General features: G+C 40.4%; 5 protein-coding genes across 12 annotated transcripts; 4 read left to right on the forward strand and 1 right to left on the reverse strand.

Annotated features, from left to right (window-relative positions):
- Positions 1-437: 437 nt before the first annotated feature.
- On the forward strand, positions 438-164,124 carry LOC132815009 (NEDD4-like E3 ubiquitin-protein ligase WWP1). Of its 4 annotated transcripts, XM_060823632.1 has the most exons (25): positions 438-683; positions 60,558-60,598; positions 77,181-77,259; positions 88,940-89,078; positions 89,991-90,115; positions 90,830-90,967; positions 91,086-91,152; positions 101,931-102,109; positions 103,039-103,468; positions 105,668-105,763; positions 105,850-106,024; positions 106,435-106,489; positions 107,119-107,203; positions 108,450-108,578; positions 116,947-117,019; positions 117,184-117,255; positions 125,859-125,947; positions 127,860-128,019; positions 133,776-133,909; positions 143,364-143,504; positions 144,308-144,428; positions 146,189-146,293; positions 155,355-155,451; positions 157,910-157,982; positions 163,022-164,124. In XM_060823632.1, the coding sequence occupies exons 3-25, from the start codon at positions 77,202-77,204 to the stop codon at positions 163,119-163,121; spliced, it is 2,841 nt and encodes a 946-aa protein (XP_060679615.1). In that variant the 5' UTR covers positions 438-683; positions 60,558-60,598; positions 77,181-77,201; the 3' UTR covers positions 163,122-164,124. The 4 variants fall into 4 exon arrangements, with proteins under 4 accessions (XP_060679615.1, XP_060679614.1, XP_060679616.1 ...); XM_060823631.1 differs by lacking the exon at positions 60,558-60,598; XM_060823633.1 differs by lacking the exon at positions 60,558-60,598 and having other exon boundaries at positions 91,089-91,152.
- A 736-nt stretch (positions 164,125-164,860) lies between these two features.
- Positions 164,861-198,609, reverse strand: rmdn1 (regulator of microtubule dynamics 1). 2 transcript variants are annotated; one of them, XM_060823637.1, is made up of 10 exons: positions 198,476-198,609; positions 192,540-192,657; positions 180,785-180,872; positions 175,709-175,868; positions 175,544-175,633; positions 174,472-174,527; positions 173,891-173,978; positions 169,638-169,668; positions 167,867-168,000; positions 164,861-165,166 (listed from the first exon to the last, which is right to left on the reverse strand). In XM_060823637.1, exons 1-10 carry the CDS (start codon positions 198,605-198,607, stop codon positions 165,116-165,118), a joined length of 948 nt encoding a protein of 315 aa, XP_060679620.1. In that variant the 5' UTR covers positions 198,608-198,609; the 3' UTR covers positions 164,861-165,115. The 2 variants fall into 2 exon arrangements, with proteins under 2 accessions (XP_060679620.1, XP_060679618.1); XM_060823635.1 differs by having other exon boundaries at positions 198,464-198,609.
- A 10,169-nt stretch (positions 198,610-208,778) lies between these two features.
- Positions 208,779-279,942, forward strand: LOC132815011 (copine-3-like). 2 transcript variants are annotated; one of them, XM_060823639.1, is made up of 16 exons: positions 208,779-208,973; positions 225,635-225,795; positions 232,454-232,633; positions 245,459-245,533; positions 247,411-247,482; positions 248,939-249,022; positions 251,145-251,234; positions 256,029-256,124; positions 259,270-259,356; positions 263,099-263,158; positions 267,564-267,697; positions 269,640-269,694; positions 269,775-269,826; positions 273,994-274,127; positions 277,108-277,344; positions 278,648-279,942. In XM_060823639.1, exons 2-16 carry the CDS (start codon positions 225,667-225,669, stop codon positions 278,771-278,773), a joined length of 1,611 nt encoding a protein of 536 aa, XP_060679622.1. In that variant the 5' UTR covers positions 208,779-208,973; positions 225,635-225,666; the 3' UTR covers positions 278,774-279,942. The 2 variants fall into 2 exon arrangements, with proteins under 2 accessions (XP_060679622.1, XP_060679621.1); XM_060823638.1 differs by lacking the exon at positions 208,779-208,973 and adding an exon at positions 209,317-209,420.
- A 7,303-nt stretch (positions 279,943-287,245) lies between these two features.
- On the forward strand, positions 287,246-335,770 carry LOC132815012 (copine-3-like). The gene is made up of 16 exons (XM_060823640.1): positions 287,246-287,315; positions 295,816-295,952; positions 300,894-301,073; positions 303,145-303,219; positions 309,747-309,818; positions 310,105-310,188; positions 311,742-311,831; positions 313,288-313,386; positions 322,308-322,394; positions 328,375-328,434; positions 329,027-329,160; positions 329,689-329,743; positions 329,831-329,882; positions 330,471-330,604; positions 332,480-332,716; positions 335,003-335,770. Exons 1-16 carry the CDS (start codon positions 287,297-287,299, stop codon positions 335,108-335,110), a joined length of 1,623 nt encoding a protein of 540 aa, XP_060679623.1. The 5' UTR covers positions 287,246-287,296; the 3' UTR covers positions 335,111-335,770.
- Positions 335,771-353,303: 17,533 nt separating this feature from the next.
- Positions 353,304-429,779, forward strand: LOC132815013 (copine-3-like). 3 transcript variants are annotated; one of them, XM_060823641.1, is made up of 16 exons: positions 353,304-353,587; positions 383,551-383,687; positions 385,107-385,286; positions 388,583-388,657; positions 392,071-392,142; positions 392,272-392,355; positions 394,972-395,061; positions 399,505-399,603; positions 411,623-411,709; positions 413,216-413,275; positions 415,410-415,543; positions 418,107-418,161; positions 418,245-418,296; positions 419,969-420,102; positions 421,633-421,869; positions 427,695-429,779. In XM_060823641.1, the coding sequence occupies exons 2-16, from the start codon at positions 383,559-383,561 to the stop codon at positions 427,800-427,802; spliced, it is 1,596 nt and encodes a 531-aa protein (XP_060679624.1). In that variant the 5' UTR covers positions 353,304-353,587; positions 383,551-383,558; the 3' UTR covers positions 427,803-429,779. The 3 variants fall into 3 exon arrangements, with proteins under 3 accessions (XP_060679624.1, XP_060679625.1, XP_060679626.1); XM_060823642.1 differs by lacking the exon at positions 353,304-353,587 and adding an exon at positions 373,879-373,958; XM_060823643.1 differs by lacking the exons at positions 353,304-353,587; positions 383,551-383,687; positions 385,107-385,286; ... (2 more) ...; positions 392,272-392,355; positions 394,972-395,061 and adding an exon at positions 397,072-397,196.
- The last annotated feature ends 92,285 nt before the right edge of the window (positions 429,780-522,064 follow it).

The following is a 522,064-nucleotide window of genomic DNA, read 5'->3' on the forward strand; positions in this document are numbered from 1 at the left end:
GGCAAGGGACTTCCAGAAAGTCATCAGAAATCCTTTCCGGATGTCCTCAAAGACGTGAAACTTTCTCATGGTAGTCCCTTGCTTGTCGGAGAACTAAAATGCAGGCGGGAGGCATTGGAGAGAGAGCACATAAATCTCCCAACACCTAATCTGCTCGACCCTTCAGGCACAACTAGAAAAGGCACACTGGACTGGAAACGTTCACTGAGTTTCTCTCCACAGAAATGCCGGACCTGAGGCACTCTTGTGTTTTCATTTCAGAAAACCCCCGGCATTTCGCTTTTGTTTCTCGAACAGGCGATACCGCCTGAGGATGTTTGTGGGCGGGGCCTGACCACCGTTTACTCCGTGCATTTACAGAGGCGCAGTTGGGCCGGCTCCTGCAGCACGGACACGCTACTATCGCGGCTGCGGGGGGCTGCCCTCACAGTGACTGCGTGCGTCGCTGGACAACACGCGCTAGGAGCACCGCCCTCACGTGCGCGTGGCACGGACCGACGGGGCGGTGCGGGTGCGTACGCGCACTCACGAGGTGTGGGTGCCGCGCGCTCAGGCGGTGACGGTGCCGCGCCGGAGATGGGGATTGGCGAGCGGGGCTGCGCGCCGGAGCCGAGAGACGGGGAGTGAAGGGGAGTCGGAGCGGCAGGGCCAGGGCCAGGGAGGAGGAGGAGGCCTTTAAACAGGTGAGCGGCGCAGGCCCCGGGCAGCCGGGTTGCCAATGGTGACCGTTTGCCTGTGTCTGCGGTTTGGATGTTGTTCTCCTTTGGCCCACTCCTCGGTCGGTCTCGGTTCTTGCCGGAGTTGTCAGTGATGGAGATGGAGGAGGCTGCGAGCCGGGCCCTGCCTCCCCTTCTCTCAGGGCAGGCGGCGGCGACGGCGGAGGAGGAGGAGGAGGAGGAGGAGGAGGAGGAGGAGGAGGAGGAGGAGGAGGCCGAGGCCCGGACCCCTGAGCCTGAGGAGGTACCCCTGGCCAAGGCCTGGGGGCACGGCGTCTGGGGAGGGGGAGAGAGAACATGGAGCTAGCTGCTGATCCGGCTTTCCAGCCGACACACTCAATCCGGATGTGCAGAATAGATATGTTGTATTAATTTAAAACTTATTGTCAAAGGAGTGGACATTTGCAGCGTGCTATCCCTCTCCGGGACTGTTTGTTTTCTTTAAAATTGCTGATACATGGATGAGAGTTGGCCTGGGCCAGCTGGGTTTAGTATGTGTTTGGGACTCGAATGGACCCTTGTCTGGTCTCTGTCTTCGCGTCGGGAGGATGAGATGGTTTGTGGGGGTGGGTGGTGGTTGTTTATGAGAAAGGACCATTGCAATTCCAAATGCATGCTGCCCTCCTGGCAATCACAAAGTATCCCTGACCATGACGAAGCAGCAGCACGTCTTAATACTTGTACACAAGCGCTTTTGGCCAAAATCTTTCTCGGTCTTCGTGCTGTTGGGCATTACGGTCCAGGGCATCCGATGTGATCGGAGAGAGAAAACGGCGTTTGCAAGTTTTACCATTTGACGAAATGCATTTTTCTCGGGGTGTTTTTAAAATGTTTTCTGGATTCCTGTCAGCTGTAGTTGTCTCCCCGCCCGCCCCTTGCTTACAAGGTCCAAGATCCCGAGAATTCCTTGGTTCCTCTGCCTCTGCTGACAGAAGTAGAATATTGCAGCATCTTATTACTGGGCTGTTTTGGAGGCCTGGTACTATTTGCGAATGTACAGCCCGATGAGCTGTTTACCGCTTTATAATTACTGTGTATAGATGGATTTTTAAACCTCCCATATGAAAAGGAAAATTATAGCTGTCGTGGTGCACTGTCCTTGCCCAAATAACAGCTGCCACAATCCAGGAAAGCCCTGTATATCAACTGAATTTACAGATATGTACGTTTTAAAAGAAAAAAAGTGTGTTTTCTGTAAAATCAAAGAAATCATAACATCAAATTTAATCATAATTGCTACAGGAAGATGTGTGTTGAGTGCAAAGTCCCCGTTTCTGTTGTATTAAATAATGCATTAGTTTACTGTTTGGTTTGTTTATGACTTATACAAAGGTTATTGGTTGTCAGCATTCAAATTAATGTCTAAAATAGACTTTGTAGTTGAAACTGTTTCTTACATTGCAAATCTTGCATTCTGTTCATGCTAAGCATTTATGTTGAGAGCTTTTTTCAACAAAAACTTGACTTGTGTCAAGCCTGATACTTATATTTATATTGAATGCTTGATTTTCATACACAGCCTGTGAAGTTTAGTTTGCTGAGGCCACCTAGACAATTACTTTTAAGTTGCAGATGTTTGCGAAATCACCTCATCTTGATAGCTAGTCCGTTTGTACTACTGTATCGGACTGCATGAGCCCTTGGTTTGACCAGTGACAGAGTAAAGCTTTTTCAGTTACTGCACTTGGAGTTGTTGCATTTATGGGCTTGCATATTTGATTTTCCTATAAATCAGAAAAGGGTCAAAAGAAATACAAGAATACCTTTTCAAAAAAACTCTTGTGGTTTGACATCAGTTTAGCTTGATTTTTAAAGTGTCATTCAAGAAGTGGGCAGTGGATAAAGCAGGGAATTACAGGCCAGTCATTCTAACTTCAGTAGTGGGGAGAGTATTGGAAGCAGTTCTGAAGTACATCATTAATCTGCCTTTGGAGAGACAAGAATTCACCAAGAATAGTCAGTGTGGCATTGTTAAGAGGAGGTCATGTCTGTCCAATTTAATTGAATTTTTCAAAGAGGTGACTAGGTATGTAGATGAGGGCAATGCATTGGATGTGATCGATTGAAAGTAAGGCCTCATATGGGAGATTGATAGCAAAGGTTGACCGGGGAAAGCCTATGAGATCAAAGGAAATTTGGCTAATTGAATCCAGAATTGTCTGAATGATAGGGAGCAAAGGCTCATGAGTGAGAGGCGACTGGAAGCCCGTATCTATTCTGCGTACTTCAGTATTGTGGCTCTTGCTGTTTGTAGTATATATAATAATTGGTTTAGACTTGAATGTAGGAGGGTTGAGCAGCAAGTTCACAGTACAAAAATTGGTGAGGTGGTAAATTAGAGAGTTGGACAGCCTTAGATTACAGGGGATATCAATGAGCTGAACAGTGGCAAATCCAGATAAGCGTGAGGTGATGCACTTGGTCAGGGAAACCCAACAAGGGATTACGTGATGAATGGGTTGGACCCCGGAAAGTACTGAGGATCAGAGGGAGCCTGGTGTGCATCTCCACTGGTCCATTGAGGTAGCGGGACAGGTAGACAAAGTGGTTAAGAAGTATATGGATACTTGCCATTATTATTGAGACTTTTAAAATTGAGGGGCATAATCCAGGTAGACGTGAAGTTTCTTCATTTAATTAGTTGTTTATCTTTGGAATCTACTAATTCAGAGTTTTGGAGATTTGGCTGTTGAATACATTTAAGGCAAAGGTTGTTATAATTTAGGGTACTGAGGGAAACAAGAGAGATCATGTGGAAAAGTAGAGTTTTGGTGGAACAGCAGAATTTTTCTTATTCATTCATGTGATGGAGGTGTTGTTGGCTGGGCCAATATTTATTGTTCATCCCTCGTGGCCCTTGAAGGTGGTGGTGAGCTACCACCTTGTACCAATGAATAATTTGTGCTGTTGGTTGACTCAAAGTGCTGTTAGGGAGTTCCAGGATTTTGACCCAATGACACTGAAGGAACAGCAATATATTTGCAAGTCAGGACGGTAAATGGCTTGGAGGAAAAGTTGCAGGTGCTGGTATTCCCATGTATCTGTTCTCCCTGTCCTAATGGTAATGGTCATGGGTTTGGAAGGAGCTGTCTAAGGAATTTGGTGAAGTTATTAATTGCAGAACAGGTTCGAAGGATCGAATTGCCTCCTTCAGTTCCTGTTTCTTGTATCTTAGATAAAATGGGCGTATTTTGGCACCCTGACATCACACACAAATGTATGAAGGCAAGAAGGCCAGGGAAGTCTTTATTTTTACAATCGTGCTGAGGGCAGTCATATTGATTACTGAAGATGTCATTAAGGAAAAGCACAAAACTAAAAATCTGAAACAAGAATTGTTGGGTATTTATTGAAGGCAATAATACAAATGAGTACTTTGACATAAACTTATCATTTTTTGTTTAATTTTCTGACTTGAAATGTCACTTGAAATGTGCTGGAAACTTGACGATGGAGAGAGAATAGCACCTCTGAATTAACAGGAACAAAGGAAGCTTGTAAAACAAATGTCAGGGAGAGAAAGTTGGTGTTTTTTGGTGTTGTATCATGCTTCTCCTCTTGGTTGGCTGCTATGTGAGAAATTAATTTAGGTATCACCTTGTCAAAAAATGGTTCATACCATTAGGAAATCGGGGGTGGGAAAGCAATAGTTACAAAAATGGAAAACAAAATTATAGTAACACAATATGTGTTTATCTTCAACATTTTAATTTTTATAGTGTGTATCTTATGAAGAATATCTTGCACTCTATTGAGAGACTGTTTACAGTATAGAAGTTAAATTGTCATAGTCTTAGAGGACCATAAAGCTGCTCTGTTAGCAGAGAGTTGACTGGTGATAGTTTAACCTGAGGGTCACCATGCCTCTGGTGAGGTTGAGAAGGGGAAGCTTTCATGTTATCTCATCCAATACAGAAATTGAAGCTGCTCTGCATTGCAAACTAGCCATCCAGCCAACTGAGTAATCAGCACCTGGTTATATATGTGAAAACAATAGTTGAATTTTAATGTTTTCCATGCAGTGTTAATGCATCATTTTGCAGCTCTGCTGAGATGAATCCGAAAAGTGATAACACTCATTTGTGAAAGCCCAGTTGTAAAGACGTAAAAAATTGACACTAATGTGTCAAAAAAACTATTGGAAAAAGGCCTGAAATTGGATATTTGGAATTATTTTCTTTAAAGTGATTTTATTTTGTCTTCACCTTTGCAGCAGTGCAAGTCATTCTGCTATAACGAGCGCTTTGTTAATGCGAATTCACTATGACGCGATTGACGAATTGGAAACACTTTCTAAAGTACGAACCTTTTAAAACGTATTTTGGATGTGATTCCCGCCCTATTAGTTTAAATGGTACCACTATTATGCAATTTCTGTATAACATGGGGTTGCATGAGAACGGAACTACCTCTTATAGCAGAACTGACTTTGTAATCAAATTGATCAACCAGATGTTGCTTTGTGGTAGATGTTATTTATTTGGAAAAGGCATTGTAAAAGCAATTGCTATTAGATCAGCCGCACCAAGTGCCCTGCTAGCTCAACTGAATAGTGTCTATTCAAACACCAATTTATCAATTGGAAAAACACCAGCTTTTGGTGCAGAATGTTTTAGCTTATCTAAAACAGGAGCCAGGTAAATGGGCTATATTTCCTACCATAAACAAAACTTCTTTCCATCAAATATTTGCGAGAAATATTGTTTTCTTCTATGGGAAGGACCTAATGTATCAATAATTTGATATAAGCATAGATTTAAGATTTCATTTTTCACAAACCACCATGAATAACAGTTCCATGTTTTTCCAATTGGACTTGCATGTAATTTATTCAACAACAATTACTTGGTTTCTGATCTTTTGAATTGACCTTGGTAGGACAAGGGATATTATTGTTGTAAGATTAGGGTTTAAAAATTAACATTAGGAGAAAATATCCTGCAGAGGAGGGAGAATAGTAATTGGTTGTCATTTATTACCAATACCTTTTTTAAAATACTTTATTTCTTGATTTGCCCTCACTTTACTTTTGGATGGTGCTTTATCGTGATGAAATTTCTCCAAATATTTTACAAATAATTTCTGTATTCTTGTTTGGAGTAAAATGTGTGAATTTATCTTTATTCTAGTGGACCCGATGCAAGTTGTATAAATACTAATAATTCCAGAGCTTAATTACAAAAAAATCCAGATCTCAATAAGCAATTGTGTCACTACTGCTGAGCCAGGAGATCCAGGTTCAAGTCTCTCCTGCTCCAGAAGTGTGTATTAACGTCTCTGAACACGTTGCTTTAAAAAAATCTTAATTCTGGATCTTAGTGCCCTGGTGATATGGTAGTGTCCCTAACTCTGGACCCAAAGCCTGGGTTCATATCTGCTTCAGAAGTGTGTAATGACCTCTCTGGTTGATTATACTTATGAGTTAACATAAGAGGATTCAGAAAGTGAGTAGAAGAGTGAGATTAGACTGCTTGCTGCAAGGGGAAATCGAACAGGAACAAATTTGAAGGGCAGAATGGTCTGTTTCTGTATTGTAACGTTGATAACTGCCAAAAAGGTTAAAGTTATAATAATATCATTAATTCCAGATCTTCAAGGCTCTTGTAGTGCAGTAGTGATGTCCCAATCTCTAGAGCACAAAGTCTGGGTTTAAATCCCACCTGTTCCAGAAGTATGTAATAACAATTCTGAACAGCTAGATTAGAAAATATTTAATTCCAGACCTCTGGTTTCTTGTGGCGCAATGGTAGTACCTCTGCTTTTGGGCCAGAAGATCCAGTTTCAAGTTCTGCTGTCAGAGGTATGGTATCACATGTCTGTATGGGTTAATTTAAAAATCTTCCAGATCTCAAAATCTAATGCAGAATCAGTGTAGAGTTTGTACTGTCAACTGTAAACCAGTGTGTACCGGAAACTGGAACTGCTTTGGTTTGCAGTTGACAGTATAAACAGGGCATAATTGATAAAGTTAAACTTTTTTTTCAAGTGACAAATGAGATAAACAGAATTACACACTGTTCTGCATTGATTTAAGACGAAACAGATCACAAGATCCAATTTAATTCTAATCTGATGAATCATTATGTCAACATGTAAAGCCAGTTAGAAAGGCGTAGAACTGAAATTCATAGTGACTTCTCAAAAATGAAAATTTAAACCTGTTTTAATGTATAGAAAAATTGAACAGTGAAATTAATGACATTCAGTTAGGAAATCCTTGAGTTTTGATTCAGGAAAAATGGTGGCAGCTGACTTCCAAGCTACCTTTGTGTTAATCAACCTGGACAGACTGAGGTATTCTGGAGTAATAAATCTGTTTGCCACATCTCCTGCGCCTTCTTATTGCATGTCTTGAAACAAGTATTAAATCAGAACTAATACGTTAAATATCACCTCGGCTCAGTTTCTTCTCAGTGAGTTGTGACTACCTGCTTGAGGACTGAATCTAAATGGATGTTTCACTGGGGTACTGTGGGGGTATTATATTGTCAGAGAAGCCAATTTTGGCAGACTTATTCAACTCCAGTTCAAGAGCATCTTCTGTTCTTCATTGGTGTCTAACCCATGCTCATCCTGCAGCTAGTAAAAAATGAGGTCTGCAGATGTTGGAGATCACAGCTGAAAATGTGTTGCTGGTCAAAGCATAGCAGGCCAGGCAGCATCTCAGGAATAGGGAATTCGACGTTTCGAGTATAAGCCCTTCATCAGGAATGAGAGAGAGTGTAGCCAAGCAGGCTAAGATAAAAGGTAGGGAGGAGGGACTTGGGGGAGGGGCGATGGAGGTGGGATAGGTGGAAGGAGGTCAAGGTGAGGGTGATAGGCCGGAGTGGGGTGGGGGCGGAGAGGTCAGGAAGGAGATTGCAGGTTAGGAGGGCGGTGCTGAGTTGAGGGAACTGACTGAGACAAGGTGGGGGGAGGGGAAATGAGGAAACTGGAGAAATCTGAATTCATACCTTGTGGTTGGAGGGTTTCCAGGCGGAAGATGAGGTGCTTCTCCTCCAGCCGTCGTGTTGTTATGTTCTGCCGGTGGAGGAGTCCAAGGACCTGCATGTCCTCGGTGGTTACATGCTCATTCATTTGATGTTTTTTGGGGAAAAAAAACTGATTTATTTGTCTTATAATGGGTAATGCGCTTCAGAACTAATCCAGTGGTTGTGAAATATTCCATGATGTCCCAGGGCTGTGATAAAGGGATACTGATAGACTTGTTGCATAATTAAGGTCCCTGGCATTAAAGTGGCACTGCAATGAATATATGGATATCACTTTCAGCCAGAAAGCAGAGCATTGTAGATTGTTGAAATATATAGTTTGAGATTTTACAGAAGATTTGTAGCTCAGGTTGCTAGTTTGCTCGCTGAGCTAATGGGTTTGTCCTCCGATGTTTCATCACCATGCTAGGTAACACCCACAGTGAGCCTCTAGTGAAGGGTTCGTGTCTTGTCCCACTTGCTATTATTGGATCTTGGTTTGTTGTAGTGGGTGAGATCATTTCCAGTTCTGTATCTGAGAGGTTGGCAAATGGGGTCCAAATCTATATGGAGTTGTTAATGGAGTTCTGGTTTGAATGCCAGGCCTCTAGGAATTTCTGCGTGTGTATCTGTTTGGCCTATCCCAGGATGGATATATTGTCCCAGCTGAACTGGTGTCCCTCTTTAGTGTCTGTGTATAGATACCAGTGATTGTTGGACGTGTTTTTTGGTGGCTAGTTAGTGCTTTTTTTTTTGCCTAGTGGCTAGTTTCCTGCCACTTTGTCCAGTGTAATGTTTGGAACAGCATTTACCTGATAAGCGCAGTCTGCCAATTCCTGCACAACAGACCTAAACAGGAAGACAGCACGTCCAGAAACTGTAGTCAAAAACATTTCTGAAATGACCACCAGACTATTCTGGCCCCGAGGCATCATGGTAGCCCACAAACCTACTATCAACTTCATCAGTAGTTGTTTAGTTTAATGGGCCCCGTATCCACAACCAGCAGAACGAATGTGATATAGAGATTACCCTGAAAATCTGTATCAAATATTACATTGAACAAACCGGCCAGAAACAAGCCACCAGGATACATGAGGATCAGCTAGCCATCAAAAGACACGACCAACAATCACTTGTATCCATGCACACAGACGGAGAGGGACACCAATTCAAATGGATAATAATCTATCCTGGGATAGACGTACAGGAATTCCTAGAGGGCTGGCATTTAAACCAGCACTCCAATAACAACTCCATTCACCAACCTCTCAAATACAGAACTGGAAATGATACCAGCCACCAATACAAATTAAGACCCATAAATAGCAAGTGGCACAAGACATCAACGCTTCACTGGAAGCTCACTAATGATGTTACCTAGCATGGTGACGTAATGTCTGAGAACAGCCCCATCAGCTCAGCAAGCAAACTGATAACCTAAAATATAGAGTGATATCTATTAGGCTTAGTTTCGACCACTGCTCTTTTGTTATGATAATGATCAGGTATTGTGTATAATTGTATGTAGATGTATCATTTTCAAATTTAAAGTTAAATCACACAACACCTGGTTATAGTCCAATCGGTTTATTTGGAAGCACTAGCTTTTAGAGCGCTGCACAAATCCCTAAGGAGGGAGCAGCGCTCTGAAAGCTAGTGCTTCCAAATACCCCTGTTAGACTATAAGCAGGTGTTGTGTGATTTCTACCATTGTACGCCCCAGTCCAACACTGGCATCTCCAAATCATTTCAAATTTTATGATGACACAGAACATGAAGAAAACTAACTCCAGTAAAGTGGAACCTGCAAGGGTAGAGCTTAGCACACCAAAAGACAGAAAACTAGTGGTTGATTTACATAGACCTCTAAACTGTCGTGGTATGTTGGGGAAGGCCTAAACAAAAGAAGTTAGAAATGCAAACAATAAAGGTACAGCTGCAATTCTGGGCAACATTGATTATCCAAATCTATGTTAATTAAAAGAATTGAGTCAATATTGTTGAGGAATACCTGCGCTGTGTATAAGCTGGTTTCTGGATCAATATATTGGGGAGCTAATGAGACAGCAGGCCATTTGAGACGGTATTATGAAATGAGAAAGGAATAATTGGCAATGTAGTTGCTCAAGATGAGGAAGAATGATCATTAGGTTAGTATTCTTTCAGGTGCAGAGTGTTGTAGGTGCTTCTGAATCAAAATGAAACTACAGTACTATGCAGTATGAGTTGCAAAGGTAAATTGGGAAGCGCTTCTTAAATGGATGACAGTGGATAGGCAATGACTAATATTTAAGCGAGGCATGGAGGAATTACAACAATTGTTAATTCCTGACTGGTGCAAAACCAAAACTGTAGAGGTGACCTGGCCATATCTAACAATGGAAATTAGGATAGTATTATATCCAATTCAGGGTGTACAAAATGTCTAAAGAAAAAGCATCCATGAGGATTGGGAGTAGTTTAGATTTTAGCAAATGGGGGACAAAGGGATTGATTTATGTGAGGTAAAATAGGGTACAAGAAACATACAGGGATCATACAAACAGTAATTTCTTTTATAGAAATGTGAAGAGAAAAAGATAAGTGAAGGTCCCTTACAGTCAGAAACAGGGAAGTTTTACAATGGGGAAAAAGATGGCAGACTGATAGAATCAAAGCCTGTATTTTGTCTTCACAATTGAGTACACAAATAATGCCCCAAAATGGGCACTTCAGGGTGTAATGAGAGGGAGGAACTGGGAAAAAAAAATAGTAGTAGTATGGAAGTACTACTACTTCCATTGGGGAAGTTCATCATCAGTTTAATGGCTGATTAAATCCCAATTTCCAAGAATCTTGTCTCTCCTGAAAGTCCAACTAATCTACATTCATTAGCTCTCACTTATCAACTCTTCTAGTTGTGTGCTTGAAAACCTCCTGTAGCTTTGTCCAGCATAATTTCCCTTTCATAAGTCCATGATGACTCTGCGATGATACCACTGTTTTCCATGTGCTCTGCTATTAAATCTTTTAGAATGGACTCTAGCATTTTCTCCATTACCAATGTCAGGTCTATGCATTCCTGTTTCCTCTCTGCATTTTTTTAAACAATGGGGTTGCATTAGCTACCCTCCAATCTATCGGAACTGTACCAGAGACTATAGAAATCTTGAATGATGTCCAGCAATGTATCCACAGTTTCTATTGTCCCTTCCTTGTGCATTCTGAACTTTCAGAAAATTCTTGATGAAGTTCCTCATAAGAGGTTACTGTGTACTGACATAGATAGAGAACTGGTTGGTAGACAGGAAACAAAAAGAACTGGAATAAATAGGTTTTTTTTCCCAAGTGGCACACAGTGAAGAAAGCAAATGGATTGTTGGGTATTGCAGGATTAGTGCTTGGACCCCACCTATTCACTATGTATTAATGATTTAGATGAGGGAACTAAATGTCTTTAGTCTGCAGGTGATACAAAGCTGGGTGGAAGGGTAAATTGTGAGGAGGATGCAGCAAATCTTCATTGTGATTTGGGCAAGTTGATTGAGTGGGCAGATGATTTGCAGATGAAGTATAATCTGGATAAGTGTAAGATATAGCAAAAAACACAAAGCAGGTTATCTGAATGACAGTAGATTGGGAAGAGGAATAGTGCAACAAGACCTGTGTCTTTGTAAACCAGTTGCTGAAAATAAGCATTCATGGTGCAGCCGGCAGTGAAGAAAGCTAATGGTATGTTGGCCTTTATAATGAGAGGATTCAAGTATAGGATCAGGGATGTTTTGCTGCGATTGTACAGGGCCTTAATGAGACTATGTTTGAATTACTGGGTGCAGGTTCTGTATCCTTATGTGAGGAAAGATGTTCTGGCGATAGAGAGAATGCAACAAAATTTTACCAGACTGATTCTCTACATTCGGGAGACAGGACGCTTACTCGCAGAGCGCTTCAGAGAACATCTCCACGACGCACTCAACAATCAACCCCACCACCCCATGGCTGAACACTTCAACTCCCCCTCCCACTCTGCCAAGGACATGCATGTCTCCATCGCCACTCCCTTACCACCCAATGCCTGGAGGAAGAATGCTTCATCTTCTGCCTTGGGACCCTCCAACCCCATGGCATCAATGTGGATTTCACCAGTTTCCTCAGTTTCCCTATCTCCTCCCCCACCTTACTCCAGTTCCACCCTTCCAGCTCAGCACCGTCCTCATGACCTGTCCCACTTGTCAATCTTCCTTCCCATCTATCTGCTCCACCCTCCCCTCCGAACTATTACCTTTACTCCCACTTCCAACCACCTAATGCACTCTCAGCTACCTTCCCTGGCCCACTCCTCTCCCATTTATCTCTCCACCCCCAAGGCTCCCAGCCTCATTTCTGGTAAAGAGCTTTTTAAAAAAGAACATTAAAATGTTTTTTTCCTGCTCCTTGAATGGTGCCTGATGTGTTGTGCTTTTCCAGCACCACACTCTTGACTCTAATCTCCGGCATCTGCAGTGTTCATTTTCACCCGCCTCGTTCCTGAGATGACAGGACTGATTAATGAAGAGAGTTTGAATTAGTTAGGATTATATACGTTGCTGTTTGAGAAATCAGAGGAATCTGATAGCCTATACGATTCTAACTGGACAACACGAGGTAAATGCAGGAAGGATGTTCCTGATGATTAGGGAGAATCAGGGGTCACAGTCTAAGGATATGGAGTAGGCCATTTAGGATAGAGATGAGAAATTTCTTCACCTAGAGAATGGTGAGCCTGTGGAATTCTCTGCCATAGAATGAGACTGAAACATTGAATACTTTCAGGAAGGAGTTAAATATAGTTCCTAGAGTTGAAAGGCAGAAAATGTATGGAGAGAAAGCAGGAATAGTTTGCTGAGTTACATAACCATATTGAATGGTGGAGAAAGCATGAGCAGAATGACCTTTTAAGACTATACTGGGGATCATCCTAATGAACTGCCTCCAATTAAAGCTGTGCTGCAACTTCCTGCCGTTTTCTCTGTTTATGGTTTTCTCTCGCTCCTAAATTTTACGTCTCTAAAGTCATTTAAGTGATGAATAAAATAATGGCTGACTTCGTAAAGATGTAGAATGGTGAAATTGAGCAACTTGATTGGGAAAGCAATGAGGTGGTATGTATTAATTTTGAGTAATGAGAATGTAGCGAGAGAGACACCTGTAGGTTCATGTGGTGAGACAAGTTTATAAATCTGCTTTCAAAAGTGCACAAGAGGATTGTTAGCTTTCGAATTCGATGTTTATAGTTATTGATTTGGGAGTCAACAACACTTTCAAGGATACTGGTTAGATCACAGCCAATTGTCAAATTTTTGACTTTAGAAAGAAAATCAAGACCTTCGGGATTTGCTAGAATGAACCAGCGAAGAGGGATTTCAGTTATGTGCGGAGACTGGTGTAGTCTGGAATTTTCTTGCTTTTCAGCAGAAAAGGGTAAATAATGATTTAATAAAAATTACAGGCATTTATGTAGCCTCTTACATGATCACTGGAAGTGCCAACATGCTTTGCAGGCATTATTGCAGTGAAATGCCAGCCTAGATTCTTATGGTGGCATCCTGGGTCTATAATCTGCCTGTCTGCCCCATGTTTGAGTGTTATGGAGATATTCAGAATTACAGAAGGTCTTGATAAAGTAGCAAGAGAGAAAAAGAAGATGGAGTACAATGTCAGATGGATCTAGATTAAGGTTGTTGGGAAAACTACAGCAGGGTTAGACTTACTGTAATTGGGAATGCATTGTCTGCAAGGTTGGTGGAATGGGGAACCAGTCCAAGTTTTCAAGAGCTAATTGGATCTCATTAAAAAGGAGATATTTACAAGACTGGAGGAAAAGATCAGGGGATTGGTATCTCTTGCAGCATGTCGCCACCACAGACTAGATGGACAAAATTGTCTCCTAATGTGCTGCATAGTTCTGTGCAATTGAAGTTCTTATTCACATAAGAGAAAAAGTAAACATGTTTCCCTATTTAAGGTATTTCCAGATACTTTGGGCATTTATCTTAGGCTTTGAAAAAATTGAGATTTAATCCAACTTGGTTTTATGCTTGTTTTTGTCTATATTTTGAAAATTTTGGTTCTTTAAACTTGACATGAAGTCAATAAATGTAAAAAATAAATTATGAAATGCCTGTTCTTTGTGTTTGCAGTGAGTTTCAGCCTTAATCTCAACTCACTTTGTAGTTTTTCCTCAGTATATTTTTTAACCTCTTCTGTATAAACTGTATCCTTAACCATATTCGCAGCTTCATCCTTTGCTGTTTTGTGTAGTCTCTATGCTTATTGTGTTGTCTACAGACAAAGAAATCTCTGACAATTTCCATGTGTTTCTCACTACTTGCGTCCTCTGAGCCTTCCAATCACTCTGATTTCTGTATCAATTTTGTAATATTTTCTAATCGACCTGTTCAGAGATATCAATACATGTTTCTGCTGCAGGTGGGACTTGAGCTGAACCTTCCTGGCTAAGGTGCACTCAGTACAATTGTACCATGAGGCTATTTTTTAAAAAATTGGCAAGTCATTTGTAGCTGCATTTGCAATTCAGGCTCCAATTGTCAAACTTATTTCTGAGCAATTGAGATGATATTTCTGCAGTTATCCTGTCTGCTTGGGTATTGCCTAATCCCTGTCATTGTCCTTGACACCAGTGAAGTTCTTGCTCTCTTCTATCCTGCTAATTTTTCCATCCTGGTCCAGTATATGCACATTTCTTTTAGTCATTGCGCATTGCCTGATACGACTGGATGACTTCAGCATTATTGGACTTTACTAATTTCTGCTATAACTGGTAACCATTCCAGGGCACAAAGATAAATTTAACCTTGTTTATTCTATTAACAGATCTTTTATTCAATCTCTTTACCATGTTTTCGTCATCTCCATCTTCACCTTTAGCAACTGTTCAGAATTCATATACGTTTAGCAGTATCATCATGTTTATGATCTAATTTTAATGCCTCGTACTTACATAGATTAAAATAATTTAAAGGCAAAATGGCCACGGTTATCAGTTGATCACGCAGGTTAGCCAAGCTTCAAGAAACTCTTAGAATAAACAAAATCATCTGGAAGTGTTTAGAGAGATATGGGCCAAATGCTGCCATATGGGACTAGATTTATATAGGATATCTAGTTGGTCTGGATGAATTGCACTGAAAGGTTTGTTTTCATGCTATACATCTCGCTGATTCAATGTCTATCTGCGCTGAAATTAACATTTTTAAAATCAAAATACACTAAAACTATTCTACCCAGATAAGCATAAAGAAATCCCCATTTCTCACTTTATAAAGTCATACAACATGGAAACAGACCCTTCGATTGAACCAGTCCATGCCAACCATAATCCCAAACTAAACTAGTCTGACTTGCCTGCACTTGGCCTATATTCCTCCAAACATTTCTTATTTATGTACTTATCTAAATGTCTCTTCAACATTGTAACTTTACCTGCATCCACCATTTCCTCTGGATGTTCATCCACATGTGAATCACCCTCCTTGGGGAAGAAAAATGGCCCTCATGTCTCTTTTAAATCTTTCCCCTCTTCCCTTTAAAAATATGCCCCCAGTCCTGAAATTCCCCCACCTGAGGAAAAAGATATGTCATTCACTTTATCTGTACCCTGATGATTTTATAAACCTCCATAGGATCACAACTCAACCCTCTACACTCCAGTGAAAAAAGTCCAGGCCTCTCCCAATAACTCAAACCATTCATTCCTGACAACATCCTGACAAACCTCTTCTGAATTGTCTCCAGTTTAGTAGTATCCTTCCTATCCAGAATTGGACATGGTACTCCAGAAGAGGCCTTGCTAACGTCTTGTACAACCTCCACATAATGTCCCAACTCATACTCAAAGGTCTCAGCAATGAAGGCAAGTGTGCCAAATGCCTTCTTAACCACCCTATCCATATGTAATGCAAACCTCAAAGAATTATGAATCTGAACCCCTAGGTATCTCAGTTCTACAACTCTACCCAGAGTTCTTCTTTTCATTGAAAAAAATCCTGCCTCGTTTGTTTTACTAAAATGCAGCACCTCGTATTTATACAAATTAAACTCCATCTGCCACTCTTCAGCCCATTGACCTGATAGATCAAGATCTCTGTAATCTAACATATTTTCTGTTCACTATACCACCAATCTTGGGGTCATCTGCAAACTTATTAACCGTACCTTCTATATTCTCCTCTAAATCATTTATACATGGTTAGGGTGGATATTACAGGGCCCCTTGCAGAAATACTTGTATCATGAATAATTATGGATGGGGTGCCGGATGACTAGAAAGTGGCTAATGTTGTGCCTTTATTTAAGAAGGGATGCAAGGAGAAGCCTAAGAACTATAAACTTGTGAAGCTGACTTCAGTGGTGGGTAAGTTGCTAGGAATAATTCTGAAAGATAGGATTTATATGCATTTGGATAGGCAAGGAATGATCAGGGATGGTCAGCATGGCTTTGTGCGAGGGAATTTGTATGTCAGAAGCTTGATTGAGTTTTTTTTTGAGGAAGTAACTAAGAAAATTGAGGGCAGAGTATTGACTTCATTTTCTTGGACTTTACTGAAGCCTTTGACATGGTTCCACACAGAGTCATAGAAATGGACAGCACGAAAACAGATCCTTTGGTCCAACTTGACCATGCTGACCAGATATCCTAACCTAGTCTAGTCCCGTTTGCTAGCACTTGGCCAATTTCCTTCTAAACCCTTCCTATTCATGGACCCATCCAGATGCCTTTTTAAATGTAATTGTACCAGCCTCCACCACTTCCTGTGGCTGCTCATTCCACACATGCGTCACTCTGCATGAAAAAGATGCCCCTTAGGTCCCTTTTTAAAATTTTTCCTCCCTCACCCTAAACCTATGCCCTCTAGTTCTGGACTCTTTCCTCTCTTCTCCTCTCCTCCTCTCTTTTCTCCTCCCCCCCCCCCCCCCCCCCCCCCCCCCCAAATCCCAGGGGAAAAATCCTTGTCTCTTTACCCTATCCATGCCCCTCATGATTTACAAACTTCTATAAGGTCTCCCTTCGGTCTCTGCTGCTCCAGGGAAAACAGCCCCAGCCTATCGGCCTCTCCTTAAAGCTCAAACCCTCCAAACCTGGCAACATGCTTGTAAATCTTTTCTGAACCCTTTCAAGTTTCGCAACATCATTCCAATAGAGACCAGAATTGCGCACACTATTCCAAAAGTTTCCTGACCAATGTCCTGTACAGCCATAACATGACCTTTTCAACTCTTATGTTCAATGCTCTGACCAATAAAGGAAAGCATACCAAAGCCACCTTCACCATCCCATCTACCTGCGACTCTACTTTCAAGGAGTTCTGAACCTGCACTCCAAGGTCTCTGTGTTTATAAAGAAAACTGCCCAGGACCTTACCATTAAGTGTATAAGTCCTGCTCTGTTTTATCTTTGCAAAATGTAGCACCTCACATATATCTAAATTAAACTCTATCTGCCGCTCCTCAGCCTATTGGCCCATCTGATTAAGATTCCATTGTACTCCGAGGTAAATTTCTTCGCTGACCACTACACCTCCAATTTTGATGTCATCTGCAAACTTGCTAACTATACCTCCTATGTTCATTTAATAAATGACAAAGCAGTGGACCCAACACCGATCCTTATGGCACATGACTGGTCACAGGCCTCCAGTCTGGAAAGCAACTCTCCACCACCATTCTGTCTTCCACCTTCGAGCCAGGTCTGCATCCAAATGGCTAATTCTCTGTATATTCCATGAGATCTAACCTTGCTAACCAGTCTACCATGAGGAACCTTGTTGATCATGCCCACTTCTCTGGCCTCCTCCATACTCTTTGTTACTTTACAAAAATTTCAATCAAGTTCATGAGACATGATTTTCAGTGCACAAAGCCCTGTTGACTATCCCTAATCAGCCCTTGCCTTTACAAATGCATGTCAAACATGCCCCTCCGGATTCTCTCCAACAACTTGCCCACCACTGATGTCAGGCTCACCGTTCTTTAGTTCCCTGGCTTTTCCTTTCTTAAATAATGGCACCACGTTAGCCAACCTCCAGTCTTCTCGCATCTCACCTGTGACTTATTGATGATACAAATATCTCCGCAAGAGGCCCAGCAATCACTTTTCTAACTTCCCACAGAGTTCTAGGGTACACCTGATCAGGTCCTGGGGATTTATCCACTTTTATGCATCTTAAGACATCCAGCACTACTTCTTCTCTAATATGGATATTTTTCAGCAAGTCACCATGTTTCCCCACATTGTATATCTTCAAAGTCCTTCTCCACAGTAATCACTGATGCACGCTACTCTTATCTCCCCCATCTCCTGTGGTTCCACACATCGGCTATCTTGCTGATCTTTGAGGGGCTCTATTCTCTCCCTAGTTACCCTTTGTCCTTAATGTATTTATAAAATCCCTTTGGGTTCTCCTTAACCCTATTTGCCAAAGCTATCTTGTGTCCCCTTTTTGCCTTCCTGATTTCCCTCAAGTGTACTCCTACTGCCTTTCAACTCTCTTAAGGATTCACTTGATCTCTGCTGTCTATACCTGACATATGCTTCTTTCTTTTTCTTAGCAAAGACCTCAATTTGTCTCGTCATCCAGCATTCCCTTCACCTACCAGCCTTTCCTTTTACCCTCTTGAGAGCATACTGTCGCTGGACCCTCGTTATCTCATTTTTGAAGACTTCCCATTTTCTAGCTGTCCCTTTACCTGTAAACATTTGCACCCAGTCAGCTTTTGAAAGTTCTTGCCTAATGCCGTCAAAATTAGCCTTCCTCCAATTTAGAACCTTTAGATCCAGTCTATCCTCTTCCATCACTATTTTAAGACTAATCGAATTATGTTCACTGGCCCCAAAGTGCTACCCTGCTGACACCCTTAGTCACCTGCCATGTTTTATTTTCCATGAGTAGGTCAAGTTTTGCAGCTTCTTTAAATATGTACATTCACATGCTGAATCAGAAAATTTTCTTGTACACACTTAACAAATTCCTCTCCATCTAAATCCTTAACATGATGGCAGTCCCAGTCTATGTTTGGAAAGTTAAAATTCCCTACCATAACCACTCTATTGTTCTTACAGGTAACTGAGATCCTTACAAATTTGATTCCTCATTTCCCATTGAGTATTGGGTAGTTGGGAGGGGGGGGTGCTCTATAATACAATCCCAGTAAGGTGATCATCCTTTTCCTATTTCTCAGTTTTACCTTTCCCAGGATGTATTCTCAAGAATATCCTGCCCAAGTACAGCTGTAATGCTATCACTTACAAAAAACACGACTCCCCCCAACCTCCACTTTTTTATCCTTCCTATACCATTTGTATCCTGGAACATTTAAGCTGCCAGTTCAGTCCAGTCCATCCCTGAACCATATCTCTGTAATTGCTATGATATCCCAGTCGCTTTTGTTTGTTTGACTTGCTTTTTCCTCAGCTGTACCAGTCTCCGATTGATCTTTTTCCTCACTATTTCCCTGGGTTCCAACCCCCATCCCCCACAATTTGCGGTCCTCCCAAGCAGCTCTGGCAAACTCCCTGCCAGTATATTAATTCCCTCCCAATTCTGGTGTAATCTATCCTCCTTGTACAGGTCACTTTTACCCCAGAAAAGATTCTAATGATTCAAAAATGTGGACTCTTCTTCCCTGCAACAGGTCCTCAGCCACGTGTTCATCTGCTTTATCCTCCTATTCCTACCGACACTAGCTTGTAGCACCAGAAGTAATCCAGATATTACTACCCTCGAGGACCTCCTTTTTGAATTTCTGCCTAACTTTGTGTTCTTCCTTCAGTATGTCATTCTTATCCTTTCCTATCTCATTAGTTCCAATATGTACAATGACCTCTTGCTGGTCCCTCTCCCCCTTGAGAACATTCTGTGGTATCCTTGATTCTGGCACCAGGGAAGCAATGCACCATTCTGATTTATCGCTGCAGGCCGCAGAAATGTGCATCTATCTGTGCCTCTGACTAGAGAGTCCCCTATGGCAATCGATTGCTAGGAACCTGATGTACCCCTCATTACATTAGTTTCTGGTCTGTTTGTGCCATTTTTTCCTGAGAGTTCATCATTCTCTACATTTTCCAAAATAACATACATGTTTGAAATGGGGATAGCCAGAGGAGACTCCTGCGCTATCTGCCTACCCCTCCTACCTTCTCTGGAATTAACCCATCTACCTGACTGCATCTGCAACTTTTCCCCTTCCTATAACTGCCATCTATCACCCTCCTTGCCCCTTGCTCCCATAAATTCCTTATTGCCTCTAACGGACACTCCAACCGGTCCATGCAATCTGATAGGATTCACAATGAAAGATGCTTCCTGCAGACATAATTATCAGTAACATGGAAATTCTCCATAAACACTCACATCCAACAGGAAGAGCACAATCACTGTTCTAAAGGCCATCTTTGCACCTTAACAATCCACAGACCCCGAAAATAACTCCAACTTATTGATCTTAAAAAAATACTGTTCCAGGCTAACTTAATGCTTATTGCTTATATTTTTAAAAATTTAATCGAGACAGATCTCAATAAAACACATAATCAAGAAAGAACCCACTCTACTCACTATTGTAGATTTACAGCAAGGCAACACTTAAACAATGCATTTATCTGTTCTTATGCTATGAGTCTCCCATGCAGGCTCCTCCACATCAGCTGTGAATTTCACTGTTGGATAATTTTTCCTAGGTGCACTCCGATGTCCAGAAATACTTGAACTCAAACAGCAAAGTCAATAACTGCAGATTTGCTGCTGTGTCACTATAGGCTTCTTTCTCTGACCATGTGGTCGCTGCCTTTGTCTGTCTTCCTCCTTTTTAAAGTGCTGTTGTTTTAATCTTTTTTTTCTCCCGAAGTTTCAAAACAAAACATGGCAGACTAATTAGTAAAGATGGATCACATGGGATTCATAGTGGGCTTGCCAATTGGATATGAAATTGGCTTAACGACAGGAGATTGAGAGCGATGGTGGAGAGTTGTTTTTCAGACTGGACGTCTGTGACCAGTGCTGTTCCACAGGGATTAGTACTAGATCCACTTTTGTTTCTCATTTATATAAATAATTTCGATGAGAATAGAGAAAGTGTGGTTAGTAAGTTTGTGGATGATGTGAAGATTGGTGGTAGAGTGGAGAGTGAAGAAGGTTATCTAAGGAGTACAAAAAGTTCTTGATCAATTCGGTGAATGTGCTGAAGAATGGCAGATGGAGTTTAATTTGGATAAATGCAAGGTGTTGCACATTGGTAAAACAATTTAAAGGTAGGATATGCAATTAATAATAGGGCCCTGGGTAATGTTGTAAAACAGAGAGAACTAGGGGTTTAGATAAATAGTTTTTCAAGTTTGCATCACATGGCGGTCCATTTCCATGCTGTATGACTATGAGTTGGATATGGTGACCCCATTTAATATTTTAAAATTTGCTGGTGACAGAAAAATACATGGGAATACTAGTTGTGAGAAGGATGCAAGGAGACTTCAAGGGAACATTGACAGGTTAAATGAATGTGCAAGAGCATGAAAGTTGAAATATGATGTGAATAAGTGTGAAGTTATCCACTTTAATAGGAAAACTGACAGAAATAGACTATTGCTTAAATGGTGAGATGTTGGGAAGTGTTGATGTCCAAAGTTGATTTTGTTTGAGTTACTGAAAGCTAATATCTAAGTGCAGTAAGCAATTAGAAAGGCAAATAGTATGTTGGCCAATCCCTCACGGGGATTTGAATACAAATTCACAATGTCTTGTCTTGATTGTATTTAACTAGGTGAGACTATTGTGTGCAGTTTTGACCACCTTATCTAAAGAAGGATATGTTTGCCACAGAAGGGAGTACACCAGATGTTTATCCCTGGAATGTTGGATTTTCTTATGTAATTTATAAATGCGGACAGTGGTGGATCTTTGGCAATCTGTACTCTAGTGGGCTGTAGAAGCTCAGTCATTGAGCAGCTTCAAGACAGAAATTGATACCCTTTTGTGATTTGTATCCAAAAAAATGATGGAAGTTGTGGGGGAAAATGGCATTGAGATGGAAGATGTTGTATGACAGAACATGCTTGAGACCTAATTCCTAATGCTCCTAATTCCTATGTTTTTATGCTCCTAGGTTCCTATCTTTTCAAGTAGACAGAGCAGAATTAGTGGTATGTTACAAGAATCAATACTGAGGTCTCAGTTATTTACAATCTATGCTAGCTTTTTTGAAAAGACATGGAGTAATGTATTCTAGCTTGCTGTTAATACTAAGCTGCATGGGAATCTAAGCAGGGGGAGAAAAAGAGGCCGCGAAGTGATTTGGACAATGATGTTGTAACTGAATGGCCAACAAGATAGCGTATAATCGTAGAAGCCCTACAGTATAGATGCAGGCCATTAGGCCTATAGAGTTCCATAAAATAGAGAAATGAGAGTTTATTTACTTTATTAGTAAGAATAGAAACACAATAGTTTTAAAAGACATGGAAAATTGTAGCCATAAAAAATTATCCGGGGACTTAGGTTTATTCAGACAAGGAGCAAAGAACTTTAGCAGCCAAGTACAGAAAATGAATAAGCAGGTAAATAACATGTTTGCCTTTATTTCAACAGATTTGTAATAGAACAGTAAGGAATTACACAGTTGTAAAAAGCATTGACATCAGTTGGAATACTGCACGCAGTCGAGGAAGGATATACTTGCATTGGGTGTGGTACCATGAGAGATCACTAGCTTGGTTCCTTCGATGCAAGGCTAAGTAAATTGGGCCTATGCTCTGGAGTTTAGATGAATAAAGTATTTTTTATTGAAATGTGCAAGTTTCTGAAGGTGTAGACACTGAAGTTGTTTCTGCTTGCCAGTGAATCCAGAACATTCGATCATAGCATTAGCTTATGGTTTTGATTCCTTTTGACTAATGAGATATTTCTTCACTTAATGGGCTGTGATCTTTTGGATTTCTGTACTTCAAAAGGTTTTGAATGCAATCTCTATTGAAGACTAATATAGGCATTTTTATTCTTTGAATCGAAGAATGTGTGAAGTAGGTGTAAACAGCAAGTGCAAGGTGCCATATGATTTACTTTTCTTACAGTATTTCCTTATTCTTGAATGGCTTCTAAAATTTTCCTTATGGGTGTTAGGCTTAATGGCCAAAGATTTAATAACTTCTGCCTTCCTCCCTTTTTGAATAAAGGAATTACATTAGCTGTTTTCTAAACTAAAGGACCCTTCCCAGAATCTAACTGGTTTTAATTTTCCCAAAATTAATGTGTAAAGCATCTCTCTAACTGCTGCTTATAAGACTCTAGGATGAAATCCATCAGGACCAAGAGACTTTCAACTTGCTCTTCCAGCCCTTGACTCAGTACAACTTTCCTTTTCATTGTAATTTTCGAGAGTTACTCCCTCCTTTCAATTCCCGATTTTATAGTTCCATGGTGTTACTTCTATCTTCTGTAGTGAAGACTGATGCAAAATATCTGTTCAGTTCATCAAATCACTAGCATTAATCTTCCCATTACTGCTCAGCTCATTTGCTCATAATTAAGGGATGTGTATTTATTACGATATTTATGACTTCCTAAGCTGTCGTGGCCACATATATCCCTGTACTCCCAACATGCACTCTTGCATTCCCCATCGCTTTGAGTGGAGAATTGAGGAAATTCTCATGCAGTATGCAGATGGCACTACTAGAGAACGATCAAAACTTGACCTTTTGGGAAATAAGTCGGGGCAAGTGACGGAAGTGTTTGTAGGGGCGCAGTGTGGGACCAGTGACCATAATTTCATTAGTTTTAAAATGACTATGGAAAAGGATAAATCTGGTCTGCAAGTTAGAGTTCTAAATTGAGGCTAGGCTAATTTTGATGGACTTACGGAAACTTCCAAAAGTTTATTGGGGGAGGCTCTTTGCAAGCAAAGGAACATCTGGTAATTGCGAGGCTTTCAAAAGTGAGTCAGTGAGGGTTCAGGGTCAGTGTTTTCCTGTTAGAATGAAGGGTGAGGCTGGCAGGAATAGGGAGCCCTGGAAAAACTAAAGTCATTGAGGCTCTGGCCTTTTTAAAAAAAGGGAGGCAGCAAATGACACGTATAGGCATCTGGGATCAAGTAAATTCCTTTAGTTTAGAGTGTGTTGGAGTATACAGGAGAGCTGAAAGGGGACACATTGGCTGTGTATGACCCATTTCCCTTTGTAAAGTATCAGAAAGAATGAAACCATTGTCACCAGCTTCTAAGTTAGAGACTGTGTGTTTCTGACATCTTTGTCGTCTTTGAGAAAGTATGCAACAGAACAATAACAAATTCAGTAAGGGAGGTAACTAAATGTTAACGGTGGGAATTTCTGCAGGGGTTTTCTAAAGATCTACTGTGACATCGAGAGCTGGTGTAAGCTCTGTTTGCACTTTCTGGAAGTTTGCAGGTAGACAAGTGGAGATCCATTTGGAAATTCACTTCCTTATGTGGAGTAAATGAAGAAAGCAGAAATGAATGACTGTTTGTTTTTTCTTAGATAGAAACCTATTCCATCCTTCAGATGTCTCAAAACTTCTCATTTATCATATTACTTTTGCAGTGCACACCATTACAGCAAACTTTGTTTAAACTAGCAAAATTTATATGACTCAAATTGCAGTTTACTGTATTATTCTGTCCAGTTATTATAGATCTGTAATTTATTTATGTAAATGAATATACTTGTTCATTTGAATGACCGCATGAAATGTCAACAGTTGATTCAATTTTGAATCAATTTCTCGTTAAATAATGTAATCTACCGTGATGTCTGTTTCAAGTGAGAAGGCTCTGTGCCAGTCAGTTTTTTATTTAAGGCAAATTAGGCATTATTATTGTGACCTCTGCTGTAAATAAAGTAGAAATGATGTATATGTTTCTATTACTTAGTGTGTTTTTTTAACATTAATTATATGAACCTCTTGATTATCAGGAATATTTTATCAACTGGCACACTCCTGGTTCCATAAGTGTTGATTAATGAAAGGTTTGCTGTACATGGAAAATATACATACGAACATACAAATCATGAGCAGAATTAAACAATTTGGCTCCTCATGCCTGCTCCACTTTGAAAAAGGTCATGGCTTATCAATTTGTGTTCCAAGTTCCACATTCCCATCTTCTCCCGTTAGCATTGATTCCCTAACCATCTAGAGTCTGTCTTCTGCATTAAAAATGTTCAAGGACCTGACTTTCTGAGGAAGCAAGATCCAAAGCCACACTCTTGAGAGGAGAAAAAAAAGAAGAATCCCTTATTCCTCTCCTAAAAGATGACTCCTCGTTTCTCTTAGCAGCAAATTGGACACAGCGTAATGTTAAAAACACAGTTGGTAATAATATTCAACTAATATCACTGTGGTGTTGGTTAAAGGAGGAATATTGATGAGGACACCTTTAAAATGGCCTCTTTGAATAATATGGAATCTTTTTATTACCTGCTTGCAGTTTCTGGTTAATGCTCACCTTCTAACAATGGAGCATTATTTCTGCACAGTTATTACACAAACATTCAAGAATGTTGATAGAAAAGGTCAGCAAACCTGTTTGTACATTCCACCTTGTCTGTTATGTATGGCAATGTGACTTTATGAATTACAAAGGTATTCCTACACACCAGAAACTCAGTTAAGTGATTAAAATTATTTAAGATGGCAACATTAACTCAATGTATTACTGGGTGCCTAGTTTTTGTTTGATGTCATGTGCCCCAAAAAGCAACTAGTTTAGCTTTTTTCCAGGTTTACAGCAAATTGCGTGTCCCTCGAGCACAAATAATTTATTCTGAGTTTACTATTCTCTAGGAAAAGAAGATCCAACTAATTTGTACAACCTATATGACTATGACGTCCCTAATCTATCTAATTGAAGTAACTTATCAGCGTGAACATAGTCTGTTTCCTTTGGTCTTTTGTAGACATCGCTCAAATTAGCTGTACCTTCAATTATACTAAGAAAATAAGCAGTGTTTTAAGCCAGTCACACAAGCTAAATTGTTTCAAAGTGGAAATTAATATTATGGTGTTGCTCTTAAACTTTCTTTAATGCCTCTGTCACCTATCATGAGGTTTAAGGTCAGGCGTAGGATTCTACATGTGTTCTAATGTACAGAATGTGTTTAATTTCATGTTATTATTGCCTAGTTTACTTCATATCCTGTAGAATATTTTTCAGCAGTATAGGTGGAGCTTATGGTGAGGTTACAGCAATGAATGATGAGAAATAATTCTGGACGGTAATATCCTCATGGCCACTGATTTAATTAACTAATTAGCCATGAAAAATGTTGCAGTTTTATGTTGTGAACTTGCAGCTTCTAGGAATCTGATTAAAACTGTTTTTTAATTTAATGTAGGATGAGCTAGCAGAATGAGATTTTCATCGCACCTGATTGATTTTGCTCCTCTGGTCCAATGTTGAAGATGAAGGAATAGTGTACTAAATGTTGTCATTTTGATTTTGCTCTTTTTTTTTGAAAGATCATCCAGGAATTTTAATATTTCTATTATACATTGTGGTTTATTGTACATGCTGATGTTTGAATAACAGTTCTGTACAATGAGAAATTCAAACATAACCAGATCAACTCTGTTCTAATTCAGTGGTGCATCAGGTTTGAGAGGCCAAATGAATGTTTCTGCTTCTGGTTTGTATTTAACATGATACAGAAGGAAATGGTTAGGTTTACAACTGATCGGTGAAAATTTGAATTTAAGAACTGGTTATAAGATATAAAAGAGGGTGGTAGGGGAATGGAATGAGCTGCCAGAGGAAGTGGTGGAGACTGGTACAATTGCAACATTTAAGAGGCATTTGGATGAGTATATAAATAGGAAGGGTTTGGAGGGATGTGAGCCAGGTGCTGGCAGGTGGGACTAGATTGGGTCGGGATATCTGCTTGGCATCGACGGTTTAGACCAAAGGGTCTTTTTCCATGCTGTACATCTCTATGATTCTAATTGATTTGGAAATGAGTTGTTAGATGCCAGAAATAAAGCTTCTAACTAAGGCACTCAGGAATTAACAGTGCTGGAAAATTAGCATTGAGGTAGACAAGCAGGAGGCTAGAAGAACACAGCAAGCAAGGCAGCATTAGGAGGTGGAGAAGCCAATGTTTTGGATGTAATCCTTCTTTAGGGCTGGAGATGGATGTAAGAGGAGCTACAGGTAAAAGTGGTGAGGGTTTTTGGAGGGTGGTTAGGTAGGGATAGACTAACACAGGTAGTGGGTACAACCTGATTGTTTGGGAGGAATGAATCCAGTTGGGTAGTTGGAAGGAAGGGTTGACCAGAGTAGGGACGGTGGATTGGAAGGGAGGTTATGTTGAGTCCCCCAGGCTGTAGGCTGCCCAGGCGGAAAATGAGGTGTTGTTCCTCCAATTTGTGTTTTGATTCCCTGTGGAGGAGGCTCAGTGGTTAGCACTGCTGCCTCACAGCGCCTGGGACCCATGTTCAATCCCCGTCTCGAGCAACTGTCTGTGCGGAGTTTGCACATTCTCCCTCTGTCTGCGTGGGTTTCCTCCGGGTGCTCCGGTTTCCTCCAACAGTCCAAAGATGTGAATTGGTGAATTGGACATGCTAAAGTGCCCATAGTGTTAGGTGCATTAGTTAGGGTGGGTTGCTATTGTGAGGGTCAGTGTGGACTAGTTGGGTTAAAGGGCCTGTTTCCACACTGTAGGGAATCTAATCTAGTCTAAGATTATACAATACACTGTACTTTAGTGAGTTTGTAGCACTTTCAGTTTTGGAGATGAGGTTATTTTCTTCACCTATGAATCTGTCCCATGAGTGTTTTTTGTTTTACAGGTACTGTCAACAGTGGCATATGACGGATGGCAGTAAAGTTATTGTAAAGTCAGGATTATTGCCTGAGGCATGTGCAAATTGGCTTGGGGATAAGAAAATTAGGAAAGTAAACATGTAGCTAAGGGAGTGGTGTGGGAAAGAGTGGTCCCGTTTCATGGGGTATTGGCATCAGTTTTCGAACTAGGGAGATCTATACTGATGGGATGGTCTCCACCTGAACTAAACCTGAACAAGTGTTTTAGTGAAAAAGATAAATAGGTTGGTCACTAGGACTTTAAACTAGCGAGTTGGGTGGAAGGGAAAGGGAAAATGACAGGAAGTATAATGCTAAGTAAAAAGGTAAGCAACAGGTTAGTATGTATGCAGGAGGGTTTAAGTACAAGGCATACTATGAAAGAAGTAAAAATGAAGGATTGCTTGAGATATTATTAGTGATGGAAGTCATGAGAGTAAGAAAGCTAGCATAAGGGCACTTTACCTGACTGCTTGTAGCATTCGTAACAAGCTAGACGAGTTAATGGCACATATCATCGCAAATGAATATGATTTAGTAGCTATTATGGAGACATGGTTATAGGATAGACACGACTGGGAGTTAAATATCCAGGATATCAGACTATTCAGGAGAACAGACAAGAAGGTAAGGGAAGTCGTGTAGCTCTGATACTCAAGGATGACATCCAGGCAGTGCTGAGAGATGATGTGGGTTCTATGGAGAATAAGGTTGAATCCATTTGGGTGGATTTTAGAAATTTTAAGAAGAAAATATCTCTGATAGATGTAATCTATAGACCACCAAATAATAAATCACATTGGTGTGGGCAATAAACAAATAAATAACTCGTGTCTATAAAAATGGTACAGCAATTGTCATGGGGGAGGCTTTTAATCTACATGTCGATTGGTCGAACCAGATCGGTCAGGGTAGCATCGAGCAGGAGTTTGTTGAGTGTATCCGGGATAGTTTTCTTGAACAGGTATGTAATGGATCTGACGAGGGAGCAAGCTATCCTAGATCTGGTCCTGTGTAATGAGACAGGAATAATTAATGACCTCATAGTTAGGGATCCTCTTAGAAGGAACGATCACAGTATGGTTGAATTTAGAATACAGATGGAGAGTGTGAAGATAAGATCCAGTACCAGGATCTTGTGCTTAAGCAAGGGAGATTACAATAGAATGAAGGAGGATTTAGCTGAAGTAGACTGGAAACAAGGATTTTATGATGGAACAGTTGACGAGCAGTGGAGGACTTTCAAAGCAATTTTTCAAAGTGCTCAGCAAAAGTATATTCCAGTGAAAAGGAAGGACTGTTAGAAAGAGGGTAATCTTCCATCGGTATCAAAGGAAATAAATGGCTATCAAAGTGAAAGAGAAGGCATACAAAGTGGCAAAGAACAGCATGAGACAGAAGAAAGATTGGGAAAACTTTAAAGGTCAACAGAAAGCCACAAAAAGAGTGATAAAGAAAAGTAAGATAGAAGTAGAGTAAAATTAGAGCAGAATATAAAGACACAAAGCAAATGTTTCTATGAATATATAAAATGAAAAAGTGGCTAGAGTAAACATTTGCTCCTTGAGAGGATGAGAAGGGGCATTTAGTTATGGGATATGATGAAATGGCAGAGGAATTGAACAGATATTTTGTATCGATCCTCACAGTGGAGGATACTAATAACATGCCAGAAATTGTCGAAGAGATGAAGGGAACAATAAATATTATGGAAGAGTAATGTTGAGCAAGCTAATGAAACTAATGATAGAAAAATCTCCTGGCCCTGATGGACTGCATCCCAGGGTACGAAAAGCGATGGTGGGAGAAATAGCAAATGCACTGGTGGTAATTTTCCAAAATTTGCTCAACTTTGGGGCAGCCCCAGCAGATTGGGAAGCAGCAAATATGACAGCACTGTTTAAAAAGGGAAGTAGACAAAAAAATGGGGGATTCTAGACTGGTTAGCTTAACCTCTGTAGTAAGGAAGATGCTTGAGTCTATTATAAAGGAAGAAATAGCAAGGCATCTCGATAGAAATTGTCCCGTTGGGCTCATGCAGGGCAGGTCATGCAGGTCGTGGGGGGGGGGAAATGTTCCAGAAAAATATAAAATTATGAAGGGAATAGATAAGATAGAAGAGGATGTTTCCACTGGCAGGTGAAACGAGGACAAAGGGGCATAGCTTCAAGATTAGAGGGAGCAGATTTCGGACTGAATTGAGAAGAAACTTCTTCACCCAGTGGGTTGTGAATCTATGGAATTCCTTGCCCATTGAAGTAGTTGATACTACTTCAGTAAATGTTTTTAAAGCTAAGATTTTTTTGTACAGTAAAGGAATTAAGGGATACAGTGCGGGAACGGTAAGTGGAGCTGAGTCCATGAAAAAATCAGCCATGATCTTATTGAATGATGGTGCAGGCAAGAGCCTGATAGCCTACTCCTGCTCCTAGTTCTTACATTCTAAGTTATTGCTCATAGAATAAAAGGGACAGTAGCGATGTGGATACAGCATTGGCTGAGTGATAGTAGATAGTGTAATGGTCAACAGAAATTTTTCAGTCTGAGAAAAGTTTGCAATGGAGTTACCCAGGGTTCTTTTGCTTATCTCGACATATTAATAATCTAGATCATGTGGTGAAGGTGTAGCTGAAAATGTGTTGCTGGTCAAAGCACAACAGGTCAGGCAGCATCCAAGGAACAGGAAGTTCGACGTTTCGGGCCAGAGCCCTTCATCAGGAAATTCCTTCCTGATGAAGGGCTCTGGCCCAAAATGTCAAATTTCCTGTTCCTGGGATGCTGCCTGACCTGCTGTGCTTTCACCAGCAACACATTTTCAGCTCTGATCTCCAGCATCTGCAGACCTCACTTTTTACATGTGGTGAAGGTGACAGTTCCACAGTTTGCAAATGATATGAAACATAGAAACATTGTAACCTGTTCGGGTTGAGTGTAAAACTTCAGCAGGGCAGCAAGAGGTTGGTTGGGTGGGAAGTGGCAAATGAGGTTCAACATGAAAATGTGAGAAATGATGCATTTTCATCGGAAGAACATAGTTAATATTAAATGATGTTTAGGAGCAGAGGGCATTGGTCTTTATGCATTGATTTTTGAAGGTGACAGGACAAATAAATGGAGCAGCTAATGAAGCATACAGTATTTGGGTTTTATTTATAGAGTTATAGAATAAACGAACAAGAGAGTTTCTGCTGAATTCTTACAAGACACTGGAAGTGTTGGGGGAGGCAAGTTCCATTGACGCATTCAAAGGATATTAGATGTTTATTTTAATATATGTGCAAGAGTGCAGAGAATAGTTGGATAGCATGAGGCATAATACTCATTCAGCCAACCAGTGCAGGCATCATGAACTGAATGGCTGCATCTTACGTCAGCAATTCTGATTCATTTGAAGGCTATAAAGTTATACTGTATAAAGGTAAAAACAATGGTATACTGTATGGAGATAGAAACTATGAGCATTGTTCAGAGCAAATATCCTTAATTTGTTTCACTTGAGAGGGATGAAACAAATACTGCAGTTCAGTAAGGATAAAGATAGTAAGAGAGGAAACGTTTAGTTGTTTAGCATCCTTGGAAAAGAATAAGTCATGTTAAAATTAAATGGATCTTCGAAAGCAAATAAAAGCAAGAAGGAAAGAAATTGCAGCAGTCCTGACCATGTTTTTCCAATCCTCTCTTGCTCCAAGAATGGTACATATCTGCAAGAATATGTACTTAGCCCCTTACTATGCTCATACGCTCTCAATTGTGTGGCCAAATTTCCCCCAACTCCATTTACAAGTTTGCTGACTGCACCACCATTGTAAATCGGATTTCAAACAATAACAAGACAGAATGCAGAAAAAGATTTAGTGCTTAACAACACGATATAAAGACAGCAATGTCTTCGTCAACATCAACAAACTAAAGAAGGTGATCACTGACTTCAGGAAGCAAAGTGGAGGGCACTCCCCTATCTGCATCAATGGTGCTGAGGTGGAGATGGTCAAGTGTCAAGTTCTTGGGAGTGGTGATTGCCAATAATCTTTCCTGCTCCACCCATGTTGCTGCAATTGTCCAGAAACCTCATCAATAACTCTACTTCCTCAGGAGGCCAAAGAAATTTGACATGTCCTCGAAGATGTTTTTGCCAATTTTTATAGATACACCATAGAAAGTGTCCTATCTAGATGCACCACAGCATGGTATGGTAATTGCTCTTTCCAAAACTGCAAGATACTTCTGAGAGGCGCAAATACACCTCAGTCCATCATGTAAACCAGCCTTCCATCCAATGACTCCACTGCCTCAGAAAAACAACTACCATAATTAAAGACGACTCCTTCCTCGTTTAAACTCACCTTACCCTCTTCCATTGGGCGGAAGATATGAAAGTTTGAATACATGTGTGAACAGATTCAAGAATACCTTCTTCCCTGCTTTGGATGTGCTGGTGTTGGACTGGGGTGTACAAAGTTAAAAATCCCACAACATCAGGTTATAGTCCAACAGGTTTATTTGGAAGCACTAGCTTTCTGAGCACTGCTCCTTCATCAGTTGGTTGTGGACTGTAAGGTCGTATGGCACAGAATTTATAGTAAAAGTTTACAGTGTGATGCAAGTGTAATTATATATTGGAAAAGATCTGGATTGTTTAAGTCTCTCATCTTTCTTTTAGAATGGGCATGTTGGTTTTAGTTCTTTCGTATGTAAATCCCAGAACTTAAAGTTACATTCTCAACTTTAACAATAGGTGCCATGTTGGCCCAGATAATGCATTGAAGGTGTGAGGTACAATGAGGTGTAATAACAGGTTATGATGTTCAATTCATCGACTGCCAGTTTCAATATGCCACAGCAAGAAACTGTAATGACCTCCTCAGGAGACAGACACAAGCTGCAACTGACAGGATACCCTTCGTTGACCAGTACTTCCCAGGAGCTGAAAAACTACACCATGTTCTTCGCAGCCTGCAACACACCAGTGCGGATGAGCATCTTGCCAAAACCTTCCCCACACCTCCATTTCTTGCCTTTAAACAGCTACTAAACTTCAAACAGATCATTGTTCGCAGCAAACTGCCCAGCTTTCAGGGCAACACCATACAACCTTGTCACGGTAGATGCTGCAAGATGTGTCAGTGTCGCCACAGATACCACTATTACAAGTGGAGACATCTTCTACCATATAAATGGAGGTACTCATGTGACTGCCAATGTTGCTTATCCCATATGTTGCAGGAAAAGATGCCCTGAGGCATGGTACATTGGTAAGACCAAGCAGAGGCTACGGCAACAGATGAATGGACACTACACAGCAATCAACAGACAGGAGTGTTCCCTCCCAATCGGAGAATACTTCACTTCAACTGTGCGGGACATTCAACCTGGGACCTTCGTGTGATCATCCTCCAAGGCAGACTTTGGGATAGGTACACATTAGGATAGCCTCACCCGGGGCGTTGGGTTCATATTACACTGCAGGTGATAGACGTCGACTCAGATGCAGACAGATGGAACCACATACACACAGACTGACACACACGCACACAGATGGAGACACACACACACACACACACTCTCAGACACTCAAACCCACTCCCCACCGCTCACACCCACATGCATGCACAGGTTTATGGGGTAGATTTGTATCTGTAGAATTACATTTTATTTTGCTCAAAAACTGCATGAATCCATGTAAGATTCTGTAAATCTTTTTTAAAGATTAGAATCAGTCTGAACATTGGGATACAGGCCGCCTCACACAGGGCCCCTCACCTTCAGTGCATTATCTGGGCCAACATGGCACTTATTGTTAAAGTTCACTTGAGAATGTAACTTTAGAAAGTTCTGGGATTTACATATGAAAGAATTGAAACCAACATGGTCATTCTAACAGATGAGAGATATAACAAATAATACAGGTTTTTTTCAGTATATAATTTCAGTTACATCACACTTTAAACTTCTATAAATTCTGTGCCCTACAACCTTACACTCCCCAACCATCTGACGAAGGAGCAGCCCTCCGAAATCTAGTGTTTCCGCATAAACCTGTTGAACTATAACCTGGTGTTGTGATTTTTTTTTTACTTTCTTCCCTGCTGTAATCTGACCTCTCAAATGTTAATGATGATATCTCATTCTCTCTGCACCTTCTCTGTGGCTAATGCTGTATTCTGCACTCATTCTGCTGCTCTGATGCACTTTCGTATGGTATAATTTGCCTGTGTAGCATGTAAAACAACACTCTTCACTGTATCTTGGTACATGTGAGAACAATGAATTAAACAATCAAACTGGAGGTTTCACTGTTGTGAAAAACAGGAGTGAGAGAGAACCCAAGTAATTTCAGACATGTCAGCTTAGCCTCCGTTGTGGTAATTCTTGGAAAATCCTGTAACACTACTAATTGTCATTCAGAAAGGCATGCATTAATAAAGGACAATCAGTGTGGAATTATTTGAGGAATTTTGTGATTGACTAGTTTGATTGAAATTTTCAAGGTGATAGTGAAGAAGGCTATTGAAAGTTGTGAATTTGATGTAACATTTTTGTACGGATTTTGACAAGCTCTCACCTAACTGGTCAGAAAACTGACAACTTATTTTAAAAACTCCCTTGAATTCGAAGGAAAGTGGCAAGTTGGATCCAAAATGTGCTGTGTCAGGGAGTGACGAGTTAGTGTGGTTTTTTTTTTGACTGGACGACTCTGTTTTCCACATAGGACTCAGTACTGAACATTTTGCTGCTTTAAACCAATGATTTAGGCTTAAACATAGGGAGTTTGAGAAATTTACACATGACATGAAAATTGTGCGATGGCTGTTTTGAGTTGATCAGTTGGATGAAATAGTGATAAATGCATATCAGTCCAGAAAAACAAGTAATTAATCTGGGGATAGCAATCATGGTAAGTATATGCACAATAAGTAGTAGGATTTTGAGAACAGGGACACTTTGTACTCTTATTCACTCGTATCCCTGATGTTACCAGGACTGTGTTTATTATGGTCAAAGAAGCATATGCTAATTTGAAAAAATTTAGCTGGGGCCTAAGACTGAGGATAGATTGGTTAGGAAAGTAAATAGAAGAATGAGGAGGTTATGATGGCACAATGTAAGACATCAGATTCCAGATAGAGTACAATCTACAGTTCTGTTTAACACATTACGAGAACAATGCGATTGGATGAGCGAGGATTCAGAGGAGTAACTAAGATGTTGCCTGGAATGGAAAATTTTGACACAAAAAATATTGGGTAGGCTTGTTTTCTTTGCCAAGCAGGAGGCTGAGGAGGGATCTATTTTTGTGTATAAAATTACACTAGCATAGACGGAATGGAGAAGGGGACCTATTTCCATTCACCATGAGTTTAATAGCTTTGATAGGTTTAAGGTAATAGTTGAATATATCCTTTAACTGAAGGGTGGAGTCTTGGACTCACTTCCTTGCAGGATGTTTGGGAGAAATGGTCATTGCATTAAAAATAGACTTGGCTATCCACCTCAGGTGGTCTGCATTATACAATCATTGAATCCCTACTGTGTGGAAACAGACTCTTCAGCCCAACAAGTCCAGACACAGCCTCCGAAGAGTAACCCATCCAGATCCATTTCCCTACCCTATATTTACCCCTGTCAAATCACCTAACCTACACATCCCTGAGCTCTATGGGCAATTCAGCGTCATCAATTCACCACATCTCACCTAACCTCCCACACTGGATTGTGGGAGGAAACCAGAGCAAATACACACAGATGTGGGGAGAAAGCCGCCTGAGGCTGGAATTGAACCCGGAGTCCCAGCTCTATGAGGCAGCAGTGCTAACCACTGAGCCACCATGCCAGTTCAATAGCTGGACTATAATCTGGAAAATTTGAGACTGGCAAGCTCTTTTTGGCCGATGGGAACATGATGGGCTGAATGATCATATGTATCATAACTGAGATTTGTTTATTTGTTCAAGAAATTTGAAGAATTTCGCTCTGCTTGATGTGAAATTTATGCAATGAATCATTAGTAAACCAGTACTATGGATAAAAAGATATGTGAAGTAAGTAAGTGCTTTTGGGTATGATTTTTGGCGTTAATTCTAGTGTTAATTCTACAAATATATCAACACTTTCAGAAATCAGCCATATTTAGTAAATGACTTTATTTTATCATTTTACTTTCTAAAAAAGCTATTTTTGCATAACATCAGTTTTTCCATTTTACTCTAAATCTGTTATGGACGTAATGGCGAAAATATTTTAATTTAGATCTTTTTAAAAATGTTTCTTTTTTAATCTTTTCAAAATGAGTAGTGTTTTATTTAATTATAGTCTCTCCTTCTAGATACTTGCTGTGTACCATATAGTGTTCACTGTAGAATTCCATTCTTACAAAATAGATTGCGTGTTGCTTCTTGTCAAAATTCAGTTGTAAATTTTGTTGAAAATCTTCTGCAAATGAGCTTTACATTTGAAAGTTTTTGTTATCTCAGCGTGAGAGTAAGGTTTAAGTGTTGGTTTTGATAGATGTTAGGTTAACTGTGCAGTGCTCTTCCCAGCTCCATGAGGTTTGGCAACTTACCAGTCTTAACTAAGTTGCTGTTCTGTGAAAACTTTGGGAAGTGGGAGACAAAAGTATGCCATTCAGCCCGCTGAGCATAACTGAATTGTTTTTTAAAGTCGTTCATGGAATGTGGATGTTTTAGGCTAGGATAGCATTTGTTGCCCACCCCTGACCATGGAAAAGGTAATAATGAAGTGTTTCTCAAACTAATGTAGTCCTTGAAGTATAGGGATATGCCCAGTGCAGTTGGGAAGGGAGTTTGACCCAGCAATTGAAGCATAATATCATAACATTTGCACCAAGCAAATGCTAGGAAATGACCATCTCCAATGAAAGAAAATCTAACACCACTTCTTGACAAATTATAGTAATACCATTGCTGACTCACTGGCTATTGACTTTCAAAGAGTTACCTTTGAGTAGAAACTGAGCTGGACTGGCCATATAAGTACTGTGGCTTCAAGTGTAGGTAAGCAAGGAATACAGCAAGTAAGTAATCTAATCTAAAACTTATGGACTAGGCCAGACCACACAAAACAGCCTTAAGCAGGCAGCCTAGACCGTAACTTTGCAATTTGTTTTGTAAGTGTACAGTGAAAATTACTCTGAGTAAGTTAGCTAGGTTGAATACCAAGTTTTAAAACAGTCAAAAATTTATTCACACAATTACAGAATGAAACACAAAGAACAGAATGTAGAATACCCACAGAACTCGGTTTATCCAAACTAGACTTAATTGTGCTGTTCTGAAAATACACAACAGTCCCAATAAGCAAACCCTTAAACAAGAGTATAAATGAAATCGAGGCTTAGAGGTCAAAGTTAGAAGGGCAGAAGGAGAGAGAGATTAGCACCCTGTTTCCACACAGCCTCCTGCTGAATTGGCCTAACTAAAGTTCTGTATTGATTTGCAGAGCTAGAGAGCTGGCCATGCTCCCTTGACTTATACAGGTTCCTTCTAAAACATAAAAGCTTTGCCCTGAAATACCATGTGTTTACATGTAAACCAAAAGGCCTTTCGTTTCCCTCCTGTCATTCCGTTTCCCTTTCCCTGTATCAGTTGAAGCAACTGCTCAGAGACAGTTATGGCTTTACCACCTCCATCTTTATTCCAGGCCTTGGAGGGTGATCATTACAATCAGTGAGCATCAACAGTAAAGATTAAGTCATCTGGCATTATTCAGTGAATATTCTTAACCTTGTTAACTGGTTTCACATAATGAATGCTTTTGACCTGTTAACTGATTTTACATAATGAATGCTTTTTCATTTTGTTAAATGGCTTTACATAAGGAATGCTTTTTCACCTCGTCAACCCACTACCCTTGCCTCCAGCAGCTCATTGTTTACTGCAGGTTCTTAACTGATCCAAGTCATGCTGGCTGAGCCTTTGTTACACAACTCAAAACTTAACTCTTTCCCTACCTGCTCATACCTTTATACACTTTCTCATCCCAATACCCTTTTCATCTTTGTACCAATCTAGCCAATTCCAAGCCCAGACAGTTTTACGACCCCTCTGGGAAAAAAAAACAAGGACACACTATCCTTGAGGAAAGGAACAGTTCTTGAGAATAGAGGACCAGCTTTGTGACAAATTCACCTTCAGGCTCCCTAGATTCTACTCACTGTGACAAGGCAAAAGTCAGCATTATGAAGGAATTTTCTCCATTTGCTACTCCAGAATTCTTGGAGAAACTTGATGCAGAACAAAGAAGCCTGCTTGATAGGTACCACATCCACAAACAGTCACTGTCCATGCTCAGTGGCAACAATGTATATCACCTAAAAGATCCATTGCAGAAGTTCACCAAAGCTCCTTGGACATCCTTTCCCAAACATAAGAGCACTACCATTTAGGCTAAGGCATCAAGTTGATGAGAACCTACAGCTTCCCATCTTGCCACTCACCACCCTGATTTCCTGACAACTGGAAATTATATTTGCCTTGAATATCCTTAATTACTGGCCTCTACCATTTGGACTAGACGGCTTCAAAGATGTGCCAACCTCTGAGTGGTGAAATCCCTCCTTATCTCAGTCTGAGTTAGCCTGAATCTTATTCTGAAACCATGGCTCAACAATGTTAGCTAAGAGAAACATCCATCCTGCATCTACCCTATTAAACCATGGAAAAATTTTGTATTATTCCCTTTACGGTCCACTTCCCCAGTCTCTCCTTGTAGGAAAATCCTGCTATCTCAAGGATTGTGCAAGGAGCATAGATAAATGCTTGAGCTTCTCTTCTGAATTTGTGCTACCAGTATTTGAGTATTTATTGAATTCAAACACTTTGCATGCTTTTGGACCTATAACTGTATAGAACTATTTAACTATGTTAAAGGTCTCAAATAAATAGAAATTGTTGGTTATGCTTTCTCTACCAATTTCTATTAAAGCCACCAGAATTATTAATGAATGGAATCTTTTTTAATGCAGGGTATTTATTCAAAGCCTGAGGATTGCCAAACTGCACAGGTAGAAGCCAAAAATCCATTTGCTGGTCTAATCAAAGTTTCTTTTTTGGATGCAATGCAGAGATTAGGTAATTGTTCAATTGGCTTGAAATCGATTGTCGCCAGAATATTTAATAATGAACTATTGAACAATCTAAGTGAACCGACAAGAAGGTTGAAAAGTTTCTTCATTCTGATATGCAGTTCAGTGCAGTGCAACTATGTTGTAAGCCATCTCCATCAAAATACTTAATGTATAAATGTCTGTCTGCTTAGTTTAGTAGTATTGTTCTCGGTTGAGTCAGCAGCTTATGACTTAGAGATTCACTTTAGATTTGTGTGTGCAATTTTGATTGCTCATCAGTGATGCAATGAAACAGAGCTGCAGTATTTGGAGGTAGCTGCATCTACCTGCTTAAGTGAAATCTGTATGTTGATTTGTATGCAGTTGGAACACAATACAATACAGTATAAAATAGTCATTTGTTAATACGATAAAGAGTTTGCATTTCAGATCTTTAAAACTGCTATTAATATACCACTGTAAGGGATCCTGTTCTTAAGTCGGACATTTGTAAATCAAGGACTGCCTGTAATTCAGGCAAGTGACACTAGATGAAATGTTTACGCAGAAGACCGTTGGTGGCTATCTCTGGGGTAACAGTTCTGTGATCCATTGGTTTCTATCCCTGCTTTGTTATTTGTGCTGTCACTGGTAATATCTGGGGACGTGGGATCACCTTCTCCATTGACACTTAGTGACATCTGTCTTCACCTCTCCATTATATTTTTCTCTATCTCTGGGCTGTTGCACTACTAGCCTGATATTGTGTTGGATAAGCCAAAATTTCTTCCATTATGGCTTTAGGGAAACTGAAACTATGTTCTTTGGTTCCTGCCACAGATTAGTTTTTCCAACTGTTCTGTCACCTTCCCTTTCCACTATTTTAACTCTTTACGTGTGCCTTTATCATTTCTTGTGAGGATCACCCTTGTCCAGCGATTCTCATACTGCAGACTCCTGGAAGATGTGATCTACAATCCTATAAATGAACTATCTGGAACTCAGGCCATTTTTATCAGCTGCCTTTCTTCCCTTGGGGTTTATTGGGGAAAGATTCTAGGAGTTAGAAGCTTACTTTCAGAATTCAAAGGTCATTGACTTTAAGTTTACATCATACATTAGGCTTGAGTAATTTTGTCTATTTTTGGACTGATGCATTGTGGATTCAAGTACAAAAGAATGAGTTGTGAAACTCGTGGGTGCTATTGTTATATCCTATAGGTGTTCTCTATACACTTAAGCTTGGCACAGAGCTGTTCTTTAAAAGTGCTGTCTGGATTGCTTGGAAACATTTGTATTCTGAGGGAAATATAAAAGCTGGTTTGTAGTCTTGTACTATTTAGTATTAATCACCCAAGGAGTCAAACATGTCGGCATTCAAATACATATGCGCAATTATAACTTGACTAAGTATAGGCTGCAGTGAGTATGTAGCTGATCTGCATACCCATGTGAATGAGTGTGGAAATAGAAATTAAAATTCTGACTGGATTCTAGAAATATCTGCAGAGATTACAGTTGTGAAGGGATTGCTAAATTGTAATTTTACAGTTATTATATAGTTTCAATGCTTAGTCTCTTGTGTTGAAAATAAATAGTTTCTTCCCACGATATCATCACCGTCATAAGCTCCTGGAATTTTACAATTAACTATTATGACATTGCACTTGTGGAGCTGTTTGATGTATTTGGGGAAAAAGCACTTACTGAATTCTTTATTCCAGTAAGTGTGGAAATCTAAAAGGTTTTGGCAGCCTACCAGAACTTCTGTAGCTCCTTATTTTTGTAGCCATTTTCTGAATCTTAGAGTTTAAAAACAAAACTGCTGAACTTGCTTGCATTTTCTTTTTTGTTCTCGCAGCATTTCTTATAGTATCAAATCATTATGCGTTTTTGAATAGGCTTGTTAGGAGCCAGTTTTGTCTTGTTCTGTTTTCCTGTCTACTACCATGCTTTTCCCCTGACACTTTTTGTTTTGGGAAGAAAATGCTGCTTCCCCCAAATTGACAGAAGCTTTAAAGATAATCAGACAAACAATGAATATTTCAACAAAATTACTTGGCATACAGCCAGTGAAAAGTGTTAATTTATTGGCCTTGAAATCTATATCCAATACAATAAACCTAAAATCCTACTTGGTCTTGAAATCTAAATCTGAAAATGTGTTGCTGGTTAAAGCGCAGCAGGTCAGGCAGCATCCAAGGAACAGGAAATTTGACGTTTCGGGCGTAAGCCCTTCGTCAGGAATTCTGATTCCTGATGAAGGGCTTATGCCCGAAACGTCGAATTTCCTGTTACTTGGATGCTGCCTGACCTGCTGAGCTTTAACCAGCAACACATTTTCAGCTCTGATCTCCAGCATCTGCAGACCTCACTTTTTACTTGAAATCTAAATCCAATACAACAAACCTAGAATTCCACAGATTGCTCAGTTCACTTTTAAAAGTACATTATGAAGAAACTGCATATTCAGGATTCAACATTCATTCTCTCTCTCTCCAGATATTGTCAGACCTGCTGAGTATCTCTGGCACTGAGTTTTGAATGTTTTGCACTGAATCACTTTGTCTAAACATTCATAAAAAATTATATGAACGAAATGATTTTATTGAGAATATTCTATTTCATGCAGAAGAAATTGAGTTTTCCTAGTTGAACTACTTGTAGAATATCACCCTCTCTCCCTTCTTGTAGTATCCTTAGTTTCAGAAGATTGCTGATAATAGCTGTCCACGCAACTCTGCTTCTTGCCTAATTTGATGTTATGGTAGTAGCAGCAAGAACCAAGAACTGCCTCAGGTGTAGGAACTGAATTTGCATCACCTATTTATTTAACACTATACTTTCAGCAACTAAGTTAACTGGCCCCTACTATACAATACAAATTATAGAGAGTTTGGATATTTTCCCATGGTCCTGCATAAGAGAATGCGTGCAGGATAATTAAAATGAGAAAACTTATCGAACCAATTTACTGCGATCATTCAGAAAGATCTGAAATTCCTCCTCTAATATATGCTGTTAAGTTTCTTGGGTTGCTTTGCCCATTATGTCTGAAAATTGATTTTAAATTCTGCATATTTGTATAAGAAATGATTTTCTATTGTTTCCACAGTTGAATTACAGTTGGTTTGAGTCTGTGTGCAGTATTTCAAAGTACACAAATTAATTTAACATTATACTTTTCTTTTGACTATCTGGTTTATCTCTAGAACCACAAAACAAACTTTCTTAAATTTCAGATTTTGAACTAGAAGTGTCAGCCTTGTATGCCTTCCTTGAATTTCTTTTTGATTTTAGGTGACGACACTGAATAGGTGTGAAAGGTGATAGAAAACTAAGAAGAAAACACAACATCCTTTTGATTTGTTTCTGCTGTTTAAATTTAATGTCCTAATAGCTTAATTGTGTTGGACATTATGAACTTTTTTTTATTTGAGTCAAAATTTGCCACATGCAATTATTCAGAATTGCATCAGATAGCATAGACATTTTGTGAGGTAGTAGGAACCAGCTATTTCTGAACATATTCTTGAAATTGATATGATGGCTCAGTGGTTAGCACTGTTGCCCCACAGCACCAGGCTCCCAGGTTCAATTCCAGCCTCTGGTATCTGTCTGTGTGGAGTTTGCACATTCTTTTGGTGTCTGTGTGGGTTTCCTCTATTTTCCTCCCACAATCCAAAGATGTGCAGGTCAGTGTATTTGCCACGCTAAATTGCCCATAGTGTTAGGTGCATTAGTCAGAGGGAAATGGGTCTGGGTGAGTTAGTCTTCGCAGGGACGGTGTGGACTTGTTGGGCGGAAGAGCCTGTTTCCACACTGTAGGGAATCTAATAAAAATCTAATCTAGTATTAAAAAAATCAATGAAATTACTCCAACAAAAAGCTAAAGTAAGTATTTTGGATACTGAATTCCATCCAATTGAGATTAAATTGTCAGCCATGGCTTAGTTGGTAGTGCTTTTGTCGCCATGTCAGTAGGTTGTTGGTTCAGGTCCTACTCCAAAGGTGAGCAGAGAAATTGAGACTAACTGTCCAGTACAATACTGAAGGAGTACTGCGTTCTTGGCAAAGTGTCTTTCAGACGAGATGTTAAGCAAAAGTCCTATCTGCTTTCTCGGATCAAATGCCTTAATAGAAGACTAGCAGGGGGTTATTGATGGTATACTAGCCAACATTTATACTTCAATTTGCAACACAAAAACATTATCTGATCATGATCACATGCTGTTTGTGGAGCTGTTGTGTACAGCTCAGCTGCCACGCTACCTATGTTAGAGGTATGGCTATAATTCAAAAGTATTTAATTGGCTGTAAAGTGCTTTGGGACTTCAGAAGGTTGTGAAAGGTGCGTTATAAACACAGTCTTGTTTTCTGATTTACTGTTTTAGCATGTTGCTTGTGACATGATATTCTTTACTTCTATAAGTATCAACTCTGCTTGGTACCTTAAGCTTTTCCATAGTTCACATGCAGATTGTGTTTTTGGCTTCATATTGATTCAAACTATTTGTAATTTAGATGGCGTTGTCCAACCACTTGACAAAAGCAAGTTTGGGCTTTACAATATAGCTCAAGCTCGTGCAAAAAGTGTTTAAAAGCTGCTGCATAGCAGCAATTAGATCCTCATTTAATAAAGCTCTGAGGACTTGTGAAAACATTTATACACTGAGAATTCTGTTTCTTTGAATAGAGATTGATTCAGATCCCTTATTGAAGCCCATGTTGCTGAATCTGTTTTGGTCTAGTCTGGTACCATTAGCAGACCAATGTGTTGTTTAAAGAAATGCATATGTTTATTTTAAGATCAGTTGATTTTATTTTTGGTATTATTAATTGAGAGAAAAGATTGGCCATTGGAGCAGGAGGAAATTTTGATCATAAAATAGTGTCCTAAAATTGTTGAGCAATCACTTCAAGCAGCAGTATAGTGAATTGGGCCTTAGTTGAGCATCTTATTAAAAAGATGATACTTTGAACATTGCAATATTCCCTCAGTACTGCACCTGAGCTTAACATACATTAGACAATTTGTTCTTGGAGTGAACCTTGAGGTATTTAAAGCTGTTAATAAGGAGGAGGTACTGAGTAAGCTATGGGTTCTTAGAGTTCACAATGCACTTGAACTAACTGAGATACATCCAAGAATATTTAAGAAAATGAGAGTGAAGATTGCAGAGGCACTAACCATAATCTTCCTTGGACATAGACAGTTCTAAAAACCTCGTTCAAAAAAGTTGTAAGGAAAAATCCAGCAATTGCAGACCAGTCAATTTAACTTCAGTGTTGGGGTAACATCTAGAAACAAATTTATGATAGAATTAATAGCCACATATGCAAGTGTAGGTTAATTAGGGGAATAAATATGGATTTCCTAAAGGAAAATCATGTTCAAATAACTTGGAGTTATGTGAAGAGATAGAGGGGGTTGATAATAAAAAAATCTCTCAAAGTTATAGTCCAACAGGTTTGTTTGGAAGTACTAGCTTTTGGAGTGCTGCTCCTTCATCAGGAGCTAGTGGAGTAGGATCACGACAGACAGACAGAATTTATAGCACAAGATAATGTTATACAACTTACACAGGTGTGCACCATCCTCTATCCAAAATGCTCAGGACCAGCTGGTTTTTGGCATTTTGGAATTTTTTGAATTTCGGATTAAGAAAAGAGTTTAATAGTGAAATTTAAAAACAATTACTGAACAGCAGACTGGCCCTGAGACCGAATTGAGGCCTATCAATGCAGGGCCACCACTGCGCCCCTGTAGTGTGACATGAACCCCAGGTCCTGATTAAGGCTATTCTCATGGGTTCTGGCAATTGCTGGAATGAATGGACACTGCGCAATAATCACCAGACATGGGTGTTCCTCCCAGTTGGGGAACACTTCAGTAGTCAGGGCCATTCTCCCTCAATCTTCGTGTTACCATCGTGGGATATGTAACAACGCAGAATGGCAGAGCAGAGGCTGATAGCCTAGTTCGATACCCATGAGGATGGCTTCAACCAGGACCTTGGGTTCATGTCATGCTACAGGTGACCCCACGACACTATACACTCACACATATGCGCGCATATGCATACACCTTCAAGTACTCACACTCACACAGACCCCCTCTCCTACGCACACTGTCTCAAATGCAAGCACATACACCTCCTACACTCTCATGTGCACACTCTCTCACAGGCTGTTACACTTGCGCGCACACGCACGAACCCACACACTCACTCATGCGGTGTCTCCCTCACATGTATTCATACATTAGTCTATGGGATGTATTTGCATTTGCAGATCAATTCTATGTTCAAAAAGCGCACAATCTGCAGGCAGTTAATACAGCCGGAACATTTTATAAATTTCTACTTTGGAAATAGAGCCAGTCTGACTCAAGATTAGAATATAGATTCTAACGTCACACCTTTAATGCATTGTCTGAGCTGAGATGTCACCTTTTTTAATCAAACCTTAAGTTATCTTGAGAATATGATTTGAAAGTAGTTCTGGGATTTACATATTAATAAATAGAAACCTGCAACTCATCTGAAAAATGAAAGATTTAACAGCAATCTAGGTTTGTTCGATATATTGTATCAGTTGCATGACACAATGATCTTGTGCTATAAATTCTATCTGTTATGATCCTGCCCCACTAGCTATCTAATGAAGGAGCAGCTCTCCGAAAGCTATGCTTCCAAGTATACCTATTGGACTATAACCTGGTGTTGTGATTTTTAACTTTGTCCACCCCAGTCCAACACCGGCACCTCCTCATCAAGGATAATGACTTATGTGGACTTATATTTAAAAAAAAATCAATGCAGTGCTGCAAAATAGACGAGAAAAGTTCAAACTCATGGAATAAAAGGAGACAGTAACAACATGGAAGCAAAATTTGGCTGAGTGATGAGAAACAGCATAATGATCAATGGATTTTTTTTGGTGGGAGGAAGATTTTTTTGTGACATTTCTCAGGGTTTGGTATTGGGACTCTTGTTTTATATGACTTTGATTTATATTAATAATCTAGGTCTTGGAGCATAAAGTTTAGTTTCAAAGTTTGTGGCTAATACAAAGTTTGGAAGCATTATAAACAGTTTAGAACTTCAAAAGGACATAGAGAAGTTTGTAGATTGAGAGGATAGGTGGGAAATGAACTTCGGTACGGAGAAGGCTAAGTAATTTTGGTAGGATTGGCAATATAAATATGGGTACATCTCCAAAGAACAGGAACAGAGACTGGGCATTTATGTGCATTAAAAAAATTGGAAGTTGCAACGGAAGTGGAGAGCAGAGTTAGTAAAGCATACAGTATCTTAGGATTTATTAATAGTGGCATAGAGTATAAGAGCGGGTAAGTTGTGTAAGATGCTAGTAACAACCTCATCTGGAGTATTGTCTACAGTTCTCAGCACCATACTTCAGAAAGGCATTGAGGCTTTGGAGAGAGTAGAAGAGGTTTGCAAGCATGTTTTGGGGTTGAGAAGCCTTAATTGCAAAGGTAAATTGTAGAAGGTCAGACTGTTTACCTTTTGAAGAGAATGTTACATGGAGATTTTGAAGCTTTCAAAATTGAGGCGTCTTGAAGAGTGGGCACTTGTAAAAGGGTCGTGAATGGGAGAGCACAGATTTAAAAAGGTCTGCAAAAGAAATGTGATGTTGAGGTGCTGGTATTAGACTGGGGTGGACAAAGTCAGAAGTCACACAACACCAGCTGAGTTTAGCCTGGGAAGTGTTGCCCCTTTGATACCCCATTTACGTCAATTTAGTAGTCACTCGTGATCAAAATGCTTAATGCTTAGGCAGCTATTCTCACCTTTCCTCAGAATCTCAGCTCGTCTGCCTATATCTGGATCTAGACTGTAATGGAGGTTGTTTTTGGCAAGTTTGTGCAACCAACTCTATTAATTATTCTTTCCATCTTTTGAATGATTGGAGTGTGCGAGAGATTTGATTGTGTTCTGGGCAAGGCATACCTGGGCAATTTTGCATTAAATTCTACAATGTAGCCAATGTAGTGGAGCATCTGAATACAGCTTCAGCTGTACGTAGTTGCTATATTTGTTGGGCCTTTGCTGATCATTTCCTTCCAGTTGTTGAAGGTTGATATTCGGGAGGCTGTTTCTTTCTGGTAGATGCCTAATTGTCTGCTTGAATTCATGAATTGATGTGGCAGGACTTCTGAGCCATAAACTGATCATTGGTTGTGACATCACTTAGATGTGTTTACATTATGTTGCTTCTGCTGTGTAGCTTCTGCACTGCAGCTTTCTGCATTTAATTTTCAAGTACGCTTGATGCTATTCCACACATGGTGCTTTACCACACATGGTGCTTTACCTTCCTCAGTGAACTGCTCTTGTAGTCTTGTTTAATGTTGGTTGAGGAAAATGCAGTGTACCAAACCATGAATTACAGATTGTAGTGGTGGTAAATTCAGTTGCTGCTAATGTCTAATGTCTTTTGAATAGCTGCTTTTTATGCTGGAATGTTTATCGTAATTTATGAGTTCACACTGTGGAGTATGAAAAATGACATCAGCCATGATTTATGGTTTTAAACGAGGCAATATTTACATTACCAAACTCTTATGGAAATAATTAGATTTCAAATGTTATTGAGCTTTGTCCATGTGTTTGTGTTATAATTTTAAATGTTGGAAGTACAACAAACGTTGTTCTAACTGGTACTCTCAATTATCTGACAAAAGTTATATGCCTGGTATACCTGAAGTAAGTTTACTATATTATTGCAATCTCTGAATAGTCAATTGAAGGTGCAAGTGAGAAGGCACTCTGTTTTATTTAGTGATTTATGCTATCAATAAAGTATAACAGTGATGTCTACACCGCCTGCATTATGTTTCTGTTATTTAATGAGCACCTCTTGATCAAGCAGTACAGTCCTGGTCCCATAGGTTCCCAATTAACAAAAAGTTTGCTATTTAATCTTACTGTATATTATCTATTTCACACTAAGTCTAACAAAGTCATACTGTTATGGTGCTCTAGGCTAATTTTGATTCCTAACTACATGTAACTTTGCCAGTTTACCATTCTCCTCCTCAATATCTTAAGATTCTTGTAAATTTCTTTGCACAAGGACTGCTGCAGATCAAGAAGGCATCTTGCCGCCTAGCTTCTCAGACAACTTGGAATGGGCAGTAAATGCTGGCCAGCTAGTGACATCCATGTCCAATGAGTAAATTTAAAAAATGATCCTGTTGGATGGTGGATATGAAGAGGAAGGATAACTTTTGAGCTTCATTTTGTTGCAATCACAACTGATTACTGAAAGAACAGTAGTGGATTGTTACACGAGCTTCCTGTGAGCTGGACATGTAGAGATTTGTTTTGGAGGATTTAAAGAGCCAAAGACTAACAATGTTACTGGATACTTGACCTAAATTCTGGAGTCCAGAGAGAATGTTCATAGTATCCTATTGTTACAAGGGCTTCTCAAAAAGAGCAAACAAGTTTAAAGCAAAAGCACAATTTATGAATTTGTTTTATAGCTGAATCTAAGTATTCTAATTTAGAGATAGTAATGAGTTTTGAGAAGATTTGTAGCTCAGGTTGAGGTTCTGGATATAGGTTTGTGCGCTGAGCTGGAAGGTTCGTTTCCAGACGTTTTGTCATCCTACTAGGTAACATCTTCAGTGGGCCTCCAGGTGAAGCGTTGCTGATAATTCCTGTTTTCTATTTATATGTTTATATATGACATTACCAACCCAAAGAAACCTAAGCATATAAATAGAAAACCAGAATCATCAGTAGTGTTTCGCCTGGAGGCCCACTGAAGATGTTACCCAGTAGGGTGACGAAACGTCTGGAAATGAACCTTTCAGCTCAGCGAGCAAATTTAGAAATACTGTGGCAAATTTGCTATTTCTTAAAATAATTGAGAGTAACACAAATATTTTACCTTTATTGTTTAAAAAAAATTCATCTTTTTAACAAGGAATAAATATGTAAATATTTATCAGCTGCACGGATTTCAAAGAGGTCAGTTGGTTGGTCAGCTGGTTTGTGATGCAGAGTGATGCCAACAGTGCAGATTCAATTCCTGCACCAGAGGGGTCACCATTAAGGTCTTGTCTTCTCAATCATGTATCACACCTGAATCATGGTATCCCTAAAATTAAACCAATGCTAGTTGTCTCTGTCTAGGAGATGGAAGTAGAGGTCAGGAAAGAAGAGGGAGGTGACTAAGATAGACCAAGTGAACTCAAGGGCAGGATGGAAGTTTTGGGGACACCACCAACCATCCGGTGCTCCTGATGTGGTCTTCTCTATATTGGTGAGACTAAACGGTAACAAAGGGAGTGTTTCGCTAAGCATTTCAGCCAGGCCTGGAGGGACCAGCATGACAACCCCCCAGTCCATTTCAGTTCTCCTTCCCTCTTCCTCTCTGACATGTCCATCCTTGGCCCCATCCATTGCCACAGCCAATCAGATTGCAAATTAGAGGAACAACACCTTAACTTCCGCTAGGGCAGCCTACAGCCTGGAGGACTCAACATTGAGTTTTTTCCAATTTCAAATAATCTTCCCACTATCCCCCAACTCCCATTCTAGCCCTGCCTCCTCCTGACTCTTGCTTTCAGCTACCAACCAGTTCGTACCCACCATCTGTATTCACGTATCACTATCACACCATTCCACCTGTCTTCGCACCCATAAACCTTCTCCTGCTGCTTTTATCTGTAGTCTCCCCCACCCCACCTCCATTCCTGAAGAAGGATTATTCCCAAAACGTTGACTTTTCCACCTACTGATTTGCCTGACTTGCTGTGTTCTTCCAGCCTCCTGCTAGTCTACTTTGGATTCCAGCATCTGCAGTTTTGTTTTTGGCTGTACATTGCGGGAGCAGCCCTATGGTCCTCTGGGACTGAGAACTTTACTTTGGAGGCTCAGTTAGCTTTAGTTGAATGGATAGCTAGTTTGTAATGCAGAATGATACCATTAGCATAGGTTCACTTCCTGAGGTTATCATGAAGGACTCGATGTGGTGACCATCAGGTTAAACCACCTGCAGTTATCTCTCACCAATAAAGATCAGACCAACGATTTGTATCTTTACCTTTTACATAGGCCATAAATCTCCATTAAGTGTGTGAAGATTCCTTCAATGATGGTTTATCAGTCTGGATTGTTAGTTACCAATCTAATTAATAATAAATATAGTGCTACTGTTTTGGAGCCCCATGCTGTTGCCAATGTCTGTGGTACAGGAAAGTTTGAAATGCTTTGAATATAAATTCTATTATCCATTGAGGTTGGAGTTTACAAATTAAGGACTTCTTGCTTAGCCTTCGATAGAAGACAGGTCTGAAATATCTCACCTCAAAGCTTAACAGGTGTATTCGCAGAGTGTTTTGATTTCTGTACCAGTAGGGCGTGATTCTGGCTAACCTTACCTGGTAACCTCATCTAGTATTGGTGAATTTGGAAACAGCTGGTGTGACAGCATATGTGGAGAGAAAGGAAAGTTAACATTTCTGCTTTCTTTCCATGGGTAATTCATATCTGCTGAAGTTTCCCAGCAATTTCTGTTTTTGTTTCTGATTTCCAGCATTCGTAGTTTTTTTTGGTGAATCTGGATGCAGTGTCCGTGCATCTGAGCAGGACAATTTCTTTTAGTTTGTTAATGCTGCTTGCTGGCAATTGTGTTAGATTATCCGGAGAGTATGAGTGGATTTCAACAATCAAGTTCAAGTCTTGCTAGGTGGAGCTATCTACACTTGCTGTAGACAATGTATATGGCATTATATGTAGCTTTCCACGTGCATACACCATTGCATAAGAAAATCTAAGTAAATGCATCTAGAATCTACGGATTCTAAATGCCATCCTTTAGAGCTTTATGAAAGATTGGTAGTATCCCTACTTCTGAACTAGGAGGCCCGAGTTCAAGTCCCACTTGCTCCAGCGGTGCGTCATGACATCTCTGAACTGGTTAATTAGAAAATTCATCAACGTAATGAAACTAAAGTTTTGGAAGCTGTCTGTACAACTACATGAAGACTGAAATAGTCAGAGAATTTTTGCAGCTCCATGTTACTGTGAAGTGTCCTGTTCTGCAGTGCGAGGCTGGTAGTTCCAGTATCACTCCAAGAAGGTTTCTTAGAAAAATTGCATCTGACCAAATGGGCATAACAAAATGTAGATCAGTCATCAGTCTGATGACCAGGAATTTTGAAGACATACAAGAAATGATTTCAAATTGAGGTGCTTATAATGCATCAATAGAACAATGAACCACCAATGATTTCCAAATTTTACTCCAACCTTGGAGTGGATTTATTGTTTGCTGGCAAATCTTTCTTGATTGTCATTATTTACTTTTTTGTAAGGGTCACAGTTAAACAATTATGTACAATGACCACTGACTCAGTCATTTGAACTTTAAAAGAATTGGGAATACATGCTTATGTTTCAGGACTATGTGGAAAATTTATAAGATATAGAATAGTTTGGATCTTTTCTGGATTAAACCGAATTTTATTAAGAAGTGATGTTAACAGTTTTTTGCCTGCTGTTTTCAATAAAAAGAAACTTCAAAGAAAATAGAAAAATAAAGCTGTCAAAGGGATAATAAATGGGATTTATTACCTTGATTACTGGAAAATCTTGCCTAGAAATCCTTTCTGAACTTAAAATTCTGTTGGTTAGTAAAGAAGAAACCTAGAAGCTGCAAGTCTCAGTAGAAGTTCCTGAAAACCTGAGAGTTTCCAAGGAACAAGGAAACATTACTGTACAGCTCATGGTGAAACCAAACCTGGAGTTTTGTGTGCAGTTTTGGTCTCCAAACTAAGAAAGACTCGCTCCAACAGAAGAGAAGCAACAGAGACTCCCCAAACAGATTTTCTGGAGTGACAAGTTTGTATGAGGAGAGATTGGGTTGACTAGGTTTGTATTCACTAGAGTTAAAACAATGAGAGAGGACCTCATTGAAAGATATAAACTTCTAAAAGGGCTTGACAGACTGGCTGGTTGCAGGGATGCTATTTCCTTTGGTGAGGGGGTCCCGAAAAAGAGTTGTCTCATAATAGGCGGTCGGCCATTTCAAACTGTTTGTTTTAAGGGCGGTGAACTTATGGAATTCTCCATTGTCTCTACAGATGTTGACAATGTTACTAAATATATTTAAGTAAGAAATATATTTAGTTTGTAGAAATATATCTGTCAAAGGGAGAGGATAGAGAATAGGAGTATGGTGTTAAGGTAAAAGATCAGCTGTGATCATGTTAAACGATAGTGGGCTTGATGGGCTGAATGACCTACTCCTGCATTTGTTTTCTATGATACCGTCTGGGGCAACTGCCTGCTTGATTGGCACTTCCTCCACCACATGGTGTAATTCAAATATATGGTCTTGTGTTTCTTGATCCTTTTTCCACTGGAAACAGTTCCTTTGGTAGTACATTACAAATCTGAAGTCTATGATATCTAGAAGTACAAAACAAGAAAAGCAAGAGAACGTCAGAGCATTCTTTAAGTTTGCCTCCAAGTTGCTCAACATCCTGATAGGAAATATATTTCCATTCCTTCATTTGCTGAGTTAAAATTCTGGAAAGGCCTCCCTGATAACTGAGTTTACCAATTGTATGTGGACTGCAGTGGTTCAAAAGGTAGCTCGTCACCACTTTCTTGTGGGCAATTAAGGATTGGCAATCTTTACTTGCCTTGGCAAATGATCACATCTCATGAACAAATAAAACAATAAATTAGCTCTTTCAATTCCCTACAAGTGTTTTGCTCCATTTGCTTCTGAAAACCACAAGTGAATCTGTCTTTATCACCTTTCAGGCTATGCTTCCACACAAGCACTCAGTATATTTTAAAAAAATGTTATGCCTTGTGTTGCTTCACAATTTTTTTTTATCAGTTACTTTAATTTTGTGTCTGTCATGATCTCATTAAATGGTAGAATAAACTTTATGGGCTGAATGGCTTACACTTGGTTCTATACTTTATGGTCTTGTGTTTCTTGATCTTTCCACTGGAACCAGTTTCTATCTAGTCTGGAGTCCTCACGATTCTGAACGTGTTGAGTAAATCTCTGTTCAACCTCCCTTTTTTTTTCGAGCTCAGCAATCCCAGTCTGTCCACTCTAAGTACTAATATGTATTTAATAATTCTCTAAATATTGAATGATAATTACTGCTGAGTAACGACTGCCCTGAAAGTTTAGTTTAATGCTTGTAGAATGCTAAATTTCTCTAGATCATTCCATCAATTATTGTTTTTGATAATGACATTTCAATTTCTACCTTAATTACATTAATTATCTTCATGTTCCATATTGATTTAATTTTCATTAATTTTGAAACTCATGATTAAGCCTAATTTTGCCTCTTTTGCTGTCACTGAAAGTTTTCTAATGGGATTGTCTTCATAACTTGCCTCATTACCTCACTGTTGGTGGATGTCAGAAGGTAAGTTTAGATCACAGAACCTGCAGGATATTTGTGGGCAACTTTCCTTGAGGTCAGCAGTCAACACTTTAAGTCTTGTAATTCTAAAGAGAAACATCAAGGCCATGGTACGGAACAGTGATTCAGATAAAGCTAAATTAAATTGTCTCTGATTCTGACAATGTGTTTAGTAATGCAACAGGGTATTATTATGAAGGCTGCATTGGGGTAAATAGTTAAAAGAGAAGATGAAATATCTGAATGCATGAAGCACTTGCAACAAAATCACTGAAATATAATTGACCTGGTAGCTATTTCTGAGATATAATTGCAAGCTGACCAAGTTCAGGACCAATGGTCAATGGGCTGAGGAGTGGCAGTTGGAGTTTAATTTGGATAATGTGAACAAAATCAGAAGTCGCTCAACTCCAGGTTATAGTCCAACAAGTTTATTTGAGATCACCAAAAGTTTGGGGCACTGCTTCTTCGTCAGGTGGAGCAGTGTTCCAAAAGCTTGTGATTTCAAATAAACCTGTTAGACGACAACCTGGTGTCATGTGACTTCTGATTTTGTCCCTGTAGTCCAACATTGGCATCTCCACATCAAGGGTAAATGTGAGATATTGCATTTTGGTAATACAAACAAGGAGAGGAGAATTCATTGTAGGATATTCAGTAGTCATAGTTATAGAGTCAGACAGCATGGAAGCAGAAACTTCCGGTCCAGCCAGTCCATGGTGAATATTATCCAAACTAAGCTCGTCCCACCTCCCTGCTCCTGGCCTACATCCCTCCAAACCTCTTCTATTCCTATATCTATCTCACTGTCTTTCTTTTAAATGTTGTAATTGTACCCGCATCTATCAGTTCCTCTGGAAGTTCATTCCACACGTGAACCAGCCTCTGTGTAAAATATTTGCCTCTTATGTCTTTTAAATCTCTCTCCAAATATGTCCCCTAGTCTTGAAATCCACCATCCTAGGGAAAAGACAACTGCCATTAACTCTATTTCTACCTCTCATTATTTTATAAACTTCTATCGGATTACAGCTGAACCTCCTACACTCCAGTGAAAAAAAAGTCCCAGCCTTTCTTTATAACTCAAGCCTTCCATACCCAACAACATCTTGGTGAATCTCTTATGAATTCCCTCCAGCTTGACAACATCATAACTATAACTGGGCAATCAGAACTGGACTCGGTATTCCAGAAGAGACCTCACCAATGTCTTGTACAATCTCAACATGACTTTCCCACTCCTTTACTCAAAGGTCTGAACAATGAAGGGAAGTGTGCCAAATGCCTTTTTAACCACTCTGTGACAAACTTCAAAAAATTATGTACCTCCACCCCTAGGTCCCTGTGTTCTACCTCACTACCCAAGGTGAAAGTGAAGACTGCAGATGCTGGAGAGTCAGAAGTGTGACGTTGGAAAAGCACTGCAGGTCAAGCAGCATCCGAGGAGCAGCAGAGTTGATGTTTTGGGCATGAGTCCTTTGTCAGGAATGTGGAGAGGGAAGGGGAATGAGCGATAAATAGGGTGGGGCTGGGACTGGAGGGAAGGTAGCTGGGAAGGTGAGGGGTGGTAATAGTGATTGGCTGGTGGGGAGGGTGGAGTGGAAGGAAGATGGACGGGCAGGATAAACCAAGAGGTGCTAATTGGAAGGGTTGGATCTGGGATGAGGTGGGGGGAGGGGAGATTTGGAAATTGATGAAGTCAATATTGATGCCATGTGGTTGAAGAGTCCCAAGGCGGAAAATAAGACGTTCTTCCTCCAGTTGTCGAGTAACTTGGATGGCTGGTGGAAGAGGCCCAGAACTTGTATGTCTTTGCGAGATTGGGAAGGGGAGTTGAAGTGGTTGGATATAGGGTGGTGTGGTTGTTTGGTGCGTGTCCCCCTGAGATATTCCATGACATGGTCCCTGATATAGAAGAGACCACATCGAGAGCAACAGATGCAGCAAATGAGGTGGGTAGATGTGCAGGAAAATCTCTGCTAGATATTGTTATGACACAGAGGTGAACCCATTAAAAGCTCACCTCACCTCCTAATCTGTCAATGAGTAACAGGAACTCCCAAATTCCACCATTTCAAGAAAATAACATTAATTTATTTTGTAACTCAAAAAGTGAGCATTAAAATCCAACTATTCACAACTGTAAGCCTTCTTTCTCTAAACTGCTTACTATCTGCCTTCAACTCTATAAACAATATACTGTTCCAATAAGGCACTTATTAAGATTACATCAACCTAACGTCAAAACCATACAGCCAATGTTGTCTTCTGTGTCTGTCTTCTTCCGTCAGAGAATCTCTCTGGGTCATCGTCTTCCTTTTTACTGGGTGTATGTTTCACATGAAAAGGTACCTTTGAGAGTGTATCCTAAATTCTTGGAGAGCAAGGTGTTAACTTGCCATGCTTTTCTGTCTGGCAGTTGCTCTTTGACCAATTTTCAAAATGTCTGCATTTTATAGCCTCTTTCATTGTCTCATTTGGTTTGATGTTGGCAGAACAATAAATTCAAACTTGATTGGATTTTAGTATCTTGGGATGTAATTTAAACTGATTAAGCTCAAATTGCTGTCAAAACAGCAACCAAAACTCAGGTATCCATTTTACAGCCAAATGTTACATTTTTTATTTTCCAGTACATTCTCGGATTGCCATCTAGTCATTTACACAGGTACTTGTAATCTATCAGTTCAGAGCAGCATTCACTCTGACTTAAAGGTACAGTACACCCCTTCAACTTCAGAACAATATGAAAAGATCCTTTGGGGCCTTGGATAGAAGTGAGGGTGGACATGTGGGCACAGATTTACATCTCCAGCAGCAAGAGAATATGCTGGGTGGAGGGAGGTGCGCGGGGAGGGAGAGGGGTGGCGGCGGCGGGGAGGATGGATCTAATGAGGGAGTCATGAAGAGAATGGTCCCTGCAGAATGCAGATGGTGTGGAGAGGGAAATATAATTTTGGTGGGGTCTGATTGTAGGTGCGCAAACAAAGGAGGATAATGCACTGTATCAGGAGATTAGTAGGGGAAGATGAGGGCCAGGTTGGGGAGTGGGGTGAGGGGTGTTCCATCTTTGTTGCAGTTGGACGGATGTGATTCATGGGTGGAGATGCACTGGAGGGCATGGTTAATCATGTGAAGGGGTATTGTAGTCCTTGAAATAGGCGGTTATCTAGAATGTCCGGGAGTGGAATTGCTCCTCCTGGGAGCATATGAGGTGGAGGAGGAGGATTTGGGAGTAAGTGATTGCATTTTTATTTGGGGGGGGGGGGAAATGGGGGAAGCATGTAGTCAAGGTAGCTGTGGGCATCAATGGGTTTGAAATAATGACTCTGTTGAGTTGGTTGCTGGAGGAAGAGATTAAGAGGTCCAGGAAAGAGAGGGAGGTGTCAGATATGGTCGATGTGAACTTTAGGTCAGAGTGGAAGGTATTTGTGAAGTCCACGAATTGTTCAACCTCGTGGGGCCATGACTGGTGCTGATACATTAGTCAGTGTAGTGGAGGAAAAGATGGTGGATGATACCGGTGTAACTGCGGAAGATGGACACTTCCACATATTCTCTGAAGAAGCAGGCATAACTGGGGCTTACCCTTTTAGTCTGAAGTAAATGGGAGAATTCGAAGGAGAAGCTGTTGAGGTGAGAACCAGTTCCGCCAATCGAATGAGTGTGTCAGTGGAGGTGTACTGATTGGGTTGGCGGAGAGGAAGAAAAGGCTAATGGACATGTAAAGGGACTGGATGTCCACCATGAAATTGAGCCTTTGGGAGCTGAGGAAACAAACGTCATGGAGGAGGTGGAGGGCGTGGATGTTGTCTCAAACGTATGTGGGGAGTTCCTGGACCAAGGTGGACAGGACTGTCAAGATATGAGGAGATAAGTTTTGTGGGGCAGGAGAGGTGAAGGCAATAGGTCGACCAGGGCAGTCTGGTTTGTGGATTTTGGGTAAGAGAGAGACTGAGGCAATTAGGGGTTGGGTAACTGAGATAGGAGGCTGTGGATGCGAGGTCCACTGAGAAGTTGAGGCTGTGAATGGTCTGGGATATGGTGCTGGTAGGTGAGGTTGATGTCGAGGGGACGGTCTGAGGAGGTGTCCACGAGTTTGTGCCTGGCTTTGGTGATATGGAGGTTGGTGTGCCAAGCTACTACTGCCCCCCCCCCCCCCCAACCCCCCCATCCACATGTTTTAATGGTGAGGTTGGGATTGGAACAGAGGGAGTGAAGCGTTGCGCTTTGTGAGGGGGTTCCACAGAGCCCATTCCCTCCATGACGACTCTGTTAGGTCCAAGGCCACCACCAACCCACCCTTCACACATGGCACCTTCCCTTGCCACCGCAGGTAGTATAAAACCTACACCCACTCCTCCGCTCTCATCTCCATCCACAGCCCCAAAGGATCTTTTCACATCTGGCTGAGATTTTCCTGTGTATCCACACACCTCATTTACTATGTATGTTGCTGTCAAAATGATATCACCCACAACATCAAACCGAGACCCATCAATAGCAAGCAGGACAAGACAGCAATGCTTCACTGGAGGCTCATTGATGATGTTACCTAACATGATGATGAAACATCTGAGAACAAACCCAACTGCTCAGCCAGCAAACCGACAACCTAAGCTAGAAATCTTCTCCAAAATCTCAAACTATATAATCTACTGGTTTAGTCACGTCTGGAATTTGTTGCCTAGTTCAGTAGAATTGAAGAATAGCATTTTGAGAAGTATTTGTTGTGACGCAAAATGCTTTTGCTATATTCAGAAATCAGAATTTCTGATTAGCGGAGGCATCTCAGCCATTTTTGATAATTAGATACCTACAACAGTATTTGCATAGCTTTTAGTGAAGTCTTTAGTTTTTTTTTGCTTCATCTCCTTCTCAGTTCGAGACTGCGACTGAGGTCAAATTTGTATCAATGACTGGAGTGTGATAAGTTAACTGCATGACAAATTCAACAAAACCTGTCATTGATATAATGACTAATATCTCCAGACACTTCAGAGGTATAGTGAGACAAAATTGAATGTGTCCTGTGACTGTATTGTAACCCAGTGGATTTAAAAACTCTGCCATGGAAAAACCAAACTACAATTTATTTTCATGATGTAATTTCAAATGATTGATTCTAATTGCATTTTTTTTTAAGATTAGATTCCCTACAGTATGGAAACGGACCCTTCGGCCCAACCAGTCCACACTGACCCTCTGAAAAGTAACCCATCCAGACCCATTTCCCTCTGACTGATGTACCTAACACTATGGGCAATTTAACATTGCCAATTCACCTGACCTGCACATCTTTGTTCAATTTCAGTCTTGGACGATTGTCTGTCTGTGGAGATTGCACATTCTCCTAGTGTCTGCATGGGTTTCCTCCAGGTGCTCTGGTTTCCTCTCACAGTCCAAAGATTCTTTAACTTTTTTAGTTGGCTGAAATAAATCAGAACCCGAAGTAAATTTTTTTCTATTTTTGAGAGCTTTGAATTTTGAAAAATGCTGCAAAAGTGATACAATTATAAGGATAGAAGTAAAGATTTTAACGACATAGCGATTATTTCTTAAGTTCATTGATTTTCCCCAAAAGTTGTCAGTTCAAAGTTGGCTGTGAGCACAGATTGATCAATCAGGCTGCTTAAATATATAAATTTAGTTTGAGCAGTCATCTGATATTGCTTGTTGAAAATTTATACGTAAATAACTTTTATAGCAGAGAATTTTATCTAACATTCATTATAAAGTGGACCTTCTTGATTGGATATTGTAGGGATGCCTGAGTACATAAATGGATTTTGAATTATTTGATTAAATTTGATTGCCTTATTTTGATGTCGATATTGTAAATCCCCTGCTTGACTACAGTCATCTAGATCGAAGCAGAGCCTCCCCTTTCATATGCCTTTTTAACTCCTTAGATTCTGGAAAAGTCTGAGGATTAGAAAATTGCCAATGTAATGCTTTTGTTAAAAAAAAGAAGGAGATTTAAAAAAAAAAACACGTAGCTATGGGTCAGTTCGCTTATTGTCTGTTATCACAAATGTATGAAGATTGTAATGGAGCATTGAGAAATGCATATGATTAAACAGACTCAAATTGGGCAGAGGTCATACCTGACAAATTTACTAGGTTTTTTTGGGAGAGTTGACCAGCAGGATAGATAAAGGGAAATTTTCAGAAGGTATCTGATAGGGTGCCATACATTCGGCTACTTAAGATAAGAGCCCACAGTGGAGATAACATATTGGATAGATGATTGTCAACTAATAGAAGACAGAGTTGGGATAAAGAGAGCATTTTCAGGATGGCAACCTCTAAGTAGTGATATGCCACAGATCAGTGAGTCTATAATCATTTACAATATATTAATGCCTTGAATGAGAAAATAAATATGCCATGGCCACGTTTTTGGACGACACAAAAATAGTTGGAAAGGCACATGTTGAGGATGACGAAGTCTGCAGAAGAGTATTTGTAGGTTAATCGAGTGGGCAAAAACTTGGCAGATGAAATATAATGTCAGGAAATATGAGGTTATGTACGTTGGCAGGAAGAATAGAGGAGCTGACTATTATTTAAATAGAGAAAGACTGCAGAAAGCTACGTAACAGAGGCATTTGAGAGTCCTTGTAATGAATTTGAAAAAGCCAGCATCCAAATTAAATGGGCAGTAGGGAAGACAAAGGGAATATTGGCTTCTATTTGAAAGGTATTGGAGTATTAAAAGATTTTGTTAAAACTGCAGAAGGCACTAGTCAGACCACAGCTGTGAATACTTGGATCCTTATCTAAAGAAAGACATACTGACATTTGAAGTCAGCCGAGTGATCATTCTCTGCACTGATACCTGCTATGGAGTGATTTTTATGAGGGGTTGAGTAGGATGGGCCTGTAGACATTGGAATTTAGAAAACTGAGAGGTGATCTATTTATATAAATAAGATTATTAGGGGACTTGACAGGGTAGATGCGGAAAAGTTGTTTGTTCTTGAGGGCAAGTCCAGGACCACAGGACATCATCTCAGTCTAAGGGGTATACATTCAAATGAGAAGGAATTTCTTCTTTGAGAGGGTAGTAAATCTGTGGAACCAGCATTTCTTAAATACCAGTACTGCTGGTTTACTCTGCTCTGATACATATTATCTGTTTCAGCTATCCGTTTTGCCAAATTTGAGCCAGTCATTAAGAATCTCATTCTCTGGTGTTACATTCAATTCTGACACATCTCAGGGGTTTTCAGGCCCACAAGCTGTAGAGATGGGGGTGATGTGTAATGTCCAGACTCAGACTATGGGCACATGGCATCAAGGGGAATGTCAATGCATTGAATAAATCTGGAATATAAAGCTTATCCTAATAATTGCAACCATGGGAGCCATCAACCACGAGCAACAAACTCTGTCCTTGCCAGAGATCCCATAATCCATGAAACAACTTGTTTTAAAATAAAAAATCCCTGCTCTAATAATTTGACCATCATTTCTTGAAGTAATATTGCTTCAATCATTTGCAAACAACTTCTGTTTTCCAGGCTGAAACCGTTGCTGCTTCTGGGTGCAAGTATCTCCTTGGGTATGTTATCTAATTTTATTTCCAAAAAAAGTGTATTACCTTTTCAAAAAAGTTTTCCTTCTTTACTTCCACCATTATGCATGGTCTCCACCAGTTTGAAAGATAAGAAAAGTAAGCACATGAGTAAAGACATCTATAGAAATATTAGAGACTTCTTCAGCGTAGGAAAGAAGAAAGGGATAAAGTTGCAGCAACTATATATTTGGAGAGAGAAGTGGAAAATAAGAGCTTTGTAATAAAAAGGAATAATTTAGAGAACATTACAGGAATGGAGAGAATTGATTATAGAGCATTGGGTTGTAATAGCAAGTCTTTATAAGGTGGTGTTTTAAATTAACTTTAAACTAAGGCAGTATCTCATGAACTACTGAATGACAATCAGGCCAGTGTCTGCCCAGAGCTGAAAATGTGTTGCTGGTTAAAGCACAGCAAGTCAGGCAGCATCCAAGGAATAGGAAATTCAACGTTTCGGGCAAAAGCCCTTCATCAGGCTTTTGCCCGAAACGTCGAATTTCCTGTTCCTTGGATGCTGCCTGACTTGCTGTGCTTTAACCAGCAACACATTTTCAGCTCTGATCTGCAGACCTCACTTTTTACTCGAAGTGTCTGCCCAGAGCAAAGTCTATGATTTGGTTGTCATGAAGATAGAAAGAAAACTTAAAAGCCATAGAACTTCGAGTGGTTTTCGTATTTTGACGTAGGAGCATACAAGGTACAGCTTTTTGTTTTGGGTACAGACTCATAGTCTTGGTCAAACTAAAGAGGTAGACCAAAAAACAGCAGCTGTTGTGTAAAGCAAAGGAAAGCACTGTTTTTGTGTAACCACCAAGCAGAATGCCAGTGAGATTGAACCAGTGAGATTGAATTTCCTATTTGAAGAGATGTTAAAGATCAAGGAAAGTTCGTCTTTGAGAGGGGAGTGAATCTGTGGAATTCTTTATCACAAAGGGCTGTTATGTTTTGATCATTAAGTATATTCATAACTGAGACAGACTTTTCGTCAGTAAGGGAATCGAGATTCTGGGGAAAAGGCAGGAAAGTGAGATTGACAATTATCAGATCAACTATGATGTAATTGAATGACAGAGCAGACTCTGTGGACTGAATGGCTGACTTCTGCTTCATCGAAACAAATACATAACACAAATTACTGCACTAACTTGGAACCATCTGTGGAGATTGTACTCAGGAGATTGATTAAAGGGCCTATTAAAAAGTTACTGGAAGAATCACCCTGTTGTAGCCGGGGTAAGAAAATGGGGAAGGTTTCTTTTCTGTACTTTGTGAATGCATTGTCTACTAAATAATGGTTTCAGAGTTGATTTTTGTTGTTACACTCAATATCTTTAAATGTACAAGTGCAGTCTTGCTGTGCAATTCTTTTCAACAGTTGCTGGGATATTCCTATCTCTTTTTAAAAAGACATGGTGACTTTGGAGATTGTAATAGCTGTGACAAGGTATCAGCTATGACTTAATACATTATGCATTAATGGCATAATGCTTCTGTCGTTTCAACATGGCATGTCTTACTAAACACACCTTTTGACTATGAAATTAAAACTTGCATTTTTTTGAGGCTTCCATGATGTCATAAAATGCTTTGTAGCCAATTAAGTGCTTTTAATGTGCAATATGAGAAGTGGTGGCCAGTGGTGTTAATGCTGGACTATTAATCTGGGGACCTGCATTCAAATCTCAATATGGTGGACGATGGAATTTGAATTCAATGAAAATCTGGAATTAAGAGTCTAATGGTGACCATGAATGTGTTTTCAATTGTTGGAAAAAACCCATCTGGTACATAGCTTCTTCCCTGAAGAGAATCCGTCATCTTTCTTGGTTTGGTGTACATGTGACTTCAGACCCATAGCAATATAGTTGACTGTGCCCTCTGGGTAATAATGGATGAGCAATAAATGCTGGCCTAGCCGGTGATAGTGAATTTCAAAAGAAGTCTGGTTTAATATGGGAAATGCAGAAGTAATTTCCACACTGCAAACACAGGTGAGGTGCCGGAGGATTGGAGGCTTGCTCGTGTTGTCTCCCTGTACAAGAAGGGTAGTAGGGATATTGCGAGCAGTGAACCTGATGTCAGTGGTGGGAAAGTTGCTGGAGAAGGTACTGAGGGATAAAATCTTATTTATATTTAGAAAAGAATGGGATTATCAGTGATAGACAACATAGTTTTGTGCGGGGGAGATCGAGCTTTACCAACTTAAGAGTTCTTTAAGGAATTGACCAAGTTGATGGATGAAGGAAGGGCTGTAGCTGTCATAAACATGGACTTTAGTAAGGCATTTGATAAGATTCCCATGGTAAACTGATAGAGAAAGTGAAGTCACATGGTGTGCAGGGTATTTTAGCTAGGTGGATGAAGAACTGGTTGAGCAACAGGAGACAGTAGTTGAAGGGAGTTTCTTGAAGTGGAGAAAGGTGACTAGTGGTATTCCACAGGGATCAGTGCTGGGGCCACTGTTATTTGTGATACACATAAATGGCCTGGAAGAGCGCATTGTTGGTATGATCAGCAAGTTTGCAGATGACACGAAGATTGCTGGAGTAGCAGAAAGCATAGGGGACTGTCAAAGAATACAGGATGATATAGATAGACTGGGAAACAGTGGCAGATGGAGTTCAATCCAGGCAAATGTGAGGTGATGCATTTTGGGAAGTCTAATTCTAGAGCGAATTATACAGTAAACGGAAGAGCCTTGGGAAAAGTTGATGAGCAGAGCGATCTGGGATTTCAGGTTCATTGTAAAAGTTGCCGTACAAGTGGATAGAGTGGTCAAAAAGGTATATGGTATGCTTTCCTTCGGACGAGGTATTGAGTACAAGAGCTGGCATGTCATGTTAAATTTGTAGATGACGTTGGTTCGACTGCATTTTGAATATTGCGTACAGTTCTGGTCGCCACATTACCAAAAGGATGTGGACGCTTTGGAGTGGGTGCAGAAAAGGTTTACAAGGATGTTGTCTGATATGGAAGGTACTAGCTATGAAGAGAGGTTGAGTAGGTTAGGTTTGTTTACATTAGAAAAAAGGAGATTGACGGGGAACCTGATTGAGGTCTACAAAATCATGAAAGGTATAGACAGGGTAGATAGAGATGAGCTTTTTTACCAAGGTGAGGGATTCAATAATGAGAGGTCATGCTTTCAAGGTGAGAGGCGCAAAGTTTTTAAAGGGATACACGTGGCGAGTACTTTACGCGGAGGGTGGTAGGTGCCTGGAACACATTGCCAGCAGAGATGGTAGAGGCAGACACGGTAGATTCATTTAAGATGCGTTTGGACAGATGCATGAGTAGGTGGGGAGCAGTGGGATGCAGATGCTTAGGAATTGGGCAACAGGTTTGGGCCGGATCAGGATTGGAGAGCCGAAGGGCCTGTTCCTGGGCTGTAAATTTTCTTTGTTCTTTGTTACTTCGTATTGCAGGCTCCCATAAACAGAGGTTTGGTAATGCTGAGGTAATATATTATTGCAATGCTAAGTATTGACTAGGGCACTAATACTAATACTCTACTATTCTAAGTAATAGAGTCGAAGGATCTTTTCTACCTATTGGAGAGAGCAGATGGAGCTGCACTTTAACATCTCACCCGAAAGATGTGACCTCCAGCAGTACATTACTCCTTCATTCTGTGTTAGAATATCTTGATTTTTGTTTTCTCTAGAATGAAACTTCAGATTACTGAACAAAGATTTATCAAGGGATATTGGCAGGTTCCTTTACTATTCCGAACTAAGCAAGTATCAGCCTTCGTTGCCCTAAACTTTTCCAATGCTGAGTAATGCCATTTGAGCCATAAACTGCGCCAGTCACTTCCCAGAAACTAATAAGTCAAGTGATGACCAGTGTTCCTACCTCTGGTTTACCTTAATTATCTACTAGTACACAATGACACTTGGAAGCAACATTTGAAAGTTCTGTTGAGAAAATTGGCATCAGTTGATAAAGTGATAAGCTTTGCCAGAAATGAGTCTACAAAAGTATGATCTACTTTGGACATATGAGGATAAGGACAAGTGCTGTAAGGAGCTGTAAAAGCACAAGCTTTAGTGGAGTTCTCTGGCCCTAGAATGAAGGAAGATATTTGACGTTTTTGGGGTGGTTTATTTACAATTATAGGTGCTTTACTGATTGACTTTGACTTGTAGTAAATCTAAGTAATGTGGTCAGGCTAGTCCCAGGCAAGCCATTTTGATTAATGAACAAGTGTTGGCTGCCCTAATTTCATTAAATGCTTCAAGATAATAATCAATGGTAGTGACTTGGTGTTGATGTTAATATAGGATGATGAGTCAGGTATAGAGAAGCCAGTGCTATAGTTTTCCAAACACATAAATTGGCAAGAAAAAAAGATGTGCTGCAGTGGAAAAAGACCCCCTGGGATTACTACTGGCTCTTAGATATTCCTACAGGAAAACATTGGTATATACAGATCAAATTCCTTGACCTTTATTGAAAAGTTCAATAATCAATACACCGAGCTATTTCAATGGAGTTTGATATGACAGCCATTTCACTTAAAACTTGTCTCCATTGTTTTTATCTCTGTCCTCATCTTGTAATGAAATTCATTTGATTTTTTTTGTGCAAAGGTATAGGTGATATGAAGGTTTGTTTTTTGTGGACTTTCGTTTTGAAAGCTTGTGGGCGAATGGATTAATTTCATATTCTGTGGAAATGCATGGAATTTTTAAAGGCTGTGTTTTCTGACACCAGTGCACACTTGCAATATGCCACTCTAATTCACGTGTGAACATACAAATTATTTTGAGGGGTGGGGGAGGGAGATGTGGCCTTGGGAAAGGAATGATTGGGACCTAGAAAGAGGATAGGAGAAGGGCAGATTGGGATTCAGGAGAATAGAGAGGTGAGGAGGTCGGGACCTGGGGGGGAACTGGCTCCAATCTGCAGAGAACTGGGGGCTGAGCTGAGAGAAGGAACATGTCACCTCCATGGCTTCTTTCCTCTTTTGGGCATGTTTAATACCAACCTACTGCTGAGCCCATTTCAGAATCACAAACTCTTCTCTGTGCATGAGCATTACTCTACCTGCATGTGGTATCTCTCTCAAATTCTACATGATGACATTTTGTATTTGGAACTGTGCGCATGTACATTTCTAAATGAGCACACGTGCAATCACAGTTGCTGGAGTCAGCAAACACTGCTTTTCTTTTCAAAAAGTAAGGTGGATGAAAAGCCACATTGGAATTTTTCATTAAACACGATATTACTTGGAAACCTAATTAGTGAACGTGTTTGCTGATGGTCATCTGACTGGATTTTCTGGCTGTTCTGTTTGAAGAGTGTTTTGCAGGCAATTAAACGCTTTAATTTTCAGTTAGGGAATACGTTCAGAAGGACAGACTACTCTGCTAATCTCTCCTGTTTGAAGGGCAGTTGTGAATCCAGTGTGAAATCTAATTATCTAGAAGAGCAACTGGAGGACTACTAAATACAGAGGAACCTCGATTATCCGAACGAGATGGGCAGGCAGTATTTTGTTTGGATATTTGATTATTCAGATGACTGATTCAATGCCTCTGGGACTCAGTTTTCTGATGTTTCCTTTTTCATCTCTGTGCCTGCCTTGCTCCCTCTCTCTGACTCGGGGGGTTATTTCTGGGCATACACACTTGTGTGTAAGGGACCTGCAGCATTGCTGAATCCTTTCCCCACCGCTGCTTCACTTCAATGGGATTGACAGTGAACACTTGCTGCGTCTGCTCCCCGTTCAGCAGCACAGTGGGTCAATGAACTGTTCCCTGCCGTGCTTTCAATTCTCCAGGTTTTGAGCTGACGGATGGAGTGAAGCGGTCTCTCTCCCTCTCCCTCTCTCTCTCTCTCTCTCTCTCCTCTCCCCCCCCCCCCCCCCCCCCGCCGCACAGGGCAATGTTGGAGAGATTATCCTGGGTCTTTATTTGAACATTTTCAGTGCTCAGATTGTCATTCTGCCTGTCTTCGTTTGGAGAGAGAGAAGGGGAGGGAGGTCAGTCATTTGGAGACATTGCCTGGGTGCTCTTCGATGTCCAGGACTCTTCACGGCGGCATTTCAGTAAGCCAAATTCACTTTTAATCATTGTAAACAAAAGTGACTATCATCGCACCAGTGTTGGTAACACTTCTTTGACGTAATGTTTTTACGGGACCTTGAGATCATCTTTGGATAATCCGAAATTTGGGTAACTGGTATCCAGATAATCGTGGTTCCTCTGTAGTGTGTTTCGTGAGAAAACTGCCATCTAAGATACCAAAGAGAACTGCTGTATCTGTTGACCAGACTGTATCAAATTGCCAGACTGACCAGCATTATAACATTCTGTACCTTATTCTTTTGCTTCCTTCAAGAAGACTAGTAGTTATTGGCCATAAGTGATTTGTTTTCCTCAACGAATGCGTGCAGAGTGAAGTTCTTTTCATTTTAATTGGCGTGTGTGTGTTTTAGATTATTTAGACGAGAAAACATTTTTATTTTCATATTAAAAGCGATGTCAGTTAATTCATTCCTAATCTATAAGTTCTGGCTTATGATGATTCAATAATTTTGCATTTATGAAAGGCATCTGGTCGATTGATATTTTTTAATCCGAAGTCTTATCCAGTTGGCCTTATTGTGAATTGGTGACCTAATTACATTTGTGGTGTGACCAGGAGTAGTAAGTTTGAAGAAAGAGTGTACGCATCCCATCTTTGTTGTAATATTTCAGGAAGCCCAATGTTATCAATGACGGAGTTTTTAAAAAATCGTTCACGTGGTCATTGCAGGTTGAATCAGCATTTATTGTCCATTCTTAATAGTTCGTGAGAGGGTGATGGTGAGCTGCAACCCTGAACTGCAGGAGTCCTTGTGCTATAGGTAGATTCACAATGCCATTAGGGAAAGAGTTTCAGGATTTTGACCCAGCAACGCTGAAGGATTGGCAATAATTATTAGTGTGAGTGGCTTGGTGGGCGATGTTCGCAAATATCTGCTGCCCCTGTCCTCCATGGAGGTGATCATGGGTTTAGAAGGTTTTGTTTAAGGAGAGTTGGTGCATTTCTGCAATGCATCTTACAGGTGATATGTTGATTTTGGAGGGAGTGGACGTGGTGTTACTAAAGCAGGTTGCTTTGTCCTGGATGATGTCACACTTTTTGACTGTTGTTGGAGCTGAATACTTGCTCAGCACCAGTATTCCCTGGTTGAACAGTTTATCCACTTTACTAACCCCTTCCACCCCGACCTCAAATTTACCTGGACTGTCTCAGACTCCTCCCTCCCCTTCCTAGACCTCTCCATTTCTATCTTGGGCGACCGACTCAACACGGACGTTTACTATAAACAGACCGACTCCCACAGCTACCCAGGTTACACCTCCTCCCACCCTGCCCCCTGTAAAAACGCCATCCCATATTCCCAATTCCTTCGCTTCCGTCGCATCTGCTCCCTGGAGGACCAATTCTAATACCGAACAACCCAGACGGCCGCCTCCTTCAAAGACGGCAATTTCCCCTCAGACGTGGTTGACGATGCTCTCCACAGCATCTCCTCCACTTCCGCTCCTCCGCCCTTGAACCCCGCCGCTCTAATCGCAACCAGGAAAGAACCCCACTGGTCCTCACCTACCACCCCACCAACCTCCAGATACATCATATCATCCTCCATCATTTCCGCCACCTCCAAACAGACCCCACCACCAAGGATATATTTCCCTCCCCTATCAGCATTCCTGAAAGACTACTCCCTCCGCAACTCCCTCGTCAGATCCACACCTCCCACCAACCCAACCTCCACTCCCGGCACCTTCCCCTGCAACCGCAAGAAATGCAAACCTTGCGCCCACACCTCCTCCCTCACTTCTCTTCCCAAGGGATCCTTCCATATCAGTCACAAATTCACCTGCACTTCCACGCACATCATTTACTGCATCCACTGCACCAGATGTGGCCTCCTCTACGTTGGGGAGACGGGCTGCCTATTTGCGGAACGTTTCAGCGAACACCTCTGGGTCACCCACACCAACCAACCCAACCGCCCCTCGGCTGAACACTTTAACTCCCCTCCCACTCCGCCAATGACATGCAGGTCCTTGGCCTCCTCCATTGCCAGACCCTGGCCACATGATGCTTGGAGGAGGAGTGCTTCATCTTCCACCTAGGAACCCTCCAACCACAAGGGATGAATGCAGATTTCTCCAGCTTCCTTATCCCACCCCCGCCTACCACCTTATCTCAGTCCCAACTCTCGGACTCAGCACCTCTTTCTTGACCTGCAATTATCTTCCCGACCTCTTCGCCCCCACCCCTCTCCAGCCTATCACCCTCACCGTAACCTCCTTCCACCTTTCGCATTCCCAACGCCCCTCTCCTGTGTCCCTCCTCCCTACCTTTTATCTTAGCCTGCTTGGCACACCTTCCTCATTCCTGAATAAGGACTTATGCCCAAAATGTCGATTCTCCTGCTCCTTGGTTGCTGCCTGACCTGCTGTGCTTTTCCAGCAACAGATTTTTCAGCTCTATTCTCAGCCTTAGAATTAGAGGGCGTAAATTCAGAACAGAAATGCGGAGACTTTTCTTCAGCCAGAGTGGTGGGCCTATGGAATTCATTGCCGCAGAGTGCAGTGGAGGCCGGGACGCTAAATGTCTTCAAGGCAGAGATTGATAAATTCTTGATGTCACAAGGAATTATGGGCTATGGGGAGAATGCGGGTCAGTGGAGTTGAATGCCCATCAGCATTGAATGGCGGAATGGACTCGATGGGCCGAATGGCCTTGCTTCCAATCCTATGTCTTATGGTCTTATTCTCTAGCATCTGCAGTCCTCAATTTCTACCAGTATTCCCATGACTAAACACAATAGCCAGAACACCCAACTCCCCAATCGAGGCACCAGCATACAAAGACTGTAGTAAGCACAACAGTCCATATGAAGTATACCGCTATAAATAAGTGAGGTTGCTTCAACAGTCTCTTCTTTCCTGTTCGCAGTCACATGCTATTTTGACATTGTATTTGTTCATGGCTAGGCTAGCAGTTATTGCTCATTTCTAGTTGCCCTGCAGAAGGTGGCAATGAGTTGCTGCCTTAAATTGCTTCGGTCCTTGGTGGGTCAATAATTGTATATCCCAATACCTTCTTTGTTTCCTGAAACTCCAACTTTCCTGCTACTATTGTTGGTGCACCATTGCCACAGGGAATGAAATTGTTCAAGCAGAGACTAATCATGTCTTGGCACAATTAGGGCTGGGGACAGGAACCTTGTTAGCCTTGTTCATATTCCAAGAATATTTTTTAAATCCTCTAATAATTTGCAGTTACTCCTGTGGGCTACCATCATTTTAAAGTATGGCACTAGGAGAAAAATAGGTTACACACAGACAGATTTGTATGTTTGGGAATGGTTGGAGCACTTCTAAATACTCAGCAATGTATTGTATAGGTCTTGTCTTTGTTACTAACATTCTTTTCATAGCTGTTTATATGCATTCCATGGGGACGATGACTATCAGTTTCCACAGGAGCCATGGAAATACTGTGCCTGTTTTTTTATATATTCTTTTCTATATCATAGACTGAAATAAGTGGTACCTTCATCAGTGGAAACTTTGCAAAACCTTCCTCATAGAGAATACAAACACCTTTTTAATCTAGCAAATCTAAGAATGACTTAAAATATTATATCCCTTGCGATACAGTTTAGTGCATGTAACGCCAACAAATATTAGTAAATCTGCAGAGACATAGAATAGTAGAATTTCTACAATGTGGAAGCAGGCTATTTGGTCCATCAAGTACACATTGCCTCGCCAAAGAGCAGACCTCCCAGGCCCAACCTCTACCCTATCCCTGTAACCCTATATTTCCCATGGCTAATCACCACTCTGCACATCCCTGGGCACATAGGCTATTTGGAATGTCCATTTGCACCTAACCTAATATTTGGACTGTGGGAGGAAACCAGAGCACCCACAAGAAACCTATGTAGCCACAGGGAGAATGTGCCATCTCCACACACAGTCTTCCAAAGGTGGAATTGAACCTGGGTCCCTGGCACTGAGGCAGTAGTGCTAACCACTGAGAGACTTGGAAATCGATTTGGATATAAACTGGGCTGAATTATCTTGTATCAGGCACTGACTGATTTGTAAAGATGTTTGGTTACTGGGTGCAAATACCCAGTGAATGTAAAAACATGAATGTAGTTTGACTCCATGTATTAGATATATTATAAAGAAAAGTTTCAAAAATAACTTAGGTTTTATCTTTGAATACAGAATTTTTTCTTGTAAGCTGCATTGCATTAAGTTATGAGTTAATATCTGTTCTGTTAACATGGTGAGTTATGCAATATAATCTGTGGTGTATCACAATATGTGGCAATAGTTTATATTACCATGAGATAAGCTTAAATGTCTTGGAGTTCAAGACCAATGGAGCTGTGATAGCAGACTGACAGGCATTTAATCTTTCATTTGTGTGCCACATTACATGTTTAGGTGAATTCATTTTATGGATAGATACAGGAGTATACAGTAACTTCCATTTTTTAAAATTAGATCATCCTGTTTCAAATATGTAAAGAGTAGTTGACATTACATGTTATCCAGTAGTCAGATGATTTAATGCTGCCCATTTTATGATTTTAAAAAACTGTTAATCTCTGCAAAATTATAATGCAAATATTTTCTAATTATTTTATTACTTCGTGATGAACTAAATGTTGGAAGATTCAATTGAAGTATTGTTCCCTATAACCTGAAACAGCACATTATTTTGTTAAAGCTCAAATTGTAAGAGTCCCAATTTCTGAATTTCTAACTAAACTTGAAAAGGATGAGTCACCATTACCAATAACTTTGTGGAAACATGTTGATTCAGGCCCCTTTTGAATAAACCATTATTTGAAGAGGTGACAAAGTTGATTGAGGTAAGGGATGTAGATGTCATATGCATGGACTTTAGTGAGGTGTTTGATAAGGTTCCCTATGGTAGGTTGATGAAGGTGAAGTTGCATGGGGTCCAGGGTGTTCTAGCCAGTTGGATAGAGAACTGGCTGGGCAACAGGAGACCACGAGTAGTGGTCGAAAGGAGCTTCTCAAAATGGAGGCCTGTGACTAGTCGTGTCCCACAGGGATCAGTGCTGGCACCATTGTTGTTTGTGATATACATAAATGAGTTGGAGAAAGGTTTAGGTTGCCTTATTAACAAGTTTGTAGATGACACTAAGATTGCTGGAGTAGCATGTAATGAAGGGGACTGTCAGAGAATACAGTGGAATATAGCTAGACTAGAGAGTTGAACGGAGAAATGGCAGATGGAGTTCAATCCAGACAAATGCAAGGTGTTGCATTTTGGAAGATGCAATTCCAGAAGGAACTATACAGTAAGTGGAAAAGTCCTGGAGAAAATTGATGTACAGAGAAATTTGGGTGTTCAGGTCCATTGTTCCCTGAAGGTGGCAATGCAGATCAGTAGAGTGGTCAAGAGGGCATACAGCATGCTTTCCTTCATAAATATAAGAGTTGACAGGTCATTGTTACAGTTGTATAGGACTTTGGTTGAGTCGTATTTGGAATACTGTATGAAGTTCTGGTTGCCACATTACCAAAAGGATATGGATGCTTGGAGAGGGTGCAGAGGAGGTTCACCAGGATACTGCCTGGTCTGGAGCATGCTAGCTATCAGAAGAAGTTGAGTAGGTTAGGATTTTTTTCATTTACAAGGAGGAGTTGAGGGTGGACCTGATTTGAGGCCTACAAAATCATGAGAGGCATAGATAGGGTGGATAGCAAGAAACGTTTTCCCAGAGTGGGGGACTCGATTACTAGGGGTCACGAGTTCAAAGTGAGAGGGGAAAGGTTTAGGGGCGATATACATGGAAAGTGTTTTACGCAAAGGGTTGTGGGTGTCTAAAATGTGTTGCCAGCGGAGGTGGTAGGGGCAGGAACGATAGCATAATTTAAGATGCATCTAGACAGATACATGAATGGGTAGGGAGCAAAGGGATGCAGATCCTTAGAAAATAGGCGGCAGGTTGAGATAGACGATTTGGATTGGGGCAGGCTTGGAGAACCGAAGGACCTGTTCCTGTGCTATAATATTCTTTGTTCATTATGAAGCACTGAAAGAAAGAAAACATTTAATTTATATAGTGCATGTCATAGCCATACACTTTATTACCAATGAAGTACACTTGAAGTGTAGTCTTTGGTTGTAATGTAGGAAATGGACTAGGCAGTTTGCTCATAAGCGTGAGAACAATCAGACAATCTGTTTTAGCAGTGTTTGAGGGATACATTTTGATCAGGAATTGTTCTTTATTGGAACAGTGCCACAATAACTTTTAAATCCACTGTAGAGAGCAGATGAGTTTTAATTCATCATTTGAAAGAAATAACTTCTGATAATACAGCAGACCCTCAAAACTGAAGTTTTCGCACTTGAATCTCTGGAGTAGGACTTGAATCCGTCACCTTCTCTCAACAGTATTTGCAATAATTGACAAGCAGTTAGTTTGTACTTTTATTGTGTTTTCTTTATGCGAAACATATTGGGTTAAGGGAAACAGGCAGGAAAATGCAATTGAAGTGGAAATCAGATAACCCATAATATGATCAAATGGTAGAACAGGCTTTTGAGAGGCTTTATGACCAACTACTTTATCTTATGCTGCATTCAGCAAAAATGTTGGTTGTAACAAAATAACTTAACATGACCTAGGAGCTTGTTAATTCTCTTCACAATAAAACAATACCTTTTTCGGAAGGATACGGGAGTGTGAGACGTGGAGCAGAAGATGTTCACGTTTTATGAGCATTATTCGTAAAATTTTAAATTAACAATTTGTTTTTCCAAACTGCTTATCTAATTATTCATTTTCCCTGATCAATATTGATGTTTAGTCAACATAATTAGTCTAGGAATGTGAGGGCTGCAGATCAGAGTCAAAAATTGTGGCGCTGGAAAAGCACACCCAGTCAGGCAGCATCTGAGGAGCAGGAGAGTCGATGTTTCGAGCATAAGCTCTTCTTCAGCAGTGGTGGGGGGGGGGGGGGTGGGGGGGGGGCGGGGTGGGGGGAGGTGGTTGCTCAAGGAGTTTGAGAGATAAATGGGAGGGGGTTGTGGCTGGGACTAGGGGGAAGATAACTATAAATGCAAAATGTAGATGAACTTGGGGGATGATAGGGTGGAATGGATAGGTGGGATGGAAGATGGACAGATAGGACATTTCGAGGGCAGTGCTGAGTTGTAGGGTTGGATCTGGAATAAGGTGAGAGGAGGGAGATAATTAAACTGGTGAAATTGACTTTGATTCTGTGTGGTTGAAGTGTCCGAAGGCAGAAGGTGAGGTATTCTTCCTCCAGTCGTTGGGTGGCTAAGATTTGGTGGTGGAGGTGGCCTAGGACTTGCATGTCCTTGGTGGAGTTGGAGGGGGAGTTGAAATGTTTGGCCACAGGGCAGTGGGGTTGTTTGGTACACGTGTCCCGAAGGTGTTCTCTGAAACATTCTGCAGGTTGGCGTTCTGTCTCCCCAATGTAGAAGCAACCACATAGATAGCAATGGACAGCGTAGAGGTGCTGTTTGGATATGCAGCAAAATCTTTGCTGGCTGTGGAAGGATCCTTTGGGGCCTTGGATGAAGGTGAGGTGTGGGTACAGGTTTTACACCTCTTGCGGCGGCAAGGGCAGTTGTCGGGAGTGGAGTATGGGTTGTTTGGCGGGGGGTCGCATGGACCTAACCAGGGAGTTATGGAGGGAATAGCCTCTGTGGAATGCTGAAAGGGGTGAGGAGGGAAACATAGCTCTGGTGTGGGGTCTGACTGTAGGTGGCAGAAATGGAGGATGATGCATTGCATCCATGAAATTAGTGGTGTGGACGGTGAGGACCAGGGTGGTTCTATCCTCGTTTATTAATGTTGGAGGGGTGAAGTTCAAGGGTGGAGCTGCGGAAAATGGAGGAGATGCGCTGGAGGGCATTGTTGACCATGTGGGAGGGGAAATTACAGTCTTTGAAGTCGGAGGCCATCTGGGATGTTCTGGAATGGAATTGATCCTTCTGGGAACAGATGTGGCAGAGGTGGAAGAATTGGGAGTAAGGGATAATGTTTTTATAGAAGGGTGAGAAGACCTGTAGTCCAGATAGCCTTGAGAGTTGGTGGGTTTGAAGTAAATGTCCATGTTGAGTTGGAGAGATCTAGGAAGGGTGGGGGGGAGGGAAGGGAGGTGTCTGAGATGGTCCAGGTGAACTTAAGGTCAGGCTGGAATGTGTTCGTGAAGTTGATGAACTGCTCAACCACCTCGTGCAAGCTTGAGGTGGCGTCAATACAGTCATCGATGTAGCGAAGGAAAAGGTGGGAATGGTGCCGGTGAAACAGCGGAAGATGGACTGTTTCACATGCCTGACGAAGAGGCAGGCATAGCTGGGACTCATGCGGGTATCCATGACTACCCCTTTGGTCTGAAGGAAGTGGGAGGGGTCAACCGGTGCAATCGCGTTTATAATAATTTTGGGTTTTTGTGTTATCATTGGTATTATTGGGTCTATAGTGTTTTGGGGAGCTTGCTGTGTGTGCAAGTTCTTTAAAAGAAGAGAGAATCTATCCATTTCTTCTTGACATTCAATGGCTTGCTTTGGATAAATTGTCCACCAGCGGTATCGTGGAGATTGGCTTTGACCATAATTTGAACCGGATCATGCGTGTAAAAACTGTAGGTTCAAGTGTAGGTCAGAAGCTGGGGAGCCTGTAGCATATTACTCACCATCTGACTCTTCAAAGCCTGTTAAGGCACATGTTAATGTGATAGAATGCTCTCCACTTGCTTGGATTAATGTGGGTCCTACACTATTCAAGAAATTTGATACCACCTAAGACAAAACCTCTTGGCTGATTTGATAGTATACTATGGAACTAGTGAGAACTGCAGATGCTGGAGAGTCAGTGGATAAAGAGTGGAACTGGAAAAGCAAAGCAGGTAAAGCAGCATCAGAGAAGAAAGGGTGTCAATGGTTCAGGTTGGAACCTTTCATCAGGATTGGGGAGAGGAAGGGGTCTGAGAAATAAATAGAGGGAGTGAGGTGGAGCTGGGCAAAAGTGGTTGGGATGGAGATAGATGGATGCAGGTAGGAGGTTGCTGTGATTGGTCAGTGGGAATGATGGAGCAGATAGCAAAATGATAGCAAAGAAGGTGGGCAGGTAGGGTCTGGTTAAGGGGGTGGGATGGAGAGGGAGGGCCAGGCATGGAATGAGGTGGGGGGTATCGGAGAGATTTGGAAGCTGATGAATTCTATTATATTGTAGTTGCTTCACTATTGGGGTCAAAATGGTATTTGCATCACAACCTATACTTATTCAAGAACACAGCTCACCATCACCTTTATTTAGTGATTGGCAATAAATGCTTCTATTTCAGTTATGTTAAAGAACAAACTTTAAAAATGGTTGCTGCATTTCCTGAATTCAGTCAGTTATTATTATTCTTCACTGGGAATCTAACCCTATTATTCTTAAAGTCATCACAAAAGTTAAAGATTTTAACAATATCCAATTTACCTGCCTTTTAATCCCAAGTTGGCACAAAGCATGGACCAAGTTTATGTACTTAACAAGAATTGCTATGAATTACAAATAGATTGTTGCTCCAGATAAACGGTTATGAATGATCAGAGAATGAATATGAATTATACCTCTTAGATGCATCACTGCATACACATAGGTACAGACCAGAAGGAAAACCTGGCTGTTATGCGCAGAGGAAAAGACTAGGAAGGCATTTCAGTGATCCCTGACCACAGGATTTGCTGAGGTGATTCTTGTGCTGATCAGTCCCCGCTGCTTCTAGATCTTTTCTTCTGATATTTTTTATTTGTTTGTCGAAGGTACAGGATCACTGTTTCACATTTATAATAATCTTTGACTTACTGATAAAAGCTCACAACTTCTATTGACTGGAAAGGGGGAATAAACTGGTTATCTTCAGGCTTGAGGTGCTTTTTACTGTAGTGCGTAAACAGATTCTTCTCCTCAGAGGTATGATTTCTGCCAAAAGCATTCATGTTGCTAAAAAAATTTCAACCACTTGGGAGCCAATTATGTAGTTGTTGACAGACAGAAGACCTTTGTCATCAATAACTGATCACGAGTTCACAGACCAGTTGACTACTTGTTGTTAGCCAAAGCTGCATTCTTGCACATTCCTTTGCTTCAGCTCATTCTTAAACCAGGCTTTCACTACTGCTTGAACAAGCAGCTTTTTCAACAGTATTAACAATGAGTGTCTACTCGCTTTAAACATTGAATCAATCGTTCAACGATCCTTTGGACTAAAATTATAAAAGATCATAAACAGTCAAATTACAGAAAAAATTAAAAGATATGGTCTTTATGCTATGCATAAAACGTTTAAAGGACTTCATTGGCTCTGAGGTAATTTTAGTACATCTGAGATTGCAAGCTGCGCTATATAAATAAAAGTAATTTTTCACACTTACATTTTTACTACTTCAGACAATAAACTGTAACAGTGGATTTTATAGGATAATTTAGATAAGTGTGGATATTTGATCCTATATTGTTTCATTTTTGTTGTAGGCTAACATTGCAGCCTGTGACATGGCCACAGCCTGTTCAAGTAACAATCAAAATGGAAGATCACAGTTGCATGTAACTGGTATGTAGTTCTTTTAATTTCACAATATTTTTGTTTGAAGCTGCATGCTTTTTATGAAGAAATAAACCATCTCAAATTTGTTCAGAGATTGAAATCCAGAGCATATTAGATTAGATTAGATGTGATATTTAATTTCCAATCTGGCATGTTGTTCCAAAACCATTGTTCCAAATGCTCTGTATGCGAAAACGGCTAAGTAGTTGCAACTGCTTCTAAATTCTAGGAACCAGGTCAGGGAAAATAAATATTAACATGCAATATTTGACTTCCTTTCTTTTAAAGTCGAATCGCAATGCATCAGAAGTGAAGATGTCATATGTACAGTATAGTGTTGGTGAGCAGGGGTTTGGGAAACAGGATGTAATATCTGAAGAGAAGAATAAGGTGCACAAGGAATTAGGAAAGACAACTAATATTAGGTAAAGAAATATAAATTATTAGATGGAACTAAAGTAAGTGAATACACTAAATTCTATGTTTGCATGTGTGGCATGCACAGATCATGGTCAATAAGGTTGGTGAACTTCAGGCCCAAATGGCATAGAGGTGAATATGATGCCAAGCTAATATTGGAGACCTGGCTCAAAAAAAGGAAAGATTTGTATCTAAGAATATTTTTAGTTTCTAATGTGTTAACGAAAGAAAGGAGCAGGTTGGCAGAATTGATTACAGTGCTAGTAAATGAAGGTGTTCTCAGGAGGTCAAGTTCAGAGCTTATTTGATTAGTACTGTAGTGATATTGTTGCAATCTTAGGTGTATTTTATTGGCCATCCACTAGAAGAAACAAATTTGCAAGGAAGTACAGACAGCCCAAAAACTTTATGGTTGTTAAATTGGAAGATTCAAATTGTTGCAATATTTTATAAGATAGTAATGGAAAGTTTCTGAAATGTAGTTAAGGTATTTTTTCAGATTAGTGCTTATTGGCCAACTAGGAAAGAGATTGTCCAAACTGGACAAAATAATAAGACATAGGAGTGGAAGTAAGGCCATTCAGCCTGTCGAGTCCACTCTGCCATTCAATCATGGCTGATGGGCATTTCAACTCCACTTACCCACATTTTCCCCATAGCCCTTAATTCCTTGTGACATCAAGAATTTATCAATCTCTGCCTTGAAGACATTTAGCATCCTGGCCTCCACTGCACTCCGCGCAATGAATTCCACAGGCCCACCACTCTCTGGCTGAAGAAATGTCTCTGCAGTTCTGTTCTGAATTGACCCCCTCTAATTCTAAGGCTGTGTCCATGGGTCCTAGTCTCCTCGCCTAACAGAAACAATTTCCTAGCATCCACCCTTTCCGAGCCATGTATTATCTTGTAAGTTTCTATTGAATCTCCCCTTAATCTTCTAAACTCCAATGAATACAATCCCAGGATCCTCCGCCATTCCTCATATGTTAGACCTATCATTCCAGGGATCATCCGTGTGAATCTCCGCTGGACACGCTCCAGTGCCGGTATGTCCTTCCTGAGGTGTGGGGACCAAAACTGGACACAGTACTCCAAATGGGGCCTAACCAGAGCTTTATAAAGTCTCAGTAGCACAACGGTGCTTTTATATTCCAACCCTCTTGAGATAAATGACAGCATTGCATTCGCTTTCTTAATCACGGACTCACCCTGCATGTTTACCTTTAGAGAATCCTCGACTAGCACTCCCAGATTCCTTTGTACTTGGCTTTACGAATTTTCTCACCGTTTAGAAAGTAGTCCATGCTTGTATTCTTTTTGCCAAAGTGCAAGACCTCGCATTTGCTCACATTGAATTCCATCAGCCATTTCCTGGATCACTCTCCCAAACTGTCTAGATCCTTCTGCAGCCTCCCTACTTCCTCAGTGCTACCTGCCTGTCCACCTAACTTTGTATCATCGGCAAACTTCGCTAGAATGCCCCCCTCCAGATCATTAATATATAATGTGAACAGCTGCGGCCCCAATACTGAACCCTGCGGGACACCGCTTGTCACCGGCTGCCATTCTGAAAAAGAATGTTTTATCCCAACTCTCTGCCTTCTGTCAGACAGCCAATCCTCAATCCATACCAGTAGCTCACCTCGAACACCATGGGCCCTCACCTTGCTCAGCACCCTCCCATGTGGCACCTTATCAAAAGCCTTTTGGAAGTAATGAGGTGTGGTCAAGTGGCAACATTTAGGAGAACATTTGTTCATAGAATAATTATGTTTAAGTTTGTTATGGAAAAACCAACAAACACTGATTTCAAGTGACTGACAATAGAATCAAAGGGAGGCATGAAGCAATACAATTTTATGCAGTGAATCGTCCGAACTTGAGTCGCTGCCAAAAAGTATGGTAAAATAAGGCAAAATTGAAACATGCTTTTTTGGATAATTATGTGAAAATTTGCACGGGGAAAGCAACTAAGTTGCTCTTGGAGGGTCAACGCAACATGACATCTTGAACTGTTGATTCCTTTTTTTTTGTCAAAAGAGCAAGACCTCAGGTAACCTAAAGTCTCCCGCGAAGACATTTATGGTTAAGTTGGAGCCAGTTTTGCAGTTTAGGATGTTTTCTATAGTGGTACTATGGAACTGTTATGACAGTCAGATTTTGCTTTCACAGCTAGAACTTTTTGATACCTTCAATCTGGTTATCATGTGACATGGGTTGCCCTGGCATTGTAGCTCCACAGCAATAGTCTCAAATGCCTGAATAAATCAATCAACTGTACTCTGAATTTCACTTGGATCAGCTGATATGTTATCAAGTCAGCTAATTTAAAATTTATCCTTCAGTGTCACCGAGTCAAAATCTTGGAATTCCTCCCTGTCAGCATTGTGAGCATGCCTACACTGAATGGACTACAGTGGTTCAAGAAGACAACTCACTGTCACCTTAAAAGGGCAACTGACTGTGGGCAATTCCCAGCCAGCAAAGCCCACATTCCGTCAATGAATAAAAATAAGTATTAGCTGGTGCTACAGGCATAGTTCCTCTACTGCTCTTTGAAGTAGTGCTGTGGGATCCTTTGCATCATGCCAAGCAAGTGGATGGGGCCTTGATTTAATAGCTTATCCAAAATACTCCCTAGTACTATACTAGAGCAGTCTTATACTGGAAGTATTGTTGCTGCCATCAGATTTGACCAACTTTTGTTTTAAATACGCTGCTTTTGATCTTTGTCTTAATGACTTCTTCCAGAATGAAAATCACATTTTTCTACATGTCTTGTGTCATCTAAAAATATAATCAAGTGACTTATGCACAATGTGACTTTCAGAATTTCTCCTTTTTTTTATTATTGAATTAGTTTTTTTGATGTAATTAAAGTCAGGGTCTGTTGCTGAGTTATGTATTTTATTCATCTGCCTTTGGTCAGATATCCAGAGTTTGGTAGAGCACCATCAAAAAAAAACTGGAATAATCTAACTTCTGTTCTAATGATACACCTGAATTCCAGTTTAGTGACCAGTCTCTTCACAAATGTAAATTTTATACGTCCCATTTTAATTATACTAAGTTATGACCCCAAAACATATCCTGCATATCAGTTATAAATGGGCAAGGATTTTTTGATCTCATTTTGGTTTAAATAGTTCATTCCAGGCTGCATTTGAGATGATTTTGAATGTGATTTTGTGGAGAATAGGGAAGTATGGCAACCTGTTACTCTACCTATATCCCTGGTCAACCAGACATCTATTATAAACCGACTGACTCCCACAGCTACCTGGACTACACCTCCCACCCTGCCCCCTGTAAAAACGCCATCCCGTATTCCCAATTCCTTCGTCTCCGCCGCATCTGCTCCCAGGAGGACCAGTTCCAACACCGCACAGCCCAGATGGCCGCCTCCTTCAAGGACCGCAGACTCCCCCCAGACGTGATCGACGATGCCCTCCACCGCATCTCCTCCATTTCCCGCTCCTCCGCCCTTGAGCCCCGCTCCTCCAACCGCCACCAAGACAGAACCCCACTGGTTCTCACCTACCACCCCACCAACCTCCGCATACAACGTATCATCCGCCGCCATTTCCGCCACCTCCAAACGGACCCCACCACCAAGGATATATTTCCCTCCCCTCCCCTATCAGCGTTCCGCAAGGACCACTCCCTTCGTGACTCCCTCGTCAGATCCACACCCCCCACCAACCCAACCTCCACCCCCGGCACCTTCCCCTGCAACCGCAGGAAATGTAAAACTTGCGCCCACACCTCCACACTCACTTCCCTCCAAGGCCCCAAGGAATCCTTCCATATCCGCCACAAGTTCACCTGTACCTCCACACACATCATCTATTGCATCCGCTGCACCCGATGTGACCTCCTCTATATTGATGAGACAGGCTGCTTACTTGCGGAACGCTTCAGAGAACACCTCCGGGCCGCCCGGACCAACCAACCCAATCACCCTGTGGCTCAACACTTTAACTCTCCCTCCCACTCCACCGAGGACATGCAGGTCCTTGGACTCCTCCACCGGCAGAACATAACAACACGATGGCTGGAGGAGGAGCGCCTCATCTTCTGCCTGGGAACCCTCCAACCACAAGGTATGAATTCAGATTTCTCCAGTTTCCTCATTTCCCCTCCCCCCACCTTGTCTCAGTCGGTTCCCTCAACTCAGCACCGCCCTTCTAACCTGCAATCTTCTTCCTGACCTCTCCGCCCCCACCCCACTCCGGCCTATCACCCTCACCTTGACCTCCTTCCACCTATCCCACCTCCATCGCCCCTCCCCCAAGTCCCTCCTCCCTACCTTTTATCTTAGCCTGCTTGGCTACTCTCTCTCATTCCTGATGAAGGGCTTATGCTCGAAACGTCGAATTCTCTATTCCTGAGATGCTGCCTGGCCTGCTGTGCTTTGACCAGCAACACATTTGCAGGTTTAAAATGAATTACATTCAGAAAATCAGGGAGTAAGTAATAGTGTCAGTCATTCTTCTTAACTAAATCTCCTCCCAAACCAAGCCCTTGATTTTTTTTTTCATTTTAAAAGAATTTGTAACATTGCTTGGCTATCTTTCACATCAAAAATTAGGATTATTTTGCAATGTTCACACACAATAGCTTTTGTTCTCTAAATTAGTTTAAACATGATCCTGTCTAAATCTTTGGCTTATGTTGCTACAGTTAAAACTGCATGCTGTTCTGTTGACAATGAGTAGCTTTGACAAAATCTATGGAAGTAGAAACATTCCCAGAACAAGTGAATTAGACAGGTTTTTTTGCATAATTAAAAATTGTTTCTGCTTACTCTTATTAAAGAAGTGTTATTTGAGGTATGAAATCACAAAGTCTAAACAAAAAACAACATTTACAGAAGTGTGTGTGCTTTCCCTTTATTGTCAGTTTCTCCTGTTGAATGATGTTTGAAGTACAATATTGTCAATCACTTGTGGAAATCTGGTTCACATGACTGTATTTAGTGACAAAATAGTTAGGCCTCCTGTGCATTGACATTGCTCTTATAAGTGTTTAGTTATGAATGGAACTGGTTTTGAACAATGTATATTATCAACAGGAGTACAATGACAATGGGTTCACATCAATAAACTCAGTGGGCAAAATAATGTCTTTTAGCAGTCCTAAAACATGATGATAAGAGAAAGGGAATGTGCAAAGGGATATTAAATCAAAAATAGATTTTTTTGTTCATTCATGGGATGTTGGCTTCACAGGCTGGTCCAGCATTTTTACCCATCCCTCATTAACCTTGAGAAAATAGTGGTGAGCTGCTTCCTTGAAATGCTGTAGTCCATTTGTTGGAGGTATACCCACAATGGTGAGTGTGAGGAGATTCAGGACTTTGACTTAACAAGAAATGGTAATATATTTCCAAGTCAGGAAAGTGAGTGAGTTGGAGGGAAATTGCAGGTAGTGGTATTTTCATTTAATTGGTGCCCTTATCCTTTGAGATGATAGTGGTCATGGGTTTGGAAGGTTTTGTCTAAGGAACCTTGGATAATTTCTGTTATGCATCTTGTGCCACCATATATTGGTTGTGGACATAGTGAATGTGGTGTGATCAAGCAGGTAGCTTTGTCCTGGATGGTTTCAAGCTTTGTGTATTGTTGCATCTGCACTCTTCCAGCCCAGTGAGGAGTATTTCATAGCACTCCTGGCTTGTACCTAGTAGATGGTGGACAGACTCTGGGGAGTTGAGAGGTCAATTAATTGCTACATCTCTTACAGCCATATTATTGATATGGCTAGTCCTTTTCAGTTTCTGTTAATGGTCACCCTGTACTACACCCCTAGGAAGTTGATTGTCAGATATTTAGCAATGGTAAAGTTTTTGAACATCTGAGAGTGATAATTAGATTTTGTCTTGTTGGAGATTGTCATTTCCTGGCACTCTTGATGTGAATTTACTTGCCGTCAGCATTCCCTCTAATTTTCGTTCCATTTGCATGGATGTCAGAGACCTTTGCATGGCAGTGATCTCTGGAGCCAAAAATCAATGCCATGATCAGCATGACAATGGCAATCACTGCACTCAGAACCTTAGAGTGGATTTGCATCCATGTGGCTTAGAGGGAACATTGTTGGGCATTACCTGCGTCTTGCTGAATTTGCCATGAATTACTTCAGTATTTGAGGATTGTGAGTAATGCTGTACACTATGTAATCATCAGTTAATATACCCATTTTTGATCTTTCAATGGCGAGAAGTGCATTGATGAAGCAGCTGCAAATGGTTGGACCTAGGATCTGACCAGAAGGAACCCATGCAAGGATATCTTGGAACTGAGATGACTGACCTCCAACAATCAGAATCCTATTCCTTTGAGCCGGATATGATCCCAATTCATGGAGAGCTATTGAATTGGGTTTGCAAGGGTACCTTGATGTCTCTCTCAGTCAAATTCATACTTAATGTTAAAAGCAGTCACTCTCATCAACCCTTGAGTTCAGTTAGTTTGTCCATGTTTAAATCACAGTTGTAATGAGGTCAGGAGATGAGTGGCCTGGTGAAATCCAAACTGAATGTTAATGAGCAGGTTATTGCTGAACAAGTGCTGTTTGATAGCACTGTTGATGACCCCCTTTCATCACTCTACTAATGATTGAGAGTCAACTAATGGGCTGGTGATTGGCAAGGATAAATCATCCTGCATTTTTTTTGTTGGATATTATACATCTGGGCAATTTTCCACTTTATCGGATAAATGCCAGTGTTGTGGCTGTATTGGAAGAACTTAGCCAAGGCACAGCAAGTCTTGCCTGCTATTGCTGGAATGTTGTTGGGACCAATAGCCATGGCAGTATCGAGTGTTTTAATATGGAGTGAATCGAATTGGTTGAAAATGGGCATCTCAGCTGGGACTCCAGAAGAAGTGAGATTGATCATCCACTCAGCATTTCTGGCTGAAGATTCTTACAAGTGTAGTCTTTTGCACAGATATCCTGAGCTCCCCTAACATTGAGAATGGTATGTTTGTGGACACACCTCTTATGAGTTTAAATGCCTGTTATCTTTCTTGATTAGATGTGGCACGCTTGCATAGCTTAGATTTGATCACATTTGTTACAGAATCATTTAGCTCTATCCGTTACTTACTGCTTATACTGTTGAATATTCAGGTTAGTTCTGTGCTGCACCTTATTTTTAGATGTGCCTGATGCTGCTTCTGGCATGTTCTCTTGCACTTTTCATTGAACAAGGATTGATTTTGTGGCTTCATGGTTTAATAGAGTGGGGCGTGTACCAGGCCATGAGATTGCAGATTGCGTTGTGGAACAGTTTTGCTTTTGCTAATGGCTCAGTGTTTCATGTTGCCCAGTCTTGATTTGCTCAATCTGTTCACTATCTATTCCAGTTAGTAGTGTGGTGGAGCCACATAACAGAAGGGAGGGTATGCTTAATATGAAGATGTGACTTTAATTCACTATGACTGTGTTGTAGCCATTCCTATTAATACTGTTATGGACTGGTGCTTCTGCACATTCAGATTGTAACCAATGAGATCAATTATGTTTTTCCACCTGCTTCAAACCTAGTTTAGCAGTTCTGTTTTAGGACTCGACCAGCTCAATCAATAGTGATGCTGCCGAGTCACTCATTGTAACAGACATCGAAGTCCCTCACCCAGTATACGTTTTGTGCCCTTGCCATCCCCAGAGATTCCTCCTCTCAAATGGAGGAATATGAATTCATCAGCTGGGTGGTCTGGGATGGTGTTCCAATACATAGTTTCTTTGCCTTCATTTCACCTGATGCCATGAGATTTTGAGTCTGGAGTCACTTTTGGGGACTCCCAGGAGCAACTGCCTCCTGAATGTTTACCACTTATGCTGCTACCTCTGGTAGGACAGCACAGAACCTAAGATGGTGATTGTGTTGGCTGGAACATTGTTGGCTATGATTCCAAGAGTACAACTATGTTGGGCTGTTGCTTGACTTGTCTGAGGGACAGCTCTCCTATGTTAGGCACTAAATCCTAATGTTAGTTTCAGAGGATTTTGCAGTGTTAACTGGGCTAAGTTTGCCATTATTATTTCAAGTATCTTGATCCATTCCAGGTTGTCCATTCAGGTCCATGCCTTTTTAGATTTTTTAGTTTGACACAACTTAATGAATTGCTCAGACATCTAAAGAGGCAGTCAAGGGTCATCAACGCTTCTCTGGGTCTGGAGTCATATTTAGGCCAGACCAGGTAAGGATTTTAATGAAACAGATGGAGTTTTATGACAGTCAATTGTAGTGTCATGGTGATCATTAGACCTTTAATTCCAGATTTTTAAAAAATCAAATTCCACTATTTGCCATGTTGGCATTTGAACCCGGGTCCCCAGAGCATTGCTTGGACCTCTGAATTACAATGAAAGTGCCACGATGTCATAGCCTCCCTACAATAGAAAAGCAGTTGACTGTGAATGCAATTAAAGGAGAAAATAATAACAATGAATGTAGCATTTTATTTTTGATGGGAGAAGCTATGATGAGTACTTGGAGATATGTAATGAAGAGAAGTGACCAGATGAACCAGGTGGAGGCATAAAGTGAAAAGTAGGAACACCACAATCTCACACCATTATGACTTGGAACTGTATTGCTGCTCTGACGTTGTTATTGGGTTGCAATCTGGGACTCTCGTAACCTGTGGACATACCTAGGTGGCCCTCAGTACCACCTTCTTGAGGGCAAGTAAAGATGCTAACCTGATCAGAAATACTCGGATCCCATAAATGAATTTTTAAAAAACAAACTAGAGGGGAACGGAGGGCCAGCTTGTATTGGAAGGTGAAAGAGTGCCTTATTAAATAACTTAGTAGGTAACTAAAATTTATTTTCTTAAATAAATCTGCCATTTTAACTGAAACCCAAGCTTTAAGTTGAGTGTTCCAGTAGCTCAGTTGGGTATGTGTACGCATGTCACTTGCACCAAGGGAATTATCATATGAGCTTCCCTTTAGGAAATGGTAGGGAAATAGGTCTGTCAACTGTGGAGAACTTTATCCAAAAAGGTAAATGTCAAAGGAATATGCTGCAGTGATTTTTTTTCGTGGTAAATTTGTACAGATGTTATGGTCTGATTTAATTTGTTGAATTTTTTTTTATTTTAAGATCAATAGAACACCAAATGTGAAGTAGAAAAAGTACCTATCATTGCCAGGCAACTAATAATGAAATTCAGAATTATTGTGAAGAACTAAGAAGGGTCACTGGACCAGAAATGTTAATCCTGCTTTCTCTTCACATATCCTGCCAGACCTACTGAATTTCTCAAAGTATTTCTGTTTCTGTTCTTAATACAGGTGATGGGTAACATTAAATGATTTGAAAAATGGACCATTTGATTATAAAACTTTGATCCAAACTTGGGCTCTTTTCTCTAAATGGCTAATATGCTGTTCCTGATAAATTATCACGTTGTCTCCACAATATTTGCTTCTACTAATATTTTATCTTAAGCTTGTCTTAGGGTGAAATAGGACACCTAGATTGTAAACGCGCTCATTCAACAATGGACAGCTAAGGTGTGGAGTTTATGGTGGGGATCGAAACCAGTGGCTCCTCACAATCCAGAATATTCACAATAAGACCAGAAAGTAGAATGAAGAAGGTACAGTTCAAGAACTGAAAAGTAAACAAAAACATTCAATCTAATAATCACAAGGAACTGTGGATACTGGAAATCTAAAGTAGAAACAGAGTGCTGGAGAATCGCAGTAGGTCTGACAGCATTAGTAGTGATTTAAAAACAAACTCTGGTTAACTCTCTTTTCTCTTCAAGGGATGTGCCTTCTGTACTTTCCAGCATTCTGCTTTTATTTCAAAAAATCAGTCACATTAGCTTTAGCCAAATGAATAAATAATTGGAATAATCTGCCATTTCAGACAGAACCAAAAGTATTTGGTGTTCAAAACACGGTTAAAAATCACAATGTGATTTTGGACTTGTATTCTTCTTAATCTTCTTTGTGTCCTTTATGCTTACTGACTTTCCCATGTCAGGCAAGATCATCAATACTTTTATAATTCAGTGTGTTCCCAAACTTCCCCATTTTTAAGTCTTTCTGTTTTATTGTTGACCAGTTAATTGGCCTATATTTGGGTCTATTGTCAGGAAGTTGTTCTAATCTTTAGTGCCAAGCCTGACCCAATCTGTGCTCTTGTTGAGTGTCTTCTTCCATTCCCTGACATGCATCACTGTTGCTGACATCCTTTGTCCTTGCTGGCCTTTTCCCTTGCTGACTGTTTGCCGCTGACCATCCCTCTTGCTGATCCTTCCGTTGTGGATGACCTTCCCACTCACTGCTTCTCTAGCATATACAGCTTATCTCTGCAACCCTGCACCCTGAAGCTGCTTTTACTACCTCTGTCTGCTTATCTTACAAGCCCCTTGTTTGCCACAAGGCTTCAGGAGAGGAAAGTGATGGGCACAAATGCCGAGGTGCCGAGGGATATTAGGGGCACAATTGGAGGTCCAGAGGAACCTCAATTATTCAGCATTCGATTATCCAGATTTCTGATTATCCGGGCAAGATTGCAAGGTCCCGTGGCTGGGCTAAACTGTTATCCAGCATTCGGTTATCTGAACAAAATACTGCCTGCCCACGTCATTTGGATAATTGAGGCTCTTCTGTAATTGTGAGGGCTGTGAACACGTCATGAACTGAAGGGTTGAGACTAGGAGAGGCAGTAAACCAGAGGGCTAGGGAGCAGGAAAAGTGATGAATAGAAAGAGTCAGCATTTTCTTTTGTATTTTTAAACTTATTTTTAACTTTATTTCAGTAGTGATTTGCATAATTTTGATTTTAAAGTTACTTTTCAGGATTGCAGCTGTAACATCTAATCAGGGATTTTTCAATGCTTAAATAGAAGAAGGTTAAGCTTGATTATTTTGAATATTGATAAAAATGTCTATATGTTTATATTTATTGCTATTAACAGAAGTGTTAATGATTTTGAATGTCTAATATTTTAAGACTTTAATTGCGATATAAGATATTTATATGTTGGATGAAAATATTCTATATGCATAACCAAAAGCTATGCTAAAATGAAATGGAGAACTATTTTAATGACATTTAACATGAATTTTTTAATAATAGAACTTTTTTTCCATTGATCTGTATTATCAAATATTTAAATATATGATCAAATCCAAATAGAATTTGCTTGGAATAGCTTGGAATCGACTAGGGTTGTAAGAAGTTTTCATAATTGTATTTTTCTTAAATTTGTACCACAATTTTACTTAATAGTTGCTTCTGCAAAATTAAAAAGAAGAAAGAATTGGTTTGGAACTGCAATCTATGTGGAATTATCAGCAGACGGAGAACTAAAGAAATCTGCAAAGTCACATAGTTCTTCCAATCCAAAATGGGATGAGCACTTAACAATGTAAGCAAAATTATGAAATGAATAATTAATCTTCAGTGATTCAATTTATACAAATGTTCATGTAATTTCTTGAATATGTTCCTAACTAATCTCAAAATTATACCAGCTCTGTAGAACTGGGAACACAGGAACAGGCGGAAGCTATTCATTCTTTTGAGCCTGCTCCATGGCTGATGGGCAAATTCCATTTCTTTGGGTTTGTGCAAAGACAATATAGCAAAAATTTAAATCAAAAGTCCAAACATATTTTCTTTTTATGCTGGCTTTGAATTGAGGCTCTTTTTTCATGAAGCTATTTCGATATTGGCTGCATTCCAGCATTTCCACAGCTAACATTATTAGAATCATAACTTTGGCTTCTCCTGTCCTGTGCTAATCCTCAAATGTCCAACCACGGGAAAGCAGAAGTACAGGATAAAGATAGATTCAGGGAGATCCATGGTAGAATAAATGTAGGTGGCCAGTCAGTACAGTGAGTTTGATGAGCTCTCATTCTGAACTTTATGTTCTTATGCAGATTTCCTAGTTTTCAGCATGGATTTTCTTTTTGGTTTTCTGCACTGAATAGACTACCATTGAGGAGGAGAAATCTAATCTTGTGTGATAAAAGCGTATTAAACTCAGTTCACTTTCAACTCACCAGTTCATTACAAACACGAAATATTGAACTGTTCTTTTAAGTAGTCTTCTGTAGCGATCTCTTCATCATCAACATGTCATCTTAAAATATTTCCACAGAACCTGCTTCCTTTAGGTACTGCAGGCAGCTTTACTTGGTTATCATAAATGTTTAATGCAGCCATTGTGCAAACAAATGGGATTTCAGAATTATCATGAATTAAGGTATTATGAAATTAATTCTGTCTCACAAGCATGCAAGTTACAAAACCTGAACTTTTTTTCTGTTTGCAGGAATGTAACACCATACACCAAATTGGACTTTAAAATCTGGAGTCATCATACGTTAAAATCCGATGCTCTACTAGGGAAAGCCACTTTAGACATCAACCAAGCTTTGGAATCGCACAACAGAAAATGTAAGTTGTACAGTTAACTTAAGCATGCCCATTTTGATGGACCACTGAAACTCATTTACTCTGTAGGGTTTCCTACCACATCATGGATGTTGCTGGGAACAACTTATAATGTAAGCAGTCTAGCATCAGCTACTCTTGCACCTCTTGCGTCTTTTTACATTCTCCTTTATTGGCCCTTCAGTCATTGTTGTGTTTTGAGCTGCGTTGTCCCAACACACCCCCACCTCCTACTCTGGAATTTTATCTAAAATAGTTGCTTTGTAACGTCTTTTTCTTTCTATGTGAGGTTCTATAAAATCTATCTTTTAGTACACATTTTGATCATCCCTTCCTAATTTCTCCATTGTTAGCTCAACGTCCTTTTTATTCCATGATTTTCTTTAAAAGTAGTTTGGAGTTTTGAAGCTGGAACAGGCTGTTGGGGCTGAATAGTATCCTCCTCCTTTTTCATAGGTTTCTGTTATTTTATGTTAATTGAACTGTAGACAAAAGTTATTGTTGTTCATAACTTGGTTTGACATTGTTTAAATTGATTATTTCTAGCTAATGGCTGAAACTTGACATGTATATTTTGAATGAACTTTGTAACAACATAGTTTATATAACAAAAAATCAGATGTTTTATAATTCTGATTACACAGTTAAGTTACTTTTGCTGTGTGTTTAAAAACAACAAGCATTTTATTTTAAAATTCACCCTTTGATTTTGAATAGTGGAGAATGTTAAAGAAGTATTGAAGTTAACATTAGAAAACAAGAATGGGACAGTGCAAACTGGGGATTTGACTGTTTTCCTTGATGGTATGACAGTGGATCAGGAATCTGTACCCAATGGCACTGCATCAGCACCCAGTGAGTAACACACACCTAATCTGCTGACTAGTATGATAAACGTTTTGTACAGTTGCTTCAAAATAGTTTTTTAGAAATTATTAAAAGCATATCTATTTAATCAAATCCTTTTGCACAGAAGTTCAGCAGAATGGAGATGCCATCCATGTAAATGGAGATGAAACCTCCTCAAGGGCTAGAACAAGGTATGTAAAAACAAAAAAAAGCTTGAAATGTAGCTAGAAAATTCCTGACAGAGACAAGTTCTCTTTAAATGTCATTTTGGGAGTAAAATAAAACACTGCAGAAATATGTCTAGAAATCTGGAATAAGTTACGTGCTATTTAATGTAACTGAAAATAAAATAAGCAGTTAATGTTACCATGCAAATGTGCAAAATATACAATTTTTGCTGAATATTTAGCTTATTATGTCCAAATCATTGCATTCTAGTAGTATTGTCAATGAATCAATAATTCAGGGGATGAGTCTAATGCTTTGGGGGCATGGGTTCAAATCCCATTGCAACAACCAGTAATTTAAATTCAATTGATGGGATCTGGAATTGAAAGCCAGTCTCGAATGTTTACTATGAAACTACCATTGATTGTTGCAAGAATCCCATTTTATTCACTGTTGTCTTTAGGAACTTTCTTTAGAGCAGGAAATTGCCATACTTTCTAATCTGACTTCCAGATCCACAATCATGTGATTTTTAAATTCCCTCTGAAATGGTCTAGTAAACCATTTACCTCAAGGGCAATTAGAAAGAGGCAACAAATGTTGGCCTTGCCAGTGATACATCCAATTAAAGAATAAAGAAAATAAAGTAATCCGGTAAAGAACCTAATCTTCCTCAAATGTTTGTACCTATTATGTTTAAAAAATTAAGGAATGCTTTCAAAATATGGGTTGACTCCAAAAGTTTGAAACTAGAAGCAGTTTTTTAATTTTATATATTTAGTTCAGTTGTGAGCAGGTGTGTGGGTAAGAGTTTATCTAGCTATTTCATAGACAAAACTTAAGCAAGGTTGAACTCTAAATTCACAATAACAATACAGACTAAAATCAAACTAAGCTGTTGCAAAAGTTGTTTCGCAAACAGATAGACAAAATATGGTCAGTGAGCCATGTATAGAGGGAAGATGGAGCCTTCCAATATTTTTAAGACTGAGGTAGGTAGATGGTTGAGTAATAAGAGGGTGAAAGATTGAGGACAGGCGAAAATGCAAAGTAATCAGTTCAGCCATGATATTATTGAATGTCTGAGCAGGCTCAAGGGGTCAAATAGCTACTTCAGCTCCTAATTCCCCTCTTTGTCTATATGTAAATTCTTACAAGACCATAAAATAGAAGAGCTGAAAAATGTGTTGCTGGAAAAGCGCAACATCCGAAGAGCAGGAGAATCGATGTTTCAGGCATAAGTCCTTCTTCAGAAATGAGGAAGGTGTGTCAAGGAGGCTAAGATAAAAGGTAGGGAGGAGGGACTTGGGGAGGGGCATTGGGAATGCGATAGGAAGGAGGTTAAGGTGAGGGTGATGGGTGGGGGCGAGAGGTCAGGAAGAAGATTGCAGGTCAAGAAGGCGGTGCTGAGTCCGAGGGTTGGGACTAAGATAAGGCGTTGGGAGGGGAAATGAGGAAGCTGGAGAAATCTGCATTCATCCCTTGAGGTTGGAGGGTTTCTAGGCGGAAGATGAGGCACTCTTCCTCCAGGCGTCATGTGGCCATGGTCTGGCGATGGAGGAGGCCAAGGACCTGCATGTCTTTGGTGTAATGGGAGGGGGAGTTGGTGTTCAGCCACGGGGCGGTTGGGTTGATTGGTGCAGGTGTCCCAGAGGTGTTCTCTGAAACGTTCCGCAAGTAGGCGGCCTGTCTCCCCAATGTAGAGGAGGCCACATGGGGTGCAGCAGACGCAGTGAATGATGTGTGTGGAGGTGCAGGTGAATTTGTGACGGATATGGAAGGAACCCTTGGGGCCTTGGAGGGAAGTGAGGGGGGAGGTGTGGGCGCAAGTTTTGCATTTCTTGCAGTTGGCGGGGAAGGTGCTGGGAGTGGAGGTTGGGTTGGTTGGGGGTTTGGACCTGACGAGGGAGTCGTGGAGGGAATGGTCTTTCTGGAACGCTGAAAGGGGAAGGGAGGGAAATATATCCTTGGTGGTGGGGTCTGTTTGGAGGTGGCGGAAATGACGAAGGATGATACGCTGTATCTGGTGGTTGGTGGGGTGGTAGGTGAGGACCAGTGGGGTTCTTTCCTGGTGGCGATTTGAGGGGCGGGGTTCAAGGCTGGAGGAGCAGGAAGTGGAGGAGATGCTGTGGAGAGTATCGTCAACCACGTCTGTGGGGAAATTGCGGTCTTTGAAGAACGAGGCCTTCTGGGTTGTTCAGTATTGGAATTGGTCCTCTTGGGAGCAGTTGTGGCAGAAGCGAAGGAATTGGGAATATCGGATGGCGTTTTTACAGGGGGCAGGGTGGGAGGTGGTGTAATCTAGGTAGCTGTGGGTGTCGGTCGGTTTGTAGTAAATGGCCGGGTTGAGTCAGTCGCCCGAGATAGAAATGGGGAGGGAGGAGCCTGAGACAGTCCGGGTGAATTTGAGGTCGGGGTGGAAGGTGTTAGTAAAGTGGATGAACTGTTCAGCCTCCTCGTGGGAGCACGAGGTAGCGCCGATACAGTCATCGATGTAGCGGAGGAAAAGGTGGGGGGTGGTGCCCGTGTAGCTGCGGAAGATGGACTGTTCCACATATCCGGCGAAGAGGCAGGCATAGCTGGGGCCCATGCGGGTGCCCATGGCAACTCGTTTGGTTTGGAGGAAGTGGGAGGATTGGAAAGAGAAGTTGTTCAGAGTGAGGACCATTTCAGTCAGTCGAAGGAGGATGACAGTGGAAGGGTACTGGTTGGGTCGGCAGGAAAGGAAGTAGCAGAGGGCTTTGAGTCCTTCATGATGGGTGATGGATGTATATAGGGACTGGATGTCCATGGTGAAGATAAGGCGCTGGGGACCGGGGAAGCGAAAATCATGGAGGAGGTGGAGGGCGTGGGTGGTGTCCCGAACGTAGGTGGGGAGTTTTTGGACTAAGGGGGACGGGACCATGTCGAGGTATGCAGAGAGGAGTTCGGTGGGGCAGGAGCAGGCTGAGACATTGGATCGGCCGGGGCAGTCAGGTTTGTGGATTTTGGGCAGGAGGTAGAAACGGGCGGTGCTGGGTTGTGGGACTGTGGTTGGAGGCGGTGAATGGGAGACCCTCTGAGGTGAAGAGGTTATGGGTGGTCTGGGAGATGATGGTTTGGTGGTGGGAAGTGGGGTTGTGGTCAAGGGGGCAGTAGGAGGAGGTGTCCGCGTGCTGGTGTTTAGCCTCAGCAATGTAAGGATCCGTGCGCCAAACTACCACCGCGCCTCCCTTGTCTGCAGTTTTGATAGTGAGGTTGGGGTTGGAGCAGAGGTTGTGGAGGGCAACACGTTGCAAGGGTGAGAGGTTGGAGTGGGTAAGAGGGGTGGACAGGTTGAGGCAGTTAATGTCGCAGTGGCAGTTGGCTATTAAGAGATCGAGGGCGGGTAAGAGGCCAGCATGGGGTGCCCAAGTGGATGGGGTGTGTTGGAGGCGGGAGAAGGGGTCGTCAGAGGGGGGGCCTCTCTATTTCTAGCTCAGGCGACCAAATCAACACGGACATTTACTATAAACCGACCGACGCCCACAGCTACCTAGATTACACCTCCTCCCACCCTGCCCCCTGTAAAAACGCCATCCCATATTCCCAATTCCTTCGCCTCTGCCACATCTGCTTCCAGGAGGACCAATTACAATACCGAACAACCCAGATGGCCTCCTTCAAAGACCGCAATTTCCCCATCGACATGGTTAATTATGCTGTCCACCGCATCTCCACATCACCACTTCCTGCTCCTCTGCCTTTGAACCCCGCCCTTCCAATTGCCACCAGGAAAGAACCCCACTGGTCCTCACCTACCACCTTGCCAACCTCCAAATCCATCATATCATCCTTCGTCATTTCCACCATCTCCAAACAGACCCCTCACCAAGGATATATTTCCTTCCCCTCCCCTATCCGCGTTCCAGAAAGACCACTCCCTCCACGAGTCCCTCGTCAGGTCCACACCTTCCATCAACCCAACCTCCACTCCTGGCACCTTCCCCAGCAACCACAAGAAATGCAAAACTTGCGCCCTCACTTCCCTCCAAGGCCCCAAGGGATCCTTCCATATCCGTCACAAATTCACCTGCACCTCTACACACATCTTTTACTGCATCTGCTGCACCCAATGTAGCCTCCTCTACATTGGGGAGACAGGCCGCCTACTTGCGGAACGTTTCAGAGAACACCTCTGGGACACCTGCACCAACCAACCCAACTGCCTCGTGGCTGAGCACGTTAACTCCCCCCTCCCATTACACCAAGGACATGCAGGTCCTTGGTCTCCTTCATCGCCAGACAATGGCCACAAGACGCCTGGAGGAAGAGTGCCTCATCTTCCGCCTAGGAACCCTCCAACCACAAGGGATGAATGCTTTCTCCAGCTTCCTCATTTCTCTCCCCCCCCCCCCCCCCTCCCACATTATCTTAGTCCCAATCCTCGCACTCAGCACCACCTTCTTGACCTGCAATCTTCTTCCTGACCTCTCTGCCCCACCCTCTGTCCGGACTAATTACCCTCACTTTAACCTCCTTCCACCTATCGCATTCCCAACGTCCCTCCTCCCTACCTTTTATCTTAGCCTGCTTGGCACACCTACCTCATTCCTAAAGAAGGGCTTATGCCCGAAATGTCGAATCTCCTGCTCCTTGGATGCTGCCTGACCTGCTGCGCTTATCCAGCTACACATTTTTCAGTTCTGATCTCCAGCATCTGCAGTCCTCACTTTCTCCATAAGATAGAAGAGAAGAATTAGGCCATTTGGTCCATCAAGTTCTTCTGCCATTTGATCATGTCTGATATATTTCTCAACCTCATTCTCCTGCTTTTGCCAATCAAAACATTATCCATCTCTGTCTTAAATACACTCAGTGAGTTGGCCTCCGCAGCACTCTGCAGCAATGAGTTCCATAGAAATGCCTCCAAAATTTGTTCTAAAGAGCTGTCGCTTCATTCTGAGGCTGTGCCATAGTGTCCTTGTCTCTTTTACTGGTGCAGACATCATGTCCACATCCACTCTATGCAAGCCTGTCAATCAGATCACCCTTCATACTTCTAAACTCCATAGACTACAGACCCAGAGTCCTCAGCAGCTCCACATAGGATAAACCCTTCATCCCTGTGGTCGTTCCTATTGACCACATCTAATGCCTCTGTGTTTTTCCTTAGATCTGGGACCCAAAACAGCTCAATATTACAAATGTGATCTGACTACAGACTTGTGCAGCCTCAGCAGTACATCTCTGCTCTTGTATTCTAGCCTTTTTGAAATGAGTGCTCACATTACATTTTCCTTCTACAATTGCCAGTTGAACCTTAGCCTTAAGAAAATACTGAGCTAGGAATCGCAATCCCTTGTGCTTCAGATTTCCAAAGTCTTCCCCATTTAGAAAATGGTTTTTGCCATATTCTTCCTTTAAATAAAAAGTGCATAACCCCCCACTTTCCCACATTTTATTTCATCTGGCACTTTGCCCATTCTCCTTGCCTGTTTGTTTTTCTGCAGCCTTCCCACTTCAACATCACCTGCCTCTCCACTTACCTTTGTGTCATCTGCAAATTTAGCAATAATTCTTAGTTCGTTTGTCCAAATGGTGAACCAATAATGTGAAATTTGTGGTCCCAACATGGTCCCCTGTGGAACACTCTTCATCATTAACTGCCATCCTGAAAAGACCCCTTTATTTCTATTCTCTGACTGTCAATTCAAATTGCTTGCTAGGATAGAATTATATCCACTTAGACTTTTTAAAGAGTGCTTAGGACCAGTGATCATATGTTTCTCGGTACAGTGAAAACTTCTGTTTTGCGTGCAGTACAGGCACATCATACCATGCAAAATGTATAGGGTAGCAGAACAGAGCAAAGAATAAATGTTATAGCTGCAGAGAAGGTGCACAGAGAGCAAGATCAATATTAAATTTAAAATTTGAGAGGTCAATTCAAAAATCTAATAGCAACAGGGAAGAAGTTGTTCTTGAATCTATTTTTGTGTATACAAACTTTTATATCTTGTACCTGACTGAAGAGGGTGGAAAAGAGTATAACTAGGATGGGAGGGCATCTGCTACTGAATATTTTAATTTGAAAGAACCAAAATCTAATTAAGCAATAAAGATATACATCACTGTAAACAGATGTCTTGCAAAGAGGGACTCGAGAGTTAAAATGTATTGTACTTCAAAAGAATGTGATGGCAGCAATGCTTAAAACAGTGACAACAGTATAATTGTATTATAATGACCAACAGTCCATAAGACTGTAAGATATTGTAGCAGAATTGGGTCATTGAACTCGTTGAGTCAGCTCCACCATTCGATAAAATTGTCTGCTGTCTTCCTGTAACACGTAATGCCCTTACTAATCAAGAACCTATCTCTGTCTTAAATACATTCAATGATTTAGCTTCCACAACCTTTTGTTGCAATGAGTTCCGCATATTCACTACCCTCTGGCTAACAAAAATCTTCCTTCTGTGTTCAAAACACGGAGTCTATGCCCTCAAGTCCTAGTATCTCATTAGTAGAAGCATCTTGCCCACAGTCGCTCTGTGCAGACCTCTCAGTCTTCCATACGTTTCAATCAGAACTCCCCTCATCCTTCTAAACTCTTGAGTACAGATCAGGAGTCCTCAACAGATCCTCATATGACAAGACTTTCATCCTCAGACTCATTCTTGTAAACCTCCTCTGGACCATCTCCAATGCTGGCACATCCTTCCTCAGGTACAAGGCGCAAAATTGCTTTCAGTTTCAAATATGGTCTGACTAGAGCCATAGACAGCCTCAGCAGTACATTTCTGCTCTTGTATTCTCGCCCTCTTGAAATCAATGGTGGCATTGCAATTGCCTTCCTATCTGCCAACTTAAACTGCATGTTAACTTTAAGAGAATCCTGAACTAGGACTTCTAAGTCCTTTTGTGCATCTGATTTCTGAAGCCTTTCGCCATCTAGAAAATAGAGTAGCCTTCTCTTCTTCTGACCCAATATGCATGACCTCTCATCTTTCCCACATTATGTTCCATCTGCCACTACTTTGCCCACTCTCCTAGCCTATCCAAGTATTTCTGTGGCCTCCCTGCCATCTCAACACTATCTATCTCTCTACCTATGTTTGTGTCATCAGTGTTGATAACTAAATTAGAGCAAAATATGTTATTGTTTGAATGCCATACAGTTGCAATAAGCAAATTATTCTAACACTTGCCATTATTTAAGAAAGGTGGTAAGGAAAAACCAGGGAGCTATAAACTTGTGAGCCTGAAGTCAGTGTGGATAAGTTATTGGAGGGGATTCTGAGGGACAGGATTTACATTTGGAAAGACAATGACTGATTAGGGCTAGTCAGCATGGTTTTGTGCATGGGAAATTGTCTCACTGACTTAATCACTTTCTTTGAAGGCTCCATAAAAAGATTTACAAAGATGTTGCTGGGATTGGAGGATTTGAGCTATAGGGAGATGCTGAATGTGCTGAGATTTCTTTGCCTGGACCGTTGGAGGTTAAAGGGTGATGTTATAAAGGTTTATGAAATCATGAGATGCATGGGTGTGGTGAAAGTCACGGTCTTTTTCCTAGGTCAAGGGAGTCCAAAACTGGAGGGCATAGGTTTAAGGTAAGAGGGGAATGATTTAAAAGCAACCATTTCGCACAGAAGGTGATGTGTGTGCAGAATGATCTGTCAGAGTAAGTGGTGGTGGCGAGTACAATTACTACATTTAAAAGGCATCGGGATGGGTACATAAATAGGAAGGGTTTAAAGAGATATGGACCAAGTGCTGGCAAATGGAATAAACCAAAGGATCTGTTTCCATGCTGTATAACTGACTCTAATTCATGCACATACATTTTTAAAAAGTGAATGGTTAAGATTACAGATGCAATGAAGGCTTATCAAAACTGCACGAGCAATTGGAGCTTGCCACAACAAGCCACAAAAATGCACAATAGAATTAATGTTCTATTGCTATTTATGCTGTAAATCAGGAAGTAAATTTTTTACAAAGCCACACACCCAAAAGAAAAATGTTTACGTATGTAGGATCAAATAACAAACAGCACATAAGCCTGAAATAAAGCTATAACCAAAATTTGTGAGTGCATTGAGAATGGCATCAGGCAACGATCACACTTTATATTAGTTCAGCATCTTTATCATAGTAAAACATGCAAACATGATTCACAGAAGTTTTATAAACCAACATTTGACATCAAGCTCCTTGAAATATTAGAGGCACTGACCAAGTACTTAGATGAAGATGTAGGTATCAAAGTCTTAGAGGAGGCAAGAGAAGTCGAGGTTTAGGGAGGGACTTTGGAGCTAAATGCCATGAAAAATGTTCATAACTGTTTTATCTGACTAATGTTCTTCTTACTCATCTCTCATCCTTCTACGACAGTTTATATACTTTGTTTCATTCTTCATAAAATATTTGGGTTCTGTCTCTTTTGTTGATCTGTTATTCTTTAGGAGTCAGCAATCTGAAAGATACCTCTTAGGGTGTATTTCTCAGTGTTGGATGCAGGGAAAATTCCCTTGACTTCACATTGTCTTGTTTGTGCTGCTGATATTCCATCTTGTTCACATGTGTATTCTGTCTTTTGAACGATTTGCAAACTCATCCGATGCTTCCTGAGGACTTTATTCTTTCCATTTTCTCAGCAAACTTCCCTATGATAAAAATGTGAAACTGAGTTGTATCTAATATATGTTCTGATAACCTTTTTTCCCACCTTCCATCACCCTTCCTTTCCCTGCATGTATGTACTAATCCAACTCCTCTGCTATCTGCACCCAGCAAACCTTTTTTGATTTGTTTATCAGAAGTGGCAAGGGCACATTTATTGACCCAGTCCCTGATTACACTTGAGAAGGTGAATTTATTGGTCGTATAACCATTGAGAGTATTTAGCTAGGATTGTCTGGACTGAGGTTTGAACCCTTGCGCCTTCTGAATCAGAGGCAGGGATGCTAATGCTAAGCTAAAGATTCGCTCCGTATTCATGATTTTCTAAATAATAACTTGTGTAGTTCAATTTTATCAAATCCTGAAAATTTTATTAAATGAATTTGGAATTTGATATTCAGTTACTGTAAATCAGTTGGTTTTCGTTTAAGCCTTTATATAGCATAACTACTGTTTTTTGTTTTAAAAAATGTCCTCCAATATTTGTGAACAATGCTTTGCTTTGTAATATTGGTATGTAGATATGTTTGTTTCCATTTAGGAACATGGGTGCATAGAAGCTGTTCAGCCTCTTTGTCATTCTAGATCATAGCCGATCATCTACCTCAACATTTTTCTGCGCTATCCAACATCCCCTGATGTAACTAGTAACTAGAAATCCATCAATCATAGCTGATAACATAAAATTACAAAGGTGTATTGATAGCCTTGGTGAATGGGTGAAGCTGTGATAGATGAAGTGTAATGTAAGCAAGTGCGAGGCTATCCCCTTTGTACTGACAAAGGATAGATCAGTACTTTCTCAATGGAATAAAGTTAAATATAGTGGATGCCCAAGAAATTCGGGGGTTCAGGTGCACAGATGTTTAAAATTGCATGGACAACTGCAGAAATAGTCAAGAAACTTAGTGGAATACTGGCCTTTGCATCTAGAGGACTGGAGTTTAGGGATGCAGAAGTTATGCTGCAACTATACAAAACCCTGGTTAACACCATTTGGAGTACTGAGAGCAGATCTGGGCACCACACCTTAGGAAGGGCATATTGGCCTTGGAGGGAGCATGACATAGATTAACAAGAATGATACCTGGACTTCAGCAGTTCAGGAGAGATGTCAGGAGCACTTCTACACACATAGAATGATCAATGTTTGGAGCTTTGTTCCACAAATGGCAATTGATAGATCAGTTATTAGTATTAAATCTGAGGTAGATATACTTTTGTGAAGCAATGATATTGAGGAATGTGGGCCAAAGATAGGTATATGGAGTTAGGCCACAGATCAGCCATGATCTCATTAAATGGCAGAACAGGCTCAAAGAATTGAATAGCTAACTCCCGTTACCTATGTTCCTGTATGGAATGTACTCTGACTGAGTCTCCACATCCCTCTGAGGTTCAGAACTCCAAAGATATGCTATCATTTGAGTGATGGAGCTCCTTTTCATCTTAATCCATACTGGCTTGCCACTTATTCTGAAACTGCCCCTCTCTTGGTTCTAAACTCCTTTTACCATCCAGCCAAGGGAAACTTTCTTTCTACATCCACCCTGTTTAGTCCTTCCAAGGAATTTAGCGCTCATTCTTCTAAACGCCAGAGCATACTCAATCACCCCTCTTTGACCAGATGCTATGAAATAGCTAATTAGTGTAGAGAGGAACGTCAGGGTCTGATTGCTGAGCCTTACAGTCAGGGAAAGTGGCAGGACTTATCCACACTTAATTAACCTACCAAAGCCATGGTGAAATGATATGGGTTCAGAAGGAAAAAAATTGGACATAATTTCCATTGTTATCCAGTGTTGAGTCACTATGTTCAAAGTGTTCGCACTTGTAATTTGGATGAAGACCAGCCTGGACTTGACTGTAGTCACTTCCCTTGGATAGGTAGCACACATAAAAGAGCTTCACACAATGTCACCCTCAGAAAGAGGGAAAAAAAAACAGATAAACGGTTTCATGTATGAAAGATTTATGAGCGCAAGAAAAAGGAGTAGGCCAAATGGAGCCTTGAACATGAGCTGCCATTAATAAGGTCGTGGAAGATTTAACTTCATTAGGGAGGAATTGTGAACGAGTTTGAGGTATTTTCACCAGCAGTGACATTTCAGTAGCTTCTCATGTGTTAACTTGAAATTTTGTTTTCAAGATCTAACACAGAAACCTCCAACTGTGCAGATAGTCCATCAACAAGTTCTTCACGGCAGTCTGCTGCTAGTTCTCCGATTGTGAATGGAGAGAGTAATCGTTCTCCGTGTCCTTTAGCTGCCAGGCCTAAAAGTGCAACAGCGCCAAAAAGCTTCACCACTGAAGGCTCCAGCAATACTGGTAAGAGTTTGTGGGTGGTTTGATAAGAGGAACATGTATTTATGTCGTGCCTTTTACAATTTCAGGCTGTCCTATGCAATTTACAACCAATTAGGTACTTTTGAAGTCTCATTACTACTTTAAAATAGGAAGCATAGCAGCCATTTTGCATAAAACAAGATTTCACTAACAGCAATGTGATATAAAAACATATTGCTACCATGATTGAGTGTTCTGAGAATACAGTGGAGTCAGATTGTGATTCTCAGTAAAGAATTAGATAAAAATGTGAGGTGAAAACATTTGCAGACCACGGAGGAATGATCTGAGGATTCGGGCTTGGTTGATTTGCTGTTGCAGAGATCTGGCATGAGCCCAATAGGCTGGATGGCCACTTCCAGAGCTATAATTATTCTATAATTATGTTTGTTTATTCCATTTGTTGAGGGATCAGTGTCAGTAGTTGCTCAGTTTGTGACAAAAGGTAGGATATTGAAAATGGAGGATACCAGGGAGCAGTTGTAAATGGCCTAAAAATGTAAGTTTGTAAGTTGAAAATATAATGCACTTTTACCTACCTGTACCATCATCTAGAAAAATGAACAGAAAAGATGAACATTGTATTAGGAGGCCTGAAAGATAAATAACTTTTTTGATGCAAATAATGGTAAGTACAGAAATATTCAATCAAAAGTAATTTTGGGTATTATCAAAGGTAGTAGTACTCGAGTGATGCACGAAATGATTCACAGGAAGTGTGCTTAAGGTAGACATTTCCTAATGTATGAATGCTAACATTTTTAGTATTTGCAGAAGTAGCACAAACATCAGTAACTTACACCAGATTCTTAAAAGAAAATAGATGGAAGGTTCAAATTTTATACAGACATTTGTTTCACAATAGTGGATAGATAGTTATCTGATTTCTTATTTTATTTATTTTTGTCTAGTAAATGGAGAACCAGCACCAACACCAGCAGCCCCTCCAACACCTCCATTGACATCATTAACTACTTCACCAACAGTAACTGTGACTGTGACATCTAATAGTGGAGTTCTCACAGAATCTACAGAAAACTCCATCACCATGGTTTGCACTACTACTAGTACCACTACTACTGGTACAACTTCACCTTCAATGTCTGCAGCAAGTTCAGCAGAGACAACTACACCTGCTGCAGGGATTAGCACAACATCCACAACCACCACATCTAGCAGTGTAACAGCTAATGCTCCTACAGCAGCCACAACAATGGAGTCCACCACCAGAACCAATACAGAGACAGACAGTGGTAAACCTAGACATTCATCTTCAAATGCATCTGCTGGGCCTGTAAGACAGCAACCGAACAGCATTAGCACAGAGCCTTTGCCAGCTGGGTATGTACTTCATTCTGATTTTGTTTCTACTAGTAATAATCAAACATTATTGTAACATTGGAGATTGCGGGTAGTTCTTCTATAATGTGATGGTTGAGTTCTTGTAACCCCATGTTTCAAAAGAAATTGCGCTTTAGAAACAGCATTTAGTGTTGGTGATGTAATCGCATTACAGTCAACACGGTTTAAAAGCTTATGCTTTAGAAACAATGTCTCCAATTTGTTAGTCGCGTTATTGCGAATTCACTCATATGAAATGCCCGTCAGCAGGATGACCTGTACTGAGAAAAAAAACCTATCAAATATATACTGGCTGTCTTTGAATTAGTTTTATTAAACAGTAGCATGACTCACTTGATTAATTCAAACATGTCTGACTTATTAATTGCTTTTAAAATGTTTGCATCGTATTTTCCAAAATAAGCCAAGTGGAGGATGTGCAAAATTGTAAAGAAGAATCATATTCACAGAGCTGTAAATAATTTGAACTCTAAGCTCTCAGGGTGCATTATTTTCACTTAAAATATGCATATGCAATTATTTTTAATGGTGGAGATTCTCCACATTCCTTAATCAAATCTGATTCTGTAACTAATATTCATGTATCATTAGAGGGCTTTTCGTATATTTCGTATTTCGTATATTATTGGTTTGCCAACTCTCCCACTTACCATGCCTCTGTTCAGGTGGTGATTCATATGAGGGTGCGGTTTGAGTAGCATTTATTTGTTAGTCTATAGATTGTGTATTCTGCATTTGGTATCTATTTATTTCATGTAGGCCTCTCTAGATAACAAGTAAAAATAGTAACCTGACACTATCTGTCATCCTTCCTGATCTCACTTTACAGCTGAACAACCTGTGATCAGCTGTGCTGCTCATAGTGCCAGTTGATTAAATTTGGCAAGCTTAGCAAGTGTTAAGAGATTAAATCTGGCAACTTCCTGGCATGTGCTTCACTAACATCTGTGGTTGCATTTAGTTGGTGATCTTTTATATGCATATATATTGGTTAAAGAAAGCTTTTACTTGTTCCCAATTTATTTTTGATTCAGTGCTAATAATATATATTATGCAATGACTTCAGAGAGTACGAATGTTCATAATTGGCTAATCTGGATTGAAATTTCTGCTGAGTATTGTTTGTGTTTTTAAATCTAAAAAAACAAGACTTACAAGTTGGCACTTCGCTAACTCCTGCTCAGTATCCATTTTTCTCCATCTCTCCTTAATTCATCCAGGCATGTTGTATAGTTATTTTTATTTATTCATAGAATAATTATCCTTGTGAAGGTGGCTGTGAGCAGCTGCCTTGAACTGCTGCAGTCCATTTTGAGGTAGGTGCAACTGCAATTTATGGAGACATTTCCAAGATTTTGACCCAGTGACACTGAAGGAACAACTATATACTTCCATGTCAGGATGGTGAGTGGCTTGGAGAGCAACTTGCAGATAATGGTGTTCCTATGTATCTTTTTCCCTTGTCCATCTGGATGGTAGTGGCCGTGGGCGCTGTCAAATGACATTTAGTGAGTTTCTGCACTGTATCTTGTGGATGGTACATGCTGCTGCTATTGTGCACTGGTGATGGCGGGAGTAAGTGTTTGTTGATGTGGTTGAAGACTACCTAAGTATGAATTATTGTAAATTTAATTTGTACTAATATTGTTTATTGTTAAATCAAGTATGACTATTGGGAATTATGTTTTTAGAAATGTAAAGTATTGTTGCAATACTGCTGCTTTCACAACACAAAGATGGCAAGTTATCTAAACACTAAATGCATTTTATAAGTTGTTCCAACAACATTAGGGTAGCATTGTTGAAGGATGTTGTGCTTGGTTGCATGTCCTTGATCTAAATTTTATCGAGTTTTCTTTGTGAAGACTTTTCCTAAAAACAAAAGGAGGAATTAAAGCACTGTCAACTTTAGCTTTATTTGTCCCTTTAATACAAGTCAATACAGAAAAATAAGTGCACCAGAACTCAGTATGAAGAGAGAGGAGAAAATGCTATTGTATTATTTGTGACGTTTTATGTCATATAAAATATATCATCGTCTTTTGTGACTGACTTTGAAAGAGCTATTTGTTACTGTTTACTCTTTCACTGCCCTTTTAATTTCCTAATTGTATGCAGTTTGTATGTGTGCTGATTATTTGAATAAACTCTTTCCTAAATTATTTCCATTTTATGAAGATGGGAGCAGAGGAAGGATCCTCATGGGAGAACATATTATGTTGATCACAACACAAGGACTACAACATGGGAAAGACCACAGCCCTTGCCGCCAGGGTAAGACATAATAGATTGAATTAATTACATACCTGTGCTTGTAAGTGGCTTTGAGTTGTGTTTTTAAACCATGTTTTGTTTCTTAGTTGGGAAAGACGGGTGGATGATCGAGGCAGGGTGTACTATGTAGATCATAACACCAGGACAACGACATGGCAACGGCCAACAATGGAATCAGTCAGGAACTTTGAACAATGGCAATCTCAAAGGAATCAGTTACAGGGAGCTATGCAGCAATTCAACCAACGATACCTCTATTCGGTAGATGTTCCTTCACTTTGTTTCCTCCTTGAGTTTGCATAACATTGCCAACAAGACCCATTTCATTTAGATAAAATATTTGCTACTTATCATTGACATTATATGTTTTGTCTATAAAGAATAGCAATATGTTTTTAATTTAGTTAAAGCTTAAATTTACAACTTGTTTTACTCTGTGCTGCTTACTGATTAAGGCCAAATTCAGACCTCCAATCCCATGCAATGAATGCCGCTGCATAGCCAGGCGATTTATTAGCAGCATACTTGCCTGCAGTTTGAAATAGAGGTTACTTTAATGCATGTTTCCTTGGCTGAACAGGAGAAGGCTAATGATGCTGATCCTTCTTTCTACATTTTGTAATGCATACTGGTTGAAAACAAAATACTAAACTTAATATTGTTTTCAACAGGCATCAATGTTATCGGCAGAAAATGATCCTCTTGGCCCTTTACCACCTGGCTGGGGTATGTTTGTCATAATTTTTGGAAAGATTATGCTGTATTGTGTTTAAAAAAAAATGGTATTCATGAAGTAAATGCTTCAGAACACCAATCGTACCTCTATATCAGAATAGCAGTAATTTGTGTCATTTGTTGAAAAGTTACTATATGTGATATCTTCAATAATGTAAGCGAACTAGGTTTACTTTAGCATTATTTAAAAGTTCAACTTTTTAAGTAAAAAGTATTCAATTTGATTGGCATGACTAATTTGCCTCTACTCTTTTTCTCCTATTAAGTCAAATATATTTGAAACAAGTTAAGAATTTATTTTAGCAATCTGGTAAGATATAAATTGATGAACACAGCAAAATGAATGGAAACTCAAATCCTGCATTTTTAAGATTTTGTTCTGATTACAATATGATAACTTCATATGACATTCTTTCAGTTGTTACACTGGGTTAGATCGAGGAGGAGAAATGTGGAGTAACAAAATTGGTGAAAATATGCAGGTTTCCACATTGGACCTCACGAATACCAGTGCTGCTTCCCCCCCTCCCTCAACCCAAAACAAAACCAAGATTAGTCCACCTTGAGGGGAAATAGAGGAGTGAAAAATAAAAGTTGTTCTTTGTTTTTCTCTGTGACAGAAAGGAGAGTGGATGCAAATGATAGAGTTTACTTTGTGAATCATAATACAAAAACCACTCAGTGGGAGGATCCAAGGACACAGGGGTAAGTATCTTGTAAGCATACTCATAGTTAAATAAATATCTTGATAGCTTAATTCCAGCTGAAGCAATGAAAGCTCAATACATACTTGTATAATTGTTTCAACAGAAGCTTTTGAAGCATTAATTGTTTGTCGTAAAAGTCATGTGCTCTTATTTCTTTAAGATGTTATGAAAATCTTAAATAATTATGGTGACTTGTTCATTTCTAAATTAATACAGCTCAATCAATTTTTTTGTTTCCTGTATCAGATAACTAGTTGACTTATCATAGTTTTACTTCAGGAATTATTTTGAAGTTATGGATAATAAATACATTTTGTTTTGTGACTTATGCTGCTGATTCGGATTATTCAATGATAAACAATCCAAACTCAAGAAATATATAGACTCCCTTTATTATTTTCAAGAACAGCAATATTAGAGGCGATTATCAGAAGAGAATTATTTGCCTGATGATGATAAAAAAAGTAGTAGACTTAACTTTGGGAAGAAAAGTATTCTATCAACGTGACCTTGTAATGAAGGTTAACTCCCAAACAGTTGATTTGACTTTGAATGTAACATATAATCAAGAGTAGGCCACTTGGCCCTTTTTAGCCTGGTCCATCATTTAGTAAGATCGTTGCTAATCAATTGTAGTCATAATTTTCACTTTCCTGCCTGTACTTCAAAACTCTTCACTACCTTGTGTATCAAAAATGTATCTAATTCAACCTTGAAAACATGTAGAGACCCAGTATCCATTACCTTCTGGGAAAAAAAACATATCCACAGCCGCCTGAGAGAAAATAATAGTTTTTACCTTTTTCTTAAAAGGTAAACTTTTTCTTCTTACTCTCTGTCCCCTAGTTTTTGTCATCTCATATGAGGAGGCATTATTCTGGTATCCACATCATGCAGTTTCTCAGGATTTTGAACCCAAGCCAAACTTACCTTTTAATGGGGAATGACATTGGCCACTTAGCCAACCCATTCCCAGAGGTGAATTGGCTAATTAAATATTTTAGTGAGGTTGAAAGTCTCTGATTTAAACTGCTTTTGTGTCTTTAACTGTGGGAAATTTGGCATTTTAAGGGAGAAACATGGACAGTTTCAGGCAGAAGTTAGGTCCTTCTACCCTAGTCCTTAGCTTATCCTTATCAGACAATTTCCTGATTCTTGAAAAAGGGATGTAACTCTGAACCTTGTATGTTCTATGACTGTAGTTAATTTTAGTTCCCTATTTTTGAGATTCATTATTTGTGCAGTTTACAGAATGAAGATCCCCTTCCAGAAGGCTGGGAAATTAGATACACAAGGGAAGGTGTCCGTTATTTTGTTGATCACAACACTCGAACAACTACCTTTCAAGATCCTCGTACAGGCAAATCATCAGTGTAAGTCCTATTCTTGATTCAAGTTGTAGGAATTAAAAAGCTTTGTGTATTGAAATCATGCTCCAATTATATTGACATTTTTTTAAAGTTAGGGCTTTGTAATTTATATTTGAGAAATAGTTTAGATTTTTTCTTTAATTGATTTAATATTGAAACTAAGTTGTATAATTTCTTAGAAGTGTAACTTTCTTAGAATGTTGGTGAAAACTTTAAAGAACAGATTGAGAAAAGATTTTAATTCCACAGCTCTTTTTCTGCCCAGCAATTTTCTTATTTTTACCCTTTTGCACTCCACATTTTCTCTGCTCATTTCACTGAGATGTCATTGCATGGGCTTTAAACTTATGTGATGTCCCATTCAGATAGCCACTACTCTTGCTGGAAACACTCAGCAAGTCTGACAGCATCTGTGGAGAGAAGAACAGAGTTAGTGTCTCAGGTCTGTGACCTTTAGTCAGCAGACATTTAATTTTCTGAATATTAAGCTCGCAATGTTGAATTGTGTTGATTGCCACCTTGCTGTCAGACCAGTTCAGGCTGTCTAATTCAGCACCGCTTAATGAATAAGCTAGAAATGTCTTGCTGTGCATCCCTCACTAACTTGCAGTCTGAATTCATAGAGTCAGGAAGAAAGCTCTTAAACGACCATTTATTCTTGCAAAAGAAGGCTTTTTCCAAAAATGTAATGTTTTTTAAGCAGCTAGATGATTTGGACAATACTCCCTAATCTTTCTCGCATTTTGAGGTACAGGGAAAGGATGTCACTATGTATAGAGAAGTATTATGTTTACCTATATAATTTACGTAATGTACATTCTTCAGTCATCACTTGATTGAGACATTTTCATTTAGTGCTTCAAGAAGAATTATCATTTGCCATTTAATAGATTGAAGCATGTGGACTTCTCTATATCAAGTGCTTTCAAGAAAGCAGGAGAGATAAATTAAGATGTTAATTTGAAAGTAAAACTTAAATAGATACCAAAAAGGTGGGAGCCACAATATTTTGTTTTACAAAAAGCAATTTAAGTATTTTAAGAAGTTAAAAGATAGTTAAAGGGATGATAGGGCAAATTATTCAGAAAAAAAGGCAGTGAACATGACTGAATAAATATTAATGAAGAGGAAAAATTAATGTTGCAATGCAGGAGGAAGGAGTCAAAATACAGAAAAGGTAAAGATACATAGAAAACAATAAATTGAAATCACAGTCACCTAAATTGCTGAGGAAAGTTCAGCTGAAGATAAGAATATCTAACCATGTTGTTTCAATTCTCCTTAGAAATAAGAATGGAAAAGTGACGAGCATTCTAATGACAGGGCAATCGGTCTGAAGTCATTGCGGATGCAAATAATGTGCAATGTAAAGACCAAAATGGAATCTCATTTAGACAGCCATGGACTTTTCAGGAATAGCTACCAGACTAATTAAATTGACTGAGTTATTTAAAATACCAGAGAGGGTTATGAATCTAACTGGATATTCTAAAGTAAATTAATAAAGTACTTCATAACCATATGGAGGTCTACAGCACAGAAACAGGCCCTTCAGGCCACTGAGTCTGCACCAGTCAAAAGCAAACACAAAACTATTCCAGTACCATTTTCCATCACGTGGCCCCCAACTTTATATATATTGGCATTGACGTTTCACAGCTAAATACTTTTATAAATGCAGTGAGAGATTCTGCTTTTATTACAAACAGTGTGTTCCAGATTCCCACTACCCCCTTGCATCTCCTTCAAACCACTTGCTCCTTAGCTTAAACCTATGCTTTTTGGTCATTTACCTTTCCATCAAAGGGTAAATTTTGCTTCCTTTCCACCCTGTCTCACCCCCTTTCACCCCTCACAGCTTCATATATCTAATTCCTGACTATAACACCAGCCAACACAGAGTCCGTCCCCTAAATTGAAAAGACCTCAATCTCCTGTTTATTTTTTCTTTTATTTTTATTAACCAAATTACAAAACACAGTTTACAAAAAACAAAATTTACAGCTGTATACAACAGCAATTTTACAAGGGAGAGGAGCAGCAAAGTTAGGCCCCAAACCCTACCCTTCAACCAGTTTACAGGGAGATGAAGACAAGCCTCAAATCCCAGTTTTACACATAAAAGACAGTGACATTTGTACATAAAAAAACTAATCCAGTTACATAAAAGTGCATGCAATACAGACCCAGCAAGCCCGCATCCCTCCCACCTTCCGACCATTCTAATGCAGCCCGCCCCTACCCACCTTCCGGCTCTTGGTCCACCCCATGCCCCTTCCAGTTCTCGGTCCACCCTGACACACCTTTTGACCACCTCTAGGACAGCCCGCCTTGGTACCCACCCGAGGTGACAGCGGTCAGGATGGCCTACCCACCTTCCGGCTTCACTAACCACCCTCAGCACCTTTTGACCACCTCTAGGACAGCCCGCCCCGGTACCCGCCCGGCGTGACAGCACTGAGGGCGGCTACCCACCTTCTGGCTCTGGGTCTGTCCCTACATACCATTGGGCTCTCACCCACCTCGATGTGCCATCCGGCCAGTGGGCTATCCTGGCACACCTTCTGGCCACCTCTAGGACAGCCCCTCCCCTTCCCTGGGACGACAGTGTGCAGGGTAGCCCACAAGCGTTCCGGATCTCAGCCTGCCCCTACGCGCCTTCTGGCTCTTGGCTGCTCTGACACACCTTTCGCCCAGCTCTAGAACAGCCCGTCCTGATTACCCCTTCTTGGGACGACAGTGTTCAGAACGACCTACCCACCATCCAGCTCTCAGGGCAACTGCATCAGGGTAGCCTACCCACCCTCCGGCTGTCGGGACGGCCTACCAACCTTCAGATTCACAGGATGGCCTACCCACCCTCCAGCTCTCGGGGCGACAGCTTTCAGGACGACCCATGAGCCTCACAGCAAGGCCTGCCAGACCCAGTGACATGCAAGATAATGCAGGTGATAGACCCAGGAAACCCCACAATACAAGTAATTACCAAACAAACACAGTCCTTTCTGGTACATAGTCCAAATCAATATAGCCTTCAAAATATAGAATCCACTTCCAGGAAGAGTCCACTACAGTATACAATGTGCATTGTCAGAAATAGAGTCCACTCCAAACTGCAGAGTCTGTTGCTAAAAACAGAGTCCCCAACCAAGGGCAGGGTCCACTCCTGGAGGCAGCAAATGCACACCCCACAGCACACAGGTGTTCAGTCTCGATGGAGTCCTGGTCCAGCCTTGGAAAACCAGGCCCACTCACAGGAATACAGTATATAGTACAGGTGCAGTTAACTCACGGGGGTTGGTCCACTCCTGAAGGAAAGGAGTTCTCCCAAACTGCAGAATACAGCAATTGCTCACTTTTCAGCACACATACAGGTGTTCAATCTTCAGAGGCCCAGTCCCATGGCTAAGCCTCCCCACAGAACAGCCCCTCTGGTAAAATGTATGTCTTCCATAAAGGCTCAGTCCAAACACCAATAAAAAGTGAAGACACATACAAAAAGCAAAGAAAGCTGGAGTCCAAGGGCTAAGCCCTACCATAAACTTAACATTGCACTCTTTTTGAGAAAAGGACAAAGAAAATAAGAGTAACACACAGGCTGTAACCAGCCAGTGAAACAACAACCCCCTAATGAGAACTGAGTTACACCTGAAACACATTATGTGCATCAGGAGTTCAACAATCAGTCCTCACTAAAAGGAATACCAGTTAACAAACTGGCTAAATAATTCAGCTAATTCAGAAATCAGGTTTACCTCCTCCGGAAAAGAAGGGAAGCAGAAACTAACAGTAACATACTGACTGTAACACCAGCCAGCATAGAGTCAGTCAGTCTCCTAAATTGAGAAGACCTCTGAATCTCCTGTTTTTTTTTTATTTTATTAAACAAATTAGAAAACAGTTTACAAAAAACATTTACAGCTGTACAAGAGACAGCAATTTTACAAGGGAGAGGAGCAGCAAAGCTAGGCCCCAAACCCTATCATTTGACCATTTTACAGGGAGATGAGGACAACCCTCAAATCCCAGTTCCACATTTAACAAGACAGTGACCATGACATTTGTACATTAAACAATATGGTTACATACAGAAGTGCAGACAATACAGACCCAGCAAGCTCCCACCTTCCGACCACTCTAAGGCAGCCCGACCCTACCCATCTTCCGGCTCTCGATCCACCGCATGCCCCTTCCAGTTCTCGGTCCGCCCTGACACACCTTTCGACCACCTCTAGGACAGCCCACCCTGGTACCCACCCGGGGTGACAGCGGTCAGGACAGCCTACCCACCTTCCGGCTTCACTAACCACCTTCAGCACCTTTCGACCACCTCTAGGGCAGCCCGCCCCGGTACCTGCCCAGGGTGACAACGCTGAGGACAGCTACCCGCCCTCTGGCTCTTGGTCTGCCCCTAAGTACCATTGGGCTCTCACCCACCCCATTGCACCTCCGACCAGTGGGCTATCCTGGCACGCCTTTTGACCACCTCTAAGACAGCCTGTCCCTTCCCTGTAACACCAGCCAGCATAGAGTCAGTCTCCTAAATTGAGAAGACCTCTGAATCTCCTGTTTATTTTTTTTTCCCTGTTTATATTATTTTATTAAACAAATTACAAAACAGTTTACAATAAACATTTCCAGCTGTACAAGAGACAGCAATTTTACAAGGGAGAGGAGCAGTAAAGCTAGGCCCCAAACCCTATCGTTTGACCAATTTACAGGGAGATGAGGACAACCCTCAAATCCCAATTCCACATTTAACAAGACAGTGACAATGACATTTATACATTAAACAATACGGTTACATACAGAAGTATAGACAATACAGACCCAGCAAGCCCCCACCCCTCCCACCTTTTGACCACTAAGGCAGCCCGCCCCTACCCACCTTCCAGTTCTCGGTCTGCCCTCTCACGCCTTTCGACCACCTCTAGGACAGCTCACCCCGGTACCCGCCCGGGGTGACAACGCTGAGGACAGCTACCCGCCCTCTGGCTCTTGGTCTGCCCCTAAGTACCATTGGGCTCTCACCCACCCCATTGCACCTCCGACCAGTGGGCTATCCTGGCACGCCTTTCGACTACCTCTAGGACAGCCTGTCCCTTCCCTGTAACACCAGCCAGCATAGAGTCAGTTTCCTAAATTGAGAAGACCTCTGAATCTCCTGTTTATTTTTTTTTTTCTTTTTTTTTTCCCCAGCACCCATGTGTGTGTGTGTGTGTGTGTGTGTGTAGTTGTGAGACATAGTGAGAGACGCAAAGTGCACAAATCTTTATTCAATATCCACCACCAGGAAAAGTAGGAAAACACCCAAGTGGTCTGTGACAAGCAGTGCCCTTCACGTCAAAGGGCACACAGGCAATTGCCCGAGGCAGGAATTGAACTCCGGTCTTTTTCACTGTGAGGCAGCAGTGCAACCAACTATGCCACCGTGCCGCCCAATCTCCTGTTTATATCTGTCAGGCAGGGCTCCCTGATTGGTCCAGGTTAACAACCCCAATCAAGGATCTCGTAGTCGATGAGATCCACCTAGCTGTGGTTCGAAGTTCAAATCACGTTTATATCTAGTTTAACAGGAAACTATATCTGTTGGGCGGCACAGTGGTTATCACTGCTCTCTCGCAGTGTCAGAGACCCGGGTTCAATTCCCACTTCAGGCAACTGACTGACTGTGTGGAGTTTGCACGTTCTCCACATGGGTTTCCTCCGGGTACTCTGGTTTCCTCCCACAGTCCAAAAATGTGCAGGTTATGTGAGTTGGCCATGCTAAATTACCCATATTGTTAGGTGAAGTGGTAAATGTAGGGGAATAGGTTTGAATTAGGTTGCGCTTCAGCAGGTCAGTGTGGACTTGTTGGGCTGAAGGGCCTGTTTCCAAACTGTTGATAATCTCATCTTAATCTTAAATCCTGTCAACCTGCTTCACTTACTGCTCCAAGGAAAACATCTTTGTCACTTCATAATCTCAATCTCTCTTCCTAAGTAAATCTATCCAGCCCAGACAACATTCTGGTAAAACTCCTGTGCACTCCCTCCAGTGCCATCCCTCCTATAATGTGAACTCCATCTCCACACAGATAACAAAAGCACATGTTTTTAAAGGGATAGGAAGCAGATTAGTAAGTATTGAAAAATATTTTTCTGACTGGAGAGAAAAATTGCAATGTGATTTTCCAGAGGTAGTATTAAGACTTTCTTTTCTTAGTGTTTTCTGTTTAGGGTATGAGCAGTACAGTTATGAAGCTTTTAGAACCTTGAAGAGGGTTAAAAGAATGGTTACCTGGATGATATTAGGAATGAGGAAATTCACTTAGGGTGAAATTGCAAACATGTGGATTGTTCTTTTAAACGCTAAGAAGCTTAAAAGAGAACAATAGAGGTATTCAAAATTTGAAGGTTTTTGTTTTAAAAAATAAGTAGGGAAAAGTATCCTCTCTGGCAAGAGGTTGGTGGTAATTTATTAGCTTGGACAGAGGATAGGCTGACAAACAAGTAGAGCATTGGGATAAATGGATTTTCTTCTGGTTAGCAAGATGTAAGTAGAGGAGTGCCAGAGGATCAATCCTTGGATTCCAATTATTTACAGTCTATATTAATGACTAAGATCCCAGGGATAGAAGGTACTATAGCCAAATTTGCAGATGATACTAAATTAGATGGGACTGTAAGTTGCGTAAAGAAATAAATTTACAAATAGATATGGATAGATTCGGTGAATGGGCAGAAAATTTGGCAGAAGGAGTTTAACGTGGATGTGAGATTATGCTTTTTGGTCTGACGAACAGAAAGGAAACTTACTGTATAAATGGAGAGAAACTTCAGAGTGCTTTTCTACAGAGGGATTGAATATACTCCAGCATAAATCACAAAATGAATATGTAGGTGCAGCAGATAGTAAGGAAGACAAATGGAATTTTGAGGCGCATACTACTAAAGGAATAAAGTACAGAAGTTGGGAAATGTTGCTGCAATTTGAGGCATTAATGAGATCACACCTCGAGCAGTTTTGGTCTCCTTACTTGCGGAGGGATGTAATTGCATTGAAGACAGTTCAAAAGAGATTCACTAGTGATTCCATAGGTGAGGGGTTTGGTTTTGTGAAGAGAAATTGAGCGTTTTGTCCTATACACTCTCGAGTTTAGAAGAATGAGAGGAAATCTAATTGAGGTATACAAAATGTTAAAGGGGATTGACAAAATAGACGTAAAGAGGATGTTTTCTCTTAAGAGCTGTCTAGAACAACAGGTTACAGTTTTGGGATAAGATGTAGCAGACTTAAATCAGATGAGAAGTTACTTTTCTCAAAGGATTATGAATTTGTAGAATCCATTTCCACAGTGGATGGGGTGGAGCCTTAAGTGAATTTAAGGAGGAAATAGACAGATTTTCAATTAATGTGTTGAAGAGTTATGGGGAGCAAGCAGGAAAGTCTTTTGAGATGCGATCAACCGTGGTCGTATAGAATAGTGGACCAGGCTCCAAGAGCTGAAAAGCCTACAGCTTCTGGTTCTTATTTTCTAAAATTAGAGATGTCTTAGTGTGCAAGTTTATTAAGGTATGAAATGCACTACTCAAAAGAGTGGTAGAATTAAATTCTGCAGAACCTTTCAAGAACCCTGAAAAATAACTTATCTGTGCGTTTACAAGGAAAAGGTAGAATATAGAGCAAAATTGGACTGATGTAGACATGATGAGTTGATAGGCTTCTTTCTATGCTGTAAATGTTTATAATTGTGTTTTGAGGTTTTGAAAAGTGTTTTTCTCATTAATACGTTTAGTGTAATATTGGGATTTGTTTTGACACCATGTTGTTTTAGGGAAACAAAGGTCTTGTGGTATCATCGCCCAACTATTACTCCAGCAAGACTCAGGTCATTTTCTGGGGACCTAAGTTTGAATCCCACAATGGCAGATGATAAATAATGAATCCAGTAAAAATCTGGAATTAAGAGTCTAATGAAGGTCATGAAAATATAATCGATTGTTGTAAAAACCCAACTAGTTCACATGGCCTTTTGAGAAGAGAATCTGTCACCATTATCCAATTTGGCGCACACGTGATTCCAGACCTAAACAATGCGGTTGATTCTTAACTGCCTTCTGCACAATTAGGGATGGGCAATAAATGCTGCTCCAGCGTGTGAAGCCCACATCCCATGGACAACTTCTTTTTTAAATCAAGCATTGATTAGTCTAGGATGCATCAGAGTCCCTGGTGCTGTTTGCATAATAAGGTTTGTCTGTTGTTTTTGAAGGATTCATTATTCGAAATTTACACAATATTATTTAAAAGTATCTCAAAAGAATATTTGAAAATTCAATTATTATCAATTTCTGTTATTTCTAATGGATGAAATGTAATTTTCCACAGTGCAAAGGGCCCACAGATTGCATATGAGCGTAGTTTTCGGTGGAAGTTGGCACATTTCCGGTATTTATGTCAGGTAAATAATTTTCTTTTTCCACCACACTATTTTATTCTTAATCCTAAACTTTTAGACTCTATAATTACTGAGGTAGATTTTTCAGAAATTGAGTGAATGTAATTTTTTGTAATGTAATTTAAAAGTTGAGGATTCAGTTTAATGTGATTACTTTGTTCTTTCAGTCTAATGCATTACCCAGTCATGTAAAGATCACTGTATCTAGGCAGACTTTATTTGAAGACTCCTTTCAACAAGTAAGTAGCTCATCAGGTACCTGAAGTTCTAAATTAAAAACTTGAAATAAAGACTTAAGCTATCACTTTGAGCTGGAATTTCAGAGAATTTTAAAAAAATACATTTACTGTTTCTAACTATGCAACTGCATTTCACTGTATACAGATTTAGGTTTTGTGTATTCGGGGTGGGAAAATACCAGTCGTTCAGCGGATTCTCTGTTTGTGCGTTAACAATCCTGTTGCTCCACTACTGGTTAGAGACAAAAAAAACAAATAACTGACAATTCCACAGAATATCTGCTTACACAATGAGAGGATTTGCACACTTTTTATTGAGAGACGTCTCACTTATCTAAATCTAAATAGTTTAGGTAGAGAATGGAAAGTGAGTAGGCAGGCAGCACTATTGCTGCTTTTAGCTTCTCTTGTTTTTGGATCACTGTAATGCTAGAAGATTGTTCTTCTCCATCTCCTCATGTCAGTTCCCCAAGCTTCACCCAATCTGTTAGTTTATTGCCACTGCATTAGAACATTGAACATAGAAAAGTACAGCACAGAGCAGGCTCTTTGGCCCACGATGTTATGCCGAGAATTAAACCCAATGTAAAATATAGTAACTTAACCTACGCACCCCTCAACTCACTGCTATCCATATGCATGTCCAGCAGTCACTTAAATGTCCCCAGTAACTCTGCTTCCACCACCACAGCTGGCAATGCATTCCATGCATTCACAACTCTCTGCGTAAAGAACCTACCTCTGATGTCTCCTTTATACCTTCCTCCTAATATCTTCAAACTATGACTTCTCAAACCAATCAGTCTTGCATTGGGGGAAAGTCTCTGGCTGTTGACTCTATCTATTCCTCTCATTATTTTGTACACCTCTATCAGGTGTCCTCTCTTCCTCCTTCTCTCTAGAGAGAAAAGTCCGGGCTTATTCAACCTTTCTTCATAAGGCAAGCTCTCCAGTCCAGGCACCATCCTGGTAAACCTCCTTTGCACCCTCTCCAAAGCACGGAGAGGGCTATATTTCCTATTTTTCGTATAGTAGGGCGACCAGAACTGTACACAATATTCCAAGTGTGGTCTCACCAGGGACTTGTAGAGCTGCAGCAAAACCTCGCGGCTCTTAAACTCAATCCCCTGTTAATGAAAGCCAAAACATATGCTTTCTGAACAACCCTATCCACTTCGGTGGCAACTTTGAGGGATTTATGTACTTGAACACCAAGATCCCTCTGTTCCTCCACACTGCCAAGAATCCTATCTTTAATCCTACATTTTGCAAACTAGTTCGACCTTCCAAAGTGCATCACTTCGCATTTATCCAGGTTGAACTCCATCTGCCATTTCTCAGCCCAGCTCTGCATCCTGTCTATGTCGCATTGCAGTATACTATTGACAGCAGCTCAAACCTTTGTTGCAAATTTACTAACCCACCCCTCAACCTCCTCATCCAAGTCATTTATAAAATCTACAAAGAGCAGAGGCCCAAGAACAGAGCCCTGCTGGACCCCACTCAACACTGACCTCCAGGCAGAATACTTTCCATCTACAAGCACACTCTGCCTTCTGTCAGCCAGCCAAGTCTGAATCCAGATAGCCAAATCTCTCTGTATCCCATACCTCCTGACTTTATGAATGAGCCTACCATGGGAGACCTTATCAAATGCCTTGCAAGTCCATATACACTACATCTACCGCTTGACCGTCATCGACCTGTCTTAATACCTCCTCCAAGAACTCAATAAGATTTAAGAGGCAGGACCTGCCCCTCACAAAGCCATGTTGATTGCCTTTAATTACACTATGCTTTGCCAAATAGTCATAAATTCTATCCCTCAGAATTCTTTCCAAAACTTTGCTGACCACAGACGTAAGACTGACTGACTGTAATTGCCAGGGATTTCCCTATTACCCTTGAAAACAGAAACAACATTCGCCTCCTTCCAATCTTCCGGTACAACTCCTATGGAGAGTGAGGAGGCAAATATCCTCACCGGCTGCTTAGCAATCTCCTTTTCCGCTTCCCGGAGCAGCCTAAGATAAATCTGGTCTGGCCTTGGTGACTTATCAATCTTAATGTTTTTCCAAAATTTCTAGCACATCAACTTCATTAATCTTGATCTGGTCAAGACTGTATCCCAGCTCCTCAAAGTTTTCATTTACAACAAGTTCCCTTTCCTTGGTGAAAACCAAAGCAAAAAACTCATTTAGGGCTTCCCCTATCTGCTTAGACTCCATGCACAAGTTCCCTACACTTTCTCTGATCGGCCCTACTTTCTCCCTAATCGTTCTCTTGTTCCTCACGTACGAATAAAATGCCTTTGAGTTCTCCCTAATCCTCCTTGCCAAGCCTTTTTCGTGCCCCCTCCTGGCTCTCCTCAGTCCAATTCTGAGTTCCTTTCTAGCTAATCTTCTAAAGCTGTGTTTGATCCTTGCCTCCTCCACCTTGCCTAAGCTGTCGTCTTCCTTTTGACGAGAAGTTCCTCTGTTCTTGTCATCCAAGGTTCCTTAATCTTACCCCTTCTTACCTGTTTCAGAGGAACAAATTTGTGCATCACTTGCAACAACTGCTCCTTAAATAGTCTCAACATGTCTGCTGTGCCCTTTCTGTGGAACAATTGCTCCCAGTCTGTACTTCACAACTCCTGTCTGATAGCGTCATAATTTCCTTTTCCCCAATTAAATATCTTCCCTCGGTAACTGCTCCTTTCACTATCCAAGGTTGTGCTAAATGTGAAGCAGTTGTGATCACTTTCACCAAAGTTCTCTCCCATCGCGAGATCTGACACCTGTCCTGGCTCGTTGCAGAGCACCAAATCCAAAATGGCCCCTCCCCTCGCCGGTCTGTCTACATGTAGCACCACAGTATTGGATGTATTGAAATTTATGAAGGGTGGTGTGTATGTTATTTGAAATAATTCAGATTGGTATTAACAATCATATGTTGGGTGAGGCATGACACTATTGGAGAAAAGTTATTGTTATGCAGTCACTGTATACCTTCAATTTGATGATGCAAACGTGCTAAAATAATTGATTTAGATTAGATTCCCTACAGTGTGGAAACAGGCCCTTCGGCCCAACAAATCCACACCGACCCTCCGAAGAGCAACCCATCCTCCCTGACTAATGCAGGCAGTGTGTGCAAACTCCACACAGACAGTTGCCTGAGGCAGGAATTGAACCCAGGAACCTGGCACTGTGAGGTGGCAGTGCTAACCACTGAGCCTCCGTGCCACCCAGTTGATCCATGTTTGGATGGAAGTAAACTTTAATTTAATTCAAAGGTCAAATGGAATCCTCACTGAATGGCTTTTCAGTGTTAGAAAAATTCACTTAATCAATTTACATCATATCAATAAACCAGATATAACTGACTACAACCTGTTACTTCTGTCAAAGGTCACTTTTGACAGTATGCACTCTTATTTTGATATAAGGGCACTTGCATTGTGTTCAGTAATTTCATAAATGAGAGAATAGAGAACCATTGATGCAGCCAAATTGGTCTGACTGCATATCTGCATATCATATAATTGTAGCATATGGTAGTGTGTAAGCTGTAGATGTGTTAAACATACCTGTTCTGCACATTATTGGAGATTGTGATAATTCTGGCAGTTAGCATCTGCAAACTGGAATGCAAGGTCATTTTTGAGAATAGAGAAATTTTAATCTATTATAACAAAGCTAATTCTTTTCATTCTTTTTGTAGTTTGGAGAATAGATGTTGGCATGGGTAGATGGACAGTAATTCTGAACTTTTTATTCCTTTTATTTTTCTATTTTTTTCCTATGATTTTGTATTTTTCTAATTTATTCCTCAGAATCTAAATCCTAAGTACCTTGTACCTAAGATAATGCCATATCTGGGGACTTGTAAACTTCTCACTGTGCTCCATTTGAGTATATGCGACAATAAAGCTAATTCTAATTCTTAGATTATGGATAACATCAAGAACCTACACCAATGGTTTTGACTACACCATTGTTGTATAACTGGTGTTTGAATATCCTCTAAATCTGTACATAAGTAATATTTTTACACTGCACACATGTACATGTTAAATTAATTGTATAAATGGAGAATCATAGGATCCCTCTACTGCTGTGGTTGTGCTTTTGTATCATTGTAGGATTGATTACTAGAAGTTAGTCAAGGGGAAAATTTAAGAAGGTGGTGGGATTTGGAATGAGTTTTCCAGAGTATGAGCCTCTTGGTAGCCAGTGGTAAGATCATTAGTGGGAGGATGATGAGGGTTGGTGTAGGCAGAAGGACGCAGTTGGAGAAGTGCTCAAAACTTGTTGAAGGATTGTGGATCTGGAGAAAGCTGCAGAAAGAGTAAGACGTGAGGCAATGAGAGGAGTTGAACATGAATTAAAATTATGAGGTGAAAATAAGAAAATGTTCCCTTATGGCACTATCACAAGTCTTTAGAATTCCTACAGTGCGGAAGAATGCCATTTGGCTCATGAAGTCCACACCACTCCTCCAAAGAGCATCCCACCCAGATACCACCTGCTAACTCTCTCACAGCATGCGCACACACACTCTCATCAACCCCCCAACCCTTTCCCGTAGCTACACTGTGCAACACTAAAACACGGTGCACTAGTGTGAGCGGAGGCAGGCAGAAACTAATACAAATGACTTCAAGCCATGTCTGCAGCCACCAGAATCAATTTAACTGAGAATGTAGACTCTACAAGCCCAGACTTAACAAAACGTTTTTACTGATTTCACTTTTGTGATGTTGCTTTAAAAAAAATTGTGCTTTGTCTTTCAATGAGTTTATCACTTAAACTATTAATAGTCTAAGTATCTGGTGGAGCAGCATTTCCGAAAGGGAATGATTAACATAAGAACAAGAGTAGACCATTGAGCCAGCTCCAGCATTCACTGATATCATAACTGATCTGTGGTCCATTTTCCTGCCTTCGACTCCTATCCCTTCATATATTTGCTTTAAAAAGTGTCTATCTTAGATATAAAAATAGTAACTGATATAGCATCGATTACCATTTGCAAAAGAGAGTTCCAAGTAGCTAATACCCTTTGAGTAGAGGTGCTTCCTAACATCTTTCCAGAATGATTTGACTGTGCACTCCCCCTCTAGGATTTTTACATTAGGATTAATCCTCGGCACAACATTGTGGACTAAAAGGCCTGTTCTGTGCTGTACTTTGTTCTGTGTTCTAAAATTGTCTTCATGGTGGTAGAAGGCTGCTTGTGTGACTGAAGTCCAGTGTTATACCACAGGAATCTGTGCTGGGTCTCTTAATGTATGTGATATATATAAACCATATAGATGAGAAATGTGGAAGGAATGGTAAATAAGTTTGCAGATAACATGAAGATTGGCTGGGTGGTTAGTAGTCAGGAAAACTGTCTAGGGTTACAGGAGGATATGATGCACTGGGCAAATGAGTGGCACTTGGAATTTAACTGTCAAAAATGTCAGGTGGAAGAATTCATCATGTTTGGAAGAATTAACAAGAAAAGGAAGCACTCAATGAATGGAGGACACTAGGAAGCTCAGAGAAACGGATGTATCATGGTGTGCTTGTCCACAGGTTTAGATTAGATTACTTACAGTGTGGAAACAGGCCCTTCGGCCCAACAAGTCCACACCGACCCGCCGAAGCGCAACCCACCCATACCCCTACATTTACCCCTTACCTAACACTACGGGCAATTTAGCATGGCCAATTCACCTGACCCGCACATCTTTGGACTGTGGGAGGAAACCGGAGCACCCGGAGGAAACCCACGCAGACACGGGGAGAATGTGCAAACTCCACACAGTCAGTCGCCTGAGTCGGGAATTGAACCCGGGTCGCCGGGCGCTGTGAGGCAGCAGTGCTAACCACTGTGCCACCGTGCCGCCCCACGGTTCTAGAAGGCAGATTAATAGAGTAGTTGTGAAGGCATATGGGACACTGGCCTGCATCAATCATGGCATAGATTATTAGAGCAGGGAGGTTATGTTGGAGCTGTACAGGACTTTGGTTTAGCTGGAGTAATGTGTGCAGGAACATTGTACTGGAGGGTGTTCAGAGGAGATTCACCAGCAAGTTGCCTGGGATTGGGCCTTTTAGCTTTGAAGAGAGGCTTGATAAACTTGGGTTGTTTTCTTTAGAGCAAAGAAGGCTGAGGAGGGATCTGATTTGAGGTGTGTTAAGATTGTGCGGGACATTGAGAAGACAGAGGGTGGTGGTGGAGGGTTGTTTTTCAGACTGGAGGCCAGTGACCAGTGGAGTGCCACAAGAATCGGTGCTGGGTCCTCTACTTTTTGACATTTACATAAATGATTTGGATGAGAGCATAAGAGGTACAGTTGGTAGGTTTGCAGATGACACCAAAATTGGAGGTGTAGTGGACAGCGAAGAGGGAAACCTCAGATTACAACATGATCCTGACCAGATGGGCCAATGGGCTGAGAAGTGGCAGATGGAGTTTAATTCAGATAAATGCGAGGTGCTGCATTTTGAGAAAGCAAATCTTAGTAGGACTTATATACTTAATGGATGGTAAGATCCTAGGGAGTATTTCTGAACAAAGAGACCTTGGAGTGCAGGTTCATAGCTCCTTGAAAGTGGAGTCACAGGTAGATAAGATAGTGAAGAAGGCGTTTGAAATGCTTTCGTTTATTGGTCAGAGTATTGAGTACAGGTGTTGGGAGGTCATGCTGCGGCTGTACAGGACATTGGTTAGGCCACTGTTGGAATATTGCATGCAATTCTGGTCTCCTTCCTATCGGAAAGATGTTGTGAAACTTGAAAGGGTTCAGAAAAGCTTTACAAGGATGTTGCCAGGGTTGGAGGATTTGAGCTATAGGGAGAGGCTGAACAGGGTGGGGCTGTTTTCCCTGGAGCGTTGGAGGCTGAGGGGTGGTGACCTTAGAGGTTTACAAAATTATGAGGGGCATGGATAGGGTAAATAGACAAAGTCTCTTCCCTGGGTGGGGGATTCCAGAACTAGAGGGCATAGGTTTAGGGTGGGACCTAAAGGGCAACATTTTCACGCAGAGGGTGGTACGGGTATGGAATGAGCTCCCAGAGGAAGTGGTGGAGGCTGGTACAATTGCAACATTGAAGAGGCATTTGGATGGGTATATGAATAGGAAGGGTTTGGAGGGATATGGGCTGGGTGCTGGCAGGTGGAACTAGATTGGATTGGGATATCTGATCGGCATGGATGGGTTGGACCGAAGGGTCAGTTTCCATGCTGTACATCTCTATGAAAGGATGAATAAAAGGACTCTTATTTGAACAGTCAAAACCGGGGGACATAATTTTAAGGAGAATTTTCCTTTTAGACAGAGAACGTGGTGAAAATCTGGAATGCACTGCCCAGAAGGGTAGATGCGGCAGAAGCCTTACAACTTTAAAAAAATATTTGGATGTCATAACATTCAAGGCTATGGGCCAAGTGCTGGGAAGTGGGACTAGTGTAGATTCATAGTAGTTTAGTCAGTGTAAACTTGATGGGCCTTCTTTATATCGTGTGATTTAATGATTATGAAAGTTTATTTGTTTAAAGCACTGAGGATATATCTGGACCATTACGTTTTGTTAAAAAATGACCACTGAAATGATAGTGGAGATTGTATGTCTTAAGGAAAGTAAGCAGCCAAGTTAGACTGACTATGGAACTGCTTGGACAGATGGCAGGTCAGATTAATAAGTTTTGTTGTCAGGAGTTGTAGCTACTTCATATCATTTTGGAGTTCAGTTAGTATGTAGCCTGTGAAAAGACAAGATCCCCAGCTCAGCCTTTGCCACCTTTCTCTTTTGAGAATTCTGTGAGAACTGAAACAGAAGAAGAAAAACAAAAAAAAGAGTTCTCGAAGAGGCTTGTGGAAGGCTTCCTCTGAACGCAAAGATACCAGACTGAATCTGGTGCATTTATCATATTTTATCTCCAAGAGCTAACAACCATTTGGCCAAAGATATTTTTCCAAAATTACACTGTACAGAGGTAGATTCTTTTTCTTTAACTAGCATGTGTGTTGGGACACTTAGAAGGTTAAATATTTAGTTCTTATTTCAAATAGTTAATAATTTTACTTTTTTGTCAAATGTCATTTTTATGATAAATCAAGAGTTTGTTTATTAAAGAAATGTTTAATAAGATGAAAATGATGAATCTTTTCATTATAATTCTAATGTAGATGAAGTACAATGTATATCGTTGGTCATATTGGTCACTGGATAGTAAATTCACATATGTTGTGACCAATGGAGTAGTGGGATGCGAGAGAGAGAGAAAAACGATGCACTCGTCCAACTTCTGTTGAAGCACAGTTGTGATTTATCACCCTGAAAGTCCGTGCCTAGTAATCCTGTCGATTATATTAGAATTATGTGCCCCTAATGACCACCAGTGCTGACTCAAATGATTTATTAAAGTCACAAGTTATTTTTTAGCCCTGTTGGTGTACACCTGCCAAAGTTACTACTGTGGTACACTTAAATTTCTGATCCAGTATTTCAATTTCAGTAAACTTGGCCATTGTTCCTTACAACATAAAATTGCATTTTTCTATATGTTTTCACTGTTCTTGATATATGGGAAACAAAGCCTTAGTAAAAATGATTTTTTTTTCACAGATCATGGCCTTAAAACCGTATGACCTTCGAAGACGATTATATGTAATATTTAGGGGAGAGGAGGGACTGGATTACGGTGGATTGGCCAGGTAAAACTCATTTACAGTGGTTTGCAAATAAAGATCTTAATTTCAAATCACATTTGTTAAAACAAAAAACTTAGTAAGAACCTATTGTTTTTACTGTCTGTAAAAATCCTAATGTGCCTGGTTACATTTGAATTTATATTTGTAAAACTAATTCATTATTTATATGAAGACTCTTGGAGTTTAAAAATACTTGCTACATGACAAAAGACATTCAACCCACTATGCCTGTATTGATTGTTTGAAAGAGCTGTCCAATATAGTCCCAGACCTTAGCATTTTCATATCACCTCACAAATTAGCTGTTTTCAAGTGCAAATCCTTCCATGCAGTGCATTTCTGATCTTAATAACCTGTGTGATTAGAGTTTAATCTCATTTCCCTCTAGTTCCTTTGCAAATAATTATAAATTTTTGATTTCTGGCTACTGACCCACTTACTGAAGACTTATCTCTACTCGTCAATATTACCTATTGTGCACATAAGGAGAACAATTCCTGCTGCTTCAATCTCTCCACATAATTGAAGTTCCTTATCCCTAGTATCAGATGGGTAAATTTCTTATGTGCCTGTTCTAAGCTGCTGATATTGAAATATTCCAGCTGAGACCTAACCAGAGATTTGTAAAGGTTTGGCTCCTTTTTATGTATTCAATCCCCAATTTAAGAAAGTGAAGTATTGTGGCAACTGCTACGATCATGCTTTATTTTATATCGTATTTAGATTTCAAAATTGTACTTCCTAGACCCAAGCCAGGGCCATTATACAAGAAAAAGCAATGGTTTATTACTGACCCTAGAGAACTCCAATGCAAACACCTTTCTAGTCTTAAAAAAACTACCTTTTCATCACTATGCTTTGCATTCTATCTCTTAATAATGTAATTACTATGTTACTGTCGTCTCTTTAATATCATAAACTTCTTTGTTCTGGATATGTCTGGTTATGCTGTTCTTAAAATCCTTTTTATAAATCCATTGCTAAAATACCTACTGCATTGCTTTCTTCAGCATTTGTTATTTCATCAAATAACTCAGATTAATTAGATGTATTTTCCTTTAAAATATTTGTTTCATGTCCCTTATTAACCCATGTTTCTTTAAGTGAGAAACCATTTCCTTTGTGACAGTAGTTTCTAATACTTTCCTACTATTGACATTAGACTGGTCTTTGTAAACCAGGTTCATCCCTCTCCTCTGTTTTGAACAGGATGTTAATGCTTGAAATTGTCCAACTTCTTTGAGCCACTTTCATGCCCAAGGACATTTGAACAATTGTCACAGTTGAGGTATCTCCATCTCAGTTTCTCACAACAATCTAGGATGGATCCAATCTGTACATGAATTTTATGACCTACACAACTTCTGAAAGCTATAAAAATTGTCTTTTCTTTTAAATGTTGAGGTTAGTTCAAAACATTCTGAATTCGCTAAATGATTTCACAAAAAACATTTTATTTTGAGTGAATTGGATTTTGTTAAATTGCAGGTTTGGTTTCCCAAGCTTGTCTAAAGATGAAGTAGATTATTAGAAAAACAAAAAACTGCAGGTGCTTTAAATCTAAAATAAATACAAAAATTGCTGGAACTGCAATTGGATTGGTACAGGATTGGTATCCCATGTGCACAGAGAAACTAGTGAATAATTCCGTTTGAATATTTAAAGACCATTGACCTAAAATGTTAAATTTGTTACACTTTCTGCAGATACTATCAGACATGCTGAGTCTTGTCAGCATTTTCCTAAGAAGTTGTTGTTCTTGCAATTTAATAATTGTTTCATCTATTATCTTTCAAACTTGTAGAGTGGAAATTCCATTTTTGTAACGTAGAAGATATTGGAATATTGACTTTTCTTAAACTATCAAGCGATGGATGGTATATTTTAACAGCGATGTTTAATTTTCTTTGTACAGAGAATGGTTTTTTCTACTATCCCATGAGGTGTTAAATCCAATGTATTGTCTTTTTGAGTACGCTGGCAAGAGCAACTATTGTTTGCAGATAAATCCAGCATCCACGATAAATCCAGATCACCTATCATATTTTTGTTTCATTGGAAGATTTATTGCAATGGTGAGTAGATAGTTAATTAGTTAAACGTTCATGCGAGTTTGTGGATAATGAGCTTCAAATCCCTTCGAGCATTCTTGTTATGGGAATAAATCTGAAATGAGATGCTGTTTGAATACTATAATTTACATTCCAGAATTTTCTACATGCTATAGTCCATTTACTTTCACAAATTAAAATATTAGCATACTGATAGAATGTGATTGCAAAGAGTTTCTCATCTTCGATTAAATGTCTACAGAAGTTAATGAAGTGAGGTCAGAAATGTTTTTGAAAACCTAAAGGCCAGTCCCTAAGCTACAATTTTGCATGCCATCTAATACACAGTTTCAGTGATACTACCTGTGTAACAGTTTGCTTAGGAAAATCTTAACATCTCAGGAAATAGGAACAATTTTGTGGTATTTTCTCTACATTCCCAAATAGGAATGCTTGGAGATTTGGGGATTGCAAGGTTTCACCAATGCTTTAATGAGATTAGTCAATGGGAGGGGTGATGTGGAAAATAGTTCATTTAATCTATCTGTAATTTAAACTAGAATGATAATTAGATTTAAAAAGAAACTTCTTAAAAATGCTAAATTGGTGAAATGCGTAAACTACAATTTATTCTTGCTGCCTGTGTGGAAGAGGATAAAGCCAGCAGGGTGTACCATAATACTATGGGCACCCTTGAAAAGGTACGTGTTTGGAGACAGTAGATCCTGTGGTCCTAACTGGCATCTCTAAAGGTTTTGATGTATAACTCGTGGTGACCATGTTGACCATATGGGTTGGTTGTTGGGCTGAGCTCCTTCTGGAAAAGGACAGGATATGACAGATGGTTGTATTTTTAATGAGTTGTTGGCTCAAGATTTGTCTCTGCTTTGATTTCTCCCTGTTTCTGACAGTTGCTTACTTTCAAAGGAAGCCAAATCATTTTTGTTTCACTTGGTTACTCCCTAATATCACAAACCTGGGCAATCTTCTACCAGGACTTGAAGTTGGAAGCTCTTATGTAAAGCCATCAGTGTTCTTGGAAAGCTTCCTTTTGTTTATAGTAAGGGCACACCCTTGATTTGACTTTAAGAATAAGTTCACATTGCTAAGCAAAGTTCAGGCACTCTGATTATGTTACCAGTCGTACTGCATTGCAACGGTTTTCAGATGGTGTTTGGTGAAGCTTGGCATGTCAACTTGGGTGAGCACCTCAGTGTCTGGAGTTTGTTCTGCCAACTGACTTTGAGAAGTTTCCGAAAGTAAATCAACTGGAAACAATTGAGCAACTTCTCAGTATGTTGGTACACAGTCTAAGTTTTGTACGCACAGCAGATGAAGGAGGACTTTTGCTCTAAACGTTCTATTTGATAGGCAGACCGGCCTCTCTCCTTTGCTGGACTGATATTCAAAGACTACACTCGTTTTGATAATTCTTGCATGTGTTTCATCCTTAATGTAGACCACTTAAAAGAGTGTGCTGTCTTCTGCTGCGGCAATTGTGCTTGTGAATTGAAAACTGACAACTCAAAGTGAGAAAGGGCTTTCCTGGAGTAAGCTAGAATATTTCAGTTTACTTTCTGATGTTTATTAGGCAGAAGTTGTTGAACATATGTTATACTGCCTGACTGACTCTGAATCGGCACCAGTGCACAGTCATCAGCAAACAGAAAATTGCAAAGTATGTACTTTGAGACCTTGGTTTTTGCCTGGAATCATCTCATATTGAGTAACTTCTTATCTGCTGATATTTGATTATAATTCCAGGATCGGCATCAGAGAGCGGAGAGTGCTGAAGAGAGTTGGCATTAGAGCTCTGTGTATCTTCATTAGTGGTTGTGAATTGGTCAGAAGACTTCACATCATTCAGAATACCAAGTCAGCTGAATGATAGGAAACAGAAAGGATTAATGTATAATTTTCAGGCTGAAGGAAGGTTGTAGTAGTGTCCCAGAGATTGGTAGTAGGATTCTTCTTTTACTGTTGTTATATAAGTAATCTGGATCTTTAAGTATACAGGACAATTTTAAAGTTTGTGGGCAGTACAAAACATGAAGCATTGTAAATTGTGAAGAGGATACTGTGGAACTTCAAAAGGACATTGATATATTGGTAGAGAAGGGATATGATGGATGGATGAAATTCATTGCAGAGAAATGTAAAGTCACTGATTCTGATAGGAAGGACCTGGAGGGACAATATAAAATAAAGGGTATTGTTTTAAAAGATGTACAGGAACAGCGAGACCTAGGTGTATAAAGGCACAAATGATTAAAGGTGACAGGACTGGTGAAGAAAGCTGTTGTTGAAGCATACAGAATCCTTGCCTATACTAATAGGGACACAGAGTAACAATCTTTATCAGTCATTGGTTAGACATCAGCATAGTGTTGTGTACGCTTCTGAGCATCAAACTTTAGGAAGGATACGAATACATTTAAAACAGTGCAAAAGAGATTTACGAGAATGGTATCAGGGGTTAGAAATCTGTTATAATTAGAGAACTTTGGAGAGGTGCTGGGTAATCTGGACCAGTAATCCAGAGCTCCAGACTAATGTTCCAGGGACATGGTTTTGAAACTGACTATGGCAGATGATATAATTTAAATAAAATCTGGAGTTAAAAACAGTGATCTAATCATGACTATAAAAATCCATCTGGTTCATGAATAAATTTTAGGGAGGGAAATCTGCTCTCCTTACCTGGTCTGGCCTACATGTGATTGCAGACTGATAGCAATGTGGTTGACTCTCAGCTGTCCTCTGAAATGCCTCAGATGATAAGTTCAAGGACAACCAGGGATGGGCAACAAATGCTGGCCTTGCTAGTGATGTCATTATGCTTATAAGAATATGGTTAGACTGACTTCCTTAGAGAGGCGAAAGGTAGTTGAATAAAGTTCTCAAAATTGTGAGATCAGGAGACAGTAAACGCATACTGCCTGGAAATTTGGCGGAGGCACGCTCAGTTGAGGGAATGAAGAGGAAATAAGATGATTATGGTTATGGAAGAAGGCTTGTGATGCTCATTTGCAGAGCCTCTGCAGGTACAATAGGTTGAACAGTCTCCTACACTGTAATAGTTCTATGATTCTGTGAGCAGTGTTGACCTGTTGGCACTGAGGTTCATAGGCAGCTTACATTGCACTGTAAAATTGCTTCCTGCTTTTGTGATTTCCATAGGACTGAATTTCGTCTGCTGTCTGATTTACTCAAGTGTCTTTTCTCTCTTGAGCATTGGACAATCCTGGAGCTGGTCTATAATAATTATATTTGTGCACTGAGGAAAAGTTTGGAGATATGTTGATTTTCCTCCAATAGTTTCTAGATTACTTAAGATTCATTTGATGAAAAGAATTAATCTTTGCAAGACATGTTGCTAGGATGATTGAAGTGTGCTACGTTCCTGAACGCAGTGCAGTCATCTTCATTGTAGTGAAAATCCATTTTTTTTGCTATTCGCAGGAAATACTCCAATTTCTCAGATTCCTTCAGGTCTGCTTGTTGGACCCTTTTGAGACCTGGATATGCTTGACTTAGTGTAACACTCAGTTTTCCATTTACTGGAGGGACCATCTTACAAATGAAACATTAAACTGAGGTTTGCTTACTACTGGAAGAAGAATAGGGACGTTCTCCCAGTGCTGGGGTAACATTTATCCCTCACCCAACATTACTGAAATAAATTATTGTGCCATTTCACCCTTTTGCTTTGTGCAAATTGGTTGCTGTGTTTCTCTATTTAAAACAGTGACTATACTTCAAAAGGAGTTTCCTTGCTCCAAATCATTTCAGAAAATCCTGAGGTCATGAAAGGCAGTGCATTAATGCAAGGTCCTTCTTTAAAGTGATTTCCTAATGCTAATAATTGTCTTCCTTCCACCTCTCCCTAAAGTACAGTGTGAACATTGTAAAACAGGAGACCAGCAATCATGAATTCATTTGGCTTCTGTTCAGCACTGATCTCAGAGTTTATGAATTTCCACAGGAGAAAATTTAAATATGTAGTTATTTTTAAACACTGTAGCTCCATTGAGAACCTAATTGTAAAGACTATCAAGAATCTCTGAAAGTGAGGGAATCCTTTACTTAAGCACTTCTGTACGGTAACCGAATAAAAACCGAAAGTTCTGAGGAAGGGTCACTGGACCCTGAACATTAACTCTGATTTCACAGATGCTGCCAGATCTGCTGAGCTTTTCCAACAATTTGTTTTTATGTTTGTATGAAGTTGGGTTGGTTTTGCAGCAACTTTCACCAGGGCAGCATAGTTTTAGATATTGACTCTTCCATTATGTGGCAGCATTCTAAGTAAGCAAATGACTGAAGCAGTTGCTGCAGTACAAGTGATTGATCATTTTATGAAATCAACTGATATGGCTCACGAGTGTAACAGATATTAGTTTGCCTGATGGAGAAGATGGATCAAACAGTGAACAGCAGTTTGAGGGCTGATTATCTGTCAACTTCTGGCATTCAAGAGCAGAGCTCTCACTAATCTGTCATGTAAGATTGTTGAAGTTTGACCAGATTTATATAACATTTTGTATGAATAACATAGACTTTGCAGACTTTAAAATCCTGTCAGTTTCTTGCAGTTACTTGCAACAAAATACTTGCTATAATATTCTATTTTATGTTGAAGTTTATCTATTTGTGAAAATCAATCAGATTTATGTTTTTCAATGACAGTATAGGCAGGATCATTCTAGAAAAATTGTGCAACAGAGAAAGTGCAAATATTTTATTTATAAATGAAGCAAACCTCTGGACAGATTCCAGGGAGGGATATTTTAACCTATTTGTAATGCTTGCAGGAATCTAGAAGAGTTTATCAAAAGCTCGTGAATAAATGTTGTCCTTAGAAAATTGAACAAGGAAACAACAAAACTGTAATCAATATTTTTGAGGTGTAAAATATTGAACACATAGTTTGATAGTCAGTAGACCTGCAAATGGCATTATCATTTGTTAAATTTGTTCTTCTCACAGCAACCAAACTCACAGCCTGGCACACAGCAACAAGAGAAAATCAATGGCAGGAGGTGCCACTGGGAATTCTTGGGGTCAGGTTCTAGTAATCTGGGTGATGGAGATTGAACATAATAGGTTGAGTGGGACAGCTCAAACATCATCTAAGGTGGAAGAGTTGATATTGTAGAAAAATGGCACAATGATTGGGATGGGAAAGGGGAAGACTGTCATCTGCAAAGGCAAATTTGAGAAATTCCTTGACTGATCAGCTGAGACACACCTTGCACCCTTTAGCCCACAGGGCGTCATAGTTATACACTATAGATTCAGTCCCTTCTGCCCACCCCATCTGTGGAAAAAGTGGTCACTGACTCCCTTCCATTACCGGGTTTCCTGAATATGGGAACCTTGCAGAAATGAGTCTTAAATCAAGCTCTAAAATGCAGTGTTTGAGCCTGATTTAGTTTTGTTAATAAATACCCCATCCTCCAACAGTAGAATATTTAGATGTTACAAAGTCCTTTGATGTAAATGTGGTATTGGGCGGGTATGCTCTGGGCTTGGGTCAAGTTTCTCCTTTCCCTGTTATTGGAATTAATATTTAAGTTGTATACCTCTATCTGATGACTTTCTGGCACACACCATCTCAGAAGTCACATACTGAGAATCTAAATTAAAACGTTTAGTTGTTACTAACTTATCTGATTAGACTGGTGTGGTCACTTGCTGTTCTGCATTTTATTGGTTACTGTATGACATTTCATTACTTTTATCAAGCAACTCAATGTACAATTGTGTTTTTACCATAGGCTCTTTTCCATGGAAAATTTATTGACACTGGATTCTCGTTACCATTCTACAAGCGTATGCTGAACAAGAAGCTCACAATTAAGGATTTAGAATCTATTGACCCTGAATTTTACAATTCCCTTATTTGGATTAGGTATGTAGTAATAGAATACTATGTTAAATAGAATAATATTTTAATACGACCTTAATAGATAAATGTAAATCATGCACCTCTGCTGAATTTGATAAATTTGTCTTGGGTAGAATTTAGCAACTTGAAAGCGATTACTCATGGATTTTTTTAATCTTTGAATTGATCAAAGTGATAAATTAAATCTCTGGTAAAATTCAGATTCAGTGACATTCTCCAGGTTGCTGCCAGTGTCAAATTATATTACTGGTCATTGCACCATGAATCTCTCCTTTTCTATTCCTCCATTTGCAGCTAGTATCAAACCTTCTAACTATAGTTTCCTTTGGCAACAAAGAAAACTTTGGGAATTAACGGTTTGGTGGAATCATGAATGTGAATCATAAAGCCATAAAATGTAGGAGTAGAAATCGCCCATTCAGCCCGTCAAGTCTCCTCTGCCATTCAGTGAGATCATGGATGAGCTGATGATAATCAACATAAACAAATTAGCAATGCACAAATATACTCTGCCATCAGGTTAGACGCTACAACTTCTTCCTAAAATTAAGAAATGACTCTGAACAACCTACTCAATTTAAAACAAAATCAAGGCCTAGAGTTCCCAGAGGAGCAAGTGAGGTGAGGACTCTAGAGCTGGTATAACTAGAGAAAATATCATGAGAGCAGAGCAGTCTGAGACTCTGAAACTCTGAAACTGTGCAAGAGGAGAATTGCACAAGGAGTAGCTTTCTTTATTTGGCTCTTATTTTAGTACGGGGGAGGAAGCTGCTTGGTGAAAAGACCAACTTTTGGAACTTGAACAGAGTTTTGAGCTTGAGCAGCCAAACCCTTTTTGTAGTTGTGTTCTTCTGAGGTACATGGTGTACCATGACTTCACATGTAATGTAGGATACATGCTCTGATCGGTTGAGCTGACCTGCCATCCTGTAACTTTAGAAGCTATTTATTGCAATCAGAATAACAGAAGTTTATCAGTATTCAGCAATCAATTTTGTTCTCTTGTGTAGGAGGTGGACATTGGCACCAATTATGTGGAAGGTGGCACCTGTACAAAATGAATGGTTTACTCTTGAACAGGGCAGACTAAATGTCATTGCAGAAGATTTGTTAGTGCTATTGGGAGGATCTAAACTAGATTGGTCGGGAAATGAGAACATAGAAAATAGAACAGAACAACACACGATCGAGTCTTTTGACCCATGGTGATGTGCTGAACATGATGCCAAATTAAGCTAATGTCTTCTACTTGCCCTTGGTTCATATCCTTTCATTCATTGCATGGAACCTGAGGGAAATACAGAACAAGGAACTGGAAGCAGAAATTAAATGAAAATCTCTAGTTTGTCTTTTGGAGCTTTTTTAAACAACAAGTACTGCACTGAAATTTGGCTCTGTTAAAAGATGTATATGCAAATAGACATACAGTAAGTAGAATAAAGATGAGCTGAGGGCATGAATGGACATATGGAAGCATAATGTCAATGCTGTAATGGCAAGGAAGGCAGTAGCGTCCCTGGATTATAGAGTTGTCAGGCAGGAAAGAAAAGAGGCTAAAAAGAGTGATAAGTAGAGCATTTTAGATTAATGAATTCACTACAGCTGTAAGGAATGGTAACGTAAAGGTAAGGAAGGGTAAATGAAGCATCAAGTGAGGCCATATGGATTGAGCTCAGAAATAAAAAGATGGCTGCCACACTGCCAGGAGTGTACTATAGACCCTTAAATAGTGGGAAAGAGACAAACATTTGTGTAGGCAATTTTTTGGAAACCAAAACAACATGGCAATAATAGTTGGGCCTTTAACTACCCACTAATCATCTAGCATGCAAATAACATGAAAGGCATAGAGGACACACAATACTTGAAATACATGCAAGAGAGTTTTTTTAGCTAGTATACACCAAGTGTGACGAAGAAGACATAATTCCAGATTTTAAATTTAGGAAATGAAACTGGTCTGGTGGATGAAATAGCAGTGGGTGACCATTTTGGAGATAGTGATCATATTACAGTTAGAGATAGCATCGTTATGGAAAGGGCAGCAAGTACAAGTTCTAAATTGGAACGTAATGCTTTAGGAGGCTGAAAGGAGCATAGAAAGTGTAGTAAATGAAGTAAAACCAGAAATTAAGAAGCTAAAGCTGAGTGATTTGGCAGAAGTGGAGAGATTGCAACTACTTGAAAGAAAACCAGTGGCATAGCAATGGAGAGGCATTTGGAAGCCAGATTCCAGAAATATCCCCTCAAAAAAAAGGTGGGACTGCTAAATTTAGTGATCTGATCATTCTGAAGCATTTATGATAAAATAGAGCAGAAAAAAGCCCATTTCATCACAGTCTCAGAGAATGTAACATTTAAGAAACAGGAGCAGAGGAAGTACAGGAATGAAGTAAGAAAGGAAATTAGGAAAGCAAAGAGAAGTTATAAAAATTATTGGCTGGTCAAATTAAGGAAAATACAAAGATGTTTTATCAATATCTTAAGAGCAAGATGACGACTAAGGAATGGGTTATACTTGATAATTTTTAGGTTAATAAAGATGTGCCCAGGATTCTAAATAAGTAGTTTGTAACTGTCTTCATTAAAGAGAGGAATGGTGAAGACAGTTGATTTGAAGAGGACTGTGAAATTTTAAATAAAATGAACAAAGTGGGAAAAAAAAAGACTTGAATGCCCTGATCCTCATGAATGTGGATAAATCATCAGAACTGGATGAATTATATCTTAGGCTGTTAAGGAAGCTAGGAATGAAATAGCTGATGTTTTGAGGATAAAACACATAAGCAGTATTTCCACCCTTCAAGTACTATGTGTTGGAAAATCACTGCCCAGTTTAGTGATGGTGGAAACATTCAACTCCTTTTAGAGTGAACTAGAATCTGCAAGGCATCAGATCAGGTTCTTGGCAATGAGATTAGCGTATGCAGCTAATTCAGCTGGCATGCACACAATGGACTGTGGTTTTATGTTTCCTCTAGTTTGTACTGTACTAGCACAGTCTGGTGAAATCAACTGAACATGGTGAATCTCGGTCTCCCCAGTCTTTAAAACTGGTTGAGAAATTTTGGCATCCATGAAGGAAACCATGTGGCCCATTATACTTGTTCCTTCAATATTTTAACTTGTCTTGTTAACATCTGACTACATTTAGAATTTTCTGAATTCCTTTGTTTCTGCTACTTTTACTCATATCTAATTCAAAGTGTGTAATTTTTCCAAAAATGCTTTACCTAAGAAATGGTTTAATAAAAACAATTTACTCTTGCAAATTCATGCTGTTAAATTATATTGATTTTCGTTTAATTTAGAATAGTTTTCTGGGTTTGTCATGTTATGTTATTTAATTATCTTATATTGATAGAATAGTAGACAATAGACGATAGACAAAAGGTGCAGGAGAAGGCCATTCTGCCCTTTGAGCCTGCACCATCATTCAATATGATCATGGCTGATCATTCTTATTCAGTATCCTGTTCCTACCTTATCTCCATAGCGCTTGATTCCACAATCCTTGAGAACTCTATCCAACTCTTTCTTAAATGAATCCAGAGACTGCGCCTCCACTGTCCTCTAGGGCAGAGCATTCCACACAGCCACCACACTCTGGGTGAAGAAGTTTCTCCTCATCTGTCCTAAATGTCTAGCCCGTATTTTTAAGCTGTGTCCTCTGGTTCAGCACTCACCCATCAGCGGAAACATGTTTCCTGCCCCCAGAGTGTCCAATCCTTGAATAATCTTATGTCTCAATCATATCCCCTCTGTCTTCTAAACTCAAGGGTTACAAGCCCAGTCGCTCCAGTCTTTCAGTGTAAGGTAATCCCGCCATTCCAGGAATTGACCTCGTGAACCAACGCTGCACTCCTGCAATAGCCAGAATGTCTTTCCTCAAATTTGGAGACCAGAACTGCACACAGTACTCCAGGTGTGGTCTCACCAGGGCCCTGTACAGCTGAAGAAGAACCTCTTTGCTTCTATACTCAATCCCTCTTGTTATGAAGGCCAGCATGCTATTAGCCATCTTCACTGCCTGCTGTACCTGTATGCTTACCTTCATTGACTGGTGTACAAGAACACCCAGATCTCTCTGTACTGCCCCTTTACTACCTAAATGGAATCAATTTAGGTAATCTGCCTTCCTGTTCTTGCCACCAAAGTGGATAACCATACATTTATCCACATTAAACTGCATCTACCCACTCACCTAACTTGTCCAGGTCACCCTGTAATCTCCTAACATCCTTTCACCCGACCACCCAGCTTAGTATCATCAGCAAATTTGCTAATGTTATTACTAATACCATCTTCTGTATCATTAACATATATTGTAAAAAGCTGCACTCCCAGTACTGATCCCTGCGGTAACCCACTGGTCACTGCCTGCCATTCTGAAATGGAGCCGTTTATCACTACCCTTTGTTTCCTATCAGCCAACCAACTTTCAATCCAAGTTAGTACTTTGCCCCCAATACCATGCGCCCTAATTTTGCTCACTAACCTCCTATGCGGGCTTTATCAAAAACTTTCTGAAAGTCCAAGTACACTACATGTACTGGATCTCCCTCGTCCATCTTCAGAGTTACATCCTCAAAGAATTCCAGAAGATTAGTCGAACATGATTTCCCCTTCATAAATCCGTGCTGACTCTAACCTATCCTGTTACTACTATCCAGATGTGTCGTAATTTCATCCTTTATAATAGACTCCAGCATCTTTCCCACGACTGAGGTCAGACTAACTGGTCTATAATTTCCTGCTTTCTCTCTCGCTCCTTTCTTAAAAAGTGGTATGACATTAGCCACCCTCCAATCCGCAGGAACTGATCCCGAATCTATCGAACTCTGGAAAATAATCACCAACGCATCCACGATTTCTCAAGCCACCTCCTTCAGTACCCTGGGATGTAGACCATCAGGCCCCGGGGACTTATCAACCTTCAGACCTAACAGTCTCTCCAACACTAATTCCTGGCAAATATAAATTCCACTCAGTTCAGGTCCTTCAGCCACTGTTACCTCAGGGAGATTGTTTGTGTCTTCCCCAGTGAACACAGATCTGAAGTACCAATTCAATTCTTCTGCCATTTCTTTGTTCCCTGTAATATGTTCCCCTGTTTCTGTCTTCAAGGGCCCAATTTTAGTCCTAACCATTTGTTTTGCCTTTCACATACCTAAAAAAACTTTTACTATCCTCCTTTATATTATTGGCCAGTTTACCTTCATACCTCATTTTTTTTCTCTGCGTATTTCCTTCTTAGTAATCCTCTGTTGTTCTTTAAAAGCTTCCCAGTCCTCTGTTTTCCCATTTATCTTTGCTATGTTATACTCTTTCTCTTTTAACTTTATATGTTTCTTAAGCTCCCTCGTCAGCCATGGCCACCCAAGCCTCCTCCTAGGATCTATCTTCCTTTTTGGAATGAACTGATCCTGCAACTTCTGCATTATACACAGAAATATCCACCATTGCTCCTCCACTAGTCATCCCTGCTAAGGTATTGCACCATTGAACTTTGGCCAGCTCCTCCCTCATAGCTCCATAGTTCCCTTTATTCAACTGAAAAATTGTCACTTCCGATTGTACCCTCTCCCCCTCAAATTGCAGATTGAAGCTTATTTTATGGTCACTACTTCCCAATGGCTCCTTCACTTCGAGGTCCCTGACCAATTCTGGTTCGTTGCACAATACCAGATCCAGAATTGCCTTCTCCCTGGTCGGCTCCAGCACCAGCTGTTCTAAGAATCCATCTCTGAGGCATTCCACAATGTCTCTCTTGAGGTCCAATACCATTCTGATTCTCCCAGTCTATCTGCATGTTAAAATCCCCCATAACAACTGTAGTAACATCTTTGTGACAGGCCAATTTCAGCTCCTGATTTAACCTACATCCAACTTCTGGACTACTGTTTGGGGGCCTGTAGATAACTCCCAAGAGGTTCTTTTTTTCCCTTAGTATTTCTCAGCTCTATCCACACTGACTCTACATCCCCCTGATTCTAGGTCCCCCGCGCAAGGGACTGAATATCATCCCTTACCAACATGGCCATCCCACCCCCTCTGCCCGTCAGTCTGTCCTTACGATAGCACGTGTAGCCTTGAATTCATTTCCCAGACCCTGTCTACCTGAAGCCACGTCTCAGTTATCCCCATAATATCGTATCTACCAATTTCCAAAAGAACCTAAAGCTCATCCATCTTATTTCTAATGCTTTGTGCATTCATGTATAGTATTTTTAGTTTGTTACTGCCCTCACGCTTCCCGTCAACTCCTATTTCACTCAATGAGTTTTCTGCCTCATTGATACAGTTGTCTTTCTTGACTTCCCTTGTTCTAATTTTCCCTCCAATTTCCTCCTTAAACATCCAGTTTGTGCCCCCCCCCCCCACTACTTCATTTAAATGTAGCTGTGTTGCAGTAGCAAACCTGCCTGCCAGAATGCTGGTCCCTAACCAATTAAGGTGGAAACCGTCTCTCTTGTAGAATTTATGCTTACCACAAAACATACCCCAGTGATCCAAAAATTTAAATCCTTGCTTCCCCAGCCACAAGTTCAAGTCCATTATCTCCGTTTCTGGCCTCACCAGCCCGAGGTACTGGAAGCAAACCGGAGATAACCACCTTGGACATCCTGCTTTTCAGTCTCCTTCCTAGTTCTCCGAAGTCCTGCTGTAGTATGTTCCTCCTCCTCTTCCTGACATCATTTGTGCCGACATGTACCACCACCTCTGGCTCTTCACCTTTGTCCTTGAGGATTTCCTGAACTCTGTTATGTCTTTAACCCTGGCACCAAGAAGGCAACACACCATCCTTAAGTCCCGCCGCCTGCTGCCACAAAAACCTCGGTCAGTTCCTCTCACTATGGAGTCTCCTATTACCATGGCTCTGTGCAATGTCCGACTCTTCTGCTCTGTCTCCGCGCCAACTTTTGATTGACAGACCTGACCGCTTCGCGAACTGGCAGTGTCATCTGTCTCTACTGTTTCCAAAAGATTCAACTTGTTCCTGACAGGTACTTCCCCTGGTGTCTCTTGCATCTGTCTCCTCTCTGCCTTCCTCATCGTCTGCTCTCTTATGCTCTCTTCTGGTACGATTGGTGTAATAACCTCACTGAAGGTCTTGTCCAGAAAGATCTCGTTCTCTCGGATGAGCCTAAGGTCCTCGAGTTCTTTCATCAGTGCTGCAATATGCTCTGTCAGTAGCTGAACGTGCACACACTTTCCACACTTATACGAGCCAGACACACCAGAGTCGTTGACCTCCCACATCAAGCACGTAGCACACTGAACCAGCTAAGCAGTCATGTCTTCACCCTTTTCAACTGTGGCGTAATCACTTCACTCAACCTCATCAAAGACTCCTGAGCTAAAGCCTCACTCTTCAATCCACAGCAACTTCCTTGCATCCTCTCTTTGGGGCCAGTCTGTGTACTTTTAATTTAGGTTAGAGGAGGAGGAAGGGAGGAAGGCCCTACTTTGTAGGATCTGGGGTCTAGAACACACCCACTCAAATAACAATCATTTACCTTCCCGACCGGCTTTGCGCTCTGCCTTCACTTCTGCCCAGCTCCCTTCGCTCTCTGCTGCGAAAAGTACTGTCGGATTTTATGGTCTTGAAGAACCAAAGTATCCTTACATCTTTGCCTGGTGAAACAGTTATCCATTTAAGCCTATTCTCTCTCCCTCTCCCATTGTTCCCTTAAGTATTTCTATTAGATAGTTCTATGTTTTTAGGAGCTTTTATGGATTTACTTGCACCACATCAAATGAAAAAGATCAAATTATCTTCTGTATTTATAAAAAAAAAAGAGGCTTTGCAATTTGTCTGTTAGTTCCTCCTGTGATCATTTTAAATTATACTATAATCATTTCATTAACTAATAAAAATAGCTGTTCTTGATTTCAATTTATCATCAATTTTTGGATACTTCTGTGATGAAATTTCCTCTTGGCATCTTGTAGTGACATAACTTAGTTTCGTGAAGTGCATCATGATTAAGGCTCCACATCTTCAGCATTTTCTTAGTGAATCTCTTCTGCATCACATCGTCCATATGTATCTATTTAATCTGCCCATTCTTCTAAGCTGCCTGTGATTCTGAGTTTACTTTGTCTTCACTAATGACTATGACATACATTTTTATTAATGTCTACTACCTTGTCTACACTCTGATGGAGAAAAGAAATGGTCCAATTCTTCACACAAGCAGCATGAGCAGAGCGAAGCAGCTGTTTACCTGAGGTCTGAACAGTTTTTAGGTTGGGCCTAATTGGTAGTCTGCCAGTCCTATACGCATACTGATGAACAGCTTGCCATTATTGTCCTTTTGGCCTATTCTGCATGTGATTGATTTAGCTAACTGATTCGGATCATAAAAGCAGTTTCTGTATGTTTGCTTTGGTGTGAGATAAAGCAGTTTACAATGTTTGTATCACCAAATTGTCTGTCTAGAGGTTTTGAAGTGGTAAATGTATAAAAGGCATAAAAATGCAGTTTAGATCCCAGATATTGCAATAACTGGATTACACATTACTAAATGTTGATTATGGGGTCGTTTTTAAGTTAACTCACTTTTAAAATTAAGATGCTCAACTTGCACTTTTTGATCAGAGCACCTGAACCCAAGCACTTATCCATGACAGACTTGAATCCATAATACTAGAAGTTCTCAAAATCGCGCCAGAAACCTTGCTTAGAATTATTCCGTAGTCAGTAAAATTTGTTTAAAGCATTTTCTCTTGGTAAGGTTTACTTGCTGCGACAAGGAGGATTAAAATTTAAAATACCAGGTGAGAATTATGTGCTAGCTATTGCTCTGTCCATTCTCCCCTCGGAACCACATGGTCCCATATAAAACCAAGCTGACACTCCAGGACTGTAAGGCAGGAGCAGTGCACTGTTGGAGTTGCTGTCGTTTGAATGAGACATTATACCAAGGCCTGATCTGCTGTTCATGTGGATGTAAAAATTTGGTATTATTTTGAGAAAGAAGGGGAGTTATTCTTGGTATCCCAGAAAATATCTATCGCGCAATCAACATCACAAATTTAAAACTATTATCTGATTGCTACCACATTGTATCAAAAAATGAAGATTTTGAATTGGGGCATATGTTGAGCATCCTTGATTAGAAATATATGTTGTATATTCACCTTCATACTTATACAATATTTTTCCCCCTCTTCAAATTCATCGAAGCAATGTTGGGTATCTTAACTACTTAGGTTCCAAGCCTGTTGAATCACTTGTTTGGAGCCATTTGCAGCTGCTCAACAACTGAAATCCACTAACTCAATATAGATTTAAGGATTTTATCTCCAACTTCCTGATCTGTATAGTTGAGCACGTTTAGCCATTGAACTACTACAAGAAGGTCAAAAGCAGAATTATATATTATGTTTAATTTAATCATTGACATGTTTACAGTGGTTTTGCATTATGCTATTAAATCATTTCTTGCAGGGACAACAATATTGAAGAATGTGGTCTAGAAATGTATTTTGCTGTTGACATGGAAATTTTAGGAAAAGTTACCTCTCATGAACTGAAACAAGGAGGGTCAAACATCTTAGTGACAGAGGAAAATAAGGAAGAATACATTGGGTAAGCTAATTTTTTTTAAGCAAAGATATTTGTCATGACATGTTAAAAAATCTCATCTGCTCACAATTCCTTTCAATTTTCATCATCCTAAATGCCGACAACTTATTTTTACAATGGATTTACCCATATAAGCCTATACTTCCATTGACAGCATTCTTTGCAGCACTTCAGTTTAGCATCTCATGAGTGCTCCACCTCTACTACACAGAAATTCCTGTTTCCTGACCATTTTTACCTTTCTGCTTTTCCTGGTTAACCATAATATGATTGGGCCAAAATTAGGTTTTTTGCCTTGCCAGTGATACGAGAATTCCATAAATAATTCAAAAAAAGTTGCAGGAAAGTTAATTAGTTCGTGAATGTTTAGACATAAGTGTGATTTTAAAGACACAACATACACAATTATTAAATCCTAGACTTTTTCTGATTGCTAGGTTAATCAGTGATGTATTTTCTTTTTTGATTGATTGATTGAATTTACCATGTAAATCTGTGGAACAGTATTTAGTGGCACTGGGAGTAAACAAATTAAAAGTTGGATCTGACAGCGTGTCTGATTGCTTGCAGCCCCCGTCTCTCCCTTCAATTGTTTTTTTAAAACATTCTCTCACTTGTTTTTGCTGGCTGTTCTTGGTACATTTAATATCTTTAGAATTCAAATACTTATTTGATTTGGCATGTTACTGGCAAATATTTATTGTTGGTGTATACAGTAAATAGTTTCATGTTGTACAAAAGGATAACTAATTAAACAGGTAGTATTTTTGTGTAGTTACTTTAAACCATGACCTCTGCTTTTTAAGACTCATGGCAGAATGGCGATTTTCACGTGGAGTGGAAGATCAAACCAGAGCTTTTTTAGATGGCTTCAATGAGGTAGTACCTCTACAGTGGCTGCAGTACTTTGATGAAAAAGAGCTTGAGGTGAGACTGTTGCTATTAAATGTCTTCAAATAATAAAGCTCTAAGAAACAATCTAGTCTATTTCATAACTTTACTGTCATGCCTATGTGAACTGTGTTCTATTATTTTATCGCGTGTAATTCTTTGGTTTACCAGACCTGATTTTAACTTGTACTTTAATTACCATATTGAGATTTAAATATTTTAAATTGAATGCAGTTAGATTCAGAGTTCTGATTGAAGCAGTTAAGTTCTAATGTCTGTGCTGATTTGGCTGAGCTATCCAATTAATCCTATACCTCTACCTGTTTTCTATTTCACTGCATTTATTTGTGGTCTGTTTCTGCTCCTAAGACAGTTCCTAACTTGGCAAAGTTTTTTGTCACATTGCCTCTAGTTCTTTTGTCAGTCACTTTAAATCTGTGCCATCTGGTTGGTTATTGGAAACACTATCTTTGTACCATATTTTATGAAACTTTTCAGTATTTTGAACATCATAAATAAATCCTCTTTACCCGCCCCAATCTTGAGGGAATCTCAGCTTCTCCAGGCTGTTCTCATAACTGAATTCCCTAATTCCAGTACTTCAGTCTTTCCAAAAGTAAGATTCCAGAATGAACACAACAATTCAGCTGAAGCCTAACAAATGTTTTAAAAGATTTAGCAAAACCTACTAAATTATGTTTTCAGTATCTCTCTTTAAAAAATGCATAGCTTTTTTGCATAGTTCTCAATTTGTAACAGCACTTTCAAAGAACTGCATTCTTGAATCCTCTTTTATAATTGTACAATTTAGTTTATAACACTACTTCTCAATCTTACCATCAAAATAATTCTCTTCAATCTTTGTGTTGAATTTCATCCATCTTGATTCTGCCCATTTCACTAATCAATATCATCTTGTAATCTGTTACCATCATCCTAATTGTTTACCTCACTTCTTCAGTTTTGTGTCGGCTGCACATTTTGAAATTATACAGTTTACCCAATTTGTTAATAAGGAACAAAAGAGCAATTGTCTGATTGCTAAATACTCAGGAACATTACCATATACTTCTGAAGTTTGAAAAGTGTTTGGTTAATTTTTAAAGGAGTGGACAGAGTTGATATAAAACTTGTTTTCCCCTCGTTTCTGTGGTCTAGAAACAATAAACATAGTCTCAGAATAAAAGGCAAGCCATTTAAGATTAAGATGAAGAACTTTCACTCAGAGGTGGTGAATCTTTGAAATTCTGTGCTCCAAGAGCTGTGGAAGCTTAGTCAATAAGGATGTTAAAAACAAATGAATTTTCAATCATTAATGATCATTAGATGTAGTAGCAGAAGCAGGCCATTCAGCCTTTCAAGTCTGCTCCAATACACACTGAGATCATGGCTAATATGGTGATCTTAAACTCCACTTTCCTGTTTTTTTTCCCCCATTAGGAATCCCTTACTGATTAAAATTCTGGCTGTATCAACTTTGAATATATTAACTAATCAATCATCTACTCCTGCTAATATACTCCCCTGAAAATCGTGGGCTTTTTACTTAATAAATAGCCTAACATGTGGTACTTTATCAGTTGCCTTCTGGAATTCCCATGAAGAATCATCTTTCACTGATTTCTCCCTGACTATCATAGCCAATTTGCCAAAACGTTTCCAGTCTTAACTGTGCTGCTGTTTGGCTGTACTTGCAGCATGATAATGTTTAATTTGGTTTTGCATAGATTACGTGTTACTCACGATTACTTGTGCTGCATATTTGTGGAGTAAAACCTTATTGTCTATTTCTGCAGGTTATGCTTTGTGGCATGCAGGAAGTAGATCTTACTGATTGGCAGAGGAATACAGTCTACCGCCATTATACCAGAAATAGCAAACAAATCATTTGGTTCTGGCAGGTATGGATCACAGGATTATTAAAAGTAATAAACATCAATTTTGAACTAGTTAACTGCAATAATTCTAAATAAAATTAATTTTGCAGGCATTGTATATGAGGCTGGTCTGCTATATTACCTTGGTCATGGTAAAGCTCATGTATAGGTTATTTCCTATACTATAGTTGGTAGAGTTGGTATAATTTTAAGGATTATGTAAGGAGTTTTAAAAATACTGTCACACACTAACAGTGCCCCTGTTCTGACAATCTATTCATATGTACAGTGATTAGGACTATACAGTTAGGGTAAACTAGGTTGACATGCAACAATAAATATGAAAAATGTTTCATATGCAACACCATGCAGTATTTAGCTGATTCAGTCCCTGCATTTTATTGATTTGTTGATCACAACTGTAATGCCTAAGGGAAAAGATTTACTGGTGTCCCGTATTAACAAGAAAACAAATTTCCTCAAAGTTTTCTAGTTGTGTTATGAACATTTAAAGATGATATAACTGTGCAGCTTATTATATGATCAATGAGATCTTCTGCTTTTAGTGCTTCCATCTATTTGTCAACTTTCTGTGGAAACAGAGGTAATGTTTTGAGGATAGTGACCCTTCAGAACTGATACCCCCAAGAAAAAGGTGGTGTTTATGCTGATAATGGAACGTAAGGAGAAAAAGGAGTGAGTAGATAGATGGCGAAAGAGAGAGAAAAGAAGGTACGCAGACAAAGGGATTATTGATAGTAAGCCAGGAAAGTAGAGAAACTAGGTATGTAATAATATGTGCTATGAGTAGTTGAAAGTGCATTGGCTGTATTGAAAGCAACCTGTGCCATGGCAGGATCTGGAGTGTGAGGGTGGGGAATAGACATGGAAGAAGGTGTTATTGCTCTCAAATGGTTAAGCTTGATATTAAGATCTGGGGGTTCTAAGGTCCCCAGGCAGAAGACTAGGTCTTGTTCCTCCAGTTTGTGTTGAGCCTTGCTGGAGACTACTGCAGTCCTTAGATAGAAATGCTGGCATGGGAACACCTTGTGTTGAAGTTGTAGGCAACTGAAAGCTCTGAATAATTTTTATGGACAGGATATAGGTGTTCTGCAAAGTGGTTACCCAGTCTGATTTTGCACCCCCCAGTGTAAAGGAGATCAAATTATTCACAGCAAAAACAGTGGACTAGATTGAGTAAAGTGCAGGTAAATCTCTGCTTCACCTGGAAGAGGTGGTGTTAAACGGATGTGTTTCACCTTCTGTGATTGCATGGGAAGGTGGCAGGAGAGCGTTGGAGGTATTGCAAATGGAGGATGAGGGGACCATGCCATCCCAGAGGGAGCAGTCCCTGCAGGATGCTGACAGGGGAGGGGAGGGAAATGTGTGTGAGATGGTGGCTTCTCACTGGAAGAGATGGAAATGGCAGCTTATGATCCTTTGAATGTGGATGCTAGAGAAAATTGAAGAACAGGGGAACTCTTGTTGTTATAAAAGTATATAGAAGGGTTGAGAGCAGAAGTGTGGAGAATTAGTTGGACGTGGCGAAGAGCCTGTCTGCCACAGTAGTGGGGAATAATTTGTTGAGGATAAAGGTGAACGTTTCTCATGCCTGCTCCGCGGAAGGTGACATCAGAACGCTGATACCGAGATTTGTTATGATTTATCATTATTGCATATACTGAGGTACTGTGAAAAGTACTGTACCTTATCAGTGTAATAAGAGAATGCAGTATGTAGTGTTACAGCTACAGAGAAGGTGCAGAAAAAGATCCAGCTTAATGTGACGTCAGTTTAAAAAGTCTGATAAGAGGGGAAGAAACTGTTCTTGAATCTGATGTATTTTCAAACTTTTGTTCTGATGAAAGAGGGTAGAAGAGAGAACAATGGGGGTGGATGGGTCTTTGATTATGTTGGCTGAATTTGAGGCAGTGGGAAGTAAGGACTGAGTCTATGGATGGAAAACTAGTTTGCGTAATGGACTGAGCTGCGTCCACACCCCTTTAATTTCTTGCAGTCTTGTGTAGAGCAGTTGCCATTCCAACTATTGTGAACATTCCAAATTTCCTTAGAGTTCTGAGGAAGTAGAAGCATCGGTGTGCTTTCTTGACTGTGGCGTCAATATGGATGGACCAGGATAGATTGTTGGTGATACTTACTGCAAGGAACTCAAAGCTCTCTACCATCTCCATCTCAGCACCATTGATACAGACTGGGGTGTGTCCTCTACTTTGCTTTCTGAAGTTGATGACCAGCTCCTTCGTTTTGCTGACATTGAGGGAGAGATTGTTTTCACACCGTACCACTAAGCTGTCTGTCTCATTGTTGTTGAAGATCTGACTGTCTACAGTGACGTCATTAGCAAAATTGTAATTGGAGTTAGAACTGAGTTTGGCCACGCAATTGTGTGTGTGTGTGTGAGAGAGGGGAGTATAGTAAGGGGATGAGTAGGCATCCCTGTGGGACATTGATATTGAGGATAATCATGGAGGTGTTATGGAAGATAGTCATGGAAGATCTGAATTTAGTTTTAATAAACTAAGGGTCACAACTTTTTTTTAACCTTTTCATCCCTCCACACAGAGACAAGACCACATTTCCATTACATATGTCTTAGGTTTAGAAGTTTCCCCATTTTAGAAGATTCCTCATTTAGCTTGCTTCTTAACTAGCCTTCAATCCTAGTTACTTAAGAGCTATGCTTCATTCCATGCAGCAGAGAATTTCAGTAACTCGGTAATTTAACTCCCTGCCGCAGTCTTCAAAGTTCAAGCCAGACAGAGCAGATTAAATCAAATAACTAATATAATAGACCAGCAGCTGTAGAACATGATATGTTACAGAGTTATGGTACTCAACCAGAATATCATAACCAGTATTTTGCACAAGAAATAAGAGCAGGCCTTTTGGATTTTTGAATTTGCCATTTTTCTCTTTCAAATTGTTGACTTCCACCTTCTAAGACCACAAGAAACAGGAACAGGAATAGGCCATTCAGCCCCTTAAGCTTGCTTTGCCATTCAGTAGGATTGTGGCTGATCTGACATTCTGTATGTCCACTTTTTTGCTATTTCCCCATAATCCTTGATTCTCTTAGATCAAGAATTTAATTATCTCAACCTTAAAAATATGCAAGAACTCTGCCACCATAGTTCTCTGTGGATGGCAGTTTTAAAGACTCGACTCTTTCAGAAGAAATTCTTCCTCGTCTCAGTTTTAAATTGGCTCCCCTTATTCTGAGAGCAGGCTTCCTACTCCTAGACTCTCCCATATGGGGAAACATTTTCTGAGCATTTATCCTGGCAAAGCTCTTTTAAAAAAAACTGAAACATTTCAATAAGACCACCTCTTATTCTTCCAGGTTCCAATGAGTAGAGTCCATACCTGTTTAATGTTTGCTCATAAGACAATCCCTCCATACCAAGGATCATCCTGGTGAACATCCTGTGAAATGCTTCCAATTAAATGATGTCTTTTCTTAAAAAAAAATCCTTTTTCAGAACTAAGGGTCACTAGACTTGAAGTATTAACTCTGTTTTCTCTCCACAGATGCTGCTAGACCTACTGAGTTTCTCTGTTTTTGCTTCAGGAAACCTGAGCTTCTGCAGTTATTTATTTTAATATTTTCATTGATTTGCTAAACATATATCTGAATTCATTGAACAGATTTTACAAAGGTTTTACTTGAAACCAGGATGTCCTGTCTTGACTTCCTCTTTAACCCATATTTCAACCTGCTTTGTTTATTTGATGGCCTGGTTTTCAAACATCTTCAGTTTATCCATCTACCTTTTAGAGTGAGCCTGGTTCTTTTACAGATTTCATGACTGGGGGCCATTCCAGATGTACATTTCTAGTTTGCTGTAAAAAATCTTGTTGTTCTGGGTTTTCCTTCTTTTTTTGATGAAGGGTTTTTGTCCAAAACGTCGATTCTTCTGTTCCTCTGATACTGCCTGACCTTATGTGCTTTTCCAGCACCACATTCTCGACTCTAATCTGCAGTCTTCGCTATCGCCATTCCTTCTCAAGGTCTTGGTTTCCCACAGTTTAGCTCCTTGTGTTTTTTGTGAATTTAATAATGTGCCCCAAAAGTCCATTACTCTCAAAGTTTCAAAACACTAACTTATGTGGTACACTACTGACAGCTTCTGACCTGAAAACGACCACCTTTGTGTTCTGTTTCTCGGTTTTGAGGAGATCTTTAACCAATATCACAATTCATTTCCTTTTTTCTGGCATTCATACCACAGCTATTAATCAATGAGCAGGGTAAAATTAAAGTGAGAGAAAACTAATGAGAAATACAGGTGGATTGTTAGAGTTTCTACAAATATTTAAAGTAGGAAAGAATTAAGAGTGAGCATTAGCCTTCGAGAAAGTCTCACTGGGCTTTTAATAATAGAAAATAAGGAAATTGCAATATTTCCATTCAAGTCATTTGCTCCTATCTGCACTACAGGGACACAAGTAGTAGGAAATGGAAGGGGATGAGCAATTCTGGAAAATCACCAGGGAAATCATATTGAGTAAATTGTTGGAGCTGTAGATTGATAAATGTCTGGGTCCTGAAGAACTACATCCTTTAATCTCATGCATGGCAGATGCGGTATCTTGCGGATAAATGTGGGTATATCTACTTTGGTAGCAAAAATAGGCAGGCAAATTATTATCTGAATGGGATAAACTGGGAAAGGGGAAGATTCAACAAGACTGTGTGACTTTGTACACCAGTTGTTGAAAATAAATATGCAGATGTAGCAGGTAGTGAAGATGACAAATTGGATGTTGGTCTTCAAAGCAGGGATGTCTTGTTGCACAGGACATTCATAAAACCTTGAATTTTGTTTGCCATTTTGGTCTCATTATCTGAGGAAGGAGTGCAAAGATGGTTTTGCAGACCGATTCCTGGGATGGTGGGGCTGACATACAGAATCAGTTAGGGCTATATTCACTCGAGTTTCAAACAATTGCAGGAGAATCTCTCTCTTTTAAAAACTGTAAAATTCTAATGGGGTTAGATGGTAGATGCAGGAAAGTCCAGAATATGGTGAGCCTATGCAATTCTCTGCCACAGGAAACTGTTGAGGCCAAAACACTGAAGGCCTTCAAGAAATATGTAAATACGTGCTTGTGTCTAGAAAGATCAAAGGCTTTAGGAGAATGCGGGAAAAGAGTACGGAGTTGGATGACCAGCCATGATCATATTGAATGCCAGAGCAGGCTCGAAGGGCCAAATCGCCTCGTCCTGCTCATATTTTCTTTGTTTCTATGTTTTGAAAAGTTATCAAATTCTTTGGAAAATGCAACAATAGTGAAAGTTCATGGGGGGAAAAGAAGTGACAGTATGCAATTAATACAATTCTCTTTCCTAATAATTTCCTGCACCTCTTGAGATTCATACACCCAGATCCTTCTGCATTTCAGAATTGTGAAATCTTTCACCATTTTAAATACGCTTTTTTCCCCTTGCTTAAAATGAACCACTTCACATTGTTCAATAGCATTCTTTTCTGTAACATCTTTGTCCACTCACTCAAACTATCAATTTGTTTTTTCAACCCCTTGTGTCGTCCTCTTCACAACTTAATTTCTTACCTACCTTTATCAGCAAATTTGGCCACTATAACTTGTGTCGATATATCTAAATCATTTTTTTTTTGACTAGCTGAAGATCCAGCATTGATCTCACTGGCATGCCATTCATTATATCTTGCCAACCAAAAAAAAATTTACACCTATTATTTGCTTCCTGTTAGCCAGGCAATTGTCTATCCCTATAAATGTATTACCAACCTATTGAAAGCCTTCTGGGTTTTTTCAAGCTCAACTTGCCTTTCATAAATGTATGCTGTTTCTGTCTGATCCTGACTCTGCAAAAAGAGATTTGAAGTTTTAGTTACTAAATGAAAAAAACTTTTACTGAAACAATGACTAAAGCACTATTATCTAAACACTTTTATTTTCAAGGCAACTACCATTAGATTACAGAGAAGAAGATTCCCCTCTATACTTACGACACATCACCCTTCCCACATAATAGTCCCTTCAGCAAGCAGTCTACAGTTGCTCCCAGTTTCCAGTGCTTCCTCCTATCTAGTTCACCAATTACTAACTTCAAGTGATGGTCTGCTGTCACTTGCCTTAGGTTTGAGCAATTGCTTTTTTTAAAATTCACCACTATCAGTAAAGCCTGTTCCAATGATACCTCTTCCCTTAGCTATGTCAGGATGAGCCTTCCAGAATCCTCGGAAAGCTGCAGGATGCGTCTATTTGACTAGAGACTAGCTTGTTCTCATATCTATTCGTGGTGACTTGCAAAGCTGGGCTGCCTTTTCTCTCTGCTGATAATGAAGATATACTAAATGCTGTGAAATTGATTTGTAACCTTATCTCAAGCATCACTTTCTTTGCTGTTTTCCCCATAGCAGTGTGATGCATGTTTTAACTAATAGCTTTTAGCCAGATATGTAAGCTTAATGGAAAACTTTGGATTCAATTATGTGTTAGCTGTCAGACTCTCTCCTAATACTGTTTACTTCTCATATTTCTTTATTGTTGCCCTGTGAACTTCCTCTTTTCAACCTGATCAGCTTGCCTTTATTTCAACTCTTACATTTAGAAGTGCAACAGCTTTCTAGGTTTTCCAAAGAGCCTATTGTAAACCCAGACACTGCGGCGGTTGTCTTTAAGTGTAAATTTGCACCTCGTCCTCAGTAAACCAACCTAAGCCTTTCTTTGCTAACAATTGAACTGCATTATAGAAGCCTGTAAAACAGACCACATGATCCTTTATGTACCTGATCTTAAAGATTAAGTCCTAAAACATAATGGTGAGAATCTTCTGAGATTCAGAGCAATGAAATCTGGACCTAACTTGCTGTTGGGTGACTATTTTCTGCATTAGTGCCCCCATTCTTGCACCTGATCTGACTGGATTACCTGTGATGTAACTGTCCACTGCCATCCCACCACTCAACCCACCTTCTCACTCTTCCTTACTGCAGCCAGAATTAGAATTCCAACTGAAATAATGCAGACCATCCAGCAGGCAGTGGAAATACATATAACATCGATGCCAACAGGAAAACATGGGTGCTTTTAAATCTTATACATTTTTAAAACACTTTAAATTTTTTTAATGAAATTTTTAATTTGAAATAAAATTTTAAATTAAAATTTTTAAAATCTCTCGATTGTAGTGTTATTCTGGTTGGCCTGTTATGTGGTGGTACTTCAAATGCCTTTTGGCAAACCATACATTATCATAAATTTTCTTTTCTCTTTCTTTGCATAAATTTGCTTTTTGATTTTCATCCTGTCTTTCCATACCTGCTTTTTCTTATGTACATATACCTACAGAAAACTTTGGATTCAATTAAATTAACTGCCCAACTCTCCTCCTCCTGTATTTGTTTGTCCATTTTCTTTTATTACTTCCCTAACAGCTTACTCTATTCAGCCTGGTTCTCACTTGTGTTGTCAACTTGCTATGTGTCATGACCATCTCCAACAAGACAGAATCTAACCATTGCCACTTGACAATCAATGGCATTACCATCAATGAATTCCCCTGTGGGTTACTATTGATTAGAAGCTGAAGTGGACTCATCATATAAATGCTGGTACTACAACAGGAGATCGGAGGCTAGGAATTTTGGAGCAAGTAACTCGCCCACTGAAACCCCAAAGCCTGTCCACAAGTCACAAATCAGTGTGATGAAATATTCCCCAGTTACCAGGATGGTTGCAGCTCCAACAACACTCGGGAAGCTTGATACCATTTAGGACTTTGGCACAACAGCTACAAACATTCACTCCCTCCATAACCAATGCTAATTAGCAGCAGTGAGAACCACCCACAAGATGCACTGCAGAAATTCACCAAAGCTTCTTAAACAGCACCTTCCAAACCCACAACCACGACCATTTAGAAGGACAAGGCAGCTGAAATATGGGAAAAATTCCATGTGCAATTTCCCTTTTGAACCACTCACTATCCCACCTTAGAAATATCAAAATTGAAGGAACAAAATCCAGGAACTCACTCCCTACACCAAATGGAGTGTAGTGTTTAAGAAGGCAGTTCACCACCTCCTTAAGGACATCTGAGGATATGCAATAAATGGGACACTAGTTTGTGAATAAAGTGCTTTTTAAAAAAGCAGTCTGTTTCTGTTTCATCTTTATTTCCCTTTCATTATCTAGAAAGCTCTGCATTTCACCTTTTATACTTTGTGGAACTGAAAGTCTACCACATAGATAATGACCTACCATCTCCCTATTAAAAGCTACCTATTGCTTTATGACATTTTTGCATGCCAGTCTTTGATTCCGCATTACCTAAGATAGGTGTGTTCTTACATCACTGAAATTTGTTCTTTCTCAACTAATTATTTTAACTTTTACATTGCTCCTTGTGTTTTTCCAGTGAACCTAAATCTTACAATGCTGTGATCACACCTCTTAATGTCCCTCTACTGACACTTGATCCACTTAGACCCACCTCTGTCCAGAATCAGACAGAACATTGTTTCTTTCTTTCTTGGGGAGGAAGCATACAGATCTAGAAAATTCTCCTGAACTTAACTTGAAATACCTTTTCCCTCTATTATTGCTAAGATCATTCAAGTCCTGATTAAAAACTAATTTGGTGCCTCTGTAATTTTCTCCCAAATTTATTCTTCTATAGCATTTCCAAAAGTTGTTTGTTATAGAACATATCCAGTAATGGTATCTCAATTGACTTTACTAGCTCTAACCAAATGGATTATTTTCTTGAACTCTTTAGGACAAGCTCTGTCTATAGCACTGTAATTTAATCTTCAGTTTAGGTTGTTAGTGCCACAGAAACAGGACCATTTATCTCCCCACACCTGTCATGGCTTTCTACTGCAGCTCACCACCCTCCATGGTTTATTAATCACATTCATGTCTTCCCCATGCAGGTTTGCAGTTGCATTCTGCATTTTATTATGTTAACTATTCCATTATAAATATAGATTCTTTTCAATATTCTAATATCAAAGAAGAATTCAAAGTTTTGAAACATATTATCTTTCAAGTGACTTCAAGTTTTATTTTACAGTTTGTGAAAGAGATGGATAATGAGGTGCGTTTACGATTGATGCAGTTTGTCACAGGTACCTGTCGTTTACCACTTGGAGGATTTGCTGAGCTTCTGGGTAAGCATGACTGATCAGTGGAATTGTAATTTCTGAGAATGAGCTGCCATTATATTACTTCAACATCTCATTTCCAGAACTCAGAATTTGGTGTGTACTCTTAATGAGCACAATTTTATTCAAGTCAAAATAATTTAATGCAGTACTTTTTAAAACCTGCAAAGTTTTAACGAATGTCATTCTAAAACTGGAAACCATAAGAGAGATGCTTATAAGACACTTGATTCCTTCCCACACTTGCTGATGATTGAGAGTAAGCTAACTGGACAGTAGTTGGCCAGGTTTGATTTGTCCTTATCTCTTTGGAGAGGACAAGCTTGGACCACTTTCCACATTTCCAGGAAAATGATAGCTTTGTAACTGCATTGAAATAGCTTTCTTAGGGGTTAATACCGGAGCATAAATCTTCAGTGATATTGCTCGAATATTGTCAAACTCATGGCCTTTGTAGTAAAGGAGCTATGAGCAGGAGTAGGCCTTTGAGCCTACTCCACCATTCATTATGATCCTGGCTGATTCTCTCTGTGCCATGCTTCTGCTTTCTACCTATACCTCTTGATGCCTTTAAAATCGTATCTAATTCCTTCTAAATATATTCTGCAACTTGGCCTCCATAGCCCCCTCGTAGCAAATTTCACTAGTTCAGTGTCCTTCAAGTAAAGAAATGTTTCCTCATCTCAGTCCTAAATAGCCTACCCTGTATCCTGAGACTGTATCCCTTGGTTCTAGACTCCCCAACTGGTCAAAATATCCTCCCTGAATGTAGTCTGACCAGCCCTGTTAAACTTTGTACGTTTCAATCGGATTCCCTCTCATCTTTCTAAACTCAAGAGACTATAGGACCAATCAAACTAATTTTCCCTAAGAACATTTCTTCCTTATCTGATATCGGCCTAATGCAACTGCACTCCTTCTATGGTATAACTTCAATAAGACATCCCTACTTCTGAACTTAAATACTCTTGCAAGGAAGGCCAACATACCATATGTTTTTCTGATTAATTGCTGTAACTACTCTGTCTGCTTTCATTGACTAGGTGCAAGGACACACAGATCCCTTTGCACCTTCACATTTCCCAGTATATCACTGTTGAATTAATATCCTTCATTTCTGTTTTTCACACCTCAGTGTATAACTTCACATTTAACTACGTTGTCCTACGTCTGCTGTGTGACTGTCTACTCACTCTGTTTGTCTAAATCACTGTGTCCTTGCATCCTCACAACACTCAATCCCATCCAGTTTGGAGACATATTCGACATCCCAGTGTTTTGTATCTTCATCAATACAGATTCCTCATCATGATTTGCCAAATTAATATCCTTCCTCAATATTGCATTGATTTGTCCTTTACTAACAATGCTACCTCACATCTTTTTCCTTTTTGACTTTTCTTCCTACATATCCCTGAAAGCTCAGTTCCTATCCTGGTAACCATGTAGCCAATATCTCTGTAATTATAGATATCCAATGTTTTCAGTTGTTTCTTGATTCCTTGAGAATACTTATTTTTAATTTCTGTTTGTTATTTTCTCAAGTTTTGGGATACTTCCGTCATCTCTGCCTATTTAGGTTGCCTGTGTGCTAAGTTTTTAAAATGCCTTTCCTGCTCTATAACCAGCCATGAAGAGTTTGAAAGTGTACAGAGCTGACTTTTCTTCAATTTTCCTTCCCTCCAATGAATGATTCTGATATTTGGATCAAGATAAATTGCACTGTCCCTCTTTAGCTCCATTCTGGCCAATTGGGAAGACCATGATGTAGGATAAGAAAGGAGGGAAATATTGAGATTAGATAGGGTAAGCAACAGTGTAAAGTGAAGATGAAGGGGTTGGTGTAGAAAGGTGAGGAGGATCAGAACAAAATTCCTGGAAATACTCAGTAGGTCAAGCAGCATCTGTGGTGAGAATAACAAAATGAAGATTTGAGGTCAAAATCTTTCATCAATTGGGTTTGGCTAAACATCTCTGATGGAATTCCATCGACCTGAAACATTAATCATGTTTCTGACTACAAAATGCTGTCAGACCTGCTAAATATTTCCAGCATTTTCTGATTTAATAACACAAACTGGGCAGGGAAAATCAGAAATTGAACAAGGGAATCATAGGTAGACCAGTAGAGTGAATATTCAAGACTTATGACAAAGGAGTTAAATATGTAAATGTAATGCAGTTGATTCTTAATAGCCTTGTTTAGTAATTTGGAAAGCCACTCAATTGTCCCACCAGCACCTCTTCAAAAGCAACTAGGCAGGGCGAATTAATATACTTGCCAGCAACACCCACATCTTAACAATAAATAGAAGAATTGTCATTTAAAGAAACTGAACTGTTCGTCATGTTGGAAGTATTGCACTGTACTTAAAACACAATGCACTCTGAAAATACTGTTAACCTTGCATGGCAACATAGATTCTTGACAAAGCAATGACAGTTTTTTGAATATTTCAAACAGGGAGTAACGGCCCTCAAAAGTTTTGCATCGAAAAGGTTGGTAAAGAAACCTGGCTACCCAGAAGTCATACTTGGTGAGTAATGATCAGAACCTTAATACTCCGTTCTACTTATGACAGGAATATCCATGATTTTAAATGATATACTGTGTTTTGATCTCTGCATAAATGTTAAGTAATAGGCAACCCAATCCAATGAGGAAATGCTCATTATCCTGGAGTAGCTGTAATATTTTCTCAGTTTGTGTTGCAGATTGGGAGCCCAATCTATTACCATATAAACAAGGAGTAGGAGTAGGCCACTCTGTCCTTTTGAGCTTGCTCCACCACTCGATATGATTATGGCTGATCTGAGCTTGATCTCAAACACCTACATTACTGCCAACTCCCAACAATCTTTCATCCCCTTCGTAATCAAGAATGCAAGAGTTGAGAGGTTATGCTTCAGTTATACAGGGCATTGGTGAGACAGCGTTTGGAGTACTGTGTATAATACTGGTCACCAGTGTTATAAAGGGATACTAATGTATTGGAAGCCTTAATTTTTTTAAGATTTCTGCATCCACTGCCTTTTGAGGAATGGAATTGTCCCACTAGAAGAAACATCCTTTTAACATCTACCCAGACAAGTCCCCTCAGGATTTCTATGTTACTTCCGATTTTTCTAAACTCCACAGGATACAGGCCTAGTCTGTCTCGCCTTTCCTCATAAGGGAATCCACTCATTTCAGTTATTAGTCTATGCATACTTCCAATGCATTAATATTCTTCGGTAACTACAGAGACCAGAACTATAGGCAACACTCCAGATTCAGTATGTCCAATGCCTGGTATAACTGAAGTATAACCTACTCTTGCATTTAATTCTCCTTGCAACAGAAGGTAATGTTTGATTAGCTTTCCTCATTACTTTGCTGTACCTGCATAGTAATCTTTTGCAATTCATGCACCAGAACACCCAGATCTCTCAATGTCTCAGCACTGCAGCCTCTCACAATTTAGAAATTGCTTTTGAAAATTCTTTCAAAATGGACAATTTTACATGTTCTACATTCTACTGTATTTGCAAGATCTCTGCTCACAAAGAATCCCTGCAATGTGGAAGCAGACCATTCAGCCCTTCAAGTCCACACTGACCCTCCAAAATGACTTATCCAAATACTGTAATTATGCATTTCCCCATGGCTAACCCACCTCCTTACAAATCCCTGGGTACCATGGACAATTAAGCATGGCCAATCCATCTAACCTGCACATCTTTGGACTCTGGGAGGAAACCCACACAGGGGCAGTGTGTAAACTCCATACAGTCGCCTGAGGCTGGAATCAAACCCAGGTCCTTTGCACTGTAAGGCAGCAGTGCTAGCCACCGTGCCATCCATTCCTTTGTAGACTCCTTATGTCCTCTTCACAACTCATTTTGCTACATATCGTTGTCATCAGGAACCATATCTTTGATCCCTTTATCCAGCATTTGTATAAGTTGTCAAAGGGTGAGAGCCCAGCACCATCCTTATGGCACATCACTTGTGACATTCTGTCTGCACCAATATGTTGCCTCATACATTATGAGCTTTTATTTTCCATAATATCCTTTGATATGTCACTTTATCAAATGCTGTCTGGAAATCTAAAGACAGTGTACTCACTGGTTCCCCTTTATCTCCTGCACAGATTGCTTCTTCAAAGAACTTTTAATTATTTTATCCTCAATGAGGTCGTCAATGCAATACCACATTTCTATTTATTATTTTCTTCTCGCCACTGCACCAGCAACCTCACCAGCATACCAAGTTGTTGTGGTTCCTTGGTGACATCACTTGTGTAGGATCAACCAGGCAGTGACAAAAAGCTCTACATTTCCAAAATATCTATCGAATCTTCTTCAGCCTCTACAATTATAATGAATGATTTAAAATTTCTTCCAACTATATAGTAGGTAAACTGAGGTTGTTATTTACTACTTCTGAAGAAGGGTTACTGAACATGAAACATTCATTTCTCTCCACAGATGCTGCCAGACCTGCTGAGCATTTCCAGCAGTTTCTATTTTTGTGTTGATACATGCAGCATTGGAGTAAGCCATTCAGCTCCTGAAGCCCGCTCCACCATTCCGCATCATTTCCCACAATACTTCTTTATCTCTAATAGTTAAATCATTGATAGATTTATAATAATCTGTCTTGAACTTATTTACTGACTGGGCTTCCAACATCTTCTGAAGTAGAGAATTCCAAAGAGTTGCCATCCCCTGAGTAAGAAAGAAGTTCTTCCTCATGTCCTGTTCTGAGATTGTTTCCACCAGTCCTAGACTCCACAGCGAGGTGAAAAAATTTCTTTTTGTATCCACATATTCCTTTGAGAACTTTGGAATTTCTGAGATTACCCCTTATTCTTCTAAACTTCAGAGAACATAGGCCTAGTCACCTCAATCTCTCCTCATAGCAACAGATTCTTAGGAGAGTGGTTTTTACTATGATAATTGTATTCTTCCTAAGGCAAGAGACCAGAACTGCATGCGCTACTTCCCATGTGGTCTTCACTCTTTATTCAGATCCTTTTATGATAGGTGCAACAAGCAATCTGAAAGGCAAATAATATTTCAGCATTTGTGTACTAGCTTTCAATGTAATATTAATAAACTCACCTGTATGTCTTGACCTGAACACTTTCTAATCTCTCTCCATTTAAGAAACGTGCATTTCCCTTAACAAATTAGATAATGTCACTTATCTATGTATTTCATGTGCTGTGCTCTTGCTCTCACTCACTGAATCTCCTTGAGGCTTCTTTGCATTCTCCTCACAACGCAAGATTCATCTGTGTCATCTGAAATCTTGGGAATATTTAATTAGACCCAGTCCAAATCATTGATGTGGATTGTGAATAGTTAGTGCCCAACCACTAATCCTTCCGGGCCATTCCTGCTTATAGCCTGCCAGCCTGTGGGTGACCCATTTATTCCTACTGCCTGTTTTATGTTTCTTAATGAATCCTCAATCTTTGTTTGTAGATTACATCCAATCTCAGGGCTTTTGTATTGTTTACCAACTTCCTGTATGGGACTTTATCAAAAGCCTCTGAAAATCCGATGCATCACATCCATATTTGTTATCAAATCTGTTAGCATTATTATCAGGAAACATTGATAGGTCTGTCAAACATGATTTTCCATCAATTCAAGTTGACTCTATCCAATCAGGCAATTATTTTCTACAAGTCTAATATTCACATCCTTAATAGCTAAGTATTTTCACGCTTACTGTCATTAGGCTAACATTTCTGTAATTCAATTTTTCTTTCCCTCTTTTTTTGTTTTGTAAACAAGTTTCAATCTGCAGAAATAATAGAATTTTGAAATATGATCATCAATGCATCTGCTATGACTAACCATATCTTTCAACATTCTGAAGATCATTCAGGCCTGGGGATCTGTCAACTCCCGGTCTCATTAATTTCTCAGTACTATGTTTTAATGCTAATTTATTTCAGTTCCTCACTGTCACTGTATGGTTAGGTCTTCATTATTTTGGGAAAACATCTTGTACCTATCTTCACAGAAGATGATACAAAGTATTTATTCAGCCTTGTTGCTGTTTTTCTATTTTCCATAATAATAATTTATCCTGCTTCTGCCTGAAATGGAACATTTGTCTTTGCTAATCCTTTCATTTTTGCATGCTTGCAAACATTTTTAATATTTCTTGAAAGTTTAAATTCCTTATTCTATTGTCTCTATTAATTTCTTGGGTCAACATTACTGAACCTAAAATTCTCCCAAATTTCATACTTTATAAGCCACCTCCTTTGAGTTAATACTATCTTCACTTTCTCTAGTTAACTATATTCCCACACATTCTGTTGGCTAATTTTCATTTTTCTTTTCGTGATCATTCAGGCCATGAGGATCATCCACCGCTACCTACATGGTGTATTGAGATGCCTGACCATGTTTTAAGCTGACTTTCAACTACTGGCATCAAACTAGAGTCTAGAAAGTAGACTAATATTACTCACCAATCAGGTCCAATGAATCTTGTTCTTTGCAAAGTTGATATTTGCACTAGATACTCACCAACCAGTCAACTTTAAACTTGACTTTGTCACTTCTTTTTTAGAAAGTCTTTAGCAGTCTCTCATTCTGAGAAGTCCATCATGCAATTGTTCATAATTCAGCACAAAAGGAGACCATTTGGCTCATCAAATATATGCTAGTTCTTTAAACAGCAGTTCAGTTGATCAGTTTCCTGATCATTTCTCATATCACTGCAATTAGTCTTCAAATGATTTATTGTTTCCTTTTGAAGGCCAGTATTAAAACTGTACCGATCATCTGATGTTTCAAATTCTAATCATTTGTATAACTGTTTCCAACATCTAAAGGGTCAATAGACAGATGACTCAGACTAAAGGCGACGTGAGGGATATCTTGTTATACAAAAGATTAGGATTTCACATATCAGGTGGTGTACAGTTTTAATAGTGGCCTTAAAGGTCAGGCGGCATTGTGAATAGAGAAAGTGAATTAACATTTTGGGTCAATGGTCTTTCTGATAAACCACAAAGTAGCTGGATGATTATATTTATGTCAAACCAGAAAGGAATAACTTTGAAATAGTTATCTTGTCCATAGTACCAAGAGCCTAGTCACATTTGATAACACTGCTCATAGCAATCTTTAACACTTTGAAACATGAACCTTCCCATTTTGATTATTTGCTGCTTGTTGGAGGTGATATGAATGCTTGTGTGGGAGAGTATGGTGTATAGTTTGGTACTGGTGTCTCGACCTCACTGTTCTCAGAAATAGTACCACAAAGACAAACGTACCAGAGGTAAGTTTGTTTGCATTAATGTGATTTCCATTTTCCAGCTCTCTATTTGTGAACTGTTTTAGCTTACCAGGAAAGATAGTTTTCTTCAACGGATAAGTGTAAAATATAAAACAAGTTCCAAGATATACAGAATAATGCTGGGTCACCCAGTCCTGAGAGAAAGTAGTAATTCTACAGTAGATTTGCTGGTCAAACTGTGTGGTTTGACTGATATTTATTCAGAACATCCTAGAGTATTTAAATTGAGCTAAATTTATTCATTTGCATGTTGCTTTACAGCTTTAATCGCTTGGATTTACCGCCTTACAAAAGCTATGAACAGTTGAAAGAGAAACTGCTTTTTGCAATCGAAGAAACTGAAGGATTTGGGCAGGAATAGAAGCAGCACATGTTCTTGATGACATCAAGTAACTCTTTCCTGTCCAACAGTCTACAGTTGCACAGATGCCTACTTTGTATATAAGCTATTTGCCTAGAGATGTAATTCACTTCTGGAATCCTATAGAATCCAAACCTGCTTTCCTTCCTGAATCATTATGCAAATTTGTCTTGAACCATACATCATATTTTACATACCTGTGTTTTCCCTTAAAATGAGCGTTTTGGAGAAAACAGTTTAGCTGCTTTCTGAAACATGATTTTTTTTACAAAAAAACAGGAACAGCTAGAATATCAATGGCTCTAGTTTTATAGAGCTTACTTGAAATCTGGTAGGTGTGCTATTAGGCTCCCTTAGTGTAAGTTGCATCTTCCAGAAGAAAACACATGCCCTATAAATCAGTTTCCACTGATGTAACAAATCTGTCAGGGTTATTTCTCGCATGGCTTTCACAAAAGTATTTAAGGCTTATGCCAAACACTGTCAAATATCTAGAATTAATGCTGCTGGCTTGTTGAGATCATAGAATGTGTAAATGCTGACATGAGGTTTTCTTTTACTTTCTTGTGTTATTGCTTGTTTATGTATGTCTCGTGTATAGCAGACTGAAAAAAGAAAGTAAGTGTACTGGGTAGTAGCCCATAATACTAATGTAATTTTATAAACAGAAGCTAATGTGGACAATTTAAGTAATTATGCAAAATATTACCTCTGCTGCTTTTCTGTTCAGCCTTTTAGAGTTACATTTAATCAATCAGGAATAAAAAAAATCAATTAAGTTTTGCACATTGTAAGGAATGTTGTGTAATTAGTTTCCTCATTGCAATGTTATACATGCTGTGTTTTTTTAAAGGCTATTGTGTAAAATACATTCTATTCATAGGTTTGATTTTTTTCTTTCAAAATACTTTCTCATAGGCCTTCATTCTTGCTAGAAATATCATGATTTATTTTTTCTTAAATGCAGAAGTTTCAGAACATGTAATAAAATGATTTTAAAATAGTTTCACCAGTATTGAGGGCATTTACTTAATTACATGTAACAAAAATATATTTAAAAATAATTGTGAATTATATGGAACTGCAACTTCTAACACACCGTGCTTCCATGCAGTGAATGGGGAGATATGGACATTTGAAATGTAACATTTGTAATGCTTTAAATTTAAACATTGTAAATTCCATTAAAGTTTTTAATTTGTAAAAGTTTTGTAAATACTTGAGTTTGGTCAGTTTTTTCCCATTACAATTTTTAAAAATTGTTGTAAACAAAAATGATCTGTTGGTATCATGACCCAAATAAGTGGTCACTACTCTAGGAGATCAGAATTACCACTTATTTATCTTCTGTTGGGTGCTCATAATAAAATTCTCCTTTTAAACCTGACTAGTAATTACAGGTAGGAAAACTGAATAATAAAATGACAGTGATTTCTTCCTGACTTTTTCTGCGTATTTATTTTGTATTTTTTGTTCTGATAGCTGTCCTGTCAAGCTGTTATAGAAAAATAGTTACAGATCACACAATGAACTTTAAAATGATAAAATGGAAGGGACCGTTGGTGCTTCATTTTATGTGAAGTGTGTGACATGTTTTCATAAGGTTTTTTTTTTGGAAATCTGAGCATTGAAAGTGCATCTTTGCACAAGATAGTGTGATTTTCTTCTTTTGGTATGGTCAGGTTTCTAGTGGAAATGGGCCTTGTACTTTTTTTTTAAATTAAGGCAACAAGCTAGAGTTGAATAGCTTTGCAGTTTTATTTGTCTTTTTGCTTGAGTTACTAACTGCACAGGAGGAACATGACATTAACATTTTTATTTGCTTAATTCTGTGTCAGGCCTGTACAACTTCATGTAGAATTCTTCTATGATTATAAACATTAATAAAAAATCCTTTAAATTTATTAATCTGGGAAATCAATTGACTTTGTTTCATTTAATATTGAAAAATATGTTAACCGGTATTAATTAACCTGATTGTTTTGAGACAGTGCTCAATGTCGTTTGCTGATCAATTTCAGTAATTCGATAGCTTCTTTTTGAACCTAAAATGAGAAGACAACTTCAATTATCCACAACTCATCTGCCAAATGACCAAATTCAGTATTAGAACATTCAATATAAATTTGTATAGAAAGCTTACATTTAATCTTTCAGCAGAGCACACCAAGAAGAAATGACTATGAAATATGTATAACATGCAAATTAATTTGCATTCTCCTTTACAAGAAAGAGATGCACTCTGGAGAATCACCAGCTGTTTGTTTGAAAGGAGCTCAAGATTCTGTCACATTCTTCACTTTTGCTGTTATATAGGTCAGATGCAGAGTTATAAAAAGCTGCTATGGCTGGAGGCTGCACATTTTCCAGCCACAATAAAAGTCAACAGTCTTCTCAACTAAACAATTCATTGGCAACAACAGCCAGAAAGTAACTGCAATGCAAAGAAATTTAATCAAATGCTGTCAAATAACCCAAACATTTGGGAAAGCTCAAGGCAGGTAGTATTTGTGGAGTGAAATCTGATGAAAGATCAATGAGCTAGGATTTTTTTAGTTTAATAGATGAAATTTGAGGGGGCAGGGAGAACACCAAGTGTAACAAAGATTGTGTCAAAATGAGGTACAAAGAGTCACATGAAAAGACAGTTAAAGAAAACAAAGATTAATCTAGCCGAACAAAATGTGGTGAGGAGAAAAAAAAACAAGATTCAGATAGAGGTTATAATCCAAAGTTACTGAAGGCTGAGGTCAAAAAGTTGTAAAGAGCAGAGTCATGAGTATTGCTACTTCAGCCAGCATGGAGCTTCACCGTTCACCACAGGAGCAAAATAGATATTTGAAGTATGTAATGGGAAGCTACCAATAGAAAGCACTTACAGCTCAGGCTGTGTATATTTGGTCTCCCCATTGTAGAGATAACATAGAGTAGCAAATACAGCATGCTAAAGTGGAAGTGCAATTACTTTCGCTTGGTGTGTTTGTGGCCTTTGAAAAAAGATGATAGGGTAGGTAGTGCATCTCCTACATTTGCATGGACTAATGCAATAGGGAATGGGAGAGATGTTAAGGTGACTTAGTGGACTAGAACCACCAAAAGGCATATTGGGACATTCTTATGAAAGAAATGTCTTGGAAGTCATATGGCTTAAGTTACTTCCTTGGCCTTGTTTTCTGGAAATTACATGTCTAGTTTATGGTTTTTTTTCTTTGGGTATAGTTTGAAATTCAGTTGGGGTGCAGCCTGCTGAGACCGTGAGAACCTACCCAGCTGGATAGAGCATTGAAACATTAAAACTAGTGCACTCTCCAACCTTGGCAGTAATACCTGTAAACCACACTAGGTGGAAATCCTCACAAAGAAAAAGGAGACATGTCAGAGCACTGGTATGCCAAATAGGTATTGGAACTGATACAGTAGAGAAACTGGGAGAATGGAAAGGAGCAAAAGTGTAGTTGAGGTAGCTGTGTAAGTCCCTAGTATTAATAGCTTATCTTCAGAAACAAAGACTAAAAAGTCAGTGGCACAACAGGGAGGAGTGAGGGAAGGGTGCAAATTGGAAACAAAGTCAATGGAACTTTCCAGTTCATGGCAGAAGGAGGCAGCACCAATAGTCAGCAATGTACCTGAAAGGCAGGCATAACTCAGGTCCAGATGTCCACAGCAATGTTTTCTTTGTTTGCAGGACACACCGCCTCAAGGAGGGGGTTGCTGGTGACTGGGGTCTGATTAGGCCTCTGAGGAATAGAAGATCTCAGACTATTCTGATTGGGCATCCATATTGAAGAGGGCCAGCAAACAGAAACCTGTTGCAGTGATGCAGAATGTCAAGAGACAGTACAAAGGGAGGAAGGATAGGCAAAATGGGAAGAAAGAAGTGGGCCAGGAACAAATCAAAACAATGGGTCAACCAGGACAATCTTGTTTATGGATATTGGGAAGAACGTAGAAGGATGCAGTTCAGAGTTAAAGTACATTGAGATTGGAAGCATTAGAAGGAAAAGTTCCAGAAGAGATTAAGGAAAGTTTATAGGTAATATCACTGGACACTAATCCACAGGTCCAGGCTAATGCTCTGGGGAAATGGGTTCAGAGGTCGAAACATTGAAATATCATTTGCGTGATCCATTGTTTTATTACTAATGCTATTCAGTGTAAGAGTATCCTGTCCATCATAGAATTAACTGTTCGTTGAGCTAGTTATGGAGTTCACAGTCCATCAATGAATAAGCAATTGGGCTTTATGTTAGAAATGTCACAACACAATCTTAAAGTCAAAAACAAAAGCTACATAGTCAGATAAAAATGACCTTAAGATGCTAATCAGTGACAAGAAAGGCATTTTTCTCAAAGAGTTACGTTGGTGAGATTATTTGGCAAAATCTACATTGTTTGGATAAGATCTGCTACTTGAGCTTCCTGCAATTACATAAAATGGTGCATTGGGAAAGCCTGGGGCTAGACTTGATGAAATTAGATCCTTAAATCAATCACACTGTCCTGAAAGTACTGTCCTGAAAATGTCTATCTTGGCACTATTTTTCACAATTTTGCAACCTAGTACAGTCGTGATTCCAATACTTACATTATTAACATTTCTATTCTTCCAGATTTTAGAAATAATCTAGTGTTGTCCCAGCTGGAACTGCTCACTTCAGCTAGGCTGAGACTAAGCAAAATTAGTTGTATCCCATCAGTAACAACACTATTTCCAAATGAGGTTAAATTTGTATGAATGGCATTACCTGCTTGTCTTCTTCATTACGTGCTGGATAATCTCTTGCTTTGGTCAGCCATAACATAGCCAGCTTCTCGTTTTTTAAATTCATGTATGTTTTACCCATCATTAATAAGTTTTTACTGTAAAAATTTGGATCAACTGGAAAACAAAACATGCACTAAACTTAAAATTGTTACACTTTAAAGAGTGATATTTGGTTCTCTACTCATAAATCATTGTAGAAACAAACCTTATTGTCAAAATCATGAATGTTCACATTTTGGTCTCTATTCAATTAAGTTATCAATGTGGATGAGAGAGCATACATCATGGAAACATACTCTTCAGTCCAACTGGTTCATGCCAATCATGTTCCAAAACCAACAGTCCCACTTGCCTGCATTTGGCCCATATCCATCCAAACTTTCTCTATTCGTGTACTTAACCAAATATCTTTTAAATGTTTTAACTGGACCTGCATCTACCACTTCCTCATATTCCACAGTTCATCCCACACATTAACCATTCCAAAAAGGCTGCCTCTCAAGCCCTTTTTAAATTGTTCTCTTACCTTAAAAATACACATCCTAGTTTTGAATTCCTCATGCTTCAGAAAAGACCCTTGCTATCCACTTTATCTATGCCCCTCATTATTTTATAAACCTCTATAAAAGGTCACCCCTCAACCTCCTGCACTGCAGTAGAAGTCCCACCCTATCTTTACAACTTAGACCTTCCATTCCCAGCAACATCCTGGCTAATCTTTTCTGAACCCTCTCCAATTTAATAATATCCTTCCTAAAGCAGGATGACCAGAAATGCACACAGTGCTCCAGAACAGGCCTCATCAATTTCCTGTACAACCTCAACATAACACCCCAAGTCCTATCCTCAAAGATCTCCACAACAAAGGCAAGTGTGCTAAAGAGCACCCTTCCCACACATGAAACAAATTTCAAAGGATTATGTACCTGAATCCCTAGGTCTCTGTTCTATAACACAACACAGAGTCCTACCAGTAATTGCATTAGTCTTGCCCTTGTTGTTTTGCCAAACTTAAACTCCATCTGCTACTCCTCACCCCAGTGACTCAATTATAGAGTAAGTCATACAGCATTGAAATGGACCCTTTGGTCCGACCAGCCCATGCTGACCATAGACCCACTTGGCCCAAATCCCTACAAACATTTCTTATCAGTTGTACAGCACAGAAACAGACCCGTCAGTGCAACCCATCGATGATTCAGGATATCTGGTTGGCATTGATAAGTCCAACTTAAGTGTCTGTCTCCACAATGTACAGCTGACCAGGACATGTTTGGAGGGATATGGACAAAACACCAGCAAATGGGACTAGACTGCCAACCAAACATCTTGAATTAATCTAGTCCCATTTGGCCCATAATCCCTCCAAACCCTTCCTATTAATATACCAGTCTGGATGCCTTTTAAATGTTGTAATTGTATCAGCTTCCACCACTTCCTCTGGCAGCTCATTCCATACACACACCTTCCTTTGCATGAACACATTACCCTTTAGGTCCCTTTTAAATCTTTCCCCTCACCTTAAACCTATGCCATCTACCTTTGGATGCATGTGAACTTTGAAATTATGTCAATTTAAACACTATGAAAGTAATGGGTATGGTACAAGTGATATAATTTAAAGTTTAATACAACATATATAATTTAACTATACAAATGAAATGCATTTATTAATTTAATATGCAGTATTTAATAGTTCAACAGGATACAATTCTATGCAACTGGAGAAGTTAAGCTTGTTGAGTTCCTACCTTGCTCAGCCTTGTTAAAATATTGGAGTGCCTAAAACAAAAATGACTCAATTTTAGTATCTTCTACAATGTTCTTCAGACAGTAACATGTGCACCACACAAGCGCCAAGCAATAATTTCCCCTTGACGTATAATGGCAATACTATTGTTGAATCCTCCACCAACCATCAACCAGATGTTAAACTGGACTATGCTTAAAAAATACTACAAGTGTGGAGAATGTTGCAAGAAGTAAATCACCTCACAATCTCTAAATTCCCTGCACCATCAACACATCAGCAATATATTGAAAAACCTGCCTGGATGAAATATAGCTCTAAAAACACTAAGTTCAACAGATCAAAATATGCTTTTTTATTGGTACCCGATCTACCATCTTAAACATCCATTCCTTCCATTGTCAAAGCAGAGTATCAGTCTTATGCCATATAGAAAATGAACTGCAGTAACGTATTCCTTTGACAACACCTTCCAAAACTACAGTCTCTACCTGCTGGAGGACAAGGACAACAGATAATGGAATATCACCACCTGCAAGTTCCCTTGCAAACTATTCACCATCCCAACTTGAAATTATATCATGGTTCTTTCAAAGTCACTGGGTCAGAAACTTGGAACTTTCTTTGCACCACTGACAACTACACCAGATGTACCACAGAATTTCCAGAAAGCAGTTCACCACCATCATCTCATTTATGGTAGTTAGGGGTGAGCAGCAAATGTGGGCCTTTAAAATGACATCTGATTTAAAAGAATTAAGTGCAAAATATGAAATGTATTTCTAATAGAGGCATTGTAATGACAGAGACAGATTAGCATTTTTCTAGAAAGACAAAAATATTTTTAATCATCAAAGTGCCTCTCATGGCTCCATGTCATCCTAAATCATTTTGTTACCAACGAAGAACTCACAAGAAACAACAGCAGCTAATTTACACAGAGTAAGATCACACAAGTAGAACTTTAATAGTTCAGGCATTAAAACTAAGCCAGGCCATTGAAGAGAATTCCCCAAGTCATCTTCACTCAGTGAGAGACTAGTGTCAGACTGTGGCAACAGCCAGTGGACAGATCACATGGAGGCTCCCTGCGTTGGTCTGCTGCGGACAGCCTTTGGAGGCAGACTGTGATGTTTGTCTTCTTAACTTTGCTTCTTGTTTTCTCTAATCTATAGTCATAATATGTATACTAACATAATTTCTTTCTTCTTCATTTCTCTGTTCTGTAACTGAGGGTTGTACCTAGGTATCTAAGATGATGCTATAAGTAGAGACTTATAGACTTTTCATTATACTTATTTGAGTATGTGATAATAATAAAGCTAATTCAATTCAATTAAAATTACTGGCATGAGGGCTTTTACACCTACCTAAGGGTGGACAGTGCCTTTGTTTAACATATCATCCAGTGGATTATTTCCTCAGTACTTCACTAGTGGGTTGGTCTGGATTTTGGGTTCTAATCTCTGGAGTGTGTCTCACCTTCTGACTCAGAGGCAAGATTGCTACCCAACTAAGCCATCACTGACAAATGGGGAGTCACCTTAAATCCCATGCTCTGACTGGATCCAAAAAGACATGTTGATAAATTCCTTGATAGTTTCCATTCCTAATTGCAACAGAGAGCCATTTTTTAAACATAATACTGCTCATCAGATGTTAACATTATGTAGCATGTAAACACTTTGCTTCAGCACACCATTACTCCATTACTTTATCTACTATGTTGTACTGACTAATCGAATGATTGATTTATTTATTGTCATGTATACTGAAGTACAGTGAAAGCTTTGTTTACAAGCAATACGGGCAGATCATAGTAAGCAAGAATGTACAGATCAAAAAGATTTAGACAGGGGCATACAGGTTACATTGCTTATTGAGGCTAGAGAATCTATTCATCAGTCTAATAATGGTCAGAGAAAAACCTGCCCCTGAACCTGTTATTGCATGTGTTCAGGCTTCTGTATCTCTCCTGCCTGAAGGAATCCCAAGTGCATCTGTATGATGACTATTTTCCCTGTGGTTATTGTTATTCTTGTCGTGTAGCTTGTGCCCTAATTAGGGCTATGATCCAACAGAAGAAATTTAAAATGAAACTTTGGATGGGTATATGAATAGGAAGGGTTTGGAGGGATATGGGCCGGGTGCTGGCAGGTGGGACTAGATTGGGTTGGGATATCTGGTCGGCATGGACGAGTTGGACTGAAGAGTCTGTTTCCAAGCTGTTCATCTCTATAACTCGAAGTTGTTCAGATTTGATCTAATCTGATCAACTACTGATGTGATCTTACCATTTATAAATTAGTCACTGTTGCTTTGTGAATTCTTTGTTAGTTACAAAATACTTTAGGATGTCATGGAATCATGAAAGACAACTTGTCGATTAATGATTAGAATTGATTTTGTCATTCCAGAGACATGTTAAGCTGTCTCTGTCATTTTGTTGCTTACACTAAAAATGCTGAACGCATTCATTCTGCATTTCTTTTTTACAGTATTGATCATGTGGCACAATGGGCATAGACTCCCTTTAAGCCTAAGCTTTGGGTTCGAGTCCCACTCTAGGATATGAAGGCTACAGAATGTGTATTCATAACATGGCTAAACAGGTTAATTATCAACTTTTAAATCTTTCCAATCACAATGGCAGGCAGTAAGAGCAGAACAGGCTCCCATTCAGCCATGCTTGATATAGATTAGAGACCTCAAAATATAGCCTCTGGTGTCTTGTTCCTGGAGAAATCAGCCATGGAAACATAGATAAATACATGCAAGCACATGGCTGATGAAATTTAACAGAGGGAAGTGTCAAATGTTGCATTTTGGAATGGAAGGACTGAAAATATAAATTAAATAGTACCACTTCAAATGTGATGCAAGAGCAAGCAGAGTTGGGGGTGTCTGGACACAATTCTTAGAAGGTGGCAAGACATGTTGTGCAGATGATTAGAAAATGACACAATTTCTGCTGTTGTTAGTAGAGGCACGGAATATAATACCAGAGAACTTAAGTTAAAGTAAGTCTCAGTACCCTGTTGAATTTTGGGTACCACTTTGAGAAGGACACTAAGATGAGAGGGAGGTTTTACAGGAGAACAGTAGGAGCACAAGTGGACCATTTGTCATTGAATAGAATCAGGGCTGATACAATGTGGAATTTACTCCACCTTCCTCCTCCCTGTACTCTATCACCCTGGAATCCCCTGTAACTCAGCATTAATAATATTGACACTATCTCCATATCTTGCTGGGGGAGAGAATTCCAAATACTAACAACACCCTAAAAGAGAAAAGTCCCCCTTATCTCAAATAGGAGAACTCTTTTTTGGAAACTGTGCCCCAGTTCTCAAATTATCCACAATGGGAAGTATCCTCTTAGCCTCTAAGGATCTTATGTGTTTCAACAAGATCGCTACTCATGCTTCTAAAGTACAGCGAGTACAGAACCAAATATTTATTTACAAGAATGTTACCATGGATGACTGATTTTGGTTAAGTGGAGAGAGTGTGGAAGCTGGAATTGCTCTTCTTAGAGTAGGGAAAGTTCAGAGGTCATCAAAAACATGAATGTATTTGGTAGAGTAGGAAAACTGTTTCCAGTGACATAAGCACGAGTAACCAAGGGCCAGAGATTTAAGGTAATCAGCAAAAGAACCAAAGGTGAAGTGAAGAAACTTTTTAAAGAAACATTGTGAGTTGTTAGGGAAGCCATTTCACTGGTCGGTTTCAAAAGGCTAAATACTTGAAGGAAAAATTCTGTGGAACTATGGGTAAGGAACAAGCACGTGGACTCATAAACTTGCACTACCAAAGAGACAGAAACTAATAAAAATTGAAAGGACTGCAGATGCTGTAAATCAAAAACAAAAAACAGAAGTTGCTGGAAAAGCTCAGCATGTCTGGCAGCATCTGTGCAGAGAAATCGAAGTTAATATTTCAGGTCTGGTGACTCTTCCTCATAACAGAGGATCACCTGTTTATTCCCTAATATTATTTTCAGTGCATTAAATTGCTCTTAGCTGGTCACAGGATGTGGGTGTCACTTGCTCGGCCAGCATTTATTGCTCCATCCAAGTTGCCATTAAGTAGTCTGGAAACTACTTTCAACTCAATTTCTGACCCAAAAGACCCAAATGTGAAGGAAACAGAAGCTGTAATCAAAAGGCAACCATTGCAAAAGACCGTTACAAATAAATGTTTGCAATTTCAAATGAATCTGCAGAAAGTATTGAGTTATTAGCTTTATTTTACCTCTTCATAAGAGGAGCTTGGTGGTGTGGCAAAGAACATCACAGCTATTTTCTGTTGGACCCAGGGCAATTCTGCAAATGTAAAACACCTTCAGAGAAATAAATGAGAATGAATAAAACTTTCAACTACATCTTCATAATATGATACAAATGGGATTTTACACTATCTAATTGACAGGTTACAAACAATCTTCATTTTGCTGGTTGTCTAGTATAATATCAAAAGTAACAACAGTGATGTAGGATTAATCTATGCAGTTAAGTAACTGCTTCACTCCCAACACACTTTGCAGAACATTGTACTGATTACACTCAACAGCATAGTTATCCATTAGAGTTCAGCAGACTTATCTATCAACTTCTAACTAGATACGGCACTGAAGGTAACTGCAAATAAAGCAGGAGATCAAACAATTTAGTTTAGTCATATGCTCTTTAACAGTTAGTACAACAAGATGTTTAAAAGCAGCAATGTGAGATACTTGCAGTTCCAGTGATGAATGTTAATGCCTTTCACAAATTTTAAACAATGTTAGAATGAGTCTCAGTAAGTAGAGCTGCCCAACACGATAAGGTTCCTACCATAGTCCCATTAAATGAATCGATGTTGCATCTTTGGGATTAAGCTCAATAGCTTTCTGAAAGAGAAGAGAAGTTTTTCAAATAATTTTTTATCCAAGATTTTATTTCTTCCATTGATAAAAGTAAATTTCACAAAGTCGCCACAGAAGAAATTATTAAAAACTTTCTCAATTCAATCTGCTGGTTACAGAATCACAGAATTGTTTCAGCACAGAAAGAGGCCATTTGATCTTTCGTATCTGCACTAGCTCACTAAATGAACAATTTTTCTAGTGCCATTCCCCTATCTTCTCCCTATCACTGTACGTTCTTCCTTTCAGATGACAATCTAATTCCCACTTCGCCTGCTTCATATTCTACATCTGAATCTACATCCCCCTTCTAACTAATTAAGGAGACAGTAAGTTCTAATTACTGTTCACTCTCTAACCCCAAATTTACTGCCAGGGTGCAAAGTCCATGGAAGATTGACCTGCATCTATTATTCTTTAATTCAGCTCACCTACTCCCAAGTGATAAAACAACAACAGAAATTGCTGAAGAAACTCAGCAGGTCTGGCAGCATCTGTGGACAGAAAGCAGAGCTAACGTTTCAAGTCCGGTGATCCTTCTTCAGACATAAAACTTGTCCTTTCCAAACTTGTCAAGAAGTTCTTAATTACCATACATATCCCAAACCCGTTTCCCTCTTCTAGTTCTAAATACTTTGTATCTAGAAATATTGAGCTGTCAGATCTACTTCAATTGAAGTCATGTTTCTGTCAAGAATACATCATTTCCCTTCAGTTTTCTTATTCTTGTTATATATATTTACAGCCAAACAACGTAATGCAACCCACTCACATCACTCAAAGGCCCTTTCCTCCTCAGTTTTCCCCACTTTCTTTTATTCTCCTTTTTCAAACTTGTTTTTTTTAACTATTTTGACATTTCATTGCATTTATTTCTAACTCCTTCCCGAATTACCTCTAATTAGGTTTCTCAATCTTCCCTTTACCAGCAGCAGGGTGACTTTTCACAAAACGAAAATCATGAAAATAAATGTGGTAATAATGGAAGGCTTCACATTTACCTGGAAATGTTCTTTAATGACATATGCATTCGAAATTTTAGTCTTGATACCCTCGTAGTCTCCAACATCACTGATACAAATAGCATACCACTGCACAGATTAAACACAAATTAAGATCACAAACAGGTAGAAACTTTAAAAAAATCGGAAATAAATATGCATTACCTTATGAGCAGCAAAGCTCAATTCATTTTTCTCCAGCGCTTTTTCAGCAAACTCCAAAGCCTCATATGTCAGCTGTTTCTTCCTTTCCACTGAAGTGCTTTCCAGCTGTGCCAAATCTCTTGACGCACGTGCTAGGCGCCACAGTAGCTCATCATTTGTACTAGATAAAACAAGGAATTCAACTTGTCTGTTTTAAACTTCAGTTTTGCAAATGTCCTGCTTTCAATTTTTTTTTCCTTTAATTCAGGACCATATGCCAAGCGGGAAAACACAAATTTACCATTCTGAGGTTAACACTAATGTTACATCTCAATAGAGTACACAGACTTGGATTAAGTTGGCCCACAACTAAAATACATTGGATGAATGTTGAAAGACAACATAAAATAAAGGTGCAGGAGCACAGGGACCTGGGTGTATATGTGCACTGATCATTAAAGGTGGCAGGAAAGGTGGAGAACAGTTTATAAAACATTATAAAATGTTCCCGACTTTATTAATAGGGGCATATAACAGTAAGGAGATGATGTTCAAATTACTTAAGATACTTGTCAGAATTCAGCCTGATTACTAAATAGTGTGGGCCTCACATTATAAGAAAGATATGAATGCATTTGAGAGACTACAGTAGCAATTTACAAGATCAGTTCCATGAATGAGAAACTTCAGTAATGACCATAGTTTGAAGAAGCCGGAGACCGAGACCTGATAGAGGTTTATGAAATCATGAGGGGTATGGAGAGGATAAATAGACAAAGTCTTTTCTCTGGCATCGGGGAGTCCAGAACTAGAGAGCACAAGTTTAGGGTGAGAGGAGCAAGATATCAAAGGAACCTATGGGGCAACTTTTCCATGCAGAGGGCGGTGCGTGTATGGAATGAGCTGCCAGAGGAAGTGGTGGAGGCTGGTACAGTTACAGCATTTAAAAGGCACCTGGATAAGTATATGAATAGGAAGGGTTTAGAGGGACATGGGCCATGTGGGCCATATGGGCCATAATAGGACTAGATTAGATTGGGACATCTGGTCAGCGTGGATGATTTGGATTTAACGGCTTATTTCCGTGCAGTACATTTCTACGACTTTAAATTGGGGTGTTCTCCTTGGGGAAATGGCTGGATATGATTTGGTAAGATTTTCAAAACTGGACAGAGTAGATAGGGAGAAACTGTTCCCACATGGAAAAGAAAGGAAAAAGAATTTAAATGATGTACAAACAAAGCAAGAGAAAACCTTTTCACACAGTGAGTAGTTAGGGTATTGATTGTACTGCCTTAAACTAAGGCATTCAAGAGGTCATTTGATGATATTTTGGATCGAAATGGCAGGCTGTAACAGGTGAAAAGGCAGGCAATTGGCACTAAGTAATAAAATCGAATAGTCAAAATTATTTGAACATGCCTACATTTAAAGCAGCTACTGTAAAATCATCTTTATCATTCACACTAGCAAATTATTATTGTATATTGAACTGTACAATACCACATGTCTAAGACAATTAAGTCCTTCTTGGAAATGTGGTGTACATTTTAATGTTAGAAAAAAAACATGCAACTGACTTCCATTGTCTGATGCATTGCAGTAGACCTTTGAGTAAGCATTTTTAATAAAACAGCATTCACAAAGTATGTCAATTCTGATTTTTTTTACTTTTCTAAATGCAGAATAAATGTTGCATCACTTGAATAAATGACTTCTGATAATAAATGAAATTTAAAAAAAGTTGCTGGAAAATCTCAGCAGGTCTGGTAGAACTGGAGTTCTGAAGAAGGGTCACTGGAACCAAAACGTTAACTGATTTCTCTCCACAGATGCTGCCAGATGTGCTGAGCTGTGCAAGCAATTTCTGTTTTTGTTTCAGATTCCCACCATCCACAGTTCTTTTGGTTTTCTGATAATACATACATGTCATATTCAACATGCAGTAAATACCAGGATTAAGGAAATAAGCACATACAAATTTGAATAAGCAGTTTAATATAGCCAGGTCCCTTCAAGATTCTGACCACTTTTCATTTTGCTACACATGTTCTTGCAGAGACACAAATGAATCCCAACTCTTTTCTGAAAGCTTCAAGTAAATCAGCCCAAATTTTGAAATAATAACAGAAAATCTTGGAAATAGTTGGCAGTTCTGCCAGCACCTGTGATAAAATAAGTTGAATTAACTTTTCAAATTGATAACGTTTCATCAGAACTGGAAAAAGTTAAAGATGCAAGAGGTTTTAAGCAAGCAAGGCTACCAAATGTGGATGAGCATGGAAAAGGAATTAAATTTCTGTACTATTGTGGATGATTGGATGCAAGCCTAAGAGGCACAGTTAGTAAGTCTGCAGATGACACCAAAATTTGAGGTGCAGTGGACAGCGAAGAATGTTACCTCAGATTACAACAGGATCTTGACCAGATGGGCCAATGGGCCGAGAAGTGGCAGATGGAGTTTAATTCAGTTAAATGCGAGGTGCTGCATTTTAGGAAAGCAAATCTTAGCAAGACATATACACTTAATGGTAAGGTCCTGGAGAGTGTTGCTGAACAAAAAGACCTTGGAGTGCAGGTTCATAGCTCCTTGAAAGTGGAGTCACAGGTACATAGGATAGTGAAGAAGGTATTTGGTATGCTTTCGTTTATTGGTCAGAGTATTGAGTACAGGAGTTGGGAGGTCATGTTGCGACTGTACAGGACATTGGTTTGGCCATTGTTGAAATATTGTGTGCAATTCTGGTCTCCTTCCTATCGGAAAGATGTTGTGAAACTTGAAATGGTTCAAAAAAACATTTAAAAGGATGTTGTCAGGGTTGGAGGATTTGAGCTATGGGGAGAGGCTGAATAGGATGGGGCTGTTTTCCCTGCAGCGTCAGAGGCTGAGGGGTAACCGTAAAGAGGTTTACAAAATTATGAGGGACATGGATAGGATAAATAGACAAAGTCTTTTCCCTGGGGTCAGGGAGTCCAGAACTAGAGGGCATAGGTTTAGGATAAGAGGGGAAAGATATAAAAGGAACATAAGGGGCAACTTTTTCACACAGAGGGTGGTCCGTGTGTGGAATGAGCTGCCAGAGGAAGTAGTGGAGGCTGGTACAATTGCAACATTTAAAAGGCATTTGAATGGATATATGAAGAGGAAGGGTTTGGAGGGAGATGGGCCGGGTGCTGACAGGTTGGACTAGATTGGGTTGGGATATCTGGTCGGCATGGACGGGTTGGACCTAAGGGTCTGTTTCCATGCTATACATCTCTATGACTCTAAATGGCAGATATTGCAAGAAAAATAGGAATAGTAATGGAACTAGTAAAAAAAAAAATTGCAAGTATTTCAAGGAGCTGGATGTGGGAAGATAATGAATAGTTGCCAGCAGAAAGAACATATTAAAAAGCAAAAACCTGAAAAAGAAAATAAAATTATAATCTCAAATTGTAATACAGTACTTATTTGTGAATCCAAAAGTCTATAAAATACCAAGTCAACTGATAAGATGGTGTTCCTCAAGTTTACATTGAGGTTCACTGGAAGTGTAAGAGGTTGAGGTCAGAGTTGGAGTAAGATGGAGGATTAAAATTATAGGCAACTTAGAGAATTTTTTTAAATTCATTCATGGGAAGTGGGCTTTCCTGACTGGGCCACATTTACTGCCCACTGTGTTTGTACAGTGACTACAAGAGAAGAGTAGAGGCTAGGAAGTCAACAGCAAGTAAATCATCCCTAACTCCCCAAAGCCTACCCACAAGGTATAAGTCATGAATATAATGGAATACTTGTCATTTGATGAGTGCAGCTTCAACAACACGCAATAAGTTTGACACCATTCAAAACAAAGAAGCTTGACACTGTGTTGTACAGTGGCTAGTCTAGTGCAGTTACTGGTCATTGCTAAGTCCCAGGATGTTGAGCTGCCCTCTGTTTGCCTGTCCTTGAGGACAAAGTGGCCTGGCAGCAGCACTGCAAGGGGTCAGTGAGCTCCAAATTGTACTCCTGAAGTGATGAATTCCATTAAAAGTTAGTGCCACGATGATGTAGTGAGGCCTGCTAATGCAATGTCTATGGATGGAAGGTAAGTGCAACTGCTGCCCATGAAGCTTGCCCTGAGGTGCTGTGAAACGCTAGCTATGGAGCTGCCTGGTACCCGCACAGTGCTCATGTCAGGAATTGTCACCCACTAGTTTCACTCCACTACTTGGAGAAATAGAAAACTGGTTAGAAATGAGGCAAGCTTAGGTAATAATGGGGTATTAATGAGTGTAAATGGGCCTCTTGCCACTCACTACTGAGATTGTCATCTTGCCAAAAAAGCCTTGCGTGGAGAATCTACCCTTTTCTTCTCCGACATCAACAACCTCGTATTCCAATCTTGCAATATTTCCCCAAATTACCCATCTTTGCCAACACTGCTCAAGGGCTGGCAAATTTCCGATGATGAACTCTTTCTGTCCACAGATGCTATTAAACTTGCTAAATATTTCCAATATTTCACTCGCATATCTGCAGTATTTATTTTAGTTTCAATATTAATTTTATTTTGTACTTACATATGCCAAGAGTTAAGATTAAAGTGGTGCTGGAAATGCACAGCAGGTCAAGCAGCATCCGAGGAGCAGGATGCTGCCTGACCTGCTGTGCTTTTCCAGCACCATTCTAAACTTGACTCTGATCTCTAGCATTTGCAGTCCTCACCTTCACCAAATACCAAGAGTTGTCAACTCTCATGTGAAAAACATTCATCCTTCTACAATAAAGAGGTCAACAAAAATTTACCTCTTGTACTAAGCCACTGACAATAACTAACTCAAATATATGTACAACTTGGATTTAAAGTCAATGCATGTAATTAATATTGAAGTTTAATTTGAGCTGAAGATATTCACAGGTGACTAAAAAGCACCAGTAAAGCACATTTGATTTGCTTCTACTTATTAGTAAGGAATCCCTCAGCTACCATTTACTCTTTGAGGGTTCAAGATATTAATGGCATTCCATGGTTTACAAACTCAGTTCAAAGAAACATTAGACAGAGAACACCGAGTGGCAGGTAATTAACACAGCTGAATGCTTCAGGTATACGTTGGTTGATAGATTACCTGCTCTTGTGTTCAATAAGGAGGTGATAAAGTTTTTCCACTTCTCCAGTGCCATAGAGATAGTCAGCATGGTCTATAATTTCTTCCACTGGAAATCCAAAGTATAATTGATATCACACAAAACATTGTCTTCTATATGTAACAGTTAAAAATTGCAGATATTTCCAGGAGCATCATGCATTTTATCAAATCACAAGACTGTGAAACTCTTGAGTAGTAAAGCAATACTGCAGGTTATAAAATCTGTAAGCAATTTTAAGGACAAACTTGATTGAATTTTTGAGGAAGTTACCAAAAAGATTGATAATGGTAGTGCAGAAAACGTTGTTTACTTGAATGTTGAGATGTACAAATCAAGATGAGCTTGTCAATTGGACACATAATTGGCTTAAAGGTAGGAGACAGAGTGGTAGTGGAGGGTTGCTGTTCCGACTGGAGACCTGTCAGCAGCAGTGTTCCACAGGGATCGGTTCTGGGTCATCATATATTGAGCATTGTAAGTGGTTCAATACTGTAATATCTGCCCAAGAGTCACAGCACTACAAAAGATATACAGATGATTCCTCACTTTTAAAAAAAGTCAACACATAAAATATTCTTTCATCTATATAATATTGTGAAAATAAAAGGTTACATTGAACATGCTACGTTACTAATATTATTTCACCCAGTTTATTCTATCTGATTCCCTGGTTGCATCGATGTAATGCCTAATGTTACATCCATTATCACAGATACGAAAACAGCATCACATCATGAAATATTTTTCTTCAAGACAACACACTGTATGACAAGAAAGTTATACTAATCTGCTTAGTTTAAACATTAGTTTATTTAATGTGGTATCTGAAAGGTGATACACAAGCAGCACAGAGTTACAATTCATACTCCATTAACAGAAATCAAGCCCCGCTAATCCCAAAGTTCCACTAATCCCGCCTCATTCCTATCCAAGGTCCTAGTCAGACTGGCTGCACTGTTGACAATGTGCTCTTTTCTACCCTGGGGAGACTAGGCATGACTTCTTTGCAGGACAACTACATTCTGCCTGTGTAAATGATCCTGAGCTTCCAGTTGTTTGCCACTTCAACACATCACCATGTTCCTTGGCCAAGGTTACTGCCACAGCAAGACTTAAACCACTTGGGAACCCAGCTCCAGAGGTGTGTATTAATATCGTTGATCAGTTTGATTCGAAAATATCTTACAGCAGTTTTGAAGCGGCTCTTGTGCCACAGTGGTAATCTCCCTGCCTCTCAGCCAGGAGGCTCAGGATCAAGTCCCACCTGCTCCAGAGTTGTGTGATAAAATTAGAAAATTTGATTAGAAAATTAAAGTCAAAACCATAGTAGATTTGACTGCCTAAGAGACTGAAAGAAGAATTTTCTAGAACACCATTTCCCCATATTGCTCCTTCAAGTGTGTGTATGAGGAGATAACATAGCTAAGTTACAGGTAGGAAACAGAGCTACGTATCTAATCATGATGCTTCAGTAGTCCTGTGCAGGAAGCATACTCAATGAATCAAACTGAGCTAACAGCTTGCAAAAATGGACCTTAATAGTTAAAAGAGCTGTGCAGAATCTCCCAAGCTAGCTACATTAGATCTGGTTTGTCAGGGCATTGCTTAACATATTACTAACACTTGCAAACATTTTGCCTGCAGCACCCACTGTTTCTCTTTCAATCCAAAGCAAACAGCAGAAACTATTTTGTTGGTAACATACTCAAAAATAATAAGGAACCAGAAGACACAGATTTAAAGTGAATGGTAAAACAAGCAGAGAGAAGTTGAAGAGTTTTTTTAAATTATGCACCAAGTTATGTAGTACTCTGTATTTTTTCATGCTTTAAGCTGAGTTGTGTTTGCATTTGTCCTCATTAATATTCTCACTATGAGCACCATTTGTAACAAGGGGAGTAGCACTGATGCATATCATGGGAAACTGCAGATAATACAAGTTAGAGAATGTATTGGGATACACTAATAGGGTTGGATGAGCAGAGGCTTGGGTTAATGCTACAGACCAGCTATACCAAAAATATCATTCCTAAGTATTTTTATTTATTGTGTCAATCACGCCATAAGTGCTTTTAGCATCTCTCATTGTTCTATACTGAAAGGGACTCCACTGCTGTAAGCTAGAGATATCTACTTCCTCAATCGTTCTGAAGATGGACCCAATCAGTAAGTATGATCAGCTTTACATCGTTCAGTTATTGCGACTAATCTCTTGCACAAGAAAGGGCATCGAGGGATTGACAATAAATGCTGGCCAAGCCAGCACCAGTCACATCCAGAAAACACACAACTTCAACCTACAAAAATATTGCAGATACTGGAGCTCTGAAACTTAAACTGAAGGTGCTAGTGAAATTCAGGAGATTTGGCAGTATCTTTGGAGATGGAAACAAAATTAACATTTCAAGTCTAATGTTACTGATCTTTGGAAAACAGATTGGTTCATTGGGCTCTGAAGTAATTTGTGACTTGATATGTTACATTTGTTTCTTTCTCGATAGCTGCTACGATCTCCTCCACATCCTTTCTTCCCTACAGCGTCTGACTCAGCTGCTGCTTTGTTGCAAACTGACTTATCACAGTCATACAAAGACCAAAAAAAATCTAATGCAGGAAGTGAAAGGCATTTTTCAAACTAAAGCATTGCTACTTGATTTGGAACAATGATAAAAATTCCTGAATTGCTTCACAATTGAAGGATTTATGTAGCAATCCTGAACTTGAAAGATTAATAATTTCTCTTCCTTCTCCTGCTAATATGCTTGGAAAGGCAATGGATTGAACTATTATAATATTCAGATTCTCAGTATTTTTCACAGCTCTAGTGTATTCCCCATTGAGTTGACAAACTGATTTCAGTTCACATATTTCTATTTCTAACCAATAGATGGCAGTATTGCAACACAGATCAAATTGCTGTTTTTTAAAAGAAATGCAAATAGTAAATCTAAAACAGATAAAAGAACACTTGTGGCACAATGGTAGTGTCCCTATCCCTGGGCCACAAGTCTGAGTTCAAGTCTCACCTGCTCAGCAAATGCCTGTCATACTACATCCATGATTTGGAGGTGCCAGTGTTGGACTGGGGTGGACAAAGTTAAAAATCACAACATCAAGTTATAGCCCAACAGGTTTATTTGGAAGCACTAGCTTTTGGAGCGCTGCCCCTTCATCAGATGTTTCTTCATCATCCTTCATCAACCATCTGCTGAAGGAGCAGTGCTCCGAAAGCTAGTGCTTCCAAATAAACATGTTGGACTATAACCTGGTGTTGTGTGATCTTTACCATAATACGTTGCATTGGGGTGCAGGTCTCTGGCACAGAGTGTGTCCCTGTTGCACAGAAGGGAAAGGGGGTAAGGAGGACAGTGTAGTCATTGGGGATTCAATAATTAGAAGGTTTGTTGGGAACAAAAGAGACTCACTGTTGGTGTGTTGCCTCCCAGGTGCCAGAGTCTGTGATGTCTCAGATAGTATATTTAGGGTCCTGAAGGTAGAGGGTGACCAGCTCCAAGTCATGGTCCACATAGCTAGACCAATGACATAGGTAGAAAGAGGGTTAGGGATGTAAGGCAGGATTTCGGTGTGGACTTGTTGGGCCGAAGGGCCTATTTCCATACTGTAGAGTATCTAATCTTCAGGGAGCTAGGGTGGAAGCTGAGAACTAGAAGAAACAGAGTTATTATCTCTGGTTTGTTACCTGTGCCACGTGATAGTGAGGTGAGCAACAGAGAGAGGTATCAGCTAAACATGTGGCTGCAGGGATGGTGCAGGAGGAAGGGTTTCAGATATATGGATAATCGGGGCACATTCTTGGGACCTCTACAAACAGGACGGTCTTCACTTGAATCAGATGGGTACTAATATCCTGGGTGGGAAATTTGCTGGTGCTATTCGGATGGGTTTAAACTAGCTCAGCAGGGCTATGGAAATCTGAGGTGTAGTTGCAGTGCACAGGAGGATGAGAGTAGGGAGGACAGGGACAGGATTTCACGGTCACAAGAACGTGCTGGCAGAAAGCAAGCTGGTTTGAAGTCTGTCTACTTCAACGCCAGACGTATCCAAAATAAGGTAGGTGAGCTTGCAGCATGAATAGGCACCTGGGACTGCAATGTTGTGGCCATTTTGGAGACATGCTTCGAGCAGGGTGAGGAATGGATGTTGCAGGTTCCAGGGTTTAGATCTTTCATTAAGATCAGGGAAGGTGGTAAAAGAGGGGGAGGTGTGGGGGGAGGTGTGGCCTTGTTAGTCCAGGACAGTATAATGGTGGCTGAAAGAACTTTTGACGACGACTTGTCTACTGAGGCAGTGTGGGCTGAGGTTAGAAACAGGAGAGGAGAGGTCACAATGCTGGGAGTTTTTTATAGGTCTCTGCAAAGTTCCAGGGATGTGGAGGAGTGGATTGGCCAAACAATTCTGGGTTGGAGTGAAAGGTACAGGGTCATCATTATGGGGGACATTAACTTCCCCATCATTAATTGGAAATGCTATAACTCTCATACATCGGATGATTCGGTTTTTGTCCAACGTGTGCAGGAGGGTTTCCTGACACACAATGTCGAAGGGCCGACAAGAGGGGAGGCCGCATGGGATCTGGTACTTGGTAATGAACCAGGCCAGGTGCTTGATTTAGTGGTAAGTGAGCACTTTGGAGAGAGTGACCATAATTCGATTATGTTTAGTTTAGCGAAGGAAAGGGATAGGTACAGAGCAAGAGTTACAGATGGGGGAAGGACAATTATAATCCAATTAGGCAAGACTTAGGAGGCATAGAACGAGGTAGCAAAATGCAGGGGATGGGACAATAGAAATGTGGAGTTGGTTTAAGGAACAGATATTGCGTGTCCTTAGTAGGTATGTCCCTGTCAGGCAGGGAAGAAGTGATAAGGTAAGGAACCGTGGTTTACCACAGAAATTGTACGTCTTGTTAAGTGGAAGAGGGAGGCTTATGTGATATTGAGACGGAACGGTTCAGATGAGGTGATGGAGAGTTACAGATTAGCTAAGAAGGAATTAAAGAGAGTTAAGAAGATCAAGGAGAGGACATGAGCAGTCTTTAGCAGGTAGAATAAAGGAGAACCCTCAAGCTTTTATAGATATGTGAGGAGTAAAAGGATGACCAGGGTAGGAATAGGGCCTGTCAAAGACAGAAGTGGGAAGTTGTGTGTGGACCCTGTGGAGATTGAAGAGGTGCTAAACGAATATTTCTCATCAGTTTTCACTGAAGAAAGGAGACTATTGTAGAGGAGAAGACTGAGATATGAGATATAAGACTAGAAAGGATTAAGGTTAGTAAGGGGTGGTGTTATCAATTCTAGAAGCAGTAAAAGTAGACAAGTCCCCTGGGCTGGATGGGATTCTCTGGGAAGCTTGGGAGGAGATGGCAGAGCCTTTGGCCTTGATCTTTGAGTTGTCATTGCCTACAGGTTTGAGGACTGGAGGACTGCAAATGTTGTGCCCTTGTTCAAGAGGGGCAGTAGAGATGACCTAGGTAACTGTAGACCAGTGAGGCTTAGGTCTGTTGTAGGAAAAGTTTTGGAAAGGATTATAAGAGATACGATTCATAATCATCTAGCAAGCACCAATTTAATTGGAGATCGTCAGCATGATTTTGTCAAGGGCAAGTCACGTCTCATAAACCTCATTGAGTTTTTGAGAAGGTGACCCAACATGTGGATGAGGCAGTTGACAAGGTGCACATGGACTTCAGTAAAGCCTTTGATAAGGTTCCACATGATAGGCTTTTGGAAAAATTGTGAAGGTATTGAAGGTGATTTAGCTGTTTGAATAAGAAACTGGCTTTCTGTAAGAAGGCAGCGAGTGGTGGTTGATGGAAAATATTCAGCCTGGAGTCCGGTTAATATTGGTGTGCCACAAGGATCTGTTTTGGGACCACTGTTGTTTGCTATTTTTATAAATGACTTAGACACAGGCATATGTGGATGGGTTAGTAAGTTTGCAGATGACACTAAAATCAGTGGAGTAGTGGACAATGTGGAAGATTGTTGCAGGTTGGAGGGGAACTTGGATAAACTGCAGAATTGGGCTGAAAGATGGCAAATGGAGCTCAATGCAGATAAATGTGAGGTGATTCACTTTGGGAAGAAAAACAGGAAGGCAGAATACTGGGTGAATGGAAAGATTCTGAATGTGCAGAGGGATCTTGGGAGTCCATGTACATAGATCCTGAAAGTTGCTACCCAGGTTGATACTGCTGTTAAGAAGGCACACGGTGTGTTAGGTTTTACTGGTAGAGGGATTGAGTTCCAGAGCCGTGATGTCATGCTGCAACTGTACAAGACGCTAGCGCAGCTGCACTTGGAATATTATGTACAGTTCTGCTCACACCATTTCAGGAAGGATGTGGAAGCATTGAAAAAGCTGCAGAGGAGATGTACCAGGATGTTGCCTGGTCTGAAGTGTAGATCTTATGAGGAAAGGCTGAGGGACTTGGGCTGTTCTCATTGGAGAGAGGAAGGCTAAGAGGGGAATTAATAGAGACAAACAAGGTGATCAGATAGAGTGGACAGTGAGAGTCTTTTTCCTAGGATGATGACATTGGCTTGTATGAGGGGGCATAGCTGCTATTTGAGGGGTGATAGATTTAAGACAGATGTCAGAGGCAGACCTTTACTCAGAGAGTGATAAGGGCGTGGGATGCCCTGCCTGCCAATGTAGTTAACTCAGTTTCATTAGGGGCATTTAAACAGTCCTTGGATAAGCATATGGATGATGATGATGATGGGATAGTATAGGGGGATGGGCTTAGATTAGTTCACCGGTTGGTGCAACATTGAGGGCCGAAGGGCTGTTGTGTGCTGTTTTGTTCTATGTATGTAATACACCCAAACAAGTTGATAAAAAATATTTTAAAGTATCAGGTCCTTCAAGGCCATCCTATCGTCATGTTGCATGTTATATGGCTGTGACCCCAGTCACATTTTCCCTGACCCCCTCCCCCCACTTCACGTCCAAAACAGCCACCCACTCCCAACAGCACCGCACCAATTTCTTGGGAGAGACAAAATAAAAGAAATCCAATGACTAATCTAGGAAAAAAAGGACACATTTCTTGCCAATCTTTAAAGCAAGAAAACAAATTTTGTGGCACTACAATGACTGCGAGTTACCTTCCTCGTGTGCCAACCCATTTTCTAGAAATTAGGTTGACTACTCTCAAGAACTTAAGCAGCTCTATGCTAATCGAATGCAGCAAATTCAAACTCACTGCACAAGCCTGCAACACATTCCATAGAACGATGACTCCCTGTGAAATAAATAATCTCCTCACAAATAATCCAATTCTATACCTAAATCATTCACACTCATGTCCTCTGCTGCTTGTTAACCTATCTAACTCAGAGAGTCTATCCACACAAGGCCAATACATTATTTCTATTGAAATGTAAAATCACTGTCAAATCTCATTGTCGTTGTTAAAGTCTAAGTTCTCTAAGATATAAACAATAAAGACTTTAACATAAGGATAACTGAATGAGTAGCCATTCGACACAATTCAACTTCAGTGATTAAAGACCCAAAAACAAATAAGATCTTGAGGTAACTATGTAAGTGCAAGGCTATTCTTGCTTCTTCTATACTGAGTGATATCAATCTCCCTTCCCCCAATAGAATATAATTGTTGCTGTAAAGATTCCAAAGTTTTTAGTGAATGTGCCCAGAGATTAGTCTTTGAGTGAAGAAGAACTTCCTGTTATCAGTTCTAAAAATAAATTAAAATGGTCCACCACAGATCCTGAATGACAATTTATTTAGAAGTACTATGTTTGTCCTTTAATTCATTTACGTCATCCCTAAATTTAAATACATGGAGTGGAAACATGGTTGAGACTCTCAAACATCAGTCTCCAAAATGAAAATAAATTGTACAAATTCCAATTGTTTATTAGCAGTATTAATATCCAGTAAGTTGTAGATGGAGCACAGTTTACAGAAGAGCTCACTGCAACCAATATATTTTAGATCAAAGTTTATTTATTTAGTTAACAGAGTTTAAATAGCAATACTTATATTGCCACCACAAATGTAGGGAGCATCCATGAAGTCATGGTCCCTTTGACATCACCATTGGGAGGCCTTGTGTAATGGCTTCATATATCAAATATATCTCATGAAACAGCCATACACTCATGAAATAACTAGAAAACCAAACATGCAATGGAGCACTCAGAAAGAGCCCACAGTCTCTGAGCCATATGGCAAGTCAGGTGGGTCAGCCTGGAGTCAGCTGCGAGTGTCTGGGATGGGCTTAGCCTGTAGGATGGCCAAAGCCAAGGTGGTTGGCAAGCAGGATGACAGGCAACAGAGGTGGGGACAGGCAACATGATGAGAATGGATAGTGTGTGGCCAGTGATGGATAGAGCAGCCAATGGGATGGCTGACAACAAACAGGGATGGCCAGTGATGAGGAGGCTGCCAGCGAAGTATGAATGGACAGGAGGATAGTGGATACAAGGGTCCAGCCACCAATGATGGGCACGGACAGAGTAGCAACTGGTGAGAAGTGGGTAGGCAGCAGGTCTGAGAGTGTGAAGCAGCAACAAGAAATATACATTGTTTCAGATTCTAGTGCATAATAGTGTTGTCAACACAAACTTCCTGTTCAAGTGCGGAGGCAGGAGATAAAGTGGGTAAACAATATTAGCTACATAGAGATTGTATTGTTTAAACTGAAGTCTTTTAAAAACTGCAGCAAGCAACTGCCTATTCACCATCAAAAAGCACAAATTAGGAGTGTGATGGATAGTGCAACTGCAACAGCTGTGTCAAGAAACCTTCAGGATGACTGGCTTACTGGCACCCAGTCCACCACCTTAACATTCACCAAGTCCACCACCATGTTCTGTGTTCTCCTCTAAGCCATACTCCATCCTGGCTACATCACTGATCCTTCCAGCAGTCGCTGGATTAAAATCCTGAAATTCCCTTCTTAACTGCACACAGGGTGCTATTACCCTCCATGAACTGGTGCAGAAGGCATCTCGCCATCTTTCAAGACCAGTTAGGGATGGGCAATAAGGGGATGGGTAACAAATGTTGATCCAGAAATGAAGCCCACATTTTATAATAGAATATTAAAAAACACAACACTCCAAAATCTCTATGTTCCAAAGATTTCAGCCCCATGGGCATTCTAGATTTTAATCACTCCATCATTGCTGAGCTTGCGTTCAGCTCTCCAAACCCTAAACCTGAAATTCACTCCTAAAAACCTTTCACTTTCTAACTCTTATAGGATGTTCCTTATTGCCTCCATCTTTGACCAAGCTGTTGGTCAGGCCTAATCCTCCTGTGAAGCATCTTGGAGCATCCTATTGTATCATGTACCTTCATAAATACAAATTACTATTATGTAATAAGAACTGTGAATCGTTCCAACTGATTTCTGAAAACGTAATGGTGTCAGCCACAATTATCAAACTAATTCAAACTAAGTTTCTAAAAGTCGTATTCTTGCCTCACTTTGCAAGTGTGTTGAAACTAAATTAAAAATGGAGCACTCGGTCTTCTGTCAATGATTATGTTAATTTTCAATAATGCAGTTGTGCTCAACTTTCTTTGTTGGTCAATAAAGTTAAGAAGCTTTAGAGAATACCTTGAGTAGAGCACAAGTAGAGGAAGGACTTAGTGCTCTGTAATCAGGAAAGCTACAATTCAATCTTCTAGCAACACTCAACACAAACTGGAGGATTACCACTTCATCTTCCACCTTGGCGCCTTACAGACCTTAAGACTCAATTTGAGTTTAACAACTTCAAAACAATGAACACCTCCCTCCATGGTCTTAACACAATAGAATAACCCTAGACCCCGTTGTGTATGAGTTGTTTCCAGTATAACTAACCCATTTTCAGATATTCACACATCCCATTCGCACCTATTCAGCATTTAGTTCTTCTCCAGCTTACTATCTTTTGACTGTTTCCCCTTTTCACTCTCTTTCTGGGCACTCTCTCCATCTACTTATCTCACTCATTCTCGACAACCCCAAGCCCACACGTCAGCAGCATAAATACCACCAGTTGTGATAAAGGATCACTGGACTTGAAACAGTAGCTCTGTTTTTGTCTCCACAAATACTGTCATGCCTGCTGAGTTTCTCCAGCACTTTCTGTTTTTGCTCAGATCTCTATACTGGAACACACACTTCAGGGGAGGTGCCCAAAAATGGATGCTACCAAATTTCTAGACCATAATTTTGAATACGCCGGGCATGGAGAAGGATCAATCTTTTATTTTGGCGAGATCAAGATTCTTATGACATTAAGACATTTAGACCTCATTTAGCAAGATGGGCCTTATGCAAGAAATTATAAAATGTTCAGCATTTATTTAGTTCAAGTATTAGTTCAAATGTTCAATTAGACCATTCAGCCCATTGAGTCTGCTCCACCATTCAATCATGGCTGATATGTTTCTCAACCCCATTCTCCTGCTTTCTCCCCATAACTCTTGATCCCCTTACTCACCAATAACTTATCTATCTCTGTCTTAAATAAACTCACTAACTTAACATTCACAGCCTTCTGTGGCAATGAGTTCCACAGATTAATCACCCTCTGGCTGAAGAGATTCCTCTTCATCTCAATTCCAAAGGATCATTCCTTCACTGTGAGTCTGTGCCCTCAGGTTCTAGTCTCTCCTATTAGTGGAACCACCTCATCCAGTCCACTCTATCCAGGTCTCTCAGTTTTATGTAAATTTCAATCAGACCCCGCCCCCCCATCTTTCTGAACTCCATTAAGTACTGACCCAGAGTCTTCAATTGCTCCTCATATAGTAAGTCCTTCAAGTCCAGCATCACTCTTGTAAACCTGTTCTGTATCCTCTCTCATGCCAACACATCCTTCCTTAGATACAGGGCACAAAACTGCTCATATTCCAAATGCAGTCTGTTCAATCTTATGCAGCCTCAGCAGTTCATCTCTGCTCTTGTATTCTAGCCATCTTGAAATGAATGCTAACATTGCATTTACCTTCCTAGACTCCAACTGAAACTGTATGTTAACCTTAAGAGAATCCTGAACTAAGATTCCTTAGTCCCTTTGAGTTTCAGTTTTCCGAATCCTTTTCCCAATTAGAAAATAGTCTGCACCTCTATTCTTTGTATCAAAGTGCATAACTTCACATTTTGCCATATTATATTCAATCTGTCACTTCTTTACCCACTCTTCTCGCCTATCCAAGTCCTTCTACAGCCTCCCCCTTGCTCAACACTACCTGTCCCTTCACTTATCTTTGTATTATCTGCAAACTGAGCAACAATGCTCTCAGTTCCTTCGTCCAGATTATCAATATATAATGAATAGTCAGGGTGCCAACACTGACTCTTGTGGACCTCTACTAGTCATGAGCTGCCATCCTGAAAAATACACCTTTATTCCCACTCTCTGCTTTCTGTCAGTCAGTTGATCCTCTATCCATCCTAGTACCCTGCCTCTAACATCATGTGCTCTTATTTAGCAGCCTTCTGTGCAAGACCTTGTCAAAGGCCTTCTGGAAATCTAAATAGATTATGTCCACCGGCTCTCCTTTGTCTAACTTGCTTGTTGTCTCCTCAAAGAATTCTAACCGATTTGACAGGAAGACAATTCTGACTATCAGAGGAGAAAATAAATAACCAGCATCATTGCTAGCCTGATTTTCTCATGTAAAAATGCGCAGTTACTTCACAGAGAAAATCATACTGCAAATCTCCAATTCTAAGTTTACCTTTTTCATCAGCATGAACTATGAGAAATCCTGGAATGTTTCTGCAAACGTCGTAACCCAGAAAGGTCATTAATGACAAAGTTAGTCCTCTTCCTAAATTTTTACCACCTCCCAAAACCTAGACATGGAAAATAAGTGTTATGGTTAAACACAATTATATTCCAAAGTCATAATAAACAGTAAATAGAATATCATTTTAAAATTGAAGTTAATTTGAACATTTGGTCAAGAGAACTTGCTGCTTATCCTTTGCTGACACATGGTTATATTAGTTGGCTATTTTATGCTTCAAATAAACACCACAAAAGGAACAGAGATAATTCTACCTCTTGGAGAAAATACATAATATTTCCAAACAAGGGCAGAATGTATGCAATTAATGGTGGGGCCCTGGGTAATGTTGTAAAACAGAGATATAGGGGTTCTGGTTTATAATTCTTTAATTACATCACATATAGATAGGGTGGTTAAGAAGGCATTTAGCACACTTGCCTTCATTGCTCATCCCTTGGAGTATAGGAGTTGGGATGTCATGTTGAGGTTGTACAGGAGGCCTTTTCTGGAGTACTGTGTGCAGTTCCGTTCATCCTGTTACAGGAAGGGTTTTATTAAACGGGGGTCAGAAGATTTATCAGGATGTTGCTGGAAAAGAAGGCTGGGACTTTTGTCACTGGAGAATAGGAGGTTGAGAGGTGACCTTACTGAGATTTATAAAATCATGAGGGGCAAAGATAAGGTGAATGACGCCCAAGGGTGGGGCGTTCAAAACTATGGTGGGCATATTTTTCAGGTGAGAGGAAAAAGATTTCAAAAGGATATGAGGGGCAATGTTTTTATACAGAGAGTGATTCATGTGTAGAATGAACCGCCAGGGAAAGTGGTGAATGCAGGTACAGTTACAATGTTTAAAAGATCTTCAAATAAGTTCACGAATAGGAAAGGTTTGGAGGAACATGGGCCAAGTGCAGACAGGTGGGACAAGTTTAGTCTGGAATATGATCAGCATGGATTAGTTGGACTGAAGGGTCTGTTTCCATGCTTCGTGACTCTATGACTCATAATGCAAAGGATTTAAAAAACTAATGTGTCAACCATTGCAACAGCAAACTCAACAACCCAGAACAGCTGCTTATAGTAAGAACTAAATTGTTTTGGCAGTCCACTGATTATAAACAGTAATTTACATGGGACTTCCTTCTCCTCCCTGAAAGTTTGTTTCATCTACACTGGGAACCCGGTCCTGAACACATTTTTTTCTAATTACAATAGATAATAAACCATAAAGTCAGAAAAAAACAGCCATAAATCAAGGGATAGTAAACTGAATTCAAAATCAATGATTTCTCAAGATGTATCCGTTTTTGCAGAATTACTTATTGCACCTTAAACATTATCAACAGGTAAAAAATCTGTATCCTTAATATCTGTATCCTTATGGTAATGCCAAACCGATTTATTTCCATCATCAAAGCTCAACTGTTTAATCTTCTGTCTTGCTCCTAATCTCCTTAAATCTCCTTTCCAAAATTAACTAGCCAACAGCCATATTTCAGCTGAAAATGTGTTGCTGGAAAAGCGCAGCAGGTAAGGCAGCATCCAAGGAACAGGAGATTCAACGTTTCGGGCATAAGTCCTTCTTCAGGAATGAGGAAAATGTGTCCAGCAGGTTAAGATAAAAGGTAGGGAGGAGGGACTTGGGGGAGGGGCGATGGAGATGCGATAGGTGGAAGGAGGTCAAGGTGGGGGTGATAGGCCGGAGTGGGGTGGGGGCGGAGAGGTCAGGAAGAAGATTGCAGGTTAGGAGGGCGGTGCTGAGTTCGAGGGATTTGACTGAGACAATGTGGGGGGAGGGGAAATGAGGAAACTGGAGAAATCTGAGTTCATCCCTTGTGGTTGGAGGGTTCCGAGGCAGAGGATGAAGCGCTCTTCCTCCAACCGTCGTGTTATTATGGTCTGGCGATGGAGGAGTTCAAGGACCTGCATGTCCTTGGTGGAGTGGGAGGGGGAGTTGAAGTGTTGAGCCACAGGGTGGTTGGGTTGGTTGGTCTGGGTGTCCCAGAGGTGTTCTCTGAAACATTCCGCAAGTAGGCGGCCTGTCTCCCCAGTATAGAGGAGGCCACATCGGGTGCAGCGGATGCAATAGATGATGTGTGTGGAGATGCAGGTGAATTTGTGGCGGATATGGAAGGATCCCTTGGGGCCTTGGAGAGAAGTAAGGGAGGATGTGTGGGCGCAAGTTTTGCATTTCTTGCGGTTGCAGGGGAAGGTTGGGTTGGTGGGGGGTGTGGACCTGACGAGGGAGTCACGGAGGGAGTGGTCTTTTCGGAACGCTGACAGGGGAGGGGAGGGAAATATATCCCTGGTGGTGGGGTCCGTTTGGAGGTGGCGGAGATGACGGCGGATGATACGCTGTATATGGAGGTTGGTGGGGTGGTAGGTGAGAACCAGTGGGGTTCTGTCCTGGTGGCGGTTGGAGGAGCGGGGCTCAAGGGCAGAGGAGCGGGAAGTGGAGAAGATGCGGTGGAGGGCATCGTTGATCACGTCTGGGGGGAAACTGCGGTCCTTGAAGAAGGAGGCCATCTGGGCTGTACGGTATTGGAACTGGTCCTCCTGGGAGCAGATGCGGTAGAGACGAAGGAATTGGGAATATGGGATGGCATTTTTACAGAGGACAGGGTGGGAGGAGGTGTAGTCCAGGTAGCTGTGGGAGTCAGTCGGTTTATAGTAAATGTCCGTGTTGATTCAGTGGCCCGAGATAGAAATGGAAAGGTCTAGGAAGGGGAGGGAGGAGTCTGAGACGGTCCAGGTGAATTTGAGGTCTGGGTGGAAGGTGTTGGTAAAGTGGATGAACTGTTCAACCTCCTCGTGGGAGCACGAGGCAGCGCAGATACAGTCATCAATGTAGCGGAGGAAAAGGTGGGGGGTGGTGCCAGTGTAGTTGCGGAAGATGGACTGTTCCACATATCCTACGAAGAGGCAGGCATAGCTGGGGCCCATGGCAACTCCTTTGGTTTGGAGGAAGTGGGAGGATAGGAAAGAGAAGTTGTTCAGGGTGAGGACCAGTTCAGTCAGTCAAAGGAGGGTGTCAGTGGAGGGAGTAACTACAACAGCCATATTTCCCAATATCATCCATGTTATCTTTCGTGAAGTTTTTTGATGCATGCTATATTAGAAGACACTGCAAAATGCGACTTCTTTGTCTTAGTGAAAATTTCCAAATTATATTGGGATTTCAGGACACTGACCGTAAGACATAAGAGCAGAATTAGGCCATTTGGATCATCCAGTCTGCTCTACCATTCGATCATGGCTGATGCTTTTCAACACCATACTCCTGGCTTCTCCCTGTAATCCTCGATCCCCTTACCAAGCAAGTACCTATCTATCCCTGTCTCAAACATACTAAATAAACTTAGGGGTGGCACGGTGGCTCAGTGGTTAGCACTGCTGCCTCACAGCACCAGGTCCCAGGTTCGATTCCAGCCTCGAGTGACTGTCTGTGTGGAGTTTGCACATTCTCCCAGTGTCTGCAAGGGTTTCCTCCCACAATCCAAAGATGTGCAGGCCAGGTGAATTGGCCATGCTAAATTGCCCATAGTATTAGGTGCATTAGTCAGAGGGAAATGGGTCTGGGTAAGTTACTCTTCAGAGGGTCAGTGTGGACTTGTTGGGCCGAAAGGCCTGTATCCACGATGTAGGGAATCTAATCAACTCTTAATGACTTGTCCTCCACAGACCTTCTGTGGTAAGGAGTTCCACAGATTCACCACTCTTGTCGAAGAAATTCGTCCTCCTCTCGGTTCCAAAGGATCATACTTCCACTTTGAGGCTGTGCCTTCAAGCCAGAGTCTCTTTCACTAATGGAAATATCTTCACCACCTTCACTCTATACAGGCCTCTCAGTATTCTGTAAGTTTCAAGCAAATCTCCCCCCATCATTTTAAACTTCATTTAGTACAAACACAGACCTCAACTGCCCCTCATAAGACAAGCCCTTCATCATTCTTATAAATCTCCTCTGGACTGCCTCCAAGACCAGCACAACCTTCCTTATACTAGTCCAAAACTGCTCACATTATTCCAAATGCAGTCTGACTGGAGCCTTGTACAGCCTCAGCAGTACATCTCTGAACATGTATTCTAGCCATCTTGAAATAAATGCTAATTTTGCATTTGCCTTCCTAACTGCCAACTGAACCTGCATGGTAACCTAACGAGAATCTTGAACTAGAAGTCGTAGGTCCCTCTGTTCTTCAGATTTCCATAGCCTTTCTCCTGCAGAGTATTTATCAAAGGCCTTCTGGAAATCCAAATAGATACACCCCCAGGCTCTGCTTTGCCTAACTTGCTTCTTATCTCCTCAAAGAATTGTAACAATTTGTCAGGAATGACTTCCCTTGACAAAGTTGTGTTGACCCAGCCTTATTTTACCATGCATTTCCAAGTACTCCACAATCTCCATCCTTAATATTTGACTCTAAAATCTTACCGATGACCAAGATCAGATTAACTGGCCTATGGTTTCCTGTCTTCTGCTTCCCTCCCTTCTTAAATAGGGGTGTTACATTAACCATTTTTCAGAGCTCTGGGAGCCTGCCTGATTCCTGAAAGTTCACCACCCTGAAGGACCTTGAACAGCATTGATGTACAGAGGGATTCAGTCCATAGCTCCCTGAAAGTGGCCATGCAAGTAGATAGGGTGGTAAAGAAGGCATGCTCGCCTTTCTTGGTCTGGGAACTGAGTACAAGAGTCAGGGTGTCATGTTGCAGCTTTATAAAACTTTGCTTCAGCCACACTTAAGAGTATTGCATTCAATTCTGGTCACCACATTACAGGAAGGATGTGGAGACTTTGGCGAGTGTGCAGAAGAGGTTACTAGGATGCTGCCTGGATTAGATGGCATAAATTATAGGGAGAGGCTTGAAAAACTTGGGCTGTTTTCTCTGGAGCAGTGGAGATTGAGGGGAGACTATAAGATTTGAGAAGCATAGATAGGCTTGATGGTCAGAAACTTTTCCCAGATTTGAAATGTCTAAAAATGGGGGGCATGCATTTAAGGTGAGAGGGGAAAGTTCAAAGGAGGTGTGAGGGGCAACTTTGTTTTACAGAGTGGTAAGAGTATGGAACTCACTACCAGGGGTGGTAATGAAGGCAGATAAGGGTCTTTTAGAATAGCACATGAGTATGCAAGGAATGGAGGTATATGGACCAAGGGCAGGCAGAAGGGATTAGGTTTAATTTGGTGTCATGTTCACACAACATTGTGGGCCAAAGGGCCCATTCCATTGCTGTACAGTTCTATGTTTATTCAATGCATCTATAATCTCTTCAGCTAACTCCTTCCAAACTGTGGGATGTAGTCCACCTGATCAGGGTTATTTATCCATCTTCAGACCTTTCATCTGCTCCAATACCTTTCCCTTACTGATGGCTTCTAAACTCACCTCTGCCCCCTGAATTTCTGGTATTCTGCTTTGATGTCCAAAACATGCACATTCTTACAGATACCTTTCATTCACAGAACATTTAAATATGGAAACATGCAAACGTGGGCCTACAGGGCAGGAATCCAATTGGTAAGATGCAAGACAAGAATCTGGGGGCAGGAGCCCCAGTGACAACATGCAATAAGAACTCTGATGAAATGGAGGTTTAAAATGAGAATTGGAATGAGACCGGAACATATCTGGGGTTGCAACACAACTGTTGAGGTGTTTGCCAGGATTGAAGATTAAATTTGGGAGCTGCAATGTGATGCTGATCAGGACTGGGGGCTCAGGGTAGCAATGGGAGACCAGATGAACCGATATGCGCATGCGCGGTCACCGCCACTTGTCCAACTTCCATTGGGACAGGAGACGGTTGTAGCCACGATCTGAGCCCGGTCATAACACATCCGCCGGCCGGAAGCCCCGCCACCCACCTGCGCTCTCACCCCGGGCCTAGAAATGTACGACCGCACTCGGCAGCACCCGCTGCGCCCGGTCACAGTGGCTTTCAACAGGAACCGAAAAAGTCCGGTGCCTCCAACAACCGCCATTCTCCCCTCGGCCGGGCCGCTCCGCATCGCCCCCCTGTGACCAGCAGGGGCGCTGGCATAAGGAGTTCGGCTGCTCCCTAGTGGCCAGACCCTGTAATAACACCCACTTCTGGTTTCGTGCAGGATCGCAATGACAGCACTCAATTCTGATTCAGTACAGGATGAGATTGAGAGGACAGAGTCCTAATTTAATCCAGGATCGTACTGAGAGCAGTCAATTCGAATTTGCACCAGGATCACCTTGACAACACAGAGTCCTGATTTAATACAGAGTCATATTAAAAATACAGAATCCTGATTTAATTCTGGAAGACACTGATCTCTCCAGTCTTGATTTAATCTGGGGGGAATCGCACTGCGAGCATCCAATCCTGATTTAATCCTGGTCAGATTGAGAGTACAGAGCCATGATTTCATCCAGGATCAGGCTATGAGCACCCAGTCCCGATTTAATATAGGAGCAGACTGAGAGTACCCAGAAACAAAAACAGAACTTTCTGGAGAAACTCTGCAGTTCTGACAACACCTGTGGAGAGAAACTGGAGTTCAACTTGGGATCAATGTCCCTTCTTCAGATGATGGTAGCTCGAAAAAGGTGGTGTATACACTGATGGGGCTATAGGAGGGAACGGAGTGCACGGGTCCCAAGTTCAAGTGCCATCTGCATCTCAGGAGTTTAATAACATGTCTGAACAGATTGATTAGAAAAATATCTGCACGGCTGACTCAAATGACCCACAGGCAGCCACGGCAGACTGCCAGAATTTCCAGTCACCCAGGAAACGTTCATAAACACACAGTTCAGAGTATAACATCATAAGGCCATAAGACATAGGAGCAGAAATTAGACCATTCAGCCCATTGAGTCTGCTCCACCATTCAATCATGGCTGATACATTTCTCAACTGAAAATGTGTTGCTGGTTAAAGCACAGCAGGTCAGGCAGCATCCAAGGAATAGGAAATTCGACGTTTCAGGCATAAGCCCTTCATCAGGAATGAGGAGAGTGTGCCAAGCAGGCTAAGATAAAAGGTAGGGAGGAGGGACTTGGGGGAGGGGCGATGGAGATGTGATAGGTGGAAGGAGGTCAAGGTGAGGGTGATAGGCCGGAGTGGGGTGGGGCGGAGAGGTCAGGAAGAAGATTGCAGGTTAGGAAGGCGGTGCTGAGTTGAGGGAACCGACTGAGACAAGGTGGGGGGAGGGGAAATGAGGAAACTGGAGAAATCTGAGTTCATTCCTTGTGGTTGGAGGGTTCCCAGGCGGAAGATGAGGCGCTCCTCCTCCAGCCGTCGTGTTGTTATGTTCTGCCGGTGGAGGAGTCCAAGGACCTGCATGTCCTCGGTGGAGTGGGAGGGAGAGTTAAAGTGTTGAGCCACGGGGTGGTTGGGTTGGTTGGTCCGGGCGTCCCTGAGGTGTTCTCTGAAGCGTTCTGCAAGTAAGCGGCCCGTCTCCCCAATGTAGAGGAGGCCACATCGGGTGCAGCAGATGCAATAGATGATGTGTGTGGAGGTATAGGTGAACTTGTGGCGGATATGGAAGGATCCCTTGGGGCCTTGGAGGGAAGTGAGGGAGGAGGTGTGGGCGCAAGTTTTACATTTCCTGCGGTTGCAGGGGAAGGTGCCGGGAGTGGAGGTTGGGTTGGTGGGGGGTGTGGACCTGACGAGGGAGTCACGAAGGGAGTGGTCTTTGCGGAACTCTGATAGGGGAGGGGAGGGAAATATATCCCTGGCGGTGGGGTCCGTTTGGAGGTGGCGGAAATGACGGCGGATGATACATTGTATACGGAGGTTGGTGGGGTGGTAGGTGAGAACCAGTGGGGTTCTGTCTTGGTGGCGGTTGGAGGAGCGGGGCTCAAGGGCGGAGGAGCGGGAAGTGGAGGAGATGCGGTGGAGGGCATCGTCGATCACGTCTGGGGGGAATCTGCGGTCCTTGAAGAAGGAGGCCATCTGGGCTGTGCGGTGTTGGAACTGGTCCTCCTGGGAGCAGATGCGGCGGAGACGAAGGAATTGGGAATATGGGATGGAGTTTTTACAGGGGGCAGGGTGGGAGGAGGTGTAGTCCAGGTAGCTGTGGGAGTCAGTCGGTTTATAGTAGATGTCTGTGTTGAGTCGGTCGCCCGAGATAGAAATGGAAAGGTCGAGGAAGGGGAGGGAGGAGTCTGAGACTGTCCAGGTGAATTTGAGGTCGGGATGGAAGGTGTTAGTAAAGTTGATGAACTGTTCAACCTCCTCGTGGGAGCACGAGGCAGCGCCGATACAGTCATCGATGTAGCGGAGGAAAAGGTGGGGGGTGGTGCCAGTGTAGTTGCGGAAGATGGACTGTTCCACATATCCTACGAAGAGACAGGCATAGCTGGGGCCCATGCGGGTGCCCATGGCAACTCCTTTAGTTTGGAGGAAGTGGGAGGATTGAAAAGAGAAGTTATTCAGGGTGAGGACCAGTTCAGTCAGTCGAAGGAGGGTGTCAGTGGAAGGGTACTGGTTGGTGCGGCGGGAAAGGAAGAAGCGGAGGGCTTTGAGTCCTTCGTGATGGGGGATGGAGGTGTACAGGGACTGGATGTCCATCGTGAAAATAAGGCGTTGGGGACCGGGGAAGCGAAAATCCTGGAGGAGGTGGAGGGCGTGGGTGGTGTACCGAACGTAGGTGGGGAGTTCTTGAACTAAAGGGGACAGAACTGTGTCGAGGTATGCGGAGATGAGTTCGGTGGGGCAGGAGCAGGCTGAGACAATGGGTCGGCCGGGGCAGTCAGGTTTGTGGATTTTGGGCAGGAGGTAGAAACAGGAGGTGCGGGGTTGTGGGACTATGAGGTTGGAGGCGGTGGATGGGAGATCCCCTGAGGTGATGAGGTTATGGATGGTCTGGGAGATGATGGTTTGGTGGTGGGAGGTGGGGTCGTGGTCAAGGGGGCGATAAGAGGAGGCATCCGTGAGCTGGTGTTTGGTCTGAGGCAGTCCAGGTGAATTTGAGGTCGGGATGGAAGGTGTTAATAAAGTTGATGAATCTGAGACAGTCCAACTCAACACAGACTCCTCCCTCCCCTTCCTAGACCTTTCCATTTCTATCTCAGGCGACCGACTCAACACAGACTCCTCCCTCCCCTTCCTAGACCTTTCCATTTCTATCTCGGGCGACCGACTCAACACAGACATCTACTATAAACCGACTGACTCCCACAGCTACTTGGACTACACCTCCTCCCACCCTGCCCCCTGTAAAAACTCCATCCCATATTCCCAATTCCTTCGTCTCCGCCGCATCTGCTCCCAGGAGGACCAGTTCCAACACCGCACAGCCCAGATGGCCTCCTTCTTCAAGGACCGCAGATTCCCCCCAGACTTGATCGACGATGCCCTCCACCGCATCTCCTCCACTTCCCGCTCCTCCGCCCTTGAGCCCCGCTCCTCCAAACGCCACCAAGATAGAACCCCACTGGTTCTCACCTACCACCCCACATACTCCATATACAACGTATCATCCGCCGTCATTTCCGCCACCTCCAAACGGACCCCACCACCAGGGATATATTTCCCTCCCCTCCCCTATCAGCATTCCGCAAAGACCACTCCCTTCGTGACTCCCTCGTCAGGCCTACGCCCCCCACCAACCCAACCTCCACTCCCGGCACCTTCCCCTGCAACCACAGGAAATGTAAAACTTGCACCCACACCTCCTCCCTCACTTCCCTTCAAGGCCCCAAGGGATCCTTCCATATCCGCCACAAGTTCACCTGTACCTCCACACACATCATCTATTGCATCCGCTGCACCCGATATGGCCTCCTCTATATTGGGGAGACGGGCCGCTTACTTGCAGAATGCTTCAGAGAACACCTCAGGGACGCCCGGACCAACCAACCCAACCACCCCGTGGCTCAACACTTTAACTCTCCCTCCCACTCCACCGAGGACATGCAGGTCCTTGGACTCCTCCACCGGCAGAACATAACAACATGACGGCTGGAGGAGGAGCGCCTCATCTTCCGCCTGGGAACCCTCCAACCACAAGGAATGAACTCAGATTTCTCCAGTTTCCTCATTTCCCCTCCCCCTACCTTGTCTCAGTCGGTTCCCTCAACTCAGCACCGCCTTCCTAACCTGCAATCTTCTTCCTGACCTCTCCGCCCCACCCCACTCCGGCCTATCACCCTCACCTTGACCTCCTTCCACCTATCACATCTCCATCGCCCCTCCCCCAAGTCCCTCCTCCCTACCTTTTATCTTAGCCTGCTTGGCACACTCTCCTCATTCCTGATGAAGGGCTTATGCCTGAAACGTCGAATTTCCTGTTCCTTGGATGCTGCCTGACCTGCTGTGCTTTAACCAGCAACACATTTTCAGCTGTGATCTCCAGCATCTGCAGACCTCATTTTTTACCTGATACGTTTCTCATACCCATTCTCCCACTTTCTTCCTGTAACCCTTGATCCACTTGACAATTAAGACCTATCTATCTCTGTCTTAAATATACTCAATGACCTGGCCTTCACAGCCTCCTGTGGGAGTAAATTCCGTAGATTCACCACTCTCTGGCAAAAGCAGACATATAGTGGACAGCAAAGAAGGTTACCTCAGAGTACAATGGGATCTTGATCAGATGGGCCAATTGACTGAGGAGTGGCAGATGGAGTTTAATTTAAATAAATGCGAGGTGCTGCATTTTGGAAAAGCAAATCTTTGCAGGACTTATACACTCAATGGTAAGGTTCTGGGGAGTGTTGGTGAACAAAGAGACCTTGGAGTGCAGGATCATAGTTCCTTGAAAGTAGAGTCATAGATAGATAAGATAATGAAGAAGGCATTTTGGTATAGAGCCACAGAGTTATAGAGATGCACAGCACAGAAACAGACCCTTCGGTCCAACACATCCATGCTGATCAGATATCCCAACTTAATCTAATTCCACTTGCCAGCATTCGGCCCATATCCCTCCAAATCCTCCACCACTTCCTCTGGCAGCTCATTCCGTACATGCACCATCCTCTGTGAGAAAAGGTTGCCCCTTAGGTCTCTTGTATATCTTTTCCCTCTCACCCTAAACCTATGCCATCTAGTTCTGGACTCCCCAAACGCAGGGAAAATACTTTGTCTATTTATCCTATCCATGCCCCTCGTGATTTTATAAACCTCTATACGGTCACCCCTCAGCCTCTGATGGTCCAGTGAAAACAGCCACTCCTATTCAGCCTCTCCCTACAGTTCAAATCCTCCAACCCTGGCAATATTCTTGTAAATCTTTTCTGAACACTTTCAAGTTTCACAACATCCTTCCTTTATTGGTCAGATTATTGAGTATAGGAGTTATGAGGTAATTTTGATGCTGTACAGGATGTTGGTTAGGCCACTTTCGGAATATTGCATGCAATTCTGCTCTCCTTCCTATCGGAAGGGGAGTGGGGGTGGGGGAGGAGGGTGGAGCAGATAAATGGGAAAGGTGATGAACAGATCAGAAGGGCGGTGCCTAGTTGGAAGCATGGAACTGAGTTAATGTGGGGTGAGAGGAAATGAGGACACTGTTGAAATCCACATTGATCATGTGTGGTTGCAGAGTCCCAAGATGGAATACGTGGCATTCTTCCTCCAAGCATCAGGTAGTAAGAGTTTGGTGATGCAGGAGGCCCAGGATCTGCATGTCCTTGATGGAGTGGGAGGGGGAGTTGAAGTGTTCAGCCATGTGGTGGTGGGGTTGGTGGGTGCATGTGTCCCACAGATGTTCTCTGAAACTATCTGCAAGTAGGCGTCCTGAATCCCCAATGTAGAGGAGACCATATCGGGTGCAACGGATACAGTAGATAACATTGGTGGAGGTACAGATAAATTTCTGTCACATCTGGAAGGATCCTTTGGGGCCTTGGACAGAGGTGAGGGGAGTCGTGTGGGCGCAGGTTTTGCACTTCCTGCGGTGGCAGGGGAAGGTGCCAGGAGTGGGGTGTGGGCTGGTGGGGGGTGTGGACCTGATGAAGGAGTCACAAAAGGAATTGTCTCTCCGGAATGCTGATAGGGGTGGGAAGGAAAATATATCTCTGGTGGTGGGGTCCATTTGTGGATGGCAGAGTGGCAGAAGATGATGCTATGTATGTGGAAATTGGTGGGGTGGAAGGTGAGGACAAGCGGGTTTCTGTCCTTGTTGCATTGGGAGGGGTAGGGTTCAAGGGCAGAGGTGTGGGAAGTGGAGGAGATGCCCTAGAGGGCATCGTTGACCACATGGGAGGGGAAATTGCGATCTTGGAAAAAGAAGGCCATCTCGGATCTTCTAAGGTGGAATTGGTCATCCTAGGAACAGATGCAATGGAGACGGAAGAATTAGGAATGAGGGATGGCAGAGGTAGGGTGGGATGATGTGTTGTCTAGGTCGCTGTGGGGGCCTCATTCCTGATGAAGGGCTTATGTCTGAAACGTTGATTCTTCTGCTCCTCAGATGCTGCCTGACCTGTGCTTTTCCAGCACCGCACCCTCACCTCTGATCTTCAACATTTGCAGTCCTCACCTTCTACCTATTTTATCATATATTTCCAAGTAGTCAGCAATCTCATCCTTCACAACGGACCCCAAAATTTAATCACCTTCAGGTCATTCATTTTTTCTAGTACCTTCTCCTTGGTGATAGCCACCATACTCAGCTCTGCCCCCTTATTCTCTTGAATTTTTGGAATATTATTTATGTCTTCCACTATGAAGACTGACACAAAGTAATTAATCAGTTCCTCAACCATTTCCTTATTCCCTTCAACTATTTCACCAGTGTCATTTTCCAGCAGTCCAATGTCCACTTTTGCCTCTCATTTGCCCTTTATATATCTAAAGAAACTCTTACATTCTTCCTTTATATCACTGGCTAGCTTACCTTCATATTTAATCTTCTCCCTCCTTATTTCTTTTTTTGTTGCCCTCTGTTGGTCTTTGTAAGCTTCCCAATCCTTTGGTTTCCCACCACCTTCGCCACATTGTATGCTTTCTCTTTTGCTTCTATGCTATCCCTGACTTCCCTAGTCATCCTCCCTGCACTATGCTTCTTTTCCCTCAGGATGAATCTCTGTTGTGTCTCCTGAATTGCTCCCAGAAACTCCTGCCCTTGCTGTTCTACTGTCTTTCCTACTAGGCTCTTCTCCCAGTCAATTCTGTCCAATTCCTCCCTCATGCCTCTATAGTAGCCTTTATTTAGCTATAATGCCGTTACCATTCTATCTTCTCCATCTCAAATTTCAGAGTAAATTCAATCATATTATGATCACTGCCTCCTAAGGGTTCCTTCACCCTAAGCTTCCTTATCAATCTGCCTCATTGTACAAAACTAAAGCCAGTGTTAACTGTTTCCTAGTGGGCTCCAGCAGAAGCTGTTCTAAAAGGCCACCTTATAGACATTTCACAAATACCTTTCCTTGCAATCCACTACCAGCCTGATTTTCCCAGTCCACCAGCATACTGAAATGCTCACAATCATTGTAAGTTCACCTTTCTTACACACCTTCTCTATCTCCTGATGTATCTTGTACCCCAGCTCTTTACTACTATTTGGAGGCCTGTACCTAACTCCAACTATGGTATGTCAGTCAGACAATATGTTAATCTGAAAGTACTCAGTTCCCTTAGTGCTGAAATCACACTCAAGATACTTGGGAATGGAAAAGAGCACTCAGTGGTAACTGACTCTGCCAAAAGTCACCCTTGATTGATTAAATATTATTCAATGCCAACTCACTTAGGCTTTCAGAGTACTTAGGGCAGATTTCCATAATCCACAGACAGCATGATGGCATTGTGATTAGCCAGGTTATCACATAACTTTCAACTTTTCAACTAGAAGAAGGCACAGGTCCAAAGAGAGAGGGGGAAAGTTTAGGGGAGAAGTGCAGGGAAAATCTTTCAAAGGGTGGTGGGTCCCTGGAACACACTGCCAGTGGAAGTAGTGGAAGCAAACATGTTAGTAATATTTCAGGCTTATCTTGATGGATACATGAACAGCAGGCAAACAGAGAGATAGAAACTGTGCATGGGCAATATGTAGCAGGTCTAAATAAAGATTAGAGTTGGTGCAGGCTTGGTGGGCTGAAGGGCCTATTCTTGCATTGTACTTATTGTACAACCACAGGATATTCATTAATTAAGTTCATAGTGTGACTCTTTTATTTTCCACACTTCTGATGGTCATTATACTTGTACCCAATGTTAACAAAATCACTGCCGCTGATAATGCCTTCAAAGTTATTCTTCTTATAAGTAAAGGCCAGTAGCTATCACTGAAGACATTGATGAGCAGTAGCCCCATATCCCTTCTTCCTAATGGATAAAAATAATTGGAATTCGCACAAATCACAGCAAAGTTGTACATCACCAGTTGGCTGGGTGGCTGGTTTGGAAGGCAGAGTGATGCCAACTCTGGTTTAATTCTGAAATCCCTGTGCTGTAGCTTCCTACAGTCATTCTCCATTTAAATAATATTCAGCTCCTCCATTCTTCCTGCCAAAGTGCACAATATTTTATCTGTCAAGATTCGTTCACTCATTTAAACTATTTATATCAGTCTTCATACTCTTCATGTTATCCTTACTACTTGCCTTCACATTTATTTTTGTATCTTTTACAAATTTGGCTATAATATATCCACTTTCCTCATCCAAGGTTTTAATATATATTCTAAATAACTGTGGCCCCAGGACTGATCCTGTCGCATTCCACTAATTACAGTTTGCAATTCTGAAAATAGTCTCAATATCCAGGCTCCCTATCTTCCATTTATAAGCCAATCCTTTATCTATTCTAATATACTATTTTGAACAGCATACTCTTATCTCATGAAGTGGCCTAACATGTACAATCCTATACCATGTTGATCATAAAAGGTCAATACAGAGAAGACACTTTATCTGATCACCAGTGTTTAAAGAAGGGACTTGGCGGAAGTAGAAGAGAAACTCAGTGGGACCATTGTGTACCATCTGCAAAATGCACTGAGGAAAAATAAACCAAGACTCTTTAGACAGCACTTTCCAAACCCACATCATTACCATTCGGAAGGAAGGTACATGGGAACACCAGCCCCTGCTTGTTCCCTTCCAAGCCACTTGCACCAACTGGACTGGAGCAGTTTAAAAAGAAGTTTACCACCATCTTCTCAAGAGAAGCTAGGAATGGGTAATAAATGTGGGCCCAGCCAGGGATGCACACATTTCACAAATGAATAAATTAATAAAAGATGAAATAGATCACTTTGGTCTTGAAACAAAATACTTCCCAGAAAGACAGTTATAAAGCTATGCAAGATAATTAATGAAAGAGTAAACCTAGAACAATACTTACAATGAAGTGTATAGGCCAATTGTCAATTTATACTAGTTTATGTTTTTTAAAAAGCTCATGATTTTATTATACTAATTATCTTGCATTTTATGGTGTCTAGTGGTTTCTTGTGTCAAAGAGGCAATTAACAAAATTACTTAGTTTCATAAAAGTTTTAGTTTGTGTGCTTTTGTCTTCTATGAGTTGTGCTTCTTGGAAAAAGGCCCATTTGTTCAAATTTTTTTGTTGATGGCACTGGGCCAGTGTCCACTCAGTTCGTTAAGCAGAGGTGTACCAAATACCCAGCAATAGCAATGGTATAATTACTATTGGGTTTATATTGCCAAATTAATTGCACTTTATGGTTAAGGTTAACATAAAACACAAATCACTATAGAACTATATGCATTTTCACAAAAAAAAGCATGTCCAATGCAAACTTACATTGAATCATCACCATGTCAAATGACATAAATTGTACTGAATTGGGAAAAGTTTACATTTTGCTTTGATTCTGGTAGATTACAGATTGCAAGATATTTGCAAATATACTTTTACACTGTACCTATCCAATTTTGGACTGTATTATCAACCATTTTTTGGCAGAAGGCTTAGGTCAGGAAGATTTGGACACTAAATATAAGCAAGGTTTGAGCAGTCTTTGAGGATGTCTGGAAAGTCCGAACCTCCAGGTTACAGTCCAACAGTTTAATCTGGAACCACTAGCTGTAGGAGCGCTGCTCCTTCATCAGGTGGTTCTCAAGGAGCAGCACTCTGAAAGCTAGTGCTTCCAAATAACCCTGTTGGGAATATAACTCGGTGTTGTGGGATTTTTAACTTTGTCCACCCCAGTCCAACACCGACACCTCTGAATCATAACCGAACTGAATGTGTGAACTCTGCAAACTACGTTCTCGGAGGGGTGGGGTCAATTGTATCAGACGTTCTCATGTCCCGGCGTAAACTCATTTCTATATCAGAGGTATCTGTCAGGGTGTATACCCGTCTAAAAATGAACACAGCGCCATGTTTAAATATCCTATCCACTAGTTAATGTCATCCTTCGAAATCAACGCCGCCTCTTGAGTTGGACAGTTTTTTTTTGTCACACACCAGTTGAGGTAAGTTTCAATTATATCAGATAATTGTTGGTTTTGGTCAAAAAATTATGTTGGGAAGAGTCAGTCCTGGGGTAGACACCGCCCCGAAGGTGTCCGGAGGGAGGAATAGAAATAAACTTCTGCATAATTAACCTGAAATGTCAGTAGTTTTGAGCTTTTTTTATTAAAATTGAATGACACTTTTCGTAAATGAGTCTTGTTCTGGGTGAGATGACCATCTGATCCATAAATGTGAGGGCCGTGATTATAGTGGCTCCCTCTTGGATTCGTACATTTTTCTCTTCCTCTCCTTCTATCTCCGTGTGTGTGTGTGTGTGTGTGCAGAGGGAAGGGAGGTGGCTCCGCGCTGCTAACTCCAGCCACAGGAAGTACAGCACTGGGTGAAGCGGTAGTGACAGCAGTCCAGATCATTTGCAATCCTGTTCAGACTTTAAAACTGTCACCCGAGTAAGTGCAAATTCCTCTTGCCTTAGTTCGGGAAATGAGACTTTAACGCTGTTGCTTATTTCATGGTTTGTAAAGAATTCGCATTATCTTGCTGAAAGCAGCGAGCGTCCTGACCCTTGTAGTGCTCGGGGTGGAGTTAATGTCGAAATACGGTCAGAAATCCACTGCTTTACGGGGGGAAAAAGCGTAAGATTTTCATCGATTTCACATTTAGTGACATTATTTAACGGTTAAGGTTGTATTTTAAACAAAAAAATTATAGTGAGAAATGGCCATTGCGTCAGTAGTAAACAATTGAGCCGTGGCTCAGCAAACTGCGGGACTGTTGTTGGAGGCTGGGCGTTATTTAATAATGTTGTGAAGCTACAGGAGAATTTTAACATTAGCTTCTTTTCAAGAATACTGAGGTGTTGTACAAACACACATTGGTTGCTGAGCAAATTGAGAGTTGCTGTTAACTTCTGTGTATAGTGGCGCATGTATTCCCTCTGTTTTTGGATCAGAAAGCAAGCACATTTTAAGTCCAGCAGCTCATTTGCATCGACGAACCATGCTGGGATGCTTGAATTAGCAAATTTTTTTTTCTTTCATTCATTCTCGGATGTGGAGGTAACTAACAAGCTCCTCCCCCATTGCCAAGTGACAGTGGTGGGGCGTCTGCTGGGAGCACTGAAATTTCATGGAATTCACGCCCAAACACAATTTGCAACAGTTTCTGCGAATCGCAGCAATACAAGGACTGAACACTTACTTTGAAATAGTGGTTATGTGGACTTTGTTCTGTGTTTATATCGGAAACGTTTGAGTGTCTCTATAGCAGCTGGAGAAAGTTCAGTCCTGATCATGACTAGGTGTTGAGTTTCTCATTCAGAGGGGTTTATTGGTAGCATATTCAGCATTTGGAATTAATATCTATATATCTGCTACTCGGGGAAATATATTTCATGGTTCCTGCAAGTTTGCAAGTGATTAGTTTTATGTGAAGGGTAATGCTGCACACTCAGTACGTGTCCTGACAGTAGCACTGACCAACCCATTCCCCCCAATGCTTTCCAATTCCCACATTTTTTAAACATTTACTAAGTTTATACCTTTCTCCTATCTCCCCTCGTACCCCTCCTGAGCTCACCTTGTCCAGGTTCTCTTAATCCTATTCCCATTGAAATGCTAATCATTCAGTCACGCCCTTCCAATTTCCCTTTAAACGTCTCTCTCTGCAGGTGTTGACTTGTTGTCCTTTTAAGTCTGCTGGCCTCACTGAAAGGCTTTTGCCTGAAATGTCGATTTTGCTGCTCATTGGATGCTGCCTGAATTGCTGTGCTCTTCCAGCACCACTAATCCAGAATCTGGTTTCCAGCATCTGCAGTCATTGTTTCTACCTGGCCTCACCTTCTGCTTCTCTTGATCTCCAAGGTCCAAGAATGTGTTCTCTTTCTCCTGAACTCGTTCCCCTTTTTCCAGGAACGGTTTATGCCAACATGATAAATGGCAGCCTGTGTGGTGGTAACAAAGCTGCATTCCCCTCTTCTCCTCCAACACCTGTCCACTGTTATCCAGCAGGGCCATACTGCTCTCACTTTGTGATGTCTATGTAACTATAATGTGACAAATGCTCATAATAATATATTATCATTTGGGAACTATGATTCTAAAGTGGATGAAAGAATAAATATAGGCTTTCAGTTCGATAAAGGTCAGAAAATCATTTTGCAGCATGAGTTTTTAAAAAAAGGTATCAGGAAAGAATATGGTTTTAGGTGAATGGACAGCTAGTCACCTAGGGCGATGAGTGCTAGGGTATTTGCTGACTTGGGTTTACTGCCCAGAGAGAGGAAATTAAAAAAAGGCCCAGAAGTGGGATAATTCAGACAGAAGAGGGAACTGGCATTAGCAGTCCAGCTAATTGGGTCTGATGGGAAATGTCCTGATCTGTTTGGATGGAAGCCAAAAACAGAAGGCTGTGGAGATTGGACAGGATGACTTCCTGCAAAGCTGTTGCCAACATGAGATTAAGGAACTCCTGTTTAGCAGTAAGTGAGCTGAGTCAGCTTTTTTTTTAATTATCTCAGAGCAAGATTGTTAACTGAAGTGGCATCAACTGAATGTAGAGATTTGATGAAAAGAAACTGATTACAGCTGTGAGCTGAGCAATGCCCTCTTGGCATGGAGACAGGATTAACCCTTACTGAGGGTTATGTCTGTAAGGTTGTTGAATAGTTAGAGTTGAATCTTATCTTGATGTATTTTTAATTTAAAATGGTCCTTGTATTGTGTAATATTGTTCATTTTTACTCTTTTTCAAAAATGTTTAACAAAATAATGTAAATGTACATTGACAGACTCTTATTCAGTGACTGACCTCCACAATGATTCAAAAAAAGTCAACGTTGTGACAAAAACTGAAATTACTAGAAAGGTTCACAGGTCTGGCAGCATCTGAGAAATCAGAGTTAACGTTTCTGGTTCAATCACCCTTCCTCAGACTATGATTTCCAGCATCTGCAGTTCTTCAGGTAAAACTTGTGGTCATTAAGCAAGGTCTCCTCCTCGGATTGACTTGTCTCATGATATCAGCTGGATTCAAAGCAGCAGTAGCCAGTGAATTTCTTTGCAGAATTGTTACACAGAGAAAGGCCATTTGGCCCACTGTCCTATTACCTTGTCCCAATCTCCTGCCTTTTTCCCATATCCACGAACACTATTTCTATCTAAAGAACCATCCAATGCACTCTTGAATACTTCAATTTAACTTGCCTCTGCACGATTCCAGGCAGTGGAATATTAACTAGTTATATAGCCAGAAACAGAATCTTCAGCCCAACTGGTCCATATTGACTAGGTTTCATAAACTGTATGAATTAGTCCTATTTGCAGGCATTTGGCCCATATCCCTCAACCGTTCCTATCCATGTACTGTCCAAATGTCTTTTAAATGTTGTAATTGTACTTCTTCTGGTAACAGCTTCCATAAACCCATCACCTTCTGTGTGGAAAGGTTGTCCCTCAGATCCTTTTTAAATCTTTCCCCATGACCTTAAACTTATGCCTTCTAGTTTTGGACTCCCCTGCCCTGGGGAAAAGACCTTTAGCTATTCATGTTATCTATGGCTCTTATGATTTTTATAAACATTTATATGATCACCTCTCAGCCTCCTAGCCTCCCAGCCTCTCATTATAACGCAACCCTCCAGTGTTGGTGACATCCCAGTAAAACCTTTTTGCAGCCTTTCTAGTTTAATAATGTCCTTCCTGTAGTAGACCAACTAGAATTGCACTCAGTACTCCAAATGTGGTCTTACCAATGTCCTGTACAGCCATAACATAACTTCCCAACTCCTGCACTCAATGCTCTGATTGATGAAGGCAAGTGTGCTAAACAGCTTCTCCACCACCCTGTCTACCTGCATTGTCACTTTCAATGATTTTTGTATTTGCACACCTAGTTGTCGGACAGATAGGGCCTTGAGGAATGGTCTATCATTAACTGTCTAAGTCCTGCCCTGTGTTTATCTTACTAAAATGCCAACACCTCACATTTATCTAAATTAAACTCCATCTGCCATTCCTTGGTCCACTGGTCCACACGATCAAGATGCTATCGTACTCTTAGATAATCTCCTCCTACCACCTACTTTGATGTCATCTGCAAACTTACTAACCACGTCTCCGATGTTCTCATCCAAATCATTTACGTAAATAAAGCACATCCCTGGTCACAGACCTCCAGTTTAAACAGCAATCCTCAATCCTCTATCTCCTACTGTCAAGCTCACTAATTAGTCCACCATATGAACCTTTTTGAAAGTCTTGCTAAAGTCTATGTAGACAATGTCTACTGCTTTATCTTCATCTATCTTCTTGGTCATCTCTTAGAAAATTTCAATCAAGTTTGCGCGTGGGAAATAGTATCTCTCAAAGTTATGCTAACTATCCCTAATCTAAATGCACATAGATACTGTCTCTCAATCCCTTCAACAACTTGGCCACCATTGATATCAGGCTCACTGTTCTGTAGCTCCCTGGCTTTTCCTTGCAGACTTTCTTAAATATTGGCATCACATTAGTTACCCGTCAATCTTCCGGCACCACACCCATGGCTATTGATGGTACAAATATCACTGCTCGGGGCCTCACAATGTCTTCCCTAGTTTCCCACAAAGTCCTGGGATACACTTGATGCTGTCCCAAGGATTTATCTACTTCATGTATTTTAAGACCTTCAGCACACCCTCTTCTGCAATGTGATCTTTTTTCAAGACATACCTATTTATGTCCCCAAGTTCCCTAGCTTCCATATCTATCTTCACAGTAAATACTGCTATGAAATACTCATTTTAGGATCTCCCTCTTCTCCTGTGGTTCCACACACGGATAGTCTTGTTGATCTTCAAGGGGCCTATTTTCTCCATAGTTATTCTTTTTGCCCTTAATATATTTGTAGAATCTGTTTGGATTCTCCTTAATTTTAGCTGCCAAATTTAACTCATGCCTCCTTTTTGTCTTCTGATTTTCCTCTTATGTATACTCCTACACCACCTCTATTCCTCAAGAGATTCACTTAATCCTAGCTGTCTGTATCCAACATGGCTTCCTTTTACTTGACCAGAGCGTCAGTATTTTCTCTAGTCATCCAGTGTTACCTACTCTGGCCAACCTTGCCCTTCCCACCAACAGGAACATGCTGTCCCTGAACTCTTGTTATCTTGCTTTTGAAAGCCTCCCTCATGCCAGATATCTCTTTTTATTGTTTACATCATCCCCCAAACAACTTTTGAAAGTTCCTGTCCAAGACCATCAAAATTGACATGCCCAATTTAAACTTTAACTTTTGGACCAGGTCTATCCTTTCTATTGCTATTTTAAAACTAATAGAATTGTGGTCACTGATCTCAAAGTGCTCCCCCACTGAGTGCTCAGTCATTGCTTTGTCTTATTTCCCAAAAGGTCGTCAGGTTTTGCCCCTTGTTTCATAGACAAGCAGGAGGCTGGAAGAGTACAGCAAGCCAGGCAGCATCAGGAGGTGGAGAAGTCAACGCTTTGGCTGTAACCCTCCTGAAGAAGAAATGCGTGTCTATGCCTTTGAAAAAGGGTACCAGCTCTTCAAGTCCCCTAGCAGTCTATTCCGATGTACTGATACAAAGTGGCTGCTTTTTTATATACAAAAGTTTACAAAACATTGCATGTTCTTAATTAGACAGATAACCGTGAAATTCAATAAATCGTAAGGAAGAAAAGTTAATTGACAGGTCTGCGTACGCTTGACTAATCACTCCTACAGGCCCTAAGCCATTCATCAGGTGGGAAAAACATAACCAGTTGAGTTAGGCGCCTGCTAGCGAGATAAACTCCTATCATAAGAGGTACCAGCCTGAGTTAATTGAAGAGTTCATAAAGCAACCTTGCACAGCTCACATGTCAGATACAATTGTTTTACAAAATGGCTTCTTAGCAAGGAGGGTAAACTTTTGACCGTATATCAGCTTCCTGAAATATTGTGCCAGAATCTCTTCAATGTTAGGCTTAGAATAATTTCTAAGCTAGGAGCAGTCTCCTGATTTTTAAGCACTGAATCACTCTATACCTGAGGCTGAGATGTTACCATAAGATTGCATTTAAACTGATTCATTAGTCTTCGAATTAAACATGCTTTCTTTTCACTTTTGTGATTCAAATTCAAATAAGACATAAGATCTGATTACTTAAAATTGACAGTGAGGCAGTCTGTAAGATCTGCCAAGTAGTCTGCAAGAACAGCAAGTAAGTTAATGCTACATCAGTATTACCTTTTTACAGAATTTGTATTTAATAACCAGTAATGGCTACTCAATATCATTATAAAATCTCAAAATGGAATTAAATTAAGTCCATAGCAGGTAAGCGCTAAGAGTTAATTTTCTACTGGCTTCAGCCTCAGCACTAAAATGCTCTTGCACTCTCTCGCGCAAGTCAGGGTCTTGTAACAGCAAAGATGTTTTTCTCTGTGTCTGCCCCGTTTGCAGGGGGTAATAAGAATCCATTATAATTGACAGCATCAATTACAAGGCTTTTGATAGTACCGAGTTTTGTTTCAGGGTCAGAATCAAACACTGTCATTAATTTCACAAGGGAAGAGCCATGAATGTTGTTATTTGGCTTCCTGTTCGCACAGATTCACCGATGCTAAGGCAAATGTTCTTAATTGCCTTAGAGCACCATGTTATCACTTGGTGAACACAGATGTCCCTATCTTCTGCATTCCTTGAGTTCCCCCCCCCCCCACTTTTTCTGAGCCTTCCTGCCTATCTATTTTGTAGTGTGCAGCAAATATGTAATATAATTCAGCATTACATGTTACTCTAAATGTCCATTGCTCTCGATGTGCTATTTTCTACGTTGGGGAGACAGGATGCCAACTTGCGGCACACTTCAAAGAACTTCTCTGGGAAACACGCACTAAACAACTCCACTGCTCTGTGGCCAAACTCTTCAATTCCCCCTCCACTCTACCTCAGCTGCCTCCACCGCCAAATTCTAGCCACCCGCCACCTGGAGGAAGAACACCTCATCTTCCACCTTGGGACCCTCCAACTCCACAAGATCAATGTTGATTTCACCAGTTTCCTCATCTCTTCCCCCTACCTTATCCTAGATCCAAGTCTCCAACTTGGCACCGCCCTCCCTGTCCATCTTCCTTCCCACCTATCCGCTCCACCCTCTGCTCTGTCGTATCATCATCACCATCTACCTATCGCATTCCTAGCTACTTTCCCTGCCCCGCCCCATCCCTTCCCATCCCTATCCCATTCCATTTATCTGTCAGATCCCTTGTCCCCGCCCCCCAAACCCCCATTCCTGATAAAGAGCTCATGCTGAAAACATCCACTCTCCTGCTCCTCGGATGCTGCCTGACCAGCTCCGCTGCTCCTTGGATGCTGCCTGAACTGCTGTGCTCTTCCGGCACCACTAATCCAGCTGTGCTTTTCCATCACCACACGTTTTGACTCTGATCTCTAGCATCTGCAGTCCTCACTTTTTCCCACACATTCACCTGCTGTATTGTCCAATTCCTAATCTCACTAGCATGTGGTAGCTGAAGTAATACAGAGGTGATTAACTTGAAATGCTGCTTTTTAACCTTCTGCCTATCTCCTCAAATTAACTCTGCAGGCCCTCATCCTTTTTTTCTATCTATGTCATTGGCACCAATGTGTACAATGACCTTCAGCTGCTCACACTCCCCTTTTTGAGAATTTGCTTGAACTGTCCTGGGATATCCTTGACCTAGCACCAAGGAGGAGAAACACCATCCTCACTTGCAGCTGCAGAAATGCCTGTCAATGCCTCTGACAAGAGAGTGACCTTATCCACATATCTACTCTATGAACATTTTTCTCATATCACCCCAGCAGAACAACAAACAAGAACATATTTTGGGATGTCTTCAAAGCATGCCATATGCTCAACTCATTAGAGTTCCAGATTTCTAATGGCTAAAATGAAGCTTTATTTAGGATGGCACTAAACAAAGAGAGAATGTTTGGAAGGCAAATCTTTAGGTGTTGAAGAGAGTGCACAAGACTCCAAGCATCTGTCTGTCTGACCCTCCAAACAACACCTGGTCTGTAAATGGCAGAGTCTGGAGAATATGCATTGGACTTGCAGCCATTTCAGAACCCAATGAATTGATTGGAGGCAAGCGATCATCAACTACATCCTCTGGACAAAGCTGTGCTGACCCAATCCTATTTTACAATGGAGTTCCAATCCTCTATAATCTCACCCTTCATAATGGACTCCAAAATCTTAGTAATGACCAAGGACAGGCTAACCAGACTATAGTTTCATGTATTCTTCCTTCCTCCATTCTTAAACAAGAGTGCTACATTAGCCATTTTCCAGACCTGAGACCCTCCCTGACTCCGGCGATTTTCTGATAGATCACCGCCAATGCCTCTACAATCTCAACTATCTCCTTCAGCGCTCTGGGACCTGTTGTCCATCTGGTCCGTGGGCTTTATCCACCTTCCGATCTTTCAGTTTCCCCAGCACCTTCTCCTTTAGTGATGACTGCTACCCTCACTTCTGCCCAGACACACTCTTGAAGTTCTGATATGTGCTGGTGTTTTTCACAGTGAAAACCTATTCAGTTCCTCTGCCATTTCTTTGTTCCCTATTAATACTACTTCAGCCTTATTTTCCAGTGGTCCAATGTCTACTCCTGCCTCTCTCTTGCCATTTACCTATCTAAAATACTCTCTTTATATTACGAGCTACCATACTCTAATATTTCAACACCCCCTCTTTCCTCCCCCCCCCCCCCCCCCCCCCAACTGTCCCTTGCTGCTTTTTAAAGGGCTTCTCAATCCTGCTGCTTCCCCTAAACCTTCACCATGTTGTACGCTTTTGCTTTAATGCTGTCTCAGACTTCCCTTTTCAACCATGGTTGTCTCACCTTTCCTGTAATAGGTTTCTTCTTTCTTGGCTGAATTTCTGCTGTGCATCCTGAATTTATCGCCAGAAACTCCTGCCTTTGCTGCTTCATCAGCTGCCCTTCCAATCAACGATAGCCAGTTCCTGTCATGTCTTTGTAGTTATCTTTACTCCACTGTAATACTGTTATATCTGATTCAACCTTCTTCCCCTCAAACTACAGGGTGAATTCTATCATATTATGATCACTGCTTCCTAGGAGTTCCTCACCTTAAGCTCCCTAATCAAACCTGCCTCATTAAACATCACTAAATCCAGAATTGCCTGTTCCCTAGTGGGGTGTATCGCAAACAGCTTCAAAAATCCATCTTGTAGAAATCTCACAAATTCCTTTTGTTGAAATCCACTACCAGACTGATTTTCCCAGTCCACCTGCATATTGAAATTCCCCAAGGTTATTGTAATCGTGCCTTTCTTAATGCCTTTTCTATATCCTGGTTTACTTTCTTCCCCATATCCTGACTACTGCTACTGAATGTTTACTGATGGGAGGACCCAACTCCCTTTTTTGCCTTTGGCACTTTATATCATTGAACATGCCATTTTGTGGTAAGCAAGGAATAGCTGTATACAAAAATCAATTCCTCTATATTGATGGTCTAAAGTGTAGCAATCCCCTGACTTGAAGCTTTTTAGCCAGAATGTGTGAAGAAGGGTTTCTTAGATTCATAACTGTAGTAAAAAGTGATATGTGGTCTGCATTTGTGTCAGTTAAATCTCCAGTCATTACAGTGTTAGAGGATTTTTGACAACTTTATATACCCATCCTCCCATGAGCACAATTACACATGCAATGCAATGTCTGAGGGATACCCACACCAACCAACCCAACAGCCCTGTGGCTGAACACTTTAACTCCCCCCTCCAACTCTACCAATGACATGCAAGTCCTTGGCCACCTCCATCGCCAGACCATAGCAACACGACGCCTGGAGGAAGAGCACCTCATCATCCGCCTAAGAACCCTCCAACCACAAGGGATGAATGCAGATTTCTCCAGCTTCCCCATTTCCCCCCCACCCAACCTTATATCAGTCCCAACCCTCGGACCCAGCACTGCCTTCTTGACCTGCAATCTTTTCTTCCCGATCTCTCCGCCCCCACCCCCTCTCCAGCCTATCACCCTCACCTTAACCCCCTGCCACCTATTGCATTCCCAATGCCCCTCCCCCAAGTCCCTCCTCCCTACTTTTTATCTTAGCCTGCTTGGCACACCTTCCTCATTCCCGAAGAAGGGCTTATGCCCGAAACGTTGATTCTCCTGCCCCTTGGATGCTGCCTGACCTGCTGCGATTTTCCAGCAACACATTTTTCAGCTATTGTCTGAGGATCTGGAACATTTTTCAGTGTAGGACTCTGTTACAAATTAAGGAAAATAAGATTAATGCTCAATATAACCTCCTGTATGTAACAAGATATTGATTCTGTCAGCAGCCAGCTAAGCAGGATGCAGATACAATTGACAGAAAATGATTACGCTTTTGTTGGCACTCTTTATCTGCTGATGCAATGGCATTTAATGAAACTACAATCGATTGCATGCATTCTGTAACTTTAAAAAAATTTCGAATGCAATCACATTTTAAACTGTGATGTTTGTATGTAACTCCAGACTCAATGACCAAATCAGTTACCATTTCTATAGTTTCTATACCAATATCTGCTGCAAAGGGTTTTGCGACTCTTGTCTGAAACCACCCACCAAAATTTGGAAGTTATATGGCGTTAGAGTAATCAGATTTGCAAATAAAGCTATATTTATAAATAATTATCTGTTTAGAATCTTGAGGTAGACTTATTTTAGTCATAGCACATTGTATTGTGCAAACTACTGGCAAAATATCATTACCCTATTCTGTCTCACATCAAGTTGTGGATAGTAAACAATGGATGTTGTATAAATTCATTCATTGTTTTAATATTCCTGGCATTACTGACAGCATTTTCTCTTGGGATATGACCAGGCTGCATCCCTTTGTCTGAAAAGGGGTTGAGTGAAGTAGACTTGATGCTCTAAAAGCAGAGAGCATGAAGAGTCAACATTGAAATATATGTACAATACTGCTGTCGGAAACATAAAAGTATATTTCACAGCGGCGAGAAAACAGGCAGCTTGTCTCGACCTGATTAACAAGATAGTAGTCTTATGTTGTCAAAATATGAATTATACAGGGTTAAGTAAACAGTGTGTACTTAGTGTGCCGTCTCATGTTAGTGTGCCATAATTACGTTTCACCTAACTTCAAAAATAATTTGGTTTCTTTCACCCAGTTATTTTTATTTGTCCTTGCATACTGTCAACTTATGTTCAGGTTGTTCTTATCAAATCATTGAGGGTTTTCTTAATTCCAAATCTGTGCTCATCATTTCCAAATTTTGTGTTTGAACCTATTCAGTTGTGTTTCCACACCTGAAATAGACCCTGTAGGACATTGTTGTCGTCGTCGTCGTCGTCGTCGTCTGCTGTAGCCCTATATACTTAAGATCTCTGTATTCTTTTAATTATGCCTTCTTTTTGTATCCTTCAGTTCCTTTGCCATGTATTTGGCAGCAAAGCATTAGTTCTGCAAAATGTGTAATTCCTTCCTTAATATTCTTTGCGTCTGTCTGTCATTCCGTCCCAGTGTTTGGGCATCCCTGACTTTCTCTGTTATCAAGTTTTTGATTATCGGTTCTTTTATAACCTTTTGTAGCTCAGTGTTGCAATTTATCTGATAACACACTTATGAAGTATATTGAAATGTTTTAAAACATTTAAACAGACTACAACCACAATGCAAGTTACCTTTTCAGAGAACCTGCCCTCTGCCTGTGTTGTTTCAAAATTCCTTCACAGGATGTGGGTGTCACTGGCAAGGCCAGCATTTGTTACCTGTCCCTAGTTGACCCAGAGAATGTGATGGTGATTTGCCGCCTTAAACCACTGCATTTCACTTGCTGTAGGTCTACCCACGATGCCCTTAGGGTACTTTGACTCAACACCAGCGATGTATTTCCAAGTCAGGATGGTGTGTGGCTTGGAGGGGAACTTGCAGGTGGTGGTGTTCCTGTCTTATCTGCTGCCCTGTCCTTTTGAGATAGCAATGGCCATGGATTTGAAAGATGCTGTTTGGAAAGAGTTTTGGTGAATTTCTGCAGTACACACTGTTGCTGCTGAGTGTTGATGGTAGAAGGAGTGAATGTGTTTTTGTCCTGGGTAGTATCTCATTTCTTTGAACTGCACTCATCCAGACAACTGGGAAGTATTTCATCACAATTGTGACTTCTTTGTTTCTTGTAGATGGCGGATAGGCTTTGGGGAGTCAGGAGGTGAGTTACTTGCTGCAAGATTCCTAGCTTCCAATCATCTGCTCTTGTAATCTGGTTCATGGTTAAAGCCCAGTGTGTGAAGTCAGGGTTTCAGCAATGGTGTGCCCTTGAATGTCAAGGAGCCATGGCTAGCTTCTCTCTTGTTGGAGATGATCATGTTTTCTAGCTATAAGTAAGAAACATGAACAATTTAGAGGCTGTAGTTACATTTTGTGTTTTATTTTGCTTGATACCTTCCACTGTGCAAACTCTGAAACTTCATAGTCTGTTGGCACACCAAAATTAAACCTTGATCTTTCTTGGATATAAATTCAGATTATTGGAATTCTGATTTGCGTTTAGATGTGTATTGAGCATAGTCTTAATTTCCAGAAGTAAAAGATGATGATACTTGTACAACACCTATTTAATCTCTTATTATTTGTATTTGGCCTATCCCTTCATATTGTTTTGTGATCAGGAGCTGGAAAGTTGTGGGAAAACTTGAATCAGTGAGGAAAATATGGCAAGAATGGAAACAGAGATTCCAACCAATCACAAGATAATTATTTTCAACTCAAGGTTTTAATGATGAAATGAGAATTTCACTGATGATTGATGAGAGGCCTGTTTGCATGCATTAACATCACATTATCACCTATGCACTGGAGAGAATCTAGATATCAGCAATTACTGTCGCATGAAAATCTGAGTGGGCAAATGGGAGCTGCAACTGTCTGGCACTCTTCACTGGGTATTCACCTTGGTCAACATTTCTCAACACATCAGGGCACAATCCATGGGCAGCAACTGCCTGCATCCTCCGTCCATAGAGAGGTTGGCATTGGCAATCCTTGGGACTCACTTTTGAGCCCAGTTCATCACTTCAATACTGCACGTTGGAGCTCACAGAATTCTCACTGCAGTAGTGCTGCCAGGACACTGCTGTGAACTACCTTTTGTAATTGAGACTATAAGACGTAGGAGCAGAAATTAGACCATTCAACGCATCGAGTCTCCTCCACCATTCAATCGTGGTTGATCCATTTCTCAACCTTTTTTTTTCTTCCCTTAAGCCTTGATCCCCTTGACAATCAAGAACATATCTATCTTCATCTTATGTATACTCCATGACCTGCCTCCATGGCCTTCCATGGCAATTTAATTCTATAGATTCACTACTCTCTGAGGGGTTTCTCCTTATCTCTGTTCTTAAAGGTCTTCCTTTTATTTGAAGGCTGTGCCCTCTGGACCTAGTTTCTTCTACAATGGAAACATCTTCCCAACATTTGCTCTGTCCAGGCCATTCAATCTTCTGTAAGTTTCAATTAAATCCCCCCTCATCCTTCTAAACTCCACTGAATATAGACCAAGAGTCCTCAAACATTCCTCATGTCAAACTGTTCATTCCTGGAACCATTCTCGTGACCCTCCTTTGAATATGCTCCAGGGCCAGTACATCCTTCCTGAGATATTGGGCCCAAAACTGCACACGGTACTCCCAAATGTGACCTGACCAGAGCCTTATTGAGCCTCAGAAGTACATCCCTGCTTTTATATTCATGCCCTGTCAAAATAAATGCCATCATTGCATTTGCCTTATTTACCGCTAATGGAGTCAGGTGTTACTAGGGGACATAGCTTTAAATTAAGGGGTGGTAGGTATAGGACAGATGTTAGGGGTAGATTCTTCACACAGCGGGTTGTGAGTTCATGGAATGCCCTGCCCGTATCAGTGGTGAACTCTCCTTCTTTATGGTCATTTAAGCGGGCATTGGATAGGCATTTGGAAGTTATTGGGCTAGTATAGGTTAGGTAGGATTCGGTCGGCGCAACATCGAGGGCCGAAGGGCCTGTACTGCGCTGTATCCTTCTATGTTCTATGTTCTATGTTCTAACTGTTGACTCAACCTACAAACTTATGTTGAGAGAATCCTGAACTAGACCTCCCAAGTCTCTGCACTTCAGACTTCTGGATTTTATCCCCATTTAGAAAATAGTCCATGGCTTTATTCTTCCTACCAAGGTGCATGACCTCACACTTTTGCATATTGTACTCCATCTGCCATTTCTTTGCCCACTCTCCTAACCTGTCCAAATCCTTCTGCAGCCTCCCCACCTCCTCAGTGTTACCTGTCCCTCTACGTATCTTTGAATCATCTGCAAATGTAGTCAGAATGCCCTCCTCCTTCATCTAGATCATTAATGCATAAAGTGAAATGTTGTGGTCCAAATACTGAGCCTTGCGGAATACCACTTTGTCACCAGCTGCCATCCTGAGAAAAAACCTATTTGTCCTCTCTGCTTTCTGCCAGACAGCACAGCTTCTATCCATGCTAGCACCTTGTCTGTAACACCATGGACCCTCATCTTACTCAGTGGCCTTCTTGAAGTTCAGGTAAATAACATCCATTGGTTCTCTTTTGTCTAATTTGCTTGTTACTTCATCAAAGAATTCTAGCAGATTTGTCAAACATGACCCTCCCCTTGGTGAAACTAGGCTGACTCTGCCCTGTTTTACCATACGCTTCCAAGTATTGAGAATTCTCGTCCTTCACAATGGATTCCAGGATCTTGCCCACAACCGAGGTTAGGCTAATTGGTCTGAAATTTTTCCTCTTCTGCCTTACACCCCTTTTAAACAGGGGTGTTGTGTTAGTAATTTTCTGGTCCTCTGGGACCCTCCCTGATTCTAGTGATTACCAAAATATTGCCACCAATGCCTTCACTATCTCTTCAGCTATCTCCTTTAGAACTCTGGGATGTAGTCCATCTGGTCCAGGTGATTTATCCACCTTCAGGCCATTCATTTTTTTTTTCTAGCACCTTCTCCTTGGTGATGGCTACTATACTTAGCTCTGCACTCTCAATCTTGAATTTTTAGATATTACTTGTGTCTTCTGCCACAAAGACTGATGTAAAATAATTATGCAGTTCCTCAGCCATATCTTTGTTCCCCACTACTATCCCTCCTGCATCATTTTTCAGTGGCCCATTGTCCACTTTTGCCTCTCTTTTGTCCTTTATGTATCTCAAGAAACTCTTAGTCTTCCTTCATATAACTGGCTAGCCAATATTATCTTCACATTTAATTTTCTTCCTCCTTATTTTTCTTTTGCCCTCTATCGGTGTTTATAAGCTTCCCAATCCTCCGGTTTCCCGCTATCTTTTGCTTTTATGCTATCCCTGACTTTCCTAGTCAGACATGGTTCCCTCATCCTCCTTGTACCATGCTTCTTTTTCCTCAGGATGAATCTCTGCTGTGTCTCCTGAATTACTCCCAGAAAATCCTGCCATTACTGTCCCACTGTCTTACCTGCTAGGCCCCTCTCCCAGTCAGTTCTGCCCAACTCCTTCCTCATGCCTCTACAGTTGCTTTAATTCTGCTGTAATACCATTACCTCTGATTCTATCTTCTCTCTCAAATTGCTATTTAGATTTGATCAGGTTATGATCACTGTTTCTAAGAGTTCCTTCACCTTAAGCTCCTACAGTCTTCAAACTGGTTTAGTGTTTGTGTGCCATGCATTCGGCAATAACACTCTCTCTGATATATAACTAAATTTATGGCCTTACATAGATTTTCTAAAAGACCACAAAGATATAAGGATGGTGATGCTTTTAGTTTGGTCTGTCCCAATCAGTAGATAATGATTTAATATTTGCCTACCCTTTTAGCACTTGACTAGAATTCCCAGTACTTAAACTAAGGGGGACAGTTTATATTTTATGGATGCCTGGAATTGTAGTGTGACATCTAATACGTATTTAAGAAAGTAACATGGTTAGATTGCAACAACAGTTTGATTTCATATTGGTGTATTGGCCAAGAGAGCCAAATGGATAACTTTTCTCATTCAACATTTGTTGCAATTTAAAATTAAATTGAACTACAGTTTTTTTTTCAGTGGCTTATTTTAATGAATAAAATCATTACTTATCTTAAACATGTATTAAAAATCATTAGAATTTTGCTTTAAACTTTTTAATTTCTCTTATTTTTCCTATCTACCAGAATTATTTTGTTGACTGCTAAACTATACATTAAGAGCTTTGGCTTATCTTAAATAATGGATGTTACAGTATCAGTATGCCTTGCCTTCATGTTGTACCTAATTAAATACAAGCTCTGTAAGTAATGCTTAGCTGTGTGTTGAATTACACATCATGCTATTCTGTAGCACAAGAGAGATGCACCAAAGGCCAATACATAGACTTGTAGAATTACAGCTTATTCCTAATTCATACAAGTGGATGGCTGAGTGATCAGAAAGGTGTCAAGTGAAGGCTAAATGACTCTTACACATGTATAAAATTGGGAGCAGTTGAGAAGCTTGCATTCCCATCTTGGTAATATGTGAAATGGTTAGGGAACTGTTAAAGCAAATAGTGTTTTGCATAAATATTTAATTCTTGCTTTAAAAGTTGACAATTTGCTCAATTTAATTGATCTACAGATATTCTCATCAGCATTTTTGCAAGTTTACAAATGGCACAGTGTGTGACTAAAGTGGAGTTGAGTATCTCCTGCGAGAATCTGTTAGATAAAGATGTTGGTTCCAAGTCTGATCCATTGTGTGTGTTATTCGTAAGTACTGGCGAGAATCAGTGGGCTGAGGTAAGCATATTTCCTCAATGTATTTTTCTTCAAGCTTGTCATGAAAGCATTTATTTTCACTAGTAATCTAGTTCAAGATATTGTAATCTAATTTCATCAACACTGTTAGCTTCTGGATTTTGTTGTCATCTTTTTCAAAATCATTTTCCATTTTCTGCATCTGTATATGGGAAGGTTTTTGATGTTTGCCTTTTATTGTAAATGGAAGTAATGATGAGAATTATTGCTATGTACACTGTTTCCATTGACTCTCAAAAGTGCTGAAGCAAGTTTGTCCAAAAGGAATGATGGTCTTTTAACATTGTTCTTCATCTCTTTCTTCTCCTGGTTCCGTTTCTTGTCATAGTCACCTCAAACTGTTGATTCCCAATTGTAGAAACTTACAGCATGGATAGAGGCCGTAAGGTCTCTCTTGCCTGTGTTACCCTCCTGAAATGTTAAAGTCCCTCTGAGGGAACTGTAAATTAAGCTGTAAATTTGCTAACCTCCTCCATATTAAGACTTTTTTAACCAACAAAGTTTAACTTTTTGTAACTTCAACATGGATTAAATATAAATGATAATTCAAATAAAAAGATAAATAATACTTGGAATAGTCAATACAAAAAAGATACATCTAAGATGTGCATAAATGCATTATTCTCTATGCATGTAGCACTATACTACATGCTGTTCTTTACTCCTATAGAGTAGGTCAGGAATCCAATCTAACATAAGCTTTTATTGGAATACTTGTCACCAACAAACCCTTTTTTTTGTCACCTTCTCAGGTCACAAACAGCCTAATTGCATAGCTTTCTAGAGTTCCTTTGTAATTGGGAGAAAGTAAGGATTGCAGATGCCGGAGATTAGTCAAAATGTGTGGTGCTAGAAAAGAACAGCCAGTAGGCAGCATCTGAGGAGCAGGAGAGTCGATGTTTCGAGCATAAGCTCTTCATCAGGAGCTGGAGCTTAGGCTGTGCTTTCCCTAACACCACGCTTTTTGACAATTGAATATAAAGGAATCAAGTGAATGTACCTAGTTCATGATCACATCCTCTGATGCATACTGAGCTCTTTTTGGACACAGCTATTTACATGGCCTTTTTTTTAAAGAAAATTTCAGGTTCCTTTAGATTGCTTGTAATTTCCTTTTTGAGTTCTATTTTACTTGCTGCTGAACAGAAAACAGCATATAGACAGCTTTGCTATTTCGCCTCACAAATTCTGCGTGTTCCATTCTGTCTTTGCTTTTTGTGTATGTACCTGTTATCTGATCATCTTGTAATTTTAGTCGTCATTTGTCTTGCAATTCTCTTTGCCTTTGCAAGCTACTTTATTTGCTAACTTCCTTCTTGTTGATATTGCTTCCAGCAAATTCACATCCTCAGGACCAGCATTTAATAGCCAAGAAAATTACAATTGACTCCTTTAAAACAACTGAAAACTCCATTCCTTTTACACCTTCTCATAGAAACAATTAGATTCCACGGGCAATTTAGGTAAATTCCAAATATTCCTTAGTTTTTTTTCCTTTTTGGATCAGAACAGTTGTGCTGAAATTCACATTCCTCTCTTTTGCCTGTGAACTATCAAATCCCTTGCCCTTGAATGCTTTTCTAAACTGTCCTTCCTTAAAAAGTATTTTAAGGAGTTACTTTCCAACACCTTTTTTGCTGGAACATTTCTGGTCTTGACAGTTCTGAATAAGCACCATTTAAATCTCCCTTTTGAGATCTCTGTAATTTGAGTTTTGAATTTGAGAGCTCTAATTTTTGACCCACTCATCAGAGGTAGCCTTTTTTAATATCAAAATTTCTCATCTTAAGAACCTCATCAGTCACCTCTTAATTTGCCTTGATACATTAATTTTTGCAGCTAAAGTACCTTGTAACCAGGAATATCCTGACAAATGCCCTTTGAACCCTTTTATCATATTTTTACATCTTCTCTGAAGTGCAGTGCCCAGAAATGTTTACAGCTGAGGTCATACTTGTGATCCATAAAGTTCTAGATGACGTCTGTACTTTTGTTTCCTATTTTCACCTTAAGAGTGCTAAGTAATCCAATTTTTAAAAAATTTAAATCCCCTGGTCAATTTGCCCTGCATCTGTAAGGATTTGTGTATATAATTGGAAGGGGTCTGTATACATGAACTTTTCAAAATTATTAAGAGACACATGCTTGGTGATTGTTTAAAACTTTTGCTGTCCTTTATCTTGCCACTGCAGCTGTTTTGTAAGTCTAAAACATCAATGTTATTAGTGCACTTAAAATTTGGATGGGAACAAGGCATCAGAACCAAGTTGGATCATGTTCTCACATTGCATTTCAGGGAGTTATTGGTTGGAGTTTACAGCCAGGTCTTTCAATTATTTTTGACCTTCAAGGGAAGAATGGATATGTTTTGAAAAGTAGTGTCCAAGCATAGAATGACAATGTCCAATGCTTCTTTTTAAATGCTTTAAACTGAGCTACAGTCAAGACTGGCTTGCCTTCAATTAACATGTTGTTGAGCTCCTTGAGGACCTTGTTAACAGGTCATGAAATGCAAGAATGCAATAATCAATTGCCAAACTGAAGCAGTCTGGTGATCACTAATGCATAGCTCTCAGGTTCAGACAAAAGTTAGTTTTATTTATGCTGAAGGATCTTGTGACAGATCAAAAGGATTGTCTTTCCTTTGTACTTTGTCTATTTTTGTGTGTTGAGGTTGCTGATATTCTGATGTACTGCTTCCTCTCCACTAAGGCAGCAGCAAGCACCATCATATCAGCTGTCTGTTTTTTCTCTTATACTCTGAAGGCAGCTCCTGGCTCCAGGTAATGCTTGGTGGTGCTAATTGTGCATCAAGCTCCTAGGATCAAAGAGTTCCTACAGTGCAGGTAGATGTCCTTTTGGCCCATCAAATCTACACTGACCCTCTGAAGGGTATCCCACCCTATCCCCATAATTGCCCACTTACCTTGTCTAGTCCACCTAGCCAGCGCATCCCTGGACGCTATGGGCCAATTTAGCATGACCAGTACACCTAACTTGTACATCTTTGGACCGAGTGTGGAAAAACCTGCACTCAGTTGAAACCAATGCAGATGCGGGGAGAACGTGGCCCAATCAAGTCATTTGTGTGTACAGATCCTATCACATGAATATTTTGCGAGCAGGACCTGAAAGGCACATAGGATGTCAGGGGTCAGAAACAGGCCAGTTATCATGACTAGATCATGCAAATGTTTTGCTTTAGTTCATTTTAGTAAATGCAAAAACAAATTGTTGTCAGGCTTCTGTGGAGCAGATACATTTTATATGGACAAGATTAAATTGAATCTCATCAATGGATCTCTGCAAAGAACTGAATCTATAGGAAATCAAGTTGTTGACCTAATGTTCTTCAGTTATCTTTCTATTTTAATACTTTGGATAATTCAGTTCTGTTTGGCTTGTCAGAGCCAGTCTTGGCAAGAAGGGCAAATGTGCATATTATAGCTGGTGTCTTGAGATATTCCTTTGACTAACCTTAATGGCCCCTCTTCTCTAATTACACCTTTTTGTGGGTAGATGTCTGGTTTTGCTTTATAATGCTCCTGTAAAGAGCCTTGGGCATTTTATGAAAAAGATGCTTTACAGATACAATTTGTTGCAATTTTAAGAGGATCTGCTGATAGAGTTAAACCTTTTTAAAACCTTGTTTTTACACTCTAAATTCGATTCATATTGAAGTCTGGATGTCGAGACTTGCTGAGTGGTTTTGATTCTTTTAATGGCAGCCAGAAACCTAGTCCGCTTCAACTACTGTAAGTACATGCTTAAATTTCAAAAGCCATGATGACATGTAGAAATCTCTTTCATGGAGTAAGTGATTTGGACCTTGAATATGCTTTTTGTATGTGCTGGAGGCAGATTCAATTGAGGAATTAATGAGCGAAATACATTGTTACCCGAAGGAAAGTGCAGACCTACAGGGAGAAGGCAGTGAGTGGCTATAGGGTCCTTCCAAGTATGGACAAATGTGGTTGAATGGCCTTCTATACTGCCACCAGACCAGTTTTCTATGATTTCAGAGTTTTGAACTTAGGTAGGTAAGGTGCGATTTAAAGTATTGTGATTCAAGAGGCACAGATATTTCTGAGGATTATGGGGCCAGTGGCGATTTAGAGTTGTGGAAAAGGAAAGCTCTCAAAGGATTTGAAGAAGAGAGAATTTTAAGAATTCTATGTACCTCAACAACAACTATATGTGATGGGGTTATAGGATTTAGAATAAGTTAAGGACAGTTTGATTGATTGACTTCTATAGAGAGTAAAAGGTAAGAGAGCAGCAAGAAATGCATTGAAATAAGTTTAAAAATCACACAACACCAGGTTATAATCCAACGGGTTTAATTGGAAGCACACTAGCTTTTGGAATGACGCTCCTTCATCAGGTGGTTGTGGAGGACACCATTGTAAGGTACAGAATTTATAGCAAAAATTTACAGTATGATGTAACTGAAATTATTCAATTGAAACTGAAAATACCTTGATTGTCTGTTGAGTCTTTCATCTGTTTGAATACCATGATAGTTTCACTTCTTTCATGTGTAAATCACACAAACTTAAAAGTTGCATTCTCAGGTTAGCTGTAACAATTGGTGTTAGCTAGACAATATGTTGAAGGTGTTAACCCCCTGTGTTCTGTCTTTGCCATGATGTTTAGATTGATTCGATGAGAGATACATTAGTGTTTAATGATTTATATGGTTTAAGAATTTAATTTCTAAAAGATTAATGGAAAGAATCGGCATTTGAGAGTCTAAACAAATGTGAAGAAATTGCAGTTCGTAGGATAGCCCATAGTTATGTGAAAAGGTCAGAGTTGTAATTGGGAAAACACTGAGCAGTGGATTGATCCTTTTGAGTCGTGGTGGTGAGTCAATGACTATGGAAATCATTATAAGGGGTTGAAAATATTCACATAGAGTGCTTTCAAATTTTTCTTCAATGAGTACACAATGGAAGGTCTTTGAAGTATTGAAAAACTGTTTTCAATTCTTGGGACATCCCAGCTGTGACGCATTACTGAGAGGATAGATTTTAGTGGACGTGCCCTTTTGTATTAAGGTTATCCATCTGTTTTCTCACCAGAAGAAGCATGTTAATTAAATGTCTGAAGCAGGGAAGAAAAAGTTTTAAAGTTTTGAGCATGGAAGCAGTTGAGGCTAGTAGCAAAGGCTGTTATCTGATTCTGGAGTAAGTGAGCCAGGAAGTATTGAGGAGGGTCTCCTAGCCAACTGTTAGTAGACCGATGTAAAAAATCTTACACCTTGGACAATAGAACACTGAGGTAAATTCAAAGTGAATTCCTAAGAGCTAGAGCACATCTTTTGCCTGTAAGAGAAGTGAAGAAACTCAAGGCGACATGGTAGCTCAATGGTTAGCACTGTTGTCTCTCCGCGCCAGGGACCCGGGTTTGATTCCAACTTCAGGCAACTATGTGTGGAGTTTGCACGTTCTCCCTGTGTCTGCATGGGTTTTAAAGGGTAAAAAATGAGGTCTGAGATGCTGGAGATCACAGTTGAAAATGTGTTGCTGGTTAAAGCACAGCAGGTCAGGCAGCATCCAAGGATTCTCTGGGTGCTCTGGTTTCCTCCCACAATGCAAAGATGTGCAGGTCAAGTGAATTGGCCATGCTAAATTGCCCATTGTGTTCGGTGCATTAGTCAACGGTAAACATAGGCGAATGGGTCTGGGTGGCTTACTCTTCGGAGAGCCGGTATGGACTTGATGAGCCAAAGAGCCTATTTCCATACTGTAGGGGATCTAATCTAATTTGATTTAGTTGATAGGATTTGTTGTCACGTGTACCTAAGTACAGTGAAAAACTTTGTGCACAGTACAGGCAGATCATAGTAAGCAAGGACATACAGATCGTAGGGTGAAGAAAAAACTTGAACAGAGTAGGGCATACAGGTTACACTACACAGGACGTATGTGAGGCAAAATCGACATTATTTGACATTAGAAAGTCCATTCATCGGTCATCCTACCTGAGCGCACTCTGGTAGAATTCAAAACTGAATGGGATGTTATCTGTTGAGAATTTTGGATTTGAAGAATAAGAGAAAGGTGATCTCGGTGACAAACAGGTCAAACATTGTAACCCTTAACCATGGATTGAGAAGGAAATAAGAGAAATGATCATGAAGGAGGGTGAATTAGACAATTTTGTGTGGCAAGAGACTTAGAGAGGAAAATATTTATTGCACTGATGAAGCAAGAAGAAATAATATTAAATATAAAATTTGGAAGTTTTAAAATTTTCAAATGCATCCCCCCACCTCCCATATTAGAATGAGACTTGATTGTTTAAAATATTCCCTTTCCAGACCAGGATGATGGATTGACACTCCCTTAGCAATTTTTAATACTGTTCTGTGGCAAATGGGTGCATGATCTGCATCAATTAACAGGATTTAAAGATTCATAACTAAGTTTTTAACCCTGAACTAGGATTCTGACATATGCATTAACAATAGTATACATCATGAAAACCAATTTTTCCAGTGAGGTGTGGCCTATTTGCCTTAGCAACCCTGTTGTTAATTACTTTATATAATTTGCAACTATCTCGTATCTGCGTATATTTGTTTTATTGTTTTTGATTTAATTTTGTTTGTTAACGTGAAATTATTATTTTACAGATTGATCGGACAGAGAGAGTTAAAAACTGCCTTGCCCCAAAATTCTCAAAAAGATTCCTGGTGGATTACTATTTTGAGCAGGTTCAGAAATTGAAGTTTGGAATTTATGATATTGACAACAAAACAATTGACTTGAAGGATGATGACTTCCTGGGACATTTTGAATGCACCCTGGGACAGGTGAATAAAATGTTTTTGTTGCAGTTACTTTTTTCTCAAATACTTTGGGAATTTCATTAGTCTGGGTCATTCAGTGATTAGAAATTGTTGATTATTCACAAATTTTGTTTTCAAAGTAAATTCTCAATTTACCTTTTGATGTAACCAGACGTTTACCCATTTTTGCCCTAAGTTAAACAAATATGAATAAAATTAAAATGCAGCATTGACTGAACATCATTTACCTATTTACATGCCAAAACCCAAGAAAGAAATGATCACATACCATGTGATAACTTTCCTAACTCTGCACATACAAGGGCCAATTATTGAAGTAATGGTTACAACTCTATGATAACTTATTTCATGCCTTATTGAGCATGTGGTATATATAATATATATTCAATATTATTATCAGGCTTTTTAATTGTACTAAGCATAATGTAATTTAGGATTCTAGTTGAATTACACAGTCATTGTTCAACTGGGCTGTGATGAACTGTACCTCTCAAGACTAGTTATCCAAAATCTATTGTTGCACAAACTGTTCGTAATTTGGCCACTTATTAAGAAATCTCACAATCAAATACTGAAACAATTCTTTAAACTTTTATTACAAACAGCAACAAAAATAAGATCCTTCAAGTAACATGTTAAGCCTCACAACTCAACTTGGCTATTGCCCAGTTTACTAGCTATGATTTCAAGCAGCAGCGCCTGTTTCTGGATGTCCAAGGTTCAATTGGCATGCTTGTTGTTGTTAAGTTCTGCTACCAAAGAATCCTGAAGTTGAAGTCTTTTCGGATTTTCTGTCTAGAGAATTTTCTGTTGTGACATTGCAGATGAATCAACTTAAAGAATCATCAGTAATGTTGATTGTGCTTCTGGGGTCATCAAGTCTGTAGCTTGTGTTTTTTTTAATTTCACCTAATTTTTCTAATTCATCTGTTCAGAGATGTTACACACTTACGGAGCATGTGGGACTTGAACTTAGGCCTCCTGGCCCAGAGCAGGGACATTACCTTTGCACAACAATTTCCCTGTTTCTTGCTGCATTCGGTATTAACTGTCTTTTTTCTCTCCCATGAAATAGATTATTTATGTTGCTTCAACTCTTTTTTTTTTTCCCAGTGATGGTTAGTTAGCATGTTGCTTTTAATTCACTTGTGATAGTTGCTCTTTGTTCCTTTCTTCTCAGGAAATGGTTTATTCCAGAAAGAGTTATTGCTGATTTTTTTTATTCCCTGAACAGTCAAAGTTTTGAAGTTTACAGTGTCATAGGTCTATATCCTACCATGACAGCTGGAGAAATGTAAATTCAAGTTGTAATTAAAAGTGTAGAAGTGAAATCTATTCTCAATAATAGAAGCAGAAGTAGGCATTCACCCTTTGAACCTGCTCCTTCAATATAATCATTGCTGATGATCCCAAATCCTGTTCTTGCTTTCTCTCTTTACCCTCTATACCCAATCTATATGCATATTAAGCTGATCCACAATTACAGCTTTACCTTTATTACTTGCATTTCTGTTTTCTTGTTTAATATCTTCCCAACATTACTGCTGAAGTTTAAGGGTCTATGTACGACTTCCATATTATTTTTTGCCCCTTTGTGTTTCTATACCCTACTTACTATGGGATTCTACTTCACCTGAGCTAATATCCTTCCTCACTATTACACTGAAGACTTCTTTAATGCGATCCCACCACCTTTTCCTTTTCGTCTGTCCTTTCTTATAAACTCAAAACCCTGGATTTTCAGTTTCTATCCCTGGTTACTCAGCAGCCACAACTCTATAATCCCAAACCATATCATACCTGCTTATATCTATTTGCGCAACTATAGTTATTTCTCCATACATGCAGGGGTTCTGTTCTTGAGAACCCCTGTGCATAAAGAAATTTGTGACTGTAGAGCTGGTTAACAAAGTTTAAAAATAATGCTTATACGAGTTTTGCTTGCACTATTATTGAATTTTGTTTAATACTTTTTGGTGCAGATAGGTGAATTCACAGATCATGATCTTGCAGATTTAGTGCTAATGCTCCAACATATTTAAGTCACAAGACCTTAAAACTTATCGTCTTAACATTTTGAGTCCTATTCGCATAAATTTTGCGCTGTGACCCTGTTTGGTCCTTGCTCTTAAATTCTCTGCCTATCTCTTCTCTGATTTTTCTCTTGTCTTTTGATTTTCTCCCTTGTTTCCATTACTTCTGCCTCCCTGTACAGGATCCCATCTCCCTGCCATTTTAGTTGAAGACATCCCAACCTCCCGACTGCACTCGCAAATATTTCTTCAGGATATCTGTTGTGGTCCTAACCAGGTGCATGCAACCTGTCCAGCTTGCACTAGTCAAGCAGCCATCATCAATCATTGTCCAACCTCCTTTTTTTCACTCATGCCCTTTTTAGGGAAGTAAATCTGTCAAATTTGCCCAGTCTGGATTGTGTGAGACTCTAGATCACAGCAATGTGGTTGTGATCGGAATGCTCACATGACGTCTAAAATGATGTACCAAGCCACTCTGTTTTTGTATTTACGGATCAGCAACAAATTTTAACCTTACCAGTGATTATACATGCACACCACATACGTGCGCGCGCACTCACTCACTCACTCATAGAGATGTAATGTATGCATCACCCTCTGTGTGAAAAAGTTGCCCCTTAGGTCCCTTTTTAAATCTTTCCCATCTCAAGAAAGAGAAAAAAAAACCTCTGGATCTATGTTTCTGATTGGGTAATATGTCACTGTATTCAGTCAATGAACTAGGCCTCATATTCACCCAACTGTTTTGCTGTCTGTACAATCCTTTGCGAACTGATTTGGGTGAGTTGCTGTTTTAATCTGAGTTTTGATACTTTTCTATCTTGAAAGCAACTTGACTCTCTGGCAGTGTCAAAAAAGTATTTGATCTCTTTTTAAGATTAGACTACTTGCTTTGTATTTTCAATCATCTAGATCATAAAACTTTAATATATCTGCTGTGACATAGTTCAAAGCTGATTTGGTTTAAAGCCAAGAATGCTTTTCAATCCATGTCAGATTCTATTCTTAGTAATTCTCAATTATTTTGAAATTTAAATGTATGAAAATAAATATTAAATTGCTTTCTTTGCTATTTTATTTCAAATCTACCTGTTTTTTCAATATTTGTTTGTTAAAATATAAGTTTTATTTTTATTAGAATCCCAGATTTAAACTAAAATATTAACAACCCAAGGAATTCACAATTAATTGTCCTGAAATTGAACTGTGTATCTTAGGTACAGAAATGTAGAAAAATACAACTTAGAGGAAGGCAATTGAGCTTGTCTTGTCCATGCTGGCCAAACAACTATCCAAGTATCCAGTCATCTGAATACTGTACTTGATGAAGTTTTCTATCTTGAGCACCATTTTGGGTTGTGAGTTCTGGATGTGGGTGGAAGTATTTCTCCTTTTAACTGTTCTAATTACCCTGGTTATTGACCTCCCCACTATAGGAAATAGGTGCTTCCGAATCACCGTATCCAGGGCTCTGAATTTATACATCACCACCATCACCTCATCTTACCACAGCCTGTTCTGTTACAAAGAAAATAACCAGAGCCTATTCAATCATTCCTCTGCTAAAACTTTATTTAAGATACATCTTCAAATCTCTTCTGTGCCGTCTGTCTAGTGTGGTCATGTCCCTGCTATATTGTAGTGATCAGTACTCCAGCTGATACAGTTCTAGTAGGATCTCCCTGCTTTTGTATTCCCCATTATGGCTAATAAAGAATAATAATGGGTTACAACCCACTTGGCAAGTTGTAATGAGATTTGAATTCCACGATTCCTGAGGTTGTCAAAAAAGTTAAAAGACCTGATCCAAAGTATTCAAAATTCTCCATGAGTTAGACTCATGATAATAAAAAAAAGCCTGGCTTAGGTTTCTGTATGTAACATGAGCTGCGATTTATCAGTTCTAATCAAACATTCAAAACAAAATATGCAAGGTGCTGCATTTTTGAAAAGGAAAATCAGGGCAAGACTTGTGCACTTAATAGGGGAGTATGGCTGAACAGAGAGACCTTGGTGTGCAGGTTCATAGTTCTTTGAAAATGGAGTCGCAAGTAGAAGGTGGCATTTGGTATGCTTTCCTTTATAGGACAGAGCACTGAGCATTGGAGTTAGGAGGTCATGTTGCGGTTGTCCAGGACATTGGTTAGGCCACTTTTGGATTATTGCGTGCAATTCTGGTCTCCTTCCTATTGGAAGGATGTTGTGAAACTTGAAAGGGTTCAGAAAGGATTTACAAGGGTGTTGCCAGGGTTTGAGGATTTAAGCTATAGAGAGCGCTGAATTGGCTGGGGTTGTTTTCCTTGGAGCATCGGAAGCTGAAGGGTGACCTAACAGAGGTTTATAAAATCATGAAGGACATAGATAGGATAAATAGACAGTCTTTTCACTGGAATAGGGGAGTCCAGAACTAGGGGAAAGATTTAAAAGGGACCTAACGGGTAACTTTTTCATGCAGAGGGTGGTGCGCGTATGGTATTAGCTGCCAGAAGAAGTGATAGAGGCTGGTACCATTGCAACATTGCAAGGCATCTGGATGGGTATATAAATAGGAAGGGTTTGGAGGGATATGGGCCAGGTGCTGGCAAATTGGACTAGATTATTTTAGGATATCTGGTCGGCATGGACGAGTTGGACCGAAGGGTCTGTTTCCTTGCTGATGACTCTGAAAATATGAATTATCAACATAGAAGTCTGCAAGCTGAAGCTCTATTCCTTTCCTAAACCCCCAGCAAAGTCATACCTGGCGTAAAGGTCAGTTATATAGTTATTAAAGGTCAGTTGACTCAGCTCCAGGCTCGCTCAGCAGGAATTTCTCAGCAAAATGTCCCAGGCCCAGACAATCTCAGGTCATAGCAATGTCCTTCCCTCCATCATAAAGTTGAAGTGTGGGTGTGCAATTATCAGCAAACAAGGTTCAGCACCATTCCTGAAGCCGTCCAGTATCCAACAATAGCAAGACCTGCAAAATATCCAAATATAAGCTGACAATTGGCAAGTAACATTTGTGCCACATCAGTGCTAGGCAATGGCCATCTTCAACAAAATAAAATGACATTCTTTTGTTACCATCACTGAATCCCCACTAACAACTTTCTTGGGGTTACCATTAATCAGAAACTGAACTGGACTAGCCATATAAGTACAGTGGCTACAAGAGCAGGTCCCTTCTGAATATCCTGCAATTTATTATATATGTTTTATTGACTTGTGTGTCCCCTTTGACTACGTTCCTTCACATTTCTCCACTTTGAATTCCATTTGCGACATTACTGCCTTACAGTAAAAGGTTGCAGAACTGTCTCGCATTAGAGGTTACAGATCTATTTTCTTCTGTAAAACTTTAAGGCAGAACCAGTTTTTCATAGAATGAAATAAATTTTAGTTCTTTTACTTTTTTTCTGAGTAATAATAATTTCTCTTCATAACAATCTGCTCTTTGAGAGATGGTAAGTTTAAAATTAAGTGCTTGCCCACTCTCGGGGTGGACAGGGTGTTTTCCTTGTGTTGGGAGAGTCCAGAATAGAGGGCAGAGGTTTTGGGTGAAAGGGAAAAGATTTTAAAGGCGTCTAAGGGGCAGTTTTCCCCGCAGAGGATAGTGTGTGTATGGAATGAGCTGCCAAAGGAAGTGATGAAGCAATTTACAATTACAACATTTAAAAGGCATCTGGATGGGTATGCGAGTAGGAAGGATTTCGAGGGACATGGGCCAATTGCTGGCAAGTGGGAATAGATTAAGTTAGGATATTTGGTTGGCATGGGCCAGTTGGACCAAAGAGTGTTTCTGTACTGTACATCTGAGCATTCATTCCTGATGAAGGGCTTTTGCTTGAAACATCAATTTTCCTGCTCCTCAGATGCTGCCTGACCTGCTGTGCTTTTCCAGCACCACTCTAATCTCTGAGCCAATGTTTATCCCGCTGAAGATTCTATGTGGAGTTTACACATTCTCCTCCTGTCCGCATGGGTTTCTACCAGGTGCCCTAGTTTCCTCCCGCAGTCCAAAACTGTATCAATTAGGTGGATTGGCCATACTCTCAATAAATAAAGCAACTAAAATTTACTTCATTCTTTGCAAAACTGGTTCTGCCTTAAAATTTTACTGAAGATGATTGATCTGTAACCTCTAATGTTAGACAGTTATATAACCTTTCATTTTAAGGCAATAATGTTACAAATGAAATTCAGATTGGAGAAATAGAAATGTATTTGAGCAGGATAAATAGAGCAAACATACAGTTAAGGCTGGAATTATGCCCAGATTGTGAGGGAGCGGTGCTAACTAATTCAGGGTTCAGGTCTTAAAATCCATTTGATCCAGTGAGTCTAATGGCATTAGCACCATTAGCTTCCGTAGTAACTTTTCTCTTGTGATCATTGTATTACTTCCTAATCCCATCTTTTGCCTCTTGCAGATTTGTATCTTTGGAATGCTACTAGTGTCATCTACCTTGAAACTAATGCAATGTATTTATTCAGTTGCACACCCACTTCCTGGTTCTGCATTTCTTTTCCCCCCAGCTTCCTTTTTCAAGGGCCTATGTTCACTTTGGCCTCTCTCTTTTACCTTGTCTATTTAAAGTAGATGTTACTTTGCATTTGGATGCTATTTACTAGTTTAACTACAAGTATACATTCTCCTGTTTTAAATTGGATATTGTTTATTTGTTTTCAAAACTTTGCTGTTCCCTTGGCTTACAATGGGGTAAAGATTAATGGTATGATTTTTAAAAAATCTTTCAATTTGTTATTATCTTCAACTTCCTTCATGTACCGTGGTTTGTTTATCCCCTTCCTAAAATCCTCCTTCCTAATTGGAATATATCGTTGAGTTATTACTACTTTTTAAAAAATGTCCCCCATTGTCCATCAATTGTCTTTACTGCCAAACTCCTTTTTCCTGTCTTTAAATAAATGATTTGGCCCTTACAATGAATTGTTTTCATCCTTGAGCATCAAATGAGAAACAGACTTATGTTTAGATGATGTTTTAGGTGGAGAATCAAATGGTTTTACATTGGAGTTAAAGTAGTCAGTAAGAAGGGTGCTTTTAAAGATCAGATTTGGATGAAGAAATTCAGGATCTGGATGGTACCCAAACCGCACTTTCCCACCCCCAACCCCAACCCCCAGCCACTGTAATCCTTTTTTTCCCTCTACCACAGTTAGGTTTTGTGTGGGTTGTGGAAAGATGCAGAAATGACTGTGTCACTGCACTTAATAACTGCCATTAAGTGACTGCTTAAAGACCGTTTAAGAGCCTCATTTGCCATCCCTTTTTTTTAAACTCAGTTGTAGGAGGCCTTGCTGGCAATAGTAGTGTTCCTATCTCTGAGCCAGGAGGCCCATGGTTAAGTCACACCTGCACCAAAGGTGTGTAATAACATCTCTGAACAGGTTGACTTGAAAATATCTGCAATACCTCAAACCCATTTGCAGCTGGGCATGTTGCCATGCAATATGTGCAGCAGCTACCTCTGTGCCTTTCTTAAGTCCTCCATTGGGGTTGAGGAGGAGTTTGCTTTGATCAAAGGTGATCAGCGTCTTATTGAGAGAAACAACATTTGATGGGGGAGGGGATCAGGGTGAAGTGGGGAGCGTGGCAGAGGCCTGGCCCTGTCCTGTCTTTGCTGCTGGGTCTCGTGCCCTTCTCCCTATAACACCGCCTCCCGTTTTCCCCCCCCCAACCCCACTTCCCACTTCCCATTCCTGTAAAACCTCTCCTTTCATGAGTTACCTTTTGGCCTGGTCTCTACAGTCCTGTGACTGTGAATCCTTCTCTCTCCTCTGTCATAGCTGATCATGAGAGGTTGGTAGTTCTCAGTGTGAGAGATTTCTTCCCCCTGCCATATTCAATTGGCAGGGCTGCTGGCCTCACCATTGTCTGATTGGCCTGTGGGCCTCCCCTAAGGGAGGCAGTGGAGATTTCTCATGGGTTCTCTATCTGGCTGGTGAGACACCATCACCTCCTGAAGCAGACTCTGCTCAAACACTCTAGGTCTTTCATCAGGCTGTGGCGCACCCTTGAACATGCCTTTTAGGAAATCAGACACATAACTATTTGGTTTTGCATCTGTTAAGCACAAGAATTTATTCTTCTTCAGATTTTAACATTTTAATCACTGCATTTTTTTTATTGCGGCTGATTTTCGATTAAGGGGTATAATGTCTACAGTACAAAGCATCTTTAAAAGGCAAATGATCTGATTCATATTGGGCCTTAAAGGGATGACCTTGTCATTTTTATGTCTGTGTAAAAGAGTTTAGCTTGTGGAATTGAAGAATCTCCTGAATGTTCCACAGTCCGACTTGCTTTTCATTCTCCTTACTCTTCTTCACTCACTTGGTGGTGATCTACTTAAACTGTACTCGAGCTATCTTTTCTTTCGAAGGCAGTTCTTTGTTCAGTGACAGTTATGCCTTCCCATCTTTTGATTCAAATTTACATTGGTGATTATGTCACAATTTTCTCTGGTAAACAGTACCTTCATTTGGACTTTGTATTAAGGGATGTCAAACAGAATTGAAAGGATGGACCGATATAAAAATACTGTTTGTTGTTCTTTCACTGGTGAGGCCAATGTGCATTACCCACCCTTAATTGCCCTTGAACTCAGCTTGTTTGGACATTTCAGAAGGCAGTTACATCGCGATCACAAGTAGGCCAGACCAGGTAAAGATGGCGGATGTATAAAGGAATAGTCATTAGTGAACCAGATGGCTTGTTAACAACAATTGATGACAATTTCATGGACACCATTACTTGGACTGGCTTTCAATTCCAGATTTTGTCAATTGACAGTTCTTTTTAAAAAAAAAACCAGCAGGATACTGGTAATGGTGAAAGAAACATGAAAATCTTCAACGTAGCTGTGGCAGTCAGGAAACTCCAGTTGATGATTGAGTCAAACAGACATGAATTTGTCACTGCAATGACAGATATTGCCAAAGACCTCCAAGAGGAAGCAAGCCCTTGAGAAAAGATCAACTCACGCCAGCAGGAAAAGAGTTTCATTTTTTGGTACAAGTGGCAGGCTTTGCCTTTCCAGAATCCATTTGTTCTGCCAAACTTCTGAGTTGGGGGGAAAGGAACGTGAAAGCGTCAGGAAGTATGGAGTTAAATGGAAAGATAAGCAACAGGATAGCATATGTGCAGGTGGATTTAAACTCGAGACAGACTGGGAATGCAGCAAAAAGGAAGGATAACTTAGGACATTTTATGACTTCCTATATCTCTAATGATAAGAAAGTTAGCATTAAGGCACTTTACCTGAATGCCCGTAGCATTCGTAACAAAGGAGATGAACTAATGGCACAGATCATCGTGAATGATTATGATGTGGTAGGCATCACAGAGACGTGGTTACGGGGGGGTCAGGACTGGCAGTTAAACATCCAAGGATTTTCAACTTATCAAAAAGACAGGGAGGTGGACAGAGGGGGTGGGGTTGCCTTGTTAGTTAAGAACAAAATTAAATCTATGGCACTGAATGACATAGCGTCGGATGATGTGGAGTCTGTGTGGGAGGAATTGAAGAACCACAGGCAAAAAAACCATAATGGGAGTTATGTACATACCTCCTAACAACAGTGGTCAGGACCAGGAACGCAACATGTACCGGGAAATAGAGAAGGCTTGTCAGAAAGGCAAGGTCACAGTGATCATGGGAGACTTCAATATGCAGGTGGACTGGGTAAATAATGTTGTCAGTGGATCTAAAGAAAGGGAATTCATGGAATGCTTACAGGATGGCTTTTTGGAACAGCTTGTCATGGAGCCCACAAGGGAGCAGGCTATTCTGGACCTCGTGCTATGTAATGAACCAGAATTTATAAAAGATCTTAAAGTAAGGGAACACTTAGGAAGCAGCGATCATAATATGGTAGAGTTCAGTCTGCAGTTTGAAAGAGAGAAGGCAAAATCGGATGTAATGGTGTTACAGTGAAATAAAGGTAATTATGAGGGCATGAGAGAGGAACTGACGAAAATAGACTGGAAGCAGAGCCTAGCGGGGAAGACAGAGCAAAAATGGCAGGAGTTTGTGAGTACAATTGAGGACACTGTACAAAGGTTCATCCCCAAGAAAAGAAAGATTATCCAGGGAGGGATTAGACAGCCATGGCTGACAAAGTAAGTCCGGAAATGTATTAAAGAAAAAGAAAGATCCTATAAAGTGGCCAAGAGCAGTGGGAAATCGGAAGATTGGGAAGACTACAAAAACAAACAGAGGATAAAAGAGAAATAAGGAAGGAGAGGATCAAATACGAAGGTAGGCTAGCCAGTAATATTAGAAGTGATAGTAAAAGTTTCTTTCAATACATAAGAAACAAACGACAGGCAAAAGTAGACATTGGACCACTTCAAACTGATGCTGGAAGCCTAGTGATGGGAGATAAGGAAATAGCTGGAGAACTTAACAAGTACTTTGCGTCAGTCTTCTCAGTGGAAGACATGAGTAATATCTTAACAATTAAAGGGAGTCAGGGGGCTGAGTTGAGTATGGTTGCCATTACAAAAGAGAAAGTGCTAGAAAAGCTAAAAGGTCTTAAAACTGATAAATCTCCTGGCCCCAATGGGATACATCCTAGAGTTCTGAGAGAGGTGGCTGAGGAAATAGCGGAGGCATTGGTTGAGATCTTTCAAGAGTCACTGGAGTCAGGGAAAGTCCCGGATGATTGGAAGATCGCTGTTGTAACCCCCTTGTTCAAGAAAGGATCAAGACAAAATATGGAAAATTATAGGCCAATTAGCCTAACCTCGGTTGGTAAAATTCTAGAATCTATCATTAAGGATGAGGTTTCTAAATTCTTGGAAGAGCAGAGTCTGATCAGAACAAGTCAACATGGATTTAGTAAGGGGAGGTCGTGCCTGACAAACCTGTTTGGAATTCTTTGAAGAGGTGACAAGTAGGTTAGACCAGGGAAACCCAGTGGATGTGGTCTATTTAGACTTCCAAAAAGCCTTTGATAAGGTGCCACACGGGAGGCTGCTGAGCAAGGTGAGGGCCCATGGTGTTCGAGGTGAGCTACTGATATGGATTGAGGATTGGCTGTCTGACAGAAGGCAGAGAGTTGGGATAAAAGGTTCTTTTTCGGAATGGCAGCCGGTGACCAGCGGTGTCCCGCAGGGTTCGGTGTTGGGGCCGCAGCTGTTCACATCATATATTAATGATCTGGATGAAGGGACTTGGGGTGTTCTAGTGATGATACGAAATTAGGTGGACAGGCAGGTAGTACTGAGGAAGTGGGGAGGCTGCAGAAGGATCTAGACAGTTTGGGAGAGTGGTCCAGGAAATGGCTGATGGAATTCAATGTGAGCAAATGCGAGGTCTTGCACTTTGGCAAAAAGAATACAAGCATGGACTACTTTCTAAACAGTGATAAAATTCGTAAAGCCAAAGTACAAAGGGATCTGGGAATGCTAGTCGAGGATTCTCTAAAGGTAAACATGCAGGTTGAGTTCGTGATTAAGAAAGCGAATGCAATGTTGTCATTTATCTCGAGGGTTGGAATATAAAAGCACCGTTGTGCTATTGAGACTTTATAAAGCTCTGGTTAGGCCCCATTTGGAGTACTGTGTCCAGTTTTGGTCCCCACACCTCAGGAAGGACATACTAACTCTGGAGCGTGTCCAGCGGAGATTCTCACAGATGATCCCTGGAATGGTAGGTCTAACATATGAGGAATGGCTGAGGATCCTGGGATTGTATTCATTGGCGTTTAGAAGATTAAGGGGAGATCTAATAGAATCTTACAAGATAATACATGGCTTGGAAAGAGTGGACGCTAGGAAATTGTTTCCATTAGGCAAGGAGACTAGGACCCGTGGACACAGCCTTAGAATTAGAAGGGGTCAATTCAGAACAGAAATGCGGAGACATTTCTTCAGCCAGAGTGGTGGGCCTGTGGAATTCATTGCCGCAGAGTGCAGTGGAGGCCGGGACGCTGTCTTCAAGGCAGAGATTGATAAATTCTTGATGTCGCAAGGAATTGAGGGCTACGGGGAGAATGCGGGTAAGTGGAGTTGAAATGCCCATCAGCCATGATTGAATAGTAAAGTGGACTCGATGGGCCGAATGGCCTTACTTCCACTCCTATGTCTTATGGTCTTATAAAACAAATGCATCGGATGATCCCAACTGACCTCTTGAGCTCTGACACTATATCCTGATCCTATTTTGCAGATGGCCGGATGCAAACAGTCTGTGAAATTATAGCAATTGACTGAAGCTTTGGGCTGCTGTGCTTACCGAGTATGTCAGACTTCTTGACAGTAGACAGGCAGGAAGCTAGAAGAACACAACAATCATAGAGACACAAACCGCAGATGTGGGTGCAGAAGTCAACGGGTCGGGTGTAACTTCTTCACCTCCTGATGCTGCCTGGCTTGTTATCTTCTTCCAGCTTCTGGCCTGTCTATTTCAGATTCCAGCATCTGCAGTTTGTTTGGCTCTAGACTTCTTGGCAGAACAGTATTGAAGGATTTTGTGCAAGAACAATTCTTCACGTCTTGTCTGACTCAACATTTTTATATGGCCCCTTCCTACAGAGAATGTTTTGATCTTTCCTGGTGGCCTGATCAGTCTGTATTGTGGTAAGGAAATAATGTTGTGAACTGATCTGGAGTGTGCTGGTGCATTTTGCTGCCTGTCTTTTCTTTGCCGTCATAGTGGTAGCTAGTTTCATTTCATTTAATATGTTTAGTTACTATTGTGAAATCTTCCTTCGTAAACTATTATTCCAAGTGCAATCTTAGCTTGTCACAATTCTGATAATGGTTCAATTGTTTTGACAGATTGTCTCGAGTAAGAAACTGATGAGACCGCTAATGCTGAAAACTGGCAAGCTTGCAGGCAAAGGAGTAATCTCGGTAAAGATCGAATCTGGTTTAGATGTTCTGTATGCTCCACATGAGATGGATATTAATGTTTAAGTTATATAAAAGTGTTGTGGTAGTGTTTCAAGCAATTTTTAATTATGTAATTGTTTGAATGTTTTAGAAATATTTTTAGTCGCTCAACCAATGTTTCAGGAAGCTGCATTTGTTGAAAATGTACTTGAAAATCGATGAGTTTACAAGCACAAATCTCTTTGCAATTCACTCTAAGGAAAAAAAAACCACTATTGTTCATCTGTTGGAGTGTACTTTAGTGTACTCTTGAAACTGAGAATCTTAGTCAAATGTAACCCACCGGAGTCATTTTTAATTCCAACAATGTTACAACATAAAGTTTTAAAGTTCTCTTGCCAAAGGCAGGTCCTTACTGATAGTTCTGTGCTTTTCATGCTAGTGAATGGTGGTGAAGCAAGCTGCAAGTCTTCTTAAGCTACAGTGGGGATTGAACCCCATGCTGTTGTCGGTAATGTGATCCACACATACGTCAAGGCAATTAAACCAACTGGTCCCAGGAATTAAAAGCTTAACATATGAGGAACATTTGAGGACTCTGGGTCCACACTCAATAGAGTTTAGAAGGACGAAATATACAGAATACTGAATGGCCTGGACAGAGTAGATGTTCCCATTGGTAGGAGAGTCGAGGACCTGAGGGTACAACCTTCGCGTAAAGAGAAGACCTTTTTAGAATGGAGATAATAAGAAACTTCTTCAGCCAGAGAGTAGTGAATCTATGGAATTCATTTCCACAGAAGGCTGTGGAGGCCAGGTCATTGAGTATATTTAAGACAGAGATAGATTCTTGAGTATCAAGGGTTACAGGGAGGAAGCAAGAAAATGGATTTTAGAAACTCATCAATCATTGAATGGCGGAGCAGACTCGATGAATGTCTTATGGTCTAACTAGGATTGTCTCAACATCTCCCAGCATGTTTGAAGATAGGAGTTGGGAAGTCATGTTGTGGCTGTACAGAATATTGGTTAGGCCATATTTGGAATATTGTGTGAAATTCTGGTCTCCCTCCTATTGAAAGGATGTTGTGAAACTTGAGGGTTCAGAAAAGATTTACAAGGATGTTGTCAGGGTTGGAGGATTTGAGCTACTGGGAGAGGCTGACTAGGCTGGGGCTGTTTTCCTTTTAGCGTTGGAGGCTGAGGGGTGACCTTATAGAGGTTTATAAAATCATGAGGGGCATGGATAGGGTAAATAGACAAGGATGGGGGGAGTCGAGAACTAGAGGGCATAGGTTTAGGGTGAAAGAGAGAAAAGTTTAAAAGGGACTGAAGGGGCAACCTTTTCAAACAGAGGGTGGTGCGTGTATGGAATGCCAGAAGAAGTGGCGTAGGCTGGTACAATTACAACATTTTAAAAGGCATCTGGATGGGTATATGAATAGAAAGGATTTAGAGGGATATAAGCCAACTACTGGCAAATGGGACTACATTAAGTGAGGATATCTGGTCGGCATGGACAAGTTGGACTGAAGGGTCTGTTTCTGTGCTGTCTATCTCTGATTATGACTTTATATGGTGCCAGGAATTGAATTTGTCCACCTACTGCAGGTCATAAGTCAAATTCCACTACTGTTATAACTTTGAAGATTAGTGGCCTGGAATGTTTGTTTAAACTTTTTAAAAATCTACATTAATAGCAAGTATTATAATAATAATATGTATTAAATTAAATCAGGCTGCTCAAACATTTTTCATATAATCCTGTGAGATAGAAATATTGAAGTTAGATTCATTATGATGTTTGAATGATTTCTACTTTTATCAAGTTTCCAAAACGAGCAGGCCATGGAAGTAAATTATCCAATCATGAACTTTATGTAATTCTTGGCTCTTAGATTTTTGCAGAAGAAGTAAAAGACAACAGAATGGTTAACCTTCAAATTCAAGCACGGAATCTGGATAATAAGGTAGTCCTTTGTTTTTCCAAAAATTCCAAATTAAAAAATAAACAAATTCCTGTATTGCGCCACTGCCTTGGGATTTATTGACCATCTCTGTGCCCTGAGACCATATGCATGTAGATCATATAAACTATATGGAGTTTGCACGTTCTCCCCGTGTCTGCGTGGGTTTCCTCCGGGTGCTCCGGTTTCCTCCCACAGTCACAAAGATGTGCGGGTCAGGTGAATTGGCCAAGCTAAATTGCCCGTAGTGTTAGGTAAGGGGTAAACGTAGGGGTATGGGTGGGTTGCGCTTCGGCGGGTCGGTGTGGACTTGTTGGGCCGAAGGGCCTGTTTCCACACTAAGTCTAATCTAAGTCTAACTGAGCACTATAGCTACAGAGGAGTTTCTGGAATATGTTTAGAGGTTGTTTTCTAGAGAAAAAAATGTTGAGGACCCAACGAGATGATGATAAATTGTTTTAGATCAAGTATTACCTAATAAAAAAGGGCTAATTAACAATTTTGTCGTGAAAGAACCTTGAGGAATGACTGACATCAATATCATCAAACTTTGCATTATGTTCAAAAGTGAATTAGTTCAATTTGAAGCAAGCGTGTTAAGTTTGAATCACAAAGGGAAACCATCTGCCCATCGTGCCTCCACCAACTCAGTAAAATTTGCATTGTTCCTGCATGCCAATTACCAGCTTTCCCCAATACCATTGCATTTTATTTTTATTCAAAAGTCATCTAATACCCAATTGAAAGTGCCTCCCCAATACTTCTAGGTAGTACCTTCCATACACTAACTATTAGGAATGAGGGAAATGATGAAGGCAAAAAGCACGAATTGGCTGCAGTGGATTGGGACAATATATTAAGATGTAAGACTGGAGTCATCCAGTTTGCGTAAGGTGACCGGAGGTGTTGGATGTTTAAACACAAGGTTAAACTTTGGTTTGATGGAGTCCAAACATATATTTTTTTTTCCAGTCAATTTTATTCCAACTCTCATACCTCACTGTTTTCACCCAATTACTTTTAGATAACAATAACCATTATCTGTTCCCTAGTTTGATTTGGGCTCAGGCATTTCTGCCAGACCCTACTAAACACTATCACTTCTTCCTTCAAGAACACAACTGAGATTTTTTAAAAATATCCCGACAGCTCCAGAACACACTCTCTGGTACCAGCTCCTAAATTCCAGATATCAAAATAAAGGAATTTAAATTTTTAAACTGTTAAGATTTGAATTTCTGTTCTTTTTTAAGATATGGGTTACCAATCTAGGAACATCTAGATATTTTATTGATATCCCATTTGCTATTATTTTGCAGCTCAACATTTTGGAGCACTGTGTTATATTGTGTTTCACTGTGTTATATCAATAATTAATAATGTTGGTGTTCTACAATTTATTATTTCTGTTGAAACAATAATTATTTCACTATTTGTAACTCTTCATGATGCTGGTCAGGATCTGTTTGGCAAATCTGATCCTTATTTGGAGTTACACAAACAGACTGAGGATGGGAAGTGGCAAATAGCACACAGAACAGAGGTAAGATACCTGTCCTAAGGGAGAACTGCCAGCAATTTGCTTTCATCAAATATTAACAATCTCAAAGCTGGTTCCTTTTTTCTAAAAACTGTTCGTTTTCTCACGGATACTGTGTCCTTGACTTTTTTCAGAAGGGTCGTAAATGGGCCGGGCTCTGATTAGACTAGTTGGATAGAGAGATGAAAAGGATTTTGAGGCCTTTTGTTCATATGTAAACAGATGAGACTTTAGGCCAAAGTGGTCATGTTTTAGAAGTGACCTGTATAATAGAAGGGGAGTGGTCAGCTCTCTAGCTGAGCAGTTCAGGTCCAGAACTAGTTGGGAGCTCAGTAGTGAGCTGTGAGAAAACAGGGTTCACTCTCTCTCCTTCTGCCTTATAACTTGAACCTGTAAGCATCTGTTCCATTGGTTTCTAAGAGGGTTTGCTTATTAGAACTGTGGTGTATATTCAGAACAGCATAATTAAGTTTAATATGGATAGACTGAGTTCTGTAGGGATTCTTTATTCTGTGCTTTGTTTCATTATTTAATTCTGTGAATAAATTTGACTGTTTTAAAACCTAGTATTCAATCTTGCTAACTTAATCCAGGTAATTTTCACTGTACACTTACTGAAACAAATTGTAAAGTTATGGTCTGGGTGGTCTGCTCAAGAATGTTTTGAGTGATCTGGCCTAGTCCATAACAACACCCTGATCTTTTTACTTAAATCTTTCCTTTGTAAGATTTCTAATAGCTTATTTGGTATTTTCAAATATAGTGGTGTTTTTAATATTTGTTATTGATCAAAATTTCAGGACGGGTGGGGAAGGTCAAAGCTAGAGGACATTTAGTTTAAGGTGAGAGGGGAAGCTTTTAAAAAGACCCTGAGGGGTAACTTCCTCATGCAGAGGATAGTGTGTGTATGCAATGATCTGCCAGAGGACATAGGGGAGGTGGGTATAACTACAATATTTTAAAGGCATCTGGATGGCTATATGAATAGAAAGGGTTTAGAGGGATATAGGCCAAATGCTGGCGCATGGGACTAGGTCAGTTTGGGATGTCTGATCGGCGTGGATGAGTTAGACTAAAGAGTGTGTTTCTGTGCTGTATGACTAAGTACACAGGATTCTGGTCTTTATAATTAGTGTACAAAAAAAGAAATTATGATGAAACACCGGTCAGTCTCGACTGGAGTATTGTGTCCAGTTCTTAACATTTGCATTTTAGTGAATGAAGGGGTTGAAGAAAGTAATTTGAAGGTCTGCAAGGATAGTTGCAGGAATGTCCGAGACAGTTCAACTACATGGAGAGATTGGAGAAACTGGAATTTTTCTTGTTAGAAAAGACTTGATAATGGGTTCAATGCCTTGAGGTGTCCAGAAGAGATATAGTCTTATTGGTAGAAGGGTCAGAAAACAGAAGATATCAATTTAAGGAGATTGGTAAAAGAACCAGAGGTGCTATTTTTTTGTGCACCAAGGGGTTACAATCCAGAATGTACTGTCTGAGAGTGTGGTGAAAGCAGATTCAATTGTGGTATTTGAAAGAGAATTGGATAAAGTAATTGAAGTGAGAGGTTGGAAGGGCTACAAGGAAGAGGCAGGTAAGTGGGACAAACGTGAATAGTTCTTATAAAGAGCCAGCATAGACATGACCTATACTCTCACCCTTATAGACTTGCCCTCCCTCTGTCAAAATACCTTTGGAAATTTTAAAGCTCAGAATACAGAACAGTGTCATAAAAAAGGGGGACATGGCTAAACATCCCCGACAATAAACTGTAATGTAAAACTCCAGGAACAGGCATACTTCAACTTTCTCATGATGCCTGGTTTTTAAAGCTTTATTTCTCACATGTTGGAAAATAAAAAGAAAATAACTCCCTCCCATTATTAGCATTATACTGTATCCCTAAGGGAAGAGGATAGAGCTAAGTGATAATTCTTTGTATTGAAAGAAACCTGCAAATACTTGCTGTTCCAGCATGTATAAAATTGAAATAGATAGAGGATTAATTATAATCTCAAACTCCTATTGGGAAGAAGAAATTATTAGAATAGGTCATATATAGAATCATTGGAGAAAAAGTATGCTTTTAATTTTGTTCTTTCAGTTTCTTCTCTCTCTCTCTTTTCAGGTAATTAAGAACAACTTAAATCCCAGTTGGAAAGCATTCAAAGTCTCTTTGCATTCTCTCTGTGGTGGTGACTTACAGAAGCCAGTCAAGGTATTCACTGTTGCTTTAAAAAAATTGTACTTCACATGTTCAAAAGATCAGTTTTCACTAATTTAGCAAATATTCTCCCATCTTCTAAAGTTTACTAACCTGATTGTTTAGTTACAGAGCAGGTTTTTATTGCTTTCAGCTTGACAAGAAATTTGATCTTTGAGGGACTGGCATCTGTTTCTCTTGCTAACAATTGTTAATGTTTAAATGTGTGCAAGTAATTCTGGGCATAACGTTTCCCCTTGTGAATAAAGTTTGTGATTACACTGTTCTATAAATATGTGGGTGGGACATTTGTTTATATTGAAAATAGAGTTTTTAAAGAAAGTTAGTAGTTTTACATACGTGAAAATACTGACCTTATTCTGCAATGCTTAACTATAATTGACAATTGGGCCAGATTTTGCTGGAGAAAAGAAATGGAGGTTTGAATGACACATGCTGGAAATACGCTATTAGCCAGAAACTCAGAATTAAGAAGTGATACCCTGCTGAATTGCGAATTCCCACAAATTATAGGTCAATAAACAGTCAACCATTTCCTTTGCAAAACAGCATCTCACATCAAACTGGCCACTAATTTCATGAAGTTGCTATGTTTGCTCATTCACCACTCATTAAACTTGCCAAAGAGGTTTAAGATGAATAATTAACAGTTTAAATAATATGGTATTTGGAATTTTATTGTTACTTTATTACCTTCAATTCTCTCCTAATCCAGCCTTCTTTCTATGTCTTTGGTCTGCTTAATTTGACATTCTAATCATCCAGTCTAGCTCCCACTCTTTTTTATCTTGCCTGTGTTTACTCTTCCATATGTAAATTTCAATAAGTATAAGATTTCTGTGAGTTTGAGTTTATCCCAGTGTAACAGACCATGTGGTGAATAAAATTAAAAACAAATGCGCATTGTGAAGAGCACTGCCAAAATGAGGCCACTTGTTTTTATATTTTAGCTTAACCCTGCACTAGTTCATTTTGTGGTTGTGAATTATGCATCAGTATGCCAGGCAATCTTTTTGAAAACATGTTGCAATACATTTAGTTGTCATTTCCTTTCATTTGCTTACTTTCAAGTTACAGGCCATATACTTCATGATGATGGGATTTTAAAGTGGTATTTTAGTAGGGCGACATTGTTGAAGGTTGTTTCTAATAGGAGATTGAAATGTTCATGATCAAAACTTTTTTTAAAGGTTTTGGTGAACTGATACCATCAATTTTCAAGTATAAAATCAATTCAAATTAATTAAAAAAAAGTTACTATGACACTGCTGTAAATAAAAGTAAAATTGGAAAGACCCTCTGCAAAAGAAACCATTTGTTTTAAGTGTCATGTAAAATAATATGCAGCTTTTATTGTCTGCAATTGCTTTTATTCCTTTGCAATATATATTGCAATTAAATTATTTTCAATGTGGCAGTTCTGTTTTATAAAGATCACCTCCCTTTCCCCTGAGAATTCTTCATGGAAAAGTTTAAAATAACTGTCCAAAATATATGAAATTGGAAGATTTCCTTTTCTATTAATGTATGATTTTTATGGTGCAGATGGAGACTGTTCAGCCCATTTGAGTCTCTGGTGACTCTCCTCTGAACAATCCAGTCAGTCCCACTGTACCCCACAAACTCTGGAGTCATATGTGTTAAGTTCCTTCAGTTTGCTTTTGAAATTATTGTCCTTTTTGTCGAGGAAGTTAAATAGTCTCGACTCAGCTATTAGCAAGAGCAACCAAAAAGTTTTATTATTTTTTTAACCTCTGCATTGCAGAGGGACCACATGCACTTGGCAAAAAAATGCCTTGTGCAAGGGCTTGAGCATAATTCAGATATTCGTCTTATACTGTTTCTTATCACACTCTCAAGGACAAAGACTGTGAAGATTTGAGTTGTTATTCTTTTCATTCCCTTGTTGTGGACATACTGTTCTTATATTTTTCTCGTTGAATGTTTATAAAGTTCTGCAGGGACAAGCTGTCCCTCAACTGCAGACGTCGGCAAAGTTGCAAAGTGTCAAAGTTTTAAATTTAGTAAAGCATAGTCTTTCAGATTTCAGAGTAAATGTTAATTTTGTTAATTTTCCATCACACTTTCTAGTTTCACCTCCCCTGTAGGGCAGGGGATTCCAGGTCCTTACTGCTTATTGCATGAATATTTCCTCCTCGCATTCTATATGCATCTCCTGCTCAAAATCTTAAAATCCATGTTCCCCTAGTCCTTGTCCTGTCAGTTAATGGAAATAATATTTCTTGTCTACCTCTAACTAAACCTGCAAATTCTGTACAATTTTATTGATTCTTTACTCCAAGAGGAAATCTCCAACTTTTCCAAACAAACTGTGTAACTCAAAATCCCCATCCTGGTCTGTTATGATTCCAGCTGATGGTACAACTGGACAAGTTGGATCTCAAAAATCTGGGTTAATTGATCATAATTTTGTGTTCTTCTTTAGTTGTCATGGTGGTTAGTCACCAAAACATGATCACATGGAGGCTGCATAGTTTCTTTACTAACAGAACACGAATTCCTTAGACAAAGATTTTTTAAAAAGTAAACCAAGCTTTCTACTATTAGAAAAGAGTTCTGAAAATCCTCCAAAACACAATTTTTCAACCTACTCCCCAACATCACTACTTTTTTACAGTGATTTCAAATCCAGAGATATTACACCAATACCATCTTATCCGATTCTCCCCAGTTTATTTCTTGTGAACCGTGAAATCTTGCATGAATACTCTCAAAACTGATACCTTAGACTTTCTAAGTTTCTAATTGCTAACAGATTTCTAACAAAACACTCTTGATCTGAAAGTTGTAGAAACTAAGCTTTTCTACTGTGGTAATGTATTCCCTTAACCACTTTCCTTTTTTTTTAAAAAAAAAGCCATGTTCCACAAGAGAAACTTCTGCCTCCAGTCAGGATCTTCCAAACTGCCTAAAAACCCTGTCTCTGGGTTTTCTAATTCAGACATTTAAACCTTAACTTATTTTCAACTTAGAGTAATTATTGGCCTTTTATTGTTTACTGTATTTGCCTTAAACCACCATGATTCACACAGTTGTCCACTGAGTTCACAATGCATTGCTCAGTGCCACGTATTGGTTTAGGTCACTGTTCTGAACGTTTCTGGAAGGTTTTTAAAATATATATCCTTCACAAAAGTAACCAACACACACACATACCACTTATGTCAAATCCAAACTCTGACAATGGTATATACATATGTATAATGAATCATGCACATTTTATCACAGCTGGCAGAACTGGATACAGTATTTCAATTGTGGCCTAATTAGAACTTTTCTGACTTCAATTTTATTCCTACAAAGAACTTGTATTTATAAAAGATCCTGTGCTTTCTGGATTACTCTTTCAATGTGTCCTTGCATTGATCTTTGCAACTGAATGGTCACCCCTGGTATCTCTCTGTTCCTGCACGTTCTCTGCCATTCTGTATTTACTACTTCTGATCACTTCTGCCAAAATATGTTGCCTGTTATTGTGCTGTTCTCCTTCTGATATTCCATTGGCTTATCTATGTCATTTTCTGTCGCATTCACCATTTGTCACTCCAACATTTGATATCAGCAAATTTTGAAATTCTGTTCTGTATTTCTCAAATCCAAATTATTTATCTGTAATATAAGATAATTGTCCAGCATTGTCTTTTGGGAAGAACCAAATTTACCCTTCAGTCTGAAAACTAATTACTTCCCCCAACTGTTTATTTTCTGTCTAAGCCTTTTTTTATTAGTCCACTGGCCTAAGGATTTTTCTGTTCTGTGAAATCCGGACTTTGGAATGCCTTGTCAACTACTTTCTTAAAATCCATATATACAACATCCACCACATTTACGTCATTCACTTTCTCGATTAATTCATCAAAAATTCAATTAGTCAAATACAGTCTGCTTTTTATAAATCTGTACTGGTTCTCCTTAATCAACGGGCACTGGAGTTCATTTTCCTCCTGATTATTGTTTCTAAAATCTATCTAATATTTGATGGTAAGCCAACTAATCTGTTGTTGTTACATCCTTTATTGATTAAGGGTGGCATCTTTGCCACTGTCATTCCCCTGGATTGAAAGATTATAGCAAGCCCTTCCAATTTCTCCACTTTCATTTCCTTCATCAACTTTGATGCAAGACATTCAGAACAGATGACACATCTACACAAACTAATTGCGTTCCTTTCCAGGACCATCTCTCTTATTGAAATTAGTCATCCAAAACAAACATTTAAGTTTATATCATTTTTTAAACTTCATTGATAATCTAAAGCTTTTTATGATGTGATGATCACTCTTAAAATCTATTACCCATAGTTAAAACACTTGGCTTACTTTATTCTGCAGATTCAGATCCAGCAATGAATATACTTTTACAAGCACTATGTGATAGTTACATATTTGGAGATGAATTATAGTGCCGTTCTTAAGCTGTCCGAACAAATGAAATGGCATCATAGTTTAGAGGATATTGTTATTGATTTTTGCAAAACATCTAGAAAACAGAAGTGACTCAAGTTTTTCAGAGACTGTCGTTTGTTATTCAGTCACATAAATTGTAATTGTTGTGTTACATTTATTTATGACAAATGCATTCATTTCCAGTGCTGTCTGTAGCTTCCTTTAATGGAATGCAGAGTTATGTGGCTTTCAGTTTTAAGCCACACCTCATTGACATTTTACAAAAAGATGTTGCCATTTCCTCAGGGTTGGAATGGGGGAAGGAATATGTACTTATCGCTTTGATTTGTCAGCTAACAAACCTCTCAACTTCCTTTATCAGGTGGAATGCTATGACTATGACAATGATGGATCACATGATCTAATAGGCATCTTTGAGACCAATGTTGCCAAACTTCAAGAAGCGTCACAGAACGGAGTAAGATTATCTATTGAATTTAGTTTCACTTGCTCTCTGGTCAATCAAGATGTGTATAATGCAGAAGTCTAGAGTTTTTATGTGTAGCTTACCATTTATATTTGGCTATTTGTTTCTTCGGGGACAAGGGTATGATGTATCTAGCATTCCTCAGCTGGTACCACTATCCATGCGTGCCCTTTTTTGCAATTTTACAATGTCTCAGGATGACCTGCCCTCTCTCTGCACAACTACTAACATGTAAAGGTGAATTTGAATCCGGCTGTTTGGAGGAATGCAGGGGTGTGAGGATGACAGGACTGGAGTCATTTGGCGGGTCACTGTATTTCAGTCTTTGGCCAGTATTAATTGCCCTTGAAGGTGGTGATGAGCTATCTACTTGATCTGCTGCAGTTCATGTATTGACTGAGCACCGCCAATGCTGTTCGGGAAAGAGTTCTGATGATGGAATGTAGTTGCCTCCCTCGGAAACCCTGTTTCCTTAGCAGGAGCTCTCTCCATGGATGCTCCTTCTCCAGCCCCTCCCTCAAGCACTAAGTGACCCTCTTCCCACATCCCACCCACAGGACTCCTGTGCACCCCTACCATGAGAATCCCAAACTTATCTTGCCCTGGACTCTGGTACTTAGCATCTGGCAGATGCCTGTAGTCTTTGTTAAAAGTTCCTAAGGCTGCCTCAATTACAGGAATGCCAATCAGTCAGATTGGCCAGCAACCCATTGAGCCAGAATATCCTCTGGGGTGAGGGCACAAGTTCATCTCCAGCCATTTGACACTCTTGATGCTGTCATAATCAGTGCATTCATTTTGCACAAACTTGCCCTGCTGCCCAAAAACACTAGGTCTCTAAAACTTTAACAAGGAAAGTTGGTGAAACCTCCTCTTGCACATTTGGAAGAGTTGAACTTCTACCTTGGCAGTTGTGATACATTTTGGTGAGATTGTATCAATATTTTTGTGGTCCTGTCCAGAGGTGCTATTGTCCATATATAGTGCAATCTCAAGGAATTAAGGGCTACAGGGAGAATGTGGGTAAATGGAGTTGAAATGCCCATCAGCCATGATTGAATGGTGGAATGGACTCGATGGGCTGAATGGCCTTACTTCCACTCCTATGTCTTAATAGCATCGAATGTTCTTTGCTTTATTTGCACATTCTGTGAGCACTGGATGTGTTTTCACAGGTAACTTACTGAATGGGGGCAAGCCTTTTGCTGCTAGAGCAGAATAGAGCGGAACAAAAACAGGAATTGCTGGAAAAGCTCAACAAGTCTGGCACCACCTGTGGAGATAAATCAGAATGAATGTTTCAGGCCCAGCGACCCTTCTTCAGAACTGATGATAGCTAGAAAAGAATCTGATTTTATGTAGAAGATAGAGTAGGGGGAGGGATAAGGAGTCAATGATACATGAAGATTGAGCCAAAAGTGAAAGAAAACAGTTGGACAGATAAGGGAGTGGATAACAATCCGCCTAGGAAAATGAATAGCTGCTAATGGGGATAATGGATAGCAGACCATATGATAATGAGGCCTGATGTGTGGGGATTGGACACGGGAGAAGGTGCTTTAAGCCCTAAATTTGTTGAACTCTATATTGAGTCCAGAGGCCTTAAAATTCCCAAGCGCAAAATGAGGTGCTCTTCTTCCAGCTTGTGCTGAGCTTTGCTGGAACACTGCATCAAGTCTCAGACAGATATTGGCCAGGAAACATGGTGGCATGTTGAAGTAGCCGGCAATGGGAAGCTCGGGCACATTTACAGACAAAACATAGGTGTTCTGAGATGTTATGCTTCATTTTCCCCAATGTGAAGGAGATCACATTGTGCACAGTGAATATAGTAGACTAGGCTGAGTGAAGTGCATGTGAAGCAGGTTTGTTGGGCTCTTGGATACTAAGGAGAGTGGAAGTAAATGGGCAAGTGTTACATCTTCACTTGCAGGAGAGGTGCCATGGGGGGTGATGTTGGGAGTGAAGGAGGGTCCTTGTGAAAGGCTGACAGGAGAGGGGAGGGAAATATGTCTGGTGGTGGCATCCTATTGGAAGGGGTAGAAATAGCAGCTACAGGTTCTCTGGATATGGATGCTGGTGGGATGGTAGATGAGGACAAGGGGAACCTTATTGCTGTTGTAGGAGGGAAGACCGAGAGTGAGGGCTGAAGTGCAGGCGATTGATCAGAACTGGCTGAAGGTTCGGATCAACTAAGTTGCTGGGGAATCCCCAGTGGAAGAAGGTAGACATTTTGGCAGCTCCCTTGTCAAAGTTGGCATAATCAGAATAGATATGACAGAGGTGGAGAAACTGTGAGAATGGAATAGTTTTTATCGGAAGTAACGTGAGGATGTATAGTCCAGGAGTTGGTTAGTTTGTAGTGGATATGGGTGGCCAACCCATGCCCAGAAATGGAAACACATATATCAAGGAAGGGAAGTCAGAGATGGACCAGATGCAGGTGAAAGCAGGGTGGAAATTAGAAGTGAAATTGATTAAACCTTTCAAGTTCAGAACAAGAAAGGGAAGGAGCACTGATGATATCATCAATACACTGGCGAAAGAGTTGTGTATGGAATAAGGAATGTTCCGCCTGCCATAAGAAGCAGACACAACTCGGGCCCGTGCAGGTACCCAAATAGAGAATGGAGTGGTCTCTGTTAGGACAGATGAGTAATTTTTGCACTCTGGAGCCCAAAGCTAACCACCTAACATTAAGAGATTGTTTTATAAATTGTCTTCAGAAGGTCATTTCTGGCCCTGCTAATAAAGCCGGAGTGATCCTGTCCTGCTGCTTATTAACTAATTTTGTAAAGGGACTTTTCAAAGGTCACTCACTCTCCTTGTTATATATTCAAGTGCCATATAGCAGTGGGACTAAAGCCAGTATAAATTGTGTGCAGCTCACCTGATGCTGGATTTACATGCTTTCTTGAGCATAAAAAGGGAGTCATTGCGAATCAATTTTTACCCCAGAGTCCGTTTAGTAGCCAATAATGTTAAATTATATTTTTAAATAATAAACATTGTGTATTTTAACATCGAAAAGAAATATTTATCTGTTTTGCTCAGCTATTGGGTTCAGTGGTGTAATTACACTAATAACATTCTGAGATATTGTACTCCGATTCTGATATTGATGCTTCCTTCACAGACCGAGTTTGAATGTATTAATCCAAAGAAAAAGCAGAAAAAAAAGAGCTACAAAAATTCAGGGACTGTGCTTGTTCAAACATGTCAGGTGTGTTCTGTTAGATTTCTCTCTTTTTTTGTGAAGTGTTTGTTTTGAAATTAAGCATAATATCATGGGAATATATCCTTTGCGTGATGTTGCGATCATAGATTAGTTTTGTTACAAAGACAGAAACTGGTGGGTGTATAACTAACTCCTCTCTTGTCCAGTGTTTAAAGATGCGATGAATTTGCATTTATGCCCGGTTTTTCATGTTTTTGACAAAGTTATGAAGTCTCAAAGTAAACAAAGAACTGCACAGCTTCATATAGAACTGATGCAGTCAATTTGTGTATAGCAAGGTCACACAGTGAATTGAATAATCTCTTTTTATGCTTAGACTTGGGGTCAGTGTTCAGTGTGACCCAAGTTTATTTTTTTAAAAATTGCATTCTCCTAGAAAGTGAATCTAAAATTAGACTATCTCACTTTGAAAACAGCACTTCAGGAAATGTCACCCTCATTCAATAGTGCTGTAAAATGTCAGTGTAGCTCATACCCTTGAGGCTATAGTGGGACTGAAACTCTCAAATTTATCGCAAATTAATTTCATAGCAGTGATAAAATCTCAAACAAGAAGTCCTCTGTTTTACCCAGTGTGTCCTGAGTTGGTCACCATGGCCTGGGTGACCTACACTAAAGGGCACTGGACATGTCTTAAATAAAAGACTGCATTTAACTTGGGATATCAAAGGTAAAATTATCCAGAATCTTATAGCAACCACTACCTCTGTAGCCCTAAGCAGTGCAGCAGCTTCAGATTCAGGAAAGGAAAATGAAAGAACACTGAGATTGTCAAAACTGTTATCAGAATTTTAGAATCTGCCAGTGAATTCCAATTTCTAATGCCTAAAATAACTTTTTAGATTTTAAAAAAAAGCTTCATTCGTATTTTACAGTAGCCGCCTCATCTTTTGGCAGAAGCATTAAAAATACAATTTGCACTTGAAGACCCTATTGATTTTACTCCACGTATGCATCTGTTAAAGTTGTTGTTTGAGTGCATTTAGCTGGAAGGGAAAAGTGGTGAAAGGAATGAAAGTATTTCATACTAATATTTTTTCAATTTTCACATGCTCAAGCAATAGAATTCTGAAGTTTATAAGTGATTGTCTTGTGTACTGCTGATGTTTGGTAAGGGTATACATATATCTGAGCCAGATTGCAAAAAATAACATTTAGTATGAATAAGTCAGGGTTGTCAAAAGTCTTTCACCTTGCACTTATCAGGACGATGATACAAGAAACCAATGTAGGAAAAATGAAGACTTAATTTAAACTACCTGAAGAGGGTGCTGATCGATTGGGCCATATCGGTTGGCATGGATATGAAGCAGGAACAGTTAACTATCCATCTTCTTTCTCAGCCTGGGCAGGTTGATTGTAATTGGTCAGAACGTTGATATGGAGATTTCAGCAGACATTAGCAGTCTCTATGATCCCCTTTGCAATGATAAAGCTGCAGTGTATGTAAAACAGAATTCCATGCATGAATATGCAAATGCATCACATTGCAATCCAGGCTCGTAATCTTAAATTGTTTTCTAGCACATTTGTTAGAAAATCTGCATCAGTTAGTTAAGGGTCCAGCAGCAGAATCACATCTCATGTTGGACATGATGTTCTGAGGCTTGCAAACACAAGTTGTTTGAACTTGATTGGCTGCTACTCCGAACGGTTAATTGGATGTGTTGTTTGTATACTCTTCTGAATATTGCAGCTTTTTCATTAGGAATCAAGTTATGTAGACTGCCAGTCTCTGCTGACAGATCAGAACAACAATTGATAATTAACTGTTCTCTGTGTCAATGTTGGCCCAACGAATCTGTATCCTTTTGTCATTCTATGTAAATTGATGTTCCTTTCCCAAGTCCGGTTTCTTGCAACCTTAGTTCTGATGAGTGCAAGATGAAAAGCTTCGACTTTGTCCCTACTTCTTTGCAATGTTTAATTTCTGCACTACCATGCAATTATTTAACATTTAAGACAGCATGAGAACTCTGTAGTCTGGCAAAGGGCGATGAAAGTTTGTCATGTCAGGGACATATTCAAAAGGTAGAAGCACATGGTGTTAAATGAATGAAGGCAACTTGGGTATAAAATTAGCTGGGGACAGTAAGTAGATGTTTATCTCTCTGGAACAAGGAATTTATTTGAGGTTGATTCTCAAAACCACTTCCTTTTTTAGCTTCAACTTGAGTAAAGAGAGTACAAATTTTAAATTGGCAGACGAAACATTTTTGACAATGTAGTAAATAGAGAGTAGGATAGTAGCAGGCTCAAGGATATAAATTCATCAACTGGCAGATACATGGCACATAACATTTCCTAATGTTCCATGCTTTGTGGGCAGTCAGGGTTTTCTTTTAAATGCATGGTACCTTGATTTTGTTCTGTGTGTGGGCTACGTATGTGGAGTTTTTAAACAATATGCAGCATCTATGTGTATACCATTCAAAGTACATGCTAGTCGGCTAATTCACTGTCCTCCACACCCCCTAATGGCCATCAAATTTCAGTCAGCGTAGGGGAATCCAATCACAGAAGAATCATCCCGTGCATAGAATGGGCATGCATCCTGAAAAGATGCTCTACCAGTCATGAGTTCATTTGCTCTCATGTTTGCTGCGCTTGTTGTTCATTAAAATTTTAGATTCTACTTTAGATTTCAAAAGAATGAACAGAGAGCGATTGATTGCTTCACATGAAAGTTAATCAGTATTTGGAATGAAACGCATGAAAGGGTGATTGGAGCAGGAATAGGCCATTTAGCCCTTTGAGCCTAGTCCAATCATTATGATCATGGCTGTTCGTCAAAACAAAAGTATATTCCTCTTTGTCCCCCAGATATGCTTCAGTCCCTTTAGCCCCCTGTGCTATATCCAACTGCATGAAATTGTACAGTATTTTGGCCTCAACTGATTTCTGTGGTGAGGAATTCATCACTTACTGATTGAAGAAATTTCTCCTCCTCTCAGTCCTAAACGGTTTACGCTTTATCCTCAGAATGTGTCCCCCTTCTGAACTCCCCTGCTATTGGAACATCCTTCTTGAGTCCACTCTGTAGTGTAGTCCTGTTAGAATTTTATAGGTTTCTATGAAATCTCCTCTGATTCTACTGCAAAGACGCCTATTCTACACCCATTGCCACTTCTTTATTTGAAGGAATTGTTTTCAAATTAAGCAATTAAATTACACATTGAATGCTTCTCTAAGTTTAATAAGCAGGGAGATTCATTAAAGCAAGCTGAAAGTGAGGCTATCTATAGTGTCTCATCATTGCACTATGGAGGGTTGAATAACTCGAACCCTGGAGCAGGGAAAGAGAAATTGGAAAATTTAGAGTTGGGGGTAACAATGGTCATAGAGGCAGGAAAAGAGAATATGGTGATAGTGAGAAAATAGATTTGATTAGGACTAAAGAGATCAAGAATTGCAAAGGAGGTAGGAAGAGGATCTCTTGAGTGACATATATTTCTTCCAACTCCATCCCAAAGTACAGCCTTTGGTGCCATCTGTACCATTTCCACATCATCCACAACTTTTCCTGAAAGGGAAAGAGAAGGGACAGGCATAGGATGATGGTTAGAGAAATAAAAACATCAAGCTAGGTAAGCAATTGACTGTATTTTCTGAATTACCGTATACATCATGTTGAGATTATTAAATTGCAATTAATTTGTAAAATAAATGTTAAATAAAATTACATACTTTGCAATACAATTAATCCAATTAAATATTCAATCACCAGATTGTGAAAGAATACTCTTTCTTGGACTATATTATGGGTGGCTGCCAGATGAACTTCACTGTAAGTAAATTTTTATTTTCAATGAGTAATATATCAGTGGGACTAGAAGTTAGTTTTGGTAATGAATTGTCATGTTGGGCAAGTATGTGACACTTGTACTTTTTTGCTTTAACAAAATTGTTTTTTATTTCAATGTTCAGAAATGCGGGAAAAAAAAATCAGGCAGTGTCTATGGAGAGATGGAGACAGGCTTTAAGTTTCAGGCCTGATTTACCTTTGTCAGAAATATGTACATTGAGTTTTTAAACTATATTTTTCTCTCTAAATATCAACTGGATATTTAATGTCATCACTTAGATAATTTGAAATTGTTGGATAATATGCATCTGTCATGATCTCAGTCAACTAATTAATCATTGATCTCTGCATTAGTTGTGAATTCAATCAGCGCAAGAATATGTTTTCAAATGAAAAGGGAAGCCTGTGGAAACACTCAGCAGGCCAGGCAGAATCTTTGGAAAGAGAAAGAGTTAAATGATTTGATTTTAACTCCACAATGTGCTGTAAGCAGAGTGATGAGAGTGTGTGGGGAACCAGGGTAGTAAGACTTTTTATTTTAACCTGGCTATTGCATGAGCATATTATTTCTGGGTTTCTTGGCTAATTAACCTAAATGAGGAAAAGTGTCAACCTGCATGTGGTGAATTTAACTCCAGTATTGTTATGACACGAAGACAGAGCCAAATAAAATCAGTGCCCCATTCCTATATTCACATCACAGTAAAATTTAAAACATTTAATGTCCCTCAAAATTCACCCCAGCAGTACCTAGTAAAATATTTTGAGGGATCAGTATCAGACTTTGAATAATCAATATCAGCAAGTTTTATAGGTTAAACGAAGCAATTAACAACGTATTAATAATACAGTAGCTTTAGCAAGGAGAAATTTAAACAAAGTGGTCTAATTAATGCCTGTGATTTAAACCTAATCTTTTTTGATTGTGTATCTCCTGACAGAACAGATAACTTAAGGGACAAATCAAAGAAAGAGAAATGACATATTCGCTTATATAGTCTCCACAATCCATAAAATCATAGGCACATGGGATTATATTTTCCTTTGGTTTCTGAAGATACCGATCAATGCAAGCAGCTTCCTGCAGGCTCCAAAGAATATTCAATTTATACTTATAACTGAGTTTAATTCTCAAAACCTTCCATATGTTAATAATGGGAGGATAACCAGGGAGCAATCAGTCCTCCATTCTGTAGCTTTGGCAGCCCCAGTCATTCTGACAAAAAACATAATCCAAAACCAGTACAAACTTTGGTTTCTTGGTTTTTCTTTCAACATTCTCTTGGCATCAAGCACCAGTTGAGAATGCTGTTAATGTGGAAAGGTCTGCCATTTGTTTGAGTATAATGCCTCTCCATATCTATAGAGTACTTTGAGCAAGAATCAGATCTGCAATTAACTTCCAGGCCTGACTTCATAAACCTATATCAATTTTTTTTTTAAGAAATGAGCTGCTGCTCTCAGCTCATAGATCATCTTCAACTGTCAGCTCCCAGTTCACTGCTCCAAACAAAAAAAATTAAGATAATGAAGATCTCCAATAGTATTAAACAATTATTTTGCAGTTGAGGGAACGACAGAATGAAGTCCAGATGTGCTATGGCTGGTCCTTGTTTTAGCAATGGGAGAGAATGGAGAAGGGAAGAATTCCCTTTTCGGATCTTGTCAAATGCATGATATGATGGAGTTTAAGCTAGCAATGATTATCATTAGTGTATTGACTGCATCAGGTTCACTACCTAGTAATCCTTGTTTTACTTTAGTTCATTCATGGGATGTGGGTGTCACCAGCATTTATCACTAGTTCTCCTTGAGAAGGTGGTGTGAACTGCCTTCTTAAACTGATGCATCCATTTGTCGTAAATATCCCCACAATACTGCTAGGCAGGGATTTCCAGGATTTTGACCCAGCAATATATTACCAAGGGTAGATGGTGAGTTGCTTGGGTGGAACATGCTTGGTGGTGGTGATCTTGTATATCAGCTGGTCTTGTTCTTCTAGAAGAAGTGGAAGTGGTCATTGGTTTGGAAGGAACCTTGGTAAATATAGATGGTACACCTTGCTGCTTCTGAGCTTCGGTAGTGGGTAGGCTGAATGGCACCACAGCGAAAAACAATCAACTGATCTTCTTCTTTGTTCTGGATAATATTGACATTTTTGAGTGTTTCTGCTGCTGCTACAATAATCCAAGCAAGTGAGGAGTGTTCCACCACACTTTTGGCTGGTGTCTTTTAGAGGTAGGATGGCTTTGCGAAGAAAGGAAGTGAGTGACTTGCTCCAAGTTTTCTAATCCCTGACCTGCTCTTGTAGCATCTATACTTATATAGTTAGTCCAGTTAAGTTTCTGGTCAATAATAACTTCTCAGATATAGATATTGGAATACATGGTGGTGATAACATCATTTGAATACTCCAGTATCTGACGACTTGTGAATGATGCTGAACTTTGGCAATCATCAGTGAATATCCCAACTTCTGATCCTGTGATGGAGGAAGGTCACTGATAAATCTAAGATGTTTGGGCATAGGCCATTGCTGTCTGAAGGCCTGAACCTTTTTGTTGTACGGGCTTGTGCAGATTCTAGCACAGTGACACCATTCTCAGGAATCTGATTGGATGGAGGGTACCTCCCAGCTCTGTCCACGCTCTGGTATGTCTTCAGGTTGATGGCTTTCTCATTGGCACTTTCTCAAGGTTTACATTGGATTGCTTCACAACCTCATTGTTTGGATTACTTGTGGGTGCCATCTACAACACTTTAAGTAGATGTCCGTTGCCTCTTAGCAGCCAGTCATTGTGTGTTTTTTGGTAACTATCCAAGAGTGTGGAATATGATTAGAGCAAAGTATTTTTAGCAGCTGTTCAGGAATCTTGAACTGACCAGTGTAAACATTTGGTTTGGTTGAGTACCAGTGCTCATTTGAAGTGCAAGTCCTTGTGGTTGACCAAAACTCTGGGTGATCTTGTGCTGTTTTGATTGCCACATATGAAGTCACTGATCTCATACAATTGTGAGAACCCAGCCAAAGTCATGGCCCTGATCCTGAGCATCATCTCATTCTGATTGGTGTCATCTTGGTGGGGGAGGGCAAAAAGAAAACAAATCTTCAGCCTGGCAAACAAGTCCTCAGTCATCCGTTTTCTTCCAATAGACTGCAAATATTTACCACTCTGTTATCCAACACAGTTCACTATTCACTACAATTTAGTTTGGAGGGCATTGATTGAAGTGTTATTTGAGCACATGCAAAGAAATACATACTTACTGACACTGGGGTGCAGATTGGGTTGGGTCGTATAGTCTTGTAATGATTCAATCTAAGCTGAATGAATCTTGACTCAGGTAGTTGGTGAATGTGAAACCAATCAACAGTTTAACAACATGAGGCACCCGAGAAAGTGTATCTTGTATCTAGAGTGTGCCTAGTGTATCCTGCAGAGATCTGTAGTTCTCCATTGATAACCTTTCTGATTCTGTGAGCAGCAGGCTGTTAATATTCCAGCCTCAGGTGCTGGTCACAGTGTGTTGGGCCCCTGAGGTTTATAGTAGTGCCATGATAATCTAATAGATCAGAGCTCCAAAAAGCAGATCAAAGTTATAAACCTGTATGTTGTAAAACTAACCTTCAATCACAAGTGATATGAATTTAGGCTTTCACACAAGCAGGCAATAAAGCAGCTGAGTTAGCAGTACCTATTTGATGTGTGTTTTGCCTCCAGCCAAGGATGTGTACTTGGGCAATGCTTACATTATCCCTATAAGATTTAGTGAGATAGTGATGAAAGTATCCTGCCTGAGACACCACAATATAACACTATTGATGTATTTCACTGCCATGTTGTTAGTGTCCTCAGTCTCTCATTCTTTTAAACCAAAAACTGGGAAATGCAGGCCTACAATTGTAAAAGTCATGTTAATAAAGCTACTGTTATTGACAACCCATCTGACCCGAGGGAAGTGTAACCTAATGCACTGAAGTGTAATGTGGAAGTTGGCTCTTGGGAACAATGTTTCCAATGCACTTGGGGATTTTTGTCAGGGATTGACCACTGCCTCCTTTTGTGCACACAAACACACAAGCTTGCACACACCAAAATTTTCCCAAATGTTTCAGGTCATAAACCTGCCATCGGATTTTGTATGTTTGCAAAGTATACGGATACTGTCTTGTGGTAAATTATTCATATATTAAACTTGGTGAATATAAACCAGTCATTTTCTTTCTTTTCCAATCCGAGGTGAGCACCTTATTTAAGGTCATGAAGCAAAAATGCAAAAGGAATAGCTCCTGAAATGTAATAAAATTATTTTACTTGCCTCCTTGAGCAATTACTGGAAATGGAGTGTATACATTACCAATTTTATTTTATCTCTTCATTCTCAGGTTGGTATCGATTTTACAGGCTCCAATGGGGATCCTCGTTCACCTGACTCTTTACATTATATAAATCCTAATGGATTTAATGAATATTTGATGGCAATCTGGTCTGTTGGACTGGTTGTTCAAGACTACGATACGTAATGTATTCCTGTCTACTTTATCATAGCATTGTTGAGATAAAATAGGATGCTGCAAATGAGAGGATTTTGACCCATTAACAAATAAATACATGACTAATTTTTCATTATTAGCCATTGCTATCTAACATTTTCTAAAGATACCAATAAAAATTCTTTTCTCATTTTAGTTAAAACCTTTTATACCCAAGATCTACACTTGCACACTTACGATGTTTACAAACAACTTGCAGCAATTTTAAGATATGCCTTGTCATTTTCATCTTGTCTAAAGAAATCCACTTGAAATTGCCATAAATTAATATTGTGATTTGAAATAGTTAAATACACAGTGCATGAAGGATTATTATCTCCTGCTAGTTGATGCTGCAATTTCTAAGATTGTCTGAAATAGAATATGTGTGCCACCAACTGACAAACACAAATGTAATTAGAGAATGGGGTTGCTGATGTGTTAGCATATCAGGTGTTGGTATGTTCTGAGAGTTTGCAAGAAGATAATCTCACACAACCTGGTTTTGTAAGGGCTACGGAAAATCTACCCCATCCTTTTATTTTGAGTTGCTTTTTATGACTGAACAATTTTGTTGGGCAGTACATGCATTTTAAGCCACACTTTACCAGACTTCCTGTATTTTGGGGTTTTTTGTTTGAAACACTATTTAAAAGAAACAAGTCCAGTTTGATCATCTGCATTTCTTATGATTGATTGATTAATCTCAGAACTTGTCTAAAGTCAGTTAAAATTTCTTATTATTAAATAGATCCTCCAAATTGAAGATGATACTCTGGGCTTTTGTGCACACTCCTTTAAATGTTTACATTTAACCTCTATCTGGGCCTGTCATGGCAATGGCAATGCCTGCCATTGAGCCATTTTTGTATGTATACAATGCCTTTGTGAATGTATCTGCTCTAGTCTGGATAGTGTTGGGCTCCAGATTTCCATGAATCAGTGGAGATAATGAGTCTTTAAGGATGCCCTTGAAGCATTTTCTCTGCCTTCATCTTTACCATTTCCTATTACAGAGCTCAGACTAGAGAGCTTGTTCTGGAAGTCTTGTGTCAGACCTGTGGAAGATTTGGCCTGGTCAATATTGCTGAATGACTATAACCAATGCCTGAATAGTAGGGATGTTGGACTGAGAGAGAAGACTGATATTGGAGTATCTATTCTGTCATTGGGTTTGCAGCATTTTGTGAAGTATCACTATTGTCACATTTGAAGTGTTTGTCGTCATCTACTTTTATTATACTTGAACTTTCAATAGCAGAACTACACTTTTAAAAAAAGTTAATAATTGAGTCCAAGACATAATGGAAGGATTTCTCAGCACATTTTCCACAGTTTTGAATATATGTTGGCATTTTTCAAATAAAGGTACTGGTAATACATTGACCAACTTTGTCTAAGTGTTGAAATGTTAACACTCAACTTGCCTTTGCAGGACAGAGCCCTATGATTAATTACTCCATTAAAAACATGTCCACATTGCAGCCTGTAATGGTAACATTTGAAGATATCAAAATATTTAACATTAATCGATCAGGCTATTTTCAGCTCCTCAGGAGCCTTTAACCAGCAGTCACAAGCTCTGAAGCATGACTCTTTTCCCTTTCTTTTGTAAAAGCCTGCATTACCACAAAGAAAAAGTGAGGTCAAGGAACTTTAAATTTCCTGTGGGATTGGCAATCTAATCCAACCTCTGAGGGTTCGCATTTGAAGCCTTCCAGATCAATTAAAAAGTCCACATAAAAATAACTCAGTTGGAAAGGCACTCCAGGATAGAATTTGCAGCCAAAAATTCTAAAATTTTTACTGAACCAATTTTGCTCTTGCCTTCACTGGAAACGTCCAGCCTATAGTATAAACTGGGGAATACTTCTAATTGATCTCCTACCACATGATTGTTTTGATGATGCTTCTTACTCCTTTTTGTAGAGACAAGATGTTCCCAGCATTGGGATTTGGTGCACAGATACCCCCTAACTGGCAGGTAAATTTAGACCAGTTATATTAAAAATCATTTTAAACTGTAGTTATCAAATCTTTATACAATATTTTGTCTCCTTTCAGGTGTCACATGAATTTTCCATAAACTTCAAACCTGACAACCCATATTGTGCAGGTATGGAATTGGACAAAAACGTGCACTATTGAGTCGAAAACAGTCAATCACGGATGTTGGGAATAGTGGTCATTCAGAATTGGAAACAACTTTGGTCTTAAACCTGGAATATTTGCACATTGCGTCATGTATTTCAAAGAGAGCCAAATTGAAATCGTTAACCATTGTTGGTTGCCCAAAAACACTCTCTTGAGCTCCTAATAAAACAGCATCGTGGTTGACTCTGAACTGCCCTCTGATCATTTAGGGATTACCAACAAATGCTGGCTAGCCTGCAATGCTGACATCTCATACATTTGTAAAATTGTCTACAGTCTCAAACTTCACTATCTTTTTAATCTGGGCTTCAAGTTGACAAGTACTCATCTCATAAAGGGAGGGTTGTTAATTTCCATAACAAATATAAATAATAAATTCATTTTCAAAGATTTTTGTGCATAGAAAACTCCAAAAACACTTTTCGCCTTTTTCAAATGTTCAGAATGTATTACTTTATTTCTGAAATCTAGTAGAAAAATAAAATGCATCTCTATTCACAAAAGGAGAGAGACTGAAAAGTTTAAAAGAACAACTACAAGCCATTAAGCTTAATATCTGTATAAAAAGCTGAAATCTTTTGCTAAGGATGTTGTAACAAGGTACTTAAAATCCAAGTGCAATCAGGCAGAGTCAACATGGCTTTGTGAAAGGGAAATTTTGTTTGACCAATGTGTATAATAGTTATTTTCAGAAGTAGCAACATGTGGACATGATGTATGTAGATTTCCAGAGAAGACTTGACGATATGACATCAAAGGTTTTACAAACAATAACTTATTGTTGGGGCACGTTAGTTTGGATAGAAGATAAGTGAGCGAACAAAACAGTAGTCATAAATGGCTGTTTTCACATTGGCATGATGTAATAAATGGAGGACCAAAGGAATCCAGTCAGGGGCCTTAACTATTTACAGTGTATAGCATTGACTTTGGTGAAGGGCCAAATGTACAATTGATAAATTCTGCTGCTAACACAAAAGTAGGTGGGAAAGTAAATTGTCTAAAGGACCCAAGGAGCCTGCAAAGTGATATAGATAAATTAAGCAAGTGTGCAAAAACTTTGGTAGTTCAAGTATAGAAACTAGGAGTAGGCCATTTGATCCTTTGAGCTGGCTCCACCATTTGATTGAGGCAGTTCGCAGGTTCCGAATGGGTTCTGTTCCTGAACACAGGACAATACAAAGCAGCTGGTCATAAGTACAAGAAATGTTCATATGATCAGTCTTCAAAATTATATCCCTGTATGGGATGATGTTCGCTAAATTGCATGTTCATAAATCAAGGACCCATTCATAGCTGATGCTTTTCTCAAAGCCATATTCCCAATTTCTCCCCATACCCCTCGATGTCTTTAATATCTAAAAATGTATCTATCTCTTGAATATATTCAATGACATGGTCTCCACAGCCTTTTGTGGTGGAGGAATCCACAAGTTCACTATTCTTTTGGTGAAGCAATTTTTTCTCATCTCGGTCCTAAATGATCGACCGCCTATCCTGACACTATGTTCCCTGGTTTTAGACTCCACAACCAGAAAATCTTCCCTGCATCAAGTATGTCCAGCTCTGTCAGAACGTTATATTTCTCAATCAATTCCTTCTAAACTCTGGTGAATACTGGCCCAGTTGAACCAATCTCTCTTTATTGGACAGTCCTTTCATGCCCATTATCGACCTAGTTAATCTCCTCTGCACTCGTTATGTGGGAAGTATCATTTTTTAAGTGGGAACTGCATTTAATATTCCAGGTGTGTTCTCACCAAGGCCCTTTTTAACTGAGGTGAGATATACCTATGTCTGATCTCAAATGCCCCTGCAAGGAAAGCCAATGTGCCATTTACCTTCCTAATTGCTTCCTGCACATACTGTCTATTTTCATTGGTGTACAAGGACTCCTGGATCGGATTATACATCCACACTTCCCAGTATATCACCATTTAAATCATACACTTTTTTTTTCCTGTTTCTCACACCCAATATCTATAAATTCACATTTACCTGTTACACTGCAACAGCCATTCTGACACATGCCTTTGACCATATCAGCTGGAGGAAGATCGCCTCCTCATCTGCCTCGGGACCCTCCAAACACACTGCATCAACACCGACTTCACCAGTTTCCACATTTCTTCCAAACGCTCCCCACCTCCTCCCAGATGCAACCCTCCAATTTGGCACTGCCCTCTTGACTTGACCTGACCAACCTGTCCATTTTCCTTCTCACCTGCTGTGCATTTTGCAGCGCCACACTTTTTGACTTTGACCTTGCCTTGCTCACTATCCATCTGGTACACACCCTGATCACTTTCTGAAGTGAACTAAATTGCTTCAATATGGGTTCGTCTGTTTACCAGTAAAACTGTGTTTTTCACACAATCTGGTTTAGTAACAATTAACAATGTTGAGGGTTGTCTCATGCACTTGAGTAAGATTTGAGACGGTGTTCGACCTATCAATGAACTTGCTTGTTGACTGTGTTGAAGCACAATATGCCCTATCAGTGTGATGTTTTTCATCAGCATTCACTATGCCATGTTAATGATCTAATCACTTATTAGAGATTAAGTAACTTGGTTAGTTTATTTAAAACTATAGTACTTATATTATGAAGCAGGAATTATAGCAAACCAATTGATTTGTGCTTGTAGCTTGCAAACTAAAAGCAGACAGACTGTCAGGTAGAGTCTCAAAATTATATCCCCACAGCTCATAGAATTCTTAAAGGTGAATTCTCTTAAAGACAAAGTACCATAAGAGACTGCAGGAGCTGTCCTATTTGCAGCAGAACTTTCTGGGAGCAAATTGGCATCATCAGTTAGCTTTGTACCCACCTGAACCCTACCAAAAACCCCAGTGATCAACACAGTCATCTTCACTTTTGAAGATGAAAAAGGGGAGAATATGCTCTACAATAAGATGTATTGAATCAGAGTTTCCAAATTTCAGTAGTTGATTCAAAGTAATTTTTTGGTTTTTGACATTTGGAGAACAGTATTACTCATTTACTGATTATTAAGATTTTCCCTTATTTTTCAGATTTGCGTTTTTGAAGTTAGTTTTTCATAGGTTTAATTAAGAAAATATTTTAAAAAGGGAACATTTTTGATGCTTTATATGTCCTTTAAGGTAATTATTATGAAGATGTTCAGATGAGTGGGGGCCAGTCAGCTGTGGGGTTTAGGGGGTAACGTTTTAAAGCCAGGGACATTTTAAAAACTCAAGTCAGTGAACTGAAAATACATCTTAATGGACATGTCCTTTCCATATGATGAGAAAGCACACATGGCTTTACTATTATATTACATAGTGGCACAAGGCCTCCCACTTTGCTCATTGCTGGAGCTGGGACCAGTTGTCCAAAGGGTCCATCATAAATAGATAAGCAGTTTTAAACTGGATCAGTGGCATGTGCTTCAATACCCCTGCTGACCAGAAGATCTATACCAGTGTCTTTGGCTTCAGTCATTAAATCTAGTAGTGTCTGCTTTGACCTCCACTCTGTTTAAATGAAAAAAAATCACCTGCTTTCTGTCCAGCAAGTTGTCAGCACCATGCTGAAATGTCAGTTGATGAGGTTGTTGAAGTTCTTGGAGTGGGTCTTGAATCCATAGCTTCTGTTTTGGGAGATCAACTAATGTGTCAAGGCTGACAGCTAAATTTTGAATGTTTTAAATCTCATTGGGAGGGAAACAAAACGTGTACCTTCAAAAACATCAAGACTAGAAGAATTTCTTTCTGCATCGGGTCTTAAATCTGCCCAATGCAATTTTGTCATTTTTTTGCATTTACAAAATGCATGTACTTAATTTCAAACTTTCTTCAATTATTCTGAGGTGGAAATAGTTGTTTGAAGTCTAGACATTTGATTTGGACTGTAATTGTTATTTTGTTGCATGTGCTCTTTTGCAAAGAATGCCAGAAACTCCTCAATTTAGCCCGAGATCCTACTATTGCTGTTCAACTTTATACTTCGTTACATTGCTAGATATTGTGAGCCTAAAGTTGCATTATGATTTGAACAGGAATAGACTTTTAGCTTTGTAAACAAATTAAATAGATGAAAGCTAAAATTTGCAACCAAGCTAGACTGTCTGCAATAAAAAAAATGCTCTACCTATTTGCTTATCAGGAGTGCAAGGAATTGTGGATGCCTACCGCAATTGTCTTCCCCAAATCAAACTGTATGGACCAACAAACTTTGCTCCCATAATAAACCATGTGGCAAGATTTGCAGCTGCAACAATTCAACAGCCAACAGCTTCTGTAAGTATAAAGAGAACCCCAGAAACTGAAAATGTCACTATCTGCAGGGAAAAATATTAAGAATAAGTTAATTATTTTGATGGGTTCCTTTTTCTTAAGCTTCCAACATTTTTTAGATACAGTCAGAATCTTATGTTTGTCAGTGTTCATTTTTTTCATATTAAAATGTATAGTATCACATTGAAAATAAGGATATGGAAATGCCATACTTTTTAATAGATGTTATGGTTTCAAATGATTTATAGAAGCAGTGTGATATTATTCTGACATATGACTCGCTTAAAATTCGGACCACAATTCTGAGGGAAAGCAGAATCCTTAGTTTTGGATTTAATGCAGAGCATACATGTTGCCAGAATTGGAGGATCTGAGCTACAGGGAGAGGCTGAACAGGCTGGGGCTATTTTCCCTGGAGGGTAGAGACTGAGAGGTGACCTTGTAGAGGTTTACAAAATTATGAGGGGCATGGATAGGATAAAAAGACAAAGTCTTTTCCCTGGGGTCGGGGAGTCCAGAACTAGAGGGCATAGGTTTAGGATGAGAGGGGAAAGATATAAAAGAGACCTAAGGGGCAACTTTTTCACGCAGAGGGTGGTATGTGTATGGAATGAGCTGCCAGAGGATGTGGTGGAGGCTGGTACAATTGCAACATTTAAGAGACATTTGGATGGGTATATCACTAGGAAAGGTTTGGAGGGATATGGGCCGGGTGCTGGCAGGTGGGACTAGATTGGATTGGGATATCTGGTCGGCGTGGACGGGTTGGACCGAAGGGTCTGTTCCCATGCTGTAGATCTCTATGACTCTATACAGTAATAGGAAAATATTGCTAAATGTGAAGAAGACCTCAACTGGATCATAGTTTCAATATTACACCTAATTTTACAAGCTGTAACCAGTCCAGCTGGTTATGTCTATGTCTAAAAGGTTTGGATAGTTCTTATAATCTTTCTAATAATCTTGGTTCCTGTATCATTTAAATGCCTTCCTCTGTCAAAAGTACTAAATGAGTCACTGGTGGCAAGAGAGATCACGGTACTTTCCGTTTTTTTCAGTCTTGTTCAATGGCTACAATGGAAACATTCCTACCCTGGGGACAGTAGGGAGTTGAAGTTCAAAACACACCTGCAAAGTCTGCTATTTAGGAGGAGTAGCTGTCCCTAAAGTCGGTGCTTTCTCCTGAGGTTAATTCAAAATTCACAAAGCATACATCTGCAATGTTTGCCTATTAAATAAAGTATGAGAAAAGATTGATTGCAAAATTCAATTTGTAAATAGTTCAATTTCAATTGTAAATGTTAATCATGATAATGGTATGATAAGAGATAATTCAATAATGGAGAAGAAAACAGTGTTTTGTATATAAAGATACTGAGGCAGAACCAAAAATGTGTACACAACATGAAAAGTTTACTTAGTGTTACTTTGGTAAGTTGAGGTGAATTATACAACGTAGATAAAATTATTTCAAACTTTGCGTCGATGTCTATCATGTCACCTGTTACAGACTTCTTTTTTAAATGATAAACTGCTATTATGGGTTATGCTTTATAGTTCATGCATTTCAGTTTCATGTTTATTTCGTCGGGGATTCTAATGCCATTTATTAACTAGAGGTTTTCAATTTTTTTTCCCCTTTTTTCCTGTTGGCAATTCTCAAAAGCTTAGTGAGAAGTATGATTTTACAAGTGTGATCACTGTCTGACACCTCAATCCATGTTTCTCTTCCATGTGCCTGTTCTCCAACCTAGTTCACTGTAACCGGTGCTGTGGTCTTCTCTACATCGGTGAGACCAAATGTAAACTCAAGGCATGTTTCACTGGGCATCTTAGCCGGGCCTGCCGAGGCCAACCTGATCTCCCAATCGCTATCCGTTTTAATTCTCCTTCTCACTCCCTTTCTGACATGGCCATCCTCGGTCTCCCCAATTGCCACAGTGAATCAGACTGCAAATTGAAGGAATTATACCTCATCATCTGCCTGGGCAGCTGACAGCCCAGAGGACTCAACAGTGAGTTCTCCAATTTCAAATAACCTTCCCACGCATCCATACCTCCGACTGACCCTTCCAGCTACCAACCAGATTCATTCATCCCATTGACCAAACAGGTTATACCCACCACCTGTATTGACCTATCACTATCTCATACTTTTCCTCTCTCGACCCTAATCCTCCACCACCACACACCCAGCCTCTTGCTTGTCTACTCTGTTCTTTTACAAGCAGGAGGTGACATGATAAATAGTAATTTGATGTTCAGTGTGCCACCCTATTTTCACCAGGGTAGAATTGGGTGTATCATATCTTTTCCCAAATCATCATCATGGGTTCTCTGTCTGGAACCCGGTCTGACCTACAGCACCTTGACATCAACTTTAGTTAGGGTAGAGAAACAACAGCCCCTGAATCTACCCCAGCCAGAATGGGGATGGAATCCTGTACTGTTGGCATCAGTTTGCTCCACATCAGTCTCCAGTAAAAACTCCATCCAGAAGCTGCTCAAACACTGGAAAGCAAATGATCATACACTACAAGGTTGTCATTTTATTATTTGCACTTCAGAAACATCTGGATGTAAAAAAAAATGCCATGATTCTGTGAGCAACACAGCCAAGACACAATTGATGTCATCCTGTTTTTATCCATCTTCTGATAATACATCTGCTGATGTTTATGTGCTGTGTTGTTCATCCTACGTGATTTCAAATAGAAAATCCCAGAAGTGGCATCAACAACATCAGAAGTGGCATCAACATCTGCTTGTTTAACTTAGTGAAGTCCAGCAGAAGTTTGAGAGATATCAGAATGTCTCAATTTGTAGATTTGTTTTTCCAAAGAAGATAAACTATTGTTTAGTTTTTATTTAATTACCATGTTCTCAGTCGATGCTGGTGGAAAAGAATTAGATTTAGGTGCATCATTGACGTGACCCCATTTGGCAACTTATCTTTGACCTGTGAAAATTTTTGCCTTAACAGCAATATTTCGTCCTGCTGATCATTACGGATGGAGTGATCACAGATCTAGATAACACAAAGCAGGCCATTGTTAATGCTTCTAAGTTGCCAATGTCCATTATCATTATTGGAGTTGGTGGAGCAGATTTCAGTGCCATGGAATTTCTGGATGGTGATGATGGTGTACTGAGATCACCTACTGGGGAAGTAGCTGTGCGGGATATTGTCCAGTTTGTGCCATTTCGGAAATTTCAAAACGTAAGTATGTTATTGTAGATATTAATATTTGAGGTCTACTTCACGGATTATATGAACTTAGTTATGATGATGCTGATTTTGAAAGCATTTCATTTGAATTAAATGTTTGGCATTAACCATTTATAGTAGTCTTTCTTATCATTATATCTGTAAATAAAATACCGTCCTCCTCAGGGAAAATTCCAGAGGCCTGAAAGATTGCAAACATTCCATCTATTTTAAAAGGGAAGAGTGATAAACTTGACTACTATAGTTACTATTAGGGAAAATTTGGAAGTTTCCTTGGACAAAATTAAATCTCATTTGAAGAAGTGAGTTAATAAAAGAATGTTATTATGGATTTGCTAAAAAGCAAATCATGTTAGTCTCAATTACTTCATTTAGTCTAAGGTAAAGTTTTATGATCATAATGTTGTTGATGTGCGTTTTGATTTTTGAGTGGCATTGTCAAAATGGCACATATTCATCTTATGAGCAAAACCAAAGCCAATAGTGTGAAATGAATAGTGAGAACATGAAGACAAAATTGACAAAGTAAAAGGATGGATGAAAAAGCTTCAGTAGCATTTATTGACTGCTGTTCAATCAATACAGACATTATTTAAATAATCTTCCCTTGATTCAGTGTCATTCTGTAATTCTAGCATATTAGATTGCAGTAGTCCATTTTGGGAGTCCTTTTTTTAAAATGTTTTCAGAACAGAGCCTTCTAATACCAGTCTTAATTTTTTTATTTTACTTTTTGAAACCTTTTGTTTGCAAGAGATTTTGGTGAGGTCAAGCTTAGACATTCTTCTTCAATGTGGCCATTAATGCCAATGGACTTGGTTACCTTTTAATAATGTTTTAATCCATACACCTTATCTGCTTAAGTCTTTTCAGGGACCAATACGGTTTTTCAATTATCTTTCTAATTTCAAACATATATTCAAAACAATCCAAAAGAGGAGAATAAAACCCACCTTCCCATCATAAGCATCGACTAAATCTATCAGAATGGATAATTATGTTTAAATTGAACTTTTTATTATAGGTGTTCAGGAGAACTAAGAATTGCTCTGTGCTGTAGTCAATATTTCTTCAAATTATACATTTTTTACACAGTGAAGAGAGAACAAAAAATAATTTTAAAATGGTGACAACTGTAATTGGTTGAGGTTAGTTTTACGTAAATACTTGATTCTGGTGACTGGATAATTTATAATTATTTGTATATACTAAAATATAATTGTGAAATAAATTATCCAGATCTGTTTAATATGACTTTAAAGATTAAACTTGTATGGGTTTTACCTTTCTACAGGCTCCAAAAGAAGCTCTTGCACAAAGTGTACTTGCCGAAGTGCCTCAACAAGTAGTCTGCTATTTCAACTCACGCAAAATAAGTCCCTCAAAGGAGGAAAAACCTGAAGATTTTCTGGATTTCTAGTTGAAAGGCTGAGCTTTTCAAACTTAATTTGTTTGTGCCATTTCACTTGTTTAGCTCTTGTAAAAGCAATAGTTAATCTCTTATAAATGAAAGATATTAAGGATGATTGTTCTCACCCCTTTTGTGTAATGTCAAGAATTATTTTCTTGATTTAAGTCCTTGGAAGATTGAACCTGTTTCCAAAATGAATTGTTTCATTTATCAACCGTAACGATGCAAGCTGTGCCTTTTTGTATATAATTCTACTGCTTTGCTCAAAAGTAATCCAAGGGTGCTTGAATTGGGAAGTGAAAATACTAGTTAAGCAGCCTTTCATGTTCAGCTGTATGTTGCAGCACTGAGTTATAACCAGCAAAATTAGCTTCAGCATTCCCAGGTTGTTGAGAAAAACTCGAGAGTTCTTGCTCTTGACTGCTAGAATTATCAGATGGCCATTTTATAAAGCTGAGAAGCAACCCTATTTTGAGCAGTTCACTAAGACTATTGAAATAAAATCTTTCATGAGTAAGTAGCCAATTGGATGAGAAACTGGCAGGCACTTTGTTCCTGTGGAACTGTATAATTGCTCCATGTAGACATGAAATGGAGACTTCCTGTGTGTGTAGGAGGAGAAAAGTGGAACCAAAATGAAAGCACCTTTTATACTAGAGGTTGGCATTTCCTTTATTTTCCATTTTATGTTGTTTGTCATTGAGACAAACTCTCCGCACAACTCTCTCTTCCCAGAAACATGCTTCACATCTAAACTTAGAAAATGTTTTGCAAAATTTACTGCTTAATACATATTATTATTTTGGAACGATATTTAGAATGAATCATATGGTTTTTCTATTAAAACTATAAAAATTTGTTTGAGTTAACTTTTCTTTCAATTAGTAGGCTTAGAGTGTTTGCATAGCAGTCTTGTTTACTGAACCCAGTTTTGGCCAAATTCACACATTTTGGTAAAGCATCAATTGTAACTCTGAATTGGAAAATGACTTATCTATTATGTTTTTCATATAGTATTATGTGCACTACATTGTGTTGAAATCATCAAATACTTAGCCAACATTACCAAAGATTAAAAATGAATTCAGGAAAGCTGTTTTTAAGGCTGTTTCTTTGTTCAAAAACATATTTGCCGTGGAAAAATCTATGAACAATGCACTTTCCACAATAAAGAAATCATGAAGTTATCACTTTCCTATGCTGTTTGTTTTAGAGATGAATTTGTTTAACTATAAGTTCTATACTTTAATCATCTTTAATATCACTCTGAAAGGAATCCAGACTGTTTCATTGCTGCTGATTTGACAAGATCGTATTATTGCATCTTTATATTGTCAACAGTTAACTGATGTCTGGGCTACATTCTCAATATGAAGATTATAAAGCGTGTACTCTTTTTAAAAAAAAATTGTGTCAGATAACAAAAGTGATTGCCATGCAATTGCATGCTTCAATTCCACAAACACATCTTACATTAGTTAATAATTTTATTGGGTGTGTTGAGTAAAAGAGGGAATGTTGAGAAATAAATATTGAATCTGTTTGTAATAACTTGGAAAGACTGGAAATACTCAGTTGTTCATTTGCATTATCCACATACTGGAGGGATGATTTTTGAACATCGCTTGAAGATCCAAATGAGTCAGAGAAGTGACTGTAGGCGAGGGTCTGAACTAAACTGCTGATTTCACTTGTGTTCAATGTAGGATGCCACTTTGATAACCCAGACTGATTTGTTATTCTAATTGTCTGATGTTGCTCATTGACATGACATCTGGCAGGTCATCGCTGATGGCTGTGATCGCTGGAGGTCGACTGTTTGAAATCTTATTGGAAGAGATGAGTACAAACCAAAAACTCCACTTGCTGAAGAAGATGTTTGAAACCCTTAGACATTTTGTCAAGATTTCATCAGTGTTTATCAGTGTTTTTTAATTATTTAGCTTTGCGAGGAAATACTGAATACTGTACTATTCAAACTTACTAGGAGGATTGAGGGCTTAGGTCATTGGAGCCTTGCTGGGGTACTCCTTAGCCTCTGAGAAATTAGACAAGGATATAAGGCCAACCAAAGCAGAACCAATTATTAGTATTTGGACATTGCTGGGTAGCCCAGCACTTATTGCTCATCCCTAATTACCCTGGAGAAGTTGACTGAACTGCCACCTTGAATTGCTGCAGACCTTGGAGTGTAGCAACACCCACTGTAAGGAAGGGAATCCCAAGATTTTGACCCATCTATAATGAAGGAATAATGATATGCTTCCAGTTCAGATGAAATTAGCTTGAAAGGGAACTTGCCTGTGGTGGTATTTTTCTGTGTATCTGCTACATTGACCTTCTGTTGCAGGAGAGACAGCTTAAGATTGAGGGGAGAGTCTTGTTTTCTTTTGGCTACAAAGCATTTTGCCTCGTCTGGATCTCGTAGCTAAACTTCCAATGTGGAGCTGAGATCTTCTCATTTCATTCCAAAACCATCCTGATGTTTGTTGCTCCTTGACAGCCAGCAAACTCTATGTTCCATTAACTTAAGAACACGAAGCCCACATATACTGTTTGAACATGTACTTACTTTCAGAAATTGGTTTAGTTCAGTTGGCTGGATTTTTGGTTTACAGAGCAGTGTGATGCCAACAGTGTAGGTTCAATTCCCAACGCTGGTTTGAGGTTACCATGAAGGACACTCATTCTCAACCTCTTCCCTTGCCTAAGCTCTGGTGGCTCTCAGGTTAAATCATGACCAGTCATTTCTCTCTCTGAGAGGGCAGCCCCTATTGTCAGGTCAGACTATGGCAACACAACACAACTTTCAGAACGCACTATTTTAGCACATCATGGAGAAGTTAACCAAAGGAAAACTTGTATTCTAAACCATGTTTTACAAGCCAATGTGTCATATCAGAACAGCACTTATTTTGTGCAAAGGTAAAACACTATACAGATCTTTGAAAACTGACAAAAAAAACAAATTTCTGGAATTGCACAGTAGGTCAAGCAGTATCAGGTCAGTATTATTTAGCTGTTTCCTAGAACTATAGGCTTAGACGTACTTGCATGTTATTTTCTTTTCAATTAGTTGGCTACTGCTGTGTAAACTGAGCACTTGCTTGCTATACAATAAGGGGGAATTGTAATCATGAGTGTTATGCAATTTGTTTGGCTGATGTGGCTGTCACGATTGAATAGTCAACTCTGTCACTTGGGAATTGTGCAGTCAGTCTTGCAACACTTCAATAGGTGAAGCACTGGAATGTTAGGTTAGAGGCCAGATTGATGGTAATGGAGTAATTGTTTTGTGGTAATTTATACCAGAGGCTACTGTTGTGCTTATGCAGCTGAAGAATGCTGATTTGACACCCAGGTTTTATGTCTGAACAGGAATTTTATTTACTAGTGCTTCTAAAATATCTGCAGATACAATTCCAGCTGTGCTTTTTCAGTTCAGTTTCTGTATGTTACTATCAGCACAGAACAACCAATAGAGGTACATAATCAAACACCCAATGACTGAATGCTACACAAAGCATCTGAAAGCATTTTCTGTCTTGATTAGTCATTGAACATCTCAGTATGACCTGTTATGTCTTCCAGGCTTGACTCCCTCCGTTGACTTCCATGGCTATCTACGGCATTGTCCTTTGTCAAATGTGCCGAGAGGATCATCTTTCTCCCTGGAAAAACATTGTCTTGATCTGTGGCTCTGAACTATGCAGCCACAATGCATCTTTCCTTTAGAGGTGCAGGTTAATTTTGATAAACAACAATATAATGATGACAGGGCACAAATCTTTGGTGGCAAGAACAGGAAGGCAGATTACTACCTAAATGGAGTCAAGTTAGGTAAAGGAGCAGTACAACAAGATCTAGGTGTTCTTGTACATCAGTCAATGAAAGCAAGCATGAGGTACAGCAGACAGTGAAGAAGGCTAAAGCATGCTGGACTTCATAACAAGAGGAATTGAGTATAGAACCAAAGAGGTCCTTCTGCAGCTGTACAGGGCCCTGGTGAGACCGCACCTGGAATATTGTGTGCAGTTTTGGTCTCCATATTTGAGAAAAGACATTCTGGCTATTGAGGGAGTGCAGCGAATGTTCACGAGGACAATTCCTGGAATAGCGGAACTATCTTATGCTGAAAGATTGCAGCGACTGGGCTTGTATACACTTGAGTTTAGAAGGCTGAGAGGGGATCTGATTGAGACGTATAAGATTATTAAAGGATTGGACACTCTGGAGGCAGGAAGCATGTTTCTGCTGATGGGGTGAGTCCTGAACCAGAGGCCACTTAGAACAGAGTTGAAGAGAAACTTCTTCACTCAGAGTGGTGAGTGTATGGAATGCTCTGCCCCAGAAGGCTGTGAAGGCCAAGTCTCTGAATACTTTCAGGAAAGAGTTGGATAGAGCTCTTAAAGATAGTGGAATCAACGGTTATGGGGATAAGGCAGGAACAGGATATTGATTGAGGATGATCATAATGAATGGTGGTGCTGGCTCGAAGGGCAGAATGGCCAACTCCTGCACCTATTGTCTATCTCACAAATGTGAATTTAGCCTGAGGTTGTCATAACGGTTTTATTATAATAGGCAGGAGGCTGGAAGAACACAGCAATCCAGGCAGTACCAGGAGGTGGAGAAGTTGACATTTCAGGTGTAATCCTTCTTCAGGACTGTGGGTGTGTGTGGGGATAGCAGGGGCAGGGTGGTGAAGTGGGGATAAATGAAGACAGGTAGAGGGTATGACCTGGTTGGTCAGTAGGAGGAATGAATTCAGTTGGTGGTAGGGAGCATTGGAAGGGAATCTGAGGATGGGAAGGGACGTTGTTTTGAAATTGGAGGATTCCATGTGGAGGGCAGCATTTTTAAGCATTGCTATCCAGTATTTGTTTTGTTTTATAACCTATCCAATTTAGCATATCCTGACCACTTATATTGCCTGGATTTTTGACTTTTGCCCTTCGATTATATGCTGTTGATGTGGCTATATTCTGAGTTTCATACACCATAACATTTATAATTTTGGAGTATGCCACTTTTTAAAAATCCACATGACAATGTAATACATTTCTTCCTTTTTTTCCAGTCACTCGGGAAATTAGGAGAATGGCATTCACTCTCAATCCCTCTGCTCCAATCCTGACCTCGCCATCAAGCCAGCAGATAAAGGGGGCGCAGTGGTAGTCTGGCGCACGGATCTCTACACAGCTGAAGCCAAACACAACTCAAGGACACCTCTTCCTTCCGCCCCCTTGACCATGCAGAACCTCATCACCTCAGGAAATCTCCCACCCACAACTTCCAACCTCATAGTCCAGGAACCCTCACTGCCCGGTTCTACCTCCTCCTCAAGAACCACAAGCCTGACCACCCTGGCTGACCCATTGTCTCAGCATGCTCCTGCCCACTGAACTCATCTCTACCCACCTTGACACTGTCCTCTTTCCCCCCAGTCCAGGAACTTCCTACATACGATTGAGACACCACCCATGCCATCCACCTCCTCCAAGACTTATGTTTCCTGGCCCCCAACGCCTCATCTTCACCATGGATATCCAATCCCTCTACACCTCCATCCGCCATGACCAGGGCCTCCAAGCCCCTGGTTTATTCCTCTCCTGATGTCCCCAACAGTACCATTCTACTGACACTCTTGGCTGAACTGGTCCTCACCCTTAACAATTTCTCCTTCGAATCCTCCCACTTCCTCCAGACCAAAGGGTAGCCATGGGCACCCGTATGGGCCCCAGCTATGCCTGTCTTTTTGGTGGCTACGTAGAACAGTCCATCTTCCGTAATTATACCGACACCACTCTCCACCTCTTCCTCCAATACATTGATGATTGCATTGACAACCAGCTCGTGCTCCCATGAGGAGGTTGAGCAATTCATCAACCTCACCAACACATTCCACCCTGACCTTAAATTTACCTGGACTATCTCTGACACCTCCCTCCCCTTCCTGGACCTCTTCATCTCCATTAATAACAACTGACTTGACACCAACATTTTTTACAAACCCACCAACTGCCACAGCTACCTGGATTACACCTCTTCCCACTTCATCTCCTGCAAAAATGCCATCCCGTATTCCCAATTCCTCTGCCTCCACCTTATGTGCTCCCAGGAGGATCAGTTCCACCACAGAACACACCAGATGGCCTCCTTCTTGAGAGACCGCAAGTTCTCTTCCCACGTGGTTAAAGATGCCCTCCAACGCATCTCGTCCACATCCCGCACCTCCGCCCTGGGACCTCACCCCTCCAACCGTAACAAGAACAGAATGCCCCTGGTGCTCACCTTCCACCCTACCAACCTTCACATAAACCAATTCATTCGCTGACATTTCCGCCACCTCCAAACAGATCCCACCACCAGGGATATATTTCCTTCCCCACCCCTTTCTGCCTTCCGTAAAGACCGTTCCCTCCGTGGCTACCTGATCAGGTCTACGCCTCCCCCTACAATCCACCTTTCCATCTTGGCACCTTCCTCTATGCAGGAATTGCAAAACCTGCACCCACACCACCTCCCTCACCTCCATCCAAGGCCCTAAAGGAGTCTTCCACATCCATCAAAGTTTTACTTGCACATCCACCAATATTATTTATTGTATCCGTCGCTCCTGATGCGGTCTCCGCTACACTGGGGAGACTGGACGCCTCCTTGCAGAGCACTTTAGGAACATCTTTGGGACTCCCGGACCAATCAACCACACCACCCTGTGGCCCAACATTTCAACTCCCCCTCCCACTCTGCCAAGGAAATGGAGGTCCTGAGCCTCCTTCACCGCTGCTCCCTCACCACCAGACGCCTGGAGGAAGTACGCCTCACCTTCCACCTCAGCTATTACAAGGGGCATAGCTTTAAATTAAGGGGTGGTAGGTATAGGACCGATGTTAGGGGTAGATTCTTTACTCAGCGAGTCATGAGTTCATGGAATGCCCTGCCAGTAGCAGTGGTGGACTCTCCCTCTTTATGGGCATTTAAACGGGCATTGGATAGGTGTATATGGAGGATAGTGAGCTAGTGTAGGTTAGGTGTACTTGGATCGGCGCAACATCGAGGGCCAAAGGGCCTGTACTGTGCTGTATTTTTCTATGTTCTATGTTCTAACACTTCAACCCCAGGGCATCAATGTGGACTTCAACAGTTTCCTCATTTCCCCTTCCCCCACCTCACCCCAGTTCCAAACTTCCAGCTCAGCACTGTTCCCATGACTTGGCCTAGCTGCCTATATTCTTTTCTACCTATCCACTTCACCCTCCACCCCCCCCCCCCACCAACTTATCAGCTTCATTCCCACCCCCACTCACCTATTTTACTCTATTCTCCTTTCTCCCCACCCCCACCCCCACCCTCCTCTCATTTATCTCTCCACCCTTCAGGCTCTCTGCCTGTATTCCTGATGAAGGGCTTTTGCTCGAAACGTCGATTTTCCTGCTCCTCTGATGCTGCCTGACCTGCTGTGCTTTTCCAGCATCACTCTAATCTAGACTCTGGTTTCCAGCATCTGCAGTCATTGTTTTTACCTCTTAATGCTTGGTAAGATAGCCGGAGCGGAAATGATAGGCTAAACAGTCTGTTGTAACATTTTTGTAATTTTCGTGACATTTTTTTTTGTCCAACCTACTTCCAATGTTGCTTCACAGGTCGTGCAATTCAATGACGTTTTTACTCCATTATATACGGAAAAGAGGCCAGTCTGTCAGCACCTCTAACCATATAATATTAGCTGAACAGATTCACATCCTTGTAGTTGGTTGACTGAGATTTAATTTGGTATGAATGAGGCAGACATTTTATAATATAAATACTGACAGTTGCTGTTGGGGTTTAGAAGTATGTTGTAATGGCGTAGGTTAGGAATGAAAGCGTGCCGAAGAGTTCTTAATTCAAGTATGATCTTGTGGCAGAACACAATTATCGATTTTGGAATCTTTCAGAAAGAGAAAATTGAGGAAATGTATAAAAGGCAGCCAGAATAGCATAACTTTTTTTGTGTGGTGTCAAAAATGGGCTTTCATTTTCTCAGTTCACTAACTTTTTCATTTCTGTTCGTGTTTTCCTGGATCAAAAAGGGACTTCATCGCCATGAAAAAAAACCTGGCAAATGTTTGTGGAACTAACTGAATTAATTTAAATTATGCATTCATGTGTAGGAACCCCTCATTTGTCCAGTGACGGAAAATAAACACTTTACTCCTCTGGTCAATGCCCACTTACTGTTAGACTGCTGTGATATGTTAGTCTGTGAGTGATTTGTTGTGCAACCTAAGTATTGCATGTTGTTTTTATTTTTAATGAAACCTCTGATCCACACTTTGACATCTGTTTATGGCTGTGAACTGACTGAAATCCCTGGTTTGAACGCCCCCGTTTAAATGCCGTCCTTGCACAGCTACACTCACTGTGCTCTACTGTAACACTGTCAACACCAGTGACGTCTCTTGCAGCTCCGCCTGGCACAAGGCATGCGCAGTGTGATCGAACCTTGTGTTGGCCGGAGTTGGGTTAGTGCGCGAGCTGCTGTGGGAGATGAGCGCAACTTTCGGTGGTAATGAAAACTTTATTATCCTCTAGACATGCTGAGGATGTGTGCATTTGAGATGCTTGCTATTTCTTTAAGTTCTGTTTTCTCGGGAATTCTGGTAGAGCTAATTTCAGTGCGAGGGCGTAGAGGTGTGGCTCCTTCTGGGCTAGTTTTCACTTCTGTGTGTTAATGTATGATTTGTTCTCGGAGATAGGAATTACCCGTCTTACGTTATAGGGCGTCGTCAGAGGAGGAATCAAACCTCAAGCGCTGTTTGTGTTGTCATATTCGTGCGAAATATGTTTTTTCATTGCTGCTCTCTGCTACTTCTTAATTGACCCCCTGCTATGGAATTTCAATGTCTTTTATTTAAAAGCTGGAGGCTGTCGTTGTGAGAATAACATTGTTGATTAAGTTGTATGTGTGAACTGATCTTAAGTTATATTGACCCCCGCGGTGATGATGGTAATGATAGTGAATGTCAAGAGAATGTGTGGAATTTTTTGGAGATGGTCATAGCCTGGGAAGGAGTGAATGCTTTATGTCACTTGTCACCCTAAGCCTGACTGTTACCCAGGTCTTTCAGCGTGGACTGTTACGATTGGAGCGAGGTCAGCCAAGTGGACCTCATAGAATGAGTTCCCTGTTAACCTGGTCCAATCAGGGAGCCCTGGTTGACAGATGAGACAGGAGTATCAGACATCCTGGTCGCTTTGAAAGCTGGATCAATGTCAACCACTCTTTACATGTAACTAATGAGTGACTGTGGAATTATTTCAGACTGCTTCTCCATCTAAAGGGTTTTGAGGAACTTAATACTGCGAATATCCCAACTTTCTGTCTTCTGATGGAGGAGCACTACTGAAGATGACACAGGGACTGCCCAACCCCTCATATCTCCAGATATATGCTGGGAATTGAGATGATTGGCCTGCTTTTGCCTGTTATATCTCACCCGATTTCCACCTCCTGATTCTTCACTTGCCCAATTGCCAACTCGATTTTTGCCTTGGCCTTTAATCACTTCTGCCTTCTACCTTATCACAGAGCATCCCCTTAGTATTTTCTCTCTCTGTTTATTTAGAGTCATTGCAACTCAGCTTGGTTCCGTTCTGACAAACTTAAAATCCTGAAATGTTAATAGCTTCTCTGTTATGTTCTGTTGTTGTTTCATTAAAGTTTCCTGTCATTGGCCCTTTTTAATTGATACTTGTTTGTGATTTCTAGGAACACTGGCAAGGTCACATTTATTGTTGAATATATTCACCAGTTTCCCTGAAGTGGTGATTTTGTATCTGCTCTTGAAGCTCTTGTAGGTGTTACGGTGGTGATTCTGCAGTTACTTGGTAGTGAGTTTCAAGATATTGATCCAGTAATAAAAGAACACGGATTTATGGAGTTTACAAGATTTCTTATGCCCACATCTGAATAACATCTGGTGATGCACAAACTGCCTAATTTTTAATGGAAATGTTGCAGCTTGTGATGTTGGAATGTTTCATAATTTCTTGCAAGTGGAGATAGTATCATGAAGAAGGCGTTTGGTATGCTTGCCTTTGGTCAGTGCATTGAGTATAGGAGTTGGGAGGTCATGTTGTGGCTGTACAGGATGTTGGTTAGGCCACTTTTGGAATACTGCATTCAATTCTTGTCTCCCTGCCAAAGGAAGGATGTTGGGAAACTTGAAAACGTTGCAAAAATATTTACAAGAATATTTCCAGAGTTAAAGGGTTTGAGCCATAGGGAAAGGCCGAATAGGCTGGGGCTGTTTTCCCTGGAGCTTCGGAGACTAAGGGGTGACCTTTAGACATTTATAAAATCATGAGGGGCATGGAGAGGGTGAATAACCAAGGTCTTTTTCTCTGGGTTGGGAGAGTCCAAAACTAGAGAGCATAGGTTTAAGGTGAGATGGGAAAGATTTAAAAGGAAATTAAGCAGCAACTTTTCATGCAGAGGGTGGCGCGTGTAGGGAATGACCTGCTAGAGGAATTGGTGGAGACTGATACATTTACACATTTAAAAGGCATCTGGATGGATATATGAATAGGAAATGTTTTGAGTAAATGGGTCAAGTTCTGGCAAACAGGACAAGATTAATTTCCGACATCTGATCGACATGGACGATATGACCGAAGGGTCTGTTTCCGTGCTGTTTATCTCTACGACTCTATGACTCTAATTCTGCATTATTCCATCTGATGTTCTGCAGCTGGCCTGTGGTTTCTTAATTAAGTGCTATCCCTTCTCAGCAAAATCTGAACAATATCACTTTTCACATGCATATTAGAGACACTGAGCTCTACTTCACCACCACTCCTTTTGATCCCTTAATTATCTCTAAAATATCGCACTGCTTGTCCACTATTGGATGTTAAAGGAACAAAAATGTCCTCCATTAAACATTGACAAACTGAAGCCATTGTCTGGTATCCATGCCTAAACTCCATTCCTTCGCCAATGAACATTCTCTGTAGTAACTGTCTGCCGTTGAACCAGTATGTTTGCAATATTAGTGTTGGCCCATAGGCTGAGCTTCTAACTATGTATCTGCACCATCGAAGGAGCAGCTTCTTTCACCTATGCATACTGCTGAAGTCCTTATTTATACCTTTGTTATCTCTGTGTTTGTCAGTTCCAGTACCAGTCTCTTGCATTCTACCCATGGGAATCTCAAAATCATCCAAATCTGTGCTGCCTGTGTCCCCTTCACTCATCACCTCTGGACTTGCTGCATTGGCTCTTGCTTAAGCAATGGCTCAATTTTAAAATACTCATCCTCATTTTCAAATTCCACTGCAGAGTTACCTTTCCCTGTCCCTGTACTCTTCTCCAGACGGATATCTGTGTTTTTCTAATTCTGGTATCTCCAGTATCCTCAGATGATGCTGCTCTTCCATTAGGAACTGTTTTTAGTTTTCAAGGCTCTAAGGTCTGGGATTCAGTTTCTTTAACCACATCCTACTTTTCTTTTTCCTTAAAATCTATCTCTTGACTAAACGTTGGTGACTGAGAGAATATTTCCTTATCTGACTCAAATTTTGCTATATAATATTCTTGTGAAACATCTTGGGGTATTTAATTACATAAAAGGTACTAGAACCTATTGTTGTTACATTGTAAATTCTAAAAGAACTATATAAATAAACCACTGTGGTATTTTATTTAAATTTAAATGTTTTCCTTATTGAAAGTCATAAACTTTAGAGTTTACCTCAGACTATCTCAACTCAGTGGGAAACCATTGTCTTCTCAACTTAGACATCCTCATGTAGCACATTTTCATACTTTCAAAATTGAACATAATCCTTTGTCATTAAATTGGAAATAATTCACACCTAATATGAGATTTATAATTTCCAACATTACAACAATGACTACTCTTCACAATTTAATTAGTTGGATCTAATGTGTTTTGAGATGTCCTGGGTCGTAAAAGAGGCTTTATAGTGCTTTCTGTTAGAGAAGTGTTCTCTAACTTGTCTTTATCAAGCACTGTACTCGGAAATATCTGGCAAAGATGATGACCAATCTGATTCTAAATTTGAAAAAAAAACTACTCTGCAACCTCTTATGTACCTAGTTTTTATCACAACATACAAAATTAAATTTCTCACTACAGGCACTCTATTTCCTGCAAATCTTTGACTTTATAAATTCAGGTGATCTGGACCTTTCACTAATCTCCTGGAATACATTCCTTCTGCCTTGTGTATGTATAGGCATATTGAAAATAAAGAGCTGCCAACACAGAACAATGATATTGTGCGCATAACTCCATGGAAGTCACCACTGAGAATGGCCAAGCCATTGTCCAATGATACAAGATAATGCAACGGAGGAATTGCTGTTTCAGCAGGGAAAAAAAGTCCTGCAGGAAGAAAATCCGGGAAATTAAAGATCCTCCATTTAAGCAGACCTGTGGAGTTTGCACATTCTCCCTGTGTCTGCATGGATTTTCTCCGGGTGCTCCGGTTTCCTCCCACAATCCAAAGATGTGCAGGTCAGGTGAATTGGCCATCCTAAATTGCCCATAGCTTTAGGTGCATTAGTCAGGGATAAATGCAGGGCAGGGGAATGGGTCTGGGTGGGTTACTCTTTGGAGGATCAGTGTGGACTTGTTGGGCCGAAGGGCCTGTTTCCATACTGTAGGGAATCTGATCTTAAAACAAAATTTAATCTAGTCTGGCAAGAAGAGAATGAAAGACAACGGCCTTCAACCTGGAAAAGTATTAGTGTTACAAGAGAGAAGAGGATATACTCCAGGAGAATAGGGAAAACTCCAGATCACCTGAATTCATAAAATCAGAGTTGCAGGAAATTCGTAAGTTCATAAAATATAGGAGCATACTTAGGCCATTTGGTCCATCGAGTCTGCTGTGCCATTCAATCATGGCTGATATGCTCCTCACCCTCATTTTCCTACCTTCTCCCCATGTCGCTTCAACCCACAACCAATTACAAATCTGTCTAACTCCTCCTTAAAATTACTGACCGTCCCAGCATCTGCTGCACTTTTTGGTGGAGTGAATTCCACAGATAAATTAAGTAGTGTTAAGTTTAATTTTATATGGACAGGGCGAACCTGCATGTAAACTGTTAATTGAACAATCTTTCTTCCAAACATTCTGTGGCTGCTAGAAGGAGCCCACTATGTCACCACACAGACCCCATTAATTAACTCCTCTCCCTGCCCCTGGTATTTATCATATGATTGTGTACTATTACAATAAATATTAAAATATAGCTTGGGGGTGATGTTGTATGTGGGGCTGAAAGAAATAATACTTGGGAATGCCATAAGCACCACCTCCAATCATGATGTCGGTACAGACATTGGGCGGAACAGGAAAGGATTTTGAAGGAGTCAGAAGGCAGCACGGTGACTCACAGTGCCAGGGATCCAGTTCAATTCCAGCCTCAGGCAAACTCTCTGGGTGGAGCTTGCTGCACATTCTCCCCGTGTCTGCATAGGTTTCCCATGGTGCTCTGGTTTCCTCTCACAGTTCAAAGATGTGCAGGTTAGGTAGATTGGCCATGCTAAATTGTCCATAGTGTCCAGGGATGTGTAGACTGGGTGGGTTAGCCATGGGGAATGCAGGGTTACAGGGTAGTGGAGTGAGTCTGAATGGGATGCTGTTTGGAATGTCGGTGTGGACTTGATGAGCCGAATAGCCTGCTTCCTCAGTGTTGGGATTCAATGATTCTAACCTAGCATCTGGTCCTTCTCAAAATCTTTGTAACAATGCACCTTATCAATGTAACCTGTAACTAGTTGCTAATATGCAATAAATTATATCTTGTTAACTACAAGAGATTCTTTTAGTTAGGCAGTAAGTTTTTATTTGCCGTGCCAGACTAAGCAACCTGTTAATTTAAACTTAGAGGATGACATGAACAACCTTCACATATTATGAACTGACATGTGCATACAGCACAAAATAACTTGCTTGTGACCATCTGAAGATAATTTCTAGAAATTTGCTGATTTCTCTGTGTGAAGAGTTTAAGGATGGAAGAAAGATCTTTTCTTGCACCAATCTACACTCTGCATTTATACACAAAATACTACACAATGTGCAAATTGGGTGGGATTCCAGGGATCACTAGAACTGGATGCTGGCAGTAATGTCACCCTCTCGTGAAAAAATAAACAAGGTGCAAAAAATAAACAAATTGATGTCTGGTTTGATCAGAGCTTGTCAAGTTTTGGGATTTAAAAAAAATGTTACAGTAATTTATGTGTTGTCCCATAACAAATACATAGATAACAAACATATAGATAAATACACATCTTCTAAGCATTAAATAATTGTATTCTAAAACCCACAGGGTTTCACACTTGTGGTACATCTGTCTTCCAAATTTTAAAATGTTTGTTTTTTCTTATGTATTTTATATATGAAATTATCTTGTTGCAGTAATGAGGATGACTAATTATGGTATTAAATTAAAATATTGTATAATTTTTATGTGAGGGATGTAAATCACTAAGGGGAAACTCAGCTAAGCAATTGTGGCTTTAAAATGCATAGTCCTTTTAATGTGCAAGAACTAAACAATATAATTAAATACTGTGACAAAGTTTTGAGGCAAATAACATCGTTTTGTAATATTACAGTGCTTTTACCCACCCATTGTGTATGAGGGAGAAGGAGCCAATTACTGTGTATTGTGGAGGTGGGAGGGTGGAAAATGGGAGAGTTGTGGGTGCAGTGGTAGTGTTATTTAATTTATTATTAACACATCTGAACAAGTGGATTAAAAATACTAGAGGGGAGAGGGATTTAATTGTGTGTGTGTGTCTGTGTGTAGCTGCTAGATTAAAAGCTTACATTGTAGGTTCTCCCAGTCAGATCCCTTGCTGTGAAATCCATGCCTTCCTGCTGTCAAAGTAGCCTTTATGTCAGTCTTTAAAGTTTTCCTAACAAAAAGAGAAACCTGTAAAGATGTTTGTTCAGTATTTCGGTGAGGAAAAAGAGACAGATCTGTATGCAGAAGAGATCAGATGAAGACAGAAGGCAATGCTCCAGCTGCCTAAACAGGTCTGTTACCTGGAAAGTTTTGTAACTAATTGGAGATGCGAGAGAGGTGGGTGTTTTTACCGGAAGTGGCAAAATTATGAACTGGAATGTTCAATGGTTGGTCAGTTGAAAAGATACTCTAGATATCTACACCATCAGAACTTCATGACCATTATGGAGACGTTCGTAGATGTGTGTTTTCTGTTGATAATTGTACTTGTAAAACTCTAGGTTGAAAGTTGCATTTGGACTCCTGACCCATCGTACATATAAAGAACAACATAATGTGAAACTATGTGGCTTTGTATTTCCACATGTCTGTGGGGAGTGATTTAGGTTATTTGAGATTATGTATAAAACATTAGCTGTTTGAAGCGAATGAACCTCTTTATTTTGAACTATAATTTGTCTGTTGATTTACATTGTTAATTTACATTGGTTCCAATTGATTAGATTCCCTACAGTATGGAAACAGGCCCTTTGGCCCAACAAGTCCACACTGACCCTTTGAAGAGTAACCCACCCAGACTCATTTCCCTCTGACTAATGCTCTTAACACAGTGGGTAATTTAGCATGGCCAAATCACCTGACCTGCACATCTTTGGAGTGTGGGAGGAAACCGGAGCACCTGGTGAAAACATTAAAATAATGTTGCAAAAAGGAAAATCATTATGATTTCTTCATTTTAAGGTGATTGGTAGATTTGGTTATTTTGGTTTATGGTTTCTCCCATATGGATTGAAGCAATATGTATTCCTGTAAATAGGAGGAAATGACTTTTCCTTAATCACGGGCGATGCAATGACCTAGTGGAATTATCGCTTGGCTGTTAATCTAGAGACCCAGGTCACATTCTGGAGACCTGGGTTCGAATCCCACCATGGCAGATAGTGTAATTGGAACTCAGTAAAATCTGGAAATAAGAGTCTAATGATAACTGTGAATCCATTGTCAATTTTTGGAAAAACCTATCTGGTTCACTAATATCCTTCAGGGAAGAAATCTGCCATCCTTACCTGGTCTGGCCTATGTGTGACTCCAGACCTACAGCAATGTGGTTGACTCATAACTGCCCTCTGGATAAATAGGGATGGGCAATAAATGGCCAGTGATGCCCTCATCCTATGAATGAATCCTATGAGTGGAGCAGTGCTTTAAAATTGCACTTAGTTTTGTCTTTCTTTATTACCCCAGTTTTCTTTTCTTCTGATTTAACCATCCAGATTAAAGGGGAAAATGATGACATAATGATGGTACCATTCGAATGGTAATCCAGAGGCCCAGGCTAATACTATGAGGACATGGGTTCAGTCCCTCCACATTGACTAGTGGAATTTAAATTCATTTAGTAAATCTGGAATATAAATATTCTATGCCATGAAAATAACATTGATTATTGGTTCACTACTGTCCCTTAGGGAAAGAAATCTGCCATCCTCTTCTGCTATAATCTAGTTGTGCTTGCAGACCCCAACTGCCCTCTGAAATGGTCTTGCAAGTCAAAGGCAATTAGGCATGAACAAGAAATGCTGACCATACTAGCGACCCCGGATTTCCATGAAAAAATAAAATAGAAGATGAGTAAGTTGTTGATTCAGAACGTTCTCATTCAATTTTGCCTCCTGGAGTTTTGTAATAGTGTTGACTTCCTTACTATCCATGTTCAAATAATTGGCTCATCTGCCATTTTTCTTAATACTGTGTAGAGCGTAATGTAAAAAACCCTGAACTTTAACAATGAAATCTTTCATGTATTAGAAAGGGAGAATGTTGGAAATATTCAGCGGTCTAGAAGAATGTGTGGTGTGGGCAGCTGTTAAAGTTTGAGACAGATGACTTTTTGTCATGTGCTGGTTTGAAAATTGAGCATCCTGGGTAAATGATTCTTAACCATATTGTTTTTGGTTTTGGGAATTAAAACTGCAAAGAAAGAAAGGGGGCAATGTAATGGTTCACTCTGGCTGCATGGACGATGTGTAATTTTGCTCTGTTTATTTCACAGGGCAGCAGATGGCAGATTGTGTGACGAAGGTTGAACTGAGTGTCTGTTGTGAGAATTTACTGGATAGAGATGTTACTTCCAAATCCGATCCGCTGTGTGCCCTGCTTATGAATGTTGGTGGAAATCAGTGGGTTGAAGTAAGTAATTTTCTTCAGATAATATGTTCAATCTTGCACCATGAATGAACAAATTTATAATAGTGATGCTTTACTTTTCCTTCTGTTCAGCTGAGAATGAATTTTTCTAACATGTTTTACTAACTTGTCTTACAATTTTAGGTGCTTCCCTTTTTACCTTGTGGAGCATGAGTTTTTTTTAAATCCCCAAACTTTGTTATTTCACAGTTCCTCAGGTCAGTTAATCTTCAGTGGGGATTCAGTTTACATAATGTACACAGCTAACAAGATCCTTAGATTTTGTTTCAGTAGTCAATGTTTTATAATTGACCTTGAATGTTACTTGCTTTGATAAATTACATAAGAAATAAAAGCAGGAATTGGCCATTCAGTCCTCCTCCCAAGCCTGCCCCAGAAAATCATAGTGAATCTGCCCATGCTTCAACTTCTCTTGTATGCCAGCACCTCGTAGCCCTCGACTTCTATTTCGTTAATGTATTCATTACATTTAAATACTTTTATTTAGCCTCTACAACTCTCTGGGATAGCGAATTCCAGGCATTTACTACTTTCTGGGAGAAGAAATTCCTTCATTTCTCCATTTCCCTTAAGGGAACTATGCCCATCTGGGAGATTCCCCAATAGTGAATCATCATCTCAAAATCTACCCTGTCTAACTCCCACAGAATATTGTCCATTTCAAGAAAATCACCTTTTATGTATCAAGTGGTGATACATATGATATCACCATATTTTCATTTGGTTATTTGGTTAACGTTGCAGCATGCTGTTGTGTTGAGGGACCTGGGTATCTTTGTGCATGAATCACAAACTCTTGGTTTGCAGATGCAGCAGGTAATTGAGAAGGCAAATAAAATATTGCCCTTAGTTAGAAGGATGACCTTTAAAAATAAGAATGTTATGCTGCAGCTGTATAGTGTACTAGTAATACCACATTCGGAGTATTGTGTATAGTTTTGGTCTGAATGTGCTATATCTATGGGTTCCCCTTTATCAACTCTTCCAGTTATATTCTCAGAGTTCTGGTCCCCTAGTTATAGGGAAGATATCATTAAGCCAGAGAAGGTTCAGAAGAGATTTACTAGGATGTTGCCAGATGCAGAAGGTTTGATTTATAAAGAAAGGCTGCGACTTTTTTCACTGGAGCGTAGGGCGTTGAGAGGTGATCTTATACAAGTTTATAAAATAATGAGGGGTATAGATAGGGTTAATGGTAGTTGTTTTTTCTTTAGGATGTGAAATTTCAAGGATAGGGAGCACATTTTTAAGGTGAGAGGAGAAAGATTTTTAAAATTAGGGACAAATTCTTTTCACAGAGGGCGGAATGAATTTCCTGAGGAAGTGCTGGATGTGGGTACAACTATGAAGTTTAAAGGACATTTAGTTAATTACATGAATAGGAAAGGTTTGAAAGGATATAGATGAGGAACAGGCAAGTGGGACTAGTTCAGTTGGGATATGTTCAACGTGGACCGGTTGCACTGAAGTGTCTGTTTCTGTGCTGTATAAGTCTATGACTCTAAAACCCCAGCAGATTTGTCAATAATGATTTTCCTTTCAGAAAACCATGTTGACTCTGTTCGAGTTTGTTAAACTTTTCTAAATGTCTTGCTATTTCCTCCATAGTGATGGAGTCTGACATTTTACTGTTGTTAGGTTAAGTGGCCCATAGTTTCCTGCCTTCTACCTCTCTTCCTCCGTAGACAGGGGCATCACATTCACAGTTTTCCAAATTGCAGAATCTCGCCCAGAACCCAGTGAGTTCTGGACTATTTTGGTAATTGGTTCCACTGTCTTTAATTGTGGATTATCAGGTCCAGGTGATTTTTCTTTCTTCAGGCCCATTAGTTTGTCAAATACTTGTCTCTCATGATAGAAACTGCTACAAGATCTTTCCTTCTGTTAACACCTTGATTATCTGTTACGTTTGAGACGTTTATAGTATCCTCCAGCGTGAAGTGTGATGCAAAATATTGGTTTACAGGTACAAGTGAGACCAACAGGTCAAAAGAAAGCATTGGGCCACCCCACAAATTCATCATCCAGGAGACATAAGGGACAACTTTTTCACGCAGAGGGTGATGTGTGTATGGAATGAACTGCCAGAGGAAGTGGTGGAGTCTGGTACAATTACAACATTTAAAAGGCAGCTAGATGGGTATCTGAATAGGAAAGATTTAGAGGGGTATGGGCAAAATGCTAACAAAGGGGACTAAATTTCTATTAAATATCTGGTTGGTGTGGATGAGTTAGACCGAAGAGTCTGTTTCCATGCTGTATGTCTCAATGACACCATGTAACCTATCTCCATATCTAGTCAATATGCAGATTCAAATCACCCATGAAAAATTGTAGTGCCCTTTTAAAACACCACTATTGTTTCCTGATTTATATTTTGTCCTACAAATATAAATGTTTGGGGGCCTGTAGGTGATGGTCGTCTTTTCCTTTCTGTTCTTGATTTCCACCTAAACTGTTGTCACATCACCATTGAATGCACCAGTATCACTACCCAGCACGAGATTAGATTCTCTACAGTGTGGAAACAGGCCCTTCAGCCCAACAAGTCCTCACCACTCCTCCGAAGAGAAACCCACCTAAACCCATTCCCTTACCCTATATTTACCCCTGACTAACAGACCTGTGGGCAATTCACCTTATCTGCACATCTTTGGATTGTGGGAGGAAACCGGAGCACCCGGAGGAAACCCACGCAGACACGGGGAGAACATGCAAACTCCACATAGACAGGCGGGAATCGAACCCAGGACGCTGGTGTTGTGAGGCAGCAGTGTTAATCACTGAGCCACCGTGCCGCCCTTACACTTCTAACCTCCTTAATATTAATGATGCTACTCACCTCCTGTCCTTTATTTTTTCCAGAATGTCAAATACCCTTACTATTAAGTTACCAGCCGCTTTCTTTTTGTACCCACGTCTCTGTAATAGCTATCAAATCATATTTATTTATTACTGTTTGTGTCGTCAACTCATCTCCATTGTTACAAATACTATGTGCATTCAGATAAAGAGCCTTTCGGTTAGACATTTTACCATAATCATTTATTCTGGCTCTAAGTTCTGCTGCTTTCTTCTGTTTATGTTTCCTACCCCTTCCTGACACATTTTAATTATTGTTCACCTTTTCACTAACTTGCATGACTACTGTCTTCTTTCTTTTTGACTTTTAAAATACCTTCAATTAAACATAGTCGACAGTGTCCATTAATTATTTTAACAGCTTTCCACATCCCATGGTTCAAATAAAGTTCATTCTAATAGAATACCTCCTACTTTTAATACTGGTGTTAGTGTCCCATGGCTCAAAACACGTCTCTTCAACACTAGTCCTTGAGCCATGTGTTTAGCTCTCTAATCTTATTTATTTGCACATAGTTCAGGTAGTAATCTTGAGATTATTATCTTTGTAGTTCTGCTTTGTAATTTAGCCTGGAGCTTTTCAGGATCCATCAGCAGAACATCTTATCTAGATCTACATATGTCATTTATACATATGTGGACCATTAAAACTGTGGTTCTCCTCCCACTCCAAGTTCTTCCCCAGAAAAGTGTTTTTAACCATGGCACTGGATGGGTAACATAGCTTTTGGGATTCCATGTTTTTGCTACAGAGAACCATATGTGTTCCCTAACTATGATAATGCCTATTATTACTCCATTTCTCTTCTCAGCCCCTACTTGAATGGCACTCTGCACTACAGTCAGTTCTTTCATCCTCTCTGCAGTCTGTGTCATCAATCATAGCAGGTGCAAGAACTTCATGCACCGGCTGAGGCTCCTCCTAAAGTTTGAATGCCAATGCCTGCCTCAATGGTCGTCACTGCCTCTGGCCATGATCATGGACCAAATTTGATGTAATTACTCTAAGGGATTTAACTGTCTCCTGGAACGGTGTATCCAGTTACCTCTTCCCCTTCCTGATGTGCACCAGCTTGGGTACACAGCTTGAACTCCAGCACATCAACTTTGAGGTGATGTTCCTCAATGGACCAACTCTTCTTGTAGATGTGGATCATTGCTGGTGTCAACCAGCTCTCACATATAATAGCTGCAATACATTATCTGCTCAACCACCTTTATTCTAGTTAATTAATTAATTTGAATATTAAGCATTTTGATGGTGAATTTCTTAACTGTGCTCTTCAGCTGTAATAATATCTCCTAACTTTGCCAATAGAGAGAGAAATGGAAGAAATACCTACCTGCTTCCCTCTGATGTCACACTTCAGCTCCAGTAGGTAAAAGCAGGCTGAAGAGGCTACGTGCTGCCAGAGTTTATCTCTCACCATCACTGCTGTTCTTTCACAAACCCACTCCTCCCAATCTGTTTCACAGTCATGCAGATTTGCTGCAGACTTCTCCCAATCTGCCTCTCTATGATGATGGAGTGCTGGATGCTTTTCATAATTCACTTCACAGTGATATTGACATCTTGCACACTCCTCAGTGTCTCTTGTCCCAGATGGAATAATGATCAATTTTGATCGTAAAGGTCTGCAGGAATAGTGCTGTAAAATTTGATGCATAAACTGCTTCTTCATTGTTTGCTGACTTACAAGGAGCTTTCACCAATGTTTCTTGCCCTTTTCTAATTCAGCATTAAGCATCATTGTCATCCTTGGTTCTGTTGGATTTCAGATCGGAGTAAATTGTCCACTAGACTCCTGTATCTGCAGTAAAGTCACTGTAGTTTACCTTTCTCTAGTAGCCTAATTCAAATTTTATTAAAACAGTTCTGCTTCAAGTCAATCATTAGTGCTTGAATAAATTTAAAACAATGTCTACAAAGCAGTGTAAATAAAGCTAGGTATTTTCAGCCTTGTTGTAAGCTAACAATGCAGTTTAGATTTGCAATGTACTATTGGCAATGATCTGTAGTTGATTCATTTCACTCTAATTTGGGGATTCTACTTTTTCTAGATCGGTCGCACAGAGAGAGTTAACAACTGTCTTTCTCCAAAGTTTGCAAAGAAGTTCCTGATAGACTACTGCTTTGAGCAGGTCCAGAAGCTGAAATTCGGAATTTACGATATAGACAATAGAACCATTGATTTGAGTGATGATGACTTCTTGGGAGAACTTGAGTGTACTCTGGGACAGGTAAGTACAAATAAAAACTTTAATTTTTAGTTGCCGTTGAATGATATTTTGCAGACTTTTTACAATACTGAACACCTTAGGTTATTTCTGTTACATTCAGCATTGTTTTTATTTGCTTATTGAATATGGGCAATGCTGGCTAGGCCAGCATTTATAGTCTATTTTTAGTTGCCTGGATGCAGTTAAAATATCAGGCAAATTGCTGAAAGTCTGGATTTAAATGTAAGCCAGGCCACATAAGAATAGCACATTGATGAACTAGATGGGTCTTTTACAATTGGCAATGGTTATGTTAGGCTGGCCTTTTATTTCATGATCCTATGTTCAAATTTCACCATATGGAATGGTGGGATTTGAACCTATGTCCCAGAACATTAGCTTGGCATGTTATATTACCACTACCCTATGGCTTCCCCCAACAGTTGAACAACCCTTTTAAATTAAACAAAAACACCATTTTGGCCTAAATTTTGAGAGAATGTTCAGTGGAGGCTTTTAACATTCAGACGGGGTTTGAGGAGATGAATAGGGAAAACTTGCTTCATTCTTCTTTTGTTTGAGATCAGTAATAAGCATTCTCGAAGGAAGCTGCTCCACAATGATCTGTTGATCACTGTGATGCAGAACTTCCCTTTACCAATAGTAATTTCAACTTGGTGTCCGATTGAGAGGGTTTATAGTTGTATAGTAGCACTATTGTCAGCAAGCAGGATAAGCAATCGATTATAGTGAAGAGTTCTTAGAAACTAGGAAGTTAAATACAAATTGAATGTCTTCACTTTTGATTTAATATTTAAAATAGGGAGATAAAACTGCAAAAGCCAAAATATTATTTAAAAATGATTAAGAATTGTGTAAATATTATTTTCTTAAGGTAGGAATTTTGACATTATACAAATTTTAAGCAAACTATTTCGGCTAGCAAGAGTATTTGGCAGGAGGTATGACATTAGTATGCCGCTACAAACCCAGTTACATCTGATCAAACATGGCACAACCTTTTCAAAGCTCTCTTTCTAATATAAGAGGGTACCTAAACAGCGCATCCTTTGGAAATACATAAAATAACTGACAGGAACTTATGAAATTCCAGTTTATTCTGCTTGTGTGCAGTCTTATGAAATTACTGTAATTTTTGAGAGTGGTGATGCTGAAAGCTGGCTGTTTCACTATTATCACAAAATCTGGCCTTTACAGTTTCAGGGACTGACATGCAATTATTTTGTACAGTGCATATTGCAGTGTCAGTCTTCTAGCTGTCAAAACGTTTTGGCAAAGCAATCTTCTTATGCATTACCCAGTGGAGTGAAAACCAAGTGTCATCTTCAAATGAAGTAGTGATCGAGTGTGGGAACAATCAATTCAAAATGTTTAATGTGTTTCAGCTAAAATTTTAAAATTTGAGCTTTAAGTATTTCCCTTACAAATTCCTACATCTACATTTATAATGGAAATTGCCTATTTATACATGTTACACTGGAACTGTCGCTTCCTGTTCATTGTGATACATCAGTACTTCCAGCCAAGTAATATCCAAAGTACAGCATAAGAAATCTATAGAGGCATCTTTCATTATAAGTAAGGACAAAGCAGTATGTAATGGCAAAATAGGCTTGGTGCATGCAGATGTAAGATGTTTAATATTAATAAGAAAGTTATGTTCTGTTCTTTCACTAAATTTTATGATGAAACCTCTGGTGAACAATGCTTTGTGCAGTAGCAGTCTGCTATCAAAAGACAGTTCAGAGGTCGTAAATTCCTAGTATGATTTTCTACTTGTACAATGGATTTTGAAGTCAAAATGCACAATTTCATTACCTAGCCAATTATGTTTTTTTCTTGTTTGTTTATTTGATCTTATTTATTTTTGTATGTTCTGTCTTGATCTCAATAATGCAACACATGAATCAGAGTTGAGGTAGTATTCTATTCTTTAGACTGTGTAGTTGTATAATTCACAGTATGTTTAGATTTAAGTGTGAGAAACCATTAACATTTCTGTTCACTGATTTATGCCTCTGGTAGTTGTTTTTGTTGGAAAATGTGCACTATAATGAAGTTATTTTTACAGATTGTTTCCAGCAAAAAACTGACCAGACCCCTCATGCTGCGAAATAGAAGACCAGCAGGAAAAGGAACTATCACGGTACAGAGATCAATGTTCTTTTCTTATTTGGTTGTTTGGTGTACAATCAGCAAATGCAGCTAGAATGTAGTTTTAGTATTATGCCAACAACTTTAGGAAAAGTAATTAGTGAATCATACAAACTGTCTTCAGTGTTTTTTTAATTCTTCTCTACTAAACGTTCATGTCTTGTGCTGGAGCTGTCTGACACCTTGCACACATGCCTGAGTTTAGGCTTTAGCCTGCCCAGCTGACATTGCTGGAAGTGTTACTGTTGTCACAGATTAGGGGCTTATTTTGTGTGGGGTTGAATTCTTAACTTGCCTGCTCCTGACAGCAGCCTGATATATGCAGTCCTTGTAATGTTCAAATGCTGTTAATAATTGAATAGTTGCTAGGCAATTTTGAAGCTCAGCTAAATTAAACAAGACATTAGGGCTTTGCACATTCTTGTAAGTTTGAGTTGATAGTTAGGGAAGGAGGTGGCGCCACTGGTAAGGAAGAGCTTCTTTGTTATTGCCACATCAGCCAGTCCTGTCATCTTGTGTTTGTGGAAGTGGTGTTCAGAACATTGCACTCTTCAAGAATATAAACCTTTGTTGCCTTTGAAACTAAAGATTGGTGAATAGCTTGTCATCTAGGATAGTTGAATAATTGGTTAAATATATTTTGTATAACTCATAAGCACAACTTGTTTTTTTTATTGGTTGGAATCCTTTTCTGTAGCATATCTTAAATAGTGTGATGTGTATCTGAAAAGCAAGGAAAAGAGCTGCAAAATGAAGAATTGGAAAAGCTCAATGTGGCTTAGAAACAGTCAGGCAGTTTTAGGAGCACCTAATGCCCAAAATAGGGGACAGGAAATATTTGTGCACTTCTGTCCAGAAGTGCATCCTCTCCTATATTAGATCACAGCAAAATAGGTTGTCTTACCTATGTCAGATGTTTATTGATAAACCTTAAATTGATTAGCTTACTAGACCATTTCAGAGGGCAGTTAAAGGAATGAATGATTTTATTGTCCCATTTAACTAGGGAGACACAGTGAAAACTGTTTTGTTGACACAATCTGGTGCCATTTTGAGTTACAAAAAGAATAAAAAGAAAGTACTTCGGTAGAGTTCACCTTCATTGGCCAGAGTCCCAAATATGGTTTCAGGGCTTCAGGAAAGTCTCTGCAAGGTAAACGTCAAGGATTCTCCACTCCAGTACAGCAACGGCAATGCTGAAGCCCAAGGACACAGTGGCTCTGCATGCTGCAATTGCACCAACACTGGCAAGAATCCCCGTTCTGGACTGAATGCAACCAGGAGTCCCACTCCAGGGGAGTCATTGCTCCAAGTCTACCAGAGCCAGGAGTCCACTCTCTGCCATCGCTGCAGCCAACATCAAGAGTCCAGGCTCCGGGCCTACCAAATCCAGGAGACCCAGCTGTGAACATTGATACTGCCAAGAGTCCAGACTTCAAATCCACTCTAGCCAGGAGTCACCGCTCTGGATACTGACACTGCCAATGCCCCACTGCCATGAGTCCACAGACTGGTCACCACAACCACCCCAACACTGCTGTGGAGCTTGAGTCACAAGTAGGCCTGACTGCAATGTATGGCATATCTCCTTCCCTAAAAAGATATTGTTGAACCAAATGGGTTTAACAATGAAATGATTGCAGTTTCATCACTGAGTCTATGGCCACAGTTTTTTCCCCCTGGAAGGCGGTAAGAGGTATGACAAAAGAGAAGATCACTAAACGAGTTGACCCGGAATGATTCTAGCCCCCTTTTTGCCACCTCACCAACTAAGGATTGGGCAAGATGATCCACTGGGACCTTTCTCAGCTTGCCAACAACCAAGGCCCTTCAAGGTGGTTAACTAGCCGCTCAGCCTGTCACCTCCTGATGCGTGCTGAGTTTCAGCTGGAGTCGGGGTAACTCCATTTGTTCCAATCTGGGGACAATTGGGAACACAGAGGAGGGGGTGGGGAAATAGTTTTTAGTAATGAAGAAAAATGATCTATCTTCTCCCACTGTCTGATTCCCTGAAGAGTAGGCCTTGACCAGCTATCTTCAGCTGGAAGCTGCCACCTACTGGTGGATGCTGCTATCAAGGCCTGTGATAGTCCAAAATGCTTGCAAAGCTCACCTGCCAGCTGTTGAGTTGATTAACATACAATACAATGAGCTTTCACCATCTGGGTGCAGTGAGTTAGCGGACACCTAACACATTGTTTCCCACACAGTCTCTAAAAGGGAAAGTATCGGCCATTCCAGATTTGTTTTTAACTAATTGACTATTTAAGTGAATGTGTATCTGAAAGCAGCAGCAATGCACCTCCCTTCTGCGCATTAAAGGACCCTCTTTATGGCCACTGCTATCCCTGTACATCCCAGGCACAGAGATCACAAACCTCTGTTGTTTAAAGTTCCGAGGCCCACATGCTCTATTCTCAATCAGTCTCTCAAATCCACTTTACGGAATCCATTCCATGCTAACAGTAGCTCATTTCTGACCAGCTTTTCCATTCTTTATGAGCAGACTGTACTGCTGTTCCATTGTACCATTGCAACATTATCCAGTGCTCAACACCAAAGCCATTTTTGACCTCATCACTGTGAGTCCAGGCATTCACCCTGTGCTCCCTGCACCTATAGGGATGATTGATCCTGAACTTTTCTTGATTTTTGGAGCAAGGCTTCTGGTTCAGATATTTGTGGCATAGTCATAGAAATGTACAGCATGAAACAGACGCTTCGGTCCAACCCATCCATGCCGACCAGATATCCCAATCCAATCTAGTCCCACCTTCCATCACCTGGCCCATATCCCTCCAAACCCTTCCTATTCATATACCCATCCAAATGCCTCTTAAATGTTGCAATTGTACCAGCCTCCCCCACATCCTTTGGCAGCTCATTCCATACACATACCACCCTCTGCGTGAAAAAGTTGCCCCTTGGGTCTTTTTTATATCTTTCCCATCTCACCCTAAACCTATGCCCTCTAGTTCTGGACTCCCTGATCCCAGGGAGAAGACTTTGTCTATTTATCCTATCCATGCCCCTCATAATTTTGTAAACCTCTATAAGGTCACCCCTCAGCCTCCGACGCTCCAGGGAAAACAGCCCCAGCTTGTTCAGCCTCTTCCTGTAGCTCAGATTCTCCAACCCTGGCAACATCTTTCTAAATCTTTTCTGAACCCTTTCAAGTTTCACAACATCTTTCCGATAGGAAGGAGACCAGAATTGCATGCAATATTCCAACAGTGGCCTAACCAATGTCCTGTACAGCCGCAACATGACCTCCCAACTCCAGTACTCAATACTCTGACCAATAAAGGAAAGCATACCAAATGCATTCTTCACTATCCTATCTACCTGCGACTCCACTTTCAAGGAGCTATGAACCTGTACTCCAAGGTCTCTTTGTTCAGCAGCACTCCCTAGGACCTTACCTAGTCCTGCTAAGATTTGCTTTCCCAAAATGCAACACCTCGCATTTAATTGAATTAAACTCCATCTGCCACTTCTCAACCCATTGGCCCCATCTGGTCCACATCCTGTTGTAATCTGAGGTAACCCTCTTCACTGTCCTCTACACCTCCAATTTTGGTGTCATCTCCAAACTTAGTAACTGTACCTCTTATGCTCGCATCCAAATCATTCATGTAAATGACAAAAAGTAGAGGGCCCAGCACCAATCCTTGTGGCACTCCACTGATCACAGACCTCCAGTCTGAAAAACAACCCTCCACCACCACCCTCTGTCTTCTACCTTTGAGCCAGTTCAGTATCCAAATGGCTAGTTCTCCCTGTATTCCATGAGATCTAATCTTGCTAATCAGTCTCCCATGGGGAACCTTGTTGAACACCTTACTGAAGTCTATATAGATCACATCTACTGCTCTGTCCTCATCTGTCTTCTTTGTTACTTCTTCAAAAAACTCAATCAAGTTTGTGAGACATGATTTCCCACGCACAAAGCCATATTGACTATCCTGAATCAGTCCTTGCCTTTTCAAATACATGTACATCCTGTCCCTCAGGACTCTGTCCAACAACATGGCCACCGCTGAGGTCAGGCTCACCGGTCTATAGTTCCCTCGCTTGTCTTTACCGCCCTTCTGAAATAATGTACCACCTTTGCCAACCTCCAGTCTTCCAGCACCTCACCTGCGACTTTCGATGATACAAATATCTCAGCAAGAGGCCCAGCAATCACTTCTGGAGCTTCCCACAGAGTTCTCAGGTACACCTAATCAGGTCCTGGGGATTTATCCACCTTTAACCGTTTCAAGACATCCAGCACTTCCTCCTCTGTAATCTGGACATTTTGCAAGATGTCACCATCTATTTCCCTACTGTCTATATCTTCCATATCCTTTTCCACAGCAAATACTGATGCAAAATATTCATTTAGTATCTCCCCCATTTTTTGTGACTCCACACAAAGGCCGCTTTGCTGATTCTCTCCCTAGTTACCCTTTTGTCCTCAATATATTTGTAAAATCCCTTTGGATTCTCCTTAATTCTATTTGCCAAAGCTATCTCATGTCCCTGTTTTGCCCTCCTGATTTCCCTCCTAAGTATACTCCTCCTTTCTTTATACTCTACTCAGGATTCACTCGATCTATCCTGTCTACACCTGACATATGCTTCCTTCTTTTTCTTAACCAAACCCTCAATTTCTTTAGTCATCCAGCATTATGTATACCTACCAGCCTTCCCTTTCACCCTGACAGGAATATACTTTCTCTGGATTCTCATTATCTCATTTCTGAATACTTCCCATTTCCAGTCGTCCCTTTACCTCCGAACATGTGCCTCCAATCAACTTTTGAAAGTTCTTGCCTAATACCGTCAAAATTGGCCTTTCTCCAATTTAGAACTTCAACTTTTAGATCTGGTCTATCCTTTTCCATCACTCTTTTAAAACAAATAGAATTATGGTCGCTGGCCTCAAAGTGCTCCCCCACTGACACCTCAGTCACCTGCCCTGCCTTATTTTCCAAGAGTAGGTCAAGTTTTGCACCTTCTCTAGTAGGTACATCCACATACTGAATCAGAAAATTGTCTTGTACACACTTAAGAAATTCCTCTCCATCTAAACCTTTAACACTATGGCAGTCCCAGTCTATGTTTGGAAAGTTAAAATCCCCTATCATAACTACCCTATTATTCTTACAGATAGCTGAGATCTCCTTACAAGTTTGCTTCTCAATTTTACTCTGACTATAGGCGGTCTATAATACAATCCCAATAATGTGATCATCCCTTTCTTATTTCTCAGTTCCATCCAAATAACTTCCCTGGATGTAATTCCGGGAATATCCTCCCTCAGCACATCTGTAATGTTATGCCTTATCAAAAATGCCACTCCCCCTCCCCTCTTGCCTCCCTTTCTATCCTTCCTGTAGCATTTGTATCCTGGAACATTAAGCTGCCAGTCCTGCCCAACCCTGAGCCATGTTTCCATAATTGCTATGATATCCCAGTCCCATGTTCCTAACCATGCCCTGAGTTCATCTGCCTTCCCTGTTAGGCCCCTTGCATTGAAATAAATGCAGTTTAATTTTTTAGTCCTACCTTGTCCCTGCCTGCCCTGACTGTTTGACTCACTTCTGTTCTCAGCTGTACCCGTCTCAGACTGATCTCTTTCCTCATTATCTCCGTGGGTCCCACCTCCCACCCCACCTTACTAGTTTGAATCCTCCCAAGCAGTCCTAGCAAATTTCCCTGCCAGTATATTAGTCCCCTTCCAATTTAGGTGCAATCCATTCTTCTTGTACAGGTCACTTCTACCCCAAAAGAGATTCCAATTATCCAAAAATGTGAATCCTTCTCCCATACACCAGCTCCTCAGCCATGCATTCATCTGCTCTATCCTCCTATTCCTGCTCTCACTAGCTCGTAGCACTGGGAGTAATCCAGATATTACTACCCTTGAGGACCTCCTTTTTAAACTTCTGCCTAACTGTCTGCAATCTCCCTTCAGAATCTCAACCTTTTCCCTTCCTATGACTTGGTTCCAATGTGGACAATGACCTCTTGCTGGCCCCTCTTCCCCGTGAGAACATTCTGCACCCTCTCTGTGACATCCTTGATCCTGGCACCAGGGACATAACACACCATTCTGCTTTTTCTCTGCCAGCCAGAAATGTCTGTCCATACCTCTGACTACAGAATCCCCTAACACAATTGATCTCTTGGAAGCCGACGTACCCCTCGTTGCATTAGAGCCAGTCTCAATAGCAGAAACTTGGCTGTTCGTGCTACGTTTCCCTGAGAATTCATCACCCCTTACATTTTCCAAAACAGCAGACCTGTTTGAAATGGGTATATCCACAAAAGACTCCTGCACTAGCTGCCTATCTCTCTTACCCTTCCTGGAGTTAACCCATCTGTGTGACTGTATCTGAGACTTTTCCCCTCTTCCTGTAACTGCCATCCATCACATACTGTTGCTGTTGCTGTTGCAAATTCCTCATCGCTTCTATCTGATCATTTTGTTGTTAATTGGTTTGTATTGTGTTCTTTATTTTCATACCTAAGATTTTTGCAGAAGAAGTGAAAGATAGCCGGGTGGTAAACTTTGAAGCTCAAGCACGGTCTCTGGATAAAAAGGTAGGTTTTTTATATATATGTAGAAATTAAAAATAGGCACTTGGTCCTTTAAGGAAAGACAAAAGATTCACCAATGATTTTGGTAGAACCCTTCCATTGGCACTCTTGCCTGTCATTTGTTTCAGATTAGCCTTTATAAGTTATTGCTTTATAAGCTATTATAAGTTTTGCCTTTTACTTCTGGGATTTATGAAGAGTATTATTTATTCAGTGATTGTCAGCTCAGATTTTCAATCTGGTAATAACATTTGTTCCATTGTATAACACTTGTGCTGGTGGTGATTAGGATTTCTTCGGGAAGTCAGATCCATATTTAGAATTCTACAAACAGACTGAAGATGGAAGATGGCAAATGGTGCATCGAACAGAGGTGAGAGTTACAATTTGAAGAGCTAATGCAAACATGTTAGCTCTTGTTTCTAATGAGCTATTGTCTATAAGCAAGTCATTTTAACTAACTTGTTGAATCTGGAGAGGATGGGAGGATCAAGAACTTGTGGTTACTGCTTAAAAGTAAGAGGTCACTCACTTAAACAAATTCACTGATCTTTTTAAATGAAATTGCAATAGTGTCATTTAATAACACAGCACATTGTATCGGAAAAAAAATGCAGCTTTTAAAATGAAGTGATAGCTATTGTATGAAGATCAAATATTATTTTTCAATTATTGTGGTAATATCTCTGACAAATTAAAATTCTGCTTCTCAAATCTATACATTTACTGAAGCATGAGACCAGTCAAACCAAACATCTGTGTTCACTGTTAGTATTCGTGAACTGTGATCATTTCAAGTGGTAGTTTAAGACTTTAAAATAAAATTGTAGTTTCATGTTTTAGTATTTCATTTTTCAACCAGAAATCGTATTCATGTTGGCAATAAATGTGATAACATTAGTGGGCAGCACAGTGGCACAGTGGTTAGCAGTGCTGCCTCACAGCGCCAGAGACCCGGGTTCATTTCCCGCCTCAGGTGACTGACTGTGTGGAGTTTGCTCATTCTCCCCATGTCTGCGTGGGTTTCCTCCGGGTGCTCCAGTTTCGTCCCACAGTCCAAAAATATGCAGGTCAGGTGAAGTGGCCTTACTAAATTGCCCGTAGTGTTAGGTGAAGGGGTAAATGTAGGGAAGTGGGTCTGGGTGGGTTGCACTTCGGCAGGTCAGTGTGGACTTGTTGGGCCGAAGGACCTGTTTCCACACTGTAAGTAATCTAATCTAATCTAATATTCTTTAATCAGCTTTATTCCAGGGATAGATCATACACCAGTGTGTGTAAACCTGTTTGCACAAAATCAATGAAAAAATCTGATTGAACTTCTGCACAGATCTCTCAGAATTGTAATGGCATAGAAGGAAGCCCTTCAGCCCATTGTTTCAGCATGGATTTGATTACCTAGTACTGATCACCTGCCTCTTCCTATATTCCTGCACACTACTTCTATCTAAATGATCATCCAATGCCCTCTCAAAGGCCTCAATTGAACTTGCTTCCTCCATATGTACAGACAGTGCATTCCACACCTTGAGTACTCAGTGTGAAAAAGTTTTTTCCTCACATTACCATTGCTTTGTTTGCACATCACTTTAAATCTATTCCCTGTCATTCTTCTTCTCTTTTAAGAGTGGGAACAGCTTCTCCCTATCTACTCTATCTAGCCCTATCCATACTTTGAAAACCTCTATCAGATCTCCTGTTAATTGTCTTCCCTCCGGGGAGAACAGCCCCTACTCCTTCAAGCTCTCCTCTTCATTGAAGTTTCTCAATTCTGGAACTGTTCTTGTAAATCGCTTCCGCACTGTCTTCAATGTGTTTGCATCTTTTCTGTCATGTGAATCCCACAAGGGATTATGATAGATTTTATAAAAAAATTAAAGCAATACTTTTGTGATATTATCTTATTGTATTTTCTACCTTATTTTTCAGGTAATAAAGAATAACCTGAATCCAAGCTGGAAACCTTTTAGAATTCCTCTGCGGTCTCTGTGTAATGGGGACTTAGAGAGGTCTATCAAGGTACTTTACATTTTTCTGTATATTGAAGCGGAAATAAATACTTGCCATATTTTAATAGTATTGACTTCTTCTAAAAAGATTTAGCATATTTAATTGTCTTATGTAAATGATAAGTTCCTCAGGGTAGTATCTAGATCCAACCATCTTCAGCTGCTTCTTGATTAACCTTCTCTCCATCATAAGGTCAGAAGTGAGGATGTTTGCCAATGAGCATCATTCCTGAATTCTCAGATACTAAAGCAGTCCATTTTCAGATGCAACAAGATCTGGACAATGTTCAGATTTGGACTGACAAGTGGAAAGTAACATCATGCCATACAAATGACAGGCAATGCCCAACTCCAAAAGAGACAATTTAACTTACCACCTCTTGACATTCAATGGTGTTATCGTCACTGAGTTCCCCACTAGCAATATCCTGCAAGTTGCCATTGACCAGAAACTCAATTTGACTCCCTCTATAAATACAGCTTAGAAGACTGGAAGGTCAGAGGCTAGGAATATTGCAGCAAGTATCTCACCATCTGCCTTCCCATACCTTGTTCACCATCTACAAGATACAAGTCAGGAGTGTGATGGAATAGTCGCCACTGAATGGGCACAGCTCCAACAACACTCGAAGCTTGACACCAATGGGAACAAAACGGCCTGCTTGATTAGCATCACATCCGCAAACATCCACTCCTTACATCACTGATACTGTCTACACAGTGCACTGCAGAAATTAACCAAAGATCCTTAGGCAATACTTTCCAAGCCCACAACTACTTTCAGCTAGAAGGACAAGGGCGGCAGAACACCAATACCTGCAAGTTCTTCGCAAACCCACTAACAGTCTTGACTTGGATGTATACCAACAGCTCGTGGACTGCAGTGATTCAGGAAGATAGCTCACCATCACTTTAAGAGCAACTAGGGGCAGGTAATAAATGCTGGCCCAGCTAATGATGCCTCGTGATTAAATAAAAGAAAACACATTAACAAATGTGTCCATGTGAATACTGGTACAGCCATCTATTCTTATCATTCTTAATACATCAGCAATACCGATACATGTGAATAAGATTGTTTTAGGTGCTCAAGTTCCAAATGCTGATGACACTTCATGACCAATTTGCATAAAATCTAACCATTAGATCACCATCTATTACTTCTGAAAACCTCATCATATGAATGAAGTTGCACCTAACATACCAGCTTTTACCTATCTGACATTTTCAATACTTAACAATGATGACTTATCCTGCAGCTTGCCACGTTACTCAAAGCTTTTGCAATTTTGCTCTGAGAATTATACAAAACCAATGCTTCAACAAGAAGGGAATGCATGGAGGAAAGTTGCACTTATCAATGGCAATAGGCTGTTTAATACTAACAATTAAAGATAGCAGAGTGTGATAACTTGAAAATAGCAATTTTACGGCTTTCAACAAAATGTGATTTTAATCTTTTTCAGGTGGATTGTTATGACTATGACAATGATGGCTCACATGATCTAATTGGCATATTTGAGACTAATATGACTAAACTACTGGGAGCATCCTACAATTCACCGGTAGGTTTGTGAATAAAATTGTAAGAATGTATAGCAATAGAAATAGCATTCACTCAACCACAAGCCTCTGCTCACCATTTGTCTCCTCCCAGTCCATCTACTTAATCTCACCACTTTACATTCCTTTTCTCACACATACTTGTCTGATTTCCTTTTGAAAGCATTAATCTGCGTTTACCTCAACCACTTCCTGTAGTCGTGTTTCCATGTTCTAACCACCCCCAAAGTAAATACATTTTTTCTTAAGTACCCTAGATTTATTAGTAAATATCTTGTAGTTAAGGTCCATTATTTTTGTTATTTCTGTTCAGCTATAAATTGCAATATCTCTGTAGATACTTTTGAAACTATAATGCCCTAAAGGAGTAACTTTAAGATTTGGTACATTAACCGGAGAACTTTTCCAATCAGGAATATAATTTAAATATTGAAGTACATCCCATTTTTGAACATTAACTCAAGAAAATTGGATATACTGGCACAGTTTCTGTTTGCAAGTAGGAATTTCCACTAGGTACATAAAGATGTTAGACACATTCTATTTTGCTCTAATGCTTATATTTTAATAGTGCCTAAATTCCCTAAAAAATTTAAATGTTGAATATACCCATGTTGACTATGCTTTTATGGAATTCGTAGAATCCCTATGGAGCAGATAGGCCCTCTGAAGAGCAACCCACCCCTATCCCTGTAACCCTTGCATTTACCGTTGCTAATCCGCCTAGCCTGCACATCCCTGGATAGGGCAATTTAGCATGGCCAGTTCACTTAACCTGCACATCTTTGGACTGTGGAAGGAAACCAGAGCACTCAGCGGAACCCCAAGCAGATATGGGGAGAGTGTGCAAACTCTACGCAGACAGTCATCCAAAGCTATGGCACAACAGTGCTAATCACTGTGCTACCCTGAATTATAGCTGATGAAATTTGTTGCACCACGTAACAAAATCACATTTTTGATGAATGATTAAATTTTCATTAAGTTGCTAATTTGTTCGGATACGTGATGCCCAGTATGTAAATACCAAGTCTCCCTAGGTATTGAGGTTCTACCTATCCCAGGTCTTGCGAAGAATGGGCCTACCCTCCCTGCTACGGAACGCTCCAAGTAGTTGGACTGTACCATATCACCTGTGCTTCATGGAGAAACTTGTGAAGAAAAACACCTTTGACCACAAGTTCATCAGGAAGTGGTCAGCACAGTGTCCTTGAGACCCTTCACGAAAAGGAGAGGTTGTCCCCTGTCTAGCGGTTCCCTGGGCAGACTGTCAAAGCCATTTGGCAGAATGCCTCCTCGCCAAAACTTTCAAACAAGCACCTGGACATCGCTTGGCTGGTGATGAGAAGGGCCCCTCACTGAGTGATCCTTTATGCATGCCTGGACTCCCTGCGCCACCACAAACTGTCCTCAAAGCGGTGGTGGAGGGGACAAGACTGTTACACATCTCCTTCTGGAATGTGCCTATGCAAAGGATGTCTGGAGAAAGATGCAGTGGTTTGTGTCGAGGTTCGTCCTGAGAAGCTCCATGACGTGGGATGCCATGCTCTACGGTCTGTTCCCCAGGAAACACACTGAGACGAACATCAACTGCGCTTGGAGGGCCATCAGCTTGGTGAAAGACGCTTTTTGATCTGCCCAAACCTTGCTGGTCTTCCAGTTGAAGGAATTGAGTCTGACTGAGTGTTCAGATCGGCACATTTCAAGGTCTAGGAGTACGTGCTGAGGGACGCGCTGAAGCTTGGGGCAGCTGTCGCCAAGGTGTGGTGGGGCAAGACCATTGTGTAAGGTCCTTCTGTTGAAGAATAACGGGGTCCATTCAGTGATTGGGCCCCACTGATGCCCCATCTAAAAGCCAAGAGGTTGATTGTAAACATAGAGAATTGTAAACATCAACGATGCAATTTGTTCTCTGAAAGTAAAGACAGTATACATCTGAACAGCATCAGTATAAATGTAGTTTTTTAGTAGATGCAGTCAAATAGTGGCAGGTTAAAGGACAGAAGAAATAATGGTGCATTCAGTGAAGTATTTCAATAACAATGTTTTTGCATGTGATTTAGCTCGACTGCTGTGAGGGTGGACTGTGAAATTGTGGGTGAGAAATCTGTCCTGCTGATACTGTCTGTACGTTGATCTGGTATTTTAGTAATTTACTTTGATAGTTCTACATTTTTATGGTTACAAATGGCATTATATGTAACTGTAATCATTCCGTTGATCAGATCTGATTTTTATTTACGGTTGATGATATACTGTAGATGTGGCAATTAGTTCTGTATGTTGTGTGGAAAAGAATAACACCAGAATTTTGACTACATATTCTTCACTACCATTATTAACATTGTTGAATTAGCTGCTGGTATATCAGTGAGCAAGACGAGTAAGAAATGCATTCATGTAAATATGCATATCCTCTACAGAAGCTATTTGATCTCTTCAATTCCTTCCTTCTCCTTGGTCGCTGGTTCAAGCTTCTCCTAAGGTTGCCCCTGAACTTGCTTCATTCTCTGTGTATTTCCTCTCATGCGCCTCTTGTACATGCAGATGACCAACTCTGTAGGGGAAAGAATAGGTACATTTTGCAAGGCTGCAGATAAAACTGGAGGGCAGGGGTGCACGGTTTGTTGGCAGAATCAAAGAAGTGGATCAGGTTTGTGTCCTGCTAGATCTGGTGGGATGTTTTGAGAGGGTTGGAAGGTGTCGACGGATGGTGGTTTGGAGGGTTTTTCGTAAGAGTTGGACGGGGGAGACATGATGCTATCACTGCTGCTGTTCATGTGTGGCTGTGTGCACAAATGAAGACACTGGGCAGAATGAGGACACATGGCAAGCCTGGACACACCCATCAAGGAAAATTCTGCAACAATCCTGGAAAGTCCAGAACAAGTGGTCATCCTGTGTCCGTAGCACCCACCCACCTGCTCTTTGATTATCTTCCCACTAAATTGCTGATCATCCATCTTCCCATACTGGCCCCTGGCATAGCTAATAGTGTTAATAGATCCTTCTACTAGACACTGTCTCACTTATGTTCAAATTTGGTGTAAAGTCTCAAAGGCTCCCATTTAAAAAACAGATGAACCCAGCCTCAACTCCTACCCCTGAGACCTTGCTGGATTTGCTTGAAAGTATCATTGATTACCAAATTGGTGCCCATCTTTATTATAGCTCTATATTTCAATTCCCTCAACAGGCTTCTAGGACTGAAATTTACTTTATAAAAATCACAAATTACTGCTCATGGAACTGTGGCCATGGTAAAGTATCCTTCATTCTTATCAACCGGTCTGCAGTGTTTGACATGGTTGACCACAGACCATGCTGTATTTCAGGATTATCACTGTATTTGCCTGGATCTGTTCTTATATAATCCAATTGCGGATCATCTGTAATGACTTCCTACCCACATCATTATCTCTATAGTATCCGCAGGGTGCTCATTCTTGATCTTCTCTATTTCTCACTCACCTGTATACTGCCCTTAGCCACCATTATCCAAAAAATACAACTTCAGATCGCATATGCTCATGCTGCCAATACTTGGTTCTACCCCACTATCAGAGTTGAACTTCAGAGTGAGGCAGGATTGAGGATTGATAGTGAAGCAACATTTGACTGACTGATGCATCAAGGAACACTAGCAAATCTAAAGCCAATGGGAATCATGGAGAAAATTATAAAGGAAGATGGTTTTAAAAGGTCTGTCATCTCAGTCCCAAGGAAATATCTATAGGATTTTTGACCTCAACTATTTTCAGCTTCTTCAATAACATTTCGTCTCTTGTAAGGTCAGAAGTGGAGATGTTCACTGATGATTGCACAACATTCCGCACCATTCATGACTCAGGTACTGAAGTAGTTACTGTCTAAATGCACCAAGACTTGAACAACACCAAGGCTTCATCCAATAAGTGTCAAGTAATGTTCTTGCCATAAAAATATCAGGTAATGACCCATCTTCAGCAAGAGAAAACCTAAATATCTCCCCTCTATTCATTACCATCACTGCATCTAGAACATAGAACAGGCCCTTCAGCCCATGATGTTGTGCCGAACATTTGTCCTAGCTTAAGCACCTATCCATGTACCTATCCAATTGCCGCTTGAAGGTCACCATTGATTCTGACCCTGCCACTCCCACAGGCAGCGCATTCCATGCTCCCACCACTCTCTGGGTAAAGAACTTACCCCTGACATCCACCCTTCACCTTAAATTTATGTCCCCTTGTAACACTCTGTTGTACCCGGGGGAAAAGTCTCTGACTGTCTATCTATTCCCCGATCATCTTATAAACCTCTATCAAGTCACCCCTCGTCCTTCGCCATTCCAATGAGAAAAGGTCTAGCATTCTCAACCTATCCTCATACGATCTATTCTCCATTCCAGGCAACATCCTGGTAAATCTCCTCTGCACCCTATCCAAAGCTTCCACATCTTTCCTAAACTGAGGCAACCAGAACTGCACACAGTACTCCAAATGTGGCCTTACCAAGGCCCTGTACAGCTGCAACATCACCTCACGACTCTTGAATTCAATCCCTCTGCTAATGAACGCTGATACACCATAAGCCTTCTTACAAGCTCTATCCACCTTAGTGGCAACTTTCAAAGAGCTATGGACATAGACCCCAAGATCCCTCTGCTCCACCACCTTACTAAGAACCCTACCGTTAACCTTGTATTCCGCATTCTTATTTGTCCTTCCAAAATGGACAACCTCACACTTGACAGGGTTGAACTCCATCTGCCACTCCTCAGCCCAGCTCTGCATCATATCTAAGTCCCTTTGCAGCCGACAACAGCCCTCCTCACTATCCGCAACTCCACCAATCTTCGTATTGTCTGCAAATTTACTGACCCACCCATTCGACTCCCTCTTCCAAGTCATGAATAAAAATTACAAACAACAGAGGATGCAGAACTGATTCCTGCGGAACTCCACTTGTAACTGGACTCCAGGCTGAATATTTACCATCTACCACCACTCTCTGACTGCGACCAGTTAGCCAGTTCTCTATCCAACTGGCCAAATTTCCCACTATCCCATGCCTCCTGACTTTCCGCATAAGCCTACCATGTCACTAGATCAAAATTGTGGAACTCCCTAACAGTACTGCCCCAGGGTCCCAAGGATGGCACAGCTCCATCTCCAATTAGGGAAATTAAGAATCGACGTTAAATGCTGGTTTGGTCAACAATGTCTACACAGCATGAATGGAAAAGGAAACAAATTGTCTTAATTGTGTCTTTGTTTCTAATTTGCTTAACGTTTTGTCTGATACCTTATACTGGATGAGCATAAATGTCCTCCAAATAAATATTGAGCAGGCTGAAGCCATTGCTTTAAAACTCACCCACATATTCCATTCCAAACTCACCAAAACCTCCTTCCCCTTGGCATCTTTGTGAGGCTGATCCAGACTGGGCTTGATGGAATATTGCGCATCAAGATAAACCTCTGACCACACATTCATTTATCTTTAAGACCTGCTATTCCCCCTTCACCCCCATAGTAACACTCAACACCATTCTGCACAACTCAGTCGTTCTGTTGATGAAATCTTCATTTGTGCCTTTGTAACTTCTGCAGTTAGTTATTCCATTGAATTCCTGACTGGCCTCTCGTCTTTTCCGCTTCATAAACCTGAACTGATCCAAAACTCTTGCCCTCATCCTAACTCACCTCAAGTCCCATTCACCCATCAGCCCTGCTCTGCTCATCTACTTCGACTTCAACTTAGTCACCAGATCATTTTCAAATCCCCACCGTAACCTTACTACCTCTTATCCCAGTAACCTCTTCCAGTCTTAAAGTCCCCCAAGATCTCTGTTCTCCCCCCCAATTCTGGCCTGTTGCACATTCCAGGTTTCAATTATTCTACCTTTCAAGCGAACAAATCACTCAACATTGGATTTCCTCCACAAAATCTCTTTTCCTCTTCAAATGTCTACCATCTTTCACTATACTTACTAACATTTAGCGTTTTGACGACATTTTGATCATCTCATGCGATGGGTGACAACTTTGTTTTATAGCACCTCTGTGAAACATGTTGAAGGACTAAATTAGGTGCAAAATAAATACAATGTTGTTGGAGTATGTATGCAGAGCAGGAGAAAGAGGAAGAAACCTTTCCAAAATATTGCCATATTCCTGCCTTACCGCTTGTTTTTTGTTTCTCATTTTAGGAGAGCTTTCTGAGGTTATAATTGTGATTCAGGTCACATCGGCAGTCTTTACCTTGCAGTAAATTAGTGTTATTGATCTTTGTTTGTGATTGATAAGGTACTGCACAGGATGCTGCTAAATAACATTAGAGCCCAAGGAGTTAGGTGCAAGGTGCCTGGTCAGCTAAAGGATTGGCTAACTGACACAGCACAAAGTACGGATAAATAAATCTTTTTCAGGATGGCAGCCGGTGACCAGTGGCGTTCCGCAGGGATCAGTTGGAACCACAGCTGTTCATGTTATACTTTACCAATCTGGATGAACAAACTGAGGGCATTGGTGCTAGGTTTGCACAAAGACAGCTAGAGAGGCAGGTTGTGTTGAAGAAGCAGAGAGGCTGCAGAGGGACTTGGATAGACTAGGCGAGTGGGCAAAGAAATGGCAGATGGAAAGTTGGAAATGTGCATTATATACTTTGAATATACTATATATTCTTGGAGTATTGTGTTCAGTTTTGGTCAGCTTGTTATAGGAAGAGTGCAGAAGAAATTTACAAGAATGTTGTCAGGACTCCAGGGTCTGAGTTATGTGGAGAGATTGGAGACAACAAAGGACATTTACAAAATTATGAGGGGCATGGATAGGGTAAATAGGCAAAGTCTTTTCCCTGGGGTCAGGGAGTCCAGAACTAGAGGGCATAGGTTTAGGGTGAGAGAGGGGAAAGATATAAAAGAGACCTATGGGTAACTTTTTCACGCAGAGGGTGGTATGTATGTGGAATGAGCTGCCAGAGGAAGTGGTGGAGGCTGGTACAATTGCAACATTTAAGAGGTATTTGGATGGGTATATGAATAGGAAGGGTTTGGAGGGATATGGGTCAGGTGCTGGCAGGTGGGACGAGATTGGGTTGGGATATCTGGTCGGCATGGACGGGTTGGACTGAAGGGTCTGTTTCCATGCTGTACATCTCTATGACTCTATGACTATGACTCAAAGAAGACTGAGGGGTGGGGGGGTGGGGAGGGGAGTCTAACAGAAGTGTATAAGGTCATGAAAGGCATGGATAGAGTGAAATGCACTCAAATCTTTTTCCCAGGTTTGGGGAATTGAAGACTGGAGGCCATCAGGTTAAGGTTAGAGGGGAAAGAATAAAAGGGAATGTGAAGGGCAACGCTTTTACACAGAGGGTGGTACACATATGGAATGAGCTGCCAGTGGAAGTGGTTGAGGTGGGTACATTAACATTTAAAAGACATTTGGATAAATACATAGATAGGAAAAGTTTAGAAGGTTATAGGCCAAGTGCAGGGAAATGGGGTTAGCGTGGATGGACATTTTGGTCGGCAGGGACCGGTTTGGGCCGAAGGGCCTGTCGCCATGCTGTAGGACACAATGACTTTGGTCGGAAGATTAGAGACATAGACTATTTTTTAAAATGGGGAAACACTTCAGAAATCTGAAGTGCAAAGAGACTGGGGTGACTAGTTCAGGATGCTCTTAAGGTAACATGCAGTTTCGGATGGCACTTAGGAAGGAAAGTGTAATGTTAGCATTCATTTCAAGAGAAGTTGGCCTGGGTGGTGGGGGTGTGGGGAGTGGGGACGTGGGAATGGAGAGAAGGTGGTGTGCGTGGGGGGTTGCAGGGGGGCGGGGGGGATGTAGGTAGGTGGCGGGGAGGAGGGGATATCAGCAACAGTGTGAGCCAGAAGGAGGCACTATCCCATGCACTCATGACAATGATGCTGCTGGAGGCTGAAAAATGGCGACACAACAGCAGGGGTGCGGCTCCAGACTGTGGCTGGGGCCCATGTACTTGACGGCAGAGGTAACGGTGTTGTGGCGGCGTGTACGGGAACTCAGGACACCTGAGTGTTTGCAGATTGAGGATCTTTCTGGCAGTGAGAAGTCACGGTGGAGGAGGGGTATATTTCCTTTTCTTTTATTTCTGTTACTGTTTTGGAATCCTGTCTTTTGTATACTAAGATGGTGCCAGAGAATGGTGACTTTGTGCACTTTTCACTGTGCTCCTGTGTTCAAGGATATGTGACAATAAAATCTAAATCTAGAGTAGAGATGTACTGCTGGAGGCCCTGTTGGGCCGCATTTGGAATATTGTGAGCAACTTTGAGCCCCACATCTACGGAAGGATGTGCAGACATTGGAGGGCGACTAGAGAAGGTTTACAAGAATTATCTTAGAAATGAAGGGCTTGTCATATGAGGAGCAGTTGAGGACTCTGGGTGTATACTCGATGGCATTTAGGATGAGGGAGAGCTGATTGAAACGTACAGAATACCAAGAGGTTTGAATAGACATGGAGAAGACTTTTTCACAAATAGGAGAGACGAGGAGCCAAGGGCACAGCCTCAGAGTGAGAAGACCCTTTAGAACTGAGATGAAGAGGAATGCCTTCATCCAGAGGCCGGTTAATTTGTGGAACTGATTTGTACAGAAGGATGTGGAGGTCAAGTCATTGGAAGTATTTAAGGCAGAGGTAAATAGAATCTTGATTAGTAAAGGGACCAAGAGTTAGAGGGGGAATGCAGGGGAATGGAGTTAAGAAACGTATCGGCCGTGATTGACAGGTGGAACAGATTCAATAGGCTGAATGGACTAATGCTGCTGTTGTAGTCTTACTGAATGATGATTTGAACTTAGTGTTTGATCATAAAGCTTTATAAATTTATCATAGCGCGTTGTAATTTCATCTTATGATTTACAGTCACAAAGCTCATGGTGTTTTTTCATAGGCAGAATTTGAGTGTATTAATCCAAAGAAGAAACAGAAAAAGAAAAATTACAAAAACTCAGGAATAGTGAGTTTTAAATTATGCCAGGTAAGAAATATTGATCCTTATTTAATTAAGTTGTTTTATTCTGACTATAATAAAAATTTGTTTCAGTTGAGTTTCTTTCTCATCTGTCCAATTAATTTCTGTTTCATTGTCTCTGTGATTCTCTTGCTATCTCTCTCCTTTCTTACACTCTGTTGTGTCACTCCCATTATTCTCAGTTTGCTAGTTTATGCTTGAAGTCTCAGCTGCTGCTTACTTTCCAGTTTTAATCCCAGCAGTGCCACTGGCCTCACTAGCTCTGTTTCTTGTTGCTGTACTTTCATAAATTCTGCAGCATTGAGTCAGCAGCTTAGTTTTTATGCCAGCAACCAATCTATTTAGCAAATACACTATATGCACTTTTATTCTATATTCTTTCCCAAGTTGTGGAGCATTGCTGGCAAGGCCAGCTTTGTTGCTCATGCTGAATTACTCTTGAATAGAGTGGCTTGTTCAGAGGGCAATAAAGAGTCACCCATATTGCATCTGGAGTCACATGCAGGGTAAACCAGGTAGGCTTGGCAGAGTTCCTTCACTAAACAACATTGGTGAACAATTTTTAAAATCACAATTGGTGATAATTTCATGGCATTATTATTGAGCTTTTTAATTTCAGATATTTTTAACTGAATTTAAAATCTACCAGCTACCAAGGTAACAATTGATCCCAGGACCTCAACCTGGGTCCCTAGATATAGCTCTAAGAAACATGAGAAAAATTGTCCCCAAAAAGCTCAGCTACTGCTGATGTTTAAATGTGGACCTCTCCTGTTGACTGTCCTGTTCAGATTTGGGACAAGGCTCATTTCTGCCTCCCTAACCATTGATTCCTGTCACTGTTTTCCCTGTCAAAATTTTGAGCCAATGGCTACACATCTGCAACTTCTGTCAGGCCTCTCACCTATTCAGAACTCGATCTTTAATCTGTGGCTCATTCTCCAATCATTCAGTTTCTCATCCACTGCATCCCCATTCTTCCTGGTACATGACTCTGGAAATAGATTTTGTGATATTTAAACACAAATTAAAAGTTTGTTTTACAGTTCCATCTTTTTGAAGCTGAGTTTTACAATAGGACAGTGTGTCGGAGTGACAGGAGTAATGCATGAAATGCTTGGAGAAAACTGATAGTTTCCCCTCTCATGCTGCAACCGTCAAAGTGACAATCCCTGCCATGCAGCAGTTTGCTTTGTGACTGCAGTTTTTGCCAGAGAAAATGGTGCTGAATTTAATGAACTAATTGTTCTGTGTTTTTTGACTTCAAATACAGAGAAAGTATCTTAGAGACTGATAACTTATTTTGCTGCTAAATTATCAGAGAAAAAGAATTGAAATTTTGGGAAATATTGTATGATGTAAGGCTAGAATTAAAATACAAAGGCCAGTATCCCATCATTAAGTCACCCTTTATTTGCATGTAAGAGAGTCCTTAGCATTGATTCTGCTCCTTCAGAGCTACCTCTGAGTGAACAGGATGACTGACATCTGTCAGCCAGAGCCCCCGAGATGGGACCAGATTAACAGCCCCAATCAGGAGCTCATTATATAAGGTATACCTGGCTGATCTCGTTACAATCATTCTAACCCTCTGAGTCAAAGACAGGCTGGTTCTTCTTTTTTGTGAATATATACGTTCTCCTAGGGCATTTTAGCACCGGATCAGGTTCCTCCAACATTGCTTCTGATACAGATGATGTGCAACACGCTGTAGCACGCCTTCTGCACCTGGAGTGTTTCAAATGGAATTCATTCTCTTCTTCAGGCAGAAGGGATCAAGGTAGCAACATCTGTGTCCATCTCAGATAATGAGGTATCTCAACGCTTAACAGATGGGGAGAACCCACAGGTTCTGGAACATTTGGAAAGGCAGTAGATGAGCTAAAGAGTCACATTAGCTCCCACACCGTTTGCAAGTTTGCAGCTTTCATATGGTCCATGTGCTTGTTCAGGACTGAAGCACCCACCTGAACTTTATATGTCACTGGACCTGACATCACATCAACCTAACTCTTTCCTACACCAAACTGCATCCCTTGAAGTAAACTCTCTCATTTAGCAGATTCTTATTTTCAGCATTGGTGTTCCTGATGCTGTTTCACCTTTCCCCCAAGGTCTGACAAGTTCAGCATTAATCTGGTGCAGAGGCTTCTCCCCATTGGCAACTCTGCTGGAGTTGCATAAAGGGTGGTCTTATAATCAAATAAGAACCAGGAGAGGTTGTTATCTAGTGAAACTTTAAATTGTTTCTTTAAGCCTGCCTTCAAAGTTTGGACTGCTCGTTCTGCCCGACCATTGGATGATGGATGGTAAGGAGCTGTCCTTATATGATGAATACAATATGACTTCAGAAAATACTCAAATTCCCTGCTGGTAAACGATCGCCCATTATCTGTGACTGACACTTCCAGGTGTCCGTATATTGCAAAAGATCTGCATAGATTTTTCATCCTCCCCATGTTTGATGAATGAGTCCTATGCACATCCATCAACTTTGAGGGGTGCCCACAATGACTAAGAACATTGAGCCCATGGAAGGATCTGCTTGGTCGACATGTAACTGAGTCCAGGGTTTAACTGGCCCTTGTTGACACTCTGGGCACTGCCCCACCAATGCAGCTATGTCTGCATCCAGTCCAGACATAACTTCTCGCCCACATCTTCATTTTGGAAACCCCTGGTGGAGTTCAGTCAGCGTCTGGAAGCAACCTTTGCTCAGGACAATCATGCTTCATAATAGTATGCTGTATGATCTGGTCTCTTTGGGTCCAAAATGGTTTCAATTCTGGTTGCGACAACCTTTGGTTTGCCCCATCACCACTAGCTGTTTCAGTTTTTCAAGGACTAGATCTTTCTGCATCCAAAGTCTGACCTTGTTAGCTGTGACTGGAAGTGTGTCCAGAAAATTTAAAACCATTACACCCATGGTGTATCTGCCAGTGGGAGGTGGCTCAATGCATCCGCATTTGCTACTTGTCTCCCGAATGGTGTTCCAAACTGTAATTATGCGTACTCAGCATTAGAGCCCATCGTTGAATTCGGTCAGAAGCTATCAGTGGCACAGTGGCACGTCCTTGTTCTCTTTAAGTAGGTCTAGCAGTAGTTAATGGTTTGTTATTATTACAAAGTTATGTCTTTAAAGGTATTCGTGGAACTCCCTGACTCCGACTATGACCGCCACACCTTCCTTTTCTATCTGGGCGTATTTACACACTACATTAGCCAAAGTTATGGATGTATATGCTATTGGGCCTTCCTCTCCATTGGGTCACCTTTGAGCTAATGTTATCTTGATGCTGTATAGGGAGGTATCACATGCAAAACCAGATTTCATTTGGGGATCACAGTGTGCCATAATCTTAGAGATGATAGGTGTTTCTTCAAGTCAGAGCTTTCAGAGAAGTGGTTGCAAAACCATTTACAAGGCTGACCCCTTTAAGAGTCGATGCATAGGCGCCAGGTTAGATGTAAGGTTATGTATGAACTTTCCATATCATTTCTAAGCCAAAATAAAGACCTAAGATCGATACAGAATGGGAACCAGGGCACCTTTTGATCGCCCTTACCTTATCTTTCAACAAATGTACCCAGTCTTGTTGATTCCATAGCCCAAGTAAATCACTTGGGTTGCCTGGATCACACATTTTTCACTTGTATGCCTGCCTGAGAGAAACTAAGGTCAAAGGATTATGTCCCAAGTTCTCCAAGTGTTCCTTATTCCTTCTCTGGAATTAGCATGTCATCTAGATAAATGGCAATCTGGGTAGACCTTGTAAACTGTTCTCCATCGTTTACTGAAAAATGTCAAGGCATTTGGATGATACCTGCAAATGGGAATCCCTTATACTGGTATAAACCCTAATGGGAATTAATTGTAGCATGCTTCTGAGAACTCTCATCTCACCCCAATTGCAAGTACGCATGGCCCATGTCCACTTTATGTAGGACAGCCCCCTGCATATAAATCCTCAGTTCAGGATACATCCTGAGTGAGCCTATGTAATTGTCTTCACTCAAGTGGTATTCCTTAAGTTCAGACTGGTAAGGATGTTCACTTCCATCAGAATCTCCTACAGCTCACATGCTCCCCTTGCCACACTTTCCAATGATAAAGCCAGATGTAGTGCCTGTTTGAATTCCAGTTGCACTTCAACTAGTAGTCACTTTTGCATGGTTACATCATTAATCCCACCAAATGGTGTCTCATCATCTCATTAAGGGTTAAACCAAAGTCACATTGCCTCTGCCAGTCATCTTATCTCATTAAAACTCCTGGTACAGATTTCCCTGGTTCTCAAATTACTGAGTAACTCTTTCTGGTCGGCATAGGTGAGTTGGACCGAACGGTCTGTTTCCATGCTGTACATCTCAAAGACTATGACTATGATAGCACCACAGAATTAGAGAAAGCTTGGGATTGTGATATTCCTTAACTAAGTCCATCAACTCTTGAAAGGTTTTAGTATCTGGTGCCTCAAGGAAAGTTAAGCTCCTAATAACTGGAAAAGCTGCTGGTCCACAAGCTGCCAGGAAAGTTACTCGTTGCTTTTCATCTGCCCCCGGAAAAAAAAATGCATTCTTTCCACATATTGAGCCTAGTTTTTGTCAGGTTCGAAGGAGTTCAAGCTTCTCAGATAACAGCATGATACCAGAAATGCTTACCCCAACACAAAGGCAACTGTTGCAAGCAAATTTCTTTAGAATTGTGCTTTTCTTTCATCATCACTGAACTAACTCCATAGAAGCCAGTATCCCATTACCAAGTCACCCTTTATTTGCACATGGAGAGTCATTGATACTGATCCAGCTCCCTCAGAGTGAGCAGGGTGTCTGACACTCCTGTTTATACCTGTCAGCCAGGGCTCCCTGATTGGACAAGATTAACATCCTCAGTCAGGCAGCCCATATTCTATTAGGTTCACCTGCCTGACCTCTTTACAATCCCTACATTTGGGAGTTGGGACATTAGAATTTGTTTGTGAACAGTGAAATATTGATAGTACTAGGTGACTAGTGTGACCACTGTTTGCTTCATTTATAGGGAAAAACAGAGACAGCTATAACACTGGGGAAAGAGCTAATCAATGGATTATATTTCGATTGCTCTAACAAAGAATTAGTAGAACCATGATAGGCAGAATGGCAATCTTGATTACTGTAATCCTCAATATAGTTTCTAATTCTACATGCTGTTTTTTTATAAACTCCTGTACTTAATATTTGTCTTTCTTTAATTTTTGCTGCCAATATTTGATCCAAAGCTGGCGTTTTTGTTTATGTCCTCCTTTGTTGGCTTTCATGTGTTTTAAGTATGCCACTATTGTCTATCTTGCTCTTGTCTTTTGATTTCTTTCCTACCCATGCTGCGGTTTCTTGTCATTTCGCTATGGCTAAATTATTTTAATTTTGATGCTAGTGTCGGTATTTTTCCTGCTTCATCTAATTCCAAAAACTCATCAGAATGGACATAACCACTGTGGATTCCTAGAGATCTATTATTTGAGGGATGGGGAAATGAGAAGCATCTAACTGCGGTGGGGGTTAGTCCTGGCAATGTTCTGACAAAGAGTCACTGGATTCGAAATGTTAATTCTGGTTTTCCCCAGTATTAGTGCTGACAGACCACCTGAGCTTTTCCAACACTAACTGTTTTTCTTACGTTAGGACCTGGATTTAACACAACAGGCTTCTACATCTCAAATGGATACATGGAAAGTTTGTATTGATTATTTGCAACTGGAAAATTGATGAATAGATATTACAGCTGCATAAATAAATATGTCTTTTTTCTTTCTGGAAACATGAATAAACATGTGTCCACTTTAATAAAACCCAGTTTTATTTCAAAATTTAATTGTAAGTTTTTTGCCTGTTAGTGCATGGGAGAGGTGGGGCTTAAAATGTTGTATAATGGTGCTGACTTCCTCTAGAAAATCTGAAATAAGACAACATTTTTGAAAGAACTAAAACAATGTTTAATTTGCAGATTGTGAAAGAGTACACTTTCCTGGATTACATCATGGGTGGCTGTCAGCTGAACTTTATTGTGAGTAAAACATCCTCTTTGGCTTTGGCTGTTTTAGTTCTCTAAATAAAATTTATTGAAGTATTATATACAAATCCAATTAATATTTGAAAGAATATGAGCTGTTATTAGAGTAGCACTTACATTTTTTTTCAAATTTCTTTTATATTTTTGGTCTTTTATTTCTGTGTACCCAGCCTTTTGGGGACCAGCTCATTATTCTGCCATGACTTTCTTTTCTGTATGATACAATGTCATAAAAATTAATCTGTAAGTAAAGTTATCTTCCAAGCAAGAAGCTTACTGAGAAGGTAGATTATCTGTTATAAATATAGCATGAATCTTGATTTAAAGTAATGTTGGTCCAGCAAAACAAACAGTAAATGAACATCATTTTTTTTTCTTCAATGTTAATGTTAAATAGAGAAGCATTTTTCATTTTCTATAATTTTTAAATATTAGAAATATTCGTGAATGCACCCTTAGTTCTGACCATAAATGTTCTTGTGTTACTTAAGTCCAGTTTGTTTGGATAGATGTTAATCCAAGTGTCTGCATGCCACATTTCTCTCCAATAGTATTCCACAAATGTTTCAATGTTTATGATTTGCAGGTTGGAATTGACTTTACTGCATCAAATGGTGATCCACGCACACCCAATTCTCTACATTTTATAGCTCCTAATGGATTTAATGAATACCTGATGGCCATCTGGTCTATTGGGATAATCATTCAAGACTATGATACGTAATGCTTTAATTTATCTTTTGTGAATTTAATGTTCTATTTCAGAATTTAATGTTCTATTTCAATGAATCCTCAAAACCACATTAAAAACTCAATTTCCATGTGAAAATAAAAGCTTTATGATACATATTCCTAAAAGTAGGCATAATATTGCCTCCAGTATCTATCTAATGCTAGTCAGATTTATTTTGAAAGTCTTTTTTGTGGAAATATAACACTCAACCAGAGTTTTGTGAGGGTCAAGATTTTACATTGGTCTGTGCTTTTGTAATAGCAGTAAGATCTGGTTAAACAGTTTTTTTTCTATTGCCATTAAAAGTTAGACTCTGTCTTTGCCATCTGTAAAGCATATTGTAGAATGACCATACAGGCCCAGTATTGCCTTGGAAACTAACATACAATCATTTGCACACCACAGTTAGTTATCTGTTTGCTAATTGCTTGAGTATTTATTACGTGCCGCTGCTGCAATAATTTATCCTTTAGGAATTGACAGGTAAATATCTAATTATGGTTTTATATTTACAGAGACAAATTATTCCCAGCATTTGGATTCGGTGCAAAACTGCCTCCAGCCTGGCAGGTAACAAAGGACCATTCATCAAAAAATGTATTCAAATGCCTTATTTGTGTACACAAATCATTTCATGCAGTGACATTTTTCCTGTAGGTATCACATGAGTTTCCCCTTAACTTCAACCCTGAAAACCCGTTTTGTGCAGGTATGAAACATCTGTTCATTTAGTAATATAACTTCACTGAAGTGGTTGGGATAGTGTGGTTACTGTGGTTCCAGTTAAGATTTTAAGTGTTTTGTGACATTATGTAGCTTACTAAGGGCAACCCCCACATCAAAATGTTTGCATCCTAGTGAAAGGATATATTTTACAAACTCCATTCCTAATAAGTTATAAATACCCTGCTGTACATCATTATGAGATCTTGATAAGTAGAAGCAGGAGTAGGCTATTTGAGCCATCAAGCTTACTTCGCCATTTAGTAAAGTCATGTTTGAACTGATTAAGGCCTTAATACCACTTTTATGCCAACCTCTCCATATCCCTGACCCTCTTATGGATCAACTATCTGTCAAACTTAGCCTAGACTATTTTCAGTGATTCAGTCTCGATTGTTCTCCATATTGTATTCCATTTCATTTTTCACTGTGTGATTAGTTACTTTGGTTAAGTAATTATCAGCTCATAATGTATCTCTCATGATAAAGCATGATGGAGTAACTCTCCTCAATCTAGCATCATATGGGGTGACAATAACTTTATTTAAAATTCGTCACTGCTTGGATTCTGTAGGGGTCCAAGGGATAGCTGATGCCTACCGCAACTGTCTTCCTCAAGTTCAGTTGTATGGACCCACAAACTTTTCTCCAATAATAAACCACGTGGGAAGATTTGCAGCTGCAGCAGCACAGCAGCATAAAGCTTCAGTAAGTGCTTTTACATATACACTTGAAATAAAGCAGCTTTGAAAGAAAGTAGTTCATTATACCATTATGCCAGTGAGAATCATATATGCAAAACTGGAATGGTAAGTGGTAACACAACTGTTTAGGTTTTAAAAAGCTGTTGATAACAAAGGATTAAAATTTTTGGTCATGGGTGGACTGTTTGAAATTTGAAACTGTATTACAATTTTGTGAAGGCAAACAGTCCTAGATATAATTTTTCATTTGTTGAAGACACGGCTTCTTACTGGTGTGTAGTTTTATGTAAAAAGTGAGGTCTGCAGATGCTGGAGATCAGAGCTGAAAATGTGTTGCTGGTTAAAGCACAGCAGGTCAGGCAGCATCCAAGGAATAGGAAATTCGACGCTTCGGCCCAGAGCCCTTCATCAGGAACAGGGAATAGCCTCCGTACCTGAAATAAAAGCAAGGTACTGCAGGTGTTGGAAATCTGAAACAAGCACAAGGAATGCCGGACAAACTGAGCAGATCTTGCAGCATCTGTGAAGAGCGAAATAGAGTTAATATTTCAAATCTGGCAAGACTCTTCTTCAGAACTCCGATGTTTGTTTCTGTTTTTATTTACAGGTGCTTTCTGACCCACAAAGTGTTTCCATCATTTTTTTGTTGTATTTTATTTCATAACTAATGGTCAATTTTCATTCGTCCATGGCTACACATTTTCCTACAATTCTTGATGATTAGGAGAATGATCCTAATGCCTCTAACAAATAGATGATTGCTTTTGTCCTTATTTCTTGGAGAATAATTATGGATTAATTTCCAGTGCAGATATATTGAACTTGAAACTTTTTTGCTTTGTGTGGTGATAATTTAAAAACAACTTTGACTCCTGGTAGAGTCATTAGAGATATTATTTAACTATATGTTGAGAGACACTTTGTTATAGAGTCTACCACGCTCTCTCTCACATCCCAGTTAGTTTGACAATTTTAAATCTTAATTTTCACGTTTCATTGAAATGTTTTATAGTTCATTTGTCTTCATTTGTCTTAGCACTTGAATTGCATATCTTTGCCAATAACTAGGCCTATACTGTAGATATCCTTTACATGTTCTCATTTGCCCTATGAAATTTTGTTATTATTGTTCACACTGTCTAAGTCTACCTATTATACCTTCTTGTCTGCTCCCTTATCACATCAAGGGTATTAGTCAACTTTGTGAAGGTTGTTGTTTAACTTCCATTCTTAGCTGGGTTGACACAGAACTGACTACATATCTCATCGTGCGCATGGACTTGGCTACATTTATCATCTTGCTTAGGTTAGCTATTCATAGCTACATTTTGTCTATTCTAAAATTACTAATGTGTGTTTAAATATCAATCATCAATTTTTCAGATAGTCTTACTTTAGTCTGTGTGACTATGTTCTGCATTAGGAACAGTACATTTATTTGTGAGGCCAGAATAACTCTTGACCTTCTTTACAATTTTGATGCTTTTTACAAACATCACATAACTGCTGAAGTAGTTGACAATCGCTGAAAGTGCTCATTATTCTATTCTAGTGTTCTATTTATATATTCAGAATGAACTTTGGTGGCTGAAGATTTTATGTAAATCTACTTTACTTTTGGTTTACCATTTAGTTACCTAATGAACGTATTAGCATATTACTTGATTTTAAATGAAATGAAATACAAAGCTCAGCAAAGATAATAAAATCAGTTTCAACATGGTAGTTGGTATGTGAAGAAATCTCCATCAAGCTGTTTTATGATCTTTGTAACCACGCTGTTCCTTAAGCTATGCTTTGTGTTCGATCTTAACAAGCAAATCAATTTGCTGTGTGTGATTTTAATAAATTACTTATTGTAGGGTTATTATCTTGACAGCAATATTTCATCCTGTTGATCATCACGGATGGCGTGATAACGGATTTAGATGAAACAAGACAGGCCATCGTGAATGCTTCTAAGTTGCCGATGTCCATCATTATTATTGGTGTTGGTGGAGCAGATTTTAGTACTATGGAATTTCTGGATGGTGATAATGGTGTTCTCAGATCACCCACCGGAGAAGTAGCAATCCGGGATATTGTCCAGTTTGTGCCATTTAGAAAGTTTCAAAATGTAAGTATGTAATAGTGTACACCAATTATATTTATGAATCTTGCTTCACAGCTTGGAAATAAACAAGTATTGGACTAGACAAATCTTTTAAAATTTTGTAAAATCTTAAATGACATTCACAAAGGTTTTAAGATTTTAAAATTGAAAGTTGATGAATTGAGAAAACTATACTGTGCCGCTGGGATTTCTTGGGATGTAGAAAGAAGCAGATCTTAAAATTTTCTTCGTAATGCCTCTAACAAATAGATGATGTGATATAAGGTGCAAGCAACTGAATTGCTTGTATCTAAGTGGTCCATTTAAGCATGCCTGTCTATGTAATGGGGAAGGATTTTGTTCTAACTACTTTTACCTTGTGTGGATAGTGTAAATGTGGTATATCACGGCAATGTAGTAAAGTTTGAGTCATGAATTGAATACAGCTGGTAAAGGGATTATTCTTAAATGCTAGTGTAAGATGACATCAAAATATTATCAGGCCAAAATTGTTGATGTTGTGGCATCTTTGAATAGCTCTTAGTAAGTTGGCACCATAAGTCGATTGCGCCAGTTTATGTATGTTAGAAGTCCAAAAACAGACATTTAGTATGAGGCTGCAAAACGTGCATGAAACACAATACCTGAAAAGATGTAATTTTGTTGCTGCAGCAAATCATTGAAATAAAATTTCTTTTATTACCATAGAATAGAACAGTATGGCTCAAAGTTTCCACTTGTGTGTAATTGAGGTGTATTTTTGATACTGGAAAGCCAAAGTAGCACCACAAGATATCCTCTGACCTCAGTTAACCTTGTGGATATGGGCCATTGAATTAATTTTGGATAAGACTCAGGTTTCTATTATGCACCTAACAGCTAATGCAGTGAAGATTAATAAGACTTCTAGCAGTTTTGAATCAGGAAACTATCCAGGATTACCAGTTTTTGAAATTAAACCTTCCTCATTCTGATGCTGTAGCATTGCTGGATGCCGTGGTAAACAACCCATTGACGGAAAGAATGTTTGTTGATGCATTGTTTTTGTTGAAAAATTCAATAAGTTCACTTTGTGTAAGAGTCTATATAGTGAGCATCCTCTGTCAGTTCCAGTCGGAAATTCAGTGCTGTACATTCCTTATTTAGAGTGTGCCTCCCTGTTTCATGTTCTGTATTTATTCCAGTTTCACCCAGATGATAATGGAATGAAGAAGCTCCAACCAGTGTTTTTGTATTGTTCTGATTTGGTAGAATGCTTTTGAATACGAAAAAGTCTACTTGTCAAGATAATTGAGTTCAGCCAGACAATGTTCTGAAAGTTATTGGCTAGGAGTTTCTGTTTCTAGGCTCATCAGAATATAACTCCTTGTCCGTTCAGTTAAATCACTGGTTGGTGAGCAAAAAGCAAAAATATTCATCCATTCTCACAAATGTAGTATATTCCAAACAGGACGGGGATGAGGTGTACTTCATTGTTAGCATCATATATATGAAATAAACAGAAATTGTTATCACTGGTAAGTGGATCAGTAACCAAAGGATGAAGATTTAACATAATTGGCAAAAGGATTAGAGATGAAACAACAAGTTATCAGCTGGAATGCCTTTCCTAGAAAGGTTATGGAAGTAATTTATACAACACAATATAATGTAACGCAGGAACAGGCTATTCAGCCCGCCGTCTGTGCTGATTCCTACTGCTTATTTACACCTGCTACTTATTGCCCATGCATGGTATCTATCCCTCTGTTTGCCTCACGTTCATTGTCTATCAAGATACGCTTTAAATGTTGCTAATGTGCCTGCTTCCACCACCTCCAGTGGTAGTGCATTCCAGGCATCCACCACCCTCTGATAAAACATATTCCCCGCATTTCGCCCCTAAACTTTCCCATCTCACCTTGAACCTGTGCCCTCTTGTAGTTGACTTTTCCACTCTGGGCGGAAAAAGACTTTCATTATCCACCCTATCTAAGCCTTTCATAATTTTGTAGACCTCTATCAGGTCACTCCTCAGCAACCGTCTTTCCAGTGAAAACAATCCAAGTTTATCCAACCCCTCTTCATAACTAAAACTTTCAATAGAAACTTGAAGGAGAAAAATTGCAAAGTTATACTGGAAGAACACAGGGTGGGACTACACAGTTCTTTCAAGCTACCACAATGGGCTGAATGACTTCTGTGTTGTATGATTCTATAAAAACACTGCAGATTACACAACATTACATATATATTTTAATGATGATTTACTGTTTGTTGTTCACATCGTTGTTGGCTTTTAGGTGATAATGCTCTCATTTCATTCAACAGGCACCCAAAGAAGTTCTTGCACAAAGCGTACTGGCTGAATTACCTCAGCAAGTGATGTCCTACTTCAACACTTACAAACTCAGTCCTCCAAATGAGCCAAGTCCCTAAATATCTGAGTGTTTGATCTGATTTCAGTCATGATCTACAAATATGTTCACTGGAGTGCAAACATGTTCATTACTACCAGTGTTAGCCACTAAGATTTTTAAATGAAAGATTTTATATAAAAATGTTTACGAATCTAAATTTAATTACATGTTAATATTTTGAATAACCTTGATAAAACAAAATAATCACACTTGTCAAGGTTTAATTAATTAGCATGATTCTACATTATATTGTTACTCAATGAAATAACAGTTTATTAAGTGCCTAGTTTGTGGCATCTCTTGTATCCTTAGTCCGTTACACGCCCAGTCCTTTGAGTTGTTCCTGTTCTGTTGAAAAGTTAAATCAGTCTATTTTATAAATACTGAAGGTGACTTTCAGATGTTATTTTATACTCCAGTATTGCAGTGTTTTTTTAAATTGTACTACACTTTTATGAATTATTCTGCAGATGCTTTATTTTGAAATTTTATAATTTTCTGTTGGAAAATGTTCAATTTTGAATTGTTAGACTGGGGCCAAATACTCAAATATGAAATAGCTGCTGTTACTAAGTAATTGAGAATGGCTAGTGTTTTTACTTTAAGGCACCATTATATTATTTAATTGTGAAAAAAAGTTGAATAAAGACTTTAAAGACCTGTTCAAGGATATATCCAGTCTGTGTACTTAATGCAATGATCAAATCTCTCTTTCAATAGCATATTTTTGAAGTATAAAGTATACTATGTTGTTCACTTCAACTTTAACAGTTTAGAAACAGAACATAAGTACAAAATTATAACTTGAATTTAAATTAATCGTGAAGTAACGAACAAACATTCTTAAATATATTGCTGAAGTTATCGTCATGTATTTGTGTTTCGATTAAATATAACTTTCACAGCATTTATCCATCCCTATTGCCTTATAAATTCAACTGCTCAGTTAAATGTTTCCAAATTCAATACAACAATTTTGAAATGTACATGATTATTACTGTGTAAAATATTACAAATTAAGATATTTGAAGATGTTATGATAACGGGATTAGGTTTTGTACGAATGTAATTATTTCAGTTCTTTTAAACATAATTCATAATTCAGGAGTCAATCTCAGGTATTCTACCCATTTCAGAGTAGTATCGTAGAACAAACACACACACAATGTTATTTACTAATAAATAAATCACATCTTTTAAATGCAAAAGTTGCCTTTATTGTACATGCTCATGTAAAATTCATAAAATTCACATGGGTACTCTTTTAGCGGGATTGACATACATGTGCAATTTGGGTTTAAAAATGACTGCAGCAATGGAATAATGTAAAACTGAGCAACACCAAAGAACTACTTTTAATTTACCATTAGTCCAAGTTTCCTGTGTAGTAATTTGATTGACCAAAGCTGTACACAAAGCCCAGGTTTGAACTGAATGTCACTCAGGCAAGGAAATAGTGGAGACATTTACAATAATAGCTTACCAGCTCACAGTGTACATTATCATATAAAATTTTATCATGATTTATCAACACCAGTCCATTATTTTGTCCTACACTTATAGCAAGTCAATTTGGGTCAGTTGTTTGTGCCTTTGGTTCTCTATTCCCTGCTCCTTCATGGATGATTTCTGCAATTGTTATCCTTACTGTTATGGTGCGCTCCTGTGGATGAGACCTGCCTCTGCCCTGTAAACATTCCCAGTTTTGCTGAGCTTATTACTGAACTGTTTTGGCACATAACCCATCCTTGGAGTTGTATTGAAATGTTTCTGTGCAGTTGTAAATGAGGATAGTGGCAGTGCTGGAAAGCTGCAGAGATTTCTTGTCACTGTCACAATTTTGGTCAACCTGTGGAGGATCCTTGCACTATTGTAATATAGTTCATGAATTTTAAGCATTCATTTGTTGGAGTTATTGGGGAGACAGTTAGTATTCCCACAATGCTACCGTAACCAATGTCGTATTGACTTCCAGTTCTGAAATCACTGCTGCCCGGCTGGAAAGATAGGTTGGCCACTATCCTAATTAACATGGTTCAATTATTTCCATGACTAATTACTTTGGAAAGTAGTTAGTGATTTGTTCAGTCATGACAAGTGCTTCTCCGTCTCTTCTCTTTCCTATTCACACAGATGCAAGTATAACTAATCATTATTACCTTGTAAGCTCCTCAGCACTTAGGCAAATAACCTGTTTTTCCAGGTGTCACACCTTATCCCCTACTTCGCCACCTCATTCTGCCTCTACTTCCATGTCATGCATGATCTACTGCTTCCTAATTTCTTGTCTCAGTCCATGCAGTTAATTTCACAGCACTCGCAAAAGGTTTAACTCTCGCTGTTTGGGATCCAACTTCCTCTCTACCAGTCACAACATGCTCTGACAATATCATCACTTTTCTGGTTATTAGCTCATATGGAGTTAATCTGATTGTTGTACTGCTTTTGCCCTGAGTCCTGTTAACATACTAGGCAACAGATCTGTCTAGACCCATCCTGGATGGCTTTAGCTCTTTAATGTCCTATTCATTCCTCTAAGAACCATGAGATCTGTAAATGGCAGAAGCTGTAAGACTTTTGATTGATTGTCACCAATTTAGAAACCGTCTTTAATTGCTTTTCCTGTAAAATATGGTCTCCCAGATCTGAATCCATCTGTACTTATGTTCACTATCAGGGACTACCTCACTTACTGTTTCTCAAGCAATAGTTGTAGTTAATGATCTCTTGTGAGATAAACTTCCATTCACCTCATAAAGTGATCCATAATGTCCAAACTTTCACTGACTTAGTGGACAGGTCCAGTGAAATCTATTTGTAACTACTCCCATGGTTTCTTTAGCCAGGATTAGTGTGACATATGGATTTTGACTTTTTTACACTTCGCTGTTGGGACAATGGTAATGCTGGATTGCTCACCCCTAGTTGCCCTTGAGAAGTTGGTGGTGAGCTGCCTTCTTGAACTGCTATGGTTCATGTGCTGGAGGCAGACCAACAATGTCATTAATGAGAGAATTCCAGGATTTTGACCCATTGACATTGAAGGAGGGGTAATTTATTTCCAAATCAGAGTGGTGAGTGGCTTGGAGGGAATTTGCAAATGATGGTGTTCCCAATTATCTGCTGCCCTTGTCCTTCTAGATGACAGTGATTATAGGTTTGAAATGAGCTGTCTAAGGATTAATGGTGAATTTCTGCAGTGCATCTTATAGATGGTATTCACTGCTGTTACTGAGTACTTGTGATGGACGGAGTGGATTTTGTGGATGCCGTGCCAATCAAGTGGGCTGTTTTGTCCTGGGTGGCGTTAAGCTGCTTCAGTGTTGTTGAAGCCACACCCATCCAGGCAAGTACAGAATATTCCATCACTCTCCTGACTTCTGGACAGGCTTTGGGGATTCAGGAAGTGAATTACTTGCTGCTGGATTCCAAGCCTCTGACCTGCTCTTGTATTCATGTGTTCCGTTCAATTTCTGGTTGTTGGTAACCCCCAAGATGTTGATGGTGGGGGGCTCGGTGATGGTACCATCATTGAATGTCAAGGGGCAGTTGTTAGGTCGTCTCTTATTGGTGATGGTCATTACCTAGCATTTGTATGGCCTGAATGTTACTTGCCACTTGTTAGCCCAAGCCTGGGTACTGTTCATATCCAATTGCATTTGAGGCGTTGACCACTTCAGTATCTGAGGAGTCATGAATGCAATCATCAGTGAACGTTCCCAGTTCTAACCTAATGATGGAAGGAAAGTCATCGATGAAGCAGCCGAAGATGGTTGAGCCTAAGACACCACCTTGAAGAACACTTGTAGCAATGTTCTGGAGCTGAGATGACTGATTTCCAACAACCACAGCCACTTTCCTATGTGCCAGATAAGACACTAATCGGAGAGTTTGTCCACTGATACCCAATGATTCCAGTTTTACTAGGGCTCCTGGATGCCACACTTCATCAAAAACAACCTTGATGTCAAGACTATCACAGTGAGCAAACTTACATCCAGAACTCTTACTTCACGGGTTTTGAGAAGATTTGTAGCTTGGATTGAGGTTCTGGATGGAAGTTTGCTCTGGATGTAAGCTGGAAGGCTCATTTTCAGACATTTTGCCACCATACTAGGCAACGTCCGGTGAAGCACTGGTGGCATGACTCACGTTTTATTTATGTTTTTAGGTTTTGTTTGGTTGGTGATGTCATTTCCTGTTTCTCGGGGTGGTAAATGGAATTCAAATCAATGTGTTTGTTGATAGAGTTCCAGTTGTGATGCCATGCTTCTAGGAATTCTCATGCATGTCTCTGTTCATCCTAGGATGGATGTGTTGTCCCAGTCGAAGTAGTGTCCTTCCTCATCTGTATGTAAAGATACTAGTGAGAGTGAGTCATGCCTTTTTGTGGCTAGTTGATGTTCATGTATTCTGGTGTCTAGTTTTCTGCCTGTTTGTCCAATGTAGTGTTTGTTACAGTTCTTGCAAGGTATTTTGTGAATGACATTAGTTTTATTTGTTATCTGTATAGGGTCTTTCAAGTTCATTAGCTGCTGGTTTAGTGTGTTGGTGGATTTGTGGGCTACCATGTTGCCAAGAGGTCTAAGTAGTCTGGCAGTCATTTCTGAGATGTCTTTGATGTAGGGGAAAGTGGCTAGGGTTTCTGGACATCACCAGTGCTTCACCGGCGGCTCACTGATGATGTTACCTAGTATGGTGAGGAAACATCTGAAAACGAACCTTCCAGCTTAGTGAGCAAACTTACATCCAGAGCTCTTACTTCACTTCTGGGATTCAACTCTTTTGTCCATGTTTGAACCAAAACTATAGTGAAGTCAGGAGCAGAGTGGCTCTGACAGAACCCAAACTGGGTCTCAGTGAGCAGATAATGGCTGAGCAGGTGCTGCTTGATAGTACTGTTGATGACATCTTCCATCATATCTTTGCAGTATCCAGTGCCTCCAACCATTTCTTGTTGTCATGTGAAGTGAATTGAATTGGCTGAAGACTGGCATCTGTGATGCTGGAGTCCTCTGAAGAGAGCGAAGATTGTTGCAAGTGCTTCAGCCTCATCTTTTGTATTGATGTGCTGGGTTCTCATCATTGAGGACAAGAATATTTGTCCTCTGGTGAGTTGTTTAATTGTTTACCACAATTCAAGATAATATGGCAGCACTGTAGAGCTTAAATATGATCCAGATTATTTGTGGGATCACTTAGTTCTGTCTATTAATTTTTGCTTATGCTATTTAGAATGCAGGTAATTCTGTTTTGGACTTCACCAGGTTGTCATCTCAATTTTAGATATGCCCTGTGTCCTCCTGACACATCTGACTCGCTTCATTGAGCCAGGTTGATCCCTTGAGTCTATTGTAATGGTAGGTTTGGGTCTGTGCCAGGCCATAAGATTGAAGATTGTATTCGAGTACAGTTCTGCTCCTGCTGATGGCCCACAACACTCACGGAAGCCCAGTCTTTAGTTGGTAGATCTGTTCAGAGTCTATATCATTTATCACCGTGGTAGTGCCACAAAACGGGATGGAAAATACTATAAAGGTAATGAAATTTATTTCCTTATAAACTTCATTTACATAAAGAATGTGCAATGGTTACTCTTACTGATACTGTCATGGATACGAGCACTGTAGCCAGTTTTTGGTAAAGTGCAAGTTAAGAATGTTATTCCTTCTTTTGATTCCCCCACAAACTGCTGCAGACCCAGTCTAGTAGCTATGACTTTTAGGACCCAACCAGTTCAATCAATAGTGCTGCTGCCAAATCAACCTTGGTGTTGAAAATTGAAGTCTCCCACCTAGTGTACATTTTGATCTTTGCCACTCTCTATGATGCCTCAAGCTTAATAATAAGGCGTTTAAAATGAAAGCAAACCAGCTAACTCAAAATCACAATTATTTAAATTTGGAATAATTTTTAAGTTGTAAAATGTCAAAAAGAATTTAGCAATGGACATTTGAAAATCTGGGTGATATCTAAGTGTAAACAATAAACATGCAGGAGATGTTAATGCCTAGAATCAAATGGAAATGTTTGATTTCAGTTTTGAGAATAATGAACGTGTATTTTACTGTAGATTCTCAAAGACTCGGGAATGAGAACGAATGGTAATAATGAGATGTCTCAGACAGAAGAGAAGATAGAAATGATTCTGATGAAGAGTCGTCAAACTTGAAATGTTAACTCTGTTTTCTTCCTGAAGATGCTCCATCTGCAGTTTGTTTTTGTTTGTGATGGCAGTGGTTAATTTGTGTTGGATTTAAAACTTGTAGTCATTTATCATTATATAATTTAATTGAATTACCAAATGTCAGGATTAAATAGCAAAAGGAAAGTGCTGATGAGGCTAGTATATATGGGACAAAATTTTGATTGGAAACAAATTAAATGTTTGGGAACTATATTTACGACTTGGATACAGTTTAAGAACAAAAAAAAGGCTATAAGATTTTTTAAGTTCATTTGCTTCGTTAAAGTATTTATCCTGGATGCTAGTAATTGAAAATCTATGATAATTAAGAAGAAAATGTTATTTAGTGAGGTAATGTAAAGACAGGCAAAACCATTACTGATAGATAGTGACCATCCACATCTTCAGGAATGATGGGAGTGAATAAATAGAATCCTAGCAACAAATTGAAACCTTGGGTTAATGTTCTACTATACTCAGTGGACTAACAACTACACCAACAGTGGTTGCACATTTCGAGCAGTTCACAATTATGTGTTAATGTGAAGTCAAGGACAACACATCAGCTCAGGTGGGGGATGGAGGACAAATATAGCATGGGGCAAGATATTGTCAACAATGCCTGGAAAGTGCCCAAAATAACAAAGAAAGACCAAAATGTAATGTAGGTTCTCCACTACTGACGCTCAGTGGCAGCAGCATGTAAAACCCTAAATCATTGGTGCAAAGATTCACCAATGATCTTTTGACCCAAGGATAAACAAGAATAAGGATAGCAGATATGTGGTAACACTACCACCTGCAGACCACTCACTATTCTGACTTGGAAATTTAATCACTATTCCTCCACTGGGTCAAAATTCTTGAATTCTCTGCCTAAGAGCATTGTAGATCTATCCACAGCACATGAACTGCAGTGGTTCAAGAAGGCAGCTCACAACTCATGGGCAACTAGTGATAGGCAATAAATGCTGGCCCAGCCAGTGATGAACACATCCCATGAATGAATTTAAAAAATAAATTGTACGTAATTATCTGGGTATTTATTCATTATTTTTGCATGCTTGATGTCTCTTACTGGATGTCTTTCAAAGAAAGAAAACAAAGATGCTCCATCACGAATCAAATAAGTCATTCGATTTATTCAATCACACCTTTCGGAAAACTAAAAAGAAAGATTAATTATATCCAAAAATACAAAGCCATATGGAGTTACACCCAGAGAAACTTTCTAATTTCAAGGGAGTGGACAAAACACTATAAAAGGCCATCTTACAATTTGATTTTAAACTTTACTTTGACTTCTCTGTTGAAAACATCATCTGTGAATTCAGGCATTTGATGTGCCGTCTATGATCCCACCTCCACATCTTCGGCTGATCAATTTGGCTACAGTTTCTAGGGTATAACCTATCTACGTGATTTCAGCTCTCCTGTCTGGCCAGCACAGTTCTGTCTCCTGTTCCTTAAAGATTCATTCAGCAACAGGAAGATTCGTACCACCAGTGCAATTCAGAAACATTATCAGCTATGTTCAAGAGAGTTGCTGGTTGAATTTTGCTAACTTTGAATGACTTTGTGGAATTAGTGTGAGTTAGCAGCACACCAAGCTGTTGATACCTACATGGACTGGTGTCACTGACAAAGGGGTGATCGACGAATGAGATGAATTTATTATTTTTCCCCTCTTGAGCCTGAATTAGCGAGGCATTGTTTGATTCCCTTTCTTCCTCCTTTTATTTCCATCCCTTACTGAGATAGGTGGAAGTGTGTTCGCCAAACTTTGGTTTTGAGATTCCATTTTTTGAAACAAATTCAGTGAAATCTTTTACACTGAACTCAAAGATACGATTTATCAAAAAAAGAAGTTCAGACCACGTAGGAATTTCTTCACTGCTCCAACCATGTACATAAGCACTAACAAAATTAAGCAAGGAAGAACAGGCGAGGAGATCACACATCTTGGTGCTCCAGAGGCATTAAGATCAGTTAATGTGAGTTACAATTTCAAGGATGTTGGTGTCCAGTAGTGATTTTCTCTGTGAATTGGGCCCAGTCATTTCTTGCATGGAAAGCATATCAGCAACTGAGAGACAGCAATACAGGACTGGCTGCCAACTAAGCCCAGAGCTCCTGTTATTCTGGAGGTTAAACCACGACTGACAGCATTCAATGCATAAGCACATAAAAACTCAGTAAGCACACTTCCCCAGTCACTGAGTTGTGCATGTTGCACCAGAATGTCTGGTGTTATTGTTCACCTAAGCACTATGCCTGCCAACAAATATGTGAATGAGTGGAAGCCATTAAACCTCTGAAAAGGACGGAGCTGTCCTTTCTTCTGCAGTAAATGATACCTCAGCCAGCAGAAGACCAGTTTACTTCCCCTAATTAGTTTCTGTAGGCTGTGGTTCTTAACCAACAAATTTAAGACATTACAAGTGTGAACTAATTGACCTGTGCCTCGCGCAAGCAAGTGAAGATACTAGAGAAGGAAGAATGGCAAGCAGTGAGATCTGACAAGCCAAAGGATCATCTCAGTGTACCTGCCTTCCCAGTATTTCCCTCAATTTTGTGTGTCTGTGTGTAGGGGGAGTTTCATAAGGGAGTTATAATTTTAGCAAGGTTTATATGTTAATGTTTGTAAGTGTTTAACTGCAGAGAGGGTATTTATTTGCAGTGAACAGCAATTCATGTTAAGTACAGAAACCTGGTCCATGGTATCTGCCAACAGGTCTTAAAGATGTGTAATTTTCATACTTTTATACAATCTTTAACTTTCAGGATGACTTTGGGGATGGCCAAGCTCGATCTCCAGTGAACTACTGCAATAGATATGTCAACAAAATTCTTCAAATATCTTTTATTATCATTGCTTATATTCTTAAAAGCACACTGTGGCAATGCAACCATCTTACATCTAAATGTAGACATGAAAAGCTTTCGTAATGTTCTTCAGTCACAATATTTACAGAAAATCAAACCAATCTCCAAACCCCAAAATAAAAATTTTAGGGACATTACCCTGCTCCCACATCCTGTCATCAGCATAAACATCTCTAGCTACTATTAGTTCTGATAAAAGTCACTAGACTCAAAATATTAACTCAGTTTCTTTCTCCATAGATGCTCCCAAATCTGCTGAACTTTTCTAGCAATTTCTGTTTTTGTTTCAGATTTTTAGCATCTACTGTTCTGTTTTATTATAACTTGATACTGTTTTGTCAGCGAGAACAACGTTCTGTCAGCCACTCAAAATTGACAATTGCTGAGTGCTATTTCATGGTAATCAGTATTTTAAGATAATTTTCTGTTATTTTTCAGTGTATTCTTGAATACTTTAATTTATTTAAATATTGATTGATCTGTCTGAATATGAAAATTAAATTACTATTTACCAAGCAGAAGCTTGAACTAAGAATGTGAACTGTCGAATGACTAACCCTTGTTGGCATTTGGACTCTATTCAACTCTAGGATAAGATTATTGGCAGGGAGTAATTGCTGGCAACAAGTACAATCACTATTTTAGAATGCAAACTAACAGGTTTTATGGATTATACATATGAATTACATGTTAGTCTGTCTTTCCATAGATTCTGGGACTTCTGAAGTCTTCTGTTCTTGGTTCTTTGACCTAATTTCTTAGCTCATAGAATACTTCTAAGTTTTGCCTTGGTCAACTTAATTTTATTCAGTTCTTATTAGGGTGGCACGGTGGCTTAGTGGTTAGCACTGCTGCCACACAACACTAGGGATCAGGTTTGATTCCAACCTTAGTGTGGCTGTCTCTGTGGAGTTTGCATGTTCTCTCCCTGTCTGTGTGCGCACCTGTTGTTTCGTCCCACAGTCCACACATATGTATGTTAGGTGGATTGGTCATGTTAAATTGTCTGTGATGTCCAGGGATGTATAGGCTAGATGGTTTAGCCATGGGAAATGCAGAGTTACAGGGATTAGCCATGGGAAATGCAGGGTTACAAGGATAGAATGGAACTCTGGTTGGGATGTTCTTTGAAGGGTCAGTGCAAACGTGATAGGCCGAATGGTGTCACAGTAGGAAAAAGCTTGGGAAGCATTTCTCTCCAGCTGTTGCTGAGTACTTTCTGCTAAAAGTATCAACCGAACAAATATATTTTACATTCATTTTCTTTAGCTTTAATAATGGTGATTCTAAGGCTGACTTCATGCTTATAGCTGGATATACGGCAAATACTTAACCTAAGTAATCATTGACTTGTTTTTTTCCTGACAACTTTCTATAATTTCCATTTTCTCCCCCTGGCAAGAGCCCACTTTAGCAATAGCCCTGTCATTAACTGCAATACTGTGGCTAATGCAAAGCTATGCTGGCAAGTGCCCAATTATTTACCATTTTTTCAAGGCAGCCCTTGCAACATTCAGCCCAAGTTGTGCATCAGTATCATTATAACTGTGACATGAGATTTGAACTAACGGATGAAACAGGGATTCTTTATTCCAATGGCATTAGCTCATTACAAACATGAGGGAAATTGAAGGTGAACAAAAAATATTTATAGTATGTGCAAGGAATATAGCCTTTGGTCTACATTGGGTTAAAGAACCTTTTGTCAATCTGTTTCTTCTTCTCAAGAGGCCTTCTTGCCCTAGAGTCACCCTTATTTCCAGAGAGGGTCTATTTAAGTGTTGCAGTTGCCCTCCCACATGGTCGCCACCTGCTCCTGGTGACTCTGTTACACACTTCTCTGTTTGAAGTATGCTGTCCCAGCAACTGCACATGGTGCATAGTAACCATTTGCTAAGCTGTTGCATGGTTAGCAGGATCAGTTGCACAGTGACAGTTAGAATATGTGGGTCCACACTTTCTCTCTTCTGTCATCACTGGCCTGAGAAACTGTTAAATGTTGAGGTGATAGCCAGCATTTGGCTGAGAAGACCTTCCCAACCACTTATCTTTACCCGTACCTTCAAAACCTCTGCAGTGGATCACCCGTATAAGGATCCAGGTCAGTTGGTCTCAATGCATTGTGTGATTGATGGTACTTGCAGGTTCAGTTGCTGCCTCCTTTCAAGCAACTCCCCTCCATGGTCTGTTTGCTGAAGCTGGCCTCTATTTATTGGTTCAACAACATAGGTGTAACCTCCTGTATTCAGCGTTTGATGACTCTGTGGGGTTCAGGGATCCAAATATTCTGTATCATATTCCGACCTTTAATACTGCAATTTTGCAATGCTCTTGTACCAATCAAAAGGTCAATCTTAACAGTCTTGTGATTACTCAGTGTCACTGTTCTCAGAAATACTTCCTCTGTCCTTTTGGACACCATCTTGAATATCAGGTGTAGTCTTGCGTGATGCTCAGCTATCAGAGGGTGTGGTGGCCCCAAGGGGTTGGTCCATGGGAAGGATTGGGTCTCATGCAAAGAAAGAGATAGTGTAAGGAGTAGCCTGTGGATAACTGCAAGGTGCTACTCTAAGCATAAACCACCTCGGAATGGTATTCAGCTGACTTTTATTTACTCTCAGGAGGCCAGTCTACAGACCATCATACAGTTGAATTGTGTACCCAGTCCATTACTCTCTGGATAATGTGGAGTGATGCAACTCTTGGCAATGCCACAGACCTTGCAAAGCACCTGTAGGACCTTGCTCTCAAAGTGGTATTCTGATCAATGGAACATGGCACACTTGATGGATAAATCAATCATGTACTAATACCCTGGGTGTAGTTGAGACCATTGGCTCACAGATGGAAATGGCCTGCATGAAATTGGTCAAGATATCAAGGACCATAAAATTCGTTGCAAGAATCTTTAGAGGCCTCTTGCTGATCAGTGATCCCATGCTGGGGTGAAGTTGCTTCCCTGCATTGGCCAAAGTATACCTCTCACAATTAGGATAGTAATCATCAATATCAGTATCCATCCCGAGTCAGTAACACTCTTGTTCAAGCAATTGCCTTTTTTGTCACTTGGTGTCCTACTGGATCATGAACATCTCATAACACTTCAGATTTGAAGTTGTCAGGAAGGATCTGCAGCTTCACATCTCTCTTCTTGTCATGAACCAGAATTCCCTCCCCAAGAGCATTATGGGTCTATCTACAGCACAAGGACTGTAGCAGTTCAAGAAGGTAGCTCACTATTATCTTCACAAGGGCAACTAGGGTTGGACAATAAATGCTGACCACCCAGCGACATCCATGTCCCAGGACTGAAAACTAAAAAAAAAATCAATGGAGGACTTTGTCCTCCTCGAATCCTTTTCCAGCACCTCAACAGTTTCTGTCCTAGCTGGCACTGAATTAGTCAATGTTAGGTCTTCCAATAATGGTACAGTCTACCAATGTCCTTTTCGATCAGCTGAAGCTTACTGACATGTTCTTTCGAAGTAGAAGAAATCACTTCATTGAAAGAAAATGAAATATAATCTAACAAACCAGATTTCAGTCAGACATCTAACTTGTTTAGTAATAATTTTATAACACAAGATTTGGTAATACTTAACTCTTGTCGTTTGCATTGATATTTTGAGCTTCCATGGCCTCTAGGATGGGAATATTTTGGATCTTCCTCTGCCACCATTCACAATTGAGTGTAACAGGTCTACAGGGATTTTATCAAATCAGTTGGTTAGATTAGATTACTTACAGTGTGGAAACAGGCCATTCGGCCCAACAAGTCCACACCGATCTGCCACCCACGCATACCCCTACATTTACCCCATTATCTAACACTATGGGCAATTTAGCATGGCCAATTCACCTGACCTGCACATCTTTGGACTGTGGGAGGAAACCGGAGCACCCGGAGGAAACCCACGCAGACGCAGGGAGAACGCGCAAACTCCACACAGTCAGTCGCCTGAGGCGGGAATTGAACCCAAGTCTGTGGCGCTGTGAGGCAGCAGTGCTAACCACTGTGCCACCCACTGTAACTCTGGGACTGAATAAATTAGATTAGATTACTTACAGTGTGGAAACAGGCCCTTCGGCCCAACAAGTCCACACTGACCCGCCGAAGCGCAACCCACCCATTCCTCTATATTTACCCCTTTACCTAACACTATGGGCAATTTACCATGGCCAATTCACCTGACCTGCACATCTTTGGACTGTGGGAGGAAACCAGAGCACCCGGAGGAAACCCACGCAGACACGAGGAGAACGTGCAAACTCCACACAGTCAGTTTTTGGTTGTTGGTTTGCTTAGTGATCTGTTGCATGCTGCTTCCACTCTGTAGCATGCATGTAGTCCAGTGTTGTGGCTTGTCAACCTTGACGGTTGGCATCTGATTTTTAGGTTTGCATAATGCTGGTTTTGGTAACATCTCCTCACTGTACATTTCTGCTGTTGCTGATGCCTCACATCGCTGCATGAATGTCCAAAGAAACTTTTCCAATCTGTTTTTATATTTTTGCATAACCTTTTCTGGTACTCTTTTATTTTGTTCCCTATCTTTTGATAATTCTCTACCATTTTTCTTACTCTGTTTAATCTGCTCTGTTACCTATCTTTGCACAATTGAATATCTTCTTTGATTAATGCAATTTTTGATATTTTCAGTTAACCACAGATGGTGGGTATGTCCCATACAGCCTTTCTTGCTTGTTGTAATGTGTCCATTCTGCACTTTCTGGAATATCCCTTTTACTGTTTGCCACTACATCTTTATTGATGTATTTGTTCACCAAAATTGCCAGTTCACTTTTTTCTAGCTCTGCTTTCATGTCCTCACAATTGTCCATGTTTATGTTTGATTCTTGGACAGCATTCCCTCAACTTCTGTACTAGTTACGTGACCCTTTAAGGTTCATGTGGAGCAATGACTTCCAGACCCAGAACTCAATGCCATGGTTCTCATGCCAATGCCTGCCACTCTGCATGGAATCTTGCAGTGGCTGTGTACGAGCACCACTATGCAACTTAGAAGGAACTAAGCTAATCTTAAACACACACTTTTCTCCCTCAAACTGTATGTAAAATTCAACCATATTATAGTTGTTGCTACTCAGGGGTGTTTTCACTATAAAGTCAATAATTAATCCAGTTTCATTGGTCAAAACCAGGTCTAATTTAATCTGTTGTCTGGTTACAGTCATAGAGATGTACAGCATGGAAACAGACCCTTCAGTCCAACTCATCCACATTAGTGCAATAGCATACCAATCTAAGAATTTATCCGGAAAACAGTCAATGGATTCCTCATCCTTTTTTTTCCACCTGATCTTTCCATTTTATATGTAGGTTAAAAACCTCCGTGATAATGCCTGTACTCTTTTGACATCTCCCATTCTTTCTTTCTTGATACCCTAGGAAAAAGCAAGGACTGCACATGCTGGAGATCAGAGTCAAGAGTGTAGTGCTGGAAAAGCACAGCAGTTCAGGCAGCATCCAAGGAGCAGAAGCACCTCTTGATGAAGGGCTAATGCCTGAAACATCGATTCTCCTGCTTCTCGGATGCTGCTTGACCTGCTATGCTTTTCCAGCACCACACTTTCTTGATACCCTGTACTACCAGGTCGTTCCTGTTGGAGGGCCTGTTTACAACTCCCACAAGTGACCTCCTACTTTTATCCCTCATCTTTCCCCAAACTGCGTCTATATTCTGGTTTCCGGAATTTGGGTTATCCTTCTCTATTTTGCTAATATCGTCTTTCATTAACAGAGCCACTTCTCTACACTTTGAGCTCTAAGTCTTTCATAAATGTCACATACCCTTCAATCCTAATCATAATCTCAGTCATCCTGCAGCCATGTCTCAGTAATTGCCACTAGACTGCACATATTTATCTCAATTTGTACTACTAGTTCATCTGTTTTGCTTCAAATGATATGTACATTCACGTACAGTGCCTTGTGTGTCCTTTTATTATTTTTCTAACTTCTTGTCTTATCTGATTTCCTCTTAGATCTGCATTCTTTGTCCAATCCTGTCATTGTTTGCTTTTCTTTTCCCATATCAATTCCTTCCTCTGTTGCTTTTTCTGCATTCTTTGATTCCCCACGATGTCTCAAATTTGGGCCCTTGCCCCACCATTTAGTTTGCCCCACCGTCTGTTCTAATTCCCTTGAAACGCAGCTTCCAGGAACATCAATCCCAGTACAGTTCAGATGTAGACTTTCCCAATAGGACAGATCCAACTTCACCAGTGTGAGAACCAGAACCCATTTCTCCCAAAACAGTCTTCCAGCCACACATTCATTTCCTTAACTTTGTTTACCCTCTGTCAATTTGTACATGACTCAAGTAATAATCTATAGATTTGAGACTCTTCATAATTTGGTGTCAGTTCCATATTCTGGCTATGCAGAACTTGTTTTCTAGTTCTGCCTGTCTCACTGGTGCCAAGATGAACCGCAAGTTCTTCTCTAGCCCAGAGCAGATATCTTGACACCTCACAATGTGCCAACACAGACATTTGGACTCACAGCTGTAGAGAACACAGTCAGTCTGACTATGCTGTCCCCTATTCCCACTTTTGCCTCCCCTGCTTGACACTTCTTGTATCACAATGTCATAGTTTCTTTTTCATCCATCCCACAATACCTACTATCAAGGATTCAAGCTGAAAGAACCTCAAACCTGTTAAGACAACTGCAGGAGCTGACCCTCCTGCAATTCTGGATCAGTGGTGCTGGAAGAGCACAGCAGTTCAGGCAGCATCCAAAATGCAGCGAAATCGACGTTTCGGGCAAAAGCCCTTCATCAGGAATAAAAGCAGTGAGCCTGAAGCGTGGAGAGATAAGCTAGAGGAGGGTGGGAGTGGGGAGAAAGTAGCATAGAGTACAATGGGTGAGTGGGGGAGGGGATAAAGGAGATAGATCAGGGAGGAGAGGGTGAAGTGGATAGGTGCAAACGTCAATTTCGCTGCACTTTGGATGCTGCCTGAACTGCTTAGATTGCTTACAGTGTGGAAACAGGCCCTTCGGCCCAACAAGTCCACACAGACCCGCCGAAGCGAAACCCACCCATACCCCTACATTTACCCCTTTACCTAACACTATGGGCAACTTAACATGGCCAATTCACCTAACCTACACATCTTTGGACTGTGGGAGGAAACCGGACCACCCGGAGGAAACCCACGCAGACACGGGGAGAACGTGCAAACTCCACACAGTCAATCGCCTGAGGCGGGAAATGAACCCGGGTCTCTGGTGCTGTGAGGCAGCAGTGCTAACTACTGTGCCACCGTGCTGTGCTCTTCCAGCACCACTGATCCAGAATCTGGTTTCCAGCATCTGAAGTCATTGTTTTTACCTCCTGCAATTCTGTCCTTTGGGTCCCCCTACTGCCTCACTTGCAGCCACACCCTCCTGTCTATGACCATATCAGGACACTTTACCCTCAGAGGTGTAACTGCCTCCTGGTTCATAGAATCCAAGTAAGTTCCCTCTCCCAGATGCACAACATTAGTTCAGCTTGCAGCTCATAAAATCTGAACTACAGATGTTCAAAATGCAAACACTGTTTCTGGGAACACTGTCATAAAATGCTAGTTTTTTTTTGCAAACTTATAAACTGAACACAGTAAAAATTCTAAAACTGCCATGGTGAGATTTGAAGTTGCATTTTTCAAATTATTAATCTAGAGCTCTGGAATAAAGACAATCATGCTGTTGGAAGCTGGTGGAAGCCATTCGTAGGCAGCTGAGTATGAACACACAGACAGACAGACACACGCCCACAATATAGGATTGGGTTGTGAAGAAATAAGCAATGAATGCTGAAGTTCTGCACCACCAACTGGTTATTGGGGTAAGTGCACATGGATGAAATGGTGAGGAGAAAGATGACATTGCAATTTTTCAATATATTTTAAGATGGATGTAGTTTTTTTCTAATTTATTTAGAAATTTTTACAGGTAGTGATAAAGTTCTGTGAATATTGGACATTCATCCTGTCAGGTAAAAAAATGCTAAACTGTTCAAGAAAGTTAGATCTGAAAAAGCAACTCAAACTCAGCAACTCAGAGTTAGTTCAAGTGTATAAAGATTTTTAAAACAATTATTCATGTAAATGTCACTGGCTGGGCCAGCATTCATTGCATTCCCAGGTTGCCCCTCAGAAAGCGGTGGTCAGCTGCCTACTTGAGGTGTTCCAGTCCATATGCTCCAGGAATTCCAACAATCCTATTTGGCAGGGAGTTCCAGGATTTGACTCAGCAACAGTGAAGTAATGGCAATACATTTCCAAGTCAGGATGGTGAGTGGCCTGGAGGTGTCCTTGTAGGTGGTGGTGTTCGCACGTATCTGCTGCCCTTATCCTTCGAGATGGAATGGGTCTTGGATTAGAAGGTGCTGTCTAAGGATCTTCGGTGAATATTTGCAGTGCATCTTGCAGATGGTACACACTGTGGCATTAACACTAATGACATATTACTACAGATGTTCGAAAATTAACCCTAAAAAGGTTCAAACATGGAGTGAATTTCCTTTTAGATATCTGAAGCATTCTGGAAAAAATTAGGGAACTAGAAAGCATGGAGAGGTGAGATTGTCGAGTAATTTAACTCGAATATGTTTATTTTGTAACTTTGTGCCCGTTATTGACTTAACATAGTAAGGAAAGCCAATCAGTTCGATACCGAAAGCTAATAATGAACCTGAAACTGACTTTCGAAATTTTAATAGACACTAAATATGTTCAGCTCGTAGAGAGCAAAAATAGGCTATAATTTAGCTGAGCAGTTAAATGTCAGCGTTCACTGATAAAACCGCGTAACTGTTTAGAAGGGAAAAGATAATACAAACTGAATGCTCTCCAGGAGAAAAATAACGTCCAGAAATCAACAAGAAACAGGACAATCAAGTGCTGGAGACAAGAGATTGCCCCCCCAATTTTAATCGAGAAGTAAAAGTGGATTTAGCAAACCAAGAGAAAATTCTTCAGGAAGCTGTCCACAAAAAAAAGTAAATTCACGAGTGAAACTCCAGATAGAACGATGAGGTCTAAAACTGTTGGTTGTTATAAAGTCAAGGGGATGTGGGGCTTTCCTTAATAAGTTGACGCTAGAGAATGTTGTTCTTTGAAGTGAAATGTGCGCCTTCCTGTGCTCAGTACATGCGCAGTGCCCGGCCTCTGGCAAGTTGTGTTTGAGTAAAGCTGGAGCAGAGTGTGGTCAGAGTGGAACGAGCTCACTGACCGCCTGAGTCACACTTGTGGATTTTCACTTCAGCTAGCGGGCTTGGACCAGGAGGGACAGATATCCGTCACTGCTAGGATTCGGAGGCCGCGAATTAATTGATTTCGACGTACTTTTCCTCTTCTCTGGCTGTGCCGAGACCGAAGGGGGATCTTGAAGGAGTTTGGGTGACTTTTCAGGTAAGGCTGGCGTCCGAATGTTTCATTCTTCGCCTCAAAAATAAAAGTCTGATTTCACGATGTAACATTTTGTTGTCGGTGAGTGTTGAAACTTTCGAGGGCGTAGCCAGCTTCACCGAGAGTGGAGAGAAGAAACAACATTAGCAAGTGTGGATTCTGGAAGTCAGGCTTTCAAGTTGTCCTCAGCAGATCCCCCCCAGTTGAGTAGGATTCGTGTACATCTTGGTATTTACAAAAAAGACAGGGCTGAAAATATTGGCCCGGATTCAAGCAACTTAGTGACCTATTTCTTTCTGACAATTCCGCCCTTCTGTTAAATAGCTCCCCAAAACAAGAAAGAGCATCTGTCATCCTGCTGCATTCAACAAGCGAAGGAAAGGAACGGGACTTTCACAGTTAAAAGCACCTTCTGCAAACGTGCTACTGCTTGGCACAATCTCGAGGGAGAGAACCGGGGTGGCCACTTGTGTGGAAGATCTCTCCCAAGTTGTGGAGGCAGTGAAGGGTTAAGAAGCTACGCCCCAAAATAGTGCTCATAATCACCCTGTCCACATAAACAGCCACTGTCCGGGGGGAAAAGGGGCGTGGGCAGACTGTTTCTCTGAAAAAAGAAAGGTTCGTTTGCTTTTGTGTTTCGGAGCTTTTATTTCGATATGAGGTCGTGCAAAATATTCAACATTGTAATGGAACGTACCATAATTAACAAATTATAGTGGGCATATCTTGATGCTGTTAGCATTTGAGTAGTTGGTTTCAGTTTGTACACACAGCCGATTTCGACGTTGGTTTAAATCAGAGGGATACAAAAGTGATTGATTGTGAAATCGTCAGTTTGTGCGTACGTTGCAACATTTCTTTAGCACTTCATATTTTTGAACACTGAGTTAGTTTTGTGTTTTTTTTCTCTCACTTTCCCCACCCCCACTTTGGACCTCTGTCATAACTTCATTCTGCCTTTTGCGTTGCCCAGTTTGATATTTGATCTGTTGGAAACCCCAGCCACGTCTTGGAACTGACTATTGCACTCCTGGCTGTCTTTCCACGTTCAAAAGTCTGTATAAATTTGAGGCTATTTAAAACTCGACTGTGTCTTAACTCGCATGGTAACCTGTTCAGCTATTAACCATGTGTTCACTAACCTACATTGGCTCTTGATTAAGTATTACTTTGATTTTAGAGATTTCATCTGTACATAAATTCCTTTATGGCTTCATATCTGCCAGGCTCTGTAATTTACATCCAATTCCAAAAACCTCTGAAAAATCTCTTCCATTGTCTTTTGATCATTTGAATCACTCCTCTATTTGTTGTTGTATTTTCACTGATTAGGTTTTAAGGTCTGGTATTCCTTTCCTAAACCCTTCTGTTTCTTTTACTTTCTTCAATACCCTTAAAATCTATATATTTTAACCTAGGTTTTTGTCATCTGTCTTAATATAGTTGTGTGATCTATTCTGAAGTAGCCTAGTTAGTCATTTATTTGTTGACAAGTGTTACAAAATATGATAAAAGGAATGAAATAGGGCAGTCTGACCAACATTGACACTGGCATCAGAAACATAGTGGTAAATCTAGACATGGCCGCCCTGCCAAGCACTCCGTACTAACATTTGGGGGCTTGTGCCAAAATTGGAAGACCTGTTTCACAGACTAGTCCAGTAAAACAGTATCAAAGTTATTTTCAAAGAATCTTGTCTTATACATGAGGATATGAAACCTGAATACAGACTGAGGTAACTAGTTGTTGTCAGGAACAACCATTAACACATGGTCTTAATAACTTAGGTGACAATAAAATGGCTTCTCAATGCAAATAATGTGAAGAAATGGCTTCTAGGCTATAAATTGACAATTATGCTAAAAACTGCATAAAATATCTATTAATTCTGCTATAGCTACACAATTGACTGACCACACACTGCTTCATTAGCGATTAGCAGACAATGCTCCCTTTACAGCATAGAAATAACTAGACTAGCTAAGACATTACTGGCCATCCTAACTGACATTCAGATGCAGGTGCAAAGGCTCGATTAGTGAGATAAGGGTGGCCTGAGTGATGAAAAACAAAGTTGGTTCTCAGGAAATATCATTGGACCAAGTAACTGTCAAATAAAATAATATTGTATGTTGATTGGTAATTGTCTGAATGCACTATGCGATCATGGCCTGTACTTTTCTTTTAAGAAAAATATAAAAATGTCTTTGTCTTAAGCCATGTGTGCAGCTCCTCCGAGGAATACAGAAGTACACAACCTATGTGTTTCCAGATGCTTTGTACCCAGCCACATGAAGAAAATAAAGAATTAAGTCGTTAAGAACCAGACCGATTGTGAGTGCTTATTGACTGATCATGGAACACAGAGAACCCCCCCCCACCCGGGTCCACATCTTCGCAGACACCATCCCAGATGCACCATCACCATTATTGTGTATGACCTGTTCATCCAATTGGACTGACCTACCGATAGTATACAGTTGGTATTTGTAATGGGAGTCCCAGAACACTGGGCCTCATGATGTTTCAATCCAGTATATTTCCTGGAATTGGAGGAACAGAAGAGATTTGAGATTTTGTTGTACTGTATGAACAAATGTTGATTATCACTTACCATCTCCTCTGTACTGATGACTCAGTACTCCATGTTGAACACTACTTTGAGGACACTGAGGGTGGCACAGGCATAAATGTGGGAATTTCAGTGTTCAGTGAAATATTTTAAGAGGGACTCAATTGTACTATTACTGGTCAAGATGGTGGAGTCCAAAAGAACATGACTGCTAGAATGGACTGTAACAGGTGGTAACAGAATCAATAAAATAGAAAGACATACTTGACCTCATCTTCAACAATCTACCAGTAGTAGTTACATCTGACCACAACAGTACTGGTAGGAATAAACATTTCATTATCCTTATGGCGATAAAGTCCCACCTTCACATTGAGGGGACCCTTTGTTATGTTATGTGGCAGTACCATCATGCTGAATAGGATAGATTTTGAAAGTTCTGCCAATTTAAGACTGAGAATCCGTTAATAGTCATGGCCATCTGTCACAGCAGAGTTGTATTCAACTTCAGTCTGTAGCCTCATAGCTTGGCATAGCTTCCAATCTTATTTCCATCAAACTGGGACATCAACTCAGTGGTTAGCACTGCTGCCTTACTGCACCAGGGACCCGGGTTTGATTCCACCCTCTGGCAACTGTCTATATGGAGTTCGCACGTTCTCTCCGTGTCTGAATGGGTTTCCTCCGGATGCTCCGATTTCCTCCCACAATCCAAAAGATGTGCAGGTTAGGGGAATTGGCCACGCTAAATTGCCCATAGTGTTCAGGGATGTGTAGGTTAGGTGCACTAGTCAGGGGTAAATGTGGAGTAATAGGGTAGGGAATGGCTCCAGGTGGATTTCTCTTTAGAGGGTCGATATGGACTTGTTGGGTCAAGTGGCCTGTTCTATGATTCTGTTCTATGAACAGGGTCTGGTTCAAAATCATGATGTTGTACTTGTTTTTCTCTGCGGTATAATTTGTAGATTTGGATGTTGCCTTTGCAGGAGCCTTGTTGAATTGTTGTAGTTCATCTTGAAGATGGTAAACATCACTGCCATAATGTGATGATGGTAAAGGGAATCAATATTCAAGGTGGTGATTGGGAAGTCAATTTTGGTTCAAGGGTGCAAGGCTATACCACAAGCAGCTTGTAACATTCAGTATAAATGGAGAGTGTGAGTGTGTCACAGCTCTTCTGGGGCTGTCCCAAGGGGAAACGCTCAACATTTGCCTGAGTTCCTACATGGATTACCAAACTTTGGCTACTTTATTTTCACAATTGGAATTGATTTTCTTTGTATCGATTTCTTAGCACTGCATTAGTTATTACCGTATTGCATGTGGAAAAGTGCCAAATGCAGGGATGGTTTAAGGCAGCAAAAATGGAATAATTTGCACTTTTTATAGAAGTGCAGGAAGCTGCAAGAGTGCATCACGTTGCTTCTCCCAACTGAGGGTTGTTTTCAATAAACAATTGGAAATAACTGAAACATAATTGAAATCTTCTTCCAGATAGCCATAGAGAAAGGTTGAAGAAGATAGAAGAACAGCTGTGACAACAGCCTGGGACTGTAAAATGCTGCTGCTCCTGCTGCAACAACACGATCTTCCTGTTACAGAGGAGGAAAACATGGAAATTTTCAGTGTGGCCATTATGAGAGCAGCTTTCATTGGAGCATCACTGATCATTGATCCCAGTAAATGATTATCCAATAAATCGATCTCTGATATCAGTCTGATCAACAGTGCCAATAGTTCTAATTCATTGTCAAAGTCAACACCTACAACTTTGGTCCATCAAACCAATGAGCAAACTAGTACCTTAAAAAAATGTTTTTCTGGTGAAGCTACCTCACAAGATTACTTGTTTGCCAAACAGTAGCCAGGGTGAAGTAATCTCAAAACCAGTGGATCAGATCCAAGTTCAGCAGTCCTGTCACATTCAGACATGAATGGTTATGGACAATTAAATAGTCCACTGAAGGAAGAGTCTCCACAAATATTGCCATCCTCAAAGATGAGGGACTTAGTACATCAGTGCAAAAGTCAAGGCTGATGCATTTGTAAGCATTTTCAGTCAGAGTTTCCGAGTGGACAATGCTGTTATCCTCTTGAGATACCCAGTAGTACAAATACAAGTCTTCAGCCATTTGATTCACTCAACATCATTTTCAGAAGTAGCTGAAGATATTGGATACTGCAAAAGCTAGGGGGCCTAACAATATTGTGGAAATTGTGCTGATGGCATGTTCTCCAGGAATAGCTGCACCCTGAGCCACACTTCCCAGTACATAAACAAAATTGTCACCTATCCAACTATGTGGAAATTGCCCAGGTATGCCCTAAAAACAGGATAAATCCAGTCCAACCAATTAATGTCACATCAGTCTATTCTCCATCATCAGCAAAATAATAATAGCATTGTAAATGACACCTACTATCAGCAGCACTTACTCCACATAACCTGCTTTTTGATGCTCAGTTTGATTTGTCAAAGCCATTCAGCTCTTGATCCCGTAACAGCCTTCATCCAAACATGGACAACTTGGGTTAATTCAATCCATGAACAATTAAAGTTCTGAAGTCTATCATATAGGGCCCTAGCAAAATTGGTGTCAATGGGAAAGCTGTTTGGTGTCTTATTTCGCACAAAATGATATTATAGTGGTTAATTAGATGTCAATCATCTCCTGCTGCAACAACACGATCACAGAACATCACTACAGGAATTCCTCAGGATCCTATCATTATTCAGCTCCTTTATCAACAACTGTCTCCATTATAAGGTCAGAGATGAGATCTGTGTAAGCATCGAACTGACTCAGTCCATATATAAGTGCAAAATTGAAGCAGGGGCTGGCTATTGTCGAGCACCATTCAGGCTACACAATACTCAGCAGTGATCGTCTCCAACAAGATGGAGTCCAATCCCTTGATATTCAATGACATTACACACAGGAGATTCAGTGATGGTACTGGACTGGGCCATTTCCGTGGTTTCAGCACCAAACTTTGTCCCCCATCTCACTTAGAGAAGGCATATGTGCAGCACTGGTGTTCCTGATGCCATTTCACTACTCTTTACATCTTCGCTACTAGACCATTTCAAAGGTTGACCCATTTTCAGTAGCAGATGTAAGGATACCAGGATATAGGCCAGGTTATATATGGACTGTCTAAAGTAATTTGCCAATCCAAGGAAAAACCTAAGTTCTGGTACAGACATAAGAGCCAGGGTATGTTTGATTGCCCTCATTTTGTTTTCCAACAGGTGTAACCCAGTCTTGTTGACTCTGTAACCCAGTCACTTTGGGTAGCTGGAAAACCCGTCATCTGAGACACATACCTGTCTTTGAGACGCGTCTAACAGACCTTCACTGTTATTAGCACATCATCTAGATAAATGGTGACCTGGGGTAGACCTTGTAAAATGTTGTCCGGCACCTGTTTAAAAAATGGCACAGGCTGATGGTCCCCCAAGTGGCAGTCTCAGACATTAGTACAAATCCTTATTGACATTAGTTGTAGCAAGTGTCTTAATTAATTCTGGGATTCCTCGTCTAACCACAATTGTAGGTACTGATGGCCCATGTCCAGCTTCGTGAAGGACAGTTTTGTGGATAAGTTTCCTGTTCAAATGATTGTGTATTTATTTAGCTGTGAGAAGTGGTTTACCATTTGTTTAAAATCCCGACAAAGGTGAACTGACCCATCGGGCTTCTCAATCGTATGACAGGTGCAGCCTATTCTACAAGCTGTTCTCGTTTGATGAATCCTTCGCTTTCCAGTCTCCTGGGTTTCTGCCTCTACTTTTGCAAGTAAGGCAAATGGCACTGGGCTAGTCTTGCGGAATCATGGAATTGCTTCCTGGTCAACATGCATGGTGGCCTTGGCTTCTTTGATATTCCTTTGAACTTTCTGAAAAACATCGAGGTATTTAATTCTGACTTCACTCAGACAGTCATTTTCTAATTGAATCAGGCTTGGGCCCGAGCTTTTTACCACAATGAATGGTAACTGATCCAGTTGCTTCTCTTCAGACACCAAAACCAAAGTTGTACCATTAATCTGTCAGGGCTTCCTGGTCTAGGTTCTAAGTCTAGCCGAGATCTTATGCAACCTTTAGAGTTGGAGTCCAGAGTGCATTTTGTGAAAGTCCATTCCTACAATTACTGATACAGCTGTGCCAGTACCAACCTCTGAGAACTGGGCGACCATTTAACCAGATACTTATTTTGATTAGTTCAGAATTGGATGTTGCTAAGCAATTTAACTGTCCCAAACCAGGTCCAGCTCGACTTTCCAGGGTGTGCACTGTCCTGGATACCGGCCTATGGTTCTCTTACTTGGTTCAGACTTGGACTCTTTTGCAGTCTTGAGTCCACTTACCAGAGGCAACTACACTGGTTTGCTGACCCGGATCCTGAAAAAAATGTTAATTGTTCAATTGTGAGGCTAGGCTTGGTTTTGGGCTATTGCTGTGGGCTGACCTAAAATCTTTCTGTTCAGGATATGCCCTAAGTGGAGCAATGCAATTGCTTTCACTCAAGTGGTGTCCCCCAAGCTCAGTTGGCCTAGAGGTGGTGCCTCTTCCATTCTGTAACTCATGCTCTGCTTGCTGTATTTTCTAATGATAAAGCCAGTTATAGTGCCTGCTTAAAGTCCAATTGGGCTTGAGCTAGTAGGTGCTTTCACATAGTTGCATCATTAATCCCACATACCAAATGGTCTTTCAGCATCTCATATAAGGGTCAAACCGAAGTCACATGCCTCTACCTGTCATCTTAACCTCAACAAAAATTCTGCACAGATTCCTCCAGTTCTGGAACTACCGAGTAAAACTGATAGCATCGTTTGCCCAGGAAAAAAAATAATGCATCCATTCTACATATTGGCTCCAGCCTTCAGGGTCAAACAAGTCAAACTTCCTAAATAACGGCATTATGCAAAAATGCTTACCCCAACTCACAGATGATTGTTGCGAGTGAATTTCTTCAGGAGTGAATCCTTTTCTCTTGTCAGCACTGAAGCAACTGCACAAAGGTTGTTGTTCAATCACCAGGTCATCTTTTATTGACAGATGTGTAGTTCTTGACACTGGTTCAACTTCCTCTTAGAATGAACAGGATATTTGACAGTTCTGTTTCTTTATAAAAAATTCTTTTTTTTTTGTTCCCCACACTACCTAGCTTACTGTTCCCCAGCACCATGTCGTGTGTGTGGGTGTCGGACACAGTGAAAAACAAGAGTGTAAATCTTTATTTGTGTTCCACACTAAGCAGAAAGGAAACACACTAGTGGTCAGGGACAAGTGGTGACTTTCTCAAAGGGCAATGCTGTATGATCAAACAGTGAAGCGGAAGGCAGGGATTAAATCAAAATAGAGTTGGAGTGGGAAGTAATACACTCCACTCCCTGCGGTGCCCACCTTTCCCTGAAAATCTCGAGGGTGTTAGTGGACACCGTGTGCTCCTTCTCCAGTGACATCCGGGCTCGAACATAACCATGGAAGAGGGGCAGGTAATTGGCCCTAACCACCCCCTCCACACCCCGCTGCCTGGACCTGTTTATGGCCAGTTTGGCCAGGCCCAGGAACAGACCCACAAGGAGGTCCTTCAACCTAGCCTCCCCCCTCTGCACCGGCTGCTCAAGGATCAGGAGTGTGGGACTGAAGTGCGACCAAAAACAGAGGAGAAGTTTTTGAGAAATATAAACATGGTCCACGGACTCCACAGCACCACAAAACAAGCAGTTGGACTGGGAGACCATGACCACCGTAATCTGCGGTTGCAAGGGACTGCTGTGTGACAGTTCTGTTTCCATCTGTTAGCCAGGGTTCCCTGATTGGGGCCCTTAACCTGGTTCAATCAGGGAACTCATATTCTGAGGTTAACCTGGCTGACCTTGTTACACTCAGTGCACCTTCCTAGCAGCATAATGGGTCTACTTAAGCCGCAAGGCTCCTGTGATTCAAAATGGTACCTCACCAGCATATTCACACTGATGATTAAGGCTGAAAACTTTAATATTGGAATAGCGACTGACACCCCTAAGGAAATATTATTTCAAAGATAGTAATCTCAGGATTGCACCTAAGGCCATATATTAGGAAGATATAGAGGATTAAGGTATAGCTTGATGTATAGTGGAAGAGGGAGAACTTCAGGCACTGAGGCAAAATATTGGTTGAAGCGAAAATTAATGGAGGCAGTGATTTGAGCAGAATAGAGAGGGAGATGGTACTTGAAAAGTTGATTATGCTTGTGGTTGACAAGTCACTGGTGTGAATGTGTGTTGCTGGTTAAAGCACAGCAGGTTAGGCAGCATCCAAGGAATAGGAAATTCGACGTTTCGGGCATAAGCCCTTCATCAGGAATCTGATGATTCCTGATGAAGGGCTTATGCCCGAAATGTCGAATTTCCTATTCCTTGGATGCTGCCTAACCTGCTGTGCTTTAACCAGCAACACATTTTCAGCTGTGATCTCCAGCATCTGCAGACCTCATTTTTTACCCTAAGTCACTGGTGTGGATGACTTTCCTTTCAGATTTCTAAAAGGATTAGTGATGAAGATAACAAAAGGCTTATTTTAATCTTTGGAACTTCCCTGGATATGGAGGTGATGCAAAAAAACTGGAGAGTTGCACACAGACACGCTTACTTAAGGAAACGCATAAAGTTAATCTGAGCATCTACATGCCAGTTAGTTTAACATCATGGATGGGTAAAATTTTAGAAACAATAGATAGGAGGAAAAATACATCAACAGACTCTTGGAGAGTTTTAAGTTAACTAAGGAGAACCAGCATGGATTTGTAAAAGGCAGATGGTGCTTATTGAATGTTTTGGTAAAGTAACAGTAAAGGTTTATTAAGGGAATGCAATGTATGTTGTCTACATGGATTTCGAGGAAGTGTTTGATAAGGTATTACATAGATGCTTGAAACTCAGTCAGCAGAAAATCAGTCTCCAACTGTTTAAAACCTGAACATAAACTGAAAGTTGTGATAGTTTTATTTCAGACTGGTGGAATACAGGATGTATGAGTAGACCATTCAGTTTGTCGAGCCTGCTCTGCCATACAGTGAAATTATAGTTAGCCTTCCACCTCAGTACCATTTACACTCCTCTTCCTGATATATTTACCATCTAGAAATCTGTTGATCTTCGTATTGAATGTACTTGACCATTGACCCTCCATTTAGAAAATGCTAAAGATTAATCATCCTCTCAGTGAACAAATTCCTCTCCGTTTCAATCCTAAATGGCCCGCCCCTAATTCCTGATTAACTCCTAGTTCTAAATCCTTCCACCCGTTGCCAAGAAAAAAATCCTCCCCATGTCTATCCTCTTGAGCCCATTGGGGGTTTCAATGAGATCACTTCTTATGCTTCTAAATACTTGATTTTATTGTTACATGTACTCAAGCACAGGAGTACAATGAAAAGTATCTAATGTTGCCACAAATTTAACTACAAAGGAATATAAGTACAAATTTCTCAGGTAGAAAGTAGTAAAAGAAGCAAAGTTGAAAGCCTAAGCATTACAAATCTTCACTGAGTACATAGAAAAGTACAGAAATAAGGTAATAGTTAACACTTAAAGTCCTCTTTAATATAAATGTGAAAAAAAGTGATAAAGTTAAAAGTTCAACAGTTTTTGAAGAGTGGTTGCTGGGACCCTGGTCTCTTTTGCTTAACTTGCTGTCTGGGAGACCTCAGCAACCTGTTCTGGACACTGCCACTGAAGATACCAGGGACCTCCCTTACCACTCATTCTTCCCATGTTGAGCCATAATGCCATCACCGCTGCTGTCGCTGAAGATGCTGCCTCTGACTTCCTGCCTCTAGAACATGCCTGGGCAGGGTCCACTCATGGTCTCTGAGCACTGGGTATGCATTGGGCGCTGCTCTCACCACTGGCCGCCTTGATTGCCGGGCTGAGAGACTGCCAGGGGCTGCAGAAAGGCTCCCAAGTTTGCCGGGAGGATACCACGCTGTGCCAGGAGGATGCCTCAGTGGGTCTGCACTGAGGCTGAAAAGAGAAAAGAAACATGCAGGGTTTAAAATGCAGTGAAGAAACGGGCTGAGTGGATGAGCTCCGGCTGAAGTATCTTACTCCGCCACCATCTTATGGATGCAAGCTGGGTCTTTGTAATCCTCAAAGGACTGTCCTGCCATCCCATGATTCAATTTCTTCAATCTTCTTGCATTCCCTTTTATGGCAAATGTAACCTTCCTTAGGAAATCCAATTATGAGCACTCACCAGGGCAGGAAGAACTCTTCATGTCTACAGTTAAATCTGCTCACAATAAAGGACAGTTTACCATTTGCTTTCATAACTGCTTGTTTCACCTCTACGCTTGCTTTCAGTGACTTATTAACAAAGACATTCCAGTCTGTTTGTATGTTAAAGTTTCCCACCTGTCACCATTTTAAAAAAATACTCATTTCGTTTTTCCTATCAAAGTAGATAACTTCACGTTTTATTTATTCACTGAATGTGTATGGCACTGGCTGGGCCAGCGTTTATTGCCCATACCTAGTTGTCCTTAAGAAGGTGATGATGAGCTGCCTTGAACTGCTGCAGTCCATGTTGATGCAGCATATCAATACAAGTCAGGATGAGGAATGGCTTGGAGGGGAACTTGCAGCCAGTGATTTCCCCAAGTATCTGCTACCCTTGTCCTTCTAGATGGTAGTAGCTGTGGTTTTGGAACGTGTTTTCTCAGGAACCTTGGTGAATTTCTACATTGTACATCTGCAAGATGCAATGTTGCTACATAACGTCAGTGATGGAGGGAGTGAATATTTGTGGACGTGATGCCAGTCAAGCGAGCTGCTTTGTCCTGGATGGTGTCAAGCTTCTTCACTATTGGAGCTGTACGTATCCAGGCAAGTGAGGACTTTCCATCCCAGCTGACTCGCATCTTGTAGATAGTGGACAGGCCTTGGGGAGTCAAGAGATGCGTTACTTGATGCAGGATTCCTAGCCTCTGACCTGCTGTTGTAGCGATAGTAATTATATAGCTAGTCTCCAGATTCTAGCAATTTTGCTATATTCCAACTGTCCACTCACACAGCCTGATTAAGTCGTCTTGCAACTTTTATATGCCCTTCTCACATTAACAGTCCCACATCTTTTTGTGTCATCAGTAAAGCTAGAAATTTTACATTTTTCTTTACGTCCAGTCATTCATACGGATTGTGTGAATAGCTGGGGACCATAATGATAGGCAATTGTGTTCTCCAAGAATCTGGAAGAGGGCCACTAATTTATTTTGCTATGTAAAAATGATTTGGATTTTGGAATGCAGAGTAGACTATTAATGTTTCCTAGGAGAAAGTGAGGTCTGCAGATGCTGGAGAGCAGAGCTGAAAATGTGTTGCTGGAAAAGCGCAGCAGGTCAGGCAGCATCCAAGGAGCAGGAGAATCGACGTTTCAGGCATGAGCCCTTCTTCAGGAATCGAATGTTTCCTATTCTGCCAAATTTGGAAGTGTAGCAAACAGTGAAGTTAGTGGAAATCATTTGCAACAGCACTTACAGACTAGCAAAACAGGTAGTAAAGTGGCTGATGGAATTAATACAGAAGTGTGAGGTTATACATAGAATAGGAAGAGGTAATAGTAACAAAAGGACACAGTTCTAAAGTGTTCACGATCAAATAAACTGAGAGTGCATGTGCAAGTGGTCAGCAATTTTCATGAATGAAAGCGTTAGCTAGATTTTTTTTAGATTACTTACAGTGTGGAAACAGGCCCTTGCCCAACAAGTCCACACCGACCCGCCGAAGCGCAACTCACCCAGACTCATTCCCCTACATTTACCCCTTCACCTAACACTACGGGCAATTTAGCATGGCCAATTCACCTAACCTGCACTTTTTTGGACTGTGGGAGGAAACCGGAGCACCTGGAGGAAACCCATGCAGACACGGGGAAAATGTGCAAACTCCACACAAGCAGTCGCCTGAGGCGGGAATTGAACACGGGTCTCTGGCGCTGTGAGGCAGCAGTGCTAACCACTGTGCCACCGTGCCGCCATGGTGTGGCACTTTCAAAATAGAGTTCTTTCTTGACATTTCTCAAAGGGTATTGTATGTCCTTTGGCAGATAGAGGTGTACGTTAGTGTCTGGTATAAAAGGCACAAGTTGCAAGTGGCTTATTGGGAATCTACATATAACTGATTGCATGACTGGTTAGTTAACACTGTGGAAATATTGGTGTGGAATTTTGCTCTCTGTATCATACCTCATGCCCTTTGTTCTGTATACTTTTCTCACTGAAAACTAAAATTTTCCTCTCCCCAAGCCCTGTCAAATTTTTATTTTCAACTTTGGATTAAAAGAAGGTTGACAGCTAGAGTTTGTCACCGTACCTTGGCTACTCCTGTACTGGTTAGGGAGCCTAGAAGCAGAGGGCATAAATTAAAATTAAGGGGAATGTTACTTGGTTTTTTTTTCTGATTTTATATAAATAATTTGGAGATGGGTGTTGAGGGGAAACTCTCTAAATTTGCAGATGATACTAAGCTGGAGTGAGCTGAGTGATTTCAGTGAGTCATTGTCAAGTTGGCCAAATAGACAGATACCTGGCAGATGAATTTCAATGCAGAAAAATGCAAGGTAATGTGTTTGAGTAGAAGAAACACTGACAACATAGAATCAAAGGTAAAACTTTGAGGAGAGTACAGGACCTCAGGGTTCATGTGCATGATGCTCTGAAGATAGCCAGGCATGTTGAAATAGTTGTTAAGGCTGATAGGATCGTTTGAGTCATAAATAGATGCAGAGAGTATAAAAGCAGGAGAGTGATGCTACACCTCTTCAAATCATTGGTCAGACCACATTTGGACACCTTTATTGAAGGAGGGATATTAAAACCTGGAGAAAGTTGAAAGGAGATTTTACAAGAATGCTACCAGCAATGACAGATTTTTAGATACAAGGAAAGATTTGAGAAATTGGGCTTATTCTTCTTGGAGCAGAGATTTAAGAGGTGACCTTATTGAGATGTATAAAATCATGAACAATTTTGACAGGGTAAAGAAGGATAGTGGTATGTCAAGTAACTTGTGTTCACAATTTCAAAATTGTAAGTAAGGGAGCACGGAGTGAGATGAGGAAAAACTTCTTCTATGTTCAGATCATTGTTAGGATTTAGATAGCACAGCCTCGGAGAAGGTTAGAGAAGATTCTGAAAGAGGTTTCGAAAGAGAGCTGGCTTATATGCAGTATTTCAAAGTGATGAATTTAGGGGAGTACAGAGATAGAGCTGGGTAGCTTTATCAGGAGCCATTACAGGCACGATGGGTCAAATGGTCTCTGGGTGCGCTGTGAAATTCTGTGAATCTTTATTTTACTCTGAGGATTGTGAACCTTTGGAGTTAGTTGCCAGCGAAAACAGCACAGATTCAGGTTTTAAGTGTGTTAAATATAGAGATTGGTAGATATCATCTGATTGTTGCTGATGTACAGGATTACGGGAATGGGGTGGATAAAAGGCAATGAAGTGTTTGATCAGCCATGAGTGGAGGGGTAGCCTTGACTGGCTAACTGACTTACACTTGTCCTCATGTTCCTAATCTTTATTTTACTTGTGTCCATTTCTGGATTGCTGGCTTTTGTGGATGATGAATCGTATTTATCTCTTGCACAATTCCTCCATTCTTCCCTTATCTTCAGTGCTTCTGAAAGAATCTTAATCAACTTGTGTTCATATTTTACCTATACTGTAGGAAAGCACCTCAAAGTGCTTTACAGAGAAAGCATAGAATAAACACTGATCTGGAGTGGTTATAGTGACTAAAAGAGTTGTTGACGATGTAGACTACGATAAAGCTTTTAAATTCGGGAAATAGATTAAACAATTGGGCAAAAGCTTGGCGGATGGAATAATCTTCATGGAAAATTTGAGGTTATGCACTTTGGCAGAAAGAATGGAGGGACTGAATATTTAAATGTGGAGAGACTGCTGAAAACTACAAAATAGGTGGATTTTTATCTTCTATGAATCATAAAAAGTTAGTATCCACATGCTTGGCAATTGGGGAGACAAATAGAATGCTGACTTTTTAATTCAAAGTAAATGGAGTATAAAAGTTGGGACATTTTGCTAAAACTATACTAGTTAGGCCACATCCTCAAATAGTATGAACACTTTTGATCCCTTACTGAAGGGTAGATACAGGCATTGAAGGCAATCCAGGGAAGACTCATACTTGGTGCCAAGTATGGGGGGACTGAGTTCTTCAAGAAGGTGAAAAAAACAGGTGGCTGAAAGTAAAGCAATTGATGAGGTGTATATGGACTTTAGTAAGGCATTTGGTAAGGTTCCACACTGCAGACTATTGCACAAAATATGGAGGTTTGGGATTGAAGGTGATGTCATGGTTTGGATCAGAAATTGGATTGCTGATAGAAGACAGAGGCTGGTGGTTGGTGGGAAATGTTAATCTTGGTGCTCAGTTACTAGTGGTATGCCTTAAGGATCTGATTTAGGGCCACTGCTGTTTGTCATTTTTATAAATGATCTGGATGTGGGCATAGAAGGATGCGTTACTAAATTAGCGGATGACACTGAAGTAGGCAGAGTTGTGGATAGTGCTGAAAGACGTTGTGGGTTACAGAGGGACATATATAAGATGCAGAGCTGGGCTGAGAAATGGCAAATGGAGTTTAATGTGGATAAGTGTGAGGTAGTTCATTTTGAAAGAAGTAACAGGAATGCAAACTACAGGGCTAATGGTAAAATTCTTTGCAGTGTAGATGAACGGAGAGTTCTGTGTCCAGGTGCATACGTCCTGAAAGTTGCCACCCAGGTTGATCAGGTTGTTAAGAAGGCATATGGTGTGTTGGCGTTTATTGATAGGAGAATTGAGTTTCGGAGCCACAAGGTTATGCTTCAGCTGTAGAAGATACTGGTAAGGCCGCATCTGGAGTATTGTGTACAGTTCTGGTCCCCACATTATAGGAAGGATGTGGAAGCTTTGGAAAGGGTTTAGAGGAGATTTACTAGGATATTGCCTGGTATGGAAGGGAAGGTCTTATGAGGAAAGGCTGAGGGAACTGAGGCTGTTTTCATTGGAGAAGAAGGTTGAGAGGTGACTTAATCAAGGCGTATAATATAATCAGAGGACTAGATCAGGTGGACCTTTCATCTTGGATAGTGAAGGCTAACACCTAGGGGACATAGCTTTAAACTGAGGGGTGATAGATTGAGGACAGATATCAGGAGTAGTTTCTTTACTCAAAATAGGGACGTGGAATGGCCTACCTACAACAGTAGCAGACTCGTGGATGTTAAGGGCATTTAAATGGGCATTGGACATACATATAGATAATAATGGAATAGTGTAGGTTAGATGCATGTTAAATTAATTTCATAGGTCTGTGCAACATCGAGAGCCGAAGGGTCTGTACTGCGCTGTAATATTCTATGACCCTCTAATGAGAAGAGGAATAGGTAGGGCCTGTACTTCTTGGAGTTTGGAAGATTAAGAGGTGACCTTACTGGAACAATTCAAGAATCTTAGGGGGCTTAACAAGGTAGATGCTTACAGGTTGCTTCCTCTGGTTGGGGTATCTAGGACAGAGGGCAGAGTTTCAGGATCATTTTGGACTGAGAAATGAAAAAAAAAGTGTTCACTCTGAAGGCTATAGAAATCATTGGAATTCCCTAACCCACAGGGTTTAGATGCTCCATCATTAAAATGTTTGATGCTGGAATAGAACTTTTCTCTGTTAGGAAATCAAAAAAGACGAGGAACAGGCAGGAAAGTGGAGGGAAACATAAGATCAGCTGAATGGGAAGCAGACTAAGTCACTCCTGTTCCCATTTGTTACGTTCTTTTATCAGTGAGGCCAAAGCATCGATGTCAATATCCATTACAAGAGCCATACTCCTAGTGAAAATTCCATCCTCCCAACTATTGTCTCAACTGAACCACAATGTTCACAACCACCATGTCCTAGTCAACCTTTAATTGACCTTTCACCCCCTGCTGTCTGCTGTTTACATCTCATTAGGAACTTTCTTAAAAACTACTTTTTTTGATCTAATGTTTAGTCACCTCTTTAAATAACTTGTTGTTTTAGCTTGGTGTTCTTATTTACTCTGCACTTCTGTGCAATAGCTCAGCATGTTTTACTCATTCAAGTCATCTTGTAAATGAAAGTTGCTCTCATTATTGTTTGACATGCACAAAATTCCAAACTACAAGTTCCCACTGTACAGCTACAAAACATGTGTTCAAGCTCATAGGATTCTGAGATTTAGACAGCATGGCTCAATGCATTTGTTGTATTGATCCATGACCCTGAGGGCATCTCAGAGTTATTGTAAAGTGTGTACGTTGACCAATTTGGGAATTTGAATCCCTTACAGCCTGCAAAGATGCCAACCATAACAAGATTGAATCCTTAATGGTTCTGATAGTGATCTGCAGAGTTCATGGTTGAAATTCCACTTTAGAAAATAGTGAAATTGACTTCAAGTCTGATTTGATCTAGCCATGAAAGATGCTGAGCTGCCATAAAAGCACAACTAGTTTATTAATTTCCTTCAATCCTGCTATCCTCAGGGGGTGGCACAGTGGCTCAGAGCTTAGCACTGTTGCCTCACAGCACCAGGATCCCAGGTTCGATTCCAGCCTCGGGCAACTTTCTGTGTGGAATTTGTACGTTCTCCCTGTGTCTGCGTGGATTTCCTCCGGGTGCTCCGGTTTCTTTCCACAGTCCAAAGATGCGCAGGTCATGTGAATTGGCCATGCTAAATTGCTCGTAGGGTTAAGTGCATTAGTCAGAGGGAAATGGGTCTGGGTGGGTTGCTCTTCAGAGGGTCAGTGTGGACTGGTTGGGCTAAAGGGCCTGTTTCCACACTGTAGGGAATCTAATCTATTCTCAAAGTACTTACAAACACATGAATTAGCAGCACAAGTTGGCCATTTGACCCTTCAAGCCTGTTCTGATGTTCAGTAAGACCTTTCGAAATTCATGCTTCCAATAACTTGATATCTCCTTGCCAAACAAGAATCTACCTTCAACCTACAAATGTTCGATGATCCTCTTTTGACCACTTTCTGAGGCAGAACACATTTCTCTTCATCTCAGTCCTAAATGTGCCCCTTTAATTCTGGATTCACCCTCAACAGGGTAAATTATTTCTACATTGACCTTATCAAGACCTTTCAGGAATTTATATACTTCAGATAAGTCATCCCTCACCCTTCTAAACTCCAGTGAAAATCCCAGACTATCTCAGCTTCCCTCATAAGAAAACCTGCGCATTCCAGTTAGCAATCTAGTAGGCTCGCACTGAATCCTCTCCAATGTATTTACATCCTTCCTTAAATATGGAAACAAAACTCATACTGTATTCAAAATGAGGTCACACTAATGCCCTTTATGAATTTTAACTCAAATCTCACTCTAAATGGTTGTTTCAAAATACCCTTGTAAGCAATTGTTGGGCAATAAGACCTACATTTTCAATGTTGCCCATCTTCTAGGAATGAATATAAAAAGTCAACATATGTTGGAGGAAAATCAAAAGTACTAAATTTCTTGAACAAATATTATTAGGTCAAATAATAATTATTATATAAGTTCATACATTTTTTTATTCTTAAAAAAAAAAGAGTAATATGTATACATGGATACTTTGCAGTGACCCTTAGTTATCTTTTCCGTCCATACAAATACTACATTGAACCAGTTTCAACTGGTAAAAATCACTTATTGTGTACATCTGTGCATTTCTTTTTATAACAATAAACTGGATCCATCAGATGTTCGCATACTTCAAATCAGTCGCAAGAACTTGTTGAAGGCTGTGAGGGCCAGTATTGTTCACCCCAAAGATAAGAGTTGGTATAAAATTTGTGTAACTGAACATGACTGATTTAACCAGCATCTCTTGCCTTCATCTACCTCAAAAAAATTGAAATGCTTTTTTTAAAAGCATGATAAATTATAAAACACTTTCTTGCTTTATTTTTGTTTAACTAACACTGGTTATACTAGCAGAATCCAAAAACTAAACTTTTACCCATGGGCTTTATATTGAGAAAACTTTCTCTTTACACAAATGGAACATTTGTTTTGTTTACAACACAATCTATGTTACAATAGGATGATGTTAATTTATACAACAGGTGCTCAGATAACATTACGATGTCTCAATCACCACGTTTGGGTGTGTCAAAATGTATCACCTGGTATGCTAACTTCAAGATCTGAACTAATTTTTCATCTTTGATTACTACAAACTTCCTATACTATGCACAACAGAACTGAACCAGTAAGGGAACTGGTTCTTCCTCCACAGTGATTCAGGAAAACTATTCCAATATCTATAATGAAGTCACAGCTAATAGATCACAGCAGCACAATTAATTCCCTCAAGTCACTTACAAATAATTATATAATCCTTTCCTCATCAAAGGCATTTTCTGTGATTGTATTTCCTTTCTGACAGAAAGAAAAGTGAAGCAAACCATAGGGACATGGAATAGTACAAATGTCAATTAAGTAGTAATCCAGCTAATGTACTGTGGACATTAGTGTAAATCTCATCATGGCAGATGGTACGATTTGAATTCAATATAAATCTGTAATAAAAAGCTAGCCTAATCATGCCTAAGAAAGCAGTGTTAATTGTCAGAAAAACCCATCTCGTTCACTAATGTCCTTTGGGGATGGAGGTTTGCCAGCCTTACCTGGTCTATACATAATTCGAAACCCACAGCAATAGCCCTCTGGCTAGTTATGGATGGGCAGCCAGCATTGGCCACATGCCATGATATTTTTTGTTAAATGCCTTACCATTCATAATTAGAAACTGGGCCAAACTTAAAAATAGATTTGGCAGTTAAAAATAAGCAAAAATTAAATTAGATATATTAATAATTGACATATTTAAACACTGACACAGTAAAATCACCTCAAGGGATTTGAGAAAGGGAGAGGTAACTGGGCCAGAGGTTGAGAAGAAATGAGTACAGGTAATACACTATTTGATTTTATTTCATCAAACAATCAGGAGGCTAGAATATTACTTTCAATTGAAAGGAATTGCAGAGGAATAATAGAATGGATCAGATCCTGTTAATGAAAAGCTGGCTGTCTGATTTATACATTGATTAATATTGGACAAGTAATTGATTGTACAATGAGAGTTGAACAGTCAATGATACAGAGAAAGGACATAAAGCTCAGTGTCACCAATGTAAAGGAACAAGAAAGGCAATTATATGCAATTATGATCCAGGTATCCAAGACCAATTTGCATCTGCTGCTTTGATTTATGTTTACTGGATTATTTCAAACTGAAAACTCAAAATATCCATACAAATTTCCTGAGTTCAGATTCCATTTCTATACCTCTTCCATTATTAAAATCACTTCCTTTCCTGCAATGCCACATTCTTCCAAGCTTTTTGTTTGTTCATGGGTATGGCTGGAATTGCCTTGACCCAGCATTCATTGCCGGAATCTGATTGTCCTGGATGTGGTGGTGTAGTGCATTCCTGAATCATTACAGATATTGAGGAGTAGATGCATACACAGTGCTGAGGAAGCAGCCTTTAAGTTACTGTCATGCATCTTATTGATAATTCGGTGGAAATAATCTGTACTATGGTGGTGGATGGAGTAAACATTGAAGGTAGTGGATGTGGTGCCAATCAAGCAGACTATTTTCTCCTAGATGGCAGTGAGCTGCTTGATTGTTGGAGCTACTGGCAAATGAAGAATATTTCAACACACTCCTGACTACTGCCTAGTAGACAGTGAACAGGCACTGGGGAGACATGGGGTGGTAAGTTACTTGATACTTTCCTAATCTCTGACCGACTGTTATGTCCACTGTATTTATATAGATAGTTCAGTTCAGTTTCTGGTAAATAATATCTGCCAGGGTGTTGGTACAGGCTCAACTATTCCAACATTCTCCAACAGCTTCCAATCTTTCATGCTTAGCAAGTTTCAACTCATCCACAGCATTAACTAGGATCAAATGCCATGTACTTATCAGTCTTAGGGGAGTTGCCCAACAATGGTTCTCAGCCCATCAATACAGGACATAATGCTAATGCTCCTATCCGTCTGTGACTTTCACCTTCTTGTAACTTTTCACAACCTCTGAGAACTCTACATTTCTCCATTTTCGGCTTCCTAATTTTTCAGCTCTTGCAGTGGCACTATGCTTCAGCTGGCTAAGCACCAAGCCTTGGAATTGCAAGTTTAAACTAATCCACCTCTATAGTAATTCCTACTCCCTTTAGGATAATCCTTAAATCTGCATCTGAGCAAGCTTTTGTTCATCTACTCCAGTGTAGTTTCAATTTTGTGTAAGAACATGCATGAAGTGTCCTGGTATGCTTTACTCATTAAATGTCAGTATAGTGTGTTAGAAATAAACAGTGTAGCAAAGCCGCTCAAAGGAAATGAATGACTGTCTGGATATTAGCAAGCCCCAGGTTGTTGTTCCAAGTTCAATTATTCCATTACTCTCCTGGCTACTTCCTATGGTCCATCGTGAGTAAGTTTCAACTAATCTACAACACAGACCAGCATTGCGTATCAGTGTCAAACTAGAGAGGGACTGTTTATTTTCTGAATATTGCCAATCTTTTACTCCAAACTAAGCACCCTAAAAGTCCATGACCAGGGCAGCAAATTCATGAGAACACTACCACCAGCAAGTTCCGCTATGATCTCATCGAATGGTGGAGTTGACCCAATGGGCGTCACAGGTTACTTCAGCTCCTGCATCTCATGGCTTTATAGTTAAGAGTACCATTCTAAAGAATGTGCAAGGGCAGAGACACCTGTTGGCCTTCATGTGCACAGATTGTTGAAGATGGCTGGTCATGTTAAAGATTAGGTAAAAACAAGGACTGCAGATGCTGGAAACCAGATTCTAGGTTAGAGTGATGCTGGAAAAGCACAGCAGTTCAGGCAGCATCCTAGGAGCAGGAAAATTGACGTTTCGAGCAAAAGCCCTTCATCAGGAATAGAGCTGTATTCCTGATGAAGGGCTTTTGCCCGAAATGTCGATTTTCCTGCTCCTCGGATGCTGCCTGAACTGCTGTTTGTTTCCAGCACCACTCTAACCTAGAATATTAAGAGATTAGTTAGTAAAGTGTATTGGATCTTTGGTTTCATAAATAGAAGTATTGAGTAGAATAGGAAGGAGGTAATGCTGAAACTTTATAGATGCTCCCATTATGTCACAAGTAGATTAGTGCATCCACATCAAGAAGGACATGAAAGTTCCTAATTGGGTACAGAGAAGGTATACTAGAATGGCTCTCAGATTGAGGAAATTTAGCTACAATCTTAGGTTACAGAAGCTGTGATTACTCTCAATGAAGCAAAAGTGTTTGAAGAGAGATTGTATGAAAATGTATAAGATTATTGCAGAATTATATAGGAAAAGAGGGAGAAAAACTTTCTATTAGCTCAAGGAATATCCCATACTTCTTTGCAGTTTGGGCTAGACTTAAGGAAGTGGGAGAGGAGGGATGGGATACAAGATAGGTATGAGAAAGAATTTATTGAAGCAACAGGTGGTAATGACAGGTGGAATTCATCGTCTATGAATGTGGTGGAGTCAAAGACAGAAACAAACAAAGATTTCAAAGGAAATTAGATAGATAAATCACTGACTTGATTGCACTCTGGGTGCTCTGGTTTCCTCCCACAATCCAAAGATGTGCAGGTCAGGTGAATATGCTAAATTGTTCACAGTGTTAGTTACATTAGTCAGAAGGAAATGGGTATGGGTTGATTACTCTTCAGAGGTTCGGTGTGGACTTGTTGGGCCTAAGGGCCTTTTTCCACACAGCAGAGAATCTAATCATGAAAGGCACTATGAACTTAAATGGGATGAATGGACTCTTTCATGGTATAATGATGCAATGTCTCGTTATATTCCTTAGATGAGTTTGAATTCCTAATAATTAGGGAATATCATCACATGTCAAATTATAAACTATCAATACATTTCCTGAGATTACTTGTGATATGTTGTCTGAAGCACAGTCATAATGTAAGAAATATTACCCAAAATAACAATGTCTTGTCAGCTTTGGGACTTTTGACATAGGGTTCAGATACGAAAGATACTTTAAGACAGTATGCAAGAATGTGGCATCATAGTAGGTGAGCCGTGGAATTCTAGAAAGAAGAATCAGTCATGTAGCCACTTAAATCTATTCCATCATTCAATATGATCATGGCTGATTTGCAATCTATAAACACTTCATTTTTAAGTTTATTTTATTATTGGTTGTAGACTGAATTGGGAAAGTAGATCAAGATTAGAGCGGTTTTGGAAAAGCACAGCTGATCAGGCAGTATCCGTGGAGCAGGAAAATTGACATTAAAAGCCGTTCATCAGGAAACATTGATTTTCCTGCTCCTTGGATGCTGCTTGACCTGCTGTGCTTTTCCAGCACCAGTCTAATCTTGACTCTGATCTCCAGCATCTGCAGTCCTTACTTTCGCCTGAATTGAGAAAATGACTATCTTACAACAAATGGCTGAAGAAGGGTCTGTTGTAATTTTAAAAAGCAAGCTACTGAAATTCATTGTGGGTCACCTTTACCTTCGTGCTTTACAAAAGGGGAGCACAGCACCAGAGTGAGGTAAGAAAGTGATATTCAGCTGGCAACAAATTACTGATTGGTTTGTGAAATTGTGACCAGTTGTCAAGGCGACAAGTCATCAGCCTGACGACAATTATTTGATTGGCTGAACAGCTTGTGGGTATGAACAGTATAGCAAAAAACCCTTGGATCTCTGTAAGGAGAAGTGATATGTCTCTGTCTCCAGTAAAATGCTTGAAGCTTAAAAAAATTTCTCCTGCTGTCAGGTGTTGCTTTTAATCAATAAGTCGAGAGACCATTACTTGCAAGCCAGTGGCTCTGTGCCTCTTGTGAAGAGCTGAAAAAATTCCAAGGAAAAGCTCGGCGAATTGAAAGGACATTGAAACAAGAGGAATCCCTCCAGTGGATCCTGAGGACTGGTGCCATTGAACTGTTTCCCCTTTTTTCTCCTCCATCCATAACCTCAATATTTTGTTGGTGTCTTTATGTATACGTTTACAGGGGGACTATTAAGAGAGCATCAAATGTTTTAGCTGGAAGAGTTATACGTCAATAGTACATAGTTGTTTATCTGTGGTTAGAGTTTATTTCTTTGTCATAGCTATTGGGCTGTGAATATACAAGGAAGTTTGCAGATGACACAAACATTGATGGTGTAGTGGACATCTCAGAGTATAATGGGACCTTGACCAGATGGGCTAAGGAGTGGCAGATGGAGTTTAATTTAGATAAATGTGAGGAGTTGCACTTTTGATAAGGCAAATCAGGACAGGATATAGACACTTAATTAATTGTAAGGTCCTGGAGAGTGATGCCGATTCATAGCTTCTTGAAAGCGGAGTTGCAGGTAGACAGTATAGTAAAGGCCACGTTTGGTACACTTACCTTTATTGGTCAGTGCATTGAGGATAGGACTTGGGATGTCATGTTGTGGCTCTATTGGACACTGCTTAGGTCACTTAAGAATACTACACTCAATTCTGGCCTCCTTTATAGGAAGGGTGTTGTTAAATTTGAAAGAATTCAGAAAAGATTTACAAGGATATTGTAAGAGTTGGAGAGTTTGAGCTAGAGGCTGAATCGACTGGGGCTATTTTCCATGGAGTGTTGGAGGCTGAGGGATGACCCTGTAGACATGCATAAAATCATGAGGGTCATGGATAGGGTGAATAGTCAAGGTTTTTCCCCAGAGTAGGGGGGGCACAAAACTAGAGGACATGGGTCGAGAGTGAGAAGGGAAAGATTTCAAAGGAATCTAATGGGCAACCTTTTCACACAAAGGGTGCTGCACGAATGGAACAAGTTGTCAGAGGAAGTGGTGGAGGCTACATTACAACATTTAAAAGGCATCTGGGTGGATACATGAATAAGAAGGGTTGAGAGAGATATGTGCCAAACACACACAAATGAGACTAGACTAATTTAGTTGGCATGGACAAGTTGGACTGAAAGGTCTGTTTCCATGCTGTACAGCTTTATGACTCGAGGAGACACCTGTATGTACACATCTGAGTCATCAGCCATGTTGAAAGGGACTTTGTGCACTTTGATTAAAAATAAAAAAAAGGTTTGTGACCACTCTGGATTAGCTGAACTTAATTTTCATCATTCTACCCTGTAACAAGCAAAATCCTTCATATCTACTAAGAAAAAAATCCAACTATTAAAAATCCAAATATAAAATTAAAAATGCTCCTTACAGAAGAGAGTTCCAAATTTCTGCCACATTTTGCAGGTAGTGGTATTTCCTAATTTCACTACTGTACTCTCTGGCTCGACCTTTTGATCCGTATCCCTGAGTTGTAAATTCCCCAACCGGTGGAAATAGGTTTTATCTGCCAGCTCTGTTCCTTCAATACCTCGGGAAAATTAGAACAAGTCACTCCTAACTTTAAAAATTCCGGAGAATTTCTGTACTCTTTCCTGTGGCTTAGCTGAGACTCTTGGCATCATTCTCAAACCTGCACTGTACTTTTTCCAGGACCAGTATACCTTCCTCGAGGGCATACTGCATATTGTACAGCAGGTATATTACACAACTGGAACATAAATTTTGAGTAGGTCTCATGGCACCATAGATTGTGTCACTGGCAAGGACCCAAGATCAGGATAACGCCTGTCTTCCTATCTTCAAGCTGCCGCCTTAAATTTCTGATATATATACACACACACACACACTCCCTGCCAGTAGCAATGGTACAGAACAGGAAGGCAGGTGTAAATTACTGAATGATTACGGAGTTGCTGAGTTATGCTTTCTTAAATATAAAATATATATATTACCTCATCATATCTTCATTCCTTAAGAAAAAAAAGTCACTCTGAAAAGATTTTCTAATGTACTAAGTATAAAATTCTCTATGAAGAAGCTGTTTTTTCCTAACTATTAAGTATCAAAGACACTACTATGGTGACTACAGTATTGCTCTTCATTAGGTCCTGTTAGTCACGTATTCATCAGGTACTTGCTCTAACTCAGTTGGCAGCATGTTTATCTGAAAATCATAAGGATGTAACTTCAAATCCAAAAACAAGGCTTGAGCACTGAGATGAAGGCCAACACTCTAGTGCAGTTATGAGGAAGCATTGCATTCCTAGAAGTGATGTCTTCTCGATGCATGTCTATTGATGTAAGTCAAGGCAAAGGATGATATAACATCTTGCACTGTATATTTTCTCCTACAGCACCGGTGGTTGCATAGATATTAGCAATCACTGCCCAGTATTCTAGCACTTGTTCTCAAAATCCTTCCAACTGTCAATAAAACCATAAGATGTAGGAACAGAAGTAGGCCATTTAGCTCAGAGTGCACTCTCCCATTCAGTGAGACCATGGCTGATCTGCTATTCCTCAACTCCATTTTGCTGCCTTTTCCCTATAACTCTTGCAGATTAAAAATGTCTATCCTCGCCTTGAATATAATTAATGAGCCAGCCTTGACAGTCCTCTGAGATAAAGAATTAAGAGAAATGATCTTTTCTCATGTCTTAAATATGTGACCCCTTACTCTGAGATGATGTCACCCAGTTCTAGACTCTCCACAAATGAAAACAACCTTTCCTGTAATCTTCCTATGCACTCTTGTATGGTTCACTGAAGGTCTCTTTGAATTCTTTTAGACTCCAGACATTATATGAACATGTGGATTAGGTGCAGGAATAAGTCATTTATCCCTTCTACCCAGCTCTACTGTTCAGTAAACTCATGACTGCTCTGATTGTAATCTCAAATCTGCATTTCCACCAACCCCGGAAAATCTTTCACCTCCTTAACAGGGATCTGTCTACCTCTGCCTTAACCATTTGAAAGGAGCCTTCTAATGACTGACAAAGCTGTCTTTCAGCTGATAGAATCTTCTTATTCCACAATAAGGAACCTACAAGGTCGAAAAAATTTCTTTGTGCCATTGAATGAACTAAAGTCTGGAGAAATAACCTGGTCGGTAAATCCCTGGGATCATCACCCTCCGTAATCATCCTAATTACTTGAAACTTTCAATGCTGGTGACAGCCCCAGTCCAACCACCCAGCATGCTAGACAAGAATGTGACCTGGATGAATAATATCAATGACATGAGTACAAAAAAAATAGAAAGGGTCTGTGAACTTAAACAGATGACAAGCAGCATGGAAACATCATGGAAACTGAAAGCATTTTATAAGCATAAATCAGGATTATGATCAAATACATATCGCTTGGCTGTGTGGATTCAGTAGCTTCAGAAACTCAACAATTGATATAGTCGTGGAGTTCCAGTTGCTTGCCACTTTAACACACCACCCTGTCCCCTGGCCAACATCTCTGTCACAGGCTTGCCGCGGTGCTCCAGCAAAGCTCAGTGTAAGCTGGAAGAGCAGCACCTCATTTTCCCCCGCACACCTCGAAGCTGTCTGGATTCAATATAGAGTTCAATAATTTTAGGGTGGGAACTCCTCCTTGTCCTAGCTCCCCAGAACACATGCCAGGCCTTGTTATCACATAGTTTGCCATTACACACTACCCATTGTTAGCCATTAACAGTCTCCATAAACAACTATTCACCCTCCTAGCCAGATCTTTACTGGTTCCTTTGTCTGCCCAACTGTTCTTCTGTCTCCTTTGGTCTCTATTCCAACCTATTGTTTACTCTTTTAACCCCCCAACCCCTATCTTCTGCATATAAACTGACATCTTCCTAGCTACTAGCAGTTGAGGAGAAGTTACCAGAGCCGAAACTATTAACTTTGATTTTTCTTCGCAAATGCTGCCTGGCCTGCTGAGCTTTTCCAGCAACTTCCGTGTTTGTAACTGATACTCAGGGCAACCTTGATTATCTGAATGATGGGGATGGGAAGTATTTTGTTTGGATAATCAAGGATAACACAGTTTACCCAAGTATTGGGACCTTGAAATCTTGGTCGGATAATCGATGTTCAGTTAACCGAGGTTGTTCAGTAGTAAGTTGCTGTCATTTATGTTAGTAAACGCCTAGATTGTGCTTGTCATATGTACAATCAATAGCATGCACTGCAACAACTTACCAACGTTACTTTTACAGTATTGCTTTCTTTTGCAACCTTTATCACCCAAGAAAAATAAAAGCAGCAATGGCAGGGGAGCATCATCATCTGCCAGTTTCATTCCAAGATACACATTTTCCTGACTCCGACATTACTGGTCAGAGTCTTGGTCTGATTGTGGAAGTACCTTCACCAGAGGGATTACAATAATTCAGCAGTAGACCAACCTACTACCAAATTTTCATGCCAACAAGAACAGATAATACATGTGGCTGAGGGGTGACCTTATAGACGTTTACAAAATTTTGAGGGGCATGGATAGGATAAATAGACAAAGTCTTTTCTCTGGGGTCGGGGAGTCCAGAACTAGAGGGCATAGGTTTAGGGTGAGAGGGGAAAGATATAAAAGAGACCTAATGGGCAACTTTTTCACGCAGAGGGTGGTACGTGTATGGAATGAGCTGCCAGAGGATGTGGTGAAGGCTGGTACAATTACAACATTTAAAAGGCATTTGGATGGGTATATGAATAGGAAGGGTTTGGAGGGACATGGGCCGGGTGCTGGCAGGTGGGACTAGATTGGGTTGGGATATCTGGTCGGCATGCGCGGGTTGGACCGAAGGGTCTGTTTCCATGCTGTATATCTCTCTGACTCTATGACTCTATATCTGCACTACAAATATCTTAATGGCAGGTGTTTAAAATAAAAGTTCAGCAAGAATGTGGAGATATAATAAATAATAATGTTAATGACTTGAAGAGGGGATTGTATTATACAAATTTATGAAGAAGGGCTCATGCCCGAAACATCGACTCTCCTGCTCCTTGGATGCTGCCTGACCTGCTGCGTTTTCCAGCAACACATTTTCAGCTACAAATTTATGGGCTTGTTTGTTGATGGCATGTGTCTGGTGACAGAAATTCACTCTTGCTGTTTGATCTACAAGCTACTGAAAACAAACAGTGCAGCAATAATCCTTTTCCCCCAAAAAACATGATTGTATAGCAAACAGACTATATGCAGTCATAACACCATCGTTGGTTATTGGCCAGGATTTACTGATGGAAGGAAAAGCAATGAGATCATGAAGAGAAGTTGCAGGCTAATTTTTAAAATCGGCCAGCTCTTGGATTGCGAAACATCTTTATATTGCACTTCTGTTGCCAAAATTCCTGCCATTTTTTTTTCTCTTGTCCCTTCTGTCACTGTTTTCAGAGCAGTTCCAAGAAAGTAGTGACTGTACATCTTGCCAGTTTGTGTCTTGTCCAATTGAATGAAACCCTTTGCTCTCCTGACCATTCATATACCATAAAAATAATCTCAGGCTAAGTCTCCCCTCCATGTCAGTGAACTCTGTTGTGTTATCTATGCTGCCACTTGCTAAGAAAAAAATAAACCCAACCTCGACCAGAAATGTAGTTTTATTTTAGTTTCAATTTTATGTCAGTATTACAAAATAGGGCATGGTGATGCAGTGGGAATGCCAATGGAATTTAAGCAAGAAGACCACGGGAATGCGCTGGGGAAGCAGGTTCAAATCCTACCATGACAGCTGGTGGAATTTAAATTCAATTAATTTTTTAAAAAATCTGTAGTTGTAAGTTCTTCTCTGTAATGATGATCAGGAAGCTATCATTTTCACTAGCATCCTTCAAAGAAGGAAATCTGCTGGCTTTACCGAGTCTGGCCTGCGCAAAACTCCAGGTCCGCAACATTGTGATTGATTCTGAGTAACCCTGTGAAATGGCCGAGCAAGCCTTGTTCAAGGCCAGTTATTAATGGGGCACACATATTGGTTTTGCCAGGAATGTCACATTGCATGAAAGAATAAGTCTAAGAATAAGGGGTAATAATATCCAATCAGGACTGAGCTGAGGAAAAAATTCTTCACTTAGAGTTGTGAACTTGTGAAATTTTCTACCACAGAAAGCTGTTGGGGCCATTAGCTATGTTCGGAAGGGAGCTGGGTGTGGCCATTGTGGCTAAATGGATCAAGGCGTATGGAGGGAAAGTGGGAGTGGAATATTGAAATTGCATGATCAGCCATGATCATATTGAATGGTGGTGCAGGCTCAAAGGGCCGAACGGCCTACTCCTGATCATATTTTGTGTTTCTATATTTATAAAAGAAAAAGATTCCATCTGATCTGAAGAACAAAATTGTACAAAAAGTTTTCTTAAAATAGATTCTAGTTGAGTTCAAAAGGTATTGTTTGATTTTATATAACATATTTTAAAAATGCAAAGCATTAATCATTGATTTTATAGTAATGCATTTATCATAATGTGCTTCCTAGGTTAGCAGATGGCAGATTGTGTGAGTAAGGTGGAACTAAGCATATCCTGTGAAAATCTACTGGATAAAGATGTTTTCTCTAAATCTGATCCACTGTGTGCACTTATGATAAATACTGGCGGAAACCAATGGGTTGAGGTAAGAAATATATTTACGTACCTTACATAGTATATATTCACATGAGAGGCATAATATTTTGTAACTGCACTAGTTTCCTGGTATGAAGGTGGACTACTAAATGGGCAGGAGTGACACCACTCTTGTTTTTCTGCCCTACAGTTAATGATAGAACATAATGAAAAATATCATTATGACTTGTTTTTTTTTGTTCGATTTCATTTTCATTTATATTTTTACATTCATTCAACTGAGTGAATACTGATGCAACTTAACATTTTGAAAAGTGAATTCCTACTTGTACCAGCATAAGCATTGATGTCCTTTTACAGCAGCCATACGGTTAGGCTTCAACTGATTGTCTGTTTGTACCAAATGACAAGTAGTTAATTTTGCGTACTAATAGCTGCTGACAGTTAGCTTTGATGTTTGATTGACCAAACTGAGTGACTGTCACTTCCTATATTTTTATTGCAGATGAAAGAAATATGCTTGACATAATACAGCCCATTCAGAATTTCTTTATCATCATTGGATAGTGTGTTGTCAATGCCAATTTGCCCGTTGACTGTCTGTACATGCACAGGTGACAATGATGGCATTACGCCATTGCAAAAGAACAGTGGCCATCAAATTGCAAGATATCTTTCTGGCCTCCAGGTTGTTAGCCAGCCACACTCTGTCTCTGATGACTTCTGTCCAACTCACTGGATGCTGGGTGCTGCCCCACATTCCCCTCCCTTTTAGCTCACCACTCATCTACACGCAATCCTCACTGATTCAGCTCAACTCCCTACCTTTCCTTAATGCTGGAGACTACTCATAATCCACTGCACTCTGGCCCTGCCTCCACCCCAAATGCCTGCCTGCCTCCAATGCCCAATACCTAACCTAACCCCATCTTTGTGGCTGGACCTTGCCCATTTTACCCACACCTGCAAATGACGCGGTTAGGATTCTTTCTGAGCATACGTCTGACCCAATTATCTTCTAATCCATTTCTGAGACACCTCTTGCATGGATGCTTTTTTCAGTTATTGTGCTGTATGTTTAATAGTTTCCCACACTGATGAGTCAATTCTGCCATACAATAATATCCATTGAGTTCTGTGAGGTGGAGTTTGACAACAAAACTGTGTTTCTGTATGTTCGAGATCGCTGTGCCATCAAGTAGTGGCTTTGGTGAGAAGCATGGCCTAACATTAGTTGTATTACCTCCATCCTTTGGATTGTGATTCCTTTAGAATAGGATTGCTATAAAATATCTGATCACAAAACGTTGTAAACTTAATCCTACCTGGTTTGTAGATTTCTTTGGCTTGAATATAATTGGCCAATTAGCCATTTTTCATACTAAAATAACCCTATGATTGATTTGACTTAGTAAACTCAAATTACAAGTATTATTATAATTAATGGTTTTTTTTTCATCTTTCCTAGATTGGCCGCACAGAAATGGTTAAGAACTGCCTTAGCCCAAAATTTTCAAAGAAATTTCTGATAGATTACTATTTCGAACAAGTACAGAAATTGAAATTTGGAGTTTATGATATTGATAATGAAACTTTTGATCTGGGCGATGATGATTTCCTTGGAGAATTTGAATGTACTCTAGGCCAGGTAAATACAAAAATTTCATTCCTTAGTTTGCTTAAGTCACTGAAGACTTTAAATAATTCTACAAAACTGTTTAATTTGTGTTTTATGGTTTAAGTAAAATGGTTTTGTCATTTATTATGGCAGTTATTAAGCGCTGCAGTAATTATCATGAATTTCTTTATTCAGTCAAAATGTTTCACGATACAAAATCAGTGTGATGGATTTTAGTATAAATTCTCTGACTGTCCACTGAAATATGATATTATGGCATCTGTCCTGACGTGTTTACTGATATATAATCGGGGCAGGAATGGCTGTTGCAGGTTCCAGGGTTTAAATGTTTTAGTAGGGTCAGACATGAGGGTAAAAGAGGGGGAGGTGTGGCATTGCTTGTCAAGGATAGCATCACAGCGGTGGAAAGGACGATGGAGGAAGATTTGCCATATGAGGTAGTTTGGGCTGAGGTTAGAAATAGGAAAGGTGAGGTCACCCTGTTAGGTGTTTTCCACAGGCCTCCCAATAGTCCGAGAGAAGTAGAGGATAGTATTGCGAGGATGATTCAGGAGAAGAGTGAAAGTAGCAGGGTGGTTGTTATGGGGGACTTTAACTTCCCAGATATTGACTGGGAAAGCTATAGCTCGAGTTCGTTAGATGGGTTGGTGTTTGTCCAATGTGTGCAGGAGGGTTTCCTGACACAATATGTAGACAGGCCAACAAGAGGTGAGGCTATACTGGATTTGGTTCTAGGTAGTGAACCAGGCCAGGTGTTAGACTTGGAGGTAGGTGAGCACTTCGGGGACAGTGACCACAACTCGGTGACTTTTACTTTAGTGATGGAGAGGGATAAGTGTGCACTGCAGGGCAAGAGCTATAGCTGGGGGCAGGGAAATTATGATGCGGTGAGGCATGACTTAGGATGCGTGGATTGGAAAAACAGGCTTCAGGAGAAGAACACTAATGATATGTGGAGATTGTTCAAGGAACACCTATTGAGTGTCCTTGATAAGTATGTACCAGTCAGGCAGGGAGTAAAGGGTCTTGTGAGGGAGCCGTGGTTTAATAGGAATTGGAATCCCTTGTGAAAGGGAAGAGGGCGGCCAATGTAAGGATGAGGCATGAAGGTTCAGTTGGGGCGATTGAGAGTTATAAGGTAGCCAGGAAGGATCTGAAGAGAGAGCTAAGAGCAGCGAGAAGGGGACATGAAAAGTCCTTAGTTGGTAGGATTAGGGAAAACCCAAAGGCTTTCTATAGGTATGTCAGGAATAAAAGGATGACTAGGGTAGGTATCGGTCCAGTCAAGGATAGTAGTGGGAAGTTGTGCGTGGAGGCGGAGGAGATTGGTGAGACACTAAATCAATACTTTTCGTCAGTATTCACTCAGGAACGGGACTCTGTTGCTGGTGTGAATATTGAGTCACAAGTGATTAGAATGGATGGCCTTGAAGTATGTAGGGAGGAGGTTTTGGGAATACTGGAAAGGATGAAAATAGATAAGTCTCCTGGGCCTGATGGCATTTACCCTAGGATCCTCTGGGAAGCTAGGGAGGAGATAGCAGAGCCATTGGCCTTGATTTTTATGTCGTCATTGTCAACGGGAATAGTACCAGAAGACTGGAGGATAGCGAATGTGGTCCCCTTGTTCAAGAAGGGGAGTAGGGACAGCCCGAGTAACTATAGGCCAGTGAGTCTCACTTCTGTTGTGGGCAAAGTCTTAGAGAGAATTGTAAGGGATAAGATTTATGAACATCTGGATAGGAATAATGTGATCAAGGATAGTCAGCATGGTTTTGTGAAGGGCAGGTCGTGCCTCATTGAGTTCTTTGAGAAGGTGACTAAGGAGGTGGATGAGGGTAAAGCAGTAGATGTGGTGTATATGGATTTTAGCAAGGCGTTCGATAAGGTATCCCATGGTAGGCTAATGCAAAAACTACGGAGGTATGGCATTGAGGGTGCATTATAGGTTTGGATTAGGAATTGGCTGGCTGGAAGGAGACAGAGGGTAGTAGTTGATGGACTAGGTTCATCTTGGAGTGCAGTTACTAGCGGTGTACCACAGGGATCTGTTTTGGGACCGTTGCTGTTTGTCATCTTTATAAATGATCTAGAGGAGGGGCTTGAAAGCTGGGTGAGCAAGTTTGCGGATGACACAAAGGTCGGCGGAGTTGTGGACAGTGAAGAAGGATGTGGCAGGTTACAGTGGGATATAGATAGGTTGCAGAGCTGGGCAGAAAGGTGGCAGATGGAATTCAATGTAGCTAAGTGTGAAGTCATTCACTTTGGTAGGAGTAACAAGAAGATGGATTACTGGGCTAATGGTAGGCTACTTGGTAGTGTGGATGAGCAGAGGGATCTTGGTGTCCATGTACACAGATCTCTGAAAGTTGCCACCCAGGTAAATAGTGCTGTGAGAAAGGCATATGGTGTACTGGGCTTTATTGGTAGAGGAATTGAGTTCCGGAGTCCTGAGGTCATGTTGCAGTTGTATAAGACTCTGGTGCGGCCTCATCTGGAGTATTGTGTGCAGTTTTGGTCGCCATACTATAGGAAGGAGGTGGAGGCATTGGAACGAGTGCAGAGGAGGTTTACCAGGATGTTGCCTGGCATGGTAGGAAGATCGTATGAGGAAAGGCTGAGGCACTTGGGCCTGTTCTCATTGGAGAAAAGAAGGTTTAGGGGAGATTTGATAGAGGTGTATAAGATGATTAGGGGTTTAGATAGGGTAGACACTGAGAACCTTTTACCGCTAATGGAGTCAGCTGTTGCTAGGGGACACAGCTTTAAATTAGGGGGTGGTAGGTATAGGACAGATGTTAGGGATAGATTCTTTACACAGCGGGTTGTGAGTTCATGGAATGCCCTGCCAGTAGCAGTGGTGAACTCTCCCTCTTTATGGTCATTTAAGCAGGCATTGGATAGGCATATGGAAGTTATTGGGCTAGTGTAGATTAGGTAGGATTTGGTCGGCGCAACATCGAGGGCCGAAGGGCCTGTACTGCGCTGTATTTTTCTATGTTCTATGTTCTATGAATTAGGAGCAGAAGTAGAACGTTCAGTCTCTTGAGCCTGCTCCACAATTCGATAAGGTGTGACTGACCTTGTGTTCTGAATTGCACGTTCTCAACTAACCCCTTTGGGAGAGCATGTTTCTTTTTCTTACAATACTCATGCTGTAACAGAGTAGCAACTCATTCATCATGTATTGTTTAGGTTTAATCTTTGAGGAAATGACATTTTTAAAGGATTGCTCCAGCCTCCTAACTTTTTGTTTCTGTTAATTATTTTTATGACCAACTAATACATATGAATTGTTTTGACAGATTGTCTCCAGCAAGAAATTGACCAGGCCGCTTGTGTTGCACAATGGGAAACCAGCCGGAAAAGGGACAATCACGGTATAAACTGACATGTGTTATTAGATTAGATTACTTACAGTGTGGAAACAGGCCCTTCGGCCCAACAAGTCCACACCGACCCGCCGAAGCGCAACCCACCCATGCCCTTACATTTACCCCTTACCTAACACTGCGGGCAATTTAGCATGGCCAATTCACCTGACCCGCACATCTTTGTGACTGTGGGAGGAAACCGGAGCACCCGGAGGAAACCCACACAGACACGGGGAGAACGTGCAAACTCCACACAGTCAGTCGCCTGAGGCGGGAATTGAACCCGGGCCTCTGGCGCTGTGAGGCAGCAGTGCTAACCACTGTGCCACCGTGCCGCCCACAAAGTAGTGGCTGGAGCTTGATAGTGGTCAAGTGAACCTTAAATTTTCTGATGGTTTGTTGTGGCACTACATGCTTAAAGCCCCGTTGTTGATTGTTTGGTAAATCATGGGATCGGGCTAATTACTAAAGTTCAAGGGAGCTCCCACAAGATTACAGTGCCCATTCTGTTTGGTGAAGAAAGGGATTTTGGAGTATGTATTTATAGTTGATTTAAGAGATTTTGGACTGAATATTACCAGGAATTGGCCATGTGTTCATTTTGGTGAATTTAGTGACGTGTTTTTCTGTGAAGCCTAGCAAGATTTCTCATACTATCCTTTGCAGCTACGCGCCGGTGCTGTCTTCAGCGCAGTAAGCGTGGAAATACGTAGCACTGCCAGGTTCTTGTGAATTCCCAGCCACACACCAGGTCAAGTGCTGCCAGCTCGAAGTTACTATTCGTTAGGCATGTAATGAAAAGGGAACCCAAAAGGAATATTTCTGAAAGCATATAGGTGGTATAGTTGATACTTCTTTTGCAAATACAGCACTCGTTTCGGAGTGTACTGCTTTTTGTGAGCAAGCTACATTATTTACCTGTTCTTAGCTTCACCCTGCCTTAAACCCATGTCTAACAGCATGCTACACTTTCCTAGCACTCATTGCCACCTAACTTCTTCTCATTGTTCATTGTGGGAGCATCACACACTACAATTCCTTCAAATAATTAATAACTTCCATTTTTATTCAACAACAACAAAAGCGAGGAAAGGAATGTCAGGTCCTCCCTGAGAAACTCTTCCAAAGATTTCTGTCAGGTGGATTCATTGACCTCCAACAATCACAGCCATTTTCTAATGTGCTATGGATGACTCCTACTAGTGAGGATTTGTTCCTCTATTTAGCATTAATTTTCATAAGGCTCCTGGATGTCACTTAAGGATCCAATGCAGTCTTGATATCATGGCCAGTCATTTGCACCTCCCTCGAGATTTCAGTTGTTTTATCCACGATCAGACCAAGGCTGTAATGAGATCAGAAGCCTAGTTGTCCTGGCAGAATCCAAATTGAGCACCAAGGAGCTGATTGTAGCTCTGTCAGTGTCACTTTGCAGTACTATCGATGAAACTCCGTCGTCTTTAACTGGTGATCAAGAAAAAACTGCCGAGATGGCAGGTGGATTAAATTGGATTAGATTTGTGCAAAGGACATATCAGTGCAATTTTACACATTATATTACAGATACGAGTATTGTAACTGTACTAGAGCTTGGCTTGGCTAAGAGTGTAGCAAGATCTGGCTCCAAGTCTTTATTACTGCATCTAGCATGTTTTCAGGACCCATAATCTTAGCAGTTTCCAGGCCCTTTCAGCTGTTTCTCAATATCATGTTGAGTGGTGGGTAGGGTTGATCACTGACTTGGCATTTGCGGCTGAAAACAGTTCCAAGTTTTCGTCTTGTGTTTTGCACTGATGTACTAGACTTCTCATCATTTGAGTTTAGGAAGAATTGTATCATTTCTTCCTAAAAATTTGAATTGTCCTCTGCCATTTACAGCTTGTGGACCAAAATTGGAAAAGTCCCATTTTAAACCATTTGGATAGAGTTGCACAGTTAAAAGCTGTCCTTTTAAAACCTGTTACTGTAACTCATTTTGAGTTGGTTTGTTCAAGTACAGGGATTTGATATTTGACACATTGTGGCAAGCTGGATATGTGGGTTCAGAAATTGCTTTGCCTAGAGACAGATTGCACAAACAAAATCAGCAATCAGGACCAGTTGTGAAGTCCCACAGTCATCAACATGGCAAGAAGGTTGTGGCTGAACAATAGTGAGATAAAAGCTTCCAGACTGCAAGAGAAAGCACTTCTCTTCCTCTGAAGGAAAGCATAAAAGGAATTAAATCTCTCCCACCATTTGCTATAAACTGTTGCCTCTAACCAGTGACCAAGAAGCTGAAAAATTAATGAGTCAACTGTCTTTACTTTAAGAAAACTGCAAGGATCTGGAAATAAGATGATTGGAGATCAGAAGGACAATGGAAGAAGCAATAAGGACACATTATCAAATCCTGGGGACTGGTGCTATTGAACTGTGTTTCCCAATGGATTTTAATTCATCCAGGGCATCCATGTTTGTTTTTCTGTGTATGTTTGCATTTGTGTATAGGGCTCTAAAGGGAGGATGTAGTTTTAGGTAGCGGTTATAAATTGACAATTCATATTTTGCGTTTCTATGGTTACAACGTTTTTTTGTCATAACAAGTAATATCATGTTAAGTGTAGAAACCTGGTCAATGTTTTCTGTTAATCCAAGTCCATTGGATACATAATGGGCATGAATGTGGAATGTGATGGAATACTCTACACTTGTCTGGATGGGCAGCTGCAAAATTACTCATGTCTAACACTGTTCAGTGCTTGGTTGGTATCCCACCTTCAACAATCACTGTGTCCACCATTGTGGCAGCAGTGTTTACCATTTACAATATGCAGTAACCCACCAAGCCTGCTTTTGTGGCACCTTCCAAACCCGTGAATTTTGCTACCAAGATGATAAAAGAGCAACAGACATATGGGAATACTACAACTTTGAATACACATCTTCCTGACTTGAAACTAGATAGCCTGACTTTCTGTGTCACTGAATTAAAATCCTGGAGCTGTCTCCCAAACAGCACAGGGACAGCAGCAGTTCAAGAGGTGGCTCACTACTTTGCTTTTAAGAGCAGAAAACTCTTGCCTTGCTAGTGACACTCACATCTCATGAGCCTATATTAAGAAAAAGAATGACCTTGTTTCAGCTTGTGCTGTAAACATAAATAACTACTTTCCAGTCTGCTGAGCACTTGCTATCTAAGTACCTTTTGCTGCAGGAAGGGACTGAATACAAGCAGTTTTCCCATCAGGCTAGATTTATTTGGCCTTGCTTATATGTTTTGTTTAACCAGGTACAATATAGCAAGGCTAATTTCCTAGGGCAAGATTACCTATGCTAACTCTTACAAGCAGATGGGTTTTAAGCAAAAAGATGATAAATGGATCAGCAGATGTGTATTTTCTTTTGTAAAACTTCTCCATTGGCTTTATCTACTTCAGATATTTGCAGAAGAAGTAAAAGATAATCGAGTGGTTAACTTTGAAGTTCAAGCACGCAAGTTGGATAAAAAGGTAGAGTTTTTAAAATAAGTCTTTGTATAAAGTTTGTTTTATTGCTACTTATTGATTTACAATATTAAAAGGGTTTCTTTATCTCTAGAACTAAGTCAGTGTTTTACTTCTATTACTTGTATTGAGTAGGACTTTTGGGGAAAATCAGACCCTTATTTGGAATTCTGCAAACAAACTGAAGATGGAAAATGGCAAATGGTGCATCGGACAGAGGTGAGAATTATTTTCTGAAAGACACAATTATTTTGTAAATTCCATATCTGGTTCCATAATGGTGCCTTTACTTCATGCAATGTCCTAACGCTACTTAAATGATAGGGTAACAGTCATTTTTCTTTCCAAATAATCCATATCAAATTAGTTAGTCTGATTGTGAAGAATTCTCAAAATTGTACGCCAAGATTTTTAATTAAGGTATACCATATTTTTGCATTAGATCAAAAAATAAAATTGTTACTACTTGACATTACACTGAAACTTAGCCTTAGATTTTGTGGGTAACAATGGTTACATTACAACTGGCTGAAGGAAAATGATTTTAAATTGCTTTTGGGAAACTCTAGTAGCTTAATCCGTTAAAACTAAATTAGTAAAAATGTGAGGCATGTTTCTCATGGAGTACAAATATAACAAAGATCACTACTCTCATTTGTCATCCTTCCCTCCCTTGCTAGGATATACCATGATCAAAATTTATTCCATCTTCAGGAGCTGGATGGGAGGGGTGGTTGTTATGGAATGGGGAGGGAAGGCACGGTGCCCGTCACTCATTGCTCAGACCTTTGAATATAGGAGTTGGGACATATGTTGAGGTTGTACAGGGCGTCTGTGAGGCCTCTTCTGGAGCACTGTGTGCAGTTCTGGTCGTCCTGATATTGGAAGGATACCATTAAACTGGAGAGGGTTCAGAAAAGATTTACCAGGGTGTTGCCAGGAATGGAGAGTTTGATTTATGAAAATAGGCTGAATTGGTTGGAACTATTTTTAACTGGAGCGTAGGAGGTTGAGGGGTGACCTTACAAAGGTTCATAAAATCATGAGGGTTATAGACAAGGTGAATAATAAAGGTCTTTTCCCTAAGGTCGGGGAGTTCAAAATCAGGGAGCATATTTTTAAGTGGAGAGGATAAAGATTTAGGAGGGGCAACATTTTTACACCGAGTGTGGTATTGTGTGTAGAATGAACTGACAAAGACAATGGTGGATACAGGTACAGTTACAATGTTTAATAAGAAATTAGGGTAAGTATATGAATAGGAAATGTTTGGAGGTATGTGGGCCAAATGAAACAGGTGGGAGCAGTTTAGTTTGGTAATATGGTTGGTGTGGACGAGTTGGACCAAAGGATCTCTTTCCATGCTGTGTGACTCCAGAATCAAAGGATCTGTTTCTGTGGTGTATGACTCTTTGACAAATGTCAGTTAATCACATTCTTTCCCATTAATCAATTTTTAAAAATTCCATGCTAGATCAAGTCCTACCTGTTCCAGAGGTGTGTAATAACATCTCTGAATAGGTTGATAAGAAGAATAGGTTTATAAAAAAATAATTCAGTGCTGCACTTCAACGTTGTAGCATTCCCTCATTGTCACACTGGAGTATCAACATAAGTGAACTTTAGTCCTATTACTGCATTGAAGTCCACAATAACAACAACAACAACAACATATATAGCTTCTTTAATGTGAAGAATTATGGCCTTGTGTTTAAAGGAGTTATTTCTAAAAATGGATGCTGGGTCACAGAGAACAGAATTAAGAGGGTTAACTAAAAGTTGGTTATTGATGAACTTCAGCAAATATCCAAAAAGGGAGAGCTTGTTGGAGAGAGGCAGTAGTTTAAAGAGTGATTTTATCTTGTTGGGTCTAGATGGCTGAGGAGTTGGTCATTTTTTTGTGGGATAATGGAAGCACACAGGTAGAGCCAGAGGAATGTAGCACCCCTAAAGGGTTTTAAGGGCTAAAAATTATTACAAAGAATCAACAAGGCCATGACAGAATTTAGGTAAATGTGTGAAAATTTTAAGTTTGAGGCAGCTGGAGACCAGGAATCGATAGTTCTCTGAACAGTGGGTGAAGGAAGAAAGTGGGCAGCGGAGTTTCAGATAAGCTGTAGTATATGGAATATGGAGGAAAAGAGATTCATCAAGAGATCAGTGACAAAATCTTGCTTGCATAGCAAGTTTTGTATTTGATAATTACATTATTCTTTAAAATAAAGAAAATTGGGTACTTGAGCATATTAGTTTCTGCAGAGTTCTATTAATTGAAGAAAGTATTCCCAAGACAGTTATTTCACAATGTGATGCAATGGGAATCTGTTTCTTTTCCCCATCATCCCCCAACAAATGGTGGTTACATTTGTAAGCTGCGTTAGACAAACACATCCTTCATATGTAACATTTTCAGTTAGAATCATAAAATTCTTAGTGTCGAAGCAGGCCATTCAGCCGATTAAACCCAGACTGACCTTCCGAAGAGCATCCACTCAGATACTATCCGTGTAACCGTGAGTTTCCCATGACTAATCCACCTAACCTGCACAATTTTGGACTGTGGGAGGAAACTAGAGCACTCAGAGGAAACTCTCACAGACACAGGGAAAATGTGCGAACTCCATACAGACAATCGTCCAAGGCTGAAATTGAACCCGGGTCCCTGGCGCTGTGAGGCAGCAGTACTAACCACTGAGCCACCATGCTGCCCTGTACTGCATGTTCGTTTCATTAATTGAACTTTAATACAGTTATTATGATGACTAAAGATGCAGAAAAGCAAATACTTTTTGTGATCCATCAGCTATTACATTAATGTTTCATTGTTATTTTCAGGTTATAAAAAAGAATTTGAACCCCACTTGGAGGCCATATAAAATACCTTTGCAGTCACTTTGCAACAGTGACTTACAGAAACCAATCAAGGTATTTTTCATGTTTGCCTACTAGAAAAAATTTTTTGACATGTTTTTCTGAGCTTGTATTCTCATTGCTAAATATTAATAGAATGTTTACTCCACTTGTTGATTGATAAATTATTAAACAGAGCCACTGACTGAAAACTTGCACCAGCCTCACTGATAGAGGGTTGGTTAGTCTGCATAAGTGACTGTCATCTGGTTTAAAGTGGGATACTCTAACTCCTCTTCATGCCCATTCTTCTGACATCCCTTTTTTCTTGTGGTCACCTTCCTGTTTCTTGTTATAAAACTGACTTACCTAGTCTGGGATGCAGTCTTTTATTTTGTGGAAAACAGACTTGAAGCCTGCGAGCAGAGGATTTTGTCAAGTTTTAAATCTGTTTATCAGCATAGGCATTTGTTGATGCTTTTATTAAGGAAGACATTTTCTTAAATTAGTTTAGCTTTCAGCTTTATTTCATCTGGTTAATTACTTGTGAGGTACACTAGAATATAGGGTGGAATTTAGTGCTAATCACAGAAGTGGGCTAGGAGGTGTATGGTTGGATCAGGGAAGGAAGGGGATTGGCTGTATAATTGTACAGGAAAACGTGGAGACCCTGCTGTCGTCCTTACTCCCCCATTTATATATAGATCTTTCTACTTGGATGTCAATTGAAGTTCTTAAGTGGCCACCTGTTGCTTGTCTGCAACCAATGGCAGGTGGGAACCAGAGCATCTGAGTTACCTACCAGAAATTCTGGTTCAAGATTGGCTGGCAGGTGAGGCTTCCTCCTCAACTGGCCCTGGTAAAGAAACACTGCCTAACTTCATTTCAGGCTCCAGCAAAAATCCTGCAGCCTAGGTCACCTGCAGTACCAAAAATGGCCACCGTGCCAGTGGTGCTACCAGTAGTACTGAGCTCCTGGCCACTGATTGGTAGCTCTTGAGTGGCAATTACTCCTGAACACCAGGAACTTGCTGACACCATCCAGACAAGTGCCTGTCTGATTGGTGTTGAATTACAACTATAGCTCAGAAAGGCTGCAGCAGTACTGCCAATTCACCATCACCACCAGCATCTATTTCAATACGTAGTGTTCACGGCATTGGTTAAAAAGACATGTTGTTTGTTTGAAAATTTCTAAAAAATTGGTTTAAATGACCAACTTGTTAAAGACTAATGGGCAGACATTCTTATTTTCAGTGTTTTGCCAGCTGTGATTCATGGTGCCTGATCAGCCATGGCTCACAGTGACCTTTCACACTTTGTCATCTGCTTTTCACCTCATTAATTATACACCCAGGCTCTTCTGTTTCTCTTGCCACACGATGGCACAAGAAAGGTCCTGAAGTGCTTGCCACTGCCAAGACCTTCCATTGTTTATGCTGCTGGCACCACAGTTAAAGCCCAGCTTCACCTAACATCAAATGCTGAAGGCTACGAACCACCTCACGCACTGCAGTGTTCCACTGTTATTGCTGAAGACATGATCTGGAAAGGAAAACTTGCATCCTGCTTAGTATACGGTGCCCTGAAGGCTCTGTTGGGTCGTGAAAAGGAACATTATCCTTAATTCATGAGGCTATGCAACAGACTGAGCCAGTCTTGATCCTGATAGAGGCCCAAGTCAGTGCTGTGTCATGGGTTGAAGGACCATTCTGCAGGAAGAAAGTCAATGATCTTCTGTGCTTCACAAGGGTAAGTGCCAGCACCTTCTCTCTGCTAATTCTCACTCTCAGTGCCACCACACACTCTCATTCTGCTGCTGCTCATTCTCATCTCTCACCATGGCTCATAGACTACAGCTCTTACTATTGCATGCAGGATGACCATTCATTGGCTCGCTCTCACCTCATCCTCCTACATTGCTAACTCTTTCTGCCTTTTGCACTTCCTACTCATTCACTGAAGACACCTCACCACGTCTCCTGCTCCTGAATGGTCATTAACTGCTTTTCCATCCACTTCATATTTAATTCCACTCTTTATCCTTTGCAGGAAAATCTGGCCCTCAATGGGGAGAGGGCTCCAAGACCAGCAGGTGAATGCCAGCTTTTAGGCTCCTCTTTGCCTGCAAGGAGAAAAGGTTTAGAATTGACCAGAGAAGAGCAGTGTTAATCGTGGGGGTAGGGAGACCTCAATGGCCAATCTATGCAGTAAGCTTCTTCATTCTGTTTTGCACTTGTTTCCCATTAACGTTATGTTGCTAACTCATTCATAAATTGCACCAGCTTTTATCTCTCTTCGACAACTAATTCATTCTTCTCTTATGCATACACTAATGGTACTCAGCAAACTGAAGATTCTCAGCTTCACGTTCATTTCTGAGAAGGAATCCATGAAACTTTAAGAAGTATACCAGAATGGCTTTTACCTGCACTGTCCCATCACCTTCATGGATTCTCTATTTGGATTAGACTCGAGCAGTCTGGTGTGCACATAGCCTCCATGTTCAGTTGAGGAAGAAAAGTTCTTGGTCTCTGGCACTCCAAGGGCTACCAGAGACCAGGCAGAGGATGATCCCACAGTCTTGGCCATTAATGACTTGTCAAAATACAGCAGGCGAGCTTGTCAGAAGCACTTGGTAAAGCAGGATTGTAGACTGTTGGAGTCTACCAATGTTATCAATACTGTGCTGGCTCTGGAGTAGCAATTTGAGAGCAGGGTGAGGGATTTTGACCTCACTCAAGGTGGCCATTCCTGATGGGAGCGATGATGGTAACAGTGAACACTCATAGGCGTAATTACATACAGGGCATGACCTGTCAGAGTACTCTCCTATCCTCCTCCCCAGGGTATGGTTCCAATCCCCTTTTATGATCTGTAGTCCCACCCTTCCACTTACAATTTCTCCCAATCAAGCTAGTAAAATGAACTCCATCCTCAAATTTGCCTGTTCTCTCCAGGACTCCATTGACTGCCCCAATATAGCCTCGAACCATTATTGCCTAATGCCCCAAAACTGATTGTGGCCCATTCTCTGGGCTAATGTCTCCATGGCTCCCCAGACTGGTTCAGGTCACCTGCAGGGCTGACCACAGCCCAATCTCCAGCTGCATGGTCACAGTTTACCTGACTGACTGTGGCCAAATGCTGGATAGGAATCTGACAAGCTCTTTGACCGACTGACTGTAATCTCCCTTCACTGGCCCCCACCAAGAACTGTTCATCTTTGACTTTCTGAATGATCATTTGCTGGAAACGATTGTGTTTGCTGCCTTGTAAGTTGCACATGCTGCAAATGTGATGTTTTTGTGGACTGATGCAGTACACTGACATTCACTGTCTGTATCAACCCCACCATTACCAGTTGCCTACCTCTCCTTTGGTGCTAAATAGCAATAAAAGTTGCAGAGGCTGGCGGTTGCTAAGCAATAAAGAGCCTGGGTGTTAAATATGTAGAGGCTGGCAGCTTGCAATTAAGGGTAAAGTGAGTGAATGCTAAGAAAGTAAGCTAAGAGCAGATCTTCAGGATGGTGAAGCTAATGGCTGGTGATTTTTAATGCCAACTTGCTTGGATGAAGAATCAAGGAAGATGGTGAATGTGCAGGAACATTGTGCTGAAGGCGCAGTTGGGTGATGACTGGGATAAGCAATTTGTCAACCACCTGCTGTAACTTGCACGTTGAGGTTTTGCACCATCTACTTTCTTGGAAAAGTGTGAAAGCAGGCCATTAGGCCCATTGCATCCACTCTGAAGAATATTCCACCTAGACCCACCCCTCTACTCTAACCCTGTAACTATTGGATTTCTCATTGCCAATCCACTCAGCCTTCATATCCCTGGACACCATGGGTAATTTAGCATGGCTAATCTTTGGACTGTGAGAGGAAGCCTATGCAGACACTTGGAGAATGTGCAAACTCCACACAGGCAGTTGACTAAGGGTGGATTTGGACCTGGGTCCCTGGTGCTGTGAGGCAGCAGTGCTAACCACTGAGCCACCATGCTGCCCCAGAGTGAAGAGAATTAAAAGTAGCATGTAAGTAATACAATTTGGCATGTAAGTGAAATGCATGTGCAGTGATATAAAATAGTTATCACTCAGTATTGAGATTATGACGATATCATTTAAGCCTTAAGTGAAAATCTGATCACATTTTTATGACATCAGGGTTCTAATGTTGTGTATTCTTGCTGTATTTTCCTAACTTTCTCATATTCTCCACACCATTCCATGGAGGGGCTAATTCCAACCTATGAGCATGTTTTAAAATGTTTTTGGTGATTTTCTGTTTTGGATGTTTTTGTTTTAATTTCACTGCATGTGTATTAGTTGAGTGCAGGAACAATCCTTTAAAGTTTGCAGAGAAAATGTACCTACAAACCAAGCCCTAACTTATAAGCTATTTCAGGGATATGATTTACTTTAGGAATTAGCAAGATACTTTAAAGGTATTCTCTTCAGTACATTGGTTTGTCCACTCTAAAGTCTCCTCAGTGAAAGTTTTTTTTTATTTCAGGTAACCTGCTATGATTATGACAATGATGGATCACATGATCTAATTGGAACATTTGAAACCAATATGGAGGTGTTGCAAACAGCATCGCAAAGTTCACCAGTAAGTTTTTATGTTTCTGCTACAGAAGGAGTTTCAGCTATTTTATTCTCTTTTTTTTTCTGTTGTGACGCGGTCCAGAACAAATTCACAGGCAACTGAAAGTGCTTTGCTCATGATGGCCTGGTCTAAAATTAGGAATACACAGAGGCACGTAACTGAGGAGCGCAAAATTCTCATAGAATTGTAGAATTCTGCCGGAACATACAGAAATAGGAATGGATAAAGTCACAGAAAAACCTTTTTAAAAACAATTTTGAAACTTAAAATGGGTCATTGCAGGCCAAAAGCCAATGTTGGTGAGTGAATAGATTGGTGGTGATAAACGTTCAATGCAAGAGAAAATATTGGCAGCAGGGTTTTGGATGCATTTGCGTCTGTGGAGAGTAGAAGGAACAAGGCTGGCAAGAGAACAGTTGAGTAATTCAGTTTGTGTGCAACAAAAGCATGATTGAGAGCTTCACCTGAGGTAGAAAGGAGGTCGACAACAGTATGGAGTTAGAAGTAAGCAGTCTTGGTAATGTGATAGATATGAAGTTGAAAGGTTTCAAACACTGTTTCAGTCTTAGACTGACTAGATAGAGACATGGAGTCATTTGTCACTAGTGAATAGTCAGTAGGTGCTGAAGAAAGTGGAGTGGGGAGTTCTCAATATTTGTTTGGAGGAAGCCTTTACTTTTCCAGTACTAACTTCAGACAAGAAGTAGTGCTGCATGGTGGCTCGGTGGTTAATACTGCTTCCTCACAGCACCAGGGACCCAGTTCGATTCCAGCCTCTCTGTGGAGTTTGCACGTTTTCCATGTGCCTGTTTGGGTTTGCTCTGGGTGCTCCAGTTTCCTCCCACAGTCCAAAGTTGTGCAGGTTAGGTGAATTGGCCATGCTAAATTGCCCATAGTGTTCAGGGATGTATAGGTTAAGTCAGAGTAAACATAGGTTAGAGGGAATGGGTCTGGGTGGGATACTCTTCGGAAGGTCGGTGTGGACTTGTTGGGCTGAATGGCCTGTTTCCACACTGTAGGAGTTCTATAAATGACAAATCATAGGGTGTAAAGAGAATGTTAGAGTTGCTGGTAATTACAGCATTTGGTGTCCTCATGGAAACAGATGTTTTCAGATAGCTTTTGGAACATAGAACATTATAGTGCAATACAGGCCCTTCGGCTCTCGATGTTGAACCGACCTGTGGCACCAATCTGAAGCTGATTACCCGATACAATTCCATTTTCATCCATATGTTTATCCAATGACCATTTAAATGCCTTTAAAGTTTGTGTGTCTACTACTGTTGCAGGCAGTGCATTCCATGCTCCTGCTACTATGATTAAAGAAACTACCTCTGACACCTGTCCTATATCTATCACTTCTCAATTTAAAACTATGTCCCCTCCTGCTAGTTGTCACCATCCGAGGAAAAATGCTCTCACTGTTCACCCGATCTAACCCTCTGGTTATCTTCAATGTCTCAATTAAGCCTTCATTTCTCTCATGAAAACAGCCTGAAGACCTTCTCTCCATACCAGGCAACATCCTGATAGATCTCCTCTGAACCATTTCCAAAGTTTCCACATCCATCCTAGTGATCAGAACTGTTTGCAATATTCCAAATGTGGCCACAGCAGAGTTTTGGACAGCCGCAACATGACCTCATTGCTCCGAAACCTAATCCCTCAACTAATAAGAGCTAACACACCGTTAGTTAACACTCCTTCTGAAGTGAATCACCTCATACTTTTCAAAATTAAACTCCATTTACCACCTCTCAGCCCAGGTCTGCAGCTTATCTATGTCGCTCTGTACCCTGCAACTTCTTTCAGCACTATCTCAACTCCACCAACTTTAGTGTCATCTGCAAATTTGCTAAACTATCCTTCTGTGCCCTCATCCAGGTCATTTATAAAAATGACAAACTGCACTGGACCCAAAACAGATCCTTGCGGTACACCACAAATAACTGAACTCTAGGAGGAACATTTCCCATTAACCACCACCCTCTCTTTCTGTCAGCTAGCTAATTTCTGATCCAAACCGCTAAATCACCCTCAATCCCATACCTCCGTATTTTGTGCAATAACCTACAGTGGGAAACCGTATCATTTGCCTTACTGAAATCCATTTGTACCACATCAACTGCTTTACCCTCATCCACCTGTTTGGTCACCTTCTTAAAGAACTCAATAAGGTTTGTCAGGCATATGCTACCTTTCACAAAACCATGTTGACTATACCTAATCAACTTATTCCTTTCTAGGTGATTATAAATGGTATCTCTTATAACCTTTTCCAACACTTTACCCACAACTGAAGTAAGGCTCACTGCTCTATAATTACCAAGGGGGCAATGTTTGCTATTCTCCAGTCTTCTGGCGTTATTCCTCCAGCCAATGATAACATAAAGATCAAAGCCAAAAGCTTGGCAATCTCCTCCCTGGTTTTCCAGAGAATTCTTGGATAAATCCCATCCGGCCCAGAGACTTATCTGTCTTCACACATTCCAGAATTGCTAACACCTCCTCCATGTTAACTTCAATCCCATATAGTCTGGTAGCCTGTATCTCAGTATTCTCCTTGATAACATTGTCTTATTTCCAGTGTGAATGCTGATGGGAAAGGGACAGCAAGCATCTGGGATTTAGGAGGAGCAAATGCAGATCTTTCGGGGTTTCAAAGTTCAAGGCGTGGCAGCATGAATTCTGTAATCCGAATTGCTATCAGAGATGACCTTCCAGCTACAGCAGGATGACTAAGAATGGAGCCAAGCAAGGGCAGCACTACCGAGCTGCACGGTGGAGGAGTAGCTTTTCAGATGGGACGCTATGGCTGCAGACCAGTCAAGAAGAATAAAGCAATAACAGTGATTGCAGTTGCATACTATATAGGATACAGGAGCAGAATTAGGTCATTCAGCTCAATGAGTCTACACCATCGTTTAGTCATGGCTGATATGTTTCTCAGTCCCTTTAACCTGCCTTTTCTCTGTAACCTTCAATTCCCCCTTTTAATTGAGAACCTATCTATCCCGGTCTTAAAAATCCTCAATGACTTGGCCTCCAAAGCCCTCTGCAGCAATGAGTTTCACAGAATCACCACCCTCTGCTGCTGAAACATCTCCTCCTCTCAGCTCGAAAGAGTCATCATTTCACTTGGAGGCTGTGCCCTTGGCCTCTTGTCTCTTCTACTTGTGGACACCTTCTCCACATCCACTCTATCCAGGCCTCTGCGTTCTGTAAGTTTTTCAGTCAGATTCCACCCCACCCTTCCCATCCTTCTAAACTCCATTAAGTATAGACCCAGAGTCCTCAAATGCTCCTCACCTGACAAGCCCTTCATCCTGGGGATTGTTTTTGAAAGGGGAGAAAGTGAGTTGGAGATCAGAGCTGAAGAGTGTGGTGCTGGAAAAGCACATCTGGTCAGACAGCATCCAAAGAGCAGGAGAATCAACGTTTCGAGCATATGCTCCTTGTTCAGGAATTCCTGATGAAGTGTTTATGCTTGAAACATCAATTCTCCTGTTCCTTGGATGCTGCCACGATCATTTTTGAAAATTACCCCTGGACCCACTCTAATGCCGGCACATCCATCCTTAGATACAGGGCCCAAAATTGCTCACAATATTCCAAATGTGATCTGACCAGAACCTTATACAACCTCAGCAATACATCTCTGCTCTTGTATTCTAGAAATGTGTCTTGAACCGATTGCTAAAATTGCATTTGTCTTCCGAGCTGAACTTACATATCAACCTTAAGAGAATCCTAAACCAGGACTCCAAATCTCTTTGTGCTTCAGATTTCCAAAGCCGTTCCCTATTTAGAAAATAATCCATGCCTCTATTCTTCTTACCACAGACCATAACCTCTCACTTTCTCACATTGCATCAGTCACTTCTTTGCCCACTCGCCAAGCCTGTCCAAGACCTTGTTGCAGCCTCCCTGCTTCCTTAACACAACCTGCCCCTTTGCATCATTGTGTCATGTGCAAACTTAGTAACAATGCCCTCAGTTGCTTTATCCAGATTGTTTATGTATTACATGAATAATTGTGGTCCCAATACTGACCCCGCAGAACTCCAGTAGTCGTCATCTGCCATCCTGAAAAAAAATCTTTATTCCTACTCTGTCTTTGGTCAGTCAGCCAATCTACTATCCATACCAATACCTTGCCCCTGACACCATGGGCTGTATTCGTATTTCATAGCTTCCTGTGTGGCACCTTGTCAAAGGCCTACTGGAAATCTATATAGATCTCATTCACTGGCTCTCCTTTGTCCAACTTGCTTGTTTCCTCCTCAAAGAATTCTAACAGTTTTGTCAGGTATCAACTCCCTGGTTGAAGCTGTGCTGACTGAGCCATGTACTTCCAAGTACTCCTTAATCACATCCTTAATAGTGAACTCTAAAACGTTTCCAATGACTGAGGTCAGGTTAAACAGTCTGTAGTTTCCAGTCTTCTGCTTCTCTCCCTTCATAAACAGGAGTGTTACATTAGCCATTTTTCAGTTCCCTGGGATGCTTGCTGTTTTCAATGATGTTTGAAAGATCGCCACCAATGCTACGTCTGCTATGTCCTTTATAACACTGAGGTAGTCCTTCTATTCTAGGTAATTTATCCACCCTTGGATTTTTCAGGTTCCTCAGTGTAGTGATGGCAACTACACTCACCTCTGCTCTCTGACTTTCTTAAATTTCTGGTATGCTGTTGGTATCTTCCACTGAAAACTAATGCAAAGTACCACAGGTATTCAGTTCATCTGTCATTTCTTTGTTCTCCATTAATACTTCTGCAGCCTCATTTTTCAGTGGTCCAATATCCATGGTTGCCTCTCTTTTGCCTTTTTAAGATATCTTAAAAAAAAATCTCTGGCAATCTTTTTTTATATTACTCGTTATCTTACTCTCCGATTTCATCATCTCCTCCAGTGTTGCTTTTTTAGTTATCTTGGGACGGCGCGGTGGCTCAGTGGTTAGCACTGCTGCCTCACAACGCCAGGGACCGGGGTTCAATTCCCGCCTCTGGCAACTGTCTGTGTGGAGTTTGCACATACTCCCAGTGTCTACGTGGATTTCCTCTGGGTGCTCCAGTTTCCTCCCACAATCCAGAGAAGGTTAGGTGAATTGGCCATGCTAAATTGCCCGTAGTGTTAGGTGCATTAGTCAGGGGTAAATGTAGGGGAGTAGGTCTGGGTAGGTTGCCCTTCGGAGGGTTGGTGTGGACCTGTTGGGCCGAAGGGCTTGTTTCCACACTGTAGGTAATCAAATCTAATCTTCTGGTTTTTAAAGGCACCCCAAATCTTCTGGCTTTCCACTAATCTTCACCACATTGTATGCTCTTTCTTTTGCTTTTTTGATGTCCCTGACTTCCCTTGTCAGCCATGGTTGTCTAACCTTAGTATGCTTCTCTTTTTCTTGGGATGAATTTCTGCTGTGCGTCTCGAAATAACCCCACAAACTCTTGCCGTTTACTGCCCCACCATCTTCCCTGCTAGGCTTCCCTTCCAACCAGTACAGGTAAGCCCCTCCTTCACATCTTTATCGTCACCTTTTACTCGATTTGTGATACCATTAGAAATGATTCAGTCGTCTTCCTCTCAAACTGCAGTATGAAGTTTACCATGTTATGATCATTGTCACCTAGAGGTTCCTTCACCATAAGCCCCCTAATCAAGTTTGCCTCATTATATATCACCACATCTAGAATTGCCTGTTCCCTAATGAGCTGTACCACAAACTGCTCGAAAAGAAATCTTGTAGATGTTCCATGAATTCCTTTTCTTGAGATTGTCTTTAATCTTGTTGACCTTGTACCAATTTGCTCATGTCTTATGAAGTAATTGAGAGATTATTACCATTTTGGTTCTCCTTTTTAATTTAGCCCCTAGCTGCTTGTATTCCCTCAGCCAAACCTCTTTCATGTTTCTACTTAAATTGTTGGTACTCACATGGACCGTGACAACTGGATCTTTCCCTTCCCATTCCAAGCTCCTCTACAGCCGAAATGAGTTCTGAAGAAGGGTCACCGGATCCAAAACGTTAACTCTGATTCCTCTTCACTGATGCTGCCAGACTTGCTGAGCTTTTCCAACAACTTCAGGTTTTTGTGTTTGAGATATCCTGAACCTGGGCACCAGGCAGGCAACATAGCCTTCAGAGCTCACAATCCTGGCCGCAGAGAACAGCATCTGTTCCTTGACTATACCATTCCCATAATTACTGCATTTACAGTAGTACAGTCAGCTAACCTTAACCCCAAGACAGTCAACAGCATATCCAGGCTGGGGAGCCAGGGGCCATAGTCCAAAGCTGGCGATCATAAGGAGAAGGCTAGGGCCATAGGAATGATAGTTGAGGCAGAGTTGAGTAGAGATGGCAGGGGAGTATGTAACATTAAAATTGGGGTGTCTACTTTGGAAACATAAATGTGGCCTTTTGTTTTTTGTTAAATAATTTGAAAAGCAAGTGTTTCTTGTTATTCCATTTTGGTAAAGATATCTTACTGAATGGTCTGAAAAATAAATTATTGGTTCCGAGAAGATCACTTAATCTGGAGTTAACATTGGCCAGAAATTTAACTGGATCAGCCACACAAATATTGTGGCAACAAAATCCGATCAGAGGCGAGCAGTTCTATAGAAGTAACTCATCATTACACTCTCCGGAGCCTGTCCAATACAAATGAGGAGTGTGATGGAATACTGTCCCATTTGCCTGAGTGGATGCAATTTCAACAATATGCATTAAGCTTGATATGACCAAGGACGACGCAGCCTGCCTGATTGGCAGCCAATCTGCCACCTTCCATATTGACTCCCTCCATAGGTGACAGTGGTAACAGTGTGTACCATATATAAAGTACACTGCAGTGACTCATCAAGGCTGTTTTGACAGTATCTTAAAAACTGCATTCCACCACTGAAAACGACAAGGGCAGCAGATGTATGGGAACACCACCTCCGGCATATTTCTCTCAACTCCCCCTCACCCATGTCATACACCATTGTGGCTCAAAACAATATTGCTATTCCTTCAGGGTATTGGATCAAGAAACTCCCTTCTTACCGCTTTCTTCCTTTGCCACTTCGCTGTCGCCATCTTGGTATTGTTTGGGGATGGGCTCATCAGCTTCTGCATACCTTTTTTATTCTTTTATTTACTTTTGCTCATTTTTCCTTTTACTTTGTTCCTTTTTGGTGGTAGTCCCTTTCCGGGAGTATTTCTTTCCTGGAGTGTTGGCAGTGGAAGCTTGTAGCAGCAGCAAAGTAAACTACAATGAGGCACTGGCTGCTTTGGTGTGGTGGTGCTAGCATGGGTTTGGGCCCAGTTCAGAACTCTGCAGTTTCAGTGACAGGATTGCCGAGATTGGCCCAGAGCAGACTCATGGTGGCAAAGACGTCGGTGGATGCAAGATAGTGCCGAAAGAATGGCGACACCGTTCTAGTGGCGGGGTGCAGCTCCAGGACATGGCTGGCTCCGGGTACATGACTGTGAACGTGGTGGCGTTCTGGCTGAGCTGGCATGCAGGGACTCTGGGCACCTGAGTGTTCGCAGACTGAGGGATGGACTTTGTGGTTTTATATTTCTGGTGGTAAGCAGTCATGGCGTGGGCAGGGAGTGATTTGAATGTTTTCTTTTAGCAGTATCTTTTATTTCTGCTTTTTTAAAAATCCTGTCTGTTTTTGAAATCTAAAATGGCACCCTAGAATGATGGCCTGTATAAACTCTTCACTATACTCCTGTAATCCTGTACTCAAGTACATGTGACAATAAGATTTAATAAATCTTAAATAATTGTAGATGTGTCTACAGAGGTTCAAAAAGGACAGTCGTCTCTTACTTCCTGAGTGCAATATTTCCCTTACTTCATTCCAGCAATTGATTTATCCATTGTCTTGGTGACAGGTCATTTATCCTCCTCTTGTGCTACATAATAGACTTTCAAACCCTTTTTTTCACATCCGATATCAAAATAATGTGCGTTTGATGATGAATTGTGGATGGATTGTGTTGTCAACAACTTTAATTGCTTGTTAATAAATGACTCTGAAATGTTGGGACACGCACCTTCTATATTATTGAAACTGACACAGAGGCACTGGATTGTTGGTCTGAAGTAGTCATGCTGAATTTTTCATCAATGCAGGAAAGGTAATGTACTTGATCTTTGAAAGTAAAGCCCACCTTTACAGCTGTGATATAAATATAATATTTAGAATAAAGTGTTGTGTCCAGTTTACATTTTATGATATGTCAACAAGACTAAATGGTCAGCTGAGGAAATTTTGCTTTAAATTCCCATTGATAAATTGATTGAGTAATTGGTGTAACTCTTGATATTACTGTTATAATGGAAATTCCAGGACTTCTTAAAACAATATGCAATAAAGTCATCCATGTCCTTTTTTATGTAATGTTTTCGGAGCTAATTTTGAAAATTGTATTCTAGTAAAAAACAGATTTTAAAAATGTCTAAATTGGCTAGAAACCTTTCTATATTTGCATAGTCTTATCACTTAAATCATTCCAAGGTACATGAGTTTACAATACTGTTTAACCTGGTGCAGTATAGCTTATACGTTCAAAGGAATGTGCTATTCTCTAATGTTGAATGCAAAGCATAGATTTTTAGAATCCAATCCTGTCTTTGATCAGTGTGTAAACATGTGCAATTCACTTAATCCAAAGTCAGAAGTCACATGACACCAGGTTATAGTCCAGCAGGTTTATTTGGAATCACAATTTTTCAGAGCATAGTCCCTTCATTGGGTGAAGTCACAACACCTGATGAAGGGGCTGTGTTTTGAAAGCCTGTGATTTCAAAAAAACCTATTGGACTATAACCTGGGATCATGTGACTTCTGATTTTGTCCACCTCAGTCTAACACTGGTACCTCCACCTTATCACATAATCCAAATCTGTATTTCCAATAGTGAATCAATTTTGCTTTTTGATACACACCTTTTTCACTTGCTGCAAGAGGTACAATTACTGTCAAAATGGGCAGGTATTCGATGTGAAAGCAACCTTTTAATATTACTTATCTCAAGCAGACCTCTGGCTTGATTAGCCCTCCTACTTTTGGGAATAAGTCTTGGCTGAGTTTTGTTTTGACAAAGTGTCATTTACATTAAATTTATTGAGTTTCTTTTTGCGATATGCAAGAAATCTCACTGGACAATCATCCCAAACTGACCTCATTAATGACCTTCTCTGTCCCTTTTGCACTACGCTTGTCTGATTGTCAGCCCAGTTCTCTCGTTCACCACAGCAGGATGTACTTGCTCTTGCTGGGATACCCCTGGCATGTACTGATGTTACTGCCCGCAGTGACCTATTTAAAACGCTGTGCAACAATGCATTTGGAATGCTGCTGTCTCAGACAGACATGAAGGTTGGCATCCAGCAGGAGTGGGAACAACATAGGCCCCAGTGAAGACGCAGGAGGTGGCTGGACCTTCCAGCTCAGACTGCATATCACCCTCAGTCCTCGGAATTGAAGCTGCAAAGTGTGTACGTAAATCCGGTAAGGACACATTGAGTATGTCTGGACCTTCTAGACAAAGGTCATCCAACCAAACCTCAAATGCCAATGGCCTTCACTCTAGGGCAGACTACCTCCACCTCAGCTGCAAAACTTAAATCTCTATTGAGACATTGTGCTAGAACAAAGAAGTAGAAGACCCATCTGAGGGCACATAGATGGCATGGGTGACATTTTATTGTGGATAAGTTATCCCTCTTGCAAATCAATGTTTTGTTCTCACCATCTATGTGTGTGATTCACTGTGAAACATCAATAGCCACCAAGTCATCCATCCTTATCTCTACATAGTGTTGCATGAACCAAAGTGAGAAGGCATTAGCTCCTCCACCATGTGTAGACAGTGAGTAAATTGTAGGAGAACTCACCTTTAGCAACTGTGGATCCTTCCAGCTGCATAGGCAATGCTTTTGCTTCAGAAGCATTTGTGGGATTCAGTGATTTTTTTTTCCATCACGAAATAGTCACAATTGCTTGGGAGAACGAGTTGGACTGCACAGAGTAGGCGAATGTCTAAAGTTCATAAGAATGTAGTTCTGAAGTGTGTTCCAGCTTCTGTGTGACTGAGAGTGAAATGTGCTGCCCTCTAAAGTGCTTCCCATTACTTGAACTGGAGCCCACTCTCTCAGGATTAAGCGCTTCACGTGTCCCCTCTGGGTATGGTTGCAGCTGTTTTCATTTGCATTGCTCAGTTGTTATTTACAACATGATGGAAGGAAAAGGGTAGCCACTCCTTAGGCAGTGAGTGGCAGGCTTCGACCTTCCACATACGTGAAACCCCCAACATTACCTTCTGATAACTCTCCCCGTCAACCCCATGTTCTTTATACCTCTCTGAATTTTCATTCAATCCATCAACTTCAGTCTGCATCTGCCCTCTTTCGTCCCACTGTTGATGACCCCTCTGTATGACTCCTTTCCCAACCATGTTCTATCATCTCTCCTCCCTTATTTTTTGAGTTGACCCTCTTCAATATTTTTATGCTCCCACTTTCCAATATTTTGCCCCCATGAGGACATTCCCTGTTAACACATCTTGATTTTTTTTTGTTGGCAGAACCTCTGGACTGACCATGACCCACCCTTTTGAGTGACTTAGCCAGCACACTGAGTGACCAGACCCTTGATTGATATCCATTCAGTTCCTCTATGCCTCCCTGGATGGATTGCTCTAGACTCTCACGGTTGACCATATTCAAATCCCTGATAATGACTGACTGTGATCGATGAAGGGCTTATGCCCAAAACGTCAAATTTCCTGTTCCTTGGATGCTGCCTGACCTGACTGTGATCGACCCAACCAGGTGCTTGACTGTGTCCGAATCCTTTGAATGGTGTCAGAGGCTGAGGTTAACTTACTGTACTGGCACCCCTGACTGTTTGCCTCCTGGACTTCATTGAGGCTACTCCCCTTAGACTTTGAGACATGGTCATTTGCTTGCAGCATATGCAGTGTAAGCTACTAGCACATTGCGCAGATGGGAGATTGATGTACCATACCATTAAACAAGATATCCATCCCTTGATTGATGGCTGCTGGTAAGCATGACAAGATATTTGTCTTTGTCTTTGTGCTAAGTCTTTCAGCTCTGTCAGAGGAACCATAGTGCAAGAAGATATTTTGGTAGGTGCTAAGTGATTGTGCTCTGAGAGCAAGCAAGCAGCCCTGAGATGATGCCTAGTCCAGTCTTGAGAACGGTGCCTGTTTCTATGTGTAAAGTAATGTTGTAACAGCATTGCAATGATGGATGCTCTGGTGGGCTCCTAAGTACAGCTGAGAAGATGTATTTTCAGTGAATTGGAGATGTGTCCCTGGGTGCGTGCAGGTAGCACATGCCCATGTCCTTAGACGTGAGATACATGCATCTTCAGTCCATGGAATGTCCCTCAGATGTTGGCGGTGGATATCCAAGATGGCTGTCTGGAGGAACAAGTAGCCTTGTATCCCAACTGCGCAATCTGACTCTCCTGTTAGGAATTCTCAGTCTAATTTACAATTATCAGATGGTAGAATAGCAACCTGCTTACTAATCAGTTGAGATTTGGTAACAACGAATGACAGTCCCCACAAATAGGTCTCATGTTGCTTGCAAAAAAGAATTTGAGTCAGAAACGTGTTGCTCCAGATATCGGGAAAGGCCTCACTTGGCATTACATGGAATATTTCCCACATTTCTCAACATAGCTCGCATCATTTAGGGCTTGGGAAAATTCTACCCTCTGTGCCTGACTGCACTTCACCCATGGCAACTTGCCTGGGTGAAATTCTGAGGAAAAGATTTGAAAGCATTCTTGGCAAGCTTAATGTAGGAATAATTCCACATACAAAAATAATACAAAAAAAACTGTTGAATTAGCCAATGCTAATAACATTCCTTTCTTCCTTACTGTTTGGTATGGTTTCTGTTTTCATACTGAACTTCTTAAATCAGCTTAATAATACTGCATCGATTCCTCAAGACCTGTTTCTCATGGTGGTTCATTTCTAGGCAGAGTTTGAGTGTATTAATCCAAAGAAGAAGCAGAAAAAGAGAAGATACAAAAACTCAGGGATAGTGAGTTTCAAGTTATGCCAGGTAAGTGTTTTGTAGATTTTTTTTCATAAATCAGTTAAACATTTCATGCAGGGTCAAATTACTGCAGATACTGGAATCTGACTGAAAACAAAAAATGCTGGAGATAAGTGTGTCAGGCAGCATCTGTGGAGACAAACCAAGCCAATATCCTGAGTCTAGATGATACCTCAACACAGCATGTTTTATTTAGTCTCCTATCTAATTGATTGGTGTCTATTGAGCATGTGATGCCAACCACTGCCAACATGAGGATGAGTAGATTGCACCCTCTATCCTCATCTTCTGAAACAAAAACAGGAATTACTGGAAAATTCAGCAGGTCTGGTTGCACCTGTGGAAAGAAATCAAAGTTAATGTTTTGGTTCTGGTGACCATTCTTCAGAATCCTGTTTGTCAGCATTTTTTGTTTTTGTTTCTGATTTCCAGCATCTGCAGTTTTTATTTTTTTGTTTCGTATCCTTATCTTCCGATTTGAGTCAACTGGGTGTCATCGGTCTAAAGTGGAAAGGGTAACCCACTGGGTAGTCTGACATGAACAGTTTCTTGTCTTAAACAGGATATAGCTTATTACATAATTGTTAATAAGGTTTTTGGGAGACCTATGATAATATGTCGTCTTTTTTAAGGTCCTTTTCCACCCAGGCCCTTATACCATCATAAGATTTGCAGGAACTTGATACAGTCTCTAATATTAACCCTTTTAGACCAAGTGTAACAGTCAGGTTCAACTGTCAAGAATCTTCAGTGGAGTCAAATTGACACTAGGCTGGTTGCAATCTTTTCTATTGAATATCTGAAACCTAATTAAGCCTTGTGTCCTGATTTATGGCTTTCTTTCTAATGGATGCATTTAAAGGAAAATGACTCTTAATTACAGTAATTTTGTGCACACACATTTTCTTCAGCTTCAGTGGATTCGTTAATTTAGGCACTTTCCCATTCTTTTGGGAAATTCTTGTGCCAGTAATTGTTTTTCAATGAGATATCAATGGCACAATAATCACTGTCACCTTGGCTTGGTGCCAATGATCACTGTGAGCAGTACCATGGGCAGGTGCGTCACTGTCACAGATAGAGTTTGTAAATTGTAGAATTGCACCTTTTTCTTAAAATGACCTGTTCTGTAGTGGCAGAAAATGTAGGAAGCAAGTATTTAATGCTTTGAGATAGCCTGAGGATTTCAAAGGTGCTAGTTCTTTATTCCTCAATTTAGTTTTCACAGTGGATAATCTATCATTGGAGGCAATTAGTGATTTCCTTTATTAACAATTAAGAACATTCACAATACTTCATGCTGGTTAAAACAATTGAATGTTTTCAAGTGATCAGATTTTTTTTCTATTCAACCATGTGATGTGAATGGCGCAGGCAATGCCAGCATTTGTTGCTCATCTCTAATATGTATTAATATTCAGGTAAGCATCTGCACTGATGGCTTGTACATTGATTGTCAGTTTGTTGCTTCAAAAAAAAACCCCAACATGCTTCTACATGCTTAATTTGCAGATTGTGAAAGAATACTCTTTCTTGGATTACATTATGGGTGGCTGTCAGATGAACTTCATTGTGAGTAAATTGTTCAAGTATGTAAACAGATGAATGTGAGCCCAAAATTGCTTCCTGTTTTGGGAATGAAAATGAGCAACTTAGGGGATTTTTTAAGCACTCAACCTATTTTTTTTTATTACTGAGTTAAAATTAACAAATTGAGTTTCTATACGTTAATGAGTTGACCTCATTTAATATTATTCCTTGGAGTTTATGCTCAAACATAATTTTCTCATGGCTAATCTCTTTCCATTTTGTTTTCTTTTTTTACACTTTGGTAGCAGCGCTGTAAAATGGGAATAAGAATAAACTGTTGTATAACATTAATGTGTGAGACTGTCATATCAATATAAATGGATTAATTTTATTTTATTGTTTTACTCTCTGCTTTATTTTGCTCCATAGCATTTCCAAAACAAGAAAACTGACACTTTTTTTTCCTGTTGAGTAATGAATGATGGTGTTGGTCCTAGTTATTTTTCCACCCGTGGAATGATGGTGCTTAATCTCAGATGATGCGTAACCACTCAGATAACTGCAGCATTCACGTGTCCTGTCGTACTGCATTGTGTTATTATTTGCCAATATGTCACCAGTCCTTTCTTATGGGCATGCGTGCATACTTGTGTAATACATGTTGTTTTTAGTCTTGATAGCTATATATTCACTCTATTTTACTGTATTTGCTGGAGTACTGGAAAACTAATCTGTGTAAGTTTTTGTACAGCATCTGTTCTTGTTATGCTGCAAGCCAAATATGACTGAGTGATCCAACTGGTCTATGCCTCCCACCTCTCTAGAGTGCCACTGTTAAATGTATGAAGCAGTTCCTATAGAGTCATAGAGCCATCCAGCATGGAAACAGACCCTTTAGTCCAACCAATCCATGCCGAACATAATCCCAACTAAAGTAATCCCACCTGACTGCTCCTGGCCCGTACCCCTCCAAACCTTTCCTATTCATGTACTTATCTAAGTGTCTTTTTAAAAGTTGTAACTGTACCTACATCCATCACTTCCTCAGGAAATGACATCTCTGAGACGAAGAATACACTGACATGGAGAAATGAGATCTCCACATACACTTTGAGATGTTTCTATGCAGTATCAGACCATTTTCAGACTGGACATCTGTATATTCTATCCTTCACCAAGACCACCCACCCTCTAATGTACACCGTATCGTTTTACAATGTTAGACGAAAACTGTCACATTTCATTATTTTACACTTGGAAAGATAATTTAAAAGTGTATACTTTTTAACATGCTAATTCTCTACCAGTGAGAATTCTGAGGTTGCTGTTTCCTTGTTTACTGGTTCTGAACAACTTGTCCCCTTTAGATAGGATCAGACTGAAGTTAATTTGAAATGAGTCATTTAAACTTTAGAGCCCACAAAATCCCTGGTGAGAGACTTATTTTGAGGTCAGTAGTGGCTGTAGTTCCCCTCATGAGTTAGTGCAAAGTGCAGGTCCAATTCCTTGACTTCCCAGAGGTGAGTTCCGTATTGGTTGCTTTAAATTATGGAAATAGTTCTTATTAAAATTATAGTACCAAATGGATTAGTATTTAATAATTGCATTGCTATTGAAAACAAATAACTAAAGATTGATCCATTAATGGGGAGGCAATGGCCTACTGATATTATCACTGCACTGTTAATATGGAAATGCAGGTAATGCTCGAATCCTGCCATGGCAGATGGTAGAATTGGAATTTAATAGAAATCTGGAATAAAGAGTCTAGTAATGACCATGAATCTATTGTCAATTGTTGGAAAAAACCATCTGGTTCACTAATATCCTTTAGGGAAGGAAACTGCTATCCTTACCTGGTCTGACCTACATATGACTCCAGACCCACAGTAATGTGTTTGACTCATAACTGCCCTCTGGGCAATTAGGGATGGGCAAAGAATGCTGGCCTAGCTGGCAATGTCTTCATCCCATGAATGAATTAAAAAAAATTAACATGCCTGCCACTTCAGGGGGGAGCTTGAAAATAAAATGCAATACGGAGAATAAAACTAAGGAATTTCATTCTTAATAAAGCTGCCATGACATCTGTTTAACATCAATGAAGCTGTGTTAAGGATCTGTATTTTGTCTTATAATGATTTCTAGCAAATGTTTTCTTGTTGCTTAATTGCAGGTTGGCATTGATTTCACAGGCTCAAATGGAGACCCTCGAAAACCTGACTCTCTACATTATATTAGTCCTAATGGATTTAATGAATACCTGATGGCAATCTGGTCTGTTGGAATGATCATTCAAGACTACGATACGTAATACATCACTATTTATTTTATCAATCTGACTTCTTACCTTTTATTATGCATCCGCTATCCTGGTCTCCTTGCACAATGGCTACACCCTTGCCAGAGGGTGGATGAACTAGTTCGTTCACCAGGATGCCTCCATCATGACCTCTTTTTCAACCGAGTATTCCTCCCAACATGGTTGACAGGGCTGTCAGCTGTGTCCTACCCATCTCCCACACTTTTGCCCTCCACCCTTCCCCTCCATGACAAACAACATTAGGCTTCCCCTTGTCCTTTTCACCCCACCAGTCTCTGTATTCAAAAAATAATTTTCTGTGATTTCTGCCATCTCCAGCATGATGCCACCATCAAACACACCTTCCTCTTCTCTTCACTGTCGGTATTTACCAAGGACTATTTCCTCCAATAACACCTTGGTCTACTTCACCATCAGTCTTACTATTTCCTCACTCCACCATGATATGTTGCGATGCATTTGCTAAAGTGTAACACTTGCCCATTGAATTCCTTTCTGCTCATTGTGCAGTATCCCAAACGGGCCTTCCAGGTGAAGCAGTGGACAGTGAAACAGAATTAGCGTTATGAATTTGGAATGACTTCTTCAGAACTCAGAATAAAATTGTCAATCAGATTACTACAGTATCAAAAGGCTTTAAACATTTCACCCATCTTAACCTTGTCCATATAAAAAATGAGACGAAATACATCACAGAAAGAACAACTTGCTGTAACCCAAGGAAGATGTAAAACAAGCAAAACCAACAATTTGGTTCACTTGGTTAAAACAGAATCTCTGCGGTCACGCCTTCATTGGTATGAGGGTCTCAGTTAAGCATGTGTAATGAAGGCAACCCGTGGGGACATATGGGCCTTGAAACGTGAGGTCTAGAGGGCTAAACTCTTTATTGCAACTGTGGTGAAGTACTGGCCAAGTGAGGTTAGCCTTCTAACCTGTTCACCTGTCCCTGTCATTTTTGGATTGGTGTCAGGGAGTAGGGGGCTCCCTCTGAAGAGATCCCCTTTCAAAACCTGAGGTAGGTCTACCCAGTCTGTAATTTTCTCAACTCAAGCTATCTGCCTCTGTAGTGAAAATTCAAACCCAATCATTAATATATATCATAAAATCTTTTGGCTTACCAGATTTTCAAATGAAAGTCTTCCAAGATTGATCTATGTGATTAGATATCTAGAACTTATTTCCTCCTCGTCATTCGACATTTAACTGTAGTAATCTAATGCACATGTTTAAGTTCAGTTTTAGGATGGGAGATATCTGGCATGGCCAGCACTTATTGTCCTTCCCCAGTTGCACTTGGCAGGGAATAATTTGGAAGTGGAGCAAGATCACTTTCAGCATGACGATTGTTTCATATTTTCTCACCCATACACCTCTTGTTCTTTCTGTTTCTCTATTATATCTAATTCTATGTAATTTGAACAATCAGCTTAGTTTTTTGCAGTAGAAGCCTTCTGTACTAGCTGCGACTATTAGAAGGGGATTGGGACTGGTGTCAGCAATACCATTGGTGTGGGGATTTGAAAATTTAAAACTTTTCTTGAGGTCAGGAATGTTGAATGCAATCATCTGCTCTTGAAGGTGATGAGCCTGAAGGTGGGCTGGGCATTCAATGAGGTAAGAAGGTAGGGTGCTGTGCCAGAAACTGCTGCCTTCTCTGTCACCTCCACCCCACTGGCAATTAATGCCCTATAGTGACTAATTTAAGGGCCATCATCCACTGGCTCCAGGATCAGTCTAGCTGCTAATGCACCTGTTACCATATAATGTACACTGTGAAACTGTGCAGGCAACTTGTCATCTTGGTAGGGGTGTCTTTTAATCAAATACTTGTCTGAAGGCATTGGCATCAAAAGGTGGAGGGTGTATTGAGAGTCCCCCCCCCCCCCCCTCCGTCCAACTAACTCCGCTGCCTTCCCTTCCTCCAGAATTCATTCGCCCCCATTTTTCCTTTTCTGCCAGTTCCTTAACTATGGCCTGGATCCTGGGACTTTGGAGGAGGACCTTGTCAACGTACAACAGCCATAGCTTCCTCAGTGGCACCGCTGAGCTCAAGAACTGCCAGCTTTTGATTGGCCAGCAGCTCTTGCTAGATGGGATGATGGTCCCAGGGTGAGGGGTAAGTTCCCCTGAATCCCCAGCAAGGCCGAATTGGCTTGTGGTTTGCCAGACTTTCTTATAAAGAAGCATTGTGTGTCTTTTGTCTCCTTGAGCTACAGTTTGAGACTCGAAATTCCTTGTCCAAATTCCATCCATTTTGTATGATGTCTAATGGATTGCCTGAAGAGATTTTAATGTTTACCCAAGTGGAATTCTGTGCTCGCTAGTTAGCACAATTGTGCGAACCAATACCTTGGCAAGTAAATGACAATCTGAGATGGGTGTTAGTAAACATATTGTGAGGTGTTCCGGTTACAAGTGGTTGTCATGTAAATAATGGAGATGGATTGTTTGACTTGCTTTTGCAGAATATTTATTGTATCCTTTGTTGGTTATTTGCTGAGTTTACTTTTTTTGGCAGTTGTTTGATTATTATTGTTTTTGTTTTAGAGACAAATTGTTTCCAGCATTTGGATTTGGTGCACAGATACCCCCAAACTGGCAGGTAAATATGGAATAATTGAAGATGTTATAAATGGGATTTTATATTTTGTGTACAGTTTATGCTTTAGCTTTCTTCCCCTGCAGGTATCACATGAATTTCCACTTAATTTCAACCCTACCAATCCATTCTGTGCAGGTATGGTACTCCCTTTTTATCATTTTCTATAAGCCTATTTTAAAATTGTGGTCATGGAAAAACAAAATTTCATACTGAATTACTGTTTAACAGTGTTGTGTATGGTGGAGATATTTTGTAGCAGTGCAATTTGACAACATCTACCTCGTGGGAATGATCAAACATAATTAACTGAAAGATGTAAATACTGCAAAATCTTTAGAAGATCAACTGCATATACTCATGTTTTACATTATGTGAAAGGTTATATGATATTTTATTAATGAAAATAAGTTTTAATAGAATAATAATTCATTTAACTGTTTAGTGTATACAAGTTGGAAAGATTTAAAATATACTTAAACTGAGAAGGGTTGATGTGATTCTATTTAATTTCTCATTATGCTAACCGATATAACATACTATGAAATGATAGTGATTATGCTGTTCTATTTGCTGTTTGTAAATTGTAAGCCCTGATGATAAGCGATCCAAAATCAGGTCAAATACTGGCAAATAGAATTCTGTAGAAGACATAATTTTGTTAACTATCCACATATGTTGCTAGACCTGCTGAGTTTCTTCAGTATTTTCAGTTAATATTACAAATGCTGGCTTATGTTTTTGGGGTAATTTATTTATCAGTGGTTGTTGAAAAATATTTAGGATGTAGTTTATCAGTGTATGTTTTGGAGGAGATTATGTGAAATTAATACTCTCAATGGAACCGCAGAATTGACATCCAGATTGAAAATGTTTGAGCTCTAGTTTTAAACCTTCATTATGGATCGGTAATATAGGCTTAATCAATGATGCCAATATTCTGTGGCTTAATAAAAAACATTGTGACTGCTACTATTAAGGTCACCAAAATTCATCCTTGTGTGAATGATGTTTCAGGTATCTGGGCTATTTTCCTTTCACTTTTTTTTTAATTTCAGTAGGTGATAATTGATCTAAGTGTCCTTCAAATTTTGGAAAACTGGCTTTTAAAAATTTAAGTAATGATATGGAATAATTCCAATCCGACTAATTCTGCTTTATTTAAATTCCTTGTAAAAATCTATCTCTTCCCACATTTTGGTCACCAAGCCCAACATATCATATTTAGGGTACAATTTCCCCTCCCTAAGGTGATGAGAAGGACAAATGGTCAAGTTGCCTTAGAGAGTTACTACCTCCCCTCCCCATTGAAGCAATTAAGTCCTTTGGGGAAATTCTCAATGTACCTGCTATTGAGGCACTTCAGTGGTAAATCAAGGGATGATTAAGGGCATCAACTCTCCACTGACTTGATTCCCTGCCTTCCTGGCAATCAGGAAACGTTGCTGGTTTCTCTAATGGCAAACCAAGGCATCTTGTCTGCAAAGTAGGGGCAGGAGCTGTCTCCATTTCCTCCAATATCAAGCCAACAGTAGGAGGAAAAGGTTGTTCGTTGAATTTTTTTTTACAAAAGAGACTAAATTGGTTGCACCCATTGGGTAGGTGAGTTAGGCTGTAAAGTTTGTTTGAATAACTTGATATATAAATGCAGGTAGTTGTTTCTTTTCCCTAAAATTATTCCAAATCATTTTGTAAAGGTGACTTACATAAAAGCAGGAATCCATTTCATATGTGTTATTCTGCAAAACTAGTGACTGGAATGACTATAAGCGTTCTTTCTTTGATATGTCCTTATCACTGTGATTGTTAGGAGTGCAGGGAATAGTGGATGCCTACCGAAACTGTCTGCCTCAAGTCAAGCTCCATGGACCTACAAATTTCTCACCAATAATAAATCATGTGGCAAGGTTTGCTGCCGCAGCAGCACAGCAGGCAATAGCTTCCGTGAGTATTTTTAGATTTACACGTGGGACATATCCTTGGAGAGTGCCTTCAGAAAGAAATTAAAAGATATCACTACTGTGTTTTCTGTTGAATTTATGATGAGGTTTTGTTTTGAGAAGCTAACTCTTGCAATAATGAAATGTTTTCTTTTTAAAATATTACATTGATTGCACCATACGAAGCATTACTAACATTATGCAGTGTCTGACAAATGTTGAAGAAACAAAATATTACTGTGTGCTGTTTTTGAATATTTTAACCTGAGTAAAGAAAATGCTTTGTACATTGATATAATGATGATGATGTCATGTCATTACAAATGGAAAGATTAAAAATCTAGCATTTTTAATCTAGAGGCTGATGGAAGGGTTACAGGGTTAATTTCTTATGTGAAACTCTTCTTCACGAATAGGTAGTCTAACATTAACAGAGAACTGTGTACGGGAAAGACGCTTCCAGGTGAATTCTCCTCTGAAACAGGTTCCCTGAGGCTTGAATTATATCTCCCAATTTTGATCCATTTATTGAATTGGGAGCTATTGAATTTACATGAAAGACTCCTGACCATTATTAGGGAATGCTTTATTGCAAAGAAGGAACTTTTTGGCAGGGAAAAATCATAAGCTCTCTAAAAGTCAGAAACAAGGCACCTATTGAAGACCTTGTCCAAGAGTAAAGCACAGGGCAGGTATTAAGAGTAAACTGGAAAATAGAAGCTACTGAGAAGGAGCTCTTGTTGTTTCCAATGATGTATTGTCGTTGAAAATGTGTTGCTGGTTAAAGCACAGCAGGTTAGGCAGCATCCAAGGAACAGGAAATTCGACGTTTCGGGCCAGAGCCCTTCTTCATTCCTGATGAAGGGCTCTGACCCGAAACGTCGAATTTCCTGTTCCTTGTATGCTGCCTAACCTGCTGTGCTTTAACCAGCAACACATTTTCAACTGTGATCTCCAGCATCTGCAGACCTCACTTTTTACTCAATGACGTATTGTCACCTATTGTCAGGCCCAGAAAGCAACAGTGGATGGAAAGGACGGAAATCTGTATAAAGTCAGTTCATTTGCGTTCTGTGGGTATGAAAGCAGCAACAGAGCTCCTGTGGGTGTTAAGGAACACCATCCCAGTCAGCATTACAAGGTGGTTTCTCCACCTGAATTTTCCAACCGTTATTGCAGCAGCGTCACCCGATTTTTGTTTGCGATTAGAGAAGAGAATCACCTTCCTTTGATTTCAGCTGTTTTGAAAACTCTTACAAATTAATTATTTTAAGATATTGGTCACCATAAATATTTATGCTATTCTCCTGCATGCCTTTAATATTTCTATCATTCCTTTATCCTCAAGCTAAAAATCTCAGCCACAATTTTAACTCCAATAGGGTTAACAGCAATAAGACGTACTGTAAACGCAACTTTAATGTCTAACACAAATTATATATGCATTAAATATTCATTTACCTGTTTGTTATAAAATTCAGTTGCAGCGTATTGAATTGCAAATCATGAATTGCCATTTTCTTTCCTTGAACAGCAATATTTCATCCTCCTGATCATCACAGATGGAGTAATTACAGATTTGGATGACACAAGACAAGCCATTGTTAATGCTGCCAAGTTGCCAATGTCCATCATCATTGTCGGTGTTGGTGGAGCAGATTTCAGTGCCATGGAATTTCTGGATGGTGATGAATGTGTTCTTAAATCACCCACTGGGGAAATAGCTATCCGAGATATAGTCCAGTTTGTGCCTTTTAGAAAGTTTCATAACGTAAGTTTTACTTAATTACAATGATAGCATCACTGTCTGAAGAATTTATTTCATGTTTTATTGTAAAACTGACTTCATGTACAAATTTATGCAGAAAATCAGTTTACAATATGGGAATTATTAGCATCTGTCTCACCTACCTGTTCCAATTTAGCTAGCATATTTATTGTAGTAGCTTTTATTCTGCCCTATCCCATTGTTTGCTGCAGATTGCAGTTCAAACCACCACCAACACCACCCCCCTACCCCCGCCCCACAGCAATGCTCAAATTCTTCTAAACCAAGTATTTTTAGATAAATTTCTTGTGGGTGGAAAAATAATTCTAGAATTCATCATAATGAATTATACCTGAACTGAGTACATTGTTTTGAGATGTCCTTTTGTTACAGCCAAGTGCAACACCTGCAACAATGTGCATTTATATGGCATCTTCAATATTGTATATAACACAGTAGTGTTAGCAAACAAAATTTGACACAGCCATGTAAGGATGTATTGGTGCAGGAGAGTTGAGGGAGGGAATTCCAAAGTTTAGTTGGTTTTGACAGCGCAACTACTTATAGTAAACCAGATGTGGCAAGTGTCAAATAGGAGGGTTCTTGGGCTGGAAAAGATTTCAATGATAGGAAATGACAAGGTTTTGTTAGGATTTGAAAACAAGGTTCAAAGTTGAGACATTGCTAGACTTGGAGCCAATTGAGATACAAGTAGGAGAATTTTACAGTGGGTGTAAGGGGAGAGAATACTCAAGAGATTAGATGATTGAAATCTCAAGATATAGATGATGGTATCAGCAGAATAATAATGTTAAAAAAACACTAGGAGAAGGAGTAAGTTCATTTGATCATTTGAATTTGCTTTGCCATTCAATAAGGTCCCAGGTGATCTGGTTTATGGTCTTAAATCCACTTCCTTTAGTGCACCCCAATAAACATTTAATCCCTTGCAGATCAAAAATCTGTCAAGTTTAATCTTGAATATATTCAAAGTTCCAGGCTCCCAAAGTAATAGAGAAAACAACGCCCAAGGTTAAAAATGCTCTGAGAGAAGAAATGAGGAGATGAGGTTGAAGGCAAATGATGTTACAGGGATATGGATGGAAGGAGGCACTGTTGGTTCTGGGGAGGATATAGAGTCAGCAACTTGGTTCAGGGTCAGATAGGGCGCCAGTATTAACAGTTCTGTCTCAGGCTATAACTGCAGGAGCAGTGATGTCTGTGGCAGGCAAGATCAAAGCTAAAAGCTATGAATATAAAAGTCATAATTAATACGTGCAATAGGGAGTTTAGCACACACCACTTTACTAAGATGGCGCTAAGAATGTAGAACTTGAAATCGGACGAAGTTAAAGGAAACAGCTTAGATGTACTTGAGAGGGAACTTGGTAAACTGATGTTGCCCAAAAAGGACTCAATCCTTTTTCCTGGGTATTTTTCGCTTTTGTGACAAACAAAAGCAGGGAACCAAATCAGAATTTAATTAAGCAATCTTCTTAATTTTAACTTCTTTATAAAGTATAATAAATTCACCTGCACATCCACACACATCATTTACTGCATCTGCTGCACCCGATGTGGCCTCCTCTGTATTGGGGAGACAGGCCGCCTACTTGCAGAAAGTTTCAGAGAACACCTCTTGGACACCCGGACCAACCAACCCAACCACCCAGTGGCTCAACACTTCAATTCCCCCTCCCACTCCACCAAGGACTTGCAGGTCCTTGGACTCCTCCATCGCCAGACCATAGCAACACAACGGCTGGAGGAAGAGCGCCTCATCTTCCGCCTAGGAACCCTCCACCCACAAGGGATGAACTCAGATTTCTCCAGTTTCCTTATTTTCCCCCCCTACCCCCACCTTGTCTCAGTCAAATCCCTCGAACTCAACACCGCCTTCCTAACCTGCATTCTTCTTCCTGACCTCTCCGCCCCCACCCCCACTCCAGCCTATCACCCTCACCTTGACCTCCTTCCACCTATCGCATTTCCAAACGCCCCCTCCCCCAAATCCCTCCTCCCTACCTTTTATCTTAGCCTGCTGGACACGCTTTCCTCTTTCTGAAGAAGGGCTCATGCCCGAAACGTCGATTCTCCTGCTCCTTGGATGCTGCCTGACCTGCTGCGCTTTTCCAGCAACAAATTTTCAGTTATTAAGTATAATACTCAATATAAAACATACATCATTGCAATATTTATGTCTTACTTCATCTATCTTAACTTCAGTTTTAACTCACTTCATTTAACTTCATTTCATTCACCTTTGAGTTAAAACTAACTTTGAGTTAAAGTTTGAATCATATACTACCCTGATTTGAGTCAAGTGGCTAACTTTGTTCACCATTTAGATCATACCTCATGGTTCTTTGCCTTCTGTAAAAAATAACTTGAGGACACGTGCAGTCGGTTCTGCTATAATGTGTGTTTCCTCAACACAAATTGGCTTTAATGTGATTGAAGAATTTAGACAGTTATTTGTAGAATGCGAACTTTCCTTACCTGTATTGGCTATAAAGCAATTCTGGCCCCATTAGTTTAAATGGCACAGTTATTGCATGATTTTCTTTTAACACAACATCCAGTGAGAACAGAACTATCGCTTTATATCAGAACAGACTGTACTTCTCAAATCTGGTCTTGAAGGTTTCTCCAGGGAAAAAAAAATTCTTGTTCTATTAACTTACTTCAAAATGTGCTCCTTTTCCAGACTATTTTTTGGCACTCAGTCAATTAATTGATCAAAGCCTGATATCATTTTATCCAAGCCAATGAAGTTTTATGATTGAAAAAAAACTTCCAAAAATTAGTCACATTCCATTCTCCATATAAGGTAGTATAGTGCCAACCTATCTAGCTGGTCTAATGACACCTGCGTTATTTGGTCAACACAAGAAACTGCAGGTCACAATATGTCCAGGCTACAGATCTAAATGAGGTCAGAGTTTAACTAGCTTGATCAAAACTCCCTACATGCTTGATTGTAGCTGTTAACCAGTCTTATAAGCATTTCTGCTGCTGGTTACCTGACCACACCGATGAAGGAGAATAGAAGGAAATGTTGATAGGATTAGATGAACGTTAGATGTGAGGAAACTTGCGTGGAACACAACAGGCATGGAGCTTTTGGACCAAGTGATCCATGTCTGTGCTCTCAATAAATAACTTGGTTATAACGGAATGGGTTTAATGTGAAGTCAGACACCAAAAGTGAAATGTTAGCTTCAGAGAGGGAGAGAAGATATTGGGAAAAATAAACAGTAAAATGCAATTTTGATACTATCAACACTAAGGATTTTGTAACCATGTTCAAAGAGTCAAAACATTTCCAGCATAAGTCACGTTCATTGTAAATGATGTTTCTGGGATGGTTTGTATCAGTTTTAAAGATCGTTGCTCTGAAAGATACTCCATCCACAAATCTCCACAAACCCTAAATTGAATGAACCAGCTCAACAAGTTTCCACTAACTGGCTCTGTTTGCAGGACTTAAGTAGGAATTTGAAGATTAAGTACCTACCTGGTAGTGTACAGCAATAAAGCTAGTAAATGGTCCTGTATGCTTTTAAATTTAAAATTGGATTACATAAAGCTGCTGTACCAGACACTTGCTAAATGTTCTTGCCTTCTTGATAAACCTAAGCATAAATTGCTGGAGAAACTTAGCAAGTTTGGTGGCATCTGTGGGGAGAAAACAGAATTCTGGAGAAGGGTCATGGGTCTTGAAACAATACCTTGTTTTTCCCCCCACAGATACTGCCAGACTTACTGAGTTTTTGTTTTTGTTTGTTTCAGATCTCCAGCAGCCACGGTTCTTTAGTTTTATATTATTTATGATTAACCTATTTTCCGCTATATTAAAAATACGCAATTTTGCTGCTAAGTATATCAAGAATTGTTCAAATGTGAAGACGAAAATAATTATGTTGCAAAGCAATGCTCAGTTTTGTTTTATGAAGGATTTTTTGTGACATTGTAAATACTTTTGAATGGAAACCTGAAACATTAAATTAGTTTAGTTTTTCAAAGTAATCATTTTTAAGCTTCTAACAATTAAGACCTGAAAGAATGAGACTTTGTGCTTATGATATTTATGTTTTAGTGTCAGAACAATTATTAACCTAAGTTATTAAATAGAATGATTTAGTATTTAATTTTCCGTGGCAAGTTTAATTTTAATTGATCATATCAGTAAAACAACTCTCATCTTCCATGCGTTTCAACAGTGAGACAGTAAGTGAGCTGTCCATTTCTATGCAGTTGGAGTGGCACAAGTTGGAAAACAATATTTGTATATTTGTTTGGCTGTGTCTCGGTGTAACATTTTGCTTCCATGTTTGTTGTTTATGCATAAATAACAACAACCTCTTCGTCATTCCTGAAGTAAGCAGCTTTGTATTAATCACCATATGCTTAGACATTGCTACTTGCAATGCTGGTTTTGTGTTTTTCTTTATAATTTATTAATATTCCCATTCCTAATACATTTCTGAGATTATTACAATTTCTAAATCTATATTTCAGGTGGTTAAATTCACTGTGACCTAATGCACATGCAATTCAGTTTAGATATTCTTTCTGGTTCAATTCTATTAAAATGAAGAGTTTGGAAAGAAAGTTTGAGAAAAAGCATTATTATTGATTAATTTGCAACTGTTGAATAAAACAAGAAAGTGAATTGTGAAGTGATTTTATTGCCAGTTTCTATGTTCATGAAAATATTTTCAAACTCATTCAGCATATGTACTCATCATAAGATTATAATATCTGGATGCTTGACTTTTTCTGCATCAATACTTGTGTCTCACTATTGAGTAAAACCAAATTAAGCACATCAGAAGAACCATACAATCCTTTGAGCCCACTGCTCATCTCAATCCTAAATGCCTTGTTTTTTTTTAAAAACATGCAAAGGATTATTAGTGCATCCGCTTAGCCTCTCAGCCATCTACCCTACCTACAGACCTGAGAAACCATCCACTTCTGTATCCATAATCTGATGGTAGTAAGATTGAAATGTTATGTAAACTGAAGTTGGCTGTGCGAACGTCACACCCAGAAAATTTCTCAAAGACCTCTTATTGAATAGTCTTCCTTTCTCCACCCATTTCCATTTCAAAAGTTGCACTATCCTGCCGAAAAAGGGTATGTTTAATTTATATCTTTTGTGGAATCCAGAGCATTGTTAGCTAATTGTTGTAAGTGCTTCATTATGGCCAAGTAACTCTTAGGTCTTTGCAGGAGTTACCCTCTAAAGCCTAATTCTATACCCTATCTTCATGAATTACTGGAATCCTCTCTCATTGATGCATTTTAACCAAATTATAAAGTGACATTTGTCTGAGTTGCAGGATCTGTTTTACTGATCTAATTTACTGGAACTGACTCCATGATTTGCATCATCCTAATACAGTAGCCTCCATCCTAAATTCAGATTTATTTATTTTCGCTGTTTCACTTTCTGAAAGTTAATAATGACAATGTACTGTAGTTTACCTGTCTTGGTACTGTTTGCAGCAAGTTCTTCCTTTCTGGTTATACATTATTTTTGTCAATGCAAATGCAGGAAGTACTATTGACAGAAATGAGATGACATTTTTCAAGGCAGAAGATTTGTGTCTTGAATTTTAATTACTGGGCAATTTTACCCTTAAATATTTATACAATGTAGAGATGATTTGAGTCTCTAATTTATATGTATTTGATATACTTTTGAGCATGTTGATGTGGATTTTTGAGCATGTGGACTTTTATTTAAATCTTAAAAGCAATTTATTGTTAGATTTCACGTTAAATTGACTTGTTTTATATTCACATTTCTATCTCTACAGGCAACAAAAGAAGCTCTTGCACAAAGTGTCCTCGCTGAATTGCCTCAACAAGTGGTGTGTTACTTCAACACACGCAAACTTCGTCCCCCAAATGAACCTAATCCTTAACTGCTTTAAATTAACAGCTATATGTTTGTAATACACTACATCAAATAAATTGATACTTTTTCTTCAAAATAAATTTAAAAATGTAAGGATAAACAAACACTGTATATGAAATTTTTCATAGTTTTAAAATTATTTAAAATAGTTTCTTGGATTATAAATATTTTGTATGTAAATTTAAGGCAACTTTTTTGTTGCATATAGTTGAAACAATCCACTAAAATTCAGTGAGGTCAAGCCATTGTATCATAATCATTTACCAGTTGCTATCTTTGTAAAAATGTTCATTGTCTTTGATAACCTTTTTAGTAATGCTTGGCAGATTTTTTTTTGTCAGCCTCCAATATCTTTTACAGTTTTGTACTGTTGTTTTGAATGATAATTTAACTTTTGGATTTTTGGATTATATGCCTGTATCTGGCACCAAAGCAAATAGCAGTTTCAGTTGTTTAATTCTAAAGTTGAGATTTGTTTGCATATCATCTTCATAGTATTGTGTACTTGTATTTTATGAGCTTTACATTTTTTAGGTTTAGTAATTGAAGATAGAATAGAAGTAAAGCTAATCATAATGTAGACTTTGTATCCAACCCATGTTTATTTTTCCTGATTCTGTCATAGGGTGTGGGTGTGTCCATCCCTAATTGCCCTTAAAATAAGATGCTTGTTGGTGTGTTTCAGACAGCAATTCAGAGTCAACCACGTTACCAGGAGTCACTAAGGCTGGCAGGTATCCTTCCCCAATGGACATTAGTGAGTTGGATGGATTTTTAAACCATTGATGATTGTTTCATAGTATATTTACAATTTCAGGTTTGTTAATTAAATTTAAATTCCATTGGCTGCTTAGGTGGAAATGGAAGTCAATGGCCACTGAGTGTGGGAGCTCTGGATTACTAGTATATCACACCACCACCTAGTCTTGTATAAATGATGCAGTTTTTAACACCTATGTTATTATGTGATGCAATTTGACTTAAAATTGACTGTATTAATTGGCAATTTTTAAACCAATTCTTAACATTTAAGTTCTGTGTTGTCTATTAAATATGAAAACATATGCTAGATAACTGACCAAAATCAAGGCAAAAACCAAAAAGATGGTTGATATGTGTAGGGCCATTGACAAGGGCTATTATTATATAAGTGAGTTGGTTTTAGAACAGGAAAAGAGCCTTGTGTAAGGTCTTTGTCTTGAATTTAACAAGGTAACAAGATTTGTGTGTGCAAGCCTAGTAGTTGGGGTGTCAAACCTGGAGAGGTGGATTACATCAAGCTTCCTCAAAAGATGTTGGACACCCAGTCAGATTTATTCCCTGATTTGGCAGCAGAAGTGGAAATTTAGTAATAGAAAAAGACTGCTTCAAAGATCTGCAGACAACCTTCTTATTTCTTCTCCACAAAGCAAGGAGAGAGACATTTTTTGAAAAGTACCCCACCCTCTCTTTGCCATGGTTCTGGCATATAAGGCTTTGCTAGGTATAATGCCAATGTCATTAAGTGGTAACTCTTACAGTTTAATTAAACCTCCAGTAAGCCTGATTGACAGCTGAATAATATCAAAGTTAATATTCCGGCAGCTGGAAACATCAAGATTGGTCGGTTTGCGGGGTTTAAGACTGTAATACCTCCCCCAACATCCTTGGTGTGTCTGAAGACTTTTGTTTCCAATCAAGATGTCAAAAATGTACTGAACAGTTCAGGCATTTTCAGTTTTAGTTTTAAGATTAATTGTATTTCTCTTAATTATGCTGCTTTTACATAATTGAGTCAGATTTCCCCATTTGCCAGGCTCTATTTGTACTCAGTGCTGGATTTATCCTAATAAGCTCCTACTACTCCTTTCTTGAAAGGATCTTGTAATTTAGTCATTTACACTGCTGTAATGTATGCATTTCTATTTGACCTCAAAATTCAAACACATGAAAAAATAATAGTATTGTTCAACAATTCATCAACATCTCTTCAATAAACTCATCCAGTCCTTAAACCACAGTATTGGGTGACCCTTTATTTAATTTAAACTTGTTATTTTGTGACAATGCTTTTCTTTTGATTTGCTATCACATTGATTGTAGACAAAAAGGTTCTTTTATTACTACCTTCTTTGATGTGTTACCTATTCAAATATAAATTGATTAATTTTGTAATTAAATGTATGACTTGACCCTGGAATTTGATTGGTAAAACTCAATGTTTTATGTCTTCAACTCAATAATTTTATACATGAGGTTTCTGGAGCTTTTCAGACCTATGGGGCTATATTTTAGCAAAGTATCTTTTTTGAGTTTCTCTGAGAGTTTCTCTTTACAGGACCTTGTGAATTTTCTCTCACTATCATCTCAAACTTGCTTCATTAACTACCTGCCACACCCCATGGTGTCGCTCTCATCTGTTGTTAGTCTGGTTCTCCACTCAGCATAGTAATACTTGCCAATGTTGGAATATCGCTGGCATTGGTGCCATCTTTAAAAGGCTGTTGTGCATCCAGTTAACTACTGTTAGTCCAGAGCTGCACAGTTTACGATATTTGCCCCAGTTGTGACAGAGAAGGAAATAGGCTGGAGGGTGGGATGGTGCAGGTGAGTTCTAACTTCCCCCAGGACTAGCAGAGGAGGCCATTACACCCAACACCGCCAACCTAGTTCATAGTTCCCACCTGGGTAACTCAGCCATCTGGGGGGATGCCCAACAGTGCATACGGAGGAAGTCAATGACCTTCTCTGCTCCACCAGCGTAGGTGTCGCTGCTACCTCATACTCTAACTCTGCTACTGAATCCAAATGTCACTAAGGCTTATGGTCCTTTATTCTCACTATTGCCTGCAGCATCTTGCATCCTCACTCTTACCCATCCCAAACCCTCCCATGCTACTAACCAAGGCATTGCCTCTATACTAATTATTGGCACAAAAGATCATAAGATATCAGAGCAGATTCAGACTATTTGAGTCTGCTCCACTATTCAATCGTGTTGATATCTTTCTCAATCCCATTCTCCTGTCTTATCCCTGTAAGCCTTGATCCCCCTACCAACCAAGAACCAGCACCAACAAGTGCTAATAGCTTTGATATCATACGTTCCTGAATTTTCTTTCATTTCAGGAGAAAACCACCAACAGTAGCACAGAAAGAGACATGCTGCGTAGTGGGGTACCCAACTTTCATCTTCTCATTCCGTGTGAGGAAACTGCTCCTGAAGTCCTGAGTGACTCTTTGACTGTGCTGAAATACCTGGACTGAGGCCAGAGACTGCCCTTGATCTATTGTCCCAGGAATTCCCAGATTGGTAAATGTCTCCCTGCACTTCAGACAGGGCCATTTTTCTTGTAGCATATGCAGTGCATTTCTGTGTATGCTACTGGTACGTGGTGCAAGTATGAAACTGACATAACAATGTACCACACAGCAAAGTAGCCACTCTTTTGAATGCTGACCAATGTGACAATCTGCTTGGCTTTGCGTCTGTACTGAGCAGCAAAGCAATGCAGCAATACTGTGAACTATTAAGCTTTTGACAAGGAGCAAAGTGCAAAAAGGAAGGCTAAACAGATGCCCAGAGACACCAAGTGTGCTTTGTGTAAGTGAGTACTAAGAGCAAATGACCAGCTTAGTCCAGTTGAAGGGCTGGATGTCTAACCCTTTTTTTGCAAAGTATCCTTGCAACATCATTCAAATGAGAGATGCTGGTGCATTCCAAGATGCATCATTAAAGTATGGAAATTAATGTATGGAAGTGGATCAGAAATGTGCCTTGAGAGTGCAAAAGGCTGGAAGGTGTCAGATGGCAGGATCTCTGAATGTGGAGCACAATCTGTCCCTGTTAATAGAGCATAACTTTAGATATTGGTGCCTGAATGTCCAAGGTGAAGGTCTAGAAGAGCAAGCTGGAATAACCAAGAACATTCTCTGATTTTCATGTCAGGAGTTCTCTGTGTAGTTGCTATTCAGTGTATAGCAGAATGGGAATGGGCATAATAACTATCTATAATAAGTAGTAATGTGTGCGATAATGAGTGATAAGCCCTGTTGATAGGTCTCTGACTACCTACAAGTGAAAATCTTGTTTTGATGTCTGCAATGTAGCCGGAAAAAACAATTTCTTGCTCCCAATGTTTAGAAAGACTTCACTCAGATTCTCATACATTTCTCCCACATTTCTTGCTTAAGTTCATGTTGGAATCTGCCCAGACTCTGAACAACACTGGAGAGAATTTTTAACTTTTGGACGTACGTAGAGGTTAACATTGTTTTTTTGAGGAGTGGGCTTCAGTGCTGACCTCTGCGTTTAATTACAGTGCTGTATGGGAGCTACGTTTGTAATTAGTTGAAGACTATCTTGGGAGTGATTTTTGGGAATTGACTGAACGTAAGTTTTTCCTAGGACTTGATGGTAAAAACAAAGCAATAAGACAGTGGCACTTAAGGAAGCTGAATGACAGGCAAAATTCCTGAGCTGCAGCCTTTTCCTCAGACCTGCAACTCCTAATGACTGAGGATGAGGTGCTCCTCACAGGAGGTGATATCCACATCCTAGAGTGTTCAGGCAGACAGCCCGCTTCCTGGCCAGGTTTACAAATCAAAGCAGGTTCAGTGTCTTGTGTTAGGTCATGGCTGACAATTATAGGCTTTTTGAAGCAGACCTGGGCCTGTGGCTTTTATCAGTACCTGTCAAAACTATCACTACCTTCTCTACTTTGTCTCTGACACCTTTCAGGGATCAGCTTTTTGACATTGACAGGATTTCACAGTCAGCAGCGAACAAATGACTCGCTCAAGTGACGGATGCTTTTCAGCCAAAGGCAGTTGTACACTTGTCAATGATCGTACTAGTCAGAATGTGTGTGTAAAAACAAAGCACTGCAGCTGCTGGAATCCCTACAGTGTGAAAGCAGACCATTTAGCCCATCAAGTCCTCACCGACCCTCCCTATCCCTGCAAGCCTGCTTTTTCCATGTTGACCAGTTTCAACCTGAATTGTTGACTCTCCTTCTATTGTGATGCTGTTTGACCTGCTGTACTTTTTCCAGCTCCACGTTTTAATCACAGTGCAATTCCCATGGCCAATCCACCTAACCTACACATCTTTGGACTGTGGGATGAAACTGAGCACCCGGAGTAAGTCCATGCAGACACCAGGAGAATTTGCAAACTCCACACAGACATGATGTGGAGGTGCCAGTGTTGGACTGGGATGGACAAAGTTAAAAATGACATAACAGCAGGCTACAGTCTAACAGGTTTAAATTTAGGAGTAAAAGCTTTTTAACCTCATCCACGTAGTCGCCTGAGGGTGGAATTGAACCCAGGTCCTTGTCAGTCTGAGGCAGCACTACCAACCATTGAGTACCACTGGAAATCTGAGGATTTGCCACAGAATATTTCAGCATTTTCTAGATTTTATCCAGGTTATGATGTTTGGGTTTGAAGGCTTGGTTATTTTCCCACAGGTTAGAACATCTGAGCGTTGACTGCAAAGATGTGGCAATTGGGACATTCCAAAATCACCCAAGGGTTTTATAAACCATACAGCATCCCAACCATCACTGAGCAGCAGGTGTGAAATCACAACAAGGTGAGGAATACAGGTGAACAGAGAGCCGACGCGATTTTTTTTTAATGCTGCAACACTCCAGTCACCCTCGTCCCTATGTACACCGAAATAATCTTACTGGCGCTTAAAAAGAGAGTTCACTAGTGAGAAATGTAACCAATAGCAACGTATCAAGGAGCAATACAATAAAAGCTGCTATGATGACAGAATGTGTCACTGAGCAAACCCTCACAATGCTGGAAATGCCCTTCAACATGCACAACCATGGTCTCCAAAATAGTCATGGACTGTGTGCTGTGCTCTGTACCATATTCTATACAACCTCATACACAATATTGGATACATTTGGACCTTCAGGAGGGACATGGAGCCTCAGAGAAAATGCAGGAACATGATGTAGTCAGTGCAATAGCAGTGTTGCACAGTCCTACCCAGATTGCCAGTGCAGGGCTCTGTTGAGTTGCACCAGTGCAGAAACCACAAGCCACATCCACTTGCCACACTCACCTCTTTCCCCCATCCCACACAGGTAAAGGATTCCTGCAATCAACACAGCAACCCTTTCACATTTATCCATTATTCTGTGTTAACTTTTGTTTGACCATTCATCAGAGAAGACTACTTGCTCTTCATAGCACTTGCATGTGATGTGATCCCTTCTGTTTCAGTAGTGGTAGAGATATGCTGCTCAGCTCCATGTTCAAACTGCTGAGAAACACTGGGCTAATGCTGTCTAGTTTTAGGAGGGGCCTAATAACCACTGCTGCAGTTGGGTTTGTGCAGATCTGACTTGGCTGTTATAACATGATGGGGTGAGGCTGGATGATGTGGTAGGTTGGTATAGTGAAAGCATTGGTGAGGGTAGAAGCATTCTGACCAGTGTGTCTAGCTCTATGCCCCCTATAATGATTATCCCTCCTGTGGCCTACCTATACTTTTCTGGGAGTTGCAAGGTTGGAGAGTACTTTGTTAATACGATAACCGCTGTTCAAAATGGCTTGTGGAGTCTTTTAGGAGTCCAACAATCGGTACTTTCACGAATTCCCAGGATTACCAAGGTGTAAAGCAAGGGAATGTAATTCTGTGATGCACAAACCTGCTGGCTTTTGTTAGTGGACAATATTTATGCTGTCTCCGCTACCACATCTGTTCCCTTGCCCAGGCTTGCCAGACAACCCCAGACTGATGGGATAAGTCATTAGGGGAACCAGAATCTAAATAGCCACTCACAGACAATCCGTTAGAACAAAGAAATCCTGGACACCCCTTTTCCTTCCTTCATCTACTTTGAGATTCCCACTAAGTAGCAAGGTTGGCACCCTTAGATCATAGAGGATGCAGCAGACAACCATGAGTGTAAGGACATGCTTTGCTGAGCACCGGAGGTCTCTATATCAGCACAGTAGATAACACAAAACACTGTCAATTTGATCCCCAGCGCTCCTGGTGGCAGCATGGTTCTTGTATGTGTGCACATTTGGTCAGATGGTGGAGGGAAGTAATGAGCTAGGTGTAGAACAACTGGCCCTTATCACCAAACTCAGGCATGCTGGGAGCTGCTGACTGTTCCAGGGTGAAAGCGTCATGGCTGCTGCCAGGAGAGCACAACTTCATCAACAGCCACACACCAGCTGCATGCGGAGACAATGGTTCCCCTTATGTCCCCTTAAAATATACCCACTGATCCATTTGTATGAGGTTAAAGGTAACTTGCACAATTGGTGACATAATGGTAAGATTATTGGACCAAGGCGAGGAAGAGAGATCATAGGCCCTGGCACTTTGCCTGTTTCCAAGCCCTGTATGACCACACACACACCACTTTAACCTCATCCACGTAGTTGCCTGAGGGTGGAATTGAACCCAGGTCCTTGGTAGTCTGAGGCAGCAGTGCTAACCATTGAGCCACCACTGGAAATCTGAGGATTTGCCACAGAATATTTCAGCATTTTCTAGATTTTCCCACAGGTTAGACATCTTGCATCTTTCATGTGTTCACAGCTGGAAGCCATAGACACAGTGGGATTGAATGGTTTTTTACAGGTTTAGCATAATTTCCAGACATTTTTACTCTGTATTTCTTTGTCAAACTATCAGAGGTGCAGGATTCAGTGTGATGCCCATGACAGGTGCTGCTTTGTTAGCCAGTTACAAACAATGTGTTTGTTCAATATGGATCACCCTTCACTTTGAACCTGGTCACAGCCAATATCTGAACAGCAACAACCAGAAGACTGGTTTTGTTTTCAGAAAATCTATACTTTGCAAGGAGTGATAAGTATTTTCTCATTTTAAATGAAAACAAACCAATCCTGCAAATGCATGGCATGAAGCATATAATAAGCAGCAAAGTATTGCAAATGCCAGAAACCTGAAATATAAACAGGGCAAGCTACAAATACTCAATCAGGAAGTCCTGGAAAGACAAAAAGGATCATCTTCATTAACCCAATGGACAGGGGGCATTGAATTGCATTCTCAATTTGCCCCTCCATCCATAACACCAATTTTCTTTACTAGTTTTAACTAGTAAAACTATATGTCAAGAATTTATAGTTATTTTCCTGTAGCTAGAATGTATTTACTATTTGAGAAAATGCCATGAATTGGGTATTTGAGGAAGAGACACTGCATGTGCAGGGTAAGTTGACAGGTAAGGAAATTTAAGCTTAACTGTCAGAGGTGGTTTCTCTGGGTTATGATCCTGTGAAAAACTGTATTGGCTAAATTAAATATTGCCTGAGATATTTAGAAAAAAGTTCCAAAATTTAAGGGAACAGTCTGAGCAAATCCATATTCAATTTGAGAGGGTTAATAAAAATAATTTTGACATTTAGATATGACCATAAAGGCTTGGTAAAATAAAAATGTGCTTGTGGTGAGTGTAACAATGTCAGCCACGTGGAACTCCGAGAATATGATTCCCTGTTAATCCAGTCCAGTCAGGAGGCCCTGGCTAATAGATATAAACAGGAATGTCAGAGGTCTGGCTCTGAGGGAGTGGGAACAGTGTCAAGGACTCTCAACATGCAAAAAAAAAGGGTGACTTAGTGATAGGATACTGGCCTCTGTTGAGTTTTTCAGGAGAATCTCCTAGAACTTGTTGGAGCTCTTAAGAATGAGTCTAAATGAAAGCTCAAAAGGAAAAAGCCATGAATCAAATTGGACACGCTGGAGTTAAATGTTGCTGTGAGTGCAAAATAGCAAGTGCCAATAACAACGTCGGCTAAAGAAATTGAGAGTGATGTCATTTGGATAACACCCCAACTATATTCCATAGGCGTATGAATCAAGTTGTAGCTTAGGTCCATAACAATGTCATTTATTTAGGTGATGCTGTGGAATATACTAATACATGTGAAGGGGAAGTGAGACAAGTGGAAAATCTGTTTAAGCAATTACAATTCAGTGGTTTGGTAATACATTTTATCAAAAGTGAAAATGTGAAAGTGAGGGTAACTTACCTGCAACATCTTGTTGGACAGGCCAAGTGTTGCTAAAGAGAATGAAGGTGAAGGATGCAATAAAATTCACTGTTCCTAAAACTACATGAGAAATCAAAATTATTTGCGAATGCATGCACTTTGCCAGAAATGTGTGTACTATATAGTTTTAGTACAATGCCATTACTTAGCTTAACTAATTTGTTAAAGTAACAACAAAAGATGGTATATCTAGCAGAACACCAGGCCCTTCACCCCACCACATCTATGCCAACCATGACATTATTCAAAACTAATCTCATCTGCCTGCACAAGGTCCATATCCCTCCATTTCCTGCCTGTTCATGCTTCTGAGTAAATGCTGTCTTAAACTTTGCTGTCATAGCAGTTTCTACCACCTCCAATGACAACGTATTCCAGGCACCTACTACCCTCATGGTTAGAAAGCTCTCCTTGCACTTCTCCTTTAAACTTGTCCCCTCTGACATTAAACCTATGCCCCCTAGTATGTGACATTTCCATCCTGGGAAAGAGACTCCACCTATTCACCTTATCCATACCTATCTAATTTTATATACTCCAACAGACTGCCCCTCAACCTGTAATGCTCTACTGAAAACAATCCAAGTTTGTCCAACCTTTCCTTACAGCTAATACAATCCAGCCAGGCAACATCCTGGTAAACTCTTCGGTATCTTCTCCTAAGACTCCACATCCTTCCTGTAGTGCAGCAATCAAAACTCCAAGTGTGGCTTGATCAAAGTCTTATACAATTACAGCATGAATTGCTAACTTTTATACTCAATGACCTGACAGATGGAGGCAAGCATGTTGTATGCTCTCCTTACCACCTTATCCACTTATGTTGCCACTTTCAGGGAGTTATGGACTTGCACCACAAGATCGCTTTGGGATAGAGAGATTCCTGAAGGCCCTGTGTCATTTACTGTATATTTTTCTTTTGCATCTGACCTCACAAAATGCATCACCTCACACTTTGTCCAGATTAAATTCCATCAGACATTTCTCCACCTAACTTTCCTGCTGCATCCTTTGATATTCTTAGTCATTATCTACAAGTTTACCCATTTTCTTGTCATCTGCAAACCTACTAAAAGGACCACTGACACTTTCATCCAAATCATTTATGTATATTACAAACAACAGAGGTTCCAGCACTGATCCTTGTGGACCATCACTGGTCACAGACCTCCAAACAGAAACACACCCCTCCTCAATGCCCTCAGTCTTCTATGGGCCAAACCAATATTGAATCCAACTTTCCAACTCACCATAGATTCCATGTGGTTTGATCTTCTGGGCAGCCTTCATTAGGGACCTTATCAACGCTTTAGTAAAGTCCATGTAGACAGCATCCACTGCCTTATCTTTTATCAATCATCTTTGCCATTTCCTCAGAAATCCCAATCAAGTTTATGAGATAACACGTCCCATGGAAAGCCATGCTGACTGACCACAAAAAGTCCATTCTTCTCCAAACGCAGGTAAATCCCATCCTTAAGAATCTTCGTCAATAATTTCCCTACCACTGATGTAAGGCTTATTGCCTGTAATTTCCTGGATTATGTCTATTGTGCTGCTTGAACGAAGGAAGAAGGTTGGTTATCTTTCAGTGTTCTGGGGCCTTGCCTGTGACTAAAACAGATACAAAGACCCCTGTCAGTAATCTCTTCCCTTGCCTCCTTAAGTATATTGGGAAAGGTCCTATCAGGTTCTGGGGACTTATCTACCTTAATGTTTTGCAAGACACCCTCCTCCTTCTTAAAATTGATGTGCCTTAGTGCACCAACAAAACATTCCTTAAACTTAGCAATGCCCAATTTCTTTCTTCTTTGTAAGTACTGATGTGAAGTACTCATTAAGGACCTCACCCATTTCCTCTGGCTCCACACATAAATTCTTTTCTTGAATGAATATTCCCTTTTCCTTTTTGTTCCTAATATACATATAAAATGCTTTGGGACTCTCTTTAATCCTACATGCCAAGGATATTTCATGTTCCCATTTCAGCTCTCCTAATTTATTTTTTAAGTTCTTTTCTGCTTGCTTTATACTCCTCAAGGACCTTGCCTGATTTCTGTAGCCTGAACCTTACATATGCCTACTTGTCCTTCTTCATTAAACTTACAACATCTGTTGTCATCCACGGTTCCCGAAACTTGTCATATTTATCTTTCAAGCTCACAGAAACTTGGCCCTGAACTCTAGTCAACTGGTTTTTAAAAGATACCCATTTGTCAGAAGTGGACTCATCTTCAAACAGTTACCCCATCCCTCCCAATCCAATTTTTCCAGTTCCTGCCTAATATTTCTGTCGTTACCCATCCCCCAGTTTAGTACTTTTACTAGTCTCATCCCTTTTCATTGAACATAGAACATAGAAAGATACAGCGCAGTACAGGCTCTTCGGCCCTCGATGTTGCGCCGACCGAATCCTACCTAAACTACACTAGCCCAATAACTTCCAAATGCCTATCCAATGCCCGCTTAAATGACCATAAAGAAGGAGAGTTCACCACTGCTACTGGCAGGGCATTCCATGAACTCACAACCCGCTGTGTAAAGAATCTACCCCTAACATCTGTCCTATACCTACCACCCCTTAATTTAAAGCTGTGTCCCCTAGTGGTAAAAGGTTCTCAGTGTCGACCCTATCTAAACCCCTAATCATCTTATACACCTCTATCAAATCTCCCCTAAACCTTCTCTTCTCCAATGAGAACAGCCCCAAGTGCCTCAGCCTTTCCTTATACGATCTTCCTACCATGCCAGGCAACATCCTGGTAAACCTCCTCTGCACTCGTTCCAATGCCTCCACATCCTTCCTATAGTATGGCGACCAAAACTGCACACAATACTCCAGATGAGGCCGCACCAGAGTCTTATACAGTTGCAACATGACCTCAGGACTCCGGAACTCAATTCCTCTACCAATAAAGCCCAGTACACCATATGCCTTCCTCACAGCACTATTTACCTGGGTGGCAACTTTCAGAGATCTGTGTACATGGACACCAAGATCCCTCTGCTCATCCACACTACCAAGTAGCCTACCATTAGCCCAGTAATCCATCATCTTGTTACTCCTACCAAAGTGAATGACTTCACACTTAGCTACATTGAATTCCATTTGCCACCTTTCTGCCCAGCTCTGCAACTTATCTATATCCCGCTGTAACCTACCACTTCCTTCCTCACTATCCACAACTCCACCGACTTTTGTGTCATCCGCAAACTTGCTTACCCAGCTTTCAAGCCCTTCCTCTAGATCATTTATAAAGATAACAAAAAGCAACGGTCCCAAAACAGATCCTTGTGGTACACCGCTAGTAACTGCACTCCAAGATGGACATAGTCCATCAACTACTACCCTCTGTCTCCTTCCAGCCAGCCAATTCCTAATCCAAACCTCTAATGTATCCTCAATGCCATACCTCCGTAGTTTTAGCATTAGCCTACCATGGGGAACCTTATCGAACGCCTTACTAAAATCCATATACACAACATCTACTGCTTTACCCTCGTCCACTTCCTTAGTCACCTTCTCAAAGAACTCAATAAGGTTTGTGAGGCACGACCTGCCCTTCACAAAACCATGCTGGCTATCCTTGATCACGTTATTCCTATCCAGATGTTCATAAATCTTATCCCTTACCATTCTCTCTAAGACTTTGCCCACCACTGAAGTCAGACTCACTGGCCTATAGTTACTAGGGCTATCCCTACTCCCTTTCTTGAACAAGGGGACCACATTCGCTATCCTCCAGTCCTCTGGTACTATTCCCGTTGACAATGACGACATAAAAATCCAGGCCAATGGCTCTGCTATCTCCTCCCTAGCTTCCCATAGGATCCTAGGGTAAATGTCATCAGGCCCAGGAGACTTATCTATTTTCATCCTCTCCAATATTCCCAGAACCTCTTCCCTGCATATTTCCAGGCCATCCATTCTAATCATTTGTGACTCCATATTCACATCAGCAACAGTGTCCTGTTCCTGAGTGAATACTGATGAAAAGTATTGATTTAGTGTCTCAAGTGAATACTGATGAAAAGTATTGATTTAGTGCTATCTTAAAACTTACGGAATTATGATCACAGTTCCCAAAATACTCCCCAACTGAAACTTTGATCACCTGGCCAGGTTCATTCCTCAATATAAGATCTAATGCCACCCCTACCTAATTGGTACCTACATATTGTTTCAAGAATCTGTCCTGGATGCACCTAACAAATTCTGCTCTAAGCCCCTGGCATTAGTCCCAGCCAATATTGGAGAATTTAAAATCACCCACCACCACAACCCTATTGTTTTTAATATCTTTCTGTGATTTGCCTATATTTCTGTTTTCTAATTCCTGCTAGTTATGGGAGGCTGACAGTATAACCCCATCACAGCGATTGCACTGTTCTTATTCCTAAATTCTACCCATATTGTCTCGCTAGATGAGCCCTGAAAGATGTTTTCTTTTAGTACAGCGGGGACGTTCTCGTTAATCAGTAGTGGAACTCCCCACCCTTTTACATCCCACACTATCACACCTAAAACATCTAAACCTTGGAACACGAAGCTGCCAGTGTTGCCCTTCTCTCAACCATATCTCTGTATTGGCTTCTACATTGTAGTTGCTTGTACTAATCCAGTCTCTAAGCTCACCTATCCTCATAACTGAAGTTCCTCGTCCCTGGAACCATTCTTGTAAACCATTTCTCCAATGCATTCGCATTGTTCTTATAATATGGCATTCACAACTGTAAACAATACTCCAGTTGAGATCTAACAGGTGTCTTACAGAAGTGCAACATCACCTCCTTGCTCTATGCCTCCATTAATAATGTTGAGGACATTGTACACTTTATCTACTGCTCTCTTTACCTGTTCTGCCAATTTCAATGATCTGTGCACAAATACATTCAGGTTCGTCTGCTCCTCGACACCCCTTAGAATTGTAACTCTTATGTTATATTGTCTTTCAATGGTCTTCCGACCAAAGTGCATCACCTGCTGCTTCTCTGAATCGAACTTCATCTGCTACCTATCCGCTCAATCCACCAACTTCTCTCTGTCCTTCTAGACTTTTACACTGTCGTCCTTCCAGTTTGTAATTCTTTCAAGTTTTGTTTTCATCTGAAAACTTTGAAATTGCCCCCTATGCACTAAGATCTAGATCATTAATGTGTATCAGGAAAAGGTGGGGTCCCAATACTGACCCTGGGATACTCCATTACAAATCTTCCTTCAGCCTGATAAATATCCATTGACCTTTACTCTCTATTTCTTATCACTTGGCAGTTTTGTATCCATGTTGCTATCGATGTTTCTTTCTATGATGTGTAACTTTCCTCCCACATCTGTTGTGTAGCATGGTATCAAATGCCTTCTAGAAATCCATGTACACCACATCAACAGTGTTACCCTGATCCACCCTTTCTGTTGCCATTTCAAAAATCTCTAACAGGTTAGTTACACGTAACTCTAAAGCTTTTACATATTCAAGTTGACTCTTCCAAATCCCTTTCCATGTAACTACCAGTTCTTTCATGAATAATAATTGTCTCTGAAGGACTTCCCGACCCTCGTTATCAATAATCCCTGATTTCTTGGCCCCAGCAGGAATCTATCCATCTCTGTCATAAAAACTTTCAATGACACCGTCTTCCAAAGCAGAGAGTTCCAAAGTTGCACAACTCTCTGAGAGACAAGTTCTCCTCATTCCTGCCCTAAAGCCAACTCCCTAATTTTAAAGCAGTGGCCCTTAGTTCTCGACTCTCAATCATAACAGGAAGCAACCTTTCCATTTCCAACTTGTTAAATCCAATCAGAATCTTATATGCTTCAATCAGGTCACCTCTCACTGTTCCAAACTTCAATGAAAATAAGCCCAGTCTATTCAAAGTATCCTAATACAGCAACCTACTCATTCCAGTCATCAATCTAGTAAACCTCCTATGAACCACCTCCAAAGCATTTACATTCTTCCTTAAATAAAGAGATCAAAACCGTGCACTATGTTTGAGGTGTAGTCTCACCAATAGTCTGCATAGCTCCAACACATCATCCTTACTTTTATTTTCAATTTGTTTCTAACTGAGGATAGCAATTCATTAGCGTTCCTGATTAAGTGCTGTACCTTTAAGTTTTCATGCACCACATCATCTAAATCTCTCTGCACTTCATAATTCAGCAGTTTATTCAGCACTCTGCTTTTATAATACTTTTTGTCAAAGTGAGCAACTTCACATATTACCACATTATGCTCCATCTACCAGATTCTAGCCACTCACTCAAATATCTACATCTGTCAGCAACTCTCTTAAGCCTTCTCTACAACATAGTTTTCGACCTATCTTGATATAATCCGTGAATTTAGCTACTATACCTTTAGGCCCCTCATCTAAATCATTGATGAGTGCTGGAAAAGTTGAGGCCTTAGCACAGACCCCTACATTTATTTATGCATACTGTCTGTTTTCTGCCAATCAGCAAACCTAACTATTCTAATATGTTACCCCTACACTGCAGCTGTCCATGACAGCATTGGTGTGAGTGACTACTGCACAGTCTTTGTAAGGCCAAAGTCCCACTTTTACAATGAGGATAGCCTCCATTATTTTCTGAGGCCTGTTCCGATCTCAGACCAGAGTGCTAATTTTAAAAAAAATCATTTATCTGCCATGGGCATTGCTGGCTGGACCAGCAATAATTGCCCATCCCGAGTTGCTCTTCAGAAGATGGTAGTGAGCTGCCTTCTTGAACTGCTACAGTCCATGTGCTTTGGATTGATTCACGTTGCCATTAGGGAGGGAGTTCCAGAATTTTCATCCAGCAACAGTGAAAGAATGGCAATATATTCCAAAGTCAGGATGGTGTGTGGCTTGGAGGGAAACTTGCATGTGAAGTCTTCCCATGTTTCTGCTGCCCTTGTCCTTCTAGGTGGAAGTGGTCATGGATTTCGAAGGTGCTGTCTGAGGATCTCTGATTAATATCGGCAGTACATCTTGTAGTTAGTACACATTTATATTATGATTAAGCAAGATAACAATAACATTTTTTAAAAGTAGTCAAAATGTGATATCCTGGGTACTTGGAAGATAAATACATTTATTTTCTATACAAAGTTCAAACTGTTAGACAATTTACTATATATTTAGTAATATACAATTTATAATCTAACATTCAGAAATAACATAAGGTAAATATGGGTAACAATAAACTATATTTAAAACTTATCAAGCGCAACAAATAACAATTGAGGTCAGGATAGATTGCATAGATTTCTAAGCAGTTCTTCTCTGCCCAGACATCAGTTATGAAGTGGGTCATCAAATGTCATCAAAACTTTATAAGTGTTCCAATTTTTCTCTTTCAAAGACCTAGCTTAAGAAGTTCCCGTAAAAACTATTCTGTCAATGACTACTCATGTCCTGACAGTTGGCTCTCCTGGGACGACATTTGTGTTAGTTTCTGGAAACTGCACTCCAGCACCTACTCATAACCACAACTCCAGCTTTAATGCAGACAGCCAGTTTCGCTTAGTTGGTACTGTTGCTGAATTTCTCTGAGTGCTGATACTGTGAAGCTAAACGAAAGCAATATTGCTTGTGGGTTTCTTTTACCCCATCATCTGCAAACTTAAATTAAAAGTGGTTCAGAGACTTGTTCGACATCCCACCACCATGAGTCTTTAGACTTTTCCGAGCCCAGCTTTATGGAGCTGTCCTATACCCCAATGCAGAAATCTGTCCCTGTAAAGAGACCGATATTGTGACCCGCAAAAGTTCTGTCCCTCTGAGAGAATCCTATAACAACTTTGAAAAATCATTTCAGGTGTTGAATTTAACCAGATTGGAACTAGCCTGCCAATGTGTTTTCAATGGAGAATCGCATGATTTACAACTGGAGTTTGGTTATAACTTTGCATAGCTCTCTTTTAACTCTACATTCTGCAGCTGTATATTTTTATATATATAGTGTGTGTGTGTGTGTGTGTGTGACAGAGTCAGGGACAGTGACTGATGGAACTTTAGATTTTTATTGTGAATACATTATTCTCTATGTTTAATCCTATGGGAAGCTTAATATTCTGATTAAAGTTGTCCACATATTGTCAGAGGTAAAGAAAAATGTGTATACCTTCCTTTCAAAAAACACATATGGACAAAAAAGGAAGCGACCAAGGGTCACAGTTGTCTTTCCTCCTTGTAGTTAACAGATGTGTAATCAAAATCTCTTGGTGTAGCTAAAAATGTAGTCTCTGGGGCACATAAGTGGGCCATAGTTGGATTGACCACCATAGGATCACAAGGTGAGCTGCATAATGCAAACATTTCAAAAATCATCAGATCATTGAGGAAGACCTTTAGATCTACCAGGTATTGACGTAACAGGATTTACTGTCACCTACATTACTCTAGAAAGTTAAACACATATGGCATAAATAATTAATTCCTTGTAAGTTTGGTGCTTACAATTGTTATTCTTTAAGCAACAGACTGTGCTTTGATGCTCCTGCCTTTACTGTAAGTGTTCTTAGCTCCTCATGTGTCCATCCCGAAATCATTTTTCCATCTAATGTAACTGCAATTTGTAGCATTTCATTCCCAGTGCTGACATTTTTATCTCATTGTGACTGTTGCGAACTATTGCTGCTCTGGATGCAGCAAAGGATCACCCATACCAGTAAAGACAGAGGATACACAGCATGAGTATAAGCAAATATTCACTATGTAAGTTAATGCCAATTTAAGGCAGAGAAGCAATGGATAGGAAGAGAGGATCTCAAGGCAGCCTGCTGCAATGTGACACCTTTCCTGGCAAAGTGCTAGAGTTACATGTGTGTAGCTTTCTATGATGCTTTTGCAAATTTGCAATTCACAAAGAACTTGTCAAGTCCAGGGTCTTCTGCAAGAGGCCTTAAAAAGAATGAATACTTGATTTTAATTGAGATATTTTACTTTTCAATCTTTGTAAGATGTACACAGCCCTATTGGCTGGGCTGTTCGATCATTCTGTAAAGTTGCAGAAAATGTATTCATGCAATGAAGGATATTATGATCTACTAAGTGCTGTCTTTACAAAAGCTTTATGCTGACAAGTCACTAGATATGATGTCATTCACTGTTCTATGCTTGAGGAAGCATGGGATGGATACAGTAATTAAGATTATCTTGAGGAATTTGCACAATTTTTGATATAAATTGTACAGAAGTCAAAAACTTTAAAATCAAGTAGAGCCAATAATGCTAAAAGTGTGATAAATGCATTTTAATGTGTTAAAGTAACATCACCAGAAAGTGTGAAAAATGAACAGCAGTAATGCATTTCTACCTAGTCGAGGTGCTGAATGTATAATGAATCACCAAACTGCTACCTTTAATTCCCATATTTTAGCAAATAGACTAATGAGGTCATTCAGAAAATCATAAAGCAGTCCATCAACCTTTAAGAAAACACAAATAAGTTATCATTTCCCATCTTGCTAATAATTTTCTATTTATTTTATTCATAAAACATGTCTAACAGTCTTTTGAAATTTCTGCTACATAGACTTTAACTGAAAACAGATATAGAACAGAAATCTCCACTGAGCCCTACAGGACTGGATTTGGAGAACAGAGAGAAGCCTGACTAAATGAACTCAATGTGCTAAAGATACTTCAATCAGCTTATGAAACCAATTAACATTCATCACAAGCAGTTACAAGTCTTTGTTAATCACCTGTAATTAAACTAAGCCTCATCTAATGACTTGTTTCAACTCCTGTTGTGGATTTTTAAAGCATAACAGTAAAAAAGAAATGCTGGTTGACAAAGGGAGATTTGTGATGTAGTTACAATGTCTCTAGACTAATTAGGCCCAGAATAACACATTAGGGTCTTGGGTTCAAATCTCAGTTTGGCGACTGGAATCTAATGAATAAAAATCTGAAATTGAATACTGGAGTCAATAATGATGAAACTATCATTGAATGGTGAATCAGTCAGGGTAGCAAGGATGCAAAACATGTAGTGGAAAGGTCTTCAATGTCTATCTATAGCAATGATGTGGAGGTGCCAGTGTTGGACTGGGGTGGACAAAGTCAAAAATCACAGGACACCAGGTTATAGTCTAACAGGTTTATTTGAAACTGCAAGCTTTCAGATCCTGCGCTCTGAAAAAAATGCGGTTTCAAATAAACCTGTTGGACTATAGCTCAGTGTTGTGTGATTTTTGATTTCATCCACAACAATACTATTGACTGAATTGGTGAGTCCTGAAGGACTGTCTGCCAGATGGTGTTTCCTTAACAGCCTATCGCATATCCTCAGTGGGGAAATCTACTAGGCCTGATTCTCACCTATGTACCTATAGCAGATGAATCTGACCATAAAAATATAGGTAGAGTGAAAACTGTACAGTGCAAAGATTAAGTCCTATTGTAACATTGAGCGTATCTTCCATCATGCTTGGCATTACAAATGTCATAAATCGGTTAGACACCAAACTTAATACTAACTCGAAACTGGGCATTGATGAGGTGCTGTGGCCACTAACAGCAGAATTGTATTCAAGCACAATCTGCAAACCTATGGCTCAGTATATCCCTCACTCTAAAATCCCCATCCTGGCAATGGATTTTTAAAAAATATCATTCATGGGACGTGGGCTTTGTTGACTAGGCCAGCATCTACTAAATGAGTATTTTGGATTAGTATTTACTGTGGAAATGGATTTGGAAGATATAGACTGTAGGGAAATAAATGGTGACATCTTTCAAAATGTCCATAATACAGAGGAGGAAGTGCTGGATGTCTTGAAATGTAAAAAAGTGGATAAATCCTCAGTACATGATCAGGTGTACCCTAGAACTCTGTGGGAAGCTAAAGAAGTGATTGCTGGACCTCTTACTGAGATATTTGTATTATCGATAGTCACAGGTGACGTGCCGGAAGACTGGAGGTTGGCTAACGTGTTGCCAATGTTTAAGAAGGGTGGTAAGGACAAGCCAGGGAACTATAGACCAGTGAGCCTGACATCGGTAGTGGGCAAATTGTTGAGGTAATCCTGAGGGACAGGATGTACATGTATTTGGAAAGGCAAGGACTGATCAGGGATAGTCAACATGGCTTTGTGTGTGGGAAATCATGTCTCACAAACTTGATTGAGTTTTTTGAGGAAGTAACAAAGAGGATTGATGAGGTTGTTGTGGTTCTGTTCGGCGAGCTGGGAGTTTTTGTCGCAAACGTTTCGTCCCCTTTCTAGGTGACGTCTTCAATGCTTGGGAACCTCCTGTGAACCTCCTGTGAAGCGCTTCTGTGCTGATTCCTCCGGCATTTATACTGGTTTGAATCTGCCGCTTCCGGTTGTCAGTTGCTGTCCGCTGCAGTGGCCGGTATATAGGGTCTAGGTCGATGTGTCGGTTGATAGAATTCGTGGATGAGTGCCACCAACTAGCCACGAAACGACATGACCAGCTATCCCTAGTAGACATACACTCAGATGACAAACAACATGAATTCGATTGGGACAACACCACTATTATAGGGCAGGCCAAACGGAGAACAGCCAGGGAATTCCTAGAAGCATGGCACTCATCCACGAATTCTATCAACAGACACATCGACCTAGACCCTATATACCGACTACTGCAGCGGACAGCGACTGACAACCGGAAGCGGCAGATTCAAACCAGTATAAATGCCGGAGGAATCAGCACAGAAGTGCTTCACAGGAGGCTCCCAAGCACTGAAGATGTCACCTAGAAAGGGGACGAAACGTTTGCAAAAAAAACTCCCAGCTCGGCGAACAGAATCACAACAACGAGCACCCGAGCTACAAATCTTCTCACAAACTTTGAGGATTGATGAGGGCAGAGCGGTAGATTGTGATCTATATGGAGTTCAGTTAGGCATTCGACAAGGTTCCCAATGGAGACTGAATGGCAAGGTTAGATCTCACAGAATACAGGGAGAACTAGCCATTTGGATACAGAACTGGCTGAAAAGTAGAAGATAGAGGGTGGTGGTGGAGGGTTGTTTTTCAGACTGGAGGCTTGTGATCAGTGGAGTGCCACAAGGATTGGTGCTGGGTCCTCTACTTTTTGTCATCTACATAAATGATTTGGATGCGAGCGTAAGAGGTACAGTTAATAAGTTTGCAGATGACACCAAAATTGGAGGTGTAGCGGACAGCGAAGAGGGTTACCTCAGATTACAATAGGATCCTGACCAGATGGGTCAATGGGCTGAGAAATGTCAGATGGAGTTTAATTCAGATAAATGCGAGGTGCTGCATTTTGTGAAAACAAATCTGAGCAGGACTTATACACTTAATGATAAGGTCCTAGGGAGTGTTGCTGAACGAAGAGACCTTTGATTGCAGATTCATAGCTCTTTGGAAGTGGAGTTGCAGGTAGATTGAATAGTGAAGAAGGCGTTTGGTATGCTTTCCTTTATTGGTTAGAGTATTGAGTACAGGAGTTGGGAGGTCATGCTGCGGCTGTACAGGACAGTTAGGCCACTGTTGGAATATTGCATGCAATTCTAGTCTCCTTCCTAGAAACTTGAAAGGGTTCAGCCAAGGTTTACAAGGATGTTGCCAGGGTTGGAAGATTTGAGCTATGGGGAGAGGCTGAACAGGCTGGGGCTGTTTTCCCTGCAGCGTTGAAGGCTGAGGGGTGACCTTATGGAGGTTTACAAAATGATGAGGGGCATGGAAAGGGTAAATAGACAAAGTCTTTTCCCTGGGTTCGGGGAGCCCAGAACTAAAGGGCATAGGTTTAGGGTGAGAGGGGAAAGATATTAAAGAGATCTACGGAGCAACTTTTTCACACAGAGGGTGGTACGTGTATGGAATGAGCTGCCAGAGGAAGTGGTGGAAGCTGGTACAACTGCAACATTTAAGAGGTATTTGGATGGGTATATGAATAGGAAGGGTTTGGAGGGATATGGGCTGGATGCTGGCAGGTGGGACTAGATTGGGTTGGGATAGCAGGTCGGCATGGACGGGTTGGATCGAAGGGTCAGTTTCCATGCTGTACATCTCTATGAGTCTACTGCCTATCTCTTTGAGCAGGTGGTGATGAGCTGCCTTCTTGAACTCCTGTGGTCCTTTTCATGAAGCATCAGTACTGGATCAGTGAAAGGTGCGGGGTAACAGCGCACCAAAACCTGAGTGTTGTGAAGAGTCATACTTGACTTGAAACACCAACCCTCACTACAGATATTGCCAGATCAGCTTGGTATTTCCAGCACTTTCAGTTTTTATTACCACATAACTCCTTAAATGCCAATGAGTGGAAGCAGCATTTGTTAGGAAGAGTTAAGAAATTCCTCAGCCATGGATCAGACCTAAGGTCCATACATTTGCCACATCTAGTCATGAACGGTGGTGGACAATTAAATAATTCACTGGTTGAGGAGGCTCTGTGAATATTCCCATCCTCAGTGATGGGGAATCTCAGCACACTGTGTAAAACACCAAGAGCATTTGAGTTCAAATTCAGTCAGAAGTGGTAAGTGGTAGCCTTCTCCTGAGGTCCTCTTTAGCACAGATGCCCATCTTTAAACTGTTTGATTCACTGCAATTGATTTCAACAAATGGCTGAATGTACTGGGCACTGCAAAGTTTATAGGTGCTGAACAATATCCTTCCACTAACAGTGAAGACTTATGCTCCAGCCCCTTTGTAGAAGTCAGATTGGCCTTCTGGACAGTAAACTCACAAAAGCAACTAGCCCGGATGGAGTCCCCAGCCAGGCACTAAGATCCTGTATGGATCAGCTGGTAAGAGTACTTGCTGACATCTTTAATTTGTCCTTATTACAATCTAAAGCCCCCACCTACTTCAAGAAGTCCACCGAAGAAAACACAAACAGTGTGCCTCAATGACTACTGCCTGGTTCCTCTGGCATCCATAATATGAAGTGCTTCAAAAGTAGAATCATGATTGATATCAACTCTAGCCTCCCAACCTGTATTGATCCCTTACAATTTGCCCACTGGTGCCACAGTCCACGGCCAATACCATCTCCATAGCCCTACACTCATTCTTGGAATATCTGGATAATAAGGATTCTATGTCAGGATTCTAATTATTGACTACAGCTCTGCCTTCACTCTCCAAACTCCGAGACCTAGGTCTCTACTCTGCCCTCTGTAACTGAATGCTCAACTTCCTGACCCACGGACCACAATCAGTGAGAATAGGCAACAGCACCTCCTCCCTGACAATCTTCCATACCAGTGCCCTGCAAGGATATGTAATCAGTGCCTTACTGTACTCCCTATATACTCATGCCTGAGTGGCCAAACTTCGTCCGAACTCCATCTACACATTTGCGATTACAGCACCATTGTAGGCAGGATATCAAACAATGACGAGATGGAATGCAGGAAAGAGATAGAGTGTTTGGGGTCATGGTACAAACAATCCCTCCCGCAATATCAGCAAAACTAAAGAGTTGATTATTGACTTCAGGAAGCAAGGAGGAGGATACACCCTTGTCTCTGTCGATGAGCTGAGGTGGAGATAGCTAAGAACATCAACTTCGTAGAATGACAATCACCAACAATCTGTCCTGGACCACCTACATTTACGCGATGGTCAAGAAGCCACAACAATGCTTGTTCTTTCTCAGGAGGCTAAGAAATTCAACAAGTCCATAAGGACTCACTAACATTTATAGCTGCACCATAGAAAGTATTATATCTGGATGTATAATGGCTTGGTATGGCAAATGCCCTACCCAGGACCGTAAGAAACTATAGAGAATGTGAACATAGCCCAGTCTATCACGCATGCCAACCTTCCATCCATTGACTCCATCTGGAAAGGCAGCCAACATCATCCAAGACTCTTCCCAACCTGGCAATATGGCATCATCCAAGACTCTTTCCACCCTCTTCTGTCAGGCAGAAGATACAAAAGCTTAAACACATGTGCCAACAGGTTCAAGAACAGCGTTTTCCCAGCTGTTAATAGACTTCTAAATGAACCTCTCAAATTTCATACCTAATGTTGATCTTGCTTTTGGTGCACCTTCTTTGCAGCCATAATTGTACATTCCTCAGGCTGTTCCATCACCCTATGATCTTTGTATGGCATGATCTGTCTGTACCACATGCAAAACAAAACTTTTCACTGTATGTGTGACGTGTGACAATAATAAACCAGAGCAAATCAAATCAAAACGAGCCAGACTATTCCACTGCAATGATCACAGTGGCATCTACTCGATGTGGAACATTGTCCAGGTATGCCAAGCAGGACAAATTCAATCTAGCCAATTACTACCTATCAGTTTCCTCTTGATCACCATCAAAGCAATGGGAGGTGTTATCAACAGTATTATCAAACAGTACTCACAGAACTGGGAATTGGTTTAGCTCAGTTGGTTGGATTGTTGGTTTACAGACCAGTGTGACGCTATCAGCGTGGGTTCAATTCCCATCATGAGTTTGAGGTTACCATGAAGGGCTCTCCTTCTCAGTCTGACTCCTCACCTAAGGTCTGGTAGCCCTCAGGTTAAAGCACCACCAGTCACTTCTCTTTTAAAAGAGAGCAGCCCCTAAGATTTGATAAGACTGGCAACAATAACAGCTCACAGAACTAAAACCTGCTCACTGTTGCTTAGTTTGGGTTCTGCTGAAGTCTAGAGATGAGGTAAAAGTGATACCTTTGGCATCAAAAGGACTTAGTACAATAACAAAGAAACCTGGAAACTTGAAGTCAATAGGAAACAGGAAGAAAGCTGTTCAATGATTGGAGTTGTACCAAGCAAGAAGTAATGGTATTAGAGGTTAATCATCTCAGTCACAGGACTTCACTGCACTTCATTGTCATCGTGTACTAGACCCAACTGTTTTCAGCTGTTGCACCAATAACCTTGCCTGAATCATAAGATCAGAAATAAGGATGTTCATCAATGATTGCACAACTTTCAGCACCATATGCAATTTCTGACATACTGAAATGGTTCATGTCCGTAAGATTCTTGATTGAAATGGGAAAAATAAGATAAATAATAAATCATATAAATCAAATAATAAATCATGTTAATAAATAGTTTTTAAAAATGATTGAAATGGGAAAAGGACAGTTTTAAAAACTAAGGATTATGGTAGCAATTGTTACACTTTTAGAAAGCGAGTTACCAGCATGTATTCTAAGTGTTGGCTACCTTGTTGTTGTGAAACCAGTGGGGACGTATAGTTACAGGCAAACTGGCCATGAAGGAATGTGCACAAAGTGAGATTTGTCCACCAACAAGTAGCTGATTGGTTTGTGGAGTGATGACTAGTTGTCACTGACAGAGGCCTTCTGCCTGCCAACAGCAATGAGATTAACTCCAGGTGGGTGAGCAGCTTTTTTTAAAATCCACTTGTGGGACATGGGCGTCTTGTAGATAGTACATGTTCCGGAAGGGGAGGTGGTATCCTCTTCTTTGCAAATAAAAACAATTAATGTCGATTAAAGACTATTTATTTTCCCTCGCCAGTAACTATAAACTGACGATTTTAATCAATAAGTCAGAGACCTTATGATTTGAGAATCCATAGCTCTGTGCCTCCAGCAAGGAAATGAAATATGCCTGGAGGAGAGAGTCAGATCAATGAACAAGTTCAGCCAGGCAAAGGGATCATCTAAGTGAACCTGATCCATAATGTCTGATAACCAGAGTCGAAACAGATGTATGCATTGGGAAATTGTGTGTACTTTTATAGCAAGTTTAAATTTTGTAACATATTTGGGAGTCTTGATTTATAGTGCACTACCCCAGTGCATTGTCCGGTTAAAATTAGTGAAGCACGGTTTGTGTTTGGAGTATAAGGGGAGCAGATTTAGGAGTGAGTTGAGAAGGAACATCTTCACCCAGAGAGTTATGAATCTATGGAATTCCCTGACCAGTGAAGTAGTTCAGGCGTCTTCAGTAAATGCTTTTAAAGAACATAGGACATAGATAAGTACAGCACAGACCAGGCCATTTGGCCCACGATGTTGTGCCGAGGGTTAATCCTAATGTAAAATAAAATAACCTAACCTACACACCCCGCAATTCACCGCTGTCCATGTACATGTCCAGCAGTCACTTAAATGTTCCTAATGACTCTGCTTCCACCCCCACCGTTGGCAACGCATTCCATGCATTCACAACTGTCTGTGTAAAGAAACTACCTCTGTCGTCCCTTCTATACCTTTCTCCTAATATCTTAAAACCATGACCCCTCGTGCCAGTCAATCCTGCCTTAGGGAAAATTGACTATTGGCTCTATCCATGCCTCTCATTACCTTGTACACCTTGATCAGGTCTCCTCCCTTCTTCTCTCCAGAGAGAAAAGTCTGAGCTTCGTCAACCTTTCTTCATAAGGCAAGCCCTCCAGTCCAGGCAGCATTCTGGTAAACCTTCTTTGCACCCTCTCCAAAGCCTCTGTATCTTTCCTATAGTAGGGCGACCAGAACTGGACACAATATTCCAAAGTGTGGTCTTACCAGGGACCTGTAGAGCTGTAGCAAAACCTCGTGGCTCTTTAAAGCCGATCCCTCTGCTAATGAAAGCCAAAACACCATATGCTTTCTTAATAATCCTATCCACTTGGGTGGCAATTTTGAGGGATCTATGTACTTGAACACCAAGATCTCTCTGTTCCTCCACACTGCCAAGAATCCAGTCTTTATATTCAGCATTCAAGTTTGACCTCCTAAAATGCATCATTTTGCATTTATCCAGGTTGAACTCCATCTGCCATTTCTCAGCCCAGCTCTGCATCTTGTCTATATCCTGCTGCAGCCTGCAATAGCCCTCGATACTATCAATGGCACCTCCAACCTTTTTGTCATCTGCGAATTTACTAACCCACCCCTCAATCCCTTCATCCAAATCATTTATAAAAACTACAAAGAGCAGAGGCCCAAGAACAGAGCCCTGCAGGACACCACTCAACACTGACCTCCAGGCAGAATACTTTCCATCTACACCCTCTGCCTTCTGTCAGCCAACCAATTCTGAATCCAGATAGCCAAATCTCCCTGTATCCCATACCTCCTGAGTTTATGAATGAGCCTAGCATGGTGAACCCTATCAAATGTCTTGCTGAAGTCCAAATACACCATATCCACTGCTCGACCTTCATCGACCTTTCTTGTCAACTCCTTAAAGAACTCAATAATATTTGTGAGGCATGACCTGCCCCTCACAAAGCCATGCTGACTGCCTTTAATCACTGTATGCTTTTCCAAATACTCATAAATCCTATCCCTCAGAATTCTTTCCAAAATCTTGCTGACCGTAGACGTAAAGCTGACTGGTCTGTAATTGCCAGGGATTTCCCTATTATCCTTTTTGAAAAGAGGAACAACATTCATCTCCCTCCAATCCTCCAGTATGATGCCCATGGAGAATGAGGAAGCAAAGATCTTTGCCAGCAGCTTAGAAACCTCCTTTCTCACTGCCCGGAGCAACCTAGGATAAATCTGGTCCGGCCCTGAGGACTTATCAATCTTAATGTTTGCCAAAATTTTCAGCACATCAGCTTCATCAATCTTGATCTGTTCAAGCCTTTATCCCAGCTCCTCAAAGTTCTCATTCACAACAAGGTCCCTTTCTTTAGTGAAAACCGAAGCAAAACACTCATTTAGGGCTTCCCCTATCTGCTCAGACTCCACGCACAAGTTCCCTCCGCTATCCCTGATCAGCCCTACCTTCTCCCTGATCATTCTCTTATTCTTCACGTATGAGTAAGACTAAGATAGATTTTTTTTGAACAGTAAAGGAATTAAGGGTTATGGTGAGAGGGCAGATAAGTGGAGCTGAGGCCATGAAAAGATCAGCCATGATCTTTGTGGGCGGCATGGTGGCACAGTGGTTAGCACTGCTGCCTCACAGCGCCAGAGACCCGGGTTCAATTCCCGCCTCAGGTGACTGACTGTGTGGAGTTTGCACATTCTCCCTGTGTCTGCGTGGGTTTCCTCCGGGTGCTCCGGTTTCCTCCCACAATCCAAAGATGTGCAGGTCAGGTGAATTGGCCATGCTAAATTGCCCCTAGTGTTAGGTAAGGGACAAATGTAGGGTATGGGTGGGTTTTGCTTCGGTGGGTCGGTGTGGACTTGTTGGGCCGAAGGGCCTGTTTCCACACTGTAAGTAATCTAATCTTAAAGTAATCTAATCTAATCTTATTGAATGGTGGAGCAGGCTTGAAGGACGGCCTACTCCTGCTCCTAGTTCTTATGTTCTTGTCTTCCAGCTCATTTGCAATATGCTGAAATAAATTTAATAACGTATGCACAGTGGCTGAGTGGTTAGCACTATTCCCTCACAGTGCCAGGGACCCTGGGTGACTGTTTATGTGGAGTTTGAACATTCTCCCTGTGCTTGCATGTGTTTCCTCTTGGTGCTCCAGTTTGTTCCCACAGTCCAAAGATGCACAGGTCAGGTGGATTGGCCTTGCTAAATTTTCCATAGTGTTCAGGGATGCGTAGGTTAGGTGCATTAGTCAAGGGGAAATGGGATACGGGAATGGGTCTGGGTAGGATATTCTTTGGAAGGTCAGTGTGGACTTGTTGGGCCAAATAACCTGTTTCCACATTGTATGGATTCTGTGATGAATTAAGTTTTATAAAAACTTACAGCAGCCTTTGTCCATAGTTCCCCAAAAGCTAGTAGGTTGTTATATCTGTGAATTTTCTTATCCAACAAGTTTTAACTATCTTCACCATGTCAACAATGGGCTAACTAATCTGCACTTGTTTCTCATGCAATATAAATTAATGCCCCTTTTTGTTTCTAGTGTCCTTGTCCTGTGCAAGACAAAAAAAATTCAATTATTTGTATCCTTTTTGATAATGTTTAAATTCTATACTATTCAGCAATTATTCTCATCTGTGTGGATTCTAGCTGCACTGGAATGTATGAATCTAAAAGTGACAATACTTGTGGATATTAATGAATAGGAACAAAAACTTGAGTCTACAAATCAACGATCTCTAAAGTGGTAAGAAGATATTCTTAAATCATATTGCATCATTTCTGAGCTTAAAATTCTGTGAAAATCTCAAATTGGACCATTAAAATTATATTTCTATCTTAGCTGGTCAGGTTTCAAATTTAGTTCTAAAATTCAGCCATGGATTTGAAGAATGGCTGAGTTGATTATACTGCTCTCTTTGTTGTAAATAGATTAATAGATCAATAGATATGCTGCTGTTAGTTGCTTTTTCAGCTGTCATATCAGTAATATACAGGTAGATGATTTTTCATGTGACTGGGCTCCGTGAGGTGGGATGGGGACATGGAGGCAGATGTTGGAGTCCAAGGCAAAGTAGACTTGAATATCACTATTGGTGAAAGCTGCGATAAATGTAAGACTCAGGTGTGACTTACTTGCTGGGCTACTTGTCCCACCTGACTTGCATAAAGTCTGACAGAAATCTGCAGCATAATATTCATCAGTGAATATTCCCTCTCAGGAAGGATGATTTGTTCTTTACACAGTGTGTTTCAAAACTACAGAATGTACTAATAAAAACTAAAAATAACCAATTAAATACATCCAAACATATCCCCTGCTGTAATATAGGACAACAGAGTAGCCAATTTATACTCAGAAAGGCCACACCATTTGATGATGATCAGAATACCTCTTTTGAAGTGTTGAATGATATATATTGTTGACAATGATTGTAGGGAGAACTCCCTGCTATTTTTCAATATGATATATTTTATGTCTAACTGAGATAGTATTTCGTGTTTAACATTTTATCTGCAAAATCATGCCATCAACATTGTAGCAGTCCATCAGTACTGACGTGTTAGTGTCAATTAGCCCAGATTCAGGCTTACTGTCATACTCCCTTGATTCCAAGTTGGGAGTGCTACCATTGGTCCAAGACTAGCATCAAAACATACGTTGCATTTAAAAACAGAAAGACTGCAGATGCTCTGTGAAGAGAAATCAAAGTTAACGTTTTGGGTCCAGTGACCCTTCCTCAGAATGTTGCATTTACTTTTAAGACTTTGATTTGTGAATTGGACAATGCTTTTATTTGGCTGCTAATAAGGGAAACGTAACTCCTAAACCTTCAGAATGCCCACCCGGGGACAGCATTGTCCAAAGTGAAGGCAAATTGCAATGTTCCATTACTTTTTTTCTTTCATGTAACATGTTACAACCAAATGAGGAGGGGTGAATCAAGCTCCTCTTTTTGGCAGCTATGATTAATCACAACGAAGATTTTTAATTCCTTCCTAACAAGCAGCTATCAAACTTCATTTAAAAAGTAGTTTCCTGATTCAGAAATGAAGCAGCTAACTACAACATTTTCTTCAGTAAGGGAAAGAAGAATTTTATTGTATTAACCTGGGAAAAAATAATAAAATATGGTGTCAAAGACACACAGAAACAGAGGTATAAAGTTTAAAAGGAGTAGAGTGTCTGGTATAAAATGAAAGATCAAGAATAGACATTTTTATTAAAATAACGTCCTTAGAGATCTTGAAGTGTCAGGTTTAAATTGAGACCATGGTTGTTTAACATGAATCTTAAACAATAGTGAAAATTTGTAGATAATTTTAAGTTTTTGGTGAATTATTGCTGTTTCTCCAATTTGCTTTTCACTGTGCCTTGTATTCCAAGAGACTGAGAACACAAAGAGAAAGAATGAGAGACAAAGAGAGAAAGGGAGAGAGTGTATGCCTTTCTGTTCTCTCTCTCTTTCTCTCTCTTTCTCTCTCTCTCGCAATCTTTCTGCCCAAAGCTATTGCCTGAAATATTATTCATCTTGTGTATTCCTGTGCCTGACTTCATTTTTTTTTTCAAATTAGGCATTCCATTAGATGCCTTTATCTCAATATGTGTAACTTCCAATAGGATTTTCGTGATTGACCTCAGTCATCTTGATGTTAATTTTAGTTTGGCTCTTGTTTATTGATTATTTCTTGAGATTGGCTTCACCTAGTGAGGTGATCACTGTGGATATCTTAAGTCAGTTTTCTTCCATTTTGAAAACATTTTAATCCTTGAAAGGTCTCAGCCATTAAAAGTCAAATAATGAAAGTCAAAAATTTATAGTCCATTTTACTACTATCATAATGGATGTGTAAAACTGCTTTTAAAAAAGGTCATTCATAATCTTTGCAAAAATGCCATTCCCATTACTACTTAAAATGATAATCAACAGGCTATTACAGCACAATTAGAAAAACCTAAGCATTTCACAAATCATAATTTTGTGCAAATAAACATTTTGACAGAACAACTTTTCATAATCACATCATGTCAATCAACAAAGATCAAGTGTTCTTTCCAGGTATATAAACAATTTTCCACTCACATAATCATATTTTTGGACGAGGACTCTCACCTAACGCTCACTTTTATAGCTTGTAGGAACACCACTTTTTTTTCCAAAGTGTTATAAATGAGTGTTTTTTAAAAGCAGATTCACCCATATCATTGTTATTATATTTGTTTTGTACATAGTGCATATTGGGTGAATTGTCCTGGAAGATGTGAGGGGCCTTTTGGATATGGAAGGAGACATGAAGTAGCATTGTGTTGGCATGAAAGGATCTTGGAGACTTTTGAACTTACCCATCACAAATGGGTAAATCCAGATCGTATTTTATTTCTCCATAAGATCCATGTACCATGACTGATGGAGAAGATGGCCCCTAGCCCACGAAAACTAACAGTGATAAGAGATGCCTACCTCCAAGATGGAGACTAGCCAAATTGGGAGTATAGGAATAGACTCACTATCCCATGCCTGCAAAAATTGCTATGGCTGTGAATTTGGGGAGAATTCCAAATCTTCCATTTTTAATAAGCTCTAGAATCTTCTTTCCTCTGCAAAAACCTGGACCTTAGTGTCCATTGATCCCATTCCAACTTTCCAAATCTATATCCAATCTATCAGAAAAAATAATTTACTTGGACCACTTTTTATTCCACTTTAGTCACAGCTTGTCATGACGGAATCTTTGTTCTTGTTTCTCACTAATGATTCGAGGGTTTTAATTCCTTTCTAATTGATCTCTGAACTCTGCCCTCCATGGCCTTCAATTCTGGCCGCATTCTGAACTGTACCAAGTTCCACTCACTCATTATGTCTGTGCTCGCTAATGTAAGTTGGACTTTGAACGCTCATCATCTCAAACTTCAAATTGTCATCTTTTTATTCAAGTTACTTAATGGCCACCTCTTCTCTATCCTGTAACTTTGTCCAACTCTGCAGTTTTCAAGAAAATTCAATAATGTAGTTCCTCCAAATTTAACTATTTGCACATCCTCAACTTGATTTGTCCACCAGTGCTGACTATGCTTTCAGTCTCAGTGCTGTGAAATTATCTTGTAAAGCTCTTTGCCTCTTCATTTCATCCTCTTCTGTTTAAGTTCTCCATTTATGTCTTTGACAAAGCCCTTGCATTCTCTTTTTTTACATTCTCATGCTACTTTTGTCTGATTACTCTTCTGGGCTAAATTCAACATACAATTGTTCAAATGATATGTGCCAAATAAATAATTGCCTATGACTTATTTTCTGTTGCACCAGCACTTAGCTTGGCCATGATGAAGGTTGTGCCAAGAGTCAACTATCTGTCTGCACTCTCAATGAAGTAACTAAAATGTCCACAAAGTGGCAGCACTTCACCTAATAATGGAGAGAAGATCTTTCAAGTATCACCTTTAGGATTTACAATTTGGGGAATTTATATAATATTGAAAGTCATTAACAAATGACATAGCTTTACAATCACACCACTGAACTCACAATACAAAAAATTAAAAACCTGACTATCTGTACAATACTTAGAAATTGTGTCTAAATCTATTTTCAGACATATTCATTCATCACCTAATAATGAGTCTTGGTATATATTGCTTGATATTAAAGTTGGTTTTGACTTATCTTGATAAACAAGTAACAGCACCACTGTTTTTCCAAAATATTATAAATGAGTGCTTTTTTAAAAATCTAAGCAGATGCACATATCATACTATTATTATGTTTGTTTTGTCCATAGTGCATACTGGGGAAATTGTCATGGAAAGCCTGAGGTCCATTTGGAGATGGATGCGGGGCAGAAGTTGACATTGTGTTGACATGGAATGATCATGGAAATTTTGAACATCCCCATTAAAAATCTACCAAATCTGGATCATGGTTCATGATTCCATGAGATCCATGTACGATGACTGATGGAGAAGCCGGCACAACCCTATGAAAACTAATAGTGATAAGAGATGCCTCTCCCCAAAATGGAGACTAGTCTAACTGGGAGTTGTTTGAAGAAGAAATCATGCTTAATGAATTTATTGGAATTCTTTGAAGAATTACATGTGCAGTGGATAAAAGGGAACTTAGATTTCCAGAAGGTGTTTGACAAGATGCCACATCAAATGCTATTTTAATAATTGTTCGTGGCATATGAGTGTCACAGGCTGGGCCAACATTTATTGCTCATCTCTGATAACGCTGGAGAAGCGGTGAGCGACAATCTTTGGGGTGTGGAACACCCACGATGCTTTAGGAAGAATTTTGATCCAGCACAATTAAAGGAATAGCAATATAATTCAAAGTAAGGATGGTGTGTGGCTTGGAGGAAACTTGCAAGTGGCAGTGTTCCCATGCATTTGCTGCCTTTGTCTTTTTAGATGATTAAATTCATGGAATAGAAGGTGCTGTTGAAGCAGTCTTGCAGACTGTACATAATACTGTCACTGTGCGTCAATAGTGAAGGGCACGAACATTGAAGCTAGTGGATGGGGTACTAATCAAGCAGGCTGGATGATACTGAGCTTCTTGAGTGTTGTTGGAGCTGGCCGTGGATCAAAATGATTGCAGAAAATCAAATGTCTTGGTGTAGTGGTTAACATATTAGTATGGATAGAATATTGGCTTGCCAATAGGAAACAAACCTAAATGGGTCATTTTCTGGTTGGCAAGATGTAATGAGTGGATTAATGCTGGGACCCCAACCTTTTACAATTTATATAAGTGACAAAAGATGCAGAGACCGAAAGTATGATGGTTTAATTTGCCAATGACAGAAAAGTAAGCATGAAAGTGAGTTGTGAGTGTAGTGCTGGAAAAGCAAGCAGGTCAGGCAATTCCGAGGAGCAGGAGAATTGATGTTTTGGGCATAAGCTCTTCATCAGGGATGAGGCTTGTGAGCCAAGGGGTTGGAGAAATAAATGGGAGGGGTGTGGGGCTGGGGAGGAAGGTAGCTGAGAATGTGATAGGTAGATGAGGGGGGGGTGGATAATGGGGATAGGCTGGAGAGGTGGGTGGAGCGGATAGGTGGGAAGGAAGATGGACAGATAGGACAGGTCATGAGGGTGGTGCCAAGTTGGAAGGTTGGATCTGGGTTAAGATGGGGGAGGGGAAATGAAGAAACTGGTGAAATCCACAGTAATCTCGTGTGTTTGGAGGGTCCAAAGGTAGAATCTCAGGCATTCTTCCTCCAGGCATCAGGTGGTTAGGGTTTGGTGATGGAGGAGGCCAGCACCTGCATGTCCTTGGGAGGAGCAGTTAAAGTGTTTGGCCACGGGGCAGTGGGATTGCTTCTTGCGCATGTCTCGGAGATGTTCTCTGAAGTCTTCTGTATAAGTAGGTGTCCAGTCTCCCCAAAGTAGAGGAGACCACATCGGAGCAACGGATACAGTAAATAGCATGAGTGGAAGTGCAGACAAATCTCTGATGGATGTGGAAGGCTCATTTGGGGCCTTGGACAGAGGTGAGGGGGGAGGTGTGGGTGCAGGATTTGCAATTCCTGCTGTGGCAGGGGAAGGTGCTGGGCAGGGAGGATGGGTTAGTGGGGGCATGGACCTGATAAGAGAATTGCGGAGAGAATGGAGGAAAATATATCACTGATGATGGGGGTCTGTTTGTTGTGATGGACCTACCTTAATACTCGGGATAAAATCTGCCACCTTCAAATAAACCCCACCACCTGAGATATATTACCCTCCCCACCAATATCCGCTTTCCGTAAAGACCAATCCTTCTGCGACCCTTTTGTCAAGTCCATGCCTCCCACCAACTCAACCTCCTCTCCTGGCACCTTCCCCTGCTACCAAAAGAATTGCAAAACCTGGAAGGGTAAAAAGCAACTCGACTGAAGTATAGAAAATCCTGAATGGTCTTGTCAGGGTGGATGGAGGAAAATCTGGAATTAGGGGTCACTGTTTATAAATAAGGGATCGATTCATTTAAAATTAGGAGGGATTAGGAGAAACTTTTGCACCAAGTGGGCTGTGTGTTTTTAGAGCTCTAATACTCAAAATGTGGTGTCAGAAGAATGTTTGAATGTTTTAAGGCAGAAGTAGATAGACTATTGTTAAGCAAGGGGGTTAAAACTTATCAGAGGTGGAGTGAAGGTAGAGTAATCAGATCAGCCATGATTTTATTAATTAGCGGAACAGGCTCAAAGAGTTAAATGGTTTGCTCCTGCTCTTAATTTTTATGGACTATATCGTGATGTTATAGTTTTATAGCTATGATTTTTTTTCCTTGCAATTCGATTTTAGATATTTCCACAGTCGCACTTACTTTCTTAAATTTAAATGCCTGGGTTTCATGTGAGATAATGTACTGCCGCCAACCCAGGTGTATCACAATCTCCAGCTCAGCTGGCATCCTACTTTTGAATATCCTCTTCAAATGTATTTCCAAGCTTTATTTGACCAGCTCCATCTTTTTTCCCATTTGGTGATGCCCCATTCCACTGCCATGCTGATGTGGTGTATGTTCAGGAGGCAAAGGATGTGTCCTGTTTGACTCAGTTATCTCTCCATCAAGATGTTCAGTAGGTTCTCCTGACTCAATTTGTGCTGCAATTCTTCAGTGTTGTGTCCACGGGATGTCCTGGATCTTGAAACTGTCCAGTTATTAGATTAGATTAATTACAGTGTGGAAACAAGCCCTTCGGCCCAACAAATCCACACCGACCCGCTGAAGCGCAACCCACCCATTCCCCTACATTTACCCATTTACCTAACACTACGGGCAATTTAGCATGGCCAATTCACCTGACCCGCACATCTTTGTGACTGTGGGAGGAAACCAGAGCACCCGGAGGAAACCCACGCAAACACTGGGAGAATGTGCAAACTCCACAGTCAGTCGCCTGAGTTGGGAATTGAACCTGGGTCTCTAGCGCTGTGAGGCAGCAGTGCTAACCACTGTGCCACCGTGCCGCCCACCAATTGTCTTAGTCTTGATGTATCGACTAACCTGAGCACTGCAATTCTCAAGGCTGGTCCTCACATCTTGGAGCACAAACTATTTCTCAGTCAGCAAAGTCAAAATCTTAAGAGAATAGTAAATAGGAGCAGGAGTAGTCTTTCCAGATCCTTGAACCTGTCCTGCCATTCAATATGACCATGGATGATACCCTGATAGAGCAAACGATTTGTCTACATCAACTTTGAAACATTCAATGATAGAATATCCATGACAATCTGGTTTAGAGGATTCCAAAGATCTACATTGATATGAGTGAAGAAATTGATCTTTATTCCCATTTCAGAATGATCTAAATGAATAATTCCAACATGATTTACAGTCTTTTTTTGCTTTACGTTGTAATTTCATTCAATGTTGATTAAGGAAATGTAAATTTTTTATTGTTCAATAGGTTTATATATTTAAGATTGTCGTTTTTTTCCTATATGTGATAAAAGATGTATAATATATTATCATTTTGTAAATAGTGTTTTTAAAATGGAGGTCGATGCGTGATTTCAGTTTAGTGTAAGTAACTGATACCAGAAGAGCATTTGGAATAGTGAACTGAAGTGATAATTTCCAAGAATGCATGTGATCCAGTCAGGTATCTGACAGAACAGTTGGGATGTTAATGTGAAAATATATATGCTGTTAAATTTACACAGAGTAAAGCAACTAAGAGGCCATTAGTTTAACCTTGACTACAGAGCAGAAGATTCAGGTTTTCGGATCAGCTGAGTATAAGGACTTTAGTTTGTGGAGTCTCTAAGTGATGAGCAGTTGAATCAAACTTTGCAAGTTGTCAGAAGTGAATATAGGTTTAGGTAATTACAAATGAAATAAGGTCTATGCCAGAAGATTTGGAAAGATGTTGTAAAACCATCTCAATAATTCAGAAAAGAAAATTGAAAAGAGTCAGTTAAGTAAGAAATTGGGGAGTTGAGGTAGGCATGCTATTTTGCTGGAAATGAATATCTGTCAGGGATATTGGTTAGAAATGGATTTAAACTTTGGTCTGCTGCTTATGTTAAAATCTTTCTAAACTGCCTTATATATGACAGTTTAGAAAGATTACATGTAGCTTTGTTTTTCTTCTATTGTTGAACTGACCTGTGTTCTTTGGTTAGCGAGCATTTGCAGCATTTGCACATGTGCGTATGTTTTGTAATTAACCACTATTGTAGCAAATCTATACTCTGTCAAACCAGATTTCATTCTGGAGTCTGACTTGTCTGATATTACCATCAATTGGGATCATAACATGTACAGTAATTTAAGCATTGTAAATTGTTGACTTGGGATTTGGGGTACTTTTGTACATGAACGCAGAAAGCTAGCACAAGGTGCAGCAGGTATTCAGGAAGGTTAATGAAGCATTGGCCCTTATTTCAAGAAGATTGGAGTATAAGAGATGGGAGATCTTACTGCAACTCTAAAAGGTGTTGGTGAGACAACATCTGGAGTACTGTCAGCAGTCTTAGTCTCCTTATTTAGGAAAATACATCATTCATGGAGGCAATTCAGAGAATATTCACTTGGATGATCCCTGGTATGGAAGATTATCTTACAAGGAAAGAATAAACAGTTTGTTTCTCTACCTCACTGGAGTTTAGAAGAATGAGAGGTGATCTCATTAAAACATATCAACAATTTCAATGCCTGAATCAGGAGGGATGTAAACATTCAGAAAGGCATGTTAGGCAAGAATGGTGCAGGGAAAGCAAACTCCAATGGAGTCCTCCTCCTGATGAAGTGCCCAGAACATGATCTTGTCATAACAGTCTCCCAGTAGCTCCAAAGGAACAAAAACACATCCCCCATGGCAATGCCCCTGCTCCAATCATTGGTACCTGATAGATTACATCATTGTTTGAGTGAGGGATCACAAAGATGTCCACATCACTCACACCATGACCTAAGCCAATGACTGCTGGACTGACAACCAACTAGTCCACTCTTTCATTTCCATCAACATGGTCCCAAATCAGCAAAGGCTGAGAAAACTCTGCAGCAGGAGACTCAATGGTACTGGACTCAAAAGACCCCGAGATGATCAACCTACTCAGGCGGCACCTCATGGCCAAGCTGGTGATGACCAATGTGCTAGAGTCACAGAGTGCTCACAACCCATGGTATGCCCTCAAAATCACCACAGTCAGCACCACGACAGAGACATTTGACCTGTCCATCTGGAAACACCAACTCTGGATCAATGAGAATGATAAGGAGATCCAGGAACTCCAAGACTGTAAACATGAGAAGTGCCTGATCTGGCAACTCCACCAAAACTCAAGCTAGAGGAAATAAACATATAAGCAACTGAAAGCAGAAGTGCAGTAAAGAATGTGCAAAGTAAAGAATAGATAGTGGGTGGAAAGAGTGTAGGAAATTCAGCAACTTGCTTACAACCACAAAATGGGTGGTTTCTTATGCACAAAGACATCCATAGTCCTCGTACTCAGTGACCATAGATAAAGCAGAATTAAGCCATTGGGCTCATTGAGTCTGCTCCTCCATTTGAACATGGCTGATATGGTTCTCAACCCCACTGTCCTGTCTTCTCCCCATAACCATTGATCTCTTTATGAATCAAGATCTTATCTATCTGTGTATTAAACGCACTTAATGACTTGTTCTCCACAGCCTTCTGCAGCAATGAATTCCACAGATTCACCACCCTCTGGCTGAAGAAAGTCCCCATCATCTCAGTTCTAAAGGGTTGTCCCTTCATCGCGAGTTTTGAGGAGATTTGTAGCTCAAGTTGAGGTTTTGGGTGTAGGTTTGCTCGCTGAGCTGGAAGGTTCATTTCCAGACATTTCGTTACCCTACTAGGTAACATCTTCAGTGGGTCTCAGGCAAAGCAATGCTGAAAATTCCTTCTTTCTAATGATATGTTTGGGTTTCTTTGGGTTGATGATGTCATTTCCTGTGGTGAAGTCACTTCCTATTCCTTTTCTCAGGGGATGGTAGATGGGTTCTAACTCGATGTGTTTGTTGATAGAGTTCCGGTTGGAATGCTATGCTTCTAGGAATTCTCGTGCATGTCTTTGTTTGACTTGTCCTAGGATGGATGTGTAGTCCCAGTTGAAGTGGTGTCTTTCCTCATTCATATGTGAGGATACTAGTGAGAGGGGATCATGTCTTTTTGTGGCTAGTTGGTATTCATATATCCTGGTGGCTAGTTTTCTGCCTGTTTGTCCAATGTAGTGTTTGTTACAGTTCTTGCAAGGTATTTTGTAAATGACATTAGTTTTGCTCGTTGTCTGTTCATTAGCTGCTGTTTTAGTGTGTTGGTGGGTTTGTGGGCTACCATGATGCCAAGGGGTCTGAGTAGTCTGGCAGTCATTTTTGAAATGTCTTTGATGTAAGGGAGAGTGGCTAGGGTTTCTGGAGGTGTTTTATCTGCTTGTTTGGGTTTGTTGCTGAGAAATCGGCAGACTGTGCTCATTGGGTACCCATTCTTTTTGAATACACAGTATAGGTGATTTTCCTCTGCTCTGCGTAGTTCTTGAGAACATTATTTCAATGAGCCAACATACACTGCAGCACAGAGGAACTACGCAGAGCAGAGGAAAATCACCTATACTGTGTATTCAAAAAGAATGGGAGCCCAATGAACACATTCTGCTGATTTCTCAGCAACAAACACAAACAAACAGACAAAACACATCCAGAAACCCTAGCCACTCTCCCTACATCAAAGACATCTCAGAAATGACTACCAGGCTACTCAGACCTCTTGGCATCATGGTAGCCCACACGCACACTAAAACAGCAGTTAATGAACTTGAAATACCCTATACAGACAACGAGCAAAACTAGGGTCATTTACAAAATATCATGCAAGAATTGTAACAAACACTACATTGGACAAGCAGGCAGAAAACTAGCCACAAAAAGACTTGACCCTCTCTCATTAGTATCCTCATATACGGATGAGGAAGGACACCACTTCGACTAGGATAACACATTCATCTTAGGACAAGCCAAACAAAGACACACATGAGATTTCCTAGAAGCATGGCATCCCAACCGGAACTCTATCAACAAACACATTGAGTTAGACCCTATCTACCACCCCCTGAGAAAAGGAACAGGAAGTGACTTCACCACAGCAAACAACATCACCACAGGAAATGACATCACCAATTCAAAGAAACCCAAACACATAAATAGAAAGCAGGAATTTTCAGCATTGCTTTGCCTGAGGCCCACTGAAGATGTCACCTAGTAGGGTAACAAAATGTCTGGAAATGAACCTTCCAGCTCAGTGAGCAAACCTACATCCAAAAGGTTGTCCCTTCACTTTGAGGCTGTGACCTCAGGTCTTCATCTCTCCTACTAGTGGAAACATCTCCAACATTCACTTTATCTAAGTCTCTCAGTATTCTGTAAGTTTCAATCAGATGCTAACATTGCTTTTGTCTTCCCAACTGCTTGTTAACCTGAAGAGAATCCTGAACTAGTACTCATAAATGTCTTTGTACTTCTGATTTCTGAAGCTTTACCCTATTTATAAAATAGACTGTGCTTCTATTCTTACTGCCAAAGTGCATAACCTCACACTTTTCCATGTTGCATTGTGTCTGCCTTTTATTTGCCCACTCTCCTAGCTTGTTCAAGTACTTCTGCAGCTTCCCCAACTCCTGAACACTGCCTGCCCTCCCCCTACCTTTGTGTTATTTGCAAATTTAGCAAAAATGCCTTGAGTTCCTCCACCTAGATATTAGTCGTTGTTGTCACAACACTGACCTGTGTGGAATTCTGCTTGTCATTGGCTACCATCCTGGAAAAAAGCCTTTATCACTACAGTCTGCTTTCTGCCTGCCAGCTAATCCTTTATTCATGCCAATATCTTTCCTAATACCATGGGGTGTGATATCATTTACCAGCCTCTTTTGTGGCACACCTGGGGAGTTATCACTAGTGTCGCCTTTGCAAAATCTTGCAAATCCACTGGCAGGATAACTGTACCAAAGTAAGCATCCTCTTCCAGGTCCCCAGAGAGGCACTGCTTGTATCTGATCAGCTGTAATGGGTGGACCACATTGTCTCCACATGCCCATTACAATCCTCCCTAGAAAAGTGCTGTACTCCAATCCTTGCAAGGGCTTGTGGAGGAAACACATCAAGGACATCCTGAAACCTTTCTAAACAAATGCAACAGGCTCACCAACACATGGGAATGGTTTGCCCTACAACCTGTAGAAGAAGTATTCGAAAGGAGTCAACCACTTCAGCCTCACTGAGTGGAACATGTAGAGGCTAGCCACAAACAACATGAAGAGTGCAGGACGTCCCAATCAACTGGCTCCTCAAACACTACCTGCCCTTCTGGATTGGACGACTCAGCTACCATAGAACCTACTCGACTCACCTCCCACCCTACCCTGGTCCCATCCCCACCCCACCCCCATCCCCAGCTTGGTCCCCCATTTCCTGGCCCTATCCCTGGAGTAGAAATAAGTCATCCTCAAGCCTGGGAAACTGACAAAGAAAGACAGAAAGATCTAATTCCTGTTACATACAGCAATTCTATTCCTGGAGGCATTTTATTTTCTGTTGAAAGAGGATTTTTGCCTCTGTCAGCAGTTGTATAACCTGCAAATTGTCCTAACCTTAGTTTTCATCAATATCTACTTTACAGAGCAGTATTTGACTATTGCATCTGCTGCCTCTACAAAATATGAAGGATGAGTCTTTGCTTCACCCTTCACAGTGCCTGAATTCTGGCTGCCATTCATGTTGCTTCACATTCACTTAGCATTAATTACATTCGATACAAGGATTATTCAACTGTAGCTTCTATTCTGATAAGTTTCTCTCAATTGTTTTACTATTATTTTTTTTTGTGTAAGCTTGGAAGCAGCAGCCGTCCTGTGAAGGTTGGCATTCCTACCTTTTGAAAATTACTGTCCCTAGTTTCAAGGTATTCTAATTTACTGAGGTGTGGCTCACTCCAAATTCTCTCAGCACTAAGTAGATGCTAATCCCTTTTGTTCTATTCTGCTAACCCATCTGCTCGTGAATTTCCTGATGACACAGAGCCATGATTAAACTCTTAATCCTTTGCAAAACCTTTCAATTCTTCGCTTTAGTACAAGGTTCTGTTTCACCTGAAAACCCTTGCTCGACACTAAAAACATTGTATGATTGATGACAGAGAGACTCAAGTAACTCAAATATCTGATATGATCAAATAGCCTCTGGCGGATCATAAGGACTGATTCACTTACAGAATTCATTATTTTTCATTACCAATTACAATTTCTTTCTACTGAGAATTTCTGTTACTAGATCTCACACTTGAACATTTGACAAACCAAAATAGGAATGTTTATATACATCGTTTACAGTTTCTAATTCTACAAAGTTGCACACTGCATTTTTTCCCAGCCATGCTGTAGTGATTGGAATGAGCACCATGTGAATCTCATTGACTATGAGATTCTCAATTAGTGTTGTTAACCTGGGTCAATCAGAGAGTTCTGGCTGACAGATATAAACAGGAGATTTAGAGAGTTTCCTCATTCTCGGGACTGACTCTGAGCTGGTTGCTCACAGCCCTCATACTGAGCACATGCAAATAAAGGCCTCTCTACTGAAGAAGTATAAATTAAAGTTTTTTAATACAGCAACTCGCAGCTGAGCACATTTAGGCTTTTTGTCAGTGCTGTGCGCATATCGCTGTTTTTCCCTTGATTCCCATTGACTTTAATTTTGCTAAGAATTCTCAATACCAAAACTCATTCAAACGTTACTCAGAAACCGATGACAGTTACCGGCCTTTATGCAGTTATTTCAATTGCCTAACTCATTTTCAGTGGTGTTAAAAATAAATCTTTCTCTACAAACTTGGTACAAGAGCTTAAGCTGAAAGACAAGGAAGTGAAAGCCAGTTTTAGGGACTCAGCACAGCCGAGCCAATGTCTCCCACTTTCATTTTAAAGCTCATATCACACTCAAAATGGCAACATAATCATGGTTGGGAATTTATTAGTTAAGCAGTATTTATTTACAGTTTTAATAGGGTCTTAACATCCAAAGTGGTTGACTTTAAAGTGATTCCTGGATCATGGTCTTTTTGATTATGATCCACCCCAACTTAAATAGCACTACTGCTAGCATTGACAAATCATTTGCCACAGAATTCAACTCTGAATATATTGGAATACCATTTTTGTCTATGTGCCTGAAAGGCTGCATCAAGCATTTTTATCCTATACTTGTACCAATAAAATAATGGGAGTAAATCATTTTTCTCATGGAACATAACTAATTGTGTAGCGGTTCCATCAGGGCGAGATCTCATTACAGCCTTGGTCCAAAAAAATCATAAAATTCCAGAGGAGATAACGTTCTTGATTTCTGAGCAACTATTTGAATGAGTTTGGTATCAAGAATTCTTAGCAAAGTTGAAGTCAATGGGAATCAAGGGAAAAACAGCTACTTGTGTACAACACGGACAAAAAGCTTAAATGTGCTCAACTGTGAGTTGCCATGTTAAAGAACTTTAGACTTCTTCAATAGAGAGGCTTGTAGAGAGATGCTAGACTATACTGTACTCTCTCCCGCTTAAAAAAAGAATTCTACATTAAAACGTAAAATGATACATACACACACAAAATTGATTAAAACAATGTTGATTGCATCTGAAGTTTAACAGATTGGGTTACAAAGGTTTCTTCCTGCAATCATAACTGTAGTGTATATGAATGATATGTATAAGCTTAAAAAAATCCTTCTTGGCAGCATGTGCTAAATAGTGTGTGAAAACATCCTGGTGCCAGAGATGTTATACCCTTCTTCAAAGCAAATCTCATCATATGGACTTGGTGAACAGTTAATAAAGTGAACCCTTTACTGTACAGGCACTTTTTGGAAGTTTAGTTCACCTCATATCAGTGTCAATGCATCTTGTGTATAATTTTCCCAAACTTTACTTCAGTGATGCAGATGCTTTTCTACAGTGTTTTCTGTATGTGAGAAAAATTACAACTATGGTGTTGTGGCATCACATACAAAGGATTAGTTTTTCTTGGTATAGGTTAGTCAAAATAGCACAACTACTCAGCGTTTTCTTCACCTCTTCAAATGATTTCTGACACTCAACAGACCATTAGCAAACTAATCCATCTAAAAACAATTGTATTCAATGTGGTACAAATTTAGAATAATATGTAATTATCCCTATTACTGTTGTCAGCTTTCATTTGTTTTCTGGTCCCTTTCCATTCAAAACCATCTCCTGCATTAGATGGATGCATTCACAATCTATTTAGTGATCCAGAAATGTTACACTGGACATTGTGAAACTTGGATGGCATAATTTTGAAGACAATTGAGGACTTTGTTCTTAACTTTGCAAGGCTCTCTTTCTCAGTCTTGCTGCTGATCAGAATGTCATTTAGGAAACAACATAATCCCTTCATCCCTAATGACATCTGATTCATGATACCATGGAAGATATAGAGACCCTAACTAGTAATCTCACAAACTGGTACAAACCTGAATGGCAAGCAATTCTTACCCTGGTTAGTTGCGTTTGATTGTAATTATGTAGATCTATTTTACTGAACATTTTCTTATTGGCTAAATTGACAACAGATACAGCTCATTCAATTTTCTTCATCTTCTCAATTTCTCCTATTCTTCCTCATCTATTTAGCTTTTTACCTCTGCTTCATGATACTTACTATGAGTCTGGCATTGCCGTGGAAAATATTGGCTGCACATTGTCCTTTAGTTTGACCTTGGTCATGTGATTTCTAATTTTATCATTTGGTCCTGCTTTCTCAAAATGCTTTTCTTCGCAAATTCTCAATGTCAGATATACTCATAATGACCTTACTGTAAATAACTTGGCCCAATTGAAGTATCCCTTCTTAAGACAATGCTTTTCCATCAAGAAAACTTTGTTTTCTTCTAGTACCACCAATACAAAGAACTCGGTTTTATTATGATATTCCATCCTAACACTAACTTAGAGTCATGGAGTCATAGAGATGTACAGGATGGAAACAGACTCTTCTGTCCATGCCGACCAGATATCCCAACCCAATCTAGTCCCACCTGCCAGCACCCAGCCCATATCCCTCCAAACCCTTCCTACTCATATCCACCCAGATGCCTTTTAAATGTTGCAATTGTACTCACCTCCACCACTTCCCCTGACAGCTCCAAACATCCACCACCCTCTGTGTGAAAAAGTTGCCCCTCAGGTCTATTTTATATCTTTCCCCTCTCATCCTAAAGCTATGCCCTCTAGTTATGGACTCCCTCACTCCAGGGAAAAGACTTTGTCTATTTACCCTCCATGCCCCATATGATTTAAAAACCTTTATAAAGTCACCCCTCAGCCTCCAAAGTTCCAGGGAAACAGCCCCTGCCTGTTCAGCCTCTCCCTGTAGCTCAAATCCTCCAACCCTGGCAACCTCCTTGTAAATCTTTTCTGAACCCTTTCAAGTTTCACAACATCTTTCTGATAGGAAGGAGACCAGAATTGCATGCGATATTCCAAAAGTGGCCTAACCAATGTCCTGTACAGCCGCAACATGACCTCCCAAATTCCTGTACTCAATACACTGTCCAATAAAGGAAAGCATACCAAACTATCCTATCTACCTGTGAGTCCACTTTCATGGAGCTATGAACCTGCACTCCAAGGTCTCTTTGTTCAGCAACACTCCCTAGGACCTTATCATAAGTGTATAGGTCCTGCTAAGATTTGCTTTCCCAAAATACAGCACCACACATTTACCTAACATGCCATAATTCAGGGATAATAATGTTATTGGAAAAAATAGACAGACAAATTTTGCTTGAAGGAATGTGATCTAGAGACTTCTTGTGAAGGCTGTTGTACCGCAGTTTCAGTATCCCTGCTTCTGAGCCAGAAAGCCTGGTTCAAGTTCTGCCTGTCTGGATGTGATAACATCCCTGAACAGGTTGATTTGAAAATCAGCTGAGACTTCCAATATAAGTGTTCACTGTGTTTTTTTCCAGCTGGTGAAAACTGTCAGACACCCGAGATCCCAGAAGGGATGAACATATTGACTGACTGCATGAGTCATAGAGTCATAGAGATATCCAGCATGGAAACAGACCCTTCGATACAACCCATCCATACCAACCAGATATCCCAACCCAATGAAAATATTTTTCTTTGTGGCTCTCACTGAACCTATGAACCTTTTCCATTCTTCACAAAGTTATCTCTTACTATGAGTTTGCCCAAAATTAAAATGAATGAGACCCAACAAATCGTAATGCCCTCTGTCGCTTCACCAGAAATTCCCTTAGATAGCACCAATCCAAACCCATGACCGCTACCTTCTATAAAGACAAGGGCAACGCATATCTCCATGTCACTCACTAATCTGACTTGGAAATATATCATTGTTTATTTGGTGATTCTGGGTCAAAATCTTGGAACTAATGCTATTGTGGGTCTTAATGACATGGTAGGTCTACCTACAACAAATGGAATGCAGCTGTTCAAGACGGCAGCTCACCACCACCTTCTCAAAAGCATGTCGACAATGATTGCTGTCACAGCCTGTGAAGCCCACATCTCCTGGATAAGTTAGAAAAAAAAACACTACTGATAAAAAAAACTTGGGCAAGAAAGAATGGCTAAGACAACCAAAAAGTTTCTTCTAATTTCCCTTACCAGATCTCTCTCAAGGTTGAGAGCCCATATTTAAAATTCTGTTACTTAAGATAGGACAATTACATTGCCTGACATTTTATTTGCGGTGCTATTTCTTTACTTTTCATAACAGATTAATATTTCAAATACAAAACAATTGCGAATGCTTTTTCATCTGAACATCACTCAATTGTGCTCTTGTTGCTTTGCTCCTTCACAATCGCAAAATCGTCATATTCTGCTTACAAAAATTAGAGAGTGAGCATAAAAGAAATCACATGGCGAAAGGGAGTACTGCAGATGCTGGAGATTAGAGTGATGCTGGAAAAGCACAGCAGGTCAGGCAGCATTCGAGGAGCAGGAAAATCGACGTTTCGGGCAAAAGCCCTTCATCAGGAAAGCCCTGATGAAGGGCTTTTGCCCGAAACATCGATTTTCCTGCTCCTCAGATACTGCCTGACCTGCTGTGCTTTTCCAGCACCACCCTAATCTTGACTAAAAAAAACCCATATTTTGTTCCTTTTTATTTACAACTGCACTTCTATTGTGTAGTGTTTGCTAATGCAGATTTTGTTTGACAGTTTTCATGACATTTTAGTTTTTGTACTATGAATGACTTTGAAACTTATTCTACTGATCTCTGAAATGGACATTCAGAAGAGTCATGAATATTATTTGTCAGTCCTAAGAGAGCTTGAATAAAATTTGCTATCCTGGAGCTCACTGTTGTTTGACAGGGACATTTGTCCTGATTTACAAAACAGTTGTTGAGTATTTCTCTGCTTTACATAGAACTTTATATGTTTCAAGGGCACATTGTAAATCATAAATTAAGTCCAGAGGTACTAAATCAACAATGTGTTACTTCTAATAATTAGTTGGATGAAGGCAAATGGTGACAATTGGTTCAATTAATTTAATTTTAATGAACAATTTGGAATAGTAATGAATATGAGTTGGGGAAGGAAAATTGAGCTAATTGATAAAATGGGATCAAGTCATTTGTGTGAAAGAAATGTTTTAAACTGAGCAGCAGGAGGTCCATGTGACATCTCCAAAAGGAACCATGGAAGAATGTTCTGGAAACAGACAGGTAAATAGGAGACTTTTAATATTCTAAAGTTAAAGCCTCTGCCTGCTGACTATAAGGATAATTACATCAAAGTGGAAGAAGTAGGAATTCCATACACTAGACATTCATTCTTCCTGATATCTGATAATAGACTTAATCCAGAAAAAAGAAGTGTACTCGCTGCAACATGTGTGTACTTACACAACATGTGTGTCTCAGTGGAGGAGCACATGACAGGAAAATGGCACATATCCCTGAAATGCTGGAGCAAAAGTTTATTCTTTTAAAAAAAAATCCCCTGGTTCTGAACTCCCCTGCCATTGGGAACATCCTTCCTGCATTTGCCCTGTCTAGCCCTATTAGAATTTTATAAGATCCACCCCACTCCATTTTTTTAAACTCCTGTGATTAAACCCAAACTGATTAGATTAGATTCCCTACAGTGTGGAAACCTGCCTAACAAGTCCACACCAACCCTCCAAAGAGTAACCCACCCAGACCCATTTCTCTCTGACTAATGCACCTAACACTACGGGCAATTTAACATGGCCAATTCACCTGACCTGCACATCTTTGGAGTGTGGGAGGAAACCCACACAGACACAGAGAAAATGTGCAAACTCCACACAGACAGTCACCTGAGGCTGGAACTGAACCTGTGACACTGGTGCACAGAGGCAGCAGTGCTAGCCACTGAGCCACCGTGCCACTCAGCCTTCCTTCATACATCAATCCCAGCATTAGTCTAGTAGATCTTTGTTACACTCCCTTCCTAGCCAGACCATCCTTCCTCAGATATAGAGATCAAAACCTGAAGAAGGTTATGACTTGGAGGTGCCGGTGTTGGACTGGGGTGGACAAAGTTATAAATCACACAACACCAGCTGATAGCCTAGCAGGTTTATTTGGAAGCACTAGCTGTCAGAGCGCTGCTCCTTCATCAGCTGCTTCATCAATCATCTGATGAAGGAGCAGTGCTTTGAAAGCTACTGCTTACAAATAAACCTGTTGGACTATAACCTGGTGTTGTGTGATTTTAACTTTGAAGAAGGTTCTGCAGATAAGGAGGAATTTCAATGTAAGGATGAGAAATTGAATTTATAGCATTGAGGGATAAAGAGTCAATGTAGGTCAATGCACTCAAGGGAAATATGTGAGCAGCACAGGATAGAAGTGACAGAGCTTTAGGTGAGCTGAAGGCAAAAAAGAATGGAGGATTCACTGTTGTGTCATGGAAAATGAAATACTGTAATAGTAGAATCTGGAAATTGCAACAGGATGGGTAATAGTACCAGCAGCATATGTGCACATATAAAAATGGCAGCAAATACTAGCTACGGGGAAAGTTGATGACAAGGCAAGATCAGAGATCTGCCTTTTAAAAAAGGACTGTGTTAAATATGATCAGTAAGATTGTAGATGATACCAAAATTGGTGGGGTGATAAATAGTGAGAAGGATAGCCTTAGACCACTAAAGGATAATGAGAGGCTGGTCAGAGGGGCTGATCAGTGAAAAATGGAATTCATTTCCAATAAATGAGGGATGATGCATTTGTGCAGAATAAACAAGGTAAAGGAATGCATGGTGAATGATAGGACCTAGGATGGATCAGAGGGACCTTGGTGTGTATGTACATGGGTCCCTTAAAGCATCAGGATAGGTGGTTGAAATAGTTAACGAGGCATATAGTATAGCCTTTATGAACAGAGACAAAAAGGTTTAAAGCAGGCAGGCTATGATGAAGCTGTACAACCTGTTAGTTGGGCCATAACTAGAGTATTGTTAGAGGGGCATGGATTTAAGGTAAGGGTCAGAAGGTTTAGAGAAGATATGAAGAAAAACATTGTTCACCCAGAGGCTGGTTGGAATCTGGAACTCACTGCCTGGACAGGTGGTAGAGGTAACATTTAAGAAGTATTTAGATGAGCACTTATGACACCAAGGCATACAAAGCAATTGGGCAAGTAGTGGAACATGAGATTAGAATAGATGGGTGGTTGTTTTTGACTGGCACAGTTGTGAGGCACTGAAGGGTCTTTTTCTGTGCTGTTGGTCTCTATGAATGTAATATTCCTGGATGCAAAGTGTACAGATATGATATAGAAGTAAATAAAAAAGGGTGTTGTAGCATTGATTAAGGGTGAAAATTAGTGCATTAGAAAGAAATGATGCTATAGATGAATCAAGGCAACATTTGGTTAAAGTTAAGAATGAGAAAGTTACTACTGATATATTCTATTGACCATCAATTGGAGACCATGATACAGAAGAGCAAATTTACAAGCAAGTTATAGAGAGGTGTAAAAACTCACCACAAATCTTTATGTAGAATAATAATTCTGTGAGGCTTTGATTATTCAAATATAGTTTGGGAAGAAAAGAATAACCGTCTTCATGATCACTGATGTTTTAATATGCTTTACAATCAGCTAAGTACTTTGAAATGTAGACATTATTATAATGTAAGAAACATGGCAGATAATTTGCACTCAACAAGCATCTACAAACAACAACATAATGGCAAGGTAACCTGTGCTGGTAATGCTGACTGAAGAATAAGCATTAAGCAGGATACCAGGGATAATCCACCCACTTTTTTTTCAAAATAATAGACGGAATCTTTTAACTCAGTGGAGAGGTCAGAATATTAATGATATAGAAGATATTGAAGAGGAACAGTTTCAGAAGTGTATTTTGAAGAATTAGCATATTACAAGTCCTACAAGCAAGGTGGATTTTCTGATCTAGTTCTGGGAAATCAGATGAGGCAAGAGGATCATGTCTTCATTAGAGAAATATTTTGGGAACAGTGATCATATCATCCTAAGGTTTAGATTAGTTCTAGAAAAGGTAAGGAGAAAGCCAGTATTTAATTCTGCGTTGTGAGTTGATGTTTACCTGGCTTCTCTTGAGCTTGCTGCTGTGAGCTGCCAGTTCATTGAGAAGTATAGTCTGGATTGCTGGAAAACCATGATCATGCATGTACACACCTTAAAAGGACTTTGCTTACCAGTGATGTATAGATTGGATGAATATAAAGAAGAAGCATCTGTTCTTGTTTGACAATTTCAAAACCATCATTGGTAAAAATTTCCAGGCTAATGTTGATATATTTGTGTTGCTTTTGGTTAATGGTAAAAAAACAGTAGTTGAACAATGATATAGAGTTGACCCCGTCATTTTCTTCTGTGTTGAGAATGTTGTCTAAATCTGATTTTCTTCCATTGCTAAAATATGTAGAAGCAATATATTGATTTTTGCACTCTCTTAACTTTGTGTGATATTAAAACGTTAGGTGGCATGCTTGCTCAGTCATTAGCAATGCTAGCTCACAACATCAGGTACCTGGGTTCAATTCCAGCCTTGTAGGAGAAAGTGAGCACTGCAGATGCTGGAGATGAGAGCTGAAAATGTGTTGCTGGAAAAGCACAGCAGGTCAGGTAGCATCCAAGGAGCAGGAGAATCGACATTTCAGGCATAAGCCCTTCTTCAGGAAAGGCTCCTGAAGAAGGGGCTCATGCCCGAAACGTCAATTCTCCTGCTCCTTGGATGCTGCCTGACCTGCTGTCCTTTTCCAGCAACACATTTTCAGCTCAATTCCAGCCTTGGACAACTGTCTGTGCAGAGTTTGCAATTTCTCCCTGTACCTGTTTGATATTCCTCTGGGTGTTCTGGTTTCCTCCCACAGTCCAAAGATGTGCAGGTTATGTGAATTGGCCATGCTAAATTGCCCCATAATGTTCAGAGATGTGCAGGCTAGGTGGATTAGCCATGGGCAATGGGTCAGACTGGGTTGTTCTTCAGAGGGTCAGTGTGGATTTGATGGGCTGAATGGTCTACTTCTACACTATAGGGATTTTATTACCTTAATCATTATATTCAGATCTAGACGAGAGGTATGTAGGACAGCTTGTTGAATGAATGGCACTCCTAAAGTTTAAAAAAAAAGTGCATCTTAGTTACATTTGAAGACTGGTTAGATTCTCTACAGGGTGGAAACAGGCCCTTCAGCCCAACAAATCCACACCATCCCTCTGAAGAGAAAACCCACTCCCCATCCTGTCTAAGGTTGTGGGCAATTCACCTGACCTGCCCATCTTTGGACTGTAGGAGCACCCAGAGGAAACCCACACAGACACAGGGAGAATGTGCAGACTCCACACAGACAGTCTGCCCAAGGCTGGAATCAAACCTGGGACCCTAGTACTATGAGGCAGCAGTGCTAACCACTGAGCCACCATGCTACCCACAAGGTTGAAGGTGTTTCTTTTCAATTTAAAGTATATTATTTTTATCAGTTCTGATTCTATATTTCCTTTTATGCTTGGAAATATGTTTATATTGTGTAACTTTGTGTGACTTTACTGTGTCTAAAACTATGTGAAATAAGCCCTATTTTTGGTTTATCTTTATCACAGTTCTGTTACAATCCTTGAACGTCAGAGATTTTAGGAGAGGTGCCATGGGGAGTGGGGAAAATTCCTTAAAAAATAAAGAAAATAAGGACCAATCTGGTTACAGACAGATAGTGTGAATATGGAGAATAAATTTATCCTAAAATGTAAAAGTTGGCTGTAACACTGTGTAAACATTTAGTCCAAAAGAATATAAAATCAATCTCATGGCACTATTTCCAAGAGTAGCAAGAATACTTTCCTCAGTGTCCTGGCTAAAATGTAATAATTAGACAACACCATGAGGAAGATTATCTGGTCATTATCACCTTGCTGTTCGTGAGAACTAACATTGTGTAAATTGTCGGGGGTGTTTCCTATGTTAGAATTGTGACTGCATTTCAAATATATTTTACTGGTTATAATGTGCTTTGAAATCCCCAATAGTCATGAACGGTGTTATATTAATTAATCTTTCCTTTTGCTTGTTTTCAAACTAAGGTGCATGTTATAGCTAAACATATGGTCAGCAATAAACTTTGTGCAGGTAATTATGAAGCTCACATTATTATTCTCAGAATGAGTGAGGTTGACAAGGCTGAAGTCATCCCCCATTTCTCATACAATGTGATAGCATATGGGTGAGTTTCTCCATGAACATTTCCTGTTCTTGAGATACAAATAGTTTGATTGAGTGTGCAGAAATTTAAAGGAATTTAATGTAGGAAGATGAAAAAGTAGAAAATAATTTAAATGGAGAGTGATCATGGAATTCTGTGGTGCAGAAGATTGAGATATCCTAGTGTACAAGTCACAAAAGGTTGTCATACTAAACACAGCGTGTAATCAAAGAAAATCATGAGGATGTTGTTCTTTAGTACAAGAGAAATTAAACATAAAAATATGGATGTTATGCTTCAGCAATGCAGAGTTTTGACAAGACCACAGCTCGAATACCTTAAGCAGTTTTGATCTCTTCATGAAAGAGATGCATTAGTGGTGCTTCAGAAGAGGTTTACGAGATCATTACCTGCAGTGTCTTATGAGGAAAGGTCAGACAGACTGGGCGTCTTGCCAGTGGAGTTTATAAGACTGACGGTTGGGCTTATTGAAGTGTGTAAGATCCGAGATGGGCACGGAGTGAAGGTGGATCAGTCAGACAAGGGACTCACATTTTACAAATTAGGGGTTACACTTTTAGAATAGGGTCTTTTTTCTCTTATTGGGCTATATGCCTTTGGGCCTTGCTGCCTCAGAAGGCAGAATATAATGGAAGTACACACCTCAGCTGGGAACTGCTGGGATTTCCTGTGACATTTCTAAAGCCCAGCTAAGCACCAGATAAAGCACTAGTAGCCAATGGTTGTCCTCCTGTGTACATATATAAGTGCACAGGAGCCTGCTGTTCAAGATGGAGGCCTAGAGGAGCAAGTGGAGAGCTGCAGTCACTATGTACCATCTCTGATGTTCATGTTACAAGTTGCCATCATCTAGTTTGTCTCTGGCAGAATAAAAAATTGCATTTCAGTGAGATAAGAATTGGTAATACTGAGATGTTAACGCACAGAATTAGACTTCTTGCTGCTCACTAGCATGATGCCCATCTTACAATTCAAAACTTGGCTGCAGAGGGAATTGTTTTACAGATGTTGAGAATCTTATTATAGCTGATTTTTCATATTTTCCCAACTGTCTTGCCACTGCCCACAGGTTCCACCATTGTCTTTACACAACTTTAAAAATAGTCCTCAGATTTAGTCTATTTCAACTCTGTATCTCTGGAAAAAGCCAAAACTTCAACATGAGCTGAGAATCTTTACTTATGCAAAAGTGACATTGTTGAGCTTTAGTCTTATTCAACATTCACTCAGTCTAAGTGAATCATTATTGTAGGTAACAATTACCATGCTCCGTTCTGTACTCCGGTCTGGCACTTAATTGTTACGTAGTCCATTTCCTGCTCATTATCCAATGTAACTTATGAGGCATCCTGCACAAACTGGTTGATGTGTGTATCAATCCTGAAGACTTCCACAGTTTCTTTATTGGATAACCCTATGGAGGTTTATAAAATCATGAGGGGCATAGATAAGGTGAATAATAATGGTCTATAAGATAAGGAGTTCAAAACTGGAGGGAATAATTTTAAGGTGAGAGGGGAAAGATTTAAAAGGGCGGCATGGTGGCTCAGTGGTTAGCACTGCTGCCTCACAGCACCAGGGACTCAGGTTTGATTCCAGCCTCAGGTGACTGTCTGTGTGGAGTTTGCATACTCTCCCCTTGTCTGCGTAGGTTTCCTCTGGGTGCTCCAGTTTCCTCCCACAGTCCAAAGATGCACAGGTTGGGTGAATTGGCCATGCTAAATTGCCCATGATGTTCAGGGATGTGTAGGTTAGGTACATTAGTTAGGATAAATGTGGAGTAATAGTGTGGGGGAATGGGTCTGGGGGAGGGGTGTTTCTCTTTGGAGGGTCAGTGTGGGCTTGTTGGGCTGAAAGGCCTATTTCCACACTGTAGGGATTCTAATTCTAATTCTAAGACACCTAAGGGACAACTTTTTCACACAGAGGGTGGTTCATATGTGAATTGAACTGCCAGAGGAAGTGTAGATGAGATACAGTTACAACATTTAAAAGACATTTAGGTAGTTAAATGAATTGCCACGGTTTAGAGAAATATGGGCCAAATGCAGTCAAATGGGACTAGTTTAGTTTGGGAAACCTGTTCGGCATGGATGAGTTGGAATGAAGCGCCTGTTTCCATGCTGCATGACTTTATGATTCTACAGCCTAATTTAACAACAACAGCTAAACTCCTTTCAAGCAGATAGATGACACAAACTGGGCTAAATCCATAGAATTTAACTGTACCTTTAAATTTGAGATATGCAAATTGAGTTTGAAATTGCAGAATTTACAATTAGTTCCAATTATATTGCACAATGCTAAGCATCATTCATGACTGCTCAGATACTGAAGCAGCCTATATTCCTATCCAGCACGCCTTGGACAAGACCAGACTTGATACGTGGTAAGCATAACATAGAGATGCCAGACAATGACCATCTCCAATAATAGAGAATCTAATCATTACCCCTTCAGGTTCAATAGCATTTCCATCTTGAATCTTCCACTAACAATATTGTGGGGAATACCATTGACCAGAAATTGAACTGGAACAATCATGTAGATAGTATGGCTAAAAGAATAGGTTAGAGGGTATGAATTATGTGGTGGGTAAGTCACATCCTATCTCCCCAATGCCTGTCCTTCATCTATAAGTCACAAGTCAGGTGTAATAGAATGTTCTTAGCTTGCCTGGATGAAAGAAGTCCCAACAATACTCAAAAAATTCAACACAGCCCAGGTCATAGCACCTCACTTGATTTGCACCCATCCATCACTTCCTTCATCACCGACACAAGGTAACAGTCTGTGTACCATCTACAAGATGCACTGCAATGACTCACCAAAACTCCTTCTTCACCATTTTCCACCTCCCTGACCTCTACCACCTGGAATGATAAGGGAAGCAGATTCAAAAGAATGCCACACGTCCAAGTTTTCCTGAAGCCACACCCTGCCCTTCACTGTCACTGAGTGAAAACCCTGCAACTCCCTTCCTAACAGTTCTATGAGTGTCCCTAACCTGCAAGGAGTGTTTACATGCAAGAAGGCAATTCAGCATCCCCTTCCCCAAGGCAATTAAGGATGGGCAATAAATGCTGACCTGGCCTGTAATGCTCAAATCCCTTTATGAATGAAAAGTAAGTTAATTTTCCATTACAATGCTTACCATACAATGATGCTTTATGGGAGGAAGTAAGTCAAGTACTGTAAAAGTATTATCCTGGTCAGGAATAAATGAACCATCTTAATTTTATTTCTAAAATAATATACTGCATATCCTAAATGGGGTAAAAACAATGACTGCAGATGCTGGAAACCAGATTCTGGATTAGAGTAGTGCTGGAAAAGCACAGCAGTTCAGGCAGCATCCAAGGAGCAGGAAAATCAACGTTTCGGGCAAAAGCTCTTCATCAGGGATACTGATGCGGGCCTATGAACAATTTTGAAATGTCTTAATCTTATCAAAACTCTGAATAATTGCTTAAATTCTAGTTTTTAAGATTTATACTTTCCTTTTGATGCTTCCCCCTCGGAAAATAAATCACTAATTAATTATGGCTTACAATTTTTTAGCCTGTATTATTAGTGTCCTGTTATAACAAGTTAAAATATTGGTTCCTTCATGATTGGGTCAGTGAAAAGCATGTTAGTTTCTAGACCATTTTAAGCAATAATCTACCTACCTTCTGGCATTTGTTTCACATTTTATACCCCCTACGTTCAAAGAAACTGTTTAATTTTCAACATTTGCTTAATACATCATTGCTAGTAAACGAGTTGCAACTTCGAACAAAGCTAACTGTTGTCACCCAGTTAAATTAGCTGAATATAAGAAATCTCTCTGACTAAAAAATCAATTAAATTCATAATCATTGTGACACTATTGACATAAAGTTTTGTGTTTGAATATGAGGACCTACTATCCTCACAGGGATTGTGCTGGTCTGACTTTGTTTTTTTATTGAAATTAATTGCAAAAAGGATGATATTTTCACTATCTATTGTAATGCAGATGTGTGATCCAAATATTGGTTTAATGTAATTGGGTGGACACATGAACAAATATATACATCTTGAACTTTAGACAGAATCACTTTGCAAAGCAAAAGACGCAGACTACTACAGTAACAATGATACATTTGCATGGACCAGTCAACAATATTTTCTGAGATGGCAGATGACCCAGTTTGTGAGTACACTGGAGCTACTGACATGAGACGGAGTCTTAGATCACCTTCCTCAGGAGCAACAGCCCTTTGCGTGATTTCTCTCTCCTTCTGTAATCCTCCTCTGAAAGTGTAAGCGTCAAAAACATACTCTTCACTGGTTAGCAGGGTTCCTACAGTAGATTTTGATATCTGGCCTTCTGTCTCCAGAGAAGAGAATTTAGGCAGCATGAACTGATAGAGAAAAACAGCCCTGCATCAACTGCTTTTATGTGAAAAGTTACTTTGGTTACAGACCAAAGTTATAGACCTGTGGATAATTCTTTTCTCAAAGTAGCTTTAAGAGAGGGCGGCACAGTAGCTCAGTTGTTAGCATTGCTGCCTCACAGCACCAGGGTCCCAGGTTTGATTCCAGCCTTGGTTTCCTCCGGGTGCTCCGGTTTCCTCCCACAGTCCAAAAATGTGCAGCTCAGGTGAATTGGCCATGCTAAATTGTCCGAAGTGTTAGGTGCATTAGTCAGAGGGAAATGGGGTCTGGTTGGGTTACTCTTCGGAGGGTCGGTGTGGACTGGTTGGGCCGAAGGGCCTGTTTCCACCCTGTAGGGAATCTAATCTAAAATAACTCATTGCAGATCTTGTTTTGTCTCTCAAACTCTGTGTGGGTGTATACATGTATTAGTTTTCAGGAATGATAATTATATATAAAATCTTATGAAAAGTTTTGCATGTGTAAGTCACGTTTGTAATAAATTGGTAATTTTTCATCTAAAGAAACCTATCTATGTGCTTTCTGATACTGAGCTCAACACAGTTGAATGCCTATATAATGGGCAATGTCATTGCCCTGTTTAACTTCAGAGTTAATATCGTCACTTGAAGAGGGGGACTGGGAAAGAAAGACATTTACCCTCTAACCTCTGCTGTAAACATGACAATGAAACAAAAATATGACTAATGCCTTTAAGGAAGGAAGTTGCCACCTCCATCTAGACTAACCTGTATGTGGCTCCCGAACCATGGCAATGTGGTTGATGGTTATTTGACCTCTGGGCAATTAGAAACGGACAATAAATGCAGGCCTCGCCATAAGGAATGTTCAAATATCTAATTACTGAAAGGAAATATGACAAGTCAATCATTATGTAATATTTAATAATACTTGCAAACAGTTTGTCATCCCTATGATTTAGTATTCTCTGTATATAGGCAAAGCTGTTTTAGCACACATCATAAGATCAGTAAAGTGCTTGCTCAATGCATTAGGGCTTGGAAATACCAGATCTGGATGAGAAATCAATCAGATCTGATGCTGCAGTTTTGTTTAAAGAGCCTGATATAATTCTAATGGTTTCAAGTGTTAAAGACCAGAGCAAGTAAACATGTCACAAGAAAGAACATTAATGAAGACAAACTAATCAACTGAGAAGAAAGTTTAATAATGATTTAAAAAAAAGAACGGTATAAGAAAAAACAGAATACCAAAAAAGTATACTAAGCTCTTCCACAAATTCTTTCCATCTGCTCAGTCTTCTATCAATCAAAGTTAAGATGAGTTGAGAGTGAGTTTCTTTGGAATCAAGGCAGCCAAGGTGTACCAAGGTACTCCAGCAAATCTCAAAGAAATGGGAATCAAAAGGAAAACTCTTCACTTAACACAAAGGATGATGGTTGTATTTGTTGGAGATAATTATCTCATCTCCAGGACACCACTGTAGGGGTTTGTCAGGGGAATATCCTAGGTCCAACCATCTTCAGCTTCTTTAAGAATGACCTTGCCTCCATAAGAAGGTCAAACGTTGGGATGTTCACTGATGATTGCACAATGTCCAGCTCTATTCCAGACTCCTCAGATACTGAACCAACCCAGGTCATTTAGAAACAAGGCCTAGACAGCACTCAGACCTGTTGTGATAAGTGACTCAAGACATTAATACTATGAGTAAATCAAGAAATGAGCATATGCAATGAGGGAGAATCTCCCCATCTCCCCGTTGACATTCAATGGCATTACTTTCACTAAACACCCACTCTTTAGGGTCTTGGGGGATGTAGCATTGCTGAGAAACTAAGGTGAACAGTGAAACAAATATCATCGGTGCATGGGCAGGTCAGAGGCTGGGAATTGTGTGGCAAGTCATGCATCTTCTCTTTCCCCAAACTCTGTGCATCGTCTGCTAGGTAGAAACCAAAGATGAGATGGAATACTCTTCAATTGAATAGATGCACACAATTCAAGCAATAGTGAAAAAACATCCAGGGTAAAGCTAATCATTTGACTGGCTCCCAAACTACTTGAATGTTCCTCCAACATAATGTAAAATGTCAGCACATAGTACAGTTTACATTGACTGCTGTTAAGGGTGTAAACAAAATCTCTACTACCTCATGTTGGGGAGGTCTGTTCATTTTGTGGTATTTCACTCTAGTTTGTTACTCATATCTGCCATTAACTTTATTACCCACTGCACTCAGTAATTCAAACATACGTTATGATTCTTTCATGCCTTTAGTTTCTTAATTAAGTCAAATTCAGTTCTGAGTCCTTTATCATGGTCAGGTTACTGAATAACATATAGGTGAAGAAAAGATACATGTTATTGAAGCTTTCTGTCTTATACTTATCTGGACAAATGTAAGAATGCGTTGCTGGAAAAGCACAGCAGGTCAGGCAGCATCAGAGGAGCAGGAAGTTTGATGTTTCAGGCTGGAGCTCTTCATCCATTCCTGATGAAGGACTCCGGCCTGAAACGGCGATCTTCCTGCTCCTTGACACTACCTGACCTGCTGTGCATTTCCAGCAACAAACTCTCAACCCTGATCTCCAGCATCTGCAGACCTCACTGTCCCCTAGATGTAAGAATGCCAAATTTCAAAGTGAGCAGCAACAGTTTTAACAGGACGCTGGTGAACGGTCTAAAAAACATTTTGAGGACAACCGAAATGAGAATATGTTGTACAAATTTCAGTGCTGCTATGAAGCTCGGTACACTGTAAGAAGGTCTCAATGAGTGGTGGATTGTATCAAACATCGCAGCTATTTGGCTCTTCACGGTGTTACTCAATATTTGCAAAGGTCAGAATGTAATAACTAATGTTAATGTTACTTCAGACAAGCTAGAATGTGACCCTCGTAATTATGTGCTCAACCAGTATGGCACCAAAGAAAATCTCTCACTCTACTTTTCAGACAGAGCCTTGATGGTGTTCCTAGATGGGGTGATGGAGAAAAGGGCTGTCAGTTTTCTTGTTCTTTTCCTGGACTCAGTTAGCGCAGGGTAATGCAGTGTCCTGGGTGAGGTGGGACACCTAGCAAAGTATACAAAATGTCAATCATCTTCTGTGTTCTGCAAGGGTAATGCTGCCATCTTCTCCCTGCAACCTCACACTCACAGGGCCGGCACTCACGTGAACTTTTGCATATTTCACCAGGGGCCATAGAGTCCAACTCCCACTATTACATGTGTTAAGTTTATTTGCTAGCTCTCACCAAATTCATCTTCCTAAATAACTAAACCTTTCTGATCTCCTGATTATGCTGCTCCTGCAGCACCACTAGCTGCTCTTCCATCAGTCCAATGACTCCCTGTATATCATTTCAGGAAAAATGGCTAATAATCAAGAGGCCCAAGACCAATGTGAGGTGGTAGCTGATATCAGGCTCCTTGCTCCATATGAGGAAAAGATTCTCCAATTAGTTGCTGAAGACCACAACCACTCATGTATGGATAGAGAGATGTCAATAGCCAACCAACCCAGAAAATTTTGTCATGTTTTGCTGCTCTGCCCTCCATTAACACCAATGCTAAATCATTTTTAACCTACACAGGCTTCTATCCTTCTTAGTTACCTAATTCCCCCTTTCCTCAAAGCGATATCCAATGAACCTTCACAAAGAAGAGGCCAATGCCTGGAGATCCTCAGATCCACTTCTGTTGCAGAAAAGCATCATTTTACTGCAGCAACCCTGTGATGATGCCACAGAACTGTGTATCACTGAATAGAATATGAACAATTGGGCAGAGTTAGATCAGACTGCAATACAGTTGGGGAAATTACCATACTTAAAGTCTGGTTGAAGATTTGTAGCTCGGGTGTCCGTTGTTGTGGTTCTGTTCGCCGAGCTGGAAGTTTTTGCTGCAAACGTTTTGTTCCCTGGCTAGGGAACATCATCAGTGCTATTGGAGCCTCCTGTGAAGCGCTGCTTTGATGTTTCTTCTGGTATTTATAGTGGTTTGTTCTTGCCACTTCCGGGTGTCAGTTTCAGCTGTAGTAGTTTGTATGTGGGGTCCAGGTCGATGTGTCTGTTGATGGATGTTCTTGCCGCTTCCGGGTGTCAGTTTCAGCTGTAGTGGTTTGTATATGGGGTCCAGGTCCATGTGTCTGTTAATGGAGTTTGTGGATGAATGCCATGCCTCTAGGAATTCCCTGGCTGTTCTCTGTCTGGCTTGTCCTATGATGGTAGTGTTTTCCCAGTCAAATTCATGTTCCTGGTTGTCTGAGTGTATGGCTACTAGGGATAGCTGGTCGTGTCGTTTTGTGGCTAGCTGATGTTCATGGATGCGGATTGTTAGCTGTCTTCCTGTTTGTCCTATATAGTGTTTTGTGCAGTCCTTGCATGGTATTTTGTAAACTACGTTAGTTTGGCTCGTGCTGGCTATTGGGTCCTTTGTTCTAGTGAGTTGTTGTCTGAGTGTGGAAGTTGGCTTGTGTGCTGTTATGAGTCCTAAGGGTCGCAGTAGTCTGGCTGTCAGTTCTGAGACGCTCCTGATGTATGGTAGTGTGGCTAGTCCTTTTGGTTGTGGCATGTCCTCGTTCCGTGGTCTATCTCTTAGGCATCTGGTGATAAAGTTGCGTGGGTATCCGTTTTTGGCGAATACCTTGTATAGGTGTTCCTCTTCCTCTTTTCGCAGTTCTGGTGTACTGCAGTGTGTTGTGGCTCTTTTGAATAGTGTCCTGATGCAGCTTCGTTTGTGTGTGTTGGGGTGGTTACTTCCATAGTTTAGGACTTGGTCTGTGTGTGTTGGTTTCCTGTGTACCCTTGTGGTGAATTCTCCGTTGGGTGTTCTCTCTACTAACACGTCTAGGAATGGGAGTTGGCTATCCTTTTCCTCTTCTCTCGTGAATCGTATTCCTGTGAGTGTGGCGTTGATGATTCGGTGTGTTTTTTCTATTTCTGTGTTTTTGATGATTACAAAGGTGTCATCGACGTATCTGATCCAGAGTTTGGGTTGGATTTGTGGTAGGGCTGTATGTTCTAACCTTTGCATAACTGCCTCTGCTATGAGTCCCGAGATTGGTGATCCATGGTATCATTCGACGTGACGGCACTGTTCACATCAATTGACAAAACCCTAGCCAGAGAAACAATAGCCAACCTACTGGACATACATAACAGAACACAGGAGGCCGAACCTATCAACAAGGATGGCATACTTAAACTACTAGGCCTGTGCCTCACCACACACTTTACATTCAACAATCAGATATACAAACAAATCAGCGGAACACCCATGGGATCACCAATCTCGGGACTCATAGCAGAGGCAGTTATGCAAAGGTTAGAACATACAGCCCTACCACAAATCCAACCCAAACTCTGGATCAGATACGTCGATGACACCTTTGTAATCATCAAAAACACAGAAATAGAAAAAACACACCGAATCATCAACGCCACACTCACAGGAATACGATTCACGAGAGAAGAGGAAAAGGATAGCCAACTCCCATTCCTAGACGTGTTAGTAGAGAGAACACCCAACGGAGAATTCACCACAAGGGTACACAGGAAACCAACACACACAGACCAAGTCCTAAACTATGAAAGTAACCACCCCAACACACACAAACGAAGCTGCATCAGGACACTATTCAAAAGAGCCACAACACACTGCAGTACACCAGAACTGCGAAAAGAGGAAGAGGAACACCTATACAAGGTATTCGCCAAAAACGGATACCCACGCAACTTTATCACCAGATGCCTAAGAGATAGACCACGGAACGAGGACATGCCACAACCAAAAGGACTAGCCACACTACCATACATCAGGAGCGTCTCAGAACTGACAGCCAGACTACTGCGACCCTTAGGACTCATAACAGCACACAAGCCAACTTCCACACTCAGACAACAACTCACTAGAACAAAGGACCCAATAGCCAGCACGAGCCAAACTAACGTAGTTTACAAAATACCATGCAAGGACTGCACAAAACACTATATAGGACAAACAGGAAGACAGCTAACAATCCGCATCCATGAACATCAGCTAGCCACAAAACGACACGACCAGCTATCCCTAGTAGCCATACACTCAGACAACCAGGAACATGAATTTGACTGGGAAAACACTACCATCATAGGACAAGCCAGACAGAGAACAGCCAGGGAATTCCTAGAGGCATGGCATTCATCCACAAACTCCATTAACAGACACATGGACCTGGACCCCATATACAAACCACTACAGCTGAAACTGACACCCGGAAGTGGCAAGAACAAACCGCTATAAATACCGGAAGAAACATCAAAGCAGCGCTTCACAGGAGGCTCCAATAGCACTGATGATGTTCCCTAGCCAGGGAACAAAACGTTTGCAGCAAAAACTTCCAGCTCGGCGAACAGAACCACAACAAATTACCATACTATACTACACTCTAGAATGTAAGACAGTCTTTAGAGCACATGCACATGATCGCACAAAGAAGATGAATTACTGCCCAATGTAATCTACTATTTTGAACGTGGTATATCAATGATTATCATATATAAACAGTGTCACTTTAATGGGAGAAAGTGGGGACTGCCGATATCTAATCTTCAAGACAATTTTTGACTTGGTCTTCTCCTCATACAGTATATTGTGAATCTAAAGTTATAGTGTGAAAAGCATGTGATAAAAGATGGAGGCAGCAATGTTTTCCACTGTCTTGAAAATGCATGAAGTCAATGATGATCAAAAGTCAGACCATCTGGAGAAGTGAATTAAAACATTCATTTTTTCCAAGAAATTGTCAGTACAGCTTTAAGGCCAGCTGGCAGTCAGAATAGCCAAGAGCTGAACAAGTACAATGAAGGAAGCATCTCTGAACAGAAAAACCATCAGGAGAAATGGCCAGAACCTGAAAGTCTGAAAAGGGTCTTTCCATTGGTAAAAGGGGAAGCAAGCTTTTTTTTTCCTTTTTTTTTGACAAGCAGTGCCCTTCACATCAAAGCGCAATGCTGGACTCCTGTTTTTTTTATTAACCCCCACACTACCACCTAACTGCAATAGTGCTTATTTTTCCCCAGCATCCATGGTGTGTGTGTGTGTGTAGTTGTAAGACAGTGAGAGACACAAAGTGCACGAATCTTTATTCAATTTCCACCACCAGGAAGATAGGAAAGCACCCGAGTGGCCAGTGACAAGCAATGCCCTTCACATCAAAGGACAATGCTGTGTGATCAAACAGTGAAGAGGAGGACAGGGACTAAATCAAAATAGAGTTGGAGGGGGAAATGATGCACTCCACTCCCTGCGGTGCCCACCTCTCCCTGAACAATTCCAGGGTGTTGGTGAACACCGCGTGCTCCTTCTCCAAGGACACCCGGGGCCTAACATAACTGCGGCGGGCAGGCAGTCGGCCCTAATGACCCCCTCCATGACTCACTGCCTGGACCTGTTTATGGCCAATTTGGCCAGGCCCAGGAGCAGACCCACGAGGAGGTCTTCAGAGAAGCAAACTTTTAAAGCTGTGGACAGCAATAAAATCCCACGAGTAATTAAGGGGATAAATCTGAAACAATTATCCACAATATGAGGCTGATTACTGGACACCTAAAGCAGATTTGGTCCCTTAAGGGAGGGAATGAAAAGGCTTTGTCTGTTTACAGGAAGCTAGACTGAGAAACAGTTAAGACACATGAGCCAGTGACGTAGAGGTAATGTGATTGGATTGGAATTCAGTAACTAAGACTACTGTTTCAATGGCATGCAATTGAATCCCTGCACATCAGCTGGTGAAATTTGAAAGCAATAACATCTGGAATTAAAAGTTTGTCTAATGGTGACCACTGCTCATGGTGGTAAAAACCCAATTAACATCCTTGAGGGAATGTAAACTGCTGCCTTGTTTGTTCTATGTGAGATGACACAACAATAGAAATGTGGTTGACTCTTAATTTCTCCATGAAATGACCTAGCAAGGTGGTCAAGGGTATCAAACTGCTACAAAGTCTAAAGGAAAGAATGAAACTGGATGGACCATACTTTCAATTCTACTATCGCAAACCGTCTCATCAATTGTCACCATTCCCTCAGTGACCTGGTGTAATGAAGTCCATTCTCAAACTTGTGTTGGCACTTTCCCAAGACTCTGTGAAATGTCATTATTGATCAACTTCTGTCCACCTCAGGGTTGCCCGTGGCCTAATACCCAGATTGATGTGGCATGACAGTCTCAACTGATCACATTCCAGCTGTCTCCACAACACTCCAAGTCACCTACCTGTCATCCTTGGACTGGTTGCACTGCAAGACTGAGTCTCACAACCCCGACTGCAAAGACAGAGGATTCTGGCTAATCCAAGATGGAGGACAGGAAATGTTTCTGGTTGGAGCATGCTGCTCCTTTTTTGAGGTGTTGGAGGTGATTTCCTCAAATTCCAGGAGCAGCAATTACTGTTTTATATGCAGTTGCTTTGTTTTGGAACTGTGGAGAAAAAAACCCCCAAAACAACGTCACTTTTAAAAGGGAGAAAGACAGACAAAGGCAGCACATGGTAGTGCAGGAGAGAGAGAGAGAGAAACCCACACTGCTAACTAATGCAGCAGTGAACCTGTGTAGTTACTGCCTTTGGTGTTTGAATTCATGGATTGCTGGACATTGGAGTGCATCTAGGAAAATTAACAAACAGTGAAATTCACAACTGATCTTGGAGGCGCCTGTTTGGGAGAGGTCACAGCACAGAAACAGATTAGTGAATAGTTTTAAGTATAGCCTTGCTGTAAATCTACAATAGTGAGTAGAATGGGTTCTTTATTGATTATATGTTTATTGAGATATGTCTCTGAAGCCATAAGTATTAAGTTAGCCTAGAGCAGTGTTTTGTAGAGAAATTAGATGGTGCCATTTTCTGGATCTATAGATTGGAAAAAGCAAAAATGGTTTTAGTAGAGTGATGTTCTCTTCTTGTTGGATGTGGGAGTTTAGGGAGAGTTTACACGTTACTGAGGATTGTATCTGCAACAAATGCCATTGGTTGTGAATCCTATCAGATCGAATGGATTGTTTGGAGACACAGTTAGAGGCAATGAGGAATTTACAAGAGCAGAGGTGGGGGGGGGGTGAGGTAGAATTAGAGGAAGGGAGAAAAGCTGCAGATACAGTCAGATAGATGGGTTAACTCCAGGAAAGTTAGGAGAAGTAGACAGGTAATGCAGGAGTCTCCTGTGGCTATCCCCATTTCAAACAAATATGCTGCTTTGGAAAATGTAGAGAGTGATGGATTCTCAGGGGAATATAGCATGGACAGCACATTTCTGGTACCAAGAATGGCTCTAATGCAATGAGGGATACATTGGTTCCTAACAATTGATTGTGTTCAGAGACTCTCTAGTCAGACGCACAGGCAGATGTTTCTGTGGCCAGCAGAGAAAAATCAGAATGGTGTGTTATCTCCCTGATGCAGGGATCAAGAATATCTCAGAGAAGGTGCAGAATGTTCTGAAAGGAGAGAGGGACCACCAGGAGTTTGTTGTACACATTGGTACCAATGACATAGGAAGGGAAAGGGATGACATTCTGAAGGGAGAACATAGAAAGTTAGGCAGGAATTTAAAAAGGAGATCCTTGAGGGCAGTAATTTCTGAATTATTCCTGGTGCTACGAGCTAGTGGGGGCAGGAATAGGAGAATAGAACAGGCTGAGGAACTGTTGTATGGGAGAAGGATTCACATTTTTGGATCATTGGAATCTCTTCTGGGGTAGAAGTGACCTGTACAAGAAGGACAGATTGCACCTTAATTGGAAGGGGACTAATGTACTGGGAGGGAGATTTGTGAGAGCTGCTTGGGAAGATTTAAACTAGTAAGTTGGGGAGGGGGAGTTGGTAACCAGGGAGATAGTAAGGAAGGAGATCAATCTGAGACTGGTACAGTTGAGAAAAGAAGCGACTTAAACAGTCAGGGCAGGCAGGAACAAAGCAGAGAACAAGGTAGGAATGATAAATCAAACTACATTTATTTCAATGCAAGAGGCCTAACAGAGAAGGCAGATGAACTCAGGATATGGTTGAAAACATGGGACTGGTATATCATAGCAATTACAGAAACATGGACAGGACTGGTGCTTAATGTTCCAGGATACAAATGCTACAGGAAGGATAAAAGGGAGGCAAGTAAGGAGGGGAAATGGTGTTTTTGATCAAGGATAGTGTTACATCTGTACATAGGGAGGATATTCCTGGGAATACATCCAGGAAAGTCATTTGGTTTGAACTGAGAAATAAGAAAGGGATTATTGGGATTGTATTGTAGCTCCCTCCCCCCACCCCCAATAGTCTGCAGGAAATTGAGAAACAAATTTGTAAGGAAATCTCCACTATTTGAAAGAATAGTAGGGTCATTATGGTAGGGGATTTTAACTTTCCAAACATAGACTGAGACTGCCATAATGTTAAGGGTTTTGATGGAGAGGAATTTGTTAAGTGTGTATAAAAAAAAAATTCCGATTCAATTCATGAATCTACCTACTAGAGAAGGTGCAACACTTGACTTACTCTTGGGAAATAAGGCAGGGCAGGTGACTGAGGTGTCAGTGGGGCCAGTAGCCATAATTCTATTAGTTTTAAAATGGTGATGGAAAAGAATAGACTGAATCTAAAAGTTGAAGTTCTAAATTGGAGGAAGGCTGATTTTGATGGTAATAGGCAAAAACTTTCAAAAGCTGACTGGGGACAGATGTTCGCAGGTAAATAGATGGCTGGAAAATGGGAAGCCTTCAGAAATGAGATAACGAGAGTCCAGACGCAGTATATTCCAGTTAAAGTGAAAGGAAAGTCTGGTAGGTATAGGGAATGCTGGACGATGAAAGAAATTGATAGTTAGGTTAAGAAATAGAAGGAAGCATATGTCAGGTATAGACAGGATAGATTGAGTGAATCCTTAGAGTATAAAGGCAGTAGGAGTATAATTAAGAGGGAAATCAAGAAGGCAAAAAGGGGACATGAGATAGCTTTGGCAAATAGGGTGAAGGAGAATCCAAAGGGTTTTTACAAATACATTAAGGTCAAAAGGGTAACGAGGGAGAGAAAAGGGCCCCTTAAAGATCAGCAAGGCGGACTTTGTGTGGAGCCACTGGAGATTCGGGAGATACTAAACGAGTATTTTGCATCAGTGTTTACTGTGGAGAAGGGCATGGACTGTCGGGAAATTGATGGTGACATCTTGAAGAATGCCCATAATACAGAGGAGGAAGTGCTGGATGTCTTGAAATGCATAAAGGTGGATAAATCCCCAGGACCTGATCGGGTGTACCCTAGAATTCTGTGGAAAGCTAGGGAAGTGATTGCTGGGCCTCTTGCTGAGACATTTGCATCTTCGATAGTCAGGTGAGGTGCAGGAAGACTGGAGGTTGGCTAACGTGGTGCCACTGTTTAAGAAGGGTGGTCAGGACGAGCCAGGGAACTATAGACCAGTGAGCCTGATGTCGGTGGTGGGCAAGTTGTTGGAGGGAATCCTGAGGGACAGGATGTACATGTATTTGGAAAGGCAAGGACTGATTAAGGATAGTCAACATGGCTTTGTGCATGGGAAATCATGTCTCACAAACTTGTTTGAGTTTTTTGAAGAAGTAACAAAGAGGATTGATGAGGGCAGAGTGGCGGATGTGATCCATATGGACTTCAATAAGCTATTTGACAAGGTTCCCCATGGGAGACTGATTAGCAAGGTTAGACCTCATGGAATACAGAGAGGACTAGCCATTTGGATACAGAACTGGCTCAAAGATAGAAGAAAGAGGGTGGTGAAGGGTTTTTCAGACTGGAGGCCAGTGACCAGTGGAGTGCCACAAGGATCAGTGCTGGATCCACTACTTTTTGTCATTTATATAAATGATTTGAATGTGAACATAGGAGGTATAGTTAGTAAATTTGCAGATGACACCAAAATTGGAGGTGTAGTAGAGAATGAAGAAGGTTTCCTCAGATTACAATGGGATCTTGATTAGATGGGCTAATGGGCTGAGGAGTGGCAGAAATTGTTTAATTTAAATAAATGTGAGGTTTGCTAAGATTTTGCAATCTTTCCCCTTTTGGGAAAGCAAATCTTAGCTGGCCTTATACACTTAATGGTAAGGTTCGAGGGAGTGTTGCTGAACAAAAAGACCTTGGAGTGCAGTTTTATAGCATTTGGTATGCTTTCCTTTATTGGTCAGAGCATTGAGTACAGGATTTGGGAAGTCATGTTGCAGCTGTACAGGACATTGGTTAGGCCACTGTTGGAATATTGCGTGCAATTCTGGTCTCCTTCCTATCGGAAAGATGTTGTGAAACTTGAAAGGATTCAGAAAAGATTTACAAGGATGTTGCCAGGGTTGGAGGATTTGAGCTATAGGGAGAGGTTGAATAGGTTGTGGCTGTTTTCCATGGAGCATTAGAGGCTAAGGGGTGACCTTATCGAGGTTTATAAAATGATGAGGGACATGGATAGGGTAAATAAACAAGGTCTTTTCCCTGGGGTGGGGGAGTCTAGAACTAGAGGGCAGAGGTTGAGGGTGAGACAGGCAAGAGACCTAAGGGGCAACATTTTCATGAAGAGAGTGGTGCATGTGTGGAATGAGCTGCCAGAGGAAGTGGTGGAGGCTGGTACAATTGTAACATTTAAGAGGCATCTGGATGGGTTTATGAATTATGAGGATTTGGAGGGATATGGGCTGGGTGCTGATGAATAGGACTAGATTAGGTTGGGATATCTGGTTGGCATGGACAAGATGGACTGAAGGGTTGTTTCCTTGCTGTACATATCTATGACTCTATGACATGTATCTATAGACACTGGTTGAACCAAACACCTGACTGACAATGGCCAAATCCCTGGAATCAGTCTTTGACTTTCAAGCATTGCCATTTATTTGAAGCAGATACAATATGTTTGCTGCATTCAATGGCAGATGTTGCAGGTGTGACATTGACACATGTTGGGACATGCCCACTCCTTTGACTGTTCAGTGTTCTCCACCAAGAAAAGCTCCCGTCCCTTCCTCTGCACTGAACAACAAAGCAGAGTGGTTGGCATCCTGTAACTGAGAACTAAATATCCTGTAAACTCAGAACAATGTGAGCCACAAATTTGCTGGCAGCCTCTAATTCTGTGCTGAAGTCAGTGAGTGTGCATTATGAATTAGACAGAGAGTGCCAGTCTCTGAGTACACACAGAATGAGTTAAGAAAACAAGAAAAGAGCCATCAGATGCATCTTGTGCATCTTCATGAAATGCATTCAGGTCCCTGTGTGCAAAGCAGCCTGGGAGAAGTACGCATGTTGTAAGTGTCTCTGACTGCCAAACAGCTGAGGAACAGAGAGCTTATTAGGGTTGGTCTAACAGCAGGCACGGTGAGGTAGGTGGTTTCCAATGTCCACTTGCTTGGATGAAAGTTCAGATAGGGTGGCATCAATGAAGCATGCAGTGACTGTGTGCTGAAGACATGATTGAATGATTGCTGGGACAAGCAATCAGTAAGCTGCAGCTATTACATACTGTTATGACATGGAGTAAACCCTCCTGCTTAATTTAAACCAGCAACACAGAAATGATTAATCCCGTGCAATAACCTGTGAAAATTCAAGGCCAAGAACTATTTAAAGTCCAAGTTAACAACTTTATTTCTTAAAATATAACAGAGAATAATTAATTAACAACTATTTACAACTCCTTTCTCGAACCTATCTTTTACTTTCCCTCTACAATATTGGTCCAATAAAAATCTCGATGAAGATTTACAAAGCAAAGCGGCTTATCTCGAGAAACTCGAGCTTCAAATACAGAAAACAACTTTTGGAAAATATTCAGAATCATTTGTAAGTTATTTTGGAGTACAATAGATAGTTTTTAAAAAATAGATTCACTAGCTTCCCAAACCTGCTTTTGAAACCCATGAACAAAGATGGACAGATATTAACTTTTCCCAGTCCAGTCGATATTGCAATATTGTCAGATTTTGTGTGTCACACAAGTTACATTCTTTAATCCACCCAAAAGTGAAAAAAAATTAAAATTCAGTTTGAAAACCAAACAAGTCAAAACAATCTTGAGCACTTCCTCTCTAAAGAAATGAGGGGACATCATTTACATTGCTATCTACTTGAAATACATATTGAGCCAATTTGCTCGCTCTCCACTTTTGAAATGAAATGCTGCTGATAACTTCTTTTTAGCAGCACATATGTGAGTACATGCTGCATTTATCTTTTAGCTCTAACTTAACTCTTTAATAATGGAGTCTCAATTCTTTATGGAAGGGGGATGACAGCAGCAGTAGATTTCAAGAGTAATAAATCAAGTGGCTTTGATAGAGGAGGCTAAAGTCATGCTTCATTTATTTCATGGTCAGAAACAGAATTCATTATCCCCCAGAAAGAGGTCAGTAGGACTTTTCTTTGTAAATCATCATAATCTTTTCATTTTCGCAATGTCTACTTTGAAGTCTATTGAAAATAACGTTTATGAAGAAAGACACCAACCAAGACGAAAAAAAAATCTTTTCCTTTTGCTAATACCATTCTCAAAATCAACTGAAAAGCTAATGTTGGCATTCAGATAATGAAAGATGTGTAAAGGTAGAGGAAAGATAAATGGTCAGCAGAGCAAGAGGATGGAAAAAATACTATAAATGCTGACAGAAGATTGAAGTGATGGTACCTCAAATATTTAATTTGAGTCAAAACTTACCTGAGAGGGTCTGTAAAATAAATAGGGTCATTCAACACTGTCAGAAGATTTCTCTTTTTCAAGGGAAAGTTCTCTCTATTCAAGGAGGTTGCTTAAGGCACTTTCCACAAACATCCTGTGGACAATCTTAAAAGAAAAGACATAGTCATAATATCCTATAAATGCATAGCAAACAAAATAAGACACAATTTGGCTCATCGTTTGGGATCCTCTAATTCTGGCAAGGTAACATTTTCACTTGGCTTCATAATTCCACCCCCAGGTCTGAGCACTTTTGTATGTCAAGCTGTTAATATGATTTTTATTATCTAATTGTGAGCCCACCATCAGCTTCAAAGTAAATGTGGGAACTCCCTCCTGTATCCTAAGGACTGAGTACAGAATTAGAAGGCAGAAGCGCCCCCAAAGACCTATGGTCAATCACTCTTGAAGGCAGAGATCAGGACCAATGCAAGTTTCACAGCAGCTCAAACTGGAGGAAGGGGATTCCTGTTTGAAGCTTTCTTCTTGTTTAAAAGAACCCAAGACTGGTAGTTTCTTCTGGACCATCTATTACTGCCTCTGAGGACAACGTTTAAGAATATGGCAGGTAGCGAAGAAACTCCTCATCTGCTTTGAACCTATCCTTTCTACTATCACTTTTAAAAGTTGTTTTAAGTGTAAAAGAATTGTATTTTTAAGGGTCTGGAGATGATTTTAGGGAACACAAGCATAAAATCTGTTGATTGTTTAGCAGTGGGATGTTGGGCAACCACTAAGGAGGCCTGTAAAATATTTCCGAAATCTATCAGGAACTGGCAGAACAAGCAGCAGGTTGTGAGGTAATATCTAGTGGGAGGAGGCAAGCAATATGAGGTTACACTTCATGGAAACACAGTGAAAGGTTTTGATGAACAGAGAGACTTAAGGGTTCAAATATATCATGCTGGATAGATAATTACTTGTGGGACACTAAATTAATAAGTAAAGGATAATAATTAATTTTTACTGTTGGTAAGCCACACTTGGAATACCTGTATTTACTTTAGGAAAATCTTATAACCATTTGGTAATGTTCACCAGGTTATTGTCAGGGAAGGAAACTATAAAGAATATTTATGTAGTTCAGGTAGTATCTCCATTGGAGAAGTGACACTGTACAGATAAATGTTTCTTTAGAAAAGAAATAATGTTTTTTGATGGAATGAATAGAGAAACATTATTTTTGCTGTCCAGCAAGCCAGAAACCATTTTCCATCGTCTCAGAAAGGGCAGATTAAGAGACTATGAGATATCTTTCACATACATGTCTAAAGCAGCATGAATTGTCAAGCATGAGGAAAAATTAGACAAATTGATACTGTTATTCTTGGAGGAAGGAATGCTGAAAAGAAGTTTGATCGAGATATTTGAAATCATGAAGAGTGTGGACAGAGTGGAAGGACAGAAACTGCTACTACTTGAAAAGGATCAAGAAAGCGAGGGCACTGATTTCATGATGTTTAGTTAATGAGCTGGTGCAGGGATGATGGACTGAGTGGCTTCCTTTTGCACCACTAACAGTTTTGTGAACACTTCTATGAAGTGGCTGGCAAAAAGTGCAAAGGTGACATGAAGTGAATGTTTGAGTACATGCAGGGAGTGGTTAAGGCACTATGAGAGATTGTAGTGTACTTTGATGGATGTGGGCATTGCTCGCTACTCTACATAGAGTCTCACATAAGACAGACATACATGAGACGTGGGCATCAGTGGTTGGTCAGATATGTATTGCCCATTCCCAGTTGTCCTTGCGAAGGTGGTGGTGAGCTGCCTTCTTGAACCGCTGTGGTCCATTTGATTTAGGTACATCCATTCATACACATTGTGAATTCACTTTTAATTAATTCAATGCTAACTCCACCTGATGCCATGGGTGATTAAACCCAAAACCCCATAGCATTAACCTGGGCCTCAGGATCACCACTGTGTCACCTTCTTCCTAAAACTGAAGAATTTAAAGGGACTGAGATTGTTATTTGAAAAGTTATAATTTGCGATGTTGTCAGGAGAAGGTGGATGAATTGAATTAGGTGAATTGCACTTTTGGGAATATGGTGTGGACACGGTGGGCTGAATGACCTCCTTCCAGACTCAAACAGTTCTCTGATTCTAGTGTAGTGTAAGTCCACTTGTGGCAATCAGTTTTCTGGGACCATGAAGAAACTAAACCAGCAAGCCTTAAAACAATCCCTTATAACTATAACCAAGTAGGAACCGTTGCAGAATGTTCTCTGCCTCCCCCACACCCCAGCCACTACCCAATCTCCTCTCTGCTTTCCAGACTTCCTATGAGATATCCATCTTCAACAGAAAAGGTGCATTGGTTCTTAGGGTATGACTGGCACTCCATAAAACTTTTATAGTAATATTCCATTTTCAAATGATTTTTATCTCACAGTTGCTCAAACAAACCTTTATTCTTTCATGTTGTTTGGAGGTTATTGTAATTGGATGGAGCATTCATCTCACTTGACTGATATTGTTACATTGCACTTGCTCTTAATCCAAATTTCTAAATATGTAGGACTCAATCTTTTTATTTAGTGAACTGTGAGGTGTGTCATTTTTAGCACTGCAAAACTTAACATGTATTGTCACTGTATCTTAGCAACCTCACCTACCCTGTATCCAATTCAGTCCCATCTTACCATGTGTTGTTCTCAGAACTATTTGCCAAACACTGGCTAGCTACTGAAAGACCAGTATCCCTTATGTCATAGAGTCATAGAGATGTACAGCATGGAAACAGATCCTTCGGTCCAACCCGTCCATGCCGACCAGATATCCCAACCCAATCTAGTCCCACCTGCCAGCACCGGCCCATATCCCTCCAAACCCTTCATATTCATATACCCATCCAAATGCCTCTTAACTGTTAATTGTACCAGCCTCCACCACTTGCTCTGACAGCTCATTCCATACACTACCACCCTCTGTGTGAAAAAGTTGCCCCTTAGGTCTCTTTTATATCTTTCCCCTCTCAACCTAAACCTATGCCCTCTAGTTCTGAACTCTCTCACCCCAGGGAAAAGACCTTGCATATTTGTCTTATCCATGCCCCTCATAATTTTGTAAACTCCTATAAGGTCACCCCATACCCTCCAACGCTCCAGGGAAAACAGCCCCACTCTGTTCAGTCTCTCCCTATAGCTCAGATCCTCCAACCCTGGCAACATCCTTGTAAATCTTTTCTGAATCCTTTCAAGTTTCACAACATCTTTCCGATAGGAAGGAGACCAGAATTGCACGCAATATTCCAACAGTGGCCTAACCAATGTTCTGTACAGCTGAAACATGACCTCCCAACTCCTGTACTCAGTACTCTGACCAATAAAGGAAAGCATACCAAATGCATTCTTCACTATCTTATCTACCTGCAACTCCATTTTGATGGAGCTATGAACCTGCACTCCAAGGTCTCTTTGTTCAGCAAGACTTCCTATGACCTTACCATTAAGTGTATAAGTCCTGCTAAGATTTTCTTCCCCAAAATGCAGCACTTCGCATTTATATGAATTAAACTCCATCTGCCACTTCTTAGCCCATTGGCTGATCTGGTCAAGATCCTGTTGTAATCTGAGGTAACCCTCTTCACTGTCCACTACACCTCCAATTTTGGTGTCATCTGCAAACTTACTAACTGTACCTCTTATGCTCGCATTCAAAGTATTTATGTAAATGACAAAAAGTAGAGGACCCAGCACCAATCCTTGTGGCACTCCACTGGTCACAGGCCTCCAGTCTGAAAAACAATCCTCCACCACCACCCTCTGTCTTCTACCTTTCAGCCAGTTCTGTATCAAAATGGCTAGTTCTCCCCGTATTCCGTGAGATCTAACCTTGCTAATCAGTCTCCCATGGGGAACCTTGTCGAATGCCTTACTGAAGTCCATATAGATCACAATCTACCACTCTGCCCTCATCAATCCTCTTTGTTACTTCTTCAAAAAACTCAAACAAGTTTGTGAGACATGATTTCCCACGCACAAAGCCATGTTGACTATCCCTAATCAGTCCTTGACTTTCCAAATACACGTACATCCTGTCCCTCAGGATTCCCTCCAACAACTTGCCCATCACCGATGTCAGGCTCAATGGTCTATAGTTCCCTGGCTTGCCCTTACCACCCTTCTTAAACAGTGGCACCAGGTTAAGTAACCTTCAGTCTTCCGGCACCTCAACTGTGACTATCGATGATACAAATAACTCAGCAAGAGGCCCAGCAATCACTTCCCTAGCTTTCCACAGAATTCTAGGGTACACCTGATCAGGTCCTGGGGATTTATCCACCTTTATGCATTTCAAGACATCTAGCACTTCCGCCTTTTGCAAGATGTCACCATCTATTTCCCTACTGTCTATATCTTCCATATCCTTACAGGTCTCTGTGCACACAGCCACACTGGCATTCTGAAGCTGCCTTGCTCTGTAGGGGAATGTGGTTCTTCAATTCATCGACAGACACCTGGAGCTCTTAGTTGAGGAAGAAGTGCAAATGAAAAGGAATCCTTTTCCTGGAAGGTTAGCGGAGAAGATCTACTCCTTGTTTTCTGAAGGTGTGAATAGTGAAGCTTGAGAGAAAGCATCAACAAAGATGTCTCCTGCACCCTATTCCAGCCCAGAGACTGATCCCTCGGGGGGAATACAATCCAATGAGCACTGTGGCTAAGGAAGAAACACCCCAGGCTGCTGACACTTGAAGGCTAGCTGGCCCCCTGTGTATATACTCTTGTTCCCTCTTCACAATTATCTTCTACCTTCCCACAAACTACAGTCCCCAGGCCCAAAGAATAAGGGAAGATAGTACCAGAAGACATGGAAGTAGTAGTTAGCCATTCAGTCAAGAATGCACCACCATTCAATATGCTTAAAACTGATCTGACTCTAGCCAAAGTCCACTTTCCTATTTATCTGCATAGCCTTTGACTTCCTTGTTGATTAGAAATATGTCTAACTCAATCTTCAATACATTCGCTGACCCACTCTCCATTACTCTCCATCAAACAGAATTCTAAAGACTAGTAAATCCTCGGAGAGAAGAAATTCATCTTCATCTCTAACTTAAGTAGGACACCTCACATTTTTAAAATGGACACCCTTGTGCTAGATTTCTTTGTGAATGGAAATATCTTCTCAACATTTACCCTTTCAAAACCCCTGACTAATAACATCCACATTCAAGATTTGTCCAGTATTATAAAGAACATTCAACATTTGAAATGCTGTAAATAACTGGAAAAGGAATAAAAATGAAATATGGAACAACAGTTAGGCACTTTCACATCACTTTAATTCACTAAGGAAGCATATTATTATAAAACAAAGACTGCCTTACTTTTAAGTTGATTCAGGTCTTCATCTGCTTGTCCCTCTACTGTCAGCAGTAAGGACTGCTGAGGTGGTTTCAATGGGCCTGTATCACTTATTGCCCTGCCAATATCTTACTGTCAATCAGTTACGTAACTGCTACAGGGAACTTTCCAACGCTAGACAAATGACAACATATTTTCCAGACTGGCAATGATTCAGTTGGATGTGCACGAAACCACTCTGCTGACTTTTTACTAGCAAACCCAATAAGGGAAAAGTCTGTTATTCCAACTTCTGGAGACAATTAAACATAACTGCTAAAACTAATAGCTCAGAACCTTTCCCCAGTTGAGTTGGAGAGAAAAAAAAGCTTTATAGATAAAGTAGGTCAATGATGGAAGTTACGGTTTGAAAATCAAAAACATTGCAATTTTTTTATTTTTATTACCTTGGCAAAACTGGGCATATCTGCAAATGTGTTGCTGGTCAAAGCACAGCAGGCCAGGCAGCATCTCAGGAAAAGAGAATTCGACGTTTCGAGCATAAGCCCTTCATTTTCCTGATGAAGGGCTTATGCTCGAAACGTCGAATTCTCTATTCCTGAGATGCTGCCTGGCCTGCTGTGCTTTGACCAGCAACACATTTGCAGCTGTGATCTCCAGCATCTGCAGACCTCATTTTTTACTCAAACTGGGCATATGATAGTTTTGTAAAAGCAAAGGAGCAGGAGTATATTTCCAAGCCTAATAATCTGATCTTTTTCTGTGTGCCCATGGAATGAGGGCATCACTGACAAGGTGATCATTTACTAATTGCTATGGAGAATGAGCTGCTCAGCTTCCTTCTTGAACGAGAGCAATCCCTGGGCTGGCGGGATAACCACAATGTTGTTCGGTGGAAGGGAATTCCAGGACTTTGATTCAGCCGCAGTTAAGGGTTGGTGATATATTCAAGTGAATGGTGTACAGAGGAACTATGATTGCCTGGCATTCGATTATCCGAATATTAGATTATCTGGCAAGATCGCAAGGTCTTAATACTTGGCTAAACAATGTTACCCGGCGTTCGATTATCTGGAATTTGATTGTTTGAACGAAATACCCCCCGCCGTGTCTTTTGGATGATGAAGGATCTTCCGTCAGTAGTACACACTGCCACCACTGTGTGTCAGTGATGAAGGAAGTACAAGCTGAAGTTGGTGGATCAGGTAGCAACTAGTACGAGCTGTTTTGGCCTGGATAGCTTCTTCAGTGTTCTTCAATCTGCACCCATCCAGGCAAATGGGGAGGATGTTTTCAGTTGTGCCTTGTAGATGGGGCATTGGGACAACAGGAGGTGAGTTACTTGCTGTAGAATTCCTTGCCTATGACCTTCTCTTGTAGTTACAATACATCAATGGCTAGACCAGTTGAGCTTCTGGTTTCAATCATATATGGGTTCATCTAGAAACAAATATCTCCCAACATTGAAAATACACTCCTGTTCCTTTGGTTTCATAAAATTGTCATATGTCCAGTTTTCCCAAGGTCATAAAAATTATAAATTTGCAATGCTGTTGATTTTCAAATCTCATTCCCATTCCATCCAACTAAAAAAATTCTCTGTTAATGCAATTCACTAATTACTAAAGATCTACATTTGAATATTTAATAAGAATGAATAATTTCTGCAAATTACCAATCTGGTCATATTTGATATTGATTTTTTTTCCCTCAATTAGTTGTTATTGTAAACACCGGCAGATTTACTGAGCATGATGAGAAGAAAGCTAAGGACAAAATGTTTTCTCTGTATAATATCACTGAAAGTCTCTGCGGATGAGGATAAGCCATGCAGGCACTGAAAAGTAGAGAGTTTGTAGGAGAACGTCCTGATGGAATAGTCAGAGGACACCAAGCTATTACTGCTGTCTCAGAAGAAAGATGATCATAGCGGCTGTGCTACAAATTGAAGCAGTGAGAAGATGAAAGGTAGGATTTATGTGAGTATTTATAACCCATCCGATAAAATGGTGACATTGAAATCAAGAGAGCTGTAAACAGTAAAATGCTTTCAGTATAATTGCAAATATTCACAGCAGCAATCCTCAATCCTTTATTTCTTTCTTTATTCCTTTCTTTGTGTTGAAGGTTAACTCAATGGTTATTATCTTGATCATGTCATTCATTTCTTTTCTTAAAAATAAATCATTGCTGGGATGTGAGCATCACAGGGACATTTGGATTTTTTGCTTATCGTCTGTCACCCTTGGAAAGAAAATGATGTATAGTTTTGTGCTGCTATAGACAATGTGCTAAAGGGTGGTGAGCAGGGAGTTCCAGGATGTTTACTCAGAACCAGTAAGGGAACCAGTAAATGTCTAACCTGGGGATATCTGGACAATTTCTGGTCTCTTATTCGGCCCTTGTATCTGGTTTATACCAGTAGACTGATACCATGAGATATGCTTGCTAGTGAACAACAAGCTTATTTGATCCTGAGTGGTCTTGACATGGTAAATGTGGAAAGCACAGTTCCTCTTTGGGAGAAACTGGCTCTCGGGGTCAGTGATTTAATATTGGGGTCCCCCATTTTCAACAGAGATTTAAGCAATTATTTTTTTTCTTTTAGAGGGTCATGAATCATTGAAAACTTATTTCTGAAAAGGTGACAATAAGCCTATAGGACATAGGAGCAGAAGGATGCCATTTGGCTTATCAGGTCTGCCCCACCAATCAATGAGATAAGATTAATGGCTGACATTGAAATCAAGAAAGCTATAACAGTAAAATGCTTTCAATATAATTGCAAATATTAACATCAACAATTCTCAATCCTTTATTCCTTTCTTTAATCCTTCTTTGGGTTGAAGGTCAACTCAATGATATTATAACCCTCAACTCCACAATCCTGCCTTTTCGTCATAACCTTTGATTTCCTTACTGCTGAAAAACTTGTCTAACCCAGCCTTGAATATGTTAATGACTGAGCCTCAATAGCCCTCTGTGGTAATGAATTTCACAAATTCATTTACCCTCAGAGAAAAATGTTTTAAATAGGAATCTGCTTACTCTGAGACTGTGCCCTCTGGTCCTACAGGTGGAAACAATCTTTAGCATTTAGGGTGACATTGTATCTTTAAGTGGTTAGCACTGCTGCCCTCACAGTGCTAGGAACCGGGGTTTATTTCCAGCCTTGGGCTGCTGTCTGTGTAGAGTTTGCACATTCACATCATGTCTGTGTGGGTTTCCTCTGGCTGCTCTGGCTTCCTCCCACAGTACAAAGATGTGCAGATTAGGTAGATTGATCATGCTAAATTGCTCATAGTGTCGGGGGATGTGCAGGCTTGGTGGATTAGCCAGAGGAAATGCAGAGTTAAAGGTAAGGTGGTAGTCAGAGGGTTGGTGTGGACTTGATGGGCTGAATGGCCTGTTTCCACGTTGTAAGGATGCTATTATTTACCCTATCAAGCTCCCTGAGAATCTTGTGTGCTTCAGTAAGGTCTCTTCTCAATCTTCTAAACTCCAAATACAAGCCCAACATACCCAAACTCTCCTTAAAAGAAAATTCATTCATGCACAAATCAACCTAGATTTTCTGGACATCCTTCAATGCCCGTATATTCTTCCTTCAATAAGGGGACAACAACTGTTTGCATTCTTCCAGGTCTGGCCTGACTAATGCCTTGCATAGTTTTCACAAAATCTCCAACTTTTATATTTAATTCCCTTTAAAATCAAATGTCCATTGTCTTCCCTACTACACATGGAACTTGAATGCTAGCTATTTAGGATTTGTGCACAAGGATCTTCACACCCCTCTGTGCTGCAGCTTTCTGCAGTCTTTCCCCATTTGAATAATATGCAGCTCTTCTGTTCTTCCAGCCAAAGTGATTACCCTCACATTTTCCCACATTATGCTCTCGATTCCAATATTCTGTCCACTACCTTAGGCATAGGCAGGATTTGAGACACGAACGTAACATTCATAAACTTGTTTTGTATACCTCAGAACAGTGCTCCCGTATGGCTAATTTATTCATTTCCAAGTGTTACTTTTTTTAAAATGCTAGTTTGCTCTCTATCCAATTACCTGTCAGTTTCCTGCTATTACCATTCATTCCCTCTCTGTAATTGGTAATGTTCCAATTTACACCTATAGTCCCAATTTACTCCTCAGCCCAGGCCTTTGTGAGTTTCCATGCCTTGTTAGCCATATGCCCTTCTCATACTGAGGCCAGAGTTATTCTGAATTTTGAGATGCCATCTCTGTTAGTTTACCGTCCTCTTCCATGCTGAATGGAGCCCCAATCCCCTATATGGAATTACCCCTTTTCATCAACATCAGTCCTCAGTGATAGTCCTATCTCCAGACTTGAGCTTTGCATTTTTCTCAGGACTCCATGAACTGCACCCTGATTAGCCTTCATTATTCTTGATGCCCAAATCTCCAGACCTGATTCTGACTCAGCCTTAGATTAATTTAGCAGGACAGCCCTGACTGAGAATGGCACATCCACTGGACTGATGTCTCCACGTATTCGTGATTGGTTTGGGGGGAAGAGGGGGGATGGCGAGGCTGATTCAGCACCCCTGACTGATCTAACTGTAATCCCTGGGCTAGTTACACTTGACCTTCAAGACTAACTGTGGGCCAACCCCAGACAGTAAGGACAATGATTCACAGACTCTGACAGGATCAGGTATCTGACTGTGATCAGCTCCAGACTGAGACTGGTCAGGCCTGATGACTGAGTGTAGCAGCATCCCCTGGTCTGACCATAGTCCCCTTCGCTCCAATAAGAACTGGGCCCCTTTGACTTTCAGACATGACCAGTTGATTGAAGCACATGCAACATGTCTTCTGTATAAGCTGTTGGTACATGCTATACATGTGACAATGACTTAACATGGCACTGCATGTCTGCCTCCATGACTGTTCAGTTTTCTTAACAGTGGCAGGCTGCCTGCCTTTCCCTCTGTGCTAAAGAGCAATGCAAACTGTCATGTCACCTAATCAGTACAACATGAGTGAACACTGAGACAGCAAGCTAGGAGCTGGAAGATAAATCTTGTGTAGAGGCATGAGATGCATGGTGTCTTTGCACACAAAGTAGCCTGGCATAAACATGCAAGATATAAGTGCATCAGAGCTGCAAAAGCCTGATACACTTATGAAGTGGTGTGTGAGTTGATCTAAAAGCCAACCAAGGTGAAGCTGCTGGTTTGGCAATGCCCACCCCCATTCATGAAGTGTAGAAGAGGATGGCGCATGCAAGGATGTCATGATGAAGGCAGAGTTGGAGGAAACCCTGTAGAAGTAAGTGGTGATCTGCTGTCATTCGGATGTTCATGTCAAAAATTGGCATGTCTGATATCTCAGGGAGGGAGGGGAAAATTGGGAGCTGCACAAAAGATGAATTGAGTTTAGCTCTGATTGAGATATAAATGCATGGAACTGAGGTAGTCACTGCTCATTAATGAGATTCAAAACTCACCATTTGAAATGGAAGGTGAAAATTGGAAATTTCTTTCTCAGCATTGGGAATCTGTTATTTCACTTTCTTGCCATATTTTCAAAGCTGTTTCAACATTTCCCATGCTGCTGAAGACAGAAGCAAGTTTTGCTTTATGTCTTGACCCTCTCCTCTTTTCTCTCACACTTATTTTCTCATTTTCCCTCTTCTGCTCTGTCTCTTACCTCTCTTTCCTGCAGCCTAGTTGTCTTTTATGCTCTTTCTCTCCTTCATTGGGTTTGGAAAGGGCCAGCCTAGGATATCCACCAGCAAGAGGATGGAAATGGATAACGCCATCAAATGAACACAAGTGTCTTTGTTGAAGCCAGCTCTATGAGCATTCAGGCAAAACCTGTGCGGAGCCAATTGCAATGGACTGGATACATGGTTAAAAAGCATCTTCCCAAACAGTTCCTATTCTGTCATAACTCAATGGCCTCAATTCTAGTGGTGGATGAAAAAATGCTACAAAGTCATTCAGAAACTCTCTTTGAAATGCAGAGATATTGACATTAAAGACTGGAGAAGCTTGCTACAAATTAGTCAAAACTGTAAAAACTTTGTCCAACAAGCAATGTCATACTTTGAGTCTAAGTGCCTGAATGATGAGTGAGAACAATGGCTCAGAATAAAAACAAAGGGATCAAGTCCACCGTTCCGTCTCCCACTATAGTCTGGACATCCTAACTCATGTACCCTAAGATTCATGGGTTAAGTATAAGCCTGTTCATTCATGTGAAGTCCTACAGCAGAAACTCATGATAGAGTTGATGTCATTCTCAAATTGAGGGACAAGTGAGAATGAATGATTTAAAAAAAAATGCATAGCAGTTTGTGAAAATGGCTGGTTTATGGATGTTGCTAATTTTCAGATAGCCAGATGTGTGAGACAGTATCTCTATTACACAATTTAAATACATGTATTATTAAGGAATAAAAACAGCTGAGTCACTGTATTGATATTACGACTACAGCTTGAATTTTAGCAAGAATACATAGAAGTGATTTGTGGTCCATTGTTGCACTTATGTCGGTGGTAATTAAACAGTTGGGACTACAGATTGTAACCCAGTCTCTGACTCATAATCCCTGCTAGCCCAGCTTCTGGGAATAGGGAATTATGGTATTATTCCTACATCTATATTAATAATAAAAATCTACTCAGATTTGGTAGATAAAAAAAACTAAATAAACGGAAGTAATAAGATGCCCAAGTCTTGTGGATTTCACAAAGGTCAAAAATCATTTATTTAACTTATTTGATTTGACATCAATAATAAGTTCCCTTCCATTTATTTTGGGGAAATAAGTCACTGAATGACAAGGGATTTATGAGTCATTTATCTTGACATACTGGACTCTTAATGTAGCTGCTGCTTGCATTGGAACCTGCTGAAGTGAGCTCTCCATGTTCACTGCTTGGCTCAAGAATGGGAGCTGCTATATTTAAATGGTACCCTTCTACTCTTGTGGTTTTGGCTGAAGGAGCTGGGGAAGTGCTTCACAGTTCTGTTGAAAGCAAAATATAAAAATGTTGCTTTTTACAAACTTGAATCAATTGCAGTTACTTTTAATAGTCTAGTAGTGTTTTAATAATGAAAGGTAGTGAGCAAAGTCATGGGTGAGTATTTCAGTAGCAAGCATGGAGAGGAGTGAGGCTGGCATGGCTGGGTGAGAGGGCTGTAAAGTGGGAAAAGGAAGCTGCAATGGGGTAGAGAGACTATCAGGGAGAGAAACAGCTTTAAACCTGTGAATAAATTCATATTCTGCTAATTGGGACTCAAGGAAAGCTGAAGTCTCTGAGGCAAGTAATACGTTGTGACAGGATACAGACACCCTAATTTAAGGCTGCAAAGGTGGATGCACTGTTGAGAAGGTCTTAGATGTTAACAGAGCTGAAAATGTGTTGCTGGTTAAAGCGCAGCAGGTCAGGCAGCATCCAAGGAGCAGGAAATTCGACGTTTCGGGCATAAGCCCTTCATCAGGGATCCGTTAGATGTTAACAGCTACAGATAGTCAGAACAGTAGCTGTACTGACTGTGGGTGGACTACATCTTCAAGTGAAGAAAGTGAGGACTGCAGATGCTGGAGATCTGAGTAAAGAGTGTGGCGCTAGGAAAGTACAACAGCTCAGGCAGCATCCGAGGAGGAGGAGAAACCACGTTTTGAGCATAAGGTCTTCATCAGGAAGGGGGTAGGGGAGGGGGGCACCCAAGGGGGCTGAGAGATAAATGGGAGGGGGTGTGGCTTTGGTGGATGAAGGTGGAGGATAATGGTGATAGGTTGGAGTGCAGGGTGGAGTGGATAAGTGGGAAGGAAGATGGACAGGTAGGACAGTTCAAGAGGACGGTGCCGTGTTGGAGAGTTGGATCTGGATAAGGTGGGGAAGGGGAGATGAGGAAACTGGTGAAATCGACATGCAGTTGGAGGGTCCCAAAGTGGAAGATGAAGTGTTCTTCCTCCAGGCATCGGGTGGTTCAGGTTTGGTGGTGGAGGAGGTCCAGGACTTGCATGTCCACGACGGAGTGGGAGGGGGAGTAAAAGTGGTTGGTCACAGGACGATGGGGTTGTTCAGTGCGTGTGTTCCAGAGACGTTCTCTGAAATGTTCCGCAAGTTGGCGTCATGTGTCCCCAGTGTAGAAGAGATCACATCAAGAGCAACAGACACAGTAGATGAGGTGTTTGGATGTGCAGGAAAATCTCTCTTGGATGTGGAAGGATGCTTTGGGGCCTGGGGTGGAGGTGAGGTGGCAGGTGTGGACACAGATTTTACACCTCTTGTGGTGGCAAAGGAAGGGGCTGGGAGTGGAGAGTGGTTTGATGGCAGGTGTGGAACTAAGACGGGAGTTACAAAGGGAATGGTCTTTATGGAATGCAGATAAAGGTGGAAAGGGAAATATATCTATGTGCTAGGGTATTACTGTAGGTGGCAGGAATGGAGAATGATGATGTGTTGTATCCAGAGATTGGTGGGGTGGAAGATAAGGACTGGGGTATTCTAAACTTGTTGGGGTTGGAGGGGTGGTGTTCAAGGGCAGAGGTGCAGGAAGTGGAGGAGATGCGCTGGAGGGCATTGTTGACCATGTGGGAAGTGAAGGAACTGCTTGGATTTCATTAGTAACATGGTCACTACAGTCACCACTGCGGCAAATGATGATATCAGTTCCGCCTTTGCCGTGCCACATGACTGTGACCACCACTGACTATACTGCCTCCCTGAACACCGCCAGGACCTCTGCCTCCACGATTGCCATTAGCACCACGAAATCTAGCCATCACATCACTTCTGCCCCCATAGTTGCCACCGTCTCAACCACTTCTGCCCCTATCAACCTCACTCACTGGAACACCGCGGATGAACACGAAGCCGCCACCAAAGGCATCGCAAATGCCACATAGAAAGTCAACTTTTGTCCCCGTGAATGCCACCAAATGCATTGCTTCCACACTCCTGATCCCCATGGTGTGTGTCACTTCCTTGCTGACATCATGCACGACATCATGACCACATCCACTTGAGAGAGTTTCTGACCACACTCCCAATTCCAACCATACACCAGGTCCTAGCCCCCAACCCTGCCGTGTTTATACCACCACCCCCCCAGATCTTTCCCTCACTGACAATGAACGATCAGTCCTCAGCAAAGGCCTCACCTTCATTTCACTATACTCCCAGACCAACAAATTCAATATGCATTACGGCATCGAATTTGTCTTCCACAGCCTTTGCATCCGTACTTACTTTTTCCATCAGGACTCCCACCTACCTTCCGAAGACCTCTTTTCCTACCTTGAAAATACCCCATCCACTTGACACCCCGTGCTGGTCTGTTACCTGCCTTTGGTCTCTTCATCTCCAATTGCCTCAACCTGTCCACCTCACTCACCCTCTCCAGCATCTCACCCGCACAACACATAGCCTTCCACTCCCTCTACTTCAACCCCAACCTCACATCAAACAGCAGTAAAGGTTGGGTGGGGTGCGGGGGCAGTGGCAGGTTGCTGCACTGACCTGTACACCACTGAAGCCAGGCGCCAATAAACAGACACCTCCTCCTACTGCCCCCTCACTTCCCATTACCAAATTATCATCTCCCAGACCATCCACAGCCTCAATACCTCAGGGGATCTCCCTTCCAAAGCCTCTAACCTTATAGTCCAGGAACCCCGCACTGACCGGTTTTACCACTGGGCTACACCTCCTCTCACTGCTCCTCCCCTCACCCCCCAATAAAAATGCTATCCCTCAGCTAATTCCTCCAGCTCCAACATATCTGCTCCCAGGAGGAGCAATTCCACTCCAGGATATCCCAGATAGTGCCCTATTTCAAGGACAGCAATTTTGCCTCCCACATGGTCAACAATGCCCTCCAGCACATCTCCTCCACTTCCTGAACCTCTGCCCTTGAACCAACCCCAACAAAGATAGAACACACCTGCTCCTCACCTTCTACCCACCAATCTCCAGATAGAGCATTATCATCCTCCACCATTTCTGCCACCTACAGTCAGACCCCACTACCGGTGATATATTTTCCTCTTCTATGTGACTTCCTCTTTAGGTCCACAAACACATCATCCATTTCCTGACACCTTTCCTTGCCACTGCAAATAATGTAAAACCTGCACCCATACCTGCCCCCTCACCTCCATACGAGGCCCCAAAGTATCCTTCCACACTTGACAAAGATTTTCTTGCATATCCAAACACCTCATCTACTGTGTCCATTGCTCGTGATCTGACCTCCTCTACATTGGGGAGACAGGACGCCAACTTCTGGAACATTTCAGAGAACATCTTTGGGACACACATAGTAAACAACTCTACCGCCCTGTGGCCGACCACTTCAGCTCTCCCTCCCACTCCGCCAAAGGACATATAAGTCCTGCACCTCCTCCACCGCCCCTAACCACCTGACGATCTCACCTTCTGCCTTGAGACCCTCCAATTGCATGGAGTCAATGTCGATTTCATCAGTTTCCACATCTCCTCTTCCCCCACCTTATCCTAGATCCAACCCTCCAACTCAGCACCATCCTCTTGAACTGTTCCACCTGGCCACTGTCCTTCCCAACTATCCACTCCACCCTCCCCACCAACCTTTCCACTTATCATCTTCCAAGCTACGTCCCCCCCAACCCTCCTGCCCCCACCCCGGGCCACATTCCTGATGAAGAGCTTATGCTCAAAACGTCGACTCTCCAGCTTGTGGGATGTTGGCTGACTGGCTGTGCTTTTCCAGCAGCGCACCTTTGACTACTGGTCTCCAAGAGTTTAAGATGCTGTGAATGCCAGGCTTTATAAATAGTTATGCTTTAAACTGTGTTTGATTCCAAAGTAAAATAGAGTTAAAAGCCATTTGACATGGATACAAATCCCATATGATTTACTTTAGAGATGCGTTTTGTGAATGATAGAGTAAAAAGAATTAAATTATTAACTATCATTATGATCTGTGGTATCAGATAATGAGTTTTCCAAGGTATTTCTAAAACTCAGACATAAGTTGGTTTGCAAGAATCTGAGAAAGAGAGCAGGAAAACACGACAACCAGTCTTATTCAGAGTAGAAAAAATGCTAGTGGATGGCCTCATAAACTGTAGTTTTGAACTCATTTTTAATTTGAAGGCATTGTATTTTTGAGGATTTAAATAAGGCTGGAAGGTTCATTTAGCTGAGACTTGATGGTGAAATCTCTGGTGCAATGCTCACAGTGGAAGTCCGTTCTGGGATTGAAAATTAATTCTGTCAAAGGAAGGGAAAAAGAAGCAAGCCATCAGGAGCTGAGAGTAGCTTTGGGCTGGTTCCTAAAGATGAAAATGTCTGCTCAAGGAATAGTGTAATGTATAACCAGGGCAAGGGGATTTTTTGGTATGTTCAAAAGCAAATGGGGAATTCCTTACCTGTCATTTAAGTTAGTTGAATAACATTTAAATAATGTTGCTGTTACTGTGCTTGGCACAGTAAAGATTTTTAAACTTAAAACTTTATAGTGTGATGGACATGGAAACTGGAAATTCCAATATCTATTTAAAAATTATTGGCCTCTACAGGGAGTGTAGCATATGTTGCCAACTTGTTCATTGCACTGAAAGGTATATACGCAATGTTTTGTACCGACCTATCAATACTACAAATTAAATCTTAAGAGTAAAAAACAATGCAATAGATTGAAGTTAAATATTTAAACATATTGCATTTGCCTCATATTAAAGAACCATTAATACAAACGTGTATTTGCAAATGAGCATTTATTTAAACAATCATAGTCAGAACTTCAATTCACTTTTGATTGGATAATCAAAAATAAGTTATCTAACATATTTTCTTTGCATAATAATAACAAGCACAGCTTAATGATCTGCTATTATTATACTTCAACTTCTTCTATCTACGTACTATGATTGATATAATAATAACCAAATAGACATCAGCCACACAGGAATCATATAACCTTTGTTTCCATTTTCAAGAATCTCTTGAGTAGAGTCAATCCTTTGGACTTTATTGCAAGCAACAGTATATTAAACAATTTTGGAGTGTCTTGCTTAGGCCTTATTAGGAATATTGATGTATTAGCAGGATTACATTGGCTTTTATCCTTCTTGTCTTTTTCGACTGGGAATAATTTTCTGAAAAACAAAATGATTTATGACGTTTAAAAAACATGTAACAGTTCAAAACTATAAAGGTAATTGTTCACATTTACAGTGATAGGTTATCTTCACATCCATGAGATTCTGCTAAATTCAAAGATTATGATAATGTGTTCATTGAATATTGAAGTAGGTAATTTTAAAAGCTGCTGGGAATTAGTCACTGTGGTCTATCTGGAATTTGAAGGTTATTTACATTCCACTATCAATCTGTTGTGCAATGAATTATACTAGCTGTAATTCTCCCCATTTACTCACCAATCACATGAAATTCACAATCCAGCAAGAATCAGAATTTAATGCATTGAAAAGTCTTATTCTTTAAAAGACCTTTACCCATTGTCACTCTGCACCAGTGACAAATACATTTGTTCATGTTCAGCATTGTCTTCTACTGAAGCTTCTTGAAGTCATATATTTGACTTTTTTGTTGAGTTAGTCAGTTGTTGAACAATTTAATACTATGCCAACTAACTCTTCATTTTATAATATTATTAAACATAATAATCCATTTAAACACATGACAATAGTTTTAATCACATCAACTCATCTTCACAGTGTGTGAATGAATAATTGATAAAAGGAGGAATTGGGTCTTAATTATGTTATTGTAACTAAAAACATCTAAATTTGACACGTATTGTCTAGCTTCTGTCGCATTGCCACTAAAATACATACATATTTGTGGTGTACAACTGTTATCAGCTCCATTTGCACTGTGACCGGCGATTCCTTTTAAAATTCACTAAAATATACAAAAATGACATGCAGATCAAGTAAGCATCATCATAAGATGCAAATTATTACTGAATAATTACAGCAATTTCAAATTTGCAGGATTCTGACTGAGCTTCAGAATCAGGTCCAGACGAGTACAGAGCATCAAAACATGTGCGAGATAGTTCTTGTGGAGAATAAAGCAATTGACCTGAGGTCAAGTCGAGGCTGGCTACATATCTGGAGGAAACTGTCAGCGATAATCTCCAAGCTTCTGGTTTGCTTACGATAACATTCAATATCTCAGATGAGGCGAGCAGGTCAGTTTGTTACTATGGAAACTCTCTGAATGATGGAAGGATTAGTATGTTGCGTGGAAGTTCATTTGTAATAAAACAGGTCTACTTATAATCCTTATAAAATATGTTAACTCTTCTTTTAATGTATTATTATCATAGAATACATTCCCTACAGTGTGGAAACAGGCCATTTGGCCCAACAAGTTGATGACAATGTTTTGGGGTTGGATGGGCAGGTCATAGAGTCATATTAAGAACTTTAAATTCCACAAACTCAATTCTAATTCACTCCAAAAGTGCCAACTTAAAGTTTGAATTCAGGCAGATAGGGAATGGAGAAGCAGTCTACTTTTAAGAAGACTAGTCACAAAATCACCAATATAAACTCATCACCAGTTTTAACACATGAAGGAGGGGATTCCCAGGCCTTGGTAATTCTGATAGATTAGTTAAGGGAATAAAGACCTTCTTCTTAATGATCTTGAATTGGGTGTGCAGGACCACATATCAAAATTTGCAGATGACAAAAACTTGGAAGTATTGTGAGTTCTTTGAAAAAAGACTCATGCTACCAGACCTGCTGAGTTTCTCCAGCCTTTTCTGTGGTTGTTTCAAATTTCCAGCAATTGCAGCACTTTGTTCGTATTTAAGACTCTTAAGTAGTCAATTAAGAATGACCACCACTGCTGAGATGACCCTCAGCTTCAATTGTAAAGCGCCTGTTACTATGCAAGGCCTGGCATCTCTGGCTGAAGAGGCAAAGCTTCAAAAGGCAAAACACAGCAAGGCAGGAATGCACTGACCATCGAAATAGGCTTGAAATGAGTGAGCACAATGGAAACGAGTAGGGAGCTCGGAGATGCAGCCTTGTCCAGTCCATGATTAGAAGCATTTGTATCCCTGAGGGTACAGTGCCAATATTGCAGCATTACAGTGGAAGTTGCCAGTGCAACATTGAAGTGTGACAGTTTCCTCTAAATGGATTGGAGATGTGCAATAAGAGTTCTTAGAGGCTGGCACATATCAGATGCCAATGTTCAGTGTCAAACATGGAGGTCACATAGAGCAGGCAGGGAGATGAATCTACCAGTTACGTGGTCTGGTCAAGTGTTCCTGATGTCAAATCTTTTTTGGCAAGTTCGACCAGATGATAGCCAGAATATTAAAGTGGTGAATTTGGCTGTTAACAAGGTGGTGAACAATCAGTAATGGCAGTTAATCGGCAATTTGCCACTGCCCAGTGAGATTTTAAGAGGCCACTTGTGAAAAGTGTAAAAGGTGGAGTGAATTGATTTCGACAGCACAATGGACTGTGCCAGGTTCCTTACTCGATTGTATCACACATCTCACCATAGCTCCTATTGCTCAGACTCTAAGATTCCTCCTGTTGCTTCTTCACTGCTGTGAATTAAAATCTTGGAAAGCCACCCTGGGGTTTGTTGTAACTTATGGTCTACAACGATAAAGGAAGGCAGCTCACCCCCAGTGTTTTCCAGGACATTTAGGGATGGGCAAAAATTTCTGGCTTAGCCAGTGATGTGCACAACCCATGAATGAATGAATGAGAAAAAGGGGCAGATGCTTTTGAAAATAGCCTACTAAAAGCTTTGGATTAAACCATTGCTTATTTTGTAGGCAGAAATTAAATATAAATGTCCAATACCAGGTTCTCTTCTCATGGCTTCCTTAGCAATGCATCCATGCTCAGGTCTTACCTGTGATCTCAGGTATAGGAGAAGGCAACGCAAACAGCTCTTGCTTATCCCTCTTCCCCCGCTCACCATCATTAAACTTGGTGGGAAGGTCAACAGCTGGATGGCAAGGTAGCAACAGGTTGGGGACAGAGAGATTCTTCTTGACATTTTCAGTGAGAAGAGCCTGGTGAAAAGTCATACAGTCCATCTCCCTGCTGTCCTCACATTGAACCAGCCATTATTTTATGATGCTCGGAAATCCAACTGGATAACCTCCACCATTCATCCTCCATAAGAATGCCATTTTCTATTCAACCTTACAATTTCTGTAACTGTTCTTTGACTTGTAACATGTGTTTCAGATCTTTTGGTGGATTTTGCTGGAGGATAAGGTTAACACCTCTCCTGATGTGAAAACTGTGGTGATATTGGACTGAGGGGGACCTTAATTATCTGCCCCTCAGAGATACAAAGTTTTTTTTTAATGGAGAGCTTTGTGGTTTCAGTGTCAGAGACTATGAATGGCACTGCAAATGGTTCATACAATAGAGTGAAGATTCCTGATTCTGGATTTCAGATAGGTCTGAGAGTTTGGAATTGTGATTCTCATGAAGGTGGTGGAGAGACTAATCCGGTTCGAGATTGAGGCCAGATGGAAGTGACATAGGAGATGGAGAGGTAACTACCCCCTAAAGGTTGTTACATACCTTCTGCCTGACAGCCGTCTGTGCAGGCACAGTGACTGGGTAGATTGCTTTCCCCTGAGGAGTGAAAAATGTCACCAGTGGCAGAATGAAGCCCTAAAGTGGCAGTTAATGGCCAGCTGAAGGGCCACAATAGGTTTAATCTTGTCTGGTGCTTCACTTACCCCTGTAATATGGGGGATGAAATCAGGAAGGTGCCCTGAATGCAAAGATACTTGTGGGAGAGGTGTGAAGGTTACTTCTTTACAATTTCTCTTAGCTACTTAGTTTTCTTTACACTTTTTAATGATTTTTGGTCTGATATGTGTTTACATTCTTTTTTTTATATAATATTAGCTCTAGGCTTGTTTCATACCTCATTATAAACCTACTTTTAATTGCCATACAGATCAAAGAACTTGGTTTATCTTATTCTGACAGTATCCTATTTGAACGTTCTTGTTGTAATTTGACAATTTAGCTTTTTGATCTTTAATTTTTTTACCTGGACTAGTTGTCTTTTTATTTCCTTGAAGTGGGATTTTTTTCAGCTGAGTGCCTTCACCTGCTTTTTTCTCAATAAGTTCCTGTTTCTTAAATGTTCCCCTTTCCTTATACAACCTCTTTGTTGCATTGCATTCCACATAACTACATTTAGCATGCCCTGTTTCCTTATTGAGCAAAATATGTGATGAAAAGGTTCATTATAATTCCTGCAGCAGTGATATGAGGGTGTTAGTGGAAAACATAACAAATGAGGAAGAATATAAAAGTGAAACTTGGAATAAAAATAATTGCAGAAGATCAACACCCCTCAATTTAACCTAATAAGGTGTTTGGGCAAATTGATGCATCAAACATCGAGGTGCTGGAACTGAAAAACTTGACTTTTATTTTATTGGCATTGAACAAAAGGAATTTTAACCCATGTACAGTCAACAGTGGGAATGTCAGTTTGATAATACTGTAAGAAACTTGCGTGGAAGAATAGGACATATATTGTACAAAACCAGATTCATATGGCATGAAAAGATTGCATGAAAATGATGAATAAGAAATTACCAACGATACAAAGAAATGAACATAGAATATAGAACATTACAGCTCAGTACAGGCCCTTCAGCCCTCGATGTTGCGCCGTCCTGTGAAACCAAGCTGAAGCCCATCTAACCTATACTATTCCAATCTCGTCCATATGTCCATCCAGTGACCATTTAAATACTCGTAAAGTTGGCGAGTCTATAACTGTTGCAGTCATTTCGTTCCACAACCCTATTATTGTCTGAGTAAAGAACTACCTCTGATATCTATCACCCAGAT

This window comes from Hemiscyllium ocellatum, chromosome 4 (assembly GCF_020745735.1).
Source record: "Hemiscyllium ocellatum isolate sHemOce1 chromosome 4, sHemOce1.pat.X.cur, whole genome shotgun sequence".
Lineage (NCBI taxonomy): Eukaryota > Metazoa > Chordata > Chondrichthyes > Orectolobiformes > Hemiscylliidae > Hemiscyllium > Hemiscyllium ocellatum.

What these genes read in the sequence shown, in the direction of transcription:
- LOC132815009 (XM_060823632.1), top strand. Translation starts at nt 77,202, where the DNA reads ATGGCCACAGCCTGTTCAAGTAACAATCAAAATGGAAGATCACAGTTG. An exon ending in ATCACAGTTGCATGTAACTG is followed by an intron (nt 77,260 to 88,939) that starts GTATGTAGTTCT and finishes TTTACTTAATAG; the next exon opens with TTGCTTCTGCAAAATTAAAA. An exon ending in TGGGATGAGCACTTAACAAT is followed by an intron (nt 89,079 to 89,990) that starts GTAAGCAAAATT and finishes TTCTGTTTGCAG; the next exon opens with GAATGTAACACCATACACCA.
- rmdn1 (XM_060823635.1), bottom strand. Translation starts at nt 198,607, where the DNA reads ATGCGGAGCGGCCCGGCCGAGGGGAGAATGGCGGTTGTTGGAGGCACC. An exon ending in TGAGCTTTGCTGCTCATAAG is followed by an intron (nt 175,634 to 175,708) that starts GTAATGCATATT and finishes TAATCTGTGCAG; the next exon opens with TGGTATGCTATTTGTATCAG. An exon ending in GTAATGAAGAAGACAAGCAG is followed by an intron (nt 165,167 to 167,866) that starts GTAATGCCATTC and finishes TTCTCATTTTAG; the next exon opens with GTTCAAAAAGAAGCTATCGA.
- LOC132815011 (XM_060823639.1), top strand. Translation starts at nt 225,667, where the DNA reads ATGGCACAGTGTGTGACTAAAGTGGAGTTGAGTATCTCCTGCGAGAAT. An exon ending in AAGAAGCGTCACAGAACGGA is followed by an intron (nt 256,125 to 259,269) that starts GTAAGATTATCT and finishes CTTCCTTCACAG; the next exon opens with ACCGAGTTTGAATGTATTAA. An exon ending in TGCTTGTTCAAACATGTCAG is followed by an intron (nt 259,357 to 263,098) that starts GTGTGTTCTGTT and finishes TTCAATCACCAG; the next exon opens with ATTGTGAAAGAATACTCTTT.
- LOC132815012 (XM_060823640.1), top strand. An exon ending in TTGAGTGTACTCTGGGACAG is followed by an intron (nt 301,074 to 303,144) that starts GTAAGTACAAAT and finishes TTATTTTTACAG; the next exon opens with ATTGTTTCCAGCAAAAAACT. An exon ending in ATCATTCAAGACTATGATAC is followed by an intron (nt 329,161 to 329,688) that starts GTAATGCTTTAA and finishes TTATATTTACAG; the next exon opens with AGACAAATTATTCCCAGCAT.
- LOC132815013 (XM_060823641.1), top strand. Translation starts at nt 383,559, where the DNA reads ATGGCAGATTGTGTGAGTAAGGTGGAACTAAGCATATCCTGTGAAAAT. An exon ending in AGATACCCCCAAACTGGCAG is followed by an intron (nt 418,162 to 418,244) that starts GTAAATATGGAA and finishes CTTCCCCTGCAG; the next exon opens with GTATCACATGAATTTCCACT. An exon ending in TACCAATCCATTCTGTGCAG is followed by an intron (nt 418,297 to 419,968) that starts GTATGGTACTCC and finishes TGTGATTGTTAG; the next exon opens with GAGTGCAGGGAATAGTGGAT.